Here is a 499,131-nt window from a genome sequence, read left to right as displayed (position 1 = left end):
AGCTGGAATTACCGCGGCTGCTGGCACCAGACTTGCCCTCCAATGGATCCTCATTAAAGGATTTAAAGTGTATTCATTCCGATTACGGGGCCTCGGATGAGTCCCGTATCGTTATTTTTCGTCACTACCTCCCCGTGCCGGGAGTGGGTAATTTGCGCGCCTGCTGCCTTCCTTGGATGTGGTAGCCGTTTCTCAGGCTCCCTCTCCGGAATCGAACCCTGATTCCCCGTTACCCGTTACAACCATGGTAGGCGCAGAACCTACCATCGACAGTTGATAAGGCAGACATTTGAAAGATTCGTCGTCGGTACTAGACCATACGATCAGCAGAAAGTTATTCAGAGTCACCAAAAGTAACGATGGACAAGCCACCGATTGGTTTTGATCTAATAAAAGCGTTCCTTCCATCTCTGGTCGGAACTCTGGTTTGCATGTATTAGCTCTAGAATTACCACAGTTATCCAAGTAAATGTGGGTACGATCTAAGGAACCATAACTGATTTAATGAGCCATTCGCGGTTTCACCTTAATACGGCATGTACTGAGACATGCATGGCTTAATCTTTGAGACAAGCATATGACTACTGGCAGGATCAACCAGGGAGCTTCGTAAATGTTTTATTTTATAAAACACAAGAATTACTCCTCTTTCACTTTAAACATACATGAAAGTCTTTTAAAAATACTATCAGTTGTTAAAGCGGTGCTGTTTGTAAGCATTTGCTTCAAATCAACACTTTAAAATTTTTGAATCTACATTATTTATTCACAATATTGAATAATAATTTAATTTTTCAAACATCCTCTCTTTTACAAATTTACTCTCGCTAGATATTTTATTATCAGAGCGACTTGGTTTTTATATACACGTAAACGTGATATTTTATTCTTGCTCGGAAACAAGTGAATCAATACTCGGTTTCATATTTGTATACTTTTTATAAGTCATACATAATATTATATAAACGCCGTAGCGATTTACCACATAAAGAGTCATTCAGTCATAGACATCGACCCGTGGTATTGATGCGTTGATATTGTATATCTTTGCCGTAGCCAGTCTCCGTCAGCGCTTACTAGTACTGCTTTGACTGACTACTCTTTCATACTAGTACGAGCCGGCGTCTAAAAGCGTTGTGGTTGCGCGCCAACTGCCAGCCGCGTCAGCGGCGGCGGATACTACGGTAGCTCCCTGTATCTAAATTACATGTTGGTACTTGAATTATTTTTTCAATATAAAATTCTTTATTTATATACACATAGTATTATTATTATTTTTTTTATAATATAATTTTATTATTTTGATAAAAATATTTAGTTTATTATTTTCTTTTTTTAAATTAAACATATAATAATTTTAAAATAGTTAATATATTAGAGTAATAATATAAAATATTATCGGTTATATAAAATAACTTATTCTTATCATTTAATCTATAATAATTATAAATAAATAAATTTAATAAATTATTTTAAAAAAAAATTTTTTTTAACTATCGTATACAATTGATGTATTGATTTTTATATATTTATTTATTTAAATGTATATTGGTAGATTAATTATTATTTATTTGAATGAAAATTATCGGTTATATGAAATAACTAATTCTTAGCATTTATTGTATAAAAATTATAAATAAATTTAATAAATTATTTCTAAAAAAAATTTTTTCAACTATCGTATACAATTAATGTATTGATTTTTATTTATTTATTTATTTAAATGTATATAATTAGTATTTTTAGTTATATTTTTTTTTTTTTAATTGAATGTTAAATATATTATAATAATAATGAAAAATATTATTGATTATATAAAATAATTTATTCTTATCATTTATTTTATAAAAATTGTAAATAAATAAATTTAATAAATTATTTTTTAAAAAATTTTATTTCAAGTATCGTATACATTTGGTATATCAATTATTATTTATTTTAATGAATATTATTCATGTATTTCTTTAAATTTATATTATTATTATTATTTTTTTCAATTGAACATAAAATAAATTATAATAATAATAATAATAATAATAATAATAATAATAATAATAATAATAATAATAATAATAATAATGAATATTACTGGTTATATAAAATAACTAATTCTTAGCATTTATTGTATAAAAATTATAAATAAATTAATTTAATAAATTATTTTTTTTTTATTTTCAATTGAATTTAAAACATGTTATAATAATAATGAAAAATATTATTGATCATATAAAATAACTTATTCTATAAAAATTGTAAATAAAAAAAAATTTTTATTTCAAGTACCGTATACATTTGATATATTGATAGTATTACATTTATACAATTGCATATATAAACCATCACATAACATCGTTTGGAAAATATTAAAACAAATAATATTACATTTATGTAAATACTTTTTTTTAAACATTTTTATATTTTAATTGACTTGACATCCAATTTCACAATCTGACAAAAGAAAACTTTATTGATACATAAATAGATAATAATAATACTTTTCCAATACCCAATTTTATCTAGATTCATTCTCATTTTATTATACTAAACTTATATGTATTTCTACTGAATTATATTTACATAAAAATTACTTAATTAATATAATTATTATTATTTTATTTATTTATTTATTTTTTTTTTTTTCGAAATAAAATACCGTAGTCTGATCATATATACACGTAAATTTTTAAATCAAAATATTATTTTTTACTTAAACTCAACATTCGATTTGTCGTATCAAGATTTTATTATTCTACTATGACAGCTACAACACACATTGGTTCGCAGCGTTTTCAACATCAATGTTTTATCTTGTAAATAAATATTTTAACATTATTATAACATATAATAATTATTATTTTTCTATCAAACTTCCATTAAACTTATTTTCAATTATATAGGATCGAAAAATTTTTTTTTTTTTTTTTTCTAAATGTATCAGTTTAAATTATATTATAATAAACAGAAACATTGTAAAAACAAAAAAATTAATACATTTATTTCATACTTATTATTTCTCTATAATAAAATTTGTCTTAGGAATTTTCACTCAAGTCTAGAGTTCATAATTATTAAATATATTTTATTGATATTTTTTTGTCCATAGATAATCATACAGAACAGTTGAAATTTTAATTAAATCGCAAATTCAACTATTTTATCGTACATTTTATTAATTAATAATAAAATTTAATATTATTATTATATTTACAAAACTTTAAATGACTTAGTAAACTACAGTAGTACTTGAACTACGCTTTGAGTGCTTAATGTCCAATAAACGGAGCTGAATTATATTAACAATAAACTAATAATGTTAAGCTTTACTAAATTTTTAACTACATTAGCCACTACATTTTTTTTTTTTTTTTTTTTTTTTTTTTTGCAAATAAATAAAAATTATTTTACGTATTCAAAATATTTATTCATTCAAACTCTGTTTAAATTAATATTATTTTAATCCCTCTTTTTTACCTAAAGTCCTCATATTCGTTAAGATTTTTCCCATACTCATCTTAAATATTCACAAATAAGCGACAAAATTTAACTGCCGTGTTGAATACTAATCTATTATCAAAAATTAAATTACTATAATATAGAGTAATTATTTTTCTATAAAGTTTGCATTATAGTTATTATGAATTATAGTAAGTAAATATATTTTTATTATTTCTCTTATTGGTAATAAGAATAAAAAAAAAAAAAAAGAAAACCACAAGTAAACAAGAATTTATTATAACACATATATACAGTTAGTTTATTTTTATTTTCAAAATATAAATTCCACTATAATAAACTATAATCTAGACATATAACATAAAGTATATGCTGTAGAAAAAAGTTTTAATGTTAATTATACTTTTCCAATATATTGGATAATATACTTAAAAATATATAATATAAATAATTGTTTTTAATCGAGAAAATGAATATTAAAAATTTCAGTTTAACTTAGGAAATAAAATAAAGAAATATCTAGAAAGATCAGATATCTCTATACATATATTAAGTAAATCTTGAGGTCAACATACAACTCTGACTATGAACAACTGCGTTAGACTTTTTTAAACTTGAAATTTTTTTTTAAATTTAATGATGCCTGTGTAGAATTCAATATAGTTCATATCATATTCGCTTATCCCGAAATTATTTAATTAAAGCGACAAAAAAATATATTCAGTTTAATTTTAGGATAGAAATTTTTTTTATGTGGATACAAAATGATTGAAATTTAAATTAAATTACAAACGAAACTGTTATTCTTCTAATTACATAGACATCTTTAAACTATTACTGGATTTTTTTAACGAAACACTTATAAAACTTATTTCAAATATAAAGTTATTATTATTTCGTTAAAAATACAAATATTAATAATGACAATGGACATGAAATTCAATTATAATTACTTGAGAATTTTTTTACAATTTGATGCTTTTTTAAACATGTTTGATTATAGTCACGAGTCAACGGCGGGAGTAAACTTGCTCTACGCTACGCCCCTTACTACTACTACCGCTTTGCCTCGACGAGCCAACAATCATCAACCAACATAGTATAATTTTTTTATCAATAATTCCACATCATTTGCATTATTTCATAATCATCAATTACAATTACATGTTTATGTTATAAAAATTTTCTTTCAATCTTACAATCACAAATAACGTAAAATCATCTAAAATAATATTTTAGTATCGATCTTTGAACTCTAACAATTTTATAAATGTCTTGTAACGAAATTGACACTTACTTTAAAACACTTAAATAATGTTTAATGCAACTACAGTTAATCTGGTGTTGACATTAAAAATGCAATCACCTGAATCTCAATAGACATTCTTTCTTTGTCATTTTTTTTTACCGCTGTAAATTGTGGTATTATTATTCCCGTTGTTATTTCAATATAAGTCATTAACTAATATATATAATATGTACTTTTTTCCTTAAGGATACATATATAATAAATTTTTATTAAGCATCTCTATTTTTATTCACAAGTCAACGACACGAGTACATTTATACTGTACTCTATAGTTCGTCACTACCTACGCTTTGCTCACATTTCATTACCTACATTAAACAATTCTTTAATATTATCTAAGTAAATTTTAATATCTATATCTTTATTGATTACATTTTTTAATATAAAACTTAAGAAAAGAAAAAATATATAAATAATACACACAATATTAAGGCGTTATATTTTATTAAAGTGATAATAAAATTCTCTTTTCATTATGTAGTAAAATCATTTTATTATTTTTCTTTTTTCTGATTATATCTAGACGTAATTTTAAAAATTCAATAGTAATATTTTATCTTATAAATTAATATTTTAACGATTCTTATTCATTATATTTTTGTAGCTCATCAATCAATAAAAATTTCTATTGAATATAAGAATAATATCATTTTCTTTTTGAACAATTTATAAAATTATATAACAATCGAAATGATAATCGAATTAATAATGAAACTATTATTTTTAAAATTATAGATATTTTTCATATACATTGAACTGCAGTAGTACTTGAGCTAGGCTTTTTGAGTACAGTTAGCTTAGGCAGTTGCTTATTAACGTCCAATAAATTATATTATAATCAACATAAAAAAAAAAAAAAAATTGTTTTCATCATAGTCTTGATAACAAGAATCCCAAGACTCAGATAAAAAACGAAAAAAAAATTATTTATAATATATTTACAATTCTCTTATTTTTATTGAGTTGACTCAAGAGTATGGCATGTCATATTTATTAAAAACATTTTGTTGATATTCTTTAACGTTTATTAATATCGTTATACATTAGTAGATCCTGTAATTTATTTCGATAATTTATAAAACCATTAATTTTTTTTTTTTTTTTTTGTCCAAATTTAATAATACAAAACCAATTGCAATTATACATTTAACTTTATATCTATTTTATTTAAATTTTTATGATTTAGTAAACTGCGGTAGTACTTGAGATAGACTTTGACTGTAGTTTGCTTCAACAATTTCTTAAAATATTCAATTAACTGAAAATTGAAATATACCAAACAAAATCCTTCCAATAGACATTTCTATTTTTTTTTTTTTTTCCAAATTTTTATTTATACAGACCTTCTGTCATATATTAATTTCAAATAACTATTTAATCTATGAATCTAATTAATATTATTCATAGTATAAGTATAATGTATTCTCATTATTGATTATTCATTGAGCATAGTTACAAGTTGACTTTTTGTGCCAGGTTCTTGTTACTCTACTATTACCGTTACAAAACTCATTCAATCACAGAGTCTTCTATGTTTTTTAACTTTACATATTTTAATATTTTATCAATCAGCTTATACTGAATTATTATCAAGTAACAATATATATGTAGTAATAAATTTTTCAATAGAATTGTTTTTTTTCTTTTTTTTTTTTTTTTTCATCAACGAGTGAACGGCGGGAGTAAGCCTGCTGCACTCAATGCCCAACACTACTAACGCTTTGCCTCAACCAAGCAACACTTATCAACCAACATAGTTTAATTTTTTACAATTACTTTACGTTGCTTTATGTTTTCTAATAGAATTTGGTTGAAATATTTTATTTACATCTTTTGTCCAATATGTACGATTAAATGGCGGGAGAATTAAAATTTGATATGAATCTGTTTAGAAAATCTTATTAAATCCAATAAATTCTCATAGAGGTTTTATGAGAATAAATTAATTCTATAGTCCAGTGTCGGCCTTATATACACACAGCTATGAGAATCTATCGTACTTTTTTATCATGAATTTGCTCCAACAAATTTTCGTCTTGTCAATTCGTATCGATTCTAAAATTAATTTATTACGTATTTGAATTGGACTTGGGATAACATGTAGAGAAACTTGAATAAGTTTTTACTATACTAAGCGTTCAATTCAAAAACTTTAAATAAATTCTCTCAGTCTAGCAAGTCAGTATGAAATCAACTCTGGATTATTTTGATCGATATTCTTAGTCATAATTTAAGTTCTTAAGGAAAAATTCATGATGAAAATCATTTAAGAGACAAAACCTGAATTTCAAAAATCAATTTTCCACTTTTAAATACTCTTTATATGTGTCTACTAATTCATTATAAATATTAAAACTTCAAGAAGTAATTTTTTTTTCTAAAAAATTAGACACTTGGTAGTTGTTAAATATATTTATTTTCATTGTTTTAACAATTCTATCCATACATTTTTTTCTTTACAATATAAACAAAAACTGTATTCAGTTTTACTGAACTATATTAAACAATAATAATTATAATAATAAATCAACCAAATTTATTTACTTCACTATTCATATAATTATTTTCTCGTGTATTTATTTTTTATTATGTATCAAAATCAATAGATCCAATTGACTGGTACCCATTGATGTTTAATAGCCAAGTCGTCCAGTGCACCGCAATTACCTGACGAAATGTATATCGTCAAAATCTTCATTAACGATTACTAAATCGATATATTTTCCATAAACTCTGTAAAGCCGCTGATTCTTCCAATGTCAATCGTGAATAATCTCCCTATTTTAAATGAAAATTTATATAATTATAAATACTTATTATTCATGATTCAATCTAATTAATGGTTATTTAATCTATTCAATCAAAAAAAAAACAACGACTAACCATGCGAAATACAAACCTCCTACAATAATGCATGTGATTCTTAAGGTCCTAGCACGCCAGAAACGACTCGTACATCCAATCACATTTCTAAAAAAAAAATACATACTCCAAATTATTAAAACTATCATACAATCCAAAATTACTTTTTATCTCAATATGATCATTTCCAAGGAAAATATTCAAGATTTATTTTTTCAATAAACTCCGTTTTAATTTTCGTATTGACTCGTTTTCGGACTCATTATTTTCTTTACAATATTTACTACAAAAAGTGCAATCATAAAATTTACAATATTTTTATTAGTTTTCAAGATATTTGAGCTTTAATAAATTATTTAAAAAAATAATTAATTTCACACATTAATTAGACCAATTTAAAAATTAAATATCACAGTTTCTAATTAACGTACATACTTTTTTAAGCACTCATATTTTTTGTCACAAAATTTTGTATTATATTATATTTATTAATTTTTAATAACTTAGTGAGCTGCGGTACTTAATTTTTATACATAATCTATATAATATTATTCTGTTTTACTTCTATGTTATACGGGTTCCCTTACATTTGATGCTCCATTACACATCTTCAGGTCTCACGAGTAAACGCCGGGAGTAGGCCTACTTAACTCAATGCCCAATACTACTAACGCTTTGCCTCAACCAAGCAACACTTATCAACCAACATAGTTTAATTTTTTATAATTTCTTCACGATTGTTTCTTTTTCAATAGAAATTTGTTTAATATTTTATTTACATCTTCTGTCTAATATGTACGAGTAAATCGCGAAATAATTTTAATTTTACCTTTAATAACTGTTGAAGAATTAGATTTCCCATAAAATGATAAGAAACCTTTTTTATATGCCGTTCAATTTCCAACACAAATATATCAAGCCCATTTTTTTACAGTAATTCGCTGACGAGATATAACATTTCAATTAAAGAAAAAGAAAATTTTCCTTCTCAAAAAAAAAAAAAAAAAAAAAAAAAAAAAAAAAATAGTTGGCTTTTTTAACACCGTCTAAGATACATTGATAAAGAAAAAAAAATGAACGTTGTACTCCAATCAACGGTCTATGACAAGCATAATTAAAAAATCTTCACATCAAAAATCGATCGTGATACGTTGTCGTATTTATTTTATTTTTTTGATAAATTTTATACAAGAAATTTAATTTATGCGATTGATTTCATGACACAACCTTATAATCATTTTACCTTTATGTCTTAATTTTTCGCGTATATATGTAAATTTCAGCGGATCGAAGTAAATTTTAACATATGTATAGATTGCTGACCTTTACTACTTCGTATATTTTTTTATGTAACTGTAAGAATAAATAGTTACAGTACATTATTTTTAACACAAAGTTTCATTTTAACTTTACAAAGTATTAAAGGTATGTATGAAATACATAAATTAATTTTATCTGTAAATATAAAAAAGCTGTGGATTCATCGTTATATTTCAATGCTGTTTTTGTTGATATCCAAATCCGTACATGACTCATGAATGTTTCTGCTACCCAACGTCGTTAATCTACAGTTTTTTTGTACTTATTTATTTTTATTTCTTTACAGAATTGTGATAATCATGTAAATAATAATCTGTCGGTTGTATATAGGTTGTTATTCAATATTCTTTTTACGTGAAATATATAATCGTTGCATTTTCAATGAGTGTAAATGTAGCAGATATACGACAATTTTTTAATTACATACAAAAAAATTAAACAATTAAAGTAAGAAAATTTTTTAAAAATGTATGTACTGAATTTTGAATGATCTTTTATTTTACAATTATTTTAATTTATTATTTCAAAGTTTTTAAAATTGTCAGATGTTCTCTAACTTTACTATCATATATTTTCATAACTATAAATAAGCCACTGAATGATTCTAAAGTTAGCAGACAATTAGTAATTTTCGGATTTTTTTTTCAATAAATCAATTACAAAAAAACAAAAACTAAAAATATGCACTTGTAGAAAATTTAAAATACTACTAGTGCAATTTTTTTAAACCATTTTTTTTTCTATAATTTATTGTTTAAAAAAAAGTCCAAAAATTATTAGACGTCGGCTAACTTTAGTATCATCATCATACCACTGATCCGTCATTATTATATAGAGATCAGTGCAAAAAAATTTAGTTTTATTGTAAATTATGTATAGTATGATTTTTATTTGGTCGACATCCATGTAAACTGAACTTTTCGTGATGTTTATCACAGTTTGTATACCAAAGTACCGGTAGTATATTTTGCTTTATTATTACAGAATTCAAATAGCTACAGATTTAACAAATTTTTCTCGTCTTAGTATACAAAGTAAATTTTATTTATATAATAATTTAATTTATCAACAAGTAAGAGAAACAATTACGAAATGTCTGGACCTATGGTTTTGTGTCAACTATGGATGGGTGGCGTAAGTAATGACAAAATTTATTTTAAATTATTTCATAAACAAAATTAAGGAATCATATTTATTTTAATTTTGTTGATTATTTGTTAGTTTAATTTACTCGTTATATTTATTGATTAGTAACATTTGAAAGTTTTCCAAACAAAAGATTAAACTTATAGGTTAGAAGTAATCATTTTTGTGATTATTTTGAAAAATAAATTTCAAATAATTTCATTTAATAATGATAAGATTTAATTAGTGTGAATGTAGCAGGCATCAGACAAATTTAAAATTATCAATAAATAGAATAAAAAATTGATTGAATAAAATTTTTAAAAAATGCGCATTTGTAAAATTTTAAAATTAATAAATATTATTTTTTTATTGTTTACTCTATTTATTTATAATTTTAAATTTGTCTGATGTCTGCTACATTCACACTCATCAGATTTAAAAAAAATTGGATATTAAATATTTTAGTTGGAACCATATATGACAGAAAGCTTTATAATGAATGCATTTCATAAAATGGGCGAACAACCACAAACAGTAAAAGTAATGAGAAACAGATACACTGGTGAGCCAGCAGGTTATTGCTTCGTACATTTTCCAACTGATGAAATGGCTCTTGATGCAATGCATAAATTAAATGGTAAAGTAATTCCAGGATCTAGTCCGGTAAGTTATTATTTTTTAATTATGTCTATAAGTTTACTTAAATCTAAAGTAAAGGTATCGTTTTTGGTCACTTTTGGACACTTGGAAAATTTCAATAAAATAATTTGAAAAAGCCGCAATAACAATGAATTTTTTTTAGTTTATTTAAAAATACTTTTATCCCACCATTAAAATAGAAATTTTATTTTACACTTTTTCATTGATTAAAATGAAGTATTAAATGTCCAAAAATGAAACAGTGACCGCAAGTGGTACCTCTACTTTATATAAACTAACCTAATAAGTTCAAAAATTTGTTTGAAAAAATGTTGTCCTCTCAATTTTTATGAGTGTGAATGTAGCAGACATCAGACAAATTTAAAATTATAAGTAAATAGAGTAAATAATTAAAAAAATAATATTTATAAAAACTGCACTTATTAATTTTCAAATTTTATAAATCCGCATTTTTTTTAAATTTAATTCTATTCATTATTTAGTCTATTTATTAATAATTGTAAATATGTCTGACGTCTGCTACATTCACACTCATTCAATTTTTTTATTCACAAAAATACTATTATTTTTAATAATATTTACGCATTGATTATTTCAGTCTGTTAGATTTCGGCTCAATCATGCCAGTACTACAGGCAAACCTGCAGCAGATCGTGAATTCAGTATCTGGGTTGGTGATTTATCAACGGATGTTGATGATTATTCATTATACCGGGCATTTGCAGCTAAATATAATTCTATTCGTACTGCTAAAGTCATTTTAGACAGTTCAGGATTCAGTAAAGGTTATGGCTTTGTTAGATTTGCTAATGAGGATGAGCAAAAAAATAGTTTAGTTGCTATGAATGGTTACAGAGGTTTAGGAACAAAATCTTTGAAAATATGCAACGCAGTTCCCAGGCCATGGAACAAATTAACAGGGTAAAATATTGCTCGTATCCTTAACAAAATTATTATTTTTATAATTATATTTGACAATTATATAATTATTTTTATTCATTATCAGATCAACTACACCGCAATCATCTTCGGAATATTCATCCACAAACATTAGCTCAGAAGGATATAATTATTATGATACTTCGTCTTATTGGAATAGCTACAGTGCATGGCAACAAGGTTATTATGAGAGTGAACCAACTGCTGATGTATACGGTGCATATGTTTCTGAACAAAAACCTGAAGAAGATGAACTAGAACTTATTGGTAAATTTTTTATTTAAAAAATGAATTAAAAATCATTTTTTTTTTACTATCCTATGATAATCATTAAGTAAACTTTTATTTTTTAGAGCACTCTCTTCCAGTTGACAGTGATAAACTTAATCGAGAAATTATTGAACAAGATTACAACATGTGGGATGCATTAGAAAGTTCCAAATGGATTCCTTGTGACACTCTCGAACTATGTTATTAGAAATTTAATAAACTATAACTTTTTTATAAAAACAATGGAAATATTTACTCAGATGACTAATCTTTTTCAACAAATTTTTACAGATTAATAGTTTCAGTACTTAAACTGTTGTTAGTTCAAAATGTGTTTGCATTTTTCTTATAACAAAAATGACAAACAAATTTTTTGATTATTAAAAAAAAAATCTGAAAACGGTTTACCCTGTAGGCCAACCCCAAACTTTCCACTGTTTTCGAGCTCGAAAACATTATTGGTAAAATTTTTAGCTCTTCAAGCTTGAAAAACAACTGGACTAAAAATATTTACATTTCACTGAAGAAAATTAATTTTTGTCCGACGATATTTTTGGAACAAAACGACGGATTAGCACGTACTTTGCAGCAATCAAAAGAGTCTGTTGAGACTTAGATTCAATCAAAGTAAAAAAACCAATCAGTCGAGCGATTTACGAGTTATACAACAATAACAGCAAAAAAGAGTTTTTCTTATTTTCATTTTTGGTGTAACTTGGAAACTACTTGATTGACCGACTCCAAAATGTAATCAGTTTTAAGTTTGGTGAGCTTTTTCGATTGCCGCCAAGTAAGTTTAAATCAATTGAATCGTTCCAGAGATATCGGGTGCATTCGGAAATGCTCTAGCTCTAGCCAAACGGTTCCATATAACGAGAACTTGAGCTAGAGCGTTTCCGAATGCCCTCATCGTCGATTAAAAAAAAAACCAATAACTTTTTTTTTGAAAACTTTTCAATATTCACAGCGGGAAGTTGATATTGAATGTCGATGAGAGAGTTTGATTACTTAACAATCTGTGTAAGAAATGTTATTTTACACAACTTTTATACCGATAATATCAACTAAAATATTATTGAAAATTTTTGTCTTTACATACATGGAAATTTTCGTAAAATAGTGTTTATAAGGATTCAAGTGTACAGTAACAATAATTCGTTATAATTTAAATAACTAATTTTTATTGACAATAGTAATGTATAAAATAAAATTAATTTTCATAAATTTCCCACGGTTTTTCGGGTCGTTGAAGATCCCAAGGATTTGGATGAATATAACGCAATGGTTCATTTAATGTAATACCCTCCTTAATTAATTCTTGTAATGCCAAATTTGTTTTTTCACATTCAGGTAATTCTGGATCAGCATGAATAAACAATATCCCACTCTCTAAACATCGTTGGGCTAATATACGACCAAGATTTATGTACGCTGCACTGTCTTGGCATCTAAATTATGATTTACAGGATTAAAAGAGTTAATTATTATTGAAAAATTCGTGACACTCATTAAAAAAATACATTATTTCATACCTGTACAAACGTTTTTTTATAGGCCATTCTTGACTTGACGCACTTACAACAATTCCATTTTCAAAATGTTGTACATCAAAAGTTATATATTTTGAAGAACGTGTTAGAATCAATCTTAAAAATAAAATATTAAGCAATTTATTGTGATTATGTCAAAAATATTATAATACAGTTTAGTAACTTACTTGTGCCAAAATGATGGAATTACTTTTTCCAAATGATAACCATGTGGTCTATGTGCGATCCTTAAATATTCAAGATTTCTAGGATTTCTGTTATTAATACTCGTACAATTATCCACAAGTGCTGCATTTGAATGGACTTTTTTAATGTTTACTCTTGATAAATTAAACAATTTTGATCGAGTAATTGCATTCATCATTGTAAAATTTATTTAATTACTTCTTATTTAACAATAGCTTGAAAACTTAAATTAATAAATTACGTTAATAGACTTTTAGTGAATATAATAAATATAAGTAAAATATATGAAAATTATTATTGATAGTTTCTCTCAAAAAACAAATTTTTACGGGTTAGAATTATAAATCTTGTGAAAAAACACATGGGATTAACGCATGCGCGCTCTTTTCAATACAATAGGTACATATATATATATATATATATATATATATATATATATGAATATTTCAAGTGTATTTTTATTGAATGATAAAACAATCGTTACATCTCTATATACTTGATTAATTAATTAATTATTTTGAAAATTAATAAATTACTTTTCAAAATATTCAAATTATATTGGTAATGATAAGAAAATCCTCTACGAAAAAAAGAAGAAAGAGGAAGTATAAGTTTCAATTAAATTTTCGATTCAAATTACAGATGATCCGTTGATAATTCAAAATATTTAAAATTAATTATGAAAAAAAAAAAAATCCTCTAACAATTTCTATGATCAAATGATACTTAGTTTAATTTAAATTATCAAAATTTATAAGCAAATTTTTCTACTGCGCATCTGTATTTTGACAGTCAAAGTATAAATTTTTAATTAAAGCAAAAACTTGAAAAAAATTTAGTTCTGTTCATTGATCCATAACATTAATAATAAATTATTCAAATATTAGTTTTTTTTTTTCAATTCAAAAATCGATAGCATTTAATTCATAATAATGAAAAATTTGAATTTTTTAAGTAATGAAACTGATTAGTAATTTTGGCGGCAACAGAAACGATACATATGCAATCTTGACAAATGTGCTTCATACTGTGTTACTTTATTACTTCTTACTTATTAATTTTATTTAGTTGTGTGATAACTTAATAGTATTTAAATTAAAATTATCTCAGTCTTCAATAATTTAGTTAAGATCATGGATATTCTATGTGCAATCTGTCTCCTACGTTTTCAATCATCTGATGAAATAAAGGGAACAAAATGTGGACACGTTTTTCATTATCATTGCCTCCATAATTGGTTAAAGAGGTTAGAAAAAGTACTTTAAAATATCATGTAATTGTTTGAACAAAGTTTTAATAATATAAATTAATTAATTTTATTTAATAAATTCATGATTTTTAGATCTAAAACATGTCCTCAATGTCGTGAACCAGTTTCTTCATCGAGAACATATTCAATGTATTTTAATTTTTCCGATGATGAATCACACTGTGAAGAAATGGAAAAACTCCAACAAAGACTAGATGAACTCAAACAAGAAATACATAAATTTAAACAAGAAAAAGAAAAATATATATCGAGTTTACTTAAAAGTATTGAGAATGATGAAAAAAAAATTGATGCTTTAAAATGGGAAAAATTTAACTATCGAAACGCTCTTAAAAAACTACAAGCATCTCAAGATTATTATAAAAAATCTGAACATGATATTCGACAAAAGTACACAAAGCAACTCGACAAATTGGAAAAATTACAACAGTAAAATTATATTTTTTTCTTCTTTCTTTTTAATTTAACTACCAATCAATTTTTTTTTTTTCTTTTATTTAGGAAATCCGAAGCAAAAATTTGTCAGCTTACGGGACAAGTTCTTTTGTGGGAAACAAAACATAATCTTTTGCAAATCCAGCTTTCAAACAGAAAAGTTTCACAAAAACCATCAAGTACAAAGTCAGCATACGATACATCATCTAGTGCAAACTCTGATGGAACAAGAGTCCAATTAAAACGACGTTTAAATACAAATAATAAAGAAAATAAACTGCCAGAGACCAATCAAAAATTACCATCGTATCGCTCAACATCTACCGTTAAAGGAAATACAGGAATAACAAAAAAACTTAAGTCAAAGAACGACGGAGCAATTGTGGTAAATTTCAAATACTTGTAATTTTTTAATATTTATAAATATAATAATACTGTTTAGAATTTTTAATATCAAAAGTATTAAACAAGTAACAATTTCAATTATTGAATGAACTGTAATTACTTAAGGGGATGGGCGAAGTTAGAAATGAATACGAGAAAACATTTTGCGTGATTTTATTTTAAAAAAGTTATGTTTTATGAATACTATGTAAAACTTCAATTAGAAAAATTTTTATTTTTAATAGAATCACAAAAAATTATCGCCTTCGATTCCGATAAACTATTAGACACGCGAGTTGAAATTTCCTATACGTTTCTCTAAATCGCGTTGATCTGATAAATTGGCTTTTTGCTGATTAACTAGGCATTGAAACTCGTATTTCTAAGAAAGCTGATTTTTTAAAATCAAACAATAATTTCGATTATTCAACTTTCAACAAAAAAATTTTAAACATTACACAGGAAAAAATATTTTTTGGCGCAAGAAAAATTTTGCATTGTAAAATGAAAACAAAAACTTTCTTAAGACTAGAAAAATTTTTTTTGGTGTAAGAAATTTTTCGTTTTTAATTCATAATGCGAAAAATTTCTCAAGGCTAGTAAAAATTTTTTGTCCAAAAGATGTGTACCTGAAGATCGGAACATTTTTAGTGAAACGAAAATAAAAAACAAAACGAAAAGTAAAAAATCTACTGGATCTAAATTTTTGAAATGTCTCATATACGCACTAGTATGTCAGCTGAAAATTGCAGGCCACTCCTAACTACCCCTTAAGCTGTCAAATTACATAAATTTTTCATTTCCGTTGCGGGAAAAACGTTCCGTTCTTCAGGTACATCAAAAGATCCTTTTTTTCTGTGTAATTGTAAAGTAAATATCACAAAGTAACATAGGAATACATTTTTTTTTCTTTACAAAAATAAAAATTCAATTTCTATCATTAAAAAGCAATTTTTAATTACATAATAAGAGTTTATAGATATAAAATTTGTATGTATCAATTAGCTATTTGTCAGCTATTTGATGATACCGAAGAGATCCCCTGATGATAACGAAAAATAAGCTAATAGTTATGAATAATATTTAAATGCAAAAAATTTTAAGAAAACAAAAATATTTTCAGGATTTAATTACTCCAGTCAAGGAAACAAGAATGAGAAGTAATCGTGTTCCAGAACGTACTAAAAGGACCCTACGTAGTAACCAACCATAAATTTCAAGGTTTTATATATCTATTATATCCATCTTTAAATTTTGAAAATTTTGTAAGCTAATATATTTTTTTATTATAAATATTAGAAGGATAAATGATAAAGGTCATAAATGTAGCTAATACTTAAACATTTTTTTTAATGACTTAGAATCATGACCAATTAATAATAGTTTATTATTGAATTTTATTTAATATATATATGCATTGGAGGAAAGAAAAAATATTTAACTAATAATAGAATTTACAGTACTTATGTCAAATGAAATTATAAAATGGAAAGTAAATTATTATGTGGAAAATTTTCTATTTTCATATAAGTGGGTATAGAAAATAAGTGTATATTGGATTTTATATCGATAAATTTCAATGAACAAAATAATAGTTTATCTAAATACAGTTTAGTAGCTCACTTGAAAATTTAGAATATTATTTTTTTTTTTTAATTATTTTCGTTAAAGTTTTTTAATTATTTCATCATCGATTACAAATTTTCCGTTACATAAATAAATAAAAAAAAAAACAAACTAGTTCGAATAATTAAATGTATTTTAAGCTAACGAACTCAAATATAGATAATAAATATAACAATGTGATAAAAGTGATATAAATAGTATATATATTGTATCTCTACTCTTAGAAATCATAAATTACCAACTATGGTTTTTAAGTTATAGAAATAATTATTTGAATTGTGAAGATGTATATTACTTTAAATTTCTTTTTTTATAAGTAATTAGTAAAGATCTATAGTATAAGATTCAATCATGTTCAAAAGAAATTTTTCATTAATAAAAAAAATAACTTATTTTATTATTTATGAATTAGTTTTTTATGACTGTCTTCTACGATTTCATTGCAAATTATTACTAATTATTATGATTCACTAATTCATTGTCTTTTTTTAAATATTACTTTACTGTGATACTGACGTAATTCAGGCGCTGTTTTATTAATTGATAAAACAAAGAAAAGGATGTTATAATGAGCATTGGCACTAAATGTACACCTTCAAAGATTTAACACCGATCACCATTGATTTATTTTAAATAATTACACTTACAAGTGAAAGTTTTTTAATTTAAAAAAGAAACAACATAAAATTGCATGAGTCAATTACAATCTAGATAATTTATTAATCAATCAACGTATAGTAGAAAGAGTTTTTGCTATTTAACTTTATCGAATTTGAATACCAAAAACAATTTCAAAATCACTTTAAGTTGTAACAACTGCCTAGTTTAGATACATAAAGTTATTACCAGATAAAAAAAATTGCATCAAAATTTGAGAACTTTTGTTGTAGAAAATTAAAAAAAAACTTGTAGGAATAAAAGCCATTTTTTTACATCAATTCCGTACGTAATTAAGAAGAATTACTTTTTTCTCTTTCGCACTCGAGTAGAGAAACAGTACTATATTTGATGCACTTACATATCCTAGTAGTATTGTCTTAAGCGAGTTACTAGACGAATGTCCTTCAGCAAATTTCTTACGGTAGATTTAAACAAGACTTGAAGAAGATGGATTTCATAAGTATACTTGCCAAAGATTTCATCAAGTCTTGCTTAAGATTCTTCTTAAAGACTTACGGAAATCTGTAGAAACAGTCTGCAGAAATTCTTAACCAATATGTCTACTATATATCAATGTTAGCTCAGAGTTGCTGCAGAATTGCTTAAGATATCGGGTTTCTTTTTCTCCGAATCACTCTAAACTCAACACACAGTACCTACAGCTGACCCAGTGATCCTCATTTAAATTTAAAGTGCTACAAATTAATAATATTTTAACTCGCTAAAATTATATCGAATATTTAGTGAGCGCCATTGAATTTACTAGACTAATGCTGAATAGAAAGCTCACGTAATAACGAAGCAAGGATGGCCGTGTCCAGGTATCTTAAGAAATTCCGCAGCAAGTCTGAGGTAATGCATCTCAACAAATTTACTCAACGTATCTTACAGAAATATCTTGCCTTAGACTTGTCCGAGACTGATGATGCAGACTTGCTAAAGACTGAAGATACAGATTTACGTAAAATTTCTTTAAGAATTCTAGTAAGGTAGTAAATAGAAACTTTATTTACGTTTTTCTCTTCCATAAATAAAAACGTAGATTGCTAGATTATAAAGTAATGCATCGAGCCTAAAGCTTTATTTGGCATTTAGAGTTTTTGTTTAAGAAAAAAGCTTGAATAAAAATAACTGAACGATGTTTTATTTTTATATTACTTTTAAATTGTTTAAAAAATACCGTTCAAGTCAATATATTATTTAAAAAATTATGTTAATTATTATGTTACAATAAATAAATGGTTATTGACATGCAATGTTAAACGTTCATTTAAACATCTTAACTAAACACTTTAGTTGAGGTGTTTTAATTACTGAAACTCGAAGTTTTTTTAAGCGTAAAAAACATTTTCAAGGAATATTTATAATAATACAGAAAAGATAAACTATTTTTACAATTTTTATTAACAAATAAACAGTTATAAAATTAGTCATTTAAAGGTTGTAAATAAATATTTGTCAATCAAAACAATATAATAACTTATTGGTTTTGTTCAAAAAGGAATGCGTCAAATGCTGTAAAATACTGTCAATCACGCTGTTGGATCTTTTTTCATCAAAGCCAAATCAGCGTCCATCATATCTTGAACAAGTTCCTTTATAAAAAATATATTAGGTGAGTTAATAAAAATTTTTTAGTTATTTAATTTTGATTAATTTAAAAACTTACTTTGAAAGAAACTGAAGGTTCCCATCCTAGTTTCGTCTTTGCTTTTGTAGCATCTCCAAGCAGCATTACCTTTAAGAAAAGTATTAACACAGTTCAATAAATAACAATTACAAAAAATAAATAATATTTGTGTAATAAAGTAATAGTTAGAAAATTAATTAATATATTTACCACTTCTGTTGGACGAAAGTATCGAGGATTTACTCGGACTAATACTTTTCCGCTGTCTTTATCCCGACCAACTTCATCAACCCCTTCGCCTTCCCAAATAATATTAACATTAACATACTGGAAGGCTGTTTCCACGAATTCTCGTACACTATGACTTTCACCAGTTGCTATTACATAATCTTCAGGTATTTCTTGTTGCAGCATCATCCACATCGCCTTAATTTATTATAAAAACAATTATTTTTTTTATTTTCATAATTATATAAATAAAATAAGCTTTTTATAATTACTTTAACATAATCTTTGGCATGACCCCAATCTCTTTTAGCATTTAGATTTCCCAACTCCAATTCATCTTGCAGTCCTAGATGAATTTTAGCGATACTCCTGGTAATTTTTCTTGTGACAAAATTTTCTCCTCTTCTCGGGCTTTCATGATTAAACAAAATACCGTTGCACGCATAAAGACCATACGCTTCTCGGTAATTTATAACAATCCAATAACTATAAATTTTGGCACAAGCTGCAAATTTAAATATATAGTCAGCACGTAAATTAATCACCGTGAATATTCTATATATACAAAATATATATTAATAGAATCGTGCACAATTTTAGTTGAAAATTATTTGAAATTCTATACCATTCCGTAATTGAATTTAAATTCATGTTACTTCTACTCTATTATAAAATTTTTAAACTCTATAGAAACTGGTAATATTTTGTAACAAGAAATTAGAAATACTTCAATGGAAAAAACTTTTTAAAAATGAACCTGCTATTTTTTTAATAGTTAATTTTTTTCGTTAAAACATTTATCAACAATTTGAGTTTTTAAAAGATATTATATCTTAACATACCATATGGAGAGCGTGGATAAAAAGGTGTCGTTTCATTTTGTGGTGCTGAGAAATCTCTACCACCATAAAGTTCAGACGTTGATGCTTGGTAAAATTTAACTGTTTTTTCAAGTCCACATGTCCTTATTGCATCTAATAATCTAACAGTTCCAATAGCATCAACTTCACCAGTATATTCACTTAACTCAAAGCTCACCTTTTCAGGAAAAAGGAAAAATAATAAATTAAATAAATAACAAATCACAGTTTTATTGGATAAAAATTATTTTCTTGTTATTATTTAATGTTTGTTTTTAATCAAGCACTATGCTATGTGTGTATATGATAACTAAGTCAGCTGTTTACCATTATCTTGAAGAAAAGTTTTTAATATTAATTTATTATTTATTACAAAGAATTTTAATTGTAAAATTGAATTTTTTTTTTTTTTTTTTTTTTTTTTTTAATTAGTCAGTTGTAATGATAATAATGTTTACGTCTGAGGAAAGACTATATAAATCATATTACTGTCTTAATTATTTATTCAATATTCTTGACAATTAATGTTTAGTAATTGAGGTAATTCATGATTTATTAATTATTTATGTAATTTCAATTAGTATAATTTAATCTAACAATTAATTTTTACTATTTAAGTTAATTAGATTTGTTAAAAATGTATATTAATTTATTTTATTTTGTTTTTCTAGTATTTGATAGAGTCGGGAAACCGACGAAACGTTGTACAAAAATTAAAAACGAACATTAAATAATAACAAGAAAATAATTTTTATCCAATAAAACTGTGATTTGTTAACAAATTAAATTCCTTGATAATCAGTAACAAGAATAAAAAAACAAATATTCTCAGATAAATAAAAAGACAGCAATACAAACCTTTACATGACTTTGAGCAGCAAGATTATAAATTTCTGTCGGCTGCACTGCAGCAATAACTTTTATCAAACTGCTTGAGTCCGTCATGTCACCCCAATGTAGTTTCATGTTTTCCTGTTTGTGACTTTTAGGATCAGCGTAAAGATGCTGAATTCTGGTAGTATTAAATGTACTAGATCTTCGTATAATACCATGAACTTTATACCCTTTTTCTAGTAAGAATTCTGCCAGATAAGATCCATCCTACAATCATTTTATCATGCAATAGATTTTTATTGTAATAGTTTTGGTTCTTAACTAATTGAATAAATTGATTAATAAATAAATAAATAATTGATTGTTTAAATTTGATTATTTTATTTACTTACTTGACCAGTTATTCCGGTTATCAATGCAACAAGACGTTTTTCGCTGGTTGCCATTGTTGTCAGTATCAAATGTTTATCGAATATTAGAAGAATTAGTTGTGAATCGTTCCAATATTGATTTTTAAATTCCTACTAATACTAATAGTATTTCAGTACGTGACTAAATAATTTAAATTTCGTAGCCACGTGTATACATATATATATCTAACCTCTATATATATGTTTATGTTTTAAACAAAAAAAATAAATGCTTAATATTTTTTCTTATCAGTATTTTATTTACTGTACTATCGCATAATAAACGTCGGTTACTTCTGATATTTTTATGATTCTGAAGTTAGAAGATAAATAACAGTTGAGAGTTTTTTTGTGACAGATCAATTACAAAAAAAAAACTAAAAATATGCACATGTAAAATAAATATTAAAAAATCTATAGGTGCAATTTTTCAAAATATTTTTTTTTTTAATGATAAATCGTTTCTAAAAAAATGCAAAAATTATTAGACGTCGGCTAACTTGAGTATCATGATATTTTTTAACAACAACATTTATAATATATACGAAACTTTGTTTTTAAATAAAAGTGAACTTTAATTTCGGCTTAACCAGCAAAAAAATTAAATTATGAAATTTGTATATGATTATTAAATACCATATTTAAAATATTTCTCAATAAGTTTTATCGTTTATAGAAAAAAACTAGTATATATACATATAAGTATGTATTTAACGCAATAATACAATGAATCTTACTTCTCACACATTAACAGAATTGCACTCTACACATAAGAATGTGATTTAGGCAGATATGACCGATATGACACACGTAAAATATGTAAAATATAAACTGTACTATAGAAAGACTGGACAGGCTGCAAGTAGCCGAAATAACGTAAACAATAAAATAAATAAATCCGCCATGTAAACGTTGTTCAAAGTACAGCGGGAAAATTTAAATGAATTTTACAGTGAGTGTCACACTAGACGCTCCAAAAGACTTCAACAAACCCGGAGATAATTTTGAATATATGTACAAGTTTATAAACCCAAGTAGCACAAAGACAACTTTAAGATGCCATGAAGATGTCTTTTAAACGTACAAGACAAATTTTTTTTGGCTCAGTCAAATTTTTCTGTATAGACATACGGATGTTGGTCTTAGGAGCCATTGAAAATTTGTGTTATTTTTTCTATCTTAAAAAAGACATTTCAATTTAAAAATCGTGTAGATGACTTATTTGATCACTATTTGTAATTTACTTTTGTCGTCAATTGTGCCAAGTCTTTTAAGCAGATATTTTTTCGATGACAAATTTCTGATCGTCTTGTCAACACTTTGGTGCCTTATCGATATGTCAAAAAAAAAACAGTCTAAAAACTGGTATCTTATAGATGTCAAAAAGTCAAGTGTGCTACTTCGGAATAAAGAATGAATTTAATACAAAAAATTAGTTCTCAATAGAATTTAAGTATGGAAAAGAAAAAAAAATACTTTGTTCTAGTATTTAAAATAATAAGGAATATGTCCCAATATCGGAACGACGAAGAGTATAGACTGATTTTTATCGTTTTAGAAATATTTAAATAGATACAAAAAAAAAATTTATTACATCATATAAAATTGATATTTACCTATTCAAGAATAAACAAATTAATTAATTTTGGTTGAATTTAATATATATAAGAAAACTTTTTCTACGACACCTGAAAGATCTGGAACGCTGAAAATGCCTTGTCCCAATACCGGAACGGTAACATAGCTGAGTTATTTTTAAAGTAAATGAGTTCAAAAAATTTGAAAAAGGTAAATTTTTTTCATTAATTAGCAATAAATATACAACATTTTTAAAAATAATTATCAAAAACATTGATTTCTTTTTTTTTTCATTTTCCATTAATTTAAAATGCATTTAATATTAATTTGATATTAAATTTTTTGTTTTGTTTTATTACTTGTGTTTGTCGTTGAAACTTTAAATTTAGTTATCACAACATGATATAAATAGAATTATTTGATAACCCTGTTAAATTTGATGTAATCATCGAATGAAGAATTTAAAAAATAAAAATTTAAACTTATTCAATAAAATAAAATATAAATCTTAAATTTAAACTTATTCAATAAAATAAAATATAAATCGTGATTAAGTTATGAATTTTATAGAAATCTTTATGATACTAAAACTAGCAGACATATCAGAAAATTTTTTAATTTTTATAAACAAATTACTCGTAGGTAAAATAAAATTTCATAACATGCACAAATGATAAGTATTTTACTTGTTTATTTGAAAAAAATTAATTTCTTCTACTTTCAGTGTCATAAATGTTATTCACAAACAATCAATGAAACGTTGATTTTTGTTCAATATATAGAAATTTTAAATTTCAAACAAATTTGAAATTTCTGTTCATCAAAATTTTTAAAAACTGTTCCTAAGAGTATGTAAGTTTTTTTTGCATATTCATATAGTTTTGTAAAAAATTATCCTTAAAAAAAATATGACACTGAAAGAAGCAGACATCAGATAATTATTTAATTTTTATAAGCAAGTTATATACTTGTAAGTACGACACTATTTTGAAAACATGCACGAAAAGATTTTTAAAAGTTTTTGGTGTGCAATTTTCTCAAGTTTTTCCTGTAAGTATTTCATTTTTTTATTTAAAAGTAATGAATTTTTTTAATGTCTGCTACTTTCAGTATTATAAAAAAATAACATGAGATATTGAATAAAAAAAAACACATTCTTATTACGAAACTTCAATGCTAATGCAAATTACGAATTACCTAAAAAATTTAAAAAAAAAGATGACAGCACTCTACCTGTTGGCTAATTATTTATCTTATCTTACTCATTTCTGTTATATTATTGGTCAAGTAGAGATTCACCTCCAGATGGCAGTTGTTAGTTTCAGAATTCGGAGAGTATACCCAAGACCAAGTATACCTGAAAATATTGCTGGGGATGCCCTTCCATTCCCTCATAATTCTCTTTTTCTCAGTGTCAGTGCACCATCCAACAGAATAGAATGTATATAAAAAAACATATATATATATAATGTACATATACACAGTACAGTAACGGCAACGGTCACACTGGGTCATACCATTATTCGTGATTATTCCAGCCGGCGCGCATCAGTGATTTGATTGTGCTTCTCCTCTGTACATAGTGTATAATTCGTATAAATATTTTAAAAATTAACATTTATAAATTTTAAATAATAACAATCACAATTTGACTTGTCTAAAATAATTGATAATTTAAATTTTTTAATTGATGTTTTGGGTGATGCATCTGTAATAAAATAATACTCCTATTATATACAAGTGCAGTGGGAATTGATTGAAAGCACTCAACTGTGTCGAATATTCCTACGAAGATTATATTGCAAGATATAAGTATATATAATAATAATAATTGTACACTAGATGTTATTTGATATAAAGTATCATTTTCATGTTATAAAATCATTACCCTAAGTAGGAATAATTATTTTATTTCTCCGAGATTACGTATGATTTATGTGGAAAGATTATTTTTTGACCTATTCGTTTCTTTTCCCGGCTGAATAGAAGGCGCGAAGAGCGCACGAGTAGTGTCACAAGACAAGTCAATAAATACATAGCGAATTAAAAAAGGAATTGAAAAATTACAATAAAAAGACATTTATTTATAGATATTTGCAAGCAGTAATCTTGTCTTTTTTTTGTGGATTGTAATGTCTCGATAATGATATATATAGATTTATATAAATATGAGATAAGAGTGTCATGATAATGTTAATTTATTATTGTGGATTATTAAATAAAATGATGTTCATGTATTACTATGAGTATTAACGGAGTTTTACGTAGACAATATAATTTTATACCTGTGTTTCACAATGGAACTAGAAACTAAACATTAAAGTGAAAGAGTAAAAAAGTTTGTGAGAAATTAAATTAATAATTGTAGTAAAATTTCTCACATTAAATAACAATGACAGATCTATTGATTGGTATTGCCGGAAGTGGCTTTCACAGTGGAAATAATTCACCACCTAACGGAAACGTCGTTTTCCGAAAAAAAAATCCAGGTATTTGTCGAAATTCGGAAATGCGACATTCAAGAAGTGAAGATATTTTAGGAGTTGCTGGGCCTGGCGCTCCGACTCGTTCTCCAAGTCCTTATTTTCATGAACAAACGTGTGCTTCTGAAGATGATTTAGTTGCATCCAGTGCATTAAGAGATGCTTCTTCATCCTCCAGCCTTCTTCAGGATGCGATGTATTCTTATGGAAGAAGATCTGCTGCATCACCACCACCGACATTTGGTGCTGATCGAGTTGATCCTGAAGATTCTATTCGAGATATTGTCACCGAGAATGACTTGTACAGGTGAATATTTATTTATTTATTTATTCGTATACAACTAGTTTTTTTTATTAACAATGAAGTAACTTTTATTTATAAACCATTTATTTTTATCCTTGAGCGTCATCATTTAATTTTGCATTGCAGATTTGTGCTGTTCAAACGTCATTACGATAAATATGTTGCTTTAGCTGAAAAATATGAAGAATCACGAGGCGTTGTATATTATCTTGAGGAACGCTACCACGAAGTTAAGGTAAGAAAGTAAATTTCGCATTTAGATACTTAAAGTAAACACAAAAAGTTCTTTGCTAGGGATTAGAAGAATTAGAAATAGTCTTTGACCTTTCGAGGAAATTAAAATTTATACCACTGCAGTTTAAATTCCGGGCTTATTTATACCTGAACATTTATCTGCTAACGCTCGTACCCATACCTAATTGTAGGTATATTGCTATGGAATTGTCTGAAATGTGAATCGCTTTCTTCCTGCTATTTGTGAACGTATTTTATACATTTACCCACACATTTATAATGGCCGGAACAATATATTACATTGCCTTGGCGTGACTGACTTCCTCTCTCCCTTCCTATGATTTTTTATACATACACATCTATATAATATTTATGTTTATATATAAATAAAGCAGTTATATTAAATTTAATATTGTGATAATTGTCGTGCAGTTTCCCGGTGTTAATGAAAATATAAAAAGCAAGTCATATGATGTATGGAAACTATTACACTTATATATATAAATATATAAGAAAAAGAGAATTATAAAAGACTCAGGTAGGAGGAAACCACGGCTTTCGCATTTGCCGTTCACCGGACCGTGAGAGCGGGTGACCTCACCACTAACAACTACACCGGGCCCAAGTGCTCGTTGAGGCAGTGCCGTTAAAACAGTACCAGACCTCTTGATACTTGAGCTCGAGTGTCGCCCACGAGTATTACATATCGTTATTAGTCTATTTTCCTCCTCAGAAGAACCAGGAAAACTATAATTGACTTCTTTTATTATGGTGGCTACATTTCTGAAAAACCTGGAAATGTCAGGGAATTATAATTATATTGTTTTCCAGTGAAATTTGATTTTTCCCTGATTTTTCATCAGGGAAAAGTCAGGGGGTTTCGTCACAAAGCTGGAAATATTTTTACTTTCTTTTTTTTTGACTGAAAAAATCCGAAATTTTTTTTTTTTGTAAACTGTTCAAAAAATGGCGCGAATGCGATTGCAATACCATTTTGAAAAAAAATTAGTAGAAATTGATTCCGATAGCGAAAAAATGGAGCAGTTACAATTAAAAAGGCTGTTAGAAAAAAAAAGTCTTAGTAGAAACCAATCGTCAGGATCTTCAAATTATTAACATGCATGTTGACAAGTTAAGAAACCAAAAACATTAAAAGTATACCTAAGCATTGAACTAATAAGTTTCACTATATTTATTACTCGCGCACTTGATTAATATTCTATAAAACGTTCTTATTTATGAAATTTATTCTGGTGAAAATGAACCATTTATTTATATTTTATTATAGAGTAAGTTATATAAAATCATAGATTTAAAATAAAAAATGAAAAAATTATTCATTTAATAAATTAAAAAAGCCTATGAATATTGACAAATAATAAAATAAAATTTCATTTAACGACAATGATTGATTATTTATTGAACTGACTTATACCATTTTATTTTGAATTAAATAAATACTTTCAATGATTTAATATTACTACATACGGCCAGGGAATTTTTCAATTATTTGACTGGAATACCTGGAAACGTCAGGAAATTTCAGTTTCAAAAAACTGTGGTTGCCATGTTTAATTCTCTTTACTTCAGGGATCATTATCTCATTTGTGCAGGACCATGAATGCTTGAATGATTTGAGTATATGCGTGAGAATAGCACGTAAACCACTCCCTAAAACACGTTACGGTTCGTTGATGTTCCTTGAGGAAGTCTTAGGTGCATGAAAATAAAAATTCAACCTCTAATTTCTCTATTAATTTATTATAGAAAGTTTAATATATATAAATTAAATATATACATATGCTTAAAAAATGTATTTCATTGTTTACTTAATTAAATTTGTGTTATTATTAGGCTGAAAAAGATAGACTGGAAGAAGCATGTCAAGATTTAGAAAAACGATTGGAAAATCGTGAGTCTCAGGTGCGAGAAAAAGAGGAAGAATTGTTTTTACATTTAGAACGAAGTTTACGATTGGACGATGAGATTGAAAGACTTAAGGCAGAACGTGACTCTTGCATTGCTGCGCGGGAACGTTTAGAACGTGAGCAAACTACAGCACTAAGACAGTTACAGTTGGAAGTAACGCAGAACGAAATAACGAGAAGAAACCTCGAACAAGCGAGGCAAGACATCGTCAGACAAGCAACAGTCATTCGGGCTGAACGCGATGCATTAGAACGAGAGGTAAGGATTGTCTATAACTTTCATCTATCTCTCTTGTTCCTTAAGTCGATAAAATAATTGTCATAAATTTATATGAAATGTTTGAAAGTTTAAAATGTTAGTAGAACAAAAAGTTTTAAATATACTTTCCAATTCTACATATATTATGAATTAATCTATTAATAATATATAATGATAGTAATGATGTTTTTTTCAGAATATTGTATTAAAAGAAAAATTACGAGTAGAGCAAGTGGAATTAGGCGAAGAAAGACGTAGAAGAGAAGAAGGAATTGCTGTATTAACTCGTGAAGCTGTGACTTTAAGACATGCAGCTCGGCATTTAAGGGCTGCTGCTTTACATGCTACGGCTTGTAAACGAAGAAGAAGGTGTTCCATATGTCTCTATGCCAAACGTACCTTTGCTGAGGTCGATGACTACCGTAATGAGTAAATAATTTTTCATTTTATTAATCTGAAATCTATTATCTATTGATTATTTAATTTATTACTCATTACAGTGGGAAACTATTCAAGTGTCTTCAGACGCCTCTCCAAGATCTACGGACATGGTTTCGCCCGGGTCAATTATCATCATCATCACATTCCAATGTGCCTGAGTTAAGGACCAGTTCACCATCAGAGCGTCCTATCAGCTATATAGACGATGCATCCAGCAGCTCTGAGGATGAGGAGTTTGGTGATGCTCATCTGGCCGAGATTTCAATGTCTTCCACCAACTCAGGTGTACCACCAGCTTCTCGGGCATTTTCCTCAGACTCTGGGTATGTTATCAATCATGCAATGACGCCACCTGTAACAACACTAATCACCCCGACGAGTACGCCAATCGAAGGTGATTTTTCTTCGTGCAGTTTTTCATCAGAGGTTGGCGATCGCAGATCACGGAGATCATACGAGGTTGATGGAAGCAGCCGTAAAATCAGTGAATCATCCAACAGCGAGCATGATGGGTTGATGGGTCAAAGGCCTGGCAACGCTTTCACTCGCTCCAAATGGACTTCATCATTCCGTAAACTTCTTGGACGTAAATCCAAAGCTAAAATTATCAACGACCACTCAACATCATAAATAAAGGAATATAATTAATTTATTAATTCATTAATTAGTAACTTTCATATCTTCTTATTAATATATTCTTTATTACACACTTTTTTTTTTATTCTATAAAATTTTATCGTTCGTGTAAAAAATTTACTAGCAATTTTAGAGACTGCTTAATGAGCAATTCTTATAGAATTCCCACCTATTATTCAAGGTCTTTGAGCTCAAGATTAAATAAACTGCCAAAGCGTGGGACTTTTTTTTTATCTGTGAGGTCGTTGAAAAAAAAATTAAACTTATTAAATGGTTTTAGCTTGTTTTAATATTTTGCCGTGTACTTTTACTAGTAAATAATATATTACGTTTGTTAAATAATTATCGAAACTTAGTATTTCGAAATATTTAAAGACTGTTTATTATAGCTAGTGTAATAATTGAGTACTTAATTAAAATTTGATATCGTTCAAACTTTACAATATTATATTATATACTGATATCACGGGATATCAAACAACACAATAATAAAATTATCTACATATATTGTACAACATTTAGAAACGGTGCTGAAATTAAAAAAAAATCTATTATTAAATTAAATTTTCGTAGACTTTTAATTTTAAATTAATCGACATTTTTTTAAACTAAATAAAACCATTTTTATTCATTTTTTTACATCAACAATTAATTGATAAATTATTTGCTCTATGAACAATTAAATGCGCAGCTAAGAATTGATATTAATTTATGTATAATATTTACTATAAAAAAAAAATCATTCCAAACTAATCGTATTAAGAAAAAATAAATAAATAAGTACAGGGTGCCAAAAAAAAAAACAATTAGCACAAAATAATTTAAACATAAAATAATAATAATAATGATTTACTATTTTTAGCAATTAAACTTTAAAATTAACATCCGTCAGATGTTGGAATTGTAAAATGGAATTCAATGGAACGTTCAATACTCACCTCTGCCATCCTCAGTTAGAGGATCATCCCAGAGCAACTTTTTTTTACATATATATATATTGACACTCATTTTTTTTTTTTTTAGTTATTACGATCAAAAGAAAATTGATGAGTCGATATTGTTTTAATAAAATATAATTATTAACGATGTTATTGTTATATTATTATACATAATAAGTGTTATTGTAATATCTCCGAGAGATCTATTAGAAATGAAGTATTGATAACATTCCATACAAACATTATTAATTATTAAAGTAATAAATAAAACAGTCACGTGTTCCTGACATTTAAAAAATACTGTGAATATGTTTTTTAAATTTTTTTTTACTTACTAGATATAGTTGTAAATTCCCTTTAAGGGCCAGTTCTACAAACCAGGTTTATTTTTAATCCGGGTTTAATTATCATTGCTGGTATATCTATATATTAATAATATATACTAGCTATATTATATATATATATATATATATATATATATATATATATATATATACTAATAATATATTAATAATATATAATAATAAAGATATACTAGCAATATTAATTAAAACCCGGATAAAAATAAACGCGGTTTAAAAAACTGGCCCTAAGAATTTTTTTCATTACAAATAATTTAATGATATTGAAGTTAGCCGACGTCTAATAATTTTTTGATTTTCAAAACAATAAATTTTAGAAAAAAAAATATTTAAAAAAATTGCACCTATAGATTTTTATGATACTGAAAGTAGCAGACAATAAAAACATTTGATTTTCTTATATAAACAACTAAAAAACTTGTAGAAAAAAAGTTTAAAAATTTCATATAAAAAACTTCAAAAAAATCTTTGTGGATATTATAAAAATTGTATTTTACTTATAGGTAACTTATTTATAAAAATTACAAAATTGTCTGATGTCTGATACTTTCAGTATCATAGATTTTTTAATTTTCTATATGTGCATATTTTATGAGTGTGGTTATAGCAGACATTATACAAATTTAAAATTATAAATAAATAGAGTAAATAATTTAAAAAATAATATTTATTAAAAATGCACTTATTAATTTCAAATTTTTTTAAATACACATTCTTCTTTTTAAATTTAATTTTATTAATTTTTACTCTATTTATTAATAATTTTAAATTTGTCTGACGTTTGCTACAGTCACACGCATAGCTGATAATTGACAATTTTTAAAATTTTTTAATAAATGAATAAAATGTAAGTAGAGTAAAAATTAAAAAATGCGTATTTAGGAAAATGCATGATTCGTACGCGCATTTTTTTAAATTTCATTATTTTAGTAAATTTATAAATTGTCTCATGTCTGCGACATTCGCACTCATATTTTTATGATACTGAAGTTAATCGACGTCTAATAATTTTTGGATTTTTTTCAAAACGATAAATTATAAAAAAAAATTGCACTTATAGTTTTTTTAAATTTTCTACATGTGCATATTTTTAGTTTTTTTTTTTGTAATTAATTTGTTGAAAAAAAAAAAAAAATCAAAAAATTGTTAACTGTCAAAAAATTTCAGGATCATAATAATTTACAGTACAAACAAGAGATGGCAGCATTAAGTCGCTTAAAATGTTAAATTGAATGGAGAATGGCGCTGGCATCTGGAACGCCTTTACTCCAATCCCTCCAATCCTCTGATCTGATATATCCCCAGCAGAGCAAGTTAAGTATCTTATTCACTTGCTCTTTTTCATTTCAATCATATAAGTATTTAATTTCACAAGTTCTGGAATAACTAAAGTTCTCAACACACTTCATACATTACTGTTTCTAGTACAAAACAAGAAAGAAATTTTCAAAAAAAAATAAACAACTTCAAGTCGGCCAGTCGTTATGGCCAACTTCATTTAATCGCAGTTTTTTTTGTGTCTCTGTAGCATCTCTTGGGCAAAAGCTCTCCCCACAGCCGCAATGGTGGATGAGTGGTGAGTCTGCTGTCTCTTGCTTTTTATTTCACACAACACACACACACACACACATACTCATACTCACACACAAATACCAGCATAAAAATACATACAATCTTTATTTCTTTCTCTCACTTCGTCTCGTAATCAATGAGACAATCAGAACAGTGTGTGTTGTATTGCTACTTTACTAAGTAAATCCGTAACATCATGTGAATCATTACTGTCTCTTTGTGTATGAGCATGTTGTAAATAGAAAGCCAAGTACAGATTGACTATCGTGAGTGTATATCACGCGTGTGAATCCGCGGATGCCTCGCCCGAAGGATAATCTAACTTGAAATGTGAGTAATAAGCCTTTATTATAAATAACTATTTTTAAAAATACTTAATAATAATTCATTTATGCTATTAAAGCAATTAATTAAATATTTAAATATAATAGTCAAGTTAATTTAAGTAACCCATAAAAATTTTAATACCTTTATTTATTTTTTACTGTACTTGGTTTTTTTTTGTTTAATTTTCGAGGTCTGAGCGGAAAAATTTATTCCACTGGGTGTAATAAACATTAAAATTGGATCTAACTACAGTTTCATTTGACACAGTTTACGTTACACTTGTCAATTTATATTTATATTTAAGTCCCGGTTGAATTCCTGTAGGTGACAGTCATAACTCAGACACGATTGTAATGACAATGACCGGAGGGAACATGTTAAGATGTTAAGGTTCATTAAGAGTCTAATGTCGTTGTACCCAGACAATCGCCGTCTACTTAAATCGAATCAACAACTACCTTAAATTATTTTTTACTCTTCTTCATCGTCATCTTTTATACTTTATCTTTGCTACATACCGCATTTAAACCAGGCCGCCGGTCAACAAACTTATTGCAATAAACTAACAAATCGCTATGGTAATACTAAAAATAGATAGACGAGTTATTTTTTATTTTATCTTTAATATTATTTTTTTTATTCATTTTATTTTTTCTATGCCGCGGATGATTGCATGTTGACGTGCAATTACCGTTTGCGTGTATTACTTCGTCATGATCTAACTACCGTAATAAAACGCTCAGTCTCCTTGTATTTTATTTTTTCTAGAAAAAAAAAATAATTACGAATAAATTCCTTTGTTGTAATTGTCATTGCGCAGTGTCGTAAACATGATATTTGTATCTAAGAATTAATTGTTCTAATGCGAGTATTTATAATAATGGTGACAAAAAGCTAATTTATATCTTGTTTTTTAATATATTTTTTTTATCTCTCACAGATGATGACGTGATAGTCTTTTACATTTAATATTAAACGTAAAGTTGACAAGATCCGATGAATCATGCGTTTGAAATATAATTATATACATGTATATATCAACCTACTCAAAGAAATCGCAATACTATACATGTATTGATTAAATGATCGGATTTATACAGTCGTAGGTTTTTCATATCACTTGGAACGTGACCAGTTGGTCTGATCGGCGCCAACCCAATCGATAATCCATATTTGTCAGTCGTTTAGTGAGTCGTGATAGTTTTGATTTACAAATAAATGAATCGTTTATTTGAGAAAACCCATAAGTTATTTTTTTCCGAAATTTTTTTTTGAATTTTTGGGTTCTTTGGATGCCCCCTCATAGAAATCAATGAAAATATGCATCAAAGCAGCGTTTAAAAAACAATGAGTGTAAATGTAGCAGAAAAGACAATATTTTAGTTACATATAAAAAAAATTAAATAATTAAATTAAAAAAATGCATGTGCTCATTTTTAAATTGTCTAAATGTGAATTTTTTTCTTTTTCTTTTTAAACATTTTATTTTATTATTTAAAAGTTTTAAAAATTTTCAAATGTCCGCTAACTTTACTGTCATTAAAAAACAATTAACGGAGTGACAGAAATTTCATTTAATTGATAAATAAAAGTCATTGACTCATGGGGTTTATCAAATAAACATGCAGTTTTAGTTTGATAGAAATAATTAGTTTTTTTTATTTAAAATTCGCGCTTTTTTCGGAAAAAAAATAATAGTGTTATATGACGAATTAAAATGTTTAAATTAATTATTATTTTTGTAATTTCTGAGTTTCAGAGTTTAAATACATATTATATACTTCATTTTATCAGTCTAATAAATGATTTGAGTGGAAAAAATTAAAAAAACAATGATTTTATAACTTCTTTTTCCGTTTGGTTGAGAAACCCCATAAGTCAATCAAATTTTAATAATTTTTTTAAGTAGTTTCAATTAAAAAATTGAATTTTTTTCAGACGCAAATATTATTGTCTTCAATTATTTATTTATTATTTTAATGTCAAGTTTTTCCAGAAAAATGTTTTTTGTGTTTCCTGAAAAATTTTGTTTTCTTGACTTATGGGGTTTCTCAAATAAACGATTCAAATAATAGAAAAAAAGTTCTGCTATCAAGGTTGTAAAATAATTATATTTTTATCGTGATCATCATCTTGAGAATTTGCGTAACTACATATTTATTCGATCGCACTTGAAATAGATTGAAGATAAGTTTGCATAGAAGCCTTTCAAGAAGTTTTGTCCCGCGTGGTCTCTGGTGACGTCTTAATTCCCGTACCAAGAAGCGCATTGTGGGGTCAACGGAGCCAGTCAGTCGGTTGATAGTTCCGCGTTGCCAAGCCAATTAATGTCATGCAGATTCGATCTTCCACACTCTTGGGTTCTTATCATTTCTTACTCACTTTTAATTATTTATTTTTCATTATTTAATTGTCTCTGACACCTACTATAGACGATTAAGTTGAATTGATGTCTACGTTCTAATTTTGGTTGAGAGATTGCTGCATCTCGGTCGCCCACTTGGACTTTTATATTTATAGAACAGCACGTTTCTGTCAATGTATTCCTGCGTTTATCTTTGTACTTTAAAAGATGACTCCAATGGCTACTTTCCAACATTTAAGCTCCTCAACTAACACAGATTTTTTTATTATTGTTATTATTTTTATTATTTTTTTAAACGCAATTGTATAAGTACACAACGTAGTAGCCATTAGTTGATAATTATAGATTGTATTATAAAGAAATGTTATGTTGTTGATATTATATTGAAGATTAGATTTAAAATAATATAAATAAGATCTTGATTCATAGCACACGTTTACGTGCATTCGAGAGTGTTAGCTAGTCTGTAAGATTGATCTACTAAATAATTGGGGCGTGGATTAAACTAGAGTGATGTGAAATTATGATTTTTATACTTTTCGTTTTAAGTAATAAAAATAAGTGGAGTAATTAAATCAATTGTTTAATTTTTCAGGAAAAAGTCACGTTGAAAAATTTAAACAATTGGCCAAGTTGCCGATAGTCAAAGAGGACAATACAAGAGATCAACATGATGCAGGATCACGGTCATCAGTCAAGCCGAAAGGCACTGGTAGCCTCGCCAGAAGTAGCGATGGCGAGTGAGGTCTTTGATCTCTTCTGCAATGCCGCAACATTAAAATCCATTCTTGGACACTTTCGGCATCTTTGCGATCTTCTTAATATGCGGCCTAATGCTTTTCCACAATTTTATCCCAAGTTCAAGTCGAAATTGAGGTCATGGAAGGCTCAAGCGCTCTGGAAAAAATTCGATCAACGAGCAAATCACAAGTGCTATAATAGAGGCAAAGCTTGTCCTAATTCTAGAGTAAGTAAAACAAGAAGCTTTCATTTTTTAAAAATTCTCTTATTAATTTTTTATTATTCTTGTTATAGGTACTGATAATCGGTGGTGGTCCGTGTGGTCTAAGAGCAGCAATAGAAGCTCAATTATTGGGAGCTAAAGTTGTAGTGGTAGAAAAAAGAGATCGCATGTCTCGAAATAATGTTCTTCATCTTTGGCCATTTGTAATTCAAGATTTACGGGCTTTAGGAGCAAAAAAATTCTTTGGTAAATTTTGTGCTGGATCAATAGATCATATAAGCATACGTCAATTGCAATGTATTCTTTTAAAAGTTGCTTTGATTTTGGGAGTTGAGTTTCACGAAGGCGTAAGTTTTGATGCTTTAATTCCACCGCCTGAAAATCAAGATGAAGGAAAAATTGGTTGGAGAGCTAAAACTACACCCCATGATCATCCAGTATCTCAATACGAATTTGATGTGCTCATTGGTGCTGATGGAAAAAGAAATACACTAGAAGGTTTTAAAAGAAAAGAATTTCGTGGTAAATTAGCAATTGCGATAACCGCAAATTTTATCAATAAACGAACTGAAGCAGAAGCACGTGTTGAGGAGATAAGTGGCGTTGCTTTTATTTTTAATCAAAAATTTTTTAAGGAATTATATCAAGAAACAGGAATTGATCTTGAAAATATTGTTTATTATAAAGATGATACCCATTATTTTGTTATGACTGCAAAAAAACACAGTCTTATTGATAAAGGAGTTATTCTTCAAGACCATGCAGATACAGCAAAATTATTAGCTAAAGAAAATGTTGATAGAGACGCATTAATGCTTTATGCTCGGGAAGCAGCTGATTTTTCAACTCAATATCAAATGATGGATATGGAGTTTGCTGTCAATCATTACGGGCAACCAGACGTTGCAATGTTTGATTTTACCTCAATGTACGCTGCTGAAAATGCAAGTAGAGTTTTAGAAAGACATGGACACAGATTATTAATGACTTTAGTCGGCGATAGTTTACTGGAACCTTTTTGGCCAACTGGTTCAGGTTGTGCGAGAGGTTTTTTAAGTTCCATGGATGCCGGTTGGGCCATCAAAGGATGGGGCGCATCTCTATCACCATTAGAAGTACTTGCAGAGCGTGAATCAATTTATAGATTACTTGGGCAAACAACACCTGAAAATCTTAACCGTGATTATGCTGCTTACACATTAGATCCACACACTAGATATCCCAATCTCAACGTTAGATCTGTATCAGCTATTCAAGTACGAGGACTTCTTGATACTGATGATCCTGACAATATTAAACCACCATCCGTCCAGTCTTCGGTTGATGTACCAAAAAAACGAAGACGCAGAGATACCCAAATCCACCCTGATACACTTTTGCACTGGTTGCAAAAACAAGTGGCTTTATATGACAACGTTAAAATAACAGACATGACGTCTTCATTCAAAGATGGTATGGCAGTATGCGCAATTGTTCATCGATATCGACCGGACTTAATAGACTTTAATTCTCTCAAGTCTGATGATGTGGAAAAAAATAACCAATTGGCCTATGATGTACTAGAAAAAGAGCTAGGTATTTCACCGGTAAGGAAACTAATTTGCATGTAATAGCTTTCTTTCTTTCTTTTTTTTTATTTTGCTATTTTACCTCCCAACCATCGTCGTTTAATAAAGCTACTAACGATCTCTTGTTGAATGACATAGATAATGACAGGTGAAGAAATGGCCCAGTGTGATGTTCCTGATAAACTTGCTATGTTTTCCTATCTTACTCAAATATATGAGGTTTTCCGCGGTGAAATACCTCATATAAAACACCCAAAACTCGTAAGTATTTACATATATGTAGTCCGAACACATTTACAATGACATTAGAAAATTTTTATTGAATCAAAGGAACCGGACATAGATGACAATCCATTGTTTAATAAACAACCGGGACAAACACTTGGAACAAAAGTACAAATCAATCGTTTACCGAAACACGAAACACCAATACGACCGAGACACTCACGTTTTTCACGTCACAACAATGAAAATATTCAAACAATTGTGGATAAAAAAACTGAAGGAAGTCTTGGAAGAAGATCTCGAAAACGACGAAGTAATGAAAAAATGGGAGCTACGGTCGTAAGTATATTAATTTTATGGTTTTATTGTTAAAACGATTATAAAAAATAATACAATTATTGACTAATTATAATCAGTCAGTGTGGCAGAAGAAGATTGTCATTACAATTATTCAAAAGTTATTTTTGAGCTTTATAGTTGTCTCCATTATTAAGGTTATTGCTGATGTGATCCCGAACGTAAATATTTTTTAGGATTTATCCCCAATAATATAAATTGATGGTTTTGAATTTATAAACAGTTAGTTATATTTTTTATTAAAAAGTATTCATCTATATTATTTTTTAATTTATTCATAAATGAATTTGGAATTTACATAAAAAAAAAAAATATTTGATTACTTTTTATGTAATATAAAAAAATTTGTACTGAAAAGGAGGAGAGACAAAAGAGACTAGAGGACATTGTGAACAATCGGAACGAAAGAATGAGAAGAAAACGATTTTTAAGAAAAATGGCAACCCAGCAGTTCTATAAAAGCTTACAGATGTTGCAAGCTAACGCGAAACGCGATAAAGAAGAACCTTTTGAAGATTACTCAATATTTTTATACCGGCAAACAGCACCCGACTTCAAGGATCGGGTCAAAGAATTAGAGCAGAAAATACTTTACCCAGTAAGATTTGTTGAGGAGTTAGATGTGAAACATGTTAATAAAGCTTTATTAATATATTTTTTTTCTTTCAAATAATATGAAAGACATCTTATTGATGTAAAGCAATGCAACATCTAACGATTGTGTGTCCCGTTTTTTTTTTTTATTTTGGTTTTGATTTCATCGATTGCTAAATTAATACGACTTGATTATAATCTAACGACTAATGACTGCCTGTAACAGCTGGATATGAATTAAATAAAAGAGAAATAAATTAAACTGCTTTTTAAATTTTTTTTATAGGATAGGGAACCGAAAATGCTTTTACAGCATAAAGGTGGCATGGATGATGATTTTTCTGGAAGAATTAAAGATATAGAAGATAAGCTTCGAGGGACTACATCCTCAGAGAAAAAGCCTCGAGATCTTTTGCGAGCTATTGGTAATATTAATTAATTTTTTGTTTGTTTGTTGATTTTTAATATTTTTATTGAGGTTAAATAAAATTTTTAATTTTAATTTTTTAGGTAAAATTGAAAAAACCGATTGGAATGTGAAAGAAATTGAAAAAAAAATTGAAGAGAATAAACTTGGTAAAGGAGTACGGCAAGATAAAGTAGAAAGAGTTCCAAAGTGGAGTCGGGAACAGTTTCTTGCTCGTCAAATAAAAATGGAAAAAAAAGGTCGTGATCCAAATGAACCCGAACGTAAATATGCTGAAATCGATAACACATTAAAATGTATCGACCGAAAAATTAAAGAAGGTAATATCTTGGGACACAATAAAGTATCTGCAATGGCAGAGCAATTTGCTAATAAAAATCAAGATACCGAACAAAAAGTTCAAAGATCGGTGAGTGATATTAAAATAAAAATATTTGATTGAATATATGTCAGACTGATTCAAAAAAATCGACTATTCTTTTTTTCTCGAAACCCCCTATTCAATAGTTACAAAAAAGTCTTATAGTTTTTTGATAAATTCATCTGTTCAAAAGTTATTGGAGCATGAAGTCAAATTTATAGTAAATTTTGAGCTCTTTTAACTTTTCCGGCGAAATCATCAGACTTATCACAAAATAACAGAGGATCTTTTTTGTAGACAATTTTATTTCTTACAAATTATCTCTGATATAGTTTTTTAAAATTCCGCATTATTTTCTAGTTATTTTCATTTTAATATCAAGCTCTTGAAATCGATCAGAACACAATTTTTTTAAGAGCTTGACATTAAAATGGAAATAACTAGAAAACAATCCGGAATTCGAAAAAACTTTACTAGTAAGAATTTATAGGGGAAAAAATTGTCTACAAAAAAGATCTTATTACATTTTGTGATAAGTCTGATGGTTTCGCCGGAAAAGTAAAAAGATCTCGAAATTTACTATTAATTTGACTTCAAGCTTCAATAACTTTCGAATAGATGAATTTATCAAAAAATGATGAGAGACTTTTTTTGTAGAGCGTTTAATTCCCTACGAAATTATGTTTTTAGCTCATTTGTACAATGAGCCATTGCCGAGGTATGAGATTCCAAACTTGAAATTTTTTTTTTTCCATGTTATTTAAATGGGAAATAGAAAATTGCGATGAGCGACCTCTCATTATTAATATTGAGAGCTCATCTTTTAACGGGCATCTTTTTTCACCTCCCTGAAACTATTTAATACAAGGTTTCAAGAAAAAAAAATAGTCGATTATTTTTATCAGTGTAATATATATATAATGATATAATAATTTTTTATCTGTTATTATTTCAGAATTCTAAAGCCGCAATTATTCTGCCAACACAGGGAGGCTCGGAAATGTGCCATTTTTGTGATAAAAGAGTATATCTAATGGAAAGATTGACTGCCGAGGGTAAATTTTTTCATCGGGGCTGTTTCCGATGTGAATACTGTTCAACTTCTTTACGCATTGGAAATCATACTTTCGACAGGGATAAAAATGGTGGTCGTTTTTATTGTACTCAACACTTTGGATTACCAGGTACAATAAAAACAAGAATAGAAAGGAAAAAACTTCCGTTACTTAATAAAGAAAATATACCGGAAACTTCTGAAAAGAAGAAACTAACAGTAGAAAAGGTAAAAAAACAAAAACAATTTTTAAAGAAAGTACAGTTATCAATAAAATATTAATTATATGATTTATTTTCTAGGTACACACATTAAAACCACCGTTGGATGGAGTAGCTGGCTTAGATCTTCTTGATCGTGGTCAAACACCTGAGAGAATAGAATTTGAGAACTTGGCAGAAATGTCTGATGCCGAAGAGGCGCATAGTCAAATGGATGAAGATGAATGGACAGATAGAAATTTTGGTGCTTCAGCAGCAGAAATGGGATCTAGTGATGATATTTCAGATATGAGGTATATTTAATTATCCATATTTATAAAAATTTTTTTAATTATCAACAAAATATTTTAATAACAACGAGCAATCTACAGTTACTACGTAATTGCCCGAGTATTACTGCCAAATTTATTAAATATGATTTGAATTTAACTGTTTATTAAAATCTCTACTCTAAAATTTACTCTAGAATCTTTTGTTTATTTTTATTATCAGTGAAATTTATTAAGAAAAAAAATCTCATCATTAACTCGATTCTAAAAAAAAAACTACATGTCGTCTAATAAATTTTTTTTCACTGATACCAAATTAAATTTGTTTAATTTTTATTATCATTGAAAACATGACATAGACTGTATTTTTCTTATCCTCTCTTCATTATGTATATAACAGTTTTATAAATTCAGTAGTGTGGTCGTTAAAAATTATATTTTCTCCGACGCCCCATAAAATGCTTCTTTTTAGTGAAAAACACGTGGGGAATTTGGTTTTTTCTTTTTAAGTAAAAAGAACACGTGCCTCAGGACGATCAAAATTCATTTTTCGATACAATCGCGGTTTTTTTTTAAATATCTCACGAAATATGCAGATTAAAAGAAAAAATCATAGGAACAATTTTGTAGGAAATTAAATTCTTGACAAAAAAGGTCATATTCATTTTTTTTATAAAATGTGTATTTACGAAGATATTTAAAAAAAACGTTTTTAGATCTTATCAATGGAGCATTTAAAGGATTACGAATGTTAAAAATAACTTTTTTTCTTAAATATAGACAACTTCGTAACTCGTAATATATTAATCATTAATGCTTGTTATATAGTGTCTATATATTTAAAAAAATTTTATTTTCAACATTTACCATCCTTAAAACGCTCAATTCATCAGATTTAAAAAAAGTTTTTAAAATATCTTCATAAATACACATTTTATAAAAAAAATAAACATGACCTTTTTTGTCAAGAATTTAATTTCCTACAAAATTATTTCCATGATTTTTTCCTTTAATCTGCATATTTCATGAGATACTTAAAAAAAACCGCGATTGCATCGAAAAATGAACTCGATACTTGGCAATAAAGAAGAGTTTAAACATGAAAAGGCACAAATCCAAGTCAAGAACTTTTTAACGATACCAAATTTAATAACATAACTAATTCTATCATATAAAAATGACTGGAACAAAATTTTCCTTGTTCTCTTAATAATATAAATTATATTCCTCTTTTATTTACAGTGATTCTGATGAAGAAAACGAAATCTACGAAGAAGCAATTGATCAGCCGCTGACAACAGAAGGTACAATTGAACTCGCAAAAAACTGGACCCTGAGGTACTCTCACCCGCACACGGCAACCGGAAACTCCGACACCGGTAGCAACGAGTACGAAGATTCTAGTGATGAATATACAAGCGAAGGTAAGTAAATTAGTGGGAAAAAAATAGCAAAGAGTAAAAATTAAAAAAAAAAAAAAATCAAAAGAAAAAAGAAAAAAAAGAAAAAGAAAAAAAAAAGTCTGAAAGCAGTAGTGCTAGCGTAAATTATGTAAATATATTCAGACAAATCCGTAATCCTGATGTAGACGACTTCAGACCTTGTTAAAATTTGCGTCTAGACGAAGAAAGTGGCACAGCAACCGAAGACGAAGAAGACGTACGTGCCAGGGAGCTGAGGAAGCAGGAGGTGTGGCTGAAGGTACCACCGCGGGAGTCCGACACGGAGACTGGCTCAGAAACTGAGGTGAAAAAATCATCAAAGGACACTTTATCTCCATTATCCGAAAATCCGTCCGCGGCCAGTGACAAACTTTCCGTAGAAGCAATAATGGGTAATGAGGTAGATTTAGATAATAAAGAGCCCAGTGAAACAACTATAGAAAAGGTACTAGATTATAATCCGTCAAATCAACATGAAGGTATAGGAATTAATTCACTTATATCTGATGAAACGAGTCAATTGATTCTTGTAACTTTATGTGCGGATAAAAATAACAGCATTGCTGATAATGCTCGTAGTAGTTGTGATAGTAGTCGTAGTAAAGATTGTAGCAATGGTAGAGATAGTGCTTCAAGGCTAAAGATGAAATCCCATCGCGGTAAATCACTTACTGATGATTTAAATTCATATGTTGATGATTGCGAACGAAAATCCAGCCTTCCTGACCTTACTATTCAACGTGAGAACGATCAAAATAATACTAATGATTTAAAAACTCCGGTAAATATTAGTGACGACAATTATGCCAAAGAAACTAAAAGCAATCTGCCTGATCTGATTGCTTCTTCGCCGGGTGTTAGTAGAAAACAATCTGCTTCAATGACCGATCAATCATTCGATGATAATTTTATTGATGCAAATGATGATTTTTTCGAAGCGCCAAATGAACTTGTAACTTCTAATCAATTGACTGATGCACGTGACGATAAAGTGACTGTTATTAATAAAAATATTGATCATCAAACAGACAGTATGACAAATGATTCGAAAAAAAATATATCTGATAATCAAACGACATTGGATTCTTTTGATATTTTAAAACAAGAATTAAAATTACGAAGAAATAAAAAGAATATTAATTTAACACCATTGAGACCTTTGTCTCGAGAAACCGCGCGTTCGAAAATGAATCAGTACTTTGATGTTTTTAAAAATGAACCATTAAATAATAATACAATTAAAGATTTTAAAAATGAGCAAGCTAATGATTTAGAAATAAAATCACACGTATCAAGTAAAGTTAATTCAAAAGATTTACAAAAATATTTTAAAAATAATTCTGTCGATATTACAACTGAAGCTTTAGATTATAAAAAACCAGAGTCTGTTGATGATATTGATGATTTAGATACTTTTGCAAGTCAGTTATTATCAAAAAACGAAATTTTAGAATCACCTGTCGTAGTGTCTGACAAAATCCCGATTAAAAATATACAAGAAAATAATTTACCCATAATTAAAAAATCAGATGACGTAAAATCTTTCGAGGCTGTACAAAAAGTATCAGTAACTGAAAATAAAATTGAATTACCAAAAAAAATAATATTAACTAATGATGATAATTATTTACCAAAGATACCAGAACGTAAACGTGCCTCTAAAGACTTGCGCAGTTCATTGGTAAATAATAATGATGATAAAAATAATAAATTAGCAATTGAAGGCAGCTCAAAAATTGGAAAAGAAATAGACAGCGAAATTTTAAAGTCAAATTTAGGTCGTAAAGTTGAAACTTGTGAGTCTAATAAACCAGTTGCTTCTTTAAAGTTTAATAAAATCAATAAAAAACAATCGCGTAATGAGCAAGATAATAATAACAAAAAAGATAAATGCGTTATATCGTGATAATAATTAATTTGTAATTGAGTTTATATATATACAATAAGCCTGATACATTACTTATGAATTACTCTGTAATAATGTAATGTGCATGTGTATTTTTATCGATATGATAATTTTCTTATAACGATTACTTGTGAGATATTGATTAATAAAGAACAATTATATTAAATAAACATAAAAATAAAATATCATGGCTAGTGGTAAATTAAATTTAAAACCTATAGGAACAAATGACCAGACATACAAAGGTAACAATTGAAAAAATTTATTTGTATGAGAATGGTGTGTTTTTTGTGCTAATTAACAGAATTAACCATATAAAAAATTAATTAATTATAAATATTTAATTGTTATGCGGCTCCCAAGTGCTTTGAATTTCGTATACTAAATTTTTTTATTTTATTTTATTTTATTCGTTACTTACCACAGCCGTAAAATTCTAATCCGTTATTGCATTTGATTTTCAACTAAAAAAAAACTTTTTGTTTTTTTGTTAAAAAGTTTATTAAATAATTAATATCTCACTGTTTATCGTTATCAGAAGTTAATTCAATACTTATTATTTTTAAATGCCTTAAAATTATTTCAAATTAATTTTAACTCCATAAAAAAAAAATTAACATATAATACAACTTTTTGTTTGAACAAACTCTTATTTTTTGTTTTTGAAATAAAAAATAATAAATAATAATAATAATATGTAAACAATATTTATTGACAGGTCGCATCAGATGACGACTCTAGTGAAGATCGTCGTGAAAATTCAGCAACTGAAATTTCGACGGATTCAGAGTTCGAGCACGACGGCACAACTCCAACACAAAATGAACTTCCAGAGATAGCACTAAATGATTGTTTTGTACGTAAAACACGTGGTCAGTATATTGAACCAAAGAAAGTACAAGTAAAAAGTAAAATAATATCTCCGGTTAATGGTAAAATAAAACCGGATGAAAAACATGAAACTGGTTCTACATATAAAACAAGTATTATTAAAACAAATAATTTTCCTGTACGGCCGGTTAATGTTAATGCAGTGCCTTTAGTAAATCCACGTAAAGGTGATTATTTATTGAATCGTACTCATTCAACAGAAGGAATTGCTTCAAAATTATCACTGGAATTGAAAAAAAGATATTTATTAGGTGGTTCAGTATTAGGTGGTACTGTTATGAAGTCTGGATCAACGTCAAATGTCGATACTAAATTACGAAATTTCACTGATTCTATTTCTCAACATCAAAAATTATTAAATCCTGCGCCTGAGCCTAGTCCTACTATGCAGGCGTTTTTGCAAGGCACTAATAAATTAAGATCCTCTTCTAATATTCCATTATCTCCTATCGCGTCGACAGAAATATTAACCAGGTCTCCATTGAAAACTATCAAGTTACCAGAAATAAATACTGCTAAAGAACAGACGAACATTTCTTTGCCAGATTTAATCAAAGAAACGAATATCATGAAATCAAAAACAGACCCAAATATTATTTGCACTGGATCTGCAAAAGAAGTAAAAGAAATTGATATTAATAAAAAAGAAGATATGGAAGAAAAAGATGTAAATGAAGTAATAATTAAAGAACAAGTTCAAGAAACTCGCAATGAACAAGTAAACAAAAATGAAAAAATCGAAAGTAGCTGTGGTGTTAATGAAGATTCTCATTCAAAAAATTTTTCACACGATGCACCTGCTGATGCTCTTCAAGTGAACTGGAATAAAGTATCAACTGAAAAACAAGAAGATGATAATAGCAGTGATGATTCTGAAATGGATAGCGATTCTCTTTCATCAAATTCTAAGAGTGATGCAAATGTAGAAAAAAATAAAGACGTCGAAAATAAAGAACTTGAAATGAATTTATCATCTCGATCACAAATTCACACGCCAGAAAATTTATTAATTGACAACAAAGATAATGAATTTAAAGAAGAGGATATGGGAATGACATTCGAACCAGATTCCATAGAATGTTTTTTAAATGTCAGAGATGAAATGAAAGAAGAAAAAATTCAAAATCCAGAACCATCAAGACCAATAAATTTGTGGTCACGTTCATCAAATGATGATAATAAAAATTCAGTATACGATATAGAAACAGTTAATAATAATTTTAAACATATAGATTTAAAAGAAAATCGTTCGAGTATCAGTAATTGCAGCAGTCCAACATCAATGGCCTCGATTATTTCAAATAAACAAGATGATTCTGTAGAAAATGATGTAACAACTGCGGCATTAACTGAAACAGAATTTTCCGAATGGGCGCGAGATGGCGAAGAATTAGTAGCAGCTGATTTAAAAGATGCTGAGTTTGATATCAGTTCAAGAGGTAATTTGTCGATAAATAAATTACGAGGTAATGCGAGAATCGCTAAAGAAGAAGAAGATTTAACGGATATCGATACATCTGAGCGTATTTTTAGTTATCCAGATCGAACAGAAATACCAACAAACGATACATCAAAATTGTTAGCTAACGGTGAAGACCTCGATTATATGGATACAGACAATGAATCTTTATTAGATAGTTTACGAGATGCAACAAACATACCGTTAATTAAAAATCGCGGGTATGTTGAGTTCGTAAATGTAACTGGAATATTGTCTACAAGTCCTAAAAAATGTCGATCGCCACTTGCTGACGCTCCGATAGCTAAAGCAGAAGCTGAACCAGAACTATGTTCTGATGATGATAAATATGATGACAATGTCATTAAAATAAATCTTGTAACTGTGGATGATGTGAGAAATCGTTTAAGTAATTGTACAATTAAACCAGAACAAAGAGATAGTAATGATAAATCAAAAGAAGAATCGTTGATAGTTGAAGCTATTAATCGTGAAGTCGTACAGTCTATGGACGAAGACAGTTTGTTGGTTGTTGAACCTGCGGAAGATACAACGACCAGTGAACTTACAACAATATTAGCCAGTCCTGTAGGTCCTGGACCACAAAGTCAAATCATACAATCAAAAGTTAGTAATGAAAGTTGTAAATTAGAAGAAAATAATCCTGATTATCTTGAATATGTCAAACGGTTACAATCTAGAATCGCGGAATTTAGTAATGCTAAGGATTCAATAGATGTAAGAAAATCTAAACGTAAAAATTCTAAAAACGCAATTCAAGAGCGTTCAGCTGAAATTATTTCTGAAGAAACAAAAAGCCAAGGAACTGCATCTAATCCAAGTTATAATTCACCTGCAACATCAAGAAAACTTGAAGAAATAACTCGAGAACGTTCTAAACAAAAAAATCTTATTCAAGATTTATTGATGGATAAAATAGAAGCGCATAAACAAAAATCGGCTGAAAAAAAAGCTAAAAGAGCTGCTAGAAATACGTCATTTAATTCAGGCATGCAATTATTTTCTCCAAAACCACCTCTGGATTCACCCGAACCATCATTAAATCCGTCATCAATGACAACATCTGCAACAAGCACTCCAACGCGTACAACTTTTGCTGAAGCAAAAAAATCTCTTGATACTCCAGGGGAAAATGAAAAACAATTTGATACTAAAAAACCACAAGAAAGTTCTAATAACGATACTATACATAAAAAATCACAAGGAAATATTTATTCTGATGAAAATAATTCGGACAAAATAAATAAAATGAGTGAAAAATTTAAAACTCCGATTGCACCACCGAGATCTAAACATGAGGAAGCGCGAAGAACTGCTGAGAAAGCTAAACAAGAAGCGCGAGAAAGAGCGAGATTAAAAAGTGATGAGGATTTAGGTTTAAGTCCTGAAGATAAAATAAAACAATTACGATTGAAAGTAACACGAAGGCAATTGTCAATGGAAGATAGACGTAAATGTGAAAATGAAATAATTCCTAATTTAAAAACCAGAGCTTACAGTTTTACTTTTCAAAAATCTGAATCTTTATTACAACCAAGTAAAAGTACCGACAATATGAAAGCATTAGCAAAAAAAATGGCTATTGATCTTCCACCAGCGACTAGTGCCAAGTCAATGAGTGAACTCGTTTACAATAAAGATTCTGATGGTAAAATTTCATTGGATACTGTTGTTAAACGTGATAAGAAAAAAACTAAAGATCCAGAAAGAAGAAAAAGTATTATTCAAGCTGTTTCTGATTTTTTTAAGAAAAAAGATACAACTTCGTCGCCAACAAGTCCAAAAGACAAGACTTCAGGGTTCTGTCGGCTAACTACTAGATTGAAAGAAAGAGGAAAGGTAAGAAAAACATTTGTTTAATATTTATTAATATTAATTATACTGGTTAGTTTAAAAGGAAAGATGGACAAAAAAAACTGATGTAAAACTTTTTTATTTCATCGCCAACGTTTCGTCAACTTTGTTGACTTCTTCAGGGCTCTACCATGAGAAACATTATTACAAATTATTAAAATTCACAATTATAAAACATATCTATATAAAGACAAATATGCAACAATAAATGATAAATTCTTGAATATATAACAAAACTATTTATCAAAATCAGACGTTTTACATGTTAGTGTCATTGGTATGGTTATGTGGAGCAGTTATAAACAACTATGTACTACGTGGGTTTTCAATTTAATACCTTTGACATTGACTAACATGTAAAACGTCTAATTTTGGTAAATAGTTTTGTTATATATTTTAGTATTTATAATTTATCGTTGCATATTTGTCTTCATATAGATATGTTTTATGATTGTGAATTTTAATAATTTGTAATAATGTTTCTCATGGTAGAGTCCTGAAGAAGTCAACAAAGTTGGCGATGAAATAAAAACGTTTTACATTAGTTTTTTTTTGTCCATCTTTCCTTTTAAACTAACCAGTATTATTACAATGGACTCAGAGTTTAATATGAATATTAATCATGTTTCTGAAACGTGAGTCATTAAATATTTAACATTTTGATATAAATAATAAATTAAAATATATTGAGATTTAGGTACGATTTTATATGAGTTAGTTTCGAATTTATATTTTATTTTGTTGATTAAATTTTATAATTCCCATAAATTTTAAATTATTTAAATTTGTGAAGATGAAACAAATTTTATAAATCGAATCATCAATAGAATATTATATTGTGTGACAAGGGATGAAACAAAACGATTTCAGACCAGGGTGAAGTTAGCTGACATCACCCGCAGTCTGAAATCGTGTTTCATTCTGAGTTACAAACTACATTTTTCATGATATCTGCATTGGAACTTAAAGCTTCAGTGTCAACAGCAAGTCAGAAACAAGTTAACAATTTAATTTGAAGTTTATAAGTAGCAGAAACTATGAATAATAAAATGAGCTATATTTTTCGTTATTATTTTTTGATTCACGATCATTTTTCTACTTTCAATAAGCGTTCAAAGTTATCAGGCTAACTTCTGTGTTAAGATAAAAATGTCATCGTTAAATCTTTTAAAGTTCTGGTGGATGATGAAGAACTTTTATATAGTTATTTTTTGGATAATTATTTTGATCAAATTTAAAAATTACGAAAATCGGTTCAGTATTTGAGAAATAATGGCAGTTTGAAATTTTCAAATCGATGAAAAATGTCACTTCGATGGCTTCTTTCTTTTATAAATTTTGAATAGAAAGACTCAACTTATTTCTATAAAAAGAACGTTACAGCTTATAAAATTGGCTTTAATTTACTTTATTTTATGATCATTTTTACCGATTTTCTGAGTGTTCATTACAGTGAGAAATCTACTTCCATTATCCATCAGTAGAAATCTCGATCAAACCTAGAACAAATTTTTCGGAAGTCAAGCAAAATACCACATCTATGTACAGTATACTGTTATTATAGATCTTGATTAAGGTTTCTACTAAAATTTTGGCTTCCGGGTCGCATTTTAATGAAATTATTCTTATGTTTCAAACATAATAGTTGATTATTTTGAATTTTTACATTAATGGATGTATAGTTTTGATGTGTATAAAATATGAACAAATTTTTAATACAGTTAAATAAAATAAATTTTAATTTTAATCATTTTCTAGATTGACAAATTAAATCGTAAATGGTTTTCGGAAGAGTGGGATGTAAGCAATCACTAATTAATAATTTGCATTCTATAAAAATTAGTAGTTTTATTTTCGTGTATTTTTCGTTGTATATATAACGGTAATTTTGTTTTTGTAGTACATCCTTAGTAGCATTTTTGAGGAAATCTTACGTAAATCGGTATCTTCAGTCTTCAGCAAGTCTGCATCATCAGTCTTGGACAAGTCTGAGGTCAGATACTTCAAGTAAACCTGTTAAGATACATTAGCTCAGACTTGTTGCAGAATTGCTTAAGATACCTGGACATGGCCACCCTTACTTCGTTACTTCGTGAGCTGTCTATTCAGTATTAGTCTAGTAAATTCAGTGGCGCTCACTAAAGATTCGATATAATTTTATCGAGTGATAATATTATTAATTTGTAGCACTTTAAATTTAAATGAGGACCACTGGGTCAGCTATAGGTACTGTGTGTTGAGCTTGGAGTGATTCGGAGAAAAAGAAACCTGATATCTTAAGCAATTTTGCAGCAACTCTGCCCTAACATTGATATATAATAGACATATTGGTTAAGAATTGCTGCAGACTGTTTATACAGATTTCCGTAAGTCTTTAAGAAGAATCTTAAGCAAGACTTGATGAAATCTTTGGCAAGTATACTCATGAAATACATCTTCTTCAAGTCTTGTTTAAATCTACCGTAAGAAATTTGCTGAAGGACATTCGTCAACTAACTTGCTTAAGACAATGCTACTAGGGATATTTCATTCATGTTTAAAAAACATTAGTTGATTGTTTTGTATTTTTAATGTATGTAGTGTTCTGATGTGTGTGTAGAATGTAAAATAATATCTCATTTAAATCAAGTAACTCATTACTATTTCATTAATTTTATAGATTGACAAATTAGATCGTAAGTTTGATGAAAGGCCTAAAAGTGTTTGCGAAGCAATGCTAATGGAAAATCTGCCGTTTGAATCATCTCCGCCTGTACCACCACCTCCACTTAATTATCCTGAGTGTACAGTACATATTTCAGGTACAAAAAATTTTTATACACAAAAAAATATGTAATATTTTTAACAGAATAATATTTTAATAATAATAATTATTTAAAATAAGCAGATGATAGTTTATCTGAAGAAGATTCAAAAATGGCATCACTGTCACATTCACAATTACAAAAAAATGCAAACGTTGACGGATCATGTAATAGTATATCACGTAAATTAAAAAACACTAAAAAATTAGTTCGTCAAGCTCAATTAAAGCGATTGAGAATGGCGCAAGAAATTCAACGAAAGCTCGAAGAAACAGAAGTTAAACAACGTGACTTAGAAAGCAGAGGAGTAAGTGTAGAAAAAGCACTTCGTGGCGAAGGAGAATCTTCTGGACGTGAAGAAACTGATTTATTAGGCGAGTGGTTTGATTTGATGCGAGAACGTACTGACTTACGTCGGTATGAAAAAGAACTTTTGGTTCGTGCTCAAGAAGTTCAATTAGAAGATCGTCACGATAGATTGCAACAAGAATTACGTGAAAGATTAGCTGACGATGGTTTGTTTTATTTTTGTTGTTGTTTATAATAAATATTTATTGTTGTTATTAATAAGACAATTTATGTTTACAGATGAGAAAAAAACATCCGCAGATGTTAAAAAAGAAGGAGAAATTTTAACCGAAATGTTAGAAATCGCAGCGAAACGGGACTCACTGATAGCGATACTTGAAGAGGAACGACAAAGGTGGCGTAGACTCTCGTGTCCAACATTCATTGCACATTATTGCACAAGCATTTCTGCAAGCTCTAAACAATCCATTAACTCTCGTACCCTTATTTCAATCCTACACTCACCAATATTTATTTTAACAACAATAATAATCTTTATTTTTTTTTTCTATCCCGTAGATATTTTTTTGTCTTACTATTTCTAATCAATGAGGTTTTTTAATTATTTTACACTAATTTAAATGGATTGCTTGATGGTCGTGGATTCGCATGCATGGTTTTATAATGTTTTTGTAAAAAAAATCAAATCATTTTATAACTTTTAATATGTAAAAAAAAAAAACAATTTTTAGTCAATGCATGCCGTGATATGCAAAGCATCGTGTCAAGTTTTAGTGATAGAAAATTTTATTTATCGTTGCTATTTAAATTTTTAATTGGACTGATTTTTTACGTGCAATATTTAATTTTTATTGTATTCTTTGTATTGTTAAATTCTTTTTTTTTTTAATAATTATAAATCATTTATCAAACATTGGAGCATTTTCATTTTTCGATTGTTTCGATGCATGTCTTGTTATTTTTTTTTTTTAAGAGCAGAAAATTTATTTATGCGACATTTGGATGAATTTGCTATGGAAATAATTAAAGGAATTGCGTTCTTAATTTAAGATTAATGATATTGATTTTAATGTAAAAAAATTAAAATTATTATGATTGTTTTAATTTAAAAAAATGTTTATGCTTCAAGAATGATTATTTTATTGATTCTGTAAATTAAATAATCACTAAATTATTTATTTTGAGCATTGAAATTTGATTAATAAATTAGTCTAAAATGTTTGTAACAATAATGAATATTTAATAATAAATCTATTTAATTTTTTTAAAAAAATTTTTTCAGGTATAAAAACGAAGATAAAGATCTCGAGGCTCAAATGCTAGCTAAAGGCTTAACTTTAACACCAATTGAGAAGGATGATTCCAAATATTTAATTTAGCAGATTGATTGTGATGTTTTTAAATACGAATTTATTGAGTAATTATATTTTTAAAAAATATATTAAGTAATTTTATTAAATGCCGAATCATTGATTAAAAATAAATTTGCGGTGAAAAATCAAATCGATTTTTTTCTATCAAATGTAAGTTTAACATTGGGATATTTTATTCAAATTCTCTATACAAATACGGGAATCGAGAATAATATTTTTCAATAACTTATGGTAGGAAAAATATAATTGTCCATTGATAAACTCGTAAATAATTTATATATTTTTCACGTATAAAAAATAAAAAAAAAAAAAAAGAAAAAGAGGAGAGACTGGTATAGTTATTGCTGATGAAGGAAAAATATTGAATCGTATTTAATTATCATGACATCTTTTTTATTAAACGGAACTTTAAAAACTGTACAAAATAGTCTTTGCTATAAAAAAAAAAAATTCACAAGCAATAGTAAACGACAGTTTCACAATTAAACGTTATTTAGAAATTATTAATAATTGATAAGTTTTAAAATTGTAGTAACACGGCTTCAGTATTCATTGCCATTATGGATGTGCCTAAAACCTGGAATTGAATTTTATTCTTGAAAAAATTAATGTTGAGATTCACTTCTAAAATAATAAATAAATTTAACTATTGTAACTAACTGAAAAAATAAAAAATACAATATCTATTAACTAGATAAAATGCTCTTATGTAGGCCAAAGTTACATCTAAATTTCTTATAATAACAATAATGTGTTTAAATTAATTTTAAAAAATGTATTGTTATAATTTCATAAATTTACAATTTTAATTTGTATAATTATGTAAATACATAATAATGATTGCTCTAGAATAACATTATACTAAATAACAAACTCAATAAAACACCATTTTATTATTGAACATTTAATTAATAAACATTAATATTTTATAATTATGATAATAAAATCAATTAATAACATTTTGTATAATCATCAGGTTAATATATATAAATTATTATTTTCTCTTTTCTTAAATTATTTAATATTTAAATGACATTATGGTTTCTAATTATTTTTAAATAATAGAAATTTAAAAAAAAAGAGAAATATATAATAAAATATGAAATATCAAATAAAATGCAAATATTCTTGAATACAATATAAGCGTCAATGTCCTTGATATATTTATTTGATTAAATTTTGAATTTCGCTGGTGCTGTTTGTCGTAACCCAAATATTGTTCTAAAATAAGTATTGTAACATAACTCGGACATCCCTAGTAACATTTTTAAGGAAGTCTACGTAAATCTGTATCTTCAGTCTTCAGCAAATCTACATCATCAATCTTAGACAAGTCTGAGACTTTAGTTCTGTTATAGCTACAGAACTTATCCTGTAACTGCAACAAGAAAGTCCCGTAGTATTCACGAGATTAGTCCTGTTGCAGCTACAGGTATAGTCTTGAATTCGTAATAAGTATAATAATGTGAATTACTGGAGTTGAGAATCAACGCCGATAAAAAATATTGAGTAGGTTCGATACCAATTATCGTTTGCTATTGTTGGTCACCACATTTTTAACTAGTTTGTGTCAGGAGTATTATTTTAATGTGTTGGTAAGTCAAGAAGATGGAAGAAAAAATAATAATGTTTACTTTTAATAATATTAATAATTAACAAATATATATACATCATATGCTTTTAATAATTAACTACCCTGATTAAGAAAGATGATTTGAAATGACTCAAAACAATTTGAAATGAATTAAAACAATTTGAATTGACTGATATATAGATATACACTTAGCATGGATTAAATCATTTTTATTGATAAGGGTAGTTTAATATATATATATTTAATAGTATATATATTATTTATACATTAAGAATTATGAATTTGATTATTTTTTTAATTATTATTAATAATTCAGTTATTGTTATTATTTATTTAATAATAATTTGATAAATGTGAATTTAATATGTATATTAACGAATAATGAACTGTAGCTGCTACAGGACTAGTCCTGTAAATACTGCAGTACATTCCTGTTATAGCTACAGGCATGGAGACTAGAGGAGCATACTTTTGACAATGTTGTGTAATTTTATCATGCAGAAATATTGAAGTATAAGCTGGTAACAGAGTTTCCCACAGAACGTCTTGAGAAAAAAACAATTTGCGGTGTTCACTATAACGGTATAAAGCGTGGATCACAATTTGCACATTTGACTTGGATTTGGGAGCCAAGATCTTCTTTTTTGCAGCTTTTGAACTCCACTGAACCATCACACTGAGCACATTTTACTAAGCTTGCGATGGTTGAGAAAACATGCAAAAAATCGATGATTCTGGAATGTTTTTCAACGTCTTCTGGTACACTTGCACTGGTATTCAGCTTGATTTTCTTCGATGAAGCACTTTTTGTGGTAGCCTCATCTTTAATTACTTTATTCGGATTAAACCTTTTTTTTGATCTACACAAATAAGTCCTTCCACTTTGTCGGTCTTCTCTCGAAACTTTGCTTACTCTCGGCATTTTTGCACAGGAAATTTTTTGAGAAAATTATAAAATGACAAGCGTACGGTCGAACGTGCAACGACAAACTGACGCTTCACTGACGCTCATTTCTTGTGGCGACAGCATGGCACCCAATGACGAAAAGTTTTATTCTCTCAATATCCAGCCAATAAAAATAATAAATATTCTCAGTCTAAATGTGATTGAGAGATTAAAGTTGGCGCTAAAAATTTATAACCAATAAAAACATTAAATTATAAAGCGGGAATTTCAAATGATAAGATTATAAATAGAGGGGATAGAAGAACGATAGAAGCGCCCTGACGTGGTAATTATTGATAAATAAAAAAAAGTCTGACGCACAGCGCAATACTAATGAGATTGTGTAGTCGTGTACTGTCGTGTATCCAGTGGATCCAGTGCTGTGGTGTTTTGAGAATAATAAATTTTACTGTCCGCTGATAGTTTAGGACAAATAATGTCACTACATTGGCGATGAAAATCTATAACTTTTAATAAACTCTGTTATTAATTTTATCTTAAATTTAAGATAATATAATTTTTTGATTTATAATATGGAAGCTGATTATCAACCATCATTAAGTCCAGCTAGAGCTTTGACAGGTAGAGACTACAAAACAAATACAAACATATAGGCGTTTTATATTTCTCAACAATCCAATGATTTATTATTAACATATTTATATAATTAATGTGACACACACACACGCACACTGAAAATTTACACACCCATATTAGGTGTCTTTTCATTGTCACTTAAACAAATTATTCGATGAAAGTTATATTTATCTTTTGTTATAGGAAATGACACAGAGGATCCATATCCAAGTTTATCTGATTACCATGACTATGAACCAAATCTAGAGTTTGATGATACTGAACTTCAAACAACTACCAATAATGGTTAAGATAATTTATCATTTTAGATTATATGTACACTGTAAAAAATTTTTGGAGTGATTGCGGATTAAATCCGGAGTAAATGCGAAGTAGAATGAATATTTATTTAATTCCTTTGGAGTAAAATTCACTCCGAAGGGGAATTTATTTTATTATTGAAACTCCGGTTCTAAGTGAAATTTACTCCTAATGGGAGTTTATTTTAAAATTAAAACTTCGAATCGGAGTAAATGCGGATTTAAATAAAATTCGTAATCACACCCGATTTATTACAGTGTATATTTCAATATGTAATTAAATAATTTATTAAAATAAATTCTCTGTACAATTTAGTATCGCAACTTTTGGAAGAAAAACTTGATCTGAGTACGGCTGGATCAGGAATTGTCGATTATTTAGAGAGTCCTGTAAGTGATGGAACCATAGAAGAAAATTTTGAAGAAGCTTTAGTCGATGCTCCAGTAATTAAAAATGGTAATTGACCTTTGTCTATAGTAAAGATGACACTTTTGTGATAATTTTTAAACTTAAAACACTTATTTATTGATATCAACAGCTGAGGATCTTGCAGCACTTGAAGGTGAACTTGCTGATGAAGAAGATTACAATGATATCGCACGTCTTGGTATTGTTGAAGTAGTTGGTGATGATAGCGCTGGGCGTAAAGTTATTGTTGTATCAGCTTGTAAACTTCCTACCGTTGGAAAAGAAGTATTTAATCATGCGAAACTTTTGCGGTTCGTTATTTTTTTTATTTCATTATAATGTTTGCATTGAAAATCTATTTTTTATTTTTTAAATAATTGCAGATATTTAACACATACTCTGGATACTTTTGTAGAACAAGATTACAGTTTAGTATATTTTCACTACGGTCTTACGTCGAAAAATAAACCACCATTGACATGGTTATGGCAAGCTTACAAGGCATTTGATAGAAAATATAAAAAAAACTTGAAAGCATTGTATTTAGTACATCCTACAAATTTTATTCGAATAGTTTGGCAGATTTTTAAGCCAGCTATTAGGTAATAATAATTTGAATAAAAAATTATCAATAACTACTCTAGTAGCATTGTCTTAAGCAAGTTAGTTGACGAATGTCCTTCAGCAAATTTCTTACGGTAGATTTAAACAAGACTTGAAGAAGATGTATTTCATGAGTATACTTGCCAAAGATTTCATCAAGTCTTGCTTAAGATTCTTCTTAAAGACTTACGGAAATCTGTAGAAACAGTCTGCAGCAATTCTTAACCAATATATCTATTATATATCAATGTTAGGGCAGAGTTGCTGCAAAATTGCTTAAGATATCAGGTTTCTTTTTCTCCGAATCACTCCAAGCTCAACACACAGTACCTATAGCTGACCCAGTGGCCCTCATTTAAATTTAAAGTGCTACAAATTGATAATATTATCACTCGAGAAAATTATATCGAATATTTAGTGAGCGCCACAGAATTTACTTGACTAATGCTGAATAGACGGCTCACGAAGTAACGAAGTAAGGGTGGCCATGTCCAGGTATCTTAAACAATTCTGCAGCAAGTCTGAGCTAATGTATCTTAGTAGATTTACTTAACGTATCTTCCGGAAGTATCTTGCCTCAGACTTGTCCAAGACTGATGATGCAGACTTGCTGAAGACTGAAGGTACAGATTTACGTGAGACTTCCTTAAGAATGCTACTAGGGTATTGATTTTGTTTAGGTTCATCTTGATATGTAGCTGAAATGAATTATAGCGGCAAAACAAGGACGTATTTTATGCGTGATCTTTTATTATTCTATTGCTAACGTTTCGTCAAAATTGTTGACCTCATCAGACTCTACAATAAAATTACATAAATCATTTTTCAGATAAACACTAAAATATTTCAGATCAGAATAATTTATGAATTAACTTGTACAAAGAAGTTTAAAAATGTTTATCTGAATAATGGTTCATGTAATTTTATTTTAGAGTCCTGATATCAACTATTTTGACGAAACGTTGGCACTTGAATAAAAAAAATATTATACCTCCATGTTTTCCCGCTATAATTTATTTCAATAATCAATTACACAGCCATTAATAATATTTATTATAAATAAATTCACAGCGCAAAGTTTGGTAGAAAAATGATGTATGTAAATTATTTGGATGAATTAGCGCAACATATTAATCTTGATCAATTAATAATCCCTCAACAAGTAATAGAGTAAGTTACACATCAGTAAATTCAAAATTATTACAGCTGATTGTTATTTAATTATTTAATTTTATTTATTTAGTCATGATGAACAATTGATGCTTAAAACGAGAAAACATTTACCAACAAGCCCTCCTCCAAGTTCTGTGGCAACTCCCATTGCAACGACACAATTTGGAGCAAGTCTTCAATTTATAAAAGAAAATAATGGAGGAGATCCAATTCCGCCGATTGTCAAACAATGCGTGGAATTTCTTGACACTCCAGACGGTGAGTTTTCGGAATAAAATTTAATTATTAATATATTACAATATTTATTATTATTTTAATTGTAATTGTTATTTATTAAATTACTAGCATTGGAAACTGAAGGAATATTTAGAAGATCAGCAAATGTTGCAGTAGTTAAAGAACTTCAAAGTCGTTGTAATCATGGGCTACCAATTGATTTTCATGGAGATCCTCATATTGCAGCTGTTCTTTTAAAAACATTTCTTCGTGAGTTAGATGAACCTCTTATGACTTATGAGCTCTACGACGAAATTACGCAATTTCAGAGTATGATAATTATTTATTGATATCAATATCTGTGTATTTAATGATAAAAAAATATAGACCAAAGTAATAAATAAATATAATTGATTACAATTTTACAGCTTTATCGAAGGATGAACGACCACGAAAAGTTAAAATTTTAGTTTTAGAAAAATTACCTGAAGATAATTATCAACTTCTCAAATATATAGTACAGTTTTTATCGAGGGTAAATATATTAATAATCAAATTATTATTTTATAAAAATACTCATTTTTTTTCTATCAATAGTAATTTTATTATATTAATTATATTAATATTTATATATATTTTCTTTTCTTTGATTTTTATAGGTAATGGATAGATGTGATTTAAATAAAATGACGTCAAGCAATTTAGCTGTAGTTTTCGGGCCAAATTTAGTTCGAGCTCCGTCTTCTGTCGGCATGTCACTTTCAGCGATAGGACCAATAAATCAGTTTATAGACTTTCTATTTGCTTATCAAGACAAAATATTTATTATTTAAAAATAATTAAATTTTAACTTTTTTTTTTTTAATGGCCTAACTGAGAATACTTGGTTAAAAATAAATTCGATGCAATTTAATAGACTGATCAAATTTATTTGTGGTACGATAAAAGTTGCATCAGACCCATTTGTTTAGTCAGTATTTATGGCTACAAAAATAATAGCCTGTTAACATATCGCGTTACTAATTCCAAAAGGTCTTACATTTTCTACGCTCTTTTGACTTCGGGAAACCTCCTAAAGCCAAAAGGTCGTATAATTTTTGTTTTATTACAAATCGTTCTGGCGGGATTTCAAAGCTCAAAATTTTTTAAAATTCTAATGCCAAAAGGGCATGTAATTTGTCATGCGCCTCTGGGCTTTAAAATTTATTTTTTGAATTTTTAGCTCTAAAATTAGTCTAGCAGATTGCTAATGAAAAATAAATAAAACGACCTTTTGAAATTAGTAACGATATATTGTTATTAAAAAAGATAAAATTCTGAATACTAAAATTTTTTAATCAAGGAAATTTTGATATATTATCTAATAAATATTTTTATTTTCTTTTCTATCAAAATTATCATTATAGATTTTTTCTCTTTATAAAATAAAACATATAATTATCAACCTAGTCACGAGAAAATGCACAATTTTTATTGAAAGTACATTTTAAATTAAAAAGATCAATTTTAAATTTGTCAATATATATATACAATATATATATTGAATTTCTGATCGTATACCAAAGATTTATATTGTGTAAAAAAAAAAAAAAAAAAATGTTATTGACGTTAAGAGTAAAGAATAATTTGAAAAATAGAGTAAAATTTTTTATTTTTTGTATAATTTTATTAGTAAAGACAAATGCCTTAAAAAGCAATTTAAATGAGGTTTATAATTAATAATTTTTGTAAAAGTATCTCAAGTCCATCACAAATTAATTAAAAAAAAAAATAATTACATAGAAAAATTGTACCTTACATTCCATTCCATCAATATAACAAAGAAATCATTTGCTGCAATTGATACCGGCCATAAAAAAAAAAAAAATTAATAATTAGATGAAATATTGTATGAATTACAAACAATGCACTATTCATACTCATGTAAGAATTGCAGTTCGCATAAACTAAGTATTGGGCATATCGAAGATATTGAAATGCGTGTAAATATATATAAAATAATTTAATTAAGTGTAAAAAAAATGTATTTAGATTATAGTGGAATTTATCGGATTTTTAATAACTATAAAAGAAAGTTAAATTAATTATAAATTTTCTTTATATATAATTATGTGTTCAATAAAATTGTTAGTGAATATAAACGTGCACTAACTATGATAAAAAATTAATTTATAAAAAAAAACATTTATAATTAAAGGAAAAAGTTTTTAAATTAATTTTTTAACTAATAATTTTATTTTATAAATTAAAACTTCGATCTAATCACAGAAAATAAATGTATATTGAAGTATAGAATATAATCCAGATACAAATATGTATTTACGATCGAATTTACTCTTAAAAAATTAAATCTTCATTGAAATAAAATTTAGAAAAATCTTAATATCGTTAATTTACTGCTTAGTCAACTGTATATTTTAATTGTTAGTATTTATGTATATATTTACATTAGTATATATCGTCAATAATTTAATTATGACAGACAAAACAATTTATATCAGTTGCAATTCATATATTTATATTTCATATCATATTTTGTTTAATATTTCGCTTAATACATTTTGCTGTAAGATCGTATATATTTTGCATTAATTAGAATTTATAATTTATTTTTTATTGTAAATTTAAAATTTGTATCGTTCATACAAATTATTTACATATATGAATAATCTTTGATTGGCATTTATTACTTTTCAAGTAAAATAATTAAAAGTTTTTTTTTTTTAACTTTAATTATAAAACTTTATACTGACTTGATTACATATTTATATTTATTAATTCATTTATTTATTTTTTTTTTTTTTTATAATAAAATATTAAAATTCGATAAATCATTTTTCATATCAGAATAGAGTTAAAAATGAATTCAATGACGTAATAGTTACAATTAAAAGAAGTGACTAATATATACATTTATATTTTTTTTTATCAATAAAAAATAATTAATTATGAAGAATGTGAGGAACTTCCGCAACAAGATGATTTAGTAGCCTGAGTTTGTTCTACATCATCTTCAACAACAACAACATTTCTTCTGCTACTATTAACTCTACTTAAACTAGATTTTTTTTGTTCCACCTCATCAGCATGAGCGATCATTCTCCTTGTTAAATCCAAAAACATTTCTTCAATATTTCTATTTTGTTTTGCTGAAGTGTGAAAATGTACAGCGCCAACTTGTTTTGCGTATCTACAGGAACATTAAATAAATATTACGTTATAAAATATTATCTCTTTGATATGAATAATAAATATTTAAACATCAACAATAAAATGATAACTTACTCTTCAGCTTCTTCAATAGAAACATTACGATCTTTTTCAAGATCTATTTTGTTTCCAGCAATAGCTAGACATATATCACTTCCGAGCATTTTTTTCAGTTCTTTTACCCAACTTTTTACCTTTAAAATAAATATAATAATTTAATATCCTTATTGACCGTGAATTTACTTAACGATCAGTTTTTTTTTCTTGTTATTGAAGGAATTACGACTTTCCTGATCTCCTTAAGTGACAAAAAAACGTAGAATTAACGCATCAAATTTACTGATGAGCCCAGAAAATATATTTGGAGTGAAACCGTTTCTACTCGTGTAAAAAAAATTTTTGTTCATAATGAATTTAGATCTGAATTTTATACGAAACTCAGATCGTGACACAAATATGACTTTCATCATGAATTTGCTTCAACTTTTCATCTAGTAAATTCGTATCAATTTTAAAATTAATTTATTATGTCTTTGAATCGGACTTGGGATGACTTCAATAGAAACTTGACTGAATTTTTACTGCATTAAATCGTTTGTCAAATCATCGATTCAGAAATTACCAATAAATTTCTTCTATCAAGTTCTTGATTTACGTAAATCAGTTTCGATTGTAAAATGAATTTAGTGAATGAACTTCGGATCATTTGGATAAAAATTTGACATAGATTTAGATATAAATTCATTGTGAATAAAAATTTTTTCACACGGGATAATAATAACATCCTTAAGAATTAGATTACAGTCTATTTATGTACACTGTAAAAAATCGAGAGTGAATTGGAAGTGATTACAGATTTTATTTAAATTCACATTCACTTCGCCATTCGGAGTTTTTAAAGAAAATCACTTCGGATGATTAAATAGAGACGTTGTTCTTTTAGAGGAGTGATTTCAAAGTGATCTGGATTTTATTTGAATCCACATTCACTCCGATTCGGAGTTTTAATATTAAAATAAATTCCCCTTCGAAGTAAATTTCACCCCGAGGGGATAAAATAAATAAACTTTCATTTACTCCAGATTTAATCCGCGATCACTCCACAAATTTTTTACAGTGTATGGTATTGCAGTGCGTATATCGAATTGATATCCACATGTAATAACTCATGTAGAATCTAAAAAATATTCTGTCAATTAAGTAGATCAGGGAAGCCGTAATTCTTTCAATAGCAACTAAAAAAAAAATTAATATCATACAATATTTTAATAAAAGTCTTATCTAAAGTTTAATCTTACTTTTTGAAATGTATCCTCATCAGTAATATCATATACTAAAATGGCTCCATTTGACATTCTATAGTAAATTGGTCCTAAAGCATGAAATTTTTCTTGCCCCGCAGTATCCCATATTGCAAGATTCACTCTTTTGCTATTAATGTTTAATTTTTTATTAAGGAATGAGGCCTAAAAATGAACAAAAAAAAAATAATTTAAAAAGAAAAATAAAAAAAAAAAAACAGTAAATACAAATAACTGAATACTATCTTGCCTGTACAGTTGTCAAATGTTTGTCATTAAACTTGTCTTCAACATATCTGAGTGCAACAGAAGTTTTACCTACACAACCTTCACCAAGAAGAACAACTTTAAAATTATACCCATTGCTCGAATTTAATATCGAGCTTGCCATGGCAAAAATAAACCGGTTTAACAAATAAACTAACGTATATTATCTTAAATAAATTATTTAAATAAAAACTTTATCTTGCGAATACAAGAATATTTATTGACATGCTGAAAAATATAATAAATTATTTAAAAAGAAACGTATTACCGTTAAATACGTCAAAGTCGTTATAGATCAGCTGTTTTCTGATAGTCAATCAGCAATTAGACAGAAAACTTGTAAGTACATGTAAAATAAATATCAATTTAAAAAATTTAACAAATACCGATAGATGTCGCCAAGTTGTCTATAAAATGTCCGATAGTAAATAAACAAAATTTTTGTATATGCACACGTATACATAAATATATATGTATATATCTATACATATGTGTATATAAGTTTGTAAAAGTAAAAAATATATAAATAAATAATTTTTAAAATCATCGATATGTAAGTAATTAATAACAATAAATGTTATATTATATTTATATTAAATATATAAAAATAAAATAATTGTTTTTTCGTCAACTGTCACTTTGGCCGACATCAACAGGATCACGTGACACAAAATTATTATTATTATATAAATGCGTGCAAAAAAAGTAACAAGTAGAAATAAAACCGGAAGTGACGTAAATAAATTTTAAAATAATAAAAATAATTAATTATTTAAATATACAAATATGTTAATAAATAAACAAAAATAAATAAATATTTAAAATAATGAAAGTTTTTTAAATTTTTTGAATAATATTTGTAATAATTATTGGCGGTTGTTGAAAATAAGTTTTTATTTTGACCTCGTGGTATCTCAGACAACTCTGCGTGGTAATGATGCGCTAAAGTCTCGTAAATTCGGCCGTCACCTGTATTGAAAAGGTAAGATAACTCTGTGTTAATTATTGTGTTTTAATTAAGTAATAACATACATTTATTTTATTAAAATATATTCAACATTGTATTAGTTTATTTTTAATAATTTATGTGTATTGTCATAAATAATTTGTCAAGTATATTCTTATTAAATAGTGTGAGATATCAGCGTCCTCCGGTATGTACATTCATGCATACGCCAGACTGTTAAGTGTATCATTAAATTACAACAGTAAATATTAAATCCATCATCAACATTAAAGTAAATAATTAAATAAATAATAACTCAACGTCAGTTTCTGTTAATAATCAAAAATATATGATCCTGTCAGATTATAAATAAAACGTGTCGCATTAAAAGTTGAACGCGCGCCGCTGTCTGTATTTGAGTACTCGTTTTAATCGGCTTTCCGTTGACAGATTTACCAACACAATAATTACGACGTAATATATTTTTAAATAATTCATTATTAATATTACCTAATTAATTATTTTAAAATATTTATTCAAATGTTATTATTGTTGATGGCATTTTGTAGTTATATTTATAAAATTGTTTGTTTGCGTGCTGTTTCATCTGTCATGGCGTGCCCGTGGCGGTTGATTGTCGTTGGCATTTTACAATTAATGAATATATATTTTTACAAAATTATATATTTAAAAGTAATTCAAAATTTTTGTCACTGACTTTCGATTACTGTTAATTTTCTATATATTTTTTAAGTACACTGTTTATTTATTTATGATATGTTTGGAGTATGACATATAATTTATAGGGCATTGAAGGGGGTCGGGGATAAGGGACAAAAGCCGCAATGGCGGCGTCCTGTGCTGTGCCACGCGCCATGTCGGACTTGTCGTTGCGCACGTCGTTTTATTTGTAGCCCTTTCGCGCCTCATATACACAATTTGTCCTTCTCTAAATGCCCGCTTATTGCTTATGTTCCACTGGTCTACTTTCTTATTTTGATATTTAAATCCCCATCTAATCTAGTTTCTTAAATTATATCCTCAACTAAAACTCATAAATTTTCATTTTTATTCTACACATTTAATTCTATACTCTCAGATTTAAACTTTGAATTGAGTGCTGACTAATTTTTCTTTTCCTTAAATTCTATCCTCTCCCCCTATGCTACGTCACATCCAAACCTAATTTCTTTTCCCTTCCCCCTATTTCCCTCTCCCCTTTTTTTTTCTACCAAAAATTTTTTTTACTCCGAATGTATGACTTACAGAATGCAAGTGACAGTTTCATCCATCTTTTTTTGATGATAGTAAAGTTAGCGGACATCTGACGTTTTTTAAAACTTTGAAATAATAAATTTAAATGTTTATAAAATAAAAATAAAAAAATCCATGTCTAGACAATTCAAAATTCAGTACATGCATTTTTTTAAATTTAATTATTTAATTTACTTTAATATGTAATTTAAAAATTTTCATATGTCTGCTACATTTACACTTATCTTTTTTTGACGTATACGTATTTTTAAAAAATTAATTTAGTTATTGCGGTCTTTTAGTACAATGACTTCTGTATTTATATTTATGTTTATTTCTTGATGCATTTCTTTATGTTTATACTTAACATTAAACACGTAAATACACATGTAAGTTTAGTTTATTTGTTTGCATATACATGTATGTATTTAAAAGTTATTTTTATTAATCTTAAAATAAGAGAAAGACAAGTGAATTATATGTACATACGACACGTTTATTAGTCACATATATTTCCACGCAAATATAGAAAGCACGGATACATTCTCAAAACTTTTAAAATATTAAATTACTCTTTAACTTCCTTGCGAAAAAAATAAAAATTAAGTCAACGTGACTATCATTTGATTAAAAGTATAAATAAAAATGAATACAAGTATATTTTTTTTAAACAACTTGAAAAAAAAATAAGATACACTATCAGTAATCATCAATCGTAAATACTTTTATGTATAATTGAATTCTTCAGATGAAATTTAAATGCGAGAAAAAATTTTTAAGTAAAAATATAGGCGGTTTTTACGTTATCATTCAACAGCTTCTGTGTGCTTGAAAGTATATTTTTTTCGGTAGATATATATAGATATATATGTAACAGTAGAGAAAAAGTGAAAAGAAAAGTTGTATTACTGGGTAACTGTGTCAGGGGCAAAAGTAAATCGCTATATCGGACAAATGTCAAATTTTACCTCTTTATTTATAAATAAAATACCTAAATTTTTTTTTTTTCACCTTTTATCTTATATGTATTAAGTAACATTAATTTACCGGCATGTAATAATATATCTAACTAAACTAAATCGAATTAAGTAACTCATCGCGATTCACTTTCTGTAGTAGTCAGTGCTCGACTATTGACTCACTGATATTATCATTGTTTGACAAAGTGTTAAATGCACCAACTGTTGATGGTTAATAGTGTCAAGGGCAGAGCTAAATAATTCGATGTCGATATATTATTAGATATAAAGTTAAGGATTTTATATTAATCAGTATTATTTGAATTAAATAAGACTAAATAATTTTTTACAGTATCATATTGGAGTTTTATTCCCGTTTTTCTAGTCTCAATAATTATAACTCGATAGAAAAATTTCTATAACTTTATAACAAGATATATTTTTATATTAATGTAACCATGTTAAAATCCTGAGTACTTCGCAATGCGTGCCGATGGGCCTTTTAGTAATTCTTTACACTTTAAAAGCAAAAAAAAAAACGTACATTTTGTTTATTTGTGTAACCAAAACTTTTGTAAATATTTTTCACGGGTTAAATAAGACTAAATAATTTATTTTTTATTTTTCAGTAATTTTAACCGGGGTAAGACAATTATGTCTAGTTTTCACAGACCAAAAGTTTACCGTTCATCCACGGGATGTTGCATTTGCAAAGCCAAATCCAGCAGGTTTGTTATTAATAAACAAATTAATTTTTTAAATTATAAAAATTAAGATAATTAATTGTTAAATTTTTTTTTTGCGACAGTTCCCGTTTTACTAACAGTAAAAAGTACGAAGATGACTTTATAAAATGTTTTCTACTAGAAGAACAACGTACCGGTGAGATTTGTAACGCTTGTGTTCTTTTGGTCAAGCGGTTTAAAAAACTACCTCCTGGGTCAACTCGTAATTGGGCATATGTAAGTTAATTACTTTATTAATATAAGTAATGAAGTGTAATCTATGAGCACATGCAAGAATTTTATTATTTTTTGTTTCAATTTGAAGGCTTATTATTATTAATTATAATTATATTTTATGTTAATTAATTTCAGGTTGTGGATGGACGTGCAGGCCCTGGTGTAAAATCATTGACGAGGTATAAGTCGAAAAATAGAAAAAAACTTAAAGATAGTCCTGAAAAAATAGTAAAGAAGAAACATGTTTACGTTAAATCTGATTATCGCGAGCGCAGTCCTGTAATAAGTGATGATTTACATTTAAATGGTAATTTATTTATACTTTTATTATACATATATATTATATAGAAATTTTTTACGATTTAAATATATATTTTTAGAAGACTACTTAAATGGTACTGAAAGCAAAGGATCCAGTAGATCTAGTACTCCAGAGGACTGTGATATTGAAATGACTGAAAGCACAACTGAGAGAGTTTGTACTAACAATAATGATGATCTTGCTGTTTATGGTTTTATTGACACGGATTATTTTAAAAGGTATGAAACAGATATAGGAAAAAAATAAATAAAACATATTTGACTAGGTATTTAGTTTTATAAAAATTATCGAAAAAAAACAAAAGTTTTTAATACACCACGTTTTTAAAACGGACTAAAAAGTATAAAATAATTTCTCTGAGCCTCATGAAGATTTAAAACCACATACAGATTCCGAATTTCTTACAGATAGTCCTGAAAATTTATGATTGTGAATTTTTAATAGCTATGAAAATATTTATATGATTTAAAACGACGAATGTGGGGCTCATGCGATCCACAACCGTAAGAGGTGTAAAGAGCAGCTATCAATGAGAAAACACATCTTTTGCAGCGCAAGAAAATTGTTAGTTGAACTGTTCATACATCAGTTATCTAGTGCGTCGCCTGTTTTTCGTTTGTTTTTTTTTTTTTTTTTTTTCATTTTCTTGTATTGTCATCTAGTTTTGAACTATGTTCCAAATTTGAATTCCAGCTCATCGGGACGATAGTTAAAAATCAATTACAAAATTTCACACGAACAGACTTACACGAAAGCGAGTTGATAAAAACGTGGTAATAAATACATATCTTATTTTTTTTTTTAGAACTACGATTTGTTGCGGCGTAATATTCAGAGGCCTATATAATGAAGTTATCGTAGTTCCAGAACTAATAAAACGTTGTTCAAGTTGCATTCTGCGACAGCGAAAACGACAACTTGGACAAACAGGAGCAAATACTGCAAATAATAGTCCATTCCATAGTTCGGAATTGGCGAGTCCAGCATACCGAGCATCGTCCTCGAGTCCTGCCCATAGTGTTGACTCAACTACAGATGCTTCAGCAGGCAAATCTACAGGTAAAGTGTTCAGTGATAATTCATCGGACTCTGGATACGATGAGTCTTCCAATCAAGAGGTTGGTGAGAGTAAAATTGCCCAAAACAATACAAACAATAGCACAAACATGACTGATTCGGGAAAAACAAATTCAATAAAACCAATTGAAATAAAAGCAACGCCGACAACAGAAACTGTCAGATTAGTTAAAGTACCAATTAAAATAATAAAACCAGTAGAAAAATTTACAAACGAATCAACTCTTGTTTCATCTAAAAGTCTGACTAGTACAAACGGCCATTCTCATGTCGTTATAAATAATCCTCTTGACGATTTTGCTACTCATGCAGTAGCAAGACAATCTGTTGTTAATTAATATCACATTTATCCTAGACTTATTTTATTTATTTATCTTTTTACAAGCTAGGTAAATGAATTTTTATAAACTAATAACGATATTGCTGCATTTAAATTATTGACCAAAATAACATTATTTAATAATAATGGTATCGTATCGATATTTAATTGTTGTAGAAAAAATTATTCCTAGAAGACGATGGGTTATCTAACAAAAATTTTATTTACTTTTCGTACAAAAAAAAAAAAAAAAAAAAAAAAAAAAGTTAGGACAATTGTAGTTATTAAATTTATTTATTGAGAAATATTTATTTTCAAAACTATTTATATTTTAGGAATTAATTAATTAATTATTCCTAAAATGAGATTAAATTTTTTATGAAAATATAAAATAAAAAAAAAATGAAAATTGTAAATTGTAAAGAAAATTGATCAATTATATAAACTATTTGATGAAATACATCAAAATACTGTGATAGTTGTGGTATATTGATATTATATATTTTACAAATCTTCATATAATTATGAAATTATTACTAATGACGTATAAGTCGTGAAATTTAATCTATTTATTACGATACCCATCAATTCTTCTAGAAAAAATATTAATAGAAAAATTTTAATATAAAAACATATATTATTTTTTTTTTAAATAAAATTGGTGTCAGTCATAAATGAATGTAATGTTCTAAGATGCCAATGTTTAATTTTATTAATAAGTTCAAGAATTTAAATGCGAAACAAAAAAGTTTCTTTGACTAAATAAATATAAAAAAAAAAAATTAATACATTTTGGACTAATCGCAATTTCCATGACGTTAAAAATTAATTAACTCAAATTAAAGTCGTGCTCGGATATTTAATAAAAAGAAAAAAAAAGAGATACGGTGACCCAATAATCTTATAGCAATACGTTTAAAAGAAATTTATTTCTTTTATAAAATAAGCCAATATATAAAAAAAGTCTTCTTTAATTAAGCACTTGTGTCAGTATTAAAAACAATAAAATTTTGTCAGGACCAATAATAATTTATAACATTTTTAAATATATAAGTCAATGACATAGTGCAGAATGGACGATGCTTGTGAGTTAAAGAACTAATCGAGTCAAGAATCATCGAATAGCAGACGATTTTTACTTTTTTACTGTAAAAAAACGAAAAACAAAAAAAAAAAACATAATTTTATATTAACACGATATACAAAGATTAGTTTTAATTGTTATGTGCAATATTAATTCTTTGTATCTCGACAAACAAAAAAAAAAAATTATTATTTTTTCCCATAAAATTTAAAAAAAAATTAACAAAACGTGAAATAGATTTTTAAAAAAGTTCTCTTAAATTTTTTGACAATACTTAATCTTTTATTAATTTAAACAGACAATTTATATAAAATAATAAACTCGAGTGTCATTTTGTCAATCAAACATCGAATAGATGAATTGTTTAAAGGCAAAGTTTTTTACTTTGCCTTTTAACGAATTAATTAATTTTAATTGTATATTTAAATTTTAATTGATCTCCTGAGATTAAGTCCATAATTTGCAATTTAAAAAATGTGTGTTATATAATTGGGTTTTTATCATCTTATAAAAGATGTTGTGAGACTGCTCTATTATTTTAAGCCGAGTACGTATTTCAAAATGAAAATATATTATTTTATTTTTTTTACTGCAATACACTAATTAAATTTTTAATTTTATGCAATTTAATTATTTCTATTACTAGTAGACTACATATTAATATTTTTAATTTATAAAATATCATTGTTGATTAATAAGTAAAACATTTGTGTGTTTCCACTGCCAGAAAATTATATTAGTAAAGTGAAAGAAAAAAAAATGCGAGATGTATATGAAAGTATTAATCAATGATGATTATTTTATCTTTAATTACTATCATTTTTATTTAATTATTTTTTACTTAGCAAATTTTTTGGTCTATTCAATTAATTTAATCGATATTTAAGTATTTATCAAACCTTTTAATTATAATAATGTGAAATTTTATTTATAAACAATTTTTTTTTGATAATTTATGTACTGCATTTTATAAATATGAGTGATGTACTCACTATTATTTTAATATTATGATTTGGTTTTGATTATAATCATGATACAAGTCATTTATCTATTAATATTGCGAATAATCTGACAGTTTCTGATAAAAAAGAAAAGAAAACGCAAGCGTTTAATAGATAAAAAATATAATTTTTAATATAAATCAGCATTGATTATTAATATAAAGAATACATTAAGTAAACAAATTTTTCGTATTAATTACGAAAAATAACCGCCAATAATCATGTTTCTTTTTTAGATATTAAGAATTTTTATATCAAAACACAACCTTTATTAATTATAAATAATAATTATCTTTATATTAATTCTGATTGTGAGACTGATCGATGTATTAAACAGATAACAATTTATTTACATAAAAATATTGTAGTATAGATCAGGATTATTTTATTATCATATGTATATATACACATACGTAATGATAGATATATATTTTTTTCGATTTGTTGAAGTGTTAACTTGAAAAGTTATAATTTTTTCATGATACTAGCAACGAAACTTCAAATTTCAGTGTCTCTACAACCAGTCGAAATAAAATAATTTCAGTCCAATGCCGCGAACGCGTAAATTCCGGATGTCTTTAATCAGCGGGCAAAAATATTTGTGTTTCATCCCTTGGGAAGAAACAATTAGTATATTACACACTTAGGGAGGAAGGTAACACGCGGCAATCACCAGATCTGTACTTGAAAATTTAAATTTTTGTCTCTGTGAAAAATGGCGCACGTGCTGATTTTTATCATGAGTTTTCTCATGAGCATAAGAGAAAAATTCGGCTTTCTTCCCTCTAAACATTGCAAGAATTTAAACTTTCGATGCAGGTATGGTGAAAATATTGTTTCGGCCCGCTGACTGAAGGGATTCGCGATTTAAACTCTGATACTTGTCATTTGTTAGTAGTAATTTCAGACCATTAATTTTATTTACGTGAATGACAGCTTCGACTGATTTTTTTATACAAATTAGTGTAAATAATAAATAGTATTCATAGTTTCTGCTCAATTATAAATTACAAATCACAATTTACACTTACGCTAGTTGATCACACCATTGGTTTGAAATTAACTTGTTTCTGTCTGGCTGTTGACATTTAAACTTTAAGTTCCAATGCAGGTAATCATGAAAAATATAGTATGTGACACAGGATGAAACACGATTTCAGACTGCGGATGATGTCAGCCAACTTCACCCTGGTCCGAAATTGTTTTGTTTCATCCCTTGTCACACAATATACTATTAATTTCACATACATTTTTTAAAATCATTCTTTGATTATAATAAAAAACTATATTACATTTATTGTTCATAAACAAATATTTTTTATATAATTTCTTCAGTTATTGTGTATATGTATATACTTATGTACATCAATTTATTACAAAAAAACAAAAAAAAAAGCAAAAAAAAAAAATGATAACCTGATCGTGACTGCCATAGTTGTCATCTTGTTACCTTGATACACTTATACATTTGTACAGAGATATCGATATAAGAATTTATGAGGTAAAAATAATCCGATTTTCCCACCATCCTTTGAGAGAAACTTTATTTATTTTCTCTTCCTCTATATTTATTTATGTTAAAACTTTTGTTAATATTTAAGAATCCATCAGTCACACAACACAAAATAGTTTTTAAGAGATAAATGTATCACGACTCAATTTCATAATTGTAACGAATAGCATAATTTGACTGTGTAATTTTAATCATTATATATTTTGATGACAAAATGATTGAATGGTGTGACTAAAAAATACAATTTTTACAGAAGACCAACAATTGTTTACTATCTTGTATTGTTCATATAAATTTTTTAACATTATTGAGTGTTAGTTTTTAAGCACACATGTTATGATATTCAATTTTTTATCACAAGACACTTCGACTCATCGAAAACGAAATTTATAATTTTAATTCAAAAGTTGATGGTTGTTATATTTAGTTGTTTTGTCATTAATATATTGTCTGGAGATTTTGTTTATAATTTAAAATCGAATATCAAATATGGACAATCAGTTTCTGCACATTATAAATTCGATTTCTAAATGTAGATTTAAAAATTATTTTATATTTTTAATCATTTATCGAAATTGTAAGATAAAATCACATAAAATTTCATTATTATTATTATTATTATTATTATTATTATAATTATTATTATTAATGTTTTTAACAAATGAAAAAATAAAATATCTTGTGTGAATAAAACTAATATTAAGCATAATAATTTTCCATTACTTCAAATTAAAATAAATCAAAGAAAAAAAAATCTGTGTTACAATATTTATTAGCTGTTATTACTAAAATATTGATTTATTTATTTATTTAACGCCAATCGGCAATGTATAATAACAATTTACATACGATATGAAAGGAGAGTAACACGCGAAATAACGCTTTAAGCGATGGATTGTAACATAGATATACAAAAATAATGAAGACAAAAAGATTGCACGTGGAGGAGTTCGTGGTTAGTCGTTGTATTCCAGTACCAGCTTTTTGACAGACCTTTGAGAGGATGGGTATGGACGACCATATAAGTTCACATCCGAGCAGATAGCATTGACCGAATTAGATATTCTGTTGATAGACCCAAAACGGGCATAGTTTTTGGATGATTTTGTAGTATTTAGCAGCCGGCTATGTCGTAGGCCCGTTTTGGCGCAGATAAATTCAAAGCGTTCAAGTATTTCTGGGGAGTCAATGTACCCGTTGATTACCTTGTAGAAGAACGAAATGTCGTTAACTTGCCTTAAACTGGCTAAATAATTGATATGAAGGTACTTATATACTGCTTCGGTGTCCAAGTCATGGCCTGTCTGTCGTAAGAAGTAAGATAGGAACTTGCAGAATCTGCGTTGGATTTATATTATTATATTACTAATATTTACATTACTTTTAAAGAAATGTTTTGAAAATTTTTATTTATAAGAAAACTTTTATTATAATTTAAGATTAATCTTTTTATTTATGTTTTCCTAATGAAGAGAAATGTGGTGCATTTCTTTCTTAGTAGCATTGTTTTAAACAAGTTTCTTACGGTAGATTTAAACAAGACAAAGAAGAAGATGGATTTCATAAGTATACTTGCCAAAGATTTCATCAAGTCTTGCTTAAGATTCTTCTTAAAGACTTACGGAAATCTGTAGAAACAGTCTCCAGAAATTCTTAACCAATATGTCTACTATATATCAATGATAGGTCAGAGCTGCTGCAGAATTGCTTAAGATATTGGGTTTCTTTTTTTCCGAATCACTCCAAGCTCAACACACAGTACCTATAGCTGACCCATTGGTCCTCATTTAAATTTAAAGTGCTGCAAATTAATAATATTATCACTCGATAAAATTATATCGAATATTTAGTGGGTGCCACTGAATTTACTAGACTAATGCTGAATAGACGGCTCAGGAAGTAACGAAGTAAGGGTGGCCATGTCCAGGTGTCTTAAGCAATTCTCAGATTTTTAAAATGAGAGATATTTTCTTATGTAGATAATATGAGACTATACAGAAATTCTTCTATAGAAGTATCACAACAATGAAAAGCATTCTTTACCTTTCATAGAAAAAAAAGGAATAAAATTTAAATAGAAAAACAGAAAAAATAATTTAATTTTAAAGCTTCAAATTCAATTTATTTCATTTTTTAAAATGCTTAATGTTAAACAATGTTGTAAAACAATGAAATAAATTTAATTTAACACTGAAAGTTTTTCAAGTTTTCGACAATTTAAAATGATTTTGAAGTTATCAGACAATCAACAATTTTTGAATTTTTCTTTTAACAAATCGATAGCAAAAAAAAAAACAGAACTAAAAATATGCTTACAGAAAGTTAAAAAAACTATAGGTGTAATTTAAAAAAAAAAATTTTTTTCTATAATTTATCGTTTTTCAAAAAATTATTAAACGTCATCGGCTAACTTCAGTATCATAATTCAATAACTTTTTAAAGGAAATAAGCAAATAATTACAATTTATTTATGTCAAAACCTTATTTATTTATTTAGCTATTTCAAATATATAAAGTAGAGACACCTATAAATAAAAGATATTCTACATATTATTTATTTTAAGGTTAATATCTAAAAAATTGCAAAGATTTGTAAGATGAAATTAATCTATAATTTAAAGAACTTTTGTTTCAATATGAACTTTTTTAAAAATTAAAGTCTATTATGAATGTCCAAAATATTACTAAATTACGAATAATAACATTCGACGTAACTAATACATTACTAAAAACATCAGTAAATAAAAATTATATTGATGTAAGTTCTAAGCATGGAATTTTGCTAAAAAATCCCGATAAATTATCATCGAGTTTCAAAAAACATTATTTACTTTCGTGCTCTAAATATCCAAATTTTGGACGTTCAGGACTCGGTTGGGAAAATTGGTGGAAAAATGTTGTTCGCAACGTTTTTAAGGATCAAAATTTACAAATATCTGATGAAAAAATAGATGAGGTAATTATTATAAATCTGAATGTAACTGACAAGTGGGAATTTCTTAAATTTTAAAATAAACGAATTTAAATAATGAAATTTAAAAAAACGCGCGTAATGATTTTTCATTGAACTATCGTATGTTTTAGTTTTTCATTTTATGATACTGAAGTTAGCCGACGTCTAATAATTTTTATATTTTTTAAAAACGATAACTTTAGGATCATTACATTTTATTTATTTATTAAAAAATTCCCCCCTGTCAGTTACATTCACACTCATTTACACTTATGTGAATGTGGCAGGTATGAGATAAATTTAAACTTACAAATAAACGAATAAAACAATTAAACATATAAAAATTTAAAAAATGCACATACTAATTTTCAAATTCTTTAAATGCGCATTTTTTTAATTTTATTCGACTTGCATTTAATTCACTTATTTCAAAATTTAAAAAATTGACAAGTATTAGCTACATTTTCACTCATTAGTTATTATAAGTCATAAATTAATCAATTACTTTTATTTATTCAATTATCATTAATTTTTTTTTAATTTTAGATAGCAACAGATTTAATAAAACATTATGGTACAAATAAATGCTGGGAAGTATTTCCTGGTGCGTTGGATATTCTTGAATATTTATATAATCGTAAAATAATTTTAGGAGTAATTTCAAATTTCGATGAACGTTTGGAGACAATTTTAATAAATACTGACCTACGAAAATATTTTTCATTCATTTTAACGTCTTATATTTACGGCAAAGAGAAACCAAATATTTCAATATTCAATGAAGCTTTAAAATTAGGAGGAAAAAAATTAGGAGATAGAATATTACCTGAAGAATCATTACATATAGGCGATAATATAGAAAATGATTACAATGGAGCTAAGAACGCAGGATGGAATGCTTTTTTAATGGATCATAAGTATAAATTTAATGAAGAATTCGACAATACAGCACAATGTCAGCGTTTTAAAAGTCTCTATGAATTAAAAGATCATTTTAAAACTATTTTGAATTAAACTTCATACATTATTAATGTAAATTTAACTTATTATCATTGATGACTGCAAATTTTTATCATGATAGTGTAAATAGTTAATAGATAAAATAAAATCTAATTTATGAAAGTAAAATACTGTGCGTCTTTTATTTGTTGAATTTAATACACGATCAGTCTTTTATATTTTTTTGAATAAGGGGACAACGGCTTTACTGATGCAGCCAATTTATCATACAATGACATCAATAAATATATTATTGTGCATAATATATTCACTGGCATATACGGCCCTGTTAAATGCAACAGAAATGTCTTTACAGAATAAAAATCAGATTGACTAAAAGATAATTAGCGTATTGTCAGGACGAGTGGGTGGAATTATATCAGCTAACGTTTCCGTGTGATATTTTGTATCCGCTGTCTCTTTTAAACATGACAATTTTTTTTTTTTTTTCATCATAATTTTATTTTCCAAAAAATCATTACAAAGTTTTTAAACTACTAAGTTCTATATTATATACGTACACAGAAAAAAAAGTTATCTTGAGTCAACAAAAAATTTTGGACTGCAAACGTTTTCGGGAACCAGGTCAAGATTTTTTTGAGCCAAGAGAATTCGTTCTGGTCAGAGGAAATTTCTACTTGATCCAAGAAAATTGAGGTCTCAAAAAAATTTTTTGAATCAAGAATATTTACTTTTAATTGAGAATTTTTTTTTTCTGTGTATAGAAACGTTTTGTAGTTTTCTGAAGTATGTACACAGAAAAAAAGAATTTCTTGGCGCAAAAACTTTTTACTCGTCTCAAGAAAATTTTTGCACTATAAATTGAAAACGAACATTTTCTTGGGACGATAAAAAGTTTTCTTGAGCCATGAAAAAAATTTCTTGCGTCAAGAAATTGTTTTCATTCCATAATGAAAAATTTTTCTTGCTCCAAGAAAACTTTTTTTGGGTAAAAATAAAAATAAATTAAAAACGACTACGGAGGAATTACTGTACTGTACTGGTGGTACAGTAACTTGCTTACTGTAAAGGGCTGGGAAAAATCTGTACGGTATGGACCGAGTATGTAGAGTTGTATAGTAGAATTATGAACTGAAGCCTCTCTAAACACAGAGAAAATAAAATGAGCGTACGAGTAAGAGGGAGATAAGAGAAAGTGAGATGAGATGAAGTGCTCACAGTGCTCTCGCTTTAAGTTAATTCTTTAGGTTCGTGCTCACAATCCCTCAGCTACGCCTTCAGTTTCTGCTAGCTAGAAGCAAGATCAAGTTCTCAAATAGTTTATACATACATACATACAAAAGTACTTGTGCTTAGTTGACAATAAAGTTATATTTAAAGTTACGTATCATGTACTTGGTCATTTTTAGAACACATTCAAAAGTTATATACATTTCAGGAGTTTCCTTTTAATCTATTAAATTTATTCTACATGTGAGCATTTTTAACCAATGAACATTTTTAAATTTATACTGAATAAACAAATACTTATCACTTACTCATATTTAAAAATATTTTTTTAAAATAAAAATATTCATTGAACATAAGTCCTTATTGCGGGGGAGCAAACTACCGTTAAAATTCTGTTCATTGTTTATATATCTATATATTTATACATATCTATATTATATACATAGAAACATATACATTTATAAAATTTAACGTTGAATTAAATAATGCACTATTTATTTTTTATTATTATATACAAAACACAAAAAAAATTTTATCATTTTTAAACCATGAAAATAAAAAGAAAATTATTGTATTTTATTTTTTTTAGACAAATTTAAAAGTTTTGAGATAAGTAAAAATCATTTTAATGGATTGTAAATGATAAAAATACTATCTATTACTTGGAATTAAAGCATAGGGAAGAAAAGCAAAAGCGTGGGAGCACAAGTTCATCAGTTTAGAATCAGTGAAACATTACATCCGTTACTGAGTGAATTAATAAAATTTTAAATATTTAAAATTATAATAATATTATTATATATTTAGATGAAATAATTTATATCTATTACTCGTGAAAGAATGAAGTTTCCTTCGTTACGATTTTTTTTTATAATTATCTGCATATTTGGTGGAATTGTTGGTGATCCTGCTCCTGCTGAAGATTTTTATCATCGAACTCCGTTAAATCACGATGAAATAAAGTGTTATGATGACTTTGGAAAAGCTCAGGTAAATTACATAAATTAGTAGGGTAGAGGTATCGTTTTTGGTCACTTTTGAATACTGAAAAACATGATCCTCAAATTAACAGACAATTAAAAATTTTTGAATTTATATTTCAACAAATCAATTACAAAAAAAGAAAACTTAGGATATGCACATGTAGAATATTCAAAATATTCAAAATATTCTTATTCCTGCACTTGCAGGTGCAATTTTTTTTATAATTTATCGTTTTGAAAAAAAATTTAAAAGTTATTAAACGTCGAGTAACTTCAGTATCATTTGAAAGATTTAAATAAAATAATTTGTAAAAGACGCGATGATAATTACCCGTACAAAAAAAAATTTTGAAAACGCGTTGAACATTCAAATCTTTAAAACGTGACACAACGAAATTTTTGAACGTTTTTGAAACTTGAGGAAATTCAAAAGAAAAATCAATAAATATCCTAGAGGATATTTATATCTTAATAATATAATATTATCAAGCCAAGAAAAAAAGTTCAAAAATGGTTCAAAATCAGCTTTTCTGAACACTGAAAAAAATTATGAATCCTAGCACTTTTAATGGAGAGTCAAAAAAAATTTACAAGAGTCTAAAAACTTTAATTTATATGATCCTGAAAATAGCAGACAATTAGTAATTTTTGGATTTTTTTTTTAACAAATCAATTATAAAAAAACAAAAACTAAAAATATGCACATGTAGAAAATTTTAAACACTACAAGCGCAATTTTTTCAAATATTTTTTTTTTTTTTATAATTTATTGATTAAAAAAAAGTCCAAAAATTATTAGACGTCGGCTAACTTCAGTATTATTAATTTATAGTATTAAGTCTAATGGTTTTTTTCTTTGTATTTTCTGAAGTTTGAAAATTGTTTTAAAAAATTTTGTAATTGTGTCACATTTTGAAGTTTAGAACAGCCAACACTTTTTCAATAACCTTTTTTACGCGGGTAAAATTCAAAATTTGTACAAAAATACTTTTATAACTCTGGCAAAATGGAAATTTTATTTTATACTTTCGCATTAATTAAAATTAAGTAAAATATCTAAAAATGGAGCACTCTATCCAAAAGTTCCCATAGAATCCAGTAAAACTTTTAGATAGGGCAGTGACCCCGTGTCACTTCTACCCTATTTATTAATTATTTAAATTATTATGTAAAAACAAATCTTTATATATTAAATAATATTGCATTACCTAGATTTGACTTGCAATCTTAGTGTAACATTTTTGGTACTTATCATTAATATATGTTTTATTTTTTTATTGAAGTATTGGATGTATGGTAAACGAGGGGTTATCGTTAGCTTCTTGAATTGCTTAAACTCTCTTAAAGATAAGCGGAAGTAAATGATATAAAATTGATAATACCGTACATTCATAAGCTTTCATAAGCCACGAGTAATAAAAGTTTAAATTCTGCAGTTTCCTCTTAAAAATATATAAAAATTTCTCATCAACTAAAACGATAACTTAATTTTTATCAATTAATACATAACTGATAAATTTTTTTAATTTTAAAAGAAAATAATAATTTTATTTTTGAATGTAGTAAATAAGTAAATATTTTATGTATACAGAAAAAAAACTTTTACTCGTCCCAAGAAAAGTTTTATGTGACCCCATAAATTTTTTTCATTATAAATAGAAAAAAAAATTTTTTTTTTGGAGGTAAAAAAATTTCTTGCACCAAGAAATTTTTGTTTTCATTTGATTTCATAATGAAAAATTTTTCTTGCGTCTAGAAATCATTTTTTTTTTGTGTAGTAACTTAATTTTTTTTTTTTCTTTTAATTAAAATATAATAAAATTAATTACAGCGATGTATCCCCCCTTTCGAAAATGCGGCTTTTAATATTTTAATGGAAGCAACAAATACGTGTGGTCAAGATGGCAGACCTACGGAGTTTTGTAAGCAAACGGGGGTACATAAAAAATCGTGTGAAGTTTGTCGATGGGGTGATCATCCAGCGGCTTATCTAACTGATCATGATAATAATGATAATGCAACGTGGTGGCAATCAGAAACTATGTACGAAGGGATTGAATATCCTAATCAAGTTAATTTAACTTTAAAACTTGGTATGTTTTTATTAAATTATCTTAAAAAATAAAATTAATTAATAATAAGTAAATAAAATTACTTATTGAAGTTAAATAAATAGGGTTTCAATATATAAAAGTTTATCTCAGATAAGAAAAAAGGTCATACTCACAGACCCTTAATCTCAAAGGTCGATTTCTTCCATCTGCCGACCATATGTTTTTTTTTTTCTTTTAAAAACAATCTTGAGTAAACTAAGTTTTAGTATTACATTGGCGTAGAATAGATTTTTTAAACCCTCCCATAATTTTTTAGGTAAAACCTTTGACATCATATACATACGCGTATTATTTGAGTCACCAAGACCTGAAAGTTGGGGAATCTACAGAAGAAAAAACGATAAATCAGATTGGGAACCATATCAATTTTATTCAGCAACTTGTAGAGATACTTACGGACTTCCTGATGTAAAAGAAACTATTCGAGGAGAAGATACTCGGGTTCTTTGTAATTCAGAGTACTCAGATATTTCTCCTTTAACTAAAGGAACTGTAGCGTTCTCAACTTTAGAAGGAAGACCATCAGCTTATCAGTTTGATACCAATGCAGCTCTTCAAGTACGGATTAATAATATTTTTTTTTCAATACTGAGCCATATAATGAAATAAATTAATGGTTTTTTTTTCCTCTTTTAGGAATGGGTACAAGCAACCGATCTTAGGATAACACTTGATCGTTTAAATACTTTTGGAGATGAAGTATTCGGAGATGAGCAAGTACTTCGATCTTATTATTATGCAATAACTGATATTGCCGTAGGCGCTCGTTGTGCTTGCAATGGTCATGCCGGAGAATGCATCAATTCGACTAGTGCTGATGGAACAATGACTCGCAGAATTTGCCGGTAAATAGTAATATATTATTACTACTATTATTATTTTGGTTGCGTAACAATTCACCCGACGACAAAATACCCGTGACAAAACACCCGCGAATAAATATCGAAAATATCAAAAAATTTTATTCTTAAAAGAAGTCTTATTTCGTCGAAAACTATAAAAAATAACATTACATTAAAAATTAAGAACTTTAGTTCGTGGGTGATTTGTCTTCGGGTATTTAGACGTGCCACCATTATTTTTAACTATTAAATAAATTTTAAATATTATTTACTAATTGAACTGAGAGAAAAAATATTTTCGAATCGCACAAGAAATTATGCTATTAAAAATTTTAAATCTAATATATTTTCGCTGCAAAAATTTGAAGATTTCATTCAAAATAATTTTCTTAAGGCCATTCTCAGACACTGCCCCCATTTTTTAAAAATATTCAATGATTTTCAATTGTAATGACCGTATTAAAATTTCGATAATTAATTAAAAAAAAGTTGAAGCATTAATTGAAAAAAAGGCAACGCAGTTACAATTTTGCCGAGACGTAGATTTTTAAAAAAATTAATTATAATCGATATATATTAGGAGCAAAAAGAAATTTTGAAAATAAATTTCAATAAAATGTTCATGACGATTTGGATTTTCAAATTTTTTGGGCTAAAATTGGTTTACCAAATTTCGTTTAACTCCTAATTGATATCAATTATAATTAATTTTTTTAAAAATCTGTCTCGCAATATTGTAACTGCGTTGCCTTTTTTTTTCAATTAATGCTTTAACTTTTTTTTAAATTAATTAATAAAATTTTAATACTGTTGTGACAGTTCAAGGTCATTGAATATTTTAAAAAAGTGCGGGCACTGTCTAAGAATGCCTTTAATCGAAGAAATCAAAGTTTATTTCCAAATATCATGATCTTTTTTTTGCAATAGGAAATAAATTTTTATTTTAGGGCCAGTTTTGAAAACCAGGTTTGTTTTTATCCGGATTTAAATTAATACTGCTAAAATATCTACATTAATCATATATAGATATACCAGTAATAATATTTTAAACCTGGATAAAAAATGAACCCGGTGAAAAGCTGGCCTCTATTGTCAAAAAAATGATTCTTCGCGTTAGATATTAACTTAAAAATGCAATAATTTACACCGATTTACTACTCGAGAAAATATTGTTTTTACAAAAGTTATTTTTTTCTCAGTGTATTACTAACTATTAACAAAAAATAATTATCACAATAGATGCGAACACAATACAGCAGGTCCAGATTGTAACGTATGTCTGCCGTTTTACAACGACGCTCCTTGGGGTCGTGCAACACTGAGTGACGCTCACGAATGTAAAGGTAAGTTAAAAACTTATGTGATGGTCACTTTGTTCAGAGGATGAGTTTAAAAAAAAAGCATGAGTGTGTGTCCAACATTGTCAGGGCACTTTTTACGACGCTCCTTATAAAGTGCATTGAGCACCAGCTTCTCCATATATGTCTGCAACGATAATTCTAAACGAAAGGAATCGATTGCTGTAAGAATACAATTCTCAGCTTACTCGCCGTTTTGTTTAAATAATCAACCGGTGATTTTTAAATATTTTAAATGAAAATGTGGTATTCGTTTTTTATAATTGCTTCACTTAATTGTGCTTTGATAAATCCTACTTTGGCTTACTGGAGTCGAATGTCAGCTCGTTATTTTAAACCTACTCGTGAGTTTTGTGTTGATAAAAGAATCTGCAGCGATGCTTCATTATTTTTTAAATGAATTATGATTAGTTTTTATAAATAAATTGAATAGAAGTAATACAATAAAAAATTTTTTCAGCTTGTAATTGTAATGGATACTCGGACAAGTGTTACTTTGACAAGGATCTCTATGCACAGACAGGTCATGGTGGACATTGCGTTGAGTGCAAAGCTAATCGTGCTGGTCCTAACTGTGAAAAATGCAAAGACAATTATTATCAACGTGCTGAAGATGGTTATTGCATTGCTTGTAATTGTAATGATATAGGTAAGAAATTGATTTATATTATTTTCGTAGAACACGAATTAAAGGAACGTCTCATTCGTATTGAATAAAATTAATTTGTAGGTAATACTTCACTGGTTCCAAGTACCAGCATCTTCAGACCAAATCCTACAATATATAATATAAAGCAAATTTTAAAGATTTAATGATTATTTTTTACATATTTAATGTATTAACATTGCAAGGAAGCATTCAATTAGTTATAATAAGTTAACAGTTATAGAACCTAGTAGTATTGCCTTGAGCAGGTTACTTGACGAATGTCTTTCAGCAAATTTCTTACAGTAGATTTAAACAAGATTTGAAGAAGATGTATTTCATAAGTACACTTGCCAAAGATTTCATCAAGTCTTGCTTAAGATTCCGCTTAAAGACTTACGGAAGTCTGTAGAAACAGTCTGCAGCAATTCTTAACCAATATGTCTATTATATATCAATGTTAGGTCAGAGTTGCTGCAGAATTGCTTAAGATATCGGGTTTCTTTTTCTCCGAATCACTCCAAGCTCAACACACAGTACCTATAGCTGACCTAGTGGCCCTCATTTAAATTTAAAGTGCTACAAATTGATAATATTATCACTCGACAAAATTATATCGAATATTTAGTGAGCGCCACAGAATTTACTTGACTAATGCTGAATAGACGGCTCACGAAGTAACGAAGTAAGGGTGGCCATGTCCAGGTATCTTAAGCAATTCTGCAACAAGTCTGAGCTAATGCATCTTAAGATTTACTTAACGTATCTTACTGAAGTATCTTGCCTCAGACTTGTCCAAGACTAAAGATTCAGATTTACGTGACTTCCTTAAGAATGCTACTAAGAGATATTCTGCTTACCATTGAATTCACTTTTAATTAAAAAAAAAACTATATTTTTATTTTAAAAAATTATAAGAATTTTTTTCTTTCGATTTAAAAATTGTACGAAGGATATCTATAACTGTCAACTTATTATAACTAATTGAATACTTTAATGTAAAACATTATCAAATTTTTTAAATTTACTCTATATTATATAGTGTAGAATTTAATATAAAGATGTTGGTACATGGAACCAGCGATATGTTACCAAGAAATTTATTTTATTCAATATGAATCAGCTGTGCCTTTAATTACTCTAAAATCATAAATACCGATCAACACAAATCTATATCTTTTAACAAACATGTATTCTTAAACTATTAACACTTAAAAATAATAACAATATTTTTAAATAACGTAAAATAGGATCCAGGAGTCTCCAGTGTAACAGTGAAGGTAAATGTCAATGTAAACCAGGAATAACCGGTGACAAATGTGATCGTTGTGCTCCAAACAATTACAATTTCGATTCAATCGGATGTACTTCTTGTGACTGCAGTGAGAAAGGATCATTGGGCAACGAACCAAGTTGTGATTCCGTCACCGGCGCATGTTCTTGTAAAGAAAACGTCGAGGGTAAACGATGTAGAGAGTAAGTATTTCACAAATATAACCAATATAATTAAATCTACAATCTATTAATTATTTATTTAATGTTAGATGTCGTCCAGGATTCTTCAACTTGGCTCTAGAAAACGAATTTGGCTGCACTCCTTGCTTTTGTTACGGACATTCATCAATTTGCCGGCCAGCAAATGGTTATTCAAAAGTCGTGATTGAAAGTATGTTCGTACGAGGTAATGAACGTTGGCTCGCAAGTGTTGCCGGTAATAATCTTCCTCTGCATTACGATGCCGTAACACAGACAGTATCCGTATCAGCTCCAGATCGTGACAACGTTTATTTTGTCGCACCCGATAGATTTTTAGGAGACCAACGCGCGTCTTACAATCAATACTTATATTTTAATTTGAGAATCGGCGAGACGGATCCTACACCAACGGCTCGTGATATCATATTAGAAGGAGGCAACGGTGAACAGATAACTCAGCCCATATTCGGTCAAAATAATCGCTTGCCTACGGTAACACCTCAAGTTTATAAATTCAAACTTCACGAGCACGCTAATTACGGCTGGCAACCCCGTCTTTCAGCTCGTGCTTTCATGTCCATTTTATCAAATCTTACGTCGATTAAAATTCGCGGAACTTATACTCATCAAGGCCGTGGATTTTTAGATGACGTTGGTCTAGAGACAGCACAGCGCGGCGCAGCAGGTGAACCTGCTGACTGGGTAGAACATTGCCAGTGTCCTCACGGTTACGTAGGACAGTTTTGTGAATCTTGTGCTCCTGGATTTCATCATGATCCGCCCAGTGGTGGTCCATTTGCTCACTGTGTTCCATGTAACTGTAACGGACATGCCGATATTTGTGAAGCAGAGACGGGTCAATGTATATGTCAGCACAATACTGCTGGTAGTAATTGCGAATTATGTGCGCGAGGATTCTATGGTTATCCGTTAAAAGGAACACCAGATGATTGTCAAGCATGTCCATGTCCTGATAATGGACCATGTATTCTTCTGGGTAATAATCCTGACCCTATTTGTTCAGAGTGTCCGATAGGTCGTACCGGTCCCAGATGTGAAACGTGTTCTGATGGATACTTCGGAAATCCCGACAAAGGATTAGCATGTCGTCCTTGCGAATGTAATAACAACATTGATTTAAATGCTGTACGAAATTGTAACCAAGAAACTGGAGAATGTTTGAAGTGTGTAAATAATACTGCTGGTTTTCATTGTGAAGATTGTCTTGCTGGATACTGGGGCGATGCATTGTCTGATAGAAAGGAAGACAGTTGTAAGCTGTGTCAATGCTATCCACCAGGAACACTAGAGACAGACGTCGGAGGTATTGAACCCTGTAATCAGCTGACTGGATATTGCTCGTGTAAACCTCACGTTACGGGAAAAAATTGTGACAAATGTGAGGACGGGTACTACGATATTTTAAGCGGTGAAGGCTGCACTGCGTGTAATTGTGATTCCGAAGGATCTTATAATCGGACATGTGATGCTCTTACAGGACAGTGTCAATGCAGACCCGGTATCACTGGAAAACGTTGCGATGCTTGTCAGCCATATCAATATGGATTCGGTCGAGAAGGTTGCAAGCTTTGCGATTGTGATCATATTGGATCTCAAGATCTACAGTGTGATGCTTATGGACAGTGTCCATGTTTGACAAACGTTGAAGGAAGACGTTGCGATCGTTGTAAAGAAAATAAATATAACAGACAGTACGGATGCATTGATTGCCCGCCATGTTACAATCTTGTTCAAGATGCTGTCAATTTACATCGGCGACGTCTAGCTGATCTGGAAAATACTTTGAAAAAAATAAACAGCAGTCCAACTGTTATCAAAGACTTAGATTTTGAAAAAGAATTAATGAATGTTGAAAACCGAGTCAAGCAGCTTTTGCAAACAGCTAAGGCAGGATCTGGTAGTGAGAATAAAACGTTAGTCGAGCAACTTGATGACTTACGGGATCAATTAAATCAAATTGAAAAGATTTCACAGAGTGTTGATGTCACATCTCAAGATGCGAGACGAACAATTAACGAAGGACTTACGAGTATTGAAGAAGCTGAGAGTGTACTGGATAAAATTCATGAGCAATTGACAGAAGCTGAAGATTATTTAGCAACTGATGGAGCTACAGCACTAGCTGATGCTAAAAAACGCGCAGAACAAGTCGGTCAGCAAAATAAACAGATGACTGAAATAGCACAGGAAGCTCGAGTTCTTGCTGATTTGAACATCAAAGAAGCTAAAAAAATTCATGTGTTAGCAGAACAAGCTAAAAATACGTCATTGGAAGCTTATAATTTGGCTAAGAAAACTATAACTAAATATTCAAATATCAGTGAAGAGATTCGAGAACTGGAAAATAAATTGGAATTACTGACAGATCGTTTCAGTGAAGTTAAAAATTTAACTTCGATTGCTATCGGCAAATCAATTGCAGTTGAAGAGGAAGCGCTTCATTTATTGATTCTTGATCTCACTGTTCCTTCTGTAGATATAGAAAAACTACAGAGCCAAGTAGACAATGTTAATAACGAGGGATTGAGTATTAAAGAACGTGCGCAATTATTGTTGGAAGAAAATGAAGAAATAATGAGTGACTTGATTGAGAAAATAGAAAAAAGTAAGGAATTGTTAAGTAAAGCGGGAGACCAACAAGCAGCGACTGAGGAATTGATGGGGGACGTTGATAAAGCCAATGCAAAAGCTGAGGATGCATTGAGAAGAGGCAATGCAACGTTGTTTGAAGCACAAGAAACTCTTAAGAAACTCGGTGAGTTTGATGCCGAAGTACAGCGAGAGAGAATTAAAGCTCAAGAAGCTTTGAAAAATATCAATGAAATTCGGATTATGGTTGAGGAAGCCACTGAGAAGGCTGATGAAACACAAATTATTTTAAATGGCGCTGAAAATAACGCGGCAGGCGCCTGGAATATTACGGCAGAAGCTCAGAGGAATGCTGATGATGCTGGTGAGAATGCTCAGGGAATAAGAGCGGAAGCTAATAGAACTAAATCGGAAGCTTGGCGTTTGAGTAATGAAGCTGATAAACTTCATACCCGGGTGGAAATAACTGATTCGATTGCTAAAAAGTATGAAATACGGGTTGGTGATGACGTTAATTTGACTAATGAAGTAAATCATCAAGTGGGACAAGCAAGAAACCGAGTTGTTCTTGCGGGTCAAAAAGTCGACAAAGCTCTGACAGAAGTATCAGAAATAATTAGTGAGTTACAAGATCTCCCGGAAATCGATGATGCTGATTTAGACCGTCTTGAGGAACGTTTAATCGCCGCTGAAAAAGAAATCAAAGCTACTAATTTAGATGAGAGAATTCGTGCGTTGACTGATTCGAAAAATTTACAAACGCAGTGGGTCAAAAATTATGAAGATGAGGTCAATCGTTTACGCATTGAAGTTGAGAATATTGACGATATTCGAAAAGCTTTACCAACTAATTGTTATAAGCGAGTTCGTCTTGAGCCATAATTTAATTAAGTACTTTCCTATTTTATTTTTTTTTTGTTTTGTGCCATGAGTTACTTAAAAGTTGTATTCACGGAGCTCTTACGGCAAAAACATCGCAGAATCTCATATAATGATACAGTTTATCTATAAGATCTACCGCTGTATAGCAATATAGTGACAGCCGGTACCCTAGTAGCATTTTTTAAGAAGTCTTACAGAAATCTGTATCTTCAGTCTTCAGCAAGTCTGCATCATCAGTCTTGAACAAGTCTGTGGCAAGATACTTCCGTAAGATGCGTTAAGTAAATCTTAAGATGCATTAGCTCAGACTTGCTGCAGAATTGCTTAAGATACTTGGACATGGCCACCCTTACTTCGTTACTTCGTGAGCCGTCTATTCAGCATTAGTCAAGTAAATTCAGTGGCGCTCACTAAAAATTCGATATAATTTTATCGAGTGATAATATTATTAATTTGTAGCACTTTAAATTTAAATGAGGACCAATGGGTCAGCTATAAGTACTGTGTGTTGAGCTTGGAGTGATTCGGAGAAAAAGAAACCCGATATCTTAAGCAATTCTGCAGCAACTCTGACCTAACATTGATATATAGTAGACATATTGGTTAAGAATTGCTGCAGACTGTTTCTACAGATTTCCATAAGTCTTCAAGAAGAATCTTAAGCAAAACTTGATGAAATCTTTGGCAAATAAAGTAAAAGACCTAGTTCCCGAGCAGGGAACTAGTACTCGATTATTCAATGTATTTGTATATCTATATTTAGTAAAATTAGTAAATATAGATATACAAATACATGAGTGATCATGATCAGGTACTAATCCCCTGATCGGGTACTGGGTCTCTTACCTCATACTTATGATATACATCTTCTTCAAATCCTGTTTAAATCTACTGTAAGAAACTTGCTGAAGGACATTCGTCAAGTAACTTGCTTAAGACAATGCTACTAGGACAGCTACTGTGACAAGTTATAATTAAGTAAGAGCTAATATAGCTGTACTCGTTATCGCCATTAATCGGAGTCACTCATCATCATTAAATATTCCAAGTGCGAGTTATTCAATTATCTAAAATATTGTGACTACCTTGATCTTAAAAAAAAATAAACAAAAAAAAAAGATGACAGACAATCGATACTATATCGAGCTCAATATAATATTTCTTTTTTACAAAATATTTTTATAATAAGTGGTGCAAATTGACTAAATAAAAAGAAGAAAAAAAATTAATCTATAGAGAAAAAAATAAATAAATCCAGTGAAATATATTCTTTGTGTAATATGATTCAGAAGTTTGCTATAAACGCGATGCCAAAGACTTTTATAATAACGGAAGCCGAACATTACTTATAATCCGATTCGAAAACGTATTTTTTTTCTCGCAATAAAAAGTATAAAAATAATTAATCTACTTTAAAAATATTATATATAGATATACTTAATGTCAATTATCATTATGCTTTGTGTAGACATAACATAAATTTTATCATCAGTTTTATTGTTTTTCATTTTATCATGCTCTTAAATAATACACCGTGCTATACTTTATAACGTTTTTTATGAGATAGAATATTAGAATTCATTTTATATAAATAATTATTTTTAAAAAAAATTTATAGATGTATGTGTTAATGAACAAATAAAAAATCTATAATATAAAAAAATATATATAATTATTTGTATTGTTAATAACTAAATACTGGCGTGCTATTTTATGAAACTTTGTCGTAATTATGTTTCATAAAAAAATGTTGTAAAATCCAAAAGTGCAAAACTCAATCGCTCATAATAATTATTAATATATTATTTTTTTTATATTATTAATTATTATTTAACTTTTAACTTACTACTTTTATTTTCAATGTCATTTTTTTAGTTTGATTTTTATTATTTAAAATTGTTTTTAAATATTCCGCCTTTTATTAATAGATGTCGCTTTTTATTTTTCCTATTGTCACACTAGTGCTGCTGCCATTAGTTGGTGGAGGAAAAAAAAAAATAAAAAATGGCAGCTAAACTTTTCATGAATTACCGGTTTTAAGTTTTTTATTAATTACAATTAAACAAAAAGGATTTAGATAGTGATTTTCAAAAGGGTTCTTGCGACAAAAGATTCAAAGCTAATAAAAGAAAAATTAGGCCAATTTATTATATTTTTCTAAAGTTATCGTGTTTCCGAAGATTCATACGTAACTGACAGCACTGGTTTTTTGGATTAAAAAATTCATTTTAAATCAAGGGAATAACGAATCGACTTATTCCCGGGACGAAATTATTCCTTCATAAATTATCTTTGTACTAGTATACAATTTAACCTATTCTAGTGTAATCAAAAAAGTGTAGAGATGATTTAAGATGAGTGAATTAGTCGAAAAAATCATTTCGATCGTTCGCGCTTGAGGTGTTCAAAACTAGTCGTAAATGATCGAGGGTATGTTTATATATTTATTTTTCCCACAGCAAATTATTTTACTTTGCTTTTCCCTACGCTTTTTAAATTCTTAAATTTATTTTAAAACAAAAACTCAAAATATTAGACATCCGACAAATTAATTTTTTGATGTGCCGTCAACTGATCCCAACAATTTTATACCCCGATAAGTGATCCCTACAAATTGATCCCACCAACATCTGACCCCATTGATATTCAGTTGAAAATGATGAAGATGAAGATTTTGAAAATGATGATAAGGAAAGTTACGAAAATCTTGATGAAACTGATGAATTAGAAGATCACTTTTCAGTTGAACCAGTGGTCAGTTGGATCTAGTCTGCGGGATCAGTTGTCTGCGGGATAAATTGTCGTGTGATCACTTGTCGGGGAACAGTTGTCTGGGATCAGTTATCATGGAACCAATTTTTTTATAAATAAATCATATATTAGTTTAAAAAAATTATTTTATGCACCTAAAAATTTTTAAGAATTCCATATGCATTTTTTAAAATTTATGTAAATTAATACTGAATTTTTGTTTGTTTCTATAAAAATCTAGTGTACTATCAGTTGTGAGAAAAATTTTTTTTTTCACTTATAGACTAAACCTCCTATTTTTTTTTTTTTTTAATTTTTATATTTTTAAGATGAAACTAAAATTTAGATAGCAATTGATTAAAATAGAATTAAAATTAAAAGAAACTCGTGCGCTCATAAGTGTGGATGTAGCAGATGTATGACAAATGTTAAATTATAAATAAACGAATTAAACAATTAAAAAGATAAAAATAAAAAAATGCATATAACAATTTTCAAATCCTATAAATACGCATTTTTTAAATTTTATTCGATTTACATTTTATTCACTTATTTCAAAATTTACAATTGTCAGCAACATTCACACTTAGACTCTATGAAACTTTTAAAAGTGATGAAAACCAATAGATGAAAAGTTTTAATTTCAGCTACAGATAAAGATTTAAGTGAAAAAGGATAAAATAAATTAATAATAGATATTTATTTAAAATGTTATGAATTAAAAACAAATGTTAAAGGAAGTTTGAGATATAGGTATTATTTAACATATACTTATTAACGATTATCTTAAAGTTCCGATAATAATTATTATAATGAAATTCAATTATTTTTGTTTGTTCAGATTTAATAATATTCACTTGATTATAAATAAAATAATAAGTAACACCAAAATAGCAGTCAACACTCCGATAGCTACCCATTGTCTCCGATCTAAAACAAACGGAAAGTAATGTCGCATACGTATTATTTTTAATATACTCATTAATTTCATTAGTATTTTATTATACATATATATTATATATACATTAGGGTAGCTCAGAAAAACTTTTGATTCTTTTTTCACTCTTTAAAAATTATTGTACAGTAAAAAAAAATTGTCATCAAGTTTGAGCTCAAAAATTTAAGCTGAAGAGGCCACTCAAAAATTTTGAAAATTTTAGAAGTATAAAAAGAATAGTGTTACTTTTTTTAAAAATTTTTTCTTGCTATGGCGAATGCTACTTCATAGAAAGTAGATGATTTCTGGAAAATTTTATATGAAAATATTAATTTTAAAAGGACGCGCAAGAATGTCAAAATTTTGAGTTTTTTGAGCGACCTTTAAAAATACATATTTTATACAGGATTTGGGACACCTTGTATGTAATAGCATTTGCTGTAATAATCAAAGAAAATTTGAAAAAAAGAAACATTTAAGTCTGTTAATATTTTAAAAATTTTTAAATTCTTAAGCTACCGCGTAAACTTGAAAAAAACCTTTTTTTTTTACCCAAAACTAATTTTTTAAAAGGTATGCGCAGATAAATTTTGAGTAAAAATTACCCAAAAAATTTGATACTGTGAGGACATGTGGTAAATATCTGAATTTTTCCCATGCACATCGTAAAATATACTACTCGATAGCATGTAAATGAAGTGCAATTTCTACTAACAACATACTAAAAATTTAGTTACCGGCTAGATGTCTTTACAGTACCAAACTTCATCGGTAATTTCTACTCAAAAATTCTCTGTGTCTAAGAATAAAAAAAAAAAATTTTTTTTGAGCCGCCCTAATATACATATGAATATATATTATTTCTTGTTCATATCTACAAGATTACAATAAATCGACCACAATCTGTTATGTTTACACGGAAAAAATTATTCTCGTTTAAATTTCTATGGTGTCATAGTCAGGCCGGACCATGTTGGCCACCTGACGGAAATTGAAATAATCACATGGAAAAATTACTATGGCCATATTAAAATTTTCAACTATTATATCCCGAATTACTGTAACCATTGTAAATTTTTCTACGATCATAGTAATTTTTGCATGTGTTCATTTCAATTTGTGTCAGGTGGCCAACATGGTCCGGCCTGACTATGACACCATAGCAATTCAAACAAGAATAATCTCGCCGTGTATGTATACGATTTTTTTTTATTGAAACGTATTATTAAACTAATTTATGCGATGTAATTATAACGTAATTGAATAATTAAAGGATATTTCAATTGTACAATTGATCATACAATTGGTCTTAATTTTAACTATCTTCCAATTTTTTTTTTATGCTCAAAATTAACTAAAATTTTTCTATTGAACAATTTTATCAGGCTACTACTTGACGTCAATAAACGTATTAATTAAATAAATAAACGTATTTTAAGTTTTTTTCAAGTACTAATTATCATATTAATTATACATTTATATTATCACACAATTGACATTTAATTTTCATACGAATCACTCTATATTATTATGTATATTCAACATTTAATCCCATCTATATAGTTAACTTAATGTTTGTTGGAGGACAGTGAGATCTTTTAGAATTATTATCTAAAAACAATTGTTTTTTTATCAACTATTGACAACCATTAACAATAATATTTTTTTACTTGATATATCCCTTTTAAAGTTTACGGTATTTTCTATTAATTAATTGTATTTTTTTTCTAAAAATATTTTACAAAATTTTATTAAAAGAATTTCTTACTGATTTTCATGTCTCTTGAGAACATTCTCAGAAAGTGTCCTTCACTTTTTTAAAATATTCGATGACTATCAACTGTCATAATGATATTAAAATTTTAATAATTGATTTTAAAAAAAAATTAAAGAAGTTCTTTTTTTTTTGTAGTTACAATTTCGTCGGGATATAAATTTGAAAAAAATGACTTACAGTTGTTATCAATTAGAAGTTAAACGTAATTTGGTAAATAAATATTAGCCTACGAAATTTGACATTTCGAATTTTAACATTGATATGAAAATTTTACTGAAATTGTAATTTTTTAATTAATATTTTAACTTTTTTTTGCAATTAATTGCTATTATTTTACTGTAATTTTAAATACGTAAAGTAACTTTTGCACTGGTAACTATTTACACTAGTACTTGTCTTCAAAAATGTAATTTAAATTTTATTTCTTTGTTATCTTTTTTTTATTGTATCCCAATATTATTGTTTATATTTTTATTTTTTGGAAGACAAATCATAGTGATCTATCCTATAATTTTTTTTTATATGCTAATACTCGATGCCACATCATCTTTTGTTATACTTATGTATCTTATTGTGACCCTGTTACTGGCCATATGGCTGTTGGGTCTCTTTATAAATAAATAAATAAATAATTTTAATACAATTATGACACTTGCAGGTAATGAATACTTTCCAAAAGTGGGGGTAATGTCTGAGAATCCCCTTAACTATTTGTAAATATTTATTTTAAAAATAATAGTTATATTTATATGTAATGATCTGACTGATTTTAAAATTAAAATCGATAACTTTTATTAATATAAGATAGCATCCAAAATCTATGGTTTAGTATTTTTTATAAATACTTTAAAAAAATAATAGAACTCATAAAATTCTATAGTTCTAACGGATTTTAATTAATAAAATTGATAATTATAAATGCGCCCTAGTCAAATCACTCAGATAGTACAGTTTTCTATTTTTACTAGTTCTTATTAAGGTGGGTCGGGTCTTTTTTATTGCACTTTCAAGTTGACGAAAATTACTTTGGTTCTTGCCCTTGCATTCAGAAAAAAATAATTCTCGACTAAAAGTAAATATTCTTGACACATGAAAATTTTTTTGAAAACCTCAATTTTCTCGGACAAATTCTCTTGGTTCAAGAAAATCTTGACTTGGTTCCCGAAAATTTTTGTCTTTCAAAACATTTTCTTGATTCAAGATTTTTTTTTTCTGTGCAGTAAATGAAAACAGTCCAAGATTCTCTTTAAAAAAATGATCATTTTTTAATAACAAAAACGTGTATTGCCAAATTATAGAATAATGTATGGAGCCTCGTTCTTCACTTTGCGTTTAGAGTTTTTGTTGTAAGGAAATGCTTGGACAAAAATAACTACCGACCCTCCTTAATTTATATTTATATTAAATTATATATGAATAATTTTAAAATCAAATCTGCTGTATATTATTATTACATAACACTTTGGCAATATTTTGTTTGTTTATTTTTGGCGCTGTAGGATAAGAGATAAGTGTAATCTAGTGTCATAAATACATTTTTGTTTAACTTACTTCTATAATTATGAGTTTTTTATAATCACTAATATTTTTTTGTTATAAAGTCGAATCGATTAAAATAATTTATAATAAATAACCCAATTAATAATAATTAAAGCTTTCAAAATGTGAATTCGCAAAATTTTAGGTCTATTAAATTATAAATTAAAAAAAAATTTTTAAATATCATTTCACAATTGATTTTTAATTTAATTATGTATTTTAGCGAAAGAGATGAAAAAACTCATTTTTAGCTCAAATTTTCAAAATAAACTAATTTTAATTTACTCAGATAAATTTTTATCAAACAAAAATTATTGTAATAGATAAAAAAACTTTGAGTTTTATATTTTGAAGAAGTAGATTAATTACAACTGACATGACAAAAAAATTTAGTCCATTTTTAGTTGACTTTATCTTAATAATCTGCTAATTACTTTTAAAAATCTGCTATATTAAGTCCATGTACTGCATAAATAAATCCGAATTGTAAAAATATTATTCATGCAATTAAAGAAAATAATTCAACTGTCAGTACATTATTCAGACAAGCAATTAGTCATTAATAATTGTACTTATATTTGGAGTTAAAGTTAAAAATAATTTTAATCGATTAAACTATCAGTTGTGAATTAAAAATAAATAAAAACTAAAAATATAAATTTATTTTAATAAAAGTAAAAGCTAAAAATATAAATTCATTTAAATGAAATTAAAAATAAAAATTGACTAGTTTATTTTTACTCAGCTGAACATAAAAAACAATTCGTTATTGTAGTGGAAAATGTGGATAAGGGCGATGTTTTATTAGGATAAACTGAGACATTAGGACATGAAGCAGCTGTAGGAGCAGGAATGTAGTTACTATAGTTACCATTACTCATGTGAAGAACCTTGGCCATTTTTTTCATTGTAGCATCCAATTTGGAGTCCGTTACTTCCATCTCATTACCAAAATCATCTAGCATGCTGTAATTGAAATTCGTATTAAATGTCAAAAATAAAAAACAATTTTTATTTTCGCTACAGTAAAAAAAAAGTAATAATAATAATTTTTCGATCATAAAGCACATCTCAGATGCTTCGCATCATGAGTCGTGCAATAATAATAATAATGATAATAATAAATTAGTTCATTTAGTCACAGTTACAAGGATATAAATGGTTGTGTTACATTCCCGTAAAATTTATTAAATAAATAAGTATAATTTATTTGATTATTTTCAATTTATAATTTCTGATCCGTTTGACCGGAAATATCGCTGATGAGAATTTTTAAAAGGTCGATGCAGTCCATCCTTAGACAAATCTGAGTGTCTACGTAGATGACAATTGCCTCGACATTCCTACAAGGGATCTTTTTTTTTTTTATTTTATTTATTAATTTAAACTACAATCTGCTAATTAACATTAGGTAATTTTCATGGTACATATATTACAGGCGTTAAAGGTAAACTCTATGGCTTGCGAGGTATTGAATTAGTTGAATCAGTTTTTCAGATCTGACGGTTTATAGCTTTTCAATCTTCTGCTAATTTGTTCGACGTTATGTAGGTTTGTTGCTAGTGTTGGAATGATACATTAGTCTAGTCTTATAGTTGATGCTGAATTGTTTTATTTCAGAGTTTACTGTTAACTAGAGTTCTTAGTGTTTTAGACTGGAATCGCTGGAATATTTAAATATTGGAATTACTGGCAGTTTCCCATAGCTGTATGCCGTAAGCCCAGATCGGCTTTATGATTATCTTGTATGTTTACTTTGTTGTAAAGTGATAGTTGGGATTTTTTGCCAATAAACCAGTATATATTTCTCATTTTAAGTTCGAGTTCTTTTCTTTTCGTTTAAATGTGCTTAGCCCATGTCAACCTCCTGTCCAGATGCATTCCCAGATACTTGACCTCTCTTACTGGAGTAAGAGGATTGATGTACAACGTGACCGTAGGACAGTCGTCTTTCTTGTTGGTGAAGGTAATGTGTACTGATTTATTTGGACTAATTACAAGGAATCAGAGATGTAACTGTATTAATTTTTTATATATAATTATGCGGTGTTAAAAGAAAATCACTCTGAGGACCCAGCAGAGACTGGTACTCTGCTGAATTTGAGATGTCGGTCTGTCCTTTTTTCACTCCATTAATTATACAATAAACCTAAGACTAATTATAAATCAATCTGACCTGATTGGGGTCAATTGGTACCCCAATATTTTCACCTACACTATGACCTATCCATAATCCTATTGCTATCTAGGGGCGAGCGTTTATTAGCAGTTCCTATAACCCTGAGCGCTCAACAGCAATTCGGGTTTCCTGCCGATTTTCTTACCAATCATTCACTTGTTACTATAAATAATAATTATGTGGAGTTAAAATAGGAATCGAAAATATTTTAAATCACGAAAATTAATAATAATAAAATAATCGACGACCAGGACTATTGACACCCCAATGAGACCCCAACCTGGAGATTTTTGACAATATAAACATTTAAAATCATACTGATAAATTTACAGTATGGAAGAATTGTTATTATTAAATGTTTATTTCGATTATTATACGTTTCGTTGGTTTTCCAACTTTGTCAAGTACTGAAAGACAAGAAAATTATAAAATTAAAATTTATCATTTTATATAAAATTTTTTCTTAACCATACGAGCAAAGAGATTTAATTGCTAGATTAAATTACTACTAGCTCATATTTTTATATCCTTGTAACTGTAACTAAATGTATCAATTACTATTGAAATGGATATGAATCAAAGTAATTGCAATAATAACAAACTTACACAGCTTGTTCATCTAGCTCAGAATTAATTTGTCTTGATACAGTTTTCAAAGTTCCAATACTCTCACCAATCATATCTAATTGATCATCTTGTTGTCTAATCATTTGTCCTTGTTGTTGTAAAGTATCTTCTAAAAATTGTCGACTAGGACTATCAAGTTCATTTTCTAATTTACTATATTTTGTAGTTCCATGATTAACTGGAGCACGAGTTGGACTGTTATCCAGCAACGGCTATTAAAAAACAAACGTTATTATTTATTAATATCAATAGGTTAATTCAAAACCGTACTCCGAGGACTTAAGATCATAAATAAGTTGATATTTAATTACTATTTAGCGCTAAACAGTAATTAAATATCACCTTATTTATGATCCTAAGTCCTCGGAGTATGGTTTGGAATTAATTCATTGTCAAGATCGGAATCATTTTTTAAATATCAATAGGGTAGAAGTAGCATTCTTGGCTACTTTGAGACACTGGAAAAATTTTAATAAAATAATTACGACCCCGAAGTTAGTAGACAATCAAAAATTTTATGCGCATGTAGAAAATTAAAAAAGCTCTAGGTACAATTTTTTTAATTATTTTTTTTTATAATTTATCGTTTCTAAAAAAATCTAAAAATTATTATCCACTAACTTCGATATCGTAAATAATTTGTAAAATACGACATAATTAATTTTTTAAATTTGTACAAAGATACTTTTATCACTCTAGTAAAATGGAAATTTTATTTTATACTTTTTAATTATTTAAAATAAAGAATTAAATGTCAAAAAATGGAGAAGTGGCCACAAATGCTACTTCGACCCTATCATATATATAAATAAATTTATAACCCAAAAATTAATAAATAGTAGTTGTAAATATAAACCATTGTAATTTTAATTTTCACAGAAGAAAATATATTATATATATTCCTTAAATTCACTGACAGCTTAATTGGAAATTTATGTTTACTATTTGATATATAATTTTAATAATGTATTATATATTTATAGGTATTTCATATAAAAAAACAAACATCTGAGTATACACATGTTTGCTGTCAAGTGTCAAGTTAAAGCTATTGTCGTAGATGGCGCGAAGTTTAACATCGATGTTATATGAACACAAATATTGTTGTCATGTAGCGTAAGAAGTGCGTACTTGAGAATAATTTCACTAATTATTACCTGTCTAGCAGTTCTGTCGCGATCTCTTCCACGGCTGAGATTCATTTTATCTTTCATGACCTAGATCAATTTATAATTAAATATGAAATTTTATAAAAATATACAGAAAAGTAATAAATGTTACTATTGTAATAAATAAATAATAAATTTATCAACATTTACCTTGACCTCGTCTCGTGTGTGGTCAATGAAAGCCCTTCGGAAATTTAATTCTTTGTTGTCAATTTTAAATCTATTAGGATTCTTTTCCACAATACGTGATAGTTAATTGTTAAGGAGCAATTAATTAATTAATTAGTCAATCAATTACCTTAGTAGCATTGTCTGAAGTAAGTTACTTGGGGAATGTCCTTCAGCAAGTTTTTACTGTAGATTTAAACAAGACTTGAAGAAGATGGATTTCATAAGTATACTTGCCAAAGATTTCATCAAGTCTTGCTTAAGAATCTTCTTAAAGACTTACGAAAATCTGTAGAAACAGTCTGCAGCAATTCTTAACTAATATGTCTACTATCTATCAATGTTAGGTCAAAGTTGCTGCAGAATTGCTTAAGATATCAGGTTTCTTGTTCGCCAAATCACTCCAAGCTCAACACACAGTACCTATAGCTGACCCAGTGGTCTTCATTTAAATTTAAAGTGCTACAAATTAATAATATCACTCGATATAATTATATAAGTAACGAAATAAGCGTGGACATGTTCAGGTATCTTAAGCAATTCTGCAGCAAGTCTGAGCTAATGCATCTTGAGATTTACTTAACGTATCTTACGGAAGTATTTTGCCTCGGACTTGTCCAAGACTGATGATCTAGACTTGCTGAAGACTGAAGATTCAGATTTACGTGACTTCCTTAAGAATGCTACTAGGGTAATAATAAAAATAATAAAATGAATTCTTTTTTTTTTTAATCACTAAAGTAAATTTGTTTTAGAAAGGATATCAATTGTATCTTCTAAATCTTCAAGATCCCATTCAATAGAACGTAAAGCGTTTCTTAATTCTGTGGTGGTCCACTCCAATTCTTCTTTGGAGACCGGAAGTCCTCCAGGTCCTACTCCATTTGGTGTTACAACCGTGACATTCAACTGAGAGTCGGTCCAACGACCATACAAACCGCGAGTTTTATTTAATGCTTTACATACCTCGCTACAATTAACATAAAAATATTTCCTGTTGTAATTATCGATTTCCATGTGATTTTTTTTCCCAACAATGATTTTTAATTATAAAAATTACAATCATAACATTTTTAAAAAATCTGATTAAACATAACGATTTACTCAATGATGAATGTATATCTAAATAGTATTAAAATTGATTTGTTTTTTTTAATCAGGGAAATAAATAAAAAAATAAAAAAGTCGATAATAATTAACGAAAAAATTTATTAAGAGTTGCAATAATGAATACTTGAAAAAGAAAGTTGTTTAAAAATAATATAATTTTATAAAACTAATACAGTGATCTATATAAATATAGGGTTTCATTTGACATGTACAAAAATGATGAATTGTAAATAAAAACACTTACTCTTTGACGACAAAGAATGGGTCTTCAAGCGTCATTCCTCACCGGAATTTAAAAGGGCGGCCTGGTTCGCCGTCGTACGTCTCTATCAGAGATCTTACTTATTTGTAATTTATCAATCATCGGTAGATTTCAACAGATTTTATCAAAGTGAAAATAAATAATAATAATAATTACATTAGCATTAAAAAGTAATAATTGCTACCGAATTAAAATGATACTCTGTACTTTATACAGTGTAAATAAATTAACAAAAATATTAACAATTAATTAAATAATAATTAATGTTTTGCATTTATACAAACGAAAAAAAAAATTTGTATTAATTTTAAGTATTATTATGACGTCTGTACGACGTCCGCTACTGCAGACGGCTATTTTATTCGATTTTGACGTTTGCGCAAAAGCACTTCACTTTGGAAAGCACACAAACGTCTATTGATCCTACCGTCATAAGACCAACGAATAATAAAAGAGTGAGATAAATTGTGAAGGAAAGTAAGAAACAGAATAGATATGAATGTATTTGCAATATCATTTGACTACAGCGCCGTTTAAATTTCAAAATTTTTTATTTTATTTCAAAATTCGATTAATTAAGTATCAACTAGTACACTTGGCTTTGTGACATCTACAATATAGCAGCTTTAAAGTTTTTTTTTTTGACGTATCTAAGGCACCAAAATCTTGTTAAAAAATTAGAAATTCATGTCATCGAAAAAAATATCTGCTTAAAGACTTGACGCAAACGGCGGTAAAAAGTAAATTGCACAGAAAAAAGGCGCAAAAAAGTTTCACTCGCCCCAAGAAAGTTTTTACTTGATCCAAAAAATTTTTTGGATTATGAGTAAGAAACAAAAATATTCTTGAGGCGAAAAAAACTTTTCTTGAGACAAAAAGAAATTTTTTACTGCAAGAAAAGCTTTTCCCGCCCAAAAAGTTTTTTTTTTTTTTCCAATTCATGATGCAAAATTTTTCTTGCGCCAAGAAATTCTTTTTTTCTGTGCACAGAAAGTAGAATTATAAAATAATTAAGTCATGTGAATGATTTGCAAATTGAGATGACTTTTTTAAGACAGGAACAAGATCGCAAATTTTCAACAATTGTAAGTTTTATTCATATAAAAACTGTTTGGCTTAGAGACAAAATAAAATTTGTCTTGCACTTTTAGGACATTTGAAAGTTGTCTCTGTGGTACGGAATGGATGGTCTAAAACAGTGATGGTAAACGCTGTAATTCTTTTTTAGACTCTACATACAGTAGATATTTTTTTGGTGACATGAATTTCTGATCATTTTGTCAACATGTTGGTCTCTTATCGATATCCCTGATTAAAAATACTCATTGAAAAGTATTGAGAATTATTTCAATCCATACGGAGATTTTGAAAAGTATTAAATGGAATTGAAATTTCGATCATTTGAATGCACTCTAATTCTTACAATAGAATTCAAGAGTATTGAAAAGAATTCAATCTCTCATTATTTCAATACCTTTCAATTCCAAAGTGGATTTCGAAAGTATTGAATGGGACCCAATAGTTTATGTTTTCTCTAATTACTTAGATTTTAATTCATTTCTATTTGTATTTCCAAAAATAGATTTAATTAATTTGACACATGTCAAAAAACAGCCTAAAAACTGATTTCTTATGGATGTCACAAAGGCAAGTGTGCTACTTAGAACATTATTAATTAAAAATATCATTGGATCCATTGCTTCAAACAATTTAATTCTTTAATAAAAATGAATGATCTAGGTGATCAACTAAAGACGTTTAAATAAATTTTAAAAACACATTGAACTTTAATATTTCAAATTTCGCGCAAAGATGGTGCTGCCACAGCGCGCCTGCTCCAGTCTGCTGCTGAGCTGCAGCACACTCCGGAATACACTTTTTATATCTATTTTTCAAATTTAAACTTCGTAAAAGTATATTAATAATTTACTAAAATATTGTTATACTAATAATTACATAAATAACGATCAATTTATTAATTAGTGAATAATAAATTGACTAACGTAGTGTTAGTAATTAAAAATATAATAATAACAATAATAATACAACCCGCCGTTGTCGCCAAGCGCCGCCATTTTGCCGATACGGTTTACTCTTAAACTCACAATAGGACGCGTCTCTTTACGATACACCCTCATCAATTCGCTCTTGTCGGCATCATTTTAACCTTATATATTATTATTATACATATATATATATATTTATTTATTTAATTAAATAAATTATTAACGTATAAGTATTTTTTAGACTTAATTATGATCAAGGCCGACGAGTAAGTACAGTAAATATATTTTTTATATTATTTATATATTTTGAGTTGTAAATATTCCGGCATTTTTTTTTTCTTTTTCTTTTGTTTTACCAATTTCTCATTATTGATTAATTATTGCTTATTTTTAATTGAATTATTTTATTATCACGATTTATTTATAATAAAGTTTTAAAAAATGAATTCTTTATTAGATATGATTCCGTAAGTGTGCGATGATAAGACAGTAAAGTAGATTATTTAAAATTTCAATTGATTATTTTAAATTTTCGTACCAGTGAAAGATTTTGGTGAAATTTTTAGTTGAAGATTTTAACGATACGTAAAACAAACAAATATTCGAGTATAATTTTTTATCTAAGGCTTCACATTGTCGTAATTTTTAAAAACTGTCAATTGATCTCACGATATCTTGTAATTTAATTTAAAAAATTTTTAAATAAATGATACTGAAGTTTCTCGACGTCTTGTAATTTTTTTATTTTTTTTAAAATGATAAATTATAAAAAAAAAATTTTAAGAACCTCAAAAAATTTTTCGTATTATGAATTAAAGATAAAAAAATTATGAGTGTGAATGTAGCAGACATCAGACAAATTATAAATTACTAATAAATAGAGTAAATAATTAATGAAATAAAATTTTTAAAAAATGCGCGTTTAAAAAATTTAAAAATTAATAAGTGCATTTTTTATAAATTTTATTTTTTCAATTATTTACTCTATTTACTTATAATTTTAAATTTGTCTGATGTCTGCTACATTCACACTCATAAAAATCTTTCTTGGTACGAAAATATATTTTGTTTTCAATTCATAGTAAAAAAATTTTTTTACCCCAAGAAATTATGTTTTTCTGTGTAGTTTTTTTAAATTTCTACATGTGCATTTTTTTAGTTTTTTTTTTTCTTGTAATTTATTTCTTGACAAAAATTCCAAAAATCCTAAATTGTCTACTAACTTCAGGATCATTAGAATAACATTTTTTTTAAAGAGTTTTTAAAAGTAATTAATTTTATTAATTAAATTTAGGTCGCAAAATCAAAATGATGATCGTGAACGCAGTCGTGAACGTGATAGAAATCGTCGTTCAGACCGTCAACGTTTAAATTCATCTAGTCGTGACCGGAGCCGAGAACGTAGTGGTGGTGGTGGTGGTGGCGGAGGCGGTTCAGGTGGACGTCGTATATCAGAACGTCGTATTTACGTATCAAATATTCCGTACGACTTTCGTTGGCAAGATCTCAAGGACTTATTTCGTACTGAAGTTGGCAAGGTTGCACACGTCGAGTTATTTACTGATGAAAACGAAAAACCACGTGGTTGTGGTATTGTTGAATTTGAGGACGCAGATAGTGTGAAAGTTGCTGTTGAAAAAATGCATCGATTTGATATCAAAGGACGTAAACTTGTTGTAAAAGAGGTACTTTTTTTTTGTTATTATGCATCTATATTTTCTCCAGTTGCTGTACTCATTAATTATGATTCATCTCAGCTGTGTCTATTTTTATAACAGGTCATATAAATTATGCATTCTACTTGAGTAACTAAAAATATTTATGCTATTATTTTGAGAATGATGAATCATTTTCAAAATATTTTTGTTCAATTTTTAAATACTATTTAAGTACTCGTATGAATATTTTAATATAAAATGTAAATTTTTTCTGATAATTTAATTTTATATACACAAAAATTTTAAAAAAGTGGGAGGTTATAACAGGGTGACCACAAACCGGGAAATGTCAGGGACTTTCGGAAGTATCTGGAAATTCGATTGTGACAGTTCAAAGTTTTAGGGATATTTAACAAATTGCAAATTTTGAAGTGATTTTCCCCAGGTTGTAACTCGAAGAAAAATGTTCGTACCACAAAAACAAGAAAAGTAAATTGTAGCTTCAAGTGTCTAGTTTTCAAATCTGGTCTTTAATGTTTTTTATTATGCACGGTATCGGAGTAATCCTAAGAAAACCATAAAAAAAAAGTTTTCAAATTTTCGTTGGTCCAAAAAACGGTCTACGGACTTCAATAAATTTTAATCGATTTTTTATTACTCCGGAAGCGTGCATAATAAAAAAAATTTCAAGACTAGATCAGGCAACTAAACACTTGAGGCTACAATTTACTTTTTTTGTTTTTGTTGTCCGACTATTTTCCTTCGAGTTACAGCCTGTTGACGATCACTTGAAAATTTTGAATTATTTTAATATCCCTCGATTTTGTGACTAGTGTATTTTGAATTTATTTTAATTATAAAATTTCTTACACGAAAAAAAAATCTGTGCTAACCACAATATTGTAGTAAAACATTGTAGTAGCGAATACTCCAATATGTAGTAAAGGATACTACATAAATAGTACTGATTTTACTACACGTGGTTTAGGTTATTCCGAGTTGGAGTTGGCATTTCTTTGCTCCAACTCGTAGTAATCTAAACTACAGCTGCTGTTGTAGCAACTGCATTTTTTTTTTCGTGTGTTAAATATATCAACTTACATATTTTTAATATGGAATAATCAAATGTAGGCCCTATTAATTTATTTTATGGACTTTTTTTCGTTTCTCGCACGATTTAATCATCAGATTCAATTATTATGTACCTGAAGACCGGAACGTTTTTCTCGCAACGAAAATGAAAATAATTTATATAATTTGACTCTAAAGGTGACTTGAGGGGTAGTTAGGGGTGTCCTACAATTTCCGGCTGACGTGCGAAACATTTCAAAAATCTAGGTCCAGTAGATTTTTCACTTTTCATTTCTTTTTTTTTTCATTTTCGATTCGCGAAAAACGTTCCGATCGTCAGGTGCATCAATTATTAACAATGAAAATATAATAAAAACTTTGAATGATACAAATAAACTTTCTGAATCATGGAAAAATGTGAAAAACTTTACTGGAAAACCGGGAAATATCCGGGAATTTTGAAATAATTTCTTTGTAGCCACCCTGTACACTGAATTATCATGTATCTATTTTGTTACAGGATTATGACGTAGAACGTGATAAATATGGACGCTTACAGTCATCACGTGACCATGATCGTTCCCGCGACGACCGTTTTCGTGATTCATCTCGTTCTAATGCCGGACGCGGAAGCTTAGCGAGCTCTGGTTCAGTTATGGGTGGCAACGGTGCTGATAAATTTGGAAATACCTATGGATTAAGCACACAATTTTTAGAGTCACTGGGAATAAATGGACCATTGGTAACACGTGTATTTGTAGCTAATTTAGATTACAAAGTCGATGAAAAAAAATTACTCGAAGTATTTAAACTTGCGGGTAAAGTACTTCATGTTGAATTGGGTAAAGATAAAGATGGAAAATCTCGTGGTTTTGGTGTAGTAGAATATGATCATCCAGTTGAATCAGTTCAAGCAATTTCAATGCTTCATAATCAACAGCTTTATGACAGAAGAATGACTGTAAGATTAGATCGTGCTAATGATCCAGATTTACCGCCAAAGCTACCTGAAGGTTTAAAATCAATTGGTATGGGATTGGGTGCTGGCGGTAACCGACTTATGGATGTTGCTAGAAATATTCCCAATATTACGGCGAATACTCCTGTTGTAAATCCAATTGCTGCACCAGTACTTGCCACCAGTGCATTTGGAGGTGGACTTAACAATGTTGTACCTGCTCAATTAGGTAAATATTTAAAACAATTTTGCACACCTCAATTGCGAAACCTGTAAGTGTGATTTACTGTCATTCGCTCTCGGTTCTTTCACTGACTTTAAATCCTTTTTACCTTCGTTGTAGTACACCAGAGTGTTTAAAGTTGTATACCGTTTTAAAGGAAATTTATTAAGGAACATTTAATTTGAAAAAATTGATTGAGTTTGAAGCTTCTAGTGCGTCAATTGTGATGTCCGGACTTGTAAAAACACAAAAACTTTCGAAAAACACGACTTACCGACTTAACTTTAGGTGCATTCGAAAATACTCTAGCTCTAGCTCTCGCTATATGGCAACACTTGGCTAGAGCTAGAGCTAGAGCGTTTTTGAATATACCCTTTTTTTATTATCTTTATATTTTTTATTACAAGAACCTTTTTAAAAATCACTATCTAAATCCTTTATGTTTAATTTTAATTAATTAGAAACTAAACTAATTATCCGTGAAAAATTTAACTGCCATTTTTATCTTTACTGTTATTAATTTTGTTTATTCTTTTTCTCCATCAACTACTGGCAGCAGCACTAACGTGGCAGTAGAATTTTGAAAAAAAGCGTCGTCTAAGACAAAAAAGCGGGATATTTAAAAAAAATATATTACGCTGAAAATAAGAAATTAATGATTAAAAATAAAATGAGCGATTGAGGTGGTGCACTTTTGAATGTTCCAATGTTTTTTTTTAATTGATGGTTTATTTTATTCTTTTTTCTTTCTAAAGCATCAGCATTAACAAATTCTAATGCAGCTGCACTCCAAGCAAGTTTAGCAAGTGGTCTAGGTGGTAACTTAACAACTTCATCACTTTTGAATTCATCATTGACCTCAGAATTGGCATCAAATTTGAACAATTTTACTAGTAATGTTGGTGGATTGTCAAGTTTGCAAGCGTCATTGGCGGCAAGCGGTCAAGGAAATAATTCATTTGGTCAACGTGGTCTTGGTAAACTTGATAGTGATGTTGGTGGTTTCGGTAATAATGCATTTGGTAATTCAAGCTACGGTGGCGGTAGTCGTGGTGATTTCGATGCATTTAATCGCGATGCTGACCGTCTTGCCAATGCCAGTGCAGTTTTTTCAGCAAATCAAAATCAACAGGCAAATTCTGTTAATCGTCAGTCAAGCAATGGATCAAGACCTATTTCAGATACTATTGTTATTGCTAATGTAATTATCTAACATTTAAATCTAATAGTTGTTTTATTTTATAATCTATTAATATTTTATTTTATTGTTTAAAATAGCTACCACCCAGTACAACGTGGCAAATGTTACGTGACAAATGTCAAGAAATTGGTGAAGTTAAATTTGCCGAAATGAGAGGTAATGATGTCGGCATGGTACGTTTCGGATCTGAATGGGATGCTGAGAGAGCTGTCTGTATCCTTTGATAATAATCAAATTCATATTACAAATGTTAATATAAATATATCTACTCTCTTTAAATGAATCGGTGAAATTTCACTGGTCGAACCAGTGAAACATTCCGGTGCAGTATATAAATATTAAGAAAATAGATTATAAATTAATAGTTTGGATTAATTTTATTTTAATATAAATGTATTTTAAAATACAAAGTGAAAAGTTGACGTTACTAACAAAATAATTCTTAATAATAATTATACTTTGTTTAAGGGTGTGCGAATCTTGTTAGAATCGAATAGTTAGATTTGGTTCAAGTCGAATATCGAATAGTTCAAAGCTGCGGATAGATCGAAATTTTTCCGAATCTTCGGTAAATAATATCAATGCATCTGAAAAATTTAGTATTTATGGCTTTCTTAAATTGAAAAACTATTATATTATTTTTATTTGTACCTGAAATAGTCTATATGATTATAAATTCAATGAACGTGAGATTTAAAAAAGTTCGAAATATTTGAATCTTTCGAACTACTCGGATCTTTTGAACTATTCGAATCTTCGAGGCGAATCTCGAATCGAATTGTTCGAAGTTTTGAGTATTCGCACACCCCTAATTTAATTTTAAATTATTTAATGATAAAGTAAAGTTTTGTTAGAGTATCATCATCCTTGATAATTGGCTTTAAATAATTCAATAATTGTTGAACATTAAATTTCAAAATATCACTCATGATTGAGATTAGTTCCAAACTATTAAATTAACTCCAAAGTTATTTATTTTTATACCCTGCAAAAATTTTTGCCATATAATAATTATTGTTACGTAAAACTTAGTTGAAATATCTCATAAAGATAATAAGTAAATATCATTTATTTATTGACATAAATTCACACTTATTTTCAGAACTTCTTACTTATTTACATTTTTTTTATTTATATATTTTTAGTTCACTGGTTGAAACCAGTAAGCCCGACAATCACTGATCCAATCAGTGAATTTCACTTGTTCAACCAGTGTAATTTCACTGACTCATTTTAAGACAGTATGGTATCATTAATTCCGAAAGGACTTTTTTTTTACGTCAAAAAGGCGTATAAAAATATGTCTTTTTGGAATTAGTAACGCAATATAGTAAAATAATATTTCCTTAACATAAAATATAGCAATGATGAATCGTTCACGTATTGATGGGCGAGCAATCGAGGTACGACTTTACTAATCTATATATACATATATATATATAACGTTAACATTATAATGTTAACTAGATTACACACGAAAGGTAATCACTTATATATATAATTCCATAACTTTTTTTTTTAATTTTTATAACTATAATTATCAATTAAATATAATGATTAACAAATAATCACAGACAAAAATAATAATAATAACACATCATTTATAACGATGAGTAATTGACGATAATTGAAGATTATTAACTAATTTGTAATTAATAGGGACTGTGTCGAAGGTTCAGTAATTTACTCATTATTTTATTCCATTGATTCCGTTGATTTTTATTGACTAGTATTGATTAGTATTCCATTACTCGTCTTATTTCTTTCTATTTCAGTCTAAATAATTTTCTACATCCAAGAAATATTAATTGATTTTTTTTTTTGTTTAATATTTCGATGCATTTAATTAATTGTTCATTATTACACTTATTTCTAATTACTTCAATTTGTGAGAGTAAAAAATATTTAAATATAGTAGACTGTAAGATACATAAATTTAAAAAAGCCTGTATTTTTTTTTCTTTTTTGTTCCTTTGTCAAACAAAAAAATAATTTATTGAGATTGTTGTTTGTGAATTTATCGTATCAATCTGACGTAATTACAAGAGGTTTAATTGAACAAGAAAAAAATATGGTAGTAATAAATATTTAATCACTATCTGTATGCTAAGAGGTGTCCGATTGTAATAAAAAAAAAATAATTTCGTATCATATTTGTTTGAAATTATCATCTGTTGTCGGTTGCAATCGATTGTATCGAATTTAAATTGTTCAATTTAATTTATTTATTATTTTCTGGGAATTTGTACTCGATGATATTTTATATTTCATATATTGATAATCGTCGATTTTTATAATAACTCCATGTGATTGATAAATAATTCAAATTCAATGTAAGGATGGGATTTATTTTTTTAATTCAACTCTTGGTGGTTTCAATATGAAAATTTATAAATCCAAGGAATCGATTTATATATCGCTCTGATTTTCAACTGTATAACAAAATAAAATTCAAGTGATCATCAACGAATTAATTTTATTAAATGATATTCAATGGAAATTGTGTGAAATTCAGCCCAGAAATTTCGATGATGACGATGATGATGATTTTTTGGGTTCAATTTTATAATTTTAAAGGCTCGGACATTTATTTGTGTTAATAATTTCATCAATTTCATCAATCAATTGATCGTGTATTGAGATAATAATTTATTCATCATCATCAACACCAGCGGCAACAACAAAGGATTCAATATATATATTGTATGTGTAGACTTTTCTTCGACAATTTAAGTTATTGGAGTTATTTGTATTTGTATCTATCGATTATCTGATGGAAGGATTGATTATCTTTATTTGACTATAGTTACTTAGCATCATTTGTTAATTATATTTAATGATAAAACTAAAAACAACGTTCTTGTGTAACCATATTTAGTGATTTTATTGATTTAATAAAAAGATGATATATCTGTCATATATTTATTCAATATGAATAAATTTAAATTGGTTGGTTTGATTTTATTATTTTTATTTATCTTAATGTTTGTCCTAAATAAGCTTTTAGTAAAATCCAATAAGAGTTTAAGTGATGCAGCAAGATCCAGTTAGTACCCATAGAGACAAGGACAGGGACAGGGACAGTAGAAATGGTGGCTGGGTTTTTTGGTCTCAAATTTTTACGATTTATTACTAATAGTCATATATTGGAAGTCGGTATCATCATTTTAATGGCCGATTTCTTCATGAGAGAGATAAACTAGAGTTTGTTATTCGGCAGAAAAAATTATTCCGGGTTTTAAATTTCAACGCTTGTCTTCCACAGACCAATCGGTCGCCTACTAAAGGGGTCTTATAGACCTAAATTTTACGTATGTACCTAAAAAATCTCAACAACTCTGTACTAATCAAAGTCGTTAGTTACTTATTATTTGTTAAAAGGTACACAAAAAAATAATTGTGGTTCTTCTAACTACAATATTGTAGTAGCGAGTACTCCAGTATGTAGTAAAGGATACTACATATATAGTACTGACATTACTACACGTGGTTAAGGTTATTCCAAGTTGGAGTTGGCATTTCTTCACTCCAATTTGTAGTAACCAAAACTACAGCTGCTGTTGTAGCAACTACAATTTTTTTTTTCCGTGTAACGTCAACTGATTTTCAATTCAATTTAATTCATGGACACACTGGAAATCTAAAATAGAGAGTCTTTAGAGTTTTTTAAAACCTTAACAGAGGGCTAAAAATTTCGTATTTTCAAAAATTCTAATTTGTCTCTGAGAAAAATTGTTTTAAAATTCTCATTTATTCTACAATTGCATCAAAGATGGTCCTGTTTATTTTTCCAAGTGTGAGAAAGAGGTCCGGTGGCGTTTCCCCTTAAGAGAATGCCAACTATTCCAATAGTACTCTTTATTGTATCTGCAATTAAAGTGTCGAATATTTAGTCACCGAAATATTTATTTTTAGGACTAAAATATTCAAGGGTTAGTTCTTAAACCAATGTGAAGAAAAAGAAATCTCAAGTTAACTAACAAGGACTTTGGTCGTAAAATAACTACGAGTAAAAAAAATCGGCTATTATGGCCGATTTTTCATGAAAGGGTTAAACTAGAGTTTGTTATTCGGCAGAAAAAATCATTCCGGGTTTTAAATTTCAACGCTTGTCTTCCACAGACCGATGGGTCGCTTACTATAGGGGTCCTATAGACCTAAATTTTACGTATGTACCTGAAAAATCTCTACTGCTTTCAACTCTGTACTAATAAAAGTCGTTGGTTATTTATTACTTGTTAAGAAAATGCAAAATATTCTAATAGTATTCTTATTGAATCTGCGATTAAAGCGTCGAATATTTAGTCACCGAAATATTTATCCTCAGGACAAAAATAATCAAGGGTTAGTTCTTGAACTAGTTTTAAAAAAAAAGAAATTTCAAGTTAACTAACGAGGACTTTAATCGTAGGATAACTATAAGTGAAGAAATCGGCCATTAGATAATTATTGAGACGATTCAGTTGAGAAAGTTAATCTGGTATATGAGAAAGTGGTGGTTTATTTCGCTTCTTTCATGGGTATTTTATTATTATTACTTTTATTTGCTAAATAAAATTTGATTTAATGATCATAATATAGTATATTTATATTTAATAATTTATCGTCTTTCGGAATTAGAAATTGTGTTAATTAATTTAATTATTGAACAAAGTACTATTGAGGTTCATTGTGATGATTGTATTATATCGATTGAGCCTATTATACTTGTTCTTTTACATCTTGTAACTTATTTCAATGGTAAGTTGGTTTTTTTCGATTTGTCACTCAACATTTATTCTGTATCTATATCTATTTATACAAGTGTGTTTATTCCGTTTATTGATACAGTACCACTGGATTGATTATATTGATATTATCACTTATGACGATTCATCACTTCGTTTCTAAGTCTATATACATGCATATATATCGTAGTATTATTCTATTATTCTATTAATGTTTCTCATGATCAGTACGGTAGTGTTATGTCGTATTAAATTTAAATAAATATTTAGGTTTCAGGTTTTAGTTATCAGAGGAGATAATAATTAAATTTAATTCATTTTTACCCTAGTAGCATTCTTAAGAAGTTTACGTAAATCTGTATCTTCAGTCTTCAGCAAGTCTGCATCATCAGTCTTGTACAAGTCTGAGGCAAGATACTTCAGTAAGATACGTTAGATAAATCTGTTAAGATGCATTAGCTCAGACATGCTGCAGAATTGCTTAAGATACCTGGACATGGCCACCTTTACTTCGTTACTTCATGAGCCGTCTATTCAGCATTAGTCTAGTAAATTCAGTGGCGCCCACTAAATATTATGTGATAATATTATTAATTTGTAGCACTTTAAATTTAAATGAGGACCACTGGGTCAGCTATAGGTACTGTGTGTTGAGCTTGGAGTGATTCGGAGAAAAAGAAACCCAATATCTTAAGCAATTCTGCAGCAACTCTGACCTAACATTGATATATAGTAGACATATTGGTTAAGAATTGCTGCAGACTGTTTCTACAGATTTCCGTAAGTTTTTAAGAAGATTCTTAAGCAAGACTTGATGAAATCTTTGGCAAGTATACTTATGAAATCCATCTTCTTCAAGTCTTGTTTAAATCTACCGTAAGAAACTTGCTGAAGGACATTCGTCAACTTGCTTAGACAGTGCTACTAAGGTATAATCAAATTAACCATAAACAGTTAACGTTTTACTATTAACAGCATTCTCAAATAATACCTTCCACTTGTTAGAAATATTCAATACTTTCAATTGTCATAACTGTATTAATTAATTGAAAAAAAGTTAAAGCAGTAATTGAAAAGAGAGCATCGTAGTTACAATTTTGCCGAAATATAGATTTGAATAAAATTACGTACAATTGTTATAAATTAGAAGTTAAACGTTACAAAATTCGAATTATAAAATTGACATGAAGATTTTACTGAAATTTATTTAACAAATTTCGCTCAGCGAAAACGCAATTCATTAAATTTAGCCCATGGATAAGGCTACTTGATGCAGTTATTAAATACTCCTCTTAATTTCCATTTTATCGCATCCAAAATCCAAACAATATTTAAATAGATCACAGGTAATTGGACAATAAAAGAAAAAACAATCATGCCATTATTATTATTTCGACGTTTCGACTCTTTATTGAGTCTTCATCAGGCTCTGAAAAATACACACATACCTAAATACGTATGTATTTTTCAGAGTCTGATGATGACTCAATAAAGAGTCGAAACGTCGCAATAATAATGATAACATGATTGTTTTTTCTTTTATTGTCCAATTACCTGTGATCTATTTAAATACTCCTCTTAATTAGATTTCTTTGGAGGTTCATTGGAGCAATTCAATAAGTCTACTTATGATTTACTTAAATACTAATTAATGCTTCTAAGTCTATCATTGTCATCATATAATCATATAATTATTGTATCTTATTGTAAATTTCAAAAATGCGCATTAAATAAATAAATAAATAAATAAACTCCTAATTGATAACAACTAAGTAATTTTTTTTCAAATCTATATTCCGGCAAAATCGTACCTACGTTGTCTTTTCTTCAATTACTGCTTTAACTTTTTTTAATTAATTACTAAAATTTCAATAGTCACAAAAATTTGTCTTCAAATATCCTAAAAAAGTGGGGGTAAGGGCATTGTCTGCGAATGCCCTAAATTGTTGATAATCAAATCAACTATAAAAAGTTGACATTTTACTATTAATTTTTTTAAAATTCATTTTCATGACAATGTACTAAACAATTCTATTAGAATTAATTGATTAATTATTAATGTATTTAATATTACTAAAAATTTGTAACTAGTTCTAATAATTACTAATTATTATATTATTTATTTAGTTTCACAGCAAACGAAGGTAAGTTTATCACCAACCGGAAATATAAATAATAATAATCACGTAAATTATAATTACAGGGTCAACTAGAGTCTACCAATGATAAATATAATAAAAAAAAAAATAACAAAATAATTTATTTTTTATTTATATATATATACTTTTTTTTATTTTCCAAACATACCTTTATATCCACAGCCTTCACAATATTTACAAAAAAAAATCTACAATTAGTCGTATAATTTTCTATATTAATTAATAATTGAAGTTTACACGCTCATTAGTTCACAAAATTATTAATTAATTAAACGATTGTTTAAAAAAAATTGAAAACGAAAGCAAAATTTATTAACTTATTTTTATTTATTATAAAGTTAATTAACATTTTTATTTCTTTATCACAAAGTACATAAAAGTATCAGTACTACCACAAAGCTTTTTTTTTTCCTCCAATAGCCTTGCGACTTTTAATTCATTATTAATGTCATTGTTTAAAAGTATTAAAATTAAACAAATACTTAAATTTATTTAATAACATTTATAAATTATTACTATTGTTAATCACTTTATTATTAATTATCTAGTTATTATTGTTTACAAAACACTATTTTATTATTTTACTATATATTTTTTTTTTCTACACCAAATAATTTATTCAAACAAAGAAAAAAAAAATAGAAAATATTTTTCGACTGCAAAATTAAATAAAAAATTTTTTTTGAGCTTTTAAAAAATTTTTTTCATCAAAACATGTAATTTATTTTTAAAAAATTTTTATCATTAAAAGTAAATCATGCCGCCTTACAATCTATAATTTTTATTAATTATACAAAGAAACAATAAAAATTTATTGTGTATTTAATATCAATTCCATTAAGCAATCAATTAATTATTTTTATAATTCATTGATAATAATAATTAATAACGAGACTAGAATTCCTATGAAAAAATGAAATCGAAAAAAAAAAAAAAAAAAAAAATTTTAAAAAGTTTTAATTTATTAAAAATAATAGCAATTATTAAATTTAATGAAAAATGAATTTGAATGTAACATTTAATGTTGAAGAACGAAATCTCTTAAGTGAACGGGTACCCTATTAATATCAATATTGTTATTATTTTTACGAATAACGCGAGCAGCTAAACACATCAAAGTTGTATATTTAATAGGATTAAGTGTCATGAATCTTATTTTGTCATCGAGTAATGATTCGTATGTGTTACCATCATTGTTAACAACATCAATGTGTGCACCAGCACGCAGTAGTATTGTTGCCAAATCAGTGCGCCATGGGTAAGATAAAGCTGTCAAATGTAATGCTGTATTACCATCGTCGTCTTTGCAAGTTGGATCTGCACCAGCTTTTAACAATGCCATTGTTAATTGGGGTGATGTTAATTTACAAGCTGAATAACGAGCGGGAATTGTCGCATCTACATTGTGGATCATTTGAAGTACATCCTTACCCTAGAAATTATTTAATAATTTTAATTATTATTTGAATTTATAAAAGATATGGGTTCGATTCCCGGACTAAACCACCATTATTTTTTCTTAGTCCCTTTTTTTTAAGCTAAGAAAACCATTACTCGCTCACTTTTCATTGAAGTGTAAAAATCCTTAATACACTGTAAAAAATCGGGAGTGAATCCGAATTTAATTTCACTCCGCCACTCGGAGTTCCGGTGTTTCAAAAAAAATCACTCCGCATGCGAAGTGAATTGAGAGTTTTTTTTTAGTGGAGTGATTTCGGAGTGACGCGGATTTTATTTCACTCTCAATTTACTCCGGTCCGGAGTTGTAACATTTAAATGAATTTATATTAAACTGTTAAACAGTATATGGGTCGAGTGCGAGTACGTATGCGTGTGTGTGTGCGTATCAGCTGATCAGTAATGTAATACGCGAGTTTTTACTTCGATTTTATTTAATGGAGTTATTTTTTATTAATAATACTTTCAAAACCCCTCTCCGGAGTGAATGTCACGCCGGAGGAATTAAATTAATAAAAAATTATCTACTCCGCGAAAACTCCCCTTCGGAGTGAATAATTGAAAATTCATTCACTCCGCACTCACTCCGGATTTCATCCGCATTCACTCCACGAATTTTTTACAGTGTACTAATTGGTAAATGAAATGAAAGATAATTTTTTTTGTAGTTTTAAATACTAGAATAAAATTTTAATTTTGAGAATAATGAATTTCTAGTACTCGTTACGCAACGAGTAATAAAAATATGTATATATGAGTTTGTGTGCGAGGCTTAATGTTAATAACAAATGCTAAGCTGCAATTCGAGGTATGTAATGTGAGAGATATTGTAGTTAATGGCTGATATATCGATACATGATCTTGGTTTTTTTATATTGAGATATATATGTTTTTTGTACAGAGCCTGATGAAGCTGGGAAATACAGCGAAACGTTGCAATTTAAGTTTGCTGATTACAATTTTTATTTAACGATTCCTTTGTCCTATAATTTTATTATTTATTATTTTGATATCTGGATCTTGAACGCTAAAAATAATTTTGAAAATACCCAATTAGCATAGAGACAACTTTAAAGTGTCATAATGATGTCTTTTAAAAAGACAAGACAAATTTCTTTTGTCTCAAAGCCAAGTTTTTTTTTTATATAAATAAGACGTGCAGATGTTGGTCTAAAAGTCATAGAAAATTTGTGTTCTTTTTTCCGTCCCAAAAAAGTTTTGTAATTTACTTTCTGTCGTCGTTTGTATCTTTTAAGCGAGACATTTTTTTGGGGACATAAATGTGATTATTATGTCAGCATATTGATGCTTTATCAATAGGTCAAAAAATAGCCTCAAAACTTCTTATCTTAAAGATGTCAGAAAGCGTAGCACGACTTGTAATTCGCGGATAAAATATCCGAATACAAATCATGCGATAGACAAAATATCCCCAGACTAAATATTCAAGAGACAAAAATTCGTGACAAAATATCCTGTCGATAAATCTTATTCAGAAAAATATATTTTAAGTGAAAAAATAATTAATGGTTTTCGATAAACCTGAAATCTTGGAACAGATCTAAGATCCCGAAGGTTGCTGTATTCAATAAAGACAACAAAAAACTATCTATGTTATGGACCAATAAACAGGATTGCGAATCTAGTTAATAATCATTGTACTGAGTTAGATTACTTTGGTGGTTCACTCTCCTCCTTAAAATTTTATATAAAAAACTTGTTACTACTCTATTAATCTGTATTCGTCTGTGCAATAATTTTCTTTATAGTTATTAAGTATATGCATAAAAATTATGCTATCTAATTATTTAATCTTGTAATAAAAACTTTGTATGTATAGCCGATCGGCGTTTATTCTATTCGAAATAAATAAACGGGTACCGTACCATTCCAAGCATATGTGTTGACCTATTTCCCAAATAATACCCACCCAAAATCTGTGAAAAAAGGGCACAGTACGATTTCAAGTATATGTGTTGATCTATTTTTAATATCACACACTCAAATTTTATGTGCAATTATATTAAATATTTCTGATAAAAGAGTACCGTACTATTTATATTAAAAGTGTTTATATTATAAGATATTTGAATAGCAAACGTTTTCGGGAACAAAGTCAAGATTTTCTTGAGCCAAGAGAATTCGTCTCGGTCAGAGAAGATTTCTACTTAATCAGATAAAGTTGAGGTTTTCAAAAAAAATTTCTTGTATCAAGAATATTTACTTTCAGTTGAGAAAAAATTAATAATAATTAATTATCAACATTATTCTTAATTCTAATATTTAAAACTAAAAAAAAATAATGATTTTTCATTTAAATTACCAATTTATATTGAGTGGTTTAGTTTCACCCCAATGAAAAATGAGCGAGTAATAAGTCTTTTACCTTATTAAGTATTTACTTATTAATACTTACTCCTTTATCTCTGGCATTAATTCGTACTAATTCGTAAATAGCTTTATGGAGGGCATCATAATCAGACGAATTAATATCGGGCATTTCACGTGTTAACAGACAAGCAAGATGAAGTGTAATTACGAGTGTACGATTTAAATTTGTAAGATCCCGATCACAGGATGGCAATTTGTCTAACATTTGTTTGCCTAATTTAACTTCCAATACCTATTAATCATAAAAGACAAATATATAAATATTTATTTATTTACTAGACGTGTGCGACCCAAATAATTCGATAAATTTGAATTATTAGAAAATTTTTAAATTACTTTATTCAAATCCGAAAATTCTGATTAACTTTCAAATATTTAATTTTTATGTAATGAGTCAAGTTTTTTTAAAGTAACAAAAAATAATTATCTTGTAAATTTGTGTCTGAATTCTATTTACTTCCGATAAAAATTTCAATTATTTTAAAAAATATCACAATTTTAAGTCGTTTGAAAAAAATTTTAAATTTCATAAACTTTTGAATGATTCGATTCGATACTAATAATTCGTAAGTTCGAACTATTTGCACACCCTTATAATTTAATTAAACTGTTTAAATAAATTACCGCTTTTTTAAAAACTCTCATAAGCTCATGTCTCTCAACTGATGGTATTCTACGTCCTCTGGGAGTTTGTCTGCCTTCTTCGCCAACCATGAAACTAAATAACTCAATGAAACTAAACAATGAACTTTGTGTCATTGGATTAAGAGGTTCCAACATACTCTGCTGCATATCCAATGCATAATTCCATAACTCAATGCACCGTTCAAATTTACCAGAATCAGCGTAAACAGCACCGCGATATCTTATATAATAACTAGTATCAGGATGAGCTGGACCGAGAATTCTTTCTCTTATAACCAATGCCTGCATACGCATTTCATCTGGATCTGCCAGCAATTCATCTAAACCTTCAGGATCAGATATTTCTTGAGCATAATCATAAGCACCAACAACTGGTGGTCGTGGTGGTTTTTCAATTATTTTACCATCCCCATTATAACGTTCATTCATAGCACGTTTCCAACAATCAAGTGCACCAATCATATCACGTTTTTTATCAACATAAGTTGCTCCCAACAATTCCAATGCATCTATTTTTTCTTTTCGTGATACTAATTGAGGTATATCTATTAAATATTGAACAATATGCATGTGACCAGCCACTGCAGCAGCCAATAATGGTGTCATACCATATGAATCAACATCCATACGGGCTCCATGTTCAACTAAAATTTTTAAAATTTCAAGTGATCCACTTTCAGCGCAATCATGTAACGCTGTGTTTCCTTTTACTGATTTTCTATTTGTATCTGCTTTTAAAGCCAATAAAAATTTTGCTATTCGTACGTGTCCTCGATAACAGGCGATCATTAAACATGTGTGCCCGTGTTTATTAGCCAGTTCTATATCTAAAATAATTATTTTATTAATTATAATTATTTATAATAATGACAAAAAGTAAAATTTAAACTTGACCAGGCCCTCGCATTACATTAATATTATTAATGATTAAAAAATTATAACTAAACAATAGTAAATGTGAAAGAGAGAAAAAACTGTTTGATACAAAAAAGTAGTAAATTTTATGATTTAGTAACTCAGCTTTTATAAAATCAATTACAAAGTTTATTTAAAAGGATAAAGCACCAATAGATGGGCGGTTAAGCAGACTCTCATGTTTTTCAATCAAAATAAAGCAATAAAATATAAATAAGTTACAATAAAATGAATTATCTTTAAGCAAAAATGTTTAATTAACTAGAAAAAAATAATTAAAACTTTGAATAACGTAGTGGTCACGCACAGAAAAAAAAAATTCTTGGCGCAAAAAACTTTTACTGGCCTCAAGAAAAATTTGTATTATAAATTGAAAACAAAAATTTTCTTGGGGTGAGAAAAAATTTTCTTGCGTTATGAAATTTTTTCTAGTCCTAAGAAAGTTTTTATTTTCATTTCATAACGCAAAGTTTTTCTTACACCAAGAAATTTTTTTTGTGGGGTGTAATTATTAGAAAACATTTTCTCTGACTTTCAAACATAAAAATTAGTAAAATACACAATAATAATGACTAAAATTTCTAAAAGATGTTGAATTATAAATTTCTCTCTTTCGTTAAAAAAAAAAAAAAAAATTTTAAGGTCTGAAGATACAAGCAATGAACTCGTGAAATATTACCAATAAATAAAAATGAAAGGGATCAGATGTGTTTGTTATTTTTTGGTGTGCCGTCAACTGATTCCCACAATTTTATATCACAAGTGATCCTTACAAATTGATCCCATTAACAATTGATGTTTATCAACAATTGATTTACTTTTTATATTTATAACAGTGAATTTTAATTACTCATGTCATAGTAATTAATTAATCATTTTATGAAATTGTCAGTGAGATCAGTTGTCTGTGGGATCAATTATCGTGTGATCATTTGTCGGGGATCAGTTGTCATGGAACCTTATTTTTTTACCATGAATAATAATAACAATTTTTTTTGCGTTTAATTTATTGAAACGATCAGACTAGTGATTGTTATATCTAAATTTAAATATATTTTATACACTATTTATATTATAATTAAACTAAATTTTTAATGTAATTGATTATATAGATATGGGTCTGATGATGTTAATTACCATTAACGAAATGTTACTCGAAAAATAATAAAATGATGTCAATTAAGCAGATCAGTAAAGCCGTTGTTCCTTCATTTAAATAATAATAATAATAATAATAATAATAATAATAATAATAATAATAATAATAATAATAATAATAATAATAAATAAATAAATACCTGCACCATATTGAACAAGAAATCTAACAATTTCAAAATGCCCATCAAAACATGCAGCACGCAATGGCGTTGAATTTGTTTTAGTTGTTGCATTTAATTTAGCTCCACGTTTAACAAGTAATTTAACTAAAGCCAAATGACCAGCGGCTGCTGCACACCAAAGTGGAGGTGCGCCTTCTATTGTTTCTCCATCAAACACAACTTTAACAAAAAAAGTAAATATATCATTTTTAATTGTTTTGTTATTACCAAATTTTTCACCATACCCGCGCCGAAAGTTTGAATTCCTGCCCTGTTTACAGGAAAGAAAGTCGCTCTTTTCTTTTATGAGAAAAAAAATTAGCGCATGCGCCATCTTTCCCATAAACAGAGGCGAAAATTTAAACTTTCAAGCACAGGTCTGGGTAGGCAATAATACGCGCGGGTTGGAATGTCCTACTTTCCTCCCTTGGTGTATAATATACTAGATTTGATTTTTTAAAATTTAGAACAAATAAAAAATAATGGTGTTCCAAGTTATTGTTGATAATTTATTACTTGTAATTTATGAAGCAATAAAACTAAGTCATGGTAATAAAGTTTTAAGACAAAAATAAATCTTTATTGATTGTTTTAACTCACCTGAGCCAGGCTGTTCAACGTCAGCTCCACATTTTTCAATGAGATATTCAGCGACGTCGTAATGACCATTTCTACAGGCCATTACTAGCGGCGTTGCCCCATGAGTTTTTGCACCCACTAATTGTTCTAGGTCATGTTTCTCTCTATCATCAAGGAATACCTGTAATTATAACAAAAATAAATTCAATTTTTAAATATTTTATTTACAATAGACTTGATAATTTAATCCCCTATTATTTATAACTTACACTAGATATCGAACCCGTGGTTATTTTATTTTTTTTAAAACAATACGACAAAATTATTAATGTTATTTATTTTTTATTTTTTTTTTTCACTCAGATATAAACAATGAAAAATATAAAACAACTTAATATAATATTTTCTAGTGTTTTAAGTGTCGTCTTTATTTGACTTGAAGTCTTGAATAAGAAGAAAAAAATGAAAAAAATAAAAAAAAGTCCTCGGTCAACGTCACACGAATGAATAAATATTTAAATAAAATATCCAGTGTCTTGACGTAAATCTACTAGATACAAATTCAAATTTTATCATTTTTTTTTACACATAATATCTTTTATATATATTTTGTCAACCGAAAAATCTATACACAATAAAATAAGTAAACAAAATTTTTAAAAAAATTATCCAACAAAAAAAGTAAATTTGTTAGTTTTAAAAATTATTATGTATTTTTTTTTTAAGCACTTGTTGAGCGAAGCCTTGAAATTTGAGATGATACGTCATCTAAATAAAGTTATTAATATTCTATTTAAAAAAAACAAACTTGAAATTTTTTTATTTATTTGTAATTTGATAAATTAAATCGATTTATCATTAAAAGACCACGTGCTTATAAATAATAATAAAAAACACTAAAATTGCACTTTTTTGTTTTTTTAAATAATTTAAATTTTTGTTTTTATGTTAAAAAAGTGAGTCGGGCAAAGAATTGTTAACTTATTCACGTCTTATCGTTAGTGTATTTGTCTTTGACTACATTGCCTTTACCATCTTTACCTTTACCATTGCCCTCTACCTTCTTCTCCTCCTTGTACTCTTACTCATCCTCCACCTTTATTTTCCACCACCAAACTACTACTACTTCTACTACTTTTATCCTTTACCATTCAGTAAATTAAACTGTTTTTTATCTTTTTCTTTTTACGAGGTCCCATAACCGCGATACCGTTATATTAACGAATAATTGACATAAGATTCAAAATTCAATAAAAAATAAAATAAAAAAATAAGAGAATGTTTGGCCCGGATTCATTACCAACTCTCTTTCACTCACCCACTTTTAGTATTTTCGTTAGGAATTTTTTTAAGACCAATAATAAAAAATAATAATAATAATCACCGGTTAGAAATCATGTATTTATTTATTTATAATAATTAAATATAAATAATTCATTAAATATCATAAGTATAATTGTGCAATTTCTTATTAAATATTTAAAAAATGATTGAGTAAATAAAAAATATAAATAATTAAATGAGCCTTGAGTTTTAAAAAACGCTGATTTATTCACTCAAGTTCAATAACACGAATTAATAATTATTTATTTTTCCTCTCTAATTTATAATTAATCGTTAATTCTATCCTTCAATCATTAATTTAAATCTTTACCTTCAGATTTATAATAATCATAATATTAAATATTATCACTGTCAACTATTATTAAATTAATTAAAAAATTATTTTAATTTTATCTATTGATAAATAAAGCATTGTCATTGTCTGTAACTGATGCATATATCTTTAAAAATCGTAAAAGTACATAAAATTCTATCGTTTATTCATTTACGAGTTAGCGGTAAAATTTAGTTGTTTATTTATTAGTTAATAAAAATTTTTTTTATCTACAATTCAACTGTCAGTACCATGAACTTTGACAATAAGAATAATAAATAAAGTACCTAAGATGACTACGCTGATTACAAAATTATATCGACGTTCTAATTAGCAAATTGTCTAACTTAATATTTTTTAGTAGGTGATTTTGTGCAATTTTCAGATAGTAATAGTCAGAAAAAATATTATTTTAGTAACCTAGACAAAAATATACATCTACTAGAAATGAAATTGTTTTTTATATGAAAAAAAAATTTTTAAATTACTTTTTTTTCGCACAAATAGAAGATTTTCTGTAATGGAGTCAGACAATTTGCTAATTAGAACTTGGATATTAAAAATTTTTTTTTTGATCATTCAGAATTTATAATTTTAGATTAAATTTAATTTTTGAAAATAAACTTACTCGTGTAAAATTTGTTTCAACTGGTAAATCCATTGATAATTAATAATAAACACCATTAATTAAATTAACAATATCTTTAATTAATTAATTAATTAGTAAAAGAAAAAGATACTGCTGTAGATAAATCCGCTGATGATTTAAAATCAACAGTTGATGTGAAAAGAAAAAGAGAAAATTTAAAACAGACTACTACCCCTTTCATCAGGAATCAAGTATCGAGATGTTTAGAACATGGTGGGGAATCGACTTATCGTCTTTTGTGAAAGTATCTTATAACATATATACATTTATATATATAGCTAAATATAAATTTTGCATTTAAAATTACAATAAACAAATTTTATAAAAAATCATTGTTTTTTTTTATGAGTAATAGGGTAGTAGTACTAATTATGGTCACTGCTCCATTTTTGGACTTTAAATACTTTGATTAATGAAAAAGTATTTAAAAAAACTTTCATTAATAAAAGTATCGAACATATTTTGTAATTAATTATGCTATCGCCTATTTTACAAATTATTATATTCAAATTTCTAAGCGCCAAAACTGGCTCTAAAGTGACCAAAAACGGTACCTTGACTCAAATTAATTTTTTTTTGTATCAATGATAATTTGAAAATTATTATCAATTTAAATTTGAATTTTGAAGAATTAAATTTATTTTTTTTTTTTTTTTTTTTTTTGCAAAGAAAAAAAAGTAATAGGTTAAAAATAATCAATTGAACTTATGATATCATGAAATATACAGCTTTCTAATTGTCTTCCTGATCAGATCGACTCTTACTTTATGTAACTACTGATTTTTTTTCTTTTATAAAAGAAAAAAAAAGATTAATATTACAACGTTATAGCAGGTTTTATTTTATTTTATTTTTTTATGATTATTGTTATTATTATTTACGTCTAGACTCGTGATAACTATTACGCAGATATTATTTAACTGCATAAAGACTATTTTTATAATCAACTAAATTTTTTATAAATCAGTTGATGTTAAGAATTACACTATAGCTATTCCGTAATTGAGCCAAAAGTTTATTTAATTTTTAATCAATATAATTAATTAATTTAAGAACAAAAAAAAGTTGTAATAACTAATTTTTGTTATTAAATGATGAAATACGAACCGGTAGTTACAAAATACTCTAGATAATGAGAAATAAATAATTAACTAATTCTAATAATTTTGCAATTAAAATGTAAATATTAATTATGAGAACTTAAAATTACTTATTACTTAACAATACTTGACACAATTGAATAAAAAAAAAGTCTTCTCATTAATAAATTAAAAGTCGATAATACAGAAATTTTTACCGATAAAATTTTTTATTTATGTATTATGATTATTATCAATTTAATTAATTAATTCATTAATTGATTGAAGTTATAACTAGTGAATAATTCAAAATTTTTAAATTAAAAAAATGTCGATAATGTAGGAAATTCAAAAATAACTTTTAATAGAAAATTAAGATGTATAAGAATAATTTGAAACAAATAAAAACTAATCGTTTTAACCCACGTATTTTTTTTCTTCATACACAAAAACATGACATAGATTTATGTAACAATTTTTAAAAATCAGCCTTGAACTATCTGAGAATAGGGAATTGCGTAAATTTTAATAGACACCCGTATTGTTTGTTACATAATTTATGGTTTCATCCATGTATTCTATTTAACTGTTAGTTAATGAATAAATTACCTAATTTTATCTATCCTCTATAGAAATATTACAAACATAATTCATTATGAAAGAGATCATGTTGTAAAAAAAAAACAATATTTCAATACACTATTATAAATTATTAAAACTAAATTTAAAAACGATATTTAGACAATTTATAGCTTAGAATTTTTTACAAATTGACGTCATAAAGTTTTATAAACAACTAATAGTTAAAAATATATTTTCTTATGAGTGTAATTTAAATTTTTATTTATATTTATTGCAGTGCCGCCAGCCTACTAATCTTTTCAAAATAATTTTTTTTTTTCGGTATGTAGCATAATATAATTTCTTTGCGTGCATTGATTTTTAAAAGAACCGCCAAAATCATTAAAAAAAGTATATGCCAGAAGGTGGGTTTGTCCCGACCGTCTTAAGGCTGGGCCGTGCTAAACAAATATTTGAATTTTACTCTTCTTTTAATTTATTAATCACTTGTAATTATATCAGTTTTTATAGCTTCCGATAAAATGTCTAAGAAAACTTTTCCGGAAGATTTTCATCATTTGAATGACGTAATTATTCAAAACGTCATAAGAAAAGTAAAATTCTGTTAGTACTGCCCGTACTGCCTACTCTCAAGTACGTTAACGGACTCATCAGCAAGGCTATGTTAACGTACTCTTGCCTTGGACTACACCTTATACTAGTACGAACCGAGCTAAAAATCTATTGCGGGCTTCATCAGCTACCATACTAGTAAAGGGAGACGGATACTTTCCAAACTACTTGCATCTATGTGCCTGGTTAGCTGTTGTACACAATATTATTGATAAAAAATAACAGAAGTATGATGATTTTTACGTACACAAAAGCCGCAATTTAGATTGTAACTCTTAGATTTACCTTTAAACCTCGACCGTTCTTCTTACCGGCTATAAATAAATGATTATATTTTACTTATGAATATTATGAAAAATTTACAATATTTCAAGGCACTTTCATTAATTGCAAAAGATAGAGTTATAAATACCATAAAAAAGTGATTTTGAAAAAAAGCTGGCAGATTGGCAGTACTGATCTATTGTACGTACATACAAATTGATATTATGATTAAAAAAAAAAGTTATTATCAAATGTAGCAATAAGTATAAAAGGTTTGTACAAGGTCAGTTTAAAATTGTGTTTTAAAGGTCAAAAGTCTTTGGGAAAGTAAATTTATAATGGTTTAGGTCTCGTGAAGTTAATTTTTTGTTAAATATTTTAGATGATTGTTAAGATATTCATCATTGAAAAAATAATAAAATCTTGTTTACCTTGCATATTTTACTAACTTTTTTTTTTTTTATTTATTTTACAAACTATTAATATTCAGTATTTTATTTGATGAAGTTTTGTATATCTTCCGGATATTTTTTTTTTTTTTTTTGTTATTCATTATAATTTATCGCTTGCACTCTTCTTTTATTATTAAAATTATTATTATTATTTTTACTATGATCGCTATCATTATTGATTCATAGGATACTGAATCGTTAAGTTGTTAATTTTAAATGTGCGTGACAAAATAAATTAAATTGTTTGTTTATTTAAGCGAAAAATGAAAAAAAAAATCAATTGAAAAGTAAAAATTTGATATTTGAATTTAACTAATAATTTAATTGAGATTTAAATTTTAAAAATTTGAAATAAATAAAAAAATTTTTAAGCTAAAAAAATTAATCGAATTCAATTTTTAGATAATTTTATAATTTAAAAGAAAAATATTCAATGGGATTTTAAATCGTAAAGCAATAAATGGAAATTAAAAATAAAATGTAACTTTTTGTTTACGTAATTTATTTTTCTGAATTAAAATAGTGTTTACTTTAACACGTGAATAATATTATCATGAATTATCAATAATCAATAAGTAGTATCTCATTTGAATTACCAATACCGAACGACAATCAATAAAATAACAATAGATAATAATTAACAGTATCAAATTAATTAAATACAAAAATTAATTGATGTCATGACCTGAATTCACTATAGTATTCTTTTAAATCAAAATTAATTATTTAAAAAAATAAATAATAATACATAGTCTAATTTAAAATTTTAAAAATCATATTTTCACTTTCAAAGAAAATAAATAATACATAAAAAATTATTTTTTTAATTTATTTAAATTGTTAGAAAAGTAAAAACATAATCATGAAAGCGATAATTTTAAACACGAATCATTAACATTTAGCTTGTAAACAATAAAAAATATATAATAATTAATGAAAACCTTTTGCGGCCAATTTAATTTTTGAAAAATTCAAAATTTTAAATTAACTTTTTTCATTTTACTAAGAGTTTAAAAAATGAATATTTATAATTGTAGATTAATGATACAGCAGTTAGTCGACGTTTAATAATCCTTAGATTTTTTTCAAAACGATAAATTATAAGAAAATACAGTTTAAAAAACTGCACCTATAATTTTTTAAATTTTCTATACGAGCATATTTTTAGCTTTTTTTTCTCAATTGATGAGTTGAAAATAAAAATTTTTAAAAACTACCGATAGTTTTTTTTAATAATACTGAAGTTAGTCGACGTTTAATAATTTTTTGATTTTTTTCCAAACGATAAATTATAAAAAACAATTTTTTTAAAAACTGCATCTATAGTTTTTTTTAATTTTCTACGCAAGCATATTTTTAGTTTTCTTTTTTTTAAATTCGTTTAAAAAAAACTCCAATTTTTAAACGTCTGTTAACTTCGTGATCATTAACATAAATCTCGTCTCTTGTTAATAATCTTAAATATTATTAATATTCACATATATTAAAATTTTAAAAATCTATTGATGACTCATTGATGGCGTCAACGGGTAAATGAACCTCAAACCAAGACATTTATTTTTTTAAATTAATCAACCCACATTCTACGTGTGAATGTGGCTGCCAATTTTCAATTTCTCCATTTTTCAATAAATAAATAATTGTACATAAAATTTAAAAAAATTAATAAACGCATATTTAAATATTTGAAAAATCATTACGCGCATTTTTTTCTACTTCACTATTTAAAACTTTCAAATTGTCTCATATCTGATTCACACTCATATTATTTTCAAAATATCTCGACGTATAAAAAAACTACATATACATATAAATAATATTAAAATAAATATAATTTTTTGTCATTACCTTTAGACGTCTGAGTTTGCCATCTCTTGCAGCGTTGTACACCGCACTTTTAATATCCATTTTTTTTTCATAACCACCTCAATAAATATCTTTTTGATTATCTTACATAAATTAAATCATAGGTTATAAATTCTCAAGACATATAATATATATTTATATGTATTACCTCAATAAAATAATAATTGATAATAATTAAAATTTAAAAATGTGTAAAGATTATTTATTAAATTTATATGTTGGCAAGTTGGAGTTTAATTTCTTTGTCTCGAACCTGCTCGAGCAACCAGCCCAGGTCTTCACTATTTTATCGTATTATCGTTTTGTTATTTCGACACTAAATATAACGGGCTTATTCACTTTGTAATAATTATTTTATTTTTAGTACACTAAGAAAATTAATTAATTCATTGATTGATTAACAAATAACTTTAGATATCCAATTTAATCACAGTTTCATTTTATTTTTAATGATATGTATTTTTATTGATATTTATTTAAAATGTTAAATGTTAAATGGTAAAAAATTTTAAATGTCTTTTTGGCTAGTAACTGTGTTGTGAAATGGATTTAGTTATGAGTATAGAATACAAAATCAAAAGTATAACGAAAATTACTATAGTTCGGAGGATTAAAAAAGAGTTTGACTACCAGTTACCGTAAACTTTAATATAAAAATTGATAGAGAAAAACTAAAATGAGTTAAAGTTAAAACTGACTGACTGTTACTGGTGGTTACTGTTGTACTGTTGTTGAGGTTGAGACAGTCATCGTCAGTAATCGTCAACAGTCGGATTGGTTGGATAGTTAAAATAGTTGGGTGCTGATTTGCCTTTTGTGCTCTCTTCTATTAGTATCTAGTATCTACTACTACTTTAAAGTCTCGTGTGTGTAAAATAGTAATATTGTGATATAGTCTATATTTATCTATAGTTCACAATATAAAATATAATATCTGTACGTGGTTGAGTTTAAATATCGTGCTGCTAGATGTCACCACTACCCGCCTTTTTGAGGTAACTCATTTTTATGTGTGAATGTAGCAAACGTAGACAATTTTTAAATTTTGAATAAATAAATTGAAGTGAAGAATTTAAAAAAACGCGCGGTGATTTTTTGATTGATCCAAATACGCATTTTTTAATTTTTATTCTATTTAAATTTTATTTATTTATTCAAAAATATGAATGAGTGTAAATGTAACTGGCAAGTGAAAATATTTTAAGTTTTTGAATAAATATATAAAATGTCAGTAGAATCAAAGAATAAATATATAAAATGTTAGTGAAAAATGTATAATTAGATAAATAAAAAATCAGTAGACGCATTTTCTTGAATTTCATTATTTTAACTGATTAAATTATTTATTTAAAATTTATTAAATGTCTCATATCTGCTACATTTACTCTCATGAATATGATCCTGAAGTTAGCAGACATTTAAAAATTTTCAAATTTTTTTTCAACAAATCAATTGCAAAGAAAAGAAAACTAAAAATTTGCGCTTGTAGAAAATTAAAAAAGCTACAGGTTCAATTTTTTAAATATTTTTTTTTATTATTTATCGTTTTTTAAAAAATTCAAAAACTATTAGACGTCGGCTAACTTTTCAATATCATTCAAAAATTTTTAAAATTCCCACTTGACAGTTACATTCACACGCATCTCAATTTTTATCATTTACTTTAAAGAATTTAAATAGGGCAGAAGTAGCATTTGTGACCACTGCTCCATTTTTGGACATGAAAACTTTATTTTAATTAATGAAAAAGTATAAAATAAAATTTTTATTGCAGCAGTGTGATAAACGTGTTTTTGTACACATTTGAGAAAATAATTGTATCATTGCGTCTTTTACAAATTACTTTATTTAAATTTTTTAACTGTCCAAAACTGCCCTATATGATACTGAAAGTAGCAGACATCAGAAAATTTTGTTAGTTTTATAAATAAGTTACTGGTAAATAAAATCTAATTTTTATAATATGAACAAGAAAATATTTAAAAGTTTTTAATCTGTAATTTTGGAAAGTTTTTTCTATAAATATTTTATTTCTTTATTTATTTATTTAAAAGAAATGTTTTCTTAATGTCTGCTACTTTCAGTATCATTTTAAATAATGATACAGAAGTTAGCCGACGTCTAATAATTTTCGAAATTCATTCAAAACGATAAATTATAAAAATAAAATATTTACAAAAATTTCAGTTATAGTTTTTTTAATTTTCTGTATGTGCATATTTTTAGATTTTTTTTTTGTAATTGATTTGTTGAGAAAAAATATTCGAAAACTGTTAATTGTCTGCTTTCTTCAGGGTCATTCTAAATGTTATGTTTTTTATCTTAAAAAATTAATAATTGCAATTATGTCGTTTTAAATAAAACAGTTAGAACCTAAAGGATAACTATTCTTCATTTCATGGTGACATTTAGAAATAATTTCAATTTACATTTCATTTCATTTTTATTGGAAATTATCATGAGGTCTAGGAAATTGTATACGGATTTGAAATAATAATAAATTTTATGACTGATTCTTTCAAAATAAAATAACTTTATAGTTTTTTTTCAGTATCTTATTCAAATTATGAGATACATGTATCTGCAGAAGTACTGAATACGACGATTGTTTATATAAAAATTATAAAAAAAAGTACAAAATTTCCAACTCCAAGTGCTTTAATATGTATTTATTGTTAATCATACTTTCAGCTTGAAAGCAACGGTAATTTTTTTTTTATATATAAATAACAATACTTGTTCCAGTCAATATAGATCTTATATCAAATCTACAATAGTAATAACAGTTATAATAATAATACATAATACTAGTGAAAGATTTATCTATATAATAAAAAATTGCGTGACAAAGGATTATTCAATAAATATTGCAAAAGGGTTTAAGACTTGAATAAATCTGATATATATTCGTATATATACGTAAGTGCGTAAATAATAACAGAAAGAAGATAAATATATTAGTTTTTCTTTTTATCGTGCAATTCGAATTGGCTCGATACTCGATACACTATCACAAAAGTTTCGCTGTCAAGACCGTGAAAAGATAGGGATACAATATATATATATATATATATATATATATATATATATATATATATATATACATATATAGTGGTAAAAGTAAAAGAAAAAAGTGTAACGATTGATTAAAATCAGCTTTGCTGAGCCAACTGGACAGTCATGTCTATCAAGATGATTTTTTTTTTTAATTATTGATTTATTGTGACTGCGGTATTTTTTGTTAATTTTTTTTTTTTTTTTATTTATTTATTTTTATATAGTATAGGGAGAAAAAGAGAGAAGTATCTAAGTTTTGTGATATAAAAATGTCAAGACATGATACGAGTTTATTGTTGATTTAGTTCTTTTATTATAAGTATCTTTCAGTTGACAACTAATATTCTTTAAGTATGAGTTCAACTTTTTCTGTGTATATGTACGTAAAGAGGGTGGGAGTATATAGATGGATAAAGCACATATGTATATGTACATGCTAGGGTCAACTTTGTTCTTGTCTTGGGCATATAAACCATACGAAAGTTGTTCTATTGTATAAAGTTTCAGACATAATGTTGAGATTGAAAAAAAAATTTTTTTCTCGTCAATGTATTTTTTACACTTTAATAAAAAAAAAAGTTACTTATTTCAAGAATTTTTATTTTTTGAAATCACACGAGAGATAGTTTTTTGAAAATATGTTACTTATTTGTAGCAATATTATACATTTTTTGTTTGAAAAAAGATCAAATTTATAGGAATAAGAGGACGGATTTTTGCAATAACGTCTTAACGTATAAGGTTAGTTAAGACGATATTGCAAAAATCCGTCCAAGTAATGTTATTTAAACGCAAGAACGTTGGTATGTTTCAACGAAGAAAAACCTTTCTTGAGAAAAAAAAACATATATATATGTAGGAAGGAGAATTCGACCATGCTAGGCAGTGGCGACAAGAGTACTTCCGCTCGCCACAAGATCGCGCCCAGTCTTTCACGGTGTTCTTGGTAAGACTCATATTTAAGAGAAGTTATATTTTATTAGCAACACTTTCTTCCTAAAAATTAACCAGAAACCACATCACACCAAAAGATAATCAATTAAATAAAGTAAGATTAATGCAAGTAAAATTTAAAATCTATAAATAGGAATCGCAAATTGAGGAAATCTATATGTAACACCTGTATTTTATATAATATAAATTAGACCAATAAAAGATTTTTAAAAGTAAAAAAAAAATTAGAAACACTCCTAATATCTAACTGGGTTTTTTCTGTTGCTTCTTCCCACTCTGCACTTATTATATCTATACGTTATTGCATAAAATATAAATCCTATTATTAAAATTTAAAATTGTGTAAGCCTAAGGACAGGGAACAAAAGTGCACGTGACATATAAATGTATAGATATACTGTATCTAACTGATGTATATATTTTTACTGTTATCAATAAAAATCTTTGAAAGCTGAAAATTAGCAACACTATTTCTTCTGGAAATAAACTGGATTTTTTCAATTTTTACCACGAAACTAAACATATCATTCCTAATAATACAAGCCAAAATAAATAAATAAACAAGTGGTAAAGTCCCCAAAGGGAAAGGAACAATTATTAATGTGTGACAACAATCATGTACAATGCATTTGATGAATAAAGAGACTTTTAAAACTGAAACTGAAATTTCTTCTGAGAGAGTACAATACATTATATTATACACCACGGCATTGTTGTTTAATGCCAATTCTTTCATTTATGTAATTTTTTCAAACTTTACCTCATAAAATATTTGGTTCAATTTACCAAATAAAATATATACTCTACTAGATTTAAATATTAATATCAGGTTTATTTTCCTTGTTGTTTAAGTTGATGAAAAAAGAAGTAATAAAATAAGTATGTTAAATTAAATGACAAGACAAAGGTTAATTGCTAAGTTGAATTTAATGAACGAGTTTTACAATCCGTTTAAATAGACCATCCAAAACCTAATTTTTATTTTAAACCCTCTCGATTATTCGATAACAAACTTTTTGCATATTATATTAACTCTATTTTATTAGATATAATATTATAATTTTAATTTCTGACTAAATGTTTAAATACAACAATGTATACTATATGTATTAAACTTTTTTATTTTGGATGTCCACAAGGAGTTACGACTTCATGGCTTATAAACAATAAATAATCATAATAATAATTTATTAAATTTTCATATATGTAAAGAAAAAAAACTATTTTTTTATTAAAATTTTTTATACTCTAAAAATTTTAAAAACAATAAAAAAATTATTGTTACTAAACTGAAAAATAAAAATTTATTACTCTAGAACTTCGGCTATCAAAAAATCTATGAAAAAGAAATAAAAAAAAATAAAAACAAGGCAATTTACTTAATATGAGTCGTGGAGGTCAACTTAATCGAAGTAAAGATCCTCCCTCAATCTTCAATTCTATTGCCGATCACGTCGCGTGCACAATGCACACACCAACACCCTCTCCTTCAATAAAATATATATATATATATATATATATATATATATATATATATATATATATATATATATATATATATATATATATATATATATATATATATAATACGATTAGTCTTGCGCCTATAAAAACCAACCCACCAGCCAACGAACCTACACATCCTTACAATACAGTATCATTTATACACATATATTTATTATTTATATACATTTATTCTACATATATCCTTACACACCAGCATACCAACACACCTTTTCTTCCCAATTGCATTCAGAAAATCCTCACACCATTTAATTCTATCGCACTTACATTAGGAACGAATTACCCTTTCTCTTTCTTTCTTTTTCTCTCTCATCTCATCTCATCTCATCTCATTTCAACTCAACATTAAACACATAAATACACATTATCCAAGTGAGAAAGCGCATGCGTTTAAAATGAGACAGTTGTATTCGTATGTTATGTATGTATTTCAAATCCGTGACACTTGGCCACTGACAATTGCGACGACGCACACCCAACATCATTTACTCTATACTCTTTCTTTCTCTTTTTATACAGTTACATACTAGACTATATTTCATACTCGTAAGACCAAGAAAATATTTTTAAATTATTTAAATAAAATGAGTGCACACCATCGTTTAGTATTTAAAATTTAAAAAATATAAAGGATAGATAAATGGCGGGAAATATTTATACGACAGAGACAGCTAGTGAGAGAGAGAAAGAGAAAGAGTGAGTGAGTAAATAAATAAGAGACAAAAGCAACAAGAGATAGTAAGAGAGTTATAATATAAGCAGAAGTACAAGAGTGGTAGATTGTAGATGGTGGTAGGGATATAGCGCGCGCACACGTTAAAAGACGCCATTATTGGTGTTACGTTGAGTTGAATTTAACGTTGAATGTTGAATGTTGAATGTTGGGTTGGTTTAGTTCGTAGTTCGTACGTTCAGTTCAGTTCAGTGTTCACCGTGATGCCGGTACGTTAACACGCTTGTGGTTTTAAGTTATTGTTGCTCATATTAACTAGCCCGGTCTTTTGTTATTGTACATTAGCAATCAATTTCTTTTTTTTTGTAGTTATATTTTTTAATTACTGTTTTTTATTTTTTTTTACATAATTTAATTTGAATTTAAATTTGAACGTGAGGTGAATTTCATGTGATTTGATGCTTTGTTGGATTATTTCGGTAAGTGTCAATTTTTTTATGGGGTTTTAATCAGATGACACGACAGCTGTGGTGATGAGATTAAATGATGGGGTGATATTCAGTCACTTGATTGTCTCATTTCATTCTTTACTTTTTTTTTTCGTTTGTAATATGAATTTATGTTTTATTTTTTTTTTGATAGCTGAGGTTTGAATGTGGCGGAAAAATATTTTGGAGTAATTAGTTATTTGATTGTTAATAATTTTTCTATAAAATTTTTTTTTCAATTAATTAAAATAATTTAGTGTTAATTTTTTTTTCTTCTTTTTGTAACTTAAATTTGTATTTTACTATTTTTTAAATGAGTGTGAGTGTAGCAGACATGAGACGAATTTCAAATTACAAATAAACAAAAAACAAATATAAAATTAACAATAACAATAATGCACATACTCATTTTCAAAGTCTATAAATGCGCAATTTTTAAATTTTATTATATTCTTAATAAATTCCTTTATTTCAAAATTTTTAAAATTGTCAATTGTCAGCTACATTCACACTCATTTTTTTAATAGCTGAGATTTGAAACGATTCTGAAGTTAACAGACAATTAACAATTTTCGAATTTTTTTTTCAACAATTCAATTAAAAAAAAAAATGCACATATAGAAAATTAAAAAAACTATAAATGCAATTTTTTTAAATATTTTTTTTTTAAATTTATCACTTATAAAAAGATCAAAAAATTATTAGGCGGCTAGTTTCAGTATCATGATTTGAATGTGATGAAAAAAATTGTTTCGGAGTAATTAATTATTAATTATTAATGATTTGTGTATAAACTTATTGTTTTAATTAATTAAAACAATTTAGTATTAATTTTATGAGTGTGAATGTAACTGACAAGTGAGAATTTTTTAAATTTTTGAATAAATAAATAAAGTGTAAGTAGAATAAAAATTCAAAACATACGTATTTAGATCAATGAAAAATTGGTACGCGCATTTTTTTAAATTTCATTATTTGTTTATTCAAAATTTATAAATTGTCTCATGTCTGCTACATTCACACTCATATTAATTTTTTTTCTTCGTTCGTAACTTGAATTAAAATTTTTTTTTTTTTTTTTTTTAAATACCTGAGATTTGAATGTGACGATAAAAATTATTTTGGAGTAATCATTTATTTAATTATTAATGATTTTTCTATAAACTTTTTGTTTCTATTAATTCAAATAATTTAGTAGTCATTTTTTTTTGAATCGTGTTAAAGATTTTTTTTCAACGATTAACCTCGAGCACGTTTCCTTAAGCTATTGCTGGCAAACATTTAGTTCATTTAATTCTATAGGCAATTAGGATCGACTTAACTCAGCCAGATTTAGAACTAACATTTCTATTTATCCGAATTAACTTGCTTTACTTCTATACATTTATTTATTTACTTATACATTGCAAGTAGTTTTGTATTTGTCTTGTTTTTATTTTACATACGTATAAATATAAAGTACAAAGTTATTTTATGTTTCTATTAATGTTTTGGTTTTAAACTCAATTGGACACGCTAACAATTTTAGACCTTGAGAAATTAACTTTTGTATTTTTGTTTTTATTTAAAATATCAATAATATGATTACTGAAAACTATAATAGGTATAAATAACTCTCATATATTTAAAATTTAATTATTTATTAAAATTAATAATTGCAGTTATAACTTTTAAAAATTTTAAAAATAATATTTTTGTTACAGATTCAAATTGGGGAAAAGAAATTAAAATAAAATTTAAAAAAAGAAAACCAAGTGACTGTGAAAGTGTTTGTGTTGTTAAAATATATAATAATAATTAAATTAAAGAAACAAAAAGTTTGATACTTAGAGGATTTGATGGTGACTAGATCGATTACTCGATATCCTGATAGATGCACTTGTGTTTACATATGATGCTCAATGACATTATTATAATACAACAGCACACTTACACACTTACGGTAAACAAGAGTACGGAGAATAGAGAACAAAGAGCAGAGAATAATAATAACAACTTAAAATATAACAACAAGTTTAATAATGAAATGAAATGACCCAAAGACACTTAATCTATTTAACCTATTCTATTGGATATTTTGATAATTAAGATGTACTCCGCACCGGCGAGACATCCAGTCGCTCCCGTAAGTACTTTTTTTTATTGTTTTGTATAAAATAATTTAACAAATTTTTTAAAATCGTATAATCGGATATCAAAACAATTATTTGTTAATTTAAGCTTTGGTTCGCGGCGAATTACAAAAATCTGAAGATTTTTTGGTCACTTTTTTTTATTTGTTACCTTCTTTTGCACATCTCGAGCGCGAAGTGTGTGCGTTACGATCGAAATTATTTTTTCGACTAATTCACTCAGGTTAAATCATGTCTACACTTTTTTGATGAAACTAAAATGGGTTAAATTGTATACTAATACAAAAGAAAGATACATAATTTATTAAGGAATAATTACGATCCGGTATTAAGTCGATTGATTATTCCATTGATTTAAAATAAGTTATTTTAAACCATTCCCAGACAGTATAACCCACTTTTTTAAAATATTCAATGACTTTTAATTGTAATGACCGCGATAAAATTTTGACAACTAATTCTAAAATATGTTTAAGCCTTAATTGAAAAAAGGACAACGCAGTTACAATTCCGTCGAGACATAAATTACATGCAGTTGATATCAATTAGGAGTTAAACGAAATTTTGAAAATAAATTTCAGTAAAATCTTCATGTCATCATTACAATTGGGAATGTCAAATTTTTCAGGCTAAAATTTTTTTAATAAATTTCGTGTAACTCCTAATTGATAACAACTGTGAGTAATTTTTTGAAAATCTATATCTCGGTGAAATTGTAACTGCGTTGTTCTTGCACTTGTACAGTAAATGGGAACTTTGTTCGTTTTTCTCGTAAACAAATGGAAGTTATCAAAAAATTGAAGTGCACTTCGCTAGTTCGTAGGGTAAAGCATCGGGTCTGTGTCTTTATTTCGCGCTTAGGGCTTTCATTTCAGACAAAAGCTTGGGCAAATGTATCTGATAACCGTTTTTAATTGTAATTAATGAAATACTTAAAACCGTTAATTCATGAAAAACTTAGCAGCCACAAAACTGGCAGCAGCATTAGTGTGACAGTAGAATTAAAAAATGTAGAAGTGACATCTACGAAAAAAAACGGAATATTTAGAAAAATTTTTAATAATAATTAAAGTAAAAGAAAAAACTAAAAAAAAAAAAAATAAAATATTAATAATTATCATCAGCAATTGGGGGTGTGCACTTTTGGATTTTATAACATTTTATTTAATTCTGCCCTTAAAATGAAAATAAAGCGAAACTAAGTAAATATATTATTTAAGTCATTGCATTTTTTCTTTTTTTTTTCTTTAAAACTCTCAAGAAATAGTAAATAAAGCCACATTGTACATGTTCGCTTAATATATAGATATATATCAACAAAAGCATTTATTATGAAGACATGTGTCACCGCCCACATTTCTCGTAATATGCCATTTAAATTAAACAAGTGTCTTATACACTACATACTTTTAAGTGCAATGAATATTAAGAAAAGAAAGAAAAAATATAAAAATGTGCTTTATATAAAACTCCACAAGATTGAATAGAAAAGTTACAAGGTAAAATAAAATAAATAGAGAAAATAAAAAAATAAAAATTACAACGTGAGGAGAGTGAAGAAAAAAGATGAGGGTTAGAACAAACAATTATCCTGTCTCTCAACCCTCCTTATAATGGCTGTACGCCCCTTAAACTCGATAAATACACTTACGAAGGGTGTGAAAAAAAAATTTTTTTTCTCTATACCTTTTATTTTTTGAAAATGTAACTTAATAAAATTAATCTTTTGACAATAACATTTTTATAATACATTTTTGGTCTTAAAAAAATTTTAAGTCAACCGTTGCTAGGCATCAGTGACGATAATAGTTCGGCGCTCGCCACGAGATCGCGCCCAGTCGCATACGGTGTCCACGGTAGGGAACATTTTGGAAGTTGTATGATTCAAAAGTGAGAAAAAAATTTTTTACAAGTAATTGCACGGAAAAAATACAGTTTTTAGTGCAAAAGCATGGCCCTCTTATAAAAAAATGCAAGTATTATAGTCTGCATTGCAATAATTGAGACTAATTCTTGTAATAAAGTAATTACAATTATCAATACAAAATTTTACAGTTTCTAATGTATTTTTAGTTAAACGAAACTTTATTATGAATAAAAAGCTATTAAGGACTAAAAAAAAGTCTTGTATGAAACTGTAATAATTACTACGTCTCAGCAATAATGTAATTTAAGTACTGAAAATCAGAACGTTTTTCGTGAAACGAAAATAAAGAAACAAAATGAAAAGTAAAACATCTACTGAATCTACTCTCTTAATTTGAATCCGTGAGATTCAAAGTTGCTCACTGGTAAACCAGTGATTATTGGGTTCACTGATTCAAACCAGTGCAAAATTTAAGTACCTCGAGTGTCCGTTATCGACAGCGACCTATGATTAGTTATTCCGGTTATACCAAGTCAACATAATCTGATGTTTGTTTGTTAGTGACAATTGAATTAATTAATAGATATCAAGCCAAATTGTGACCCTATTATTGCATTTTCTATTTAACATAAATTATATTATATTTTTAATTTAAACTATACTGCAAAATTTCGAAAAAATCTCGAAGTGCAGTTTCCTTCTTCCACATTACTTTGAATAATTTTAATTCAGTTGATGTAATAGAAGTTGGATAAAGTAGATTTGCGTAAATATGTTTTTAATTTATTCATTTTATGTAAATAATCATGCCCTATATGTATAAGTTGGGTTATAATGAAAATTATATCAGCTCACTGTTGAATCAGTGAAAATCAGTGGGAATTCTCACTGTTACATCAGTGTCTATACGCCCACCATTAAAATTCACTGGTTTATCAGTGAAGTTTAGTAACTTTTTTTGTTTTGTTTTTTTTTTTTTTTGTTAAAAGTTTATTTATTATTGCCCAAAATAAAAAGTCTTACATAATTATGAAGTAAATAAACTAAATAAAAATCTTCTTAAATCTATAATAAATTAGAGATAACTCTGGCTGGTGTCAGCAGCGCTCGGTTTCTAACAATCTTTTTATAAAATATTTAAATCTCAATTAAATTGTAGATAATGAGGTTTATTTATCTTTAAATCACTTTTTGATACGCTGTATGGGAGAAAAGAGCATTAATTAAAAAAAACCTTAGCTTAATGAAGTTTAATAACCAGTGGGATTAAATGGCCGCCAAGAAAACTGGTCGAATCAGTGAGTTTTACTAGTAAATCAGTGGCGAACCAGTGGAATTTCACTGATTCAAATTAAAAGAGTAGATTTCTGAAATGTTTCGCATAGGCACTAGTATGTCAGCCGAGAATTGCAGCCACCCCCAATTACCCGTCGTCACCCTTAAGCATTGAAATTGCATAATTTTTTTTTCATTTCCGTTACGCGAAAAACATTCCGATCTTCAGGTAATTTTTATACTTCAGAGTAGAGGGATTTTGCTAATATTTGAAACTGTAATTTTTTCACTTATTATTTTTCCTGTGTGGATTATCTGTGATGTAATCTTTTGTCACACTTTATTTTCATTTTCGTTTCATTTTATTCTTATAAGTAATAGTAATAATTAATTTTTCATTCCCGCTAAATATTTTTAATAAGCGTTTAATTACGGACTCAGCGAAAAGTATTGAAAATTAAATTAAATTATTTTTAATTTATTCTTTTAAAATTAAAAAAATTTCATTGACATATTACGATGAATTGCAACTAAAATTGTACCGACAGTCGAGTATAACGAGTAATGAATAAATACGAAAGAGGAGTTTGGTAAAAATGAATATGAAAAACAGTTACAAAAAAAAAATTTGACGTTGTAAAATAAAAGAAAAATGTATTGAGTACGGACTTGAGCGGGAGAGGATAAAAGAGCAGAGAGACTATATAAAAAAATAAATTAAAAAATAGTTGAAAAAAAAAAAAATTTTTTTTTGTCCATGGATGACAATCACTAATCAAATTGCGTCCCAGCTAATTGTTCGTCGAATTGCCAGAGACGACATTGGTACGAGAATGAAAAAATTAAAAAGCTTGCCTGAAGCTTTTTTTTTATTCATTTTAATTTTAATTTTTTTTTTGTTTGAATTATTTCATGTACGAGTAGAGTGAATGGGAAAGACTAAAAATGTGATTAAATAAAATAATAATGAATCTTATATGCTTTTTTCAATTTAATTATAAATTTTTAGTGAATGTCGCGTCATATTTTTTCAATAATTTAGTTTTCTAAAAATTTTCTTCATACATTTTTATCTTATTTCTCCCTGATTTAAAGAAACGATTCAAAACGATTATAAATAATTCAAAACAATTCAAAACGATTCAGTTTTACTACTATATAGATATACATTTATTATTCAGAGAATCGTTTTGTTTAATTAGGGCTGATAATTTAACTGCAATGTCAATTTTAAAAACTGAAAAAAAATTATTTATCTATAAGTCAAAAGACAACAATTTCGTTTTTGTACACAGAAATTATTCTTGTTTGAAATGCTATGATATCATCGTAACACCGGACGGAAATTGAAATAAACAAATGTAAAAATTACTGCGACCATAGTAAAATTTACAGTGATTACAGTAATTTGTACACAAAAAAAAAAAAAGGATTTGTTGGCGCAAGAAAAATTTTGCACCTCGATTTGAAGACAAAAATTTTTTAGAACTAAAAAAAATTTCTTGGCGAAAGAATTATTTTTTGCCTCAAAAAAGTTTTTCTTGTTCTAAGAAAATTATTTCTCAAGAAAAATTTTTGTTTTCAATTTATAATGCAAAAAATTTCTTGAGGCGAGTAAAAATTTTTTGTACCAAGAAATCTTTTTTTTCTGTGTAGTATGGCCATAGTAATTTTTGCATGTGTTTATTTCGAATTCCGTCAGGTGCCCAATATGGCCCGGTTTTACTATGATACCATATAATTTTAAACAAGAATAATTTCTCTGTGTATTAGAGAATTAAATTTCCGAAATCAAATTTACTCAAAAATTTCAATTGAACACTCGATAGCTTCGCCGTAATTCTAACGTATAATGTAAATACTTAATATATATATTTGTAAGATAAAAGTCATAACTACTTTTATAAATTTCTTATTTATTTAAAAGTCGATAAAAAAAATCAAATAAATAAAAGTGCTAAAAGAAAATTTTATTTCAACTCAATATTATTTACCATTAAATATCATTTTTTTATTTCTAAAATCTCTTATAATCTAATATTATTTTTACTCTTTTTTATGATCGTCTTGTTTTTTTTTTCTCTTGATCCTACAAATTAATTAGTTTCAACCTCGACTATCGTTCTCTTACCATTTCACGGTTTACACGGTCGAGATATATCAAGCTGAAAAAGAAAAAAAAGACCTACTGAAGGAAGAAATAAAAAAGAGTGAGGATAAGGGTGAGGGTAAGGGGTGAGTGAGTAAGTGAGATAAAAAAAAAATGTGAAATGAAGTAATGAAGATAAAGAGAATAAAAACTGAGAAAGAGAAAGCATATCGATTCTCAGATTATCGGAAAACGATTGTACACCCCAGTTTCACTCCAGTTTCACCCTCTCTGTGACTCTTGCTAAGATAACGAGATTGTCAAGTAGTAGACATTATTACTTAAAAAAAAAAAAAAATTTAGAGGAAAGAAAATAAAAGATGAAATTGAATAGTTGATAAAATTAATCCAATATTTTTTTTATTCTTTCACATAAAATTTAATTTTTTCTATAAATTTTATAATTTACATACAATTAAAAATATCCGTACTTTTAATTTAAGAAACGCAATTTCACCGCAAAATTTTTTTGTTTTGTAACTTTATAAAAAAAATTTAAAAAAAAAAACAAATAAATAAATAGACAGAAAAAAAAGTGTCGAGTTAAAAAAAATATTTTGGAAGACAAACGGTTTCGGAAACCAAGTCAAGATTTTCTTGAGCCAAGAAAATTTGTCTTGGTCAGAAGAGATCCGAGAAAATTGAGGTTTTCAAAAAAAAATTTTGAATCAAAAATATTTACCTTCAATCGAGAATTTTTTTATTCTGTCTAATAATCAACAACCTGTTTGATGATTGTTATCGATGACTGCAACAAGTGAAACTACCCTCAAAACATTAACCACCCTAGTATTACGGTGTTCAAACTACCCCACCATCCCAATGGGTAGAGAGCGCGAAAAAGACCGCGAATCAACGATCCAATGATAGAGAAAAATGGAAGAGGATAGAGAATAGTAAACGAGTGTTGGTAATAAAAGCTCCCTCTTTTCATATACATATATATATAATAATACTAAAGCATTCAACACTCAACTCCTATACTCTATACTACTGGAATATATTTATCTCTGTCTATCGCGAGCCACGTGGATCAACAAGTGGCCAAATCATTCTCTCGCTTGACGAACATTTTTTAAAATTTTTAACACTTTTAATTACGATTATTATTTATTGTAATGTTTGACCTGTAAATTTAAAAAGTATTGAGCCATTTATGTTTAATAATAATTTCTTTAAGAAATTATTTTTTATTTTACTAAAAATTATAAAACTGATGATTTTGTTAAAAGGGTGCTGGTGGAGGCTCTGGAGCTGCAAGTGGACGTGCCAGTGGATTTACTGTTGCTGAAACATGCGAACGTATAAAAGAAGAATTCAATTTTATCCAGCAGCAATATCACACGTAATTATTTTATTTTTATTTCAAAACCAACCCGACTTATTCCCTAATCGGTGGGCAATTTATTTTTTTTGAGCTCGACAATATCTCAGTCTCAACCTAAAAAAATTTTATTTCTACTTCTAAAAATTATCAAAACCGTTTACATACAAAAGAATTACATATTTATTATTTAATTCTCTCTAAAAAAAATTTATAAATTATTTGTTTATTATTTTTTATGTTTACAATGAAACTGACGAAAAAAAATTACAATTTATTTTTATTTTTTTATATACCTCCGACCTTTACAAACTCTTCTATTTTCTCTTTTCTATCTACTTTCATTCCTCTTTTTCTTCTATATAATATATATATTTCTTTTTCTTTACTTTTTTTTACTCCTTTCTTTCTACTTTACTTTACTTTCCTTGGGGGTTTGCTGTGAATTTGAAACGTTGAAATTCTCCAGAGTAAATGTGCGAGAGAGACTCTCATATATAATAACAAAATGAAATAAATAAATATATAAATTTATGAGTTTTATTTTTTTATTCAATAAAAAAATGTGGTTTTTTTTTATTTTTTGTTACAGCCTCAAACTCGAATATGAAAAACTGGCCAATGAAAAAACCGAAATGCAAAGGCATTACGTAATGGTAAGTGTTAAATAAAATTTTCCCTAATTTTGAGCTTAGAAATTGAAAAATATATGAATTACTGATCTGACTAAAAGATAAATGTTTTCAAAATAAAAAAAAATTATTGTCAATGAAAAAAAACTTATGTGGGATTTGAGAGCTGCTATAAAATTTATGGAGGTATAGTTAGGTTGGGAATGTGTCAAATATACACTAGGAGAATGTATAACTAAAAAATAAAATATAATATGAATTTATATATACAAAAGTGAAATACGAATTTAAAAGATCGTTTTCACGGTAGACATGGATGCCGTCATACAACGAACCAGGAAATTGAATGCTACCAGTGAAATATGGTTAAAAGCAGTCGATGTCAGTTCTCTCATGTTTCAAAACGATCTCAAATGCCTTACATACTTTATATAAAACATCATATACCTCTCAGCACAAAAAAAAAAGAAAAATATATTTTTTTAATTAAATTTTATTTTAACATTTTATCGAGCTTAACTTACATTTATTAAACGTTGAAATGAAATTTTCTTTTTTAGCTTTTCTGATCTATTTTTTAGACGTTGTAATTTATTTTATATTTTATGAATGAAGTTTCGTAATCAAGAACTGATTACGTCATCAGATTCTGCAAATTTGTCAAAAATACAAAGACATAACACTTATTAATAAAATCTGTTACCTTTGAGTCATATGAGGAAATTGTGCGCAGTGGATAAGTGTGCGCAAACCCATGAATTTCAGTCTGAAATGAATGGGTTTGCGCTCATTTCCCCCTTGACTCTATAGTAGTATTTCGTCAATTCTAAGAAAGTTAATGAAGTTTTCTTAACTGTCAAAAATTACAAATTCCATATACAATTAATAATGAAGTATCATAAGAAGAATTAACTATCATAATTCTTATTATGTTAATTATCACGTTGTTAAGTGTAATTAAATTTCTGGAGCATACATTATTACTTGTACGTATATTGCGTTACTAATTTCAAAAGGGCTTAAATTTTCGTACGCCTTTTTGGCTTTAGGGAGCATCCTAAAGCCAAGAGGGCGTATGATTTTTTTTATAGGCTTCGTTTAGTAGAGTTGTTTTAAAGCTAAAAATTAAAAAAAAAAATTTGAAAGCCTAAAGGGCGCATCTTAAATTATGTGCCCTTTTGGCTTTCAAAATTTTTTTTCAAATTTTTAACTTTAAAATAAGTCTCTAAAACGATTTGTAATAAAACAAAAATTATCCGCCCTCTTGGTTTTAAACTTAGTGGCTAAAGCCAAAAGGGCGTACAAAAATGTAAGCCTTTTTGGAACTACTAGCGATATATTTACAATTTCAATTATGTATTTTATTTCTAATTATTTACTTAATTTCCAAAACTTTAGCCAAGTTTTAACTTAAACTTCAACTTCTTTATTAGGTATTCAGATAATATTTACAATTTTACGAGATTCAAAATAACTCACAAATTTCCAAAGCAGTTAAAAAAATATATGGTGATAAGAAATAGTTGTTACAAAACACTTTTTCAAATTTTATCCTGTTTAGATCAATATTAAAACAACTATAGTAATTTTAATTAAGAATTTTTAATTTTCCTTTGTGTATTACAGTTTTATTTATTTTTTTTAATTGGATACAAAGATAATAGGGAAAAAATATAAAATATAAAAAGATTGTAATAAAATGAGATAAAGGGTGTTAGTAATTGATCCAACGGTTCGTTCAACGTGATAATGATAATCGTCACGAGAACGGACGTATTATTTCATTTTGTCAGTTAGTTAATTATTTAGTAGGGATGATCTAGGGTTTGGGTTATTATATATACTAATAATAATAATAAAAATAATAATAATGATGATAATAATAATAATATTAATAATAACAATGTTTGAAACTAAACTATAGTCGGATATGTTGATATGTAAACCCAAATTCTCCCCTATAATCTAAACCCTCCTCTATATATAGAGATGTACATGGTATAGATCGGGTCTTTCTACCCCTATTTTACGTGTAAATTGCTACATCGACATGACACTTTAGTTGTGTAACAGAGACAGAAGAGTATATATATTAGTGAGAAATTGTCAGAATAGTACAGCAATACATACATACATATATAGATTAGAGTAACTATAAGAGGGTGGGTTTTATAAGAGCATTGAGGGTGAACAGTTAAAGCTAGTAATCGATATTCACTAAACTAAATGAGGATACGAATGATTTATTGATCAGTTTTTATTAAAATATTATTTTTATTTTATTATGTCATTATAAGTCTGCTTTAATTTTAACTTTTTTATTTTCATACAATAAATTTTTTTATCGGTTAGGAAAGTAAAAATTTTCTTTCACCAAGTAAATAATTATCTTGATACAAAAGTTTTCTTCTCAAGTCAACATATTTTTATTTTTAAATCAAAAAATAATTACTTGTTTCAAGATTTTTTATTTCTTAATATGGGAGATATTTTTTTGAAGCTATGTTACATGTTTGTAGCAGTATTAAACTATTTTCTCTGGAAAAAATTTGATTTATTCGATTAAATAGTATTGCTTAAATACGAGAACGTTTGTATGCTCTAATAACTCAGCTTTAATGCTCTAGTTCGGCGCTCACCGCGAGATCGCGCTCAGTCGCGTGTAGTGTTCTTGGTAGGAAACATATTTCTTAAATTATATATCGCAAACTTGACAGGAAAGTGTGACAAGCATTCCTCTGTTACTTAATTCAGTGATAGGTTTCTGTTTTAATAGTAAAATAGTACATCCTCTATTACATCATGGCAATGATATATCGCGTTACTAATTCTAAAAGGACATAATTTTATACACCCTTTTGACTTTAAGAAACTCCTTAAAACCAAAAGAGCTTATATTTGTTTTCATTGCCTAGCCGGCTGCCTGATTCCAAAACACAGTAACTCACAAAAATAAAATTGTTGAAATATGAATTGAATCATGTTCAAAAAACTCCACTGGAATTAAAAATATTAAAAAATCGATTTTGAAAAATTTGTTCCTTACTGTGTTGTGAAATTAGGCAGTCGTAATATTTTGTAGACTTATTTTAAAGCTAAAAATTGAAGGCCAAAAAGGCGTTTATCTCAAATTATACTTCCGTTTACCTTTCAAAATTTTTTTTTTTTGAAATTTTAGCTTCAAAATAAATCCCCAAAACGATTTGTAATAAAAAAAAAAATTATAAGCCCTTTTGGCGTTAGGAAGCTCTCCAGAGCCAAAAGGGCGTATAAAAATATGTCCTTTTGGAATTAGAAACGCGATATGATATAAATGTTTCCACATGAATAATTTTTCTCGATTTAATTAAATAACAAGTTTGTTTCTAATAAAAAAAAAAGTATTATTTTACTCAACAAATGTACTTTATTGTATTCTTAAAAGCATTTTATTCTACCTGAGATGTAAACGTCACGAAGGGAGATTATATTTCCCCGACTAAAAAAATCTTGAATAAAAAATTTTATTATTCAGTACTTTTTTTCTCAGTCCAAGTTAACTGTTTTTTTTTCTGTAGGATTAATCGATATTATTTATTTGTAAGTGATTCGGGATTTAATTTTATATAAAATTCACTTTAAGTATTTTTAATCTCTCTCTGATCATTTGGCGAGAATGTTAATTTAAAAAAAAAAAAAAAGTATTTTCAAGTAGAGGTTTCACTACGATAAGTTCAATCGGAATTACAATTCCGATATTGAATCTTAGCTCAATTAAATCCAAATCAAAGTGCCAAGATAATTAAAAACATTAATATGATAAACTGATTTTACATTTTTTCATTTTTTGCAGTATTACGAAATGTCTTACGGCCTAAATATGGAGATGCACAAACAGGTAATAACAATTTCTTTGTTTTTTATATTAAATATTAATTAAGGGAGACCACTAGTGTGACCGCCTGAAAAAAAGATGATTTTAGGAATTTTTTTAAAGAAAACTACTGCATAGAATGTTTTAATGTTTTAAGGATATATTTGTAGATATATAATGAAAAGAGGATAAAATTTTTAGACCAAAAAATTCAAAATTCAGCGAGTTATTCACAATCTCCCAAGGCTCTTAAAAAAAAATCCACCACTGCTGCAGTTATAGTACCGAAAATCAAAAAAACCCAAAAGTTTATTAAACTAGAAGGTATTTCCCGTATCATGACCCTCGGGCTAAGAAAAAATTTGAAGTTTAACAAAATGACGGAGTTTTTAAAAAAATTTCAAATTTCGCGCGAAAATTCGATGATTTTTGGCCTGCCAAAATTACATTTTTGATTCAATCGGAAAACTGGAGGTTCATGGTACGTAGGATCATTTATAAAAGAAGCTGCAATTCGAATCAAATCGATCGGATGATTTGTCTTTGAGTTACAACTGCAGCAATTTTGAAAAATGTATTTTCGAGAACCGATAAGCGACTGTTCCTCAGATGGCTGTAACTCAAAAAAACTATTCGAGATATGCTCGAAATTTTAGTATGTTATTTTTGATGCTATAGACTATCAAAATATGCAAAAAAAAAATTTATTTTTTCAAAATTTCACACTAGTGGTCCCCTTAATAATAAATAAATAAATGAATAAGATAAGATGGTCCAATAGATTAAGGACCAAAAAAAAAAAGGGAAACAAATAATTTTTTTTTTGGGTACTTAATCTAGTTTCTTGACATTTTGCTTAATGTACTCTACACCCTATAGCAACCAACCACTTTTGGTACTTGTTAGTCGACTAAATGTGAATTTGTTGGCTCCGTTCCAATTTTAAACTCTTCTCACAAACTTTTAAATACTCATTGTATTTTATCTACCATAAATATATACACAAATAAAATCACTACATTTTTGTGGTTTTAATAACCATTAAATAAATAACATTTTTTTTTTATTGCAAAAAAACAAAATTTATTTACTTGTTAATACAAATTTTAAAAATTTCATGTTTTTCGTTCCAACAACTTTAATATTTTTTTATTTTAATTCACTATGAATCGAAATAGATATAGAAAGCGTCTGCATAAAACTAAAAAAATTATTAAAAAAAATAGTAAAATAAACGAAAGGCTTAAAAAAAAAAGAAAAACGAAAACGAATAGAAAGAGCCACGGAAAAATGGTTATTTCTTTCTCTCGAATGTGTGTTGGATGCACATGCACCAGTGGCAGCATCGACGTATGAACGTATGAACCAACGAACGATTCTCTCGGTAAACGAATGGGTGCTAGGGCAGGAATGAAAAAGGGGGTGTTTGTGAGGGGGTGAAGCTTCCAACGAGATGAGAGAAAGTATAGATATAGCTTTAAAAAAAAAAAAAAAAAAAAAAAAAAACAAATCATAAAAATAAAAAAAGATAGCATTGAGATTAGTAACGGGTAAAAAAATCGATGTCATCGTTGCCATCCTCTTTCGCCCCTAGACCACTGCAGCAAACCCTTTCTTTTTTTTTATCTCTCCCTTCCACCCTTCCACCCTTTCTCCCTTTTAACCCCCTAGCGTTCTATCTGTATCTCCAATTGCATCTTTTTTTTGCTCACTAAATCATTCGATCTCACTCTAACACAGAAACAAATAAAAAAATAAAACAGTACAGACTTTTGCGTAGAGAAATAATAAAAAATATAAAATAAAAATTGTAGGGGTGATAAAAATAAAAAACATTTTTTTTCCACTCTTGATGGTTGTGGATAAAAGTAGTACAAGTAAAAGAAAATAAAAATATAAAATATAAATGTATATACATATATAGTTAGATAGAGGGTTTTCAGAGAGTGGGCAGAGAAACGGGATGACGGGGGAGGAGAAGGAGGAGGGGGAGATGGGATTGAGAGCGGGTGGGAGAATATGAAGGCTAAGAGAGATAGAGAGATAAATGGAAAAATAAAAAATTTTCAAGGAAAGAAAAATGGATGACATGTCAGGTTGGATGAGTTATATCCTATTGGTCAGTCTGTGAATGTATTTTTTTTTTGTTTTTTTTTTTATTCCAGGGGATAGGAGAATTTTTTTTTATTAGTATTGTTTTTATTTTTTTATTTATTTTAATGTCGAAATAAAAATTGCGTTTTTTTCTGTTCCATCGAGAAGTTTTTTTTAAATTTTCAATTATTGTGATTATTTTTTATTTATCGATATTTAAAGTTGGTGTATAATTTATATTGATCATCATTCATAATTGAGAAAAAAAGTAAATTAATATTGTGATTGCGAGTAACACATGAATTTTATTGCTCAAGTTATATGAATGTATATTGTTAAGAATTTATGACAAAATCATCTCACATAATTTTTATTATTATTTTCAGACTGAAATAGCTAAAAGATTAAATGCAATAATTGGGCAAATGATGCCTGCGCTACCACAAGAAGTGAGTAATAACAACTTATAAATAATAATAATAATAATAATAGGAATATTAATAACATTACCGAATTTTACACTGTAAAAAAAACGGTGTGTCTACACTATCTTGGTGTTAAAGTTATTGACGCACACAGAAAAAAAGTTATCTTGAGTCAAGAAAATAATTTGGAAGACAAACGTTTTTGGGAACCAAGTCAACATTTTCTTGAGCCAAGAAAATTTTTCTTGGTCAGAGAAAATTTCTACTTTGTCTGAGAAAATGGAAGTTTTTAAAAAAATTTTTTTGAATCAAGAATATTTACTCTCAGTTGAAAAACTTTTTTTTTGTTCAGAATTGGCACAAAAAATTTTTACTCACCCCAAGAAAATTTTTACTTACCCCAAGAAATTATTTGCATTATGAATTGAAGGCGAAAATTTTCTTGGGGCGAGAAAAAAGTTTCTTGAGCCAAGAAAAAATTTTTTGGGGGAGAAAAAATTTCTTGCGACAAAAAATCCTTTTTTTTTTTTTAGTTAAATACAATCTCGGAAATAGAATTAAAATAATACCGGTAGCGATTTACTAATTTATAGAGAAATCCAACGAATATTTGTCCATAATTAAATATCAATATTATTTAATAAAATATGAGAAACAGATTTTTATGATTCGTCTCTTTGCAAACTGAATCAGTGAGAGAAATTAAATAAAATTATCAATGATTAATTTATCATCTTCAAATCAGTTACTACGTAAGAAACATCAGAGTTATAATAAAAATGATGATAATATTGATCCTAAGTATTTAATTTGATAAGTGATCAAAAAATTACATAATTTATTCAGTTGAATAAAAGTGGCATTGCTTTATTATAAATAGATAAAATCAATTTTTATTCCATCTCAACCAACGGTAACTACGTAATTTCATCAAAATATTATAATTATCATTTTTTTCTGTTCTGTAGATTTTAAAACCTTTATACTCACCCTCATTTTTCGATCAGAATTTACTCATAACACTCGTACAACGGTGTGAGTTCATTTTAACACCTTACCGGTGTTAAAATAAGTCCATTCTAACACCGCTTTTTTTTACAGTGTAGTTAAATAATAATTAAGTAAATAAATAAATTTAAAAACATAACATGATAATTAGCATGGCTTACAGCATCAACAACAAGTAATGAATGCCGTTGAAAGAGCAAAACAACTGACCATGACGGAACTCAATGCAATAATTGGGGTAATTCATTTTTTTTTTAAACTATAAAGCTTGAATAAATTGAAAGTTATGTATATTTTATTAATACACACATCCTTATATAGGCGAACAAGTGACTAAATATTTACAAAGTCAAATACCATTTTACTCATTCCCTTTAAAGTCGTTTCTCAACAAGATCTAACCCTTCTCTCTTCTTTTCCACTCTGTACTTAGCCTATCTGCTACCCTTTAAACCCCTTTAGTTCCCTTTAGCCTCATTTTACCTCAAACAACACAAACTAACCCCTTTGTAAGCACACTAAGAACACGTGGAATTTTACTACTCCTGGTTCTTGTACTCGTTCTCCGTGATAATAAATTCTTAACATTATTCCTCTTATTCTTTACCACTTTATGCATACTTTCTTTTTATATTTTCTTTATTTTTTTAAATTTATTTATTTATTACAGCAACAGCAACAGCAAGGATTGCAACAATTACTGGTAAGTTTAAATTTTTATTGATACAATCGACTGTCCGTAATGAGTCTCTCCCTTTATTCGACGGAACTGATTTCAAAAAGTTTCCCCTTCACTTAATCACTTTTTTGAGTTTCGTACCCGACAGCTTTATTAAAATTGTCAATTTTATGTCAATAAGATTAGAAAAAAATAGACAGATTAATAATGCAAAAAATTACTATCTATGTTTCGCACAATAATTGGATTAATATTAAGTGAAATATGATTTATTTTTCATAATTGAATCGTTTATTTGAGAAACCCCATAAGTCAAGAAAACAAAATTTTTCAGGAAACACAAAAAAAATTTTTTTGGAAAAACTTGACATTAAAATAATAAATAAATAATTGAATACAATAATGTTAGCGTCTCTGAAAAAGATTCCAACAAGAAAAATTTAATTTTTTAACTGAAACTACTTAAAAAAATTATTTAAAGTTGATTAACTTATGGGGTTTCTCAATCAAATGGAAAAAAAAGTTATAAAATCATTGTTTTTTAAAATGTTTTCACTCAAACCATTTATTACACTGATAAAATGAAGTATTAAATATGTATTTGAACTCTGAAACTCAGAAATTACAAAAAATTATAATTAATTTAAACATTTTAATTAGTCATATAACAGTCAACAATAAAACAACATTTGAAATTAATTTCCCATAAAGCGCGAATTTTAAATAAAAAAAAAAAATGATTTCTGTAAAACTAAAACTGCCTCTGTTTATTTGAGTCATTGACTTATGGGGTTTCTCAATTAAATGAAATTGCTGTCACCGCGTTAATTTTTTTTTAAACGCTGATTTGATGCATATTTTGATTGATTTCATGGAGGGACATCCATAGAACCCAAAAATGCAAAAAACCCAATTTCGTAAAAAACATGACATGAGGTTTCTCAAATAAACGATTCAATTGTTATAATGAATTGCATTTAAATTTTCTGTTACAATTGAAAATTTAGATTGAACATTATGTTCATTAACTAAATGATTATTACTGTAATTAATATACAAAAAAAAAGAAGATTTCTTGGCGCAAGAAAAATTTTATATTATGAAGTAAAAACAAAAATTTACTCAGGGCTAGAAATTGTTCCTTGGCTCAAGAAAATTTTCGTTTTCAATTCGTAATGGAATTAATTTCTCATTTTTGTTTTCGATTCATAATGAAAAATTTTTCTCGTGTCAAGAAATCATTGTTTTCTGTGTACATCCACTAGACCAGACTTTAACGGGTAGTCGACTGTATACATAATTAAATGAGAAAAGGAATAATAAAATAATTTAACTACAGCAACAAATACATGCACAACAAATGCCACATGGAGGAGTTGTAGGTGGTATGCCACCAGCAGCGAGTCTTTTAGGATTCGCGGGTGCAGCAGCCGCGGCAGCAGTAGCTGGGGGTGGAGTTGTGCCACCTCATTTGACAGGACCGCCGCCGCATCCCGCAGCAACGGCCGCAGCTGTAACTGCAGCAGCGGTGCAAGCTCAAGCTTTACTTAAATCATCAGACTTACAACAGCATCGCGCTGCTGCTAATGAAACCCCTGAAGCAGATCGTAAATCAATTACACTCACTGATGAACGATCGACCAGACGTTCTGTATCACCCAGTGATAAATTTCGATCACGTACACCGGATATAGAAGGTGACGCTAAACGACGTAAAGAAGATAAAATTCATCATGTAAGTAATTAATTAATAATTAATTAATTAATAAATATACTAATTTTTATCAAGTTATGTATCATACATTGCTCACACTATCTCTGACAGTTTAGGCATATATAGAAATTTCTCTAAAAAATCCTTTTCAAACTTTAGACTTCCCGCTATGAAAATTGAAAATTTTCAAAAAAAAAAAGAAAGTTACTGGTTTCGATCCAATTTTCGAAAATTTAGTTCTCACTACATGTCGTGTGTGTGTGTGTGTGTGTTACATAATTTTTGCCGTACATCTTTTTGTCGCAAGAAATCATCGAGTCTTAAAGTTGATTAGATTTTGAAGTCGATCGGCCGAGTAGTTTCCAAGTTATTTGGAAAATGAAAATGAAAAAAATTTGATTTTAGGTTTTTGTAACATTGTGTCACAAATTGAAGAAAGATTTATATTTTTATACACCCTTTCGGCTTTAGTCACTAAGTTTAAAACATTTTAGCCTATTTTCGAGGCCAATAGCTCTCCTGCTAAGACTCTACGGTTTCCCTTAATTGCTATTATAATTTTTCTAGTGCAGGGGTTCGTATTTAACTCACCTGAGCAGTTGTCGCACTATAACTTCATTTTTTATACGATTATGCGACTGGAATCGGCATTTTGGCCTATGTATATGTATATTTACAAAATTTTACTTATAGATATACAAATACATGGAGTGATCGGATACTAGTTCCCTGATTAGGTATCAGGTCTTTTACTTCATTGACTTATTCCAAAGCTGAAAATTGGAAAAAAAATTTTCAACCATAAAATAAGTCTACTAAACGATTGGCAATAAAAAAAAAACGTACACGCTCTTTTGGTATTAAACTTAGTGACTAAAGTCAAAAGGGCGTATAAAAATTTGTCCTTTTGGAATTAGTAACCTAACTCAACTGATAAACCGCTTAGCCTTTCAATTGCTGCAAATTACGTGCAAGTCTGTCGATTTGTTCCAAAAATATCGTCGGACAAAAATTACTTTTTTTCAGCGAAATATATTTTTTTCTAGTCTGAACGTTTTTTGAGCTCAAAAATTTACAATAATAACGCTTTTGCGCTCGCTGAGCTCGAAAACAGCGAGAAGTTTTCGAGTTGGCTCACAGGGTTAACCGTTTCTCATATTTTTTTTTGCTCTTCATATACAATTTTTGTTTCGTACTTAAATGTTGTTTTGCGGAGGTAGAAATGAACAACTTGAATTTACCTTAACCATAATTAAAAACCGTGTAAAAAAAGTTACAAATAAATAAACGCGAGAAGAAATGTCTCATCTACGTTACATTTACTTTTTATTTTTTGTTACTCGAGACGGGTATACCCAGCGTAATATCATATATATATGTATTTATATACACAAGTAACAGATTGGATTATTTTTCTTGAATTATTTTTTTTAACCGGTAGTTTATCTTCGTCACCAAGACATACAGGACAGTAGTGTCTTTGGGCTGCTTAAACATCTCTTTTACAATTCTCTCTCTCTGTTTCTATCAATTTTCTTTTAAACCCATCAAAATTGCCAACAATAAAACTTTAATTATTTTTATTTCTTTTAATAATAATCAGTTAAACTTTAGCAATTAAAAATAATAATACTTTTTTCTCAATTAAAATAAATGTATAAATACAAATTTAGTCTATTTTTTTGACATCATTTATGAATCTATTCAAATTTATTCAACTATTTATTTATGTATCAATCTAGATAAATGGATATTTTTTATTTCTTTCTCTTAATTATAATTATAGAATTCAAATGTCTTAATAACAATAATTGTAAAAATAAATTTGCACAATTTTGTGATGACAAATCAAATTTTCAAAAAAATAATAATCTCTATAGTAACATCCTTAAGGACATTCTCAGACAATACCCCCCATCCCTTTTGAAAAAAATATTTCATGACCTTAAACTGTCAACTGTATTAGAATTTAATCAATTAATTTAAAAAAAAGTTAAGGCACTAATTAAAAAAAAAACGTGGTTGCAATTTTGCTGATAGATTTTTAAAAAAATTACTTACAGTTGACATCAATTAGGAGTTAAAGGAAATTTTGTGAAAAAATTTTATGAAAATCTTCATGTCAATTTTATAATTCAAATTTTCATATTTTATAGGCTAAAATTTATTCAACAAATTTCGTTTAACTCCTAATTGATAACAATTGTAAGTAATTTTATTTCAAATCTTTACGTCGGCAAAATCGTAACTACGTCATCTTTTTTTCAAATAATGCGTTTATTTTTTTTTAATAAATTGATAAAATTTTAATACGGTTATAACATTTAAAAGTCATTAAGGATATTTTCAGGCAGGGCCCCCCCCACATTGAAAAAAAAAATATTTAATGACTTTCTACTGTCATGACCGTAGTAAAGTTTTATTAATTAATTGATAACAATTAAAACATATGACATTGATTTATTTATTAATAATACACGAAAATCGGGTACGTAGACTGGTTACATCATATAGTTATAAATATAAGAAAAACTGCGATTTGAAAATAAAATCATGCAAGTATAATTAGAATTTGACATTTTCATCTGGATTAGAAAAAAAAAAAAAAAATCTTTCATCAGTTTGGGAGAAGTTTTTTATTCTTTGATTCAAAAACCGGAAGATATTTACCACAAAAGTCGATGACTAAATTGAACTTGTTGACTTAATTAGCTATCTATTGTACGGCTCGTTAATTATATAGTTTTTATTAGATCTTAGAGTGTTAATTATTCGATTGCTAAGACACGGTTTATTACAGACTATACCAAAGCCACCTTGTATCCCTGATTTTAAAAAATGATTCCAAACAATTCAATTTCAATACTATATAAATATACTTTTGTAATTAAGTAAATTATTTTCTTTAATCAGGGATAAGCGAATCTAATATTGACATGAAAATTTTATTGAAATTTATTTACCAAAGTCAAGATCATAAAGTTAACAGACAATCAGCAATTTTCAGATTTTTTTTCTTCAACGAGTCAGTTACAAAAAAAAAAAAAAAAAAAAAATATGCCCATGTAGAAAATTAAAAAAACTATACTTAAGTGCAATTTTTTAAAAATATTTTTATTTTATAATCTGTCGGTTTTAAAAAAATCTACAATTTATTAGACCTCTGCTAATTTTAGTATCATACCGAATTCGACTTAATTAATAACAACTGTAAGCAATTTTTTTATAAATCTACATCAATTTTAATACAGTTCAAGATTATTGAATATTTATAAAAAGTGGGGGGGGGGAGCACTGTCTGAAAATACTCTTAAAATTAAAAAAAAAAGTGGGGGACACTGAGAATGGCCTTAAAATAAATTTGTAAATGTTTAATTTTCGTTAAAGTCAATAAAACTATTAAAAACCTCACAAAAAACGTCTTAAACATGACGTCAAATAAAAATTAAAAATGAATATATACACATTAAAAATATTAATACATAAAAAAAAAGAATAAAAAGGCGGTATGAAGAGGAAGAAAAAGAGAATTAGGATGAGGACCTAAAATGAGTCGGAGGGAAAGGTTTGAATTTTTCATCTGACCACGTCGAACCAATTAAAGCAGACCACGATGCCACCAGAGCGTACTTTTCATTTTATCTCCCTCACACACTCTTGAATCTCTCTTTATATTGTGTCCTCCTTCTCTCACTTCCTTTACCTCTTTACTCACCTTTTTCTTTCTCCTCAACCCCTTTTTATTTTATTTTCTTTTAATTCCTTTATTTTTATTATTATCATTATTGTTATTTTTTTTTTATTCTGTCTATATAATGATAATAATAACAATTACTATTATTATTTTTCTCTTTTACTCTTGACGCTTAAATTTCGTCCTTACTCACTCACTCTTCGCGCAACTCGTTGGATTTTTTCGCGTCACGAGGCGGTGTAATTTATTTGGCTCGAGCTACTGAGGGTGGGGGACATGAAAAGAGAATAAAGAAACAACAAAAAAGAAAAAAAATTTATAATAATAATAATAATGATAATAAAAAATAAAAAAAAATCAAAGAGTAAAAAAGAATGAGAGTGAGAGAGATGAAAAAATAAATAAATAAAAAAAATGAGTGAAGGGGTGGTGGGTGGTGAAGAGAAAAAGACCGAGATAGAGAGTGATGGGATGAGAAAAAAAAAGGACGCGAGGGTGTGGAGTAAAGGTGGGAAAGGAAAAGAAGGAGAGAGAAATTGGGGATGGGCACGCAAGGGTGGTTTCAGTTTATTTTGTAAGTTCTATCTTTATCGCGGTCTTTTACTCTACAGTCGGACCTGTCTAATGCTTCGTTTATATCATTTTTATAATTTTTCAGTTTTTATGTTTTAAATTTAATTTCATTTTTTATTTTACTTGTCGGCCCTCCTTTTTTTTAAGAAAGACAATTAATTTCCGACTCATAAAGTTATTTTAGATTAATTTCATTACATCTTTATCCTATACGGAAAAAATTAATGTTTGAAATTATAATTCGAAACCTAGGTGTCAATATGGGGAATTTTAAAATTCCAAACAATAAATTTTATAATATGTGTCATAAATCTTTCAAGTATTAGTTACGATTTTAAAGTTTAAATACTTTTTTTTTTCATAGACAATAAATTTTAATGAGTATGAATGTAGCAGACATGAGAAAATTTGTAAATTTTGAATAATTAAATAAATTAATTAAAATTATGAAATTAAAAAAAAATACGTGTACTGATTTTTTGTTTATTCAAAAATTTAAAAACTTCACACTTGTCAGTTACATTCACACTCATAAATTTTAATTCATGATACTAAAATTAGCCGACGACTAATAATTGGATTTTATTCAAAGCGATAAATTTGAAAAAAATGCACCTATATTTTTTTTAATTTTCTTGATGTGCATTTTTTTTTTTTTAATTAAATTGTTGAAAAAAATTTACAAAATTGTTGAATGTCTGCTAATTTCAGGACCATTTTAATACTTATCCTATAATTATTCACGTTTTAATTATAAACGAAAGAATTACTATTCAGAATGATAGTATTTACGGATCACTTTATCATTATATTACTTGTCGTTTCTCAATTTATAAAGATCATTTTTTTTCCTTGCATACGGAGAAATTATTCTTGTTTGAAATTCTATGGTGTCATAGTAAAGCCGGTCCATGTTGGCAACTTGACGGAAATTGCAATAAACACATACAAAAATTACTATGACCATAATACAATTTACAATAGGTTAAAGACCTAGTACCCTATATATTTAATAAAATTTAATAAATATAGATATATAAATATATGAGTGCGGTCGAATACTAGTTTTCTGATCGGGTACTGGATCTCTTACCTTACAGTGATTTCTGATATAATCTTCAACTTTACTATGGCCATGTAATTTTCGCATTTATTTATTTCAATTTCCGTCAGATGTCTAATATGGACCGCCATTACTACGATACCATAATATTTCAAACAAAAATAATTTCTCCGTCTACCCTGAAAAAAAACTTTTGTAAAAACGATATTTTCTTAAGTAGTAATTGAATAAAAATTACATGAAAACGGCCCCATTTTCTCTGCAGAAAAATTAATTAATGACTACTCAAAATCGGTAAATTTTTTGGTGGGTCTCTAAATGCATTCAAGAAGTAAATTCGAGTGGAAATGGAAAATAGAGTGAAAACTGAGTCCAATAATTAAACTGTATGACCGTTCATGTTTATTTCTTTTTTTGGGTGTATAATAGAATAATGAACCAATTTTGTTGTTTAAGGTGACATTCGACGCAGTTTTTGTTAACTACTAACGTTAAAAAAAAAAATTGTCATCAATTAGTTTAATGATTTGGATTTTATTAGAAAAAAAAAAACACTTTTTCGAAATTCTTTCGACAACGATTTTTTTTTTAATAATGAACCGACTTTGATAGTTGAAGTGGCATTCGACGCGGCTTATAGTTTTAGAGCTAATTAGATTTTGGAATCAATCCATCGAGTCCATTACAAGTTATCTGAAAAAAACAATTTTGAAAAAATTTTATTTTTGGAATATCTCCGAATTAACTGTACCGATTAGTGCTCAATTTCTCACAAAGTGTTGGAATTAATCAGTCACTTAAAACGCCACCTCAAAAATATTTACACGCATACATACACTCGGACAGAGTGATTTCGGAGTGATTTGGATTTTACTTAAATCAGCATTCACTCCGACTCAGAGTTTAAATATTAAAGTAAACTCCTTTTCGAAGTGAATTTTACTCCAAGGGGATTAAATAAATAAACAGTCATCCGCTTTACATTCACTCTACGTTCACTCCGATAATTTTTCTGTGTGGTAAAATTTTTCAAAATTTAAACCTAAAGTTTAAATTTGAATTATAGATAAAGTCACGTAAATAACGATACCTTTAAACGTCAAAGTAAAAATACATAGAGTGGGTTTACAACACAAGACTTCTTTCTCAAAAAATAATAATAATATAAAACAAAAATAAATAAATAAATAAAAAATAATAAAAAGGCAACTAAAAGAGTAAGGTCGAAACCAAATAGAATAGAATAGAATAGAATGGTAAAAGTATTGGATGAAAATACACTCACCACATACACACACATGTTTATATCTTTATACAAGTAAAAAAAAATCCGGAAATTCCGAGATACACATACTCATTCATATATGTCTATATATATATATAATACAAGTCACAAAAGTTAGAAAAAGTGTGAGTAAAAGAAATAAAATAAGTAAAAAGTGGGGGTTTGAAAATGGTGGTTGTAAAAGTAAAGGAGGAGAAGGGAATAAAGGGATGAATTGTACAGGGTTTAGGTGATGGTAGAAAGAGAGGGAGAGACAGAGTAGTCGGTAAAGGGGTGGAAAGAAGGATGAGGATGAGGATGAGGATGAGGATAGAAGAGGAGGGTGAGGGTGGCTATGATGACAAAACATTCGCTCTGAGCTTCCGGAGGGCGAAGAGGAAAATGTCAAGGTTGGGGAGAGAGGGAGGGTATGAAGAGTAAGGGGTAAGTTGGGTAGGGGTAAAGGGATAAAGGGGAAAATTTTCGAGAGAGATGAGATATCGAGTTGAGAAAGTAGACAAGAGAGAGGGTAAAAATCCCATCATGGAAGGGATGAAGAAAAAGAGGGTGAGGGTGAGGGTGAGCGGGAGACGTTTAGGGGCGAGGGTGAGAGATGGTGAGGTTTATATCCATCATTTTGTATTTCTCGCAGACATAAAAATCTATACTATCCCCTGACGCTTTTCTACTACTCTTGCCGTTTTATTTTATTTTTATTTATTTATTTTATTTTTTTTTTCGTTTTTTCTCGAGCACATCCAACTCACACGGCATCAAATATTATATTTATTGTCGCGGGTATTTTGTTGTATATTTTATAAAACTAAATTGAATTAGGTTATTTAAAATTGCTAAACAAATTTTTTTTATCATTTATTATTGTGTTTGAACATTAGGTTGTAAAAATAATTCATAACAAGACACGTTTATTTCTATAAATAAATTTGTTTATTTAAATATTGTATAGCTTTTATTTATCAGTTTTATAAATTTGTCTTTGTCGATCCCTTTCATGTATTAGAGTTTCCATTTCACTTTGTCGTTTGATACCAAACAAACCACTAGCTCAACAACCCTTGAGCCCTCAGCGTACCTTTATCTCCTTTATCTCCTCAACTCCCAATTCCACCTGCATTTCCTCTATCGCTTCTATCACCTCCACTTGGTGAATTTCGTCCTCCAGCCTTTAGTGATTAACACGAAATCCTTTGTCTTTTACATTTACATCCACAACACTAGAATTTTTATTTTAAATAAAAAATAATAATTGTTTTTATCTGACCTCATTATTATTTTTTTTTCTTAAATTAATAAAATGAGAGCTATCGATCTGTTATTACTGTTATAAAGATCTGACGTAATGTGGCGTGTATATAAAAAGATGAGGATGTTTTTTAATCTTTATTTCCTCTTTCTATTTCCACACTTTCGTAGTAGTCTTCTCATAAACGATTTTATGTGGCCACAAGCCAACAAAACTTTTCGATTAAATTTATCCATTATAAATACATAATTCAATAAATATTAAATTATAAAATTAGTTGCTACTAAAATTTATAAATAAGTGATAATAATAATTTAAGAGAAATGAATATTTTTTTTTGTACTCGTTATTTATCCACTTGAGTATTTCATCTTTACTGAATCCCTTTTGTCTCGGCAATTATTACAGGAGCTGCTTTGAGTGTTTGCGTCTCTTATAATCCCGTCTTATCTAAAATGTAATCTCTATTGTGGAATTCACAACGAATTTCACGATATAGTGTAACAAAACTTATCATTTATTATTATTATTATTTAACTGTTAAATTTTCAGAGTACATTTTAGTACACAGAAAAAAAGAAATTCTTGGCGCAACAAAATTTTACTCACTCCAAAAAATTTTTTGCATTTCAAATTAAAAACAAAAATTTTCTTGGAGCCAAAAAAAATTTTTGATGGAGAGAAAAAAATTCTTGCCCTCAGAAATTTTTTCTTGTTCTATGAAAATTTTTGTCTTGAATTTAATACAGTTTCTTGTTCCAAGAATTTTTTTTTTCTGTGTAGATTTCTTAAAAATCTAATATTTTATTTGTCCTCATGATGCAACTATTCAAAAATTTTACTATTTTCTGTCCTAGTTAGTCGAGAAGGTTCCAAAAATACCATTGTTTCAAAAGTTTATATATGTATTAAAGTAAAAGCCCATATACCCGCTCACTTTTCATTGGAGTGAGATTAAATCACTCAGTATAAATTAATAAATAAAATGAAAAACCATATTTTTTTTTATAGTTATTTCTTGAAGTTTCGAGTATTAGAATAAAATTTAAGTTTGAAGAATAATGTTGATAATTAATTATTATTAATTTTTTAAATAAGATCCTTGAGTGTACCCATAGTCGCTCACTAAAAGTTGTGATGTACCATTACTCGATCAACACATGGCCCTATAGTCGCTCAAAGACAATATCAATTAAACTATGATAAGTTTATTGATTTGGACAAATAATTTATAAATTATACTACTTTATTTTTTCATAATATAAAATTTCATAAATTTTAAAAACATATTTAATAAGATATAGTTATAACAATTCTTAAAAAATTTGACGTAACCTAAATTTAATCTAACGAATGAAAGTTAAAGTAAAAAATGCCCGGCTGAGCGCGATTTTGAAAACAGTCATTTAATTTAAATTTATAATCTATTATAAAATAATTTGATATATTTAGATTCACAAATAATTATTTATCAATAATAATATTTTTAGTTGTACTTTTTTTTTATAAAAATTATAAAAAAATGTCTTAAACAGTTAAAGTGAGCGACTAATGGTACTGAGCGGGTATAGGGGCTTTTACCTTACACTGATTAGAAAAAACCGACTATTTTTTATTTTTTGAGGACACACTTTCAAAAGTTTAAGTAGGGTAAAAAAACACCTGTTAAAATTAGAGCTCTCAATATTAACATTAAGAACTTCCTGATTGCAATTTTCCACTTCCCATTTAAATAACGTGGGAAGAAAATTTTTGGAATTTTATAATTTTATCACTTATGAATCATTATACCAAAAGGCCAATACATTTTTTTATAGAGAATTGAATGCTCAAAAAAAAGTCTACAAATTTTCGATAATTTCAATATTTCAAGAGTTGTTCGGGATCAAAGTTGAATTTATAGAATTCTTACTGTTTTCCGACTTTTCTGGTGAAACCATCAGACATTACAAAATGTTATAGAATCTTTTTTGTTGAACGTTTCAATACCGACAAATTATTCCTTACAAACTTTTCGGAATTCCTGAATGCTCTTTAGGTAGGATAAGAGCACCAGTACCCAGTCCCTAACCAGTAGCCAGCCGGTCATATACTTTAACATTGGCTCAAAATATATATATAGATATAATTTAACATGAGGTGGCTGGCTACTGGTTTGAGGCTAGGTACTGGTGCTCTAACCCTATTCGTATTAAAAATCAGTTTCAAAAGTCGTATTATGGCTGATTTTAATTCTAATGCAAGAAACTAAAAGCATTCAAAAATTTTTAAAAATTCGGTGAAGATAATTAGTCGAATTTTTTAAATCATTGAGTTTATAGTCGTGTAACACATTAAATCTCAACATCTCAATTCAAGAAACTGTAACTAATTCCATTCAGTTTTTCGTATCTTTGAAAGTTTTTGACCTCGAAATAGATAAAAAATGTCGAATAAAATTTTTTAAAATTCAATTTTATTTTTAAACTTAAAAATAAATAAATAATAAGAATACTACTTCCATTTTGGATGCCGAATAGCATTTTTTTTAAATATAGAGTAAAGGTACCGTTTTTGGCCACGTTAGGGCCAGTTTTGGACACTTGAAAAATTAAATAAAATAATTTGTAAAAGATGTAATAACAATTAATTTTTGAAATATGTAACAAGATAATTTTATCCCACTATTAACATAGTAATTTTATTTTACACTCTTTTATTAATTAAAATAAAGTATTAAATTTCCAAAAATGGAGCAGTGGCCACAAATGGTACTTCTACTCTACAGAAGAAAAGGATTTCTTGACGCAAAAAATTTTTGCTTGCCCTAAGAAATTTTTACATTATGAATTGAAAACGTAAATTTTCTTGGGGCTAAAAAAAATTTCTTGCTCCAAATTTCTTTTCTATTCCTATAAAAATTCTTGCCTTCATTTCATGATGCGAAATTTTTCTTACCCCAAGATATCATTTTCTTTCCGTGCATAAAAAATTTTATCAGGTATAGACCTTATTAATTTCGATTGACGTTGCGCTGTAATTATAAAAATATATCTTATAAGTATTAAAGTATCTTATATTATTAATACAAATAAAATTAATATTAAAAACGACCTATTTCGTAATCCCGAGCGAAAACAAAGTGAAACAAAATTTATATATATATATTTGTCTTATTACAATGTCTCACCTACCTGTTTAGAATTTGTTTCAGACTCCCTGGGGAGTCTGTTGTTTTGCCTCACTCATCTTAAAAGAACTTTAAAGATGAGTCTGTGAACATAAAAAATAAATGCATATATAAATGAAGACGTATAAAGACAAACGATGATAAACAAAAACCTACAAACAAATAATAAAAATAATTATATTACAAATATCATTTCAGATTTTTATTTATCTTCTTATTGCTAAATAAATAAATAATTTTTTCCCATCACCAATACTTCAGTTTTTTAAAATCAATAGAAATCAGTCGCTCAATAAATAGAAAATTAAAAAAGAAAAAAAAAAGACACTAAATAGTCTATTTAATAAAAAAAAAACCATTAAGTACAATTATATAATAACTGTTAATAATTTATATCGATCCCGAAACCCATAAAATTTTACCTATTTCCCCCTTTAGATAAAGTCGAGTGGTTAAGGGGTTGGTCGAATAATAGAGCTGGCCTTAATACTATGATCCCTTGGCAATGAGAGCGTTAAGAGAAATCTATATACATATACATATATATAGAAGGGTTGGTGATGGTCGCTAGTGGTCTGAGTAGTAGACCAGGCAGTGGAATAGACGGGGATGATAACATTTGTATCATATTTAACGGTAGAGTGGGCAGGTTAAGGGGTATAGTGCTCTTGCACTATAAAACTTTTTCTATCTCTGTCTTTATATGTACAAGTTGAAACAAGACAAACGTATTTCTTGGTTGTATCTCCTTTTACCCCCACTTATAAAACGACCCTTAGCCCGTCTGGTTTTCTTCTCGTCTCTCACACTCTCATCTGTATCAAGCTCTACTTGCTCTTTCTCACTCTCTCTCTCCCTCTATCTCTTCCCTAGCAGCTCGTTGCTACTACCTCTTTCGTCACCCCCGTAATACCACTGAAATCAATACTACCACACGGCTTGCTTCTCTATTTACTCAAGTTCTGTACACAAATTTATTGCGTCTCGCTCTCTTAATTCGTCTTTCTTAATAGTCATCAAGTTTATAACTAAATTTACTCTTCCCCGTTTATGAAATTTTTTTATTTTATACCTACAGAAAAAAAAGGATTTCTTGGCACAAAAAATATTTTGCACTATGAAATGAAAACAAAAATTTTCTGAAGACTAGACAAATTTTCTTGCCTCAAGAAAATTTTTTTAAAATTTTTATTGCAAAAAATTTCTTGGGTCAAGAAAAAATTTTCTTGAGTAGAGTAAAAACATTTTGCGCCAAGAAAATTTGTTTTCACTTCAAGAAAATTTTTGTTTTTAATTTATAATGCAAAAAATTTCTTGGGTATACTGATAAAAAAATTAACTTGATTTAAGAGAAAAAAATCTTGAACCAAGAAAAATATTTTGAAGAAACTGATTTTCTTGAGTCATGAAAAAAAAATTATTGACTAAAGAAAAATTTCTTAGCTTAAAAATTTCCTCTGGACTTAAGAAAATTACTTTCTTAAAAATAGTTTTCTTGGTTCAAGATTTTTTCTCTTGAGTCGTTAACTTTTTTATCAGTGTAAAGTAAAAATTTTTTGCGTCAGAAAATATTTTTTTTTCTGTGTACGTCTCATGAAACTTCATTTTCTTTCAATGTACTTATTAAAAAATACAATATAGAATAATGATTAATTAAAAAAAAAAATTAAATTGAATTAAATATAAAAAGTTGTAATGCGTTACTTCAAAATAACAGTAATAAATTAGTATGGATTGTAAAGATGAACGATAAAATGTAATAACCTCAGGAAAATGAACCCCTTGATTCCCTTTCGACCGCGAAATCGTTTCCGCGCACAGGTGGTTTTACGCGAAGCCACACACCCGCGTTACGTATTCACGCACGCTTTTCTCTTTCACTCTTCTCACTTAAATTCACACTCACACACACAGTCATTCATCCCCTACTATCCATTTTCTATCACCCTCTTATTCACCTTCCCTCTTAACTCATCTAATAATAAATTGATGAGCATTTTGCATGACAACATTATTTTTATCTTCATGTTCATCCTCACACTATCAAATTATCATTTTTCTTTTAAATTTATTATCACCATTAAAAGTAATAAATTTAATTCAATTTATTTATTATTAATATTTTCTTTTTTTTTTTTCCAGGATAGTGATGGTGAAAAAAGTGACCAAGATCTTGTTGTTGATGTCGCTAATGAGGTAAATTTTTATTAAAAAACAAAAAAAAAAAAAAATCAATACTAATTAATTTTTTCTTTGTTTAAAAAAAAATTAATAGGATGGATCATCGCCTCACACAAACGGTGACCATCTAGACCACCGCGAGAATGGAACACTAGATAAATTAAATCCATCCAATCATGGTATTTTATCTTCAATAAATAATAATAGTAATAATAATAATAATGGTGGTGGTGGTAGTGGTAATAGTGGTAGTGGTGGTGGTGGACTAAGTAGTGTAATCGGTGGCAGTATTAACTCTGGAGGACTAATTAAAGAACGACCCCCGTCTCGCAGCGGAAGTTCATCAGCACGGAGTACACCCTCACTGAAAAGTAAAGATGTAAGATCTTGCGAACAGCAAGGCTTGCGTCATAAATCATTTATTTTTTAAATAAATTATTAACTTTATACATTATCATAATTAAAAATGAATGACAGTATTCTTTTGTTTTGTTATTATATATATTTATATATGGACTTAGGTAGTAAATAATTAATTAATTAATTAATTAATAACAGTGTAATTGGGATTCAGATAGACAAACCGGGTACACCAGTGGGTTTACCGAAGGGTTCGCGCAGCTGTACCCCAACTATGGGAGCAATCCTTGGACCCTTAACGTCGCGAGGGGTTTACCATCCGGCCTCCTCGCAGCAAACCTCACCGCAGGGATACCAGGGCTTGCAGTCCCGAGGCAGTGAACCACCACAATCACCTTCCTCCTATCCTAGTCTACCCTATTCTAGAACGTCAATAGTGAGTATCATTTGTTATACACCCTAGTAACGTTGTCTTAAGCGAGTTACTTGACGAATGTCCTTCAGCAAGTTTCTTACGGCAGATTTAAACAAGACGAAGAAGATGTATTTCATAAGTATACTTGCCAAAGATTTCATCAAGTCTTGCTTAAAATTCCGCTTAAAGACTTACGGAAGTCTGTAGAAACAGTCTGCAGCAATTCTTAACCAATATGTCTACTAAATATCAATGTTAGGCCAGAGTTGCTGCAGGATTGCTTAAGATATCGGGTTTCTTTTTCTCCGAATCACTCCAAGCTCAACACACAGTACCTATAGCTGACCCAGTGGTCCTCATTTAAATTTAAAGTGCTACAAATTAATAATATTATCACTCGATAAAATTATATCGAATCTTTAGTGAGCGCCACTGAATTTACTAGACTAATGCTAAATAGACGGCTCACGAAGTAACGAAGTAAGGGTGGTCATGTCCAGGTATCTTAAGCAATTCTGCAGCAAGTCTGAGCTAATGCATCTTAACAGATTTACTTAACGTATCTTGCCTCAGACTTGTCCAAGGCTGATGATGCAGACTTGCTGAAGACTGAAGATACAGATTTACATAAGACTTCCTTAAAAATGCTACTAAGAATCGGTGTCTATCAATCTTTATTTATCTCATTATTATTATTATTATCATTACTTTTAAGCTTGGATTTGATAATCATGTACGTGTACCTTCCACAAATGGTCTAAATAACATTTCAGGCGGCAAACCGTAAGTATTTTTTCACCATACCTGTACCGAAAATTTGAATTCCTGCCCTGTTTAAAAAGAAGAAAGTAGTTTTTTTTTTTTTATTGAAAAAACAACCCAAGTAGCACACTTGGCTTTGTGACATGATAGCAGTTTTAAGGCTGTTTTTTTGACAAAATAATCAGAAATTTATGTCACTGAAAAAAATCTGCTTAAAAGACGATACAAGTGACGACAAAAAGTAAATTACAAATGATTGTAAAATAAGTAATCTAAGCGATTTTTTAATTGAAGTAACTTTTTTGGGACGGAAAAAAGAAGACAAATTTCTTATTTGTCTTATTTATATAAAAAAAACTTGGCTTTTAGGCAAAAAAAATTGACAGTAAATTCGTTGATATAAAATCTACTTAAAAAAAAAGTTTTGAGCCCTCAAATTGAAAATTGTTGTCACGCTCATACATTTTTAAAGATGACTCTGTGCTAAATTAAAGTTATCACATGCGTCATTTTTCTTACAAACAGAGGCAAAAATTTAAACTTTCAGGTGCAAATCTGGTAAAAAATAGTATAGACACAACGGAGGAAGGCAGGACATCCAATCCGCGTGTTTGCCACCTTTGACTCAGACCGGCAATTACACACGTGGGTTGAAATATCCTATTTTTCTCTCTCGGTGCATAGTAAACTATTTTTAATTCAATTATAAAAATTACGTATTAAAAAATAAATATATATTTTAGAGCATATTCATTTCATATGAATGGTGAGGGACATTTGCAGCCAGTGCCTTTTCCCAGTGACGCTCTAGTTGGCCCAGGGATACCACGACATGCCCGACAAATAACAACTTTAACTCACGGGGAAGTTGTATGCGCGGTGACCATATCAAATCCGACAAAATACGTTTACACTGGAGGTAAAGGCTGCGTTAAAGTATGGGATATGAACAATTCATCATCTCTGTCATCTAGCAGTAGTTCTTCTTCCTCTTCTTCCTCGTTATCTTCTTCTTCGGTGACAACATCAGCAGCGGCAGCAGCATCAGCAACAGGAGCGACATCTACTGCAAAACCTGTTTCACAATTAGACTGTTTACAACGAGACAATTATATACGTTCGGTTAAATTATTACCCGATGGTAGGACGTTAATAGTGGGAGGTGAAGCTAGTCAATTAAGTATTTGGGATCTTGCAAGTCCGACGCCACGTATAAAAGCTGAATTAACATCCGCAGCACCGGCATGTTATGCTCTCGCGATATCGCCAGACTCAAAAGTATGTTTCAGTTGTTGCAGTGATGGCAATATTGCGGTTTGGGATTTACAAAATCAATCGTTAGTGAGACAATTTCAGGGGCACACTGATGGTGCCTCGTGTATTGATATTTCCGCAGACGGATCTAAACTGTGGACTGGAGGATTAGATAATACTGTAAGGTCCTGGGATTTACGTGAAGGCCGGCAATTGCAACAACATGATTTTACGTCACAGATTTTCTCACTGGGATATTGTCCTACGGGTGAATGGTTGGCTGTGGGAATGGAAAATTCAAATGTTGAGGTTCTTCATGCCACTAAGACTGATAAATATCAATTACATTTACATGAATCTTGTGTACTGAGTTTGAAATTTGCGAGCTGTGGCAAGTGGTTCGTATCGACGGGTAAAGACAATTTGTTGAACGCCTGGAGAACTCCTTATGGTGCATCTATTTTTCAGGTATTTTTTTTTTTTTTTGCATCATTTAAATATTTCAGGCAAAATTCTACTTTGAGCGCTCGAGAAAAAGGCGGTTCTTATGAATTTTTAAAAAGATTATCAACAAAAATATTGATGTAGGCAGGATGGCCACAAACCGGGAAAACCGGAAATTATCAGAGAATTTAATGCATCCCGGAAATATGAAAATGTCAGGGAATTTAATTGCAACAATTAAAAATTTAAAAATTTTGCAATAATACAGTCGACTCCATTAACTTCGATTCCAATATCTCGGAACTTCCCCTCAATCTTGACCCCCACTATGAGCTACGCTGTCTCTCACCCGATCCTATAGGTTTGTATATATTAATATATTAAAAGTGCATCATGCAGTCAGAATTATAAAAATAATGAACTTTATTACTATTAAAAAAGATTTATACTGTAAAAAATTGGGCACTTTGTTTAGTAAGGTAAGAGACCTAGTACACGGAGAGAAATAGCAAGTAAATATTCCTATGCAGCATAGTAATGGTTACATTACTCTATAGTTTGTGTCATGCTGCTCTTATGTGACTGCTTACACGGAAAGATTGGAACACGACTGGTTACTGTTCTGTACCCGAATTAGTACGGTGCTGGAAAAAATGCTCGATTGTGGTGCAGCGCCACACTGATTACTGTGCGGAACTTGACTGAGTGATATCCGCACACGACGGGCGCTGAACAGTAACCAGTCGGGTTCCAATCTCCGTGTATACAAACTATAGAGTAATGCAACCATTACTATGCTACATAGGAATATTTATTTGACATTTCTCTCCGTGTACCCGATCAAGGAACTAGTACCTGATCACTCATGTATTCGTATAGTACTAAAATTTAGTAAATATAGATATACAAATACATAAGTGATCGAGTACTAGTTCCCTGATCGGGTACTAGGTCTTTTACTTTACTATTCTTTTAAAAAAAATTAGATCAATAAAAAAAAGTCATCTTTGATGTTGTCGTATCAATTAATAGAGATATGTAAGGTTATAAAATTCAGCTGACGTTGCCTCGATCTACACATGCGTGTGCTGATTAATTGGATGCGCATGTGCAGTCTAGAGATTTTGGCTATGTTAATAAGGCAGCTAAATTCAAAGTAACGTCATAACAGAGAAAAATGATAGAGTAGTTATTGGTTCGAATTATTGAGCAGGGATATACTCCGCCCATTTCACTTAAGTTCAGTGTTTTAATATATTTTAAATCACACTTTTGACCAATCAGAAAGGAGTATATTTTAATATAAAATTTTATGATGCTGACTTTAGCCAGTTAGCGGCATATTCTTCGGCATGAGTTACATAAAATATGTAATAAATTTTAAATCTCATTTAAATTCATAAAAATCGCCTTTTTTTCGAGCGCCCAAAGTTGGATCATGCCTTAACTAACGATTAATTGGATAATAAATTATTGTTATTAATTATTTACAGTCAAAAGAATCATCATCAGTGTTGAGTTGTGACATTTCGACAGACGACAAATATATTGTTACTGGATCTGGCGATAAAAAGGCGACAGTATATGAAGTGATATATTAATTTTTATGTATTTATCTCATTCCCAAGGATTAACTATTAATTGAAATATTAATATTATTAACTTTTTATTGAAATTAAATAATTATGAGACTATTAGAAGCCTTATTAGACTATACAAAGTCACTAATTAATAAAAAAATTTATTTTAAGTTTGTATATAAATTATCTATAATAATAATAACAATAATACTATTAATAATAATAATAATTACAGGCGAACAAATAACGGTTCAATTGAAGAAAAAAGTTTTTATTTTACTTGACATTATTTATTATTGGAAACAATAAATTGACAAGCAAAATTAAATTTTTAAATTAAAAAATATAAAAACAATCGAATACAACGATTACTTATTTTTTAGGTTATTTTGAGAGTAAAATACAAAACTTTGTTTAAGGATATTCTTAGACAGACCCCCCCTCTACTTTTTAAAAACATAAAATTACTCACGTACCTGAAGATTGGAACAGTTTCCGTGAAGCGAAAATAAAAAAAACAAAATGAAAAGTAAAAAATCTTTTGGACCTAGATTTTTGAAATGTTTTGCATAAGCGTTAATTTGTTTATCGAAAATTGCAGGCCACCGCAACTACCCCTTAAGTAGTCGAATTACATAAATTTTCTTTCATTTTAATTGCGCGAAAAATGTTCCGATCTTCAGGTACATAATTATTTTCAACTGTCATGACGACATTAAAATTTCATTAATGAATTAAAAAACAAATCTGTCTATCGGTTGACCCTGCGGGCCAGCCTCAAAACTTCTCGCTCCTTGAGCTCGAAAACATTGTTGTGAATACATTTTCGAGCTCGAAAATACTTTTGTATCCCATTGTTTTCGAAAAAAACCGTTTTTTAGCATTTCTTTCTCCCACGATATCTCGCGAACGAATTAACCGATTTTGATAGTTTAGGCGGCAATCGACGTATTTTATTGAGTTCTAGAGATGATTAGATTTTCGACTGGATCGTTTAAGTCGATCAAATGATCTGAAATTCTCAGGAAAGTTGATGGCCAACAAGCTCTTTTGATTGCCGCCTTAACAATCCAAATCAGTTCATTAGTTAAAAAGTTATAGACCAGTCACACACATAGATACACACACACACACACACACACACACACACACACACACACACACACACACACACACACACACACACACACACACACACACACAATCGGGATGAAAACAATAACTCAGAATTTTTCGAAAATCATAAATTTTCTTAGCGGGAAGTTAAAAATAAAAGCATTAATTGAAAAAAGGATAACATTACATTCAAAATTTCGTTTAACTCCTAATTGATAACAACTGTATTTTTTTTAAACCGATATGTCAGCAAAATTGTTCTTTTTTGCATTAATGCTTTTATTTTTTTCTTTTAATTGATTAATAAAATTTTAATACCATCATGACAGTTGAAATTAATTGAATATTTTCAATAAGTGTTGGGGGGGGGGGGGGTGGCACTAAGAATTCAACTAAATTAAAATATTTATTATTATCTGAGAAATGGCAGTGGGTTCAGACTAAATAAAATTTTTAAAAATTATTTAACTTGATGTAAAAATAATAATAATAATAATACTAATTAATCAGTAACTTTAAGAAAAAAGTATTAATGAGTCTTAAAAATAAATATTAAGTAGTAAAAATAATGTACAGGTAAATTAAAATAAATTATATAATTATTCAAAATGATAAATCATTTAAATACACAAATTGTAAATTTTCTTTCTTGATTTTATGAATTATTTTTATGTACAATTAAGTAAAGACTGTGATCAATATCTAATATAACTATAAATATCACATTGAGATCACTATATTTAAAATAATAAAATTTTAGCAATAAATAAATACAATGTAAATTCATTTTTTTTCCTTTTTTATTGTTTTTTCATTTTTATTTTCATCATTGATTGTAATTTGTTGAATTAATTGAAATTATTGATAATATAATAAATATATATAACAATGTAATTATGAACAAGTCTTGTAATTTGCAAAAATATAATTTACTATGTTAATTAATTTAATAATAATAAATTGACTTTATATTCATTTTTATTTTTATCCATTTCTTAACAATTTTCATGAAAAAATTTTTAAATTCCACGAGGATACGCATTGAATTTTAAGTAATTTATATTTATACAAGTGTAAATTTATATAAAAATTTCATTAGACATCAAGAAAAAAATATCATTTACGTGGCAGTATCAGACGCAAGTCTATAGCGGTAAGATGTCATCCAGGACATACGTCTCCATCGTAAGCTAAATACGGGCAGGATAAATTAGTATCCCTGTTTAGAAAGTCTCATAAAATCCAATAGATTTTCATAAATTCCCACAGAGATTTTATATGAATGAATGAGTTCTATGAGAAGTGTTATAGTTAAGTATAGGGTCTATACAGTTATAAGAATCTATCGGATTTTTTAAGCAGGGATATTACATACCTAGGGCAGTAAAGTAAGAAATGTTTCAGACCACATGTAATTGTTGGCCGAGGCGAAGCCAACCAACCACAAACATGTGATCTGAGGCTTTCTTATTTACTTCCCGAGGAGTGTATACTATTTTTCTCCTCGACGGATGCGGAAAGCGGCAACTTCGTTTTGCACAGCAGGACGAAAGTTGACGCTTTCCGCCCGGAGGCGAGAAATAAGAAATTTTTTTCTACCGCGATAACAACGACGTATCATTTTTATTGTGATACTCCATTTCGCGGTACATCACTCGGTAATTCAGACTAGAATTCGGAACGGTAATGACTCGTTCACGGCTCTCTTTGGTAGAAATTTTCAAAGGCTTTTCCTTGGTTATACCATTCAAACTCCTCTATCGGTACATAGCGTCCAGCGCTGGGATAGTGTCGTACTTCACGCTCCCACTGATTCTGACAAGTCGGGCACTCGCCTAGGGTAACGCCCGTTCGTCCGCATCGTCGACAGAACTTGGTGAGGCCCTGCTCAGTCTTCTCGGGACAGTCCGAGTAGCGGTGGCCTTCTCGGTGGCAGTTCCAACAAAGCGGCTGCATATGTGGCGGTAATGGACGGTGTCTCTTGCGAGACCGTCTCCGTCTTTTCGCACGAGGCTGAGGAGAGGATTGACGCTGCTTCTTGACAGTCGTATCTCGGTGTGGCTCCATAGTTGACGTGGACGTCGCCACTGGTCCAGTGGAACCCTTGGTCTTGTTGACTGGTGGTGGGCCAGGGGCTGATGATGCTAGCCATGGTCGCTTGGTCGATCGACCTTTTCCGGTCGACGAGTGAGTCGGGTCTTGACTCTGTCCAACTTCATTGGTCACCTCCTGTTTCCCTGTCACTGGGGATGAAGTCACCTGCTTTACGGCAAGTCGCGGCACTTCCGGTTTATCGGTAGCAGTTGTTGCCAACGTCGCCGCAGGGTATCCGACTGGGACTCTGGATAGTTTGATATATTTCGTTTTACTAGGTGCAGCAAACGTTATTGGTTTCGTGGCTGCGGAGGTCTGCGTGCTCGCATCTGACATCTGCGGTAGCTCTCTCGGAGGCTCCGGTAGATCCATCAGATCTTTTGGGTCCTCCCTAGAGACTTCCTCGATGGTCATCTCTGACTCCGGGTCGGAATCTGGGTCGTTAAGCTCAGGTGCATCGAGCATTACCCTCGTCAACTCGGCCAGGAGGTCTTCTACGCTTTTGGAAAACATCTCGCCTGTAAAAAAGTTTGATTAGGTGGACAAATCGGGATATTGGTCTGTGCATGTATAGCACTCTCGATCAGTATATATACGGGATAAGTACGGGACATATTGCACAGTCGTCCTAGCCCTGTGAATAGAGATGTGGAATGACCGTCATTTTTATTTTCGGTCAAGACACGGTCATAAGACCGTCACATAATTTTAAAAAAAAAGTAGAGAGGATTTAAAGTCCGTGAAAGGGCCGAGAGTGAGAGAGTGACAGTAAAGCACACCTAACGCTTTCGCGATTGAGGTGTGCAATTCTGTAATGCTGGAATGACCGTCACGTTTAAAACGGTCACAAATTTCGTCATTTGCATTTAAATAGAGGTTTTTGACAGAATTTTTTAATAAAGCATTTTTGGAGGATTGATGCAAAATTTACGGTCACATTAAAAACCGTCATGAATTTGGTCATTTACATCTATATAGGCGTTTGTGACAAAAATTTTCAATTATAATTTATTCTCAAATAAAAACTATAAAAGAAATCGATCACTGTATTACCGGAATTTACCGAGATATTTCAGGTTTAGCTTGTACAGATAATCATTTTAAAGTCGAATAAAAACAATTTTTTCATGTACCATTTTAAAATTGTTTTTTAAAATATTTAAAATAACTTTCAACTATTAAATTATGCAATAAATATGAAATGACTTAAATCATATTATTATTATCACAAAAGTTTCTTCATTTAATAGTTATTATATACATCATTATCTTTAAGATTTCATATAGCTTCATATTGAAGGTTAATAACGATATCTTTTTTTTTAATTAATAATATTGCACACCGCAATCGCGAAAGCGTTAGGTGTGCTTTACTGTCACTCGCTCACTCTCGGCCCTTTCACGGACTTTAAATCCTCTCTACTTTCTTTATAGTACACCAAAGTTGTTAATGATATATACCATTTTAAAGGAAATTTATTAAGGAACATTTTTCAATGCAGTCCTTATTTGATTAATGATGTGATTAATTTAAAAAAAATGATTTAGTCCGAAGCCCTCAGTGCGTCAATTGTGGTGTTCGGACTCGTCTAAACACGATAACTTTCAAAAAACAAGACTTATCGACTTAGTTTTTTTTTTATTATCTGTGTATTTCTGATCACAAGAACCCTTTCAAAAATTACTATCTGAATCCTTTTTGTTTTGGTCTAATTAATAAAAAATGTGAAAACTGATTCTTCGTGAAAAATTTAGCTGCTATTTTTACTGTTGTTATTATTTTTTTCATTGTTTCTCTCTATCAACTACTGGTGGCAGCACTAGCGTATCAATATGTTTGAAAAAAAAAGCGACATTTAAGACAAAACAAGGCGGGATATTTAGAAAAAAATGTTAGTAAAAAAATATTAAACTGAAAATAAGAAATAAAAATAAAAAAATCAAATTGATAATTTGTAAGTTGAATAAAAGTTCATAATAAAAAAAAATATATTAGTATTATATAATAATAAAAGTAATGATTAAAAATAAATTGAGCGATTGAGGTGTGCACTTTTGGATTTTCCAACATTTTTGTGTCTTTTAGAGAATATTTATATTAATTTTAATTATTTAAGCCGTTGCATAAAATATATTTTAATTTATAGCTTTTGAGCATTAAATATTAGTATTTATATGCTTCCTGGCGGTTTTGAATCACCCTGGAAACAGCCTGGAAACACCCTGGGAGTGGAAACACGGTGTTTCCATGATGGTTACACGGTGTACTCACCGTGATTTCACGGTGTATCCACGGTGATTACGCGGTGTACGTCGAATCTCAGTGGGTACACTGTGTAATCACCGCGGAATCACGGTGATAGAATGACAAAAAACTCACCGTGTAATCGCCGTGGATCCACCGTGATTCCACCGTGTTTCCAGGGTGATTCAAAACCGCCAGCTAAGATATCTGTGAGATATATGTTAAGATAAGTTGTTAAAAATTCACTAGATGGCAGCATTGTCGCTTGCTTATCCCGACATTTAATAAACGGTCATGTGACGGTCCTGTGACCAAAAAAAATGTCAATGACGAGACCGCTCGCATCTCTACCTGTGCCTACTACAAGCATTTTATACAGGACTGCACGGCTTGGGTCAGTTGCCGAGCTATTCCCACCACGGTAAACAAAGATTCAACTGTAACACAGGAATCTACGAAATTAAACTGTGTATCGGACTAAACAGAAATTGTAAAATTTCAATACCTAGTAAGCAATATCTACTGAATTAATTAAATCCGAAAGCAAATAGTCGAGACTTTCTTCCAGGCTCGAAACTGTTTAATCCATGTGATATCCAACTTCTAACACGACGCTTATAAATACACTGAATTTTATCTCACTAGTGACCCGAAATAATTTTAAAATTCCAGAAGAAACTTGAGGATAAGTGATTAACACAACAAACGGATTAAATAAATCGCCGGTACTTACGTTTGCGGAAGATGTTACTCCTTTGGACAGCAAAAGCACTCACACGTTGCCGCTTCGTCTCAACACACGTGGATTCGGTAGTTGGTCAACCAGCTATCTGGTTACGGTAATTTGATTATCAAAATAATAAATAATTATCATTCGATAGCGGTAAAGTAATTACAACTCCTGGGTAATTACTTGAGAGCGGTAATTTAATTAGCAAAGCTAAATAAAATGGCGGTATGTTGTCGTATAGATACTAGTTACTAGATACGACTTGATACACAATGATAGCAAGGTTACTAGAATAAGACCATATTCTAGTAACTTTGAATGATGGAAGACAAGAGAACACAACAGCTTGGGAGCTAGGCAAAGTACGTCTTCTCGGTAAGAAACTTTGCAGCGGAAAGGAGAAATAATACGTCTGCCGAATACGGGCTACCATCAGTAGGTTGTGGTCGGAAGTGAAGGGAATCGACCAATCAGAGTAGGACCTCTGGGCCTCGTGGTCTGTTGCCAAGCGCCGTACGCTCGGTTTCCTGCCACGTCGGAACGATGCTACTTGCACCAGTCGCTTCCGGCATCACTCGATAATTCCGTTAATAATAATAACTAAAATAACTTTATTTCAGAATACGAGACAAGGAAGTTCTTTGATGATAACGTCATCGTTCGAAATTTTGGCGAAATAATAATAACTAAAATATTTTTATTTTATTTATTCGCCTTCGAGAAAGTCCCCGTACGTTTGAGAACACGAAAATTCTCCTGTGATGTCGTAGCTCTTCACCGAATAAATTCTTTAACAGAATAAAAGATTAATCGTCATATTGCACAAAAACTATTACCCGGATGTTCCGAGAATTTTCGATACATTAATAGTCGATACTGGACTCTTTCATCGAGTCCTCGGTATAATTGTAACCGTTGCAAAATGTAATGTTACAAATTATATCGAATATCTAATGAGCACCACTGCATTTACTAGACTAATGCTGAATAGACAGCTCATGAAGTAACGAAGTAAGAGTGGCCATGTCCAGGTGTCTTAAGCAATTCTGCAGCAAGTCTGAGCTAATGCATCTTAACAGATTTACTTAACGTATCTTACGGAAGTATCTTGCCTCAGATTTGTCCAAAACTGATGGTGCAGACTTGTTGAAGACTGAAGATACACTCGTTGTCATTAATGCCTGGTCCCCCAGACTACAGAATCTTAGCCATGCAGGGGACCAGGCATTAATGACAATGAGTGTACAGATGTACGCAAGCCTTTCTTAAGAATGCTACCAGAGTATATATATAACGGAGTGGTAAAGCAGCAACGACAAGAATAGTTCGGCGCTCGCCACTAGATCACGCCCAGTCACTTGCGGTGTCCATGGTAAGATTTATATTCACTCATATTTAAAAATATACTCCCAATCATATTTTGGTAATTGTCTAGAAGCAGCACTACTCTATCTGAACAAGTGCGATAATAATTAATTTAAAAAAAAAAAACCAATATATCCCTAATCAAAAGAAACGATTCAAAACAGTTCGAAACGATTCAATTTTACTACCATAAAGATATACATTCATCACTGAGTGAATCGTTTTGCTTAATCATGGATATATATTTTAAAGCAACAGTGTTTATTTTTCATATTCTTAACATGAAGCATACGAAATTCTATTAAAATCCGAGAAGTACACAGAAAAATTATTCTCGTTTGAAATGCTATGGTGTCATAGTAAAGTCTGACCATGTCGACCACCTGCAGAAATTGTATACGCATATAAAAATTCGTATGGCCATCATAAAATTTATAACGATTATGTCAAATTACTGTAACCACTGTATGTCCATAGTAATTTTTGCATGTGTTTATGTCAATTTCCATCAGGTGGCAGTGTTACGGCTTTACTATGATACTATAGAATTTCAAACAAGAATAATTTCTACATATTTTAACAATATCCTGATGACAGTACATATAATATATATAAATATAAATATATATATATATATATATGTATATGTATGTATATAAAAATTTTCTTTTCGACCACAAGGCATAAAAAAATAATAAATCATGTAATTGTATTTATATTTATTGTTTTTTTTTTTATAATATAATCAATATTTACATTATATTTAATTTGTAATAATTGATTAACTTAAACTTTTAATAACTCAATTCAAAATAATGTTCATTATTTTAAATAATAATTTGAGTTATTTATTTACATCTTCTAGTAATTTCATTAAATTTTTCAATAAAAAATATTGTTCTAAATAAATAATCATTAACAATAAATAAAAAAAAAAAAAATTCAATACAATGATTTCAAAAATCGAAATAATATTTTATAAAAATTACTAAAAAAAAGTTTATTAACTCGTTTTATTACCATAACTACTTAGTTTAGTATTATTATATTTATTGTTATTATTATTATTAATATGTACAAGCCTACAAAATACATAACACAGTTACGCTATTGATTTTTATATAAATTTAAATTACTCATTTTGGATGTTTATAAGTATAAAGTAACGGATTATACAAATAATGTACATGTATTTATAGGTGTATATTATTCTTAATAAATTTAATTAATTAATTAATTTTCAAAAATTACGTTAATAAAAATTCTATTTTCCATTTTATTGGATTAAATCTATTTCTCATTATCAAATAATTTAAATCCATCGTATTGTTATTTTAGTTAATAAATAATAATTTAATTTAATAAATTAAAATTTTATTTTCACAAAAAATTATTTGTTCCCAATTTACGCACTAATTTTTTTTTACAATCGACGTAATTACGTTATAATTAAAATTTATTATTTTTAAATATTTTATCAAATTTAATTAATAAAAAATTTGTTTTTTTTATCCTTTTTAAATATAAAATTTCTTTCTCGATTTACAATAAAAAATTATTAATTAATAACGAATCACATTTTCATAATTTATTAATAAATCAAAAATAAAAATAAAAAATAAAATTCACTGAAATAAAAATAAAAATTTTTTTTCATCCAATTGAAAAAAAAAAAAATTTAATAATCACCGATGTACATTTTTTTTAAAACAATTTAATTATTATTTGTTTTTAAATTAATTTACCCAATAATCATCACAATAATAATAATAATAATAATAATAATAATAATAATTACTATTATTATTATAAATAAAAATTTTAATAAATCCAGAGTTTATTTTAAAATTTTATTTAATAACAATTTACAAGTTTAAACTCCGTATTTATTTACACTATTTATTTTTAATTATTTTAATCAATTATTAATTATTAATTATTAGTAAACCCGTTTGCTTTATTTATAATTTTCTTAAGAGACATTTTAAAAATCACTCGGTCTACTTTTCAATTTATTATTATTATTATTATCATTATCATTATTATTATCATTATCATTATTATTATTATTATTATTATTATTATTATTATTATTATTATTATTATTATTATTATTATTATTATTATTATTATTATTATTGTTATTATTAGAATCGACGAAATATTAATAATAACAAAATTGAATATTTACAGAATAAACATAAGTGTAAATAATAATATAATAATTATTTAAATTTAGTTAAACTAATTTTAAACATTAACTTAAATATATTTTACGCACAAACGTACTATGGTCCTTATCATTATAATTATTATTATTATTATCATAGTTATTATTAGTATAACAATAATTGTTATAATTGTTGTAATTATAATTAATATTAATTAAACGTATTAATAAGAAGAAGGAGAATAAGAAGACACTTGGTGGTCAATCACTGTCCGATCCCACGGCATTTACCTTTTTCCTTTTTTTTGCTTGCTTTGGTTTCGCAATCATTTCATCCTTAAAAACAAAAATTCATATATATAAATATTTCTTTACTTAAAAATTTATAATTTTTTCATGATATCAGCATCGAAACTTGAAATTTCAGTGTCTCTACAGCCCGTCGATACAAGCTAATTTTATACCGATGCTGCAAACAACTGCTAGGGCGTGTTCTGAAACACTCTCTGGAAGAGAAATATTTAACTCCTGCGTTCAGAAACATCCTCTGGTTGAACCAAAGGTAAGATTTAACATTACAAAGGGACTGATAACACCTGGATAGGTAATTTTTCATCTCCAGAGTGTATTTCTGAACACGCCCCTAGCGAATTCGTAATTCAAAAATATCTTCATACAGCGGGCAGAAACACGCGTGTTTCCCTTGGGAAGAAACACAATTGTTTTTGCCCGGTGTCAGTTATATTTAAAATTAAACTCGGAGTCCATTGTAATAATACTGGTTAGTTTAAAAGGAAAAGATGGACAAAATTATGATGTAACACTTTTTTATTCCATTCGCCAACGTTTCGTCAACTTTGTTGACTTCTTCAGGGCTCCACCATGAGAAACAAACAATTACAAATTATTAAAATTTACAATCATAAAACATATCTATATAAAAACAAATATGCAACGATAAATTAAAAATACTAAAATATATAACAAACTGTTTACCATACGTGGGTTTTCATTTTAATACCTTTGACATTGACTAATATGTAAAACGTCTAATTTTGGTAAACAGTTCGTTATATATTTTAGTATTTTTATAATTTATCGTTGCATATCTGTCTTTATATAGATATGTTTTATGATTGTAAATTTTAATAATTTGTAATTGTTTGTTTCTCATGGTAGAGCCCTGAAGAAGCCATCAAAGTTGACGAAACGTTAGCGAATGAAATAAAAAAGTTTTACATCATAATTTTGTCCATCTTTTCCTTTTAAACTAACCAGTTATATTTAATGTTCATTTGCAGCCTTATTACTTTCATTTGTTTACTTGTCACTTCAGTTTACTCATTTCATTTTTTAAGTGACAGTTTTAATTAACCAAATAAAATTTATAAAAAATGAGTGAAAATATAGTTGGATTAGCGAGACTTTGCGTTTCGGATATTTTCGGTTTTTACCCCCACCATCTAAATTCACAACTTAAGGCATTGCGCCTTGATGGTGGGGGTAAAAAACCGAAGCTCAAAGTCTCTCTAATCCAACTATAATATTTTTGTATTATTTACTATTTAATAAGTGACTGTAAATCACAGGTTTCTCATTCTTTCAGTTCTCTGCATCATCGGTTTGAAATTAACTTGTTTCTTACTGGCTGCTGACACTGGAACTTGAAGTTCCGATGCAGGTAATCATGAAAAATATAGTGTGGGACTCAGGATAAAACACGATTTCAGACTGCGGGTGATGTCAGCCCTTGCCCTAGTCTGAAATCGTCTTGTTTCATCCCTTGTCACACAATATACTATTATATATAATAGTATATTGTGTGATGAGAGGTGAAATAAAATGATTTCAGACTAGGGTGAAGGCTGCCCGAGCTGTAAGTGAGGGCTTACATCACCCGCAATTCGAAATTGTCTTTCATCCTGAGCTACACACTAGATTTTTCATGATTACCTGCATTGGAATTTAAAGTTTCAGTGTCAGCAGCCAAAGACAAGTTAATTTAAGACGAATGGTGCGATCAACTATTAGCGTACGCGTAAATTGTCATTTGTAATTTGAAATTAAGCAAAAAGTCTAAATACTATTTATTATTAACACTAATTTTTGTAAAACCTAATCACAGTCAGAACTGTCATGTAAATAAAATTAATAGGACATGTTCAGAAATTAACTCTGGTAGAGAAAGATGTAACTTCTGCGTTAATGATTATTATCTGGTTAAACCAGAGGAACAATTTGAGTATCATAATGTGTTTATAAACTCTGGGAAGTTAAATGCAGTATCTGGTATTCTTTCGTTCCTCTAGTTTTAATTAAACCACGTGACTTTCCATTTATCAACCATCTGGTTAGATACTTATCAATCTCCAGTGTCTTTCTGAACACGCCCATGGTCTGAAATTATTATTAAACCAATAACAAGTATCAGAGTTTAAATTGCGAAAGCTTTCAGTCAGCGGGCAGAAACATTATTTTCACCATATTTGCACCGAAAGTTTAAATTTTTACCTCTGTTTAGATGGAAGAAAGTGCAAGAAAATGAAAAGAAAAAACAACAAAAAAAGATGTAGAATCCCATGTAGCACAGAGACAACTTTAAGATGTCTTTTAAAAGGGCAAGACAAATTTTTCTTTTGTCTCATAGTCAAGTTTTTTAATATAAATAAGACGTACAGATGTTGGTCCTACATGGAAAAACAAAAATTGAAATAGTTGCCGAAATGAGGTGAAACAAATTTTTCGATCATAAAGCACACTCTGATGCTTCGCATCGTGAGTCGTGCAATAGATAGGAATGATTACTGTGCTGGACAGGAACTATTGCTTTCAGTCACATGTCTGAGTGCTGTTTACAACATTAGTTCCCGCTAAACACTAGTCAGACATGTGACTGAAAGCAACAGTTCCTGTCCAGCACAGGAATGGTTTCTATGCTGAACGACAATGGAACGCAGTTGCCCCGGGAGTCTTTCGTATCCCCACACAGGACCTATACCTATTTTAGTAACACATCGACTGCTGAAAGGCACCTGTATTATCTGGAAAGCGAATGGTGACTGTGAACACGATAACCAGTCGTGTTTTCGACATAAAGTGTAACATAGTAATGGTTGCTATGTTGGATCGTACTCAGTCGTATGTAAAAACGACCCATTCCTATTATAACGAGAAGTAGTAATGTGCTAAGATTTATTTTTACATACTTTACGATCATTCTTGTGTAGCACAGTAACCATTCCTATCTATTTTTTCTGTGTAGGAGCCATAGGAAATTTGTGCTCTTTTTTCCGTCCCAAAAAAGTCATTTCAATTAAAAAATCCTTGAGATGACATTTTACAATTATTGGTATTTACTTTTTGTCATCACTTGTGTCAAGTCTTTTAAAGAAATATTTTTCGGTGACAAATTTCTGATCTTTCTGTTAACATTTTGGTGCCTTATTGATATTTTTAAAAAACAGCCTAAAACTGATATCTTATAAGGTAAGAGACCCTGTACCCGATCAGTCATGTATTTACTAAATATAGACTAGGTCTTTTACCTTAGATGTCACAAATTCAAGTGTGCTACTTGGGATGAGAAAACAAATGATAAAAATTGGCGCATGTGTCATTCTTCCCACAAATAGAGGCAAAAATTTAAACTTTCAGGTGCAGATCTGGTGAAAAATCTTATACACACCACAGAAGAAACTAGGACGTCCCAACCCGCGTGTTTGTCACCCTCGCCTTCGACTCGGGTACGCAATTATACTCAGGTTGGAATGTCCTATTTTTCGTCCCAGGTGTATAATTTACTAATTGTTTTTTCCCAAGGAACAAAACCCATATGATTGAAGACATTCGTAATTTACGCGCTTCCTGATATTCATTTGTGGCATTGGAATGAAATCAGGTTGTTTTGACTGACTGTAGAGACACTGAAACTTTAAGTTTCGATGCTGGTATATATAAAAAAAAAAAAGTAGATAATTTACCTCACTACTTTGGTCGGTACTGTCACTATTGCGATCTCTAGGAGGTGGTCGTTTGCTAGCAGTTCTTTCTCTTGTAGAAATAATTTTCCTATGCCCAGCAGCTTTAGCAGACGCTGTTGCTGACGCATTATGTTTACGTGATGATGATGTTGGTGGTGGTGGTGGTTCATTTTCTTCATTAACTTCAGCTAGTGCAAATAAATCACCGTAACTTTTTCTCAAACTATCACTACTGGCAGCTTGTGCTTGTTGAAGTGCTTTCTGCATTCCCTCTGTTTGGTACAACTGTAGATCTGCAGACGCACGACAGTGTTGTCGTAATTGATCTAAATGACCTAATACTTGTTCTCCCGTCGGTGGTCCAGACTGTTGTTGATTTTGCTTAGCGCCGGCGCGTTTTCGTTTATTTGGACTTGTTGCTGGATAACGTGTACTCAATAAATTTGCCAATAACTCGCCTAATTTGTCTTCATAATCTCTACACCAATAACGTAGTGCTGCTACTACAAATGTATCACCGTCGTTATTTTGACGCGTAAATAATTGACGTAATAATTCTAGTGTCGGCCTAGAAAAATAAAAAGTGGAAATATTTACAATAATTTTTAATAATAAAATCATATCAAAAAAATAAAGAAAAATCAATAAATAAAAAATCATAATTAAGGTAATTCTCAGACAGTACCCTCTACTTTTTAAAAATTTTCAACGACTTAATTGTCAGGAGCGAGTCAAAATTTTATCACTTGTTTAAAAAAAAAATTAAAATCTTATTTGAAAAAAGAACAACGTAGTAGTAATTTCACCGAGGTATAGATTTAAAAAAAAATTACTTACAATTGACATCAATTGGAAGTTAAACGAAATTCGAAAATAAATTTCAGTAAAATTTTCATGTCAATTTTATAATTCGAATTTTCAAATTTTGTATGCTAAAATTTATTCAACAAATTTTTTTCAACTCTTAATTGATAACAGCTGTTGTTTTTTTTTTCACGTAAGGTTTTAATTTTTTTTTAGTCGATTAAAAGAGACCACTGTTATAAGATTTTGAAAAAATCGATTTTTTATCGGTTCCCGAAAATAAATGTTTCAAAATTGCTGCAGTTATAACTCAAAGACAAATCATCCGATCGATTTGATTCGAATTGTAGCTTCTTTTATAAACGTTTCTACGTACCATGAACCTCCAGTTATCCGATCGAATCAAAAATGTAATTTTGTCAGGCCAAAAATCATCAAATTTTGGCGCAAAATTTGAAATTTTTTTAAAAACTCCGCCATTTTGTTAAATTTCAATTTTTTTCTTAGCCCGAGGGTCATGGTACGAGAAATTCCTTCTAGTTTAATAAAACTTTTGGTTTTTTTTTATTTCCGGTACTGTGAAGGTCGCTGTCACTGCAGCAGGGGGGACTTTTTTTTCGAGCCTTGGGAGATTGTGAATAACTCGCTGAATTTTGAATTTTTTGGTCCAATAATTTTATCCTGTATTCATTAGATATCCACAAATATATCCTTAAAACACCAAAACATTCCATGCAGTATTCTTTAAAAAAATTCCCAAAGATCATCTTTTTTCAGGCGGTCACACTAGTGGTTCCCCTTAATAAAATTTTAATACTAATTTTAATAAGGCCAGGATTTTTCCTTCATTAAAAAATATGACAGTTAATAATTAATGATGTCAAATTTTTGATATTACGGCAAAAATTTCGGTCGTATAGAAAAATTTTTCAAGTAAAAGTTGTTCAAAATTCAATTTTCTAAAAAAAATGTTTCCTGTAATTTTTTCTTAGGATTAATAAGGAAGCCGTAATTTCAAAATTAAAATTTTCATAATTAACAAAAATTGGAATCGTTCATTATGAATTTTAATTTTGGAATCACGGTGAAAATATTGGTCGTATAAGAAAATCATAAGAGACATTTTCATAGAAAATTAAATTTCCGACAACTTTTGTTTAAAAACTTTTTTTATAAGACCAATATTTTCGCCGGAATATCAAACATTTGAACCATTCATTTCAAAATTAAGGCAAAAATCTTGTCCCTACTTATGACAGTTGAAAATCATTTTATATTTTTAAAAAATGGGGGACACTGTCTGAGAATACCCTGAAATAACAAAAAAAAAAACAACTCACCTTTCTTGTTTAAGCATAAACAATATCGCCGTCATAGCTTCTGCATGATTTCTAAATTGTAATTTAGGAACCACTGGCAAAACATATTTTATTGGAAAATCATGAGCAGTAATGAGTTGCCAAAAACAATACTGTTCAAAAGTTTCCCACTCTAAACTTTTAATAAGTAATCCTCCAAACGAATCTTTCTCCAACATTTTTAATTGCCCTTGTAATATTTGACAGACCAATTCTTGCAACTGACATGAATCAACAGTACTGACAACTAAGTGAAGCAGCGTTGCATTACCCAATGCAATATTTTGAAATCCCATAAATACATCAGGCACCAAATAGCAGAGTAAAAATACATTGTCTTGATGACAAAATTTTAAATCATCCAGTAAACAAGTCTCTAATTTTTTATCTCGATGCTGACAAAAATCTTTATAAACAGCAGCTTTTACTTCATTTGTAACATTTGACGCAAGTCCTTCACGTTTTTCTTCTTCTCGGCCCCAAACTTTTAAAAAATATAATAATAAATAGCCGATGCATGATTGTAAATTTTGTAACTCAGACAATACATGACCGAGAAATTTTTTTCTGTTGTCCTCTTCTTTACACAATTGAAAGTAATTACGAAACATGACGAAAAGAGGAGTACTGATACTGTCAGTTAATGAGTCGTCGTTCAAATTATCTGCGGGAAAAATATTTGGGGTAATTTGAGAGGAGAGAATCGTAAAGAGACAAGTGGCAAGAGGCCCGATTGAGTCAACACCGAGATCATCTTCAAGGATCATCTGGACAATGCGCTCCATAGTCTGACACCGGGATTCATTGTCGGTTTCATTGTAGAGATTATTTACAGCTGACTTAAGCTCGTTGGGTTCAAGAGTTATGTTTAGATGACAAGTTATGTCTTTTAAAATACAGTTTGATGTTTTTTGCTGCTCGCGCTCACGCTCACGTTCACGTTCTCGCTCACGTTCGCGGTCTTTTTTTAATTTTATTTTTGAAAGAGGCACATCGTCGTCATCGTCATCATCTTCTTCGTCTTCAACTTTTGTTACTATTCTGTAAATATATTAAATTTCATTAATATGTATGTATTGTTTTTAGTTATTAATATATTTTCACAGAAAATTTTGTTTTATTTATTACCTAAGAGGCATTTCCTCTTCGTCGTCACTAAATGCTGGTTCTGGATCTTGTCCATGATGATGATTATTTTCCGTAGAATTGATATTAGTCATAGCAGTTGCTGTCGTTGGTATTAAATTATTATCCAACATCAATCCTGGACCCATGTCTTTGTTCATTTCTTCTATTTTACCTGAATATAGTATCGGAACCTTATTACCCAATGCTATTGAAACATTATATGGGTGATGAAAAAAAAAAATGTTACATGATAGTTAATAAGCAAAAAATAAAATAATTAATTAAGCATTAATGCAAATAGTTATTAATGTCAATTTGAAAACAATGAATGTTAAAGTTAACAAGTGATTTACAGTACAATCTGGTTGTAAGTAATGATTCTGTCTATACTCTTACTCAGGAAAAAATTAAATTGACGTGAGAGTAAGTAGAGCGTCCGATGTAACTTATAACCAAGTTCTACTGTGTTGATTTTTTTTTGCATGTAAATTAATATAAAAAAAAATAATTACCAGGATCAGCATTTGATGGTAAACAAAATTCCTTGAAGGTTTCACGTATTTTTATACGCAACTCACGATCTAATTTTGAATTATCAAATAATGGACATAGTGATGGCAATACACGTTTTTCTAAAATTTGTCTTAGTGATGAAAAAATACCATTACGGACTTTATCTGTCAATGCTGGATAAAAATTTGGTATTATCTGGAAAAAATATATATATTTATTAGTAATGTAAGACAGAGAAATCGTCTGGACATTGTTAGATTATTGACGTCAATTGACCAGCGAAAATTGACTAACGATCATTTCTTGAACCTAATGGTGGCTCTCGCGCTTTGATTTTGATCGGAAAATTATTTTACAAAAAATTTACTGACAGTTTTTTACGTTATTTCGCATTTAAATAGAAGTGAAGAGAAATTTATTTCGAATTTTTCTGAATAAACAAATCGGACGTTATGTTGAGTGACAGGACTTGTGATTTCCTAACAATTACAATCACTTGTATATTAATGTCCAGGAAGTTATTAATTATTTTATAAAAAAATTGACCGAAAAATTTTTGAGGTCAATCGACTAGCGATTGTCAGTCAATTGTATGATCAGGTATAAAACAAAACGACTTTAGACTGACCCTATCCAAAAGTTCCCATAGAATCCACTCAAATGAGAACTTTTGAATAGGGAGGGTAAAGTTCGCTGCCCGAGCCGTAAGCGAGGGCTGACATCACTCGCAGTCAGAAATCGTGTTTCATCCTGAGTTACAAACTATATTTTTCATGATTACCTACGTTGGAACTTGAAGTTTCAGTGTCAGCAGTCAGTCAGAAACAAGTTAATTTGTGAGCAATTGTGTGATCAACTATCAGCATAAGAATAAATTGTAATTTGCGATTTGAAATTCAGCAGAAACTATAAATACTATTCATTATTTATACTAATTTTTATGAAACCTAATCACCCTAGTAGCATTTTTCAGCAAGTCTTACAGAAATCTGTATCTTCAGTCTTCAGCAAGTCTGCATCATCAGTTTTGGACAAGTCTGAGGCCAGTTACTTCCGTAAGATATGTTAAGTAAATCTGTTAAGATGCATTAGCTCAGACTTGCTGCAGAATTGCTTATAAAATACCTGGACACGGCCACCCTTACTTCGTTCTTTCGTGAGCAGTCTATTCAGCATTAGTCTAGTAAACTCAGTGGTGCTCACTAAATATTCGATATAATTTTATCGAGTGATAATATTATTAATTTGTAGAACTTTAAATTTAAATGAGGACCACTGGGTCAGCTGTAGGTACTGTGTGTTGAGTTTAGAGTGATTCGGAGAAAAAGAAACCCGATATCTTAAGCAATTCTGACCTAATATTGATATTTAGTAGACATATTGGTTAAGAATTGCTGCAGACTGTTTCTACAGATTTCCGTAAGTCTTTAAGAAGAATCTCAAGCAAGACTTGATGAAGTCTTTGGCAAGTATGCTTATGAGATACATCTTCTTCAAGTCTTGTTTAAATCTACCGTAAGAAACTTGCTGAAAGACATTCGTCAAGTAACTCGCTTAAGACAATTCTACTAGAGTCAGTCAGATCTGTCATTTACGTAAATAAAATTAATGGTCCAAAATTAATCATAAACAAATGCCAAGTATCAGAGTTTAAATTGCAAATGCCTTCAGCCAGCGGGCAGAAACATTATTTGTTTCTTCCCAAGGGACAAAAACTATATGTTTCTGCACGCTGACATCATTCGTAATTTATGCGATTGCTCGTATTCATTTGCGGACTGAAATTATCTTGTTCCAACTGGCTGTAGAGACACTGAAACTTTAGGTTTCCACGCTGATATCACGAGAACATAAATACATATAAATATTAATTGATACGTTTAAAAATAAATGTATGTATATATTTACTCTGCATAAAAAATCTAAAAGTGTGGCAGTGACAGCAGGATGTGATCGCATTGAATTATGCATAACAAGTATTGCCGGTTCAATATTCATAATATTATCTTTCTCAGGATCAAAAAATAGCCAATCATAAAATAATGCTAATTTAGCGTTGCTAGCAGCGACCGTTGATGTGCAAGTTGTTAATAACCATCCTATGACAGCCCATCGTGGAATAATATCTGAGCACAGTAACTCATTTGTCGGATGTATTACACCAACAATAAATCTTATTAAATCACATCGTAGTGACTGTGATTCAGGTGTCGCTAAATATTGTCGTTGAAACCAATCCTGATAACGTTTGTGGTTACCAAAACGTACACTTCCAGTTAAAAATACAAGTTTACGTTCCATGTCTGGAGTCAAACGTGATTGTAAAAAACGACGTGATGTACGTGTTTGTAGTAATTGCAATACACCTGTCAGGTTTTGATTTATTGACTTTGGATTTGTTAATAAATCGCGCCAGAGACTTTCAAATTCAGGTAACCTCGCAACATTTTGAAGTAAACGCACCAAATCTCTAAAAAAATATTTTATTAATGAGTAAATTTACAATAATTTTGAATTATTAAATTTAAAAATTGTTACCTTCCAATAACTAGACAATCAACAATACGTTCTCTAATAAGTGCAACAGTGAAAGTAACTTCTCTTGATCTCAATTGTTGAAGATGAGGAGCGCTGTGGTCTTCAATTAAACGTAAATAAGTATAAACAATAGACGCAACTAAAAATGGAAATTTATCCAGCCACTGTCGATTATCTTGAAATATATCAAGTAATGCCTCAACTAAATATATATTGCGCGGTGAAGTGTCACCACCAGCGGCATGTCTTAATAAACTTAAACATAAATTATCAACACCAGCAACATTTGCTTTTATTAATTCACGTAATAACCACAACAATTGACTTCGAGTTATGTCATTTAATCGCAAATAACGTTCGAGCACTAATTGATTTAAATGACCTAGTACAATGGCCAGTCCATCACGTGTTATCAGTGTCAAGTCACGATAACTTTTAAGCGCATCCTGTGGATCCGTTAAAATAACAACTAAAAGTCCTAGTGATACTTCTTCGTGTGTTTTGTCTTTACAAACTGCATTGTTTAATGTGTCGTGTACTTCTTTTTCTGAAAGACCGGCTGTTAGACCTTGTAGCACTGCGTGACATCGTTCAAATTTCTGTAAATTATAATTATTTTTATAATTAATATGTAAATTTAAAATAATTTTAAATTATTAATTTTATAATGAGTGTGAAATCAGATAAATTTTAAACTATAAATAAATAGAGTAAATAATAAGAAAAATAATATTTAAAAAAAATGCACTTGTTAATTTTTAAATTTTTCAAATGCGCATTTCTTTTAAATTTAATTTTATCAATTAATTACTCTATTTATTTATAATTTTAAATTTGTCTGATTTCTGCTACATTCGCACTCATATTTTTTAAATGTCAAATTATCAATTTTATTTGAATATTTAAATTATATTTTTATATGAGTGTGAATGTAGACAATTTTGACGATCCTTAAGTTAAAAAACAATTAAAAGTTTTTAGATTATTTTTAACAAATCAATTACAAAAAAAAGAAAAAACTAAAAATATGCACGAGTACAAAATACAAAAAACTAGAGGTGTAATTTTTTCAAATATTTTTTTTGTAATTTAATGTATTGAAAAAAAATTCAAAAATTATTAAACGTCGTTAATTTCAGTATCATACGATTTTGAGTTAATGGACAGTTGATAATTTTTGGATTTTTTTCAATACTTCAATTACAAAAAAAAGAAATTATGAATATGCACATGTAAGAAATTGAAAAAAGTATATGCAATTTTTTAAATTATTTTTTTTTAGCAATTTCTCGTTTAAAAAAAACCAAAAATTTTTAGACGTCGGTTAACTTCAGTACCATAAATAATGAAATTTAAAAAAATGCACGTACTAATTTTTTTTTTATCTAAATACGCATTTTTTTGAATTTTTATTCTCCTGGCGTTTTATTTATTTATTCAAAAATTAAAAAAATTGCCAACTGTCAGATAAATTCAGTAATTATTTTTATTCAAATAAAATCATGATCCTGAAGTTAGCAAACAAAAATTTTCGAATTTTTTTTCTTCAATTAAAAAAAAAAAAACTAAAAATATGCACTTGTAGAAAATTAATAAAACTATACGTGCAATTTTTTGAAATACTTTTATTTTTAAAAAAATTTAAAAATTATTAGACCGGCTAATTTCAGTATCATATAAAATCAGATGTTTGTAAGTGAAAAAAAAAAAAAAATCATGTGAATTCAAAAATAATAAATGACACCGAAGTTAGCCGACATCTAATAATTTTTTGATTTTTTTTTCAAATTTCACTTATAGTTTTTTTTCATTTGTAATTTTGTTGAAAAAAAAATCCAAAAATTGTTGATCGTCAATTTCCGGATGATGAATAATAAAAAATTTAAATAATCCGCCATAAAAAAAAAAACAAGTGAAACAAAGTGGCGCCACCATGAAAATTGCGCGACCATCGCAACAATGGCGGTGATAGCACACTTTATACGTATCCAGCAGCGAGTATTTGAAATATTTATATTACCTCTTCAAGCTCGTCCTTGTTCTCGATGCAAGACGTATTAAGAAGTCTCCAAGTATTGGAAGTTGCAGTTTTATTAAGTTCCATATTTTTATCAGCACAGTTTTAAAAATATAAATAAAATTTAACGTCCAATAATAATAATAATAGTAGTATAAAAATAATTGTGAGAACGAAAATTTAATTTAATTAAAAAAAAAAAACTCGTAATTAAAAAATAAATAAATGACAATAATAAATATTAATCACACAGCTAGAGAGAGGCCGAGCCCTGAATGTTGGATTGGAGTTAAACCAGCCCTCAGCCCTGTATGTTGCTGCTACTGCTGTTGGTGGTAGTAGTAGCTGGCCGCTGCTTCTGCCTCTTGCCGTTTCCTCCGTTAAACACGAGCACGAGCATCGTGATCGCTTCTGACTCTGACTGTTAAATGTCCCTCTCTCCGTCTCTCCGTCGACGTCTCCGCGACTCGCTCGTTCGACCTCAGCACAACGCTATGGTAAATCTTCTGTCTCTTTTTATCACTATCTCTCTCTGTCTCCTTTTCTATGTCCGTCGCTCTTTCTCTCTCTCTCTCTCTTATCCACTCTATAGGTACTTGTTAACTTGGTAGCTCAGCGCACTCGATACGTCTTCACTCTTCGACTATCGCTGAAAGACTCTCTTGCAACCGCAACACACACTATTCTCATTGCGATTGCGCATTCATACTAAACCTCTCTAGTTTACTTATTACGCGTACTCCCTTCGTACAACCAATCAAATTATTTTAAATATCCCCACTATTTACGATCACGTACGAACATGTACGGGAACTCACGAGCTGAAGATGTACATAGTAGGGATTAGAGAAAAATTTAGATCAACTTGCGCGCGCATTACTTGTTACGTTGATTTCTCGCTGTTCCGTTTCATATTCTCGGTCTCTGAGGATTCCCAATAGGTGTCGGGTTGAAATGGTCAAGACGAAAGCGACAGTCGGAAAAGATGGTCTCGGAAACAGCCGATAAGGCTTCGATTACCATTTGAGTAAAGAGAGAGAATTTAAAAATTATATTAATAGTAAATTATGCAACTAGTGTGGTAAGTTTTCTATTTCCCACGGGAGGAGGAACAAATGAATGGAGGTCAACTTTTACTACAACTTTTGGTTGTCTTAGGAGATTATTTGCTTGCAGCAGATTCTACGATTCGTTACTCAAAATGATAAAATTTTTGACATAAATTAATAGTATATTATATGACAAGGGATGAAACAAAATGTCACCTACACTATAATCTGAAATCGTGTTTTATCCTGAGTTACACACAATATTTTTCATGATTAGCTGCAATGAAACTTCAAGTTTCAGAGTCAGCAGCCAGACAAAAACAAGTTAATTTAAAACTAATGGTGTGATCGACTACTCCCTGTTTAGAAAATCTCATAGAATCCAATAGATTCTCATAAATTCCTACAGAAATTTTATAAGAATGAATAAGTTCTATGAGAAGGGTTATAGTTAAGCATATGATCTATACAGCTATATGAATCTATCGGATTTTTTGAGCAGAGACGCTCCGATCCACGTTTTCAAGACAATTGTTGGCCGAGGCGAAGCCGACTGCCCTTGGTGTGTAATATACTATTGAATACTATTTAATGTTTTTGAATACTTTAAATACTTTTGAATTACCCTTCTTATAGGCATTTAACATTGCAAATCGTTTTAAATCGCTTCTTTTAATAAGGGGTATGTAATATACACTGTAAAAAATCACCGGGGTAAGTCCAAGCGGTGTAGGTGTTAAAATTGGCGGTGTTAAATTTCAACACCGAAAGCGGTGTGAAAATAACGCCGCCGCCGGTGTAAATATTCTGTATCGGTGTTAAAAAAAATTCTCCGGTGTTTAAATAACACCGCTGCCGGTGTAAATATTCTAGACCGGTGTTAAAATATTTTACTTTGTGAATATTTGTACTTACTCGATCACTATACTTGTTAATAAATAATATTCTTTATTAATTTTCATAAAGAACTGACATTTTTTGTGTTTTATAATCTTTAAAGTTAATACTCCAAGCGGACGCAGTTTACCCAGCTTTTACACCGATATTACTCCGTTTTTACACCGGTAACCCCGCTTTTACACCGGTTACCCTGATTTAACGCCGGTGAATTACTCCTCCTACACCGGTGTAATTTTATTTTAACACCGGGCGGAGTTAAAATGAGTCCATTTCACACTCTTTTTACAGTGTACTATTTTTTTTAACGATGTAATTTGTACCAAATAATTATTTTGTCATCAAGTACTAATATAAAGATAAAAAAAATAATAAATAAACCTCTATTAATCTAATCATTTTACCTATTAAAAAGTAATCAAAATAGAATTAATTTTCAAGTCCATTAAGATAAAAATCCTACGGGCACGATTTCATAATATTTTTTAAAATCAGAAGTAAAAAGATATAATTATTATAAGAAGTAAATCGTTGGAATTAAAACTACGCCTTTTATTAATCTACAAGATAAATCGTTACTGCGTAAAAAAATTTAATTTAAGTATATACTTATTTGTATTATTAATATATTACAACATGTTTAAATTATTCATTTATTATTTAATAATAAATATTATAAACGTTTGTGAAATTGAATCGTGTAGTCCATCATCACAACCAGAGTGTCCAAAATACGTTTACAAAAGTTACCAAGAACGTCAACATGTAATATCAGATTTACCAAATAAGCGTCAAATCGGACACTTGTCTTTAGTCGGTACCTGTCAGTCTATGACTTATAGAACCGAGAATTTGAATATTAAAACTCAGGATTTAAGTGTCACCGATCAATTGAAATCTGGGATCCGTGTTCTGGACGTCACAGTCCGTTTACAAGACGAACTTTTGCATCTTTATTCCAAAGGAAAGCCATTAAATTTCACATTGTTCCATATACTCTATGAAATAGAACAATTTCTTCATTTTTATCCACGTGAATTTGTCATCTTAATAATAAATTACGACGTTGTCGACCCAGAAGATATGGAAAATGTTAAAATCAATGCGTGTGATAAAATAGATCAATATCATCGCAACGTTGGTGGCTGGCGTTTAGTTAAAAATTGGGAACCAACAGACATAGTGAAGAAACATCGTGGGAAAATATTATTAGCAACATTTGACCCATTATTTGATGAATGTTTATATCGGCTTAGATCTCAATGTTCATTTTTACATGATGTTAATTTACATTTTGAAAGTAATAGAATTTTTGATGAACTTGATTATAAGTACGATCAATATTTAAACCTTCAGGCAAATTGTCATTCGTATAAATCTTTATGTTTCATTTACGATATGAGTATTTATGTTTTTCATAGAAATTATAATGTACGAGAGCTCACTAAATTTGGCGGTTACTTTAATAAACATAATAATAAATGTATAGAGCCAATAAATTATAAAATTGCTAATACTAATCAAACTTCCTGTTTGTTAGCATTAAATATTTATATATTTAATTTTGTCACTCAGGAAATAATTGATAATATTGACAAAAATAATCATGATCTTATTCATTATAAATTTGATAATTAATTATTGTAATTAATGGATCAGAATAAACTTAAAAAAATATATATATAAATTATTGTTTACTTATTTATTTATTTGTTTGTTTGTTTGTTTGTATAAAAATAATATATAACTTTACATCTTATATATAATTATAAATAAAATACAACCAGAATAATGTTAAAAAAAAACAATGAATTATTTACGCCAATATTGAGCGAATTTATGCAATTGTTCAACTAGAGCCGCCATTACGGCGGTGACAGATAGATCTAGAAGATTTTGTACGTAATGAACAGCTTCCTCGTCGCTCAAATCCAAGCGCAATTTATCTTGGACTTTTTTTACGGCTTTGTCAGGCTCCAGGGCAATGTCAGGGACACTCGCGTCGACCATAAGTGAGAATAAGTTGAGTATTAAGTTTGCATGACGACGCAAGTGCAGGAACGCAGTGTAACATTGCTTCCGAAACTCATGGTAATGTTCCGAGCCAACGCCGCCCATCGCCTCAACCATTTCTTTGCTTAATTTCATTGGCGGTGGCAGCGGTTTTGGGTCACGTCCCAAAATGTAACCAAAGTCAATGTGAAATAATTTACCTGATAAAATAATTTTTTGAGTAACGAAATTTTGAATTGTTTTCTTTTTTATTAAAAAAAATTTGTACCTGACGTAGTAAGTAATAAGTTATCTAAGTGACGATCGCCAACACCTAATACGTATGTGATTATGCAGTAACCAGCACAACTGCGTACATAAGTGTCCATAACTTCCGGCGCAATTCCATAGGGTCCAGTTTCAGATGGATGATGCTTGCGGAAAAAACTTAAAATCGATCCTTCACTGGCCAATACCTCGGCTACTGTTATAGATTCGATGAATTGTAAGAAACCATGTCTTGTACTCGTTGCCAAAACTCTTTAAATAATAATTATTATTTAAAAAAAAAAATATTGATAATTAAATTTCGCGCTATCACTGGTTTCGATAACACGAAATGTTGACTAGCGAATCATTCTACACATTCTATTAAAAGGCAGTAGTCCGAAAATTCCGAGGTAGCAAGTCTCTGTTGGTAAATGTACTGATTTTTTGTCAAAGACAAAAAATAAAAAATCTATTTCATTTATGTGAGACCTAAATGAGACACAATAGGCAATGAATCGATGCATTTACAAATTACAGTTGATACTACAAAGAGAAATAAACAAAAACCGCGTGATGATAAATTGTGATTTTTATTAAATTTTTGAGTTTTTCTCGATTATTTGCTGTGTGACTTCCAATTATGACTTCAGGTTCGTATTCAGTAGGAAAAATACGCCATTCAATCATAGTCTGACACTCAGCATACACCAGTTTTTTTTTTTTTTTTTTTTTGTGGACCTGGATAATAATTACTCACCGATACGGAGTTAATTTTAAATCAAGATTTTCTCGTCTCAATAATTTATCCATCAGTGCAATTGTTTGCAATATCAATTGATCTTGTCTAAGATCATCTCCATATTTAAATATTGCAATGTATTCAGTATTATTTGTCGTGAGAAATGTTAATTTCGATGGCATTAGTGCTGATTTGAAAAGACTTGCTCTGAAAAAAATTTTAATTAAATACAAAATATATATGTTTTTTGTACGGGGGATAGCCACTGTGATGGGTGAAATTTTCTTTAAATTTAAAGCTTAAAAAAAATGAATACTTACTTGTCGGGAATAATTCCTTTGATAGAAATCTCGGGATCAAGTGGAAATGGTATTGGTTCAAAGTTTGAAAAATTAATTTTAAAATTTTGATCCTGCTCAGACAATAAAGCTTTTAAACGATCGGTTTTACGTTTTCTGTTCCCACTTTCACGAGCGACAGCTTTTACAAGAGCCACTAATTGATCGATAAATAATTTTTGACGAGCTAAGAAGGCTTTGCGTTTTTGCCAGATTACGTTACCCTGAGTCAGGGCCATTGAGAACATTTTCATAACTGTCACGTACATTTCACGCACGCGTGTGTCTTGTTTTACTGTTATCGCAGGATCTGGTTGATCTTCACATTCAATTGCTAGATACCAGTACAGATAGTTGGCTAGTGTTGAGTTTTGACACGCGCGTGTTATCAAAAATGATGCCAAATCCATTGGTGACTCTTGACTTGACGATTGGTTCGTTTCTGATTCACTTGACTGAAAAAAAAAAAACAGTAAATAAAAATTTTTTATTGTACTTTAAATTTATTTGATTTTATTACAAATAAAAATTCTGTACCGTGGACATGGAATTATTTGACTGCTCAGTCTTATCCATTCTCTCTATTTTTTCACTCTCTCTGACTATTTTTAAATTTGCCGCTTTAATGCTTTCAAAATTTTCATATTTCAATGCCTGGACTAATTGGAGCAAATAAAGCATCAGATCATCATCATTTGCCTGATTTAGTCTCGCGATCGCATATCTTCTGACAGCCGGATGAGTGAAAGCTGGACCGAGTAGTTCCAGTGCGTCTTCTGGATCCGGAGGACTCCAGCTGGCCAGCATCTCCAGCGCCTGACGTTCTTCCCCTGCTACCTTCCAATTTACACATTTCACAAATTTAGTCAACGCTTTTTTTTGTGTCGATAAATAATATCGGAACTTCCAAATTAAATCTTGTTCTTCAGTAGTCAATGCCGTTGTTGGCGGATATCCTTTAAAACAAAAATTAATTAATTAATTAAAGTTATAAAAATAAAATGTTAAATTTAAGTCTTACCTAAAATAGTATTCAGCGCATCACGTACAGTGGAAGTTGGCTTAACTTCTCTTGTATTACCGCCACTGCGTAGACTACGTGCTAATTTGTGATGTTTAGCTTCAACTAAATTTTCAGCTAAAATTTCATAATCCGGTATCGTTACGACATCCGGTTGGGCGCGATGCTGTACAACTTCGTCCCCATCTTTTTCATAATAAACAATCGAGTATGGAAATCCGTCCATGGTAACTTCGGGAAACTCAACTGTCAGATATAAATAATTTGATTCACGTTTCTCACGTTCATTAATAACTTCGATTTCACGAAAGGCCAATCGATCGAGCCAATCAACACGTGGCATCTGTCCGTTCCTACGTTTCTTAGCCAATTTAGCGAGACGCTGCATTTGCTCTTTACCAGCGTCGCGAGCTTTGCCCTGAGTCGTCGTTGGTACTGATCCATCTGCTTCGACATTTGGCCAGACACGTAAATCCAGCATTCCCTGACGAAATACTCCGTGTTTACCGAAGAGTGATATCGTGGTACCACCTACGGCTATCTGACGACCTGGCCCAGCGCAATCGTATATTGTTATTGCTAATTGTGCGTCTCGTGGTAAATCCGAGTATGATATTGGTAAAGTTATCCATTGATTCCAGCTTTTTTTTGTGAAAAAATAATTTAAATATTTACTTATCAATTATCATAAATTATCGAAATAAACTAAAAGTATAAAATAATTTCTCGGGACCTCATGAAGATTTGAATCGTTTATTTGAGAAACCCCATAAGTCAAGAAAACAAAATATTTCAGAAAACACAAAAAACATTTTTTTGGAAAACTTGACATTAAAATAATAAATAAATGATTGAATACAATAATGTTAGCGTCTCTGAAAAAGATTCCAACAAAAAAAATTGAATTTTTTAACAGAAACGGAAAAAAAAGTTATAAAATCATTGTTTTTTAAATGTTTCCACTCAAATCATTTATTAAACTGATAAAATGAAGTATTAAGTATGTATTTGAACTCTGAAACTCAGAAATTACAAAAAATTATAATTAATTTAAACATTTTAATTAGTCATATAACAGTCAACAATAAAACAACATTTGAAATTAATTTTCCAAAAAAGCGCGAATTTTAAATAAAAAAAAAAAAAAAATTATTTCTGTAAAAGTAAAACTGCATATGTTTATTTAAGTCATTGACTTATGGGGTTTCTCAATTAAATGAAATTGCTGTCACCCCGTTAATTTTTTTTTAAACGCTGATTTGATGCATATTTTGATTGATTTCTATAGAGGGACATCCAAAGAACCCAAAAATTCAAAAAAACCACTTTCGTACAATACATGACTTATGGGGCTTCTCAAATAAACGATGCATTTAAAACCACGTCCAGATTTCTAACTTCTTACGGATAGTCCTGAAAATTTGTTATCGTGAATTTTTAATAGCTATGAAAATACTTGTAAGATTTAAAACGAAAAACGTGCGGCGAATGCAACAGATAATTGATGCATTAATAGTTCAATTAACAGATGGACAAAAATTTGTATAAAAAACGAGATGAGGGAAATAATAAATAAAAATCTAACAAAGTGGGGCAGAAAAGTGGAAAAATTCCTGAAGAAAATAGGAATAAGCGAATTACTAAAATAATCTACGAAGGGGATAGAAATGAAGGTGGAAGAAAAAAAAAGAACAGGGCTGACTAACGACACAATCATAGAAGTATTAAAAGGAGAGGTAAAAAAAGACTTATGCGTATTTATAAGGGAGGTGGAAAGAACGTTCAAGGAGAAAGCGATATATAACAAAAATTGTCAATGCGCTGCAGACATATAATATACGGAGGGTCGTGCAGAATTGCAAACCAAGTAGTTTTGTTTGTATAAAAATTATATTTGTTATAAAACCTGCAGAGAGTGAGATAGACTTAGTAAAATAGGAGAATGCAATAGAAACAAGGGGTAGTAACAGGTAGTGGAGTCAACACAAAATAAGAGAGAAACCAAATAATAAAATCTAAGTGTATGTTATTACTTAAATGTTGTTATGTACATGTGTAAGGAAACAGTTTTGTTAAACACAAATGTAGTGATACAAATTCTATTCTATTCTAGTTCAACTAACAATTTTCTTGCGCTGCAAATGATATGAACCGATGTGTGAGTTTTCTGATTGATAGCTGCTCTCTACAATTCTTACAGTTATATATTGCATGCGCCCCACGTTTTTCGTTTTAAATCTTACAAGTATTTTCATCGCTATTAAAAATTCACAATCATAAATTTTTAGGACTATCTGTAAGACGTTCGGAATCTGTATGCGGTTTTAAATCTTCATGAGGCTCGGAGAAATTATTTTATACTTTGTAGTCCGTTTTAAAAACGCGGCATAGTGAATTTTTTTTTTTATATCGATAATTATTTTCTGCTTTTTATGATTGTGTGTCTGAAATTTTTAAATCGATTTTAAACATCAAGAGAAGATAATGACAGAGTCATGCAACAACTTTCAGGTTTATTTCAGTTTCTTTTCACCTGATCATGTCTGAAATATAAAATTGATATATCTACCTACCAATAATATATCAAACTATTTAACTGTTTTTTTTTTTATGAAAAATGAAATTAAGAAGCAAGTAAAAATCATTTTTTATAAGATTTATACTTGAAAATTTTAAAATAAATTAAAGCCAGATCCTTTTTACTTGAAATCTTTAAATACGTGACTTTATTCATGGTGCTGAAGGTTCTAGTCGTCGCATTCTTTCAATCTCCTTCATTGCATCTTCATTACATGGTGTTTGTTTATCTGTCATTCAGTTGTGAGCTACATTCAATACAACTCATCCAGAAGTTAGTTTTAAATTGATCATAAAAATTTGTACCGAACAGACAAAAAAACGAATACGAATTTTGGGGGATATGTATATTACACAGATCCTGATGACGCAGATGTATTGATCATCCAGATCCCAAATATCTAGATTCCCGATGATACAGATAATCAATCACCCAGATCCCGATGACACAGATTTACTTTCTGACCGTAAATTTTAAATCAAAAAGAAAATTTTGAATCCAAGATTTTCTGTAGATTTTTTTTAGATAGTAGAAAGTTCTGATTGTCAACAGATTTTCTATGGATTTTCTTAGACGGTGATGAGTCCTGATTTTCTATAAAAATCCTTAGAAATTCTATAGAAATTATTGAATCTTACATTTTCTTTTTGATTTAATCCTTCAGCACTCCCGTGTTTTTTAGTGTCTCGCTTGCACTACAGAAACATCCTATAATTTGAATAGTGTCCTGTGAGTAAAATTCTCATAAAGGGAGTGCTGACAAGGTAAGATTTACGGTCAGTGAGCAAGAAAGTAAATCTGTGTCATCGGGAATTTATTGAATGGGAATCTGGATATCCGGGATCTGAATCATTGGGATCTGGATCATCAATAGATCTGCGCCATCAGGGTCTGTGTAACAAACATCCAGTTCGAATTTGGTTTTTATTTCTTCTTCCACTTCTTCTCCGTTTTCTTTTCTTTTTTTTTTTTTTTTGCACTTTCTTGCATTGTCATCTAATTCTGAACTACATTCCAAATTTCAAGTCTAGCTCATCGGGACGATAGTTTAAAATCAATTACAAAATTTCCACCCGAGCAGACACATGAAAGCGAGTGAATAAAAACCTGGTAAAATTATATTAATAACTTACTTCCAGCGTACGGGAAAATGTTTATATGCAGTATGTACTGGTAATGCAAGTGGACGACCGCCACCCCAAATTTGTAGTGATGCTGCTAAGTCACCTTTTCCACCACCAGCACCATACAATCCAGAGAATTTAATCATCGGATCTAATAATAATTTGTCATATTCTGGACGTTGTCTTACTCCTTCTAATGTTCCTCTATTGTAGAAATAAAAAATAAATATATAAATTAATTATTTTGTCATCAGTCATCATATATTTTATTTTGAATAATTTTTAAAATTAATATTATCACATTAAGTATAAAAATAAATTTTCATACTTGACATAAATTTTTAATCACTGATTATTTTATATAATCAAATAAAATCATTATCATTTTTTATTCTCTGAAAGATATACGATTACAAATCTAAATATAGCAGAGAAATATAATCCATTACACGTCATACAAAAAATAAAAAAAATAATAATAACCTCTCAAATAATCCACATAATTTTATGTGATAATTATTAATTTTTAAAAATTAATTAATAAATTTAATAATAACTTACATTTTTATTTGTATTCTTGTATCTAAAGATGAACTATAAACATATGAAAATTTATCACTTATATCATCCATTATTGCAGAAGTTATTAATTGTTGTAATAGATATTAATTTTTAAATTAATTATTTGTGTCAACACTTTATTATTGATAATAACAAAACATCTGTCATAGTCAGCTGTTACTTTAACACTACTATGGAGTATGGAATCTTCATGAACACTACAATGTTATTTATTTTGATGGCTAAATTATTTTCTGATAATAATGAAATTTAAAAAAATTATTTTATGTACCGTCAATAGCTTACCTTACGCAGGTAATTTTAATTTAAATGGTGAATAGAATTTAAGTACAGAGCTAAAAATATTTTATTTAAAACATCAACAATAATAATTTTACATTTTTTAAATTATTTATTTAATAAAAAATTTGAATTATTTTAAAAATGGCGGGAGTGGGGATAAACGCGGGAAACTTTTTAAGCTGCAGCTCAACTGTAGTCATGTCGCGATTCTTAAACTGTAAAGACGTTCTGAAGTGTACGTCTTTCTTATTCTCATATATTTTATTATGTATATTAATTTATGTTATTTTATTGATCAAGTGTAATGATCGGTGTAGTGTGTACTTGTTTTTAAATTAAAAAATGTTTTTAAAAGTATTAAAATTACAAAATAATGTGAGTGTGAAAGTTAGCAGTTAAGGTTTTAAGTTGTGAAAAAATTTGTGTGCCAAGTGTTTGTGATATTTTGTGTTAATTAAAGTGGTGAGATTATGAAATTAAATCAAATGAATTAAATTTAAAGTGTAAAAAGTGTTAAATTTGATTACTGCAGCGGTCGGTGAGTCAGCCATTTTGAAAAATTTTCCGCGGCTAAATTTAAATTTTATTAAAAATTCAAATCATTTATTACCAAATTAATAATTTATAATTATGACACAAATAAATTTTAATAAAATTATTAAATTTCAATTTTGAAATTTCGCGCCAAGATGGCGCTACTGCGTGTCACTGTATTCAACGTTCCAATTTTTGCTAAAGTGGGGGTAATCGAATGAATTGTAAAGTCGATTGCTTTGTGTCAACTGACGGTTCGATAACGGCAGTCAGTATCATCGACAACGGCAGTAGTAGTCCAGATCTTTCTTTACGTTTAAACTGAAACATTTTATTGCAGTTAATTCGCGGAATTATCCATAAAATTTATTGCTCTTATTCGTTGTTTAATTCAAATGTGCAGTGCTTGTAAAATTTAAATAGTTTGTAAAATTTAAATAGTGCAAAGTGTCTGTGGTGTCGTTAAGTATTGAGTGTTCAGTGCTAGTGTAAAGTGTTGCGAATTGCTGATGCTGATACTTCCGAGTTCCTGAGCCCAATCATCTGGCATCGTCTGGTGGGAAATAGCAGTTAAGTGACGTTTTTTTAGCTGCAATGCACTTGGAGCAATTTAAATTAAATCTCCAAGTGTATTAGGACACCCTTCTGCATATTATTTCCCCACCAAGGTTTGTTATAACACTTGCGTGTTTTTTTTTTTGTTTTTAATATTTTAAATATTTTTCTATCATATTTTCTATCAATTTTTTTAAATTTATCATTTTGAAAAGAACCAAAAATAAAGACGTCGGCTAACTTTAGTATCATGAAACAGGTAGCAATTCTTGGGTTAGTTTTTAATTTGTGAAAAAATTTCTATCATGTTTGTGGTTTTTTATGTTAATTAAAGTCGTGAGATTATGAAATTAAATTAAATTAAGTAAATTAATTAAGTTTAAAGTGTAAAAAGTGTTAAATTGGATTACTGTAGCTAAATCTGAAGCCGGTTGGTGAGTCAGCCATTTTATATATTTTCGGCGGCAAATTTTGAATTTAATTAATAAAAATTCAAATTATTTATTACCAAATTAATCATTTATAATTTTACATCAACGTAATATAAATAATTAATAATTATTTAAGAAATTTTAATTTCTACTTTTTTGTAAATTTTTAAATTTACGCGCGCTTGGAAAAACACTCGCGCCCATGCGGTTAAACAAATAACTACAATTTTGAACTTGCGTATTTTCATTTAATGTTTTTGTTATAATAACAATAGTGTTTATTGTTATTTTTCGAATAAAATACGACCAAACAATCACGGGATTACGTGTATGATATATATTTGTTGTGGCACTTAATAAGGAAATGTATATACATTGTTTTTAAAAGTGTGGGTGGTTTTTTAAACACCGAATCCCCTCATCACTCAATAGAAATGACTCCAAGTCATTAGTTTAAAAAGCGTGCAACGTGTTATTAGATTGTTCTGTTTTTTTCTGTTACTTGTGATTGATAACTAACGTAATCACCATGTAAGTACATTTATTATTTGAAAATTGATACTGATCAATTAAATTACTTAATTAATTAAATTTTTTTCTCGAGTAATTATTAATTTTTCGAGTAATTTTTAATTATAGGGTCCAGCAAATATTATTATTATTATTATTAATATTAAATCGTTCGTTCTGTGATGATTATTATGAATTATTGGGCTTAAAACGAACAGCGAATGAAAAAGAAATAAGACAAGCATTTAAAAAAATTGCTGTTAATTTACATCCTGATAAAAATCCTGTATGTATTCAAAAAAATTATTTTCGTCAGTAATTTAAAAAAATTTATTTATTTATTATTTTTTTATAAATTTAGGATGATCCAGAAGCTCATCCAAAATTTTTAAAATACACGACAGCATATGAAGTTTTAAAAGATCCAGAATTGCGTAAAAAATATGACTTGTATGGAGAAGAAGGTCTCAATAATGATCAATTTGGTCGACAAAATTATCACTCTTGGAGTTATTACCAAGATAATTTTGGAATTTACGACGACGATCCTCAAGTGGTCACTCTCAATACCAATGATTATGGTAAAGATAAAAAAAAAAGAAAACAAAACTATTAAATCTATTTCTATATTTATCGTTAATGACTTTATATCATTAACTGTAATGAGAAATTACTTTAAGTATTTTAAAACTGATAAAGTTTTTTATTTTTTATTAATACGTTTTTTTTCTTTTTTAATTTTAAAGATGACAATGTTGTAAATAGTGAAAAAATATGGATGATTAATTTTTATTCGCCAATGTGTAGTCATTGTCATCATTTAGCGCCAGATTGGCGACGAATTGCCAAAGATTTTGAAGGTATTGTACGTGTTGGCGCTGTTAATTGTGAAGATGATTGGCGATTATGTCGTCGTCTTAATATACAGGCATATCCAACATTATTATACTATCCTAAAGTAATTATTTATATATTTTATAAATTGTTTTCTTTATAGGGTGTTATAAATAGTATATTGTGTGACAAGGAATGAAACAAAACGATTTTAGACCAGGGTGTAGTTGGCTGACATCACCTGCAGTTTGAAATCGTGTTCCATCCTGAATTAGGGTAAGAGCACCAATACCGAGCCTCAAACTAGTAGCCAGCCATTTCATGTTAAATTATATCTATATATATATATTTTGAGCCAATGTTAAAGTATATGACCAGCTGTCTGCTAATCAGGGGCTGGGTACTGGTGCTCTTACCCCTGATTAAAAACTCCGATTGGAACCGCTGAATTCCGATTGAATCCGATTGAAATCCGATAGACTTTCAATCAGAATTCATTGGTTTCAATCGAAGTTTTTAATCAGGGACTCTACGCATTATATTTTTTATGATTACCTGCATTGGAACTTGAAGTTTCAGAGTCAGCAGTCAGAAACAAGTTAATTTCAAACCAATGGTGTGATCAATTATTAGCGTAAGCGTTAATGGTCATTTGCAATTAATAATTAAGCAAAAAGTCTAAATACTATTTATTATTCACACTCATTTTCATAAAAGTCTGAAATTACTAATAAATAAATGACAAGTATCAGAGTTTAAATTGCGAATGCCTTTAGTCAGCAGGCAGAAAAATTTTCACCGTACCTGCACCCAAAGTTTAAATTCCTACCCTGTTTAGCGGGAAGAAAGTCTTTCTTTTCTTTTATGAGAAAACAAATTATAAAAATTAACGCACTCCATTCTTCCCGCGAACAGAGGCAAACATTTAAACTTTCAGGTGCAGATCAAGTAAAAAATCGTATACACACCACAGAAGAAACTAGGACGTCCCAATCCGCGTTGCCAATTACATAGATGAGTTGAACTGTCCTACTTTCCTCCCTGGGTATGTAATATACTATCATTCCTTCCCAAGGGATGAAACAAGTTTGTTTTTGCCATCGGACTAGAGGCATTTACAATTTACGCGTTTGCTAATATTCATTTGTGGCATTGGATAGAAATTATCTTGTTTCGACTGACTGTAGAGACACTGAAGCTTGAAGTTTTTGATCTTCCCTGGTTGAGAAATCCGATTCACTTCAATAGGATTTGATCGAAAATTTCCGATTGAATCCTATTAGAGTGAATCGGAAATTTTCGAAACTATAATATTTCCCGATTGAAACCTACTGAATCCCATTCAAAATTTTTATCGGAATGAATCGGTTCCAATCAGAAAATAATAACGAAATAAAAATATTATTTTCCGATTGAAACCGATTATACTCAATCGGATCCCAATCGGAATTTTTAACCAGGGGTATTATGAAAATTTCATAGTATCATAGTATCATGAAAATGTATATGATTTTTTTTTTAATTTAAATAGAATTCTCATCATGGTACAAGATATACTAGTAAAAAAACTTATGAGAAAATATCCGAATTTATAATGGAACATCTTGATGTTAGTATTGAAAAAATAACATCAACTAAATGGAAAAAATTAATTAAGTTGTTAGATGAAAATAATAAAGATTATTATAATAACGATAAACCATTACTAGTATTTACATGTGGAAAGGAACGTAATTGTTTTGATAATGATGAGCAATTAAAAATAACTGCCATGTTTGTAAGTACTTTTTTTTTTTTAATAATAATAAATTTGGATTTTGTTAAATAAATGGTTCCATGACAATTGATTCCAGACAACTGATCCCACTGACAAATTCATAAAATAATTTATTATTAATTAATTACTATGACATGAGTAATTAAAATTCACTGTTATAAATATAAAAAGTAAATTCGTTGTTGATAAAAATCAATTGACGATCAATTGTTGATGGGATCAGATGTCGGTGGGGTCACTTGTCGTGGTATAAAATTGTTAGGATCAGTTGACGGCACACCACAATAAATTTATATTATTTGCAGGACAATATTATTGATACAGGTATTTTTGAATGTAATAAAAATAATTGCAACAAATTATTAGAGACAACTGGCGCAGTATTTATAAATAATATTAAAAATAATGATAAAAAAAATTTTATATTATTTAATGATATAAATAATATTGATGAATTTGTTCATGATGTTTTGGATCAGTTACCAGAGCCACAGGATATAAGTAATGATTATTTTAATGTAAGAAAATTAATTATCATAAATATTATCACGGTTGTAAGATAAAATTATTTATTTTTAATGCTAAAATATTCACTTCCGGAATTTTTGTTCTCGTAAATTGATAGCTGGAGACTTCCTGTTGATCTTAAAAAATTATCACACATTTGTTTTACGTAAAGTTAAATATAATTTTAAATTTTATGTCATGTTTTTTCTTTTTGTTTTTTAGGATATTAAAAAAAATTTAGAAAAAAATGATAATGAGAACGGATGGTTGGTGTGTTTTTACATTGGCCATGCAACAGACTTAGATTTGCAATTGAAAAAATTACCGAGTATAATAACTGACGTTAATTTAGGAAAACTCAATTGCGGTAAATATAGTTCACTTTGTAGTAATTTAAATATAAATAGATATCCAATGTGGGGAGTCATAAAACCTGGTGGTGCTTTTGAATTAAGTCATGGTAAAAGTACAATAAATGATGTCGCCAAGTTTGCTGAAAATAGTATTAAAGCACAAAATGTTGCGGCATTGAGTGCTGATAAAATAATTTCAATACTAAAAAGACAAAACGGTAAATATTTTTATTTTATTTATATGTAGTAATAAAAATTTTGTAAAAATGAATAACAAACTGTGAATTGAAACAACATTTTACACAAATTTTTATGCTGTCTTAATATCAGTCATTTGTGTAAAAAAAATAACACGAAAAAATGTTGATAGTCTCTGTTACCGATTCTGAAACTTTCATATTTCTAAATGTTATCTACAATACACGTGTTGATTTAACATTTTTATTTGTATTTTGATATACAAATTTATGTATATATAAACTTAACAACCTTAGTAGCATTCTTAAGGAAGTCTTACGTAAATCTGTATATTCAGTCTTCAGCAAATCTGCATCATCAGTCTTGGACAAGTCTGAGGCAAGATACTTCCGTAAGATACGTTAAGTAAATCTGTCAAGATGCATTAGCTCAGACTTGCTGCAGAATTGCTCAAGATACCTGGACATGCCCACCCTTACTTCGTTAATTCGTGAGCAGTCTATTCAGCATTAGTCTAGTAAATTCAGTGGCGCTCACAAAATATTCGATATAATTTTATCGAGTGATAATATTATTAATTTGTAGCACTTTAAATTTAAATGAGGACCACTGAGTCAGCTATAGGTACTGTGTGTTGAGCTTGGAGTGATTCGGAGAAAAAGAAACCCGACATCTTAAGCAATTCTTCAGCAACTCTGACCTAACATTGATATTTAGTAGACATATTGGTTAAGAATTGCTGCAGACTGTTTCTACAGATTTCCGTCAGTCTTTAAGAAAAATCCTAAGCAAGACTTGATGAAATCTTTGGCAAGTATTCTTATGAAATACATCTTCTTCAAGTCTTGTTTAAATCTACCTAAGAAACTTGCTGAAGAATATTCTTTAAGTAACTGTCACTGTTACATGTCTACTCACAACGTCTCTATACTCAAGGGAAATATAACTCTGCTCCTTCTGTACTCAGCCTCAATTCTACCCAAATATATTTTAACTTAGCTACAACTTTACTCACAAAGAATTGCTATTTTATCTATAGGCTAAAATACGTGAGTAGAGTTGTAGCTGAGTAAAGTTCTCACGGACTCTAATTGAAGCTGAGTAAAGATATAACTGAGTAGAGTTAAAACTGAGTTGAAAAATATTTGAGTAGAGTAACGGCTGAGTAAAGAAGTAATCGAATGAAGCTAAAACTATTTTCTTTGAGTAGAGATGTTGTGAGTAGACATGTAACACTGCTAAGAACTTGCTTAAGACAATGCTACTAAGGAAGTAACTACGGTAAATTCAATGCATTCTTTGTTTTACTTTAATGAATTAACACGAACTCTATGTTAAGCTTATATTTTAAAAGTGTTAATTAACACTTGTTTGGACAGTAACACCGAGTCAATGTTACTTTTCTTTCAATTCAAATTTTTTGTGTTAAAAATGAACTGATCAAACAACATAACACCAATATGTTAAATTAACGGTAGCACGACTTGTAGTTCGCGAATAAAATATCCCCGATAAAATATCCGCGATAAAATATCCGAATACAAATTATCCTATAGATAAAATATCCCCGGACTAAATATTCAAGAGACAAGAATTCGTGAAAAAATATCCTGTTGATAAATCTTGTTCAGAAAAATATATTTTAAGGGAAAAAATAATGAATGGTTTTCGATGAACGGGTACCGTACCATTCCAAGCATATGTGTTGACCTATTTTCAAAATAATACCCACCCAAAATCTGTGGAAAAAGGGCACAGTACGATTTCAAGCATATGTGTTGATCTATTTTTAATATCACACACTCCAATTTTATTTACCGTACTATTTATATGAAAAGTATTTATATTATAAGATATTTTGTCGGGGATATTTTATCTATCGAGTATTTAGTCCGGGGATATTTTTTCTATCGGATAAAATGTATACGGATATTTTGTCTTCGGATAATAAGTGACGGTACCAAATTAACACACAAAAATGTTAAATATTTAACATGAAATATTCAACACAGACTTTTTTCTCTACACAAACACCAAAAATTTTTTACTGTGTATGAATTTTTGACACATTATTAACTAAATTAATTTATTATTAGGAAAGGAAGTCTGGTTCTTAGATTGGTACGCACCATGGTGTCCACCATGCATGCAATTTTTACCAGAATTACGTAAAGCGTCAATGCAATTTAAAAAATCAGTTGTGCAGTTTGGTACAATTGACTGCACAGTACATGCCGATATTTGCAGACGATACAATATACGTTCGTATCCAACAGCAATGTTAATAAATGGGACGACCACAACTCAATTTACTAATCAGAAAACAGCTGCTGGTATCATTGAATTTTTGAATGAAGTTGTTAATCCTACAGGTTATTATTTTATTTGTTAATTGGGAGAACAAGTTAATTTTTGAGAAAAGTTTAAAAATATTTTTTTATTTCAGTGATTAAATTAAATAAAGACAATTATTATAAGACAGTTGGTAGAAAAGATGATACTACACTATGGGTAATTGATTATTTCGCACCCTGGTGCGGACCATGTCAGCAGTTGGCTCCCGAGTGGACGATTGTTGCTAAAAATTTGCATTTATTAGATAATGTTAAGGTTGCGAGTGTCGACTGTGACGCTAATGGAGAATTGTGTCGCGAGTTGGGTGTACGCAGCTATCCTACTATTAGACTTTATCCATTTGGGAGTGTTGGGTTAAATCAAGTTGCGTAAGTGATAAATTTTTTTTTAAGATAATTAAATTATATAATAGAATGTACTATAAAAAACATATATATTTTTACAGACTATTTAATGGTCAACGAGACTCCACAGCATTGATGCAGTGGATAACGAACTTTTTCCCAACGAAAATAAAAAATTTTGACGAAGAGAAATTACGTAAAAATATATTTAACAATAAGAGCAAAAGCAAAAACAAAAAAGATTATTGGCTGATTGATTACTACGCGCCTTGGTGCGGGCACTGCCAGAAATTGGAGCCGCAGTTTGCAATCGCCGCCCAATTGTTGAAAAATAATTCAATCGGGTTCGGTAAATTTAATTGCGACACATTTGGCTCTGAGTGCAACCAACTGGGTATTCAAGCCTACCCAACTCTCATGCTCTACACTCCCGAAAATAAACGTAGTGGTATTGAAATTACCTCTCAAAACGCACAGGATATTAAAAACAATATTTTGAATCTGATAAACAAAAATTCTAAACTACACGACGAATTGTAATAGTATTTTATACATTATGTGGAATCGGTATTATCTTGGCGCATCCGAATTACGGTATTTACGTAGACTTGAAGATCAGAATGTTTTTCGGAACGAAAATAAAAAAACGAAGTAACCAGTAAAAAATCTACTGGATCTAGATTTCTGAAATGTTTCACATAAGTAGTAGTATGTCAGACGAAAATTGCAGCCACCCTAATTATCCCGTAAGTCACCTTTAAACAGTCAAATTATATGGCCTAATAGAACAGTTTGCTTAGCAAAAGTTTACTTTACGAAAGTTTCCTTGAATTTTTCGTTAAATGTCCGTCAACTTGGGGCTTTTCCGTTTTTGGCGACAATTTGTCACACAACACTTCAAAAGTTGTATACAAATTGTCGTCAAAAACGGAAAAGCCTGAACTTGACGGACATTTGACGAAGAATTCGAGGTAACATTTATTAGGGTTTTTTTCAAGTAAAAAAAGTTACCTTTATATTGAGGAAAAATTAACCGCAAATTTTTCTTTCCAACTTTTACTATCAAATTGTCAGCAAGTTTCAGGCGATTTCAATTGTCTAATTACTGTCAATTTCAAGCTAAAGTGGCTATTAGGGAAAATTTTTTTAAACTTTTATTGCGCGAAAAACGTTCCGAACTTCTGGTACATGTATTTACCGTAAATTACGGTATCAGGATAAAATACGGTATTCTAGGGTAAATTACAGTAGCGTAGGTAAATTGCGGTATTTTAGGTGTATTGTGGTATTTTACCGTAAATGTGCGGTAACATTGTGGCATTTTACCATAAACGTGTAAATTTACTGGAAAATTGTGGCATTTTACCATAAAGCAAAGTATTGTACTCTGTTGCGGTTAAAATGCCGCAAATTACCGTAAACGTGGCAAATTTTCCGTAGAAATACGGTATTTTGCTGCAAAATACGGTTATTTACGGTAAATACCGTAATTTACTGTAATTCGGATCCGCTAGAGATACTCAATGTCACTAGAAGTATACAATAGTTTATGTAATGATTGCACGAAGAAAAACGCCGTTAAATGTCTAAAGTCAGCGTTAGGCAGTCAAAGAAATCAAAATAATTGACTTTATTATTATTAAAAAAGATTTATACTCCATGCAATTGATTACTTTGTTTAGTACTATTCACTCAATAAAACTTAACTCAATGAAAAAATGTCATCTTTGATGTTATGTCGTATTAATTAATAGATATGTAAGGTTATAAAATTCAGCTGACGTTGCCTTGATATATTCATGCGTGCACTGATTAATTAAATGCGCATGTGAAGTCTAGAGATTTTGGTCATGTAAATAAAGTAGTTAAATTCAAAGTAACGTCATAAGAGAGAAAAATGGTAGAGTAGTTATTGGCTTGAATTATTGAGTAGGGATGTACTCCGCCCATTTTACTTAAATTCAGTGGTTTAATATAAAAATGAGTGTTTAAATATATATTCAATCACACTTTTGACCAATCAGAAAGGATTGTATATTAATACAAATTTTGAGAGGCTGACTTTAGCCAGTTAGTGGCGCATTCTTCGGTATGAGTTACACGAAATTATTTTTCTCCATACCTGCGCCGAAAGTTTGAATTCCTGCCCTGTTCAGATGGAAGAAAGTCGAACTTTTTTTTTACGAGAAAACAAAATGATAAAAATTAGCGCGTGCGCCATTTTTCCCACAAACAGAAGCAAAAATTTAAACTTTCAGGTACAGGTCTGGTGAAAAATCGTATACACACGAGGCAATTATACAGCCGATTTGGAATGTCCTATTTTCCTTCCTTGGTGTGTAATATACTAATTTTTTTATTTCTAATCAAAATGTAAATAATATAATTTTCATGCATTTAAATATAAATTTGAATTTGAAATACTCAAAATTATTTATACTTTTTTTTTATTTCGTCCCAATACATATCCAATTGTTTTTACGAAACAGTCTTACAAATTCAATATTTTCCAAAATGTTTATTATATTTATGATTACAGATATAAATTTAAAATTTTTTTAAAATTTAAGCTTTGTTTTATTTTTGACTAATTAATTTAGTTAAAATTTAATTACAAAACTTATGAAATTGTCAATTCCTTTAGTACAATTGTAGCAAAAAATTTTAATATTTTTATTTTTGTCTATAAATAATTATTTATTTATAACTGGAGATTGAGTTTTACTTTTTTTCTCACTCCACTATAAATAAATAAATAAATTTATCTTATAAATGTTTATATAGATACAAATATTTATATACTTTTAATAAATATACATTTTTAAAAAATTTATTTTAAAAATAAATTGGTCTTTAGTTTAATAATAATTAAATTAATTGCACAAATTGTTAAAAAAATAAACAAATTATCAAGCAATTGTGCAAGTATGTGCTTATATATATTTAATTTCATATTTTTATCATGCATTAAAATGCAATTTAAGTCTATATTTTTTTTTCTTATTTACACACGTAAATTTCTATACAGCCGACAAAATTATTTATTTTTTATTTCATTTTAAGAACAAAATATTTAAATGCATCAATTAAAAATATATTATCTGTTCATTTATTAAATAAATAATTCTGTGATGTTTATTTATTTTTATAGAAAATTTTAACTAATCGATAATTATATAATTCATTTTAAAATCCTATTGAGTTTATAAAATTTATAATAAATAAATAATAATAATAATTTAATTTATTGTGATTCGCCCCATGATCTTTTGGAAGGAGGTATCAAATGATCGGGTAATGTGGTTGGTAGATCATAATTGTCTAATTTAACATTTATTAAATGCATTGCGAGTGCAAATTCTTCGGCATCTAATTGCCCGTCTTTGTCGACATCTGCGAGTTTCCATATCTTACCTAGAACGCTGTTCGGTAGCTTTGATTTTACCATTTCGGCTTTGGCGACTGTGAAAAAATAATTATTTAGTAAATACAATCAAATAAACTAAAAAAAAAAAAATTTAAGGGCGAGGGGGAAGGGGCAAAACGAGGTGCCTCCAAAATCTTATAAAATTTTCTTTTTTAAATGTTTTTTAAACATTCCAAAGTCACTTGTAAATGTAACTGAGCATTGTTTTGAATTTTTTTTACGGTTTTCGAAAAATTTTGGTTTTGAAAAAAAATAGTATGAAATTACTTTGATTTTTTTTCTTATCAATTTACAATAAAAGACCTTTCAGTGTCAAATTACTTCAGATGTACATTAAAAAAAAAAAAATTTTTTTCTAAGTATCAATACTTTATTTGGTGCCGCGAGTATTAAACCGAAGACAGTTCAACCGCGACACTTCAACCGTACGACATTTCAACCGAGGACACTTCAACCGAACGACAGTTCGCCTGATAAGAGGGCACCTAAATAAAGGGGTCCAGGTTATTTTCAGTTGAAATGTCGTTCGGTTGAAGTGTCGCGGTTGAACTGTCTTCGGTTTAATTATTACAGAATCCTTCATTTAAATAAATACTTACTCGGTACTATATAAACAAATAGTATTCTTAATCATAGTAAATATATCCTTCAACCGAGCAATATTTTCTTGATTCAAGAATTTCTATACTTATTTTAAGAACATATACTTGGTTGAAGTACATCTTTACTAATATTAATCAAATATTTACTCGGTACTATACAAGCATTTGTATACTTGAAAAAAGTTTTTTTTCTCAGTGTATATCAATAATCAACTTGAAAATATTTACACTTTTTTAACTTTTGAAATTTAATAAGTTCTTAATAATTTTTGAAACTATTACTTAGAACAATATATAATTGCTTTTTTATAAAAATTTTTGGAATTAAAACTAATTTGAATCTTTTACTTTGAAGTTAATAATCAATAGTGATAAACAAATAAAAAATTAACAATTTAAAGTAATTAGTTAAACTTTTTCGAAAATCGAAAGTGTTAGAAAAATGTTAATGACTTTTGTTTTATGATAAAAACTATTACAAGTTTTTTTCCTTCCTTTGCATCCAATAATTATGTGAAATGTAATTTTTCTTACAAGAAAATTTAATTTAATCAAATTTATTTAATATCCAGAAATATTTTTTTCACCTTTTTTAAGGAGTATCCAATTTTGCCCGCGAAAAATGAAAATTTTTTTTTAACAGCTGAATTTTTTTTCTATCCACTTTGAATATCATTAAAAAAAAAAAAGATTTAACGTATTTGAGTCCCCGAAAACTTAGAATTTCCTTAAGTACCCATTTTGCCCCCTCCTCTCCATCAATAATAACAATGTTTACCTGAGCCAGTTATTTTTCCATCAGTAGGTCCCAAACTTTCAAAGAGTGAATCGTATTTGTAACGTTCTTTGTTGACAATCCATTCTGGCTCTCCGGAACCTGCGTCAACTCCTTCTCCACGTTTGTAACCAAATGGACTAGTCTGATCTTCAACGCCCTCGAATGCTCCTCCTTTAAATTAAAAAAATTCATAATTTTAATTATTTTTCGCGTGTTCTATTTTACCCCATTGTCCCTAATAACGACTCATATAATAAACAATTAAATTTCCATTAAAATACGCCATTGAAAATTCAAATCGGTCAATAACTTAACGAGATATCGCTCAAAATCGTGAAAAAATTAAAATTTTAAGTCGCGAGTTCGAATCCGGTTTCGGTAATTTTGAAAATTTTTAAATCCCCCATTATATAAAAATATAATTATATTACCTTTTATCAGAGGTTCAGTAGTTGTAGAAATTTCTTCATGAGGAATCATCGCCATGAGCTTGGCAATGTCTTCAGCGAGCATTTTATCGACAATCTCCAGCAGTCTTGGTTTCAGTGGATTAAATTTAGTAAAATCGTGATTAACAAGCGACTCTTGCATTTTTTTCAAATCAGGAAAATCGCCAGGTGAAATCTGATGTTCTCTTTGAATCTGGTCATAAATAGTACCCAGGTTTTTAATCAATTCCTTTTTTTTCGCATCCTTTCCAAACACCGAGGGCATGTCCTTCTTGAGCGCGCTGATGATGTAAGCGTGGACTTTAGCCAGCCTCGCTCGCTTGATCAGATCATTTAATTTTCTGAGAGTTGCATTTTTTGGAAGTGATTGCATGTCTTTGAATAAATCCTGCTCTTCTGCTTCAAAAAGTCTTCTATTGACGTCGTATCTCAAAGGTTGATCCCAAAATGACCCGATGTAAACACGTGCTACCTCTGGAGTTTGTAAAACTTTACCAAGCGACCACATAAGAGCACCGTAGACTCGCATCAGCTGTTGGTGATCAATCATGTCCGCTTTATTAAGGACAATTCGTATTTTGTCATCATGCCCGCGTAGAGCTTCAATTGACCGGCGAAATTCATCGGAAATGTCCAATTTGTGGGCGTCAAATAGCAAAATTATTCGGTCGACTCGTTCCGCAAACCATTCTAGCACTCCAGTAAAATCATAGCCTCTGTCTACGCGTTGTTTTTCCCCGGAGAGGATTCCCGGTGTGTCTACTATTGAGATTCCTTTTAAAACCGGGGACGGAAGTGTAGAACATTGCAGACGATTGAGAAAAGCGTTTCCGAATTTAGCTAACGGACGGAATTGTTTCGAAGGGTCGACTACCAAAGCGTTTCCGGGTATTACGCCCTCTTTCTGGTCGTACATTACCGCAATGAATCGGTCAGTTGTAGGCTCAGGTCCAATCCTAATACCCGGGAAATCTCGCTCCAGAAGGTATTTAATAAAAGTCGTTTTACCGGTCGAGTACTGACCGACCAAGAGGATCATCGGCTTGGCATGAAAATCGGGGTCGTCTAGCTGAGGCGAGTGAAAATCATGGAACTGGTAGTGCTGCTCTAGAGGCAGCAGCTTTGTTTTGTAGATTTGATTAAGGCCCTGCGTTACATTGTCAAAAAGATCTTGTTTGTCGTTGCCTTCCCGCGTTAGCCAGCTGAACATTTTGATGGTTTCCTAACTGAAAATTTATTTTTTTTTACTGAAATAGTCTAAGTGCCTTGACCCTGTTTAGAAAATCTCATAGAATCCAATAGATTCTCATAATTTCCTATAGAGATTTTATAAAAATGAATGAGTTCTATGAGAAGTTCTATAGTTAAGTATAGGGTCTTATACATACAGCTATAAGAATCTATCGGATTTTTTAAGCAGCCCGGGTCAAAAAAATAACTTGATTTTGACTTAATTAATTTGATTTTGACTGCTATAATTCTTTTGACTTGAATATGACTTTTTTAACTTAGAAATTTAAGCCAACTTAGTCAAATCCAAGACAACTTGACTTTAATTTGATTTGGTTGGCGTAAATGGGTACTAAGTAAGACAACTTAGTCAAATTAAAGTCAAGTTGTTTTGGATTTGACTTAAATTTCTAAGTTAAAAAAGTCATATTTAAGTCAAAAGAATTAAAGCAGTCAAAATCAAGTTAATTACGTCAAAAGCAAGTCAAATAAGTCAGAAAAGTCAAAGCCAAGTTATTTTCTTGACCCGGGAGGAGAGCAAAACCCCTGGTCGCTAGGGTCTTTTTCTACGTATAGGTCTTGCGCAAGATCATGTAGCAAGAAATTGTCATCAAGATTTGTGCATGACTTACTCAAGGCATTGTTCACAAGAATGTTGAAGATATCTGAGATACGGTGCAGTTTAAAAGTGTCTGGCCCATTTCTTGCACCAGTAACTTACGCATGACTTAAGATCTGCTCTAGGCTCAAGGTCAATTTTGAGCCTTGAGCAGATCTTAAGCAAGCCATGCGTAACTATTTTCAACTATAGTCTTCCTCCAGAATTGAGTTACAATCTGGCACGAATTTCTTATCTAAGGCTTGCACTAGACTTGCTATTTAAATCTGGTCGCAAGTATCTTCAGCAAGACTCATAGGTATGAAAAGACACTAACGTTTATCGAACTTGAAACCAGGCTTGCTCAAGTCTTGAACAAGATTTTTACAGGAAGGGGGGGGGGGTGATTTCCTTTTGTTTGAGTACCAACAACACCATAATCAAAAATTACTCATAAAAAATAAAAATGGTGGTTTATTAAACCACTAATTATCATCGTATCGTAATACATCATTGTGGGTACTCATTTTACTCGGCATTGCATCAGGAATCCGCCCATAACTTTTATTATTAATTACTTTTTAAAAAATTGAACTAAGCTCCGATTTGAATTTTTTTTTTTTTTTTGTAATCTAAACTTTGAATATTTTAATTTTCGATTAATTTTTGAAAATAATCTGATACAATCTCCAGCCACGTCACATGCTTCTGACATTCTCAAATAACCTCACATAATTTTACGTTAAAAAAAAACAAAATTGATAAATTTTGACAAAAATCCCTAATTAGATGAATTAAAAATGATTTTTTTATACAAACCTTTAACAGAACAAAATAAATAAAATTTGTGTCACCTAATTAATTAATTTAGTGAGTCATTAATGCACAAGCTTTTTTATAAATTGTAATAATTAATGAACACGTCACTTGTAATAAATTAAATAAATAATATATGAAAGTAGGCGAATTAAATAAAATAATTTATATCAGTCCTTGATAAAAATTCGATTAAATGGGTGATGAAGAACGATCTGCTCTACTCACTTTTTATTATATCCTTCACAATCGTCACCATTCACTGTGACTGCCAGTAGATATGCTATAGCGCAATGTCTATAGACCACATCAATTTCACAGAAATATTAAACGTATACTGCAGACTACTGGCCTGGTCTGGGTCTGGCCACAGTGTAAGCTTTTAAATATATGTAATACATATCTATACAATATCTGTTAGCCTGCTGGTGTTTAATAGTTTAGTCACTCACACACAAATACCGATTATTTCAGTGAGTAATGAGTCAACAAGTTAAAGGAAAAAGAGAAAAAAATCTTGCCAGGCTCGTATTTGAATTCTGTTGCGCCCGGCGCTTTTTAAATTTTACGCGCGAAAATTTGAAAAGTTAAAATTTTAAAAATGCTCCCTGTAAAATTTACCAAAAAAAAAAATTTGAAAAACTTGAGACGGATTAAAACTTTGAGTAGAACTTTAGTAGTTTTGATAGTAAAAAAAAGTGTATGTAAGATTTTATATGAGCGAAATTTGAATTCAAAAAGAACGTTTTTAAAAGATATTTCTCAAAACGTATTTTTACTACTTTTTACCCTCATTCCGAAAAAGTTAAAAATTTTGAACTTTTTATAAACGTTTTTTGATTCTTGTGGGTAAAGTGTAATAAAAATATGTTTTGAGAAATATGTTTTACAAGGATAATGCCATCTATTCTCTTTCTCACACGCATGTGAACAAACGAAACGGTCCTTGTTGCACTTACATTAGCAAATAGAAATTTGAAAGGAGCCGTTCTCAGATATAAATTGAAATTTCCGAACGAGAAGCATTTCATTCGATAAATAATAACTTAACGCATCGAATAAAATACTTTATTTAATGATTTAGGTCTTTATCTACTCTCTAAAAATGAATTAGTGAAATTCATTGCGAATCAGTGAATAGTCACCATTTCTACAGCTATAAGTATACCACTAATTCAACCAGTGGTATACTTATAGCTGCTTCCAAGAGCATATTCGCTAATTCGCAGTGAATTTCACTAATTCATTTTTAGAGAGTATAAAAACGGTTCATTTAAAAATCACCTATTTCCCCTGATTAAAAACTCCGATTGAAACCGATGAATTCCGATTGAAAGTCTATCGGATTTCAATCGGATTCAATCGGAATTCAGCGGTTTCAATCGGAGTTTTTAATCAGAGTCGTACTCTTAAAGACGTTCTTTTTTAACTTAAAATTTACTTATTTATCGCTAAAAAATTATTAGAATCAATTGGTTTTGTGATTTTTGAGTTTATTAGAAAAAAACACTCTTTTGAAATTCTTTCGACAATGATCTCTTGAACAATTAATCCGATTTTGGTGGTTGAGACGGCATTCGGCGTGGCTTACAGAGCTTTAGAACTGATTATGTTTTGAAATCAATCTAGGGTAAGAGCACCAGTACCCATCCCTTAACCAGTAGCCAGCCGGTCATATACTTTTACATTGGCTCAAAATATATATAGATATAATTTAACATAAGGTGGCTGGCTACTGGTTTGGGGCTGGGTACTGGTGCTCTTACCCTACTAAGTATACAAAAAGTTATAAAAAAAAAAAATCCTTTTCGTATCGATCGAGCTTAATTTCTCACAGCACCTATAGGTGAGAGAATAATTTATTCGAGTCAAATAAGATTTGTTTCATGCAAATAAATCCCATATTTGAATGAACCCAATCAATATTTATTTGAGACAAAGATATGGTTAATTTGAATGAACTAAAGATTTGTTTATAGTAAACAAATCCTTATTCGGATGATGGTGATCGTAGTGTCTCCAGTCGTAGTGTAATTTTTTTTTTCAAGATTTGTTGACTATATACAAATATATATTTGAATAAAATAAATGATTTTGTTCAGTCAAACTGAATGTACCTGATCGGAATATTTTTCGCGGGACGAAAATAAAAAAACAAAATGAAAAGTAGAAAATCAACTGGATCTAGAAAATTGCCGGACACCCCCAACTACCTCTTAAGCAGTAAAATTACATAAATTTCATTCATTTTCGTTGCGAGAAAAACGTTCCGATCTTCAGTAACATCAAATTGACAGAAGCATTTGATTCAATTAAGTATTTATTCCAATCAAATAAATACTTCTCAATAGTTTCAAATAAATCTATTTGTTTGGCTCAAATAAATTGCTCTCTCAGTGTAAGAATTGATAAGTCGCTTCAATTGCTATCTTAAAGATCTGAATCAGTTCATATGTTTGAAAGTTACAGAATATTTACATAGTACGTACGTACGTACACACATTGAAACGTCGGGATCTGTTCAAAACTCGGTTTTCGAAAATCGGACCAGAGCCAAAATAACTTCCCTCTTTTTTTTAATTTTAAATTTTCTTAGCGGGAAATTAAAAATTAATTACTCCAAATTGTAAAGTGATCTTATTTCACTTTAAGCAAAATCATAAAATTCTTAATTAAAAATACTAATTAAAGAAATGAATAGTTGATTAGATAATTTAAATAGTTTATTATACTTACGCTGTCCTCGATTTGTATTTTTCTTGCTATATGTATATTAATGGTCCAACGGAAACGTATAAATTAATATGAACTTGGAGTTTTGTATATACATTGCATATATTACATACATATGTGTTACACATTTCGCTTTACTTACCAAGAGAGACAAAAAAGGAAATAATTTAAATGATACACCTGAATAATTACGTAATTATTCAATTAATTCTATTTAAAAATAAATAAAGTTATAAATACTTTTTTTCCAGACAATAATTCTAAATAAAATTATTCTTCGTCAACTTGATTTTCAAAAAAATTCAAATTAATTACAAGTTTTGTAAAAAAAAAAATGTTTATTAATTAAAAAAATAAATAAAATACATAATAAAAATAATTAATAACAATTACTGTATTTTTTACAAACAATTTGATTGACATTTTGTTTAAGTCTTGGAATTTTCGAAGGCCTCCGTCTTCTAATAAACTCGTTTATTTTTTTAATCTCATTTAATTTATTATTTAATTCTTGGTTATCATTTCCATTATTAATTTCATTCCTCTTAGATCTTACATTAGATTCAGATTGCGATAACGACCGAGGATTGTTATCAAAAAACGGCCCTGGTATCAATTTAATATCAACAGTGTCACCATTTATATATTTACGCTTTTCTAAATTGAAATGAGACTCGGATGATTTTAATTCCAATAACGATTTACTAGATGATTTTATTTTACTGATTTTGAAATCACTGTTAATTTTATTTTTATTCATATTTATATTTAGAGATTTATCAGATTTCTTATCAATTAATTTACTATCAGACTTGTAATAATGATTTAGATTATTATTTGATTTTCTCGATGATAAAAGTAAACTTCTATTTTTACAAAGTTTTAAATAATTATCTGTTGAATCACTGCGGTGTGAAATTGTCAATATTGTTTCTTGATATTTATTTATTATTTTTGCTTCATAATCATTTTTATCAGATAATTTTTTACGTTTATGTCTTCTATGGGTCTTACATTTTATATCTTTATTGCTAATATTAGAATTTAATTGCACTTGTAATTTTTCATGAGATTTCAATCTAAAAAAAAAATTTATTTTTAAAATTAATATTTCAAAAGTTGCACTGTAAAAAATTTGGAGAATGAATGCGAAGCGGGTGACTATTTATTTATTTAATTTCCTCGGAGTGAAATTTATTCCGAAGGAGACTTTATTGTGTACCTGAAGATCGTGACATTTTCCGCGTATCGAAAATGAAAAAAATTTAATTAATTTTATTGCCTAAGATGTAATCGGCGGTGGCCTGAAATTTTTGGCTGAAATACTGGCGCCTGTGCGAAAAATTTCATAAATCTAGATCCAGTAGAATTTTTCTTTTCATTTTGTTTTTTTATTTTCGTGAAAAACGTTCTGATCTTCAGTTGCGTAGTTTATTTTAACAATTTAAAATTAAAACTCCGAATCAAAGTGAATGCGATTTGAATAAAATTCAAAATTACTGCGACAAAAAGACAAACTTCCTATTTACTCCGTATGCGGAGTAATTATTTTGTAAAAACTCCGAAACTTTGAGCGACGGAGTAAATTCGGATTGCAATAAACCCATAATCACTCCGAATTCACTTCCGGTTTCTTACAGTGTACAGTTACTTAAATTATAAATACACAGAAATAAAGGATTTTTTGACGTAAGAAATATTTTGCATTACGAATTGAAGAAAAAAGTTTCCTTAGGATCAGAAAAAATTTCTTGCCCTAAGAAAATTTTTTTTGCTCCAAGAAAATATTTTCTCACCTTAAGAAAATTTTCGTTTTCAATTTCAAATGCAGAAAATTTCTTGGAGTAGAAGAAATTTTTTTTTCTGCGTAAATTTAAAAAAATGAACACTTACTTGACAGATGATTTCTTAGTTGACAGCGAGCTGCGGTTATCAATAAGCAAACGTTTAAATCGTTTGATAAAATAATTCCAAAACTCAGTCATCCAACGCTTTAGACTCGTCATTAATAAACACTCTTTATATATTTTTTTATTTTTTTTATAATCATGCGATAATTTATCTCCGTGATACATTTTCCCATTGTATCAGAATTATAATAAAAATAAAGTGAATATAGACGAATGTTAATTTTATGTTTTAATTAAAAACTCATTTCAAGTCATATATAATAAAAAAATATATATTTATTGTATTTCATTTAGTAACTTTGTATATATTAAGTACAATAATTATTTTTTATTATCACGGGAATGTTTACAAACATTAAGAACTTTCCATAATTACAATTATAATGGGATAATGGGGTATTAAAAATTAATTGAGGCACTCAGAATCCCAGTCTGATGGCAAAACATCTTTCCAAACACGTAATAAATCGAGTAATTTACATGGTTCTTTACACTGTGGTATTTTTAATGGTGTTGCTTCATACATTTCTGTATTATTTAAATATTTAACCTGGAAAATTAATTAATTTATTTATGTATAAATTTTTATGATACTGAAGTGAGTAGACAATTAACTATTTTTGGAATTTTTTTTAACAAATCAATGAAACAAAAAATAATAAACTAAAAACATACACATGTAGAAAATTAAAAAAAAAGCTATCGGTGCAATTTTTGAAATTTTTTTTTTTTTATAATTTGTCGCTGTTCAAAAATCCAAAAATTAATAGACGTCTGTTAACTTCAGTATCATGAATTTATAATCAATTTTTTTTTTAATTCAAATAGGGGAGAGGGGGGCAAAGTGGGCCCCTTAAGCAAAATAATTATAATATCATTAATTTTTTTTACGCGTTTACTTCTTTTTAGACCCTTGATACTTATTTTCACTTCGTTATGCTGCGTCCATTAAAATTGAAAAATTGAAAATTAGGGACAAAGTTGGCCTTTCTAAAAATTTCGGATTTGAGATTTTTTATTCTTTACACGTGTGATATTTGCAAATAACTATAAAACAATTGTATTTTAATAATGAAGAAGTAATTTTAATAGTCTGCTGCGATATAACTTTAAAACGTAATTTTGTTATCTTTAACTTTCTTAATAAATTATATTTAATGAACAGTTTTGGTGGTCTATTTTAGCCCTCATTATATAAGAAACTTCGATAAGCTCATTATCCGTCCGAATTTATTTGCGTATAGAAAATTTTGAGGAGCTCACTTTGCCCCCTTCTCCCCTATAACCGATACTTGAAAAATTATAGGCAATTAAAATTATAAAAATTACTTTGACGTGAACTTCAAGATCGTTTTCTTCAAAATCTTCAGCCAAAACAAGTTCAAAAATTAATGCAGCTCCATAATCTGGTTTAAATAATTCATTTGTAAACCCCATGGCACGTAAAACATTAACTAACGTTATATCATGAGCCGAATATAAGTATAACTTTATTTTATCGTGGCCATTACGCGACAGCATCATGTTATTTGTTATTTCTTTCAATAGTGGACCTAGAAAAATTTAAAAAAAACTTATGTATTGTACATAAAATAGAAATGATAAATGATAGATAAAATATTTACCACCGCGAAGACGTTGTTGAAATGTATTACTTGTAAATAGAGATAACGAACGCGACGCTATTTCTCTCATTTCCTTGTTATAAAATTTTTTAGTCCATTCGGGCAATTCTAATCCATGATTAGCCTTTTGAATTTAAATTACAATTATTATTATTAATTTTTGTTTTAAATACAATTTATTTAAGAAACTATTTTTTAAACTGCCTTAAATTTCCTAGTAGCGCTGTCTTAAACAAGATTCTTGACGAATGTCTTTCAGCAAGTTTCTTAAGGTAGATTTAAACAAGACTTGAAGAAGATGTATTTCATAAGTATACTTGCTAAAGATTTCATCAAGTCTCGCTTATGATTCTTCTTAAAGAATTACGGAAATCTGTAGAAACAGTCTGCAGCAGTTCTTAACCAATATGTCTACTATATTTCAATGTTAGGTCAGAGTTGCTGCAGAATTGCTTAAGATATCGGGTTTCTTTTTCTCCGAATCACTCCAAGCTCAACACACAGTACCTATAGCTGACCCAGTGGTCCTCATTTAAATTTAAAGTGCTACAAATAAATAATATTTTCACTCGATGAAATTATATCGAATATTTAGTGAGCGCCACTGAGTTTACTAGACTAATGCTGAATAGACTGCTCACGAAATAACGAAGTAAGGGTGGCCGTGTCCAGGTATTTTATAAGCAATTCTGCAGCAAGTCTGAGCTAATGCATCTTAACAGATTTACTTAACATATCTTACGGAAGTATCTGGCCTCAGACTTGTCCAAGACTGATGATGCAGACTTCCTAAAGACTGAAGATACAGATTCACGTAAGACTTTCTTAAGAATGCTACTATAGTAAAATTTAAACTTCTCAAATACCATGTAAAATATCAATATAAACGTAATGATTGTTGAGATTTCTAAGATCAATATATAAACCTATTGAATAGTCCCGACTATAAAGTCCATGGTTTGGCAGAGTGGTACAAGCTTCGACTGATACGCAGAAGGATCCAGGTTTGAATCCCAGAAAAATACCGAATACTTTTTCATCGATAGAAAAATTAATAATGAGTGAACAATAGCTATATATAAATAAATTTCAATGAATGTTAATGAACAATAAAATTAAAACATTATTTTTTTAGTGTAAATAACTTTTGTCAAATCTATATGTATATCATATATGATCATATCTAATCATATATGATCATATCTAATCATATATGATCACATGATCAGACATGGCCAATTTTCATATATGATCATATATGACCTTATATGAGTGCTCATATATGACCATATATGGTCAGAAATGAACTTTTTTTTCCCGGGTAGGGATCAAAACTTCTTCAAAGCCACCGGTTCGAATCGCGCTCATAGTTTTTACACGGAGAAGTTATTTTCGTTTAAAATACTATGGTGTCATCGTAAAGCTGGACCATATTAGCCATTTGTCGGAAATTAAAATAAACACATGAAAAAATTATTATGATCATAGTAAACTTGACAACGATTATATCGAAAATTTCCTGATAGCTAAGCTGGCAACAAGTAGCTACGACCTACTGGAGCAACTTGTCACCAAGTCGTTAAAGTTGGCATTTCCATAAGTTGACGGAAAGTTCCCTTCAATTTTATCAGATAGTTGGTAATAACTTATAGTCAACAGTTATAAAATCAGAAAGTTGTCGACAAGTTGTCATCTTGATCACAACTAATTGACACCAAATTTCTGACCAGAAAGTCTTGCTATCGGTTACTGTATCCATTGTAAATTTTACTATGGTCATAGTAATTTTTCCATGTGTTTCTTCAATTTCCGTCAAGTGGCCAACATGGTCCGGTTTTCCAATGACCCGTAGTATTTCAAACATGAATAATTTCTCCGTGTACTTTTCAATTATTATATATATATAAATAATAAATATACTAACTTCTATTTCTAATGTGTTGTACAAAAATTCAACATCAGTAATAGTTGATATTTTCTTTCCAGTATGGTAAGCCAGTTCATTAAAATATGAAGCCATTTGTTCACCATTTTTAATAGATTCATTAACATATGCTTCCTTCAATTCAAAATCTAATGTTGGACACCGATGTTTAACAGTTATTAACTGTTTAAAAAAATTATATAATTAACAAAGAACAAAAATTCAATTACTTATTTATTTAAAAAAAAAAAAACATCAAATAGAAATACCTTATCAGTATCACGAGGAATGGAATGTACGGGAACAGGTCGCCATGGCAAATCATTCATAAAATTATCACCAGGTTCGGGCCGATATAAAGCTGCCAATAAAGCTTGTGCAGACATAATACATCGGTCAGCATAACTACTCATTATTTTAGCAGATGATGTTTCGTATTTCTTTCCAATAACTGAATCGTACTCTAGTCTTATCCATTCACCCAACTGATAAAGTTGGAGCATTCCTACCTAAATTAAAATATTTATTAGTTTCAATTACAATATAGTTTGAGAATCGGTTATATAAGTATAAAAAAATAACTTTGGTTAAAGCTCCCCAGCCGTCTTCCCAACTGTAATCAAGATATGGATCATTTGGATAAGTTTCTGTTGGTGTTCTATCTCCATGCCTAAATATCTGTAATTATATTATTATTATTATTAATATTATCATCATTAAACTGTTTATCTTTATGATTAAATTACAGATTTATCTGGAAAGAGCTCAATAATATTAATTTTTAAACGCTCGTAAAATAAATATGATAGTTTATTTATGAGAATTTTGGTAATTTATTTTAAAGTTATCGAGCAAAAATTAATTCAAAATACGAATTTAAATTCGCGCGGAAATAATAATTATTTAATAGATGCCAATAGATATACCCTAGTAGCATTCTTAAGTAAGTCTTACTCAGGAAATGAAAGTAAGCCAAAACCACCAATGGGATCCAATAGCTTTTACTTTTGACTATAGTAAAAAATTGCTACTTCGTAAGTAAAATTTGCTATCATAAATTAAACATTACTAAGCCTTTGTATCTTTCACATATGGAATGGTAATTTTTTACTTATGCCAAAAGTAAAAGCTATCGGATCTATTGATGATTTCGGTTTACTTTCCACATTGTAATTAAATTTGAATATTCAGTCTTCAGCAAGTCTGCATCATCAGTCTTGGACAAGTCTGAGGCAAGATACTTCCGTAAGATACGTTAAATAAATCTGTTAAGATGCCTTAGCTCAGACTTGCTGCAGAATTGCTTAAGATACCTGAACATGGCCACCCTTACTTCGTTACTTCGTGAGCCGTCTATTCAGCATTAGTCTAGTAAATTCAGTGGCGCCCACTAAATATTATGTGATAATATTATTAATTTGTAGCACTTTAAATTTAAATGAGGACCACTAGGTCAGCTATAGGTACTGTGTGTTGAACTTGGAGTGATTCGGAGAAAAAGAAACCCGATATCTTAAGCAATTTTGCAGCAACTCTGACCTAACATTGATATTTAGTAGACATATTGGTTAAGAATTGCTGCAGACTGTTTTTACAGATTTACGTAAGTCTTTGAGAAGAATCTTAAGCAAGACTTGATGAAATCTTTGGCAAGTATACTTATGAAATACATCTTCTTCAAGTCTTGTTTAAATCTGCCGTAAGAAACTTGCTGAAATAAGACATTCGTCTAGTAACTTGTTTAAGACAATGCTACTAAGGATATTCCGAAATTTTTAAATAATTGTTTAACTTAAATTTTATTTATATCAAATTAACCACAGCTTTGTTCTGATTTTAATTTCATTAACCTATGATTTCTTAGTTTTTTTGAGCTTTGTCATAAAACTAAAACTTAAATAAACTATGATATCTAAGTTTTACTTTTTAAACTTATCTATCAATACTTTGAGATTGAAACGAGTTATTTACTGAGAAACATAATTACAGATTTTTAATTGATAAGTAGAATAAATAAACTTACAATAGCTATTTGACGTATCGAACGATTGTCACTCTTTGGTCCGAATGCTGTGTAAGCTAACAATGCTGAGCTTATAAGTATTCCAAGGATAATAACTGCGGTACATACACCCCGTCTTCCCCCTCGGCAATTTTGTATCCAACAACTTCGGGTGTATTCCATTTTTCTGAATAAAAATGCTTTTTTACTCCGAAATTATTATTGACGTTACAAACGATTTTGAAAAACAAAATTATTACTTACGTAATTCTTTGGCACTTGTTAAATTTATAAATTTTTTTCATTTATAAATAATTCATTTTTGTAAAAAAATGGATTTTTTCTTTTTACGTTCGAATGGATTCAAACGATAGAAAAATTACAAGATAAAATATAAAAATAAATATATAACTATGACTATTATTTTTGTTTTGATGAAAAAAACATGAAATCAGCTGTTTTTTATCATCTTACCACGTTCTACTGAGAATGAAAACACGTATAAATGAATCCTCCCACTATCAGTAACGTAACTATTCGAATTTTCACCCTGTTAATGAAAAGATTTTATTTTTGTTTAAAACGTTAATTATCAGTATCATAATTCAAGTCGTAGTAAAAAATTGATACGTTTGATTGCCATGACCGTCTAGGGGTGAGTGGGGTAAAATGGGCTCCTTGAAAAAAGGGCTTATATGTGATAAAAATGTAAGCCCATTTTCCTCCCTTTCCGACCCTATACCTGTATAAAATAAGAAGTGGCCCACGAATTTTCTCCTATGGAAAGTATCTCACAAAATATGAACGTTTTTCATTTCATACGACGTCTTTTAGTAGGAAAAACTCAAAAAAGTTGAAAAAAAAAAAAAATTTATTCTGACATATTTCACATATAAGGATAGACGAGCAATCTGCAGTCACTACGTGACTGCCTAAAAATCACTTCTAAATTTATAAAATACGCAGAAAAAAAGGATTTCTTGCCGCAACAAAATTTTAATTTGCACCAAGAAATTTTATGCATTACGAATTTAATACAAAAATTGTTTTGGGGCGAGAAAAGATTTTTTTGGTCAAGAAATGATTCCTTGCGCCGAGTAATTTTTTCTAGTTCTAAATAAATTTTTTTTTTCAATTCACAATGCAAAAAATTTCTTGGGGTAAGTAAAAATTTTCTTTAGGCAAGTAAAGATTTTTTGTGTCAACTAATCCTTTTTTTTTCTATGCACACTTTTTTGGCTTTGAGGAGCTTCCTAAAACCAAAAGGGAGTATAAAAATCTGTCATTTTGGAATAAGTAACCCGATATAAATAATATAGCTATATATTTAGTGACAGATTAATTAAAATATTAATTTATTTAAAGAAAATAAATACGATCCTTTTTCTTTTTCGTGTAATTTAAATTTTATTCGAACGATATAGATAAATCTATTTATCTCAATACTTGACAATTAAAAGAGTTTAAAGTATGAAAAGGCACAAATTCAAGTCAAGACCTATCTAATGATATATACCAATTCCAATAAAATAAACTAATTCTATCACATAGATATGGCGGGAACAAAATTTTCCTTATTCTCTTAATAATATAAATAAATAAGAATGGATGTAGATGACTTTGTCTTTCATGAAAAGGCCGTAACTTTTTTCTTTTGGGCATAACTCTAAACAACATTAACGTTTTTTCTTCATTATGATACTCTCCAGTAGACAAAACCTAAAAAAGATTAGAAAAAACTTTTTTTTTGACTTGTGACTTATATGTAGCTGACACTGTCTATCATGTATTTTTATGAAAAGTGACAGTAGCTTTTTATCTCTCGGGAATAACTCTATACAATACGGATGTTTTTCCTTCATTACGATGTCATGTAATAGGAGAAGCTCAAAGAAGTATCAAAAAAATTTTTTCTTCGCGCTACGGCTACGCGTCACATTGGGGAGGGTTGAGGAGGATGCTTCTGTATCTTTATTTTTATTGAGAGTGGCCTGTGGATTTGCACCTATCGGAAATAGCCTTAGAAATATATATGTTTTTTGATCTTTATCATGTCTTATGATAGAAAAATATACAGCAAATACTGTGTACACCACAAATCATAAATCTCGTGTTATTGTACACTGTAAAAAAAACGAGAGTGAATCCGGAGTGAGTACGGATTTTCTTTCAATCCGAATTCATTCCCTTACTCGGAGTTCAGGAGTTTTTCCAGTGGAGTGATTCCGGAGTAATTTGGAATTTATTTAAATCCACATTCATCCTGATTCAGTTTTAATGTTAAAATAAACTCCCTTTCAGAGTGAATTTCACTCCGAGAAGATTAAATAAATAAACAGTCATCCGCTTTGCATTCACTTCGGATTTAATTAGCGTTCACTCCGCAAATTTTTTACAGTGGGTAAAATTTATTAAGAAGATTATTGAAATTTAATCAGGACTAAATTCTGAGGTTCTTCGGCATCTCTGTCAGTTCTGTTTGCTTGAGTAGGTAACACCTGTTACAGGTAATTAATAGACATTATAGCACTGGATTAAAGTAATATTTATTAGGTATAGATATAATATAGACAGGCTACGACGTTTATATGGTACATAGAGCGCACGAATTTTCGAGTAATTTATTTATACTTTATCTTCATTCAAATTTTAATTTATTTTTTCTGTCTATGTCTACAGTTTTATTACTCATTGCTTTAATTAACACACATAGATTAACAATTTATACTTTTGATGAATAATAATTACCAATAAGTATCTAGTATATGTTTGGTATAAATTAGGATCAATAACAAAAATATCTGTTAACATAAATATGAGCAATATTTGCAGTCTAATATTTTTCAATTACATTTTTTAACATAAAATAAATTTTTTTTTTTATTAAATAATAATTAACAATAAATAACATTACTAATTAAATTCTAATACTGTTTAGTTTTTTTTTCACAGCTAAACTACGGGAGATACGTAAAAAAGTAATGAATACTTTTTTATGGGAAATTTTATTCTCTACAAATAAGGTATTCATACTTTTTTATGTATCTCTGATAGTTTACGTGTAAATTGAGTTTAAAAACAAAGATCAAGTATAAGTTAAAAAAAACTTTATTCTATAGAATAAAAAAAAAAAAAATTAACAATAATACTGTTTGTTCTGTTGACTAAATAATATTGATAAATAATAATTATAATTGAGTAATAAAATATAAGTACACTGTAAAATATTTGTGGAGTGATCGCGGATTAAATCCGGAGTAAATGCGGAGCAAATGACTGAGTATTTATTTAATCCCTTTGGAGTAAAATTCACATCGAAGGGGAGTTTATTTTAATATTGAAACTCCGGTTCTGAGTGAAATTTACTCCTACAGGGAGTTTATTTAAATACAAAAACTCCGAATCGGAGTGAATGAAATTCGAAATCCGAATTCACTCCCAATTTTTTACAGTGTAAATTTTTTTTGTGCATTTTTTTAATAAATAAAATAAGTTCGAATTTTTTTTATCTAATTAACAACAAAAAAATTATTTAATTTTAAATTTATGTGCATTATTTTTGGTTAAATATTAGTGTGCTTATTAATTTTTGATTTATCTCTAATAAATTTTTCTAATAAATATATTTTGACATCAAAATTTTTCTGCAATATTAATTACATAATTTAATAATTTAATACTAATTAATGAATAAATTAAACTAAATTGTACAATTTTTTTAATTGCTTATAAATTAATCGAAACTTAAAAAAAGTATACAACAAAAAAACTAAAATGAGGTATTTTTGTTTCTCTTTCTTATATTTTTTTTTTTTTTGTAGAGTGCAATGAAGCGTTGGTTTGTTGCTTGTTTAAATTTTAAAATGATTTAATTTTAAAGGTTTTAATTCTTTTCATATTGAGGATATATTTATTTTAAATTTACGCTTGTTCTGATCGACGCCTTCGTCCAGGACCACCGGCATAATTGGCAGCAGCCATACCCATCAAATGTTTAGCGGTCTGTGAACCGCTAAATCCCCGACTTAGTCCAAAATCGAGCCCATAAGCGCGTTTGCTGTTAATTAATTATTAATTAATAAAACAATTATTATTTTGCTTAAAAAAAAAGATTTTAGGATTGCAATCAAATTTAAATTTTATAGTTTTAAATAAACTCACTTTTCTAATTCTTTTAGTTTGTAATATTGTGCAATTAATTCATAAAATGCTTGTGGGTCATCTTCTAGTTGCTCCAAATAAAGTTGCCGTTCTCTATAAATTTATAAAAAGTATTAATAATCAAAAAAATTATTTAAATGAATTAAAATATAAAATCAATTAGTAAAATGAATTTAAATGTTTGTGGGTATGAAATTTTTTTAAATCTCTTGAAATATAGAGAAAATTTTAATTGGGATTGTTTAATATTTTTTAACGACTTCATTAATAAAAAAAAAAAATAAAAACCAATTTATCAATTAGTCAATTAGCGAGACAGTGATAATTTAATAAAAAAAAAAAAATTAATCAATTAAATTAATTTAAGTTATTTATGATGTATTACATAAAAAAAAACTTACGGAGGAAAAGGTGCAGCATCAATTGAATCGATGACTGTTAGTATAGTTACGGCGGCTATAACTAACAATGCCAGTGTTAATTGTTTCTGCATTTTGTCTGGGTTTTGCTTTAGTTTTTCTGTAAAACTGAGCTGGAACAAAAAAGAATTTTTTTTTTATTTATTATGACAGCAATTTATAATTTAAAAATTACGGTTCGAAATTTATTCATTTATTATTTGACATTGTGGTCTATTTGAGAAATGAAATAAATTATTTTTCTGTATAATAGTAATTAGACCTGTTTATTAAAGTCTCCGTGAAATGACCACTTTGGATACACTTTTTTTTTATCAAAGTAAAGCTTTAAAAAAATTTAATTAGACACAATTTCTTTTTATTTTTATTTACATGGCCGAGTAAATATAATTTATTTATTCTTGTTTTTCATGATTTATAATTACACACCTCGAACGCGAAGCGGAGAGGTAGTGCTCTACTGTCACCAAATTTTTATATATATAATTATATATGTAATTATAACGACCATAATTTATAGTTATAAAATAACAAGAATAAATATAATTTTTTGGAAATAATAATAAATCCCAGTTGCATTCTTAAAGAAGTCTTACGTAAGTTTGTACACAGAGAAAAATGTTGGCTCGAAACTTACTAATTTTTATTATGCTGTCGACCAAACTTGAAACAGGAAGGAAAGCATCCAAACAAATATTAGGCTCATACGAAAAATTATTATGTTGCATCAAAATTATCATAATGTATGAAAGCAATTGTTATTAAAGCTTGTCGATATGTTTCTCGCGTGTAGTAAGTATTGTCATATAGCATAATAATTTTTCATTTGAGCATAATAATTCTTTGGATGCTTCACTTCCTGTTTCAAGTTTGGTCGACAGCATAATAAAAATTGGTAGGTTTCGAGCCAACATTTCTTTCCGTGTATTTTCAGCCTTCAGCAAGTCTGCATCATCAGTCTTGGACAAGTCTGAGGCAAGATATTTCCGTAAGATACGTTAAGTAAATCTACTAAGATGCATTAGCTCAGACTTGCTGCAGAATTGCTTAAGATACCAGGACATGGCCACTCTTACTTCGTTATTTCGTGAGCCGTCTATTCAGCATTAGTCTAGTAAATTCAGTGGCGCCCACTACATAATATTATTAATTTGTAGCACTTTAAATTTAAATGAGGACCATTGGATCAGCTATAGGTACTGTGTGTTGAGCTTGGAGTGATTCGTAGAAAAAGAAACCCGGTATCTTAAGCAATTCTGCAGCAACTCTGACCTAACATTGATATTTAGTAGACATATTGGTCAAGAATTGCTGTAGACTGTTTCTACAGATTTCCGTAAGTCTTTAAGAAGAATCTTAAGCAAGACTTGATGAAATCTTTGGCAAGTATACTTATGAAATATGTCTTCTTCAAGTGTAGTATAGTGGCGGATAGCTCAACTGGTAGAGCACTCGGCGCGATACCGAATTGGTCTGGGTTCGATTCCCAGTTCGGGCTATCTATATTTTTCTCAATTTATCTATAAATTGTCTCATTGAGAAGGTTATTTGCATGTTTGCATGTTTAGGTCTCCACTATATTTAAATGGTTTAAATCTATCGCAAGAAACTTGTTGAAGGACATTCGTCTAGTAACTTGTTTAAGACAATGCTACAAGGGAATAATAATAATAATTATTATTGTTATTCTAAGAACTCGTCTATAATTATAATCAATAAATAATAATAATAATAATAATAATAATGATAATAATAATAATAATGGAAAAGTACATGGATATGTTTATTAAAAAGATAAAGGTGGAAATAAGTTGTCAGTATATCTTTTCACTTAATTTAATATTTCTTTTAGTTATTTAGTTTAAGTAAAAGTTTGTTTTATCGTTCCTGTTAAAGGAAACTTAATAAAATACCTCTATTGAAGTTACGTTGTATACTCTACATTATATAAATTCTATATATATATATATAGATCTATATAAAATAAAAGTCTTGAGTTTAGTTAAGTTGGTTGGTAATATATAAGTGTTGCCTGAAGGGGCAAATGGGTTCACTAAGATAAGAAATGAGTTGACCATATACACGAGTAAGGCGGATTATATTTAACTTTAATGATACTTTTTTTATTATTTTCATTACCCTTTAAAATTTTACTTCCTTGCATTTAAATAATAATTCATAAATCAAAGTAAAAATTAATAATTTATGCAAAAATTTTGAGTTAACTTACCAATTTTTTTTTTTTACATATTTTGTAGTTTTGTTTTCATGGGATTATCAAAAGAATATAGAAAGCCAGTTATATTTTTTGTTTTGTTGGTAAAAATAATTTGAGTGTTTGAAATATTATTTGGTCGTATTATTTAACCGCGTGTCTGTGAGATCAAAGATCAAAGGATGATATTGAGTAACAAATGGCGTCGCAATCATTCATAATTCAAGTTTTGTCGTGGGATTAAATTATCATGTCACTAGATCGTATTATGTCACCGTCACATAGAAAAATGATATTTATAAAAATATATTTTTTTTTTAATTACTGTTTTTCTCTTTTCACTAATTTTTTTCAAAATTTTTATGGATTAATTAATTTTTTTACAATCTCATATTAGTCAATTTTATGATATAAATTTATTTTTGATCCTAAAGTTTCAACAATTTTTGGATTATTTTTTTCAACACATTAACTACGAAAAAAAAAAAACTAAAAATATGCACATGTAGAAAATCAGAAGAACTATAAGTGCAATTTTTTAAAATATTTTATTTTTTATAATTTACTGTTTTAAAAAAATTTCAAAAATTATTTAACGTCGGCTAACTTCGCGTCATATTTATTTGTACCTGTTTTTATAAGGCATAAAATTTTTTTTTCTGTGACGTACTTTAGTGCTGAAAAATATTAATTCCGGTCACAAAAATTGACGTAAAAACGGCTTAAAAAATAATAATAATTATAAATACAAAATTAATATCACTAATGAATTTAATACTCTTAGTATCATATTTAATAGTAATTAACACTGATCAGCTTCTGATTGTAGTTATCATTAATCCGATAAAAAAAAAACATTTAAATCTCAATAAATTAATTGTGATGACAATATTGCGTTGATTGAGCGGATTTAATAAAATGAATACTGTTAATTAAAATAAAATAATATATTGAATTATATTATTTATGACTAAATTATTCAATTATATAAAATAAAAGTATAATGAAGAGCAATAAGTAATCCTAGTATTAAAAGGAAAATATCTCTTGAGTTTATGGAGCATGTCATTTAATTGAAACTTGTATTCCGAGTTATGAGTACAGAAAGAAAGAGAGAGAGAGAGAATAAACTCGTTGGACTTGATTGTCCTATTGCTATTTCTCTGCTACTTTATTTCATCTAATATCTTTGTTTAATTAATTTTCATAAAATTAAACTCTGTTTAATAAAATAAAAACCCCAACAAAATTATAATTCGCGAATTCAGAAATAATTTTTTCTTTAAATTTATATTGCGGTTTAATTATTAGAGATACGTAAAAAAGTAACAAATACTTTTTTTTAGCAAATTTTATTTTCTATAAAAAAGTGTTCATTACTTTTTTACGTATCTCTAATAGTATAAGCGTGAAAGGAAAAATCATTAGACAAGTAGTAACAATCGATATAAAGTCGGACATTTTTTTTTCTCGGTAATAAAATAAATGTTTCCTATGTGCCCACATAGCACATGGGACCCGCATCTCTAATGAAGCATCTAAGGTCACAAGTTTTTTTTTTTTATTTACGGGAAATGAGTGGACGACATGAGAACGAGGGTCGAGAGCTTAAGTTGTTTAAACTCTGGCATTATGCATTCAGTTTTTTTTTTTTTTGAGTCCACTACGAATAATTTGATAGTAGAGACTTGTTTTGTATATATATGTATATATATATATATTTAGATAAAGTAACTGTATATGTAATCCTGTATTAAACAGAGCGCATTGTCCTTTTTATCTCTATCACACTTGAATGAGATTATTATTTTTATCTTACTCGCAAGTTTTCGTGTCACGTTTTAAATTTCTTTTAACCGTCACGCAACTTGATATTTTCAATATATCAGAAGATTTTTAATTATTGATCATTTTTCCAGGACGAAATATATTTTTAAGTTGAGCTTTTTGCAGTTCAATCAAAGTAAATGACCTAGTACCCGATTAGGGAACGAGTAATCGATCACTCCGTGTAATTGTATATCTACATTTAGTAACATTTAGTACATATAGATCATACAAATATATGAGTGATCAGGTACTAGTTCCCTGATCGAGTACTGGGTCTCTTACTTTACACTGTAAAAAATCAGGAGTAAAGTCGGAGTGATTACGGATTTTATTAAAATCCGAATTCACTCCGGTCCAGATTTTAACACTTAAATAAATTTATATTCAACAGAAACAGCTTTTAATTAGAAACATAATTATTTCAATGAATAATTAATTCAGATATTAATAATTAAACTTAAAATATTATGTTTTTAATTTATAAAATGTTTTAGGAACTCACTAAATTATAATTTCATATGAGGTAAAAGCCCCTATACCTGCTCACTTTTTATTGGAGTGAGAGTAAATCACTCAATATAAATTAATAAATAAAATGAAAAACCATATTTTTTTTATAGTTATTTTTTGAAGTTTCGAGTATTAAAATAAAATTTTAGTTTGAAGAATAATGTTGATAATTAATTATTATTAATTTTTTAAATAAGGTCTTTAAGTGTACCTATAGTCGCTCACTAAAAGTTGTCGTGTACCATTCATTACTCAATCAACACATGGCCCTATAGTCACTCAAAGACAATATCAATTAAACTATGATAAGTTTATTGATTTGGAAAATAATTTATGAATTATACTACTGTATTCTTTCATAATATAAAATTTCATGAATTTTAAAAATGTATTTAATAAGATGTAGTTATAGCAATTCTTAAAAAATTTGACGTTACCTAAATTTAATCTAACGAATGAACGTTAAAGTAAAAAATGCCCGGCAGAGCGCGATTTTGAAAACAGTCATTCAATTTAAATTTATAATCTATTATAAAATAATTTGATACATCATATTTTAATATATTTAGATTCACAAATAATCAATAATAATATTTTTAGTTGTAATTTTTTTTGATAAAAATGATAGAAAAACGACTTAAACAGTTAAAGTGAGCGACTAGTGGCACTGAAAATCTTAAATTATTTAATAGCTATAGTGACATCGTTTTTATGGGAATATTTGATATTTCGTTACAATATGAAATGTTATTTTGTGATATGGTCGATATAAGTCGTACGGTTTGTGACCCTGTGAAAGTTTGATTATCAGCTACTTATAATTTTTGAAAATCATCTTGCGTGAATATATAAAAAGGGAGCTTAGATTTATTTCCGTACTCAATATGAAGGACAAATATAAAAATAAATATAAAAGACTTAATCTCACTATGTATTAGTAATTTGTTTGATAATTAATATTTTCTGAAACTCCCTGAGTGAATTTCACTCCGAAAGGGGATTAATAAATAGAAAAATCATCCACTCCGCGTTCACTCCGCAAATTTTTTACAGTGTACTCGTAAAATTTCGAATGCTTGTAACTACTGATGCATTTAATATTGATCAACATTGACGAACATTAATGAAAAAGAAAATTTATGATCGATAAAAAAGCCCTGATTCATTTTCCCCATAAAATTGATCCCAGTATCTTGAATGCAAACTATAATTAGCTGTAAATATATTTACTTTTTATTATAATTAAAAAAATTAATATTTCAGTGAAAATTATTTAAAAAATTTGGTTCAATTTCTAATTGATAACAACTGCAAGTAATTTTTTTAAAAATTCTATATTATTAATTAATAAAATTTCAATACGATTGTAACAGTTAAAAGTTATTCTATATTTAAAAAAAAAGAAGGTAAGGTAAAAGCCCCTATACCGGCTCAGTACCATTAGTCGCTCACTTTAACTGTTTAAGGCGTTTTTTACAATTTTTATTTAAAAAAATTACAACTAAAAATATTATTATTGATAAATAATTATTTGTGAATCTAAATATATCAATATATGATGTATCAAATTATTTTATAATAGATTATAAATTTAAATTAAATGACTGTTTTCAAAATCGCGCTCAGCCGAGCATTTTTTACTTTAACGTTCATTCGTTAGATTAAATTTAGGTTACGTCAAATTTTTTAAGAATTGTTATAACTATATCTCATTAAATACATTTTTAAAATTTATGAAATTTTATATTATGAAAGAATAAAGTAGAATAATTTATAAATTATTTGTCCAAATCAATAAACTTATCATAGTTTAATTGATATTGTCTTTGAGCGACTATAGGGCCATGTGTTGATCGAGTCATGGTACATCACAACTTTTAGTGAGCGACTATGGATACACTCAAAGACCTGATTTAAAAAATTAATAATAATTAATTATCAACATTATTCTTCAAATTTTATTCTAATACTCGAAACTTAATAAAATAACTATAAAAAAAAATACGGTTTTTCATTTTATTTATTAATTTATATTGAGTGATTTAATCTCACTCCAATGAAAAGTGAGCGGGTATAAGGGCTTTTACCTTACTGCCTAAAAATGCTCTTAAATAATATTGTTTATTCCAATGATTTTGATTGAAAAAGAAAAAAACAAAAATTTGCTTCCTACAAAAAATATCTCCCATATTAAGAAATAGAAGTCTTGAAATAAGTAACTGTTTTTGATTAAAATGTATAAATATGTTGAGTTGAGAAAATAAATTTTTATTCGAGATAAAAATTTGCAGATAACATTAAAAAATTAAAAAAGAATAATGTTTTTATTTCATTTACAAATACATCGGTGTAAAGAAAAAATAATAGTGTTGTATACAAAAAGGCGTGTATTTTTACGATAAAACCAACTGAAAATGAGATAAATTTACAAAAACGTTACCAAAAAATTTAAAAGAAAAAAATTAATTAGGTCAGGTACAAAATAATTATCTAAACAATTAATAATTAATAATTATAATAAAAAACACCCACGTATCTTTTTAGTTTAGAAAAAATTTTCTTTACATTATTTTTCTTTCATGTTTACGTTTGTGGGTTGAACTCAGGTTTTGTTTGTTCTTTATTTTTTGTTTTACGCTCGTAATGTTAAAAAGCGCTGCGAACACGTGGGGTAATTAGTACTCAAGTACCCGTGAAATAAGAATGCTCATTTTATTTTACGTAACAACTGTACTAGTCTAAGTACTTTCTCAATGGATTATTTTTAGCATAAAACTTTTCGCTCTTTATTCACGGGTAATTTCATAATTATAATAACATTATAAATTTTATAATTTCGGTAATTAATTATTTTGAAAATAAAATATTTATTCTTTGTACACAAAAAAAAAGATTTCTTGTCGCAAGAAAAGTTTTTCATTAAGAATTGAAAACTACAATTTTTTTGCGACTAGAAAAAATTTTTTTTTTGCCTCAACAAAAATTTTTTCTCGTCCCAAGAAAATTTACGCTTTCAATTCATAATTCGAAAAATTTGTTGGAGCGAATAAAAATTTTTTGTGCCAAGAAATCCTTTTTTTTTCTGTGAATATAAAATAATTTATGATTAAATTATATCACGAATAATTTCGTAACTTGACTTTTATCAAAAAATTATCAAGCTAAAAAACTAGCTGAATTTTTTTCTAATTAATTCCTACATAAATCTTTGAAATCTGATAAAACATGAAAGCGCAAGAGCATCAAAAATATTAAATTTCAATGACGAAATAAAAAAAAAAGTTAAAAACGAATTAATATCACACACGACTTTGTTATAAAATAATGTCAGACACTCAATACCCAAATAAATATCAATATCTATGTATATTAAATATCATCATCAAAATGAATTCAATTATCACCCGACTATTTGTCTTTGGTCGAAATAAACACCCACAAAATTTCCAATTGCAACATGATAACAACACCGACAACATGCTTGTTGTGTGTCCCAATAAAATTCCATTAATATTCAACATTTTATCGAGCGTATAAACCGATAAACGTTCAATCACATTAACATCCCTATAAAGAACGAATTAAATTCTGTAAAATTGTGTAAAATAAACCTCTATTATTTTCTCAGATAATATATCAGTGGATAGGAAAAAAAAAACTTTTTATTCATTGATTGATTGAGTTTACTAAAGTTTAACCAAGATGATTAATTATACTGATGGATAAGTTATACATATATATTTATTATAGTCGATTTACTCACTTCCGAATGCAATTACTTAAATGATATATCCTAGAGGAAACATGACATTTGCAATTTAATCGACGGTTTCCTCGACAAATTCCTTGGGTTTACAAACTATTAATTTATATATAAATACATATATACATATGTATATATGCAAGTCATTGTTTATAGTTTTAAACATGATTTAAAGTTTGTTTCACGTAAATTTTATTAGTAACTAATTTAAAAGTTGTCTATAGTAAACGGTCACATTTAATAAATTAGTTAAGAAATTTAGTGGTTAGTTAATAAAAAATTTTTATTTAAATTCTATAACCGTTTGAAAATAACTACAAAAAACAACCCGAGTAAAAACATTTAAAGCCAAAAAAAATAATAAAATTTTTTCTCGGCCGAAAAGTGGCCGACAAAAAGCCAGGTAGTGAACACGCGGCCGAAAATTATCTAGGCCTGAAAATGGCTGACAACTTGAAAAATTTCTGTTCTATATTGAGTTGCTTGAAATTTTTCCAAGTTCTATAATTTAAAAAAAAAAAAATATGGCCAAAAATAGGCTGACTGAATTTATCGGCTGATTTTCAGTCCAGGGTGGCCACAAAGAAATGATTTCAAAACTCCCTGAGATTTCCCGGTTTTCTAGTAAAGTTTTTCACATTTTTCCCTGATTTAGAAATTTTATTCGTATCATTTAGATATTCAAAGTTTTTATTATATTTTCATTTTTAATAATTAAATTTGATAATTAAATCATGCGAGAAACCAGAAAAAATAACAATAAAATAAATTAATATTGCCTACTTTTGATTATTCGATGTTAAAAATGTATAAGTTAAAATATTTAATAAGAAATTTTATGATTTCAATAAATTTAAAATACACTGGTTACAAAAATTAAGGGATATTAAAAAAATTTCAAATTTTTTAGTAATTTTCAACAGTTTATAACTCGAAGGAAAATGGTCGTACAATAAAAACAAAAAGTCAAACTGCAGCTTCAAGTGTCTAGTTTTCTGATCTGGGTCTTTAAATTTTTTTATTATGCACGGTTCCGGAGCAATCAAAAATCAATCTTAATTTTCGAAAAAAACTTATTGAAGCTCGAAGACCGTTTTTAAGACGAACAAAAATTTGGTAAATTTCTTTTTCGATAGTTTTCTTAGGATTACTCCGGAACCGCACATAATTATAAGTTTAAAGACCAGATCAGAAAACTAGACACTTGAAGCTCCAATTTGCCTTTTTTGTTTTTGTCGTATGACCATTTTCTTTCGAGTTACAACCTGTTGAAAGTCACTTTAAAATTTGAAATTTTTTTTATATACCTTCATTTTTATAACTAGTATATAATTGAAATTTTTTAAAATTTTTAACTGTTACAATTTAATTCCCGGATACTTTTCGAAATTCCCTGACATTTCCATGATATTTCCCGGCTTTCCCGGTTCGTGGCCACACTACAGTCAGTTTATGAAGAATAATAAAATTTCGGCACGTTTTCGTATTTTTCCAAAAAAATTCTACGGCTTCGGCGTGATTTCGAAAAAATATTTTTACCCGGGAATAAATTTATGTTTAAAAAGTAATTAATAAACTTTCGGAACTCATATAAAATTAATTTTATGCTCATTAAATAGCAATGAAGTTTAAAACTAAATTAATTTTTTTATCAAACAGTTGATTGAAAGCATCGCATTTATTATTTATTACAATGATTTATTACTACTTGGATTAAAAACTGAAGAATTGCTATAATTAATCAAACTTTAAATATATGAAGAAAAAAAAATTGACAAGTTATTTCGTAATATAGAATTAGTTTAAAATTTATAAATTAAATAATAAGATAGATATTTTTAGTAACTGTATTAATATATGACATTTAAAGTGGTTATATACATCCTCTAAAGTATTTTCTCTTGTCTTGTTCTCTCACGAGCTTTATTGTCTGTATACTAGAGAAAATCGCTTTGAAATAGCGATACAACATTCTAGAATTTATGGAATTATTAAACGTCAGTTTAAACTTTTTTAGAAATTTGATAGTTTCTTTTTTTTTTTTTTAATTTAATAATAATGATAGTGTTGTTTGATGAGGATAATGGTGTCATTTAAAATGTAACAATAAATCGAGGGTGGTTAAAAAAAAAAAAAAAGAAAAAAGAGGGAGAGTTAAATAAATAGTTAAAGAGAAAAAGCATTTAAGTCAACTCAATTTAGAATGTTGTACTCTAACTGTCGAGTTTCGACGATGCACTGGGGAGAGCTTTGACTGAGATAGGATTTCGGTTTATATATGTTGAGATATATATCTTATCCCTACTTGTTACTGTTATTATTATGGGATCTAACATAATTATTCTATTTGAAATTGAGATTATAAATAATTACGTTAATTTCAGTCTCCTGTAATTAATGAATAATTCAAAATTTTTTTAACTTAAAATAGGGAATTAGAGAAGGAAATGTTGTGGGGTAAATCAAAATGGAAATAAATTTTGTGGAACTAAAAGCTTGAAATTATTAGATTATTAAAAACTTTTTATACCGAATAAAAAAAAAGTTGATCTATGATTTTTTTTATTAAACGACCGATAAAAAAAGCCAGAGAATTTTTTATTGACTTCGACGAGATAAACTTGCACTTCCGCCATTAAGACATTTAATAAATTTACAAAATCAAACGTTTTTTTTTTACTCCTAAATCGATCCAACAAAAATAATCCAGACTAAAATTAATTATTATCATCAATCTACTTACTTATTTATTATTATATGAATAAAAAAAAAGTTGTAAAGTTCAGAAAACGTCAACTTTGTTCTAGTTGAATGAAAAAAAAAAAATATCTCATTGAGCTGTCATTTTTATTCTATTATTATTATTTATTATTCATTACTAATGTTATTGAATAATCGATAATAAAAATAGAGAAGCTTATAATAGATAAATGTCGTCAGCTCACAAAAGTTTATAATACGATAACATAATAATAATAATGGATTCCACATTTGCTGGTACTGTAAATCCAAGTACTCGTTAGTCGTTATTACAGAACATTTAACTATGCTTAATGCATCTGGACATGAACCGTGATGGTTATAATTGTAATACTCGTAATAACAATAATAATAATAATAATTATTATTATTAAGATTGATTATTAAAACATAATATCAAAATTATAAACTTTAAAGTAAATAGAAAAAATTAATTAATTAAATTTAATCCTGAAAATACTTGAGCATAAATTCACCAAGAAAAATTTAAACCGCAAAATTACGCTGGAGCTTTTTAAAAATTATAACAATTAATTACTTACATACTTAATTAATCAATAATTGAACTTTAATAAAAATTTTATTTGCTCATTACTAAGTATAATAAAAAATGATGCATTTAAAATAACCGTTAAACAGGTCAAGTGTATCGGCTTTTGTTTATTATTATTTTTTATATTGTTTATTATTATTATTATTTTTTTGTTTTTATCTACTTCGCTCGGACGTAATTGAATAAACCCTAAAACGAAGAGCTTTTTTACCGGGTTGTGTTATAGATGATTTTACTTGAATAACGCGAGAAAATATTAACAATACGATGACTCCCTTCTAATATATATAGATATATATGTATGTGTTGGTTACTAGTACCTTCAGGCAAAAGTTATGAATAGAAAAATTCGTCTATTTAATTTATCATGCCACTAATATTTCAGTGTCACAAATAAATCGAAATCAATTTAACGTACAATTTATTTCATTTTCTGTATATTGTTTAGTTTTTTTTGCTTTGTTTATGATACTCTATTCTATTCATCTTTTAGTTTATTTATCTTGAATAATAAGATAAATATGACAGGTATATAAATTTATTTATTTTTTTTTTTCGGCAAAAGTTACTTTAATACATTGTTTTTTTTTTCAACTATAATTTGAACTAAAAAACAATTTCCACACTCACTGTCATTTAGTTATTTGATGATTTCATAAAATTGGAGTGCAAAAATCATAAATTAATTCTTTTTCAAATTAATTGGTTGTAAAATTATCACCAGTGAAAATAGAATTATTGACGTTAGTATAAAATTTTTGGTTATAAATTTTCAGCAGCTCAAGTTGATAGATGAAATTTTTTAATATATTTTTTAAAATAAGACATTAATGGTATATTGTGTGACAAGGGATGAAACAAAACGATTTCAGACCAGAGTGAAGTTGGCTGTCCGAGCCGTAGGCGAAGACTGATACCACCCGCAGTCTGAAATGGGGTTTCATCCTGTGTCACATAATATTTTTCATGATTACTTGCATCGGATTACTTGGAACTTAAAGTATTAGTGTCAGCAGCCAAACAGAAACAAGGTAATTTATCACCAATGCTGTGATCAATTATTAGCGTATGCGTAAATGTGATTTGCAATTTACAATTAAGCAGAAACCATAAATACTGTTTATTATTTACACTAATTTTTATACAACTTAATTACAAAGTTAAAATTGACGTTTACGTAATAGTATATTGTGTGACAAGGGATGAAACAAAACGATTTCAGACCCGTGTGAAGTTGGCTGCTCGAGTCGTAAGCGAGGTCTGACAACACCCGCAGTCTGAAATCGTGTTTCCTTCTGAGTTTAACACACTATATTTTTTTCATGATTACCTGCATTGGAACTTACACTGAAAAAAAAATTGCAGTAAGAGGAGTACTGCTAGGTTATAGTAATCATCCAAAGTTTGGAAAATCGTAGATTGTTAATGTAGCAATACTTTATTTGCGTAAAGTCTAGATTGCTATTTCACCCATAGAGTGTTTTGTTCAATCAACTTTCTATATAGATGATTGTTACAGTATTACGTATTGCTATATTAACAATACGTATTAATATACTTACAATCCGGATTGCTGTATTCCCCATAATTGGTATTACTGTTAACGATTCCTACACTGTGAAAAATTCCCAACAAATTTTACTATGGGTGCATAGTAACACTGAACTATAAAGAAACTGGTACAAAATTTACAAGTGTCCTATAGTAAACGTATGCGCATAGGCCACGATCGTGTAGTCTGCGCATACGTTTACTATGGGACACTTGTAAATTTTGTACTAGTTTCCTTATAGTTCAGTGTTACTATGCACCCACAGTAAAATTTGTTGGGAATTTTTCACAGTGTAGGAATCGTTAACAGTAATACCAATTATGGGGAATACACCCAAAGAATACAGTTAAATTGACAATACTTTTATTTAAAATTGAAGATAGTTAATGCAGCAATCTAGTATTGCCAAGTTGACGATATATTTTGTTATGATAACTATCTACCATTAGCAATACATCAAATGGTTACGGTAACCATATTTTTTTTCAGTGTAAAGTTTCATTGTCAGCGGCCAGTCAAAAAAAAATTAATTTAAGACCAATAATGTGATCAACTCTTAGCAAAATCGTAAACTGTGATTTGTAATTTATAATTAAGCAGAAGATATAAACAATAAAATTAATGATCTGAAATTATTATTAAACAAACGACAAGTATCAGAGTTTAAATTACGAAAGCCTTTAGTCAGCGGGTAGAAACATTATTTGTTTCTTCCCAAGGGACAAAGCCTATATATGTTTCTGCCGCTGATTGGAGACATTCGTAATTTACGCGTTTCCTAATATTTGTTTGCAGTATTGGACTGAAATTATCTTGTTTCTACTGGCTGTAGAGATACTGAAAGTTTAAGTTTCGATGCTGGTATTGTGAAAACATAATTTATATAATTTCTGAATGCATATTATTATAACTGGCTGAGTCTGCTGAAAGCTTTAAGAAACTCTGACAAAGCAAAAGGCTACTGTCCTATTCATATGTATACACAAAGATACATAAGTGTATAAAATCAACTGATATAACAGAATATTTAGCTATATCTCATAAATTTGCTTTATATGCTTTGATATTAACCAGTTATTTTAGATATAAATCTATTCTATGAGCATATATATATTTTGCCTTGGGCAACTTGTGGTCCTTTTGATCAAAATTCATGTAAATTATAATAATAAATAGTAATAATTATTATTATTACGTCACAAAGTCTAAGTATCAGATTTTTTATTACAAATTAAAATTAATTATTTAAATAATCGATGATAAAAGTAATTATTTTTACTATTGTGAGAAAAAAAGTTTGATAATTAATTAAATAATGAAATTTAATTTAACTTTTATTATTTAAGAAATAGTGTCGTCACTTTTTTAAAAGCTCTTATATACTCGCGGAGGATGTTAAGCATACGAGAATATTAGCCATAAAAATATATGACAGAGAGTATGAGAAAGGGGAAAAAATAATAAAATAAAATAAAACGAAAAAGAAAAAAGGAAAGATAAAATCAAGATAACGTTATTTTGTACTTAACATTTTTAAAGTTGGGTATATTAGTTTTACACTGAAAAAAATTTTTACTCGCCTCAAGAAATTTTTTGCTTTATGAATCGAAAACGAAAATTTTTTTGAGGCGAGATAAAATTTTCTTGAAGTCAGAAAGAATTCTTTGGGTCGAAAAAAAAATATCGTGCGTCAAGAAATTTTTTCTAGCTTTAAGAAAATTATTGTTTTCATTTCGTAATGCAAAAAATTTCTTGCAACAAGAAATATTTTTTTTTCTTTGTAGACTGAGAGTTTTTGTGTTAAAAATTGATTTTTTTTTAGTTATTCATAAATATATCGCGTTATTAATTCCAAAAGAACTTATATTTTCATACGTGTTTTTGGCTTTAGAGATTTTCCTACACTGTTGGAAATATTCTGAAATTTAATAAACTATCAAGTGTATAAAATTTCATAAATCGCGTTCTGAAACTGATTTAAGAATAGAAAGTTCTAAATTTTCAGACAGCAGTAGAAACTTCAAGTCATATTGCTTTCAAGAAAATTTTCTGAAATTTCAGTCTTCGCTCGGGATATTAGGCAACTTATTATGAAATTTTAGAACACGGTATCAAATTTTAGAAACGCTTGATTGTGCGTTCTCAAATTTTATAAGAAGAACTGAAAATCAAGAAATAATATTAAATATTAAGAAAAGAAATATTGCTGTCAAACAAGTATTCTGAATTTTTACACGTTAAATTAAGAAATAAAACTTTTAAATATAATACTTCCATTTGATTTTTAATTTTTTGTTAAAAATTTCACAAAAGTGTAATTTTCAGAAATCTTTCATTCTGAAATTTTAAAACTACAAATTCTTAAATTTCAGAACAAAATTGTGTTGAAAATTGAGATATAACTTTTTTTCTGAATATTAAGAAAAACTCTTTAACAGTGTAAAGCCAAGAGCGCGTGATTTTTTTTTCAATGGCAATAGACTTATTTTAGAACTAAAAATTTAAAAAAAATTTTGAAAGCCTACACTGAGAAAAAAAAATACTTTTATCAAGAACATTTACTTGATACAAGAACATACGTTCTTGATAATTTTCAAGAATATACAATTATTGTCTCAAGAATTCGTAGAATTGAAGGAAATAATTTTTATTTAATTCAAGTAAAGCTATTCTTTTGTTCACTCATAATATAATATCAAATTCATATAATAACAAAAATAAATTTAATGCTCTTTTCTCAAGAAATTGATAATTAATAATAATAAAATAAATATTTTGAACGGATTTCTTGAACCAAGAAATTCTTGTTTGGAAAATAGTAATTTTTTTTCTCAGTGTAAAGAGCGCTTGACTTAAATTATTTGCCCTTTTGGCTTTAAAATTTTTTTTTTATTTTTGAGCTTCAAAATAAGTCTATAAAATTATTTGGAGTAAAACAAAAATTCTACGCCCTATTGGAATTAGTAACGCGATATAAATTATAGTTAATCCCAATTAAAATTTATAAAATAATTAAAATCAATAAATAATTCCAATACTTTCCGTAAATTAAATCAGGCTTATAAATAAAAAAGCTAAAACTTTTTAAAAAAGTTTTAGCTTATTTCAACAAATTCTTTTATCTCCTTAACTTTTTACATCTATTCGAAAACAAGAATAAAAAATAATAAATAATTTTTTTTTTATGTTAAAGTTTAAAATTTTTTTTTCTGCATTGTTAGAATTTTTTTATTTTATATAAATGGGTTAGGACACTGTTGAATGCTGTTCCAATTATGATTGTAGTCTTGGGAGCGTAGGAGAGAAAAAGGAAAGAGAGAGAAACAATAAGTAAAAAACTAGTGATAACTAACAAAACGACTTTGAGTAAGTTTGTCTTGACACCAGGGACTAACTTGAGAATAATTGTGTTACGAGTAAAATAAACTCGTTCATAACAGTCACATATATATATTTTAACCTTCACACATTTCTATTATCGCTTTTTTACTTTCTATACAAACTCTACTGTTATGAAAGTTAAAAAATTTTATTCAAAAAATAATTAACTATTTTTTATTACCCATTAAAAATAATTACTGATGAGAATATGAAAAGTTAAAAAATTAAAAAATTACTTTTTTTTTATTCATATTGTTATTGCAAAAATGGAATTACTTTTTTGTGATAAATTGTGACAATTTAGAGTAAATTTAAAGAAAATAAAAAAAATTTGTGATATCTCTGGTAAAACTTTTTTTTATGGACTAAAGATTCTGAGAGATTGCGAGTTTTCGAGTTTTAAAAGTTTAAAGTTCAATTCCCGGGAGATATTTGATATTTTAAAAATAAAATTAATTCATTGTGTTCAGTATAAATTGGTCGGATGTTTAATAAATTTAAACTGATCAATAATTTTTATGAAAAAAAAAAATTAAACTGTTACAACTGACAGTGGCGCTTCTGATAAATTTAAAAAATGAAAATATTTATAATAATAAAATAAAAAAAAACTTACGTTGATGAAAACTTAAAATAACTGAAGAAATGTCAAAGGACTCGATGACACACTGATGAAGTCAGGAACCAATATGCAGGACAAGAGCGTTTGAAGCTTTTATATAAGCCCGAGACTCTTGCCGGCAACCACCGATTCATCATCCCCTTCAACCCCTCGTTTACTTGAACCCCAAACCCACCACACGATACTCGACCAATCGAGTCTACTTCCATCTCCTCTCTAGTTCCACTGCCCTCATATACATACACTTGAATCACCCCTCAACTCTTAGCTTGAAACCCCTCTTTTAAAAGTTTTGAATCCATTGACTGATGCTACAGGTGCCCCTTCGATACAAATCAAAAGTCAACTATCTTTATTATTTTTTAATCATCTCCAATCTACTTTTTTCCCGCGTATTATTTTATATTATTTTTTAAACTTTTTAACACATAAATTATTTAAAATACAAATTTTGTTAATTTAGTAACTTTTAAATTGTAATTAGTTAATTGCCTTAAGGGCTTGCTGTTAAATCTTGATAAATTTATACGTTCAATTAAACTTTTTAAATATATGTAGCTTAAATAACTTTGTTTAATTACTTTATTTATTTATTGAACACAAATTTGTTTGTTTGAACAAAAGTTTGTACACTGAAAAAAATCAGGAGTGAATCCGGACTTGATCTCAATCCAAATTCACCCCATGCGAAGAGAATAGGGATTTTTTTTAAAGCGGATTTCGGAGTGATGCGGATTTTTTTCAATCCGCATTCACGCTGGTCCGAAGTTTCAACGCAAATAAATTTTACGATACTGAAACAAGCCGAGGTCTAATAATTTTTTGATTTTTTTTAAAACTATGCATTTATAAAAAAAAAGTATTTTTAAAAACGTAGAGTCTAAAGATACAGAAAAAAACCTGTGTTCGAAATAGCCGACCGTGTGGCACGTTATTGTGCCGCACGCTTATCCCTTATTCCATCCCACCTCTTTCTGTACACTTATCAACGTTGTTTTAAAAATTACACCTCTAGTTTTTTTAGTGCATATTTTTAGTTTGTTTTTGTTTTAATTTAATAAAAAAAAAAACAAAAATTGTTAATTGTCTGCTAACTTCAGGATCATTAAATTTATATTTAATAGAAATGACTTTCTTCATGAGGATTATAATTATTTTAATAAATAATTGACTCAGGTATTAATTATTAAACATAACATATTATGTTTTTAATTTATGAAATTCTTTATTAGTTCACTAAATTATAATTTTATAATGGACGTCGTGAAACCATTAAATTATTTAATAGCTATAGTGACATAGTTTTTTTGAGATTATTTTATATTTCTGTACAATACAAAATTTTATTTCATGGTAGGGTAGAGGTACCGTTTTTGGCCACCTCAGAGCCAGTTTCAGACACTTTAAAAATTTAAATAAAGTAATTTGTAAAAGACGCAATAACACAATTAATTTTTCAACTGTGTACACTGAGAGAAAAAAAAATTAAATTCAAGTAACCATGTTTACTTAACTCATAATACTGAAAACAAGAAAAAATTTACTACATCGAAGTATAATATTTCTTATCTTTATAACAATTGTTTGAATCTACTCATAAATTTCTACAGACAATGCATTTTTACTAAAATTAAGAAAATATTTACTTGGCACTATTTAAGTAAAATAATACTTAAATCAAGAAATTTTACTTGGAAATATACACTTTTTTCTCTCAGTGTACAAAGACACTTTTATTACATTGTTGCAATGGAAATTTTGTTTCATACTTTTTCATTAATTTAAATAAAGCTTTATATGTCCAAAAAGGGAGCAGTGTCCACAAATGCTACTTCTACCCTGTGGTTGATTCAAATATGACAGTTAGTAACTCAGTGGAATTATATTACACTAAGAGAAAAAAAAATTAAATTCATGTAATTATTTTTCTTGTTCTCATAAATACTAAAAATAAGTAATTTTTTTCTAAAACGAAATTGACAGTTCATATTTTAAGAAAACTTTTGCTTCACTTTAGTAATAAATTTCTAGAAGCATGAATTATTCAAGACAAGCGAAGATTTCGTCTATTTAGTTGATACGTTCTCAAATTTATTACAATTAAAAATTTCAATATAGCAATTATATTTGGTTGAGTGAAAAAAAGGAATTGAAGAAAAATATAATTAAAAATTAAAAAGAAATTCTTGCACTATGAACAAAATGAAATTTCTCATTGGTGTTGGTAATAATATAAAATATATTAATTTTTTCGAGAACTACTTCCATGAACTTTTAAATATTTAAATTTCGTTATTTAGTTCTTTAAATTAATATTTAGTTGTTTAAATTAATATTTAACATGACAAACATCCATGAATAATTTAAAAGTTTATTAAAAACATGATATCCAATAAGCAACAGTGGCTAAGCGTGTTGGGTAGGTCATAAGTCTCGCGTGATCGGTCTAGGTTCGAATCTTGGGTAGGGTAAAACCATTTGTTTGTAAAAAAAAAGTTTGTTAAGATACAAAACTAATCTGAATAACATTACACTGTAAAAAGAGCGGTGTTAAAAATGGACTCGTTTTAACTCCGCCCGGTGTAAAAATGAAATTACACCGGTGTAGGAGGAGTAATACACCGGTGTTAAAAATACCGGTGTTAAAGCGGGGTAGCCGGTGTAAAAGCGGAGTAAAACCGGTGTAAAAGCGGGGTAATGCCGGTGTAAAAGCGGAATAAATTGCGTCCGCTTGGAGTATTGACTTTAAAGATTATAAAACACAAAAAATGTCAGTTCTTTATAAAAATTAATAAAAAATATCATTTATTAACAAGTATAGTGATCGAGTAAGTAAAAATATTCACAAAGTAAAATATTTTAACACCGGTACAGAATATTTACACCGGTGGCGGCGTTATTTTCACACCGCTTTCGGGGGTAAATTTAACACCGATAATTTTAACACCTACACCGCTTGGACTTACCCCGGTGATTTTTTACAGTGTAGATAAAAAAAAAACTGAAAAACGGTTAACCCTGCGGCCAACCCCTAAACTTCTCGCTGTTTTCGAGCCCGGAGAAAAAAAAAGTTTTCGCAGAAGCGAAAACTTCCCATTGGAGTAAATTTTATTTCGGAAGGGAGTGAAAAAATAAAAAGTTATCTACTCCACGTTCACTCCGCGTTTACAAAAAAAAAATCATTCTTGTAGTAAACTGAATATTTTACATAAAATATTTCATTAAATTTTGTTCTAATTTTAATTGTTTAGCCACAATTTCGAGTTATAACTTACGTAGTTGATGCAGAGATAAAAATTTATTACTTAAAATTCTTATTATACAATAAATCTAGAATAATGAAGCTACATATGTATCATTTAACAATGAATATTTAACAAATAATGTTTCATATATAAATTTATATTCTATTCATTTTAATATTACTGCGGAAATGTGAATTTTATTCCGCAAAACTTCGTAATGTAAATTTTTATCTATTACAAATCATTTGAATACTTACATTATTATTATCATAATAAAAAAGAAAATGTCATACGCTTTTCTTATCGTCATAAATATTATGTTTATAGATACTAAAAATTTTATAAATAACAAAAAAAATACTCAACTTGATTTTTTTTTGTAATTAATGAAACCTATAAATTAAATTTAAAAATCAATTCATAGTTATAAAGTTTGAATATTTGATACGTCGATTCAGTCGGTGAAAATTTATCACAAGTTGATTTAAACTAGAAATTACATATTTTCTTTAGTTCGAATAAATTATTCTCGAGAATTTGAAAAGTGCATTTTAATTGTACAAAAACTTTTTTTTTTTTAAATTAAACGTTTTATTGGGAAAGGTCTAGCAAAATTATCAAAGGAGGAATTGACATTTAATGTCATTATTCGAAATAAAGTAATTTACTATATAACTCGTACATACTGTAAAAAATTATTGGAGTGAACGCGGAGTAAATGCGGAGTGGATGACTGTATTTATTTAATTTTCTTGACGTAAAATTCACTCCTAATACAGGGAGATTATTTGAATATTCAAACCCCGAATTGGAGTGAATGTGGATTTAAATGAAATCCGTGATAATTCCGCGTCCACTCCCGATTTTTTACAGTGTGACCTAAGAACTTTAAATCTGGCAGTGAACGTAATTTTTGTTGGCAATCGGAAAAGGAATTGCTAAATGCCAGTTTGGTTGCCAGTCTGTTCTTTGGATCCACTGTAGTAAATCCTAAAGCAAAACTTGGATAAATTTTTCCTCGTTTTGATTTGATTTTTTTCAAGAAAAAATTGAATATTGCTAAAAATATGTAACACATTTTGCTTTAAAAAAATATCTCACATATTACTCTCTAAAACTGAATCTATGAAAATTCGTGAATATTCACTATTTGCTAATGAATTTCGCTGATTCACTTTTAGACAGCAGTAAAAAAAAAAAATCTTAAAATAAATGACTATATTTTAATTAAAACCTCAAAAATATATTGACTCGAGAAAAAAAACTTCATTTGGTTGATTAGGCACGAAATTTTCAGTTAGAAAAAAGTAAATAATAAAAATCGCAATAATGATTTAATGAATGGATTAAAAATTGAAATATAGGATAAAAAAAGTTAAAGAAAAAATTTAAGAATGGCCGTGGCCATCAATCAGTTAACGACATCCGGCAGTAATTCATTTAATCCATGCCCTATAAGTACGTCATCAATCGATATTTATTGGTTAAGAAAAAAAAAGTATGCCGCCAGAGAGGTCTTAGAGTATGAAATAGGAAAATATAGTTAATAGGGTAGAAATAAGTAAATAGGATAAAAAAAAAATTAAAATTTCAGTTAAATATAGCTTGGGTAATTTTTTTTTTATAAAGAAAAAAATTATTTATTGGTCATATGCAAAAGAAAGGAATTTAATAAGATTTTAAATTACTATTATGTTGATTTATCGGCTCATTTTGTTAAATAATATCGTTTTATATTTCCATAGTTCTTTTGATTTTTTTTTCTATTATTCAAATAATTTGACTCATTTATTAAGATATAAATTTTATTTATCAAAAAATCGCTTAATAATTATAAATTTAAATTTAAAAATTTTGGAGCGTAAATAAACAAAGCTCAATTGATTTTTTTTTTTTTTAATAATTTTTGCCCAAAAAAACCAAAATCTAAATAATTGATTCAATATTATTATATTCCATAAAAATGTAGCAGTTTTCTCTATAAATCATTAAAACTAGAGTTTAGATTATCAATAATTAATGAAAGTTTAGTATGTCTAGTAATGGAACTCGTAATTAAATTTAAATATATCATCAGTCAAAACCATTTGCTATGAATAAATAATTACTGTCAATTTAATCAAGTAGATATTAATTAATTGAAGTATCATAAATCTATGATTCAAGTATTTATGTAAGGTTTGAAATATGTGTTTATATCAATTGAACATCTATATATATATATATATATATATATATATATATATATATATATATATATATATATATATATACATAAATATATTTCTTTCGCTCTTTTATTTAACACCTACGTAAATTCTGATTCACTTTTATGATTTATTTACTCACTAATAATGAAATCGAATCAATTTATTACTTTTTTTTTTTATATTGTCCAAAAAATATTATTGATATAATGAATAATATTTTTTCAAAAGATTTATTAGATATTTAATGACAATAAATTTTTTTCTTCATTTACTTTTCTCTTTTTGCCTTACAATTAAAATTTAATTGAAAATATTTTTCCAATCGTGTCTATTAAATCTCGGAAAATTTTTTTGACTCTCATCATTGACTATTCCCGACATACGTTACTACATATATTCCATTTTCATTGAAATACATAAAGCATATCAATGTCTAATATCTACATACATATAAACTAGTACGAAACTTTTTTAAAGGCCATTATATATTTTCATTCATGATAAATTTATCAAAAGACTGAGTTCAACGATTGTATAAATTTACCCCTTGTGATTGTTGAAATTACTTTTTTTTTTACACTTGTTAGTTTACTGTTGTCATAGTAATTAATAAAATGATTATACACTTGAGGTGGCAATAAAAAAAATCCTGAAAAACGGTTGAACCTGCGGAAAAACCACAAAACTTCCCGCTGTTTTCGAACTCAGGGAGCTGAGTCTAGATTTTCTATCGAATTTATGTAGAATTTCTTAGCCGGCGATCCTGATAAAAATTAAGGCGTCCATGGGATGTCTGGAGGCCTTGGGGTATCAGGCAAGTCTTCTAGAAAAACGCTAGCACATAGAAGCGAATGAAAAAAAATTTCTTCTCTTCGAGTTCAAAAAACTGTGAGACAAGACAGAACATACATTTCATTGGAAAAAAATAATTTGATTCCAGCGTTCTTGGTAGCAATCAAAAGAGCTTACTTCCGAGTCAAAAAACAATTTCTAGTTTAGTCCTCAAAAGCCTCAATGCCTTTGATGTTTTATTTCCCGCTCAGAAAGTAACTCTATTTTAGTACTCAAAATCCTCAATGAGAACTATGAGGTCTAAATGCGAATAATTTATCGATTTTAAATTATAAGTAAGACCTCAAAATCCTCAACGAATGAAAAGTTATAATTCGGACTTAAAAAAAATCGAGTGAGTAGTTTATGAGTTCTACGAAAAAAATATTTAAAAAATTTTTATAACTCGTAAACTACTTGGCAGATCGACTTCAAAATCTAATCAGTTTCAAATCTTGGTGAGTTCTTTTAATCGCCGCCAAGAAGGCTCGAATCGATTTGTTCCAAAGATATCGTCAGATAAAAAAAAGTTTGCACACACACGGCCGGACGTCCATCCGGTAATAGTCGGAATAACTTCCTAGCACCTCAACACGTCAACATCCGATGAAAACTCTATTTTCGAAAATCGGATCGAAACCAATCACTTCTTTTTTTTTTGAAAATTTTAAATTTCCATATCGGGAAGTTAAAAATAATGTAGAAGGAAAAAAGGCGGTAATTTTTTAAAAATAGATTTAATGATTCAATATTGTTTAATTAAAAACAGTATTTGTACTTAGCTGCTGTTTAAATGTATAAATAATGTTTAGAGGGAAAAAAAATATTGAGGAAGTGAGTAATAGATAACAGATGACTAAAAATTATTTTTCTTACTTAAAAAGGATACAAGTAGATATAGAAGGAGCCTTGAGGTTCTTGAAGCATGAAATCGATCTCCGCGAATAATGTTTGCCATTGGATTGAATCCTTTTCAAGTGTCATCGAGTGGATGAATCGTAAAATCTTATTTTTTTATTATATTTTATTCTCGTCTTCACTTTTTTCAATACAAATAATAACAAAATTTTTATTCCTTTTAAGTTTGTTCATAATATTCTGTTCGTGACATGTTATCACATCAATTAATTTAAAAAATTACGATTCATGTTTTAAATGTGTGTCGAGTTTTATATATTTATATTAAGGCATATTAACTTATTTTCATTCCTATGGATGATTTAACGTCCATTTAAAATCAACTAATCCCCCCCCAAAAAAATAAAGTTGGTGCAGGGACAGACCCTCATTTGGCCAATTTTGTGTTGTGAGCTGCTGTGATATCTTAAGCCTCGTAGAAATATTTTTTTCTCAACAAATCCAATTGTTCAAACTTATTCTCACTCCTATCTCAGGCCACGTTAAAATTTTTTTCCTAAAGAAATTGGTATTTTCCAATTTATTTTTACACAGAAAAAAAGGATTTCTTGGCGCGAAAAATTTTTATTCACCTCAAGAAAATTTGTATTTGCCCTAAGAAATTTTCTTTTATTATGAATTACAAACGAAAATTTTCTTGCGCCAAGAAATTTTTTTTTTTTCTGTGTAGACCTACGGATAATTATCAATACATTTGGGGCAATTGATTCCCCTAAAAAAAAAGTCCGTACAGAGTCGAGCTCTCTTTGCTAATTTCATCTTGTGACCTGCTGTGGGATGCTGTAACTCCTTTAATCTGTGTTCCTGCTACTATTGATGATTTAGAGTTTATTTAAGGACAATCAGCATTAATGTTTCGCGCGTTGACTTGTCACTTTCCCATGAGCCGGAATTTTTTTTTCGTGGCCTTTGATCACTGGGTACAAGTTGTTTTAAACAAAATCATCATAATTTTTCCATAATTTAAGAAAAAAAATTTTTTTTTGGGGCACGACGGACTTTTTCAAAAAAATTACAAAAAATAAATTAGTGTGAAAAAAATTTTTTTTAAATAAGTGCATCCTTTTATTTTACCAGCATCGAATGAATCATTGATTATCTCAATTTGTGTGACAAAATGGAATTATATTTCTGGGTAAACGGTCTTCCTCTAAAAAATCATTTACAAAATTTGAAAAAGATTTTTTTTTTTTAACTAAAAAACATCTTTTTTGAAGAGGAAACTTGTAATCTACATCAGACTCATAAATTTGGATTATGGAAATTTTTTATTTATTTATTTTTTTTTTTTCCAAATTATTAAAGGTATCGTGTCCCAACCTCCCTTATATTGTTTATTCTATTTAATTCAATTATTATGTCGGCATTAATTAAAATTATTCATCATAATCTCGGCGCTTTTATATGAAATTTAAAAAAACCGCTAAAATTGCCGCGACCGCGAGTATGCTCGTCGTGCGCGCGCAGTATGCGTAAAAAATGACGAGGCGCCGCCAGCTGTCAAGCACTTTATCGAATAACTTTCTATCCACGTGTGGACGATAAAGTAAAATAAAATTTTCAATTAAAATAATTAATTAAGTGTATAAAAAATAACTAAAAAAATAAAAATGGTGTTAGACTTAGACTTGTTTCGTGAAGACAAAGGGTCAAATGTTGAATTAGTTAGAGAAAACCAACGAAAAAGATTCAAAGATGTTGGTCTTGTCGAGTTAGTTATTGAAAAAGATAAAATTTGGCGTCAATGCCGTCATCGTGCTGACAATTACAATAAATTAAAAAATTTATGTTCGAAAATAATCGGAGAGAAAATGAAAAATAAGGAAACTATTGGAGATGACGATACACTTCCTGATAATATAATTAATGACTTGGAGTCGATTAATACCGATAACCTCAAAGAGCTGACGGTCTTTAAGATCAAAAAAATCCGTAGTCTCATTGACGAGGCGATTATCAAGAATGAGGATGAGTTGAAGAAAGTTGAACAGGATCGTAACTCTGCTTTAAGAGAAGTCGGCAATCATTTGGATGCTTCTGTGCCTGTTAGTAATGATGAAGAGGAAAATCGAGTATGCTAATTTTTTAATTATTCATTTTATGGTCATTGTGATTTTTATTCAAAAAATATTCATATTTTTGTATGACGATGGTATTTTCTTGTTCAGGGGGTAATTTCCTCTCGATTGAGTACCCACATCAATATGTTTAAAAAAAAAAAAATTCATTAAAATTTCCAAAAAAAAAATTTTTTTTCGATTTTTTAAATAAATTGATACTTTCTCATGCCAGACATCGTGATCGCGAGTAAAATGAGTACCCACAAGCTAGTTTTTTAAAATTTAACTAAAATTAATAATTAACATAATTAATTAACAAATGAATGAGCCAATTACCATCTGGTCTAAACATATCGTTGTTGGTACTCATTTTACGCAGAATTTAGCGAGCATTAAAAATATGACATTCATTTTAATAAAAAAAAATATCACAATGATTCATATTAATATAAATGATGTAATTAACAATAATTTATTTTAGATTGAAAGAACATATGGAAATATAACGGAACAAAAAAAATACTCTCACTACGATCTGATCCACATGATTGACGGGATGGACGGAATACGCGGAGCTGCAGTATCTGGAGGCCGTGGTTATTTTTTGACGGGTCCTGCTGTTTTTTTGGAGCACGCATTGATACAGCTCGCTTTACGTAAATTAGATGCAAAGGGTTACAAACCTCTGTACACTCCATTTTTTATGCGGAAAGATGCAATGCAAGAAGTTGCTCAGCTGGCCCAATTTGACGAGGAACTTTACAAAGTAATTGGTAAGGGCGACAATGACAGCAAAGAAACAGAAGAAAAATATTTAATTGCAACTTCTGAGCAACCGATTGCCGCTTTTCATCGAAATGAGTGGATACCCGAGAGTGAGTTGCCCATCAGATACGCTGGATTTTCGACCTGTTTCCGTCAGGAAGTCGGTTCTCATGGTCGCGATACCCGGGGAATTTTCCGCGTCCATCAGTTTGAAAAAGTTGAACAATTTTGTTTGACTTCTCCTCATGACAACAAGTCATGGGAAATGATGGACGAGATGATCGCTAACGCCGAGGAATTTTATCAAGATTTGGGAATTCCCTACAGAGTTGTTAATATTGTTTCTGGTGCATTGAATCATGCTGCATCAAAAAAATTAGATCTCGAAGCATGGTTTCCTGGTTCTAAAGCATTCAGAGAGCTGGTATCGTGTAGTAATTGTCTTGATTATCAAGCAAGACGTTTACTCGTACGGTAATTATTCTTTTTTATTTTAAAAAAAATTTTATTTTCAATAATTATGCCGCTAAAAATTTTTTAGAGGAAAATTAAAGTAATGACTGGGTAGTTGATGTGATTCCGCGTAAAATGAGTACCCACAATCATATATTTTGATTAAGTATTGATTTAGCCATTTTTCCGGTGGCCATTTTCATTTTAAGTAGACTTCATTAAATATAGTGATGTGGGTACTCATTTTACTCGCAATTACATCGATATCAGAGTAACACTATTCATTTTTAGCATTAAAATAAAAATTGATAAATTTTGCAGTCGATATTTAAAAAAAAAAATTTTATTTTCAATAATTATGCCGCTAAAAATTTTTTAGAGAAAAATTGAAATGATGATCAGGTAGCTGATGTAATTCCGCGTAGTTCAAGTACCCACAATCATATATTTTGATTAAGTATTGATTGAGCCATTTTTTAGGTGGCCATTTTGATTTTATGTAGACTTGATTAAATATAGTGATGTGGGTACTCATTTTACTCGCAATTACATCAGTATTAAAGTGAATTATTAATTTTTATGAATAAAAAAAAAGAATTAATAAATTTCGCAATTGATATAAAAAAAAAATTTATTCTGCAACGTATTGATGTGAGTACTCAAATGAAAAAAATTTTTAGGCTTCAATAATAAATTAAAAAAAAAAATGATATCTGCATAATTAGTGAATAAAATTTAATTGAATGATTAATCAGTTGAACAAACGAATTAAAAAAATATCATTTACAGTTATGGGCAAACTAAAAAAATGAACACAGCTGTCGATTACGTCCATATGTTAAATGCAACAATGTGCGCAACAACACGTGTCATTTGCGCAATTTTGGAGGTCAACCAAACAGAGACTGGAATTAAAATTCCACCAGCACTCGCGGCACTTATGCCCGATAAATATCGGGATGAGATTCCGTTTGTAAAACCAGCTCCGATCGACGAAGCCGAGTCGAAAAAACAGAAAAAACAGCGAGAAAATATGTCCAAGTGATTTCACACTCTTAAACAATAATTTTAAATAACTATATTATATGCTTATTGCATTTAATTTTTGTATCTGCTTTTTTATGTAGTACAATAAATTTATTTATAATATCAATTTTTTTCTTTATCGTACTTTAAGTAATAACTAGTAGTAATTAAATTAATTACAGTAAAAAACCACAACTAATGATAAGTCACTGTCATTAATTTTTTGTATTTGCTTGTCTCTACTATGATAATAATAATAATTTTTATTATTATTATTATTATCATAAATGTTTTAAACAAAGCCGTTATTTTTTTATATCATTAGTGGAATCTATATATATTTATATATATATAGAGCACCTAAAAAATGGAATCATTAGACAATTAACGAGTGTATCAATGAAGAAATAGGAAATATTTACCCGATTCAATATGGGTACGTATATATTATTAATATACTATATTTTTTTTTTAATTTTAATGTGAGGGAAGCTATTGATTATTGTTATTTTTTTTTTAACTAGATAATTTTAAACTAAAAATAATAGGATTGTTCTTATTAAATGTCATAAATTTGGTTATTTCCGATCAGGTGAGTAAATTAATTATACAATAAATACAACAACAGTTATATTAATAAATTAGGCGTGTGCGAATCGTTGTCAGATCGAATCAAAACAACTATTTGATTTGAAATTCAAATTGAATAATTTTAAAATTTTCTACTTATTCGTAAATTTTTGAATAATTCAAACTTTTCAAATTTCTCGATTCGAATCGATAGAATTCGGATCTGCTTTCAAATATTGCACACCTTAAGAGTGAATGTTTCAATTATCTTTACACTTTTTTAAGTATATTAAACTAGGTTGAAACTTATGTCATCATAGAGAGAATTTAGTAAGGAATAATTATGATGCAACATCAAGTTTATGTCTCAATATGTTATTTTTAAAATAAATACTCTAGTTGAGGGGAGCCCTGATGTCAATTAATTATCTGATTTCTTATGATCACGATAACTCTCTAATAAAATGGCTCGGGGACCTAATTTTTTATTATTAGCGTTAGATTGGCGACTACAAGAACTCTATCGTAAATCACTATTCAACTCCTTGAGGTTTAATTGTAATTAATAAAAACTTAAAAACTTGTAATTGACGAAAAATTTAGCTGCCATTTTTATTTTTACTATTGTTATTTTATTTCCTTTTTTCTCTATCAACTACTGGCAGCAGCACTAGCGTAACAGTAGGATTGAAAAAAAGAGCGGCATCTAAAACGCGGGATATTTAAAAAAAATAAAACTAAACTAAAAATAAGAAATAAGAAAAGTAAATTAATAATTTAAAAGCTGAATAAAAATTCATCATTAAAAAAAAATTCATTAATATTATAAAATTAAAGGAATGATTAAATACAATATGAGCGATTGAGGTGTGCGCTTTTGGATTTTCTAACATTTTAAATTTTTATTTAATGGAGAGCTTAGTTTTTTAAGTAACCAAAAATAATTTTTTCGTAGATTCGTGTCTGAGTTCTATTTACCTCTGACAAAATTTGAATGATCCAAAAAAATATTATAATTTTAAGTCGATCAAAAAAAAAATCTATGAATAATTGGAAAACTTACGAATTATACACTTTGAAATTCAAATTAAATAGTTTAATTCGATTCGACACGAATATTTCGTAAGTTCGAACTATTTACACACCCCTATAATAAATAAAATGCATAAATAGTTGGAGACTGATTCGGTGTCCAAGGAAGGAGACCAAATATTTATCAACTATGACTGCGAAGGTAATTAAATTATACACGTGAATTTACTAGTTATAAAAAATAAGTAAATATTAGATAGTAAATTTATTTTTATGGTGACATTATTTGGCAATTAGCTTGATAACGATAATAAAAATAATTCCCATATAACAATTTTTTTCAATTCTTGAGCAAATCTGCTCTCAAGATCGATAGGTGCACCTATGCGCTATTGTCTTTTTTTACGCATATGTCTTGCTGCAGACATTTGTGACCAGATTTAAATTGCAAGCCTTACACAAGAAATTCGTGTCAGATTATAACTCAATTCTGGAAGGCTATAGTTGAAAATAGTTGCTCCAAATGGCTTGCTCAAGATCTGCTCAAGGCTCGAAATTGACCTTGAGCCTTGAGCAAATCTTGAGCAAGTCATGCGTAAGTACCTACTGCAAGTCACTGGAGCAAGAAATGCGTCAGACACTTTTTCATTGCACCTTGTTCAAGATATCTTTAATATTCTTGCGTACGATACCATGAGCAAGGCGTACACAAATCTTGCCATAGGTTTCTTGTTACACGATCTTGCGAAAGACATACGTAGAAAAAGACACTAGCAGCAAGGAGTCTTGCTCAAAATACTTACTCCAGAATCTTGCTTAAACACGTGTTACTAGGGAATGGTGATCACATACCAAGAGAATTGCACGTGGAAAAATATGGCGACCATATTGGAATAGGCGTGAGTTTGTGTGAATTTTTACCACGGCGACAAATCGGAATTTATTACAAGAATAATAAATTAGTAGTGACCCAATACAAAATGCGTGACGAGCCGACGTGGATAAATAAAAAATATAAGGAACATGATTTGCAAAAACGTGTACCTGATCACACGATGATTATACTGAATCCATCGGAAATAAATCCATCTAAGGCTTTGGCAATTCATCATTATGATAGATACATTTATGTTTATCAAGGTAAGCAACCTGAAAGTGAAACAACTATCAGCGCTGACGATTCTGAAGAAGAAGAAGCAAAATTATTTGAACCTGATTGGCATAGGAGAGTAGGAAGTGATTGGGAGATATGTGCTGATAAAACAGATTTTAAATTATATAAATTCGTACAGATATATTATCGTGACGATGAATTATTTATATCCCAACGTGATGCGCCGCATATTAGTAATTCTAATAATGATACTACAGCAGCTGACTTGCGATATGTCGGGTCTGATAAAACTAAAATTTTTCTTGATCCGAAGAAAATAGATCCTAAGAAAGAAATTTGTATACAGCATGGTAATAATTCTATTTATATTTATCAAGATAGAAAACCTGATTTAAGCTTACGTGAAAATAAACCTGATGAAATTAAATATTTACCCGAAGATTCAAATCCCGATGTCAGGAAGGAAAATCCTAGAGCTGAAAATGGTAATGAAGTATCTGCACCTGATATCAATAGTAATAATGATAAACTACCTGTGCCTGAAATCACTAACATAATGCCTGAACCTGATGAGGAAGGATCTAAATCTGTTATAGACATTACTTTTAATTCTGAAGAAACGCTTAACATAGGCGCATTTGAATTCGATAAAGAAAAGGTATTTTTGATATTATTTAAAAATAATATGATGAAAGTTACACAAGTAGATACACCTAAAGAATGTTATTTATCTGAAGATAATGTTGATAAATTGAGTATAATAACATCTGATGAAAATAAATTGGTAGTACATCCTATTACATTGGATCCAAGAGCTGAACTAAAAATACGGCATGAAAATGGCAAATTATATCTTTGGATCGGAACTTATGAGTTACCAAATGTTAATACAGATCAGCCTAACAGTGTTGAGGCTGTGGAACGAGATAGTGTTATTAAGGATTTTGACAATATCAGAACTATAGATGACAATTTTGAGAGTGGAAAAGTATATGTTTTACTACCTAAAGTATTCAATGAATTCAATTTAGTTTCAATAGCAGTTGATAATAGCAGTGACTTAAAAATAACACAAATTAATACACCTCAAGAAACATTAGATAGGCCGGACGAATACCAAAACTTTAAAATAGAGACATCAGATAAAAATACTTTGTTACTACACCCAAAAAAAGTTCATCCTTATAGATATCTTCATATAAAACATGATAATGGATTAATATATGTTTCTTGCGGTAATCCCGAAATTCCATTCGTTAATACTGATGTATCTGGGATTATTGAAATTGTTGAATCAAATTCAATAGTAGATACTGGACGTTGGTGGCCTGATTTTACTAAAACGTTACCTCAACCTGAAATTACGGAGGCAGTGCCGGAATATGGGGGACCTGAACCTGATGACAAACAACCTGCCCATAACAACGGACCATTAATACCTGAATCTGAGCAGCCAGTGCCCAAATATACAGGACCTGAACCCGATTCTAAACCTGACCGTAATAACGGGTCATCAATACCTGAATCTAAGCAACTAGTGCCTGAATATACGGGATCTGAACCTGGTTACAAACCTGGTCGTAATAACCGGTCATTAATACCTAAACCTAAGGAACCAGTCCCCGAATATACGGGACCTGAACCCGATTACAAACCTGACCGTAATAATGGGTCATCGATACCTGAATCTAAGCAGCCAGTGCCTGAACATAAGCAACCTGAGCCTGATTACACGTCGTCTGATCTTTATGACGAAAAACCAAAACCCGATAACAAACCAAATGAGCCTAATGATCCAACAATTGAAGATTTTAGTAAATCTAGTGATGATTCATTGCCTGTAGTACTCACTCCCAATATGTTTAATCTAAATAAATTGGTCGTAATTTCCCATAAGAAACATAAAATAAATATTTATCAAACCGATCGAGACGATAACGACGATGAAGATGACGATGATGATAATTCAGGATACACCGATTTACATTACTCAATACCCAATACATGGAAAGCAGTATCATTTGATCCTCGTAAAATAAATCCCAATAAAAAGATTGTTATTTACTACGTCAATAAGACAACTTATGTAAGTACTGCAGAGTGATAAAAAATTATTAGGCTGCCAACAGATGGTGTCTTGCAAGTAGCACCATCTATTAGATCCCCCTGTAATTAACCATTTTTGGGGGGTATATTGGCCCTTAAAATTGTAATTGAGAAATTGTTATTATGCGCAAAATAAATTCTAATACATCATGTAATTGATAGTTATATTTTATTTCTTTTTCCTTGATTAGAATTTATATTTATTAGAATAATTAAAATTTAATAAAAAAATCATGTCCATTTCAAAATGAATTTATACGAAGACCTTGGCATAAAATTTTTTCTTTGTTAAATTTAACTATAAAATTAAAACTTAAAACTGGTGATTAAGCTAATGACAAAAAAAACCCAAGTAGTAATCTCGATTAGTTATTTTTTTATAAACTACATTTTTTTTTTTTGTTAACACAAATAATTTATTATTATTATTCCATTGTTCTCATCGTTATCATCAAATTTTTTTGATAATCGCGACTTCATTAATGTCATTAGTAGAATATATATATCTAGCGCACTTAGAAAATTTATACATTATTAGCGTAACATTGGAAAATTAGCGATTGTGTTTATGAAGAAATCTAAAAAATTTACTTTATTCAATATGAGTAAGTATGCATTATTTTAATATTTTATTCTTATTTATTTCATTGCCTGGGAGGCTATTGATTATGATTATTTTTTTTTTGGATCAGATAATTTTAAAATAAAAATAATGGCATTATTTTTATTAAATGCCGTATCTCTGGTTATTTCCCATCAGGTAATTACTTTAATTATACAATAAATATATCCTAGTAACATTCTTAAGGGAATCTTACGTAAATCTGTATCTTCAGTCTTCAGCAAGTCTGCATCATCAGTTATGGACAAGTCTGAAGCAAGATACTTCCGTAAGATACGTTAAGTAAATCTGTTAAGATGCATTAGTTCAGACTTGATGTAGAATTGCTTAAAATACCTGGACATGGCCACCCTTACTTCGTTACTTCGTGACCCGTCTATTCAGCGTTAGTCTAGTAAATTCAGTGGCGCCCACTAAATATTCGATATAATTTTATCGAGTGATAATTTGTAGCACTTTAAATTTAAATGAGGACCACTAGGTTAGCTATAGGTACTGTGTGTTGAGCTTGGAGTGATTCGGAGAAAAAGAAACCCGATACCTTAAGCAATTCTGCAACAACTCTGACCTAAAATTGATATATAGTAGACATATTTGTTAAGAGTTGCTGCAGACTGTTTCTACAGATTTCCGTAAGTCTTTAAGAAGAATCTTAAGCAAGACTTGATGAAATCTTTGGCAAGTATACTTGAAACGATTATTTAAGAACCCCCATAAGTCAAGAAAACAAAATTTTTCAGGAAACACAAAAAACATTTTTTTGGAAAAACTTGACATTAAAATAATGAATAAATAATTGAATGCGATAATGTTACACAGAAAAAACGAATTTCGTCCTGATAACATAAGACGGGATAACGAAAGATTTTGTTATAATGACAAACATGATTAGCTTGCGGTAACAAATCAATTTGTTATAGTAACTAATCAATTTGTGTCGTAATTAAGAAGTCGATTTTTTATAAAAACACATGATGTTTATTATAATAATATCGTCGTATTTTAAAGCCGGCATTTGCCACCGTAAGTAATCTTAACTTATAATTACAAAAATTTTTGTTAATGCTACAAATTCATTATGTTACTTTAATAAATCAGTTTTTTTATTGGAATACAACAGTTTTGTTACAGTTACAAATCATTGCTTGGCCCAACGAAGAATTCGCTAGAATTACAAAAACATTGTAATTCCAACGAATGCTTTGTTATCCGTATATTAAGGCAGAATTTTGCTACCGTAAGTTATCTTATCTTGTGGTCACAAAAAATTTGTTTCCGTGTAGCGTCTCTGAAAAAGATTCCAACAAGAAAAATTTAATTTTTTAACTGAAACTACTTAAAAAAATTATTTAAAGTTGATTGACTTATGGGGTTTCTCAACCGAACGGAAAAAAAGTTATAAAATCATTGTTTTTTTAAATGATTCCCCTCAAATCATTTATTAAGGTACCGGCGGGTAATAAGGCCTAGCTAAGGGAGATTTCGAATAGAATCGAAAATATTGCATTTAATTATCGAAATGTATCATTAATCTTTATTTCAATACATTAGCCATAAAATATAATGAAGTAATGGTAATTTATACTACAAACGAACAAAAAATCAAACTTTTACAAAAACCATACGAATAGGCCTTATTTTACTACGGTAGGGTAATAAGGCCTACGGGTTAATCAAACTGGAATAGTTTAATTATACTTAATAAAATTGGTATTTGAGATAAATCGTCACTTAAATTTAGCAACAATACTTTTTTAAAGACGGAAGACTAGATTGTTTTGCTCAACAGCACTTAAAACTATCAGTATCCTTTTTAAGAGTAAGAAGACTAGATTGTTTTTTATGATTTCTTCTGCGCTACGACATCATATTACGGATGATGAAATATAGAAGACAGGGAACGTAGTATCGGGACTCTATCAACTTGTCGTAGCATCTCTATGCAAGACTCTCTTACTAGAGTAGCCTTTAGTGGAGGCGGTTATTTTAAATATCATTTCTGTCACTAAGGCCTTATTACCCGCGGGTACCTTACACTGATAAAATGAAGTATTAAACATGTATTTGAACTTTGAAACTCAGAAATTACAAAAAATTATAATTAATTTAAGCATTCTAATTAGTTACATAACAGTCAATAATAAAAAAACATTTGAAATTAATTTTCCAAAAAAGCGCGAATTTTAAATTAAAAAAAAAAATTATTCCTGTAAAACTAAAACTGCATATGTTTATTTGAGTCATTGACTTATGGGGTTTCTCAATTAAATGAAATTGCTGTCACCCCGTTATTTTTTTTTTAAACGCTGATTTGATGCATATTTTGATTGATTTCTATGGATGGACATTCAAAGAACCCAAAAATGCAAAAAACCTACTTTCGTAAAAAACATGACTTATGGGGTTTCTCAAATAAACGATTCACTTATGAGATACATCTTCTTCGTCTTTTTTAAATCTACCGTTTACAGAAAGATTAGAACCCGACTGGTTGCTGTTCTGCACCCCACTCAGTACGGTGCAGAACAGTAACCAGTCTTCTAATCTCTCCCTGTAAGAAACTTGATGAAGACATTCGACAAGTAACTTAATTAAGACAGTGCTACTAGAGATTGATATATGAATAAATAAAATGTATAAATAGTTGGAGACTGATCGGGTGTCCGAGGAAAGGGATAAAATATTTAGCGACTATGGCTGCAAAGGTAATTACGCGCGAGAATGTACTAATTTTGAAATATAGAGAAATAATAAAATAAAAATAACTAATCAAATTCTAGAAGGAGAATGTGAAATTCTTAACATAGAATTACCAAGCAGACACAAACGATCGGTCGACTCAACAATTGATCTTCCAATTAAAGCATTTGGCCGTGAAATGAAGTTGCAACTTCTTCAATCTGATGATGACGCTTTATTTGGACCAAACACTCCAGTTTATTATGCGCAATCAAGTACAAATATTAAAAAAACAACATTCGGAGTAAGTTTATTCATGAATATTTCTAGTTATTTTCATAATTAATCGTAATTATTATTCAGACATTTAGTTCACAAATGCGCTCAAAACTTTATGAAGACGAACAACATTTAGCAGCATTCACTTTAGATGAGTCCGAGGATGGGTCACTTCAAATAAAAGTAAAATTTTTGATAGATCATCAAATAACTTATCATTTAATATAATTTTAACTATCATCTCGTTATTGTTTTTTAATGATTTAGTCTGGATACATTGGCTCTGAACATATAACAATTGAACGATTACATCGTAATTCTAATAGTTCCCAACTTCGACAGCCTTATTTAGCTAAATTTTCGTTGGGCGAAATTATAAAGGAATCATTTAGCCTTTTAGGTGACGGTAAGTATTTTTTATGTTAACTATTGGTATCAAAACGAGCAATTAGTCAAAGAAGTACTTGAAATAATAAATAAAAATCTTTAGTTTTAAGAATAGGCATAAGACATCAACATCCAAGCAGACCGGATATTCCGATCCCTGATATAATTTATCCCGAAATATTAATAATTGTTGACTTTGCTCTTTCCCAACAATATGGTGAATCAGTGGTGCAACACGTTGTTGAATTTTGGCACCAAGTTGATATGATATATCGTCAAATTAAAAATCCTGATTACAAATTGAATATCGCTGGCATTGTACTTCCTCAGGTATCTAAATATTTCATACGTAATTAATGTACAACTCATGATGCAAACCATCAGAGTGTGCTTAACGATCGAAAATATCATTTATTTATTAACTATTGGTAGTCCCTTATTAAAAGAAACGATTCAAAACGATTCGAAAAAAAAAATTTCAAATACTTTTTAATGCTTTTGAATACTTTGAATACTTTTGAATCGCCCTTCTTATGGGCATTTAACATTACAAATCGTTTCGAATCGTTTCTTTTAGTCAGGGGTAAACCATACAAGAGTTAAAATCGAACCAATAAAAATTAAAAAACAAAAAATCGTTAATCAATATATTTATTCGTATGAATTCAGACTGAACGAGCTATTAATTTTTTGAGATCGGGAATGAACTATGAGTCGGCTTTATATAAAATGACGACATGGTTGCAAAGAGCTAGCAACTCAATTCCATATAGTAGTTATGACGTTCATATGGTTATGACTCCGTATGTATTTATTTTAAATAATGATAATAATGAAAATCTATTTATTAAAGACAACAAAAAATTTCATAAATTTATTTAATAACTTAGCCACAATGATTATCAAGATGGGTATGAAACGTTAACTGAAGGAGTGACATCAACACCAAGTGCTTGTACTGGTATACTTTATAAAACCCCACACGGGGGAATTACCAGTGAAAAACAAAGGGGTGAACAAGATTATCTCATTGCTGCTCATGAGTTAGGTCATGCGTAAGTTTCATGATTATTAAATACTTTTTATTTAACGCATGTACGGTCATCCTGTTTTATCGTATATAGCTGTAAAGCGAACTCTGAGCGCCGCTCATCGACCGGTGTACTATAATAAACGACAAGGCAATTTAAATTTATAGATTTTCCACCAACGTGACATAATGAGCTCATAATGACATTCTCTTGATGCAATTTTGAAAGAAATAGTATATTACATACCTCGGCCAGTAAAATAAGAAAAGTCTCAGAGCACATGTAATTGTTGGCCGAGGCGAAGCCGAGGCTGACAAACATGTGGTCTGAGGCTTTCTTTTTTACTGGCCAAGGTGCGTATACTATTTTTCTGCTCGACGAAGCCGGAAAGTTGCAACTTCGTTTAGGGCAGCGGCCCGAAAGTTGCCACTTTCCGGCCGGAGGGCAGAAAAATTTTTTTTGCAGTCTTATACTTTGTGCTGCAACAGGATTTCGTGCCATTGGTCCTGTTGCAGCACCATTTTTTTTTTCGTCAATCAATGTATTAATATGTATATACATTAGGGTATGCCATTTTGAGGCGACTTTTTTTTTCAATAAAAAAACAGGCTGAAAACTCGCAGCAAGGTGAGAAAAGAAGCCTGTTAAAAGCGGAGCTCTTAATATTAATATTTAAAGGTGCCTATTATTAATTTTACATTTCCCGTTTGAATAACATAGAAAAAAAATTTTTTATTTTTTTATTTTTCTAGCTCGGCATTCGCACCTCATATAAATAAGTTCATAGCACGTTTTGTAGAGAATTTAACGCTCTACAAAAAAGGTCTCTTATCATTTTTTGATAAATCCATCCATTCGAAAGTTATTGGAGCAGGAAGTCAAATCTATAATAAATTTCCAGATCTTTTTACTTTTCCAGCAAAACTATCAGACTTATCAAAAAATGTAATGAAATTTTTTTTATAGACAATTTTATTCCCTACAAATTATTTTCAATAAAGTTTTTTGAAATTCCGCATTGTTTTCTAATTATTTTCATTTTAATGCCAAGCTCGTAAAAATAATAGTCTTCTAATTTATTCTGAAAAATTAACATAAGAATGAAAACAACTAGAAAACAATGCGGAGTTTCAAAAAACTTCATTGAAAATAATTTGTAGGGAATAAAATTGTCTATAAAAAAGATCTCATTACATTTTTTGATAAGTCTGATAGTTTTGCTGGAAAAGTAAAAAGATCTGAAAATTTATTATAGATTTGACTTCGAGCTCCAATAACTTTCGAATGGATGGATTTATCAAAAAATGATAAGAGACCTTTTTTGCAGATCGTTAAATTTTTACAAAAACATGCTATGGACTTATTTATATGAGGGGCGAATGCCGAGCTAGAAAAATGAAATAATAAAAAAATTTTTTTCCCATGTTATTTAAATGGGAAATGGAAAATTAGAAATAGGCACCTCTAAATATTAATATTAAGAGCTCCGCTTTTAACAGGCTTCTTTTCTCACCTTCCTGTGAGTTTTCAGCCTGTTTTTTTGTTGAAAAATAAAAGTTGCCTCAAAATGGCACACCCTAATATACATAATATGTATTTTTGCCGTTCCTACACTGTAAAAAGAGCGGTGTTAAAAATGGACTCATTTTAACTCCGCCTGGTGTTAAAATAAAATTACACCGGTGTAAAAACGGAGTAATGTCGGTGTAAAAGCGGGGTAACCGGCATCCGCTTGGAGTATTAACTTTAAAGATTATAAAACACAAAAAATGTCAGTTCTTTATGAAAATTAATAAAAAATATCATTTATTAACAAGTATAGTGATCGAGTAAGTAAAGATATTCACAAAGTAAAATATTTTAACTCCAGTAAAGAATATCTACACCGGCGGCGGCGTTATTTAAACACCGGTATAGAATGTTTACACCGGAAGCGGTGTTATTTTAACACCGGAGAATTTTTTTTAACACCGGTACAGAATATTTACACCGGCGGCGGCGTTATTTTCACACCGCTTTCGGTGTTGAAATTTAACACCGCCAATTTTAACACCTACACCGCTTGGACTTACCCCGGCGATTTTTTACAGTGTATAACCGATATTTAAAAAAAATACCCGTTACCATGCGTTATAGAAAATTCCTCTCCTTGTATTATTTTATATATTTAAAAATAGAAAAATTAGGTTGTATAAACAGATGTTTTTTTTATGTAGATTGGGTGCAAATCATGATTCGCTCATCTATGGTGATCCTTTAAATCTTATTATGGCAGAGACCACAGGACCAAATCAACAAAATCGATGGTCACGAAGATCAATTCAGGATCTACACCAGACTTTAAAGTAAATGGAATACTTTATTTATAGTTTACTATTTATTCATTACTATTTTTTTAATCAACTTAAATTACAGAATAACAGATTATTCCTGCATGTACATTAAACCTGATGTAGGTCACAATAATAAATATCCACCAGCTGGTAATGGATACTCAGAACCTACAGATAATAGTGATAGTAATGATTATAAGAATAGTAATAATATAATTTTTTCATCAATCAATGACGATGATATATTAGTATTTGATTTAAGCGAATTCGCACCCGATAGGAAAATAGCTGTTTTTTACTTGAAAGAACAATTAGTAATAACTCAAATCCAAACGGAAAAAGTACCGGAATCGTGGTCTCAAAATCAAGAAAAAAGTGATCTACGAATACGTCAACCTGATAGTAGGAGAATAATGCTAAATCCCGCTACTATAAATCCATCCAAACCAATACACTTTGCGCATGACAAGGGATACATTTACGCTTATCAGATGGCTGACACTTCGAGCAAAGAAAATGTTGAATCTACTAGATATCAACTCTATCCAACAAGTAAACCCGATTTACATGTTTCGTTTGCGATTACGAATAAAATTTTCGTGGAGAGAAGTGATTTCAATCTTTATAAAATGGTGAATGTATATATTGATAAGCGAAAACTGTATGTATCCCAGAAATATGCACCGGAAAATAATGATTTGAAAGTGACTCCACTCTCTCAGATACAATATTGTCAAAATGCTAATCAACCGATTACATTTAATCCATTGTTAATGAATCCTGATAAAGAACTTCAAATAATGTATACACGTAATCAAATATGTATGAGTCAAGAATCGAGTAGTTATTTACCTTTTAGTCAAGATGATACTCCTAATAATGAAACAGTTGGAACTGAAACTGTTACTAGGATGCCTGCACCTGTTACAATGGGGACAACTCCTAAATCTGATTTGAAATCACCTGTGACTGATTTCAACATTACAGTAGAATCAGAAGTTATGCTTGCGATTTTCCCTTACGAATTTAATCTTGAAAAATTGGTATTGGTATCATTTGAGAATGGGAGATTAAAAGTGACACAAATAGGCGCACCTGAGGAAACAAACCCTAATTTATTGGACGTGTTGGATACTATACACACAGTAACATCCGATGAGAATAAACTATTATTACATCCTGCTCGTATTCGTTCTCAATATGAAATAAAAATGATCCATCGTAACAATGATATATATATTTGGACAAAATCTGATCAGGAACCAGACATTAATGTCGATAACCCTGATCTTGTTCAAATAATAACACCGGAAATGGATATCTATAAGACTCCAGATGTTAATGTCAGTATGTCTGATGATGTTGAGAAAGGTAATGAATCTAATTTAGGAGGAACTAGACGTGGGCAGCCTATTTCTGATAACAGAATACCAGAATCGTATGATACAGTAATGCCTACGCCTGTTACATTGGGGACAACTCCTAAATCTGATCTAAAATCACCTGTAACTGATTTCAACATTGCAGTAAAATCAGAAGTTATGCTTGCGATTTCCCCTCACGAATTTAATCTTGACAAATTGGTATTGATATCATTTGAGGATGGGAAATTAAAAGTGACACAAATAGGGGCACCTGAGGAAATAAACCCTTATTTATTGAACGGGTTGAATAGTTTACAGACAGTAACATCCGATGAAAATAAACTATTGTTACATCCGGCTCGTATTCCTTTTCAAGATAAAATAAAAATGATCCATAGCAATGAAAAAATATATATTTGGACCAAATCTAATCAGCGACCAGAGATTGATGTCGATAACCCTGGTCTTGTTCAAGTAATAAGACCGGAAATAGATTATGATAAGACTCCGGATGTTAATGTTAGTATGTCTGATGATGTGGGTAAAGTTAATGTACCTAATCCAGGAGAAACCATACGTGGGCAGCCTATTTCTGATAACAGAATACCAGAATCGTATGATACAGTAATGCCTGCACCTGTTACATTGGGGACAGCTCCTAAATCTGGTCAAAAATCACCTGTAACTGATTTCAACATTGCAGTAAAATCAGAAGTTATGCTTGCGATTTTCCCTTACGAATTTAATCTTGACAAATTGGTATTGATATCATTTGAGAATGGGAGATTAAAAGTGACACAAATAGGCGCACCTGAGGAAACAAACCCTAATTTGTTGGACGTGTTGGATATTATACACACAGTAACATCCGATGAGAATAAACTATTATTACATCCTGCTCGTATTTCTTCTCAATATGAAATAAAAATGATCCATCGTAACAATGATATATATATTTGGACAAAATCTGATCAGGAACCAGACATTAATGTCGATAACCCTGATCTTGTTCAAATAATAACACCGGAAATGGATATCTATAAGACTCCAGATGTTAATGTCAGTATGTCTGATGATGTTGATAAAGTTAATGCACCTAATCCAGGAGAAACTAGACATGGGCAGCCTATTTCTGATAACAGATCATCAGAATCGGATGATGAAGTGACTCTTAAACCTGATCATCGACAACCGAAATCTGATCATAGACCGAGTAAACTTAATGATTCAACAATTGAAGATTTTAGTAAATCTGTCGACGATTCGTTGCCTGTACTACTCACTTTAAATATGTTTAATCCAAAGAAATGGGTCGTAATTTCCCATAAAAATCATAAAATAAATGTTTATCAAATTGACCGAAATGGTAATGATGATGTAAATGCAGGTTATGTTGATTTACATTACTCTTTTTCTGATAAAACAACATTATCATTTGATCCACTAATGATGGATCCTAAAAAACTCATCGTCATCAATTATATTGATAACGAAACCCATGTTAATTCTGTTAAAATGTAAAATGTTATTGTCGTATCCTGATGTTATCAAATAAAGAATATTATATCCAGACATTGTTATTAATCGTAATAATTGTTGTTTATCTAAAGTAAAATACAGTTAATAGTTATTAATTATAATGGATCTTAACGACATATATCCTAGCTCTGCTTAATTAATTAAAAATTTTGTTTTTATGCTTTTGGAAAAACCCGCCATCCAATATTCTTTGTTTGATAACATTTCAATTGACATAAAAATCGCATTACAAAGCATTACTAATTGCATGAAATAATTGTCGTTATCATATATAAATTTAACAGACAATAAATATATGAGTTTATAGCATTCAATAAAAAAAAATTTTTAATGCCTTCAATCATTTTAAACCTAATGCCTTGTGTTTTTATAATGTAGATTATCATTCTTAATAATTAAGTACAATGTGCCGCATTGTACAGGTACAACAATGGTCCGCTAATGGTTACATTCTCATGACGACACTGCTTAAACCATTTCAATAAGCACTCTTCCAAACCGGGAAACTCGGAAATTCGCCGTCTTTTGTTCGACAAGCTTTGACCACTCTTAACGTTCTTCATTATATCTACTTCATTTTTTATTAATGTCGAAAGAGTACTTAAAGGTATACCAAACTGTTCCGCAACATCCTTTTTTTTTTACTAATCTTCACTGCTTCGAGTACTCGTAGTTTATCAGCAAGACTAAGAGTTTTGAGTTCACGTTTTACACTCATTGCTTGGTAATTTTCTTCACGTGGAGCTGTCGAAATTGACGTGTATTGCAGTGAATCCTAACTAAGTCTAAAGGTATGATAATTTTACAATCGCCAACAAAAAACCTGACAGCTATGAATTCCATTACCATTTCGTAGAACTGGTAATCCTAATAAGATACTTACATACGGTAATAATTTTAAATTCGAGATAAAGAGGTCCAAGTGTATGTATTCGAGTTATGGAGGGTAAAAATATACAGAAATAGCTTGTAGAGACTCACTAATTGTTTCGATTTATAGAGGGTGAAAATTTCGAGCAACGGGGGTTTTGGGGCTTGGAGGGAAGGGGATGAAACATTTCTTCGAGTTAAGGAGATTTTCGACTTATCGAGGTTCGACTTACAGAGTTTCTACTGTATAATATTTATTAGATATATTTCTTTAAAAAAAAAAGGTAATCACCCAGAATCAGGGCTGCTAACCTTTTTGATAACCAAACATCCAATTTTGGACTAATCGCTTCGAATGAGGGCTCATTCTTCAGCGTTTTTTGGCGGATTTAAGATAGATTTAGTTAATTTGTTAATATATAAGACTTACTAAGCCAAAAGTTCGTACCGAGGGTACAAATTTAGCTTATTTTCCAGGATAACATTAACATTTTCAAGTTCCGTGCCACACTGCACTATTTGACATATTTTTCATTTCATTCTGTGTATTGACTCTTAAGTCAATCACTAAAACTTAAGGTATATGCCTATTTGCCATTATTTTGTAGTTTCGTCCTAAGTACGTTAACGGACTCGTCAGTAAGGCTACGTTAACGCACTCTTGCCTTAGACTACATCTCTTACTAGTACGCGCCGGCGTAAAACTATGTTGCGGGCTTCAGTCAGACACTAAACTAGCAATTGGAGACGGATACCGTCCAAACTACTTGCAACAAAATGTTAGGTGAGCTGTTGTACACTGTTGTACACCGAAGTATTGAAATAACAGAAATATGTCAATTTTCACTATTACAAGAGTTCAAAAAATCTTTGTAGCTCTTAGGTGGACCTTTCTATCGCTACCTTCCTTCTTGCGGTATTATATAATTACTTATATTTATTAGAAAAATTTATTTTTGAAAATTTGCATGAGTTTGTGTTATTTTTATCAATTTTGCACACTCTAGTTACAAGGTTCGAATAGGTATCTAGTGTTAGAGGAACAAACACATACATGAAATTTAATCCGCCGTGTAGCTGAACACGTGGAAATAGTTTAATTATAAGTCTTTAAGGTGTAAGCACTTGGAACCTTGAAAAATGTGTGCAGCCTCACTTGTATATAAATATAAAAAAAAAAAAAAATGACCTTTGATCTGTATGTAACTTAAAACTCGTGCAATGAGCTCCGATTTCTCATACGTAACTTCTCTTATTAACTGTTTTTTTTTTAATTCTATAGTCTTGCAAATTTTAGAAAAAGTCGAGAAAATTAATTCTTACAGATTTATAGTCTAATTGCTTCCAAGTGATAAGTTATACCTCAATTTTGTAAAATTCACGTTGTAGTTTATAAATAAGAAATAAATTTTTAATTGATTAGCTCATTTTTTATGGCGCTTCAAAGGTATTATAATGAATTTCGTAAGATCGCAATAGCCTATATGATTCTTTTTACAAATAATGAACTGCAAAAATGTAATTTTACACAGTACTTTTTTTTAATTGACGTAAAATGGCTTCACTAAATTGAAAATACTAAAAAAATTTTAATACTCATTAACTATTATTTAAATGAGATCGTAAAATTAATTTGAAATTTAATTTCTGTGTTATATACTCTCTAAAAATGAATAAGTGAATATTCACTAATTTCAAGTGCAAACCGAACCACTAATTTCAAAAAGTGGTAAGGTTGGCACTCAGAATTAGTGAATATTCACTTATTTCACTTATTCATGCTTAGAGAGTTGCAAAAAAATAACTGATAAATTTTATTCGGATTTTCAATTGATTTTTATTGTTTGAACAATAAACCCAGATCAAAGAAGGTAATTCGTAAATGATATAATATTGAAAGCGAAAAAGTATAAGAATGATTCTCTAAAATATATTGATATGAAAAAAAAAATAGTCATTCTTGGTCTTTAAATTTTATTGTTTGAAATGATAAGATACCTCATTTTGCCATATAGATATAGCCGCGCATCATTATTACTTTAGGTTAATTCTTTCACATACATTAAAAGCTTACAAATACAATTAAAATTTTATTGTTTCAAACTATAAAAACTGATGCGCTTAAGATATATTTTTTGACAATTTCAAGAAAGTAATAATTAAATAATAAGTAATAAGTAATAATTAATAATAAATAATAATCAATAAAGTAATAAATTAATAATTATATACCGTTGTACATAAAATAAATTGTTCGACATTGAAAATTTTATTTATCATACTGAACATTTTTTTACTTTTTTACTATAAACTTAAATGTTCCAAACATCGAATGTTGAAGCTGAAACGTTAAATTATTATAATTTGATTTTTTTATCTACCAAACAGTAATTTCTATTACTTGTAACATGATTTATTTACATATAAACTTTAAGTTTCAATATTTAAATTAGGATTATTATAATATATTCAATAAAACCACGAAATTACTGTTCGAAATGATATTAAATTGTGACCACATTCTAAATTTTTAGTTATCAATTACTAATTCTTGTAATTCATTTTTTTGCGTGTATGTAGATTTTTTTATGAAATCTATCTAAAAATTAAATATTTTAATTGATTGAAGTAAGAAATATACACTTTCATTACCGGTATAGCTGGATGGCTCTTCATATTCATATTGTTATTAGGATGGAGGGGGGGGGGGGGGGGGGGTAAACGGGAAACTTAAGAAAATAGTAAGTTTTCGAGAACTCAAATACGTTTAATCTTTTTTTTTTTTTTAATGATATTCATAGTGAATAGAAAAAATTTTCAGGTGCCATTAAAAAAAAAAATCATTCTGTGTGGGCAAAATGGGTACTCCCTACAAAAGGCGAAAAAAAAAATTTCTGGATATTAAATAACTTTGATCAAATCAAATTTTTTTGCAAGTAATTTACGTGAAAAAAATGACAATTTACATAGTTATTAGATGCAAAGAAAGAAAAAATTTTTAATAGATTTTATCAAAAAATAAAAGACATTAACATTTTTTGACTGACGTTTCAATTTTTGGAAAAACTTAACTACCTACTTTAAATTGGTAGTTTTTAATTTATTCATCACTATTTATTGTTAATTTCAAAGTAAAAAATTTAACTTAGTTGTAATTCCAAAGAAGATATCTTTAAAAAAGCAATTATATTTACAAAAGTAATTTAGGGATTTCTACAAACCATTCGATGAAAAAAAAATTTTTATAAAATTTTGGGGATATCCCGCTTACCTCCCCCGCTATTATTATTATTATTATTATTATTATTATTATCATGATCATTTTTTGTTCTAATAAATTGTAAATTTGACACTAGTAATTAAATTAACGACCAGGAAAAAAACCCATTTACCTTTATCATAATAATTTATCAGATGAATTATTTTTTTCTTTGTCCGTGGCAAAAAATTTTTTTATTGTTATTATTATCACTCATATCTTTACAGAAGACATTGTTCTATAGGTCATTAATAGATTGTATATATATAGAGTATCTAAAAAATTTATACATTATTAGCGTAACATCAAACAATTAGCGAGTTTGTCAATGAAGAAATAGAAAAAATTTACTTTATTCAATATGAGTAAGTATACTGTCCTTTATTAATTTTTTTTTTTTATAATGCCAGGGAAGCTATTGATTATTATTATTTTTTTTTTTACCTAGATAATTTTAAAATAAAAATACTAGGGTTGTTTTTATTGAATGCCCTGTCTTTGGTTATTTCCGATCAGGTGAGTCCTTTAATTATGCAATAAATATACGATTGATATTAATAAATGAAATGTATAAATAGTTGGAGACTGATCGGGTGTCCAAAGAAAGGAATAAAATATTTAGCGACCATGGCTGCAGAGGTAATTACGGGCGAGAGTGTACTGATTTTAAAATATAGAGAAATAATAAAATAAAAATAAATAATAAAATTGCAGAAGGAGAATGTGAAATTATTAAAATAGGAATACCGCGCAGACACAAGCGATCGGTCGACTCAGCATTTGATCTTCCAATTAAAGCATTTGGCCGTGAAATTAATTTAAAACTTGTTCAATCTAAAGGAATTCTCGCCGGACCAAAAACTCCTGTTTATTTAGCACACTCTGCTACAAACATTGAGAAAAGATTAGGCGTAAGTTCACAAAATGGAATTGGTAGTTAATTATATATTTAATGATAATTATTCTTCAGTACTTTAGTTCAAATATGCGATCACAACTTTATGAAGACGAAGAACATTTAGCAGCATTCACAATCGATGAGTTCGAGAATGGGTCACCTCAAATAAAAGTAAAATTTTTTATAAATCATTGGAGTTATCACTAAATATAATTTTTACCATTATCTCATTATTGTTTTTTCAATGATATAGTACGGATACATTGGCTCTGAAAATATAATTATTGATCCAGCAAATCCGAATTCTAACAGTTCGGAAGATGAGAATCTTTACTTAGCTAAATGTTCACTTGAAGAAATCTATGAAGCAATTGTATGGTGTCAGTATATTATATATAAATAAATGAATAAATATATAACAATTGATATATTTACAATAATTTTCTGAAATTTTTAGTATATGAAAATATTTTCGGGAAACCACCTCTAAAAACATCGGATGCTCCCATCCCCGACGTAATATATCCCGAAATATTAGTAATCGTCGATCATGCTGTTGCTAGTCGTTACAAGGGTCAAACTATATATAAGTATATTTTACAATTTTGGAGCTCAGTTGATTCATTATATCGTCCATTAAAAAATCCTAAATATAAATTAAGTATTGCTGGCGTTGTCATTGCTCAGGTAGGTAAAATAAATTTATATAGTTTGTTCCACTAAAGTCTTTTAATAATAATGAGTACATGCCGTTGAAAAATTTAAGTCACGCTAACAATTATTATAATAAAAACACCAATTAAAGTCATCTGAAAAGTATCGATTTTTTTATTATAATAATATTATGACTTATCACAGGGTTTTGGAAAGCTTGAGGAATCAGCTTTAAAGACATGTATAAATTTGTAAAATATTTACGAGTAATTAAACTGTTAATGAAAAAAAAACATTTTTATAAATATATATATGTTACTTAAATGGGAAATTAAAATTAAAATAGCGACCTCAGAGTTGAGCTAGAGAGCTCGTCTTTTGGGAAGATTTTTTTTTCTCGCAACCACTGACGTTTCAGGGGATAAGAGCGAAAAAAAAAATTAAAAATTTTTTTTAAATCACAGTTGTTATATATGGAGCATTCCAAGCCAAATCGACCACTTTTGAACCCGACCCCTTTAGATTTGGCTGCAAATTTTGGTAATTGTTTAGAAGAGGGGCTCACACCCGTTTCAATTGCCAAAAATTCTTTTTTGAATCACCCAAACATAAATATATATATAACACCTGACTGATTATACATATGTATATAGATTCACCGTATAAACATGCGGGATTGATATATATATATTTTCGAAATTACAGAATGAAAAAACCTTTCCATTTTTGAAACCATCCGCAGCAAGGCTTTCAGGAAAACAATTAATAAGCTATGGATCGGCATTACAGAATATGAAGTTATGGTTAAAACAAGCAAAATCGTCGATTCCTTATACTAGTTATGACGCTCATATTATTATGACCCCGTAAGTATTTTATTTAGAACATTAATTAATAATTATGACAATAAAAAAAAATATAATTAAACAAATTAGGTATGCCGATGGTTTGGTTCAAGAAACTAGCACTGTTGGACTCGCAGTGCAGCCAAGTGCTTGCTCTGCTGCAATACTTGAGAATCCGAACGGAGGAATCATTTATGATCCTTATGATTTCAGAGCTATTGTTATCGGTGCGCATGAGCTAGGCCATATGTAAGTTTAATAATAACACAAATCTACAAAAAAATTATTTTTGGTTATTTTAACCTTTCGTTACTCGCGTCCACTCGCCCGACGATTTTCTTCGGGCGACGAGTACTGTGCCGCCCATGGTAAAGAAAATGCGACGTTGCCAAATTATAATGCTATAATGAATTATTTCTTACAGTAACAACAGTAAGTTTGGCAACGTGGTCACATAAATTGAATCGAGGATTTAACTCGCATAATGAGCACTGTGCCGCTTTTTCACATTCTTGTAATACATAAATATACTTTTTCATATTTAAAATGTATATTTATCAATTATAATCATATTAAACAAAAATATAGATTTCAAAAAAAGAATTGGTTAAGTATAAAGTCACAAATACCCATACAGTAATTTTTATTGCAATTTTAGTCAAAAAGGCGGCGTCACGCTCCTAGCGCGAGTAACGAAAGGTTAAAAACTAAGCTCTCCATCAAATAAAAATTTATTATTTGAAAATTGGATTCGAATCGAGTAATTTGAAAAGATACAAATAATTCAAAAACTTTCAGATTGATGAATAATTTTAAAAGTTACAAAAAATTCGAAAAGATTTAAATTATTCGGATAATTCGGAAATTCGAACTTTTCGATTCGACTCCAAAACGATTCGCGCACCCCTAATTCCTATACGATTTAAAAAGCATAGTCGACATGACTTTACGAGCCTAGTAATAGCTACATTACACCACAATAAAACTATTTCTATGCAGTTGTGCGTATTTATTTTGATGATGTACAGCTGCATGGTAATAGCTACACTGTAATGTACTGTAATTATCCCTGATTCAGAAATCTAATTTGGAATAATTCAATCCATGCTAAAGTGTATATCTATATATAGTCAATTTTGCCAACTTTGAATTGTTTCAGAGCGTGTTTGAATTATTTCAAATTAGATTCCTGAATCAGGGATTACTAAGCTCGTCAAGTAACATCGGCTATGCTTTTTAAACCACGTAGGAATTAGGGGTGTGCGAATCGTTTTGGAATCGAATCGAATAGTTCGATTTTTCGAATTATCCGAGAAATTCGAATCTTTCTGTATTTTTCGAATCTTTTTCAAATATTAGAATTATCCGAAAGTTTTTGAATTACACTCAAAATCGTTTATAACAACTTCGAAGGGACCGACGGTTTATGGTCGTTACAGTCGATAGTCTTTATGACCAAAAGCTATGTTCAGTCAACAAAAAATCGATAGACAATTTTAAGAACAATTCATTACATTTATTGAACCACATTTACATTTATCATCTTTAATGTTACATTTAACCCTTCGTCTGTCGCATTATGAGTGCAGCGCCGCAATTTTTATTGAAAGATTATTTAAAAAAAAAAAAAAATTTCCTGGTCTTTTGAATTTTTATGAGTTCTTCTATTGTACTTTTTAGTACCGAATGAATAAATGATAATTATTTTTTCGATATTTTAAATATTAAAAAAATAATTTTATTCGTTAGAAAACCTGAGAAACGCGGCGATGTGCCGCTGACGCGAGTAAACTCGGGCGTTGAATTTGTTCGAATTTTCTGCGCATTATTGTCAGTTACCACCAGCGACTTATTTCCAGCTCATTTAATTCATCTCTTTCTTTAATATTTTTCGATAAGACAAAATTTTGATTTTATTAAAAATTTAGTCGTATAAGTATGTAGTTTTAGTAATTATAAATATGTAGTTTTAATTTTTTAAAAACATAGTTATGGTACTTGGCGACACCTCAATATTAAATACATGGTGGCAGAACGCCGCGGCACGATGAACGAAGGGTGGCGAGATCGCACGACGGACGGACAGTTAATAATGCATTAACTATTACTTGATGTTTTAATTAGAAAAAAATTAAATCAATCAATTAAATTCTTATTATTACTGAAGAAAAACAGTTATTTTAGTTTTCTTTTTGCACTTAGACTGTGCATATGAACCTAGAATCTGCTTATGTATTACATTTAATGTCTCATCATACATGTTATTATTTATGATAAACTGTTCGTTGCCTACACGGAGAGAAATTTTCTTTAAAAATTACCGTTAAATTCACTGTTATCGTAGGACATAATGCGGTGCTTTTATATATTACCATTTTTGAAATAAAAATTACGAAAAAATTTATTTATTTTGTGGTAAACTTCATAAAATTTACCGAAAACCGAATAAAATTTACAGTAGACTACGGTAAAATTTGTTGAAAAAAACTTAAGAATTATCTCACTTTCCAACAAACGATTAGGTCGTGCCATTCGTCCCACGATTACAGTGAATTTAACGGTAATATTTAAAGAAAATTTCTTTCCGTGTAGTAAATATTTCCTTAATCCCGTAATAGTACTGAGTGCTTCACTAATTGTTGGTGTTATTAATTGCTTCGTGCAACTTGTAACACGATAAACTGATATGGAATTTCGAGTCTCACTAAGCTTAAGCTGTAAAAGAATTTGATGAGTTCATGCGTATAATTGTTAAAAAACAAAAATAATGCATTTCTCGGTCGTTATAACTGATGCATTTCCCTAAAACTATATCTTAAATATAGCTGTTATAAACGATTTGTCGTTATAAGCATTGTTGCTATAAGAACAGAACTGTCTTTTACGTCTATATAAAATGAATGATCTAAAATTACTATTAAACAAATGACAAGTATCAGAGTTTAAGTTGCGAATGCCTTCAACCAGCGGGTAGAAACATTATTTGTTTCTTTCTAAGGGATAAATCATAAACGTTTCTGCCCGCTGACTAAAGACATGCATAATTTACGCGTGTGTTGATATTCATTATCGGTATAGAACTGAAATTAGCCTATTTCAACTGACTATAAAGATATTGAAACTTAGAATTTCGATGCTGGTATTATGAAAATTAACATTCATTACAATATTATAAATATGTATATGTTCATGATAGATTGGGCGCCGGTCATGATGATGATTCCTGTGGTGAGGGTTACATAATGGCATCTCACGAATCAAATTCACAAAAGACTTGGTCACAGTGTTCGATAGATGGTTTCCGTAAAACTCTACGGTAAGTAGATATTAATCAGCTGGATATAGAGGAGTTATTATTTATTGTTTATTTATTAAAATTTTTTTTAAGAACATGGGATTTTTCGTGCATGTACAATAAGCCTGATCTGGGGAACTATAATTCTAAAAATAATTATTCACCATTTAACGATCAACGTGTTCTTCATAGTGATAACATTAATATAAGACCAGTCGTGTATCACGAAGAGGTAGATGATGACGATTACAAAATAGTAGTTAGTATTGATGAATTGTTACCGGACAGAGAAATTGAAATCTTTTATGAAAATAATACATTAATAGCAACCCAAAAAAATACAGACAAAGAAACGATTAATTCAAGTAATGAAAGAAAAAATTTGAAAATATGTGTGCTCGATAACATGAAGGTGACATTCGGTCCGTCTGAACTAAATCCATCTGAAATATTAAATATATACCATGAAGAAAATAAAATCTATATTCATCAGGGCAGTAAACCTGAATGTCTTAGGGATGGTGGAATTCGCACACCCGATGTACCTAAAAATAATGAGGATAATAGACCCGATCAAGAATTATCAATAAAAGATGGTACTATAATGTGTGTAATAAAAAAAGATTTCAAACTTAACAAGTTGGTAGGGATATATTATCGTGATAATGAAATATTTGTATCCCAGCGTGGTTCACCGATAAATTATAACTTGTATGATGAGACTATAGCAGCTGACTTGCGATATGTCGGGTCTGATAAAACTAAAATTTTTCTTGATCCGAAGAAAATAGATCCTATGAAAAAAATTTGTATAATGCATCGTGATAATTCTATTTATATTTTTCAAGGTAGAAAACCTGATTTAAGCTTACGTGAAAATAAACCTGATGAAATTAAATATTTACCCGAAGATTCAAATCCCGATGTCAGGGAAAGAAATCCTAGAACTAATAATAGTAATATAGTGTCTGCATCTGATATTAATAATAATAATAATAATAATAAAACACCTGTGCCTGAAATTACTAGAAAATTGCCTAAACCTGATAATGAGAAATCTAAATCTGTTCTGGACATTACTTTTGCTTCTGGAGAAACGTTTAACATATGCCCATCTGAATTCGATAAAGAAAAGGCATTTTTGATACTATTTGAAAATAATCTGATGAAAGTTACACAAATAGGTGCACCTAGAATACGTCTTTCAATTGGAAAAAAAAATGAATTAAGTATAATAAAATCTGATGAATATAAATTGGTAGTAATTCCAGCTGCATTCCATTCACAAGCTGAACTAAAAATACGACATGAAAATGGTAAAATATATTTTTGGATTGGAACTGATGAGTTACCAAACGTTAATATAGATAGTCCTTACCGCGTTGAGGTTGTGGAACGAGATAGTATATTTTCGGAACGTCCACGGAATATAGACCCGATGCCTGAAATTTTTGAAAGCGGAAAAGTACATGTTTTACTTCCTCTAGAATTCAGATTTGTTCAATTAGTATCGATAGCACTTGATGATAATCATAAACTTAATGTAACACAAAAAGGTGCACCTTTTGAAGACCCATCGTATATACCATCAAGGGAATACAAAAATTTTAAAATAATGACATCGGATAGAAATAAATTGTTACTACATCCAAGGAAAGTTGATTCTTATAGATATCTTCATATAAAACATGATAATGATAATGGATTAATATACGTTTCGAGCGGTACTCCCGAATATCCATTCGTTAATACTAATGTATCTGATATTATTGAAATTATTAAACCGGATCCAAAAGTAAATGCTGCACCTGGTTCTATTGACAAGATACCTCAATCCGGAGATAGACCGTCAGCGCCAAAATCTATGGGACCTGAACCTGGTCACAGACAACCTGTTTACAATAATGGGTCAGTAGTGCCTGGATCCACGGGACCTGTATTTGGTTACAGGCCACCGGTCCATAAAAACGGGTCACCAATACCTGAATCTAAGCAGCCAGTGCCTGAACATATGGAATCTGAACCTGGTTACAAACAACCTGTCCATAATAATGAGCCACCAATACCTGAATCTAAACAGCCAGTGCCTAACTTCAAGGGATCTGAACCTGGTTACAAACAACCTGTCCATAATAATGAGTCACCAATACCTGAATCGATGCAGCCTGTGCCTGAACATAAGGAATTTGAACCTGGTTACAAACAACCTGCCCATAATAATAGGTCACCAATACCTGAATCTAAGCAGCCAGTGCCTGAATCCAAGGCATCTGAACCTGGTTACAAACAACCTGTCCATAATAATGAGCCACCAAAACCTGAATCTAAACAGCTAGTGCCTGAATCTAAGGGATCTGAACCTGGTTACAAACAACCCGTCCATAATAATGGGTTACCAATACCTGAATCGATGCAGCCTGTGCCTGAACATAAGGGATCTGAACCAGATCATACGACGTCTTATCCTTATGACGTAAAACCGAAACCTGATCACAAACCAAGTGAACCTGATGATCTAACAATACCAGCTATCAGTAAGTCCGTTGATGATTCATTGCCTGTAGTACTCACTTCCAATATGTTTAATCTAAATAAATTGGTCGTAATTTCCCATAAGAAACATAAAATAAATGTTTATCAAACCGATCGAGACGATGACTACGATGAAGATGACAATGAGAATAATTCAGGATACACCGATTTACATTACTCGATACCCAAGAGAGGGACCGTAACATTTGATCCTCGTAAAATAAATCCAAATAAAATGATTATTATTAACTACATAAATAAGAAAATTCATGTGAATTCTGCTGAGCTGTAGGAGGAAATCGTTAAAATAATTTTTTATCAATGAAACTTATTATTATCACTTACTTCATAGATTAATAATAATCATTAATGAATAATGAATAATAACGTGTGTTAATAATAGCGCACAAATACATTGCAATAAAAAACTTGTCGTCTTTCTTAGAACGTCATAAATTCAATAAATTGATATAAAATAATAATAAATCTAGTCTTTTATTATTTATTTAAGGGGTTAGGGGTAGTCAGAATTTTCAAAAAATCGATTTTTTTTTTTTTGCATTTTCTTAAAGTATAATATTTTAAAAATATTGTGTGAAAATTTGAAGTGAATCCGACAAATTCTTTTCGAGTTATTTAACAATGACCAAAGGACGCTCGGGTGCTACGTGGCATTCGAGAGCAGGTAGCTAGAAACAGCTGCAAGCAACCGACCTTTCGGGTTTCATTGTCATGAATATCTCCCCATTTTAATGTATTTATTATTATATATATATATATATATATATATATATATATATATAGGATATATAAATATATATATCCTTCTATATATATATATATCCTTCTACATATATTCACAATTTGTAGGTAGTACAAGAACTGAAAAATAATTTTTGGTTGCCAGTATACCTGTAGTCGTTGCACTGATCAGTCGATAGTTTTGTGATAAATTATTTCTCAAGTGAATTAAATTATTAACCATGGGACGTGATTCTAGAAAGGTTTCAAGAGAACTTCGGAGTTCTGAAAAAATTAATAAGTCACGTTCAGTCAAAAGAAAGAATGTTTTTAATCCGAAAACAGCCGAACGTGATGAAAGTATTCAGAGTACATCTTCTAAAAAATTAAAACAAAACACTGAAGATGATGTACCTGAAGACAGCAGTACTGAATTTCGAATAATAAATTTTATTCAGGTATTCACTGCAATTTCTGCTCTTATAAAATGTAAAAAATGTGATGGAAATGTAGTGTTTCAAACAGCAAGTACACGTGGGCTGGGATTCAAAATTGTAGTTGCATGTAATAACTGTGGAAATGAATATATTCCTTCCTGTTGAAAATATGAAATCTGCTATAATGGCAACCTTTTATCACTACGGCTCGAGTGATGAAAAACCGAATCATGATATGTGTCCAAAAGGCGAAGAATCTTGGTGCTCTTACCAGCGCGCTGAAGCAAGAGGAGAGCTTGATACCTTTTCTCACGATTATTCTCCTTTACCTTCTGATGTTTTAAAAGCTATCAAGCCTATATACGAAGATCTTAGTAATGAAAATTTACTTTCAAGATGTGTAGGTGGATTCAATCAGAATAATAATGAAAGCTTTAACCAACTAGTATGGAAAATATGCCCAAAAACGGTAAATACTAGTTTTACTATCGTACAAATAGCTGCATACGTTGCTATGTGTATATTTAATGAGGGTATAAATTCATTATTAGTCTTGATGAATACACTAGGACTTAATTGTGGGCCTAATTCTCATCGGTATGCAGAAAGAATGGATGCTGCACGTATCAAAGTAGCAGATAAGCGCGCTAATGATAACACCCGAGAAGGTCGATTGCAACGTAGGCACCAGCAAATCGATATTTTGGAAGCTGCTATGTCGGCTGAAGAGCTATTATATGGTCCAGGAATAGATGACTCAGTGTAAGTTATTAAATAATTCTTATAATTCGACATAAATCCATAGCAAAACTTTAAATGCGTTTTTCTCAAAACTATGTTTTCTGAACTGGTGATCACTGTAACTTAAAAACTGCTCGGTAGATTTCAATAAAATTTATTGTACTTTTGAAATACATTAAAAACTCGTGCCTGATCGAAGGATTTTTTTTTTTTTCAAAAATTTCGATTTTTTTTTAACAATAAACTGTCGGTTTTTTTCTCGAAAATTTGAAAAAAATTTCCTGAGGCCGCCATTTTGTTAATTTCGAAAAAAAAAAAAAAAGCTTCGATCAGGCACAAGATTATCTATTAATAAAACTAATTTTTCTTGTCCGATTGATTTTAGATGAATCTCCAAGGACTTATGATGATCACCGCAAAGGACTTCGGGAGGAACGGGCTCTACAAAAACAGCGATAACTTTTTGAATTATTAATTTTTTTTTTTGAAATTTTCGTGAAGTCAAATCGAAACGTGTTCTAATAAAGCTATGTTTTTATTTTTGTCAAATAAAGTAATTAACTACAAAAAAAAAATTATTGAAAATCATCATTTTTTCATACCCCTGAGTACCCCTAACCCCTTAATTGAACTTCTACGAAACTACTTTTTATTAACATCCTACAGTCCCATTTAAAAGGTCTCTAGCAAAAAAAAATCATATGGAAATTTAGCCTAGATTCTTATGTGGGTTCCCACATGGCGTTTCCAGATGGATTCTCATATGGTTTCCTATGTAACGATCGTTACAAATGGATCGCGATTTAACCGTACTTTAATTTATCAATTCTTCTAAATTTTTTTTTTATTTTTATTAAAATAAGAATTTGACTGCGTAGTTCAAAGCACACCCAATAATATGTATAAAAATGCGTGTACGTATATGTGAGGGTATATTCATATGTATATTCTTTCACACCTATATATTCATCTAGCTCTTTTTGGGTATGTTCTGAATTCTCACCGAAAGAGTGTGTGAATACGAATGGTCAAGTCAGAAGAGTGAGAGAGAAAGGAAAATAAGAGTAACCAAGTAAGAAAACTCTGTATATCTCTCTCCCGCTATGCACAGCTGCACCGCTACGGCTGGTCCCTTACGAAGAGCTCACTGTCTCAATGTTTTTCACATGTCCAACGCGAGTCCTTCAAATCATCATAAATGTCACATAAATTCATTAAGATATTTCCGTGATCTAGTTTGAATTAAATTTTAATGTCTAAATCATATTAGCTTAAAAATTCTCCCTTAGATCTAAATTTTATCACCCAAGCACTTAATTTAACATCATCTAACATCGATGAATATTACAGTTCCCACGAATTCTCTGTTGATTTTATTTACCCGAAAAGTAGAGTAAAGAGCTCCTGTCATTTAAATCAAAATTTTATTTCTTTCTGTCTTGCTGCTAATGGAATTAAAGAGTGCATATCCGCCCGTTAATGAAACTAATGGTTTCCCATGGATTCCGGTAGCCGATAATTTTTGATGATATAATTTTCAGAGGTCCAAAAATTAAAATAAATTTCACTTAAATTTACGATCTCCTGTTATTTTCTATCATCTCCTTACGGAGATCAGAGGTAAATTTTAAAATGTTTTCTTAAAATTAAATTATCGCTTTTAAAAATATGTACCACTAATGGACTTAAGTAATTAATATTTGGTCGCAAATGAATTAACCGTCTGTATCTCTGAGTCCCTTACAAATAGTAAATTTTCTAAGATGACAGGTTTCCGAGAATGAAAGTAAATGTCACTCAAATTTATGATCTAATCCTTTACTCTCACGCTCAATATTTTTAGCCCCACTTTTCTCCCAAAATTTTCGTATATAAACCCCGGAAAAATAATTAAAATCAGTCATTACCGCCGCAACTAAAACCCTTGTCGGATCTATCCGCGAGCAAGATTCCAAAATTCGTTCTCGTGACGGTCCACAGCCTAGGCAACCGGACTCCTAGATCGATAAACGGACTTGAATATTAAAATTTAACATAAAAGTCATTACTTCTACTACCGAAACCCTTGTCGGATCTATCCGCGAGCAAGATTCCAAAATTCGTTCTCGTGACGGTCCACAGCCTAGGCAACCGGACTCCTAGATCGATAACCGGAATTCAATTTTCTTTACTTTTGTAATTTAAACCTTTGTCGGATCCATCTGCGAGTAAGACTCACTGAATCGACTTCAAAATTCGCTCTCGTGACGGTCCACAGCCTAGGCAACCGGACTCCTAGATCGATAAACGCAACTCGATTCTTTTACTAAAAATTATAAATTACGCGACTTAAATTTTATTTTTAAAACCTTTCCTCGTGACGTTCCTTCGCCTAGGCATCTGGACTCCTAGGTTGGATACCTAAAATAAAATCATTTGAGTTCGCATTAAAATTAATTAAACCCCTTCACGTGACGTCCAAATCGGAGTCCTTGTTCAGGAATAGTTAATTCCGCTAATAAAAACCTAAAAATCATAGCAAATTCACTCGAAGGCAAAGCCGGCCTTTCGGTTCAGCGTGCAGTGCGTTCGTTTGAATGGATTCAACCTGTGAATCTCAATAAAACTGTCATAAACATTGTAAATTCCTGTGTGCACAAATTCAAACTGGTGAATTTGGAGTGAGTGTGTGTGCAAGTATATCAACCCTTCTGGGTAAGTCTAAAATTATAATATTTACATGTAAGATTCAACTTGTCAATATACAACACATGTTTTTCTTTTAATACATTCGTCTTTTTATTTACTGTCCTTTTTCTCCAGCATTCAAGTGCTAGTAAATTAAGTCATAGTAACCCTAAGTAAGACGGAGAAAGAACACGGTCTTCTCGAGGGCCCATATTCACCGACCCAATATCCCTCTCGCTCAAAAATCCCGGACCTACCCTAACGCCACGCAGGTCATTGAACGGGACGGTCTATAGTACATCCGCTCGGTACAAATAGACAAATAAGTTATAAAATAATAAGAAATTAAAAACATTCTTATATCAGCCACGTGACCCCAATTCCTTGGTTGGATGACAGAATATAATAATTTCATATTATAATTTGTAAATTAATAATCGGTGCCCAATCACTCATATGTTCTCACACTAGCCACGTGACGGTTCAATCGAACTCCTTGGTTGAGTAATAGAACGAGGTAATTCGGTATTCCGATATTAAATAATAAATTAAAATAACCCTTTCGCCCGTCGCCTTCACTCACTCCGATCGTGACACCTATAAGAATATTAATCTATTATTTATTGATATACGCGTATCATGATAGTCATAGAAATCTAGATATCCCGGATTCTACAGAAATCACTTATACAGAAACCCAGATTCCTATATGAATTTCCCATAATGAAATATATATCCCATATATCGAAGTTCCTATAGGAGAACCCAGATACCCACAATTCCCTATATGGATTTCCTACACGGGAATCCAGGTGCCCACAGTTTCCTATATGGATTTCTCATATAGGAATCAAGATGCACATGGTTTCTTACATGGATTCCCATATGGGAATCTATAACCTCATTGTTTTCTACATGGGTTCTTATGTAAACCGATACACTTTTATATTAATTCTTACATATGGATTCTTACATAAATTCATACTTTTCTGTATGGATCTCTATGGGTTTTCTTACAATCCCACATGGATGTTTCTGATAAGGGTATCTTCGATCGCCTAGATAGAAGATTTGAAGTCGGTATATATGACAGAATTTTGTACTTCATTCTTTTCCTCAATCAGTTGAAAAGTTTCAAAATATCAAATAATTTACAGGAAAAGATTAAACAAGCGTCAGGTAGTCTGTAGGTCCTGATTGATTTTTTATTGTATACAATTGCACAACCGGCTCTTTTGCCTGTCGTGGATCCATCTGTGTAGATTTCTAAATAATTTTGATACTTGCTCCTTACCTCGTGGAAGAGTTCTCGGTAGGTTGTTGGATTGGTGAGGTTTTTCTTTCTCTCGTTTAAGCTCATGTCCGTGTTTATTTTCATGTCTTCCTAAGGTGGGACAGAATGTAATTGTCTTTTGAATATTCTCGGTAGTTCAATATTTAATTTAGACTGATAGGCTTTAACTCAGATGCGTAGAGGCTTCGGGCTGTTAGGGTGTTCTTCAAATTTAGGAGTTGGATGCGGGTAGCGATTAAGAAGGGCAGACCCTGAGGATTGACGTTTAATTGCGTATAAAATAATTCATTCTTGCCTTTTTAAGGATAAAGATGCTTCTTTGGTTTCTGCTAGGATAGAATTTATTCGACTGGTTTTGAAGGCCCTAGAGAATAGTCTTAGGGCCGTAGTTTGTATAAAAAATATAATAAGATTAAGTTTAAGTTGGATGCAGGGCCATAAACTGGATCAAAGAGAGAGTTGTTGAAACTGGCTCTGATTAGCCAGTGACAAAAGGAGTTCTTACAGAATCCGAGGACGTCTCCCGTTATATTACTGTTGAAAACGGCCTGGATTACTTTTTCCTTGCAAACCCCTTCGAAAGCTTTCTCGAAGTCAAGTGCGACCGTAAGCAAGTAGAGATTGATAACAAAGGTGTCACAGATGTTTCCTGCTAGATTGACAAGGTAATCAATAGTAGATCTACAGTACATATGAATTAAATTGGTCTGTAGCTGGTGGCTTCGGTATTATTTGTTGGGTTTAGGGATCTGGACCACGATTGATTCTCTCCATCATTCGGAAAATACTTGTTCGTTTGAGATGTGGCTGTACAATTGAAGTAGAAGCGCCTTATTCCCTTGAAAGAAAAAAAAAAAAAAAAATTAAAAGTTAATTGAATTTCGAAATTTAAAAAATTGTAATTATTTTAAAGTTAATTACAGAAATACTTCTGATGTAAGTTGACACTGGAAGTTTTTATTTCTTACAAAATCAAAATTTTCGGGAACGGTAAAAAAAAAAATTCAAAATAATCCTCAATTATATTGACGAAAGTGATTTTGGAATGTTTAAAAAAAACTTAAAAGAAAAAATTTTAAGAATATTCCGTTTCACCACCCCGTCCCCTAACATTATTATTATTATCTTGATTATTATTATTATTATTATTTTTGTTAAATTAAATTGTCAATTTGACACTAGTAATTAAATTAACGACCAGGAAAAAAACCCATTTGCCTTTATCATAATTAATTTATCAGATGAATTATTTTTTTCTTTGTCCGTGGCAAAAAATTTTTTTATTGTTATTATTATTACTCATATCTTTACAGAAGACATTGTTTTATAGGTCATTAATAGATTATATATATATATATATATAGAGTATCTAAAAAATTTATACATTATTAGCGTAACATCAAACAATTAGCGAGTTTGTCAATGAAGAAATAGAAAAAATTTACTTTATTCAATATGAGTAAGTATACTGTCCTTTATTAATTTTTTTTTTTTATAATGCCAGGGAAGCTATTGATTATTATTATTTTTTTTTTACCTAGATAATTTTAAAATAAAAATACTAGGGTTGTTTTTATTGAATGCCCTATCTTTGGTTATTTCCGATCAGGTGAGTCCTTTAATTATGCAATAAATATACTATTGATATTAATAAATGAAATGTATAAATAGTTGGAGGTTGATCGGGTGTCCGAAGAAAGGAATAAAATATTTAGCGACCATGGCTGCCGAGGTAATTACGGGCGAGAGTGTACTGATTTTAAAATATAGAGAAATAATAAAATAAAAATAAATAATAAAATTGCAGAAGGAGAATGTGAAATTATTAAAATAGGAATACCGCGCAGACACAAACGATCGGTCGACTCAACAATTGATCTTCCAATTAAAGCATTTGGCCATGAAATTAATTTAAAACTTATTCAATCTAAAGGAATTCTCGTCGGACCAAAAACTCCTATTTATTTAGCACACTCTGCTACAAACATTGAAAAAATATTAGGAGTAAGTTCACAAAATGGCATTGGTAGTTAATTAAATATTTAATGATAATTATTCTTCAGTACTTTAGTTCAAATATGCGATCACAACTTTATGAAGACGAAGAACATTTAGCAGCATTCACAATAGATGAGTTCGAGAATGGGTCACCTCAAGTAAAAGTAAAATTTTTTATAAATCATTAGAGTTATCTATAAATATAATTTTAACCATTATCTCATTATTGTTTCTTCAATGATATAGTACGGATACATTGGCTCTAAAAATATAATTATTGATCGAACACATCCGAATTCTAACAGTTCGGAAGATGAGAATCCTTATTTAGCTAAATGTTCACTTGAAGAAATCTATTATGGAATTTCATGGTGTCAGTATATTATATATAAATAAATGAATAAATATATAAAAATTAATATATTTAAAATTATTTTCTGAAATTTCTAGTACTTAATCAGGTTTTCCCGAAACCACCTCCAAAAGAACCCGGTGGTAGTTTGATCCCCCATATAATATATCCGGAAATATTAGTGATTTTCGATTATTCTATTTACCAACATATCAATGGACAAAATATACTTCACTATATTTTACAATTTTGGAATGGAGTTGATTTATTTTATCGTCAAATAAAAAATCCTCAATATAAATTGAGTATCGCTGGCGTTGTCATTGCTCAGGTAGATAAAAAAAATTTATATAGTTTGTTACACTAAAGTCTTTTAATAATAACGCGTACGTGCCGTTGAAACATTTTAGTCATGCTAATGACGCCTTACTTTTTAAAGTAACGTCATAGTCATGAGAGGTCATCTGGTAAGAATATATATATAGATTCATCGTTTAAACATGCACATAAAAGTATTTTAATTCACTATTGTTTCAAGCTTCATAACTTTTTTTCTGTTATTTGTACGGACAAAAAACTTGATAACTTTTTTGTATAGGATTAAATTTCTAACAAGACTACTTCGAATTAAAAAAAAATTTTTCAATACTTTTATTTATAAAAAACAAGAGAAAAATTTTTTTCACATGTAATTCAAATGGAAATATGAGTCGAGCTTTTAGCAGGATTGAGATTACGAGTTGCACTTTTGGGAGGAATTTTTTTATAGTTGAGACTAACTTCTATAACTATAAGACTTGAAAAAAAAAAACTGTATTTTTTTAAACACCCTAAACATATGTGTATTACAGAATGAAAATGTCTTCCGATTTTTGAAGCCATCATTAGCACCGATTTCAAGCGAACGATTAATATGCTATGAAGACGCATTACTGAATATGACCTTATGGTTACAAAATGCAAAATCTTCGATTCCTTTTAATAGTTATGACACTCATTTTATTATGGTCCCGTAAGTGTTTTATTTAGAATAACAAATTTTAATAATGACAATTAAAAAAAATGTAATTAAATAAATTAGGTATCGCGATGGTTCTGGTTTGCGAACTGCGACTGTTGGACTGTCAAGAACTGCAGGTGCTTGTTATTCTGCATTATTTGAGAGTCCAGAAGGAGGAATTATTTATGATCCTTATGATTTCACCGGTGTTCTTACCGGTGCGCATGAGCTAGGCCATATGTGAGTTTAATAATAATTGTATATTGTGTGACAAGGTATGAAACAAAACGATTTCAGACCAGGGTGAAGTTGGCTGTCCGAGCCGTAGGTGAAGACTGACATCACCCGCAGTCTAAAATTGGGTTTCATCCTGTGTCACACTATATTTTTATGACGATTTTTATTGAAACTAAAGTTTCAGTATCAGCAGTCAGTTAGAAGCGAGTTAATTTAATACCAATGGTGTTATCAAATATTAGCGTAAGCGTTGATTGTCATTTGCAATCTATAATTAAGCAGAAACTATAATTACTATTTATGACTTACAGACATTTTTTAAAAACCCATAGATGGAGAAAAATTTTAAATAAATATTCCTATTAGAGGTATACAAACAGTACGAACTTAATAATTAGTCGCAACGAATTTCAATTTTTTTTTTAACAACTCGAAATTTTAATAGTTTTTTGAATAATTTAAATTGTTGTCAGAGGTAAACAGAGCTTAGACACGAATCTACGAAAAACTTATTTTTTGTTACTTCAAAAACTAATCTCTTCATTGGATAAATATTGATTATTTTAAAACTGAATTCGAATCGAGTAATTCAAAAAGATTCAAATAATTCGGATAATTCGAACTATTCGATTCGCACACCCCAGATTTCTATGTGATTTAAAAAGCATAGTCGAGATTACTATACGAGCTTAATAATGATTACATTACATTACAACGTAACTATTACTATGCAGCTGTGTGCGTATTTATTTTGATGTACAGCTCGGCTGCCCAATTTCAAAACACAGTAACTGAAAAAAACAAAATTTTTGAAATATGAATTGAATCATATTCACAAGATTCCACTGGAACTAAAAATACTAAAAAATCGATTTTAAAAATTTGTCCCTTACTGCGTTTTGAAATTGAGCAGCCGAGCTGCATAGCCATAGTTACATTGCAATGTAATGTTATCATTACTAAGCTCGTTAAGCAATGTCGGCTATGCGTTTTAAATCACATAGAAATATTTACTTGAAATTTTTCTCCGTGTAATCACAAAGTCAGAACTGCCATTCACGTCTATATAAAATTAATGGTCTAAAATTACTATTAAACAAATGACAAGTATCAGAGTTTAAGTTGCGAATGCCTTCAGCCAGCGGGCAGAAACATTATTTGTTTCTTTCCAAAGGACAAAACACACCGTTTCAGCCTTTTGACTGAAGCCATTCGTAATTGCGCGTTTGCTAATATTTGTTCGCGGCACTGAACTGAAATTAGCCTATATTAACTGACGATAGAGACATTGAAACTTGAAGTTTCGATATTGACATCATGAAATAGTATATTACGTACCTAGGCCAGTAAAATAAGAAGAGTCTCAGATCACATGTACACGGATAAAATAGCAGTTGAAAAATTGAAACTGTAAGAATTACATTTTTTATCAGTAAATTTTACAGAAATAACAAATATTACAGTTTCAAACTCGATATTGTCGATTTAAACTGTAAAATTTGCTGCTTAGAATTGCATTAATTTTATTACTATAACAAATTTCTAAAATTACAGTTTAAGCTTTAATGTTTAAAGATTTTTGCCCCGAAAGCCTTTTTTACTGTAGAAACTGTAATTTTTCAACTGCTCTTTTTTCCGTTTAATTGTTGGCCGAGGCTGACAAATATGTAGCCTGAGGCTTTCTCTTTTACTGGCCAAGGTGCGTATACTATTTTTCTGCTCGACGAAGCCGGAAAGTTGCAACTTCATTCAGGGTAGCGGCCCGAAAGTTGCCACTTTCCGGCCGGAGCACAGAAAATCATAAATATATATCTTTGTATCTATTTTTACGATAGATTGGGTGCCGGTCATGATGATGATTCCTGTGGTCTTAATACCATAATGAGAGCTATAAAAAGAGGTTCACCAAAAACTTGGTCACAGTGTTCGATAGATGATTTCCATGAAAATCTACAGTAAGTAGATAATAATCAAGTGGATATAAAGGAGTTATTATTTATTGTTTATCTATTAAAATTTTTTTTTAAGAACAAATGATTTTTCGTGCATGTACAATAAGCCTGATCTGGAGAACTCTAAATTTCAGAATAGTTATTTACCAATTGACAATCAACCTGTTTATTATAATGATAATAATAATCTACAACCAGAAGTGTTTCACGTAGAGATAAAAAACGACGGTGACAAATTGGAAGTTAGTTTCCATGAATTTTCACCTTACAGACGAATTGAGGTCTTTTATAGAAAGCATAAATTGATAATAACCCAGCGAAATACAGGCAAAGAAACGATTAACTTAAGTGCTAATAGAAAAAATTTGAAAGTATGTGTGCTCGATGACCTGAAGGTGACATTACATCCGTCTGAAATAAATCCATCTGAAATAATAAATATTTACCATGAAGAAAATAAAATTTATATTTATCAGGGCGATAAACCTGAATGTCATGGGGATGCTGCACTTCGCACATCCGATGTACCTAAAAATAATAAGGATAATAGACCCGATCTAGAATTATCAATAGAAGATGGTAATATAATATATGTACAAAAAACAGATTTCAACGTTAACAAGTTGGTAGGGATATATTATCGTGATAATCAATTATTTGTATCCCAGCGTGGTTCACCGATAAATTATAATTTTCATGATGAGACTATAGCAGCTGATTTGCAATATGTCGGGTCTGATAAAACTAAAATTTTTCTTGATCCGAAGAAAATAGATCCTAAGAAAGAAATTTGTATACAGCATAGTGATAATTCTATTTATATTTATCAAGATAGAAAACCTGATTTAAGCTTACGTGAAAATAAACCTGATGATATTAAATATTTACCTGAAGATTTTAGTGCCAATATCAGGGAGAGAAAACCTAGAGCTGAATATAGTAATGTAGTGTCTACACCTGATATTAATAGTAATTATAATAAAATACTTGTATCTGAAATCAGTAAAAGACTTCCTAAACCTGATGAGGGAAAATCTAAATCTGTTTTGGACATTACTTTTGCTTCTGGAGAAACGCTTAACATAGGCCCATCTGAATTCGATAAAAAAAATCTACTTTTTATATTATTTGAAAATAATCTGATGAAAGTAACACAAATGGGTGCACCTAGAGAACCTTATTCATATGGAAAGAATGTTTATGAATTAAGTACAATAACATCTGATGAATATAAATTGGTAGTTCATCCAACTGCATTCTATTCACGAGTAGAACTAAAAATACGACATGAAAATGGTAAAATATATTTTTGGATTGGAACTGATGAGTTACCAAACGTTAATATAGATCAGCCTGACGCTGTTGAGGCTGTGGAACGAGATAGTGTAATTTGGGAACTTCAAAAGAATATGTACTTGATACCTGAAATTTTTGAAAGTGGAAAAGTACATGTTCTATATCCTAGAGTATTTAGTAGTTTCAGTTTAGTTTCGATAGCACTTGATAATAATCATAAACTTGAAATAACACAAAAAGGTACACCTCTTGAAGACAGATCGTACATACCATCAATGGAATACAAAAATTTTAAAATAATGACATCGGATAGAAATAAATTGTTACTACATCCACTGAAAGTTGATTCTTATAGATATCTTCATATAAAACATGATAATGATAATGGATTAATATACGTTTCGAGCGGAAATCCTGAATATTCATTCGTTAATACTAATGTATCTGGTATTATTGAAGTTATTGAACCGGATCCAAAAGTAAACGCTGCACCTGGTCCTATTGACAAGATACCTGAATCCGGAGATAGGCCGTCAGCGCCAAAATCTATGGGACCTGAACCTGGTCACAGACAACCTGTCTACAATAATGGGTCAGTAGTGCCTGAATCCAAGGGATCTGAACCTGGTTACAAACAACCCGTCCATAATAATGGGTCACCAATACCTGAATCGATGCAGCTTGTAAAACCGAAACCTGATCACAAGCAGATCAGTAACAGACTTCCTAAACCTGATGAGGGAAAATCTAAATCTGTTGTAGACGTTACTTTTAATTCTGGAGAAACCCTTAACATATTTCCATTTGAATTCGACAATGAAAAGCAATTTTTTATATTATTTGAAAATAATATGATGAAAGTGACACAAATAGGTACCCCTGGAGAATTTTTTTTATCTGGACAAAATATTCATAAATTAAGTATAATAACATCTGATGAAAATACATTGGTAGTACATCCTGCTACGTTTTTTTCACGAGCTGAACTAAAAATACGACATGAAAATGGCAAAATATATTTTTGGATCGGAACTGATGAATTACCAGAAGTTAATACAGATCAGCCTGACTGTGTTGAGGCCGTGGAACGAGATAGTGTTATTTGGGATCTTAAAGATACCAGAACTATAGATGACACTTTTGAAAGTGGAAAAGTATATGTTTTCCTACCTAGAATATTTAACGAAATACATTTAGTTTCGATAGCACTTGATAATAATAATAACCTTAAAATAACACAAAAAGGTACACCTCTTGAAGACAGATTGGATGAAACAACGGAATACAAAAACTTTAGAATAAAGACATCGGATAGAAATACTTTATTACTACATCCAAAAAAAGTTCATCCTTATAGATATCTTCATATAAAACATGATAATGGATTAATATACGTTTCGTGTGGTACTCCTGAATATCCATTCGTTAATACTAATGTATTTGGAATTATTGAAATTATTGAACCGGGTCTAAAAGTACATGATGCGCCTAGTCCTGTTGACAAGACACCTCAATCCAGAGATATGCCGTCAGCACCAAAATATATGAGACCTGAACCTGATCACAAACAACCTGTCTATAATAACGGGTCACCAATACCTGAATCTGAGCAGTCAGTGCCTGAATCCAAGGCATCTGAACCTGGTTACAAACAACCTGTCCATAATAATGAGCCACCAAAACCTGAATCTAAACAGCCAGTGCCTGAATCCAAGGGATCTGAACCTGGTTACAAACAACCCGTCCATAATAATGGGTCACCAATACCTGATTCGATGCAGCCTGTGCCTGAAGATAAGGGATCTGAACCAGATCATACGACGTCTAATCCTTATGACGTAAAACTGAAACCTGATCATAAACCAAGTGAACCTGATGATCTAACAATACCAAATATCAGTAAGTCCTTTGATGATTCATTGCCTGTAGTACTCACTTCCGATATGTTTAATCTAAATAAATTGGTCGTAATTTCCCATAAGAAACATAAAATAAATGTTTATCAAACCGATCGAGACGATGACTACGATGAAGATGACGATGAAAATAATTCAGGATACACCGACTTACATTACTCGATACCCAAGAGAGGGACCGTAACATTTGACCCTCGTAAACTAAATCCCAGTAAGATGATTATCATTAACTACATGAAAAAGAAAATTCATGTAAATACTGTTGAACTGTAGGAGGAAATCGTTAAAAAAGTTTGTTATCAATGAAGCTCAATATTATCACTTGCTTTATAGATAAATAGTAATCATTAATAAATAATAATGTGTTGTTCACAATGTATGTTAATAGCGCACGCGTATATTGTAATTACAAACTTGTCTGTTAAGACGTACTAAGGTACGTCATAAATTCAATAAACTGATAAAACTAATAATAATCCTAGCCTTTTATTTTTTATTTAAATAAACTTCTAAGAAATTACTTTTTATTTATAACTACAGTGCTATTGAACCTTATTTTGTATTTTTTCTGCGTCATGCTTATGAATTTAAACATCTGTTCCTCCGAATAATGACACTTACATTTCGATAATTACTGTTCTCACGTCAGTGGTTAAAAGCATGTCACTGATATCTTTATACTGTATATAAACTTTGAATTCAATAAAAAAATATCACTAGTGAATGTACTTGAAACAAGTTTGACATGTTCAGTTTAATTTTTTTTTCTAAAAAAAAGTCATTAAACAAAGTCATACATTTTTATTTATTTATTCTCATGTTGGGGAATTCAAAGTGTTTTCAAATAATTGATATAATAATAAAATAACATTTTTAAATTTTTACCATGAGTAAGTTATATTGTTTGTTTTTTTTCTATTGTTAAATAAATAAATATATATATTTTTTCTTTCATCAGATAATTTAAGTATGAAAATATCATTCTTATTTATTTTTTTAAATGCAGTCTCTGTTATCATTTCTAAACCGGTAAGTAAAATAACAAAATTCATTTATGTACGGATAGTTATTTTTATAATTTTTGTTTGTTAATTATTTAATTTTACTTGGATTTGACGAACTTCGAATCGCTAAAAATTAAGACGTACTTTTAGAAAGTAATAGTATTAATAATTAATTATTTAAATAGTTGGAAGGAGAAATTTCGACAAAGGAACGCGAAGAAATATTTCGTAAACACGGATGCGAAGGTAATTAATTTATTATTTAACATTACACTATAAAAGATTAGGAGTGAATGCGGAGCGATATCGCCCGGGTCGAAAAATTAGATCTGTTTTAAAATAAATTATAAAGTCTAATATTTTTTGTTTAGTTTAGGTTTTTAAGTTGTATTTATTTTTTATGGGAATTTAAACAGTTTTTGTCCGTACTACTTCCTATCTAGGCCACTATCATATTTGTTTTTGTGACAGAAACTTGACATGTACGATATTTAGCGCCTATAGCCGGCAGCTAAAAATATTAGATAAGATACAGCTGCACGGAGAGAAAAACATGGGAATTTTTCCAATTTTACTTAGGAGAAATTCCCTTGTTGACATGGCAAATTTTGCTTTATCAACATGGGAAATTTTACTAGGAATAAATGGGAATATAACCATATTTTATGGGAATTTTACCCATATATTATCGGAATATCTTCCATGTTGCCATTGGAAAAATTCCTCTGTTAACATTGCTGAAATTCCTTTATTGATATGGGTATTTTTACTATGTCAGCATAGGAATTTTTCCCATGTTACCGGAGTAATTTCTTCTTTATTGACATGGAAATTTTTCCCATGTTGACAAGGAAAAAATTTCTTTGTTAACATGGTAAATATTCCCATGTTGACATAGTAAAATTATCCATGTTAGCATGGGAAAAATTCCTATGTTTCATGGGAAAAGTCCACAAGAAGCTAAAATCACTAAAATACGAAATATTTTGGTCATTTGTATCATTTAGGCTTTAAAGCGATAAAATAGGGATGTGTGAAGGTTTTAAGATTTACGAAAATATAATTTCAAAGTTTCCGAAAGAATTTTGTGTAATTTAATTAAAATTTTTTTGTAGCACCTACCAATGAACAAATGTTTTTATAAATTCGATTAATATAAACGAGTACATAAAAATCAATTACCTACATCGTGTTTCCGACAGTATATAGGGGAGGGTAGGGCAGAGCGGCCCCCCTGAAATTTTGACCAAAAAAAAAATTTTTTTTTTTTCGACTAATTACTATAAATCCGATATGCTTGCGCATTTTTACCCCTACCCATGACATTTGGGGCAAAATGGACAAGCCCAAAATTTTGAAAAAGTGATTTTTTCATATTTTTATCGTCAAATTAAAAAAAAATTATTATAATTCCACATTTCTAGCCCTACGCATAACACCTGGGGCAAAATGGACCAGCCGAAACTTCCGAAAAAATTATTTTTTCATATTTTTCGGCCGTTTCTCTATGTAAGAGGCAAATTTGGTCACTAAAAATTTATAAAAATTAAATTTTTTTTTTTAGTTGATAAATTTTTGAAATAAAGTAAAATTATAGAATTGATTTTTTTTTTTTTATTAAATAACAATTAGTAATTAAGGTAATCGAGAGTGAACGATTTTTTACGCTTTAAAAAATTTTTTTCGAGTAATATAAAACCAAAAATAGTTGTCAAGAGAAAGAAATACATTCTTAATGATGAAAACAATTTAAAAAAAAAAAAAACGAAAAAAAAAATTTTTTTATCACTTCTTGAAGGGGGGCCGCTCTGCCCCACAAAAAAAAAAAAAATTTTTTCAGAATTTTGGCAAAATGTCCATAAATTTGTTCGAAATAGGACAAAAGTAAAGTGATCTTATGGTTGAAAGCCACAAAAAATAATAATTGGCTTAGGGGGGCCGCTCTGCCCCACCCTCCCCTAATCATCAATTCAATTGAATTATTTTGATTTACTTAATAAATTACGTAAAAAAAACATCAGATTACAAATATTTCACTTTTATGTACATGGGAATTTCTACTTTGTTAACATGGAAATTTTTCCCACGTTTACATGGGAAATTTTCCCGTGTTGACATTGGAAAATTTTTCATGGCATTAGAGGAATTCCAACAATGTTAATGTAGGAATTTTTTCAATGTTGACATGGGAATTTTTCCAATGTAAACATGGTAAAAATTCCTATGTTAACATTGGAATTGTTCCTATATTACATAATTATTTTTCCAATGTTGACATAGGAAAATTTACATTGTCAATATAGGAATAATTCCAATGTAACAAAGCAAAATTTACCATGTGACATTGTTACAATTTACATGTTGACATGGTAAAATTTATAATGCCAACAAAGGAATTTTCCCCAAGTAAAATTGTAAAAATTCCCATTTTTTTCTTTCCGTGTGGTAAAAAAGATACTCAATCGTTCTAATAGTGACGTCATCAACGGATCAAAAAATATTTTTTGGTTACATGTGCGATAGCAAACGACTAAAAAATATCGAAGTAACTCAACGAGCCATCTTGTGACAAAATTTATCATCATATTTATTCGTACACTTACCGACTTCTCTCTCTGCTATTTATAGGCACTAAATGTAGTACATTTCAAATATCTGTCACAAAAACGAATGTATTTATGTATTATCTAGTACAATCGAGTCTAAGACGCTCGTGTGTTGGTACCAATCTTCACACCTCGCGTCTTAAACTCGATTGCACTCGATAGATAACCCAGATAGCAAAATGACGTTTTAATGAGTTCCTATTTATGATTTGGACGTCTTATCAACATCTTAAAGAAGTCTTTAAGAAGTTCTCAAGATGTCGAATGAGCCATCTAGCAAACTCAAAAAGACGTCTTTAAAAAGAGTTCTTTTTCTGACTTCGCAATTAAGACTTTAGTATGAATTTAACATGACGTCTTAAGGAGCTCCTAATTTCGACTTCATAAAGAAGTTAAAAAAAAGAATACGTTTAGACGTCATAAAACTGACGTCTTAGCTATGGAGTCTTCAAGAACTCTTAATTAAGAGTTTAAATATAGTGGAAACCTAAACATGCAAATAACCTTCTCAATAAGACAATTTATAGATAAATTGAGAAAAATATAGATAGCCCGAACTGAAAATCGAACCCAGACCAATTCGGTATCGCGCCAAGTGCTCTACCAGTCAAGACGTCATTTTGCTTTCTGGGAAAATATTTTTCGATTTTATCCAGTAATTAAGAAAAATTTCTTGACATTTTAAGAGTAATTTTATTACTTTTATTCAATGTTATGAATATTCATTCAAGACAACTAAAAAATAACGTTGTCAAACTATCATTAACTGCCGACATTTTTAAACAAAAGACACTGAATAAATGGTGGACAATACGTAGTAAATTCAGAAACTTGGAATATATTTTATAAAATATTGTCCATAAATAAAAATATTACAAATCGATGATTTAATCTAGTTTTGTCTGTCCGTAATGCAATTGTGTTTTGAAACTACAGATAAAAGACAGCTTAAAATTTTTATAAAAGATCAAAAACAGATCAACTAGTTTAAATACAGACCAATTAGTTTAAATGCAGTCCACAGTCTAAAATCAGATCAAATTTTTCGACCCGGGTGAATTTTATTCAAATCCGAATTCACTCCGTCACTCGGAATCCCAAAAAAATCGCCCTCTATACGGAGTGATGGGGATTTTATTCTGCATTCACTTCGATTCTGAGTTTTAATATTAAAAAAACTTCCCTTCGGAGTGAATTTCACTCCGAGAGGATTAAATAAATAGACAGTCATCTGCTCTGCATTCACTCCAGATTTACTCCACGTTGACTCCGCTAATTTTTTTTAATGCAAAATTAAATAAGTTGAGAATAAAAATAAGTTTTTTAAAATTATTTTCAGAACAAACATGTGATATTATTAAAATAGAATGGCCGCAAAAACGATCTAAAAGATCGGTCGATTCAACGATTTCTCTCCCAGTAAATGTATTTGGCCGACAAATAAATTTGAATCTCCGTCAATCTAAAGGGGTTCTTGTCGGTCGTAAAACTCCAATTTATTTTGTAAAATCTACTCACTTTGGTGTCAAAGTTGAGACAAATCTCAATGTAAGTATTATATATATTGCTATATTTATATGTAGTATATTGTGTGACAAGTGATGAAACAAAACAATTTCAGACCAGAGTGAAATTGGCTGCCAAGCTGTAGGCGAAAGCTGACATCATCCGCAGTCTGAAATCGTTTTTCATCGTGTTACGCATAATATTTTTCATGATTACCTGCATTAGAACTTAAAGTTTCAGTATCAGCAACCAGTAAGAAACAAGTTAATTTAAGACCAATGGTGTGATCAACTATTGGTTTTGAAGTCTAAAATTACTATTAAACAAATGACAAGTATCAAAATTAATTAATGTAACGAGACCGAAGTCCACTTCCGTTTTACAGGAGGCCGTTTTCTCACCTATTTTAGATATACACGCGCTGCGAAGCCCCCATCTCCTTCCCAGACGACACCCATAATCGAAATATCTAATCAAGTGACTAAGGGTGGAAATTAACCAAAGGTATGATCAAAAATTTTCATCGCGCGTGGCATCTAATCACAGCCACCACGAGTCCATGTCTCCGTGGGCAAAACCTCCTACCATCTCAGGAAATGAAGAGATTCCCTTTACTGGTGAATAATTTGCTTCGGGATAAAATGGTGAGACGCGATCTAGCCTCAACGCCCTAATAAGGATCGCCTCCATTTATAATCACTTAGATTTCAGACATACCACTAATAGAAACTTGCCCTCATCCATCACTACGTGATTTTCTAATCTCCGAGCTTTTAATAACCTTAATTTCATAAAACAAATTTAAGTTGGGTTTGTATTTGTCGATGACAAGTATCAGAGTTGAATTAGCGAATGCCCTCAGTTAGCAGGCAGAAATATTAATTGTTTCTTACCAAGGGACGAAACACAAATTTTTTTGCCCACTGGCTGAAGGCATTCGTAATATACTCGTTTATTAATATTTGGTCGTGTCATTGGTCTGAAATTAACCTGTTTCAACTGGCTGTAGAGACACTGAAACTTGAAGTTTCGACGCTAGTATTATAAAAATAATATTTTTTATCATTTAGATGTTCAACTCCGACGTTTATTCACAATTATATGAAGATGAAGAAAAATTTGCATCTTTGGCACTTGATATTTTTCCTGATGGAACAAAAAAAATAAGAGTAATTATTTTTTAAAATTATTAGTAATAAATTTTAACGTAAAAAAATATAATTTAACAACTTATTAATATTAATTATTCTTTATAAATTCAAATTAGCACTTATATATTGGCTCGGAAAACATAGCAATCGATCAGCTATCATTAAATTCGTACGATCGACAATCGAGCGGTGACGGGCAATATTATTTAGCTGAGTATTCGTTGTGCGATTTAGTTTACGACAGTAAGTATTTTATTTTAATTTTAAAAATTAATTTTTTCAATTAAATAAATGAACAAATAACCTTATTAATAGATTATTATTATTGTTATTATTTTAATTATCTAGTTCTTGGAATAAAAACATTTTTTAACAGTAAACCAAAACCAAATATACCAATACCTGATACAATATATCCTAAAATATTGATAATTGTCGATTATAAAATATATAAAAAGTTCAATGATGATACAATAGTGTCATATTTATTGTCATTTTGGAATGGAGTCGATTTGCTTTACCGTAAATTAAAAAATCCAAAGTATAAATTAAGTATCGCTGGAGTTGTAATTGCTCAGGTTTGTTTATAATTAAACTAAATAAAAATTTACGTACTAGTTATATATTTAACTTTTTTTTTAATTCATTTTTTTTTATAAATTTAGGACGCAGATGCTTTGGACTTTCTGCCGGCCTCTGGAAACATCAATTACGAAGTGACATTAAATAAAATTAGCAAATGGTTACAACGTAATGTAAATCATATTCCATTTAATAGTTACGATACTCATATCGCTATGACACCGTAATTATTTTTTTAATTGCGATATTTCAATACTTTATGTAAATATTAATTAATCTAATATTTATTTTTTTTTATTTTTAGTTCACGTGATTTCAAATACGGAGTGCAATCAAGTACAATTGGACTAGCGTCATTGTCAAGTGCTTGTCATGGTATAAATACTAATGTGCCACTAGGAGGAATAATTCATGAGCCGAGTAATTTAGCCGGTGTCTTGACGGCCGCTCATGAATTGGGTCATATGTAAGTTCAATAAGTATTTTTTTTTTATTAATTACTCGTTAACTATCAGAGTTACGCTAAAAGCATATTGGACCTTTTTTGTAGCTCATAAAATTTTCGACAAGAAAAGTCATGATAAATTTTCACGTAGAATCAATAGTTAACAAGTTACAACGTAATTGAGTAGTTCTCACGAATTTGCGAAAAATGACTTCGTATAATAATAAGAATATAATTTATATTTGTACTAATTGACAATTTTATATATTCAATATATAGTACACAAGTAACTTATTTCAGCTGACTATGTGGTCCCCACCTTTTTCAATTTAAATGAAAGTAAAGGGGTGATCATTAATAAAATCAAGTGAGGGAATGATAAAATCAAACATAACCTACAAAAATTAGTCAAACATTAAGCTCAAATCGAATTACGATTCGAGGCAAGATTTTTACCCCTCAAAACATGTGAAACGGCATAATGATTATAGCAAATGAAATAATTACCTTATATTCAGATAGTGTGAGGGAATGAGACATAAAAATGTAACATTTAAATAATTAATAAAAAACTAGTTGACAACAACACATCTCTTCGCACCTTGCAACAATGATAGTATGGCTTCATTGACAATGCTGCCAACTGCAAAAAATTTATAAGCGCGGCAACCTACGATCCGATTGAAAAGTACAATCCAAGTTTTAGTAAAAAAGATAAGGAATGATTTTTTTTTTTTTGGGACCCAGATAAAAATTAAATTTTCCAATCATTTCTTACTCGCTACCTAATGAAAAGTGTATGTACTGTTCAATGCACTATTTTTAGTATAAGTAATTACCAAAACTAGTCAAATTTATAGAGCACACTAAATTAATGATATAATATTATTTAAATATTGAGTTTGGGATACGATGAGGGAATGTTATTTGGAGTATTTAGTTACCTGCTATTTGTTATTGTGAGATTAAAATACCTAAGTGAAGTATGGCACGAGCAGCTTCAGTAGTATAGTTTTCGTAAAAAAATACAAAGTTTACAATACAACGTTAATAATATACAAAACTGAGTATGGACACGATTTTCGCAAATTTCTGAGAACTACTCAATTAATGTTTTAGATCCAGTGCAAATCACAATTGTCATGTCAATTTGATAAAAACATAAATTACTCATTAACTATTAGATTAAGACAAAAAATATATTAGAGCTTTTTTGTAGCCCTTTAAATTTTGTACGAAAAAGGTCCTGAAAATTTTTCATTTAATACCAATAGTTAACAAGTTACAATGTAATTAATGTTTTAGATTCGGTGCAAATCATGACGGATTTTCTAATTGCGGTAGTGGTCATATAATGTATCCATCTGCAGGATCAGGACCAATGACTCAATTTTCTGAGTGTACAATCTCAGAATTTCATAACTTTCTTCGGTAATTAATTGTCTATTAAAAAAAAAAAAAAGCAATTAAAGTCAAAATTCCATTTTTTAACTGAAATAAATATTTCAATTACAGAGATAAAGATGCAACGTGTATGTTCAACAAACCTGATTATGGTGAATTAAAAATAGAAAATATAAATGAAATAAATAATTACAAAGAACCTGCTTACACCGATTGTAAAAAGACTGATTTGTATAAGACACCTGATAATTATGAGATGTTATTGAATTTAACAGATTTTAATCTTAATAAATTGGTACGTGTGTATTATGAAAATGGTTTATTATATGCAAGTCAATGTAATGTCCCGGATGATATTAGTGATGTGAACAATCAAGTTATTGGACCAGATTTACAGTACATTGGATCTGATACGGTCACTAAATATCTTTATCCATCGAAAATAAATCCAGATAAAGAAATTATAATCAAACACGTTAACTCAATGATATATATTTATCAGGGAATAGAACCTCGCATTGATGTGCCTGATGACCATCGAAATTTACCTAAACCTGTTACACAAAAACCTGATCAGGTTGTCGAGGTGCCTGATCATAAAGCTGAAGCAGATCAGGATCAGAACTCAAGCAAATCTGAGATCCCGGATTATTTATCCGATGAGCCCGATCCTACGCCAAACAAACCTGATTATACAAACATAGATAATTATAAACCACAAAAACCTGATGAATATATATATGGACCTGACAAAAAGACAAAGATACCGATATACTATGCAACTGAACTTGATCATAATTCAGATATTGATAGTGAAAATTTAAATAAACCAGATTATAAAGTTAAAAAACCTGATAACAGGCCAAAGAAACCTGATCATTCTATTGATAAACCGGATAATCGTATAGATGATTATGCTAAAAAAGGTATAAAACCAAATTTATATGACCAATCTGGTCGAAGACGTACAAAGCTGAGCTACAATTCCGATGATCCTGATAATGATCCAAAAACTACTAATCACATACCTAAAAAATCTAATAGCAAACCAAGAAAACCAGATATATATAAAGAACCTGATCTTAAACCAGACTATGATGACCAAAGTTTCGACACCAATGACCAGTCATCTGATTATTATGAATCTGGTGACGAATCAGAAGATACGGATTATTCAGAAGAACCTAGTCAAACGCCACGAAAACGTTATTATAACTCGAAAAAACCTGATCAGAAAACAAGAAGATCTCGTGATGGTCATAAACCTGATCACAGGCCAATAGACACTCGTTACAATCGTAGCAAACCCACTAGACCAGATCGCAGACTAAGCAAACCTGATAACTATCAAAATGATGACTCTAGTGAACCTGATCACAGGCCAGACTCGCCTGGAGATGATCATGAACCCGATCGCCGATCGAAAACTACAAATTACAATCGTAACGAACTAAATAGATCGAGTAATAGCAATAAACCTAATCACATACCAGATATATCTGAGGACCCTGATGAACCCGATCATAAATCAGACATGCCTGAGGAGTATTACGAACCTGATCGCAGATCGAAAACTACAAATTATAATCGCCGCAAACCTAATAGGCCTAAAAATCACTATAGACCAGATCACAGAGTAAGCAAACCTGATAACGATCGAAGTGATGACCCTAATGAACCTGATCACCGGCCAAATATGCCTGAAGATGATCATGAATCCGATCGCCGATCGAAAACTACAAATTACAATCGTAATGAACTAAATAGATCGAGTAATAGCTATAAACCTAATCACATACCAGATATATCTGAGGACTCTGATGAACCCGATCATAAATCAGACATGCCTGAAGAGTATTATGAACCCGATCGCAGATCGAAAACTACAAATTATAATCGCCGCAAACCTAATAGGCCTAAAAATCACTATAGACCAGATCACAGAGTAAGCAAACCTGATAACGATCAAAGTGATGACCCTAATGAACCTGATCACCGGCCAAATATGCCTGAAGATGATCATGAACCCGATCGCCGATCGAAAACTACAAATTACAATCGTTATAAACCAAATAGATCGAGTAATGGCTATAAACCTAATCACATACCAGATATATCTGAGGACTCTGATGAACCCGATCATAAATCAGACATGCCTGAGGAGTATTATGAACCCGATCGCAGATCGAAAACTACAAATTATAATCGCCGCAAACCTAATAGGCCTAAAAATCACTATAGACCAGATCACAGAGTAAGCAAACCTGATAACGATCAAAGTGATGACCCTAATGAACCTGATCACCGGCCAAATATGCCTGAAGATGATCATGAACCCGATCGCCGATCGAAAACTACAAATTACAATCGTTATAAACCAAATAGATCGAGTAATGGCTATAAACCTGATGGCAGGCTAAATAAACCCGATGAAGAAGAAAAAAATAATTCTCATGAGCCTGATCACAATCGAGACATTTTCGAAGATGCTGATGAACTTGATCACAGACTAGATATATCTGAGGATTCTGATGAATCTGATCGCAGACCAGAGATATCTGAGGATTCTGATGAACCTGCTCACAAATTAAAAAATAAAAACTACAATCGTAGCAACCCAAACAAGCCGAGTAATAATAATAAACCTGATCACAGGTCAGACATCTCGAAAAATAATTATGATCCCGATCGAAAGCCAAACAGACCCGAACTGAACGATCACCCGTCGATCAATCCTCCAGTTAAAGATCTACACCGATCAGTCCCAGATACCAGTACTCTTTTTCTTACTCCCGATATGTTTAATCCAACAAAACTAGTCGTTGTCACTCACAAAAAAAAAAGATTATACGTTAAGCAAATAGATATTTCTCTAGACGATGATTATGATGTCTCCTCAGAGTATATTGATATTCGCGAATCAATACCTAATGGACTCTCTAAAATATTCCACCCACGTCAAATAAATCCTAATAAATTAATTATTATTAATTACATTAACAATAAAACATATATTAATGTCGTCGATCAGTGATGTATAGATAAATATATATAAATGAAAGAGGGGAGGGGGCGAAAACGGGTACTTAAGGAAAAACTAATTTTTCGTTGGCTCAAATACGTTAAATCTTTTTTTTTAATGACATTCAAAGTAAATAGAAAAAAATTTTCAGCTGGTGATGAAAAATTTTCATTTTTTACGAGCAAAATGGGGTAACCCCTAAAACAGGTCAAAATAAAAATTTCTGGATATTAAATAAATTTGATTGAATTAAATTTTCTTGTAAGGGATTTACATAAAGAAAAATTACATTTCACATAGTTATTGGATGCAAAGTAAGAAAAAAAAATTTTAATTAAATTAATTAAATTTGAAAAATTATAATTATTTTCAAGTTGATTATCGAAATACATCTGAAGTAATTTGACACTGGGAGATCTTTTATTGTAAATTGATAAGAAAAAAAGTCAAATTGATTTCATACTATTTTTTTAACAAAATCAAAATTTTCGAAAACGGAAAAAAATATTCGAAATAATACTCAATTATATTAACAAAGTGATTTTGGAATGTAAAAATAATTAAAAAAAAAATTTTATAAAATTTTGGAAATACCCCGTTTTGCCCCCCTCCCTTATGTATGTGTGTGTTAATATGTAAATATTTATTTTTTGTAACTATGAAATTACTGTGATATTTAGAAATAAATTTATGAATTTTGTAATCACCATGATTTCAATTTATTTGTATTTGATCATTATAATATTTTATGATAGCTAAGTAAATTATATTTTATCATTAATCTACGTCAATAGTGACACTAAATCAAGATAATTGTATGTCATAATGATTATTATTTCTTCTTATTTAGGACAATTTTGTAATGCACCCAATTCTTCTATTAGTTACTTTAGTTTTGTTCTACATTTTCTGACATTAACTCAGTTCATGAAGTTTTTATTAATTGTATTCATTAGTGACTACCTCGATTTTTCACTGACCTTATTGTTATAATTATAATTAATAACGTATAAGTAGAAATTACTTCCTTTTATAAATTTAGTCAGTCAAGTGAATAGTCTTCGGCTAGTACCTTAATTTATTCAAATAAATAAATAATTATTATGGGTAAGTCATCATTTTTTTTCTCTCTACGGAGATAATTATTAATTAATTTTTTTTTTTTTTAAGATTCACGTATTAAAGTATTGATAGTGTTGGCATTAAATCTGTCGTTTGTAATTTCTAACTTAGTAAGTATTAATATTTTAGAAAAAAAAAATGTTAGAAAATCCAAAATTGCACAAATCAATCGCTCATGCTAATTTTTAATATTTTATTTTTTTATTTTTACTTTGATTATATTATTGTTCTAATCATTTTTTCACATTAATTAAAATTTAACTTATCAATTAATTTTTTACTTTTAGTTTAATTTTTAAGTTTTTTCTTTCAGGTTAATTTTTATTATTTACCCTTTATTTTTAACTTCCCGCTATAAAAATTGAAAATTTTCAAGAAAAGGGGAGCTATTGGTTTCGGTCCGATTTTCGAAAATCGAGTTTCCATCAGATGTCGACGTTTTGAGGTCCTAGGAAGTTATTCTGACTATTTCCAGGTGGACGTCCGTCCGTCCGTCCGTCCGTCCGTGTGTGTGTGTGTGTGTGTGTGTGTGTGTGTGTGTGTGTGTGTGTGTGTGTGTGTGTGTGTGTGTGTGTGTGCGTATAAACTTTTTTTGTCTGACGATATCTTTGGAACGAATCAACCGACTTGAAGGTTCTTGGTGGCAATCGAAAGAGCTCATCCATACTTAAAATTGATTAGACTTTGGATTCAATTGGTCATGTAGCTTACAAGTTATACGAAAAATAAAAATTGAAAAATTTTTTTTTTTTAGGTTTTTTGCGTATAACTCATAAACCACTTGCCCGAATCGCCTCAAAACGTAATCAATTTTAAGTCTTGGTGAGCCCTTTCGATTGCGACCATGAAAGTTCAAATCGGTTGTTTCGTTCCAAAGATATTGTCGGACAAATATGATTTTTTTTCAGTGAACGTACGTTTTACCGGCCCAACAGATTTTTGAGCTCGAAAAGCTCATTTGAAAATTAACAATTTTCTTAGCGGGAAGTTAAAAATCATAGTAACAAAAATAATAAATGGCAGCTAAATTTTTCATGAATTACCGGTTTTAAGTTTTTAATTGCAATTGAACAAAAAAAGATTTAGATAGTGATTTTCAAAAGAGTTCTTGCGACAATAGATACTAAGCTAATAAAAAAAAATTAGGCCAATTTATTATATTTTTCGAAAATTATCGTGTTTCCGAATATCCATAGGTAACAGCTGACAGCACTGGTTTATTAGATTAAAATAATCCATTTTAAATCAATGGAATAATGAATCAACTCAAAACCAGGTCGAAATTATTCCTCAATAAATTATCTTTGGACTAGTATACAATTTAACCCATTTTAGTGTAGAGTCAATAAATTATTAGTCGCTCACTAAAAATTGTGATGTACCATATAAATCGAGAAACGACAAGTAATATAATAATAAAGTGATCAGTTAATACGACACGGAGAGAAATTTATAGTAACCGTTCCTAGTACGTTTATGAAATATCATCCCATACCGTTATGGTAATGATTACTTAGAATTATAGGATATAGGCCCATACTCTCTGGAAAAAGTTCCCATAAGTATGGGAACAATTCCCATCATTATGGTAACAGTTCCCATATCGCATGTGAACAAATTATGGTAATGATTACCTTAATATTATAGTAAATAATTATTAAAATGTATTGTCAATGCAGGAAAAATTAATATTTGAACTTTGAAAATCGTAAATTGAACATTAAAAATTTATAAAACGTCATATAAAATTTATTGTTTGGAATATTAAAATTTCCTATATTGACACCCAGGTTCCGGATTATAATTTCAAATACTAATTTTTAAAGTTTATTTTTTTTCGTGTATGATTACCAAAACATTGTAATCACAACAAATGTTTCGTTATCCATTTATCGAGTCAGGTGTTTGTTACCATAAGTTATCTTATCTTGTGGTTACGAAAAAAATTTTTCCGTGCATACTCGCTCAAAGCCAATATCAATTGAACTATGATAATCATCACTATTATTCGCTGATTGATGCGTTGTTATCATTTTTATAAAAAAAAATTTCAAGTAAAAAATCTAAAAAACGGTTGACTTTGTGGACCAACCCCAGATTGGGTTTACGATTTTTTATTTTATTGCAATAAAAATAAAATAATTATTGTATCACAGATATCAAGAAGTATCCACGTAAGTTCAAAAACTCCCGTTTATTTATTGGAATCTACATACTCTGGAATTTCAGTGAAGCCAGTTTTAGAAGTAAATATTTTTAATTTAACATGAAGTAAAAAAATGAATATTATTTTGTTAATTAATTATTAATTTTTATTAATCAGATGTTTAATCCAAGTACACTCACTAAATCATACGATGATAGGTATCAATATCTACAATCTGATAAAACTTTTGATGAAAATCCATTTTCATTTGTAATTATATAAATTATTTTTCTTTCGGTATTAAGCTAATTAATTAATAACTAATTAATTTATTTAATTATTATTTTTAATAAAGCAGGAATATAATATTGATGATATATATTTACGGACTGGTGGAAAATTTCGTAAATCGAATGATAAAAACTCAAACGAAAATTTAAGTCGAGGTTTTTGGGACAGCATTTCCGAATGTAAGTTTTTATTTAAATTAATGGATAAAAAAATTTTTTGTTAATTAATTGATTTTTAGGGATGGGACTATCGTATGATCCTCCTACACCAAGTATACCATCTAGACCAATACCGGAAATAATTTATCTCGAAATATTAATTATTATTGACTATCAATTATATAATTCATTTAATAATCTCGAACAATTAATTAATTATTTATACACTTTTTGGGATAATGTTGATAATCTTTATGCTTCATTATATAGTCCACAAGTTAAATTGAGTATTGCTGGTGTCATAATTCCTACGGTAATTATTTTAATTTAATACCAAAAAAAAAAAGATAGCTATTGAGTAATTTTTTGTATTTTTACTGATAATTATTAAACCAATAGAGACACATCAAATTTTACAAGGACCTTTTTTGTAGAAAATTTCATTCTGAACAAATTTGTTTTCAGTAACATTTCTCATCAAGTCAATAGTTATTGAGATATTTGCAATAAAAATTATATTTGATCAGTTGATTATGAAAATTCGATAGTAAACTTCAACTGCTTATATATTTTAAAATATTAGAGATATGTAAAAAATGATAAAATGCTTTTTTGTAGACAATTTAATTCACTACAAATTTGTATCGAGTGAATTTTTTGTACGACCTATAATTTTAAAGATATTGACGATTAACGTTGGTATGATACCCGTTTGCTCCACTCGCCTTAGGCTTCCGCGGCAAACATGCACTTTAATCGCTATCTCGCGGTATAAATAAATTAATAATATGTATAGTAACTTTTTTTTTTTGTTAACGTATTAAGGATCCAAATGTATTTGAATTTCTGGAACCCGAGTCAACAGGTTTATTTAATTGGGCCGGTGGTTTGGATTACGAAAACGCTCGGCGGAGTATGAATTCATGGTTATATAAATATAAAAATACATTTCCGGATGATAGTTATGATTTATTTATGATAATGACATCGTAAGTACATATACTATTAAAAATAAATACACTGTCAAAAAACGGAGTGAATTTGGAGTGATTACGAATTTTATTTCAATCTGCATTTACTTCAATTCAAAGTTTTAATATTAAAACGCGCTTATAAATAACCATATATGACCATGTATAATATCTAAAATATCTACAAATAAAGGCTGCAAGTTCATATATAACTATACATGACCATATATGCCATGATCAAACTATATATAGTTAGTATAATATGTGAGGTGTATAAAAATTGAAAGTGCACTTTTATATATGACTGCATGCAACCATATATGTCCATATATGACTATGAAAAACTATATATGGTTATATATAGTCATATATGACCAAATATAATACGTTTTTCCCGGGAGTATACAGTCTTCCGCTCTGCATTAACTCCGAATCCACTCCGGATTAAATCCGCGTTCACTCCGGAAATTTTGTACAATGTAGATATTTCTATATAATTTATTTTGTAGATCAGTTTATAATAGTATATTTTCGAGCACTATTGGACAAGCGACTGTCGCAGGCGCTTGTAGAAAAAGTGATAATTCCCAAACATTAAATAGAGGAGGGATAATATATATAAATCCAAAATTAAACAATGTTATTACAGCAGCCCATGAAATAGGACATTTGTATGTTGATTACTATTTTATAATTATTAAAAAATAGTATTTAATGAATTAATTGATTAATTTTTTAATTTAAGACTCGGTATTTACCATGATGATGAACTTGGGTGTTCAAACGATTATATAATGTCCGCAATTAACGAAAAATATAATACCAAATGGTCATCGTGTTCCCAGGAAGCATTGCGACAGTTTTTGAGGTGAATTGATTATTATTATTTTTTTTTTAATTATAATTTATAAAATAAAATAAATTTGATTGTTTTTATTTACAGGGATTATAATCCGATGTGTTTATATAATAAACCAGATACTTTTGATGTTTAAATTTAGTATTTTGTAATATATTACTATTTATTCTTAGTATAGATGATTTTTTTAAGTAAGCAATAAAATTTATAAAAAAAATAATATTCTCAAGTTTCCTTTAATTTAATATTCTTTATTGTTATTAATATTATTATTATTATTTATTAACAATTTTAATTAACAATTATAATATAATGAATTATTTAAATGATATTTAGATAAAATATATTTAAATATAACAAAGCTGCCAAAACCTAATTGGCATTTCTATAGAAGTGAGAGGGTGGGGGGGGGGCAAAACGGGGTACTTAAAGCAATACTAAATACGTTAAATCTTTTGTTTTTTTATGATATTCAAAGTGAATAGAAAACATTTGAGCTGCCGTTAACAAAAAAAATTCTTTTTTTGCGGGCAAAATGAGGTACCTCCTAAAATAGGTGAAAAAAAATTTCTAGATATTAAATAAATTTGATTGAATTAAATTTTCTTGTAAGTAATTTACATAAAAAAAAATTACATTTCACATAATTATTGGATGCAAAGGAAGAAAAAAAATTTGTGATTGTTTTTATCACAACAAAAGTCATTAACATTTTTCGACTGTCATTTTCGATATTTGAAAAAGTCATTTTTTATTTGTCGATCACTATTTATTATTAACTTCAAAGTAAAAGACAAATTACTTTTAATTCTAAAGAAAATATTTTTAAAAAAGCAATTACACTGAAAAAAATCTGTCTATCGGTTGATCCTGCGGGCCAGCCCCAAAACTTCCTGCTGTTTTCGAGCTCTTTGAGCTGATTACATTTTGGAATTGATTAATTTGATCGTTTTTGAAAAATTTCAAAAAAACAAAAAAAAGTTTTTTCTTTTATTCTTTCGACAACGGTTTCTCTTGAACGAATGAACAGATTTTGATGGTTGAGGTGGCATTCGACGCGGCTTATAAAGTTTTAGAGCTGATTAGATTTTTGAATTCATCCATCGAGCGCATTAGAAGTTATCCAAAAACAAATATTTTTGAAAAAATTTTATTTTTGGAATATCTCTGAACACACCCTACAGATCAAGCTCAATTTGTCAAAGCTTGTAGGAATTAACAAGCCGCGTCGAATGCCACCTTAGAGTTCAAAATCGGTTCATTCGTTCAAAAGTTACAGAATATTTACATACATACATACGTACGTACGTACACACATACATACACTCGGACATCATTATGAAATTAGTAAGAATAGCTTCCTAGAACCTCAAAACGTCAAGATCTAATAGAAATTCGATGTTCGAAAATCGGACCGAAACCAATAACTTCCCGAATTTTTGAAAATTTTCAATTTTCTTAGTGGGAAGTTAAAAAGATTTATTTGAGCAAACTGAGATTTATTTCAGCCAAAGACATCGTATATTTGGATATGGCCAAATAAATATTCAATTGTGAGAAAGATATAATATATTTGTGCTTCAAATAAAGTATCGCCAAATTTTAGGTTATTTGTCACAAATTTAATATCTTTACCACAAATTTATCAATTACTTACCACAAATAAATTATATATTTCCGTCAAATTATAAAATTATTTGAATCAACTGTCATATTTTGTTGTACCAAATATATTTATTTGTCATTAAGAAATATTCAAAAAAAAGCTACAAATAAATTGATTTATTTGGGACAAATATTTCTATTTTTCAGTGCACATTTTTCTCAAAGTAATAGATTAAAAAATTATTAAAAGTTAATTAAATTTCAAAATTTTTAAAGTGTAAATATTTTCAAGTTGATTATTGAAATACATCTGAAGTAATTTGACACTGGGAGATCTTTTGTTGTAAGTTGATCAGAAAAAGAATCAAAATTATATTACACTATTTTGTTACAAAATAAAAATTTTTCGAAAACAGTAAAAAATAAAAATTCAAAATAATGCTCAATTATGTTTACAAAAGTGATTTTGGAATGTTTCAAAGATATATTTTTAAAAAACAACTTTTTTTTATAAAACTTTGGGGGTATCCAATGTAGCCTCCCCCTACCCCGTTTTGCCCCTTTTTCTCCTATTTTTAAAAATAATAACAATAATAAATAAAAACTTATTTCTTACTATGCACATTAACTAAATTCATTTCATGAACATGATCGATCAATTCTTGAGTTGGATAAGTAAGAATAGTGATGGTCAGTTTTAACGGGTGAGCTCCAGGATAATGGTGATCTAATTTATAGTTAAGCGGTTCAACGCATTCATCCTTGAAATGATATCCGCCGTATTTAGCTGGTCCGCCATAATAATGTTTTTCATCATAAATAGTAAAGTCGTAAATAAAACATGGATAGTCTTGAGTGATACTATTTTCAACAAATTTCAAATATTTATTCCATTTAGTGTCGATTACCGATAACTCATTGCTGTTTGATGATAATTCTTTATTATTGAGATATGAACAGTGAGAAAATAGTTCAAATAAACAATCGATAAATGTTATATCGTTTGTTGTTAGCAATATTTTACCGCGAACTTTATCAATAGTATCAGTCAATGTCCAATTATTAACCAAACGCCATCCAGCGTTGCTGGTTAAATATCCATCAAGAATTTTACAATTATCCGGATGTAAATTATCTTGTGGTGATACAAACTCTAGGCGTAATATTAAAATAATAAATTCACGTGGATGCTCATCCAGACATCTGTTAAGTTCATGGAGTACGTCGACGAGAGTTCGATGCATTGACACAGTCCCTGAATATACTGTAAAGTAATTTAATGTTGTACGGATACCGATGTCCATTACGCGGACTCCATGTTTAAACTGCTCGGTGATATTTAATTCCTGGGTCTGTGACTCTGGATTCGGCGTCGTGTATGACATTGAGTTGTAAGTACCTGAAGATATCAATTAATAATTAGAATATATAAATATATTATTACAATAATAAAATTTTATTCAACAATAATTCAATTTAAAGAGGTCCGAGACCAATTTTTGATATAATACCAAAATTCTGAAATTTTTTTCACCGAAAGAGTTATAAAAAAAAAGATCTCTGTTAAAATGTCAAATCAATTCACTACACTGTTTTCGAGAAATAAATTTTCAAAATTCGTCCTTATACACGTGCGTAAATAGAAATAATTTTTCAAAGTGCTATAGTTTTTGCTACAATAATACCATCGCTATAAATTATTCAGTATCAAATAATTAAACATTTCTGAACACATTAAGATTTTTTTTAAATTTAATCATGGGTTTGTTACTGAATTTTTAATAAAATAGGAGACGAATTTTAGTTAATGACGTTACATGTGTCGTGAAGCTAAGAAACGACGGCAACAGCGTAAAATGACGACCGCGGGAAATTTGAATAACTAATAATCATTGGTTTCGGACCTGTGCTCCAGCTAGTAATAAACCTTGTGACTAACAATAGTACACAAAAAAATTACTAAAAACTAGCTCGCTGTTGCCGTACTTCCGCGTTTATTTTTTAATCACTTATTTTATTTAAAAAAAATTATTTGATTAAAAAAAAAATTTTTTTATGATTTAATGCAGTGATAATAAAAATATATTCTGTTAATTCTTAAAATTAAGTCAATTTATAATATATCCTATCAATGAAAATTTGGTATGTAGGAGTTGTAATCTTGCAAAAATACAATAGAAAATCTACGAGATCCCTTAGAAAGATAATCGATCTCGAACCTCCTTAAGGGGATACGCTACCGGACCTCTTTCTCACACTCAGAAAAATAAACGGGACTGTCTCTATTGCACTCGTAGAGTAAATGAGAATTTTAAAACAATTTTTCTTGGAGACAAATTAGAATTTTTGAACATACGAAATTTCTAGCCCTCTGTTAAGGTTATAAAAAACGCTAAAGACTCTTTATTTTACGTTTTCAGTGTTTGTCCGTGAATTAAATTGAATTGAAAATCGGTTACCGTTACCCCTTAAGGATTTATATTAACGTTTAAAAGTGTTTATGTATTCAAAAATATCAATGTCAGAAAGTCAGTACGCAAGTTTGTAATCACAATATTTTAAAATAAAGGCAATTAGTTAACCAAATTATTTATCTATCATCTTTCGATTCTTATAGAATAAAGCTCTAGTAAAAATAATCATTAAAATCCTTGTCCCTTAATCATAATAATAAGTAAATAAACAATAAAACCAACAGTTTATTCAATTTTAACCAGGCATTCATCTTGTTAACTGCGACAGTAGCGCCACCGTATGAAACTATAATGTAGATAAGAAAGATATCGTTTTCTCGGATTGCATTAAAATAAAAACTTAAATTTCGGCGCGCGTAATTAAACTAAATGTAAAAATATTTAGGGATGAAAAAAAAGTAATAATTAATTACAATAATAAATGTCACTATTTGTACCTGTCAATGATAAATGACCGATTTGTCGTGTATCTGGTATATCTGATAAAATTGACGAGCGGTCTTCAAATTTTTTATAATCATACTCATCACATTTTGGTAATTGTTTCGATGAACCACCAGAACATGAATGCACATTTATTATAACCGAATATATAATCAAACCGATAAAAAATATTTTATACATTTTATTTTTTTTAAATTATTACTATTATTATTCTCTTCAATAAGTTCAAAGGACACTATTTTTCACGTCCATAAAAATTTATATTAAGTTAAAATTTAAAAAATCGTGTACACGTCGTCAATGCTTATAAAGATAATCGTTATATATATATATATATATATATATATATATATATATATATATATATATATATATAAATATTTTATATACTTTTAATTGGCTTAACGATTAAGATAAACATTTCGGTCAATTAATTTTTCCTACACTTTTTAATTATTGTCTTTTAGCTTATCACTAATGGATTTTCTATACTCTGTATGTTTCTCTAAAAACTCGATTAAATTTATAAATATAATTTTATCTTTCAGAATTTTAAAGTTAAAAAATACAATTTTTTTCCCTATGCTTGAGCAATAATTCCCAATCGTTAAAAAGTTATTACTTGGATTTTTTTCTATAATAAAATGAAACAGATCTTATTATATTTTATTTTATTTTAAAAGGTTCAATAGCTTAAGCCAATTACAGGGCCATACGATACACATAATTAATATGAACAAAATATAATTATATTTCAGTGAGAAATTTGTATTAATACAAGTAATGTTATGATAAATTTAGATTAGGTTGTTTTAGTGGCGTCAGATAGAATATGCGCTATATTTGCACACGGATAAAACGAGTCTTAAAAATATTTCAATATTTAATATATTTTAGTGAGAAATCCCTGATTAGAAAATATGATTAAAAATTTTTAATCGTTTTGAGTCGTCATGAATCGTCAATTGATGATTAAAGAATATTAAAAACGGTTAAATTTTTAATCGTTGTAAATCTTTTTTAATCTTCATGCAGGACCAGAAATTGCAATATTATTTTACGATTAAAAACGATTCCTGACGATTAAAATTTCAAATCGTCATGAATCGTCTTTAATCGTAAAATAATATTGCGAACCCCGGTCCCGAATGAGGATTAAAAACGATTCATACCGATTTAAAATTTTGAATCGTCATGAATTGTTTTTAATCGTGAAATAATAAATCGTCTTTTGTCGATTAGAGACGATTAATTGTGAAAAACCATGACGATTAGAGCACAGTCCGTGAGCACTGCTATTTAAAAACTACATTACCGATTTATTTCAAACTTGGAACACATTTTCTACGTATAAGATACCTCCCCCCAATGTTGAGTTTTAGAATTTTTTTTTACATCAAGGGGATTTTCCACCTCCAAAACGGCGCAAATTTTCGTAAAAAATAGCAGTTTTTACTTTACATGACCATTAAAAAAAGAAAAAAAAATAATCAGGGAACGTTGGGGGGAGGTTTTAATAATACTTTGACTAAATTTCAATGGTTTTTTATTTTAGATAATTTCCAGCTGAGATACACTGCTCACCGCAAATTATTTTTTTTTAAAGACGTTCTGGGAAAAGATCCGTCACCGGCTTGTTTGCGGATACTTTTACATAAAAAAATTACCTAATGTTGTTGAATACATGCTTAATAATGTTCAAAAGGTTTTAATAAATTACCTCAATCCATACGCCAAAAAAAATTTCCTTAGTCTGCTCTGCCGTGCTTAAGAAAAGGGCAATAAGTTTACATACTGCCTTTCTATCTTACCCTTATTTAACATTAGCTCAATGGAAAAGCAGTAAGTGCCCTTTTCCTAAGCACGGCAGGGCAGACTAAGGAAAGGAATCGCATGCGGGAACCCCTGATTAAACAAAGCGATTCACTCAATGATGAATCTATATAGCAGTAACATTGAATCATTTTAAATCGTTTCTTTTAATCAGGAAGTCATCCCGACTAGAATTTTACATAAGCATCTGACAAGATCCTTAATAGATTAACGTTATTTCAAATAAGGTTTAGATCGGGATTTCCTGACGAGGAAATGATATGGACGTAACGCTAATGACCCATTAGGCCCTTATCAAGATTACCTTATCCGGTCCTTACCAAGATGTCTACATCAAATCCTTATCAGGGTTGTCTTATTAGTAATTATTTTTTAATTAAATCCGGAAAGTGATTTAATGTATTAGGAGATCACTACTCAGAGAAAGTAAATATGTTTTTTATTGATGAAAAAATCCCGACGACTGTTGGGCTCGAACCCGCATCCTTCCGATTCAAAGTTCTTGATGCTATCCACTGTGCTGACCTGCGTATGTGATCGTGTAAGTGTAAATAGTATATTTATTATGATATGAAAGAATAACAGATGAAGTAAAAAATCCGTGATGCAATGATTAATACATTCTTTACATAAATATATTATTGTTCTGTTCTCTGTTCAATTTTTAGCCAGTAAATAAAAAATTTAAAGGAATTGGAAATTTTTACCGTCAAAAAGGTTATTAAATTATTAGCCCATGGTAGTTCAAGAAAGCGAGAATGCTACCCCGGTGTGGTCTTGATCAGGAAATCATCAGAATAGCGCGATGGTGAATAACTTGTTTTTTTAATAAAGATATCCTAATGTGGTCCTGATAAGGAACTCGCCAGGTTTGCTCTATTAAGGCAAACCTTATGTCAACCTGAGAAGGTTCTCATAGTACTTCAGGTAAATCACGAAAAATTCTTATTAGGAGGGTTCGAATCTCGGTCAAAACTAATGCTCGTGATCAACTAATTCACTGGAAAAAAGTGAACTTAACGTATAAATAGTGAAAATTTTACTTTTTGAACAGTAGATTTAAAACATTACTTTTTAATAAGTAATTATCATGAGAACTATTTACTACTAATAACTACAGTGAATTTCAATGTTTTCATAAGTGCATCATTTCACTGGGTAAATGAGTGTATATGCACTAATTTCAAGTGGCCGACTTTTAGCAGTGGCAAAATAGTGAATATACACTGTGAATTAGTGATAATCCACTATTTAGGTTTAGAGAGCACAGAGAATATAAACAATAATAATAATAATAACATAAATAATAACATCAATTAAGAGGGGTCAGCTCGTTTTTCTCTACCATACCCAAGTCGACGAGCGGTACAATTTTAGTTGCACTTGCGCAGTGAATGGAAATTTTTTCCGCGTTTTACTCTTGAACAAAAGAACATTTTTTAAAAGTGAAAACATAAATTGCTAGATTATAAAGTAATGCATCAAGCCTCATTCTTATTGTAGCTTTTAGAGGTTTTGTTTGAGAAAAAAGCTTAGAAAAAAATTACTATCGATCCTTTTTAAATGAACTATCGTTCTTTTTTTTTTTAATTCAATTATAACAAAAATTTAAATTTTTTTTTAATAATTCGAAAAGTTTCCATCTAATCAAATAAAATAAAAAATATTGGGAGGCTTAATGTTTAATTACAGGAAGTTACTTTAGATTATTGTATTACTGTTATCATCAATATAACAGTTTAGCAGTAATTAAATTTCGAAATCACTTTGTTCTACAATTCATAAGTACATTGTATAAAATTTGACCTAAAAAAACAAGTCATTAACGAAATTAAAGAACCTATTAATGATTCATTACTAAGTACAATTAGTGATTTTTAATGCGATTGTTTTTTATAATTTTTTTTCGAGTAAGAAAAAAAAACAAAATGTTTTTTTAATGATAGTGTAATAAATCGCAAAGTAAATTATCCTGACTTTTAATATTTCAGTCAGAATTTTATTAAAATTAAAGTGCATTGATAAATTTTGCAACGAAAAAACAAATACAAAAATAAGTATTAATGACAAATTAATTGTTATCGGCATTCCTGTGTCTATTTGATAATTTTTTCCTCTTAATCCCTAATCGTACTGATTGTGAAATGAAGTATATAAACAATTTGAAATAATTAAAACAACATCAATTGAAAATAAAACCGTTAACGTTTCAATTAATACATACTGTTTTATAAAAAACAATAATTAATTTTTTTAACTTAATATTTAAAAATAAAATGAATTTAAAATTAATTTTGTTGATAATTATCGGAATCACAGAACAAGTTTTATCAAATAATAATAAAGATGAATATATTAGTGATTTTTTTACTAAAAACTCATTTGTCGATAATTTAACAAAATCACCTGGAGAATATATGAAAAACATGTCTATTGCTAAGCATTTACGTAATACATTTAGCGAATTAATAAATATACCTCGAGTAAATATAAGTGAAGGTCTAGTAAGAAAAAATTTATTTGATGGATTTGCTTACATAAAAGAAGCTTTTGAATTTATTAAAAAATTAAATTGGGATAATCAAAATAATAATTATATTCATCAAGTAATGAATGTAACGGAAAATTGCAGAAATTCGATGTTTTATTTTTTTCAAAGTCTTGATGACATTGATTCGGTATTTGATACGGTATTTTCAAATTATTTGAACACTTATGGTGAATATAAAGTTTCGACAACGGATTTTTTTAATGAAAAAATCGTTAGTAAAAATAAATTTCGTGATTCTATATTAAACTTACAATTGTATACATTACCATCGATAAATGAGGTGGCTATTAGTAGAAATATTAGAGAAAATATATTTAAAATCTACTCTCAGTGTTTTGAAAATGTAAGTATTTTTTTATTTATTTTTTATAATAAACATTTTTTATCTTTTAATTACATAAAATAAAAAATTAATTACAGATTGCGGATAAATTTTATTGTAATCGTATGCCTTTAAGTAACCAATTATTTAAACTTTATGAGCGCACATTACTGGGCGTTATGAAAGCATATACAATAATGATAGTTGGTCATGACTTTTTAAATATACAGGAAAATGAATACGGTATGTTAATTTAATAAATCGGGGACGGGCGGGCAAAACAGACCCGGGTGTGCAAAACGAATTCCCTCAAAAGTTTGATAAAAATTTTTTTTTTTTAGAATTCGTCCTAATCGTAACTTATTACTATCATTATAATTTTTTTTGGCACAATTGTTAGTGTCCTAAATTTTTTTTTATTACAAAAGTCTTTTCTGGGAATTTCAGTACTTAAAATCATTTTTTAAGTTGAAGTCCAGTGTTTACTGATTATTTTCCTGTCATTGAAACTTATTATTTATAGAATAAAATTAAAGGAATGTAAAACTTTAAAAGTAAAAATCAAAATAGAATATAGGAATCCTACACTGAAAGAAATTTTCTTTAAAAATTACCTTTATATTCACGGTAATCGTGAGACGAATGGCACGACCTAATCATTTGTCGGTAAGTGAGATAATTTTTAACTTTTTTTCAACAAATTTTACCGTAGTCTACTGTAAACTTTATTCGGTTTTCCGTAAATTTTATGAAGTTTACCACAAAATAAATAAATTTTTTCGTGATTTTCATTTCAAAAATGGTAGTAAATCAAAGCGCCGCATTATGTCCCACGAGTACAGGGAATTTAACGGTCATTTTTAAGGAAAATTTCTTTCCGTGTAGCATTGTCTTAAGTAAGTTATACTTGACGCATATCCTTCAGCAAGTTTCTTACGATAGATTTAAACAGGACTTGAAGAAAATGTATTTCATAAGTATATTTGCCAAAGATTTTATCGTTTTGCTTAAGATTCTTCTTAAAGACTTACGGAAATCTGTAAAAGCAGTCTACTTTTTTTCTCGGCATCTTCATTTACTATTAATTGTATTGCAAATCACTCTTTTTTTACTTAGATTGAATATAAACAATTTTATTACAGTCATTTTTTATACGGCAAAAAACTTAATTTTTACTTTTGGGGGTGGGGGGGGGTCCCTTTTACTCATCTGAGTAAAAATAAAATTTGACGTTTAAAAAATTAAATTTTCATCTTCTGCCGTAACACCGCTGCAACGCAGCAGTTTGGAGGACAAAATCGCCGCACGATAAATTTTTATTCTTTGCCGTCATAGCCGCAACACCGCCGTAACACAGCTGCACGCTATGGAAATTATATTAAAATCTCTGCCGCAACACAGCTACACGCTATCGAAATTTTATTAAAATTTCTGCCGCAACACAGCGGCCCCGGGTGAAAATATTTATTGTTATTATTATTATTCCATTTGATTGAGTAGAATAGAAATAATTGTATTTATTAAATACTTATTTCATTGTCCGGGAAAAGAGAATTATATATAGCCGTATATTAAAATTTCCAATATATACACAGAAAAAAAAATTAACTTGGTTCAAGTAAATTATTTTCTTCAAAATATTATTCTTGTTTCGAAACATCTAAACTTCTCAATTCAAAAAAATTTCAGTCTTGAATAAATAAATTATTACTCTTCAATGGAGAGTAAAAATTTTTCTTTCAAAAATTTTAATCTTAAAAGAAGCATTTTTTGCTTTCAAACAAGATATATATGTATTCCTCCCAAGAATTTTTTTCTCTTGGTTTGAGGCCGATAATATTGACTCAGGATGATACCGACTTAGTTTGAGTATGGCGCATTTTTTGAATCAGGATGTTATTTTATTCGGATCAGAAATATACAAATATATTTTTAAAAATTATTAATCAGTTTATTACTACAATGGTTACTTATACTAATTTTTGATTTGGAAGTTAAATGCATATTTTTATTTGAAAAAAAATTTATTTGTACTAAAAATTTAAATAATATTTTTGTTTAATGGCCACATTTTCAATAATAGAAAATTTGAGGTTACCCAGTAAATAAGCATTGACAATTAAATACATTTACTGTGAAAATCTTTAAAGTTTGAACACAGTAATTATTTAGTACTTTAAGTATTATGATACCGAAATTTGTTCATATGCATATACATTAAACAAAAATAATTATCAACGGCGAGATTAATGTTTTGATGTTCAAATTGTGAACTTACAATTCAAAACTAACTACAACTGACCGAGAAAAACAAGCAAGTACGCTGTTCTCATCGAGGCGCCACCTGGCGTCAAAATGTTCACTTCACTCAAGTAAATCTGTTACTTGGTTTGAGAGTTAGATTTATTGTGTGAAAAAAAATATACTTTTGAACCAAGCATATACAAATCTTGATTTAAGAATCCTGAAACTTCTTGAGCCAAGAAATAAATTCTTGAAGCAAAAAAAATGGACTTTTTCAAACTAGTATCCTTGGTTCAAGAATATTTCACTTGAATCAAGTTAATTTTTTTTCTGTGTATATAACTATGTACTGAAATTTCAAATAAATTAAAAAAAAGACTTACTCAATGTCTGTATTTTATACTTTTTTTTTTTTTTTTGTTCAATCATTTTTGTGATGCGGGAGTTATCAGATTTGTGGTCAATTTAATTTCTAATCGAGTAGAAAATTTAATTTAGGGAAAAAACGCTAGAATTATCAACCGACCGCACACGCTTTAGTGGGATTCGAACCCGAGATCTTACGAACGAAAGACCGACGCTTTAACGACTAGGCTACGCTACTTTTTTTTTTTTAAATAAAGTTTATTTATTCTTAGCCAGTACATTGTTAGATTATGAGTATAAATACAACTTAAAAAAAACTCTTATATAATTTATACAGATCTTAGTATATATTGAAGCTGTTGGGCACTGAGGTGCTACTCACATGCTATAATGACAAGCCGGGGGGCTATTTGAGTTTTGCTTCACTTGAAATTTTTTGGTGATTATTGTGTGATACAAACATTGACAACAAATTATAAAAAGACGGAAAAAAGGCTTATGCAAAAACCGTCTATGACTGTAAGTTAATAAATTATGGTCTTAATACTAATAAGAATGCAATAAAAAAGAAGAAAAAAAAAGAAGCGATACTAGGCTACGCTACCGACAGTGGCTACAAAGTTTACTTGTTCTATATAAGAAAATTATTTCAAAAATGATAAAATATATACGATTCATTTGTCGAGTGTTGCGGCTGTGGTGCGGCGGTGTTGCGGCAATCATAATTTTATTATTTTGTTGCAAATTTGTTGCTGCAGTGTTGCGGGCATTGAGAGCCCGTGCGGCGCTGTTGCAGCGGTTTAGCGGCGATTTTACGCTTTTACTCGGGCATCCGAGAAAGAAAATTTTTTTCGATCGCTACTGAAAATTTTAATTACTTCAAGTGGAAGTGACAAAACTATGATCCAGCGATCCTGTTTTGCTCACCTTTTTCCTATGTCACTAATATAACGATTATAAAAATATTTTTTTTCAATACTGAAAATTTGGTGGTTTCAATATATAACTTTAATCGCTAAACATTTGTGAATAATTTATTTTAGATTTATATATTGAGGTAGAGAAAGTATATTACGAAGAATATGCATCGATCATACGTAATATTGCAATAACAGCAACTAGAGAAATTTTTAAAATTACAACTGCACATAAAACATACAAAAAGTGTGACCCAATTAAATGGACAGAAGGTTATTATTATTATTATTATTATTATTATTATTATTATTATTATTATTATTATTATTATTATTATTATAATTTAATATAAAATTCTGTTCATTAATATAAAATATTTTTTCTAATTCAGGAGATAATTATATTCGTATAAAAAATTATGTATCGAGTGAAGCCAATGTCGGTGTAATAGAAAAAAACTCTGATTTTAAGTTAAAACAAAATACTAAATCAGAATTTGAGTGTAATGATTACACAATGCTTACAGATTTTCAATATTCAGTTATAAGTAAACAGTGTCCGGAAGTGAGAATTTTATTTTTTGTTTTTAATGAAAAACTATGATTGGTAATAAGACATTAATTAATTAATAACTTAACAGATTTTTGAATTAAATTCTTATCGGATTATTGATTGCGCTGATGATATAAGTAAAGCCATAGTCAATGAAAATTATACAAATTGGTCAATAAAATGCGATATTGAGAATTATGGAATAAATCTTGAGAAATTGTGTGCTTGCGACAGATCATCTGATACTAAATTAAGTATTCGTACTGTGAGTTTGAGAGAGCAAGTAACTGACAGCAGTGACAATTAGTAAATAAAATAAAAGATATTATTATTATTATTTATTTGAATTTCAACATAAAAACGAGGATTTTATTTTTGTTAGTGTTGTCACCGGCATCAAATTTACAGTTAAAGATAATATGATAACGATAAACATCCAAGAGGGACAATTAGTCAATGGTATTGTGGATCCAACGACTGTCAAATGGAAAACCGATCTTGGAAATTTGCCTAAAAATGGTCCGGATAGTGTCGTACTCAATTATTATTTTAAATCATTTGATCTAGATGATATTGAATTACCGTACGGTCAATTTGTCACAGGTAATTTTTTTTTTTCGATGAAAAATTAACTTTTATTGTGTCAATTTAGAGGAGTTAAATTTCATGAACGTTGATATTTAAAAATTTTGTGTTATTTTAAATATTACCATAGGAGTTAAATTCGAATTAGTGGGTGAGAGTCATCTTGCATTATCAATAAGAGGGACCGAAATGTGGAACAATATAAAATCATGGCCATCAAAAATTAGTCAATGGCATGTACCACCAGTAAATTTAAAAGACGAAAGGTTGTAATTTAGAAAATAAAATATTACATAATATTATGACACAGAAAGAAATTTACAGTAACGACCCTACTTAAAAAATCCGATAGATTTTCATAGTTGTATGTATAGAGCCTATAATCATAGAACTCATTCATTTTTATAAAATCTCTATGAGAGTTCATGAGAATCAACAAGTGAAACTGTTATTCACTTCTTAATTTATGAATTTCACAATTTGACTAGTAACTATAACTAGCGAATAGTTAAATATTTTACTAGATATAAATAAATTTTAATAAAAAACTTTCAAAATAAAAAAAAATAAAAGTACAGAACAATAATATATTTATATGAAGAGTACGTCAATCATAAAATCACAGATTTTTTATTTCTTCCCTGATGAAAAAAGATTTTATACAATTGTATAGAATTATATATCAATTATATATGGGGCATTCCACGCCAAATCGACCACTTTTGAACCCGACTCCTTTAATTTGGTTGAAAATTTTTTCTCTTTTTCTACCCCATCAAAAACGTTTCTCATAATTTTTTCAAATTTTTTCACCCAATCGAAAAAAAGTTGTAAATTTTTGAAAAAAATGGCTTTTTTTGTTTTAAATAGCTATAACTTTTTCAAAACTCGACTGATTAGGACGTTTTTTTTTCAAAATTTTTGTTTTTAAATGTACTTTTTGAACAAAAATACAAAAAATTATTGCAACCTATCTTCATTGTTTTTTTGTAGATTTTTAGAAAAAATCAAAAATTTTTCGATGTTTACCATTTTTGATTTTTGATTTTTTTTTTTTATATGAAACTTTGACATTTTCTGCAGATCCTCAAATTTTTTCAGAGTGATGTTTTTTCGATTTATATTTTTCTTTTCCAATTGAAAAAAAAAGTTTTCTACAACTAGCCTTATTTTTCATAACACCATGCTTAAAATTTTTGAGAGTGCTCAGAAAACTTTCAAATTTGGAAAAAAAAAATAAAAACAATAAATTTAAATGGTAATCCTCGAATTAATTTGAATTTTGTTCGAAAAATCAAGTTTAAAAATAGAAGGACCTTCTGAATAACTTTTTTGTATTTTTTCTGAAAACTAAATTTGAAAACGAAGAAAATTGAAAAAAAAAGTTTTCGTTTGGTCCATTTTTGGACAGATGCTGGCAATTAAAAAAAAAATTCTTTTAACCATAAAACTAAGAGTGTAGGAGGAATTTTTTTTTTAATTGCCAGCATCTGTCCAAAAATGGATTCCCATATTCACTTTTCAATTTAGTGGATTCTCATATTCACTTATCAAATCAGTGATTTCTAATATTCACATATTCATTTAGTGCATATTCACTAATTCTGCGTGGTACGATTGTAACATTGACAATTAGTGAATATTCACTTGAAATTAGTGAAAAATCACTAATTCATATTTAAAGAGTAGGAATGGCACTCATACAAATTATGGTACCTATTCCTATACGATATCAGAATAGTTCCTATAAAATTATGGTAATGATTACTGTGATAGTACGGTAACCATTATCACAATCTTATGGTAAGCGTTACCGTATATTACCGTAATGATTTCCATAATTTATGATAAAGGTTGCCATACTATCATGGTAACTTTAGTCATAATATTATGAGAATCATAACCATAATATAGCAGTAATGTTTACCATAATATATGGGAACGCTTACCATATTTACTTATTCCCATACGCATTTAGGAACCGTTTCAATGTGGATATAGGATTTATTACTATGTGACTATGGGAGCTATTCTCATGATCATGAGCATGGTAATTATTACTATAGTTCAATTATCATTTGTTCCCATAGTTATGGAAATTTTTCCCAGAAATTATGGGCGTATATCTCATACTTCTAAGTAATTATAATCGTAACGTTATGGGTTTATATTTCATAAACATACTAAAGACGATTACCATAATTTTCTTTCTGTGTATTTATAAAATTATTTAAATAAATATAAATATAATTTTTTAATATTATAGAATTAAAATAGACATTACGGACTTTGCAAACTCTGCAGAAATAAAAAATCAAACTACAGAATTGAGTCGATCAAGGCGTGATTACATTAGTTTATCTGTTGGATTATATTCAAATGAATTCAATAATTTGGCAATTATTCCATTTTTCGATTCGCAAGATGTCGTAACAGAACCACCAGCGCCACTTGGTGGGGTGGGATTATTTTACAAAAGTCAACTTGGTTTTGGCGGATTTCTATCATTAAAATACATCGCATCTGAGTATAATTACAATGCGCAAGCTGAACTTGATTATTTAGAAAACCGTACATTATAATATACTGGAATATATATTTGTATAATTAAATGAATTTAAACATTTCAAAGTTGATGTCTATTTTCAACGTTCTATTGACTTATGATTCAATTATATATTGGGAATTTGTAATAAAATGTTTGTGGGTTTTTTATTGTTGATAGACTAATCACAACTACAAGAAGTAGTTTTTTTATTTTATTTTTTTTTATAACTTACAAAAAGTCAAAGTACTCAAATTCTCATTAGAAAAAACATCTTTTATTAATAGATTTAAAACGTAGATTTTTTTAATTTTTAAATACACAATTGTTTTTTACATATGAATAAATAAAAATAAAAATTTTTTGATCGTAAAGCACACTCTGACGCTTCGCATCATGAGTCATGCAATATATGTAATATTTAATATGTAAAAAATTTATCGGAAAGTCAGTTAGAATTTTTTTAAACGAATAGAAGAATTTTTCAATTCCGAACCAATAAATTGTAAAATTGTAACGAATCTGTATCATTGTGATTGGATTAAAAGTTAATGTCAAAATAATTAATTAAATTTAATATAGTTAAGTGCTTGTGTACTGACAAAGATTGTGTTAATGAATTTATGGTTCGTTAAAATCAAAAATAATTAATGGAAATTAATGAAAAAAGACATTAATCATTAACAGATAGCTTTGATTTAAACCACATTATTAATCATCATTAGAGTACTTTTTATTGATCTACTTTTGCGATATAATTTTTAAGTTAAAAAAGTTAATTGGATTTAAAAAGAAAAATAAAAAAAAAATTAGTGTTAAAGTAATAAAAAATTTGGGTTTTTTTTTCTTCAACAAAAATAGCTCGTATAAAAAAAATTATGATAAAGTTATAATTAAATATTTTTAATGAAAGTTATAAATTGATGGAACATTTAAAAAGTGGTTGCTCCCCATTGGGTACTTAAAAATAAATTATCAATCACCAAATTTATTTGTACAATTTTACGTTCAATAAAATAACATTTTTTTATTATTTTTTATTACATTTGTTCATTAGCGTCGCAATAATTATTTATAACAATGACAATTTATCTGTAAATCATTAATATATATTTATAAATTTGTTGTCAAAACAAAATAAAACAAAACTGTTATCAAGTAGTAATGAAATAATATTTAAAATATTTGTATCCCTGCCTTCGAAATTAAAAAATTTTTGTATGTCAAAATTTCGATTATTTTTGTGTCCATCTTACCCCTTCTTAGCAGATTAAGAAAAATAAAAAGTTTATGAAATGAAATAAAAATATTTGATAAGTACAAGAAATTAATCCCGTGCCTCTAAATGTCAATGGCGGTAATGAAAACCCGTGAAAAAATGGATTAGATCAAAGTGGACGTATGTATCTCTACAAATTTAAGTCTACGCAAACACGGAGATATAAATTTTATCAATATGACAATCTTCCTTAATTCAATTATATCTGTTTTAATTTAATAGTTCATACATCATCATTAGAAATACTGGTATATGTTCGTACCATAATAAAAATTCATATATTTGATTCAAGTATACGACAAATAGCTTTTATGAAGACACTATACCAAAAAAATCCACATAGGATTACATGGGAACCCACAGGAATCCATATAGAAAAGTATGGAATTGTGTAAGAATCCTAGGAATCAATATAGGAGTGTATAGATTTAGATAAGAATCCATGGGAGGAAACCATAGCTGTAGGTACCTGGATTCCCATGTAGGAGCTTCATATAGAAACTGGATACCTAGATTCTCATATAGGAACTTGGATATATGAGTTCTTCGTGGAAAATTCATATAGGAATAAAAGAACACACTTATATACATATGGGAACCCCTATGGGAATCCATCCAAAATCCGTTGAAAATCTTAGGCCACCCCCAATCTTCGGATCTACCCCTTAAGTCACTCTTAAGCAGTCGAATTACATAAATTTTTTTCATTTTCGTTGCGTGAAAAACGTTCCGATCTTCAAGTACATTAAAAAACAGGATAATGACAGTTTTTGTTATCGTGACAAACATAATTAGCTTACGGTAACAAATAAATTTGTTGTAGAACAAATGATATTGCGTCGTAATTAAGAAATGGATTTGTTATCAAAATACCTGATAAGGTAAAAGCCCCTATACCCGCTCAGTACCATTAGTCGCTCACTTTAACGGTTTAATGCGTTTTTTATGATTTTTAGAAAAAAAAATTTCAACTAAAATAATTATTATTGATGAATAGTTATTTGTGAATCTAAAGATATTAAAATATGATGTATCAAATTATTTTATAATAGATTATAAATTTAAATTAAGTGACTGTTTTCAAAATCGCGCTCATCCGGGCATTTTTTACTCTAACGTTCATTCGTTTGATTAAATTTAGGTTACGTCAAATTTTTTAAGAATTATTATAACTATATCTTATTAAATATTTTTTTAAAATTTATGAAATTTTATATTATGAAAGAATAAAGTAGCTTAATTTATAAACTATTTTCCAAATCAATAAACTTATCATAGTTTTATTGATATTGTCTTTGAGCGACTATAGGGCCATGTGTTGATCGAGTAATGGTACATCACAACTTTTAGCGAGCGACTATGGTTACACTCAAGGACCTTATTTAAAAAATTGATAATAATTAATTATCAACATTATTCTTCAAACTAAAATTTTATTCTAATACTTAAAACTACAAAAAATGTTTTCATTTTATTTAATCATTTATATTGAGTGATTTAATCTCACTCCAATGAAAAGTGAGCGGGTATAGGGGCTTTTACTTTATAAGATTCAAAAGAGATCCTGTCAATCATACGTGATCATTACGATCATACATGGTTATATATGAATGTGTGTAATCATGCAGGATCAGATCCGAAAAATGGTCCTGCATGATCATACCTAATCATACCTGCTCATACATGGCCATATCATGTATGATCATGCAGGGCCATTTTTCGGATCTGATCAGATCTGAGTATTCATACATGGTCATATATGATCACATCTGAGCATTTGTTACCGTAAGCAATCTTAGCTTATGATTACAAAAAATTTTTTTAGGTGCAACAAATTCGTTTTGTTACTTTAACAAATCAATTTTTTTTGTATAACACAACAGTTTTGTTACAATTATAAGCAATTTCCAAGCGCAACAAACGATTTGATATCAACATCAAAATATTGTAATCACAACAAATATTTCGTTATCTATTTAATAAGGCAGAAATTTGTTACCATAAGTCATCGTATCTTGTGGTTACGAAAAGAATTTTTCTGTGTATTCAACAAGAAACAAGAAATGCTCAATTTTTGGACATTCAATACTTTATTTTAATTAATGAACAAGTACAAAAATCAAACTTCCATTAGTAACCCACACGGAAAAAGTATATATCCGTATATATTCGGGCAAATCTGAATATATGCGGCATATATTCAGATTTGCCCGAATATATACGGATATATACTTTTTCCGTGTGGGAAAAGCGTCTTTGAACATATTTAAATAATTAATTATGTCATTGCGTATTTTACAAATAATTTTATTGAAATTTTTTAAGTTTCCAAAAGCGGCAAAAAACGGAACCTATACCCTACATAAAAGTTTATCACCTATAATTGATAAAGAATGTTAATTAAAAAACTCCCAATTAAAAATTATAGTTCTTTTGAAATTTTCAATATAGTCGCTAATAACCAATGTCTTTTATTTCTTATCATTACTATTAAACCGACTTAATATAGTTTTAAGTTTTTTTTTTCTTACTTGATTATAGTGGGGATCTATAATCAGTCCGCCACGTATATAAATCTATTTTTTACATTAACTTCCTTTTATTATTTTTACTTTCAATTAGACTTGAAAAAAAAAAAAAAAAAAAATTATTTGATCGTCAAAATAAAAAATGACTGCAATATTTTTTATTATGAAAAATATTTTAATAATAACAATAACAATATTAATATTTAAATCAAAAAATGTTTGTGGGACATACAGTGATTTAAATAAAGTTACAAATGCGATAATAACACTGACAAATCTCTTGGATGAAATGATAAATCATCCACGTCCAATAACAAATACCGATAAAAATCGTGACAAAATATTGGAATCCTTCGATAAAATCTATAAATTATGTCGAAATTTCGACGACTCATCGATAAATCATTTGGGTAATGTATTTAAATCTCAAATAAATTGGTATGACAACACAGATAGTTTGAAAGTACAACTCGACAGTAGTGAGACTAAAAAAGAAAAAGAGGACGCAATATTTTTTGACATATTGGAACTTATTGAAAATAAATTTCACAACCAATTTATGGATTATTTGGCTGATTACGATGGCTGTAACACTGACACTGTTGATAGGTTTATTGGAAATATTATTGATAATAAAAACTATCAAGATATGATTGATTTGATAAATTCATTTACTACATTGGCATTTGCGACACAGAGAAATGACATACAAAATATATTTGGTATTATTGTCTCACAATTACAAAGAAAGGTAATTTATATACATTACTTTCGATTAATAATTAATAAGTCATTGTTAATCATAATGAAATTTATCGTTGATCGATAATTTTAATTTCCACTTCATTAATCTATAAATTACTCATCAACTATTAGATTGATGTAAAAATTACATGATGCTTTTTTATAGCTCTTAAAATTATCTACAAAAAAAGTCTTTATAAATTTTCATCAAAAATCAATAATTTACTAGATATTTACCATTAATCATAGAAAAACCATATTAATCATGATTATCATTCTAATCTGATTAATCCATAAATTACTCATTAACTATTAGTTTTATATAAAAACTGTATGAAACCTTGTTTGTAGAGCTTAAAATTATCTACAAAAATAGTCATTACAAATTTTTACCTAAAATCAATAGTTAACAAGATATTTATTATTAATCATAAGGAATTCATCTTAGATTTATAATTTTAATTTCTCCTTCATTAATCTGTAAATTACCCATCAACTATTAGATTTATGTGAAAATTACATAATACTTATTTCATAGCTCTTAATATTATCTACAAAAAATGACCTTGTAAGCTTTCGTCAAAAATCAGTAATTTACTAGATATTTACCATTAATCATACAAACCGTATTATTCATGATGATCATTCCAATCTGATTAATCCGTAAATTACTCATTAACTATAAGATTTACATAAAAATCACATCAGACCTTTTCTGTAGCCCTGATAATTTCTTCAAAAAGTGTCGGAATAACTTTTTCCTTAACTCGAATAGTTTCCAAGATATTTGTCATTAATAAAAACAAAAATGTATATTACAACTAACTGTTGTTTTTATGCTATAAATTCATTAATAAATAAATATTAATTTGAAGGCAAACACTTTTCTAACATGTGATGACGTACCAGCTTATGAGCAGCTCTATAATTTATATGAAAGAATTTTGGCTACTGCTAGCAAAGCATACGCGATGTTAATCATTTCGTTTAAATTTCGACAGTTGCGATTGTCAAATTACAGTATGTATTAACTAATTTATTAATTAATACCATTAATTCGTTTTTAATAATATATCAATATTATTGTAAATAAAGATCTATTCGAAAATGAACAACACGTTGCACTGGAAAATTACAAAAATTCGTTAAAGGAAATAACTAAATCTGCGACATATTATTTAAATTCAATTGACAACACTATTTATAAGTCATACAAAAATTGTGATCCAGAAGTATGGCAAGAAGGTTAATAATTAATATTAATTTTAAGTTATAATAATAAATGAATGAATAAATTAATTGATTAGTTAATTAAATGTATAGGAAAAAATTATATACGAGTTAAAAACTATGTTACGTATCACGCTCCGGAGAGAAAAATTGAATATGAATATATTACAAAAAATATGACAAATGCTGACAAAGAAATGGAATGTAATAGAATACGAGGTTATTGGGACCCATCTGGTTCTGAAACTGGAATGATTCTTAGTATGGCATGCCCTTACGTAAGTTTGATATTTAAAATAAAATTTATAAGAAATAACAGTTATTTTTAATTTTTGCCAGATTTATGAAGATGACAATAGAAAAAAAGATTTTTGTCCTAAGAATGTTCAAGAAATATTTATGTTTCCTGTTCACACTCATTTACCATCAGGTTGCATTGATGGAAAAGTTAATGAACTTGATAAATATTGCGCTTGTGATTTAAGTTATGATGATTATGACAGTCATCGTGTATTGAGTTTGAGAGCATACTATACGGACACTACATTAAATCAGTAAGATTTTTAGATATTATTTAAATAATTATAAATTTATCGAATTGATACTAAATGCGTTTCGTTTACTAGGGTTGTGGTGGGTATTAGGTGGGTTGTTAAAAATAATATTATCGCATTGGAACTTAAACAAGGAACATTAGTAAATGGAACTGTCGATGTTGCGACAGTATTTTGGAACACAACTTTTGGTTACCCACCAGATGATGGTCCTGATTATGTTAAACTCGATTACAGAGTTAAAACCTTCAATCTAGATGATATTGAATTACCTCATGGGCAATTTGTTACTGGTAAATTATAGATAAGGTGACCGGTCCAGTGAATGAACACGACTGGCAAACGAACATTATTTCATTTTTACCTACACAATTTAGATTTTAATCACAATTACATAAAGAAAATACTTTACTGCTGTTTGATTGACAAATTCTAAAACCCCTAGTAACATTGTCTTAAGCAAGTAACTTGACGAATGTCCTTCAGAAAATTTCTTACGGTAGATTTAAACAATCCCTATCAAACAAGTCCATATGGAAATCTGGCCTATATTCCTATGTGGGTTTCCACATGGCATTTTCATATATATTCTCATTTGGTTTCCTATAGGAATTTTAATCTTTTCTTGTATTCATAAACGCGTGTCAATAGACGATTAACATAGAAATCCAGATACCCCGCATTCTATCAAATTTACTTATATCGAAACCGAGATTTCCTACGTAGATATCTTACATGGGAGTATACACGGAAAAAAATAAATAGTAAATGCAACATGATGCAGTCTTGGTAAATAAACATGATGAAATCATGTTGCATCCACATGATTTGTCATGTTTCGGCTACATGATAATCATGTTGCGGTAGCATGAGAAAAATCATGTGGCAGCAACATGATTTTCATGTAGCCTTAATAGCATAAAATTAAGCTGCAACAACTAAATATTTATGCTTCAGAAAAATTTTTTATTATCAAGCATCTAGATTTTTTCGGATTTATAATATTGCAGATGCAAATTATCAAATTAAATCATTTGTAAATGATATTTTTGCTTAAGGGGTTAGAGGTAGTCAGGATTTTCAAAAAATCGATTTTTTGCTTGATAATAAATAATTTTTCTGAAGCATAAATATGTAGTTCTTGCAGCTTAATTTTATGCTATTAAGGCTACATGAAAATCATTTTGCTGCCACATGATTTTTCTCATGCTACCGCAACATGATTGTCATGTAGCCGAAACATAACAAATCATGTTGCTGCCACATGATTATCATGTAGCCGAAACATGACAAATCATGTGGATGCAACATGATTTCATCATGTTTATTTACCAAGACTGCATCATGTTGCATTTACTATTTATTTTTAACTTCCCGCTAAGAAAATTGTAAATTTTCAAAAATTCGGGAAGTTATTGGTTTCGGTCCGATTTACGAAAATCGAATTTCCATCAGATGTCGACGTTTCGAGGTCCTAGGAAGCTATCCTGACTAATTTCACGATGATGTCCGAGTGTATGTATGTGTGTACGTACGTATGTATGTATGTAAATATTTATAACTCTTGAACGGATGAACCGATTTTGATCGTTGAGGTGTCATTCGACGCGGCTTGTTAATGTCTTGAAGCCGTAAAAATTTGAACTTAATCGGTAGGGTGCGTTCAGAGATATTTCAAAAATAAAATTTTTTCGAAAATGTTTTATTTGGATAACTTTTAATTTGCTCGATGGATTGATTCCGAAATCTAATCAGCTCTAAAACTCTATAAGCCGCGTCGAATGCCACCTCAACCATCAAAATCGGTTCATTCGTTCAAGAGAAACCGATGACGAAAGAATTCAAAAAAAATTTTTTCCTTGGTTTTTTTGAAATTTCTCAAAAACGGCTAAATAAATCAATTTCAAAATTTGATCAGCTTCAGAACTTGATAAAACGCGTCGATTGCCACCTCAACCATCAAAATCGGTTTATTCGTTCGCGAGATATCGTGGGAGAAGGAAATGCTAAAAAATGGTTTTTTACAGAACAATGGCATACAAAAGTATTTGCGAGCTCGAAGAGCTCGAAAATGTATTCACAATAATGTTTTAGAGCTCAACGAGCTCGAAAACAGCGGGAAGTTTTGGGGCTGGTCCGCAGGGTCAACTGACAGACCGATTTTTTTCTGTGTAGATACCCAGTTTCCTATGTGAAGTTTCCACATGGGAATCTAGGTACTCACAGTTTCCTATGTGGGTCTCCAACATGGGAATCCAAGTACTCGCAGTTTGCTATGTGGATTTCCCATATAGAAATCCAGATACACATGGTTTTCTATATGGGTTCTTATATGAATCATTGCACTCCTATATTAATTCTTATGGATTCTTACTTAAACCCATACTTTTCTATATGGATTCTTATGGGTTCCCATTTAATACTAAATGGAATTTTTTGGATAGGGAAGACTAGAAGAAGAAGTATTTCATAAGTATACTTGCCAAAGACTTCATTAAGTCTTGCTTAAGATTCTTCTTAAAGACTTACGGAAATCTGTAGAAACAGTCTGCAGCAATTCTTAACCAATATGTCTACTATATATCAATGTTAGGTCAGAGTTGTTGCAGAATTGCTTAAGATATCGGGTTTCTTTTTCTCCGAATCACTCCAAGCTCAACACACAGTACCTATAGTTGACCCAATGGTCCTCATTTAAATTTAAAGTGCTAGAAATTAATAATATTATCACTCGATCAAATTATATCGAATATTTAGTGAGCACCACTGAGTTTACCATACTAATGCTGAATAGACGGCTCACGATGTAACAAAGTAAGAGTGGCCGTATACAGGTATCTTAAGCAATTCTGCAGAAAATCTGAGCTAATGTAGATTTGCTGAAGACTGAAGATACAGATTTACGTAAGACTTCCTCAAGAATGCCATTAGGGCGTACTTTAGTTCCAAATTTGTTGCATCTTTCTATATAAACATTTAAAAATATGACTGTTCATTCACTGGTTAAGCGTTCATTTACTGGCTGAGTCGGCCTATTGAAGTATAAATTACATAGTTAAAATTTTTCAAAAATTACATTTTATTGCAGGTGTCAAATTTGAAGTCCTTAGCAACAAACATATTACGCTAGTAGTTAGAGGATCAACAATGTATAATAATCATAAAGTTTTTTCAGCTGCTGATAATACATGGCACTATCCAAAAATCGACGATACCGAAAATTCAAGGTTTATAATTATGTTAATTCATTATATTTATTTACATGAAATTAAACAAATAATTTTAAATAATATTTAATTCATTTCAGACACAATATCAAATTAGACGATTTTAGAAATTCAGCAGAATCAACATTTAAAAATAATGAAATGAGTCATTCAGGACAACACTACGTACGTTTGACACCAGCAGTATATTCTAGAGTTCATAATAATATTGCGGTGATACCATTCATTGATTCTCGCGGGATAGCTTCGTCACCTCCATCCCCATTTGGTGGGTTAGGATTAATTTACAAAGGACAGTTGGGTTATGGTGGTTACATTGCATTTAAATATATTTTATCTAAGCACAATCTTAATATTGATAATAGAATATTAGCTATCAATTAACTATGATTCATTATATGTTATAATTATTAATCTGTTATTATATATTTATAAATTTTTAGCAAATAATTTTAATGACAATAAAAATAAAATTTAATTGTTAGTTCATACATTGAAATTTTTTAAAAATTAAACATTTATTAAGACGAATATTCAAACATTTTTTTTTTTTTATATCATAAACTTTTCATTTCTTTTAACCCACTAAGAAACACGGTAAGAGAGACCCCTGAATAATCGAGGTTTTAATATAAACAATTATTTTTTTGTTTTAAGAGCAGGAAATCAAATGTTTAAAATATTATTATTATCATTATTATTTGATAACAGTTTTACTTTATTTTGTTCTGAAAACCCGAGTAAAATAGATTTTGTACAATAATATATAATTCTATACAATTGTGTATAACCATATACTGTTATATATAATTTTAGAAAAGTCTTCTTTGAAGTCAGACCCGAATCAAAAATATTTTATGTATGTATTTATATATACAATTATATACAATCGGGGACATTAATTCGAGTAGGTTTCTAAGTTTCGAGATTTATTGCCAACCTTAAATTTGGCGGTTTCTAAACTCTAAATTTTGAAAACCTTAAATTTTACTGTTTTAAAAATAAGCTAAACGTAATAAATGATATCATAAAAATATGAGAAACGTAAATAATGTCTAAAGTGAAAGTGAAATGACGAAAGTCCTGGGAGGAATGAAAGCAAATAAAGCAGCAGGAGAAGATGGAATAACTGCTGAATTTCTCAGAGCACTAACACCACAAGCGTAAAAGGAACTTCCGGAAATCCTGAAGCAAAGCTGGAACCAGAAGCAACTACCAACTGAGTGGGAAACAGCCCTTAAATACCCTATCCATAAGGCAGGAAATGAAACGCAAGCAAGCAACTACAGGGGAATAGCGCTGCTGAACACGGGGTACAAACTACTTGCAGGCATCATAGCAAACAGACAGACACTGGACAGAGGCAAAACAGAAATTCAAAGAGAGCCAAGCAGGATTCAGGCCAAAAAGAAGCACTAGAGACCATACTTTCATGCTGAACGGCTTAATTAATAGAAATAGACTAAAGAAAAACAGCAAAAAATGGAAGCTTATGTCGCATTCATAGACCTCAAAGCAGCTTTTGACACAGTCCACAGAGAAATACTGTTAGGAAAATGCTAGAGAGGGGGCATCAGGGGAAAAATGCACAAAATAATTCAAGCAATGTACAGAAGAACAAGCAATAAAATAATTAGCAGCAAGGGAACGACTAGAAGCTTCGAAACATACAAAGGAGTAAGACAGGGATGCCCAGCTAGCCCAACACTGTTTAATATAATGATAGATGACATAGACGACAAACTGCACGGAAAAAAATTAATCGTGAATGCAACATGATGCAGTCTTGGTAAATACACATGATGAAATCATGTTGCATTCACATGATTTGTCATGTTTCGGCTACATGATAGTCATGTTGCGGTAACATGAGAAAATCATGTTGCATTCACATGATTTGTCATGTTTCGGCTACATGATAATCATGTGGCGGTAACATGAGAAAATCATGTTGCATTCACATGATTTGTCATGTTTCGGCTACATGATAATCATGTTGCGGTAACATGAGAAAATCATGTGGCATTCACATGATTTGTCATGTGTATTTACCAAGACTGCATCATGTTGCATTCACGATTAATTTTTTTCCGTGCAGTTTGTCGTCTATGTCATCTATCATTATCCTATATAATCCTATATAATTCTATGTAATAGGATCAGACTATTTTTTTTATCTAATTGAATATAATTTATTTATAAATGTGTGTAATTATGTGAAATCTTTCTTATTTGGGAACAACTTTGTCAATATATTTTAATAATTTACAGATAAATTGTCGATATAAATAATAACTGCGGTGCTGCTGAACAAATGTAATGAAAAATAATTAAAAAAATATTATTTAATTGAGCGAAAAGCGTACAAAAATAATTTGGTGATTGATAATTTATTTTTAAGTACCCAATAGCGCACAACCACTTTGTGCGCTATTTATAACTTTCATTAAAGATATTTTATTGTAACTTTGTCATAGTTTTTTATCAAAACGATTATTTTGTTAAAAAAAAACCCACATTTTTTATTACTTACACATTAAATTTTTTTTTAATTTCCTATCTATCATAGAAAAAAACCATAAAAAAAAATCATTAAAAAAAAGAAATGAAATAATTAAAATAATCTTTATAAAAAAAAAAAGGACATAAAGTTATAAAAAAAAATTTTTGATAATTGAAGCGTCATCAATTATGGATGAATCAACTACATAAATATATATAACGATTAAAAATCGATAGTTTATTTTTATTTAAACTTTTCGGTTTTTCCGTCACACATTCAATGGTCGTCTTTCATGATACATACATAAATCTTGCATAAGACAGTCAATGAAAAAGTACTCAGGCACTGATTATTACCGATAAAACTTAAAAAAAAAAATAATTAAAGTTATTTATTAATTTCTGAGCTTAATAATAAGATACAATAAATGGTATCCCGTATTCGAAAAGTGATAACGTATAAAATTTAAAATACTCAATAGAGTCAAAACATTATTTTTAAAGCGTGCCAACATTATTTTAAATTCGAGTTTCGCAAAAATAAATATGATGCTTAAATTAGTAGTCATTTGTTTGATTATCAATTCGTCAACAATAAATGTACATTCATGTCCTGGTGGTTCATCGAAAAATTTAAAAAAATGTGATGAGTATACTTATAAAAAATATGAAAACCGCTCGTCAATTTTATCAAATATACCAGATACACGACAAATCGGACATTTATCATTGACAGGTACAAATAGTGATATTTATTATTATAATTAATTATTACTTTTTTTTTTTAATCCATAAATATTTTTACATTTAGTTTAATTATGCGCACCGAAATTTAAGTTTTCATTTTATTACAATCCGAGAAAACGATTTCTTTCTTATCTACATTACAATTTCATACGATGACGCTAGTGTCGCAGTTAATCCCTGATTAAACAACTAAATTCGACCGAATTAAAAATTTTAATTCTGTTATATTCTGTCGAATTCTGCAAAACAGAATTCAACTGAATTGAAAATTTAAATTTTAATTAAACAGAATAAAACCGATTTAAAAATTTCAAATTCATTTTAATTCGGATCCAGAACCAGAAATTGGAGATTTATTTTTAAATTGAACAAATTCTGGTTTTCCTGCCGAATTAGACAGAATTCATTTTTAAGTTAGGTACCGAATTAACAGAATTTATCTGAATTAAATAGAATTAAAAATTGAATTCTGTTTAATTCGATCGAATTCAGTTGTTTAATCAGGGATAAGACAAATGTCTGATTGAAATTAAATAAACTGTAGGTTTTATTGTTTATTTTTTATTATTATGATTAAAGGACAAGGATTTTAATGATTATTTTTACTAGAGCTTCATTCTATAAGAATCTAAAGATGGTAGATAAATAATTTTGTTAATTAATTGCCTTCATTTTAAAATATTGTGATTACAAACTTGCGTACTGACTTTCTGACATTAATATTTTTGAATAAATAATAGTAGTTTATCTATCGAGTGCGATCGTGTTTAAGACGCGAGTGTGAAGATTACCAACACTCGAGCGTCGTAGACTCGATTGTACTAGATAAATACATTAGTTTTTGTGACAGATATTTGAAATTTACTACATTTAGTGCCTATAAATGGCAAGTTATAAATCCGCGTTTATTTATTTGGTAAGATTGTTTTGAGTATTTGTTGAAAATTAGAGAGAATTCGGTAAGTGGACGAATTAAAATGATGATAAATTTTGTCACAAGATGGCTCTTTAAGTTACTTCGATATTTTTTGGTCGTTTGCTATCGCACATGTAACCAAAAAATTTTTTTTGATCCGATGATGATGTCACTATTAGAACGATTAGGTATCTTTTTTACCAGCTGTATCTTATCTAATATTTTTAGCTGTCGGCTATAGGCGCTAAATGTCGTAGATTTCAAGTGTCTGTCGCAAAAACTCTTTTAAACTTTATTATAAATCCTTAAATTGAATTATCATTGAATAAAATTTGATTATTGTAATAATATATTTATATATTCTAATTATCAATGGATATCTTCAGGTACTGACGACTCAATGACATTCACGACGCCGAATCCAGAGTTACAGACCCAGGAATTAAATATTACCGAGCAGTTCAAACATGGAATCCGCGTAATGGACATCGGTATCCGTACAACATTAAATTACTTTACAGTATATTCAGGGACTGTGTCAATGCATCGAACTCTCGTCGACGTACTCCATGAACTTAACAGATGTCTGGATGAGCATCCACGTGAATTTATTATTTTAATATTACGCCTAGAATTTGTATCACCACAAGATAATTTACATCCGGATAATTGTAAAATTCTTGATGGATATTTAACCAGCAATGAGGGATTCCGTTTGGTTAAAAATTGGACACTGTCTGATACTATCGATAAACTTCGCGGTAAAATATTGCTAACAACACGCGATGTATCATTTATCAATTGTTTATTTGAATTATTTTCACGCTGTTCATTATTTGTTAATTCCGAACCGCCAACAAATGACAATGAGCTATCGATAATCGATACTAAATGGAATAATTATTTGAAATTTGTTGAAGAACATTGGCATTTAGAAAGTAGGTGTTTTATTTACGACATGAGTGTCTATGATAAAAAATATTATTCCCGCGGAGCTGCTAAATATGGAGGATATTCTATCAACAATACATGCGTCATGCCGATGAATTATAGAATAGACGTATTGTATCCCGGTTCTCAGCCAAAGACTATGAATACGTATATTGTTCAATATCCGACACAAGAATTAATTGACCATATTCATGAAATAAATTTACTTAATGTACAATAAAAAAGTGCCACCTAACCATACCCGGAATGGAAAAGAGTATTTTATTTTAATAAATTCGAAAATTTAATTTTTAGATAAATCATAAAGAACTCTATCTGTTATATTTCTCATTCAAATGTAAAAATTATATTTCCAATTAATTTTACAGTATCATTCAAACAAAATGTAATTAACGAGCATTAATTTTTGCACAACTCATAATGCGAAGCATTAGAGAGTGCTTTACGATCGAAAATTTTTTTCGCCTCTTTTTTACAACTATTTCTGTTATTATCGTCTTCTTAGTGAACAGAAACATCTCAAATGATGCACCAATTTACAGACAATGTAATAAATATTATTTCTGCAATTTTCAAAAACAAATTCAGTGCAATAGAAACGAGAAAATCATTAAAATAAACTAAAAAATTTTCCCGTCAAGCAGTAAAAAAATTTTGTCGCTTGAAAACACAATATCTTGAAAAAAAAACCATAATTTAACTCAATTTTTTTTTTAAATGTCCCGTTTTGACCTAGAAGGATTTGCTTTCGAAAATGGCTATCTAACTTTGTGTTATGCAATTATAACACCGGCACACAAAAAAAAATAAGTTCTCTGTACTTTTGACGGGACCGATTTATTCCCATGTATTTTGACCCGCTGAATTCGAATCCGAGGTCCGTTTAACTCGTACACCCTCAGATTTTTAGAAAACTTTAAAAAACCTTAAAAATGCACAAAAATCGACCGTTTTTTAAATTTATAAATTTTTTTAACCCTAACTAAGCATGATTTTTATGTATTTCGGTCCTCCACATACTAACCTGAAGTTTACTTAAAACATTAGCCATTTAAAGTCTGAGTAAATTCCAAAAAACCCCAAAAAATTGCAAAAAAGCAAAAAAATTCTTAGTATTGTGATGAAATAGTATATTACACACCTAGGGAAGGAAAGTAAGAAATGTCTCAGATCACATGTAATTGTTGGCCGAGGCGAAGCCGAGGTCAACAAACATGTGATCTGAGGCTTTCTTATTTACTTCCCGAGGAGTGTATACTATTTTTCTCCTCGACGGAGGCGGAAAGCGGCAACTTCGTTTTGCACAGCGGGACGAAAGTTGACGCTTTCCGCCCGGAGGTGAGAAAAAAATTTTTTGAAGCATAATAAAATTTTTTTATGTTTTAGGCCAAAATATTTTTTATATATATATCACAGATCGAACAATATGATTTCTTTTATTTATTTCGATTTAAAAATTGATTTTTGTTATACCAAATTTTATTTTTTTCGATTTTTTGGGAATTTTTGCCATTTATTTAAAATTTTAGAGATGTCTGAGCCATGGATGTTCGAGAATTATATGTGACAGATAAACATACATGAAAATAATTATTTATTTAGCCCTATAAAATTTTGTTCATCACAATACTAAGAATTTTTTTGCTTTTTTGCAATTTTTTGGGGTTTTTTGGAATTTACTCAGACTTTAAATGGCTAATGTTTTAAATAAACTTCAAGTTAGTATGTAGAGGACCGAAATACATAAAAAATCATGCTTAGTTAGGGTTAAAAAAATTTATAAATTTAAAAAACGGTCGATTTTTGTGTATTTTTGAGGTTTTTTAAAGTTTTCTAAAAATCTGAGGGTGTACGGGTTAAACGGACCTCGGATTCGGATTCAGCGGGTCAAAATACATGGGAATAAATCGGTCCCGTCAAAAGTACAGAGAACTTATTTTTTTTTGTGTGCCGGTGTAATTAATAAAAAATTAAATCGCATTTTCTTTAGTTTTAGCCTAAATATGTGTGGACATTCGCTTAACAAGTGCGCATGCGTGGTATTTTTGTTTCTCGTACTGTCACCCAGTGTGCCTGCGTCATACTTCTAACCAATTCTTTTAGTGCGGGTATTTCGAAAATAAAAATATAAAAAATTGAAATTAGACGAATAAATAAATAAATAAAAATAATAAATAAACAATTAAAAAAAAAAGAAACAAAGAAAAAAAAAAGGTAAAATTTTTCACAGATCGTACGGCGAAAAATTTCGGAATTTTTTATGTTTGAAATTTATTTATTTTTTAACTTCCCGCTAAGAAAATCGACGATTTTCGAAAAATTGGGAAGTTATTGTTTTCACCCCGATTTTCGAAAGTCGAGTTTTCATCAGATGTCGACGTTTTGAGGTCCTAGGAAGCTATTTTGACTATTTTCAGAATGATCTCCGAGTGTATGTGTGTATGTATGTATGTGTGTGTGTGTGTGTATGTGTGTGTGTGTGTGTGTGTGTGTGTGTGTGTGTGTGTGTGTGTGTGTGTGTGTGTGTGTGTGTGTGTGTGTGTGTGTGTGTGTGTGTGTGTGTGTGTGTGTGTGTGTGTGTGTGTGTGTGTGTGTGTGTGTGTGTGTGTAAACTCTTTGTAACTTTTTAACTAATGAATCGATTTGGAAGGTTGAGGTGGCAATCGAAAGAGCTTGTTAGCCCTCATCTTTCCTGAAAATTTCAGATCATTTGATCAAATAGACTCGAAAATAGTGGCGAATTACGAAAAAAAAAAAATTTTGTTTTTTAGTTTTTTAGCGATTTCGTAGAAACGACTTGAACGATCGACGTCAAAATCTCATCAGCTCTAGAACTTTAAAAGCCGCGTCGAATGCCACCTCAACCATATCAATCGGTTAATTTGTTCGACAGATATCGTTGGCGAAAGAAATGATAAAAAACGGTTTTTTTCGATTATCTTTGAAGTGACTCATCCGATCAATTTCAAAATTTAATCAGCTCTAGAATTCGAGCAAACGCGCCGATTGCCACCTCAAACGTCAAAATCAGTTGATTAGTTAAAAAGATATCAGCGCTGAAAAGTTAAAAAAATAACATTCCATGTTATTTTTTCCAGATAAATCAAAATATAATGTGCTAAAATGTGTCTGAAATAAAACCAACTTTTTCTCTTTATAGTCTCTTCCGATCATCAGATAATGTCATATAACGTGTTCCTTAGTTTTAAACATATTATCATCAAAAAATTGAAAAACCCAGACTTTAATGTTTTTCTCGAATATTCCATATATTATTGCTCTGATCTAAGTCAAAACTCACTCAAATCTTGATTATGATCACTGATATTGATTTCTGCCTCAACACATTTATTTCAGAGAACATAATCGATCATAAAAATTTAAAAGCCGCTCCTTCATTGATGATTTTCGATTCTTAACTTTTCAAATTCTAGCATAAAACGTAACTTGTTAGAGCTTGAAAAGCTCATAAAAAAATGATTCCAGGCAATAGCATTTTCGAGCTCGAAGAGCTCGAAAATACATTTACAGTGATATTTTCAAGCTCCTTGCGCTCGAAAACAGCGGGAAGTTTTGGGGCTGGCCCGCAGGGTCAACCGACGCCCAGCTTTTTTTTTACAACACCGAGTGCAGGGTCTATATTTTCTATGGGATTTCTCTGGGATTTCCAGAGAATTCAACTGGCGATAATTTTATTTTTTTTTACAACACCGAGTGCTGCGTCTATATTTTCTATGGGATTTCTATGGAATGTCTCTGAAATTTCCAGAGAATTCAACTGGCGATAATTTTATTTTTTTCTTACAACACCGAGTGCTGGGTCTATATTTTCTATGGGATTTCTCTGGGATTTACAGAGAATTCAACTGGCGATAATTCTATTTTTTTCTTACAACACCGAGTGCTGGGTCTATATTTTCTATGGGATTTCTCTGGGATTTACAGAGAATTCAACTGGCGATAATTCTATTTTTTTCTTACAACACCGAGTGCTGGGTCTATATTTTCTATGGGATTTCTATGGGATTTCTCTGGGATTTACAGAGAATTTAACTGGCGATAATTCTATTTTTTTCTTACAACACCGAGTGCTGGGTCTATATTTTCTATGGGATTTCTCTGGGATTTACAGAGAATTCAACTGGCGATAATTCTATTTTTTTCTTACAACACCGAGTGCTGGGTCTATATTTTCTATGGGATTTCTATGGGATTTCTCTGGGATTTACAGAGAATTTAACTGGCGATAATTCTATTTTTTTCTTACAACACCGAGTGCTGGGTCTATATTTTCTATGGGATTTCTATGGGATTTCTCTGGGATTTACAGAGATTTCAACTGGCGATAATTCTATTTTTTTCTTACAATACACCGAGTGCTGGGTCTATATTTTCTATGGGATTTCTATGGGATTTCTCTGGGATTTACAGAGATTTCAACTGGCGATATTCTATCTTTCGAAGAGCTCGAAAATGTATCTACGACTAAATTTTCAAGCTCAAGGAGCTCGAAACCAGCGGGAAGTTTTAGGGCTGGCCCGCAGGGTCAACCGATATACAGATTTTTTTTTTATTTTAATTAAAATTTTTTTTTTTATAATTTTTATATAAATAAATAACATTTGTACTTCAAATTTCATTTATTTTATTTTGCCTGCGACATTACCCTTACGCAATATTTTAATATTTACGATCAAATAAGCATTATGAGTCGTGCACTTTTGGATTTTCCAAACTTTTTTTCAATATTCTAATTCATTGAACCCACTACATCAACTGGAAAAATTATTGTGTAAATCTTCAAAAATTTGTAAAAAAAAATCATATAGATTTTATTGTTATATTACAAAATGGATTGTAATACCTTTGAAACGCCATAAATAATAAACTAATCAATTAAAAATAAAGTTCTAATAGTGTTAATCAATGTTTATTTCCTCCATAGTGTGAATAGAATTTTTCATCAGATCTGCACCTGAATGTTTAAATTTTTGCCTCTCTTTAGGGGAAGAATGGCGCATGCGCTAATTTCTATCACTTGTTTTTTCATGAAAGGAATGGACGACTTTCTTTCCTCTAAACAGGGTAGGAACGCCCTTCATAAGATTTTTTTGTTAATCTTAACTGGTAAAAAGTTATCAGGCTTTAAGGAGAAATGCCATCTGACCTCTTTCTTACAGTCAGAAAAACAAGCGGGACTATCTCCCTAGCGGATCCATATACACCGTGTAAACTCAGTGTGAACTCGATACATACCTAGTGTCAGTGTAAATTAGGGGTTTATTTGTTGTATACTCGGTACATGTTGAGTACAACCTAAAACACTCAAAGTTTACACTGAATTTACACGGTGTATATGTGCACGATATACACAGAGTTTACACCAAGTATACACTAAAAATATTTTTGAAGTCCTCAGAACAAAAGTTGTGAAGAATAGTACATTACACAACTAGAGAAGTAAAGTAAGAAATGTCTCAGATCACTTGTAATTGTTGGCCGAAGCGAAGCCTTTGTCCCGCTGTGCAAAACGAAGTTGCAGCTTTGCGCCTCCGTCGAGGAGAAAAATAGTATACACTCCTCGGGAAGTAAATAAGAAAGCCTCAGATCACATGTTTGTTGACCTCGGCTTCGCCTCGACCAACTCCCTAGGTGTGTAATATACTGTTTCTTCATGCCCGGACGAAAGTACGTACTTTCGACCTCGAGTTTAGGGCAGAAAGTCTAACATTTCTGCCGTGCTGGGATTACTCGCGCGCCATCTATAACAGCGGGTGAAGAGAAAGTAACAGCGAGACGAATGCGTTTTTTTGTGCGCACTATTACCGGTTATACCTATATGTACCTATACTACTGTCACTTTGACCAGATTTGGTGACACTCTCGCTCGTATTCATAACCTCAAAACTTGTTTACAATTAATTTGAAATTTTACATGTCTGTGCTTTTGAAAAAGTAAAATTTGCTAAAGAATAATAAAAAATAAAAAATTATTTTTAATAACCCGTTGAAAACGGTTTTTGTCTAATTATATATGATTATATATGGTATGGGGGTTAATCCCCATTACTTAAAAAATATTCAAAGGTTTCGGCAGCAATTTAAAAGTATGAATAGATATCGATTTATATATGGATATTTACAAGTTTATAGATAAAAAGATTTGATTATATCTATCTAATGAATTCTATTGTAATTTATGTACAAAACAAAATTCATTATTAGGTGCATTATTTACGTAGGATGTACCAATTTGATTATTTGAGTTAAGTACTGCCATTAATTTTCCTTTATTATAAGTGTATAGCAGACTAGAGGATCAGACTACCATCGAGCGATTACCAAAGTTAAGCAGCATTGACGTGGGTCATTAATTGGACGGGTGACCGCTTAGTAAAATAATAGTTAACCGATAGTAATTATTTTTTTTTTAAATTTAAATTTAATCGACCTTTATATCAATGAAGACAATAAATCTTAATTAATTTACTTAACTAATAATTTACAGATATTTTCAATGAGATTTTAAAAATGACTATATTCATTCATGCATGATTATATATAATCATATATGATTATATATGATCAGATTTGGCCAATTCTCAGATCTGATTATATATGGACTCATATATAATTATATATAAGGGCAGATCCATTAATTCTCGACGAAAGTGTGCGCACTGAGGTCAACGATTTTGATGCCGATTTTTTCCTTAAAAGTACACCTTAAAAAAAGACGATCCTGAAAATTTGGACCCGATATAATCAAATCTGGCCGCTGGAGAATTTTTTGAATTTTTAAAAAAGTCGATTTTTCGGATTTTAAAGACTCCTGCCCAACGGCATTTTTCTCAGTAGACTCTCTACTTTTAAGAAAAAAATGAGTATTTGGTCTAAACTCAAATTGGGCTTAGCTGACAGCCTCTAACTAACGAACTGTTTTGGTTAAATTTTACCTATTTGTAAAACACTAGTATACGTACAGTGTTCGAAGTTGAGGATCGACCAGCAGCTAATGTCTTCTATTGGGGTATACTTTAGTAGAATCTATGCAATTTTTACTTCATTGCTTCTATTAAATAAAGTTATAGCCATCTGAAACCAATCAAATTTTAAAAAATTGCAGTTTTCAGATGGCTAGAACTTTTTTCTCGGAACTTCGATTTCCTTCAAACTTTCAGGAAAGTTGCTTTATTATGTTCCTAAAAAGCCCTGAAAATCGGGGCTAGGGAATCGAGCTTGTATTCAAGTTATAAATTTTTTAATATTGCCGAAATTGCGTTGTTGAATATAATATTTGCTGATAATTTCTTACATATCTATCGAATTATTCATATCTTATAGACAAGTGAATTATTAATATTCTCTGTACATAGATATAGCTGCTGTCAGTAACCATTTGAGTAACGTCTCAAGTAAACATTTTACCCTCAAAAGCGCTATCGTTCTTATATTGTTTAAATTTGTTCCAAATGTCGCACTCGGGCTACTCTGTTACTCAATTTATCTGCTTCGTGGCGTGACTGAGGTACCAATGTTATCATACGCTCATGAAAGCATTGCAATCTACGTTGAAGTTCTCTAGGTATGAAGGTCTACAGTATTTAGAAATTTTTATGTGTTTAATTTGGAGTGTTTAAACTATCAAAACTTGAAACAATGGATAAGTGTTATATTGCTCAGTCACGCCACGAAGCGGATAAATTGAGTAACAGAGTAGCCCGAGCGCGACTTTTGAAACAAATTCAAACAATATAAGAACGATAGCGCTTTTGAGGGTAAAATGTTTACTTGAGACGTTACTCAAATGGTTACTGACAGCAGCTATATCTATGTACAGAGAATATTAATAATTCACTTGTCTATAAGATATGAATAATTCGATAGATATGTAAGAAATTATCAGCAAATATTATATTCAACAACGCAATTTCGGCAATATTAAAAAATTTATAACTTGAATACAAGCTCGATTCCCTAGCCCCGATTTTCAGGGCTTTTTAGGAACATAATAAAGCAACTTTCCTGAAAGTTTGAAGGAAATCGAAGTTCCGAGAAAAAAGTTCTAGCCATCTGAAAACTGCAATTTTTTAAAATTTGATTGGTTTCAGATGGCTATAACTTTATTTAAGGGGTTAGGGGTAGTCAGAATTTTCAAAAAATCGATTTTTTTTTTTTTGCATTTTCTTAAAGTATAATATTTTAAAAATATTGTGTGAAAATTTGAAGTGAATCCGACAAATTCTTTTCGAGTTATTTAACAATGACCAAAGGACGCTCGGGTGCTACGTGGCATTCGAGAGCAGGTAGCTAGAAACAGCTGCAAGCAACCGACCTTTCGGGTTTCATTGTCATGAATATCTCCCCATTTTAATGTATTTATAATTATATATATATATATATATATATATATATATATATATATATATATATATATATATATATATATATATATATATATATATATATATATATATATATATATATATATATATATCCTTCTACATATATTCACAATTTGTAGGTAGTACAAGAACTGAAAAATAATTTTTGGTTGCCAGTATACCTGTAGTCGTTGCACTGATCAGTCGATAGTTTTGTGATAAATTATTTCTCAAGTGAATTAAATTATTAACCATGGGACGTGATTCTAGAAAGGTTTCAAGAGAACTTCGGAGTTCTGAAAAAATTAATAAGTCGCGTTCAGTCAAAAGAAAGAATGTTTTTAATCCGAAAACAGCCGAACGTGATGAAAGTATTCAGAGTACATCTTCTAAAAAATTAAAACAAAACACTGAAGATGATGTACCTGAAGACAGCAGTACTGAATTTCGAATAATAAATTTTATTCAGGTATTCACTGCAATTTCTGCTCTTATAAAATGTAAAAAATGTGATGGAAATGTAGTGTTTCAAACAGCAAGTACACGTGGGCTGGGATTCAAAATTGTAGTTGCATGTAATAACTGTGGAAATGAATATATTCCTTCCTGTTCTTTCGTTGGGCATTCTTATGAAATAAACAGACGTTTCATTTTTGTAATGAGAATACTAGGAATAGGATACGAAGGATTGTGCAAGTTTTGCGGCCTGATGGACATGCCGTCTTTTTTAGATAAATCTACGCATACAATTTTACTGAAACAGATTTTGAATTGTAGTAAAGCCGTCGCAGAAACCTTCATGACGAAAGCTGTGAATGAAGAAAAGCAAGCAATGCCAACAACTGAAAATGAAGATATAAATCATCTAACTGTATCGGGAGATGGAACCTGGCAAAAACGGGGATATACATCGTCATTTGGAGTTTCTTCTATAATTGGCTATTTTACTGGAAAGATTCTTGACATAAACATTAAAAGTGCATATTGTAAGCTATGTGAGTATTGGAAAAAAAAAACAAATACTGTTGAGTTCGAGGAATGGTATCAATCGCATGAAGATGTGTGTTCTGCTAATCATCAAGGGTCTTCTGGGAAAATGGAGGTGGATGCGATGGTCGAAATGTTTTCGTATTCTGAAACTAAATATGGAGTTAAGTATGCCAACTATATTGGTGATGGTGACTCCAAGACCTATTCAGGAATTATAAAATCAGATCCTTACGAAAATACAACTGTAAATAAAAAGGAATGTATAGGGCATGTCCAAAAGCGGATGGGGAGTCGATTACGTACGCTGAAGAGTAAACAAAAAGGTCTTGGTGGTCGAGGTAAGCTCACAGGAAAATTAATAGACAAACTAACTGTGTACTATGGTTTAGCAATACGCCGGCATTGTGATTCTATTGAAAATATGAAATCTGCTATAATGGCAACCTTTTATCACTACGGCTCGAGTGATGAAAAACCGAATCATGATATGTGTCCAAAAGGCGAAGAATCTTGGTGCTCTTACCAGCGCGCTGAAGCAAGAGGAGAGCTTGATACCTTTTCTCACGATTATTCTCCTTTACCTTCTGATGTTTTAAAAGCTATCAAGCCTATATACGAAGATCTTAGTAATGAAAATTTACTTTCAAGATGTGTAGGTGGATTCAATCAGAATAATAATGAAAGCTTTAACCAACTAGTATGGAAAATATGCCCAAAAACGGTAAATACTAGTTTTACCATCGTACAAATAGCTGCATACGTTGCTATGTGTATATTTAATGAGGGTATAAATTCATTATTAGTCTTGATGAATACACTAGGACTTAATTGTGGGCCTAATTCTCATCGGTATGCAGAAAGAATGGATGCTGCACGTATCAAAGTAGCAGATAAGCGCGCTAATGATAACACCCGAGAAGGTCGATTGCAACGTAGGCACCAGCAAATCGATATTTTGGAAGCTGCTATGTCGGCTGAAGAGCTATTATATGGTCCAGGAATAGATGACTCAGTGTAAGTTATTAAATAATTCTTATAATTCGACATAAATCCATAGCAAAACTTTAAATGCGTTTTTCTCAAAACTATGTTTTCTGAACTGGTGATCACTGTAACTTAAAAACTGCTCGGTAGATTTCAATAAAATTTATTGTACTTTTGAAATACATTAAAAACTCGTGCCTGATCGAAGGATTTTTTTTTTTTTTCAAAATTTCGATTTTTTTTTAACAATAAACTGTCGGTTTTTTTCTCGAAAATTTGAAAAAAATTTCCTGAGGCCGCCATTTTGTTAATTTCGAAAAAAAAAAAAAAAGCTTCGATCAGGCACAAGATTATCTATTAATAAAACTAATTTTTCTTGTCCGATTGATTTTAGATGAATCTCCAAGGACTTATGATGATCACCGCAAAGGACTTCGGGAGGAACGGGCTCTACAAAAACAGCGATAACTTTTTGAATTATTAATTTTTTTTTTTGAAATTTTCGTGAAGTCAAATCGAAACGTGTTCTAATAAAGCTATGTTTTTATTTTTGTCAAATAAAGTAATTAACTACAAAAAAAAAATTATTGAAAATCATCATTTTTTCATACCCCTGAGTACCCCTAACCCCTTAATAGAAGCAATGAAGTAAAAATTGCATAGATTCTACTAAAGTATACCCCAATAGAAGACATTAGCTGCTGGTCGATCCTCAACTTCGAACACTGTACGTATACACGGAAAGAAAATTATGGCAGCGGTTCCCATAATTTTGTAAAATTTTTTCCTATACCATCATAGGAATTACGACCATAAATTATGGGAGCGATTCCTATAATTATAGGAATGTTTCCCATAATTATAGGAATAGTTCCTATAATTATGGGAATGATGCCCATAACACTATAGGAATGATTCCTATAATTATAGGAATGGTTCCTATAATTTATAGGAATACTTTCTATAATATTATGGGAATCATTCCTATAATTTATGGGAATGGTTCCTATAATTTATAGGAACCATTCCCATAAATTATAGGAACCATTCCCATAATATTATGGGAATGGTTCCTATAATAGTATGGGAACTATTCCCATAATATTATGGGAATGATTCCCATAATGCAATTGGAATGGTTCCTATACCATTATGGGAATCATTCCCATAATATTATGGGAATAGTTCCCATACTATTATAGGAACCATTCCTATAATATTATGGGAATGGTTCCCATATTATCATGAAAAAATTATTTTAAAGAAGTGTTGTAATCACTTCTACAATACACAGAAATATTATTGAACAGAAAAACAAAAATTCAAACATTGAAAAAAAAAATCGTATTTGGCAAAAAAACATTAAAATTTTTATCAAGAATTTTTTGTCAGCACAAACCATTCAAGAAAATTCAAATTTTGGGAAATTTCTACACTATTGTGCAAAAAAAAAAATTTTATGATATTATAGGGATGGTTCCCATAACATTATGGGAATAGTTCCCATAATATTATAGGAATAGTTCCTATACCAATATGGGAACCATTCCCATAATAGTATGGGAATGATTCCCATACCATTATGGGAATGGTTCCCATAATGATATGGGAATGGTTCCCATAATATTATGGGAATCATTCCCATAATGGTATGGGAACCATTCCCATATCATTATGGGAACCATTCCCATAATGGTATGGGAACTATTCTCATACTATTATGGGAATGGTTCCCATAATATATAGGAACCATCCCTATAGTAGTATAGGTACTATTCCCATACCATTATGGGAACCATTCCCATAATGCATAGCAAAACTTCCCATAATTTTCTTTCCGTGTACTAGTGTTTTACAAATAGGTAAAATTTAACCAAAACAGTTCGTTAGTTAGAGGCTGTCAGCTAAGCCCAATTTGAGTTTAGACCAAATACTCATTTTTTTCTTAAAAGTAGAGAGTCTACTGAGAAAAATGCCGTTGGGCAGGAGTCTTTAAGTTTCATAGAAGCTGAGATACAAATATTCAAAAATCAGTGAAAAATCGACTTTTTTAAAAATTCAAAAAATTCTCCAGCGGCCAGATTTGATTATATCGGGTCCAAATTTTCAGGATCGTCTTTTTTTAAGGTGTACTTTTAAGAAAAAAATCGGCATCAAAATCGGTGACCTGAGTGCGCACACTTTCGTCGAGAATTAATGGATCTGCCCATAATTATACAAAAACATTTTTTATCGGGTATGTAATTCATCAAATGTACCAAAAATTGAATCGAGTTTACGATTTTATAGTCTCTTTCGATCACTACGTATTTTATTGCAATCGTTTTGTTAGTTTAAGTAATATTATCAAGAAAATATAAAAATAATCCCTGTTTTTTACACCTCTCAGATATTTTGTCTATTAACGCTTTTATTTGATTCAACTCATTGAACTTTCTATTTTAATTGCATTTGACCGTCTGAACCTGGAACCCGACTTAAATATAAAAAAGTTAAAAATATAAAACTAACTTTTTTTTTAAGTCCACAGAGCCATCGTTTTGTCTGAGTTATTTTGCCCTAAAGCCATCGACAGCATAGTAAAAATTGGTAGGTTTCGAGCCAACATTTTTCTCCGTGTACTATCCCGGACAGTAGTGGTCACAGTCTAGATAGCATACATTACTGTCTGAAATTTTCAACTTCCCGCTAAGAAAATTGGAAATTTTCAAAAATTCGGGAAGTTATTGGTTTCAGTCCGATTTTCGAACATCGAATTTCTATTAGATCTTGACGTTTTGAGGTTCTAGGAAGCTATTCTTACTAATTTAAAAATGATGTCCGAGTGTATATGTATGTGTGTACGTACGTACGTATGTATGTATGTAAATATTCTGTAACTTTTGAACGAATGAACCGATTTTGAACTCTAAGGTGGCATTCGACGCGGCTTGTCAATATCTTGAAGTTGTGAAAAATTGAGCTTGATCGGTAAGGCTCGTTCAGAGATATTCCAAAAATAAAATTTTTTCAAAAATTTTTTTTTGGATAACTTCTAATGTACTCGATGGATTGATTTTATAATCAACTGGGCTCTAAAACTTTATGAGCCGCGTCGAATGCCACCTCAACCATCAAAATCAGTTCATTCGTTCAAGAGAAACCGTTGTCGAAAGAATTAAAAAAAGAAATTTTTTTATTTTTTTTGAAATATCTCAAAAACTACTCGATAAATCGAATTCAAAATTTGATCAGCTTTAGAACTTGATAAAATGCGTTGATTGCCACCTTAGCCGTCTCAATTGGTCAATTCGTTTGAGAGATATCGTTGGAGAAATAATGGTAAAAAACGGTTTTTTTCGAAAACAACGGCATTTAAAAGTATTTTCGAGCTGGAAAAGCTCGAAAATGTATTCACAACAATGGTTTCGAGGTTCTTGAGCTCGAAAACAGCGGAAAGTTTTGGAGCTGGCCCGCAGGGTCAACCGATAGACAGATTTTTTTTACAGAAAGTACTCAGTACCCTCCCAGAGAGTTGCTACCTATATTGTTTTTTCCGTATACAATAATATTTTCTGAAAATTGTAACTTGAGACCCTCTACAATAGCTATATTGTAAGAAGGAATATTCTTAAAAAAGAAGAAAAAAGAATTAAAAATAAAGTTGAGCACCAATTAATTTTTTTTTAATCATCTCATTTCCGGTGGATTTTACAAATAAAACAATTAAAACTTTTTTTTTAAAGAACAAGTCATTTCCGTTACAATGAACCATTAAAACATAAAAAATTTTATTGGTCATCTTTATCATCTTTAAATGATTAAAAGGCTTTGGAATATAAATATAAATATAAACTTTAAGTTTTTCCCATCTAATAATAAATAAAATGATAATTATTGTATAGTCTGCGTGTGTGTATACATTGATGATTGGTTAAAAAATAAGTTTTATTATAACGAAAGTAACGAAAATAATTAACGATTGTCTTTATAATTGATCCATTGACAGAAAATAAATATTAAATTCATTCATTCAACATTCGAAAGCTCAAACTCGATTGAGTCCTGTCGTAGTAACTTTAAGTTGACTAAATTCTAATAAAGTGTTGAATAATAAAATACAATTAAAAAAAAAAATGTATAAATTAACAATAATGATATACTTAATATTTATTATAAATAAAAATTTTGTTTATTCATGTTCGAGTAAATCACAGCCGAAGTGTGAAGAGAAAACATACAAAGATTATGAAGAAAGAAGCGATATAATATCAAAAATACCAAGTTCACGTAAGTTGAATCGGTTGTCTCTGATCGGTACTGATCAGTCATTGTCATATTTATCAGGATCTAGTGAAAATAAAACCCAAGAATTGGATATTTTGTTTCAATTGAAACATGGCGTACGAGTTATTGAAATGAATATAAAGAAAAATGTAGATACGTTTTCAGTATTTTCGGGTTCAATGTATTTACCCCAAATATTTTATGATACGATACAAAAATTTAATACATTTTTGGAGCATCATCCACGTGAATTTATAATATTGATATTGATAATACACCACGATCTCAGGGACGCTATTAATAACAGTATTGAAGGTGGGGATGATTATAATTCTACTTACTGTCAGTGCATTGAACAGTATATTGGAAGTAATGATAACACGGGATGGCGTCTTACCAAAAATTGGAGTTTGGACGGGTTGGTGGGATTGTATCGAGGTAAAATATTGCTTGCAACTACAAGTGCCGGACTAGCTAACTGCGCCGTTAATTTATTGGACAAGTGCAAGTTTGAAAACTATATACCGACAGATAGCGTTGATGATCCTGTAGAAGAAAAATGGCAGCATGTTGTTAGGTTTCAGGAAAAAAGTTATCTTGGCGGTTATGATTGTTTTGTTTATCTATTGACAATCGGAAATAAGGGAAAACACAGCATACGCGCAAGCTCAAAATACGGCGGGTATCATGTTGATATTAAAAATAATATATGTGTTGAACCAATTAATTCACGTATGAGTAATTTTTTTTATTCAACAAATCGTGCATTATTTATGGTAATTGGTAGTTTTCTCATTCAGGAAATGATAGATCGCGTTAACGATTGTAATTCTCCAAATTTAAAAAGTCTGTATTATTGGGAAAGTGTTAAAAAAAAATTTGTATAAATTTATTTGAATAGTATCACTTTTATTTTTCTTTAACTCAAATATTATTGTTATTATGTTGATTGTATTAAAAATATACTAAAAATTATTTCTCAATAAAAATTTATTTTTTTTTTATTTATGAAGTCTTCAGTATGATGATTATTAATTTTATAGTATTAATAAAAATTATTTTTAACCTTCATCAATTTAAAAGACAAAAATCCCCCGAAACCAGGTTGCCCTTTATAAAAAAATCCCACCCCACCAAATGGCGCTGGTGGTTCTGTGACGACATTTTGTGAATCAAAAAATGGAATCACTGCTAAATTATTAAATTCATCTGAATATAATCCAACAGATAAATTAATATAATCACGACCTGATCTACTCAATTCTGTAGTTTGATTTATTACTTCTGCAGAGTTTGCGAGATCCTTTATATTTATTATTATTCTACATAATCAAAAATATAAAAATTTATTTATTTTTAAATTTCTATATTTTTATGAGCACGCGTGCAAAGGAAAATTCTTTTGAAAAATGGTCCAAAAAAGTTTATAACCGTGAACTTCAAAATTTGAGACAATTCTGGAATTTGAGTTGATCATTTTTGGAACTTTGAAAACATTCAAAAGTAATTTTCAACTGAGTACTTTTTAAGCTCGTTTTTATTAATTTTTTCAGCAAAAATAATTCAACTTCAATAATGTTTGGTCGTTGTTTGCTATCGCAGATGTAACCAAAAGATATTGTTTTATCCGTTGACGATGTCACTATTAGAATGATTATGTATCTTTTTTACCAGCTGTATCTTATCTAATATTTTTACTGATATTTTCACGTATCGATAATTTACACCAAGGATTTTTTACATCGTTATTTTACACTTCGCGGCCGTGTAAAGTTCTAGAGGCCATTTTCACACCAAAATTTTTTACAGTGTATGAACGTTTTTTGAGTTAGTAAGAACTTTTCGAGAACGAGGTTTGGAGAATGAAATTTTTCTACACTTTAACTTTTCGGAAGTTCCAAAAATGATCAACTCAAAGTTCAGAATTGTCTCAAATTGAAAATTCGTTGCTATGAATTTTGGACCATTTTTTAAAACGATCTTCTTTTACATGGGCAAAAATAATAAAAACCTTTCTTCGTCGTATTTCAAATGAGGATAATGCCAATCATGATCTACAGATGGATAATTAGTTGAATGATTATACATTTGCGTTCCTCTCACTCTCAATGACAAATGATTATTTGCCACTAAAATAAATTTAACTCCTGCAACATATTAATTTATTAAAATTTAAATAAAAATATGTTTTTTGACTAAATTACCTGTGACAAATTGACCGAATGGTAATTCAATGTCATCTAGGTTAAATGATTTAAAATTATAGTTGAGCTTAACACTTTCTGGACCATTTTCAGGCAAATAGCCAAGATCTTTTTTCCATTTAACACTCGTTCGATTCACAATACCATTGACTAATTGTCCTTCTTGGATTTCTATCGTTATCATATTATATTTAACCGCAAACCTTATACCCGTGACAACACTAAGAGATAATTAAACGATAATAAACAATAATATCAATACATAAATGAAAATATTGACCAGCCACCATGGACGAGAGGCAAGTAGGCTTACTACTCGAACTTGGTCAGTCAAACTCCATTAACTTAACCAATATGCTATATATATGTTATGTATATGATAAAAACAGTGTTACTTTTCTGGTAGTGTTCACTATATGGTAGTGTTTTTATTGGGTAGGCTTGAAAAATGGTAGAGCTGTTTTTTGGTGGTGTATTTTTTTGGTAGAGATTTATTCTGGTATAGTTATATAAAATGTGGTTGAGTTATTTATGGTATTTTTGCAAATAGTAGAGATGCTAATTGGTAGGTATTTTTATGGGTGACCAATTCCGGGTCGAAATATCTAGCTTCAATCTAGCCTCATCGAACCCAAGTAAGACTTATTCCAGCCTCACTGAGTAAAAAAAGCATTTTGGCCTCATGTGAACCTACTACTCGACTATGTAATTTAAATTCGATTAGTATTATTTGAGGCTCTATGAGCATTATTTGAGGCTCAAAATGCTTTTTTTACTCAGTGAGGCTGGATTAAGGATTACTTGGGTTCGATGAGGCTAGATATTTCGACCCGGGATATTGTTGTAGAGATGTATATGATAGAGATTGTTATGGTTTTCGTTACTGGGAGGGTTGTAATCTGGTAGATTTGTAATGTAATAAAGTTTTTGAGTGATAGAATTGTTAATTGGCTGAGATTTTCGCAGGTAGTTATTGAAACTGGTATAACTGTTGTGTAGTATAGTTGCTTGTGGTAGGCCTAGTTATGGTTAAGTAGTCGTAAGGTAGAGATTTTATGGTAGACCTATTAATGAGCTGAAAAAAAAGGTTCTCTGAAATCCGGCCCACCACTGACCTTACAAAACCCCAAAATCCCAACGTACCACTCCCAACAGTTTATAGTCGCTAATGACCCCGGCAGTTAAAAAGCAACTTTAAATAAATAAATAAATAAAAATATACACAGAAAAAACAGATATCTTGAGTCAAGAAAATATTTTTGAAGACAAACGTTTTCGGGAACCAAGTCAAGATTTTCTTGAGCCAAGAGAATTCGTCTTGGTTGGAGAAGATTTCTACTTTATCTGAGAAAATTTAGGTCTCCAAAAAAATTTTCTTGAATCAAGAATATTTACCTTCAGTCGAGAACTTTTTTTTTTGTGTGTATGCATAAATATTTTAAATTTTGTTTACCGGTTGTCCAGACTGTCAGTTAGCTGTTCCATCAAACTTACTGTCCGGATATTCAATTTTATATCAGACGATTGATCACAGTAACACAAATGATTGAGCATTACTTGATTAACGCCGCCATGTGCACAATATACACTAGAATTTGTATTATAGCTGTTTATATGTATATCAGTTGCTTTAGAATCTTTACAAATATCGTTGATACTTCTTTCAAAAATCTTTTAATATTAAATTATATTAATAAAACCATTAACTGTAGACCAGAGTTTAAATAATTTTATAAAATAACTTACTCCTGGACATCTTCTGGTTATAACAGTAGAAGATATAGAATATGTATTTATTTTATAACCATCACATTCAAATTCGTTGTCAGCATTTTTTACTACGTTAATACCTTGAACGGACTTTATGTTGGATTTTATTGATACATAATTTTTTACACGTATGTAATTTTCACCTTTTAGGATTAAATTTTTTTTTTTTTATTAAGATCCATATAATAGTTTGTTAGTAATAATAATAATAATAATAATAATAATAATAATAATAATATACCCTCAACCCAATCAGGATCGCAATTTTTGTGTGTTCTGTGAGCTGTTTCTAACCGGCTAACTATTTTTTCATAGCCAATTTTGATATTATTAATAATTGACAAATATGTTGTTTTGTAAAATAATTGTGAAGCTTTGTTAGCATTGTAAACTCGATTTCTCAGGTGCATAAACTCATAACCAACAATCATAGACGTATATCCTTTCATAACGGCAGATAATATTTTTTTATGAAGATAAAATAATTGGTCACTTACTGGTATCATACCACACTCTGTAAGTTGTTCCTATCGATAACGAGTAAATGAAAAAAAAAAAAAAAAAAAAAAACAATGTTTACATAAGGGTGGCCCAAAAAAACCGAATATTTTTTTTACAAGTCTCATGAAAATTTTTCGGCTTAATATATGTTTAAAACCGTTTCCGAAAATCAGCTCGATATTTTGAGCTGAAATTTTCATAATGGTATTGATTATCCAGATAGACAATAATTGAGAAAAAAAACAAAAAAAATGCCACCAAACCTCTACATTGTTCTCAACGCCATGTCGGATTTTGCTCACTACTATCTTACATATTACACTCTTACATGTTGCCCCGTTCTATGTACACTCGTTGTCATTAATGCCTGGCCCTCTGCCTGGCTAAGATTCTATAGTCTGGGGGACCAGGCATTAATGACAACGAGTGTACATAGCAGCCAGTCGTATGTCAGATAGCAAAGGTTACTTTTTAAACATATTACCCATTTCTATCTGCAGATAGCGCCTGCGTCTATTTTTACATATTGCTTTTTACTGTGTATCATAGTAGAGACTTTTATGTAAGATATCAATGAGTACTATCTAAGATATTTTTTTCCGTAACAACTTGAATAATTTTTTTTAGGGATGGCGCTAGTATTTGTTATTGACAACGAACAAATAAAATTATTATAATAACTAGATCTTAGATAGTACTCATTGATATCTTACATAAAAGTCTCAACTATGATACACAGTAAAAAGCAATATGTAAAAATAGACGCAGGCGCTATCTGCAGATAGAAATGGGTAATATGTTTAAAAAGTAACCTTTGCTATCTGACATACGACTGGCTGCTAAGTACATAGAACTGGGCAACATGTAAGAGTGTAATATGTAAGATAGTAGTGAGCAACATCCGGCATGACGCTGAGAACAATGTAGAGAGTAGCCAGTACTACGTAGATAGAACCCACTGCTATCTCAATTTTTTTTTTTTACAGGTGGCACTGACTACTATCTGACATGGTAGCCAGTTCTATTTTTTTTTTCCGTGTACCGAAGTTGATAGATATTCACAGCTCTATAATTTACAAAGTTTCGGATTCGATTCTCGGCTTCGGTATTTCATAATATTTAAATAAAATAAGTATTTCCATTAATATTAAATATTCAAACTCTATAGAGACCTACTTACCATATTTTTATACCGGTTATAATAAACCTGGAAAATATTTATATTAACTCCTTTACGCTTTGCATAATAATCGGGTCCAGGAATCGTATGTAGTTGTAACATTTCTAAACTCTTTATAAAATCATTTTTAAAAATAGAGCTTTCGAAAAAAAAAATAATGGTTGCATTATTGTGACTATCAAAGTTCTTTAAATAATCTTTAACTCTATAATTATAATTAACTTGAACTTTTTCAGTTATTTCGATCATATTTTTATATGAATTTCCGTCCTCCATTTTGTTTACTATCGTTGAATCCATAAAATTGAAGTCATTTTCATCAGTTGTGCTATCTATTAATTCAAATCCGTTGTAAATATACTGAAATATATTTAATATATTATTTCTAACAACACTATCATCAACATTTTGCCGCGGTAAGGTAATTAATTTGTCAAGCGTATCCGCTAAACTTTTAGCGCATAACTTTTCACGTTCGTAACGATTTAAAGACGCAGGTAAATTATCGATAAATGATTTGTTTGAAAATGAATTATGATCATCAATATTTGCAAACGAAAACTTCCTCGTCGATACAATCATGATAATTAAAAAATAAAAAAAATAGTTAAGCTTCATTGTAATTATTTATCTATTTTTTCACAAAAAATGATCTTATTTTTTTTAAAACACTCGGATTATTATTTTATTGATTTTCTATTTTTTTATTGTATGATCATAGTTTTAAAAAATAAATCTTTTAGTCATTTTTTTTTTAAATAATTTATATTGTTAGTAAATTTATGACTGAAATTTTTATACAATGGGAATACCGGTCATTAAAAACAATAATTATCTAATTGTGATTAGATAAAAACTTTTATTTTTATTTTTATTTAACAATAATTCTCTCAATTTTTTTTTACATCACGATTTCGGCCGAATATTTCAAAATAAGAAAAAAAAATTACTCCTTGATTGAACAATTAATTAACTTTATCTATCTGAATTCATCTCGTTAACGACGTCAATAACTTCTTGGACAATGTAATCAAAAATATATATATTCAATTCTTCAACATTATCATCATCATCATTATTATTATTATTTTTACAAAAATAATGCTCATAAAATTTATAATTCCTCGGTACGACACAGATTTCCATATCATCATCATCGACTACATAGTAGCCTCCATATTTGGCGGCATATTTAGGCACAAAATAATCATTTTTAACACTCATATCGTATACATTACATGAGTAGTTGTCAGATTTACTAGTATGAACCATATCCAAAGATTTGAACCATTCATAATCCAACTGGTTAGAAAATTTTTTGTTTTTCAAGTCGTCATGGGTATCAAAATTTTTAGAAAACCTACATTTTGTTTTCAATGGAAATGCACATTTTTCAAATATTTTTTCACTACTTGCTAATAATATTTGTCCACGATGCATATCAATAGTATTTTCTAAGCTCCAATCACTTATTAAACGGGATCCGCCAACTTTGTTAATACGATATTCATTTAATATATCACACACATTGCCAATAGATGATTCTTTATTTTTATAACGCAAAATTAAAACTATCATTTCACGAGGACTTTTATCAAAGAACATTGTCAGATTAGTGAGTAGTTGGCCAAATGTATGATCAATATTAATACCATGAGTGTATATTTTCAATACATCTGAAGCTAAGTAAATAGCGACATCTAGTACACGTACGCCAAATACTAACTGTTGCATAATATCAAATTCTTGTGTTTTATATTTATAGTCATCTACTATGTATAGCATTGAATCATGAGTGCCTGGCAAAGATAATTCTTTTAATTTTTTTTTACCTGGTAAATTAGTCAACAAATTAGAACGGTCTTCATTAACTTTATATGAATAATTTGAACAGATTGGAAGTGATGTATAAGCTGGTACTGCTGGTGGCCGCGGTCGTGGCCGCGGTCGTGATCGTGGTGGGTCAGATGAACCACATGATAGTACTAGTCTCATATTAATTATTAATAAGATAATTATTGATACTTTATACATCGTTAGATTTCGTTATTTGATATTTTAATTCTTAGGTTAAATTTTTTGCCACAAATAACAAGAACTGGGTGGTTTTATGGTAATGACTAATAATTATTCATAGTTTTCATGGATATTTATAATAATATTTATATACTTTCGTATCTAATAATTAATTACGAATTTATGATAAAAATTATAAATAGATTTTATTGTTTTTTAAATAAAATCATAAAATTGGAGAAATTAAATTTAAATAATTAAAAATTCCAGAATTAATGAATTGGGATTTCCAAAATTAAAATTACTAAAAAATATTTTTCGATTAAATTATTTGGGAAATTTTTTAAACAGTGCTTGTGGTCAAATGAATAAAACACTTTTGACCTCTTTATCAAGTATTAGCCAGGTTTAGGTTCGAACCCCACAGTGAGCAAATAAATTGTTTTTCACAAGTTGATATATCCTAGTGGCATTCTTAAGAGAGTCTTGCGTAAATCTGTATCTTCAGTATTCAGCAACTCTGCATCATCAGTTTTAGACAAGTAAGATACGTTAAGTAAATCTGTTAAGATGCGTTAGCAGAATCGCAACAGAATTGCTTAAGATACCTGAACATGGCCACCCTTACTTTGTCACTTCGTGAGCCGTCTGTTCAGCATTAGTCTAGAAAATTCAGTGGCGCCCGAGTCAAAATTAAAACAGTAGTTTGAGTCTCCAAAGCCTCAGTTCTTTTGATGTTGGACTTGCCGCTGAATATAATATGTTATTTAAGTCGTCGAGGTCCTAAAAGTAGCGTATGGAGCAGTAAATCACCTTTTTAAAATGGTATTTTAATCCTCCAAGGCGTACCATACCTTTAATTTGTAGCTTCGAATGAACTCAATTCTTTAGCACGATATTATTGTTATAATAGTATCTGCGTTCTAAATACATAAAGATATTCCCAACTGATCGTGAGCATCCGAGTAGCAGTGCGGCAGTGGTTGTGCTTCATACTCGTAAGGTCGTGGATTCGAATCCCGGCGGCAGCAGATTATTTTCAGCAGTTTTTTTCAAATTCTTTGGCAGTTTCAGTTTTCCATCGTTTGTATTTATTGTTCACATAAAATAATTAATTAATCATATACATAAGTCAAAGGCTCTTATTATTCAATTCGAATTTCGAATGACTTAGTACTATTCTATTCGAACGCCTACTCGTATAACTTTAGCTATTATTATTAATATTTAAAATTTTATTATTTTTTAACTTGCAACGAAACATTTATTACTAAGAAATTATTTTTAGAATTTTTAAATTTCAAATTTTTTTCGATCATGGTGGCCCCCTTTTCCCTTTTGTTTCTTTACCAATTGTAGGCGATCCGATGAGAGTCTTTCTCGATCTATAAATTTAGGCTCTGGAGGCTTATTTTACCTTTTTAAAACGATGATTTGAACCTAAACTTGGTAAAAGCGGACAAAGTTACCACATTTAGGTTCAAATCACCTTTTTAATGCATGGATCTTCATATTTTAAAAAGATGATTTGAACCTCCTTACCTTCGTGTAGGATTTGGAGGCTCAAATCACCTTTTGAATTTTGACTCGGACGCTCACTAAATATTCGATATAATTTTATCGAGTGATAATATAATTAATTTGCAGCATTATAAATTTAAATGGGGACCATTGGGTCAACTATAGATACAGTGTATTGAGCTTGGAGTGAGTTGGAGAAAAAGAAACCCGATATCTTAAGCAATTCTGCATCAACTCTGACCTAACATTGATATATAGTTGACATATTGGTTAAGAATTGCTGCAGACTGTTTCTACAGATTTCTATAAGTCTTTAAGAAGAATCTTAAGCAAGACTTGATGAGATCTTTGGCAAGTATACATATGAAATACATCTTCTTCAAGTCTTGTTTAAATCTACCGTAAGACACTTGCTGAAGGACATTCTTCAAGTAACCTGCTTAAGACAATGCTACTAGGTTAATGCATTGCCCTTTTATTTGAGACTCATTCCATATAGTCGTCAGACTGCCACCTATCTGCAAATTTGTCTACTAATCCGCTCCGTGATTCCAAACTAGTATCGAAAAAAGCGATGAGAAAAGGCACCTATAATGAAGTATGGAATAGGAAAGACAAGAAAAAAGAATGATCCGGAAAGACAGTCCGAAAAAATTTAGAGTAGTTTACTGGAAATATAGTGGAATATGTTTCTTATCTGGGGTTTTTTTTTGTAACAAAAAACATTTAATAAATTTATTTATTTCTTTAACAAAACAGAATGATTAAATATCAATTTATTTCTATTATTGATTAGAAGCCAATAAAAATATAATTATTACGCTATCAAACTTACATTATTTTTAAATTTAAGACCTCCTTGTCGACTAAACAAACGACAGCAATACAACTTGGAACGCACTAATTACAAAAACGAGTGTATAAAAAATTTTTTAAAAACAATGTTCCGATTATTAGTAAATTTAATAATATTAAAAAGCATAATTGTGCAATCATGTCCAAGTTCATCATCACCAAAAGAATCGTTGCCAGAATCAGAACCATTTTGTCCAGAATATGAATACAAGGAGCATCAAGAACGGACAGATTTATTGTCAAAATTACCAGATACCCGTAAAATCGGATTAGTTTCTTTAACTGGAACCCATCAATCAATGACTTACTTGTCAACAGATTTGAAATTACGCACGCAAGAGTTATCATTAACTGAGCAATTACATTTCGGCGTGCGTGTATTTGATATCCAAGTTCGCATAAATTCGAACTTTCTCGATATTTTCTACTGCGGTATTTTTTTAAACTTCACATTTATCGATTTGATGTACGAATTTGATGAATTTTTGAAACGTAACCCTAAAGAATTAGTTATGGTTATGATTCATTATGATTACACTAATAAGAATCAAACTGATGATAATCTTTTGCAAACCAGTTGCAGTGTACTGAATGGCCATCGCCTTAATTACATCGCGGGTAGACGTTTCATTAGTGAGTGGTCATTTCAAGACACTATTCACAAATTTCGTGGTAAAATACTATTAATGACAACAGATATTGTCTTTGAAAAATGTACTAAATTTATGCGTTCCCAGTGTTTGATATCAAATGACCGAATGATGATTTCAAATGGAACCGAATTAACTGACAACATTGAATTCAAGTGGGCAAGATATTTAAATATAATAACGAACGAAAGTGTTAATAACTATTCTTGTTATATTTATGATTTGAGTGTTAATGATAAACATTTAACAGCATCAATTTTGGCTAAATATGGAGGTTACTATAATGTCTACTATAACAAATGTGTGGAACCGATGAATTACAAAATAGATAAGCATTGTCCGGGTACACATCTCAAAAATATGACTATTATGTTGGTCAATTATGCAACACAGGAAATAATTGATCATTTTCATGAAGTAAATTATAGTTATTAAATTTTTAATTTTATTACTATTATTGTGGAAATAAATAATGACAGGAAACATAAACATTATAATATATAAAGTAATGATGATAATAAAATGCATGATAAATTATTTTAAAATGTGTATTCTGTTTTATTCCATTTACGTTTTAGTATTCTCTAGTAGTATTATCGTAAGCAAGTTACTTAACGAATGTTTTTTACGACAGATTTAAACAGGAATTGAAGAAAATGTATGTCATAAGTATAATAAGGAAAATATTTCACTATATTTCTAGCAAATTACTCTAAACTTTTTCGGACTGACCATTCCTTTTTCTTGTTTTTCCTATTCCATACTTCATTATAGCTGTTCTTTCTCATCTCTTTTTTCCATACTAGTTTGCACTCACGGGGCGTGTTAGTAGGCAATTTTGCAGACAGGTGGCAGTCTGACGGCTATATGAAATGAACTTCAAATAAAAAGGCAATACATTACCCTAATAGCATTGTGTAGTACAAAATTTTCAAAAACTTGAAATTTTTAAGCTTCAGTTGATAAAATTGCTATTGGATCTAGTGTTTTTAGGTATTTGTTATTGTACATATTAATACAAAAAAACAGGTTTTATGATAAGTAAGTCAGAAATATTACTAAGGTAAGTGACCCCTCTAACGGCCAGGCCCCCTTTATTGGCCACTTAGTCGAAAAATCGATATATTTCCACAATAAGTACGTATTCATGCGTAAATAGTTTTTTAAAAAAAAGTAAAATTAATCTAGTTTAGATTAAACATACTTTTATTGTTGTGTTACGTTCCCGTAATATTCAAGTGATTAAATTAAATTAATTTTATGGATATAACTGAAATCGGTTATGATAAGAGAGTCGCCGTGGCTCACGGGTAGTCAAAACAGATGACGGTGCCTGAGACCCGGGCCACGACGATTCTCTCACAGGGAACCTGAGATGCAGCGTCAAGGTTCTGTCAACTCTGTTGACTTTATTATATTTTCAGTCAATCTTACGAGGGAGCTCATGGAGCTCATACCTCTGCTCTTCATAAAATTAATAAACTCCACAATTAATTATAAATTAATTCAACCTTATTTTGGGGTGCCAATTGGCACGATAGAGGGGTCACTTACCTTATGTGCACAGTAAAAATAGTTGTACACTGAGAAAAGAATTTATCAAATATTAATAAAATTTATCAATTTTTGATAAACGGTTATTTACTTAGATTTTTCCCATGTCGGTTATTATCAAATATCAATACACAGTTTATTAAATATTAATAAACAGTTTATCAATTATTAATCGGCGGTTTATCAAATATTAATAAATACGGACTAATCTATAGTTTACGATTCTACATATATTATATACTATCGTGATATGTAAGCAGTTTGTTTAGTTAATATAGGTTAGGTGAAATTTAGCAAGTCCCACTTTTTTAATAATTTTTCCATAACACTTTATTTTTTTTTAATTATTTCAACAAGCATAAAAACAATTCGTTAGTTGTAACGCGTATATAAGGGAATATGTTAGGTTAGAGGGTACAATGCCACCACATCGCACTCATTAATACTATATACGATATAATCATCTATTGCTAATAAAGAAGCTCAACGGTATGAACTTTTCGACGGAAGTGCTACAATGGTTTCATTCCTACCTAACGGGTAGAAGTCAATCAGTTAGCTATGAAGGTGTTCAGTCAGCATGGAGGAAAGTGTCTAGTGGTGTACCTCAAGGAAGTGTGTTAAGGCCCTTATTATATGCATTATTTGTTTCAGATTTAGGTCAGCTCATTACGTGTAATTATCTATTTTATGCTAATGATTTGATCATCTACCTAAAGTGTTCTATGTCGCAGTTACAGATTTGTATTAATAGCCTAAATAGAATTATACATAACATTGTTGCTTGGTGTGGAAGAAATTTTATTAAATTAAATTCTGGGAAAACAAGAGCTCTAATTTTTGGATCACCACAGCATGTCAGTAATGAAATATGTATTGATGCGCCTAGAGTAGTTGTAAATGGTGACGTTATAGAATATGTTACTTCATTAAAATATCTAAGTATTATATTAGATAATGTTTTATCTTGGGATAAGCAAACTGTATCAGTGTGTAAGCGAGCAATGAGTTGTTTAGCAAGACTCAAAATGAATTTTTAGTACGACTATACGTAAAAATCTAGTACGGGCACTTATCTTTCCGGTATTTGATTACTGTGCTGCACTGTACACAAATATGTCTGGTACAAGGAATACAATGCTACAAAGAAAGTTAAATGCCTGTATTAGATATATTTTCCATGTTTGCAGATACGAGCATATTAGTCCGTACAGAATAAGACTAGGTTGGTTGAAACTTTGTAATAGACGTGAGTTCTTTTTAGCATGTATTACATATAAAATCTTACGATTGAATTCCGTCAAAATATTGCGAAAGAATTTCTATATCTTGAATACGGTGCGTGCACGTGCAAATCGTCAAAGTGATGTCCTGTACCAACCAACCTGTCGTACATATACTTATGAACATTCATTTTTACTGTCTGATATCCGAGTATGGAATGATCTGCTTTCATCTATTGTGTCAATTACAACTTATAAAGAATTTAGATCAGAGTGTTATAATTATTTTCTACAGAATGAAGGATTGTTGATTAATGGTTAAATATGTACTTATATACTATTATTATATAATTGGAGTCTACCGACTTACCTACTTAACTATCTATCTTACAAAATTGATTAATTCAATTCATTTAATTTACTAAATTTATTTTAATTTTTGTATGTTTATATTTAAATATTATTATTATACTATACTTTGTAATACTTTTGTATATTGCGGCTCTTAGGGGATCTCGATTCCAGAGTCGAAAAATTATTAATAAATAAATAAATAAATAAATATACAAACCTCAAATACCAATAGTTGATAAAAGTTTATTAAATATTAATAAACTTCTACTAAATGATGATCAGCGACCTATCAAATGTTTATATTAATTTATCAATATTGAGTCGATGGAAAGATCGATTTTTGATATGTGGATAATATTTAAGAAATACAGTCGAATGTTTGATATATATAATTTACCGAAATATTGATAAATGAATTTATCAGATATTAGTAATTTTTTCTCTCAATGTATTCTAAAGAATATTTGAATAAAATTTTGTTAAAAATCACGAAACAAACATCATAATTTTCATGAATATCGAGTTCTTTCACCGTTGCCTAAAATTTTTCGGCTCATTTAAACTGTAAAATTATCTGCGTGCATGTATTTATCTCGCAAATTATCATCTCCGACCTGCAATTTAAATTATATTATATCTGGCGGTAGGAGAAAGTCGGCAGTTTATAAAATAATCGATAAAACTGTGATTCATATATATTTGTTTATTGTCATTCGAATTATTTCCAAAATTATTAAATTATTTCAAGTATTTATAAAACTAAACTACTTTGTCATGATTAAATTTATCGATAGCATCAATCAGTTCTTGTGTAACATAATTAAAAACATAAATATTCATTTTTGAATACCTACTGCCGAGGTAATAATGATCAATTCTATAGTTCAACGGTAAAATACAGTCACTTTTATTAAAATCATAGTAACCTCCATATTTAGCGGCACCTCGTGAATAATAATCATCATCGTAAACACTCAAGTCATAATAGATACATTTAACGTCCTCAACTAAATTATGGTTGATCACCGATAAATATTTATTCCACTTGTAATTAACATTAGATTCAACATCATCACTATGATCATAAAGTAGAAGACAGTCATGTTTAATCCAATTGATACTATTTTTGAATGCAATGTCACTTGTCATTAACAAAATTTTACCCCGTAATTCTTCAATGGTGTCATCTAATGTCCAATCAGTAACCATGCGTTGCCCACCAATGATATGATCATGCTGATACCTTATAGCATTATCTATATCATCAGACAAAGTATCTGTTACATTGGTACTGTAATCATAACTCATTTTTATGATAACGAATTCCTCTGGGTTGATGTGCAAAAAATCATTTACTCTTTTTAAAGTATAACTCAATTTTCGGTTCAATGATTTACCTCCCGAATAAATAGTAAATGTATGATACTCCAAACTAACTGTTATATCGAATACACGTACACCATACAGTAATTGTTCAGTTAGTGATAACTCTTGCGTACGTAATTTTAAATCTGTTGACAAGTAAGTCATTGACTGATGGGTTCCGGTTAAAGAGACTAATCCAATTTGGAGGGTGTCTGGTAATTTTGACAATATATCTGTTCGTTCTTTATGTTCCTTGTATTCATATTCTGGACAAAATGGTTCTGATTCTAGCAATGATTCTTTTAGTGATGATGAACTTGAACATGATTGCACAATTATGCTATTTAATATTATCAATATTATTGAGCGAAACATTTTTTTTTAATGTTTTGTACACTCGTTTTTTTAGTTTGTGCGTTTAAAATTTTATTGCTGTCGTTAGCTGAACTGTCAAAATGTTAAATAACTATTGATTTCAAGAATGATGCAAGTTTGATAGGGTACTAATTACATTTTTATTGACTTCTAACCAATCACAGACATAAATAGATTGATTGGTCTTATTAATTTTATCGAATTTTGACAAGACTTCAAGTACTATAAAAAAAAAATTTTGGCAAATCCAAACGTACACAACTCACTTGCTCAATTAAAAAGTGATTAATAGATGGCGCTCCTGTATGCAAGAAAATATTAAAAGAAAAAAATCAGTCTATCGGTTGACCCCGCGGGCCAGCCCCAAAACTTTCCGCCGTTCTCGAGCTCCTTGAGCTCGAAAACATTATTGCAAACACATTTTCGAGCTCACGGAGCTCAAAAATACTTTCGGATGCCATTCTTTTTGAAAATAACCGTTTTTTAACATTTATTTGTCCCACGATATCTCGTAAACGAATTAACCGATTTTGATGGTTGAGGTGGCAATCGACGCGTTTGAATAAATTCTAAAGCTGATCAGATTTTGGAATTGTTTAGTTTAGTTGTTTCGAAAGTATTCGCAAAAAACCGTTTTTTACCATTTCTTTCTCTCTCCGAGATAACTCTCGAACGAATTATTCGATTGAGATAGCTAAAGCGGCAATCAACGCGTTTTATTAAGTTCTAGAGCTGATTAGATTTTGGAGTCAATCGTATAAGTCGTTTCTGAGAAATCAATAAAAAACTAAAAAAAAAAAATTTTTTTCGTAATTCGCCGATATTTTCGAGTCTATTTGATCAAATGATCTGAAATTTTCAGAAAAGTTGATGGCCAACAAGCTCTTTCGATTGCAGCCTTAACCTTCGAAATCGGTTCATTAGTTAAAAAGTTATAGACCGATCACACACACACACACACACACCCGACAAAGTCGTGTGCGCATATCACTCAGTCAGGTTCCGCACAATAATCAATGTGGTGCTGCACCACAATCTAGCATTTTTTTCCAGCATCGTACTGATTCGGGTGCAGAACAGTAACCAGTCGGGTTCCAATCTTTCCGTGTAGGGTTCGTCAAAAAACTATCAGTTGTAAATGACTGTGAGCTGAAAGAGGAGTTAAACTAGTGCGAGAGTCTTGTAAACATTATACTAAGAATCAAAAACAAATGCAATATGTATTACAATTGGTTAAAGGTCTTCAATAAATGTTTCCTGATGCGTTAATAGTACCTTAGATAACTAGTGCCATCGAGTATAATACTTGAGTTCAGAGTTTAGGAACCCGAGCGAAGCGAGTCCTTAATAAGAACCACCCTAATAATCATTTATGATTAGATATAATCAGGCATGAACGAATATAGTCATTTTTAAAATCTCATTGAAAATATCTGTAAATTACTAATTAAGTAATTTAATTAGGATTTATAGTCTTCATTAATATAAATGTCAGTTAAATTTCAATTGAAATAAAAAAAAAAAAAATTTACTATCGGTTGTCTATTATTTTACTAAGGGGTCACCCGTCCAATTAATCACCCACGTCGATGCTGCTCAACTCTGATTATCGCAGGATTGTAGTCTGATCTTCGAGTCTGCTGTACACTTATACACTGTAAAAAATCACCGGGGTAAGTCCAAACGGTGTAGGTGTTAAAATTATCGGTGTTAAATTTACCCCCGAAAGCGGTGTGAAAATAACGCCGCCACCGGTGTAAATATTCTGTACCGGTGTTAAAATAACGCCGAGACCGGTGTAAATATTCTAGACCGGTGCTAAAATAACGCCGCCGCCGGTGTAGATATTCTTTACCGGTGTTAAAATATTTTACTTTGTAAATATTTTTACTTACTCGATCACTATACTTGTTAATAAATGATATTATTTATTAATTTTCATAAAGAACTGACATTTTTTGTGTTTTATAATCTTTAAAGTTAATAATCCAAGCGGACGCAGTTTACCCTGCTTTTACACCGGTTATCCCGTTTTTACACCGATGTTACTCCGTTTGTACACCGGTTACCCCGCCTTTACACAGATTTTACTCCGCTTTTACACCGGTTACCCTGATTTAACACCGGTATTTTTAACACCGGTGTCATTTTATTTTAATACTGGGCGGAGTTAAAATGAGTCCATTTTTAACACCGCTCTTTTTACAGTGTAATTATGAAAAATTCATGGCATTACTTAACTCAAATAATCAAATAGATAGATCCTACGTAAATGATGGGTTTTTTGTGATATATGATTATACCTAGCCTTCATCAGCCAGTTCTGATCAGATCTAATTATATATAGACTTATATATAATTAGATCTGGTCATATATAGGCTTATATATGATTATACCTACCCAGATAGCAAAATGACGTCTTGATGAGTTCTGAATGAGTTCCTATTTATGATTTGGACGTCTCATCAACATCTTAAAGAAGTCTTTAAGAAATTCTCAAGATGTCGAATGAGCCACCTAGCGAACTCAGTAAGACGTCTTTAAAAAGAGTTCTTTTTTCTGACTTCGCGAATAAGACTTCAGTATGAATTTACTATGACATCTTAAGGAGCTCCTAACTTTGACTTCATAAAGAAGTTAAGAAAAGAATACATTTAGACGTCACAAAACTGACGTCTGATTTATAGAGTCTTCAAGAACTTTTAATGAAGAGGTCTTAAAAATGACACCTTTAAGGAGTCATTGAGCGTGTTCAGCCGATGAAAGTTCTTAGTAGTCTGAGTAAGTTACTCAGCGCACTGAACTAAGTTTTCGGTCTGGACACTTTACAGATACTAACTAACTTTTTTCTGGCCGCCATTTTACTTAGTATACATTTTACCGCGTAAACCACTAAAGTAAACAATAATAATTAGTGAAGTGCAAATCTGTACATGTATGCTTTCTGTAAAATTTGCATTAGTTAAGTAACTTAAAAATGAAAGAAAATAATGTGTATAAGGAGCATTACGATCATAATGGTGTACGAGCAAACAGGTTATGACTCCCTAAACTATAGTAAGAGCTAACAGCGTGTCCAGGCCGAAAACACACTGCACTCAGACAAACAGACCAAAATTTCTTTTAGGCTGAGTAACTTACTCAGACTACTACACGGAAAAAAATTAATCGTGAATGCAACATGATGCAGTCTTGGTAAATAAACATGATGAAATCATGTTGCATTCACATGATTTGTCATGTTTCGGCTACATGATAATCATGTTGCGGTAACATGAGAAAATCATGTGGCATTCACATGATAATCATGTTTCGGCTACATGATAATCATGTTGCGGTAACATGAGAAAATCATGTTGCATTCACATGATCTTTCATGTTTCGGCTACATGATAATCATGTTGCTGCCACATATTGTCATGTAGCCGAAACATGACAAATCATGTTGCATTCACATGATTTTCTCATGTTACCGCAACATGATTATCATGTAGCCGAAACATGATTATCATGTGAATGCCACATGATTTTCTCATGTTACCGCAACATGATTATCATGTAGCCGAAACATGACAAATCATGTGAATGCAACATGATTTTCTCATGTTACCGCAACATGATTATCATGTAGCCGAAACATGACAAATCATGTGAATGCAACATGATTTTCTCATGTTACCGCAACATGATTATCATGTAGCCGAAACATGACAAATCATGTGAATGCAACATGATTTTCTCATGTTTATTTACCAAGACTGCATCATGTTGCATTCACGATTAATTTTTTTCCGTGTAAGAACTTTCATCGGCTGAACACGCTCATTATAAGACTTCTTGAGGACGCCTTCAAAAAGCCTTCACGTCGTAAGCAGTCATTCCGACTTGAATGCTGTCTGGGTAGCCTTTAGCAGTCAGGTCTGATCAGATCTAATTATATATAAACTCATATATAATTATATATAATTCCATATATGATATACATCATTATATGTGATCACATATATAATCATATATAATACTCATAAATAACTAGATAAAATCATTTTTCATCGGGTAATCATAAATTACTAATAAACTTTTAAATTATTAATTTCATTTTTTTATTTCTTATTTTCAGTTCTAGATTTCCTTCTAGACGAGCATATTTGAATAAGTGTAAGTATGATTTTTACATGAGTGAATCATTTAGGATCGAGTAAACGTGAGCAGAACACATCTAATTGAGTTGTCTAAAAATTAATTACATACATATAATTATTCAAAAAAACTATCATCAAAGTCAATACAATTAATTTCATCAACACGGCTTATTATTTCCGTAGTGAAGTAATCAAAAATAAAAATATTCATTATTGATATTGAATTACCCTGATAGTCATTATCAAATCTATAATTAATAGGAACAATACATTCATGTGTATAAGGATTTTTTAATCCACCGTACTTAGCAGCACTACGCGCCTGATAATATTTGTAATTATACTCATGAATACTCAAATCATACATGTAACATTTTTCATCTCTAAACGTATTATGTTTTAGAAGTTGGATATATTCAGACCATTTATTATCTATATCATTATCTAGTAATGCATCATTATTGTTATTATTAGATAAATTAACATCTGTTGACAGTAAACAATCTGTTTTAAGAGAACGTATACATTGAGATAATAATGTACTGTATGTTGCTAATAAAATTTTACCACGATGTTTTCCTATTGTGTCTTCTAAGGTCCAATTGTTAACTAAACGCCATCCACCGACATTGTGTTTAATATAATTGTAAATAGCACGGCATGGATTTTTATGATTACTATCAATCGTTGATTTATCATCATTATCGTAGTTTATTATTAACATCACCACTTCACGCGAATAAAAGTATAGAAACTGTTCTATTTCATAGAGTACATGGAACAACGTTCTATTTAATCCCGTTCCTTTTGAATAAAGATGCAATTTATTGTCTTGTAAACGGACTGTGATGTCCAGAACGCGGATCCCATATTTCAATTGCTCGAAGACATTCAATTCTTGAGTTTGAATTTTCAAATTTTTGGTTAGGTAAGTCATAGACTGATGAGTGCCGACCAAAGACAAATGTCCAATTTGACGCTTGTTTGGTAATTTTGATATTATGTGTTGATGTTCTTGGTAATTTTTGTATACGTACTCAGGACATTCGGGTTTTGATGATGAACTACATGATTCGATTTTATATATGTTTATAATATTTATTATTAAATAGTAAATATATATTTTCCACATGATTTTATTATTTTCTTTGGCAAAGATTATTTCAAGACGGTTATTATTGAACTAAACTTAAAAATTTTTTATAATTTTATTCTAACAATTAATTTATTTATTACTAAGTATGTATGATTTCATTAATAAATATATATACGATTTCTTTACCACACTGATGATTCAGATTAATTTTACAGTTTTAATTACATTTTTTAATTATTTTCGAAGAGTTTAAATCAACGTTTTTTTTGTTCTTATCATTAAAATATTTAATAGCTTTGTTTTTTTTAAATTTATTTTAAAGTATCCAATCATACTTTACAAGTAATAAACTCATAAAACTATTTAATTTATATTTTATACTAATTAATTAAATCTTTTTATTAATTTTTCTATAAAATAAATAAATAATATTTTTATTTAATTAATTTTTACAAATTTTATTTTATTAGCTAGTACAGGAGCTTTTGAAGAACGATGAGGTGAAAAATTTTGAAACGTGTTGTAATTTTGTAAAGTTGTTCCAAACAATATAAACAACGAAAAAAAATTGTAACCGGAAAACGGCCTTGGCGACTATTTATTATGAACAAATAATGATTTTTTCAGTGCGACCGCGTAAGCAAACAGTTCTAAAACACTGAGAGAAAAATTTACTAATATTTGATAAATCAATTTATCGACTGTATTTATTAAATACTATCCTACACATATCAAATATCGATCTTTCCATCGACTAAATATTAATAAATTGATATTAACATTTAATAGGTCGCTGATCAATATTTAATAGAAGTTTATTAATATTTAATAAACTTTTATCAACTATTGATATGTGAGATTTGTATATAGTATTAATGAGTGTGGTGGCGTTGTACCTTCTAACCTAACATATTGCCTTATACATGCGTTACAACTGACAAATTGTTTTTATGCTTGCTGAAATAATAAAAAAAAAAATAAAATAAAGTGTTATAGAAAAATGATTAAAAAAGTGGGACTTGCTAAATTCCACCTAACCTATATTAACTAAACAAACTGCTTACATATCACGATAGTATATAAGATATGTAGAAACGTAAACTATAGATCAGTCTGTATTTATTAATATTTGATAAACCGCCGATCAATAATTGATAAAGTGTTTATTAATATTTAATAAACACGTTTACTAATATTTAATAAGCTGTTTATTAATATTTAATAAACTGTATTAATATTTGATAATGACCGACTTGGGAACAATCTAAGTAAGCTGTTTATCAAATATTGATAAATTTGATTAATATTTGATAAATTCTTTTCTCAGTGAATAATAACTATTTATCAGTTATAAATTTTTAAAGTAAAAAAACGCAAATTTATTCATAAACAATTGAACATTTCTATAACAAATTTTAATATTTTCACATACTTTTGCACGTATTTTCGAAGCGAATAAAAAGACACTTTTTTGGCTCTGGTTGGTATATAGTTGTCTGCAAAAGAATGGGCTTTTCTCCCACTACTTGACTATGATGAAGTCCATGAGTCTGCACTAACACACATGCGCAGTAAAAACTTAATTGTAGAAAAATGTTGGGAGAAAAGCCGATTCTTCTGCAGACTCAACTATAATAAGAAATTATATATATCTTAAATCCTAATCTCAGTCTCAATCATCACTTAATCGAAACTCTCACAAACGACGCTAGTAATAAATTATTTTTACTCAAAAAATATTCATAACATGATGTACAGAATTGCAAAAAAATGGCTATTGTGTACAATTAAGTGGTAGCTCATTCCGAGCTCCGATACCACTAACTAGAAATTGATGTTGATATATAGTAAGTTTATTGGTTAACCTTTAAACGGTAACCCTAAAAATTTGCACGCTACAGGTAAACCCGGTTTGACAGACCGCTATTATAAGTACACTCGGTTTTCTTACTTTTGAGAAGGGGAATTAATATATTACACAAATAAATAGTATATTACGACCCTAGGCCAGAAAGTTGGATTTCCTGGCCGATGTGATAGAAGTGCCGAGGCGAAGCCGAGGCTCTTCTATCACATCTGCCAGGTTATCCAACTTTTTGGCCGTGGGTTGTATACTATTTTTCTTGATCCTACGCCGAAAGTTAATTAAAATAATTTATATTAAAGTAGTAGCACGTTCCGAGGCGAAGCCGAGGTGGGGGTAGAGGGGGCGGGCCCGCCCGACTTTTGCAAAACTGAGGCGAAGCCGAAGTTTTTGCTGGTCGGGGCGGGCATTCAAAAAAAATATATTAATAACTAAAATGAAAAATTGATAAAATGACAATTACAAATTTTCAAAAACTAACAAATACATGCAAACTTTATTGTATCATTTAACTTTAAATATTATAATCAAAGAAATAATCATAATTTATATAAAATGAATTCAATAGTACATTTTTTCTTATCAAATCTTAGGAATTATGTTTACTATGGCATTGAGTCAAAGTCAAATCGAAAGAACAGTTATTGAAAGTACAGTTATTGAAAATATAATCATCTAATTTAGTTTTTGGTCTGTTTAAAGTTGAATTCAAGTTATTGTTATTATAATCTTCAATGGTTGTCGAATCTTCATCATTTTTTCTTTTTTTAAGCAATGGCTGAACGTTAGATTGCTGATCATTAGGTGACTGAACGTTGGATTGGTGAACATCAGTTGGCTGAATATCAGATTGTTGTTGAAAGTTTAATTTTATTGCTGGCTTGTCAACAAACAAGCATTTTTTGTTTCTATTCGTCTCATTTGGTTTAGTAATTGTCATAAGTATTGGATTCTTACTAGCTGTAGTGAACCCACTTTCTACTACTTCCGCTGAAAAGAAATTTATCATGAATGAAACGTAATGTAAGGTGAATTTAGTCGTTAATTTATTATTTTACTTACTTGAACCTGAATCGATTGTATCAATACTGAAATCATCATCAAAATCAGCATAATTTAAATTTAAATCCAAGTTATCTTCAAAAGTTTCGATTGTCACCCCTGCACTGGTTGATGGTCTTGATTGAGGATCTGTTGTAGCGTTCTGTATTACAGCATTATAAATCATCTGCCTGTTGTTCATGGAATTCTCTACATATCCTTGAGCTATAATATCAGAACGCCACCTTCCCAATTGCTTTAACATCTGTACATTCGCCCCAGAATCGGAGAGAAGTGTGGCTGACGTTCTTCGAAAACAATGGCCAGTGTATCGGTGAGAGTTTGGTAAATTAAGAAAGCTAGCGATTTTCTCTGGTGTTCCGCCTATCGTATGTCTTCCAATTGGCTGACGATAACATCTACCTCCCCAATACCTCAAGAAAAATCTATCAGTATTAGGATTAGTTGGCCTTAATGAAGTGTACTTCTTAACTGTGTCATAAAAAAGACTACCAATTATAAACTGCCCAGCGTAGTCATTTTTATTCTCATTTATTGACACTAAATATCTGCCATTCAAATCTTCCACATCTTGAACTGTCATATTAGCAATTTCGTCACAACGGAGGCAACCGCAGATTCCAAAGATGAGAATTACCTGTAAAAATCATTATTATTATTATTATTATTATTATTATTATTTTCATGTCCCTGATCTTGAAATTCATTTTTACACTAAAACATTCTACTGTATATGTAAATAATAATTACCTTCATGACTAAAAATGTCTGATCTGAAGCTTCGTTCATAAATTGTATAATTTGGTTCCATCTGAGAACGAATGCTTTTCTAGGTTTGTAACCTTTAGCATTTGACTTAATTAAACTTTTCAAATTTAAAAAATTACTTATATTAACATCGTCGTTAACACTCAAAGTTTTTTTGAGCATACTCCATATACTCCATAGAGTCGGTGGTTTAAGTTTTGATTTAAGTTCTTCAAAATAAACAATTAAATTGTTTTCTTCTGAGGAGGACAATGAACTTTTATTATCCTCTCGCCACTTTTTATAAGTATTATAAACCAAAAGATAACGATCACCAGATTTTTTTGGAGTGGCTTCACTTCGAACAATTATTTTAGCCTCTGTGTCGAAATTTCTTATCACTTCCTCTTCGTCTATTGAGCCTTCAGATGAAGATTCTCTCATTTTTATTGTCGGTTTGATGAGCTGCTTGAGAGGTTAAGTACTCGGGCTTTATTTATATTACTATCGATTCACAAGATGAAAATTTAAAAAAAGAATTTAAAGATTGTTTCAATCTTGAAAATATTGTTAAATACTTTTAATAGAATTTTTTCTTTTAATTTTTTTTACTCTTTCAATCTTCACGAAGAGAGATGCAGCCATGGAACGTTGTTTATTTGATAGTAAGGTTATTTTATGTAGAGTTAAATAGAATCGTACGCGTTGCGCCTACGAAACAGCGCACTCTAGTGGGACTGCCTCGTATCTCGAGCCGTCCACAAAAGTCGCTCTTTCTGGAGTGAACTGCGGCCCGGAAGACCGTACTTTCGGCGGGAGGAGCAAGAAAACTATATTTTCATAAAAAAGACATGAGTTAATGATATTATGAACTTAATTCATTTTTAAACTACACATTAATTAATATTTCAACATAAACATGTTAAAGAAAGTTTTATTGACTTTAAATTTGATTAGCGGTCTATCAGACCGTGGTTACCGTTTAAAGGTTAAGAATTCCTGTAGACTGTTTCTACGGATTTCCGTAAATCTTTAACCCTTCGTCCCCGAGACGGCCGTCTCGCTATGATCGCAGCGCCGCAATTTTTATTAAAAAATTATTTAAAGAGAAATTAAATTTATTACTATGATACTATACTTTTTAGTATCGAATGAATGAATGATAATTATTTTTCCGATATTTTAAATAGTAAAAGAATAATTTTCTTTGTCGGAAAATCTGAGGAACGGATTCTCTGCACAGTGTTGCCAGTTACCATCAGCAGCTTATTCCCAGCTCATTTAATTCATCTCTGTCTTTAATATTTTTATATAACACATGCTCAAAATAAACGCCGTTAAATGCCTAACCTCAGCCTCATAAACTTTTTCATTAAACACTCATCACTTCTGATTGGTCAAATGCAGTGTTTAAACTTTCTTAAAGCATTTGTGCATCCCTTCTACCGCGAAATTCGACGAAAATAGGCCTGATATATCCCTACTCTATAATCCAAATTATCAAAATGTTCAAGATAGGTTACCGGGGCGAACTCACCTTTACCTAAAGCTGCATCACTAGTAAAACAATTCTCTAGATTACAGATGCGCATTAAATTGATCGGCTAACGATTGTGGATCGTGATTAACTGATGAATCTGTGTCACCTTAAATTTATAACTTGAACTCTAATTTTATCAAAAAGTGATTAAAAGTAGAAAATCAATACTACACTTAAATAAAATCGAATCAAAGGAGGATATTAATTAACCTAAAATTTTAAGACTCATTAGTTTTATATTAAAAAAAAAACTTGTTCAAATTTTTATATTAAATAATACATGTATTTTAGACTTTTTATTTGGTTAGTTTTTATGTTTATTGATTAATAAAACAATAATATAAAAAGATTACTTTAATTTCTATTAAATAAATAAGTATTCAATTTCATTTTTAATAATCAAATAAATAAACACTTGAGTAATTTTTTATAAATAAATAACTTGAACCAAAAAAAACATTGATTTCTATAAAGACAAATTATTAAAATGATCGCGACCGCATGACGCCGACCTTACGCATTTAACGACGTTTTAATTTTAAGCATTCATTATATAAAATATCGTAGACAAATAGTGACATCGAGTATAATATTCAATGGTACTAGTTATCTACGGTACTATTATAATACAAATTGTTATTTTAGTAAAGGAATTTAAAAAAAAATTATAATAGTTTAGTCGCATAAGCTTGTGTGGTTCGAATTTTGAAAAAGTATAGTTATGATAATTGGCAACACCACAATATTAACCCTAATAGCCACTTTAGCTTGAAATTTACAGTAATTTGACAATTGAAATTACCAAAATTTTCTGCCCGAATTTGCCGATAATCTGACAGCAAAACACGGAAAGAAAAATTTGCGATTAATTTTTCCTTAATTCAGAGGTAACTTTTGTTACTAGAAAAAAACCCGAATAAAAGTTTTCTTGGATTTTTCGTCAAATGTCTGTCAACTTCGGACTTTTCCGTTTTTGACGACAATTTGTATACAACTTTTGAAGTAAATTTGCATTAAAATTCGAGTAGTAAATTTACGTCAAATTGTATAGCAGGTTGTATACAAATTGTCGTCAAAAATGGAAAAGCCCAAAATTGACAGACATTTGACGAAAAATCCAAGAAAACTTTTGTAAAGAAAACTTTTGCTAAGCAAACTGTGCTATTAGAGTAAACAAATGGCGGCGGAACGCCGCGGCGCGGAAAACGAAGGGTGGCGGAACCACGCGAGGGACGGAGGGTTAATTATATAATTGAGTTGTTAAATCAAATGCATTAAGAAAATTAATGCGATCTATAATTTCTTGAGTTATATAATCAACAATAAAAATATTCATCCTCCCTAATTTAATATTATTAAAGTTTTCGTGACCAAGTCTATAATTTATTGGCACAATGCATTTATTACTTATCGGATCTTTGTACCCACCATACTTGGCAGTACTACGTGGATTACAATCACGATTGAAAAAATAGTGTATACTTAAGTCATAAATAATAGTATTACAACTATAACGATTATTATCTTCAGACAGTTTAACATATTTTTTCCAATGATATTCAACTTGATCTTCGTCATCATCAAGATCCTGTTCAAGTGAATCATATACATCTTCTGACAATACACACGGTACATCAATCGGATATACACATTTAAACAATAATGGATCGTATGTTGCTAGTAATATTTTACCTCGATGTTTTCCTACTGTGTCTTTTAACTTCCAATTTTTAATCAAACGCCATCCAGCGACACTGCGCTTAATATAATTGTCTATTGTCTTACACGTATAAATATCATCAAGAATTGTTGATGAATTTCCGAGAGAGTAATTTATTAATAATACCAATAGTTCATATGGATAAAAATGGAGAAATTGTTCCATTTCATAGAGTATGTGGAACAATGTATGGTTTAACGATTTTTCTCTCGAATAAAGATGCAACATTTGGTCTTGTAATCGAACTGTTACGTGTAGAACACGGACGCCGTATTTCAATTGATCAGTGACACTTAATTCTTGGGTCTTCAATTCCATATTTTCGGATGTGTAAGTCATAGAATGATGAGTACCGATCAATGACAAGTGACCAATTGGACGTTCGTTCGGTAAATCTGATATTATATTATGACGTTCTTGGTAATTTTTGTACGTGTACTGAGGACATTCTGGTTTTGATGATGAACTACTACACGATTCAATTTCATTTATATTTATAATATTTATTATTAAATAGTAAATATATTTTTTCCACATTATTTTATTATTTTACTTGGCGACGATTATTCTAAGAAAGTTGTTATTGAACTAGAATTAAAGCTTTGATTTGTTATACTTTTATAGGTAATTTTTTTTTTTTAAACGCTCATTTGCCAGTACTAAAGCGAATAACAACTTTAATCAACGTTGAATAACCTTTTTTTATGAATCATTCTTTAAATAAAAAATCTAATCAATCAACATTTGAGAAATTGAAAAAAATAAATAAGCGTTGACAAATAAAATACCCAAGCGATAATTTTTTAAAATAAATAATCTTTCTTCAACTTAAAAATATTATTTTATATTTGTTTTTTTTTTTTTTTATATAAAATACATTAAATAATTATTATTTTAAATTAATTACAACTATCAACTTTTTGTGTCTTGATCATCTTTAATTTGGTCAATAAGACGTTTGCGTTCTTCAGCGCGTTTCAAATTATTCAAAACCGCGTTTTCAAAGTTAGTATCAAGCGGCGCTGAAAAAATATCTGGCGCTGATGAAAAACTTAGCGACGAATTTGGTTTTGAAGTTGAACTTTTTCTTGTACTGTTATGACTATTGTTTAATAAATTTGTTGAACTTTGTGTTGAATTTTTTAATTTTGAAGTCAGATTTGATTCCCAGAGACCGCTAAGTGTTAAGGGATTCTTAGCGTATCCTGTTTCTATTTGTGCTGCCATTTTAGCAGCTTCGCTATCTTTAAATTCTACCATTGCGCGGCCTCTTTTTGTCAGCATTGCTATCGCAACAATATCTCCGTACTGAAAAAAGTTTAAGTTTTAAAATTATTTTATATTAATATTTTAACCCTTCAGCATCTGCGCTATGAGTTTTTTTCTCAAACTTGACTTCAAATAATTTTTCTAAATAATTTCAAATGGAATGACGTAGTGGAACTTTTCCTATCTTCATAAAATTTTATGCCTTTTATTACTATGAAATTTAAAAATTATCTCGAGCTTAGAAAATGTTTTATAAATATTTATTTTAAAAAGCCATGAAAATTTTTCTCATCACACGAGTAAAGTAAGGCGTAAAAATGAATACGGTTCGGCTAAGTTCGGGCAGCTTCGAATATTTTCGACATTCGCCGCTGTTCAAAAGTAAAAAAATCGAGTGTATTATATATCGCAAATTTTTAGGGTTACTGTTTAAAGGTTAAACTCATAACCTTTTAACTGATAAAGATTTTTTAACAATCAATTTCCGATAGTTAATTCTCAAAAAAAAAAAAAAAATGGATTGTAAAATCAGTATTTATTTTCTTTTTTGAAGATCCAATAATTGCACACCTCAAACGCACCAGAACACTTGATTTTGTTCGGGTACCTCACTCACTTTCAATCATCTCGACACTTTTTAAAATACGTTGAATCACAAAGTTGATTTCTCAATAGTTTTATTTTTAAAATAAACAATTTAGTTGAGGAGAGCCCTAATGGTCAATTAATTAACTGATTTCTTGTGATCACGATAACTTTCGAATAAAACGGCTTACGGACCTAATTTTGTTTTTCCTAGCGTTAGTTTGGTGACAACAAAAACCCTTTCGTAAATCACTATCCAACTCTTTTTGGTTTAATTGTAATTAATAAAAACTTGAAGATTTGTTTTTCTCAAAAATTTAAGCTGCCATTTTTAGTTATATTATTATTATTTTTTTCCTTTTTGCTCTCTATCAACTACTGGCAGCAGCACTATCGTACCAAGAGGATTGAAAAAAAGAGCGACATCTAAGACAAAAAGGCGGGGTATTTAAAAAAATATTTTAAGGAAAGAAAATTAAGGAGGTTCGACCGAATCTAATGTAAAAAGAATTTTCCAACTTTAAGATTTGAAACTTAGTATACATGTAAAGAAGTACTTTATCTATGTATTCTCACAATTAGAATATGATCCACCGCCTATTTTTTTAGAAAAAAAAGATTATAAAATGAAGTTTTTAAAGTTCTTATACACAGACTCTTATGGTGGACAAGCTTCCGTCATAACTTAATCGATTTTTTTCATTATTAATCTCCCAAGTTTAAGAAATAAAAAACCACATGCCATAAACTTGAATATTTTTAGAATATGATAAGATTTTAACAATATAGTGTTACCGTTGTAATTATTTAAATAATTGAAGTTGAACTTTATTATTTAATCTCGTTCTTCAACAGAGATACATATTATTGAGGGTTTGGCAACGTCGCGGAAGCAGCTGAGAGGAAAAACAAAGATAGAAATACATTAATAAGAGAGACGAGATTAAAAATAAATTTTTCCCGCTTTAATTTGAATATCGATGTGTAAGAAGTTCGAACGCGCTGTTGCCAAATATTTTTATTAAATCATATGAGTCAAAAATAACCAAGTAATTTCATTACTTTCTTTAAATAAATAAGTAATAAATATTAATTTTTGAATTCGTTACGTTGTTATAAATTAAAATAATGAATTTTTATAACTATTAGGAGAATTTAGCAAACGAAAAAATTCACACACTACTTTGACTCACTAGTTTCGGTCGGACCCAGAAAATAAAAAAATCAAATTAATAATTTAAAAGTTGAATAAAAATCCATAATTTTAAAAAATTAATTGATATTATAAAATAAAAGTGATGATTAAAAATAAAATGAGCGATTGAGGTGTGCACTTTTGGATTTTCCACAATTTTTTTAAAAATAAAAATTTAATTTAATTACCTTGGATAAAATCTGATGAAGATTGCTTTCATTATATCCACCATTACTAGCGTCATCTTTATCAGCTTTCCACCTAATATTTACCCTAGTCTCATTATGACCCACAGCAGATTTATTTATTCCATGAATTTGCTCATGAATCTGTTTATTCATCAGTTGGATTTCTTCTTCAACCTGACGTGATCCTTCTTTTTTCAATCTCTCTATCTCAGCTTTGAATACTTCCTCATCTGTTTTGTATCTCTCTTGTCTATTTAATTGCGATAAACGATACGCGTCTTCACGTGCTTCTAATTCTTCTTTTAGTTTTCGTCGTTTTGAATCTAATTTAGCGGTATTTTTTTTAGCTTGGATTTTAGCATTCAATATTTTGTCATAAGCTGCCTATAAATTATTCTCTATTAATTTATAATAAATAAATAATCATTTTAAAAAAACTAATTTACCCTTGCAGATTTATCAACAAGTATTTCCAAAATACGTGATAAACGATGAAATGATTTTGCTGCTGATGGATTATTTGGATTTTTATCCGGATGACATGATAATGCTTTTTTACGATAAGCTGTTTTTATCTAAAATTTAAATAAATTATTATAATTAAATCATTTATTTCCTGCACTTAATTTATTAATTAAACACAATATTTTTTTTAGTTGAGGTTAAAAAATGGAATATAATAATTACCTCTTTTTCAGTCGCTGTGGGCTCGAGTTCAAGTTCTCCATACAAATCAACGTGCATTAAATCTTCTTCGTCCATTATTAATTTATTTAACTATAAATTTTAACAAATAATTGTAACACTCACTAACGTTTTATAGACGTAAATAAACGTCGAAAATAATTACAATAATAACGATGATAACGAAGAAATTGACAGTTCCTTCAGTTGTATATAAAAGTCGCAATAATACCGATTCAAAATGGCTATCATCGCGCGCCAACAAATTTAAAATTTAAAAAAATAATTAATCAACTATTGTGATTAATAATTTATTTATATACATATAATTCAATTAATTGCAATTTTTAAACTAAAAGAGTTTTATTACAATCGGTAAATTTCTTTCTATATTCATTTATAACTATAGTAATATCAAATAACTCTAATAGCACAGTTTGGTTTAGCAAAAGTTTACTTACAAAAGTTTCCATGAATTTTTTGTCAAATCTCCGTCAACTTCGGACTTTTCCGTTTATTACGAAAATCTGTACGCAACTTCCTCTACAATTTCACGTAAATTTACAACCCGAATTAGAATGCAAATTCACTTCAAAAGTTGACTAGAAAAAGGTTGTCGTCAATTTTCAAGCAAATTTTATGTCAATTTATTATTAATTTTACTTAAAAATTGTAAGATATTTTTTTTTTTACCGTCAAATTGTAGACATTCTTATGTATAAATTTTCTTACCTTCTAAAATGGTAAGAAAGAACATTACTGACTCCTTTTATCGTAAAAAAATATCTCTAAATTAAAGAAAAATTAACCGCAAATTTTTCTTTCCAACTTTTGCTGCCAAATTGTCGGCAAATTAGGGCAGCTGATTTCGGGTAATTTTAACATCAAATGACTGTCAATTTTAAGCTCAAGTGGCTAATAGGGAATATATATCGACACTCTTAGTTCAAAAATAGGGAATACTTTCTCCATAATTAATTTTCTTATAATAAAAAAATAATTTTTAAATTTGAATTCTAACAATTCGAGTGATAAAATTTTAAAAAATAAAATTATAATAATTTAAAAAAATTTTCAGTTAAATGCAAATAGCTTACGACTTGTAAGAAATATTAAAAATTTTTACAGAGAAACGTCATAGAAAATGAAATGTTCTACAAACAGTGTCCTATAAAATTTTCCTATAAAGCTGATGGTTGGGTCGAAAAATTGAATAAATGTAAAAATTTATCATTAATCCAACTTTAACTTTGAATAACTTTTGAACAAAGAAAAATATCGAAAAATTGTAAGAGACTTTTTTTGTAGAGCGTCAAATTTTCCATTCGATTATGTTTTGAACATTTTAGAGTATTGTTCTCACTGTGAGCTATAAAATTTTAAAGTGCAAAAGAATTTTATTTCCCTGCTGTTTAAATGGAAAATAGAAATCTGCGATGCAGCACCCCTTAATATTAATATTCAAATCTCAAACTATCACAGTATTTTTTTTTTTCGTCATTTCCAACAATATTTTCGATATGATAAAGAAAAAAAAAGTCGTTTTTTTTTAAACAGTCTAATGTATATAATATATTTAATAAAATACAATAATGATAATATCCAGTATTAACAATAGAGTTGGAGACGTAGAACAAATAAAGTAGTTTACACACACAGGTGCTATCAATTTGTCCCAAAAGCTAGATACTTTCAGTTTTAAAAAATTTCAGACACTTATTGTTCCTGATAAAGTTCTAAAGCATGTAATTTTAATAGTTTGAATAGTTGATCAAGATATGTTGATATTCAGTCATTCAAATTTAGATACGGTTTCAATTTAATGCATATGAGTAGTGAAACGACACGATAATAAAACTGATCACTTCAATATCCTATTAACTTAAAACCACCTACCTTTGTAACCAGTATGTTATGCTACCATACCATAGTAATGTCTTACATACATAATGTTACATAAATTTATATCGATTTCAATAAATAACCAATCATTTATAATTACAGAAAGACTTCAATGCAGTATCATAATTTAACGCATTTTTATAATGTCACGTTCATTATGAACGACTCATAATTGATATCAATGCGATTTTCGTCTAGACTTATTTGAATGCACAGTAATTTCATTGCAATGAATGGACATTGCCAACATATTTTGTTGCAGTGCATTTGTAGATCGTACAATATATATATATTTATTTCCATTCTGATTTAGCAGCGCTACAATTATAGTACGAGTAAACTTTATATCGAAATCTATATTATCATTAACGAAGTGTTGTCACAACGGTCGATACTGATTATGTAGATTTCGATATAAAGTATTCTCGGACTATAATTGTAGCACTGCTAAATCGGAATGGAAATAAATATGTACGATCTGCATAATGCACTGCAACAAATATGTTGGCAACATCCAAGCTATGGAGATTATATACTACAGTACAGGGATCAAAGAGTCAAATAAATACCTTCTAGAAGTATTCAATTGGAATTTAGACCGTAAGTTAGTACAGAAAGTAAATTCAAGTTTTTATTAAAGGATATCCTAGCAAGTATCAGTACAGATTTACTTAATGTATCTTACGGAAATATCTTGCCTCAGACTTGTCCAAGACTGATGACACAGACTTGTTGAAGATTGAAGATACAGATTTACGTAAGACTTCCTTAAGAATGTTATGAGGGGAGTGCCAAGTATTTATGTATTAAGAATTTTGTGAAACTATTAGATTTACTTTTATAAAATAATCCAATATCACCAGCTGTAACTACATCGCAAGATCTTGTCAACCCGAAAATTTTCAGCTAATAGGGATTCTATTTAAATCCCAATTCGATCCGTCATTTGGAATGACTCTGTTAAACTGAGTTAGTGAAAAGAACTTCAAATTAACTTTGGAACTTCGAGTGACGGAGTGAATTCGGATTTAAACAAAATCCGTATTCACTACCGATTTATTACAGTGCAGTGATTTGTGATGAAAATTATTACATGGGATCCCTCCTAATCTAATAGAATTGTTTTATAGCTATAATTAATTTACTCAAACACCATCGCAGTGAATGATTTATCAAAAAAGTATTAATAGCTAAGAGTAAATATTCCATTGCTATAACGTAGTTAAATAATAAACAGTATAATAATTCTAATAAAAGATTATTTAATTATTTCATATATGATAGAAGCAACCGAAGATATTGTTATTATTAATATTATAAATTCATTTAGTTACAGCTAGATTGAACAGTATAATACAAAAATAATATTAATAATAACAAATACAAGGAATAATACAAAACATATTTAACTAAAAATGCGTATCGTTAGCGCTACACGAAGGTTCTTCAAGGACTTTATAAAAAACCTACATCTTCCGAATTTCAAGAACCCATTTAAATTTGAGACCCCATCGAAGGTCTCAAAAAGTATAATAAAATTTGAAGCTGAGTCACTGCTCAAAAAGTTTGATTTGCATGAAAACGTTCACCTAAGTGCTTTAGACGGCACGCATGTAGAAGTGAAGAACCTGAATGGTGAAGTGCATATCAACACTCACGCCTGGCACGAAATATCATTTGAATTAGAATCTGGTAGAATTGGTAAATTTTGTGAAAAATTGTCGTTACGCAGTTCATTGAGTCATGCAGATGAATTAAGCTTGCGTAAGGTATATTTTAAAGATGTCCCAGCTAAAATTTTGGCTGATTTAGAGGAGGGTTTTGTGATGCATAGTAAAAAATTTGGTGATATAGGTACCACTAAACTTAAAAATGCTGAAAAAGCCTTATCTCCAAAAAGTAAAGGAAAGATAATTAAATATATTACAAATGCCGCTTTAACCATAGGGGGCGTAGCTATTGCTACTGGAATACTTTTTAAAGATGTTGTTAGTGAAATGCACAAAGCCGAAGGTTGTTTTCTTTACAATGGGAAGGATAGGAAGAATTGTAAATTGACTGATCGTTCATGTGCTTATCCACAAACATCTGACACAACACAACCGTGTAATTCAAACGATTTTAAGCAATTCTTTGAGATCAAATTGAATACGAATTTGAATTTAGTGATACGTAAGTTACTTAAAGATCCGGATAAAAGGAAAGAACTTGAAGACTTGAAAGATGCATTAGGTAGACCGAATATAACTGTTGACAATATAGAAAAAATTATTGAAAATTATTATGATAAAATTATTGACTTTTACAATCGCAATGATAAACCAACAATCTTACAACCGTGTGCATTATTCGAAGAATCAAACAAACCTATCTGTGTCGCGTGTGATTCTAGTGCTCCGATCAACAGCTATCGCTATCTTGATACCACTGAAGTATCTTTTAATTTTCAATCGTTTTGCAACAATGACCCATCAGTACTCAAAGCCCTTAACACAACGTTTGGTCAGAGCATCGAAGCTTTACTGGGTGGTTTAGGTGTTGGATCTTTCTTCGGCACTTTCTTTCAATATATCATGTACGCAATTGTAGGATTTATTTTACTGTGCGGTGTTGGTTACGCTGTTTCTTTTCTTCGTAAAAAGAAGGGTGATGATGATGATGATGAAGTTAGCTATTCAAAGCTTGAAAACGAAGGCGATTGATTTAATTGAAATTTAATAAAGATTTAAAACATTTGGAAACGAAAGCAATTAATTAAAAATTTGTATGAAAAAAAAAATTTTTTTTTCTTTAAAATTTTAATAATAAAAAAAAATGAAGCAAACTTCTGGAGAGAAAATTATAAGAACAGTTTCTATGAATTTATGGGAATAGATCTGGTACTAATAAAGGTATCATTTCTAAGGAAATATAGTAATTGTTCCCAAATATTATGAGAAATATGGTCTCGATACTTATGGGAACATTTATGAAATTTACGGAAACATTTTATACATGTATGATTAAGAAAAACTGACTTACTTTTTTCATCCGATCTCGTATGTAAATTTTTTGGTTTTACAAACTTTGGCAAGAATTCAGCATGATTGAAAAATTTTCAAAAATGTTTCAAAATTTTGAAAATCTTAAAATTTAAATAGAAAATCAGAAAAACGGTATTACTCACAACTGAAATTATCTATCTATATTATTAAGAGAATAAGGAAAATTTTGTTCCCGCCATATCTACACTTATCCAAAAAATTAAAGGAACAAGAAAATTTTATAAATTTTTTAGTGATTTTTGGAAGGCTGTCTTTCCGTGAAAAATGATCGTATCGAAACAATTAAAAAAGCAAATTGAAGCTTGAAATCTCTAGTTCAAAGATCTTCCAGCAAAATATTTTTTTGAGCCACGATTTTTGCGGAATCATAAGAAAAAGCTCGAGACAAATTTTTTCTAAATTTTTTGGTTTTGTTTTTTAGGTCTACGGGGCCGGGAAAAATTTTTTCAAAAAAACGAATTCATGTCTCGTTTAGGAAATTTATTCAGCTACAATTTGCTTTTTTTTTGTTTCTCTGTGCGACAATTTGCTGCTGAGATATCAGCCTTCAAATGAAAAAGGATCCTTTTGTCTTTGATTATTGATATCTCAGCAAGTAATGGTCACACAGTAATTTAAAGGGCAATTTAATAAACTTGAATAAATTCCCTACAAGCTCCATTTTCGATTTTTTCAAAAAAAAACTTTTTTTCATCCTAGATATCCATTTGAAAAACCCACAAAAAATGGCCATTTTCTGATTTTTTAGTCAACTCATCGCTACTCTGCAAATATTGATAAAAAAAATAATGTTGCCAGGTAATTTCACAGCTTAATGTACCCCCAAAAACCCTGGAAATTTTCAGATTGATCCATTGAACCGTTTGTCCAGACCGATTGCTCAAAGTTTTACAAAACAATTAAAGGAACAAGTTTTGTTCCTTAATTTGTGTACACTGAGAAAAAAAAATACTTTTATTAAGAACATTTTCTTGATACAAGAACATATATTCTTGATAATTTTCAAGAATATATAATTTTGTCTCAAGAATTCGTAGAATTGAAGGAAATAATTTTTATTTAATTCAAGTAAAGCTATTCTTTTGTTTATTCATAATATAATTTCAAATTCATGTAATAACAAAAATAAATTTGATGCTCTTTTCTCAAGAAATTGATAATTAATAATAATAAAATAAATATTTTGAACGGATTTCTTGAATCAAGAAATTCTTGTTTGGAAAATAGTATTTTTTTTCTCAGTGTAATCATTACCAAAATGAAAAAATTAATTTTTTTTTTTATTTTCTTTCATTTTTGCGTTAGTTATTCATTACATGTAAGGTAAAGAGGAAAAAAAAACTTTTCCAAAAAACGAGACCAAACAAGAATTTTTTTACATTTTTTTTTTTTACGTTTTATTCGTGGGGTTATTTTTTTTTTTCGTTTTTCGGAAAAAAATTTCTTTTTTTTTCCTCTTTACCTTAATGTACTGAATAACTAACGCAAAAATGAAAGAAAATAAAAAAAAAATTAATTTTTTCATTTTGGTAATGATTACACAAATTAAGGAACAAAACTTGTTCCTTTAATTGTTTTGTAAAACTTTGAGCAATCGGTCTGGACAAACGGTTCAATGGATCAATCTGAAAATTTCCAGGGTTTTTGGGGGTACATTAAGCTGTGAAATTACCTGGCAACATTATTTTTTTTATCATTATTTGCAGAGTAGCGATGAGTTGACTAAAAAATCAGAAAATGGCCATTTTTTGTGGGTTTTTCAAATGGATATCTAGGATGAAAAAAAATTTTTTTTTGAAAAAATCGAAAATGGAGCTTGTAGGGAATTTATTCAAGTTTATTAAATTGCCCTTTAAATTACTGTGTGACCATTACTTGCTGAGATATCAATAATCAAAGACAAAAGGATCCTTTTTCATTTGAAGGCTGATATCTCAGCAGCAAATTGTCGCACAGAGAAACAAAAAAAAGCAAATTGTAGCTGAATAAATTTTCTAAACGAGACATGAATTCGTTTTTTTGAAAAAATTTTTCCCGGCCCCGTAGACCTAAAAAACAAAACCAAAAAATTTAGAAAAAATTTGTCTCGAGCTTTTTCTTATGATTCCGCAAAAATCGTGGCTCAAAAAAATATTTTGCTGGAAGATCTTTGAACTAGAGATTTCAAGCTTCAATTTGCTTTTTTAATTGTTTCGATACGATCATTTTTCACGGAAAGACAGCCTTCCAAAAATCACTAAAAAATTTATAAAATTTTCTTGTTCCTTTAATTTTTTGGATAAGTGTATATGATAGAAATAGTCAATGTTATTGAAATTGATATCATTAGAAAGATCTTGACTTGAATTTGTGCCTTTTTATAGTTTAAACTCTTTTTACTTGCCAAGTATTGAGATAAATAAATTAATATTTTAATTAATCTGTCACTAAATATGACACTGAATACATAGCTATGTTATTTATATCGCGTTACTCATTCCAAAATGACAGATTTTTATACTCCCTTTTGGTTTTAGGAAGCTTCTTAAAGTCAAAAAAGTGTGCATTAGAAAAAAAAGGATTCATTGACACAAAAAATCTTTACTTGCCTAAAGAAAATTTTTACTTCCCCCAAGAAATATTTTGCATTATGAATTGAAAAAAAAAATTTATTTAGAACTAGAAAAATTTACTTGGTGCAAGGAATTGTTTCTTGACCAAAAAAATATTTTCTCTCCCCAAGATAATTTTTGTATTTAATTCATAATGAATAAAATTTCTTGGTGCAAATTAAAATTTTTTGCGGCAAGAAATCCTTTTTTTCTGCGTATTTTATAAATTTAATAGTGATATTTAAGGAGTAACGTAGTGACTGTAGGTTACTTGTCATTATTATTATCATTATTATAAATTTATTTACTTACGGCGAGAATTGTTTTACGGGCAGAGTCGCAAATTAATTAAATCTAGCAATTTACTATTATTCAAATTAAAAATTAAATTTTTAATTGTCAACATTTAAATTGTCCCTGATTAAGAAAAATTAATTGAAATGATTCAAGACAATTTGAAATGATTTAAAACAATTTGAATCGGGTAATATATAGATGTACACTTAGCATGGATTAAATCATTTTTCTTCATTCATTAGGGGTATAAAGAAAAATCCTTTCCGTGCTAGTAAAAGAAGGTTTTTTAAATGTACTATGATGTTATAATTTTAAAGCGCGGTTATAAGACACGGGCGTTTGACAATTTTTCAACGATAGTATGTTTTAACTTTTCCTTAATTATATTGAAGCTTTTGATTTTTTTACTCAACCAAAGTATCAGTATAGTACCCGGTAATTGATAAAATTTAGTAAATATAGATGTACAAATACATGAGTGATGATGATAAAGTACCAGTTCCCTGATCGGGTATTGGATCTCTTACCCGAATCATCTTTAATTTTCTCCGACTGGAAATTTCACTCGGCTCACTTTCCGTCAGCTTGCCCATCAGGATACAGTTATAAGTAATAAAAGTAATTATTAATTATACTGACATCGACAGGTTAAGAATCATAATTTCAAATTGTAACATAAAATCACTAAACACTGACGCTTTCTATTAAACTAAAACACTTATTAATATATATAATTAATTATTCAATTTAATTCATATTAATTGAAAGGTTAATAACAAAATGACCCTAATAGCACGAGTTTCTGGTCGGAAAGTTGGTGTCGATTAGTTGCGATCAACTTGACGACAACTTAGGCTTTTGTAATTGTTGACTACAAGTTGTTACCAACTTTCCCAAAAACTTGGCGACAATCTACTGCCGTAACCTGTCGCCAACTTACTGAGAAAATTTAAGGTAACTTTCCATTAACTAATGGAATGCCAACTTTTGGCCACTAACTTTCTCAGCAAGTTGACGTCTTGTTGAAAAATGTCAACTTTTGTGTGTGCAGCTTGAAGACAATTTGCTGCAGTGTTGTCATTTGCTTACCGTCAGCTTGACTACTAATACGGTATATATATATGAGTGTAAAATTTTTTCAAGAGGATGTCCAACTGACGGCACACTAGATAACTATTTGCTCTGCAACTGATGACTTCAGTCAGTTCTACGTTTTGGATACGACGCATGCGCGACAGATTCAAAAAATGGTTAAGGCGCGCGCAATGTGGGTTCAAAATAAAAGAAGCGCGATAGTTTTCCATCATGGCGTTAATAAAGTGTCATGCGAATATTAACCGGCAGTTTATTTATATATTTATATATTATTAGTGTACTTAATAGATATATATATTTGATTATAAATATTTATTGTCACTAAAAACTTAATTTACACAAAGAAAATATAATAATTAGGTTGGAAAAATAAATTGATTTTGTAAATTTAATTTTTTTCATTAAATTTGTGGTTAGTAATTTTAACAAACCTTTCTTTTTAAATAAATAAATATATATATATATATATATATATATATATATATATATATATATATATATATATATATATTTTTTTTTATATTCATTCTTTTTATTACAGAATTCTTTGAAGCTGGTAAACTATATGATATTTTTTGCTGTAAATGTGAGTACAATTATTTTTGAATTTTTTTTTTCTTTGTCATTATTTTTACAAGTTTAAAAATAATAACAATAATAATTTAAATGAGCTTCAATAATTATGTAAACACTTGTCCCAAACTTGAAAAAATTTTTATACCTGTGTATATTCTACGGATAAATATATACTAAGACAATAAACATCAACATGTATTTTAAAAATACAATTTTATAAGCGGGTAAAAAAAACAAAAATTTTATTGTAAATAAAAAAATATTTGTCGGTTGCTAAAAAATTTCTACATGGAAAAAAACAATTTCTTAGCACAAAAGACTTTTACTCGCTCCCAGAAAAATTTTTTTCTGCCTTGAAATTTTTCGCATTACGAGTTGGAAACAAAAATTTTCTCGGGGCAAAAAAAAATTTCGTGCGCCAAGAAATTTTTTTCTAATCCTCAGAAAATTTTTGTTTTTCAATTCATAATGCTAAATTTTATTGCGCCAGGAATTATTTTTTGTGTAGGTTTGGATTAAGGGCTTCTTCAAACAGTTTTTTGACGAATTTAAATTATTCATTTTATTTAAAACCAGAGAAAACATTTCAAGAATTATTTATTACTTACAAAACAATCGGATAAATCCAAGAAAAAATAAAGGGAATTTTTTTAAAAATAAAACTGAGTTAAAAAAATATTTTTATGGTACGTTATTGAGGGCAGCCATTCTTAAGTACAAATCTATGTATATATGTGTGTATATGTATGTATATATATACATATAGTGAGGACTAAAGTGACAAACTTTTAATTCAGTTTCGATGTTCGTTGGGTGAGTGGTTCTTATCGCAATGGGTCATTATCAACACATAACTATTTATTTTATATAATCTATAATTTATTTTATTATTTTTCCAATACCATTTAATCATCATTATTATTATTACAGTATAGCTAAAAAAAAAATAAATAAAATAAACAAATTAATTTTATCATTTCATTAATGCAAATAGAAAGTGACAAATTTTTATAAAGAAAATAATAAAGTAGATAAAATTCAATTTAATAAATTCTCGATAAATGAAATTTGCGATATAAATTTTTTTGAATTTAAATATATGAGCCTGATTAAGATACATTTCTATTTAAACTTGAAATTCAACTCATTTTTCTAGAATAAAAAAAATATATATATATTTTCATTTGCGTTCACTTTAAAAAAAAAATTACAAGTCACAAAAAATTTGAATCAGAAAATTAAAAAAAAATTAAGATTTTATTTACTATTTAAATTTCACACTTACAATTATTATTATGATTATTATATTTGGAAAAAAAATTATAAATGAAATAGGATTGGAATGTCAAATATTTATGGAGGTTTTGTTTTTCACAATCAAATTTATTTTAATAATTCAAAAAATGATATTAATGTATATATGTATACATACATATATTTATAAAATGTAAGAAATGTTGAATTCAAGTGTTAGGTAAGTCATCTTGAGTATCTCTCAATCAAAATCAAGTGAGAGAAGAGTGGAGAGTTCAAATGTTCAAGTGTAACGGCAAACTTTTTTACTTATGACTAAACTCGATATTTAGATTTTTTTACTGCATATTTCACACGTCTATCATCACTCCTTTATTATGCATTTACTATTTTTTTTTATTTTTTATTTATTCAGCTCCAATAATTATAATAATACTGAAAAATATTTTCAATTTACTACAATGGGCTCTGAAATTTAGAAAAATATTTTTTAAAGTTCGTTTTGAAAATCAGACGTCCCGCAAAAATGTCTATTTTTATTTTATCAAATTTCTTCTATTAATTTTTGAGGTACGAAATTTATAAGCTCAGCGCTTTATAACAAATTTGTTTAAATTACAGTTTTTCTAATTTCTTTAAAAATTAATAACTTTTAAACCAATTACCCGTACGAAAAAAGTATATTTCCGGTCAAATCTGAATATATGTCGCATACATGAGACACATTCAATTTTGCCCGGACATATACTTTTTTCGTACGAGACATCACAATAATTAGACTTTTTCTACAATTTTTTAAACTCAATCATCAAATTTGAATAATTAGTTTTCAAAATATGGAATTTTGAAATACATATAAAATTAGAAATCTGAAATACGGTTTACCCTGTGCGCCAACCACAAAACTTCCCCTGTTTTCATGCTCAGAAAGCTCGAAACATTATTGTTCGAAGTCAAAAAATGGTTAATATGTCATTCAACAAAAAAAAAAAAAAAATACATTTGGCTAAAAAAAAATAATTTTTGTCGTATGATATTTTTAGAACAAATCAACCGATTTGAACGTGCTTGGCGGCAATCGTAAGGGTTCATCAATACTTAGATCTGAATACGTTTTGAGGTAAATCGGACAAGTAGTTTATGAGTTATCCGGAAAAAATCCCAGAAATTTTTTCTTTCAATTTTTATCTTTCGCATTACTTGTAAACTATCTAGATCTAAGTTTTAATGAGCCCTTTCGATTGCCGCCAAGTACGTTCAAATCGGTTGATTCGTTCCCAAGATAGCGTACGACAAAAATTAGTTTACACACACACACGCGGACGTTCATCCGAAAACAGTCAGAATAATTTCCTAGGACCTCAAAACGTCGACGTCTGATGAAAACTTGATCTTCGAAAATTGAACCGGAACCAATAACTTCCCTTTTTTCGAAAATTTTCGATTTTCATAACGGGAACTTAAAACAAATAGAGGGGAGGGTGGGGCAGAGCGGCCCCCCTAAGCCAATTATTATTTTTTGTGGCTTTCAACCATATGATCACTTTACTTTTGTCCTATTTCGAACAAATTTATGGACATTTTGCCGAAATTCTGAAAAATATTTTTTTTTTTTTGTGGGGCAGAGCGGCCCCCCTTCAAAAAGTGATAAAAAAAAATTTTTTTTTCGTTTTTTTTTTTTTAAATTGTTTTCATCATTAAGAATGTATTTCTTACTCTTGACAACTATTTTTGGTTTTATATTACTCGAAAAAAATTTTTTAAAGCGTAAAAAATCGTTCACTCTCGATTACCTTAATTACTAATTGTTATTTAATAAAAAAAAAAATATATTCTATAATTTTACTTTATTTCAAAAATTTATCAACTAAAAAAAAAAAAATTAATTTTTATAAATTTTGAGTGACCAAATTTGCCTCTTACATAAAGAAACGGCCGAAAAATATGAAAAAATAATTTTTTCGGAAGTTCCGGCTGGTCCATTTTGCCCCAGGTGTTATGCGTAGGGCTAGAAATGTGGAATTATAACAATTTTTTTTTAATTTGACGATAAAAATATGAAAAAATCACTTTTTCAAAATTTTGGGCTTGTCCATTTTGCCCCAAATGTCATGCGTAGGGGTAAAAATGCGCAAACATATCGGATTTATAGTAATTAGTCGAAAAAAAAAAAAATTTTTTTTTGGTCAAAATTTCAGGGGGGCCGCTCTGCCCCATGGGGGCCGCTTTGCCCCACCCTCCCCTACACGGAGAAAAATTAAGATAAAAAATGTACGATTTTTTATTATGCTGTCGACCAAATTTGAAGAAGGAGTCGTCAAAAATTTATTATGCTGCACTATAATTATGACTATGAACCTCCCGTGTAAAAAAAATTCGTTCCAAAAAGATTCCGAAAAAGTTCCGCATGTGAAACTTCTAAACATGAGACAGATTAGAACTTCGAATAGAACTTTTTTGGAGCGTTAGTAATTTTTATGGTAAAAAAATAAGTTTTTATGAGTGAATTTAGAGTCAAAAAAAGACGTTCTTGAAAATTTTTTGGAATTTTATATGGACATTCCAAAAGAGTTTCATAATCACCACTTTTGACCTTTTTCGGAACTTAAAAAAGACGTTCTAAAAACATTCAAAAATAGTCCAAAAATCGTTACTTTACAACCTATTATAGAACTAAAATAGACGTTCCAAAAGTTCCAGAATCACCACTTTTGACTTTTTTATGGACTAAAAAAGGCATTCCAAAAACTTTCCAAAATCACTTCTTTTGCATCTTTTGTAGGCTAAAGACGTTCTAGAAACATGCCAAAATAGTTCAAAAATCACTACTTTTAAATTTGTTATAGAACTAAAAAAAACGTCCATAAAAAATTCCAAAAAAGTTCTACGAACGTCCTTTTTTGACTCTAAATTCGCTCATAAAAACTTTTTTATTAACCATCAAAATGACTAATGTTCGAAAAAAGTTCCAAACGAAGTTCTAATCTGTCTCATGTTTAGAAGTTCCACATGCGGAACTTTTTTTGAATCTTTTTGGAACGAATTTTTTCGACACGGGCTCTTAACATTTTTAATTCTCTTCTATGATTTCTAATTTACCCAAATAATTTTCATTACAATTTATCAATAAATTTCAAGTGCATGACATTTTTTTTAGTGCAGCACAATATTTTGTTGTGACTTAACTTCCTGTTTCGAGTTTAGTCGACAGCTCGATCAAAATTCGTAATTTCTGGAGCCCATTTTTCTCCGTATAATTTTCAAAAAAGGAAAAATAATAATAATAATTTACTTTTAATAAAGAATGTTGTTTAAAGTGACATTAAAATGGTTGTTAATCTCGCACGTGGTGGAATGCAGTTTTTAAAAAAATTATCCTGGCGCCAACATTTACCCTTGGTTATACATATGCCAAGAAATATATACACATATACATATATATGTAAATGTACATTAGACATGAATATTTTGTAGATCATAAATCTTGTCTCAACATACTTATAATGCATTACATACAAGCTAAGAAAATCAAAATCCACATATTACACCTTTCTATCTCACTAAATTAAATACATACGACTTTATAACAGAGTTTAAAACGGTGTTTAAAAATATTTTTAAACTATGAACAAGCATTACTAATTTGAGATTTATGTTTTGACACTGATTATACTAGATAATGTCACAGTTGTCATGTATTCATATTATTTTCACTCTACTACATTTATATTATTTATTTCATTATTTTTAGCTTCTGATGCATTCAATTATTTTTTGCGATATAAAAAAATTAAATTTATATCGAAACTATTGATTATACATACCAATCGATAATGAACTTTTTTGTAGAAAATTTCATTATCTACAAAATCAATTTACTTTATTTTTATCGTATCTCTAATATTTTACCCACAATTTGAATTTGGAGTAAAAAAAAATTAATTTATGATCACAATAGAAAATTTTTTAATTAAAAATAAAAGCACTGTCCATTTTGCCTTTGGTAAAATTACCATAACCAAATAATGAATAAAAGATATAAAAATAAAATTTCGATGACTTAAGAATAAATAATCTTATCAATACTAATGGATTAAAAACTTTTTTCGGTAATAAATCATACGATTTGTCAAGCCAAATTTATTGTCGCGGATTTATGACGCCAAAAATAAAAAAATTTTGCGTATCAATTTTATTTAACTAAAAAACGAAGTGTTTTTTTTTTCTTCTTGATTTTCATTAAAAATTGTTAGTGATCATGTCTTATGGCTTATTCAATCTCAACTCGTATTCATTCTTATTCTGCAACATGACATTCTATCTTGAGGATTTTTTTTTTTACATACAAGACATTCAAGAGTTTCTTGAGTCGTGAATCACAACGACCGGAACATTTCGTCTCTTTTTTTCTCTTTCACTTTCTGTCTCTTCTCACTTTTATTATATTTTTTATAAATTTTTTTTTAATATGCAACTTCTTTAATCTTGGTTTCGTCTTAAAAAAGGTCCGTTTTTTATTTTTTACGTCAGGTAGATTGAGTTTTAAAATGGACACCATTATTAGGGATCTATTAGTGAGACCTATTGTTTTATAACTTTTTTTTTGACATCTGGTAATCGCGTATAATGATTATTTATTTATGCCTAAAAAAAAACTTTTTTTAAATTCGCAATTTCAATTATTTTTTTTGCTATTAAAATTTTATATTTTTATTTTTATTTACAGTTTGAATTTTTATTTTCTCTAATTACTTATCATTACTGAGAAATAAATATAGCAATTCTAAAATATTTTAAATCCTGGCGCCGGCGTTTATATTTTGTATCACGAGACTTTGATAAATATTTAATATTATGTCTAGATTAAATATAATCTTATATCAAATACTCAATATCTTATTGCTAAAAATAAGATATTGAGTTTTTTTTTAATTTTATTTTCAAATAAAAATTTTAAGCGCCGAATGCAAAATATAAAAATTTAAAACTTAACTATTTTTATGTATCACCGCACATTTGTGGGAAAATTTGCATCGTTATATTTTTTAAAAATTTTATTATACATCGAGTTACTTCTATGTTGTGTTAAAAAAATATTATACCTTTTTCGCGGTTTAAAAAAATATTGCGACATGTTTTATTAAAGTTCAGTTCTATTGCTCGAAATTCGCGCGAAAAAATTTTATTTATTATGGGTCTGGACCGCATAATATATTTTCGTTAAAAATTTTATTTTATGTCATCGAAAACCGCAGATTCAACAGAAATTTTAACAGCGAACATGTAAAAATTTTATTCATGTGAGGAATTAGGACACTATTTAATAATTCGGTAAAAAATTTGTTTACTTTCCGGGCGATTAATTAAAATAAATTTTGTTTATTTAATTAAAGTAATTTTTTTATTATTTGTAACTCGTATTGGGTATTGGAAATCAATTCATATCGAATGATAATTTATACAGTAAGGAGTAAGTTACTTAAACGTGAAACAAGATGCAGCGAAAATAAATAAAAAAAAAAAAAGTGTATGAATAAATAAAATCTAAAGTAAAGGAAGAGGCGAATGAAAAATAAATAAAAAAAGTTATAAAAGATTGTCGACCGCCCACCTAATAACACCTCCCGAAGACGTTTAATGGAATACAAGAGCACCAAGCAAATTCGATCCACTCGAGTATGTAAAGTAAGAAAAAAGTTTAAAAAAAGTAAAAAATATTTTTAAAATAAGAAATATTTTTTTAAGAAGTAAACGAGGGTATCATATCGATGAGAAATTCACACCTCATTTATGCACTGAGATTATATCACTGATATACATCAAGTTTTTATATTTACAATAATAATAATAACAATGAATGAATAAGTAAACCATGAAAAATTTTTTTTCGCTGAAAGGTTGTAATTTACGATGTAATTATCGTATTAAAATGCAAAAAAAAAAAATTTTAATGCTTGGAATGTATACTTTTGAATCATCAATCGAATTAGATGCCAAAAAAATTGTTTGACCTACATCTCGTGAGTTTTTAAATTTTAGGGTTTGGTCCTTCGAGCCGGACAGTTTTCGTTGATTGTAAGTCACTTAAAAAATCTGGGAGTTTTTAAACTACACGATTTGGATCTTAATGAGCTTCCAAATGCCTTCACGTAATCCAATCTCAAACTTTTTCGCTTAACCCGCCCAAAATTGAAACATAAAAAAATTCCCACGCAATCTCCAAATTCCCATTCCCTCTCTGCATTTAAATTTTCGTTTAAAAAAAATTTTTTGTTTTTAAATCTTCAAATGTTCCTCACAAATACACACTCCTAGCTTAAAAATGAATTTTTTTTTGTCATCCCAAAACCCCAATTCTGCACCGAATTACAGGCAATTTGCATAGTTTTTTAACGAAACTTTTAGACTAAAAATTAATTATTTTTATTACTCATATATTTTTTATGGACTCAAGTAATACCTAATTCTCGTATTACATATACGTTAGTATAATTTAATGCATACCGATGAAAAAAAAAAAAAAACCATTAAGGCATCAAAAGAGGAAAAAAAAAGATCTACGAGATCAAATCAAATGCCTATTTAGTAGTCAGTTTGTGATGGCAACCTGTTATGTTTAATTTCGGCAACATTTACGTGCTTAGTTTATCATCTATCTCTTTAATATGTAATACATACATATCTATATATTTATACGCTATAAAGTCGGCATGATTTAGCTAAAAGATCAAAGAATTTTAATATTTATTTTTAATACTAAAAATAACTTTAAATATTTTTATAAATAAATATATATATATATATATATATATATATATATATATATATATATATATTAGGGTGGCGCAAAAAAACCGACTATTTTTTTTTTTTCCATCTCGCATGAAAATTTGTTGGTATACGATGTTTTAAGAAGCCTCTCCACAAATCAGCTCGATAAAAAATTTTTAAGAGGTCGCTCACGAATTTTGAAAATATCAAAAATGATCAAAATTCGGATTTTTATTTAAAAAATTTTTTTTTTCTCGTGGCAGCAATAGTTTATATCTATGAAATCATGACTATGCTGAAAATTTCAGCCCGAAATTTAAATATTTAAACGGCGCTCAAGAATTTTGAATGTTTCCGAGCGCAGTCTCTTGGACGTTTTTGAGCGACCCTTAAATATTAATAATAAAGCTTCTCGATTTTTTCACCATCAATTTGCATGACAATGAATGAAAATATAACCCGAGAAATAGAAATAATAAGTTATTTACATACTTTTTTATTTTTTAATCCAATTTGTAGGTTTTTCCGCTTATTCAAAACTTACCAAATTTTATTGTTTAAGACTGTCCTGTATATTTTTGGTTATGCCAAAGTTATATTTAAGTAGAATGACAATAATTGAGTTATAAAAACTAATTCAAACTATTAGTTACATATTATCAGTTAATATTCGAAATTCTTGAGCGCCGTTTAAATATTTAAATTTTGGGCTGAAATTTTCAGCATAGTCATGATTTTACAAATCTAAACTATTGCTGCCACGAGAAAAAAAAAATTTTTTAAATAAAAATCCGAATTTCGATCATTTTTGATATTTTCAAAATTCGTGAGCGACCTCTTAAAAATTTTTAATTGAGCTGATTTGTGGAGAGGCTTCTTAAAACATCGTAAACCAACAAATTTTCATGCGAGATGGAAAAAAAAAAAATAGTCGGTTTTTTTGCGCCACCCTAATATATATTTATTTATACAAAAGTTTATTAGTTAGCTATTTAATTATTAGGATTTATACTAAAAATTTGATAGTTAGCAATTTTTAAAATAAAATTAAAAAATTTTATCTAAGAATCTTTTTTTGATAAATTTCTGCGGTTAATTTATTGCCCGGTTTTTCGGTAGGGCTAAGAAAATTAAAAATAAATAAATCTAATTATCATCTACAGGAATTTTATTTACTGATTTCTAATTACTATTATTATTATTATTGAGTAAAAAAAAAAGGAGTAAAGTTAATTAAAATAAATAAATCAATATTCAATTTATTTTGATTGATTTAATAAATATTAAAATTGATAACTCAGTAATTAAATAATATTAATTATAAATTAAAGTTAAGAGTTATAGTAATAAATAATAATAATAATAAATTTATTACATTTAATTATTAATAATTATTAAAATGGTTATTAAGTCTCAGACAAAATACTCAGACATAAAAGGGTTTCGTGAAATGAATTTTAACACGCGACGTCCGGCGCCAGTGAATTATTTATTAATTATCACCGATACACTTAACTGTCTCAAGGAGTTAACATTATTCATTCAAAAAAATCTATATAAATATACATTTACTTATTTATTTATTTATTTAAATAAATAATAATAATAATGATGCTAATGGTGATGAAGGAAAAAACTTAAGGATGAGAAATTAAAAAAATTTGTTAATAAGATTAAACGTTAAAAAAAAATGATGATAATAATAAAATTAATACGAGGAATAAATGGATTTGCAAGTAACTTGATGCGTGTATGTATGCAAATTAAATACATCGGTGGTCCTGACTCATGACGTCTTGTTCTTTATTTATTTTTAAATTTATTTTATTAAGATAACATGCTTCAATTAAAGTTATTGAGACATCATGCAAAAAATTATTGTCGTATAATAAATTATTGCCGGGGTAAAATGGGTAATTAAATTGTTTTTTTATCATAGTTCAGTCTCAAAAAAATTAATAGATTTTTTAAATTCAAATTAAAAATTTTTATGAACGATTAAAATTTGCTAGTTAAATTAACAGTTTAAAAACTCAATAACATATATACAGATGATTTTACGGTATTTTTTACATAAAAAAAGTATAGAAAAATTACTATAGTTGTACACGGAGAAAAAAAAAGTATTTCTTCTATGCTCATCAAGGGGAATTGCCTATGGTGTCATAGTAAAAATCTCTATGTTGATATAGGAATTATCCACATGTAAAACTGGGAAAAAATTCCTATATCTTAAAAGCATTTTTCCGTGTATATAAGAATTTCTTCTATATTACATAAGAATTTTTCCTATTTTGACATAGGTATTTTCCCTATAGTAACATAGAAATTATTCCTAGAATGACATAGTAACACTCCTATAATAACAAAGACATTTTTACTATGTTAATATAGGAATGACTCTCATGCTAACATAGGAAAAATACCTTTGTTATTATAGGAATAATTTCTATGCTACTATATTTTTTTTTTTTTACCAATTTTTAAATATAGTGAAACCTAAACTTACAATTAACCTTCTCAATAAGACAACTTATAGATAAATTTAGAAAAATAGAGATAGCCCGAACTGGGAATTGAACCCAGACCATGTCGGTATCGCGCTGAGTGCTCTATCAGTTGAGCTATTCGGTCCTATACTATATTTCCAAACTTTTTTTCCTATAGTAACATAGAAATTATTCCTATAATAAGAAAGACATTTTTACTATGTTAATATAGGTATGACTCCTATGCTAACATAGGAAAAATGCCTGTAATAACATAGGAATTTTGACCATATCAACACAGTAAAAATTCGTATCATGACATAGGTATTTTACCTATGTTATTAAAGGAATTTTTGCTATGTTACCATAGGTATTTTTCCTATGTTGATATAATAAAAATTTCTGTAATAACATAGAAGTTTTCTCTATGTTATATGGTTATTTTTACAATGTCAGCATAAGAATAATTACTATGTCAACATCAGAATAATTCCTATGTGCACACAGAAATTTTTACTGTGTAACATAGAAATATTTCCTATATTAACATAGTGAAATTTCTTATGTCAAAAATTTTCTTATTGGAAAAACACATTTTTGAACATAGGGAGAATACCAATTTTCTTTTCTCCGTGTAGTAGCATGAGGACAGTATGGATTTATAGTTAAACTTAGCGATAGCATAGAACTTTTAAATTTATCGAACAAAATTTACAATTTGCATAGTAATTTTCACAAGGCAACAGATTGAGTTTTATTTAGAAATTTTTACTAGCTGCATCGTAATTGATTATGCAAAATTACAATATTTAGTAAAATATTCGTTAAAAATTAAAATGAAAGCCATAAATTAAAAAATAATTATAATTAAAAGAAAGCTGAAAAAAATAGGTTAGGTGCATTCAATAGCTCAACGTACATGCAATCACTTAGTAACAACAAAAGAGAAGCATGTTAGTTTTGTAAAATAAATGGTAATCTATTTATTCAAACAAATCACCGCTAACAACAATAAAAACACCTCATCACTATAATTATAATACAAAAGAAAATTCACGAGATGTTATACCGAGAGATGCTCGCTTACACCTCAATACGTCACATAATTCATTCTAACCTATCAGAACTAGAATAAACGAAAAGAGCCGAATACTTCCGAACAAACTCGAATTTAACAAATTTTTGATAAAATTACCATGTTCTGTAGTACGAAATTTTTAAAAATTGGAATTTTTGAATTTAAATCGACGAATTGTCTATTAGATCTAATTTTTTAAATTATTTTTCATAGTAAATATTAAAATAAAGTGATAGATTTTTGGATTTCAGGAATATTACTATGTGGTATAGTAAAAATAGTTATCTTTTCGAGTATAATTTAATAAAACTTAATTAATAATTATTCAAACAAATAGAATAATTTCCAAAAATTTTCAGTTGTCCCACCGTTATCTCAAATTTTTGAGTAATTTTTACAATAAAATTCTTTGCGTGTATAAATATACTTCCCGCATATACATTTATATATACATATATAGATCACGCGAGGTGTCCGGCTTTAACAAAATACCGGATTTATTATCGCTCTCACCTCTCATGTGTAACTTTAAGACGCAAGAGCTTTTATTTTTTACCTTATTCTATTTTGAACCTTTTATCCATTCAAATGATGAGCAATAAAAAGTTATAAAAAATAAAAATAAATAAATTAAAGTATTAAAGAATCTTGAGAGTTCGCGTGGCAAACAGTTTATTAAACAGAAAAGTTTAGTCTCTCGTCTTGTATTGGTTGTTGTATTATATGTTAAGTCTTCATCCTTATGTATCAATATGTATATACATATATATTGAAGGAAGCAAAGACCAAGAAGAGGTTCAAGTAAATATTAAGAGTTAAACGGAATATACCGACGCGAAAATATAAAGAGTGGGGATTATTGAGAGTTAGTACCTTGTGAAGAAGATTCAAACTACACGGTCAACAGTCTTTTACTCTTTTACGGAATAGTATATCTACGCCAGGTGGATTTTAACCAGTTTTTTTCTTTTTAGTTATTAATTTTGACTATTTTTATTTTAATCCTTATTTTTATTAGTAGCTTACTCTTTATTTAAATTTTTTTAAATTTTTTACTTATAATCTTGATTTATCATCATTTTAACGTTTCTCATCAATTCTAATCAGAGAACTATTTAAATAATTAATAATCACTTTTTTTTTTAATTATTATTATGATTATTCATAAGGATTTTAAATTTTGATTTAAATGCGAGTTAAAAAGTGGTGTCTTCTAATTTTTTTTTTTTTTTCGAAAAAAATTATAGAAAATTTCAAGCGCCAGCAGATGTGACGTGAATAAAATAGTGATATAAATTTGAAAATTTTAAATTTTGAAGCTCTGAATTACGACTGAAGTTAAAAGACAATTAGCAATTTTCGGATTTTTTTTTTTAACTCGTCAATTAAAAAATAAAAACTCAAAATATGCACATGAAGAAAATTAAAAAAACTGTAGGTGCAATTTTTTAAATATTTTTTTTTTCATAATTTGTTGTTTTTAAAAAAATCTTTAAATTTTAAGACGTCGGCCAACTTCATTTTCATTTCGAATTCGATAAATTTTTACTCAGTGATAAAAATTACGCGCATGATTATGGTGAGGCTCAAATTCATGAAATATTTGAATTTTTTTTTGTATTGATAAATAAATGCATACATATGTTAATAAATGTAATGAAAAATGTGGCGTTTGGAAGCAAGTGAAGTGAAGTAAAGCAAAGTAAAGACATGAAAAAGCCAAGACACTCTTTAAAGTCGTTTTACGCGGCGCGCAACCAAGCGCAACTCTACTCGGTGAGTTTAAAGACAGCTCACAACCGCCTCATGATGTCTTGCGTGGCCATGCGTCGTTCACTACGTTTCTTACCACCATCGTGGTATCACCAACTCTACCCGTCTCTATCTTCATCATTATTATTATCACCATTTTTCCATTACCATCATTACCAATTACCGCTATCACTACCACCATTACCACTATCATTATCATTCCAACCCTCAACGCCATTTTACCCCCTCCCCCTCTGAGTTATTTTTAAATAAATTTAGTTTTTTACCACAAATTTTTTTTCTTCAACTGGAAATTTATTTTTACAATTTTTTTTTTTTTTTTTTTTAAATTATATATTAGTATAAAAATGTATGTAAAGTGGAAAGTGTGAAAGTGATTACGTGTTATAGTGGTTTATTTATTTTTTTTTTTTAAATCAAAATTTTAATTTTTTGGAAGCAAAAGTGGAAAAAAATTCAAGTGACAAATAAATGAAAATAAAAATTAAAAAAAAAATAAGTGAAGAAAATTTAACACGATAATTTAAAAAAAAAAATCTTAGCCGGAGGGTTATAATAGTATAAGAAAAACTTGTATATATTTGCACGTATAAGGGCGAGAAGATATAAGAAAGTGTAAGGAAAGGAATAAAAAAAAATGTAAAATAAAATATAGAGAAGATATGAGAACTGGCAGTAGTTATGCGCTCAAATTATGCGTCTTGGTTGTTGTTAAGGATGCACGATTATCATACAACAACAAGATCATCGAAGAATCAGAAGCACAAATATCTGTATCAAGATGGCCATAAGAATTCAGATAATTATATCAAGATTACGGGAAATACCGTCGAATTTACATGATTGATAGACCAGTCGGCGAATTAAATTGGTGAGAAAAAAATTTATATATATATATATATATACGTATATTTAATAGTTTTTAGTTTATAGTCTAGCCAGAGTGGAGTTTAAAGTTGACGCTCTGATAATTTTATTACGCCTCCCATAAGTTTTATATCGGCTGTAAGTTAGTTATTGGTTAATGTTAGATATGAAGGCTGGTCTATGATTGTAAGAGCAGGACTGTGGGAAAATATATAACTTTGTTGTATTGTGAGTGAATGTACAAACACGTATTGGAATATCATTGGCTGAATTTGTTTAATTTTTTTTATTATTACTGACCAATCGTATTGGAGATTCTTTCTAATAAATCAAACTTTATTTTTTATATGAATATGTTTTTTTTTAACCGTGAAAATTTTAATTTTTTCGCTGATTTTTGAAAAAAGTTGTAGGTCATTTCTGACAAGTAAAAAAAAAAATTGATACAAATTCTTCATTAAAATATATGAGTTTTCGCATCTTCTATAGCAAAATTTAGTTGGAAACTAGGCCATTTTAACCGGAAAATGCAGTAGAATATTTATAAATAAATGACAATGGTCATTCAATTACTAGTTTAAAATTGAAAGTGATTAATATGAGTATTTAAAAATTTTTTTAGCATCAAAACAAAATCACTTGAAATTAAAACGTTAAATTTTTTTTTTATTTTGTAATTTATAAACACTCTTATCGCAAAAAATTCCGTGAGTTTATTTTTATATTCAAGAAAAAAAATTAAAATTAATCTTTTCAATAATAATTATTATCATAAATTATACGTGTATTGAAGAATGGCACATGTTCAAACAAATGAAGACAAACCACCAGGTGCACCGAAAAATGAAAGGGAATATAAGAGCGCGAGTTAATAAAAAGAAGATAAAAAACAATAAAAAAAATAAAGAAAATTATTAGATCGATAACTTGAAAATTATCACAGTAGTACTACTATGGTATTAAAGTAATCAGTGTAACGACTTCCATGTTATATATCTACATATATAATATATGCACACACTTTTTTTTTTTTATACAATTTAATTTTTAAACGTTTATAACTTTCTTACTTTGTATTTTAGTGATTTGTATCACGGGACCTTTTTTATAAAGAATTTAATTCTCTGTAAAATGAGTCCTTTGATAAAAATCAATAGGACTTATATTTTAAAAGTTAGAGGCAATTTAAAAGTAACGTGAAAATTATTGAAAATTAATTATATGTAAATTTTAAAAGAGATACAACTTTTTAAATTTCGGTTTTCGTGATTCGCGTCAAAGGACCTTTTTTGTAGAAAACTAAATTGTCTACAAAAAAGGTTCGAAAGTACAAATCGATTGAATAAATATTTTAAAAGTAATGTGAAAAATTTTGAAAATTACATGCAAATTTTTAAGTAGCTATAACTTTTTAAATTTTGGTTTTAGTGATTCGCGTCAAAGGTCCTTTTTTATAGAAAATTAAATCATCTACAAAAAAATTCCTAAAGTACAAATCTATTGGATGAATATTTAAAAAGTTACAGGCATTTTAAAAGTAATATGAAAAATTTTGAAAATTACATGTAAATTTTTCAGTAGCTATAACTTTTTAAATTTTAGTTTTAGTGATTCGCGTCACAGGACCTTTTTGGTAGAAAATTAAATCATCTACAAAAAAGGTTCTGAAGTACAAATCGATTGGATGAATATTTGAAAAGTTATAGTCACTTTAAAATTTAAATCCTTTGAATTTCTGAAAGGCTAAACGACCGCGAGTTGAAAAAAAAATTAGTAAGAGAAAATTATAAGATTGATAACTTGAAAATTATCACCGTACCATGATATTAAAGTAATCAATATAAATACTTCCATGTAATATACGTAACTTGTACACTTTTTTTTTTTTTATTTTATTTTTTTATTATAAGTACTCACTATTTATTATTGTAAATAATAAATCGATTTGCTGTTACTCAAAGGCCAATCTTTATCTTACAGTATGTATTATTACAATACAATTGTAATTTAATTTATATATACATATACATATGTATAGATATATTTATATATATATATATATATATATATATATATATATATATATATATATATATATATATATATATATATATATATATATATATATAAAGTAAAAGGGATGAGATCGTAAATCGCGGTCTCACCGTTTCCAATGGGTCACGCCCCATTAACACGAGGTTACCACACTATAACGATGAAAATCTTTTTTTATCATTATTATTATTATTATTAGTTACTTTATTGGTTTTGTTAATTTACTTTTTTTACTTTGGCAACCAGTCGATTCGATCGGAAACGATTTGATCAGTTAAAACAAACAGTTGAGCTGACGGTGTTTAATAACTGTTATTTTGGCCGGAGAATTTATTAATATGTTCAAGATGAGGAATTTGAGACTTTTTTTTGTTCAAAAAATTTTCGTTAAAATTTTTTTGAATTCACTTCTGAAAGCTTCTAATAAATTTTAAGTATAATCAAAAAATTTTTTTGAGATTATATAGTTGCTTTTTTAATTATAAATAGTTTTTGGACATACTTGGAGTAATGAGACTTGACGTACTTTATTGTTCAGATTTTTGGCTACATTTTCAAAAAAAAATATGTTTAAATATCTTGTTTTGTTGCCGAGAAAAAAATGAACAAAAATTTTGAAAATTTTTGAAAAAATAATAATAATTTTTTTTTTTTTCAACTATTGGATCGCAGGAGAACCTGGACCCAAATAAATCATCAATTAAATTATTAAATAATAAAACCTAAAGCAAATATCTTATCTCAACACCTCGGTATCGAATTGCATCAACAATTGACTCATGAATAAACTCAGCGATCCGATATCCGATTAACCAGAAATAAATCCGTCATTATTTGAACTAAATAAATAAAAATAATCAATTTATAAGTTTGTAAAAAAAAATTTATTTTTTATTTTGGTTCTCGTTAAGTCAGTGGGTGGGATAGTGACTTGAGTAAAGGGGAAGAGGTAGAAACTGTGAATGAAATAAAGCAGCCAGAGAGTGAATGGTTTGGTTGAATTTTTATTTTATACATATATGTTTACATAAATGCGGACATCCACAAGAAATCACGCACGCGTACTAATTTGACATATTGCAGAACAGACACTAGAATTATATACTAACTTTATACTTGCCCTTTACTTACACATTTAATTATAAATTTTAAATAAAAAAAATAAAAAATGTATCTGGCGACGATGTGACGTGTTAATATTATAATCTATTTCTAGATTTTACTGCTTACCATTTAGATACTTTTTTATAAACTTATCTTTGATGACTTTGTTTATGTTAAACATAAATCAATAATTTATGTTACATTTTTTTTTTAACTAAATTCTTACATCTGCTTAAATTTATTACTTATAAGGCGAAATATTGGAATTACGTCAAAAACTTTAAACACTTTTGTAAAGTAAATTTAATTGTCTACAAGAAAGGTATCAAAGTTTAGATCGATAGAATCGATAGTTGAAAAGTTACAGTCATTTTCAAAGTGAAATCCAATTTTTTTTTAATTGCGGAAATTTAATTTTGAATACTCGTAACTTTGAAAATTTTGATTTGAATAATTCGCGCCATAAGACTTTTTTGTAGGAAATTTAATTTGCTACAAAAGGTTCTGAAGTGAAATTCATTAGAACTGAAATTTAAAAAGTTACAAATGTTTTAAAAGTTGAAAACTGAATTTTTCTAATGCTCCGAAAATTTTCATTAACTTTAAAATACTTTCAACTTTTTAAAATTTTGTTTTATTGATTTAACCTTGAGGAACTTTTTTGTAGGTAATAAAATTTCCCACAAAATTGTATTTAAACTTTTCAGTGTAACTTGGATACTTTAGTTGTTACAAGTATTTCTGCATAAATGTTTAAAAAAATAAATTTTTTTTTAAAATCTACACATGTATTTATAAAAGTATTTAATACAAAAAAAAATATATGATTCCTAAGAATTTGTGTGTAACTTTAAGATAATTAGACATAAACCCTCGTGTTTTAATTGAGGACACGCGTGTCGTTAAAAATAAAAATAAAAAAAATAAGATAAGGCGCGGGCTTAAAATAAAAAAAAAATACGAACAATAACACGGGGTTAAATAAAATTATTAAAAAAATAAATATATAGAAAATAAAAATGCTATAGATATTTTGTCGAAAGATTCAAACCGGTCGACAACTAAGAATAATAAAATACATTTTTTTAAAATAATAGTTATTAATTTTTTTTTCTAACGGTAATTGAATATAATAATTTGAAAATAAATATTTAATTGATGTTAATAAAATAGTGAAGTCTACAAATAAAATAAAAAAATATTAAATAAAATTTATAAAATAAAAATTAATGAATATTCATTATTTCTCAACTTATCATGATTACTAAGCAATTTTTGCGTTAGTGAAAGTTTATCCACTTACTTCGTAATCTATAAAAAAAAAAAAAAATATTTATTCAGTCACATGTAATAAATTTAAAAATTGATAATTAAAATTTCGTTATTATAATTATTTTGAATCTCGTTACACTGTAAAAAATTGGGAGTGAATTCGGAGTGATTACCGATTTTCATTCAATCCGAATTCACTCTGTCACTCGGAATTCCAGAGTTTAAAAAAAAATCACTCCGCATACGAAATAAAGAGTTTGGTTTTTCATCGGAGTGATTTGGAAGTGATCTGGATTTTATTTAAATCTGCATTTACTTTAATTCAGAGTTTTAATATCAAAATAATCTCTTTTTAACTTCCCGCTAAGAAAATTTGAAATTTTCAAAAATTCGGAAAGTTATTGGCTTCGGTTCGATTTTCGAAAATCGAATTTCTAAGAGATTTTGACGTTTTGAGGTTCTACGAAGCTATTCTGACTAATTTAAAGATGATGTCCGAGTGTATGTATGTATGTATGTACGTACGGACGTACGTATGTAAATATCTGTAACTTTTGAACGGATGAACCGATTTGGATCGTCAAGGTGGCATTCGACGCGGCTTGTTAATATCTAACCTGTAAAAAATTGAGTTTGATCGGTAGGGTGCATTCGGAAATATTCCAAAAATACAATTTTTTCAAAAATGTTTTTTTTTGATAACTTGTAATGTGCTCGATGGATAAATTCCAAAATCAACTGAACTCTAAAACTTTATAAGCCGCGTCGAATGCCACCTCAACCATCAAAATCGATTTATTCGTTCAAGAGAAACCGTTGTTGAAAGAATTAAAAAAATTTTTTTTTTTAGTATTTTTGAAATTTCTCAAAAACGACTAGATAAATCAATTCTAAAATCTGATCAGCTTTAGAACTCAATAAAACACGTCGATTGCCACCTCAACTGTCTCAATCGGTCAATTCGTTTGAGAGATATCGTTGGAGAAAGAACGGGAAAAAACGTTTTTTTTTTTTCGAAAAGAACGGCACACAAGAGTATTTTCGAGCTCGAAGAGCGACTGTATTCACAACAATGTTTTCGAGCTCACGAAGCTCGAAAATAGCGGGAAGTTTTAGGCCTGGCCCGCAGGGTCAACCGATAGACCGATTTTTAGGAGTGAATTTCACTTTAAAGAGAGGATTAAATACACAAACAGTCACCCGCTTCGTATTCATTCCGTAGTCATTCCAAAAATTTTTTAACAGTATTATTTTCGGAGTTAAAAAATGAAAAACCTCAAATCAAAGCTTGCAACTTTAATAATTTTTGAAATAAAAATCACCTGAAAATTTACAGACCACCTACATCATAAGAATTTCTGATAAACAATTTCGCAATAAGTCACTAGTCGTGTCTTAAAACAAAAAAAAAGTTAAAAAAAGAAAAGGAAAAGCTTAAGGCTATGTGCCTTAACGCATTATCTCCTTATTTCATTCGCACTGTCTATAATTTTCGGCATAGTATTATTTTGAGCTTCACCGATCTCAACCAAGTAATGGCAAAATTGTTGGAATGCCCTGGAGCTATTTAGGGTGGATCTAAAAGTTGAAGCCAATTCGCATCCTGCACCTGCTAAAAAAATAATCATTTTTTTTCTTTATTCATTATTATTATTATTATTATTTTTATTTTTTATCAACCTTATTACTTAACATTACTCGTAAAAATTTAATCCTGGTTTAAATAAATTGGTAAAAATAAATTAAACAATGGATATAAATATATAAATAATTTATTATGATTCGTGACAGACTTCCCCACTAATCCGAGAAAAAAAAAAAAGAAAAAAAACGTACGTGTACAAACGTTATCCTAACGGATTTGACTAAAAATCAAAAGAAAAAAATAATAAATTATTCTTAAAAATTTTTCGGTTCTTTTTTTACTCATTCTTGTATTCGTGACAGCTAAAACCTTTTTACCTTTTTCCCATTGCCAATGTTTCTTTGCTCCCTTTCTCTCTCTTACTAAATTCGTCTTTATTTTTTTGGGCACTTTTTTTTTCGGAGAAATATTTCAGTAACCTGAGGCAATAACCATTTGCACATTAAACATTATACATATTTATTTATTTATTTATTTATAAAACTTGTAACTAGATCTAACAAAAAAGGGCAATCGGTATCTGAAATGGAAGTAGATTTCTCAGTATTTATTTATTTTGAAGTTTTAAGATGAAATTAAATTAAAAATCAATTTTTTTTTCTATATTTCATGAGTTTTCAGTTTAAAAACTGCACGGAGAAATTATTCTCGTTTGAAATACTATGGTGTCATAGTAAAGTCGGGCCAGAATGGCCACCTAATGAAAATTGAAATAAACACATGCGAAAATTACTACACGGAAAGAAATAGATAGTACTGGTTACTGTTCTGCGCAGTAGTTGACGAAAAATATAGGGAAAAATTCATTTTAATATGACTGATTCATATTAGAACAGGAGTAAGTCATTGCTTAACACGTACGCCTACTATTAAACTTTTTAAACAGTAACCAGTGCTGTGCTACACAGTACATGAAACGTATGACTGGTTACTGTTAAAATATTCGTCGTTCATAGTTCAAGAGTATACAAACCTCTCAGCACAATTCTTGTTGCTGTATAGAATGTAAGGACTTACTATTTAGTGACAGGAATGGTGACTTAGATCTCGTAGATCTCATTAACTTCCAGAACAGTACTCAGTCCTGTTCTGACATGAACGGCCACTAAATTCTTACACTGAAAAAAAGATTTATTTGAGCCAACTAAGATTTCTTTGAGCCAAAGATACCGTATATTTGGATATGGCCAAATAAATATTTAATTGTGAGAAAGATATAATGTATTTGAGTAGTTTAATTGCGAGAAATAAGTAATTTATTTGTGGTAAAGAAATGGTCCAATTGCTACAAATAAATAAGGGCTTCAAATATATGTATAGTATCGCCAAATTTTAGGTTATTTGTCACAAATTAAATATATTCACCACAAATATATCAATTACTTATCACAAATAAATTATATATTTCAGTCAAATTATAAAATCATTTGAATCAACTGTTATATTTTGTCGTACTAAATATATTTATTTGTCATTAAGAAACATTTGAAAAAATGCCACAAATAAATTGATTTATTTGGGACAAATATTTATTTTTTTCAGTGTGTATGTTTTTACTATTCTTGACACTACAGAGATTAAATCCGGAGTGAATGAGGAGCGGATGACTGTTTATTTATTTAATCCTCTAGGAGTAAAATTCACTATGAAGGGGAGTTTATTTTAATATTTAAACTCCGAGTCGGAGTGAATACGGATTGAAGTAAAATCCAGATCACTCCGAAATCACTCCTCAAAAAAACGAAATCCTATTTAGGGGAGGGAGGGGCAAAAGGGGGTACTTAAGGAAATACCAAGTTTTCGAGGACTCAAATACGCTAAATCTTATTTTTTTTTTAATGAAATTCAAGGTAAATAAAAGAAATTTTCAGTTACCGTTGAAAAAAAAAATCTTCATTTCTGCGGGCAAAGTGGGGTACCCCCTAAAAAAGGTAAAAAAAAAAAAATTTTCTGGATTTTAAACGAATTTGATTAAGTTGAATTTTTTTTTATGTAATTTACATGAAGAAAAATTATATTTTACATATTTATTGGATACAAAAGAAGAAAAAAATTTTTTAATAGTTTTTATCATAAAACAAACGTCATTAATATTTTTCAACTGACAATTGATTTTTGAAAAAGTTTACCAAAAAAAAGTCAAAGTAACGCTTTATTATATTTACAGAAGTGATTTTGGAATGTTTGAAAACCATTTAAAATATAAAATTTTTTTTTATCAAATTTTGAGGGTACCCCGTTTTGCCTACCCCACCCCTTTTTGCCCCCCCCCCCCCCCTTCCCCTACACTGTGTGCGGAATGATTTTTCATTAAACTTTGGAACTCCGAGTGACGGAATGAATTCGGATTGAAATAAAATCCGTAATCACAATTTTTTACAATGTATTTTTGGAATTCGAAATGTCCATCATTATTGAACTAGTTGACCGATTTTGCTAATCTTTTGCTCGAACTTAGCCAAGTTTAATCGTTCGTAAAACAAGTGTTCCAAGTTTCATTAAGATCTGTTTAGAATTGTGGATGCTATCTTCGTATATATATCTATATATATATATATATATATACTTTTAAACCAATACTATTTTTGGAACCTATTCGATGAATTATAATAGATTATGGCGAAATCCTTTGAAAATTATACCGTAAGGATAAATGCAATAGACAGATTTCTATAAAATCTACTAAAAAATGTCGCTTTCTTTGGATCCTCTCTCTTTTACTCTACTTAAATTAGTTTTTTTTTCACTTATATTAATTATAATGACTTAATAAAAAAAAGAGGTTAAAGTTTAAATCGGAATGCTTGTCCTTCTAATTAAATAATAAATCCATTTAATTATGCAATTATAAATAAATAAATGATAAAATTATATGGAATATAGAGCTGAAAGAATGTAAACGAGAGTTTATAAGTAATTAAATTAGTTGCATTATCTTGATTTAAATAAATAAATAAAAATAATAATAATTATAATAATATATAATAGATAAATAATATTTATATGCGTTTGAATAAGTGTGTTTACACGTTATAAGTAATGATTATATTAGTCTTATAAATGACGTTAAAATAAAACTGTTTATTGCAAAAGTGATACTAGAGTCTGGACTGAAAAATAAAAATTTAAACTAGTGGCAAAAAAATTTTATATAAATAGATATATATGTGTATAAATATATTTCCTTTTGTCATTTTCTTATCCTCAATATAAACCGGTCTACAAGTTATTGCAGTCTTTGAAATCGCTTTGAGATGCAAATTTACGTCCCATCTTTGCTCTTCATAGATAGAAATTTATTTTCAATATTCATTAAATATTTTTACATCTATGGTTATTTTCCAAAGGGAAATTTATGGTGTTGAGGGCTATTATTATTTTCTTTTTAAACATGGAATTTAAAAAAAAAATAATAATGAAAGTTGAAAATTTGAATATATATATAGCTACTTTTATGAGTGTAGTTTTTTTTTGAAAAGACGTAGATCAATGAAATCTATTCCATTTCATTTTTTGAGCCTTTGGCTACATTTTCAAAAAAAAAATTGTTTAAATATCTTCTTTCATTGACGCGAAAAAAAACTTTTAAATTTTTTAAAAATTATTTAAGAAAATTTTTTTTAATATATATAAGCTACTTTTATAGGTGTAGTTTATTTTTGGTAAGATATAAAGTAATTATTTTAATGACATTTCATATTTTGGACCTGTGGTTCCATTTTCTAAAAAAATTTGATTGAATATGTTGTTTCATTAACACGAAAAAAAAACTTTAAAATTTTTGAAAAATTCTTTAAGAAATTTTTTTGAATATATATAGTTACTTTTAGAGGCGTAGTTTATTTTTGGTAAGACATAAAGTAATTATTTCAATTACATTTCAAATTTTAGACCTATGGCTACATTTTCAAAAAAAAAGTTATTTAAATATCTTGTTTCGTTGACGCGAAAAAAAACTTTTAAATTTTTGGAAAATTCTTTAAGAAATTTTTTTTGAATATATATAATTACTTTTATAGATGTAGTTTATTTTTGGTAGGACATAAAGTAATTATTTTAATTACATTTCATATTTTGGACCTATGATTACATTTTCAAAAAAAAAGTTATATAAATATCTTGTTTTATTGACGAGAAAAAAACTTTAAAATTTTTAAAAACTTTTTCTGTATATATATAGTTACTTTTTAAATTATAAATTGTTTTTGATTAGATCTAGAGTAATGAGTATCGTTTAATCTTTTTCTCGAGATTTTAAACGACACATTAAAAATAAAATATGTCCTATTCCCAGCTGTAGGTCCGTACTAAAAAAAATTCCCAAACATTAAACCGCGAATGTATCAGGTTCAATAACCGAAACATCGATGATGCAAGACAAGTTTTAGATTAAAAAATAAAAACTAATAACAAATAAACAAGAAAACAGTCAAGGAACAAATAAATTTATTTATCCGTTACCAACAGCTTGTTTCTCAGCGTATCCGTCTATTTATCAAGCCGGTTTATCTGGCATACGGAGGCGCGGAAACCCTTTGCTCCATAACACAACAATCTTTCTTATCTCGCCTACAAAAAGCTTAAGCTAAATCTGCTGTCCCCTCTCTCCAGATTTAAAAAAAAATAAAAAAATAATAATAATAACAATAAAAATTCGCAGAGTACTTAAAATAAATTCACCTTTTAAAAAGTAATTTGTAAATTACGAGCACAGAGAAAATAAAAAACTTAATAACAGCAAAACAGTAGACGATTTATTTCCGGTTGAGTTGTTAGTGGTCATAAGGCGTGTCCAGTAGTAATATGCCACATTTAATAGTGTCCTGGTTAATAAATCATGTTTTAGTACTTGCAGTATTTTTTTTTTAATTCTTACTTTTGGTAAAACAATTTTTTTTTTTTTTCTTATTATAATTTAAAATATTGTGACATGTATTAGTAAGATAGAATATATATATGAATGAAATATATAAAAATAAAATACGTGTTTAGCCTAAAGAATTAAAATTATAATCATCCGCGGCATCAATTGCCGACAAATGTGCGTGTTTGCCTGTCTTCGTTGATGTTAAATAGCCAGACAGTTTTCTAGCGGCTTTTATTCACTTATATATATGTATATATATAAATAATAATATATGTATGGACATGGGTTTATTAAATTGATCGTGAGATGAACGGCAAGGTGATAGGAGCTGAGGTAGGAAGAAATTAATCGCTTAACTCGTCCGTTGACGATTATCCTCTTACTTCGGTTGGCTTTCATCTATTTATATATATGTATGTATATATATACCAATAAATAAAAAAGAACAGAGAGACGGGTCAACTATAGAAGGCTTCTGGGGGATAATCTGATGTGTGATTTGATATGATGTGATTTGATATGATATGATATGGTATGATTTGTTGTTTGAAACCATGGCTATTAATAGAGGGTACGAGTATGTCTAGACTGTTGTTGTTGTTAAAATCTTCGGCTCGTTTTATGCAGTTTTCGGGCTGTCAATTTGAGCGAATAGAGATCGGGTATCATTTTGATCTAGTTTTTAATAAATAAGACGGGATCATTTTAGGAAAAAGGATTAAAAAGAATTAGATATTCATATGTATATTAGACTGATTAAAAAAATTCGACTATTTTTTTTTCTCGAAACTCACTATTAAATAGTTGCAGGGAGGTGAAATAAGATACCTGTTAAAAGTTGAGCTGTTAATATTAATGTTTAGAAGTCACTCATTGCGATTTTATATTTCGATTTAAATAACATGGGAAAAATAAAATTTTGAATTTGGAATTTTATAACTCCGCAATGGCTCATTGTACAGATAAGCTACGGGTACAATTTCGTAAGAAATTAAACGTTCTGCAAAGAAAGTCTCTTATCATTTTTTGATAAATTCATCTGTTCAAAATTTAGTGGAGCTTGAAGTCAAATTTATAGTAAATTTTGAGATTTGTTTACTTTTCCGGCGAAACTATCAGACTTATCACAAAATGTTATAGGATCTTTTTTGTAGACAATTTTATTTCATACAAATTATCTCCGATAAAGTTTTTCAAAATTCCGTATTGTTTTCTAGTTATTTTCATTTTAATGTCAAGATCTTGAAATTGATCAGAACACTATTTTTTGAAGATCTTTTGTCACAAGAATCCCTTTGAAAATCACTATCTAGATCCTTTTCTATTTAATTGTAACTGATAGAAAACTTAAAACTGGTAATCAATGAAAAATTTAGCTGCCATTTTTTACTTTTATTATTATTTTTTTTTCTTTTTCCTCGACCAGCTACTGGAAGCAGCACTAATGTGACAGTAGAATTGAAAAATAAAAAGCGACATCTAAGGAAAGAAGGCGGGATTTTTGAAAAAAAAATTAAAATATTTAAACTGACAGAAAAACTAAAAAAATGAAATCAAAAATAAAACACAATTAATAAGTTACAAATTAAATAATAATTAATTAAATATTAATAATTATCATGAGCGATTGAAGTGTGCACTTTTGGATTTTCCAAAATTTTTTTTTTTTTTACGATACTCAAGTTTATGAATTTTGTTGCATTATATTGAGGTACTTTGCACGTAAAAAAAAAGAATTATAAAAATTAGTAATTGATAACTAAAAATTTAGAATGTGGTCACAATTTAATATCATTTCAAACAGTAATTTCGTGGTTTTATTGAATATATTATAATAATTTTAATTTCAATATTGAAACTTGAAGTTTATATGTAAATAAATCATGTTACAAGTAATAGAAATTACTGTTTGGTAGATAAAAAACTGAAATTACAATAATCTAACGTTTCAGCTTCAACATTTGATGTTTGGAACATTAAAGTTTATAGTAAAAAAGTAAAAAAACATTCAGTATGATAAATAAAATTTTCAATGTCGAACAATTGATTTTATGTACAACGGTATATAATTATTACTTTCTTTAAACTGTCAAAAAGAATACCTTAAGCGCATCAGTTTTGATAATTTGAAACAATAAAATTTTACTTGTGTTTGCAAGCTTTTAATGTATGTGAAAAAATTAATCTATAGTATTACTGATGCGCGACTATATATATATGGCAAGATGAGGTATTTTATCATTTCAAACAATAAAATTTAAAGACCAGGAGTGACTATTTTTTTTTCATATCAATATATTTTAGAGAATCATTCTTATACTTTTTCGCTTTCAATATTCTAGTATTTATGAATTACCTTTTTTGATGGGGGTTTATTGTTCAAACAATAAAAATCAATTGAAAATCCGAATAAAATTTATCATTTATTTTTTTGCGTGTGAGCTTTATCATCTCTTAACTCGAGAACAAAATTTGGAAAACAAAATTTGTTTTTGGTTCAAGTAATCTGTTTTTTTGTGTGTAAAAAAAAAAATTGCGTAAATATTAAATCTATTCCGAGAAAAAAATGCTAAAAACTAAAAATAAATAATAATTTAGCGTGTGACATGAAAAAAACTTAGCCTCATAAAATTAAACATGTCAGGTGTTTTGACTAAGCAAAACAATAACTTTTATTATGTCTAGCTTTTGTTCCCTTCTACTCCATTATTTTTTCTTTTTTGTTAAAAAAAAATTCCTCGCGTCAAAACAAAGTCTATAAAAAAAATTTAAATAGTAATAAAAAAAAAAAAATTGTTTTAGATAAATATTCATTACGTCGCGACGAATATAATTAATTAACAAAGTTAACTGCATGAATAATTATAATAATTAATGACTGCACTCCGATTTGATTAAAAGTAGGCAACGATTTTTTTTTAAATTTCTATTTAATTATTAAGTTGTAAGCAAATAATTAAAAACCAGCGTTGGGTTAAGAAAAATATATGTACGTATATATGTATATGTATGTTTATTGCGGAGTTAATTAATAATAATATGTCAAGCGGTAGTTAGTTAACAAGCTAGTAAAACAAATAAAGCTAAGAGTGATTACTAAATATTGTTTTAGAGATGTAGAATTAAATGCAGTCATTGATGTTTATTGGTCGGTAATAAATTATTCTCAACTGTTGGTTGGTTGGTTGGTTGTATTATTGTGTGTGTGTGTGTGAGTTGAGGTAAATAGTGGAGGTAAATTCTTTAGCAATTACACTTGTTGAGTGTACGTGAGTTGTAGAGATAGTACAGGCCTGGGAGGGTAAGAGGTTTAAATATTATTTATCTTATCTTGTATTCTCTGCGGGGAGTAACTGAGATTCTGCAGATTTAATATTGAGAATTTCGATGGAATTTTCTTAGGATCTGACTCACTTTAGACTGATGGATTGGAATTCTACTCGGTGAAATTTTAAGGTTTTCAAATCTGGAGAATGTTAATTCTGAAGAAAGTTTTATCAAAAAATTTTTTAAATTCTTTGATTTTTTTTCTTGACAGCAAAATAAGATGACTAAAAAAGAATTTTCTTTTTTAAATATGTCAACGTTTGAAAAACAACATGCATGAACATCGGAACACTAAGTCACCAAAATAATTAGACACCCAAATTAACTAAAATAATTAACGTTTTAAATGCTATGGTGTCGTAGCAAAGCTGGACCATGTTGGCTTATATATATATACTTATAGATATATACTTATATACTTATAGATTTATATTTTTCACTGGCAGCAAGAGATTATTTACTGCCAAATAGTGATTGTCACATGATATTCACTAGTTCGTGATTAACTGGGTCAAGAAAATAACTTGATGTTTACTTTTCTGACTTATTTGACTTGCTTTTGACTTAATTAACGTGATTTTGACTGCTTTAATTATTTTGACGAATATGACTTTTTCAATTTAGAAATTTAAGTCAACTAAGTCAAATCCAAGACAACGTGACTTTAATTTGACTTGGTTGGCGTAAATGGGTACTCAGTAAGACAACTGTACGTATTTTAAGATACGAAAATTCATTCGGTTTTAACTTGCTTTTGACTTAGTTGTCTTACTGAGTACCCATTTACGCCAACCAAGTCAAATTAAAGTCACGTTGTCTTGGATTTGACTTAGTTGACTTAAATTTCTAAATTGAAAAAGTCATATTCAAGTCAAAATAATTATAGCAGTTAAAATTAAGTTAATTAAGTCAAAACCAAGTCAAATAAGTCAGAAAAGTAAAAATCGAGTTATTTTTTTGACCCGGGTTGTCACGTGATATTCACTAGTTCGTGATTAGAGAGTAAATACTATCATTCTCATTAATAATTTTTTAATTTATAATTTAAGCGTAATTATTGGATAAATATTTAAATTGATTGTCTATATGCAGGAAAAATTAATATTTGAATTTTAAAAATCGTAACTTAAACATTAAAAATTTATGACGCGTTCGAAAATTTATTGTTTGTAATGTTAAAATTCCCTATATTGACATCAGGGTTGCGGTGTATAATTTCAAACACTAATTTTTAAAGTTTTTTTTTCCGTGTAGTCAAAATTTAAACACTTGCCAAATAATAACAGTGAAACGCCATAAGCATTCTATAGATATTTAACACACCGTGAAATGTGTTTTAAGTGACTACAAAAAACAATTGTTTTGCTTATGGCCTTAAACGTAGAACACATTTAATGTGAGTTGAAATAATACACTTGTAACACACTTAGTTGTAGAGTGAACAAAAGACGGATAACGATAGTTTTTGTTATGATGACAAACATGATTAGCTTACGGCAACAAATCAATTTGTTATAGTAAAAAAATTAAATTTACTCGTAATGATATAAATTACAAAAATATCGCCGTATATCAAAACCGGCTCTTGTTACCGTAAGTAATCTTAGCTTATGATTACAACAAATTTTTTAAGTGCAACAAACTCCTTTTGTTACTTAAGAAATCAATTTTTTAGTGTAACACAACAGTTTTGTTACAGTTATAAACCAAATTCTAAGTGCAACAAACAATTTGTCATCTTCACGAAAACATTGAAATCACAATAAACGTTTCGTTGTTCATTTATTAAGACAGAAATTTGCTACCACGAGTTATCTTATCTTGTGGTTACGAAACAATTTTTTCCGTGTGGTTGCAGTAATTTGTGATATAGACTCGTGTGCACAGTGGGTAAGTGTGCGCGAACCTCATGCATTTCAGTCCGAAATGATTGAGTTTGCGCACACACCCACAGCGCATACTTGCCCCACATGACTCTAATCGTTGTCAATTTTACTATGGACATGGTAATTTTCGCGTGTTTATTTCAATTTCCGTCAGGTGGCCAACATGGACCAGCTTTACTGTGACACCATAACATTTCAAACGAGAATAATTTCTCCGTATTAGTGTCAAAAATATAAGTACCCAATGCTAAAATTTTCTGTCATCATATTCGTTCATTTAATCTCATAAATAACCCAGATATTCTTGTCGTCAAAACCTTTAAATCTCAATCAATTTCGTAAGTCCATGATCCACTTTTTCCATCCTTATTTATTATAAGAAATATATACATATCACATATATATGTATACTTATTTCTTGCACATAACACAGGTATGATCAAAATACTATTTCATAATAATCCGACATGTAAATTACTTGCGTCCATCACCTTATTTCCTCTTTCATACATACATACATACATACATACATATGTATATATATACGTTCTACTTATAATTACACACATATAAATACATATTAAAAAATACAGTTAACTCCACAACTCAGAACTTTCTTTCACGCTCATCAAATTTAAATCTCCAATCTTTTTTAAATAAAAAAAAATATATATATATATAAATATTTTCCGCCATCTGTCATTCAAATTATAATTATCCTTTTAACAACTCGTTATATTTTAAATAAATATAAAACAAACATTTATTTGGCACCGAGTTTAAAATAAATATTGCCATGTATTTATTCCCAATCACTCTCTTTCAATTTATTTAATAATAATAATAAAAAAAAAATATATATTCAAGACGAAGTTTTATTATTTGTTTCGATAATACATAAAGGATATTAAATTAATAATATTTTTTCAGGCTATTTATCAGTCAGATATTATTTATTTAATCATCATATGGCGCCATTAAATCCTGGCGCTCAATAAATTTTTATTACTCGCTAAGATATTTTTTTAATTGATAATTATTCAAGTTACGCAAAATGTTTCATTGATTTTTCTTAGAAATTATTTAGATTTTTTTTTTTTTTTTTTTTTCAAAACTTCATACTTAAATTTTTTTTTTATCTGTCCTTAATACCCCGGATATTAATATTAAAAAGTAAAATCTGTGTCCCACATAATATAAAATCCTAAAAAATAAAATTCATAATTATATATTCAAATAAAATTTAATCACCCACTAAATAAAACTAAAACATGGTTAAATTCCCAAGGGATAATTTGAATATATATAGCCATATTTATTACACTTAAATTATAAATTAAAAATAATAAAAAGTAAAACGTGTCCAGTGTTAACATGCCGATTATTTAAATCGTCAGCAAATTTATTATCTATAAATTTTTTTAAAATTCATTTTTTCACGAAACATTTTACAAATAATTTATTTTAATCCAACACTTAACTTGTTTAATTACCATAATTATCAATAATTATTCAGGACAGTAATTAAATAATTATCAATTAATAGATAAATCTAATTAAATAATTATCTATAATTAAAATTATTTTTCTTCTTTAATTAACCGATTTTTTTTTCTCATAATTTTTTTCCATTCATAAATTTAAAAAAACAATAAAGAAATTATGGAAAATTACTGAAATGTCTAGAGGAAAATTTCTGATGGACGAAATTTTTTTTTTTTTTTTTTACACAGATAAATGTACAGGTAAATTTCTGGCGCCATAGACTGGTATTACTTGTACTAACGTTTGCTCAACTCATTAACGCAAATTACCTTCAAGGTCTCGTCAATTTTTTATTTTTTATTTTTATTTAAATACTAAATATATATATATATATATATATATATATATATATATATATATATATATATATATATATATATATATATATATATATATATATATTTTACTTGCTTTATATACTTTTTGTTTTATTAAACTGGTAATTGGGATTACAAAGTATGTAAGTAGTAATAAATAATAAATTTTATTTTTTATTGATTTGCGGAAGTGAAAAAAGAATTCTTACGACACGATCGCAAATTAATTTTTTTTTTTTTTTTACAACTTTAATTAGTCAAATTAGGTAGCGAAGGGGGAGGGGGGCTAAAATGAACCATCAGAATTGTTTTTTTAAATTAAGTTAACAAATATAAAATTATTTCAACCAAAATTTTTCGGTGAATATTTGAATTTAAATTTGAACTAAAAATTAAAAATTTTATTTACTTTTAAAAATAGTTGTGAATAAAAATGAAGAAAATTTTTTTTTTGGTGACGAATAAAATAAAAAAATATATAACAATATTTTGAAGGGAGTTTTTGAATGTTGAATTAACATCCGACTAACCTCGACTAATACAAACGTGATGTTTCGAATTTCTCCTGAAGGTCACATACTCACAACAAGTCGTCTTCTGATTACATATTAAATCCGTGCAAAAATATTTAACATATCTTTTTAATGTGTATTTTTAATCTTAAGACACACGCTGAATGTCTAACTTGGTGTGTCTAATTGCCTTTGTAATTTAACCGTAAAAATTAAAAAAAAAAAAAAAAGAAAAAGTTTTCTTAATTACTGTGAGAAATATTTTACTGAATAAACACGTTTGTTTATTTTTATTTTTTAGTTTTTATTTACAGTTCTTTAAATTTTCATCTAAAAAATATTTTTAAAAATTTGATCTCATCACGGAAAAAAATAATGCTCAAAATTTTAATAGTTTGTAGTTTATTTTGACTTAAAATTAGTATATTTGTCTACTAATATCAAACCAGGATCATTATATATTACAAAATGGCTATTATTTATATTAAAATTTGACACATAGAAGAGCAAAATTTGTAATTTCGTATATTAAAATTAATATGAAAAAAGAATCGATAAATTGATATCTACAGTTATTTATTACTATTCAAATAAACATAGGAAAATTAAAAAAATTTACTACCTATTCGATGTATGTATATAATAAATTAATTTATAATAACGAATAAATAACATTTTATATTAATTATTAGTCAATGGGATAGTATTTATAAATGAAGAGTTGAAAGTTTTCGGTATTTTTATGAGCAAAAAATCAGTACCTAGTATACTAATTGTTCATTTTATTATTTACCACTTATTCGATTTATGTATATTGTAAATTAATTTATAATGATGAATAAATGATATTTTAAGCTAATAATTGATCAGTGATATCGAATTTATAAAATAAAAGTTTGTAACTTTTGCAATTTTCGGCTGGAAAAATCAGTATCTAAGATAGCGATTCTTAATTTGACCAATAATTATTTTTTAATAGATGTATGCCATAAATTGATTAATTTTCACTAATAAGTCACGTATTTATACCTAAAAGTAATTATATTTATACTTACTTTTTGAAATAATTGATAGTAGTTTTTAAGAATCTACAAAAATTAGTAAACTACTTTGCATTAGTACAGAATAGGACTAATTATTGATAACAGATTCTACTTTTTACTATTATTTAGTAATGTTTAATATTCTGTTTTTTCCGTGCAATATAAGAAGAAAACAAAAATAAATATTTTTGATAGAATTTCATCACTTTGTTAATGACGTTAATTAAAAACTAATGATAATAGTAATTGATAAATACAAACGGAAATGTGTTATTATTTAAAATTAGACTGCAATTTTTTAATTATCATTTTTTTTTATTTTAAACATTCTTAATATATTTATAGTGGCCGTCAGATTTGCCGAGTGTCACGTATTGATAAACCACGCATAAAATACATAAGTAGACATAAAAAAAAACATAAAAGGTGTATAGTAGATACAAGTTTTATAACAATAATAAATATAATGATAATGGTAATAATAAATAAAGGTGAATACGTCGGTAGTGACGCGTGACGCGTGAAAATTTTATAGCTATATATGTAAATATATATATATATATATAAATTAGTAATGATTGACATGGCGCCTGATTAAAGTTTATCCTGGTATTTATTGTTTTGAAAGTAAGAATTTAGTTGCTATTTCCGATTGATTTATTATGTGATGAAATTTTATATCCGCGGAATTTTGATTCTTTAATTTTAATAGTCTGATTTTTTTTTTTTTTTATAGGGAATCAAATAAATTTTTGAAAACATTTTTTTTTTGAAAATTTAGAGAAAAGTCTGGAGAATTTAATAACTCAAATTGCAATGCGATAACTACTTTTTTTTAATTTTACAGTCGGACAAGTAACGAATATATATTTGGGAATAAAAGAATTTGATTTTCTTTTCAAAAATAATTTTTTTCTAGAGAATTAAATGAGTGATTTCGAATAAACTTTTTTTTGAAAATGTCGAGGAAAGTCTGAAAGATGTCATAAAATAAATTTCGATGGACTCACTGTTTCACGTTTAATCCTACCGTAGAAAAACTAAGTACATATATTTGAGAATTCAAAAAATTTGAGTCTTTTTTATTAACAAAAATTTTTTTTTAGAGAATTAAATGATATATTTAATATAAATTTTTTCTGAAAATGTAGAAAATAGTCTAAAAAATTTAACAAAATAGATTGCGATTCGCTAACTAATTTTTTTTTTAATTTCACTGTAAAAAAACTAATATATATTTGGAAATTAAGAAAATTTGAATTTTTTCACAAAAAAAAAAATTTTTTTCTGAAGAACTAAATGAGATATATCAAAAAATTTTTTTTGAAAATGTAGGGAAAAGTCTAAAAAATTTAATAAAATAGATTGCAATTTGGTCACTATTTTTGTTTTAATTTTACAGTAGAAAAGCAAAGTATATATATTTTGGAATGAAACTAATTTGAATTTCGGTGTCGAAAAAATTTTTTTCCACACGAGATATTGATATAATTTTTTTTTGTTTCCTAAAAAACGTCTGTAAAATATGATAACCTATAGTACATAAAATTAATTATAATGAGGAAAAATAGGTGACAATAAAATTACTTGTAGAAGAAAAAAAAAATCAAAATACCGTATAAATATTTCTGTATAAAAAAAAAATTCTATCTATCTATATATATATATATATATATATAATTTTTATTGCTCTATCTTTCTTGACCAACGTTGATTGCCGATGCCGGTGAGATTATGGATTATAGCGGAAATCAGTATTTATGCAGATGCAACTTGCTCGCGACTGTGTACGGTGACATTTAGATTGTGATCTTGGATGCGCAATCCCCTAGTTGTTGGACATACCGTGAAACTTGAATGCTAATTTTCTCATTAACTCTTTTATCTCTCTCACTCATACACTCACTCATCTTTACATTTATTTACTATACACAAGACTGAACTCAATATAATTATTGGTGAGTTAAGCTTGAGGATCATGATCAAATCTCATACTTAATACTTATTACGATTATCCATACTTATATATATCAGGCTTATAAAAATTATAATTATTGATTTTATACATAAATTATTCATTTTTAAGCCAATAACTAAAACTTATATTTTTATTTTTTCAGAAATTTAAAAAAAACGTGAGAACCATGGACAAAATATATAAATTTAAGTAAGTTTTATTTTTTGCACAATTTTATTTACTATTGATTCAATAGGAAGGGCAAGATGGTCACTCGAAATTATTTTAAATTTTATTTTAAATAAAAACGTCTAAACTATTGAACTTACGTCAAAATTGATAAGGACCTTTTTTATAGAAAATTAAATTTTCTATAGAAAGAGTTCTTGGCATTTTTGTTGTATCTCTCATGATTTAGCCACAATATCATTTTTAAGTCAAACGAAAAAAAAAAAAAAATATTAACAAAAATTTGACTTTTACTTAAATAATTCCTAGCATCTAAACTATGAGATCTAGACGAAAATTGGCATATACTTTTTTTATAGAGAATTAAATTTCCTATAAAACGATATCTTATCATTTTTGTTGTATCTCTCATAATTCAGCCACAATATCATATTAAAGTCAAACGAGAAAAAATGAAATATTAATAAAAATTTGATTTTTACTTCAATAATTTCTAGTATCTAAACTATAAGATCTAGAGGATAATTGAAAGATACCTTTTTTATAGAGAATTCAATTTCCTTCAAAATTGTTAATACAATTTTTTTCATATTTTCAATAGTTTAGCCACAAAAATAAAAAACTTTAAACAATACTAAAATAAAATCTATCGATTTCATAATCAATTTAGATAAATATTTATAAATAAAGTAATTAAAGCCCCACCTTTGGCCTTTTATATTTTCTATTGTCTGGTCGTAGACATATATATTAAAAAAAAAAATGTTGTCTAGAGTGTTGTTAAGTGTAATAGAATTATCGATGACAAGACAACGACTAAAGACACAAAGACGCAACTTGTAATGTCATTGTTATATCAATCTAGTCAATTTAAAATCGCTTATACTGTTGAGTATCGACTATTGACTATTGACATGCACAGCACAGTGTTGACAAGATTGATTGTATTAAATGATTGCTAACGCCAACACATATCCTTGATCATTTTTTTATATCTATCAATGAGCTACTAATTTTCTCACATATCCGGCACTGACTTTTTTTCATATTTATTAATATAATTATTTCAACATTTTAGTATTTAATTATTCCTTGATATGATTGATCGATGATCGGTTTATTTATTTATGATAATTAACTTGTTTGCCAACAATTTATCAATTTGCTATCTGACTTTATGGCTTAATCATTCAACTTTTTGAATTGAAACAATTATTATTATTATTATAATTATTACTAATAAAAAAAGGTGTTGAGTTAATTTAAATAAGTTTATAATTTTTTGTTTACTTGATATCGCGTTGAAAATTCTATATCTCGGTATCTAATTATCATAATTACTTTTTTAAGCGCTTATTTTTTTCCTTACTAAAGTTTCTACAAAAAATTTATCATATTTTTAATAATTATGAATATAAATGAGCTCAAAAAATTGATAAAGAATCAAAAACACCTAATTTCGTTTGGCTCAATACTTCTAAACTTGATTTCTCGGTACCTAATTATCATAATTACTTATCTAAGGGCTCATTTTTTTCCTTATTGAATTCGCTACAAAGAATGTATTCATAAAATTTATCATATTTTTAATAATTATGAATATAAATGAGCTCAAAAAATTGATAAAGAATCAAAAACACCAAATTTCGTTTGGCTCAATACTTTAAAACTTGATATCTCGGTACCTAATTATCGCGATTACTTATCTAAGGGCTCACTTGTTTCCTTACTGAATTCGCTACAAGGAATGTATCTATAAAATTTATCATATTATTGGTAATTATAAATATATATACTCAAAAAATTTATGACGAACCAAACACAAAATTTAGTCTGACTCAAAACTTGATATCTTGGTACCTAATTACCATAATTACTTATCTAAGGGCTTATTCTTTTCCCTATGAAATGTACTACAAAAAATGTATCTATAGAATTTATCATATTTGTATTATTCATCAAGATATCGAAGCTCAAGCTTTAGTATTCAAATTACAAAATAAAAATACCAGAATTTATTATTTAATTATTAATTATTACGAGGTCAAGAATAATAATATAAATAATAGGCATCAAGATAGGTGTATTAAATGATAAAATTACGCAATTAGATAAATAGATATTTTAATTACAAACAAATAAATAAACAAGGGATTTAGTGAGTAGGAGTGTATGAATATATAAGTACTTAAAATTACTGGGACAGAAGCTTCAACGAGACATTTAAACATAATTCATTGATGATTACCATGTTTAAAGGCATTTACGATTTACTATAAGCACGTTAGTTATGCTTTAGTACTATTCATCCAACATGTAGGCGTTCTGCCTGCTCGTATATTTATTTAATCCTGTTACTATTATAATACTTATTGAAAAAAAAAATGTATATATTTATGATTTTATAATCTATACTTTCACTTTGGTAAATCTATAACAACTAAATTATCATATTATGTAGATCAAATTTTATTATCATCACTATTTATTGTTATTATTCTTACGATCATTATTTATCCCGAGGAATTTTATTTCTTTTGAATTTTAATCGATTGATTCCTATTTTTATTTTTTTTTTTAACACTATAAATTTAAATAATCAATTGCTGGTATAGAGTTCTTAGAAAAAGGACTTAGAAGTGATTTTACTACTAAAAATTACGCCGGAGTAATTTGTGTTGATTTTATGGAGACTTTTAGATGGAAAGTATCGATAGGATAAAGAAAATTTATACACTGTAAAAAAAAACGGTATGTCCACGTTATCCTGACGTTATAGTTATTGGTGTTCAATTCAACCCCGAAAACGGTGTAAAAATAACACCAGTAACGGTACTTTGACTTTGTTGTCTTGAATAGAAAGAAAGTAGTTTTATTTTTAAACTATCAGCTGTTGAATTTTGTTTCAAATACAAAAAAACATTTTTTATTGTTTCACAAATTAATAATATGATATTTTTGATTCAAGTCCCTCTGCAAACTAAATTAGCGAGGAAAATAAAATTGAGTAATCAATGATTAATTTATCATCTTTAAATCCGTCATTACCTCATGAAAAAAGACAGAGTTATAATAAAAATAATTATGACTGTTCCTAAATATTTATTTTAACGAGTCATCAAAAATTTATGTACTTTATTTAGTTTAATGAAGGTGCAATTTCTTACTTTATGGATAATAAAATTTTTTTTATTTCAATTAACAATAATTTCGTAATTTTAACGCAATATTGTCTCTAGTAGCATTCTTAGGGAACTCTTACGTAAATCTGTATTTTCATCTTCAGCAAGTCTGTATTATCAATCTTGGACAAGTCTGAGGCAAGATACTTCCGTAAGATGCGATAAGTAAATCTGTTATGATGCATTAGCTCAGACTTGCTGCAGAATTGCTTAAGATACCTGGACATGGCCACCCTTACTTCGTTAATTCAGTGGCACTCACTAAACATTTTCGATATAATTTTATCGAGTGATAATATTATTAATTTGTAGCACTTTAAATTTAAATGAGGACCACTGGGTCAGCTATAGGTACTGAGTGTTGCTTGGAGTGATTCGGAGAAAAAGAAACCCGATATCTTAAGGAATTCTGCAGCAACTCTGACCTAACATTGATGTATAGTAGACATATTGGTTAAGAATTGCTGCAGACTGTTTCTGCAGATTTCCGTACACGGAAAAAAATTAATCGTGAATGCAACATGATGCAGTCTTGGTAAATAAACATGATGAAATCATGTTGCATTCACATGATTTGTCATGTTTCGGTTACATGATAGTCATATTGCGGTAACATGAGAAAATCATGTGGCATTCACATGATAATCATGTTTCGGCTACATGATAATAATGTTGCGGTAACATGAGAAAATCATGTGAATGCAACATGATTTGTCATGTTTCGGCTATATGACAATATGTGGCAGCAACATGATTTCATCATGTTTATTTACCAAGACTGCATCATGTTGCATTCACGATTAATTTTTTTCCGTGTGTCTTTAAGAAGAATCTTAAGCAAAACTTGATGAAATCTTTGGCAAGTATACTTATGAAATTCATCTTCTTGAGGTCTTTTTTAAATCTACCGTAAGAAATTTGCTGAAGGACATTCGTCATGTAACTTCCTTAATTCAATGTTACCAGGGTTGATTTTAAAGTGATTAGGGGAAAAAGAAACCCGATATCTTAAGCAATTCTGCAGCAACTCTGACCTAACATTGATATATAGTAGACATACATCTTCTTCAAGTCTTGTTTAAATCTACGGTAAGAAACTTGCTGAAGGACATTCGTCAAGTAACTTCCAGGGTCAAAAATAAAACTTGATTCAGGCTCGCTTAACCTTATTTTCTTTTGAAGTTATCGATTTGCCGACGATTTTTCGATACGATCTCGACTTTTTCGACTTAAATCAAATTTTTTTCAACTTTTTGAACTTTTTTCATCTTGGTTTCAACTTATTCGTATTTTTTGATCTTAGTTTGAACTTATTAGTCTTTACTTCGAGCACGATAGTCATTCACCTTACTTTTGACTTGCTAAATCAAGTCGAAAAAAAGTCATTTATTCGTCTTACTTTCGCCTTAATATATAAAAATTATTTCACCTTAGTTTTGACTTTTTCGTCTTAAAATTTAAGTTGAAAAAGTCCAAACCAAGTTAATTTCGACTTGATCTTGACTTTTTCGTCTTAAATCGTGACTAAGTAAGCCAGTTAAGTCTGAACCAAGGCGAAAACTAAATGTGTTTCATATCTCCGTAAAAAAAAGTCGAGTTTGTCTTATGAAAAACGGCTCCTCTTTTCGACTTGGTAAACCAAGTTTAAATCAATTTTTATTTTTGACCCGGGTTGCTAAAAACAATGCTACTAAGGATTATTTTTTTCTTTGTAGATCTTAAAAGACATACTCATACCCTTAAACTCCGATCGGAGGTAATTTATTCCGCATTCACACCGTTTTAACACTGGTTCAATACCACCGCTAATTACTACCTCTACACCAGTGCGAATTCGTTTTAGCACCGCACCAGTGTTAAAATGAGTCCATTTTAACCGCTTCTTTCATGTGTAATAAGGATCGATAGTCAATACCTCGGGAACTTATAATAAAAACGTGGTAATAAAATTATGAAAATTGTGGCAAAAAGTTTGATCTTTTAAATAAATTCATCAAAAGTAATCAAAGTCTGTTTATTTAAAAGTTATAAATTTTTCAAATTAAAAAAAAAATAATCATCTTTTTAAAAATGTTTCTTTTTTTTTTATAATTCCCAAGTTCTTAAAAAATTATTTCAGTCAATTGATTTGCATTCTCTGGCCTTTGAATGTTTATCCTTCCCTTTCATAACATTGTTATGTTAAATCTCTTGTTTAACATAATACCTTACTAAGAATAATTTCGCGAACCTGCCCACGTGGAATCATCTCTTTAAAATAGAAAACAAAGTTCCGTCTTTTATTTCAAATTGAGCTGTTAAACCTGCCAGTCTTTCAATACGATTTATGTCTTTAAAAGAAACATTTTATTCATGAGTATTGAGTCTTAAACACTACACAACAACAAAAAACCCAACAAACAAATAAAGAAAAACAGTTTTTTGGAAGTTAACTTTTTTCATGGATTGTTTATTTTAAACTGCAACTTTTTATCATACAGTTTAAAAATTAAGTACAAAAGAACAATTACAATCATGTTTTCATTGCTATTTATTTTAAAAATATCGAATTTCCAATCGAGATAATCAAAAATTGAAAAATGTTTCCTTATTAATATTAAAAGACTCGATATCTCGGTACATTATTATCATTATCTATATTATTAAGAGAATAAGGAAAATTTTGTTCCCGCCATATCTATATGACAGAATTAGTTAATGTTATTGAAATTGGTGTCATTAGATAGGTCTTGTTGTGCCTTTTCATAGTTTAAACTCTTTTTAATTGCAAAGTATTGAGATAAATAGATTTATCTATATCATTCAAATTACATTCAAATTACGCGAGAAAAAAGACGATCGTATTTATTTTCTTTAAATAAATTAATACTTTAATTATTCTGTCACTAAATATGACTGAATGTCACTGAATATATAGCTATATTATTTATATCGCGTTACTTATTCCAAAATGACAGAATTTAATACTCCTTTTTGGTTTTAGGAAGCTTCTCAAAGCCAAAAAAGTGTGCATAGAAAAAAAAAGGATTCATTGATACAAAAAATCTTTACTCGCCTGATAAAAATTTTTACTTACCCCAAGAAATACTTTGCATCGTAAATTGAAAACAAGAATTTATTTAGAACTAGAAAAAATTACTTGGTGCAAGGAATTGTTTCTCGACCAAAAAAATCTTTTCTCGCCCCAAGATAATTTTTGTATATAATTGATAATGCATAAAATTTCTTGGTGCAAATTTAAATTTTGTTGCGGCAAGAAATCCTTTTTTTCTGCGTATTTTATAAATTTGGTAGTGATATTTGGGTAGTCACGTAGTGGCTGCAGGTTGCTCGTCACTTATCTAAGGGCTTATTTTTTTCTTTAAAAAATTTACTATAAAAAATATGTCTATAAAATTTTTTATATTTTTATTACTTTTCAAGATATTTGAGTTTAATCACGTTATCAAAGTTTTTGAACACGAAATCGTATTTAGGATTTAATCTTTTAAAATTTGATATCTCGGTATCTAATTATCATAATCACTCATCTGAGGGCTCATTTTTTTTCTTACAAAATTTACTATAAAAAACGTATCTTCAAAATTTATCATATTTTTATTAGCTTTCAAGATATCGGTCCTCAGTTCCTAAACTTCCTAAAAATGAATACAAAAACCAAAATTCCCATTTCACAATTTTAATAAAAAAAAATAAAATCTGCAATATCATGTACAGTCTAATTAATCAATGTATGAAGACAATGTAATCACAGATATATTATACGATAGTGTAATGACAGTAGCACTTAAAGTTTAAAATAGCTGGTGTAATGCACGCGAACGCGACATATAGGATTAGATTTTATCCGACATAATATAATACGAGTTGATGCGAGTGAATGTCTCAGTCTATCAGTCGCGATCTCGTAATTTTTTTTTATTTTTATTTATTTATTTAACTATCGATCATTAGATCGTTAATTATTTTTTTTACACTGATAACAACACGGATATTAGATATTTTTACATTTTGCTGAGATTAAATTCCATTTTCATTTTTAAATCGCTATCTCACTATCTCAAGTGTACTATTAATTATTAAATTTTTAATTTATCGATTATATTAATAACTAATTGCAATACGAAAAAAAAAAAACGAAAAATTTTTATTTTTACTTAAATTTTAATAAAAACGATTATTATTCTAATCGGAGACGAGATTAGAGACATTGATAAATAGAGAGGCGTGTAATATTAAGTGAGAGGCGTTTTTGCATTAACCAATCATAACTTGTACAATTACTTGTTGCATTACACGACATTATTATTATTATTTATTTGGTAATAAATATAAATCATGATTATTTTTAATATCAAATCACTTATAACTTTGACTATCGATATCTCACAAAGTATCTCATAAATATAGACTTAATATATGGTTTTTGGAAAAGAAATTAACCGATCTACAATTTTTGTGTCTTTGAAAAAATCCATGGGACCAATGGTTCAAAAGTTATTGCCATTTTTTAAATTTCAAAATTTTGTATGAAAATAGAAATTTGAACCGGGTCTTTGAATGGATATAACTTTCGAACTATTGATCCTATGACATTTTTTCATGAGACAAAAATTGTAGAGAATTCAATTTCCTTTCCAATGACCACATATGATGTATAGTTATTTTTCATAGTTACAGAGATATCGCGTCAAAAAAAAGTTTTAAAAAAAAGTATGAAGACAGAGATATAATTAATGAGTTATTTGATTAATAAGATAAATAATAATTGAATTGTCATCGTAATAATGAAGTTTTTCAATTTTTACAGATTAGACGAAGCCTGTCACAGATGGAAAATTTTAAATCCCAAGAAGTGGACGTGGAGTCAATTAAATTGTCCCTAAGTAAATTAATAATTAATAATAATAGTAATAATATTAATAATAATGATAATAATAAAAAGTGGTTAATTGTAATAATTGTAATTTATATTTTTTTAATTTATTGTCATTGTGTAATTGACAATAATTGTGATACTTACAATTACATTTATAACAATTTAATAGTGACATTACGGTTTCATTGAGTGTAATGACATTAAGTCATTTATGTATTTAGGAAGTGATGAGTGACGCAAATAACTCTGCAATTTTTTTTTTATTTCTGATTTAAAATTTATTTTTTTTTTATTTCTCTTTTTTTTTTTGTTGGTTTAAATAAACGGCGCGAGTAAAAATTAAACGACAAGGAGAAGTTGTACAACGGCCTTATTGCTGGCCTGGCCAGCTACTATGCGAATTGCAGATCTTCGAATTCTCATTGCGGTAAGTTCTTAATTATTATTGTAATATTTTTTTTTTTATTTTTAATCAAAATTTCATAATTACTCACTTGGAAAAAATTTTGTTTTAAATTCAAAAATTCGATATCTCGGTTCCTAATTATCATAATTACTTTTTTGAGGGCTTATTTTTTTCCTTATTAAATCTACTACAAAAAATGTGTCTATGAAATTTTTAATATTTTCATTAGATTTTAAGATATTTGAGTTTGATCACTTGTAAAAAATTTGAAAAATCAAATTTGTGTCTAGGATTAAATATTTTAAAATGTGATATCTCGGGATCTAATTAACGTAGCAAGTTCACTTAGGGCTTAAATTGTTTCTCAGTATATTTACTAAAAAAAATGTATGAGCAAATTTTTTTTTATATTAATAACTTACCGAGATATCGAAGCTTGAACGACCAATGCGATAACTTTTCCCACAGATCCTCGATGAAACGATAATTTAAAAAATAATAATAATAATAATCGATACAAAAATTTAATCTACTTTGTAATAGATAGTATATCGGTACCCTATTATCACTATACTATAATCTTCATTATATAATTTATAGGATGATATTTATATTAAAACTGAAAAGAAAAAGAATGAAGTATCATCAGGTTGTCAATTTATGGATTGATAAATGCGTACATATATAAACGAACTATAATTTGATAATAGCTATCTCTGGAGCTAAAAGGAAGCACAGGACAATTTTATTCTACGTATAACTATATATTTATACACTGGGGTTTGAAAATATTAAAATATGCTAATTGGATAAATTTTTTTTTTTTATTTTTATCTAACGATAAATTGTATCAATAAATATTGAATCAGAAAAATTTTATAAAGTTTTTACATTCCGGATTTTAAAAAATTGAATTTTTGTAAAAAATTATAACGAAAAAAAACCGTACAGACAGTCAAAGAAAACTTTTTTTAAATTCAGTAGAAATTCCCGGGCGGAATTTAGAGTTTTTTATAGGCGGGAAAAATTGAAATCTAAATTTTTTAAATAAATTTTAGAGGAAGAAAAATTGTACAGGCATCAATTGGAAAAATTTCTTGTAATTCAGAAAAAATTCCCGGGCGAGATTTGAAATTTTGGTTGGCGGGAAAAAATTTAAATTTTTCAAATAAACTTTACAGAAAAAAAAATTGTAGACATTAATTGAAAAAATTTTTTTAAATTCAGAAGAAAGTCCCGGGCAGAATTTAAAGTTTTTGATAGGCGGGAAAAATTTAAATCTAAATTTTTTAAATAAGTTTTAGAGAAAGAAAAATTGTACAGGCATCAGTTGAAAAATTTTTTGCAATTCAGAAAAAATTCCCGGGTGGGATTTAAAATTTTTGTTGGCGGAAAAAAATTGAAATTTTTCAAATAAACTGCAGAAAAAAATTTGTAGACATTAATTGAAAAAATTTTTCAAAATTCAGGAAAAATTCCCGGACGGAATTTGAAATTTTTTAAATAAATGATAAAGAAAAAAAAATTGTACTGACGTCAGTTAAAAAGAATTTTTTAAAGCTTTCAAAAAATTCGCGGGATTGATTTAAAATTTTCTATTGGCGGCAAATATTTTTTTTTAATAAATTATAAAGATAAAAAAAAACTTATACAGGCATCAGTTAAAAAAAATTTTTTAAATTCATACGAATTTTACGGGCGTGATTCAAATTTTTTTATTGGCGGGAAAAAAAATTTATATTGACACAAATTTAAATCTCTATAAATAAAACTTATTTTTCCGGAAGTATACTATTATCAATATAAAAAAAAAAAATAATAAATTGAAGAAAAAAATAATATTTCGGAGTCATGCTTCTTAATTATTTACAATTAAAATAATAATAATATTAATAATCGTGAAGGATAGAAATAAAGTGGCGAAGTGAAATATAACAGTAGAAATGTTAATAATGTAATGAAATGTTTGTATGTATGTAGATAGATAGAAAGGTACATAAAAGAGTCACACGCTGGGTGTTTAGACAGCGGACATATATACTCTACTGGCTACATCACATCTTATATGATTGACGTGTATAAACATTTACTTAGTCACCTTGGACATGCTAACTTTTATTTTACGTTATATTTCTTTACATGTCACCCATTATTTTAATTTACGTACATCGTTTTTACATTTTTATTTACACCATTATCATCATTATTATTATTAATTATTTATCCTATTTTATTCAAGAGTTAATAAACTCTTTAATTTTTAAATTTACGCTAAAATTAATAAATAGATTTTTTTTAGATAATTTTATTCTCTATAAATTTATTTATATATATTTTTATTGTTACTGTGATACCTTACATGGAATTTAACATCCAAAGTAATGTAATGTAATAAATTATAGGAAACTAACAATCATTAAAATTTTTTCATCTTTAAATTGATATAATGATTTAACTGTAACAGGTACGATAAATATGGATAGAAATTATTTTATAGACAATTTTATTCTCTACAATAAAATATTTTTATTACTTTCACATAAATTATATTGTTAACAAGATAGTAATCATTTGAAGTTTATTAAAAATTTTATTAACAATTAAACTTCTCTATTTTATTCAAATTATTTATATCCCATTAACTATCGGGTTTCACATAAAACTCATTGATATACTTTTTATAGGAAATTTAATGTTCTACAAAATTGTTTATATGCATTTTTACTCTATCTCTGATAGATAAGCCAATAATTTGATTTATAGTTCTCAGTATACAAAGAGAACAGATTTAATACTTGGATCTAAATAAATTATTTTACTTAAACTAATTATATCTCATTAACTATCAATTTTAAGATGAAACTTACAGGGATACTTTTTATAGAAAATTTAATTCTCTAAAAAATTGTTTGTATACATTTTTACTCTATCTTTGATAGATTAGCCAATAATTTGATTTATAATGCCCAGTGTAATAAAAAAAAATTATTATTTTTTATCTAAATAAAGACATTAAAATAAACTGGTAATTAAGTTTTACTAGAATATAAATTTACTAAGTACACTGAAAAATTAAGAGAGTATAAATATAAATAATCATATTTCCTATCGAACAAAAAAAAATTTTCGATATACACACATATACATATATATCTATATAATAAAATGATCTTTATCTATGTGTCTTGTCCGGTTATGCTCTATGTATTTTACAACACGTCGACTTGAACGACAGGTACATGTTGTACTCTCGTGTGTTAATATAAGTACTAACTTAAACCTATCATAACATACTTATATATATATATATATATATATATATATATATATATATGGTAATGGTGTATATTGACCCCTATGACAGTGTTATATTTAATACCATACCTGTACTTCACATACCAGACTCATTATTACATATATATACATATATATATATATATATATATTTAAATCATTAGATAATTATATTGATTATAAAAGTATGTGAGATAGAAAATTATCGAGACTTGGCGCCAGGATATTATTGCTTTATTTATATTAAAATTTTTCTTTTTTTTCGTAAAAATTGAGACTTTTAAACTTTTGGCTCAATTTTGAAATTAGAAAAAATTGATTATCAAATTTTCGCTCTATAATTAGAGATTATTAGTCATAAATATAAATATTAGAAACATAAACAATAAATCCGTATCTTTATAACGGTTATATAAATTTTTTAAACGATAAAAATTTTTATTGAGTTCAATTAATCAAGTACTTAAATCATGTGTCATTATACGTATCTAAGTATTTTATTTATTACATAAAAAAAAAAAAAAATCCAAGCGACGAACATGCAGTTAAGAACGATTACTGTTAAAGATTGTGGCAAACTTGATATAAATAATATAATATATACATGATATAAACCTCGAGTCATATCGTCTTATGTACCGTGACTAAAACCGTGGTTTATTACTTGTATGATTACTAAAGGTTATTAAAAGTCATTACACCCTTACATCTACTAAAGTACTTACGACAATTTAATTTTTTTATTATTTGGATACAAAAATTTTTTTTAGTCAAATGAATTTTATACTCGAATTGTTGATGAAATTCTGCGTTACATGAGTACCCACATCAATATATTTAGACAAAGTCATAATTTTGTAATTATCGCGGTAATTAAAAATCCGCGGTTTTGTACTCAAAATAATGTTATCCCAAAAATATCGATGTGGGTACTCAAACTTTAGTAAATTACACCACAAATTCAATGTGAGAACTTATTTTTAATTTTATGTCAATTACAAAAAAAAAAAAAAAATTATTTTTGAAAATTTTTTTTTTTTTAATCATAAATATTTTATTTGAATAGTCGGTAATATTCTACGTCGAATGAGTACCCACATCGATATATTACAAAAAAGTAGTTTTTCATTTCTATGATATCCGCGATTTTGTATTTGGAACGAAGTCAACTCAAATATATTGATGTGGGTACTTGAACTTCAGGGAATCACCTCAGGAATTTATTCCCACAATTTATTTTTTATTCCCCTGGCACCGCAAGACATAAACTCATCGTTTCAGTACCTACCACTTTGTCTACCGCATCCAATAAAAAAAAAGATAATATTGATGACCACCCAACAAAATAATAAAAATAATTTATGGTTTTTTTTAAGGTGGTTTGGCTGACCGCACTCCTGTCACAGCGGTTTGTTGACGCCAGCAACGAAACACGTGATAATTTAACGCGCAGTATTCGCGATACATCTTTCCACGGAGCTTCTTTATGGTAAAAAACATTATTCATTTTACATAATTTATAAAATTAAATAAGTTATTTATTTATTTAATTAAACAGGTCACAAGAAGATCAAATGAATAAACGTCCATTAGGATTAACATACCGCGAAATGCAAAACGTATTGCGACACGAAGGCGGCGAAGAAGGTTTGCCCGTCGACTGTTGTCCGACAGTTAAAGAAATAATTGAACCTATTGGAGGAAGAAATCGGGATGAAATGTACGTCGAGTTGTACAGAAATGATGATCAAGTCCAGAGGTTTTACGAGTACTCGTGCCGACAGGACGTCCTGGACAAACCCTGTCGATTTATCGACCGTAAGTTGATGAATCAGTCAAGATGTGTACAAAAATATTCATACTCTTATGCTATGGTTAGAGATCCGTCTGCCGAAATTACAACTATGGTAATTATTTTTTTTTTTTTCTACTTAATTAATAATTTTATTTAAATCATTGATTGAAAATTGTAGTTTCGATAGTAATCGATTATCTGAGCCCAGTTTTTAAGCTCCCATACTTTTGGTTCGCTCAAAAACAGCAAAAGTTATCCGGCTCGAAGGACCAAAGTATGATTGCCGTAAATTCGAAAAAAATCCATTCAAAGTTAAAATTTTTTTTTCTTCATGTCGATTACATCCAAATCCACTTGACGAATTTTAACTCTAAATTGTTTACCAATTTTATTTTTTTATTTTTCAAGGAAAGTGGGAATACGGAACATCATCACAGGCATCGGCACAAAGATCATCATTTTCCAACATTCGGTTACGGCTCACCCTGGACACTAGATCACATTCGCGTGAGAAGCGGATGCAGCTGTGAAATTTCACCTAAGCCCAAAAAAAAACGACCCTCAAGTATAAAAACTAAAAAAATAAAACATAGGCCGTCTAAAAAAAAAGATGATTTTACAATAAATTCAGATACGTAATTAATTAATTAATCAACCAAACGCCTTAGATTATTTATTAATTTTTGTTACCAATTATTTAATCACTTTTAATTAATTAATTATAAAAATAATATTAATAATTAATTTTAAATTGCAAGTCGAAATCATGCTAATCATTAATTTTTTTTTTTTATTAAAAATAAATTTATTTATTAATTTTTAATGTTACCTATAATTATTTTTTTAACGCGGCCAGTTCTTAACAATTTACAATTAAAATAGTAATGGCTAACTAATTATTTTATTTTATTTAATTAATTATAGAGAAATTGAAAGTAAGAAAATTTTTTATTTTGACTGATTAGAGATTTTTATTTATTAATAAAAATAAAAATAATCAAAAACCTGAATATAATCATGACAATGAATAGAATTAGTGATTAAAAAAAAATTCGGTGATAAGAGCGTGTTTGGTTCCGTGAGCCGAAGGCTAGTGGAGCAAACGCCGACTCATACTCCGTTTTTGAGGTTAACTCCGATAGTTATCGAAAAATTTAATACGTAAATTATGTTTTTTTAGTATTCTATTATTAAATAGAGTGAATTGAGTCGACTAGAGTAAAATGGAATAAAAAATTGAGGGAATAATTTTTTTGATGAATTACAGTAGGAAAAAAAAAATTTTAGCTTGTCCATTTTACCCCAGCATACTCAATTTTTAATACCGTCCTGCTTGAAAAAAAAACTTATACACGCACTAATTATTATTAATATCTTTTTATATATTTTTAATTTTTTTATTTACTGCCATGTAAAAAACATTGTAAATAATTAATTTAATTATGAAAATAAATATATAGAATAAATATAGAAAATTTTTTTGCTGCAATCTTAACTGTGTAATTTTTTCTACAATTTTCACACTTTAATTATGTATATTACGGTGTACTGTCAACTGATCCCAACAATTTTATACCACGACAAGTGATCCCTACAAATTGATCCCATCGACATTTGGTTGAAATTTTTTTTTTTTTTATTCATTAAATGCAAAACTACAATCTGTCTAACAAAAATAAATAATTGCGATGAAAGAGTACAACGTGTAGATTAGAGCTTTACCCATTGGCAAAATACTTTAGTGCGGATGAACCATTGAAAGCGCTGTAAAAAGTCCTGGGTTTTGATACGCTTAAGGCGTGTGGGTTCACTTCTGGGCTCTAGGAAGTCTTTCACTAGGGTATGCTCATGTTTGTGGAGTCTAGTTTGGTATTTTGTGCTGTAATGCGGGATTTCTTCTTTAACTGTGGCAACATGTAGATCTTTGTAGAGTGTTTTGTTGGATACGAACCACATTGCGTTAATGATGTCTCTCAGTCTTGGATTGAAATCACTGAAGGATTTCGACGTTGCTAGTGTTAGTGGCAACCCAAAGTTGTATGCCATAGGTCCAAATTGGTTTTAGGATGGTCTTATATAGCAATAGCTTGTTTTCAGTCGGTTGAAAATGATGAAGATAAAGGTTTTGAAGATGATGATCATGAAAGTTATGAAAATCTTTATGAAACTGATGAATTATAAGATCAGTTGTTAGTTGGATCTAGTCTGTGGAATCAATTGACGGGGATCTGTTGTCATAGACCCGAACATTACATAGTATTTAGGTTATATTGCAAGTAATTCGAGTTCCTACACGGAAAGATCAAGATGGTACTGGCTACCATCCCGGATTATACTCAGTTACATCCGACGTAAAAAAAAATTTCAGATAGTACCCAGTATCCCAGATGTTACTCAGTACCATCTCAGATTATACAGCGCTAGATTATACTGGTTACCATCCTAGATTATAACCACATACATCTGGATTATACTCAGTACCATCTCAGATTATACTCAGTACTATCTGAGATTTAACTCACTTACATCTCAGCCATTTTTTTCCTAGCACATGCGCGTGTAGTATACTAGATACGCATTCGAACGAACCTCAAATAAAATGGCAGTGCATTATATCAACTTGTGAAAAATAATTAATTTGCCCACTGCGGGATTCGAACCCATCGGGCCAGTACTTGAGTTCGAGGACAAGAATGATCTTCACTCGACTACAAGCTGATATATAAATATATGTAATAGTCAAAAATAAATGTGTATTTAATTTTAAAATTATTTATTAAATAATCATAACAGTAATACATGTTTAAGTATAAAAAATGAGTTCAGGAATTTGGCCGTCTTCGATTGAAGTTCCGTTATTATTTCCGGCGGCAAAACTAAATTGGAATTTAATAAAATCTTTACCACTATTAGAACAGTCTACGGAAACACAGCGTAAGCCTTTCGTGCCGTAATGAGAATCCGGGCCTTTAAATGTCGCTGATGCTGTGTAAATAGTGTTTGCTATTATTTCAATAGGTTCTTTAAACATTAAGCGATATGTATAATTAGAGCCGTCACAACTAAAACTCGTTGAATTAGTAGCTATTGTTTTACTCGATGCAGTGTGACTTAATTCTATAAGTACTTCGTACTCTGCTGGACCGTGGACACTTCCGTAGACACCGTAACCAACTAAAAATATACGCCGGTCTACGCTGAATCTGAAATTTTTAATATTTTATTCGCGAGCCAACGGCTAGTGCGGCAAACAGAACTTTTATTTCGAATATCTATAAAACTATTGAGTTTACGAAAAAATTTATAGATATTGAATTTGTAGATAATTTAATTCTCTATAAAAAATGTTCCTTTGACTTTTTTCATATTTTTGATATTTTAAAAGATATCGTCATTACAGCTGTCTAGAGACGTAAAATATCATCCGGTTTTTTTTCCCTACAAAAAATAAATATTTTTATTACCTGATCCGGTCACTGGTGCCATTGTAACCCCAACGACTGTCTGTTTGTTGGAATCTACAGACTGTTAACTCTTTGCCCATCATACGGCAACGCGGCATAGCTTCAAATCCAACTGCCGGCTTTGGATTTACGGTAAAATATAAAAATAATGACACCACCTAAAATAATATGATAAATTATTTTATTTATAATTTTAATTATCAATTTAATAATAATAATTTTTTATTAACCTCGCGGTCAGTCAGTAAACCGCATTGAGCTGGACCCATTGCGAATTCCTCGACGGACATTAATGGAAACCGTACTAATGACAATGCACGGCCTAGTACTGATCGCTGATTTTCTGGTGTCACTGGCAATTGTTGGCGTACACATTCAGCTTCTGACCACCTATAATTTTAAAAATTTATTTTTAAACGACCCGTTTTACCTCACAGTAAAAAAAATTACCTGACAACAGCTTGAAAAATTTTGGATTCTCTAACTCTGAGAGTGTCTCTCTCTAGCACGACCATCAATGTGTCAATATCGATGTCCGTAAATCCATCGGCATTCAAAGCGTCGGTCGTAAATTTATCGATGGTATCCAAGCAAACTGCCGCCAATTGTTGTTCGTCGAATAATCTGGCTTGGGTTAATAACAAAAATGCATTGTCGCTGGTAAGATGACTGCGCAGAAACTCAACGCAGTGTTTTTCCAGCGGTGAGACCGCGTATTTTTTGGCGGTATACAGCGTAGTCATAACAGTATCCGGATCTATTTGAATTTCATCGGTGTAAAGAAATAAAAGAACTGCCAAAAAAGCCGCTGGTTCAACATCCGGTACTTCTATTTCTGCTGATGCTGTTGCCAGAGTTCCGTTGAACATCGCGTCAAATACTGCGCTTCCGGATGATAAAACTAATTTGTGGGCGGGAATACGTTGCTGCTGGCCAACGCGACCCACTAAAAATCTGACGTCTGATAAAATTTCATTATTGAATAAAAATGAAAAGCGTTCTTTCATCGTCGTCTTGGTGCCTTGCCAATTATACAGTTGCGATGAAGCTTGAAGCTGCGGCTGCGGTTGTCGCGAAGGTAAATTTTGATGAACTTCCGCTGGTGGATCGTTGTGTGGACGCGCTTCCAAATGCAAAGTGTTGGCTGAATTACTTGGTCTAGTTTGTAAATTTTAATTATTATTTCTTTATAGTAAGTAAAATTTTTTTAAAATAAAAATATTAATTTTTTTATATTTTGAAGTCCAAAAATTTTTGAAAAAAAAATGATTGTGATCATTGAAAAGTTGATGGGATTCTGCGTCACACGAATACCCACATCGCAATTTTTTAACACAACGATAATTGTTCAATATATATATTAGGGTGGTCGTTAAAAATTAAATTTTCTCAGGCGCCCTATAAAAAGCTTCTTTTTAGTGAAAAAATACGTGGGGAATTTGGTTTATTCGATTTACGTGAAAAGAACACGTGCCTTAGGACGATCAAAGTTCATTTACCGATACAATCGCGGTTTTTTTTTAAATATCTCATGAAATATGCAGATTAAAGGAAAAAATTATAAAAACAATTTTGTAAGAAATTGAATTCTTGATAAAAAAGGTCATTATCATTTTTTTTATAAAGTGTGTATTTATGAAGATATTTTGAGAAAACTTTTTTTGTATCTTATTAATTGAGCATTTTAAGGATAATGAATGTCAAAAATAACGTTTTTCCTTAAATATAGACAACTTTGTAACTCGTAACATGTCAATCCTTAATGCTTGTTATAGCTTCTATATACTTAGAAAAATGTTATTTTCAAAATTTGTAATCCTTAAAACGCTCAATTGATAAGATATAAAAAAAGTTTTTTCAAAATATCTTCATAAATACACATTTTATAAAAAAAATAAATATGACCTTTTTTGTCAAGAATTTAAGTTCCTACAAAATTGTTTTTGTGATTTTTTCCTTTAATCTGCATATTTCATGAAATATTTAAAAAAAACCGCGATTGTATCGAAAAATGAACTTTGATCGTCCTAAGGCACGTGTTTTTTTTTACGTAAAACAAATAAAACCAAATTCCCCACGTATTTTTTTACTAAAAAGAAGCTATTTATGGGGCGCCTGAGAAAATTATTATTTATGAATGGCTTGAGTTGATAAGAAGAAAATTATTTACTGATTTAAAATTAAAAGTTAAAAGTATTTGGCCAAAGTTTTTAAAAATTATTTTATTTACAAAATTAATAAAATCCCTATATCACGTGAACGAAGAACTTTAGCCACTTAACTAAGAGGACCTTTTTCGTAGCGAATCAAATTTCCTAAAAAATCTTTATCTGCATTTTTACTGTAAATTCCGTTATTTAGTCAATATCAACCAAAAACCCAAATAATTATTTTAAAAAATGATTTTCAGAGCCAATACAGAAAAAACGATCGGAATCCCAGTAAAATTACTGGGGGCACTTTTGAAGAGTATTAAATTACCTACAAAATGCCGCACACGACGACCGATAAATTGAAATACGACTGAGCCATAGAGAATTTAAAAAAAAATCCAAACTTTCCCATGTATTTTAAGTGGGAAAACTTCACAATCAAATGTAAAGTATTCAAATTTAATTACAGGGAATTTTTATTCAACGTCTACAACAATATTTTGAAGTGGGAGTAAAAAAAATAGTCTTTCCAAAAGGACCACCCTAATATATATATATGTACTTACATATATTTTTTTCAAGCAAACATATCGATGTGGGTACTCAAACTCAAGGAAATTTTATCAGGAATAAAAATATGGCCTCTAAATTCTCTTATCACTACTCTAGCTCAATTACTCACGATTAATTACCGCCCACTTTTTAACCTCAAAAAAAAAATTAATAAACAAATACATGAAAAAAAAACTTACACATCACGAGGAGCTAAAACACTACTAGTAGTTGATGTCGAGGGTTCTTCATCATCGCACCCAAAAGTAGTAGCCCTTCTTGTGCAGGAGAATGTCGTAGTGACATTTCCAGGATTCTGCATATTTTGAGGCGATGACAATAAATTTGCATTGCTAGTAGCACTACTATTAACACTATTACTATTACTATTACCAACAAAATCATCATTATTACTTGAACTCGTAGCATCACTATCATTGCTATTATTATTACTCGACATTCTTAACTCGGACAATCTACTCGCTACATTATTCGTCTGATCGTCAAATGATGACATTTTTATACAAAATAATTTTAGAATTTTTTTCAATGTTTTGTTTTTTTTTATTCATCTAACAGAAATTCACTTCACTTATTCTTCAAGTATTACTATTATTCTTATTTTGTTTTTTTAAATAATTACATAAATATTTAAGCTGACATTTAAATCCACTTTTTACTTTAATTACCGAGCTGTCAAATTCGTTGATAATCGATGTACTGGTCAGTAATTTTTAACCAATTAAATTATTTAATTACTCAGATTTTAAATTAATTATTGTTGTTATTAATTAATAAGTTAAGTATTTAATAGTAATGGTAATAATAAAATAAAATAATAAACAATAAAAACTATCGATTTCCCCCAGTTCTAGACGAGCGCGAGCGCCATCTTGAATTTCGATTTTTAAATTCGAACGCCAGATGGCGGGGAATTTAAATGCCGGGTAAAAAAGGACGGGCGACTGAATTTCTTAAATTTTCGCGCGCGCGGCTTAAAAAATGTTTTCTTATCAAACGCGCGCGTTATTACCGACAATTGAATGTTTGTTTTTGTAAAATATGATACGTCATTTTATTTTTGTTACTATTATTAAGTAACCTATAAACTTAAATTATTTATTGTTGCAATCACAGTAAAATAATTTATTAAAAAACTGACATATAAATAAACAATTTAGTCCAAAGTTTCATATATTTAAATAGTAATTACTCATAGTTAATTAATTAATTAGTTAAATAAATAAAATTATTTATATAAAAGTTGAATTATTTTTCTATTTGTTGTTAATTAATTAAACAATTAAATGTCGTGTCTAATAAAAGGTATTGCTTTAATAAATGATGTGAGCGAGGTCAAAAAATTGTTATTTGAAAATTCGATATTGAAGTGTAAGTATTTTGATTTATTAAATTCTTTTACTGGGTGGATAATTGAATTAATGATTTAATTGTTTTAATTAATTACAGTTGATCATGTCCAAAAAAATGAGTTACCTTTACAAGATGCTGTGATATCATTATCATCAGCTGGAGATGTCTTGGGTCTAGCATTGCATAAAAATATAATTATTCTGACTGGTAAGTACTTGGGATAAATTATTTTTTATGATACCAGCATCGAAACTTTAAGTTTCATGAGTGTGATGGTAGCAGACGAGACAATTTATAAATTTTGAATAAATGAATAAATTACTTGACATACTAAAATTGAAATACTAAAAAATACGCATACTGATTTTTCTTTCATCTAAATACGCATTTTTGAATTTTTACTCTACTTACGTTTTATTTATTTATTTTAAAATTTTAAAAATTGCCAATTGTCAACTACATTCAGGGTGCATTCGGAAACGCTTTAGCTCAGGCTCTAGTCAAGCGTTGCCATATAGTGAGAGCTAGAGCTAGAGCATTTCCAAATTCCACCCACACTCATAAAGTTTCAGTGTCTCTACAGTCAGTCGAAACAAAGTAATTTCAGTCGAATGCCATGAAGCTGAAGCTAGCGGCTGTAATAAGTAGCAGCCAGCAATTTTTTGCCTGGCCGCTACTTATTACGGCCGCTAGCTTCAGCTTCATTCGAATGCCGCGAGCAAATATTAGAAAAAAAAAATTAGTGTAACGGGATCGAAGTCCTCCTCTTTTACGGGAGGCCGTTTCCTTACCTTTTGAGCATACGCGTGCTGCGTAGCCCCTACCTCCTTAGACGACACTTTTTATCGAAAAAATATAATCGAGTGACAAAGAGTGAACATTAATCGAAGGTATGATAAAAAATCCTCATTGCGCGCGGTATCTTACCACAGCCACCACGAGTCCATACCTCTGTAGGTCACACATTTCTACCATCTCAGGAAATAAAGAGACTCTGGTCGAAGTAGACTTGGAGAGGTTCGCCGTGGCACCAGTTCCCTTTACAGGGGAACAGGTTGCATCGGGATAAAATAGCAAGACGCAACTTCACCTTGATACCCTAAAAAGAGTCCCTTTAATTTGTAACCATTCAGTTGCGGACAAGCTATTATCCACTTGTTGGGATCCTAATGAATTTTCTGCTCTTCGATCTCTTGAACACTTTGATTTTATAAAACAAATCAAAGTTACATAAATTCTCCATAAATGTCATCAGTCAGCAGGCAGAAACAAACTTGTTTCGTCCCTTGGAAAAAAACAAAATAATGTTTCTGCCCGTTGACTGAAGGGATTCAAAATTTAAACTCTAATACTTGTCATTTGTTTAATAGTAATTTCAGATCATTAATTTTATTTTCATGATACCAGCATCGAAACTTAAAGTTTCAGTGTCTCTACAGCCAGTCGAAACAAGCTAATTTCAAGCCGATGCTGCAAACAACTGCTAGCGAATTCGTAATTCAAAAATACCTTCATACAGCGGGCAGAAACATGAGTGTTTCTTCCCTTGAGAAGAAACACAATTGTTTCTGCCCGGTGTCAGTTGTATGTAATGTTCATTTGCAGCCTTATTACTCTCATTTGTTTACTTGTCCCTTCAGTTTACTCATTTCATTTTTTAAGTGACAGTTTTAGTCAAACAAATAAACTTACTGGCTGCTGACACTGAATCTTGAAGTTCCGATGCAGGTAATCATAAAAAATATAGTGTCTGACTCAGGATAAAACACGATTTCAGACTGCGGGTGATGTCAGCCCTCGCCTGTAGCTCGGGCAGCCAACCTCACCCTAGTCTGAAATCGTCTTGATTCATCCCTTGTCACACAATATACGATTACGTAAACGACAGTTCTAACTGTGATAAAGTTTCATAAAAATGAGTGTAAATAATAAATAGTATTCATAGTTTCTGCTTAATTTTAAATTACAAATCACAATTTCCGCTTATGCTAATAGTAGATCACACCATTGGTCTTAAATTAACTTGTTTTTGACTGGCTGCTGACACTGAAACTTAAAATTTAAATGCAAATAATCATGAAAAAAATAGTGTGTGACACAGGATATAACACGATTTCAGACTTGACCCTGATCTGAAACCATTCTGTTTCATCCCTTGTCACACAATATACTAAAATAAATTATAAAATTTTAATCTCGAAAAATAAAATGATAATTTTAGCTAAATGGGATCTACAAGAACCATCGGAGATTAAAAACAAATTTCATATATCATGGACCGGAAGTTTAGTACCCGAGGCGCCGGAATATATAACCTCAATTCTGTGTCTTCCGTTGATATCTCTAGGAAAATCAAACAGCGGCCCTGACTGGACTTGTACTCTGGTAGGATTCAGCTCCGGGTACCTGCGCTGCTATACCGAAACCGGGTGTCTTCTTCTGGAAGAACAATTACACAACGAACCGATTCTCAATTTAAAATGTCAGTCGCTTACTTCTCCGCGGCATACTGGAGATACCGGACTTTCAGAAGAGCTACACATAATTTACGAATCAGTAGTCTGTATCTTGCCTGGCTTTCCATTTTTCTCAACCCTCCGCGCGTGTCGAAACCACCTGGCACGTGTCCAAGCGAACTACAGTAGTGACAAGCCGCCATCTTTCTTAACATTCAAAAAGCTCGGCTTTAAAGACCAAGATGTGACCAATGACTGCGAAGTAATTGGGACCACTTCAGTCAATACCTTTGATCACTTGATGACGGCTTCAATTTGTGGAGGTTTTCATGCATCGTATCGTTCCAGCGCGCCGCAACATAACCTAGTTATGGCTACCGGCAAGCGTCCATATGTCGGATTTCATTTTGCTTTAGAAGGTGGCGCCGCTCCAGTTTTATCAGACGTAGCTCTCGCGATGGCCAGTTCGCTAGCAAACGCGATTGGTAAAATCGGTACCGCCGTTCCCTGGTTCCGTGGTTCCAAGCCCAGCCTTGAGAAACCCAAAGGTCCAGTTCAGGAAGCTGCAGAAGCGATGACTTGTCGCTTCGGGATCAGTGACGTCATGCGCGAAGGCGATTCCTTGATAGTAAGTCCCAATAAGACGCTGTCAGTGATAACTGACGCGATGGGTAGAGTCACTTTGATAAATAATCGCCGGGGATTGGCTCTAAGAATGTGGAAGGGCTACCGAGACGCCCAGTGCGGGTGGATAGAAGTCGCTGAAGACAAGAGATCTAAAGTCACCAACAAAAGACGCACTGCCCTGTTCCTGGTGATTTATGCTCCCAAGAAGGGAGTAATTGACATTTGGGGAATTCAGACCGGAGGCAAGATCACGACTTTCTCGGCCAGTAAAAACGGAAGGCTTCTGTACATAAACTACGGTCTGCTGGGTCTCAATGACGTGGCGCCCACTTCTCCCAACCGCCCTGCGTATTCTTGTGTTTTTCTGGACCCACTTGGCGGCCTCAAAGAAATTCTAGTCCCGTTTCACTTTGCTCTGAGTAACAAAAACGGCAAGCGGGCACGCGATATCCATTTGTTTAAGAAGCTAAAGACTTTTATACGCGAGCAGGATTATGATGAGGACAAACTAGTAAGTGAGGTTAGCAATATTTGTAAAGATTTAAAGACCAACGAAATAAGGCAACAGGTTTTAGAAACTCTGATGGCCAGCAAACATGTCATTCCAGACGTTTTGTTAAGTGTAACGGCCATTTTCAATGACGCTCTAGTTGACCAGGAAATGGAAGCCACTACAAAACCTTTAGTGCAACTGTGCGCCCAAATAAAGCACGTGGTTACTTTCTACAAGTATTTAAAATCTAGGAAACCACCAGCCGAAGAAGTTGCGCCCGATGAATCGGAATGGGATCTGGCGGCCATTTTGCTGTCATCCCCCCGCGAAATCACGAGAATTCTAAAACTTGTCCAGAATTTGGAAGACACCGAGTCTAGGGCGCGCGTGACATTCAAGGGAGGATTCGTAGATTTTATTTCGTCATTTGATTTCGGATGTAACCAAGTGACGCTGGCTAAGGACGTGACCGAGGATAAGAAGAAATTGATATCGGAACTGATTTATCAAGGCTGGATGGATTCGAATGAATCAATAGATGCCTGGAAAGCCGCCGCAGAAGACAGTGACATCCAGGGCAAGACTTTTATGGAACTGGCATTAGTCTACTGGCTCCACAAACGACCCGTGGGATCAAAGACTCTGAAGACTCAGCTCAAGCGATTCACGGACTTGTTACACGGGATTTGCAACCGGGATGCCGAGGAAATCTGCGTGGGATATAACCAAGTGTCTTCCTGGTGGAAAGACACCCGACAAATCCTAACTGAGTCGGTGAATCCTCTCCAAGCATTGACAGCAGCTTTGGCTTGCCGAAGTGTCGCGATCACACTGTCAGCGACAAGAGACCAGAGTCAGGCTAGCGAGAAGGAAGCTCTGGATGTAAAGAACGGGAACGTCAAAGACCAGAAGCCAGATGACCCGCATGATTGGGAAAACGTCAGCAAAGATGTCTGTCAGTTCACGCTGCTAATAGGGAACCTAGAAGACATCGCGATTCTCAATCGGACCCTCCAGCGACCGCGGATTGATGACTCGACCAATTTCCTGGCTTTGCCATTCGAGAAACTGGAAGTCTCACTAGGAAACGTGATCGCCGAAGGGCAAGGATCCGTTTCTGAAATAGTTGCCAAGTGGTTATCGACATCTGGAGTCGATCCTTCGCGTCTCATTGACACTAGTGACGTAGAATTTGACTCGGGATTTAAAGTAGATGCTACTGATACCCAAGAAGCTAGAGAGCAGCCTCTTACAAAAGAAGAAGCCGCCAGTTTGATAAACCAGTCCGTGGAAATCGGAAATGAAGCTCGAGCTGACTCGTCATCATTGGCCCAGATTTTGGACAAAATGACGGTGCTTAAACGCCATTTTCCTTACAGTCTGACCAGTAGTGTCCTTCTGGCCAACCTAACATGGCAGTACGTTATGGCCTGGAGTCGCGACGTCAGCAGACTCGAGATTCTTGAAGCCGCTCTATCAGTACTCAAACAAATACCCATGAAATCAATGCGCCAGGGTGTCTGTTGCCTGCTTTGGACGGTTCATATCAAGAAGCGGATGGAAGCTGCCGCTAAATTGATGAATAAGTTGGGAAAACTCCCGAAGGAACGATTGTGTGTTCAGGAAGTCGGACTGTCCGACATTCAGACCACGGTCTTTCTTCAACACTGCGTCAGCTTCTTGGACATTTTTCTGGACGCGGAAGTGCTGGAGGAAGACAAGAATGCGGTTTTCAAGGCTGAGGAAATGTGGGAAGGACACGCGGGACCTCAAGCTTTCGCTGCTCTGGCCATCACTCAGGTTCCTGGGAGCTACGACCTGATTCTGCTGCACCTGCAGTTGGGTTTTGTCTTGCACATGATCGCGTTTTTTGGGATAAAGTCTGTCAAGCCGATGACTAATTTGTTTGAGTCAGTTGTAAGTATTATAGTTTTTTTCTGCTTAATTCAGTCACTGGAATTTAAATCTAATGGATTTGGTCTTATAGACTAGCAGATACTTCTTCCAAGACATCACCGATAAGTTTATTTTTACTTGGTACCACGATGACAAGAGAGATAGCAGTAGATTAGATTTTCTCTACCGGATTATTACGGCGTCCATGGAGTCAATTCATCAAGAAACAACGGAAGATGGCGTTGATTCAAAACAAGCCGTCCAATGGATGAGCAAGTGCACAGTTTTAGCCTCCATGTGGAAAATAGACTGCGATAAACTGAGGATTCATCAAATTTGTCAGCTCTACGTCAATGGATTCGACCGTCTCGCAGAGGAGGTTAGTTTTTATTTACGTAAATTAGTTTTTATATAAAAATGTTCATAGTTGAATCCATAAAAGAATGATCTTTCCAATCACCATTTTTTAACAATTTCCATTACTGCGCATGTGCGTTAGTGCGAATTCACGGACCATTATAACCAAGTAGTGGAAGAAAAGTCCATTCTTTTGCAGACTGAAGTCCATTCTCAAACAGTTCCCCCTCTTTTTAAAAATTTTCAATGACTTCCAACTGTCGTAACCGTACTAAAATTTTAATGATTAATTAAAAAAAAAATTGATACTTCCATAGAAAAAAGGACAACGTAGTTACAATTTTGCTGAGATATAGATTAAAGAAAAATTACTTACAGTTGATGTCAATTGGGAGTTAAACGAAATTTGTAAAATGAATTTCAGTAAAATCTTCATGGCAATTTTATAATTCGAATTTATAATAGTAAAGTTAGCGGACATCTGACAATTTTTAAAACTTCTGAAATAATAAATTGAAATGCTTATAAAATAAAAATAAAAATAATCATGTTAACCAGTACTTGGGTCGAGTGGATAACACTCTTGTCTTCGAACTCATGTACTGACCAGGCTCAGGTTCGAATCCCACAGAGAGCAAATGAATTATTTTTCACAAGTTGATATACAATGCTCCCTCTCTATAATTCCCAACTCGGGGCTAAAATTCTAAGAATTCCTTCTTAGAGAGGGACCCCATTTTTTTTAAGAGTACTAAACAGAGAAATGCGCGCGCATTCTTTCTGAACGTACACAAATATATTTTGTATACAATGTAGCGAGAGTTGGGGAACACATTCCCCTCAAAATGAGGAGAAGTAGAATCATAGCGAGGGGAATTATAAAAAGGAAGCACTGTAATGCATTGACCTATGGGATATGGGATTCATTCCATATAGCCGCCATACTGCCACCTGTCTACAATCTTGCCCACTAAAAACACTCCGTGATTGCAAAAAAAATATGGAAACAGAAATGGGAACAGATAGCTAATAATGAAGTTATATGGAATAGAAAAAGAAAAAAGATGGCCAGGAAACATAGTCCGAAAAAGTTTACAGTAGTTTGTTAAAAATATATATAAAATACTTACCCAAAGAAAATAGGAACTTTAAATTGCTTGCAACGTAACCTAAAGACTATGTAATGTAAAATATGTAAAGAATAAAAACTGTAGAAAATGGAAGTTATACAGTTAAGATTGCAACAATTAAAATAAAAAAAAATGCATGTTTAGACAATCCAAAATTCAGTACATGCATTTTTTAAAATTTTATTATTTTAATTATTTAATTTTTTTATATGTAATTAAAAATTTTTTGTCTGCTACATTTACACTCATTTCGAATTTTCAAATTTTGTTGGCAAAAATTAGTTGAGTCCATAAAAGAATACTTTCCTCCCGCCATTTTTTTTACAATTAAGTAGTTACTGCGCATGCGCCTTAGTGCAAATTCTTGATCCTGAAGTTAGTTGACAATTAACAATTTTCGGATTTTTGTTTCAACAAATCAATTACACAAAAAAATAATAATAAAAAAACTCACATGTAGAAAATTTAAAAAACTATAAATGCAATTTTTAAAAATATTGTTTATTTTATGATTCATCGTTTTGAAAAAAATCCAAAAATTATAAGAGCTCGGCTAACTTTAGTATCATGCAAATTCGTGGATTTCATCATAACCAAAAAGTGGAAGGAGAGTCCATTCGTTTGCAGACCGAATTAAAAATTTTTAAACGTAAATTAAAATATTTTTAGGTTATGACGTCAATTAACGACACGGAAACTCTCGCAGGAAATCTTATACCAATAGCCGGGCTGCGTATGATGTCATTTTTATCTAAATCACCAGACTTATTGGAAGAAGTGTCGAGAATAAGTCCCGCGTTGACTCAGTATTTGGAAAATTTGGTAAGTAATCAAATAATTGATAATTTTATTGATAATTACTACAATTAATTTTATTTTTGCTACAGAATCTACCGGGAATCGTAATTACAAGTTGTTCTAATGAGAATAATATCGAATTAATTAAAAAAATATCACAATATTTACCGGAAACACACAACGATTATCACTACGCGCAATTGATGCTTGATGCGACGTTTATTTACCAGAGCGGGTGATTTTAAAATATAAATTAAAATGTTTTTATGAATGGGGATGACTGTGATAATCATTTGTTTTGTTTTAAAATTTATATTCAATTGGTAAGTTTTTATTATTTTTTATTTAATAGGTAATTATTATTGTAATTTTAGTTTTTAAAAATTACATATATATAGCTTATATATATATTTACATATATATGAGAATTAAAGTTAATTAAATAAATAATTAATGAGATTGTTAAAATTAATTTTATTTTTTTCACAAAAATAGTCTAAATCCATTGATTAATTTTGATTATTACTCTTAAACTATTGGTCATACGTAAAAATTGAAAGATACCAAATTTGTAGAGAATTAAATTTCCTACAAAAAAGTATTCATTGGTTTTTTATGTATCTTTATTTTTTTAGAAGATATTGAAGAAAAAAGAATAAATAAATAAAATAATTATAAGTAACTTTTTGACAAAAATTATTTATTTTCAACAATTAATTTAAATAATTATGAACAATTTACAAAAAAAAAAAATAAATAAATAATAAATTCGTATCGTTAATAATCGTTTCGCTAAAATAGATACAAAGGAAGAAATTGTCCCTTTTTATCCTGGACGTTCGGTAAAATATTTTTAATCTCTATGATATTGTAAATATATTTAGTATCTTATATTATTAATAATTATTAAATTAATAATAAATTAAAAAAATAATTCATGGATGAGTTATAAGTAATAATTAATCGATAGTAAAAATCAAAAATCAAAAACGTATTCCAAAATCTCGGTACGATGTCCTTCTGATTGTTTCCCAATTCGTGAATTCTGTATGATGAATTTGACATCCTGGGCTGCCGACAGTCGTCAGCCAATGGGCCCTGCAATAATTTTTAAATAATTCAATTTTTTATTTTTTATTTTTTATTTTTGTAAAAACTCCATTCCGGATTTAAACCGCAATCTTGTCGCGTCATTTCCAAACTTAATTTAAAAAAAAAATTTCTATTAACCCGTCAGCACTCCCGTGATTTTTAGTGTCTCGCTTGCGCGACAGCGACATCCTATAAGTTGAATAGTGTCCAGTAAGCAAAATGATCATAACGAAAGTGCTGACGGGTTAATAATTTTTTTAAACAATTTATAAAATAATCTATATTATGGAGAGAATAAGGAAAATTTTATTCCCGTCATATCTATATAACCGGGAATTAAATTGTAACAGTTCAAAATTTAAAAACTTTTTCAATTATACACTAGTTATGAAAATTAAGGAATATTAAAAAAATTTCAAATTTTAAAGTGATTTTCAACTTGTAACTCGAAAGAAAATGGTCATACGACAAAAACAAAAAAGGCAAATTGTAGCTTCAAGTGTCTAGTTTTCTGATCTGGTCTTTGAATTTTTTTATTATGTGTGGTTCCGGAGTAATCCTAAGAAAACTATCGAAAAAGAAACTAACCAAATTTTTGTTCATCTTAAAAACGGTCTTCGAGCTTCAATAAATTTTTTTCGATAATTATGATTGATTTTTTATTGCTCCGGAACCGTAGATAATAAAAAAATTTTAAGACCCAGATCAGAAAACTAGACACTTGAAGCTACAGTTTGACTTTTTGTTTTTATTGTACGACCATTTTTCTTCGAGTTACAAACTGTTAAAATTACCAAAAAATTGAAATATTTTTAATATCCCTTATTTTTTGTAACCAGTGTATTTTGAATTTATTTAAATCATAAAATTTCTTATTAAATATTTTAACTTAGACAGTTTTAACATCGAATAATCAAAAGTAGGCAATATTTATTTATTTTATTGCCATTTTTTATGGTTTCTCGCATGATTTAATTATCAAATTTAATTATTAAAAATGAAAATATAATAAAAACTTTGAATATCTAAATGATACAAATAAAATTTCTAAATCAGAGAAAAATGTGAAAAACTTTACTGGGAAACCGAGAAATGTCAGGGAATTTTGAAATAATTTCTTTGTGGCCACCCTGCTTTTCATACTTTAAACTCTTTGTTATTGCCAAGTATTGAGTGAAACAAAAGTTATTTATATCTTTCGCAATACATTTAAATTAGGCGCGAAAAAAAAAGACGATCGTATTTATCTTCTCTAAATAAATTAATACTTTAATTATTTTATCATTGAATACAGCTAAATATCACTAATATATCATGCCATGTCTCTATGATAATAATCAATGATTTTATAAAATTACGGGCACAAAAATTTAAACAAACTCTGAGATTAGATACTGGATTTTTTTCGTATCAATAAAAGACAATAGCCTTTTGATAAACCCACGAAATCCAATCAGTTTTTTGTATTTTTCATCGTAGTTGATATACTTTAGAAAAAAAAAAAAACGTATCGATGACTTACAAAAACAATTAGATCGTGTAGATTTTTTTTTTTAAATCCTATAATTAATACAATTTTTGAAATCGATTGGTTTGCGAATTAATGATAACATCTGAAAGTAAATTGTCAATACCTTCATAAACGAGTAAATCAAATTTACTAAATTTGGTATACTCGAGCAGTCATGTAGTGACTGTGGGTTGCTCGTTCAAATTATTTCCTTCATTAATCAAAAATTTTTATTCTTTAATTTGAAGAAAAAAGTTCCAATTTTTTTAAAAACTATTCGAGATTCGAACCGCGATCTTGCCGCGTCAAATCTAAACTCAGTTTTTTTTATAAAAAAAATTTTCTATTCATAATTTTTCCAAACGATTTATAAAATAATGAAAATTGTTTTATCAATTAATCAAAAATTAATATTTTAATTAAGAAAAAAAATTAATATTTCTTTTTTTAATTTTTTTAAAAACTCCATTCGAGATTTGAACCGCGATCTTGCCGCGTCACTTCCAAACTCTAAATTTTTCTCATAAAAAAAACTTGCTATTAATAATTTTTCCGAGCAATCTATAAAATTATCAAAATTATTTTCTTAATTAATGAAGACCTTTTTTTTTTTAATCAACAAAAATCAAAATCAATTTTTTTTAAAAAAACTACTTCGGGATTCGAACCGCGATCTTGCCGCGTCGCTTCCAATTTTTAATTTTTCTCATAAAAAAAATTTTCTATTAATAGTTTTTCCAAACAATTTACAAAACAATCAAAATTATTTTCGTAATTAATCAAGAATTCGTGTTTTTCAATTAAAAAAAAAAAAATCCTCTGTCTCATTAAGACGCGATAGAAAATTATAATTAGCAACAAATCAGACCAACTCGATTTATTTTTATTCCGCTGGTTGTTCTGGCCCCGCGAAAAAAACAAAATAGACAAACAATGTTACACATATAACACTAGATAGTAATTAATTGAAAAATTTTCCGCGGCAATTCAAGCCAAAATAATAAAATAAACATATAAATATTAACTCCTCATCAATTGTTCTTTAAATAATTATTTAAAGATAATTATGTTATCGCAACTTCCTTTTGATTATTTGCCAGTTTATTTATTTATTGTTTATTTATAATTAAAACATTTTAATTTCAACCTTGAAAATTTTTACCCGTGCCGCGGAAATAATTATTTGCGTTTTAAATTCAAATACGCGGTTGCAATCACAGCGGTTACGATGTTTATTAATTATTAATTATTGAAATAACTAATAAACAAAATTAATTACGACTTAATAAGAATGATTACTTAATTAAAGATAATTTAAAGCCAGTGACCTAATGGCCAAAGGCATTTTGGGACCGAGGTCAAATTCAACGAATACAAATCTTGACGTACTAGTGTCATTACAATTTACTGTTGATATACATTATTTGCAATATATGTAATCATTCTAATAGTCATAATATATCAAGGTAAAATCATATATATAAATATATACTACTTTATATTAAATAAATATATATAAAGAAAATCAGAAAAATGTTTCAATAAAGTAATTTATCGATAATTTAAAATATCTCGACAACTATTGGTCGTGTGAAAAATTTTACGGATATCATTTTTGTAGGGAATTTAATTTCCTACAAATAAGTATTCATTTATTTTCGACGTATTTTTATTAGTTGTGGAGATAAAAGTAGAAAAGAGAAAAAAAATTTTTTTTTACTTACATTTGATCGACATATGGTTTAGGTCCTTGCATTTTTCCTAAAATACTACCGGTTTTACTGTTTTTTACCCAGCCGACAATTCCGAGTGATCTACATAAATCACGTGTATATTTTGTAAAGTAACAGCCTGAAATTTATTTTAAAAAATTACGAATATTTTCAACTAAATTTCAAAAAGTAAATTCGAATGACAAATAAATGATTCCAGCGTCTAAACTATCAGATCTAGATAAAAATTTATAAGGACTTTTTTTATTGACAATTAAATTTTCTACAAAATTTATTCTTATCATTTTTTTTAAATTTTTGATATGTAAGTCAGAACATTAATTTGAAGTTTAAAAGAATATCATTTATTTTTTTATTAAAGTTTTTGAATATTTTTAAAAAATTTTTTGCATGTGAAAAATTAAATTTAAATGAAAATTGACAAGAATACTTTTTGTAGACAATGAAATTGTCTATAAAAATGTAAATAATAAAATTTTTTGTATCTCCAATAGTTTAGCCGGAATTTAAAAAACATTGAAAATTAGGATAGTGGAAATAAACTTACCCTGAACTTTTCCGAATACTTCAAACTCAACAGAAGCAAGTGGTGCATTTGCAATAGGATCGTCACTAGCCATAATTAGGTAATTTTCCTTTTTATGACTGCAACTATCCCTCAATGCTTTACCGAATAGAAAACGATCAATTTTTAAATTATTTTTATTTGAATAAATAAATATGTTATTTTATTTAATTAACAAAACAAATATCTTCCTGTATATCTTATTTATTATTTTATAAATTAAAATCGTAAGTCAGCGTCTCACCTTAAGTGTCGATGCGTACTGATTTTGTGTCGTACGAGATCTACAAGTCGCCCCAAATAGATTCCCCACTAGCGGTCATAGGGCCAACAGGCCATTGACGATCGATTGCCAATCAATTGTTCGTCATCCAAGTTTCGAACTTTTTTTTTTTTACTTTTATTATTAATATTTCGGTAAATAAATCATTTTACACTCTTATTTCATTATTGATTAATTTTTATAAAAAAATTAAATTTTTAATTTTCAAATTTTGGCGCCCAATTTTTTTTAAAACTGATTTTGAAAATTTTTAATGTCTAATTGTTTTTTACCAGATAAACAGATACTAGAGATCGTGAAAACTTAAAGCTGATAATATTTACGCGTTAAATTGCAATTTTAATCCACGCTGAAATTTTGCCCCGCGACTTCTAGCGTAATTTTACGGTTCAAAAACTCCTCGTTCAAATATGGTGATGTGACCACTCATTTTACTCAGAATCGTGAGCTCTAGAAAGTTATCACCTTCAATATTTAAAAAATCTAAAATTTAAAAATGGCGCCCAAAAATTTCGATTACCTGGTTTTCAAAATTCTTAGTGTCCTAGTGGTTAAATAATCTAGAAACACATACTAGGAACCATAAAATTCCATATCAAATAATAATAACTTTCCAAATTATGTTTTTTACCCGCACTTAAATTTTGCCCCGCGGCGCCCAGCGTAATTTTGCAGCTCAAAAACTTCTCGTTTAAACATAGTCATGTGACCACTCATCCTACTCAGCATCTCGAGCTCTTTCAAGTTATCAGCCCCGAAATAAAAAAAATTTTAATTTTAAAATGGCGCTAAATTTAAAAATAAAATTTTTAAATTCATTTAAATTTGAAGGCCGGTAAAAAAACAGTAATAATATAAGAAAAAATTGAGTAGGTAAATTTCAGTGTCATTGTTTGAGTCTATTAAAAACAGGGCACGAGGTCAGTTGTTAATAGTCATTTGCATTATATTTTTAAACACTTCCCTATTCATCTATTGTTATACCATCAACTCTTACTTAATTAATAATTACCGAACGGTAAACTTTAAATAATTGTTCGTACAACAACAAAAAAACTACTCAGGATACTGGGGAGGACAAGACACGAAGAAGGTTACGGTTAAATTTACTTCCACATTATTATCTGTACTTCATTTTGTGTCGAATAATTGTCATTATTATTCAAGGTTCAATTTTTGTTTCATTTTTTTTACTCAAATTTTTATCATTTTTATATTTATTAATATTAAGTTAAAGAATTTTTTTATATACATGACTCATCAAATTTCTAACAATAAATATATAAGATATGTATTATATATATATTTTTTTTAGTTAATTTGTAAATTATTAGCTTACGTAAAATGAAAAAATCCATTTCACACACTTGTGACCTCACTTGATATTTACACTCACTTCACTTTCAGTTTTTAAAACATTTTTTGTTTTTCTTTTTTGAATTTTTTTTTTTTTACCCCTGGGGATCTTGGGAAGGTATCACTGTCGGAAGGGTTGTACAGTTTATAAGTGCTCCACTTTCTATGTCTTTTCCGTTGTTGTCATTGCAAGCGTAGTCGCGGGATATGTTCACTAGATTTCGACGCCGTGCTTCTTTCTTTTCGCGTTCAACCTGAAAAATTATTATTTTTTTTTATTTTTACTTGTTGGTCAAAGTATGGGCATGTGGGTACTCGTTTAACTCAGAATCAAGATATTTATTAAATAAAAATTACAAATTTTCAAAAAATTCCACTAATCAAATTTAAAAAATTATCATTTTTTTTTGTATTTTAACTTCTATTGGTTAAAGTATGGGCATGTGGGTACTCGTTTAACTCAGAATCAAGATATTTATTAAATAAAAATTACAAATTTTCAAAAAATTCCACTAATCAAATTTAAAAAATTATCATTTTTTTTTGTATTTTAACTTCTATTGGTTAAAGTATGGGCATGTGGGTACTCGTTTAACTCAGAATCAAAGTATCTGTTATAGAAAAATGGCAAATTTCCCTAAAATTCCACTAATTAAATTTTCAAAATTATAATTTTTTTTTTTATTTTTTATTTTAACTTCTGTTGGTCAAAGTATGAGCATGTGTGTAATCGTTAAACTCAGAATCAAAGTATCTATTAAATAAAAAATTACAAAATTTCCTAAAATTCCACTCATTAAATTAAAAAAAATTTTATTTTTTTTTTTTTTAAATATAGTGATGTGGGTACTCATTTAACTCAGCGTAAAGATTTCTACAAGAAAATGAAAAAAAAAAATAATTTTTCAATTTAATTTACCTTGAAAAATAATCGCAAATAATGACATGGGAAGATAACACACCGTCCTTCCTCTTCTTCAGCATCAATATAAACTCCTCGTACCAAAATAGAGTTACTACAATTTAGTAATCCTAAAAACACAAAACAGCCGACGTGTGTAATCCAACACGAGAGTTCTGGATCCTCTGGAATGAACCACAAGTCCAGCATACTCCAAATTCCTCTCCACACATTAACAGTTCCAATGAAACTCAGCAGTAAAAATGCATCTGCTGCCAATAGTCTCGCTAGTCCTTGTAATCTGCTACAAGCGTAACGCATTACCGGTTGCAAACAAAATGTCACTGCAACTATCACATATCCAATTATCTGAAACAAGTACCAACTATACTTTAATTACAAATATCTCTTAAACTATTGAATTTACAATGAAAATAGCAGAATACTTTTTTATAGATAATTGAATTTTATAAAAAAAAGTATTCTATAAAAATTTCATTATCTCAAATATTTAAAAAGTTATCGCCAGTAAAAGTGACCGATAATAATTTATATAAATCAGTAATTTAATTTTCTTAATCTTAAATCATGATTATCATTAAAAATATGAATCTGGCAAAAAAAATGATTGATTACTTTGTTGTAGAGAATTAAATTTCCTACAAAAAATTTCATTACAATGATTACTGTATCTTCAAAAGTACGATAGATATCGGCGATTAAAGATTTACGATAAATTTATAAAATCAATGCGGAATAAAAATGATGATAAAAAAAAAAGGAGAGAGTTTTGTTGACTGCTGCGAGAATTTTCGAGAGATTGAACCTTGAAGACATTGACGCTCGGTCAAGTGCACTGGATCAAGTTCAATGCGTCCATTCATAAAGTTAATAGTTCTCTATACAGTAATGGCTAAATACATAACATAACATAACAAGAAAGAGATGGAAGTTTATTGCAAAGAGAATAGAGGAGATAGATAAAGAGAAGAAGAGAGGAGGAGGATGATAATCGAGGAGATATACAAGAATCCAGTAGTGAATTAACCTACTTAAATGATCTCTATTACTTAATCATCTCAGTAAACCTTGCTTTTATATATCCAAGTAATCTCCTTTGCTCTTAACTTAAAATATACGATTTTTTTAACACTTTATTCATCAGTGAATCACTTATTTTTTTTAAATATTCCCGCGAAAAAAATTAAAAAATTATTATTTATAATATTTTTACTTTTTTTACTGATATCTCTTAAACTATCGATTGTATTAAAAAATATAAAGAGATCAAATTTTTAGGAAATTCAATTTCCTATCAAAAATAAATCAGTGAAAATTTTCATATTTGTAATGGGGACCGAGATATAAGCAGTTTAAGTATGGAAAATAATAAATTTTTAGTTGACGTAATTGCAGTAGACTTTAATTTTAAATATTTAATAAAATATCAGTGGTACGAAAAAATTTGCAGGGACAAAATTTACAGAGAATTGAATTTCCTTTAAAAAGTTATTGGTGATAATTAACATATCTTTGATAAATTAAAAGATATTTAATTTTTAAAAGTCGTGGAAAAAAATTTTAGTGATTTTTAAAAAATACTTGTTAGTTTTTTTTTTATATTTTTATGCTAAAATTTTTTTAATACATGAAATTTATGCCCTATCCGGAAGAATCTATTAAAATACTCTCTGAGTTATTTTCTGGCACGTGGGTGTCTTCCGGTTGGTATTATCGTACAACATAAAGTAATGTCACGTGTCGCATTTAATGTGGCTTCAAAAATAAATAAATTTTTAAAATTACCGCCAGTAATTTTGATTTTTAATTACTGAGATTTCATTCTTTTTTAGACTCAGCAATTTTTAAACTGGAAATTACTCTATAAAGTTATTTAATAAAAAAAATCTATGACCTAGTACAAACAATTTTAAGTACTGGGAGTAAAATAATATACGGGTCAGTACGTGTGCCTTTACAATTGTATGATTGGAGAATATTCAATTATATAATCGATTCTTCAGTCACTTACTCATAAAATCAGTCATACAAATAACACATATATATTTATCATTTTTCTCTAGGTGTATATGTTTTGTTTTCGAGCCTTAAATCATTTTTTTTCTACAATTAAAATTCAAATTTTTTAATACTTAAATAGTGAAATTTACGCAGAATTTAATAAACTACAGGATAAAATTTTCTTGAATAGTAAATTTAATTTTGATGATGGAAGAGTGACATTTGAATAGTACCTGGGTTTTAAAGAATATCTACACCAAAATGGCGGTGAATTCAAAATGTCCGTCAACGTTTTTAAATTTTTACTGGAAGCCCGCGTAAAATTTAAAAAATAATTCTTTAGTCACTTACTCACAAAATCAGTCATACAAATAACATATATATATTTATTATTTTTCTATAGTTACATATTTTTTTCTTCCGAGCCTCAAACTATTTTTTTGCACAATTTAGATTCAAATTTTTCTATACTTACATAGTGTAATTTACGCAGAATTTAATAAACTACAAGATAAAATTTATTCAAATACTAAAACTTAATTTTGAAGATAACAAAATTTCGTGACAGTAGAGCACTACCTCTCCGCTTCGCGTTCGAGGTGTGCAAAATGACATAAGTATTCTCTGGGATTACGATAATATTTACAACAAAATGGCGGTGCTTTCAAAATGTCCGACAACGATTTTAAAAATTTACAAGAAGCCCGCGTAAAATTTAAAAAAAGAATTCTTCAGTTACTACTAATAAAAATAACATATATACTATTTTAAGCCTTGAATTATTTTTTTTTTTAAATGAAAATTAAAATTTTCCATCACTTTCATTGTTAAATTCACGTCGAATAAACTACAAGATAAAAATTTTAAAAATACCAAAATTTAATTTTGAAGATAAAAAATGAAGAAATTTATATAATTATATTTTTTATTTATTTTAATTGTTGCAATCTTAACTGTATAACTTCCATTTTCTACAGTTTTTATTCTTTACATATTTTACATTACATAGTCTTTAGGTTACGTTGCAAGCAATTTAAAGTTCCTATTTTCTTTGAATAAATATTTTATATATATTTTTAACAAACTACTGTAAACTTTTTCGGACTATGTTTCCTGGCCATTTTTTTTCTTTTTCTATTCCATATAACTTCATTATTAGCTATCTGTTCCCATTTCTGTTTCCATATTTTTTTTGCAATCACGGAGTGTTTTTAGTGGGCAAGAATGCAGACAGGTGACAGTCTGGTGGCTCCATGGAACGAATCCCACAGGTCAATGCATTATATCAACTTGTGAAAAATAATTCATTTGCTCTCTGTGGGATTCGAACCTGAGCCTGGCCAGTGCTTGAGTTCGAAGACAAGAGGGTTATCCACTCGATCACAAGTACTGGTTTTATTAAGAAATTTATATTATCTGGATTAAAAATAATATCGACAACGAAATGGCGGTGATTTCAAAATGTCCGTCAACTTTTTAAAATTGTCACTAAAAGCCCGCGTAAAATTTGAAAAATATAAAAACTTGTGATATAAATTTGAAATTAAATTACCAGAGAACAAATTGATGAGTATTCACGATTATCTGGAAATAAATGCAAGTCCAATAGGACCCATATTCCCCGCCATACAAATACCACCAGAGTCCCGACGATTCCCACACTGAATGCGCAGTCCAGAACGTACAGGGTCCAATCTCTTGTATTCTGCAATTTAAATAAAGTTAATAAATAAAATAAAATAGCCGTGATTTTTTTCTTGTAAATAAATTTATAAATTTTAATTTAATTACAACAGACAATTAAAAATAGTAGATTAGATAGGATTTTATTTAAACGCCAGATCACAATCAGATTAACGATAAAAAAGTAAAATATAAACATGATAAATTTGACTGAAGTCTAATGGACGACATTAATTTTACAAATATAACAATAATAATAAATTACAATGTGATACTATGACTGATTAGTTAATGTATTTCCCCAGTATTTATCACAATATTATTGTTTTCATAAATTTACATTAAGATTTAATATCTTATCACCATTTCACCGGTATCTTTGCTAATATCTTCTAAACTATTGATTCTACGGAAAATTTCACTGTTTACTTTTTTGTAGATTGTTAAATTTTCTACAAAAAATATATATGTGATTTTTTATATATATTTAATATTTTGAAAGATATCAGCAGTTCAAACAAAAAGAAAATAATTCACTAAAAGTTTCCCACAATTATTTCAATGATTAATTACGATTATCTGATAAACTATCAATTTTACAAAAAATTACAAAGAGACAAAACTTTTAGAGGACAAAATTTCCTACAAAAAAGTATTAGAACTTTTCGATGTATCTCTAATAGTTTGTGATAAAACATGAACTTACGTCGATTCTAAACATTGTCGGGACTTCAAAGTATCCGGGATGGGAGTCAAGACTGAGTGAAAAAGGTGGCGCCGAAATATTTCTGATTCCTTTCATCAGACCTAGTGCTATCAGTGCTACTGCAGTGGTAGCAATAACAGTATTAGGATTTTGCTCAGTGTAAAGATGCAAAACGTGCCAGCCTCCTCGCCAGGCATTGACGCAGCAGAAACCGAATATCGCGGTATAGATCCGCGACCCGAAATAATACAACAGTCGGTGTTTGTCAGGATGTAAAAAGTCATTTAAAAAATGTTGTATTACATTAAAAAAAAATAAACCACCATAGCCGAGAATCATTGAGGTCGCGTTGCTCCAAAATGGGTCTTCTGGATAAATATAAGTATCACTAAGACTCCAAGTTCCTCTCCAGTAGCCAACTACTGCTGGTGCTGCGACAAATGCTGAAAATATTGCGTCCAATATTGTCAGCACTGAGTAATGAAGATTGTAACGCTGGGTCACAGGACGATGGTCCCGGGTCACTGATGACACTCCAGTTGTCGTTGTTCGTAATTCGACCATTCTCCAGTCTTGCTCATCAAAGCTCATTTCCCAATTTATTCAACAATTTATTTATTTTATTTATTATCAATTAATATTTTGTTTTATTATTGGATTAATTAATTAAAAAATTCCATTGTTATTTTAAAATTTTTTTTAGTAATAACTAAGAAATTTTAATTGCGATTATAATTTTTTTGAGCAATTTAGATACGTCTATCATTTTTTATTGTCTTCTTCAAACAGGATTAAGTGATTTAAGTGAGTCGGTTGTTTAGACATTTGAATTTATTTTTTTTGTGGGAGTGTAATTTGTTTTATTTTTGTTTTCAACAATTCATTGGTAATTTTTTTGAGCAATTAATAATTACACTCGGATGTAATTTTTTCATTACAGTTTCGTAACTTTTTTTTATTATAATATTACTCTTAAGTAAAATTTTTCGGAGTAATTAGTAATTACTTTAATGTAATTTATTAAGCAATGAAAAATTTTTATGTAGAAAATTACACCTGGGTGTAATTATATAGTAATTACTAATTACACTTTTTATTTTTTATATAAATAATTACATTTAAAAATTTAATTACTCAAAGTAATTATAAATTAAACTTTTGAGTTTTTTTTTGAAAAATTACACTTGTAATTTTTTCCGAGTAATTCGTAATTACTCTGAAAAATTTAAAAAAATTTCATTGCCTAATTACTCTAGTAATAAAAAAAATGAGTATTTACAAATTTATACCCATGACTAATAAAAATTACACTTCTGTGGTGTAATTAAATCAAAACCAATTAATTAATTAACAAAATTACTTCTTACTTGACTCACTTTTCAGTAACTTAACATTAAAAATTATCAAAAAATTTCTATTACAAATAATTACACTCCTCTTAAATTACTCATAAAATCTAAAAATATTTTTTTTATTTATTTACAAAATAACAATTATAAATTTGTTAATTACTTTAATTACACTCAAATAATTTTAATTTCCATTACTCAAAATTTTTTTTTTCCAATAAATTATCATTTTTAAAATTACAATTTTTTAAAAATAAATTTAATTTTTTTTAAATTTAAACACTTCACATTCACAATAATTTTTTCCCTCCGTTAAAAAAAAAAAAAATGTTTAAAAAAAAAAAAAATAAAAAAAATGATTTTGATTTTGAAACAATTGGGTATTGGTAACCAGGTCGAGCAACGAGTGAATGAGTACTGGATCCCTTCGGCAAGTGCTATCTTTTATCAGGCTTAACCGTACCAAGCTACCACGGGGCTACAACCAATACTAGTACTAATACTAATACTCATATTCATCTTAAACACTAACTTTAGTAGTAGTACCGGGTATAAATGTATGTGTCAATGGATTGTCATTATTCGTGTACTCACATACGCAATATTATTACTGTTACTATTACTATTACTAACTACAAGTACAGATACTCGTTACACTGGAGTTAATACACACCGGGAAAAAAAATATTTATAGAGGGAGATGGACATTATTTATAAAATTGTTGTAACAAGTGAGATACTGAGAGACGTTCCCCTTCATTGTATCTTTAATTACGATTTAAATCTCCCACCAGCACCACGAAATCCCTTACTAGTTAATTAACGCACACGCAGTTATCATTTATTTTAAATAATCCTCTCTTTTTATCTTATCTGACGGACTAAGATTATTTATTATTCAAATTTACCGGACTCGGTAAGGCAGGTCTTTAACCCATCATCGGAGGGTAATTGCGTCGAAAGTCGGTAACTGAAGATCACTTCTGTTGCCGATAGAAATTGAGTGGGTCGGTAAATAAATTATTTGAGGTTATGGCCATTGGAATAGAGATATCACCGAAAATATGAGAGATAGGGCAATTTTTGTGGAATAATTTTTTTTAGAGAATTTAATTTTCTGTAAAAAAGTATTCTGTAAAATTTTCTGAAAAATTGATAGTTTAAAAGATATTTTGAATAGAAGATTTATTTATTTACAAAGAAATCGAAAATTTCATTATTTTGAAATTTGGATCGTCCATATTTTTAAAATTATAAGAAATAGGGGCGGGGGAGGGGAAAAACATGTTACCCTCAAAAATCAGGTGTTAGTCGAAAAATATCAATGACTTTTCCCTGTTTAGAAAATGTCATAGAATCCAATAGATTCTCATAAATTCCCATGGAGATTTTATAAGAATGAATGAGTTCTATGAGAAGTGCTATAGTTAAGTATTCGCTATGAGTGTGACTGCAGCGCCAGACAAAATATGAACTACGGGAGGCTGTCAGAGTATGTTTTTATACGTATGTCAATAGCAAGAAACATAAAAATAAATAAATATTATAAATAATAGTAAAAATAAAAGTTATAAAAAATATGTGACAGTTTTATAGTAATTACAGTTTTGTTTTTTAGTTAAACGAATCAACAACAAGTAAGTATAATGATAAAAAATAAAAAATAATGCAGTAAACATTTGGGTTAAGTTGTTTGAAATTCATATCAAAGTCAAAAAATAATACTAAGGAAAAAATCAAAATGAAAAATAATTGATTAAATAGTTATCTAGATGTAATATATAAATATTTATTTAATTATAATTTAGTAATAATAGCCTCTCGTAACGCCGAAAGTAACCACTGCAAACGCTTCAGTCGATTTAATTTCCCCTACCATGGCTTCACTCAGAGCGAATAGGGTCTTATACATACAGCTACAAGAATCTATTGGATTTTTTAAGCAGAGTTGTTTTATGATAAAAACTATTAAAATTTTTTTTTCATTTATTGTATCCAATAATTTTGTGAAATGTTATTTTTCTTACGTAAATTATTTTGAAAAAATTTTATTTAATATCCAGAAATTTTTTTTCACCTTTTCAGAGGGTACCCTATTTTGCCCACAAAAGTGAATTTTTTTTCGTAAAGTCAGCTGGAAATTTTTTCTATTTATTCTGAATATTATTAAAAAAAAAGTATTCATCGTATTTGAGTCCTCGAAATCTTAGTATTTCCTTCTTATCCCCCCTCCCCCCTACGTAAAATCAACATGAATACTTGATTGTAGAGAATTAAATTATCTATAAAAAAGTATTCATTGAAATTCATTGCAAAATCCATAGTTTGAAAGATATCTTGGTAAGTTTCTGTGATAAAATATTTATAAATAAAAAAAGTAAAAAAATCAATTTAATAGCAAAATAAAAAAAAGGTTTTTAAATAATAAAACACCTTGAAAAATAATGAGTGGCATTTCCTGTCGATAAAAACCCGTGTCTTTGTATAACAATAATAATCAGACGCTTTTTGTCACTCAATTAAGCTCGAGTTTCAACAATCTTCTCACCTTGGTCTGTCGTTACACTCAATTTTTTATCAATTTACTTATTTAATTTTTTTTTATACCCATTTAAATAACAAACATAAAGCACTTACCTTACGATACCTCGTAGGAAATTTAAATATATAGTTTGGTATGTCTGCGACAATAATAAACGGCGGCGCCAATAAATTTCTACTGGATCGAAGGACCAAAAGTATGACGATAAATAAAATAGTCACTGCTGAAATGGACCTTTTAATAAAGAAAGTACTATTATTACTTTTTTCTTAATGACTCATAGTTTCTAATAATAATAATCGATTAGTTACTTATTGATTATTACCAATCGTTTTCACCCATGATTGAATTCAAGACAATCCATCCGCCACGCCACTGCATGTTGCAAGTCACGCTGAATATATACGTGTATAATAATCGAATCAAATGGTAGCCAGCGCGTCCAATTGGATTTGAATCGCGCCAAATAACCGCGAATTGATAATGAAATAGTTCGCGTAACAAAACAAATTTTAGGTGCAATCCTGTCCCGATTATAAAACAAATTAGTCCTGAAAATCTGAAACGGAAAATTCAAATTTACGTAATTCGGGTTTTAATTTATGGAATCAGATGAAATAAAAAATATTTCAAAGCTCAAAGTTTTGAGTAAAATATGCAATAATTTTTTTTTTTTGGCAAAAACAAAATTTTTATCAAAAATTTTGGGTCGAAATTCGGATAAAAATTTTGAAGTTTTTTACAGAAAAAAAATTGAGAATTTTTTTTTGAGATTTCGAGTGTTTTAGTGAAAGTAAAAATTGAAAAAAAAAAAGAATTCCATTCACATTTTTTTAAATATACTTAATATCTTTGAAAATCGATTATTTTATATCTCATTAAACAAAAAGCAATTACTGAATATCGATTATTTTTTTACGATACTTATCATAAATCAATGTCATCTTTGATTATTTATTATTGTAGTACTTCATTAAATTAATGATAAAAATAAAAGTTATAAATAAAATAAATTTTGTAAATTTAAAAAAAAATTCATTGGTGAATATCTTACAAAACATCAATCCTATAAAAAAATTTAAAGAACCAATTTTGTAGAGAATTTCGTTTTCTACAAAAAATATATGTGCAAAATTTCCTCTGTTACATAAGCAATTAACAAAAACCACTTACGGTAATTGGTAGAAATCCATCAGCGTCCAAACACCTCTCCAATGCCCAATAACAAGAGGCCCAATTACCAAAATCGAAACAATCGCGTCCACAATTGATAGCGAGTGTTTTTTTTCTAATTTATTTGGTAAAATTTTTACAATTTTTTCTTCACAATTTTTTTCTTCCGAACCTTTCTAATTATTATAATTTTATAATTAATTATCTAGTAATTAATCAACAAATATAATACTTACATGCGTTGAAAAATTTTTTTTAAATTTATACGTAAATATATTTAATTCCACTTCCTCTTTTTCTTTTTCTTTGTCTTCTTTAACTCGTCCTTTAATTTTACCTGTTTCTTCTTTACTTTGATTAATTAATTCATCATTTATTTCTTCTCCAGATTTATTTAATTCACTTTTACTGTCAATTTCCGTATTTGTCGATAAATTTAATGGATAATTATCAAAACTCGTTAATTCTTTATTTTTATTCATTTTTATTTTATTTTTAAATTTTATTGCACTTGGAAATTTTTTTTTTAATTAATTAATTTTTTTTTCTGATCTTGTCAATCTTGAAAGTAAAATTGTACTAACGATAATATTAAATATGAAATCATCTGGATTTGAAATAAATCAACAAAGTGTTGAAGGATCGAGTGGGTGGAAGAGGGAGGGAAGATTAGATGAAAAAAAAAGAAATTTGTATTTACGCTTGCGCGTTTTATTAAAAATTTTTATTATTTAAATTGACTGTAATTTATTCGTAATTATGTTTAAATGTTAACTATTCATACTTACATATTTATATGTTTTAATTACTGCATTATTTATTAATTAAATATGGAGTCGACTATAAATGGATACAAATTAATCAGATAAGAGTTTTTTTTTTTTCTTGTTAATCAGGATAATAAAATTTGAATTTCAAATTTAAATATTGTGGACTAACGGAAGGGATTTACAACAAAATGCTAAGGATACTTTTTTTTTTTAAATTTAATTTACTATAAAAATGTCCCTAAGAATTTTTTTTATACAATTGATAGCTGATGAGTTAATTGATAATTAAAAGTTTTAGTTATGTATTAAGACAGGAAGTGAATTAAATTAGTTTAAGTTTGTAATGATTTTCCTGAAGGATTCGAATTACGAAAATTACCATAATTTGCATTAATTTACGGTATTCGGAAGAATTATGGGTTTTTGCATTAAAATACGGTTCTTTAGTGAAATATAAGATTTTTTGGAGCAAAAGCCCGGTATTTTTACCGCAAATTTGCAGTCAATGCGGTAATTTACCGTAAAAATGGCAAGTCTGTGATATTTTATCGTAAAGTGAAGTACTCTACTGCAAAAACTGTATAAAGGCATACGGTGCAGCATCTAGACGCGAGCGATTGAAGATTATTTTTGAATATGTAAATAATCAGTATCCGGATATCGCGTGTTACTTATACAGAAAAAAAAGATTTCTTGGTGCAAGAAAATTTTTTCTCACCTCAAAAAATTCTTTCTCGCCCCAAGATAATTTTTGTTTTCGATTCATAATGCGACAAACTTCTTAGGTCAAGTAAAAATTTTCTTAGAGCGAGATAAAATTTTTCGCGCCAAAACATCCTTTTTTTCTGTGTAGAGTCTGTATCTAGTGTTATTCATGAAAGAGTGAATTAAGTTGTTGAATCAATTAATGATGTTTATTTATTTTAATGATAAGTTGAAACTGTGTACTTGAAAATCAATTTTTCATATTGATAATTAGTTGAGTTATAAAGATCAACATTTATAAGTCTTACAAATATGAAAATGTTTGTTACTAAATTAATAAAGATGTTAATTAATTTCTAAAGATATTTTTGAATAAACAATTGTTTTTTTTACTTCTATTTTTTCCGGGATCCATTTTTTGCAAATTATCTCTGATAAAGTTTTTTGAAATCCCGCATTATTTTCTAGTTACTTTCATTTTAATGTCAAGATCTTGAAATCGATATGAACATTATTTTTTTATATTATACACCATACACCATAAAATTAATCATTACACATTACACACTTCACTACCCTATTGGTTACGTGCGCTTACGTATACTACTATAGAAATAAACGTGTATTGTGTATACGAATGTTCCGCGAAAATTTCCGGTCCGCTTTCTTAGTGGCGCTGTCATGCATATATACTAGGGTGATTCGTTTTGAACGACTATTTTTTTTTTTCACTCCCACTTGAAAATATTGTTATAGACATTGAAAAAAAAATTCCCTGCAAGTTTCGGCCCTTAATTTTAATTTTAAGTACTTTATATTTGATTTTGAAGTTTTCCCATTTGAAATACATAGGAAAGTTGGGATTTTTTTTTTAATTCTCTATAACTCAGCCGCATTTCGAGTTATCGGGTCGCCGTTTGTGGCATTTTGTAGGCAATTTGATACTCTTCAAAAGTCTCCTTAATAGTTTTACTCGGACTCTAATTGTTTTTTCTGTATTGGTTTTGAACATAATTTTTTTAATAATAATTTGGGTTTTTAGTTGATATTAACTAAATTTGGGATTTTAGTAATTTTGTAAATAAAATATTTGTCAAAAAATTTCACCAAATGCTATTTCATTTCAACTTTAAATCAGTAAATAATTTTCCTTTCATCAATTTAATCCAGTCATTAAAATCAGAAGGGGTCAAATTGATGAACTTCGGAAAAATTTTTGACAAATATTTTATTTAAAAAATTACTAAAATCCCTCAATCACGTGAACGGAGAACTTAAGCCACTTAACTAAGAGGACCTTTTTTGTAGCGAATAAAATTTCCTAAAAAATCGTTATCTGCACTTTTTCTGTAAATTTCGTGATTTAGTTAATATCAACTAAAAACCCAAATTATTATTAAAAAAATTATGTTCAAAACCAATACAGAAAAAACAATTAGAGTCCGAGTAAAACTATTAAGGAGACTTTTGAAGAGTATCAAATTGCCTACAAAATCCCGCAAACGGCGACCCGATAACTCGAAATTCGGCTGAGTTATAGAGAATTAAAAAAAAAATCCCAACTTTCCTATGTATTTTAAATGGGAAAACTTCAAAATCAAATATAAAGTACTTAAAATTAAAATTAAGGGCTGAAACTTGCAGGGAATTTTTTTTTCAATGTCTATAACAATATTTTCAAGTGGGAGTGAAAAAAAAAAATAGTCGTTCAAAATGAATCACCCTAATATATACGTCTCACACGAATGGTTTAATAGTATTAATATTTTCGTGCACGCAGCCAATACACGATTATAACTAGATATACTAGTAGTAGTAGTATACTTATAAATCACTACATATTGTAAGTTAATTCTTTTGTATGTATTCAACCATTCGAATGTAATTTTGTTATCATTATCCTTGTATCGATTCCGATCCTGCACCTAATCGACACTAAACTCATAACAAGTTATCGCAATTGAAATTCATACCTGCTAAATACATTGTAAATTTACTCATTTATAAATAATTTATTGATTTAAGAATTATTATAAATAATTCTTACGTGATAATGGATAATATAGATAAGGAAAAAAAACAAATACTTTTCTATGATACTCACATATTAATTAAGTGAGTCAACAATTAAGTCTTGCGAAATATAAAAAAAAAACAGTTAAATAATTCACTCAGTAACTTTTTTTTATATTCTCATCTCGAATAAAAAACATCACTTTTGTTTAAAAAAAATCTGAAAACCGCCTGGCCTTGCGGGCCAGCCCCAAAACTTCCCGCTGTTTTCGAGCGCAGGGAGCTCGGAAACATTATTACTTGTAAATTTTTGAGCTCGAAGAGCTTATTTGGCCTGTAAAACATACCCTCACTGATAAATTATAATTTTTGTCCGACGATATCTTTGGAACGAATCAATCGATTTGAACGTTCTTGGTGACAATCGAAAGGGCTTACCAAGAGTTAGAACTGATTATATTTTGAGCTAAATCGGGCAAGTGGTTTAGGAGTTATATGCAAAAA

At 28.9% G+C, this 499,131-nt stretch overlaps 43 protein-coding genes, 2 long non-coding RNA genes and 1 other non-coding gene across 74 annotated transcripts in view; 24 read left to right on the top strand and 22 right to left on the bottom strand.

Moving 5' to 3' along the window:
- The window catches only part of LOC130674094 (small subunit ribosomal RNA), a 1,910-nt gene extending 1,306 nt beyond the window's left edge, over window positions 1–604 (bottom strand). Inside the window, exon 1 of the ribosomal RNA XR_008990989.1 lies at window positions 1–604. This exon is cut by the window's left edge and continues 1,306 nt beyond it. This is a non-coding gene — a ribosomal RNA (small subunit ribosomal RNA).
- A 6,578-nt stretch (window positions 605–7,182) lies between these two features.
- Window positions 7,183–8,603, bottom strand: LOC130673206 (uncharacterized). Its single transcript, XR_008990854.1, has 3 exons — window positions 8,212–8,603; window positions 7,662–7,732; window positions 7,183–7,540 (listed from the first exon to the last, which is right to left on the bottom strand). It is a non-coding gene; the product is annotated as an uncharacterized LOC130673206 (long non-coding RNA).
- Window positions 8,604–9,372: 769 nt separating this feature from the next.
- LOC130673203 (tRNA selenocysteine 1-associated protein 1) lies at window positions 9,373–12,190 on the top strand. The gene is made up of 6 exons (XM_057478156.1): window positions 9,373–9,391; window positions 9,929–10,078; window positions 10,538–10,735; window positions 11,331–11,653; window positions 11,739–11,938; window positions 12,025–12,190. Exons 2-6 carry the CDS (start codon window positions 10,037–10,039, stop codon window positions 12,147–12,149), a joined length of 888 nt encoding a protein of 295 aa, XP_057334139.1. The 5' UTR covers window positions 9,373–9,391; window positions 9,929–10,036; the 3' UTR covers window positions 12,150–12,190.
- A 915-nt stretch (window positions 12,191–13,105) lies between these two features.
- Window positions 13,106–14,030, bottom strand: LOC130673205 (39S ribosomal protein L18, mitochondrial). Its single transcript, XM_057478158.1, has 3 exons — window positions 13,659–14,030; window positions 13,474–13,587; window positions 13,106–13,389 (listed from the first exon to the last, which is right to left on the bottom strand). Exons 1-3 carry the CDS (start codon window positions 13,853–13,855, stop codon window positions 13,152–13,154), a joined length of 549 nt encoding a protein of 182 aa, XP_057334141.1. The 5' UTR covers window positions 13,856–14,030; the 3' UTR covers window positions 13,106–13,151.
- Window positions 14,031–14,622: 592 nt separating this feature from the next.
- LOC130673204 (E3 ubiquitin-protein ligase TRAIP-like) lies at window positions 14,623–17,461 on the top strand. The gene is made up of 4 exons (XM_057478157.1): window positions 14,623–14,923; window positions 15,020–15,376; window positions 15,449–15,767; window positions 16,890–17,461. Exons 1-4 carry the CDS (start codon window positions 14,811–14,813, stop codon window positions 16,977–16,979), a joined length of 879 nt encoding a protein of 292 aa, XP_057334140.1. The 5' UTR covers window positions 14,623–14,810; the 3' UTR covers window positions 16,980–17,461.
- Window positions 17,462–19,467: 2,006 nt separating this feature from the next.
- LOC130672931 (GDP-mannose 4,6 dehydratase) lies at window positions 19,468–22,431 on the bottom strand. Its single transcript, XM_057477743.1, has 7 exons — window positions 21,997–22,431; window positions 21,629–21,871; window positions 20,753–20,948; window positions 20,183–20,415; window positions 19,893–20,108; window positions 19,722–19,790; window positions 19,468–19,647 (listed from the first exon to the last, which is right to left on the bottom strand). The coding sequence occupies exons 1-7, from the start codon at window positions 22,048–22,050 to the stop codon at window positions 19,585–19,587; spliced, it is 1,074 nt and encodes a 357-aa protein (XP_057333726.1). The 5' UTR covers window positions 22,051–22,431; the 3' UTR covers window positions 19,468–19,584.
- Window positions 22,432–24,931: 2,500 nt separating this feature from the next.
- LOC130672927 (uncharacterized) lies at window positions 24,932–31,113 on the top strand. Of its 2 annotated transcripts, XM_057477738.1 has the most exons (6): window positions 24,932–26,382; window positions 26,506–26,614; window positions 28,468–28,800; window positions 28,997–29,229; window positions 29,301–29,564; window positions 29,655–31,113. In XM_057477738.1, exons 1-6 carry the CDS (start codon window positions 25,985–25,987, stop codon window positions 29,869–29,871), a joined length of 1,554 nt encoding a protein of 517 aa, XP_057333721.1. In that variant the 5' UTR covers window positions 24,932–25,984; the 3' UTR covers window positions 29,872–31,113. The 2 variants fall into 2 exon arrangements, with proteins under 2 accessions (XP_057333721.1, XP_057333720.1); XM_057477737.1 differs by having other exon boundaries at window positions 29,301–31,113.
- A 1,327-nt stretch (window positions 31,114–32,440) lies between these two features.
- On the top strand, window positions 32,441–53,781 carry LOC130672923 (F-actin-monooxygenase Mical). 14 transcript variants are annotated; one of them, XM_057477723.1, is made up of 19 exons: window positions 32,441–32,753; window positions 32,899–33,079; window positions 36,037–36,408; window positions 36,477–37,991; window positions 38,112–38,234; window positions 38,304–38,537; window positions 38,914–39,153; window positions 39,436–39,574; window positions 39,660–39,985; window positions 40,893–41,219; window positions 41,294–41,505; window positions 42,724–42,905; window positions 43,103–43,368; window positions 45,548–49,039; window positions 50,813–50,854; window positions 51,714–51,855; window positions 51,939–52,373; window positions 52,447–52,561; window positions 53,450–53,781. In XM_057477723.1, the coding sequence occupies exons 3-19, from the start codon at window positions 36,112–36,114 to the stop codon at window positions 53,544–53,546; spliced, it is 8,184 nt and encodes a 2,727-aa protein (XP_057333706.1). In that variant the 5' UTR covers window positions 32,441–32,753; window positions 32,899–33,079; window positions 36,037–36,111; the 3' UTR covers window positions 53,547–53,781. The 14 variants fall into 14 exon arrangements, with proteins under 14 accessions (XP_057333706.1, XP_057333707.1, XP_057333719.1 ...); XM_057477736.1 differs by having other exon boundaries at window positions 32,443–32,753; window positions 43,103–43,227; window positions 51,942–52,373; XM_057477724.1 differs by lacking the exon at window positions 32,899–33,079.
- Window positions 53,782–56,405: 2,624 nt separating this feature from the next.
- LOC130672929 (rho GTPase-activating protein 1) lies at window positions 56,406–60,242 on the top strand. Its single transcript, XM_057477739.1, has 10 exons — window positions 56,406–56,662; window positions 56,861–56,962; window positions 57,293–57,433; window positions 57,516–57,696; window positions 57,769–57,987; window positions 59,060–59,158; window positions 59,232–59,419; window positions 59,507–59,707; window positions 59,806–59,912; window positions 60,037–60,242. Exons 1-10 carry the CDS (start codon window positions 56,614–56,616, stop codon window positions 60,208–60,210), a joined length of 1,461 nt encoding a protein of 486 aa, XP_057333722.1. The 5' UTR covers window positions 56,406–56,613; the 3' UTR covers window positions 60,211–60,242.
- Window positions 60,243–61,908: 1,666 nt separating this feature from the next.
- On the bottom strand, window positions 61,909–67,409 carry LOC130672932 (ras-related protein Rab-21). 2 transcript variants are annotated; one of them, XM_057477744.1, is made up of 6 exons: window positions 67,367–67,409; window positions 65,059–65,124; window positions 64,139–64,215; window positions 63,886–64,053; window positions 62,663–62,781; window positions 61,909–62,567 (listed from the first exon to the last, which is right to left on the bottom strand). In XM_057477744.1, the coding sequence occupies exons 1-6, from the start codon at window positions 67,392–67,394 to the stop codon at window positions 62,324–62,326; spliced, it is 702 nt and encodes a 233-aa protein (XP_057333727.1). In that variant the 5' UTR covers window positions 67,395–67,409; the 3' UTR covers window positions 61,909–62,323. The 2 variants fall into 2 exon arrangements, with proteins under 2 accessions (XP_057333727.1, XP_057333728.1); XM_057477745.1 differs by lacking the exon at window positions 65,059–65,124 and having other exon boundaries at window positions 61,917–62,567.
- Window positions 64,986–71,857, top strand: LOC130672930 (SIN3-HDAC complex-associated factor). 2 transcript variants are annotated; one of them, XM_057477741.1, is made up of 6 exons: window positions 64,986–65,137; window positions 67,944–68,042; window positions 68,123–68,276; window positions 68,412–68,583; window positions 68,657–68,816; window positions 69,404–71,857. In XM_057477741.1, exons 2-6 carry the CDS (start codon window positions 67,969–67,971, stop codon window positions 70,011–70,013), a joined length of 1,170 nt encoding a protein of 389 aa, XP_057333724.1. In that variant the 5' UTR covers window positions 64,986–65,137; window positions 67,944–67,968; the 3' UTR covers window positions 70,014–71,857. The 2 variants fall into 2 exon arrangements, with proteins under 2 accessions (XP_057333724.1, XP_057333723.1); XM_057477740.1 differs by lacking the exon at window positions 64,986–65,137 and adding an exon at window positions 67,661–67,854.
- Window positions 71,858–76,161: 4,304 nt separating this feature from the next.
- On the top strand, window positions 76,162–77,669 carry LOC130673410 (rhythmically expressed gene 2 protein-like). The gene is made up of 2 exons (XM_057478401.1): window positions 76,162–76,548; window positions 77,092–77,669. Exons 1-2 carry the CDS (start codon window positions 76,258–76,260, stop codon window positions 77,557–77,559), a joined length of 759 nt encoding a protein of 252 aa, XP_057334384.1. The 5' UTR covers window positions 76,162–76,257; the 3' UTR covers window positions 77,560–77,669.
- Window positions 77,670–79,575: 1,906 nt separating this feature from the next.
- LOC130673406 (laminin subunit gamma-1) lies at window positions 79,576–91,140 on the top strand. 2 transcript variants are annotated; one of them, XM_057478392.1, is made up of 8 exons: window positions 79,576–79,725; window positions 81,550–81,811; window positions 82,089–82,390; window positions 82,469–82,677; window positions 83,914–84,017; window positions 84,493–84,681; window positions 85,929–86,154; window positions 86,223–91,140. In XM_057478392.1, exons 1-8 carry the CDS (start codon window positions 79,576–79,578, stop codon window positions 89,644–89,646), a joined length of 4,866 nt encoding a protein of 1,621 aa, XP_057334375.1. In that variant the 3' UTR covers window positions 89,647–91,140. The 2 variants fall into 2 exon arrangements, with proteins under 2 accessions (XP_057334375.1, XP_057334377.1); XM_057478394.1 differs by lacking the exons at window positions 79,576–79,725; window positions 81,550–81,811; window positions 82,089–82,390; window positions 82,469–82,677; window positions 83,914–84,017 and adding an exon at window positions 84,218–84,376.
- Window positions 91,141–93,189: 2,049 nt separating this feature from the next.
- On the bottom strand, window positions 93,190–102,543 carry LOC130673409 (syntaxin-6). 2 transcript variants are annotated; one of them, XM_057478400.1, is made up of 7 exons: window positions 102,148–102,543; window positions 101,558–101,763; window positions 100,776–100,870; window positions 100,614–100,673; window positions 99,436–99,668; window positions 97,522–97,616; window positions 93,190–93,327 (listed from the first exon to the last, which is right to left on the bottom strand). In XM_057478400.1, exons 1-7 carry the CDS (start codon window positions 102,180–102,182, stop codon window positions 93,251–93,253), a joined length of 801 nt encoding a protein of 266 aa, XP_057334383.1. In that variant the 5' UTR covers window positions 102,183–102,543; the 3' UTR covers window positions 93,190–93,250. The 2 variants fall into 2 exon arrangements, with proteins under 2 accessions (XP_057334383.1, XP_057334382.1); XM_057478399.1 differs by lacking the exon at window positions 93,190–93,327 and having other exon boundaries at window positions 97,057–97,616.
- A 1,676-nt stretch (window positions 102,544–104,219) lies between these two features.
- LOC130673408 (myelin expression factor 2) lies at window positions 104,220–112,041 on the top strand. Its single transcript, XM_057478397.1, has 6 exons — window positions 104,220–104,437; window positions 105,466–105,856; window positions 107,421–108,087; window positions 108,837–109,282; window positions 109,360–109,495; window positions 110,645–112,041. The coding sequence occupies exons 1-6, from the start codon at window positions 104,421–104,423 to the stop codon at window positions 110,698–110,700; spliced, it is 1,713 nt and encodes a 570-aa protein (XP_057334380.1). The 5' UTR covers window positions 104,220–104,420; the 3' UTR covers window positions 110,701–112,041.
- Window positions 112,042–116,476: 4,435 nt separating this feature from the next.
- LOC130673407 (protein fem-1 homolog CG6966) lies at window positions 116,477–131,483 on the bottom strand. Of its 2 annotated transcripts, XM_057478396.1 has the most exons (7): window positions 130,785–131,483; window positions 130,619–130,719; window positions 123,497–123,656; window positions 122,876–123,076; window positions 120,642–121,489; window positions 120,043–120,249; window positions 116,477–117,600 (listed from the first exon to the last, which is right to left on the bottom strand). In XM_057478396.1, the coding sequence occupies exons 2-7, from the start codon at window positions 130,676–130,678 to the stop codon at window positions 117,187–117,189; spliced, it is 1,890 nt and encodes a 629-aa protein (XP_057334379.1). In that variant the 5' UTR covers window positions 130,679–130,719; window positions 130,785–131,483; the 3' UTR covers window positions 116,477–117,186. The 2 variants fall into 2 exon arrangements, with proteins under 2 accessions (XP_057334379.1, XP_057334378.1); XM_057478395.1 differs by having other exon boundaries at window positions 130,619–131,483.
- Window positions 131,484–136,861: 5,378 nt separating this feature from the next.
- Window positions 136,862–175,711, top strand: LOC130673023 (protein groucho-like). 3 transcript variants are annotated; one of them, XM_057477873.1, is made up of 15 exons: window positions 136,864–137,323; window positions 139,036–139,457; window positions 145,988–146,100; window positions 146,672–146,735; window positions 150,544–150,588; window positions 153,045–153,107; window positions 154,243–154,329; window positions 154,762–154,794; window positions 156,110–156,505; window positions 169,654–169,707; window positions 169,787–170,071; window positions 170,267–170,488; window positions 171,183–171,250; window positions 171,973–172,951; window positions 174,421–175,711. In XM_057477873.1, exons 2-15 carry the CDS (start codon window positions 139,422–139,424, stop codon window positions 174,526–174,528), a joined length of 2,553 nt encoding a protein of 850 aa, XP_057333856.1. In that variant the 5' UTR covers window positions 136,864–137,323; window positions 139,036–139,421; the 3' UTR covers window positions 174,529–175,711. The 3 variants fall into 3 exon arrangements, with proteins under 3 accessions (XP_057333859.1, XP_057333856.1, XP_057333857.1); XM_057477874.1 differs by having other exon boundaries at window positions 136,870–137,323; window positions 154,255–154,329; XM_057477876.1 differs by lacking the exon at window positions 154,243–154,329 and having other exon boundaries at window positions 136,862–137,323.
- Window positions 175,712–176,470: 759 nt separating this feature from the next.
- LOC130673028 (uncharacterized) lies at window positions 176,471–181,105 on the bottom strand. The gene is made up of 2 exons (XM_057477883.1): window positions 180,696–181,105; window positions 176,471–178,235 (listed from the first exon to the last, which is right to left on the bottom strand). The coding sequence occupies exon 2, from the start codon at window positions 178,228–178,230 to the stop codon at window positions 177,319–177,321; it is 912 nt and encodes a 303-aa protein (XP_057333866.1). The 5' UTR covers window positions 178,231–178,235; window positions 180,696–181,105; the 3' UTR covers window positions 176,471–177,318.
- A 3,169-nt stretch (window positions 181,106–184,274) lies between these two features.
- LOC130673021 (integrator complex subunit 3) lies at window positions 184,275–197,264 on the bottom strand. Of its 2 annotated transcripts, none has more exons than XM_057477870.1 (8): window positions 196,569–197,264; window positions 194,549–195,147; window positions 193,919–194,480; window positions 192,010–192,205; window positions 191,498–191,702; window positions 190,352–191,410; window positions 188,208–188,775; window positions 184,275–184,563 (listed from the first exon to the last, which is right to left on the bottom strand). In XM_057477870.1, the coding sequence occupies exons 1-8, from the start codon at window positions 196,650–196,652 to the stop codon at window positions 184,489–184,491; spliced, it is 3,348 nt and encodes a 1,115-aa protein (XP_057333853.1). In that variant the 5' UTR covers window positions 196,653–197,264; the 3' UTR covers window positions 184,275–184,488. The 2 variants fall into 2 exon arrangements, with proteins under 2 accessions (XP_057333853.1, XP_057333854.1); XM_057477871.1 differs by having other exon boundaries at window positions 191,498–191,669.
- A 2,938-nt stretch (window positions 197,265–200,202) lies between these two features.
- On the bottom strand, window positions 200,203–207,343 carry LOC130673022 (phosphatidylinositol 3-kinase catalytic subunit type 3). The gene is made up of 8 exons (XM_057477872.1): window positions 207,135–207,343; window positions 206,583–206,777; window positions 202,872–203,512; window positions 202,388–202,806; window positions 201,833–202,305; window positions 201,531–201,719; window positions 200,793–201,043; window positions 200,203–200,724 (listed from the first exon to the last, which is right to left on the bottom strand). The coding sequence occupies exons 1-8, from the start codon at window positions 207,203–207,205 to the stop codon at window positions 200,324–200,326; spliced, it is 2,640 nt and encodes an 879-aa protein (XP_057333855.1). The 5' UTR covers window positions 207,206–207,343; the 3' UTR covers window positions 200,203–200,323.
- A 1,889-nt stretch (window positions 207,344–209,232) lies between these two features.
- Window positions 209,233–216,375, top strand: LOC130673024 (dnaJ homolog subfamily C member 10-like). Its single transcript, XM_057477877.1, has 10 exons — window positions 209,233–209,488; window positions 209,597–209,753; window positions 209,829–210,048; window positions 210,214–210,425; window positions 211,833–212,078; window positions 212,384–212,596; window positions 212,808–213,156; window positions 215,233–215,508; window positions 215,583–215,859; window positions 215,937–216,375. Coding segments are annotated over exons 1-10 (2,391 nt in total). The 5' UTR covers window positions 209,233–209,486.
- Window positions 216,376–217,676: 1,301 nt separating this feature from the next.
- On the bottom strand, window positions 217,677–224,198 carry LOC130673025 (EH domain-containing protein 3). Of its 2 annotated transcripts, none has more exons than XM_057477879.1 (4): window positions 223,739–224,198; window positions 221,074–222,317; window positions 220,643–220,813; window positions 217,677–219,297 (listed from the first exon to the last, which is right to left on the bottom strand). In XM_057477879.1, the coding sequence occupies exons 2-4, from the start codon at window positions 222,299–222,301 to the stop codon at window positions 219,080–219,082; spliced, it is 1,617 nt and encodes a 538-aa protein (XP_057333862.1). In that variant the 5' UTR covers window positions 222,302–222,317; window positions 223,739–224,198; the 3' UTR covers window positions 217,677–219,079. The 2 variants fall into 2 exon arrangements, with proteins under 2 accessions (XP_057333862.1, XP_057333861.1); XM_057477878.1 differs by having other exon boundaries at window positions 223,964–224,198.
- A 2,466-nt stretch (window positions 224,199–226,664) lies between these two features.
- On the bottom strand, window positions 226,665–228,543 carry LOC130673348 (ABC transporter H family member 2-like). Its single transcript, XM_057478332.1, has 3 exons — window positions 228,362–228,543; window positions 226,862–227,547; window positions 226,665–226,678 (listed from the first exon to the last, which is right to left on the bottom strand). Exons 1-3 carry the CDS (start codon window positions 228,541–228,543, stop codon window positions 226,665–226,667), a joined length of 882 nt encoding a protein of 293 aa, XP_057334315.1.
- An 86-nt stretch (window positions 228,544–228,629) lies between these two features.
- LOC130673027 (lysosomal acid phosphatase-like) lies at window positions 228,630–234,424 on the bottom strand. Of its 2 annotated transcripts, none has more exons than XM_057477882.1 (8): window positions 234,194–234,424; window positions 233,951–234,129; window positions 232,510–232,605; window positions 232,197–232,436; window positions 231,928–232,110; window positions 230,004–230,127; window positions 229,708–229,931; window positions 228,630–228,928 (listed from the first exon to the last, which is right to left on the bottom strand). In XM_057477882.1, exons 2-8 carry the CDS (start codon window positions 234,110–234,112, stop codon window positions 228,785–228,787), a joined length of 1,173 nt encoding a protein of 390 aa, XP_057333865.1. In that variant the 5' UTR covers window positions 234,113–234,129; window positions 234,194–234,424; the 3' UTR covers window positions 228,630–228,784. The 2 variants fall into 2 exon arrangements, with proteins under 2 accessions (XP_057333865.1, XP_057333864.1); XM_057477881.1 differs by having other exon boundaries at window positions 233,951–234,116; window positions 234,194–234,423.
- Window positions 234,425–236,457: 2,033 nt separating this feature from the next.
- On the bottom strand, window positions 236,458–255,845 carry LOC130673029 (diuretic hormone class 2-like). 2 transcript variants are annotated; one of them, XM_057477884.1, is made up of 4 exons: window positions 255,690–255,845; window positions 238,492–238,622; window positions 238,091–238,183; window positions 236,458–237,986 (listed from the first exon to the last, which is right to left on the bottom strand). In XM_057477884.1, exons 2-4 carry the CDS (start codon window positions 238,581–238,583, stop codon window positions 237,851–237,853), a joined length of 321 nt encoding a protein of 106 aa, XP_057333867.1. In that variant the 5' UTR covers window positions 238,584–238,622; window positions 255,690–255,845; the 3' UTR covers window positions 236,458–237,850. The 2 variants fall into 2 exon arrangements, with proteins under 2 accessions (XP_057333867.1, XP_057333868.1); XM_057477885.1 differs by having other exon boundaries at window positions 238,492–238,617; window positions 255,690–255,793.
- An 8,555-nt stretch (window positions 255,846–264,400) lies between these two features.
- LOC130673026 (serine--tRNA ligase, cytoplasmic) lies at window positions 264,401–267,330 on the top strand. The gene is made up of 3 exons (XM_057477880.1): window positions 264,401–264,971; window positions 265,441–266,198; window positions 266,967–267,330. The coding sequence occupies exons 1-3, from the start codon at window positions 264,510–264,512 to the stop codon at window positions 267,220–267,222; spliced, it is 1,476 nt and encodes a 491-aa protein (XP_057333863.1). The 5' UTR covers window positions 264,401–264,509; the 3' UTR covers window positions 267,223–267,330.
- Window positions 267,331–267,542: 212 nt separating this feature from the next.
- Window positions 267,543–272,158, top strand: LOC130673009 (uncharacterized). Its single transcript, XM_057477854.1, has 4 exons — window positions 267,543–267,639; window positions 267,728–267,795; window positions 268,947–269,007; window positions 269,640–272,158. The coding sequence occupies exons 1-4, from the start codon at window positions 267,636–267,638 to the stop codon at window positions 272,021–272,023; spliced, it is 2,517 nt and encodes an 838-aa protein (XP_057333837.1). The 5' UTR covers window positions 267,543–267,635; the 3' UTR covers window positions 272,024–272,158.
- A 14,985-nt stretch (window positions 272,159–287,143) lies between these two features.
- LOC130673736 (uncharacterized) lies at window positions 287,144–287,666 on the top strand. The gene is made up of 3 exons (XR_008990933.1): window positions 287,144–287,299; window positions 287,359–287,457; window positions 287,540–287,666. It is a non-coding gene; the product is annotated as an uncharacterized LOC130673736 (long non-coding RNA).
- Window positions 287,667–288,732: 1,066 nt separating this feature from the next.
- LOC130673347 (snake venom metalloproteinase BITM02A-like) lies at window positions 288,733–292,105 on the top strand. Its single transcript, XM_057478331.1, has 3 exons — window positions 288,733–288,806; window positions 288,876–289,034; window positions 291,982–292,105. The coding sequence occupies exons 1-3, from the start codon at window positions 288,733–288,735 to the stop codon at window positions 292,103–292,105; spliced, it is 357 nt and encodes a 118-aa protein (XP_057334314.1).
- Window positions 288,886–294,904, top strand: LOC130673127 (uncharacterized). The gene is made up of 2 exons (XM_057478062.1): window positions 288,886–289,034; window positions 291,982–294,904. Exon 2 carries the CDS (start codon window positions 292,193–292,195, stop codon window positions 294,902–294,904), a length of 2,712 nt encoding a protein of 903 aa, XP_057334045.1. The 5' UTR covers window positions 288,886–289,034; window positions 291,982–292,192.
- A 20,962-nt stretch (window positions 294,905–315,866) lies between these two features.
- On the top strand, window positions 315,867–321,553 carry LOC130672983 (uncharacterized protein DDB_G0287625-like). The gene is made up of 5 exons (XM_057477809.1): window positions 315,867–316,088; window positions 316,176–316,315; window positions 316,397–316,558; window positions 317,843–317,968; window positions 318,053–321,553. Exons 2-5 carry the CDS (start codon window positions 316,308–316,310, stop codon window positions 320,973–320,975), a joined length of 3,219 nt encoding a protein of 1,072 aa, XP_057333792.1. The 5' UTR covers window positions 315,867–316,088; window positions 316,176–316,307; the 3' UTR covers window positions 320,976–321,553.
- A 2,516-nt stretch (window positions 321,554–324,069) lies between these two features.
- Window positions 324,070–326,724, top strand: LOC130673208 (A disintegrin and metalloproteinase with thrombospondin motifs like). 2 transcript variants are annotated; one of them, XM_057478161.1, is made up of 8 exons: window positions 324,070–324,331; window positions 324,409–324,501; window positions 324,590–324,701; window positions 324,761–324,993; window positions 325,506–325,669; window positions 326,161–326,322; window positions 326,397–326,519; window positions 326,595–326,724. In XM_057478161.1, the coding sequence occupies exons 2-8, from the start codon at window positions 324,409–324,411 to the stop codon at window positions 326,644–326,646; spliced, it is 939 nt and encodes a 312-aa protein (XP_057334144.1). In that variant the 5' UTR covers window positions 324,070–324,331; the 3' UTR covers window positions 326,647–326,724. The 2 variants fall into 2 exon arrangements, with proteins under 2 accessions (XP_057334144.1, XP_057334143.1); XM_057478160.1 differs by having other exon boundaries at window positions 324,587–324,701.
- Window positions 326,725–328,329: 1,605 nt separating this feature from the next.
- On the bottom strand, window positions 328,330–412,564 carry LOC130672714 (uncharacterized). The gene is made up of 2 exons (XM_057477413.1): window positions 412,274–412,564; window positions 328,330–329,514 (listed from the first exon to the last, which is right to left on the bottom strand). The coding sequence occupies exon 2, from the start codon at window positions 329,498–329,500 to the stop codon at window positions 328,721–328,723; it is 780 nt and encodes a 259-aa protein (XP_057333396.1). The 5' UTR covers window positions 329,501–329,514; window positions 412,274–412,564; the 3' UTR covers window positions 328,330–328,720.
- LOC130673340 (uncharacterized) lies at window positions 335,937–343,437 on the top strand. Its single transcript, XM_057478315.1, has 7 exons — window positions 335,937–335,982; window positions 339,393–339,539; window positions 339,659–339,831; window positions 339,908–340,125; window positions 340,202–340,422; window positions 340,535–340,670; window positions 342,671–343,437. Exons 1-7 carry the CDS (start codon window positions 335,937–335,939, stop codon window positions 342,984–342,986), a joined length of 1,257 nt encoding a protein of 418 aa, XP_057334298.1. The 3' UTR covers window positions 342,987–343,437.
- Window positions 346,841–352,895, top strand: LOC130672709 (uncharacterized). Its single transcript, XM_057477408.1, has 8 exons — window positions 346,841–347,507; window positions 348,376–348,520; window positions 348,596–348,745; window positions 348,824–349,008; window positions 349,070–349,284; window positions 349,357–349,577; window positions 352,373–352,511; window positions 352,592–352,895. Exons 1-8 carry the CDS (start codon window positions 346,899–346,901, stop codon window positions 352,893–352,895), a joined length of 1,968 nt encoding a protein of 655 aa, XP_057333391.1. The 5' UTR covers window positions 346,841–346,898.
- LOC130672711 (uncharacterized) lies at window positions 365,801–368,605 on the top strand. The gene is made up of 4 exons (XM_057477410.1): window positions 365,801–366,002; window positions 366,152–367,722; window positions 367,805–368,015; window positions 368,380–368,605. Exons 2-3 carry the CDS (start codon window positions 366,265–366,267, stop codon window positions 367,808–367,810), a joined length of 1,464 nt encoding a protein of 487 aa, XP_057333393.1. The 5' UTR covers window positions 365,801–366,002; window positions 366,152–366,264; the 3' UTR covers window positions 367,811–368,015; window positions 368,380–368,605.
- Window positions 373,297–376,727, bottom strand: LOC130673336 (uncharacterized). Its single transcript, XM_057478312.1, has 5 exons — window positions 376,467–376,727; window positions 375,909–376,368; window positions 374,456–374,676; window positions 374,263–374,398; window positions 373,297–373,573 (listed from the first exon to the last, which is right to left on the bottom strand). Exons 2-5 carry the CDS (start codon window positions 376,007–376,009, stop codon window positions 373,297–373,299), a joined length of 735 nt encoding a protein of 244 aa, XP_057334295.1. The 5' UTR covers window positions 376,010–376,368; window positions 376,467–376,727.
- Window positions 394,317–398,486, bottom strand: LOC130672710 (uncharacterized). The gene is made up of 3 exons (XM_057477409.1): window positions 396,735–398,486; window positions 395,985–396,621; window positions 394,317–395,912 (listed from the first exon to the last, which is right to left on the bottom strand). Exons 1-3 carry the CDS (start codon window positions 397,173–397,175, stop codon window positions 395,512–395,514), a joined length of 1,479 nt encoding a protein of 492 aa, XP_057333392.1. The 5' UTR covers window positions 397,176–398,486; the 3' UTR covers window positions 394,317–395,511.
- On the bottom strand, window positions 400,804–419,670 carry LOC130672713 (dnaJ homolog subfamily C member 17). Its single transcript, XM_057477412.1, has 5 exons — window positions 419,660–419,670; window positions 403,916–404,009; window positions 403,675–403,803; window positions 403,229–403,612; window positions 400,804–401,299 (listed from the first exon to the last, which is right to left on the bottom strand). Exons 2-5 carry the CDS (start codon window positions 403,988–403,990, stop codon window positions 400,904–400,906), a joined length of 984 nt encoding a protein of 327 aa, XP_057333395.1. The 5' UTR covers window positions 403,991–404,009; window positions 419,660–419,670; the 3' UTR covers window positions 400,804–400,903.
- Window positions 407,098–408,602, top strand: LOC130672712 (uncharacterized). Its single transcript, XM_057477411.1, has one exon. It carries the CDS (start codon window positions 407,230–407,232, stop codon window positions 408,514–408,516), a length of 1,287 nt encoding a protein of 428 aa, XP_057333394.1. The 5' UTR covers window positions 407,098–407,229; the 3' UTR covers window positions 408,517–408,602.
- On the top strand, window positions 412,979–464,407 carry LOC130672715 (uncharacterized). 3 transcript variants are annotated; one of them, XM_057477415.1, is made up of 7 exons: window positions 412,979–413,253; window positions 413,383–413,427; window positions 449,343–449,389; window positions 457,361–457,856; window positions 462,506–462,618; window positions 462,688–463,036; window positions 463,333–464,407. In XM_057477415.1, the coding sequence occupies exons 4-7, from the start codon at window positions 457,824–457,826 to the stop codon at window positions 463,561–463,563; spliced, it is 726 nt and encodes a 241-aa protein (XP_057333398.1). In that variant the 5' UTR covers window positions 412,979–413,253; window positions 413,383–413,427; window positions 449,343–449,389; window positions 457,361–457,823; the 3' UTR covers window positions 463,564–464,407. The 3 variants fall into 3 exon arrangements, with proteins under 3 accessions (XP_057333398.1, XP_057333397.1, XP_057333399.1); XM_057477414.1 differs by lacking the exons at window positions 412,979–413,253; window positions 413,383–413,427 and adding an exon at window positions 426,285–427,653; XM_057477416.1 differs by lacking the exons at window positions 412,979–413,253; window positions 413,383–413,427 and adding an exon at window positions 449,007–449,180.
- A 1,273-nt stretch (window positions 464,408–465,680) lies between these two features.
- On the bottom strand, window positions 465,681–469,973 carry LOC130673959 (BTB/POZ domain-containing protein 1). The gene is made up of 5 exons (XM_057479171.1): window positions 469,294–469,973; window positions 466,839–467,546; window positions 466,619–466,778; window positions 466,389–466,546; window positions 465,681–466,127 (listed from the first exon to the last, which is right to left on the bottom strand). The coding sequence occupies exons 1-5, from the start codon at window positions 469,608–469,610 to the stop codon at window positions 465,728–465,730; spliced, it is 1,743 nt and encodes a 580-aa protein (XP_057335154.1). The 5' UTR covers window positions 469,611–469,973; the 3' UTR covers window positions 465,681–465,727.
- Window positions 469,974–470,218: 245 nt separating this feature from the next.
- Window positions 470,219–478,972, top strand: LOC130673958 (rab3 GTPase-activating protein non-catalytic subunit). Its single transcript, XM_057479170.1, has 6 exons — window positions 470,219–470,485; window positions 470,564–470,674; window positions 472,689–475,960; window positions 476,031–476,318; window positions 478,096–478,248; window positions 478,314–478,972. The coding sequence occupies exons 1-6, from the start codon at window positions 470,401–470,403 to the stop codon at window positions 478,461–478,463; spliced, it is 4,059 nt and encodes a 1,352-aa protein (XP_057335153.1). The 5' UTR covers window positions 470,219–470,400; the 3' UTR covers window positions 478,464–478,972.
- Window positions 478,973–479,112: 140 nt separating this feature from the next.
- LOC130673962 (acylphosphatase-2) lies at window positions 479,113–483,378 on the bottom strand. The gene is made up of 3 exons (XM_057479174.1): window positions 483,107–483,378; window positions 482,551–482,677; window positions 479,113–479,322 (listed from the first exon to the last, which is right to left on the bottom strand). Exons 1-3 carry the CDS (start codon window positions 483,177–483,179, stop codon window positions 479,208–479,210), a joined length of 315 nt encoding a protein of 104 aa, XP_057335157.1. The 5' UTR covers window positions 483,180–483,378; the 3' UTR covers window positions 479,113–479,207.
- A 1,233-nt stretch (window positions 483,379–484,611) lies between these two features.
- On the bottom strand, window positions 484,612–491,166 carry LOC130673960 (uncharacterized). The gene is made up of 4 exons (XM_057479172.1): window positions 490,076–491,166; window positions 489,239–489,391; window positions 485,683–486,033; window positions 484,612–485,017 (listed from the first exon to the last, which is right to left on the bottom strand). Exons 1-4 carry the CDS (start codon window positions 490,664–490,666, stop codon window positions 484,859–484,861), a joined length of 1,254 nt encoding a protein of 417 aa, XP_057335155.1. The 5' UTR covers window positions 490,667–491,166; the 3' UTR covers window positions 484,612–484,858.
- A 2,899-nt stretch (window positions 491,167–494,065) lies between these two features.
- On the bottom strand, window positions 494,066–497,412 carry LOC130673961 (uncharacterized). The gene is made up of 5 exons (XM_057479173.1): window positions 497,008–497,412; window positions 495,376–495,700; window positions 495,140–495,315; window positions 494,278–494,525; window positions 494,066–494,200 (listed from the first exon to the last, which is right to left on the bottom strand). The coding sequence occupies exons 2-4, from the start codon at window positions 495,619–495,621 to the stop codon at window positions 494,288–494,290; spliced, it is 660 nt and encodes a 219-aa protein (XP_057335156.1). The 5' UTR covers window positions 495,622–495,700; window positions 497,008–497,412; the 3' UTR covers window positions 494,066–494,200; window positions 494,278–494,287.
- Between the last annotated feature and the right edge of the window lie 1,719 nt (window positions 497,413–499,131).

The sequence above is a fragment of the Microplitis mediator genome, chromosome 8, assembly GCF_029852145.1.
Source record: "Microplitis mediator isolate UGA2020A chromosome 8, iyMicMedi2.1, whole genome shotgun sequence".
Lineage (NCBI taxonomy): Eukaryota > Metazoa > Arthropoda > Insecta > Hymenoptera > Braconidae > Microplitis > Microplitis mediator.
The sequence above is the reverse complement of the archived record's forward strand: the minus strand, read 5'-3'. Positions and strand labels throughout refer to the sequence as shown.

Coding starts and splice junctions, on each gene's coding strand:
- LOC130673024 (XM_057477877.1), top strand. Junction 210,426..211,832: donor CATTATTATACTATCCTAAA/GTAATTATTTAT, acceptor TAATTTAAATAG/AATTCTCATCATGGTACAAG. Junction 215,509..215,582: donor TGAAGTTGTTAATCCTACAG/GTTATTATTTTA, acceptor TTTTTATTTCAG/TGATTAAATTAAATAAAGAC.
- LOC130673208 (XM_057478160.1), top strand. CDS start 324,409: ATGTTTAATCCAAGTACACTCACTAAATCATACGATGATAGGTATCAA. Junction 324,702..324,760: donor TTGGGACAGCATTTCCGAAT/GTAAGTTTTTAT, acceptor ATTGATTTTTAG/GGATGGGACTATCGTATGAT. Junction 326,520..326,594: donor GCATTGCGACAGTTTTTGAG/GTGAATTGATTA, acceptor TTTTATTTACAG/GGATTATAATCCGATGTGTT.
- LOC130673340 (XM_057478315.1), top strand. CDS start 335,937: ATGATAGTTGGTCATGACTTTTTAAATATACAGGAAAATGAATACG. Junction 339,540..339,658: donor CCCAATTAAATGGACAGAAG/GTTATTATTATT, acceptor TTTCTAATTCAG/GAGATAATTATATTCGTATA. Junction 340,423..340,534: donor GTACGGTCAATTTGTCACAG/GTAATTTTTTTT, acceptor ATATTACCATAG/GAGTTAAATTCGAATTAGTG.
- LOC130673407 (XM_057478395.1), bottom strand. CDS start 130,678: ATGGATATTAAAAGTGCGGTGTACAACGCTGCAAGAGATGGCAAACTC. Junction 123,077..123,496: donor CGTTGAACAGCCTGGCTCAG/GTGAGTTAAAAC, acceptor TTTTTGTTAAAG/TTGTGTTTGATGGAGAAACA. Junction 117,601..120,042: donor TTAATGCCAGAGATAAAGGA/GTAAGTATTAAT, acceptor AATAATTTCTAG/GGTAAGGATGTACTTCAAAT.
- LOC130673336 (XM_057478312.1), bottom strand. CDS start 376,009: ATGCTCAATCATTTGTGTTACTGTGATCAATCGTCTGATATAAAATTG. Junction 374,399..374,455: donor ATTCGGTCAATTTGTCACAG/GTAATTTAGTCA, acceptor AATATGTTGCAG/GAGTTAAATTTATTTTAGTG. Junction 373,574..374,262: donor TTGAAATACGACGAAGAAAG/GTTTTTATTATT, acceptor TTGATTATGTAG/AATAATAATAAATATAAAGG.
- LOC130672931 (XM_057477743.1), bottom strand. CDS start 22,050: ATGGCAACCAGCGAAAAACGTCTTGTTGCATTGATAACCGGAATAACT. Junction 21,872..21,996: donor TAACCGGAATAACTGGTCAA/GTAAGTAAATAA, acceptor AAATGATTGTAG/GATGGATCTTATCTGGCAGA. Junction 20,949..21,628: donor CTGCTCAAAGTCATGTAAAG/GTTTGTATTGCT, acceptor TTTCCTGAAAAG/GTGAGCTTTGAGTTAAGTGA.
- LOC130672932 (XM_057477744.1), bottom strand. CDS start 67,394: ATGTTACTTAATACATATAAGATAAAAG. Junction 65,125..67,366: donor TAATACATATAAGATAAAAG/GTGAAAAAAAAA, acceptor TTTTCAATACAG/GTGACGGCCGAATTTACGAG. Junction 64,216..65,058: donor GTTGTCTGAGATACCACGAG/GTCAAAATAAAA, acceptor TTCTTGGTGAAG/GTTGTGTAGGTAAAACTTCT.
- LOC130673022 (XM_057477872.1), bottom strand. CDS start 207,205: ATGGATGATATAAGTGATAAATTTTCATATGTTTATAGTTCATCTTTA. Junction 202,306..202,387: donor CAAATAATTCCATGTCCACG/GTACAGAATTTT, acceptor TTTTTTTTTCAG/TCAAGTGAATCAGAAACGAA. Junction 201,720..201,832: donor AAAGGAATTATTCCCGACAA/GTAAGTATTCAT, acceptor AATTTTTTTCAG/AGCAAGTCTTTTCAAATCAG.
- LOC130672709 (XM_057477408.1), top strand. CDS start 346,899: ATGACTGCAATATTTTTTATTATGAAAAATATTTTAATAATAACAATA. Junction 348,521..348,595: donor GTTGCGATTGTCAAATTACA/GTATGTATTAAC, acceptor TTGTAAATAAAG/ATCTATTCGAAAATGAACAA. Junction 348,746..348,823: donor TCCAGAAGTATGGCAAGAAG/GTTAATAATTAA, acceptor TTAAATGTATAG/GAAAAAATTATATACGAGTT.
- LOC130673205 (XM_057478158.1), bottom strand. CDS start 13,855: ATGATGAATGCAATTACTCGATCAAAATTGTTTAATTTATCAAGAGTA. Junction 13,588..13,658: donor ATTCCATCATTTTGGCACAA/GTAAGTTACTAA, acceptor TTTATTTTTAAG/ATTGATTCTAACACGTTCTT. Junction 13,390..13,473: donor ATAAAAAAACGTTTGTACAG/GTATGAAATAAT, acceptor ATCATAATTTAG/ATGCCAAGACAGTGCAGCGT.
- LOC130672714 (XM_057477413.1), bottom strand. CDS start 329,500: ATGTCATACACGACGCCGAATCCAGAGTCACAGACCCAGGAATTAAAT.
- LOC130673962 (XM_057479174.1), bottom strand. CDS start 483,179: ATGGCTAGTGACGATCCTATTGCAAATGCACCACTTGCTTCTGTTGAG. Junction 482,678..483,106: donor AGTATTCGGAAAAGTTCAGG/GTAAGTTTATTT, acceptor AATAAATTTCAG/GCTGTTACTTTACAAAATAT. Junction 479,323..482,550: donor AAACCATATGTCGATCAAAT/GTAAGTAAAAAA, acceptor AAATTATTGCAG/GGCCCATTGGCTGACGACTG.
- LOC130672983 (XM_057477809.1), top strand. Junction 316,559..317,842: donor GCTCATGAATTGGGTCATAT/GTAAGTTCAATA, acceptor TTAATGTTTTAG/ATTCGGTGCAAATCATGACG. Junction 317,969..318,052: donor GAATTTCATAACTTTCTTCG/GTAATTAATTGT, acceptor TTTCAATTACAG/AGATAAAGATGCAACGTGTA.
- LOC130672710 (XM_057477409.1), bottom strand. CDS start 397,175: ATGAGAGAATCTTCATCTGAAGGCTCAATAGACGAAGAGGAAGTGATA. Junction 396,622..396,734: donor AGACATTTTTAGTCATGAAG/GTAATTATTATT, acceptor TGATTTTTACAG/GTAATTCTCATCTTTGGAAT. Junction 395,913..395,984: donor TACAATCGATTCAGGTTCAA/GTAAGTAAAATA, acceptor ATTTCTTTTCAG/CGGAAGTAGTAGAAAGTGGG.
- LOC130673409 (XM_057478399.1), bottom strand. CDS start 102,182: ATGACGCTTGAAGACCCATTCTTTGTCGTCAAAGA. Junction 101,764..102,147: donor CCATTCTTTGTCGTCAAAGA/GTAAGTGTTTTT, acceptor TGTTAATTGTAG/CGAGGTATGTAAAGCATTAA. Junction 99,669..100,613: donor GCGACAGAACTGCTAGACAG/GTAATAATTAGT, acceptor GTTTTTTAATAG/CCGTTGCTGGATAACAGTCC.
- LOC130673025 (XM_057477879.1), bottom strand. CDS start 222,301: ATGTTCAGCTGGCTAACGCGGGAAGGCAACGACAAACAAGATCTTTTT. Junction 220,814..221,073: donor TACTGAACCTCTGATAAAAG/GTAATATAATTA, acceptor TTTAATTTAAAG/GAGGAGCATTCGAGGGCGTT. Junction 219,298..220,642: donor TGGAAAAATAACTGGCTCAG/GTAAACATTGTT, acceptor ATTTTTTCACAG/TCGCCAAAGCCGAAATGGTA.
- LOC130673961 (XM_057479173.1), bottom strand. CDS start 495,621: ATGAATAAAAATAAAGAATTAACGAGTTTTGATAATTATCCATTAAAT. Junction 495,316..495,375: donor AAAAAAATTTTTCAACGCAT/GTAAGTATTATA, acceptor TATAATAATTAG/AAAGGTTCGGAAGAAAAAAA. Junction 494,526..495,139: donor ATGGATTTCTACCAATTACC/GTAAGTGGTTTT, acceptor TTTCCGTTTCAG/ATTTTCAGGACTAATTTGTT.
- LOC130673410 (XM_057478401.1), top strand. CDS start 76,258: ATGAATGTCCAAAATATTACTAAATTACGAATAATAACATTCGACGTA. Junction 76,549..77,091: donor CTGATGAAAAAATAGATGAG/GTAATTATTATA, acceptor TTTTAATTTTAG/ATAGCAACAGATTTAATAAA.
- LOC130673027 (XM_057477881.1), bottom strand. CDS start 234,234: ATGAAAAAAATTTATAAATTTAACAAGTGCCAAAGAATTAC. Junction 232,437..232,509: donor GCTGGGGAGCTTTAACCAAA/GTTATTTTTTTA, acceptor ATTTTAATTTAG/GTAGGAATGCTCCAACTTTA. Junction 230,128..231,927: donor ACAACACATTAGAAATAGAA/GTTAGTATATTT, acceptor TAAATTCAAAAG/GCTAATCATGGATTAGAATT.
- LOC130672930 (XM_057477740.1), top strand. CDS start 67,808: ATGGGCCTTTTAGTAATTCTTTACACTTTAAAAGCAAAAAAAAAAAC. Junction 68,277..68,411: donor CAACTCGTAATTGGGCATAT/GTAAGTTAATTA, acceptor AATTAATTTCAG/GTTGTGGATGGACGTGCAGG. Junction 68,584..68,656: donor TGATGATTTACATTTAAATG/GTAATTTATTTA, acceptor ATATATTTTTAG/AAGACTACTTAAATGGTACT.
- LOC130673127 (XM_057478062.1), top strand. CDS start 292,193: ATGTACAATAAGCCTGATCTGGGGAACTATAATTCTAAAAATAATTAT.
- LOC130673029 (XM_057477884.1), bottom strand. CDS start 238,583: ATGCAGAAACAATTAACACTGGCATTGTTAGTTATAGCCGCCGTAACT. Junction 238,184..238,491: donor GATGCTGCACCTTTTCCTCC/GTAAGTTTTTTT, acceptor ATAAATTTATAG/AGAACGGCAACTTTATTTGG. Junction 237,987..238,090: donor AAACTAAAAGAATTAGAAAA/GTGAGTTTATTT, acceptor ATTAATTAACAG/CAAACGCGCTTATGGGCTCG.
- LOC130673023 (XM_057477873.1), top strand. CDS start 139,422: ATGTACTCCGCACCGGCGAGACATCCAGTCGCTCCC. Junction 154,795..156,109: donor AAGGATTGCAACAATTACTG/GTAAGTTTAAAT, acceptor ATTTAACTACAG/CAACAAATACATGCACAACA. Junction 171,251..171,972: donor AACATTTCAGGCGGCAAACC/GTAAGTATTTTT, acceptor TATATATTTTAG/AGCATATTCATTTCATATGA.
- LOC130673347 (XM_057478331.1), top strand. CDS start 288,733: ATGAAGTTATGGTTAAAACAAGCAAAATCGTCGATTCCTTATACTAGT. Junction 288,807..288,875: donor GCTCATATTATTATGACCCC/GTAAGTATTTTA, acceptor TAAACAAATTAG/GTATGCCGATGGTTTGGTTC. Junction 289,035..291,981: donor GCGCATGAGCTAGGCCATAT/GTAAGTTTAATA, acceptor TGTTCATGATAG/ATTGGGCGCCGGTCATGATG.
- LOC130673204 (XM_057478157.1), top strand. CDS start 14,811: ATGGATATTCTATGTGCAATCTGTCTCCTACGTTTTCAATCATCTGAT. Junction 14,924..15,019: donor CTCCATAATTGGTTAAAGAG/GTTAGAAAAAGT, acceptor CATGATTTTTAG/ATCTAAAACATGTCCTCAAT. Junction 15,768..16,889: donor AGAACGACGGAGCAATTGTG/GTAAATTTCAAA, acceptor AAATATTTTCAG/GATTTAATTACTCCAGTCAA.
- LOC130673203 (XM_057478156.1), top strand. CDS start 10,037: ATGTCTGGACCTATGGTTTTGTGTCAACTATGGATGGGTGGC. Junction 10,736..11,330: donor TAATTCCAGGATCTAGTCCG/GTAAGTTATTAT, acceptor TGATTATTTCAG/TCTGTTAGATTTCGGCTCAA. Junction 11,654..11,738: donor CCATGGAACAAATTAACAGG/GTAAAATATTGC, acceptor ATTCATTATCAG/ATCAACTACACCGCAATCAT.
- LOC130673348 (XM_057478332.1), bottom strand. CDS start 228,543: ATGTATCACGGAGATAAATTATCGCATGATTATAAAAAAAATAAAAAA. Junction 227,548..228,361: donor ACTAAGAAATCATCTGTCAA/GTAAGTGTTCAT, acceptor TTTTTTTTTTAG/ATTGAAATCTCATGAAAAAT.
- LOC130672927 (XM_057477737.1), top strand. CDS start 25,985: ATGACAGATCTATTGATTGGTATTGCCGGAAGTGGCTTTCACAGTGGA. Junction 28,801..28,996: donor GCGATGCATTAGAACGAGAG/GTAAGGATTGTC, acceptor TGTTTTTTTCAG/AATATTGTATTAAAAGAAAA. Junction 29,230..29,300: donor GTCGATGACTACCGTAATGA/GTAAATAATTTT, acceptor TACTCATTACAG/TGGGAAACTATTCAAGTGTC.
- LOC130673026 (XM_057477880.1), top strand. CDS start 264,510: ATGGTGTTAGACTTAGACTTGTTTCGTGAAGACAAAGGGTCAAATGTT. Junction 264,972..265,440: donor ATGATGAAGAGGAAAATCGA/GTATGCTAATTT, acceptor AATTTATTTTAG/ATTGAAAGAACATATGGAAA. Junction 266,199..266,966: donor GCAAGACGTTTACTCGTACG/GTAATTATTCTT, acceptor TATCATTTACAG/TTATGGGCAAACTAAAAAAA.
- LOC130672713 (XM_057477412.1), bottom strand. CDS start 403,990: ATGGACGAAGAAGATTTAATGCACGTTGATTTGTATGGAGAACTTGAA. Junction 403,613..403,674: donor TTGTTGATAAATCTGCAAGG/GTAAATTAGTTT, acceptor AATAATTTATAG/GCAGCTTATGACAAAATATT. Junction 401,300..403,228: donor TTCATCAGATTTTATCCAAG/GTAATTAAATTA, acceptor AACTTTTTTCAG/TACGGAGATATTGTTGCGAT.
- LOC130673958 (XM_057479170.1), top strand. CDS start 470,401: ATGTCGTGTCTAATAAAAGGTATTGCTTTAATAAATGATGTGAGCGAG. Junction 475,961..476,030: donor CTAATTTGTTTGAGTCAGTT/GTAAGTATTATA, acceptor TTGGTCTTATAG/ACTAGCAGATACTTCTTCCA. Junction 476,319..478,095: donor TCGACCGTCTCGCAGAGGAG/GTTAGTTTTTAT, acceptor AAATATTTTTAG/GTTATGACGTCAATTAACGA.
- LOC130673959 (XM_057479171.1), bottom strand. CDS start 469,610: ATGTCATCATTTGACGATCAGACGAATAATGTAGCGAGTAGATTGTCC. Junction 467,547..469,293: donor GTTTTAGCTCCTCGTGATGT/GTAAGTTTTTTT, acceptor TTTACAAACTAG/ACCAAGTAATTCAGCCAACA. Junction 466,779..466,838: donor ATTTTTCAAGCTGTTGTCAG/GTAATTTTTTTT, acceptor TTAAAATTATAG/GTGGTCAGAAGCTGAATGTG.
- LOC130673960 (XM_057479172.1), bottom strand. CDS start 490,666: ATGAGCTTTGATGAGCAAGACTGGAGAATGGTCGAATTACGAACAACG. Junction 489,392..490,075: donor CGACAATGTTTAGAATCGAC/GTAAGTTCATGT, acceptor TTTAAATTGCAG/AATACAAGAGATTGGACCCT. Junction 485,018..485,682: donor ATTTGCGATTATTTTTCAAG/GTAAATTAAATT, acceptor ATAATTTTTCAG/GTTGAACGCGAAAAGAAAGA.
- LOC130672711 (XM_057477410.1), top strand. CDS start 366,265: ATGGGACGTGATTCTAGAAAGGTTTCAAGAGAACTTCGGAGTTCTGAA.
- LOC130672712 (XM_057477411.1), top strand. CDS start 407,230: ATGCGTATCGTTAGCGCTACACGAAGGTTCTTCAAGGACTTTATAAAA.
- LOC130673009 (XM_057477854.1), top strand. Junction 267,796..268,946: donor ATTTGGTTATTTCCGATCAG/GTGAGTAAATTA, acceptor ATGCATAAATAG/TTGGAGACTGATTCGGTGTC. Junction 269,008..269,639: donor TATCAACTATGACTGCGAAG/GTAATTAAATTA, acceptor ACGTGTTACTAG/GGAATGGTGATCACATACCA.
- LOC130673028 (XM_057477883.1), bottom strand. CDS start 178,230: ATGTTTTCCAAAAGCGTAGAAGACCTCCTGGCCGAGTTGACGAGGGTA.
- LOC130672923 (XM_057477724.1), top strand. CDS start 36,112: ATGATGCAGGATCACGGTCATCAGTCAAGCCGAAAGGCACTGGTAGCC. Junction 41,506..42,723: donor GATGATATTTCAGATATGAG/GTATATTTAATT, acceptor TTTTATTTACAG/TGATTCTGATGAAGAAAACG. Junction 42,906..43,102: donor TGATGAATATACAAGCGAAG/GTAAGTAAATTA, acceptor ATTTGCGTCTAG/ACGAAGAAAGTGGCACAGCA.
- LOC130672929 (XM_057477739.1), top strand. CDS start 56,614: ATGGAAGCTGATTATCAACCATCATTAAGTCCAGCTAGAGCTTTGACA. Junction 57,434..57,515: donor TGCTCCAGTAATTAAAAATG/GTAATTGACCTT, acceptor TGATATCAACAG/CTGAGGATCTTGCAGCACTT. Junction 59,708..59,805: donor CGAAATTACGCAATTTCAGA/GTATGATAATTA, acceptor ACAATTTTACAG/CTTTATCGAAGGATGAACGA.
- LOC130673406 (XM_057478392.1), top strand. CDS start 79,576: ATGAAGTTTCCTTCGTTACGATTTTTTTTTATAATTATCTGCATATTT. Junction 81,812..82,088: donor TAATTTAACTTTAAAACTTG/GTATGTTTTTAT, acceptor ATAATTTTTTAG/GTAAAACCTTTGACATCATA. Junction 86,155..86,222: donor GAGGGTAAACGATGTAGAGA/GTAAGTATTTCA, acceptor ATTTAATGTTAG/ATGTCGTCCAGGATTCTTCA.
- LOC130673021 (XM_057477870.1), bottom strand. CDS start 196,652: ATGGAACTTAATAAAACTGCAACTTCCAATACTTGGAGACTTCTTAAT. Junction 195,148..196,568: donor ACAAGGACGAGCTTGAAGAG/GTAATATAAATA, acceptor TATAATTTACAG/AAATTTGAACGATGTCACGC. Junction 191,411..191,497: donor GAAGAGGAAATGCCTCTTAG/GTAATAAATAAA, acceptor ATATATTTACAG/AATAGTAACAAAAGTTGAAG.
- LOC130673408 (XM_057478397.1), top strand. Junction 105,857..107,420: donor GTAAACTTGTTGTAAAAGAG/GTACTTTTTTTT, acceptor ATTTTGTTACAG/GATTATGACGTAGAACGTGA. Junction 109,283..109,359: donor ATACTATTGTTATTGCTAAT/GTAATTATCTAA, acceptor TGTTTAAAATAG/CTACCACCCAGTACAACGTG.
- LOC130672715 (XM_057477415.1), top strand. CDS start 457,824: ATGCGAATTGCAGATCTTCGAATTCTCATTGCG. Junction 462,619..462,687: donor TTCCACGGAGCTTCTTTATG/GTAAAAAACATT, acceptor TTAATTAAACAG/GTCACAAGAAGATCAAATGA. Junction 463,037..463,332: donor CTGCCGAAATTACAACTATG/GTAATTATTTTT, acceptor TTATTTTTCAAG/GAAAGTGGGAATACGGAACA.